Source organism: Seriola aureovittata, chromosome 2 (assembly GCF_021018895.1).
Source record: "Seriola aureovittata isolate HTS-2021-v1 ecotype China chromosome 2, ASM2101889v1, whole genome shotgun sequence".
In the NCBI taxonomy this organism is placed as follows: Eukaryota; Metazoa; Chordata; class Actinopteri; order Carangiformes; family Carangidae; genus Seriola; species Seriola aureovittata.
The window spans coordinates 23,328,309-23,875,428 of NC_079365.1; the positions used below are offsets into that span (position 1 = coordinate 23,328,309).

Below are 547,120 nucleotides of genomic sequence, written 5' to 3' on the forward strand. Positions count from 1 at the left end.
GCTGTTTAGCCCTCACTTGATAATGAAAACAACATTTGTCCTTGGATACAATTCTAAAAAACTGTTTCACGGCTCATGGTTGAACCTAATTGCTGACTCCTGCCATAAGCCACCAGAGAAGCCCAATTACTCAACTATCTTTGATCAGACCACAAAGTGGAATGATAATAGCAGCTTTTTCTGTATTTGCTTGTAACATTCTTCAGGCTCAGATGAGGGCAGAATGAGATGGACACAAGGCCACATAGCTATGAATTATGGTCTATAAGCAGAGTAGGCACCACTGAAAATCCCTCTTATACCCTGGACCATCATTCAGTGCAAAAAGTATCTGTCTACCCGTCTGCAACTCAAACGCACCTTTCATCTCATTGGTTCCTGAATGAAATAATGAGTTTCGGGCTCTGGTAGCTGCACAAACTCCACCTGAAAATATTGCTACTGTTTGACATTTATTCAATCACATACTAAAACTCTGTAATCTCCCTCACACCCTCTGTTCCTCCCCCAGTTGTACATCATGACCCGCAGACCTCAGACGACAAGCCTCTCCCGGTTGTTCCCATGCTCAGCCACGCTGGGCCACGAGGCATCAAGGTGCAAGAAGGTGGAGAGAATTATGGGTGGTCGAGCGTGGTTGAGACTATAGCAGTAGAGAGGGTTTGGCGTACCAGCGGGGTCCCCCCTCCGCTGAACTCCTGAACCCCTTCTCTCCTGTTCATGGGGTAAACCTTTTAACACACGCGCCATTCTCCACCGGGTCAGTCCGAGGTCTCCAGCCTTTCACACGTCGGCTGCTAATGAGGTTTCAGAATCCCAGGGCAAGGTGAAGGGAGTCTGACCTCCACTCAAGAAAGTGAGTTGAGGAGAGGCGGCGGCACTGTTGGTCAAATCACTTCTGACATAAAACCACAGAACAATGTGCAGCAGTCTGGCTCTGGGGATACACTGAGAGAAGTAGTGCTAGCTCAGTGTTTAATTTGACCTCAAAAGCAGCCTACAGAAGGATTTGCAGCTGCTCTTTGGTAAGTCCAATATGATGTGCATGGTTTGCAATGTGGCATTTGTGGATTCTGAGAAACTTCTCCATGGCCTTCATTAAAATACTTCCTCCAGAAAATTTGTAAACCGTAGCCTGCTTTATAGCATTGGTCTACTACAGTGGAAATCAACATTTTAACCCTGGTTGTCAATTCCAGCGAGCCCTGTAGCATCTTTCCATATTTTTTTTAATTATATGTACTTAGAGAGATACAAGAGTTTGAAATGTTCCTTGAGTAATTTCTGACTCTACTCTCGTTTTGTAACTTTTTTTCAAATTCAAAATCCTTTAAAACTTGATATGAGATTGGATATTTGGAAATTATTTTTGATTGGTATTGTTCTGCATTCTCGCATTGATTTTATATCTCCTTATGCTTATTATTTCAGTTCAAAAATCCACTACTACTGTAAAATCTGTACAATAATTTTCAGGGATCATTAAAGGATAAAATATTTATTTCAACACATCAATTTGTTTGAGAAATCTGTAATCAAGGAATCAAATGCATCTCTGTGTCAATGTACTATTAATAAAAGCATTTATTAATACTAATAAATAAATAATTTTAAATATCTAATATTAATATTTATTTACAATTCAATACATTTAAATATATAAAATAAAGGTAACTTTAACAACACCAAATGGCATAAATTCCACTTGAGCAAAGAGCTGAGACGGCAACCACTGAGATCTGCTAAGCTAGTTAGCTTTAGCAGTTTAGATGAGGTTTTTTCTTCATCGTGATTAGATTTAGGAATGACTAACTAAATTACCAAGATCTCACTTAAATGTAATTGACTTTTTTCACTTACACATAACAACCAGGGAAAAACAGTAAATTGGGCTGATTTAGTTTCAGCTTTAAAGCTAAGTGGTTATCTCAGCAGCTAGCTGTAGCTCTATTGTTGGCTGTCTGGTTGAATCTCTCTCTGTGAGACAAAGAAGCAGTCACTACTAAAGACCATAGATTACCAAAATAAAATGCAGTTGGGTTTAGTTTTTATCTTTGTTTTGTAGTTACTGAAATTGAAATTGTTTTTACACAGTTATACTTTTCTGCATTTCTAAAGTCAGATAAACTTAATTTTCCATTAATTAATTCAAATCTAACATTTATTGAAAATCTTCTTCTTACAATAAACATAATCACCAGCAGTATTATCAGCTACATTTAATTTAGTTGTTCTCTTGAGTCATACTTTGACTCATTCAGTTATTGCTCGGTTGTCTTTCACGTCTTATTAAAATATCAGGTCCAACAATGTAATACAGGCATGTTTTGGTTCTTATCTATCAGGATAAACTTGAGCCACCAAAGTCTTACACTAAGAATTAGAACAGGACAAATTTTGCTATTAACCGCAATGTTTGTTACCACAGAATTAAATCTTAACAATACACCATAGTCCCAGTCCCTATAGAATAACATAGAAAAAATATACTTTAGGTTTCTAAATTAAAAACAATAACTTACTCTTTTTTTATTTTTTTTTATTACAGATCTTATTTTTATTGAGGAGAGTCAAGTTGGGCTTTCCATTTTTAGAAAATAAACCAATGACAATATAACAAATAATGAAATTGTTACATCATTCACAGGGTTACAGTCAATATACATTTATACAGAAATACAGGATCTCCCACATCAGTCACAGTGGTCTGAACCGGCACTGGTCTATAATGTGGGCTTTAACAAACCAGGGGAACATGTAAGATCCCCTGCCTGCACTAACCACCAGCCAGAGCGGTAGTGGGGGGTGGGGGGGTGGGGTTCAGAGGCAGGGACGGCTAAACAGAGGAGAACACTGGGTCATATAGGGGAACACAAGTGGCAGGGTGCCGCAGTGGTATGAAAGTTTCTCCAACAGACGGAAAGACGCAGGCTTGTTCTGAGCAGCAGCCAGCATTTGTCCATCAGCAGCCTGCTGAAGTGTCCTGAACACTGGAGCTCTGCCCCCGCTGCAGCATTCACAGACTATCAGGACCTGAAAATGTCAATCCAACATGCTACATTTGACCACCACCACCACAGCAGTAGAGGGCGCTCTGGTGCTTCGTGCTGCAACCATCACAAAGGAGCCATTTTCTGTCTGCCACAACGGGAGGCAGACCTCTCCCTCTGACCGTACTGGAAGTTGGGCGGCGTTCAAACGCAGCCCAGTGGGTACAACCTGGCACAGATCCTGTTTATGCACACTATCATATAACTGTAACACTGAGACTTAACGGTTTTCCTCCGTCCTTCAAATATTGGCACATGGCGAGGGCAGGGCTGACTGGTTTTACTTTGCTTCACAGATGGAAGAGGAGAAAGTACAGCATGTTTTGCTGAAAGTTGCAATAGGCAAACGTTGTGTGAAACCATCATGAGAGTCAGAACCACACTGCATCTACTTCAATTTCAGGAGGGAAAACTGTAAAAAGTTTTTAAACAGGAGAAGCTGGAGACTGCTATGGCATACTGGGTGCTGTAAAACTATGAAATCTTGCAATAAAACTACATCTGTAAAGTTAAATAATACATATTGTTTCTGGAAAGTGAACAGCAGGAAACAAATGTTTTGAAAGGGAGACAAGCCACTGAGTTAAAGGTTGAAAACACCTTTGGGTACACACAAATCTTGTATTGAAATACAGCGGTTTTTAAATCTCCCAGTGGTCCAAATTTCAGATATATCTGGCTGTAGAAACCATTTACAGTAATGGACAGTAATTTAACTTCAATTAAATATTCAGTCTGATTTCAAAGGAGTGATAAAAGAATTATCATATCAAGTAAAAATTCATTTAAAAGTATGCCCACTAAAGAGACTGTAGCAGATGAATTAGTAAGTTGGTTTGTATACATTTTTCAATAGTCTAAAATTGGACATAAGAGCTCTTTTTCACAGCTTGGGCTTTGGTGTGAACTAAGTAGCCAGTCTGCTGTAGAAAGGGAAGCCAGAAAACACATGGCTCAAGTGTGGCAATTTCTTCGCCCACTGATCATTGCTCGGCCTGAACTTGCAACAACAACAACAACGTCTCTTTTGTGCCATCAAAAATAATAAGACACATAAATACTTCATGCACTGCCTCAAGACCTTCCATATTCAATCAGAAGGTTTTCTGCAACTCTTTCAGATGAACAAACTAACCCTTCAGAAGGGACACAAAGTATTCTCCTAGCTGCAAGAAAATACCATCAGTATGCAGCAGAAAAAAAGAAAAAAAAATCGACTTCAGCATTATTTTATGTCTGCCCACCCTGTTTAAGGTAGTTCCTTCAAGCAAGGTTCAAGGATAATTGCTTGATTAATAACTCAAAGTCTTGGCAGCGTCCAGGGGCAGGCATTTGAATGAGCTTTAATGGGGCTGGAGCAAAAAAAATTTGCCAGCCTTGTGTAGACTTTAGATTAATTTCTTGAACAACGTTAAGTGTTTTTCCTGACGACGGAATATTTACCGTACGCACGAGAAGACGTACAGCCCCAGCCTCACTAAATAAAACTGATGAGCTGTTAAGTGTTGAGAAATGGAAAAGGAAGATAATCTAAAGCTCAGTAAAAAAAAAAAGAAAAAAAAGAAAAAGGAAAGCAAACTGCATGTTAGCATCAGTGGCATTTAGGTCACAGCATCACTTTTCAGTTGCTTCTCAGCTGTGACTAACAGCTCATGATTCTCCTCCTCCAGTTTCATATGTTATAAAAGCTTCCAGGGAAATATTCGTTGTGATGTGTTTCACTGCAGATAAAAATAACAAAAAAGAGGATTATGGAGCATAAAGAGAATAAAAAAATCCCTCCACCCCTCACCTTGAATTCTCTGGGCATAAAGGGATAATGACAGGTAGGATGAAAAGGGTGCAGCAACTGAGGTTTCTCACTTTCGTTAACCAGGGCTTTGGTGCTAAAGCTGTCTGTAGTTACACCACAAAAACTCAGGTCAGGATCAGAGGATTTGGTACACGCCAACATGGAAGCATTGACCAGTCAGGAGGAATCTCTCTTTTTTCTCCACATAGTGGCATGCAGCATCAGGACGAGACAAGACACAACTGCCCCACTGATGAGTGTCAGCTCGCCTGCTGCTGTTGATGCTTTTAAACTCACCAAGACGAAACCAGACAACTGCTGAAAGCCAATTGTGAGGAGATCAGTGGGAGCGGCAGACAGGTGGCCGACAGGCATGTATGTGATCAAGGAGAGAGGGAGAGAGGGAATCAGTGCCTGGACAGAGCGGCTGTGATCGGGGTGGGACGGGCCCCCGCTGTGACCGGACACATCTGACCGATGGCTCACAGCTGGACGTCCATGTCTGGCTGTCAGGTCTCAGAGCGGAGCCCCAGTAGGCGCTTTGCCATGCTGATATCATTTGCTGGCTGTATACATGAACCCCCCGCCTGATTCCACCATCTCAGGGGAATCGCTGCATTGCTACGAACCCCCCCCCCATATCCCTTACACCAGGTTGGCGACGACAACACAAACAATAATTGCTCTGTACTCATAAGACAGTATTGTTCACAGGAAACCATACAATAAATGCATATACTGTCTAGAAAATGAAATCAAAACCTGTTACAGGGAGAAACTGTTTATCTACATGGTTTTGTGCACCAACATGAATCGTGTTCCAAAAATAAATTCAAAGCATTCATGGAGGATCCAGAGTGTTTGTTGGAGTCAAACAGGAGACTCAGTGCAGAAAAAAAAGTCTAAAAGTAATAATAATAACAATTCAATAATATCCATACAGAAATTGCAATAATATAACACATTGCATTTTTTTTGTTTTTAATTCAACAAACGCCTGATTGTAAAACCTATTCGTGACTCTGTGTGTGTGTGTGTGTGTGTGTGTGTGTATGTGTGTGTATATGTGTGTGTGTGTGTGTGTGCATGCGTGTGTGTGTGTGTCAAATAACCATGTGCGGTATCAAAACTTTAATCCTTTAAACATAAAAATTGTCTTTTCAAAAGGAAAGCTGGAAGAAGAAGAAACGCTGAATATAATGCAGCCACATTATACTCTGTAAAGTGTGTCAAATCCAAGCTCTTACCAAACAGAGTTCTAGTAATTGCAGCAAATCAAAGCACTGTGAAATTAACCACTCACTCAGCATGCTATCAAACACAGAGTCCCGGCGCTACAGGAGCGGCGTGGTGTCCGTGTGCAACGTTGTGCACGTATCCACAGACGGCGCTGGAGATGAACAACATGAGGGAGGATGCTATAACGGGACATAGTGTATGTAAGTGGAGTCGGATGTAAACTGGTTTTGTGTGTGTGTGTGTTTGTGATTGTGCGTGTGTGTGTGGATCTATGTAGGAGGTTTGCTGTTCTTTTTTTTTTTTTTTTTTCTCACAAAACGAGAGGACAGAAACTGATGGTGGACAACAAAATAAATCCTCCCTGTCGTCAGTTGTTCTGCTCCTCAACTGATCAATTACAACGTCTCTGAGTCGTCATGTTATGGCAGGTCAAGTGCATCTGATATGTACAGTACAGGATCATGACTGGGGTGCAAAAAAGGGAAGAGTTCTATTTGGCAGGCTGTGAATATTTCACCGTGAAGGAAAAAAACAAACAAACTTGTCATTTTTGTCTATAGTGAGAGGAAGCATGGCGTGAGGGAATCTTCATCACAAAATTTCACACAATATAGAAAATTACTTGCAATGAGAAAAAAAAAAAAGAAGTTTTTTTTCTTTTTCTTGAGTGTTGGTTTCACCGTGTGAATTGTCAGTCTGAATGAATCAGTCTGTGCCAAACGTTGTCCTTTTCATGTTTTTGTTTTTTTGTTTTTTTTAGATTTATTTTTCTCTCCTGGGGAAACAGCTGGAAGTGCGAGTCGGGTCCCTCAGTCTCCTCTGCAGTTTGCCTTTCAGAAGGCCACAGAGAACTCTGTTTCCTCATGATGTCCAAAAATTTAAACGACAAAGATAATATCCACACCTTGTTGAGGATGTCCTTGTTTCCTCAACTCTTCCTTGTTTTCTTTTTTTTTTTTTCTTTTTTTTTTGCCCTTTTAAAGGGTAGCTTTCCTACTCAGTTCTTCTAGTGTACAACCTTATATCATCTATAAATTTAGATAAACTCCTTGCCTTTTCTCAGTTTTTCTCTTTTTTTTTCTTTAAAAAAATCTTTACAAAATTATCAGAACAAACAAACCAAAACAATAAATGTTCAACATCAAATGAAAAATTGGTGGAAGATTGAAAAATGTGTTGCTGGTCGCTTCTAACCTCCCATGTTCCTGGCTCCAGAGAGGTGGATTGGCTGTCGGCCCTCTGATGCCTCATCACATGGATTTTTTTGTTTTCCACAGCTCTCCACAGATAACCCCAAGCATGGAGAGAGAGTCAGGGTGAGGGGATGAGAGGAGGAGAGAGGGAAGTGGAGAGGGGAACGGGGGGATGAATGGTTGTCTGGTGGGAAGACCAGACACACTGTCACGCGAAAAAAAAACAAAAAAATAAAAAACAAAACAAAAAAAAAACTTCCACTCCATCCTCCGCACCCAGAGCACCCGCATCCCAACCGCTTTTTTCTTTTCCCCCCTCTGCTCCGCTCGGAAGGGTCAAACCTCCACCGACTGGATCTGGTTCATCTGTGCCCGCATCATCTGGACGCTGTTGAGGATCTTCTTTTGATGGCCTGCTAACGTCACACCAACCCTCAGGATGTCGCTGTGATGAGAGACAGAAGCAGATGTCAGACTGATGTTACCGCACACTATAAACAGTCTCTCCTATCTATCTATCCATCTATCAGTCTATCTATTTTTCTATCAGGAGAAAAACAACTTCACACAACAGAATGAAAACAAAACAATATAAGGACAGCTTGAGGACTGACAGGAAGACCAGAAGAAAACAGCAGACATAATACATTGTCATTTTGCCGAGAAACAGCTGCGCGATCATCCATCTTTGAGCCCAGAACGCTCGTATAATCAGAGAAAAATGTTTGAATGCCAGTTCAGTGTGTTTTCTGTTACTGAAAAACTTCCTGACTGATGTGGTGAAACTCCACCCGTCTCATTCTGCCAAAACAAACGCTACAAATGACAAATTCGCAACATCTCTTTTTTCCCCAAATCGATCACAGACACAACATTCATTGCAGAGGTCGTGTGTCATATTGAAATGACCAAAATAAATGGAACCTTCCACTTTGTACCAAGGCAGTGGCATCAGCTTGTTTGTTGGGCAGTTTCTCATCCCATGACAACGAATTGCCTCTCGCCCGATGCTGAATCTCAACAGTGATCGCTCTTATTGGATTACACATCACCATCTGTTTTGTGCAAAGAATTGAAGCTCGGCATCTCCGCGGGTTCATCTCCGGCTTGGGATAGTGTTATCCGTAGACAGGAAATGGCTTTTATATGTTTCTCCACAGGTGGCATTCTTAACCCCGATTGCATCTTGGTGTTTTGTGATGATTTTTCTCCCTGTATCTCAGCTAACCAACAACATATTCCCATGTTTCCTCTTGATACTTTAAGTGAGGTCAGAGAGAGGCCTGCTGAACACATGGCGGAGAACAAAGGGCACCATTATGGCTTCTAGCTATTGTGCCCACTGTTCAGCCTTGCAACTGCAATATTACGATCTGCTAATTACATGCAGAGCAGCTAATGTCTTTTATAACGGGCCAGAGGCAGAGTCTGGTGCTCGTTCAGGATTCAAGAATACAAGAGACGCAGCGAATCCCCCTCTTGCAATCGTTTCCCTTACGATTATCAGACCCAGAACAGCAGGAATCATCGGCACTTACTCCATGGTCATCTGGGACACCACATCAAATGTAGAAAAGTCAGCACTGGCAAAGTTGTCTTTGTATTGGCCCATCTTTATGGCATCCAGCCACTCGTCCACAGTGCTGAAGCTGGAGAAGTCAGGGATGCTGCGGTCCAGGAGAGGGAGATGAACACTGAGGGGGGCACAAGCAGAAGCCATTAAGTAAGTAGAGTAATGGTAATACAAAGTGGCAGGTCTAACATCATAGTCAATTCAGACCACCTGCGTATGATTCAAACATTAATCATTACATTATATTTTCAAAAGACTAGACAGAACTTAGAGAATCCCACCATGAACCAATATTTTCCAAACTGATTTTTCATAAAGTATATTTTCCAAATGAAGTGATAGGCTTCAGGGAGCCAATACATCCACTCAGCGTCTGTGGAAAATCTGGCCCTCGGTCCTGCACCCCACCACAAATGAAAGTACAGACGGGGATAATGGAAATCAGCAAACCCTGGCTCTCAAAGGAAACTAACACCCAGAGCAGAAATGCTTCAAAATGTTTTGTTTTGAAAATTGCACAACTACTTCAATCCAGGATTCGCCTGAAGCATTCGTGGGAAGGATTTGATCTATCAAACCAAAAGGCTTTAATTTACATAACCGCTCGGCGCCAGGAGAAACAAGAGACACTATGTTCGGCAAAAGTGAACTGTGCCACGGATGGCACTGTCGCAGGAGCATGACTTTCCTGTTAGGAAGGGGAAAGCCTTTACATTGGGAGAGACTCAGATGCTTTATATTGTTCTAGATCTTATCCACATCAATGTGAAATGATGCTAAAACCAACAGGCCTGTCTTGTGGGATGCTTTCAGAGACACACATGCAGACACCACACAGCTAGTGAAGGACAGAGCGAGGAAAAGAGAAGAAAATACATTTAACACATACATTATGACTATGAGTGTTACCGACAATGTAAATCGCATAAATATAGTTTGATCAACAGCCTTCCCGACACTCACCCTGAAGATAACGGAGTCATGGCCTTTAGCGTGTTGGGATTGCGGATCATCTTGTCCAGGTTGTTGACGATCTGGCTGAACTTGGGCCGGTTGTTGCGGTCTTTCTGCCAGCAGTCCAGCATGAGCTGGTGAAGCGCACTGGGACAGTCCATGGGTGGGGGCAGTCGGTAGTCCTGCTCTATGGCATTGATGACCTGCAGGGGGAGACAGAGATCTCTAAGGGTTGCTACAAGGCTCTACAAAGAGGAGGTGGATTGATGGAGGAAAGGGGAGTGTGCAATCCAGTGGTGGAAGAAGGACTCACATCCTTTAGTTAAGTAAAATACCAATAAAACAGTGTAAAAAAAAAAAAAAAAAAAAGGTAAGTAAGTAAAAATTCTGCATTCAAAATCCTGGATTTTGTAATCTTCTCTAAGCTTTGTGTGAAATGCTGAATATTTTTATTCAAGTGGAACCATATGAAGTGTTTTACTCTATGATGGACCTGCCATCAACCCTAATGCTGCTTTGTAAGGGGTCACAAACTGAAAGGATTGGGAACCACTGGTTCAATCTTTGACAGTTCATCACATTTTTAATGTAAAATCTTAAATCTCAAAAGTTAGTTGTAGCAGGAGCTGCCACATAAATGTAATGGAACAAAAAACACAAAATGTCCCTCTGAATTTTAGTGGAGATGAAGTAAAGTAACATAAAAATGTAAACACTCAAGTAAAGCACCTCAAAACTGGACTTAGGTACGGTACTTGAGGAAATGTACTGAATTTCTTTCCACCACTAATACGATCCAACTGGAAAAACATCCTCTCACACTGTATAAATGTCACAAGTATATAAAACATATTTCATACTAGAGTTGTTGGATAATACCCCCAATTTACAGTAAATGACGTTCACAACAGTCTTGTCTAACATGACGTAACTGTCGGGACCGATGCCCTCTCTTCTGATGAACACATAACAGCAGCATCTGTGCTTCTCACTGTGGTGAAAACAACTGTTAAATAGTATAAAGTATTACATAAACACATACAGATGTATAAACACACATATCTGTGCGCCAATCACCATATTACTTCTGCATGAGAAGAGTTGTTAAACACCCGTTGTAGGTCACTAGGAACATAAACCTTATTCCACTAAATTCACATTTCCACTTGCATTCTGCCAGCGGTGACCTCATCTCTGGCCTTTACAAAGTATTCAATGCTCTCTCTCTCCAGAAAGCCACCTTAAAGATATGTCTGACTTGGACCAGTGATGTTGTTGGTCGGGGGGCAAACAGAGGTGGTGCACAGCTAACAGAGTGGAACAACCCGGAGGACACTTGTGACGAGGACGCACAATCCCCTGCTCATTACCAGGGCCATTAAAGGAGCTCCATTCAGACCCAGATTAATCTCATTCATGAGACCTCCAAACGAGGACCCCGATGGAGCAGAAACACTATCTGAAGCTGCTAATAAGATAACCGTTAAGGTCCTCAGTCCCTCTTAGCACATTAGTGTTCTCACTTTCAATTTGAAACTATTTTCATTATCTCTCTCCCTATAATTTGCTCTCTCCTCCGCTACCCAGAGGGAGATAGGAAATGGAGGCTCCAGTCAAGAGCAGAAATTGTCCATTGAGCACCGCCGTGCATTTCAAATGATCTGATTATGTCTCTGTGGTGAAAGTGGGGGAATTTTAATATAAAGCCCATGTGAAAAACCCGCTGTTTAGCAAAGGGAACGCAGATACAATCACCAAACGCATCTCTGAGGAGTGTGAGGCGTTAATGAAATATATGTATGTATTGAGGCATCATCTTAAAAAATGTTTGCAGCAAGTTTTAAAAATGACTATAGGCAAGTAAAATACATACATCTTGATTGGTCATGTCCCAGTAAGGCCTCTCTCCGTAGGACATGACTTCCCACATGACGATCCCGTAGCTCCACACATCACTAGCAGAGGTGAACTTCCTGTACTGGATAGCTTCGGGTGCAGTCCATCGGATAGGAATCTTCCCACCCTGCGAACACAAAGGGCACAACCTCAGCGGGGGAAAGCAAGACCGGAACCCGACCGTCACAGTGTCCTGCCTCCGGAGAGAGACACCGTTCAAGGGCAGCTACGCTGACGGTAATTCAAACTGGGAGGTGGATATAACAAAACCCCCTGGGAGTAAAGTATGGTACGTGAACTACTGGAGAAGGAGGAAGGGAAGAACAGGTGAAAGGGTGATGGTTGTCTGAATGGGGTGAGCAACGAAGGAGTGCACTGTACTGTGAATGAGATTATCAATCCACACAGTTTAAATAGTGTCGGACAAGTTTTCAATCACAAGATAATATATATTAAACGTATTTTAAAACCTCATATTTTGCCGCAGCTTTAGTGAGTTTGTGTGTCTCACTTTATGTAGCGCGAGGAAAGTAATATTTGAACGTTTCTTACCAAAGCACTAGTGTAGGTAGGGTCCGACGTATCATCCTCCAGGAAGCGCGAGAGACCGAAGTCCGACACCTTGCAGACGAGGTTGCTGTTGACCAGGATGTTTCGGGCGGCAAGGTCACGGTGCACGTAGTTCATGTCAGCGAGGTACTTCATGCCTGAGGCGATGCCGCGCAGCATACCAACGAGCTGGATCACAGTAAACTGGCCGTCGTTTTGCTGTAAAAATGACATTGTGTTAGAATACGTTATTGCGTGGAGTGGTTCTACTAGTAATTCTTGGTGACCTCACAATATGTGGATTCAGTCAGGATGTCAGGGTGAATTTCAATATTCTACTTTCAGTCGTGACAGTGAACCCGAGTGCCCTGTTACAGATGGAACTATTTTGGTTTGTTAATCCTTTTTTTGTTGTTGTTGTTGTTGTTTAGTAACAACCTTGCCCTGCCTTGCCTTGGCCTTCTTTTCCTGACAGTATTCCAGTACATCTTAGTTAGTTCACTGCTTTGTGTCAAGATGCAGAAAAGACTGAAGCGCTAAAAGCCGAGGGGCTTTATGTAATATCAAAAACAGCTTTTTGTTTCGCTCAATAAAATTAATGTTACGGTTATTTTCTCTCTTGTAATGATTCTTTTAGAACTCATCATCCACGCACCCCATCTTAACAAATAGCGTCATTAATATTACAAATTGATTCACATTTAAATTATAATCCTTTTATTTTAACAGATCTACTCAGAATCCAACCTGTATGTGGCTAATGTTAAAAAAAAAAGTTATGTCTAAGTATTCGTTTCTCTGAAGAGGCCCTGCAGGATACCGACAGCAAGGTTTGGGTTGGGCTCGGCTGGCCTCGGCCGAGCTGGGCAGGGCTAAGCTGGGACTGGCTGCCTGTCTACAGCTGTTCCCCTCCACGGTTTTGGTGAGGGCTTTACCCCATGCATGTGGAGCGTCTGGAGCGGTGGTGCAGCTGTGCCTCCAACTGCGCACACCTGCACTCTCCCCCACCACCCACCACGACGCCTGGAGAACAGAAAGATTCCAGAGAATGGATCATGGGAGCTCGGGGCTTGGTGTGGACAGACGGAGGGGCTAAGAGAGGGGATTGGAAGGGCAGGCGAGCAGGGCCCCGAGCACAGCCGTATTAACAGTCTGCATGACCGCTCCACTAGCCTATTTCTCTTTCAAACATTTTGCTGCTCATTAGCCGAGCGCATGCTTCTCCTCACGTCAAGCTGCTCCTCCTCGTGTACCACAGCAATTAAGCAGAATGCATTATTCATGAAACCTTTCTCACAAATACACGTTGCCACCTAATCTGAGTGCTGTGTTTGCATATACTTTAATTGGAAAGATTCCTCTAAAGTCTTTGGGGTCAGGTTAGCCTGAAGAAATAACCGCAAATTTGTAAGAAATGTGTGAACCAGGGTCTTGTGTGATTTATATGAAAACAAGGTTTTATGTCAAAAACCAACTTTCTCTTTACTTCTCCTCTTTACTTTTTCTCAGCTTATGTTGGCTGCAGATAAGAGCCCAGCTCTGATCAATCTATCCTCCCTGTTCCCGCTCTCTCTTCCCTGCAGGTTTTTCTGCAGGAGGCAGCAGGGGAGACAATCCTTCAGCAGGCAGCTCACTACAGACTGCAGAGACCATTTTAAACAACCACCCACCAATCACCTCAGAGAAGGCACAATCCATGTTCAGAGGCTTTGACACTGTCAGTTGCTGTTGTCATAAACTGTCACCGTGAGGTGCTGCAGAGGTTCCCTGTTGTTTTGAATACAATGTGCTGTCAAATATGTTTAGTAAACATCTACATATACACAAACACCCTTCACTGCGAGATCAAATTCCAAAAAGAGCTGCTGCTTTGTGTCTCTGAGGTCGGAGGCAGAATGCAAATAAAGGCTCTGAACAGCAGTCTGCTGAAAGGAGCTTGCATGTGAGTTTCTTGAGGATGGTTTTGATGCAGTCTTGCAGTCGGAGGCTTAAACTGACTATCAGGGAGCTTTTAAACTGGTGGAAACAGTTAAAAGAGGTGTTTTTGATTCAATAATGTTGTCGAAAGCTGCAATTGCAATAATTTACATGGAATTAAAGGGGTTTTAGCAGTTGTACACATAATTTACTGTCTATACTACACATCTGTTTCCACAAAACAACAGAATAACATGATCTTTTTTTTTTTTTTTTTTTTTTTTTAAGTATAGGGCTTTATAATGCGGCATTCTTATTGTACTTACACATTTAAACTGGCATACTCTCTGTGGTGCATTGAATAGAGACTTCCTGTTAAATCATTTGGAGTTTAACTAAAAATTAGGGCTGAACGATATGCAGAATAATTATATTGCTATTATTTTGACAGATATTGTGATTACGATATGAGTCACGATTTCAGTCGGAATGGTCGTTTTTGCATTTCTTCTTCATTGGAAAAAATAGAAAAATTATGATGTGATTTTTGCTGGGGTCTCTACCAAACAAGCATGTTCCCTTACGTCTGGAGAACATGATCTCTGCAACACCACAATGATTAATTCATGGTCTGTTGTGACACATTTTAGCTTTATCAAAAAATTGCAGCTTCTGCAATTTGGACCTTGCACTTGGCCATATTGCAATTTCGATGATATTTTGATTAATTGTTCAGCCCTACTAAAATACACGTTTTTTGGCAAAGATCATACATCCACAATTTCCATAAATCACACTCCCTTTTGTGCTCGATCCAAAAATGCAAAGACAGCGACTAGTTTGGCTGTGAGCACACAAAAGAGCACCAAAAAATGTTGTTTTTATTTCACTGATATCCTAAGACAGATGGTGAAGGGCTGATATGACATCTCATCTCATAGCCAGCTTCATTTTTAAAATTCTGACATCTCATTTTAAGTCTTGCAAAGTATTTGAATTATTTATGCTGGTCGTAAATGGGAGTAGCATGGCCAGTTCTCTGTAATATCCTCCTCTGGTTAGATTATGAAAATTAAAAATCCCATGAACTTGTGAGAGCTGCATATTTCTTGTCAGAGAGTCGGAGGGGGAAAAAAAAATAAGTGTGCAATTCCTACATGCACCCACAGACAGTACTGCATAAACAGCAGTGGATCAAGTGTGGAGTGAATGCAAAACAAAACCCAGGGAAACATCAAAGAGAAACATATATTCTGGACTCTGACTTGCAAGACCCTGGTATTTGTTGCTTCATTGTAAAGACTGACAGAGAAAATTTAAAAGAGAAAGATAGTCTGGGTGCACAGATAGTCTGTGAGTGTTAATTGCGAAGCATGATTGCCCGGAGATGAGAACACCTCTCAGAACCAGTGACTGACACAATTCTAACAGGACAGATTCTGAGACTAATAATATTTACTTGACGATTACAGCGCATGAGTGAATAAACCGTGTCAAATTACCAGACTAATATGTGTGCACATGCAATGGAATGTGTGGCGTTTATGTGCAACAAGGATTTGAATCCTTGTTTGCAAGGTGTCTGAATAACCCAAGTTAGGTAATCCTAGGGTTGAATGATTAATCGTTTTTATATAAAGATTTGACAGAGTGCAACTGTCAAATAGCAAGAGCCACAATTTCAAACTGACATAATTAAGGGTATTATAACATAATCTGTAGGAAGTGAGAGGTGAAGTTTAAACTGACAACTGTCTATTTCACCAGCTATAATGAAAACTCACTGCCGGTGGTAAATTTGCTCAGCTGTAGTTAATTAATGCTAATTCTGCTGAGTTGATGAAACAACTAAAAAGAACAATAACATTCTCTTTGCAGGGCAGGGGTGATTGCCTCACGTCAGTCTTTGACAGGTATTTGGCAGGTAGCTCAGCAGTTGTTGATTGTAACAGACACTGGTGGATGGAGATGTAAGAAACTCCTCTTTTAATATCATCATATTATGTTTTCGGTTTGTCATAATGAAACCCCACGAATTGAGACCTGCAGGAATCAAAGCCGGTCAAGCAACTTGTCTGTGAAACTAACATTAACGGTAGTTCAGGAAGTTATGCTGCAAAGCCTAATGTCTGGTTGACATTTTTTCATTATTACCATACGGCCAACTGTGCTACTTATCCTTGAATACAACCCCACCTTTGCATTTCATGATTATATCTCATTATTAATGTGGAATGACAATCATAGTTGTATAATTTCTTCTATATCTTGTATAATTTCTTAATAGATGAGAGTTAAATTAGTGTGTTTCTCTATAGAGCACTGGGCAGGTTCACTGGACTAAAAATAAGAGTTCTGGGAGGACATACAAATGACTTCATGTACAATATTAGATTGTAATGAAGAAACAAAATAAGTTTGTGATTACACTCTTTATAATCATATCTACTATATGAACCACCAATACAGGCCTGTAATTTAATTTGTAGAAAACAAATGAAATCCTACTCGCAGTATCTAAAAATCTATTTTCGTCAAATCACTCTGTTCTAGTTGAGACACAGAAACAACACAAATAATACAGAAATCTGCTTTCTTACTCTGAGGAAGGAGTCCAGGGATCCATTCTCCATGAACTCGGTGATGATCATCACAGGACTGCTCTTGGTGACCACGCCCTCCAGGTGAATGACGTTAGGATGGTCAAACTGCCCCATGATGCTGGCCTCACTCAGAAAGTCCCGCCTTTGCTTCTCTGTGTAGCCAGACTTGAGAGTTTTTATGGCCACAAACATTTCCCTTTTACCTGGGAGCTTTAGGTTACCACTGCACACCTCCCCAAACTCTCCTGTGAAGAGGTCAAATGGGGGTGGGGGGGGTAAAGTTAAAGTAAGCAGCTTTCCTGCACCCATTTGTATTTAGAAATCAAGTAACAGTTGAGCTATTTAACAGCGTGGTATTCAATCCACGTTTCAGTCAGATTTTTCCATTACCTGCACCAATGACCTGTTCAATCTTCACGCAGGATATATCAATCTCCTTGGCAAACTCCCTCACAGCCTCATTGGGGTCCTCATATGTGAACGGATCAATATATATCTTCATTCCTGGAGTCACTTGGAAAAAGGGAAGGAGCAGCTATAATATTTGATTCTTGTGGTCATGCTTACAGCCCTACAGGCTGGACAGTCAAATGCATTCAGGCACATTAACAATCAATTCACCTTGCATTCACACATTCCAGAGCAATTATGTGATTTCTTGTTTGACATCCAGCCAATGAAGGTTAGAAAAATGGAGGAGGTAGTGTAGTCACAAATGGTGGTTGTGACTGGTGCGTCGTGGCTACTGTGTATAGCTATTCAGCCAGCACAGACAAGGAACCTCCGGTCCTCTTAGATGCGATAAGGTGGGTTAATATATATATCATCTCCTGTGAGTCACAGTGCCATTAACACTCAGGAGAGAAACCGGGGCCCTATATCAGCATCGCTCAGCTCCACTCCAAGAAATAAATTGGCTCTCCTAAGCCCTGATGCCAGGTAAATTGGCTTAAGGTGGCCTTTAAGTGTTCAGGGACTTAAGTGTCCCGAGTTTTAAATCCGATTATTCGGCTCTCACCTCCACATCAGGCCTGAGGCTATTTGAATGGATACTGAACTCATGCCTAGGCTGCTGCAGAGCTAGAAGAGCAGGCACACCGCCTCAAAACCTGGCACACTATTACTGAAGAAACATGCCGCAGAGATGAACAGATGGAGAGGATCTTACCAGGCAAACCTCCCCCCCATCCCCTTTACTAAAACCTGACAATCTCTCCCCAAGCTGAAGCACTGTTCAACAGACCACCCTCCCGTGATGGCAAAGACCACCAGAAAACAGGGGCAGAAGCCTGAACTGTGACTGGTGTGAGGACAGGATGCACACAGGACTCATTGGCTTCTGCTGTTAATAGCTTCACTCGATCACCAACTGGACTTTTTCCTCACAGCGTCATCGGGTTGTATTGAGAACGCATTTACATTTATTAACAGAATAAAGGATGAAGCTGTGTGGTAATTACAGAATTAAATAAACAAAGTAAGATGGGGGGTTATAAACTTAAGATGGAAAGAGAGCTTCATTTTTCCAATCAGGCAGGAGAAAGACGGATTAGCCGTGGTGAAATTACTTCTGAAACTGCTCTTTCTCACCAGATTCATTTCTACATTATCGTCATTAAGCTATATGGTTCTGTACTGTATGAAGAAAGAAAATCATTGAGAAATCCCATTCATTCACCAAGTCTTTTGAATTTTTTAACAATGGCGAATGACTCATGTGGCATTAGCATGCTAATGTGAGTGAGAACTGACCTATTTCCACCACAATGGATTAAGTTAACAATGAAATGTAATGATGCACAAAACACACACTCGAACACTGGTTTTGATGTGGTTAAATCCAGGCTCCAAGTGAGCAGAGTCAAACAACAGGCAGGATTACTCGTAAGTGGGGGACGGGCAAATGAAGCTGTGCTGTGCTGGTCCGTAGCCAAGGACACCAGCATGCAAGGTGGTAGCCATGGAGACAGGTGTGTGAGGCAGCGGAGGGCTGAATGATAGCCATGGAGATGACTGTGTGAGATGGTAGTCATGGAGACAGGTGTGCTGCTTGCTTGGTGCTGAGGGGAGAACCAGCGTTAGAGGCAGGCGGAGAGGAGTGGTGGGTTACTCACTGTGGCCGCTGGTGTAGTGCTGCAGTTTGTCTGTGTATTCTGAATCAGCCCTGTCGAAGCCACGCCTCCTGGGGGAAAGACAAAGAACTCTAGCTCTGGTTCAAAGACAGGGAGCGGGGAGAGGCAGAGATACAGATCAAACACCCCCAGGTTTACCTACACTGAAGAAACCACCAACGAAGATCACATGGAGAGAGCCGAGACTTTGTAGGTAGAGAAGCGTTTGACTTTTTGCTACACTGGAAAAGGGGAGCGAGCCGTGCAATCATATTACACAAAAATGCCTTTGTTTTCCTTTGTGCTGCACTCCAGTGTGGCCGCTACATGAACTGTTTCAACATTATGAGTTCATCTACAATAAGGAGGAGTACATTCTTTGAAACCGTTCATAGTTGGACACGTGAGTTATGTGATGCATTGTGGGATAGTTGATAACATCACAACGGGGACGGCAAAGAAGGACGAGAGAACATTAGTTAGGGAGAGTTTTGAACTGGACACTAGAATAATTAAAGCAATTATCTATTAGACAGGATGTCTTCATCATGAACAAGAAAAAAATGATCACATATCAAGTAAGCGATCAGCCCAATCAATACCTGGCTCATACAGACTTCATTAAGCAGGTTGGATATCAGCCAGGTGTAACCGATCCACATTAAATACAGCTTCTTTGTCAATGTCATTATAAAGTGCACTGTTTGTGCTGCAATGCCACAACAGGCCCTGCCCTCACGTTTCCTTTGAACCTAAAGAAATTTCATACATAAAAAATAAATTGAATCAAAATCATACTACTAACCAGAATCAAATACTATGTATGTGAAATTTATTGCAATATTAAACAGAGAATTGATATACAGTACATTCCTTTATTACTTGTATCTCAAAACAAATTTGTATGACATTGGCTGTATGAGACAAGGCAAAAATCATTACAAATTTTCCATATTTTACTTTTTCAATGTAATGTAAAGCTTCACCATACTATGTTTTCTGACTTTATTACAACATCTTGCTGCTGGCCAGTTTCAATTGGCAAAGACACATCAAAATACTTTTTTAAGTTGTGTGATAGGGCCACTACAGTGTATTAGAACCTTTTTTTTTTTTAATCTAATTGACTGTCTGATCATCCTCAAAATGATCAATCACACAGCTTCTCATTTTATTCTGGTGTTGTTCCCAAACTATCCCACAAAGCAGCACACAACCAATGATGTTAACCCATCATAATCCAAGATGGCTGCATACTATACGCAAAATAGTCTGTCTGCTATTCAGGACTACTTCTTCTGTGAATCAAAACATCGAACTGCTACGTAAGCTACACTTTTAATATGAGTGGCCTTAGCGGGAACTGAAACCTTAAATACTTGACACCCGCTGTGCACTGCGAACTTTGATAGCAATATTGTGCATTATATATTACTTCTGCAGTTGAAAGACTAAGGGTTAAGGGTTAATCTTTGTACTCAGATGGTTTTATCTGTACAACTTATATTTAAGTCGTCAGACCTGATGCAAGCTTACTGAATAGAAAGACAACAACTAAAAAGGAAAAGTGCCCACTTTATGAGCTTCTGCAGATGTTCTACTGGCAATGAATTTACAGGCAGTTTCATGAAGACTGCCACAGGACTGACTCACCGGTTACAGACGATGATGATGACGACCACAGCAATGAGGAAAACCAAGCCCGCGGCTGCCGAGCCAATGATGAGAGGGAGCTTCTCCTGAATGCTGGTGTTGTATTCCGCTGTAGAAAGAAGGAACACATACATAAACATAGTGCTATGCACTTACACACACTCACACTCACACACACACGCAGAGTCACATGCTGAAACATATGGGTAAGCATCTGAGCCACTGCATATGGAGGGAGCAATGGGTGACAGACAGACATACGGCTGGGTGAACCAATGAGCATCTTGGCATCTTGACTGGCTGCATGGACCATTTTCCAAAGCACAGTGAATGTGCCGCGGATATGGACAAATCATCTGGCAGAAAGTGTGTGAAGTGAGGAGAGAGAGCATGTTTGGGTGCGACCCAGACCGATCAGGCAGCCAAGAGCAGGAATGCAGCTACTGAATGGGCACACAGAGGCAGAGCCAGATCCTTCTCTCGAGCACTGCAAATGACACACAACTTCACAGTTTTAGCCAGACACTCTGTAAAGTGACCTCCCCAGGGTTTTACCTGCGTCTGGAAAGCATACATACTGTATCTTACACGGTAGACCCCATCTTGGCAACACTTTAACCCTTCTTATTCAGCAGAAGTTTAAGCACTGTATAAACATTTAATAAGTGGTTTGGAATACAGTATAATGTAATTACAACTGTGTTATTATGTCATCATTCATTATTTAGTTTTACACAAGCCTCTAGTAACAGGTGCCCACAGTAGGAGTTGTTGAATACTACAAACTACATTATAGTGTGTTAAAAATCTTCATTTTTTTTTTTTTTTTTTTTTTAAACGTGCTTATAAATGCTGAATGCGGGGCTCATTAGGGAAATCCTTGATGTCACTCAGCTGAGAACTGCTGATGTGTTATGCACCTTTATATTTGTATTTCAAATAACCCTAAAGTTTACACTTTCTGCTCGCTTTTCCCTTCACTTTTGATTACCAGAAGCATTTCCAGAGCTGTACCCATCACAGAGTGTGGTTACAGTGTTTACTTTATGGTAATCAGTGTCTTCTTGCAGCAGAAAACACAACTTTTCAGTGTATAGGGACATGAAATCTAGGTAAACTTTCACTTTGAACTGATCTTCCTTTATTTTTCTTTTTTTTTTTTTTTCTCAAAAGAAAGGATGTTTTTCGGTGAAAAACTGAAGACAGTGAGCCTTACATATCCTCAGTTTACTCAATATTTACAGTTATGAGTCAGTTCGATGCATCTGTGCTGCTGGGATCGGTGCGTGTGGCAGCATCAGGGATATTTGTGTGAGAGTTCAGGCTAATGATGGCCCTGGGCGCAGCAGGCTGAAGGAAATGAGATGTTCAGAGGGGAAAACCCAGGCCTTGGCTCTAACATTAACCTACATGACTGATGTTTACTGAATGTTCCTTCTTCTCTGAGTCGTGTCGTTGTACAAAGATAAGAAAACTTCGACCTCATCCTCGATTTAAAGGCTTATGGTGGCTACGGGTTTGAATGGAGATTTGTGCACCGCACAGAAGAGAGAATTGTTGAAGGTTTAAACCAGAATAATGGAATAATTATAGGAGCATAATTTGAGGGATGTTTCCAAATACTGAAAGAGACATGAAAATAAAGATGTGATTTCAAGCCACACTAATCCGATTTTGGAGTACTTGTATTGTTTACTCCACAACATCATTCCCTTTCATTGCCGCAGCTGTCTGTCTGAATCCATACTATACTACATGGTGTGTCGATAGGCCACGCATGAGAGGTGATAACAGCTTTGCGTGCTTTGGTGAACATCGACTGAATTCTCACCCTCGGTCATGGTCTGGAAGTACAGTTTGCCACTGTAGCGTCCAAACCCGGCCACGGTGCGCGCCCGGACCTGGAACACGTAGATGCTTCCTGGCTTGAGGCCACGGATGACCACTGTGTTGGTCTGGCTCCTGATAGTGGTGGAGTTATATTCTGATTGGTCCTAAGAGAAGAAGAACAGCATGTTCAATTTGTGCACATAAGTAATTACAGTCCAATTGCAAAGGCTAACAATTATGAAAGGCCACATAAAAAAATTACATACTAGGTTAAGATCTAGAACAAATGATACAACAGTGTCAGTGAGGACAGTGCTGACATTCAGTATGGTGGTTTTGAGACCCGAAAATGAACTCAACGCAAGTTCAGAATGTGATTTGTTTTCTATTTTTAATGAGAATATTATTAACAGAATAAGTGAAGTATGATCAGCAGCTATTTATAGGCAAATGATATTGTGACTAAGCACAAAATGCCCCAAACAGCATGTACAGTTAAAACATTATACTGAAACCTTGCTTCCTTTTTAATCCTACTGTACCTGAAGTGTCAGGAGCAGAAATGATACAGAAAAAAAACAGCGATCTCTAGTCATCTCTGCACTTATTTTTTACTACAGTAACCACAATAGAACTAATCTGAATAATTTGTTGCCACAAAAAGCATAATGTTTGATAAAGCAGCGCAGCTCAAAGAGGCAGACATCCACCAGCTGCAGTAAAGAAGGTACATTTGGTGGCAGTTTCAGGTCAGGCGGCTTTTCTGAGCCGTGCCATCTGATGATCAGAGCTGTGCCTCACTGCCATACTCCTCTCCAGAAGGCTGACAGGTCTGAGAACAGAGACTGAGACTCTTTTAGCTGCTCTCTTCAACCCACTGCTCAGCGCAGACTTCTGAGCCACAGCAGGGGCCGGGACAATTGTTTTGACAGGCCTCTCCAGCAGTGTCAGTAAAGGGAATTATATTCAAAAGTGGAACGGCTCAGCGTGTGGATGAAAGCTCAACAAATGCTGCATTTGCATATATGTGCGAGAGCACACGTGTACGTATGTGTGCGATTGGGTCTGCACCTCTCTGAATGGCTGTGTGCGTTTAAGTGATCAGTGCCTGAATCGATGCACGTTTTTGACTGCGAGTTTTCTTGTGAGAAAGTATGCTGATTCGGAGGAGCTTGCCCCTTGAATACTATTTTTACAGCCGTCAGCACACCATTGTTTCAACCGCAAGTCTCTGCGCATCAATCCCCAGTGGCCCTTCTGCAGAGCCGAGCGTGGTTTCCTTTCCCAGTGACTGACCGTGATTGTAATTGAAAGGGAATGAGCATAAGTTCTAAGCAATGTTCAGAAGCTCCATCTACATGCCTCCTAGGATGTGCTGTTATGCAAATGAACGTGAGGAGATATTGTGAATTTAAATGTGCAACTAAACAAAGGAGTCAGTTTTTGCCATGAGCTCGTGGTTTGTTTAGCTGCTAAGGGAGAAAAGGAAATGGAACTGATGTTTGTATGTATTAGTGAAGGCTTGATGTCACTGCATCAATGGTACCTTTTCATAATATTGTAGTTCATAGTCCAGGATGACTCCATTGGGCTGGTCAGGCTGGGACCAGGAGAGGGTGATGCTGTCCACTGAACGACTGACCTGGTGCATTATAGATACAGTGGATGGAGCTGTGAAGAGACGAGAGACAGTGTGTTAAGGATGAGGCAAATAACTCGCCAGCAGCTCCACAGTCACACACAGAGAACTTTATAGCATCTTTAATCCCACAGCCAAACACCGGGTTCTACAAAGGTGTAAGACGTAATGCCATAAAATTTATGTAATATACTGCAGTCTCCTTTTAGAGAGTCTCACGGCTGTGCACGCGCTGCAGGTTGGCAAGTCACAACAGAGACTCAACCACATAAGCAGCCCCACGGGACTTCCAAACATCATTTTCATGTGATTAACATAGCGCTTGTCACACTGCTGATAACAGCTTCTGCAAATAATTCACTTTCAAATCACAGCAGAGCACCACATATTACATGTATGAAGTGCATTCTGCCGGCCACATAAACTAAACAAACAAAAAGCACGACATCACAAGAGCCACAAAAATGGTACACAAGCTTCTTTGTCCTCTAACACTGTAATTGAATTTACTTCATGCATATTTCCTTGTAAATAACAGCTTAAAAGACCATAGCAGTGGTTTTCTATTGGTCATTAAATTCATTTGAATTATATTTTGTTGGATTATTAGGCAAACACAAGAATTACTTCACTCGTCGTCACTCATCATGGAGTTTTTCTTTTGTTTTGAAAACTAAGTTAACAATGTTTTAAGGTTGGAGAGGCAACTGGTCTTGGTCAGCAGCTACTGGTGAACAGCCACCTTTTTCAATGCAACAAACTGACGAATTAACAGTCAAATATTTTCAGCCCGTGTGCCTTCTATATTGGTATCAGCAAGATACTTTTTGACAGCTTATTATTAACATCTGAAGTTTGCAGCATCCTAAACTACACCATTAGCCTCTTTCCAGCAATGGCAGTCAAACAGACTGATAATGCAACTTCACAAAAATGATGTATTACTTGACCAATCAAGTTTTAAGTCTCTGCAGTACGATTTTTAAAGTACATTGAGACAAACCAGTCTCTCTCTAAAAACAAATTATATGCATTGGAAACTTTGTCAGCTGTAATGTGGAGTATACATTATTTATAGAATATTCAAACCCTTTAATCTTACTAAGCCATTCAGTACCAAAAATTAGCTTGTTTGTTTTTTTGCTCTTTTTGTGAAACACTTGGCAACAGTATTCCATGACTGATGATGATGTTGGTTCTGCCTATTCTTAAAACTGTGTCAAATTACTCAAGATTTTTTATTTATTTTTCTTTCGCATCGGAACAAGTGAAATAATTTCACCCCCACTGCTGAATTCTATTCACGCACTTTCAAGCAAACACAATGTTGAAACTCAGTGGTAGACTTGTCACATCATGGGTGGCCTCTTGCATAGCCCAGTGACCTACAACTTTGTACATTTTTTTTAGCACAACCAGAAGGTCAGGGGAGGGGGGGGTGTGTGATCACCTCAAGTCCTCCAACAACCATTAAGATTAGTTCAGGGTGCTGTTGGGTTAGTGTAAAGCTAAGAGAAGCCTCTGTGTGTTTGAAAGGGTAGGGGTGGGTTGGAGAGTCAGGGAAGGAGGGGTGCCGGGTAAGATTTATGGACACCAAGCCCCACGCTCATCCCCCTACAGGCCCGTGCTGCACACACACGCAGCCCTCAGCCAGCAGCTCAGTGGCTCCCCTGAGTCCCGGCAATAAAGACAGAAGTCTCTCCACCGGCACGCGTTCTCTATGGAAAATCCACCGACTGGAAAACTACAAGTGCCACGCCTCTATAATCTATGAGGCTGCATGTGTGTGGTTTTTACGTCTCCTACATAACTTATCTTTTTTACCTGCAGTTCATGTGAAGAAATGCTCGCATGTGATTATCAGGTAAGACACGTCTTTGCGGATACTGTCCTGAGGCAGGGGAGAAAATATAGTGCGTAAGTGACCACTGTGACTTAGAGCCTATGATAAAAAGTCCCTTTTATAACCTTACTCGTTCTCATCAGCTAATCAGCTAAGCCTCGCGTGCCCTCTGACCCACACAGAAGCATCCATCTGAGGCTACAAATTATGATGTCTCATATAAACTGTGATGGTCAAGGGGCTGAGTATGTCCTCATGTGCTGCTGCCAGCAGATAATAAATAGATGTTCTGTATTTCATCTCAGCAAAGCACTTACACCGTGATGGCCTGTGACTCTGCAGCACACATACATCATGCCTCTTTCCTGGAGCCGGAGGTACAATAATGTATACAGTACCCAGTCAGGACACCGGTCTCAGGAATCTCCTCCATCTCACTACACTCACTAGTTTGTTTGCAGTCACAAGACGACAGCCTAATAAGGCAAACAGTTACTCTAAGGGGAACTCACGAGTATCCCATTACGGATGTACATATATTCAAGACTGCCACATGGCCCTTTCCTGCATAGCATTTCCATTAAACACACAGCACAGCCATGCCTAGTAACCTGATACAGGGTCAGAGAAACAAAGGCAGCTCATGTATTCATGTACAGAGGATGGACACATGCCAACATGAAAAAGCTGTTGGAGGAGAACACTGTGGTTTTCTTCCGCTATAGGACAACTTCCAGACAGCGGGGTGGCAGCCGCCATGTCTGGGTCTCGAAAAGCTGATAAGGGAGCGGCGTGACAGAAAACAAACGGAGGTTGAATTAAAGGAAGACCCGACTTATAGCGCCAAGGTAAAAAACTAAGTGTTGAAACATTTGGCTAGTAGAGCAAATAGCAGTCCAGCTGTGTTGCGTATTTCAAGTTAATTCAGTACACGCATTTTGAGCTAAGCTGACGTTCCACCAATTGACTGTGGAATGTGGTGGTATGCCAAGTCGACGTTTCATTGCAGGAAGGCCTACAGCACTGATCCACATATGAAAACCATTTTCGTACATCTAATTTATGTACTCCAAATCTACAAGTCTCCATTGTACTCCAAATCTTCCAGTGTACCTAGATTTTTTTTTTCCCCCTACAACTTAATCTATAATTTAAAGGGTTGAATAAATATTTGGTTTTCATCGTGTCAACATCATTCACTGAGTTATGCCACTAAATACATGTTTTAGTTGTTTCAAGTCATTTTCTTTGTTGTTACAATAATTATTTTTAAATCATGTGGATTTCACCCCATTTAAGACGATTAGAAATTAAAAACAAAGATGTAAGAAAGTTTCCCAGTCTTCCATACACTGCAAAGCCAACTCATCACAAACCATGTCAAGTCAGATCAATTTCTTCAAAGTGGGTGAGCTAGACTTTCACTGGATGCTTTATTTATAGGTTTTTTCTTCAATGAATGCTCTATTCATGTTCTTAAAGCTAATGAAGCGGATATAATGACAAAGACAGGGATTGTAAGTTTATGTAATTAAATTAGATGGCTGAATTGGAAAGATAAATGGCCTTGATGAATAAGTGTCTCACAGGAGTATTTTATGAGTTTCCCATGAACCACAGAAGGAGTGAGAGAACAGACAGAGGAGTCTCAACCGTGAGGAGAGCTGATGATAATCCCAGCAGATAAAATATCTTTCATTTCTCCCGTCAAAACCAAAAAGGCTTGAAGTGCATCAATGATGATGATCATTATGTTACATTTTCCCTGATGCAATTTAACATATTGGAGTTCGTTTGCACCACTTCAGTTCTGAACAGATTGTGTGTGAATGTTTTGATCTCAAACATTTCCAAGCCAGCAAATATCTCAATATTAATCAGAGTGACAAACAAATTCAATAGTGAGTATGCTGGGTCTGTGGGAGGGGTCCGATTGTAACTTTCAAAGCTGTATACCGTGTTGCTTAATTGGAAGAGGATGGGAGGCCCCAGCTGTTGTCACAGAATTAGGTTTCAGACCCCACATTATTACTCAGCCTGGGATCTGATATTAAAGACAGCACTTTGGAGTCTATTCTAGCATGAGCCTCTGGCCTCGGCCCAATGACACAGAAAAAAGGCTCTGTTTTGCTCAGTATCTCTAATAGATGCTTTACTGTTATGTTTGAACACCTAGTGACTTCTCTAATCAATTAAAGATGGAGTTTACAGGGAAATTTCCACTCATTTAAATCCGAGCCGATTTAATGGGGCATGCTTTTAGTAACACACACACACACAGACACACACACATACACAAGTGAGGCTTTCATTCAAGCTCATTAATTTATATCTCTGTTATCTTTTATTATACTGCACTCTTTTGGTGGGCTTCCCCACTCTCTCTTGAACCATGTCCTCGCTTTCAATGCTTGATTCCTAAGGTTTGCCCCCCCCCATTATTGATGGACATTTTCATTAAGCAAGGCTGCTGAAGAAAGACCATTGTGGAAGGATGGCAGCAGCAGGGGCTCAGTTATGAGTCTGTGTTCAAAACACTGTCATTGGACAGCCGTCCAGGAGTGGAGGGGTACTCCAGGACCTGAAGACACCCATAGTAACTGTTATATAGAGCTGTGTTCGGAGGAGCAGGACTGGAAAAATCACAGCAATCAAAATAACAGCTGATTTTCTGCAGCTGACTTATTTTATTGACAGCAAGAGATAACGGCACCTCATGATTTGATCCTCTTTTCTTTGGTTCCGTCTTTACAAGCAACAGAGCTTAGAAAAAAGGAAAAGAAATCTCCATTCGTTAGTACATGACTCATGCTTCTGAGAAAGTATATGTTTAGGGCCTTTTATCTGCATCTTCCTAACATCCAAATGTGTCTACAACCATGTGGCTCTGATTTGATTAGATGTTCTGGTGCAGAGAGCAATGCTATGATTTGGGGATGATGGGGGAGGCAGCGAGAACAGGTCAGGGCTCGTAAATCCCTTTTCCTTTTCATTGTAAAAATCAGTTTCCCCACAGCGCAATCTCTCCCAAAGGCCCCAAAACAGCTGGTCCTCTACCAGGCAGCCTCCCAAACAGGCTGCCACTGCTCCACTCTCTCCGACTGCCGTCCATTTATGAGCGGCGCATCGAGCCGTCTTAGAGGGAGAGGCCCATATTTGCATGTACTTTTAGCACACTGGCAGCCTGCCCTGTTTCCCCAGCTGCAAAGGATTGTGGGTTTTACATCTATAAAGACTTTCCAGTGTAGTAAAGCTACAAAAGTGAGATTTCAGTTCATCAAGCTTTAAACCATCTGTACTGGAAAAGATTGGGAACTATAATACACCCATATACACACCATAAGCTAATTCTAAAATAGGTACTTCAGGGGCTTGAAGAGTTTTCAGATGCTTGCAGAGGTTAGGGTTTAAATCTAAGCCAGCCCAGCAAATCTGCAGACGGGGGAGATGCAACCCAGATAAGTATGTGTGGAGACGATGCGGCAGAGGAAATGAGAGACAATTCTTTTGCAGCCACAGAGCTAACCGTCATACAACCAAAGAAAAGCACAGTTCTTTAGTGATTGTCAGTACCTGACTATTTGAGTCATGTGGAGTTTTGAATGATCTTTGAATCGCTGCGTTTCTTTGCTGCAGCTTTGAGAGCTGTCACTGAAAGAGGGACTTCCTTTGAAAAAACAAATGGTTCCTCAGTAGTTTAAGTAATGTTCATTTAGTGGTTGGTCTTAAAAGCAGCCAAGGCATCTAACAAGAACGTTGACTTTCAAAACACCAGGGACAATGATTGATATAAGCCCCAAACTTTATCATTCTACCCTTGACAAAGTCTGGTATTTTGTATTTAATAACTATATATTAGAATGTCATCGATAAACCAAACACAAATTCTTGTCAAAAAGTCATTTCAAATTGATTATAAAATTGTTTACTTTTTTTTGCACATTACTATTCCCCCTTAAAAAAAGGGGTGAAAACATATGTAATGTATATACATGCACATGTGCACATTTCTGGTGCAATGTAAGACATTTTATAAAGAACGTAACAATATAGTTCAATTTCAAAACTCTATATTTTGCAAAGACACACAGATCATTTAGTCTCTCAAGGCCAATTTGGACTAAACAGACACAATGTTGGAGCCGTCGGCCGCAGGGATGTGGAATTGAGGGTTTTGACTCACACAGCTCTGGGGGAAACTGGACTCTGTTTAATCAGCAAGCTGCTTTTCTGCATTTAAACAACTTCCAAACTGGCATCTGCTGGGAGAAAAACTCCACAAACCACAGAATGAATGTCAATATCTTACCATGTCGGAGATGCGGAGAGTGGGCTTGCAGCCGTCTTTTTTCTCTGATTCGGTCAAATACGCAAAAAATATTTTGTTTTATCGAGTTAATAGGTTCGTTGGTGGTGCAAAACAGAGTGGGATGCTGACCTGAGCAGAACAGAGCTGAATCGTTGATTCAAAAAGGAGTTTCATGGATCGACGTAACCTGCCAATGGCCAGTGCAACTACTGTCTACATAGCACAGTTCATGCATGTTAAGCCCTGGACCTCCTTAGAATTGTGGAATCACATAACCATTATTTGACTGTTTGCTGATTCACATTCAACAAAAAAAAAAAAAAAATCCTGTAAGAGAAACCCTGCCAGTGCAGTTTTACAACATACACAGTGTGGAAATTGCATGTAGCACATCTGCTCCAGTTCTGTTTCAACGCACAGCAATGACTTCTGGCTTAACATTGAAATCATGCTCATCTACACAGTATGAGGTTGCCGCAATGAGTGGCACACAATAGCAAGGATTATAAAAGATCATCTCCGCTTATAAAGTTCCTGACCCCAATTTACACATCAAACCTTGGAGAGGATGATGGTGGACGCAGATCGCATGAGCAGCGAGATGTATGCGAGTGAATCGAGGCTACATTAAAAAAAATGAGAGGTATTAGTGACATCTGAGTAGGAGCAGGGGATTGGGGGGAGAAGCAGCATGTCGGGTTCAAACCAGAAACTCCAGACAGTGGCAAGACAGTCGCTCAGACAATGACAACTCTGTTTTTCAGCTGCCTTAAAAGGAATACTAAAAGTCTATATGTCACCACAGGAATTTGAACTAGAGAGTGGTGTTTGGTCGAGTGTTTGGCAAAGAGAAAGGGAGAGAAAAGAAGAAGCTAAAAGACACAGAGAGGGGAGTGGTATTGTGTTTATCACAAATCCATTTACTTAATTAGTGAAGTTAACTCCATAAAGTTTATAGAAAAATGAATAAATTCAAAAACACATCGCTTATTGGGTTGTGACCCCTTTTTGCTTCATCACCTTCATTTATTATTTTTTCTTTTTAATTATCACCATCATCATGTTCTGTAAAGAGTAAATAAATGACTGCATTAAAACATGGACAATCATTCAGGCATTTCAGTATACAGCTAATGCACTTAACAATAATTAATTGTATATTCACATTATGCTCCCTTTTTACAGCCCACTGGGCCAAAAGATCGTGCCCTTTTTAACCTAGATTTATATGCAGGCGATGTGCATACTCTATTACTCTCTCCCCTGCACAGGCTTAAACCTGCACATCACATCCTGAAGGAAGAGATCCACAAAATGTACACAGAGGAAGGAGAAGAAAAACACTACTACTGAATGATTTATGAACAAAGATCAATTAGTTAACTAATTTTGACAATCCATGTGCTAATTCTCCTCTGGGGACTTATAATTAAATTCATATTGCATGCACAGGTTATTTAAAGTCATCTGATAAACCCTCACTGTCAACCCTCCAAGCTACTTACCACACACTTTATCGCTGAGCTTATCGCACTCTCTCTGCAATATTGCTTGTCTGGAGGCTTCTTTGTAAGCAGGTTGCGCCGCATCAGCAGTAGCGTGAATGCGGTATATGTGTGGTTGGCTGGCCGACTACCAGAGCAGCCCTCTCTCTCTCTCAGGGCTCTGTCAATACTGAGCTCCAGGTGCACGCTGAGGCCTCCTGTCTGTCTGCCTGGCTGACCTACCCTGGCACCCACCATATGTGCCCTTCTTAACACCTTCTGTCACTGTCACACTTGCACATGTATACTGGTGGTCCCTGTCTGACTTCCTGTCGATCAGCCTCTTTATCTTTCAGTCTACATCTCTATCGCTCTTTTCTTTGGCGTTTTTTTTTACTGCTGATGATACAACAGCCTCAATTAGTCATTTTATTTAAAAAAAAAAATACCTGCATATTTGTACAATACAGGCACAATTCATCTGTTGCTATAATCCTATTAATAATGACTAAAACTAACATTCATTTTAAACGGATTTCTTTGTCACAACTACACCTGCATACAGAGGTAAAATAGCTACTATTAAAAACAATCCTGCAGTTTTAATAAAGCACACAAGAACCCTTTATGCAAGAGCCAACGCTACACTAGTTCTGTTACATAACTAGGATACATACCTAGACATATTAAAATGACTCTCCGTGTGACAAAGGCAGATAATGAACCAGACAGCCATATGATTGCCATGAATGAACCACTGAATCTGTACTTTTTGGGTTTTTTTAACCGGTGTAACTGTCCTAAAGTCAACAGTGGAGTAGTAGCTGGCTGGTGTATTGACACATTCTGGCAGTCCCACCTGGCTCTGCACCAGTGCTTTTCACACCACGGCCCAGTGGAGCAGCAGTCCCTGGTAGCTTGGTTACAGTAGACCTGGGCAATTTGGACAGTAATTAAGCCATAAATCTTCCCCAGACCATATGAAAGGGCTGCACCCGATTACACCTTCTCCCTCGGAGTAATGTGGTTCACTTCCACAATCAGCCGGTTCACCTGATAAGAAACCAATTCAGTCCCTCTGCCTCTCCATAGCATTAGCGGCAGACGACACGGCTCACCTTGAGTTAATGAAATGCCTAAACAAATATGTCCTCTGGAATCTAATATATCCAGCCACTATAGAACCCAATGCGGCATACGAACTGGGTATATGGAGATCTAATTTATCTGTTGTGCAATGCTGAATACTGATAGTTTGCATTCAGGTAGGAGATAATCTCTCTTCTATGCCCTGAAAGTGATGATTCAGCAGCTCTACAGTCACATTATTAGATAGCTAGTACCTGTTTGTGTCTTCATGATTTAAAGCAGTAGTCTCATCTGTATACAATAAGTGTACATTAGGTAGTTTGTAAGACATAAAAGACTCAGCCGCCTTCATACACACATGAATGACATACGGTGATGACTATAATTTCCGCCGCGGCGTTGCTTAATCGGAACCATTCCATTTAAATGTTACTGGCAGCTTAAACACATGGCTTGAATGGGCTCACCTGAAATCAAAGACATGCTGACATGTGTGAAATATATATATATATATATATATATATATATATGCACACACACACTGTCCATGTTCGTGTGTGTGTTTGAAGCCTGTCTATCCAGCCATGTGTCTCAGACTGTGTGAAGACAGAATAGCAGGATGTAGTGCTGTGAAGTCTATTAAGACTGAATGACATACTGCCTCTCAGCTGTCAGTAACATTTGATTAAACTTCATGGTGGAAATGTGGCTTCAGCAACAATTTTCACTTCATACAGTAATGAACAGAGGCCAACTAAGGTAAGGGGATGGAGAGAATAGGGGAGGGATGAGGGAAAATAAGTGTCTGTCTAAAATGGTAAATGTGCCCACTGAGATGACGCAAGTACTGGTGTCTTCTTCAAGCACATCTCACAGGGAGGGGAACTCTGGCATTTTCACTGAGCAGAGTTAAACCTGTGACCTTAACGGCCACAAGACAACAGACTCAATAACCATGAAGTCACTCCAGTTGTTTCTAAACTGCAAAGTACTGCAATGCTGCTGCATCATAAAGAGGAACAGATAGAAAACAGTTAGCAGGAGAAGCATGCAAAAAAGAAAGCTACAGTTTGTTTACAACGTTAATGAGAGAGAGGCAAAAACAAAAAACCCAATTAAAATGAATGAAAAAATATGTTAAGAGCTTAACGCTCACAGCTAGCTGCCATCTGCTCTCCATCTACTATTAACCATTACATAGTCAGTTTACCATAGGGTGAGTCAGACGGATACAAAGCTCTCAAAGAAAGCACAATAACAAAAAAACAGTAAATTAAGGTTTCTTAGTTCAGTCACAGTTTATCTGTTGGCACACATGCGCACTCATGAGTGCACTAACTTTAAAATAAATGAAGCACACCTGTTTTAAATCTCACTGACTGCAGACGATCTGCACCAAAACCAATGCGTGTTATCGCCAAAAGCAGGAAGGGACAGGAAATAGTGTAGGTAAGGTTGGAAACATACTTTATAGGAGCTAGCAGGGCTAGCAGGCTAACAGCGGCAGTCCACTAAGTTGCTAAACAGTGTTTTATCAAACATTTTACTGACATTAACCTCTGCTCCTGTCATTAAACTCAGACTGCATAGTATAAGACTTCTTATACTGTGCAGTAACACAACAAGAACATAAAAGAAAAAAAAATCAATACTTGATAAATCAATATTGACTGAATCATAACCCAGCGGGACACTAACAAAACCACACTAGGTTCTGTATCTAGTTGTATAACCTGTGGAATCAACTGATTGACTGAAACACTGGACTGAAAGTCAATTCAAAAGAGGGACGGAAGCAATGTTTTAAAAAGTACATACACTAACACGTGAAGAATACAGTCAATAGGTCTAAACCTCTAAGGATAAGGTGGGTGCTTTTCTATACCTTTCTACTGCTAGTAACTCAATATCAAAATGTACATAGGTTTTGCTCGTCTATGAATACTTTCCAACTCGCCTGCCCCGTCTGAAGCACTCAGCCCTAAGCTCATTCATTCCTACTGAAGAAGTAAATCTTTAAGAATAGGTCACAAATATAAGGAGTAATTTTGTATGTAGTTTTCTGTAGCACAGTATTTGAGAATACTGTACGTGTATACTGTATGTGAGACTGGTCTTGTCACCACTCTCTCACCTGTCAGACCCTGTTAAATCACTGGAACACCTCGAGACAGAAACTTTACGGTTCGCACCCTCGGCCCCTGACAGAAGGCACCTCTCTATCTCACCTCCTCCGCTCATTTAATGTCACGCAATGAGAAACATTTTATAGACAAAGGAAAGCCAAAGTAGATGGCTTGTGACTTATTATTCTAAAAAAGGCTAGGAGGTGCATTTCAAGGCGTTTGCGTATTCAACACAATGCAAGTTTTGGGGAATTAGTCATATGCTTATAAAATGAGCTCAAATGCCATTCAGCACAGCATCTCCTTTTGTGTGGCATTACAGTGTGTAATCAAGCGCCGCATTTTCCAGGGCAATCACGTCCTTTATCACAGAGGAACTGTCGCCAACCACCTACAGAGTGGGAGGATAAGCCCTGTGGGTAATAGAGTGTGGTGGGTGCTTGATTGGGTATGGAGAGCGAGAAGTTTTGCTCACATCTCACACCACTCTCCACCTCTGCCCCCGCCCGCCGCAGCCCTTCACACCAACAAGTCATAGCTGAGGACGGCGGCCCTTGGAGACACGCTTTCGCACCACTCGCTTCCAATTTACTTATTTGTTGTTGTCGTGGAAACAGCACAAGTTCACTAAGGGGCGGATTAAGACACATATCTGTACACACAAAATTTCAAACTCCGGTTTTTGTTTTTCTCCATGTCGCGCTCTCACTCTCAGTGTAAGAGTGGGGCACAGAGCTGCCTGAGGTAATTAGGGGTGACATGATGTTTATGTAACCTCCAAGCCTCACAAACCAGATGCAATTATGGGCTCCTGGTCCCTGTGACCCCAGCCCTTTAGCGTAGCACCGCAAAACTGCAATCCCGTGTCCCAGGAGCGAGCCTGGTTTTGCAGGGTGATGGGAGAAAGTGGGAGGGTGGAGTGGGGGCAAGCAAGAGTTGAGTTCTTTTCACAGCTCCATCTGACGGGAGCTCTTGCTGCCTAATCTAAAGTGACGGGCACTTCAGTGGAGAGGGCGCAGAGCCCCCCAATTTCCGCCAGGACCCCTCGGCAGGGGAAGCAGAGTAGCCGAGGGTTGGGGTGGTAGACTTATTGTGGCCCAGTGAGACAGCATAGGGCAGGGGCCTCATTACAACGCTTAACTGCACTCACAGGCCCTCATTAACCCACCGTACCAGTGACTCAAATCAAAACAGACAATAAAAAGGGGTCGCCGTTTGAATAAAGGACTCCATTTTAGTGTGACTTAGAGTTTCAGCATTGTAACTGAGTGCTTTATGGAACTTTTACACGAACAGATTTCGGTAAACATTGACGTTTGTTACAGTGGGTCAATTTAGGCAAAAAAAAAATCTCCTCTTAAATGTGTTCAAACAACTTATATACACTTCCTATTAAACTGCCTCCGCGTAGACATCCTCACATCTGGGAATTCCAGAGGAAAGTAATGAGAGAGTGAGAGTGTAGTTAAACAAAACCCAATATGTCCGCTTTAATAACAGCACAGTGCTTTAGGTTGCTCTGTCATAGCAGATTGCCCTCAGGTGAAGTGGTCTACTTGTAGAGTTTTCAGACTTAAAGTCATTTCAGGGAGATGGATGATGAGAGATGACAGGCACTTACGTATGTTGCCAATAGGATGCAAAGCAAAGCCAGTGCAAAGATAAAGCCCAGCCTGTATCCCAGCCCGCTCATCAGTGCTCTTGGGGGGGGCACACAAAAAGCCTGGCATGCCAAATGATTCGTTTCATAGACAATTAAAGGGCAAATCAATGCGGGTGACTTCAACAGAAATCACATAGTGGAAAGCATGCAAAGCTCCAATAGCTTCAGAAGACAGACCGAAGGACAGTTTGAGGTGTATGTGTAGAAAATCCTAAAAAAGGTAAAAAAAAATGACCCCGGTCGCCAAGGGAACCTGTTTTTCATTAGACCTCTGAACACACAGGAATACTGGCCTCTAATCTTTGAAGTAGCATTTTAGTTTCTAAAGTAGTTCATATAAATATAAATATAAACTATGCTTACTTTATGCATATACTCCTGTTTTTAACTTTTTAAATGCAACTCTACAACTAAGTGGGTGGATGAGCGCGGAGCCGTAATCACTGAACAGTGGATGAAGTGGAGAGACAGCAGCTAGCCTGCTCTCAGCTCCACAGTCTGAAAAACATGATGATGAGGTCACACTGTAAAGACCAGCAGGCCATCACATTCTGTCTGTCACATCATCAACGGCACTCTCCTTCCCATTTCAGAGCCCTTAATCTGCATACATCACCATACAGGAGAGGAAAGAAACGGACTCAGCGGAGGTCTATGCACTGTGCATTATGTGCTTGTAGAGGAATGAGTGTGATGAAGAGGTACTGTACAGGGCATAAGCGACAAAGGAGCAGCACAGAAATAGCCATGGTGAAAAAAGATGGAGAGGAGAGAAGAGAAGAGAAGAGAAAAGAAGAAAAGAGAAGAGCACATGGTGGTAATATGAAGTGTAGAAAAAGACAGATGGGCCCACTTACCCGCCTGGTTAGTGGTAATGTTGACTGAGGCATACTGAGGGGAGTAGGGGCTCTGATCTGACACCCCGTTGACAGCCTGCACCTCAAACGTGTACTGTGTGTGGGCCAGCAGGTCACTTATGTAGACCCGGGGTTCTGTCAGGCCCAGCTGACGGGGCAAAAACTGAACGTTGTCCCCACAGCGGGTGCAGCCTCCCCGGCCTCCACCGCAGCTCTTGCAGATGATGTTGAAGACCACATCCTCGCGGCCCCCTGAATCCCGAGGAGGCATCCACTCCAGCATCACAGAGGTTTCGTTCACGCTGGAGATAACGGTCTGCGGAGCTGAAGGGACAGCTGAAAGACACAAGAGAGATTCTAGAGTAAACACTCGAGTGATTAATCCAATACACAGATATTTTCTGAAGTAAGCTCTTTGATGAAATGATTGCTTGTTAAGGAGATTGGCCAAAATTGCAGACGCATACTTATTCATTCCAATTCACCATACTGAAATAAACGCTGTATAACGTTATATATTATTTGATCGCTATTTTACTTTTTGAATTTTCTAATCCAAGCCTTAATATGCATCTGTATTTATTAGATTATAAGAAATTGGGACAAATTACAACCTAGAATTACTGCCTCATGGTTGAAAGCCAACCAATCAATATGCAGTTTACATCCATGTCTGTCCAGACTCATAATATTTATAGTAAAGACTTTGATTTAATTTAGTCATGCAGTGTATTTTGTCATTAGAGTAAGAATGCTTCAGTTATGTGATTTGTTGTGAGGTGTCCACCAAAATCTAATCAGTTCATCCTTGAGTCTAAGTGAATATTTGTGCCAAATCTGAAAAAAAAAACTTCTCAAGGGCGTTACTGAGTGTTACTGAGGCGCTACTGATAATGTGTTCACGAGAATGGGAGGGACAGATGTTTATTTTTTTGTTAAAAAAAAAAAAAAAGGTTTGACAATGACTCTGACTCTGACAATAGGTGAAATGGGTGTGGACTTTAGTCATAAATTTGTCTTCAAACATCAGTGCTGAAGGTAAAATGCTATGAAATTGCTCTATAGTGGTGGTAGTGGATCGTGATGGTTTTTCTGGTGACTTCCAATTTTGTGTTGGAAGTTGTGTCCTTGATGACATAGAGGGCATTACTGCTAACGCAACTTAAATAACCCCAACACAGGAGGAGAGAAAATCCACAAGCTCACTAGAACACTATAGCCTTTTTGAGGTCTGAGCTGACGGCGTTCCAAGCTGGCAGTGCCTCTTCCCTCGGGATGCCCATTTACTCTCTCTCATTTTTCCACGCTGGTGTCCACTTTGTCAAGTGTTTTCTTAACATCTATTCTCGACAATTTTCTCATGGAGCATCGTATAGAGTTCGTGCAGTGGAGAGAAACCTACTGTTTCTCCTGTTGGGACATTGTTAGCAGCTAGGCATTACGGGGTGGAAACTTTCCACATGCTGCTGCATGGTGAGTGACAGGCCAAACAAACAAACAATGAGAAGTGTTTATCTTCTACAGTCATGTGCACCTAATTATAGAAGACGTACCCTCCAGGACTAATGAGATAAACAACTCCACTCCGCCCACAACATCCTAAATCTGAATCGATCACTTCGTATTTAACCTCCTTTTAATTGGCAGCAATTAACACATCTCCGGCTCTGGAAGGAAGCCCATTGGAGTGCCCTTCTTGGTGTCTCTCATACACGGAGACATAACTCCTCCTCGGCACCTCCTTCCTGGGGAGGAGTCCCCCCCCCCATTAGCTGGCGGGCAGCTCCGATGGGCCCATTCGCTTGCTTTAATCAGGCCGGGCCCTGCTACGCTTAATACGGGTGACGTGACGCTGCTGCTTTCTCATTCACAACAGCTGCTCGACTCCCAGAGCCAGGCTTATGCAAATCTCTTTTGTTGGAAACCATCAAATCTTTTCCCTCCTCTCTCCCTTTCAACACGTAGAGAGGGAGAGTGAGGGAAAAAACTCGACCATAATCGTTGAAAGGAGCTCTTCTTTTTTTTTTTCCCTCTCTCAGCCCAGTTTTGTTTTAGTTAGACCACACTCTATGCACTGACTCTCTGTCTTTCTCACATACACACAACCCCTCTCTCTCTCTCAAATTCCCTCTCCTCCTTCATCTCCAATCTATGTGTCTTCCCCTCACGCTTCACCCCCACCTCCCTCGCTCACGTTTTCTTTGGTCTATCCTTTCCGTCTCTTTCTGTCTCTCTCTCTCTCTCTCTTTCTCTCAACCTCGGTGTCAGCCTCAAATTCAAATTCAAATTCAAACAGCTTCATTGGCATGACAAGAGAGAGTCTAGTCTGGGCTCTTTCTCCGTGCCTGCCCTTCCACAAAGCTACGCGCCCTGGCCCAGTAACCTCTGCACTGGCTTGGAGTACGGGCTGTGTGATGTTGAGGAGGGGCGGCCGAGCCTTGTGTGTTGGGTCAGATCTGTGGACAGCCACACTATGGGCATGTCAGCGTCGTGTTAGCGCGAGGGACAGCTCTGACAGGGTGTCTCTGTTTGGAGTTACACAGCCTACCACTGTCCTTTGATCCCGGGGCTCCTCTGCTTGCGGGTTTGTAATGCCAATGTGTTTAAGAGTTCATATTTGAAATCAAAAGACTTTGTGAGTGCGTATTCATGTCTGTGTACTGTGTGTATTTGTGTGGAGAGGCGCCTAAGGTTCACATATAACAACGTTGGAACTATACACACTCGTGCAGGGCATCTGGAGGGGGTCTGAGTCGGTGCGATAGTATCCATTGCGGCAAACGCAGTTGATGGCGCCTTCGCTGGTGGTGCGGCTGTTGATGGGACACTGCAAACAGGGCTCATCTCCTTGAGTTGGCTTGAAAAAGCCCGAGGGACAAGCTGAAAGACAGAGGAGGAGAAGTATAAGGATCAGGATAAAAATATAACATCTTTAAAAAAAAAAAAAAAAAAAAAAAAAAAAAGGAAACAATTTGTTTTTTTGCATTTTCATTGTATGACAGCAGAAACATTTAACCTCAGATACAATATAAAGGGTGTGAGGCTTCAACTAACAATTATTTTTTGATAAATTGCCTAATCAGTTAGTCCATTCAATATCAGAATACTGTGGACATTTGTGAGAGCCCAAAGAGATGTCTCTAACCTACTTCTTTGCTTCTAATCAACCATCCAAAACCCAAAGGAACTGAATTTATGAAATATAAAAATATAAAAAATAAATACATTTTCACTTTTACTTTTTGTAGCAATTAATTGCTAATTACTGACAAACCATTTGTGACTAAAATGACAGTATCACCATACAACAAGGAAGCAGTTTAATTTAACACTCTGTATATGTAAATTCAGTATGTGATTCTTGACACTTCAGTATTTCAAGTGATTTACTTTGAGATATTTGGTTGCATCATGTGACACAAGAGAAGTCGACAAGTGACCAGAAGTCAAAACAACCCAAAAAAACCAAACAAAAAAAAAACACACCAGAGCCCAACATATGAATATATATCAGCGCAACCTGCCATATAAATACACACCAGTGAAGCCTTGCATGTGAGGAAACTCTCTGGGGAAATGGCAACATGGCAACATGTTGTAAGTTTGCTTTGAATTATTCACCATGCTCTAGTTGCCTGAGAAATCTCTGAAGTGCCCTGCTTTCTGTTAAGAGCCCTTTTAAAGGGCCTCTCTCCGGAAACCTGGGAGGAAAGTTACATTCATGATAAAGAGGAAGATGAACACACACCGCAGTTGCCATTAAAGTCTGTGTTTCTGAGTCTGCCTGTGTTTGGGTGAATCACAGGCTGTATAAGGGGTGAATCTGTTTGTGTGTTGCCATAAGCATCAGTCATTGCAGTGATAAACAACCTAACTTAGCTGTCTGTGAAATCCCCTTATCCTCTCCTGAGTCACATTCTGCCTAAACCTTCACTGCAAAAAAAAAAAAAAAAAACCTTTTCCAGCATTTGCTCCTGCACCATGTCAAGAGCTTTTTTTTTTTTCTATCTTGGGCCAAAGCAGCTACAGCTCTTGCTTCAGGTAATCCAGCTCCCACCTGCTCCACCGATAAAGGAGAAAATATAGAAGTGTTGAGACAGAGGTGTTGCAAGTACAGTAACGTGAAAAATTCACACACGGGATGCAGTGCATATCTGAAGTTCAAAAGCCTCAGGTCTGTCAGTGCTGTTGTGAGTTTTTCTTTTTTAGTAACAGTGTAAAAAACACAAGAATTTTATTGAGTCTGATGAAAGGAAACAAAAGGAAGCTTTTACATCAATTTATGGTTGTTTTTCTTATATATTTTTTTTATTATTTTTAAATTAAATGTGGCATGTTCACAGGAATGTTTATTCTAGTATCAAAGCTGATTTTGATTATTATAATTTCTTGTGCTTGTAATATCTACAGCAATTTGTCTCACTCATTATGGGAACAGTTTTTCCCATTTTCTATATGTTTCTAAAAACTTACTTAAACACGGCTGCAGTCTTCTACACTGCAAAGCAATAAAAAATACAGCCATTATTCTATTCCGAGGCTGTTTCAGCAATTATTACGGCTCGAGTGCAGCATCTGGAATATGGAAACATCTGCAGCTGAAATTCCCATTTTAAATAGAGGGCAAATCACAGGGCAGAATTAGTCCGCGTCCAATCCCAGTGTTTATATTAGACAGACAGATCGCTGTACTCAGAGACCCTACAGGCCAGGAATTAGTGCTCTTTTTCCCCTTGTAACTCAAAGTACATTACTCAGAGTCGTCACCCTCTAAATCTGCCCACTGTATAATGATCCCTGCAATTGTGACGATACAGACACTTAATAAAAGCAAAAAGCAGTGGGCAGTAGAAGGGGCATGTTCAGTATGTGATGCAACATTTTGCAAATAAATAAAACTTTTAATGCGATCATTACTGTGGAAAACGACAGATCAAATTGGTCTAGCTGCATCACCTATTCAAGAAGTTCAATTCAAGTGGTCCAATATGATCAGTCAAAGTATGAAATAACATGTAAGTGAAGGTATGCTTTGAAATAGGAACACGCTTTTATTTTCACTGTGCCAGACAGCAGCATTTCAGTGTGTTTGTGTGTGGTTTGTTTTTTTGTAATCACAAATATCTGTGGCAATGAGAGTTATTCCAAAATAAAACACAACAAAAAGAAAAGTAATCTTAAATATCTCTTCACTGAGTATTAGCTTTGACATGTTTTTCTTCTCCCATGATTGATGGGGGAAAAGGTTTTGGGTACAGAGCGAAACATGAGGCCTGGACATTCACATTGCCAGTCAACAGGCTCTGTGAATGAGGCCCAGGCAACAGCTATGTGGGGAATCGGGACTGAACCTCTGCGGCACAGTGAGGTCTATGGGAGCGCGGCGCTCCGAGGAGCAACACTAAAGGAAACGGCATAAAGAGGTAGTGAAGGGCGGAAAGGAGAGAGGAGTGTAAAGATGGAAACAAAGAGACAAGAGGGGAGTAGGTGGGGAATGGCTGTGTTTGGGGAGTTTTTCAGCCTGGTAATTCAGCGTGTTACTGTGCCCACAGTGAATGTATGTGCTGCAACAGTATGCAGACTGTGCATAATAATCCGAACAATGACTCTTAAAAAAAATCTGCACGGGGGGAAGAGAGTTAAAAAAAAAAAGGGGATGTGCTTCAATATTCTGACGTTGGATGGCACACTGGTGGGTAATGGAAATGTTCCCACCGACACCACAAACATCCAGAGACACAATTCTCTCAGCTACTGTACGTCTGTTCAATTTAGTGAGAAAATCACTGAAGGAAAAATGTATGTGCTTTTACATTCATTGTGTCTGTTTATGTCAAAATCTAAATAGTTTCAGCCCACATTTCAGACCACCATAACTTGTGAATATCCATTAATACCATAGATGGTCATTTGTGATTTATCTGCTGTTATTCCAGATACAAGATTCAGATTCAAATACAAAATTCATTACAAAACAGCAAACAAAACTATACACAAGTATTTACCAGAAACAGGTTCCACTCATTGCGTTTCCCTCTGTGACAAAGCTGTCTCATCCGGCACCTCATAAACTTAAAGAATCCAGTTCAAGAGGACACAGTATTATATGTCTTGGCATGCCTCTCTGCCCTGCCACGGTCATTATTTTTTTGGGGAAATATTTGGGGAATTTCCACTTTATATCCAGATGACAGATTTTGAGAATTGCAAAGTTGTCTGGTGTCAGATGTAGAGAAGCAAAGATGTGGAGAGCAGTGATTAAAAAACAGATCAGAGCTTTAATTCCCTACCTCCCTGCCTGCCCAGATTGGTGCTGTTGAGCTGTTTGATCACCATCCTGGCAGTCTCGCTCAACATGCGGAAGCTAAAGGCTGTTTTTTTGGATGTTTCCCCCTAACTTCAGATATCCTTCTGGCAAGAAGAGTTAATTACTGTCAGAATATTCATTGACAACAGCTCCTCTGTTGTTCCCACTTCCTATACCTAAACTACAAAAAAAAAAAAAAAAAAAAAAAAAAAAAACCACACACTGCTAATAATGTTATTAATATCATCAAGCAAACGTGCCACGTTTTGCCATTAGATCTCTGGGGACTGCGAATGTGGATTCTGGAAGTGGGACAAACAATGAAATGTTTGTCAAGAACAAAAGCTACACAGAAAAGCTTTATGGGAATTTATAAACACTTCAAACTCAATTTAATGGTAGCTGTGTCAAAAGGTCCAGATCACCTCAAATTGCTTCCAGAGACATGGCAGGATTATTCACTCGCAGATCTTATATTTGAAAAACAAGTGAAAACTTCTGCCAGCGGGCTGAGAGAGTTTTGTTTCCAATGTTGCCTGATCATTTAAAGACCAAGTATTACACTACTTTTATCTAACACAGAGTCTTAAAACCCAATCTGAATAATACCCCCCCACTCCCCATCCCCTCACACACACACACACACACACACACACACACACACACATTCCAAACCTCCGGCTGCTTGTGTCTGTCTTGTTTATGACTTTTAATAACATATAGTGACATAAAGGCTTTAATTATGGGTTTTCTGCTAGACTCACTGAATAAAAATAGGACTGCTTGAGATGTGAGAAGTCAGAACCAGGGTGCTTGTCAGTTTTTACAGCAGGTAATTTGCTGGTTGTTTCAAAGGTTTCCTGAATATTACAGCTGGAGAGATTTATAGCACAGTTAGGATGAGACCTGCAGCTAAAACCATCTGAATCCTACAAAGTCTGTGCATCTGTGCGTGAGTGTTCATGTGTGTGTGAGAGAAGAGGAACACACACAAAGAGAAAAGAAAGGCAAAGAGAGAGAGAGAGAGAGAGAGAGAGAGAGAGAAAGAGAGAAGCAGGGAGTGTTGTTTTCAGCAGCAATGCCGACGTGACCGGCCATACTGGAAACGCTCCCTGTGAATCTGGCTCCTCTGACCGAATCAGCAGTCGCACACACACACTCACACAAACACACAGCTCATAGAGAGTGGCCAAACAAAGACTGGGCATTTGACATTTCCATCATGGCTGCCTCGGCAGTGTTGTGCGATGTGCGATCACAACCAGACAATCAGCTGTCTGATACCAGGTAATCCAGCGTAAGGCCACACCTATTGAGGGGGGAAAAAAAACAAACAAAAAAAACAACAACCCCAGCACCCCTCCAGTCTTTTTCACCCACCACCTCTCATCTCCACCACCAGCCGACAGAGAAACTCTTTGTCCAGCAGTCTGGGGCATCACAGCAACAACAGCACAGCCCTCTGGCCCCCGTTTCCCCTTTTTCCCCCCTTTTCAGGATCCAGTCCACTCCTACCCCATCTCCCCACCCTCTCCCGAAATCTGCTTTATTTAATGAACACACCATTAAAGAAGAGACAAGGGAGACAAAGACAAGCAAGGTGTGTGTATGTGTGTGGTGTTCAGGGGTGTGAAAGAGAAAAGGCTGGAGAGGTAAAAGAAAAAAGAAAAAAAAAATCAGAGGTGCTAGGTTTTGTGAGCACAGCAGGAAAAAGTGCTGAAAGCAGTGAAAATGGCCAGCGTCAGAGGGATTGTGTGTGTGCTGGGTATTTCCCTGTATTCCATTGTGACCAAAGAGGCCGCTACAGCGAGCCACGTACAAGTTTGGAGCTCTATTTGCTTTGGTGCTGCCTGTAAAAACTATTTATATGAATCACTGCGGGGAGAGATCAGAGGCTATCGTAAAGAGATATGTTTCTTTTACAGGATGCAGCGCTGGTTCTCAGAGGAGGAAATTAGATTAAGACAACCTGTTAGCTTTAATAGCAGCTTTCTCATTACCTCTACCATCCTACAACCACAACTACAGACCATCAGCCTTTGAACTGGTCACATCTAAGCAGAGCGTAACGTTGTGAAACGACAGTCATGGCCACAGATCAACCAGAGGAGAGCAGCCACGAGTTGTCTGTCTGTTCCTGGGAGCGAGGACAAGCCAGCCTGTCCGCCGTCTGCCTCAGCACTTCCACGGGGAACACTAGCTTGCACTGTTTGCAACACAAGGTCTCCGCAATTCAATTAGGAACGAAGTCCTACTCGCCGTCTAATTCAATCAGGCTTGTGTGAAAGCTATTAGACAACTGGCATTCGCTTCACCCCACACACACTGGCACACAAATGAGATATTCATTTCTCCCTCTGGGTTTCCATGTCTGGTGCAATTAACAGGTCGGGGACTCTGTGTGGCTTCTCACACTGTAAGCCAGGACAATGCCAGTGTGCGAGGGCACCACTGATGACCTACAAGGTGTAAATCAGGCTACTCTCAAACTCAAGGAGAGCACAGGGTCATTTAAATGGGTTAGTTTCTAAGAAACCCCTTGTCTGACGTTCAACATTTATAACCAAGTTCAACTGTGAGCAAACAGGGCAGTACCGCTGCATTACCAAACCACTAAAAATAACTGAAAACAGGACACGGCCACTTTCATGGGCTTACCCAATGAAGGAAAAACACATTGCAGCCACTTATTTTAATGATTAGTTGCCTTTTTGTAACTCTATTAACTTTAGTAGTAATTCCCATCCTTTAAGCTTTGGAAAAATGTGTCAGAGACTCACCCAGAAGTCAACATTTTCACAAGCATGTGATCTGTGTAAGTGTCTTAAACCTCAAACTCATGATTGCTGATCCAGACACCTTATATATAGATGCAAAGTTGTGTGTGTAACTGGGTGTAAGAGTACATGGGGATGATTGGGAACTGACTTTTCCCTATGTGTCTCTCAGCATTTTGCTCTAAGCTGCATCTCCTCTGCAGTTGTCACAGAGATCATAACCCCCCCCCAAACCCCTCCAACCCGCAACCCCCCCCACCCCAGCAGGCTCCTCTGAGACAGATTAGAAGCCAAAGTGAGCAGCAGATTAGCTGGAAATGTGGGACACCTGGGAAATGAGCTCCGAGGGCGCAGGCACCTCGGGAGGGCTCAGGCTCAAAGAACACACACATACAACACATGTACTGTACACACTCCCAGGAAACTTAAAAACACACAGGGCTCTGCGCCACACTGCTTCATACACACACACATGCACAGAGAGAGAGAGAGAGACAGAGGGAGAGAGGGAGAGGGAGAGAGAGAGAGAGAGAGAGAGAGAGCTCATTTAATTCCATCTTCTTCCGATACACATACATCAATGCATAAATAAGCAAAGGCCGTAAAGAGGAAAGCTGCTAATAAACCCTATCTGGCCACTGCCCAGAGGACAATTTCAGCTCATACTGCAGGGGCTTAACCTCATATATGTGGCACATATACACGGCTCACCATCACAAGGTTTGGTATTTACAAGGACAAAAAGAAGTGTGGAGCACTGTTCAGAATGTCAGTCGAGGCTAAAAATACTCCATAAGGGAAATATTAGTCATGTAACAACTGGTGTTAACTAATTTCCCACTTACTGACCTTATTTCTCATTATCTCCTTAACTTTGGCCAAAAATAACACATGTGAGTGACAGGGCATAGACTCACACATTTTCCGCTTTAGCAACTTTACACACATTTTCACGGACTTATACTATCGTTATCATAAAAACATGGAAGTTGTAGCTCGGAATAGAATTATACTTTAAGAATCATTAGCAAAATTTGCACACACATGCATGCAATGAACAATTCCTTCCATTATCAATGAATCTGACCATTATTTTTTGATTCATCTACTTATCTTTAGTCCATAAAGATGTCAGAAAAAAACTCAACATGAAGTGTTCAAACAGCATGACTTGCCCGACCAGCTGTTCAAAACCCAAAGATATTCAATATACAAGGATTTAAACAGAGGAAAACTGCAAAATTCACACTCAAGAGGCTGGGAATGGCATTTTTCTTGATAAATGCCTTAGAAGATGAATCAATTAATTAATGTAGTGTTGATCGACCAGTCACTTCAACCATATGTCAACACTATGTGTGTGTTACAGCGCATTGAAGTGCACGTACACACATCACACCAGCTCACTCCGCAAACCCTCTGCCTTTCTGGAGATGTGCGTCATTACCATGTGGCAAATGTTAGTTTCTTGATTCAAACAACGCTGGCAGAGTGGCTCTCTGTTCAAGACCACAACGCTCTCATGATGATCATCAGGTCATAAATACCAAAGGGAAAAAAAAAAAAAAAATCAGTGAAAACTATCTTAACCACAGTATTTCCATACTGTCTGATAACTACCATCTGTCAATAGAGGAGGAAACAGAGATGAAAGGGGAGTATCACTGGAGCCATGAATGCAGCACAGTAATAACGTCTGGAATTTTCACTGCGCTCCTTTTTTTTTTTTTCTTCTTCTTCTTCTTTTTCCCATTTTTTTTTTTCAGCACAGGGAGGAAAAAAAAAAAAGGAGGCACAAATGTGGAGTGGTGAAACTACAGGCATCTGAGCCAACACATATACGCACAGGGTAGGAATATGAACAAGGCTAGAGGGTGGGCCGTTGTGGGGAATAAAGCGGAAAGGGTCATTTCATGCAGGCAGATCACTTGACAGCTTGCTCTCCAGAGGATGGAGGGGTCCAATCAGGTTGCTGGCGGACCCCTTCGGTACACTGGGCTGCAGATGGCCGGGGTGTGGCAGGAGGCAGGCCCCTTTGTCGGCATTAATCTCCATTTAAGATGGCTTGTCAACCTTCAGGATCCACATTGCACTGGAATCAGCTACCTTGTGTTCCATTATTTGTAATGACAGATCATTACCCGAGCTTGAAAAAAAAAATATGTCACTTAATGCAGATAATGGTACATAATTTGAAATTATGGTGCAGTCCTCCCTAATCTGGCCACCAATTGAGCCTCTGTGCTCAGATGGGGTAAATAATTCAGTCAAATTGTGTGCCTTATCGCATATGGGTGGGAATTAGTAGATGTGCGCTTGGTGTTCAGTGGTTTCAAAATAGACTAATTCAAATTAATTCAGCTCAATAATTTTAAGAATTAATTGCTTTGCAGCCCAAATTTAGGATGACGTGGTTAGACTATATCACATCCCATCTGTTTTTTTAAATTTTTTAATCTGTTTACAGAACAACAGCCTCAGCTTCTGTTTCCCCCCTCCCCCCTCCTACCATCCACCATTCACCGTCCACCCTGAACCCAGTGATGTTTCTTATCTTTATGGAGTTCATACTGTTGCATGAAGTTCCCCCCCCCCCCCTCCCTCCCCCCTCCCGAACAAAGGCAGTCTGGCCTTACTTAACATTGCATGCAAGCTGAACTTTCACTGTCATGTGACACTAGGAGTCAGTAATTGTGCTTCTAGAGCTGCTGTGTTCCTGATGGTGGGGAGGAGGGGGGACTGCTACACCTGTCTTTTCATGTACAGCACTGCCTGAGTGGGTGTACACTGTTTCGAATTTGAGACAGGTAGGAAATGAAGAGACTTAGGAGTGATCAGATGACGGATTGCTAAGCTGTCATTGTTGAGGCAAACAAAAGAATGTGGGCAGCCTCCGCCCCACCTTGTCCTCATGGGAACATATCACCTGCTGCACCACAGCATGCACTGAACTGCTTCCCAGGCAACACCCATCCACCAGTGGGTGCAACGATGAGTTCCTCCAGTCGCTTGCATAGATTCCACACCATTCATGCTCCGTCTAAGCCTTTGATTCATCATTTTATTGTTACGCCGTTTGTGCAGAGGGCTGTGTTTACAGAACACACTCTCTAAGACACACAGATCGATGTGTCTGAAGTCTATATGAGTTTTGACTGGGACTGTCAGTCCCTCGGCCTACTAAACCCCCAAATGCGCCCTTTGCTCAAGGACAGCTAGTTGCTAGGGCAACAGGAGCCATTGCCATGTAAGGCAGCTTCTTCGCTCCGTTCCGCAGGCTGCACCCAGACCTTACAGCCCCGATCACAGCCTCAGACTGCTGATGACAGTGGGACTGGGTGGAGGAAACAAGAGTGGAGGTGGAGGTATAAGAAGGAGAAAGGTGAGCCAAATGGAGGACAAATAACCTCAGTGACCTGCTGAAGTCGTACAGCAGGTTGGTCTAGAATTCACATAATTGTCTCGGCAGAGATAAGATGCAACGCACGATGAATGTCACTCCCCAGTCCATCAAATAAACAACCTGTTAAAAGTTTTGGAGTTTTGATGGAATTCGTAAAAGCTTCATGTTGAATACAATCTACTCTATCTGGTTCAACACCCGGCCTTTTCTGCCAAACACAACATCCCCAGTAGCCGATATCCTTGCCAATATAGGTGAGAGGCAAGCAGGGAAAGGGGTGGTGTTGGTGGGAGCAGCAGCAGCAGCGGCGGTGGGGTCCTTTGTGCCTGGAGGCAGATGTAGGAAATAGCTGACGGAGGCAATCACTAGTCTGTATGTGTGTGCCTTTCTATGTATCTGTGTTTGTAAAGGACAGCACAGAGAGCAAAAGAGAGCTCGACAGAGTGAGAGAGAAAGAGAGGAGTGAGGGGGAAGGAGGGGCGGGGGAGACTTAACCAGAATCCAAACAAAGGCAGCGAGCAGCAGCTCCGAGCTCGGTGACAGAGGCTCCCCAAGGTGCAGTCTAGCTGATGGACAGGTGGCATAAAGGGGACTGCATGTTGTCCAGTCAGTAGGGACAAGAGGGGTGTCACAGGGAAGGAGTGGGGGGGTGGGGGGGGGGGGGGTGGGGGGGGGGGGGGGAGGGAGGAAGGAAGGGAGGGTGGGGGTGGCGTTGCAAGGAGCAGCTGGTGCTGAATCCTGTCACTGTCCCTGTGTAACCCTCCAATGCACACATACAAACACGCAGAGAACACACACACACACACACACACACACACACACACACACACACACACACACACACACACGCACACACACCTCAAACAAAGCACAAAAGATAAACAGTGCCCTGAGCTGGTCTGTGAGTATCATGTTCGTAGGCTGGATTTTCTATCTCCAGCCATCTCTCCCTGGAGTGTATTTATTAAAGATTATATCAATTCTTCTGACCACAAGCATTTAATGAGGCAGCAGGGAGTCTGAGTGAATTCTATTATCCATCTGATCTACAAGAGGAAAAAAAAACAACAGCTGTAATGCGCCTATTTCGCACGCACACATGCATCCAAGATGCACACACGCATGTTTCACCAGAGAATTACATTACTTAAGTATGAAGGGATGTATGAGGGGACCTACAGTGCCGCTCATCAAACTATTTTATTGTGTTATTTTCTTTCAATAGCCAATTGGAAGGACACATTTTAATATTTCCTCCTGACAGCAAACAAAAAAAAAAAAACATATTTAAATAGCAATTTCATTAATTGTCCCATGGCTGTGACATTTTTTTCAAGGACTTACAAGTGGCTCAGAATCAAACATGTGCCACTCAGGCAGTGGTAAACTCTCTGATCATGTGACCCGAGTCAGGCTTGCTTGTCAAATGGATAATAAGCTCATGAAAATTCAATGGCATGCCACAGAAGACAAACCACCAAAACCAGATTTCACATGCTATCAAGACTCAAAAGATGCACCCTGAAGGACTGAAATCACAAACAAGCACACAGAAAAACACACCCATAACCTTTTCCCTGCACCGTCACACCTGTGCCTGAAAAGGCTGGTATTGTTGGGAGGAGATCCATTTGAAGACTTTAATAGCTGCTACTTAGAGGTAGAATACATTAAATAGTCCAATCATGGATGCAGAGTGAGGTGGTGGCCCGAGCAATTTTATACAGAGTGAATAGATCGACTAATTAGCCTTTAAATATGTCATTGATTCATCTAAAACAAGGGATCCCTGAGCTATTCATCCGCCTGCTCTGCGTCTTCTCCCCCTCTATGACTACATCCTTAACCCTGATAAAGGAGGGGCTTGGCTGGCTGCTCTCCCTTCCATTTGTCCTAATCAATGGAGGCTGTTCAGTCCAGACCCAGGGGGTCAGTGAAATTAAGTACCCCGCTCACACAGAGAGGGATCGGGCCAATGCTGGGCAGGAGGGGGAGATAGGCAAGCCCTCCGTTACCTTGGCAACTTCTCTGCTGCTGAGTTAACCCCAGTATATTCCTCAAGTCTAACTCTTCTCTCCTTGTTAAGATGGTTTGCGCCTCTGAGAACAGTGATGCGGAACTGTGGGTAATTCCTTAAAAATACTTTGAAATATAAAAAAGAACTTGGCACGAATGTATGTTTTTAACTTCCAACCCCTTTGTGATTAGACAAATATATTTGTATGTTCATGGTCAATAGATTGACACAAATAAGCATTACCAGACACAGCATAAAAACCAATGCCACAGTCATTCCTCACCGTGGACACTTCCAAGTTTTGATTTTGATATACACAACACTGAGGTGAGTGATAAATTATTCTCTACTGCTGCAGATTCTTCATCACCCTGGGAAAGTTTCAAACGCTGTATTCACAAATAAATGTTCTTTATTCACTTTCTAACTTGTGCTGTATTGCACAGAATAACACAACCACGGAGGCAGGAGGAGGGTGGGTAGGGCTGCTATTAACAATAAAAACAATAAAAAGATGTTTCCTCTTTTTCCAACACAATATCTACCAAAGGAAAAACATCATGCAATCATTAATTTGACATGGCTTTTGGTTATGTAATATGTATTTACTTACTAAATTTAAGATCTGTCAGAAATTAAGAATTCATATTAGTCTATTTTATGGTTTTCTGTCTGGTTCTAGTTTGTCCAAGGTCTGCTCTCTGCTACGAATGTTCCCTCACTCTGCCAGGCGTTGGCAACCTGAACCTCACCAACTGGGATTTGAAGGAGGGAGGAAGCAACAGTTTCTTTTCCTGTTCACTTTGGATTTAGTTTTTCCTGCAAGGCCTATACACAAAGATTATATAGCATATGTAAATAGATTATAGCATCAATGAATAACTCCATGTAGCAGACTGACTTAACAGCTTTAATTGTTTGTTTTGCCACATTCTTACTAATGGCTTTCATTAACTGGGCTGTGAGGAAGTTGCTCTTCATCTGTTGATGGCTCACATCCTTACAGATGGGGTTTTAGAGCCACACCTAACAGAGAGATTGAGGCCCGTATGTCAATCATCCTCAGTCAGACAGGACTGGTCGTATGACTTAAAATTCAAGAGTCATATATGTCACATACGCATATAAACTAAATGCAACCAACCTACCCTGAAGGCACAGCTTTCCCCTTGGCACGTCTCAGCACATTCCAGTGCTGCATATCTGACATAGTCATACAGGCCGGCACATATCATCTTTGACGTTAATGCTGAGGTGCTGAAAAGGTCATTGTAAAAATATAATAGTTGAGTAGAGCCTTCTACCTTCTGGGGGACAGCTACTGTACTTACTCATAAGATGACAGCCATGTGAGTCATCAAAACTATATCTGTTTGTGCCCTGTGCAGACCAGCCATTTACAATCGAGGAAGGCAGATGACAACTATTCAAAACACATATATATTTATCTATACCGTAAACACACACAGATCGGGGTCAAAATCCAGTATTTTGGCCATGATGGTCGCAAAATGTTAGTGAAGGTGTTAGAGAAGTTTGAAATGATTGAGGGCCTGCAAAAAGGGAGACGGGGCAGATTAGTCTTGGGTTCCTGGAGGCAGCAGGATTATCTCAGTGAAGCTAGTGGGGGTCATGTCAGTTGCACTCAGACTAAAATCCCCTTCCATAGCAGACCTGGAAGAAATGCCATGTGCAAAAATTCCTTACACATGTTTTAACCTGGCTGGAATATCAGATTGGTTTGGTTTTCAAAAAAGCGCCAGAAAGGACTAAAGTAAATTTGTGTAACATGTGTGTGTTAATGTTTCAGGTTTCCTAAACTCTAAACTCCTGTTCCAAATACTTTAAAACAAATGGGGGAAAATTATGTGCAAAAACTATTTCAGCGGGTCTGGCGTAGACAGTGAGAGAAGAGGTGGGGCTCAGACACAGTTAGTCTTGCTTTGTTGCATGGAAGTTTGATGAGGAAATGGGAAGGGCTTCCATCCAAGACCTGCGATTTTCGGATCTCTGTCAAGGCCCTAAACCAGAGACATAAGCAACTGATTAAAGAAAAAGGAAAGTCCTACTTGCAGTCTTGGGTGGTGTTTTTATGGGCTCTTTCTTTTCCTTGGACTGAATTAACAGCCTTTAAGTGTACCAGACTTTCAATGTCCAGTCAAACTGGCCTGATAATCTGCTTCATCCCTCACTCACATTCTGTGTCAGAAGAACATGAACATCTTGTCCACATTACTACTGATATAGTATAGACAGATATGTTTTTTAACATCTACTCCTTGGCTACTATGTTTGTTTTTTTTCTGGATAGAGGATCTCTTAAGAATGTGTTCCACAGGGCACCACCAGAGGCCCCCTACGAGGTCAAATACCTCCTTATCAGCACAGTAACAGGTTCTGGCTCGACAAGCTCAATTAGCCAGTGCTTAGTGCAGTGTATGAGGAGACCACGCTCTCAGCACGAGGCCCATATCAACAGAACCAGGGAGATGACAGACAAGCAGGGCCCACAAAAGCCTGATTGTGGAGGTGCACTGGAAGGTCGGTGAATGGGTATAGAGGGAGGAAGGACTTGTGCTCTCAGGGGTTTTTGTGATGTGGCTGATAAGAATCTTCCATCTGAATGACAATGCCACTGGAGAAAGTCTTCGGTTTAAATTACTTCCATTGAGTTCAAAATCCTTAAATGAGCATAACAGAAGATAAATGAGTTTTAAAAGGAAGATTGTTCTATTGAAATTGAGACTACAGTGTATCTAATGCATTGTTTCCTTTTGCATACTTTAGCATTAACTGACAAGGCTAGACAGCTTGCAGCACGCTTTAGACAGGGCAGCTGTGTTATTTGGAAGGGCAAAAAGATAAATAGTGAGGTGTTTAGGCATGTCACCCAACTGTTTTGATCAAACAATGATAGTATTTCTGGATCTCAGCTGCCTTGAATAGCATAACACTGATCCTGTTGATGCCCATCCCTGTTGCAACACTATACCGACAGATAACGAAGCACGTCAGAGCCACGATTTCAATCATAGCCAGTCATTCAGTAAATGGAAGCCTGCCCGCTGGCATGGTGTACACACAGATGGAATTTAAGCCATCTTTTGCCAGGCTTTCATTGGCCCTTTTCCCCACATTGCCACACTTTAAACACTGTGAATGATCCATACTTAATCATGCTGCTTGCGGGCCCAGCAGATTCTCATAATCTCACAACTTTGCACTGTGTCATGATAAAACTGCCCCTGACAGCCTTGAGAGCAACGCTGTGATGGAATAAAATAAATGCTCTAATATGCACTCGCACAGGGTTCCTGCACAAGAGATAGACGTGTACTCATGTTTCCAAGAGGCCACCATGAATACATAATGATGCCTCGGCCTTTGCGACAGAACCAAGATACGTCGTGTCTACCTCTGCTCAAAACATGTGGCTGTGTCTCCTTCCTCCTGCTGCCTCAAGACAAAGAGCGCACAGAAAAAAAAAAAAAAAAAACTTAACTACAAGCAATCTGTTGAAATAGGTCATTATGGTGGAGGCATGCTGTGAATGCACCATGTCCCCAAATCAATACGTGAATTGCTATATTTAGTAAGAAGGTCGCAAGGAGGAGTTATCAAGGCTCTGCAAGGAATGAGTGACATCAGTGTATCAGCGCTGTGCTTGAGTCGAGCCTGCTTATTTTAGATGCAGATGGCTCCAAAATGTCTTCTCTAGTGAGAGGTTTTTCTCTGTGGAGAATAGAGATATCCCTCGTGGTGACTGGAAATGTCACATGCTGCTCAGTGTCAATGTCATGACGTTAACCTTCAAGGCGCCACGTTGAGATAATGTAATAAAGTACCGGTTTTTGTGCAGTGTTGATCTAACTGATTCAGTGGTATGTTTAAAAGTATTGACACATTGGAGAATAAGAAGCCTTATCTTTCCAAAAAATCTATTAAAAATAGCTCTGGGAGACATATTGTACTTCAACACTGACGAATGAAATCCATAATGTGAAGTAACACATGCCATTGACAGCTCAAAACTGTGCCAATTCATATCTTACTGGAAGGGGAGAGGACTCCACTCCCTTGCCAAGTGCATAACATCATGTAGTGTGGTTAAGAGACATAGTGTGGGTCTACACTGTATCACGATCTTTTTCCTCTAAGATGCTTTCTATTCTTTCCATCTCACCAGCTCTCTGTCTCGTTTTAACTCTGTCCCCCTGTGCGCTGACAAGGTCTTGTCTTTTTGTTTCAGCCAAAATCCTCAGCATCGTCATGACTTTGCACGGCAGACAAAAAGCTAAGACAAGGGGGAGAGCAGAATCAAAACAACCTCATTAATAACTGTGACTAATGTATTCCAGACGGCTCTTTAAGCCTGTTACTTCACAGAGAAGCGATGCCTGTATTGCGAGGGGAGGCAGCGGTGGCCCTGGTGTGTGTCGAGACGGTGCCATACTGAGTCATTTGGCGAGATGGAATGAAAACAACCCGCACATGAAAATGCACTGATCTCGCCCCCACCTAAACCGCCCGAATAACTCTGTAGAGACCACACAGCCTTGAGATGGCCACAATAAACCAGAACACTGGTCCCAGCACGAAGTGAGCATTTCCCAGGCATCAATACACTCCGAGGCCAATCACGGCTTTGTAGTAAACACTGGCGGGTGGTTAATGTCCGGTCCAGAGGAGTTGGGTACGTGATTTTTCTGTTTAGCCTGTTGACTGTGTCTCGCTGTTTTAGTGCCCGTCTTTCTCCACTCAGCTTCTCTTTGACTAATAAACATTTAATGCACAGAGCTTTGTAGTGCAGTGAGTCCATGTTTTCAGTAAATAGGAAATCAAAGCCTGACCTAAAGTACCTCATATTTCTTTCTTCTCTCATGTCAATACTAAAAACCCAATAGTGGTAATGGATCCTCAACAAGCTATGTAATCAGTTTTGCCTTGTAGGGAACTATAGTTTGAGATACTGAAACTTGAATAAAGAACTGTGATCAATGGGCAAAGCAATTTACCAATAATGGCGATATTGATTTATTCCTTAGGTAAAGTTAAGTGCATCAGCTAAGTGCTCTCTTGGAAATAATTCTATTTTTTTGCTCAAGGCCAATTAAATGCTCATTTCACTACACACAGTAAATGTTACGGCGTCTAGAATTACCAGAAACTTGAGGCGTATTGAATTACACGGAACTGAAAGGCTATACTTCAGCCTAATAAAAAGAAATTAAACAGTAATTACTGTCTAATTTTCAAACATGATGGGGACATAAAAACATTCTGATATCCCAGCACTGTGCTTTAACTCATGCTGTGAGGTGCACAGGAAGCGATTGTTATTTTTCCACACAAGGCATAACAGACCAGCCTTCTCATTAGCTTGTTGTTTACAGTCTCACCTCCTCCTTCTCGATATAAATTCAGTATAAACAGAGAATCCCTAAAGGCTTTACAGTATAAACTGTGGGAAAATAGCACTAATCACAACGCAAAGACCTCGAGGTAGAGGAAGAACAGGGAGGAGAGGGGGGAACGATGTGATAATATTCTCACCCACAAACCACTAGTATATGCTATAATGTACTAGTAGGACTATTCTGACTAGATAGGGATTAGCCTGGTACATTGTGCTATGCCTTTCATCTTCCAAAGCGTGGCTTAAAAAAAAAAAAAAAAAAAAACGGTATCCTTTCGATGAACCCAGTTCTTTACAAGACTTATGAGAATGAGAGAAAGCGTGTCGAACCGCACCTTTCAGCCGAAAGCTTGGGAATTCCACCGGAGAGTGGAACAGCTCATTATATTGAGTAATTTATTTGCTTAGGAGCTGCCCAGGGGAATGCAAAAAAGTTTTAACATCCAGAAAATTTTGTAAGTAGTCCATTTACAAAGCCGAGCTGTCCCCCGCAGCAACGGAACCCCATCCCCCTCAACAAGGCTTCAGCAATTAAACCAGGCCACTGGAGCCAAGATTGTTTTCCTGCCCAGCATCAAGTACGCTCATCCTACACAATTACAGTCTTAATTGAGTACTGTGATAAACAAGCAAAAATAGGCAGAGAGAATATTAAATACCACTAATTAAATGACTGTGTGACAGGAAACTGAAAAAAAATGCATCTTGGAAAAATGTGTACTCCATATGGAATATGTCTGCACATATCCACGGTACCAACAGGATGAATCCTAATGACTTTGGTGATCCACTGACTTTGCCCCAGCCACCAGCTGGTCAAAGTTTTACTTACTCTTTGAAATATCTCAACATCTACTAGATATATTAAAACAAAATTTGGTACAGAAACGGATGGTTCCCAAATGATGAATACTACTGACTTTGATGATCCTCTCACTTTTGCTTTAGTGCCATCATGACTTTGGCATTTGGTTTTGAGTGAAATGTTTCAAAAAGTATTGGATGGATTGCCATGAAAATTGGTAAGAAATCACTTATTCCCTGATTATCCCCTCACTAACACCAGGAAAGTGGGGCACATCACACCAGTGCTTAAATCACTGCACTGGCTTCCTGCGTGTCAATGCATACATTTCAAATCCCTGTTCCTTGTCTATAAACCACTAAATGACCTCAGGCCTAAGTACATCTCTGATTTACTTAGGCCTGACAACACATCCCGACCCTGGAACAAGTTTACCCAGTGTTCCCAGAATCGAAACCAAGCTAGATGAAGCAGCTTTTGGTTTCTCTGCTCCCCACCTGTGGAACGAGCTTCCTGAATACCTGAGGTCTGCTAAAGCTGTGAGCTCATCTAAATCAGGGCTTAAAAAATTATTGTTTGCTGCTGCTCACCAAAGAATTACATCTGTAACTTCTTTTTCATATGTTTTTCTTTTTTGTTTTTACTTTTGTTTGTTATTATTTTCGGCTAAATATAATTTTAATATGTTCTTAATGTCTTCTTAATGTATTATCTTAAATGTTTTTAATTATTCAAATTGCCTTGTTTTTATTATCTTTTAAATGCAATTTTAATGTCATCTTAATGTCTTATTTCTAATGTATTTCCATGCCTCTGTAAAGCACTTTGAATTGCCTTAAGTCTGAATGGTGCTATATAAATAAACTTGCCTTGCCTTGTTAAATAGTGGAGAATTCCTTGGCCTTTTTTTGACCTGACAAAGATCTAACCGAGATCTAAATTTAGAACCTTTAAAGTGACAATAGACAACACTTTTGTTTTAACTTACCATTATGAAGTAAATGTTGATTGCACAATGTAATTGCCAAAGCTATAGAATAATGACACCATCAGACTGGTAGACTGGTTCCCTGTTAGCTTCGCTTTCACTATGCAATTCTTTCTACCACTGGGCACCAAATTTCAGAAAACTGAAGGCTTGGTTTTCGGCACAAAGGAAGTGTACCTACCACTGCGTAACCAAAAAATAAAGACGATAGTGCTTTTGCTTTCCCTGGTAGCTAATGGTAGCTATTCCCCAGGTAGTGGAAATGGTGGTTTGTGGAACAACTGAAGTAACTGTGTAAACTCTACCTGGCAGAAGAAGAAGGGACCTGCTCTCGGAGGAAGCAAAGAAGGCGAAAAGGGAGAGTGACAGAAAACCGAGGTAAAGCAAGAGTGAACCCCAGACAGGAATTGACTGGATGGAGACAGCCACGGTCAGACTGGGAAGAAGATCAGCCCTGGATTCAGCCACTGGGACTGAGTTTATGGATTTTTTTTTTTTTTTTTTTACTGTTCACCAGCACACCGAGCCGGCGGCCCACTGGACTTTCTCCTTGTTTCCATTTTGCAAGTCTGACTACGGGGAGAGCTCCAGAACTTCAGAGGGTTCAAAACAGACATTCAGTTGGCCTTATTTCTATCAAAACCTGCCTAATTATTTATACAGCCAGGTACTTTATCCAGGCTGATAGTGGTAGCCACGTTGCTAACACTCACCGCTATCAGCCAGAAACAAAGCGAGTCATTGTCGTTTGATAATCTAAAGGAAAAACACGTTTCCTGGTGGTGACCTTTCTAAAAATGAGCAGTGGTGAAACGTACTATATTCTTCTTTGCGACAGCGGCGACAACATTAACACCACTTGGAAATGCTAGAGGGGAAAGTTGTCCATTGCCACCTGAAATTATTGTTGTTAACTCTTATCAGTACCTCTTGGATCTCGACATTTGATATAGTGAATGACATAAGATGTACTGAACAAAATGTTATTCACCTGGATTCACTCAGCAGTCGGGGGAACACACAGGTAGTAGCCTGGCAAAGAAAACACAGTAGAATCCTGCAGTGGTGGCCCTTGACAGGGGAGAGCTCAATTTAACATTGACGGGGCTTTAGAGGCATGTGTTCAATTTCAAACTCAAACACCGCTCAGAAACCTCCTGGAAATGATGATGGCAGAAACCTTTGCCAACGTTTGAGTTGACATTTAATTTCAACATTTTGGAATTAAATCCTAATGTAAAAGAAATCTCAGTATAAACTTGATTTGGTTGTTGATTTTGCTCAAACACCACAGAGCCCGCCCCCCCCCAGCAGCTAGATAAAGCTTGTGTGGACCTAATCACCTCATAGGATTCACTGAGTTGAACAGAGATGTTGTCCTTGAATGCAAGGATACTTTCTGTTTTGTCTCAGGCGCTGGAAATGTCTGTTAACTGCTTTTTTGTTTTCCTTTGAGAACAGCAGGGTGTACTTTCCTAATCTAAATCACTCGGATTGCCAAGTAATTAAATGCACAGGAATTTATCTTAATGACACTGCAAGAGAGATATATCGACAATTCAAGAGATTTACAGTGCATCCTGACTCATGGTACAAAGCAAAGTGGACCTCGCAGTCTCTCAATAGAGACTTTGAATTTACATATCTTAAGTGTGTATCCACTCCATATTTTAAGCACTGCATGTCATTGTTTCTATATATAGACGGAAGGAGAATTTCAAGAGCTGAAGAAAGAAGCTTTTATTTGTATGTTGATGACCATACTTTTCTGAAATCATATGTTTTTCCAAAGCTGCTGTATCAGAAAATCTTCTCAGTGTAGACAACCAAGTAATCCCTCCACTGAAGTCAAAAACATGAGAATTACAAAATACTGCAGTAAGGAAGTTTATAGCATTAATATTTTCTCCCTGTGAAGTCTTCCTTTTAGGCTGCTGAAACGAGATGATCTCTTGTGGTTATTAGTGCAGGATGTTGAAGTGTAGTGAGGCATACAACACTGATAAGAGCAGCAGAAGATAAAGAAACTCCAGCTCTTCATGTGTCCTTGTTAATACCCCCCCCCCCCCCCCCCCCCGTCCTTATCCTTTCCATTCTGGGCAATCTCTACCCTCCCATCTCTCGGCCTCACCCGTGCAGATGTTTAATCTTTAATCACCTGGAGTTTAGTCTTTGTTGGTGGGTGAGGTTACTTTTTTTAGAATCCATTACAGTTCTGAAGCGTCTTTTCCATAATGGAATGAAATGTCTCTTACTGTACTGGTAATAAGTGAAAGTCAAAAGTGAGAGCCATTAATGACTGCAGTCATATAGTTACATAAGTTGCTGTCGCCAAGGTTCTTCTCCAAGGAACCAACTGTCAAATAATTCAAATGAACTGAAAAGCAAAACAATGAATAACCGCTGAATTATGTAACTAACAGATGTTTTTGTAACTCTACTCAACGTCAAGGGGCACGTATTCAAGTTGAGTACACGCCACGACAGTAAGCACCTTTGTGCGTGGCGTAACACTATCTGATGCTGCAACAGTGTGATGTTCTCTGAGATTGAATGACCATCCTGTGTGAAGCAGAATATAGACTCAGCCGTTTCAGTCTGTTACTGAGCGACCAAAGGGGTTAACTGTGTGTGAACAACTGTGCTCATCTCTCGGATACGACCCAACACGCGTGGCACATAGATAAGGAACAGATACGCTTTCTCTCCACTATCACTTTTTTATTTATTTTTTATTTTATTTTATTTTATTTTTTTAGAATAGCTCCGATGTAGGTCAGCGGCATACAACACAAGACGCCACGATTTTCTCTCAGTGTTGACCGAGTTCTAATACATCGTTGGAAAACAAGGTCACTGATACTCGAGAGGGATTCCTGTCTTTAACAGTGAGCCCGATTGTTTCTCCTGTTTTAGCCAGACAGATGCTTGATCCATCAGTCTCCCTTTAGCCGAGAAAGTGACTTGAATCCTCTAACAGGACACGAGTCGAGGATATCTGAGAGAGAAAGAGAGAGAGAGAGAGAGAGAGAGAGAGCGAGAGCACATGGGGATGTTTTGACAAAGCCCCGGCCTTGCCCCTGATGAGAAACGAGAGGCACATATGGAAGGATATCTATATAGTGCACAGCTCTCATTTCCTCAGTGTCAGGACGGTCTGTCCAAGGCGAATTTATCATGAACAAAACCATAAGGTCTCAGGGTTGTCACCCATAGCTCCACTCTCATGGAGAAACACCAGAAACCTGTCTGTGGTCAACAGGCTCTCTGGTATCTCCTGGCTCAGGGAGAGACAGGGATAGGTGTGATAAACAAGAACCAGACCTGCAGGAATCCTCTACCGTCAATGAGATGACCAATAACGTAAAAAACTAAAAGAGGTACTGGGATTATAAAAAGGTCATACTGTCTGAATTTGAGATTCAAAAGATGGTGCGGGATAATGAGCAGTGTGACAGAGGGGCATATGGAGCGGAGCTTGACATGTGCAAAAACATGTGGAAAAGGTTTACCGGCTTAACGGGCCATGATCTCTGAGTTCAGGGAGATTCGCAGGGATCGCAGGTCACGTTATCACATCCGCATATGATGAATGTGCTGTGGAAATAAGGATGATGAAGTGTGTGTGTGTGTGTGTGTGTGTGTCCCCGCGTGGACACATGACTTCCTACTGTAATTTGATTTGTGCACTCACTATGCTGTAATATATATTAGAAGGGCTGTATGTGTGTTTAATTTTGAGTTTTTCTCTCATTAGACTCTCTCCTTCCTCTCATTAGAGGCTCCCCAACAATTTTTTTCCCTCTCTCTCTCGCTCTCTCTCTCGCTTTCTCTCTCTCGCTCTCCGGCTGTGTGGATGTGTGCAGGGTGCAGAACAGACAGAAAAAAAAAAAAGGAAGAGTGGCAGACAGGAGTAAAAGCACCTGGCCATACTGAAATCCCATCGCAGTGGGGAAGAGGGAATAAAGGCTCCTGAAGGTTCCCTGGGGCCTGTGCGGACAGAATGACATGTCTTAAAACTCGCTCAGTTTGCCTCCCCGCTGTTACAACATCCTACGCTGTGCGCGGACCAAATAGGCCGCCTCTATCAAATATACATCACAGGCCCTTTATTGGGTCTAAATGAAACGATCAGTGATGGAAATTAAGTTGTTGTCTATGATGCCATTTAACAGGCAAATGCTGCAGTAATGAACATCTGTTGTGGCGCTAATTTGTATTCCTTGTGCTTAACTAAACAGCTCATAACAGCAGCCGAAGCAGCCATCGATCTGAGAGAATAAGCGTGGTTTTTACTTTAACATAATATTGTGTGAATGTCGTGTAGGAAGACTGTTGACATCCTGGTCTCTCTCTCTCTCTCTCTCTCTCTCTGTTACTGCAGCCCAATGCAAACCTTCCTTCATCTTTGTTTGCTCAATGCACAATGCAGCAAAAGCCTTGAGGGGGTGTGTTTGTTTTGTTTTGCTTTGTGTCTTGTTCCAGCGCAGAGGACAGTCATCCAGTCATCAGCGTGGCTGTTCCCCCACGTGCACTGTTAGTCAATTAGAGCTGCCATTAAAGACAGGGGCACCCAGGGAAATAAAGGCGGCGGCGTGGATTTGTCTGTGCTACGCTGATTTCCACCCTTAAACCCTCTCCAGACGAAGAGACTGCAATAATTGGGATTCTGACAGTGGGTTAGGGGGACTCATTTCCTGCTTTCGCCTCCTCCCCTCTGCTTTTCCATGCAATCATGTCTATCCAATCATGTCTGCCCAGCACCTACCTCTGCACTCGATCCCCCTAACTCTCTTTATCTACAACCACATTTAGCTGAAGAATTACTGAAGCCTTTCCTCCTTAATCTAATTGCTCTGGTGCAACTGGAGGAACCACGCTTCCAAGCAGCTACTACCTCACCGCTGATGCAGACCTCACGGAGACACCGACATTAAAAAGAGCTTCTAGTGTTCTTGCAGATTCTCCACACAGTGACCTCAAAATGCTTTTCATTCATGTGACTCACTGGCTTGCTGTGTCCTGCATGTTCAGTGGAATGCGCTATGTTCGTTATACAGTACATCTGAATCATGGGTGGAATCTATGTTTGCACGTACACCTGTGTAAAACAATATGTCAACGTCAACGAATATCAATGGAAAAATTGTGCACACAGACTGCAGCATTTATGTTCATGTGATATATTTGAATGACGCTCATTTCTTTCCATTCTAAGAATGTCTCTTTCTCAGGAAGCGCACTTGGTTTCACCATTAAAACAATTTTTCACAGCATCATTTCCACTACACAAGTGCAAGAGCATGCAGAATATGTAACAGTGGCACTTTTTTTTTTATCCACTGTCACGCTGCGTGATGTTATGTGTTGACTCTTCTCCCTGCTAAGCCTTGGCCACAGGGCAGCACGAACTACTGTATCCTGCTTATTTTTATGATGCTTTTGGGGTTTTTTTCCTCGCCAAAACACAGTCATTAACAAAAGCACAACGGAGTCGTGAATCAAGCTGTTGTTAACGCTGTGACAGATTGTCTCCATCTGAATCTTCACTGCACCGTGACATGAGCCACGCTCCCACAGTCGAGACCCTTGAACTCACAATGGCGTTGGGTTAGATGATCAGATTACAGTGAAAAAACACACATGGGCATTGTAGAGGGAGTTTGCAATTCCACCCATGAACATGGCTCTCCTTGTTCCCCACTGAAGAGAATGCTTGTTATTCGAAAGTGAACGGCAAGGGCAAACAGGACCTCATGTGTCTCTATGGTGCACCATCTCCTCGAGGCTCTGAAGGGAAATCAGATCTCTCTTTTCAGGGTCGTTTTCTGCTGAAAGGACCCTGGTGTGGTTCCTTCACTTCTTAGAGAAGAAACTTAATCTCACTTGTAAGACAATCACAGAGAAAAAGGCCTAAGCAATTTGAGCACCCCCCCCCCTTTCTACTGTCAATATTTTGACAGATTTCATGACAGCGTAATTATTTGCTCAGGATCCCAGCCAAGGATTTAATTGTTACATGTGTAATTACACGTTTAGTTGCAGAGATGTTGGAACAAAGTATTTGGTTGTGTTATTAATATTCCAGGACAAATAGTCCCTTTCATCTTGGCTGTTTTACACGGTCTCCGTAGCTCCATAATCCAGCTATGAAAGGGGATATCTTACAAACCCTCCGAGGGCACCTCTCTCAAATCAATTCATTACCCCAAAATATCGGCAGGCATAGGCGCATCTTTCTTGGATTAATTCATTATCCAACTTCTGGCGGTTGAAATGCGGCGGCTGACCACAGCTTCAAGCACCGATATCAGCTTTCACTGTTTAGGAAGATGACTGGAGAGCAACTGGTGGCAGCTTTCCATCAAAAAAGAAGGGGCTTCTGAACAACAGAGGGACCACAGAATAATATCCTTTTAAAACGTAATGGATTTATTCTCTTTCTTAGTAAAATATACACTGCCCTGTTGTTTGAGCTGAGGCTCATAACTATTGTATGGAGCCATAAAACTCTCAGATAATGCATCTTCCTCATGAAGCTTTAATATGCAGTGACTCCATCACATGATCAGACAGTGACAGAGATGAAAATCTGCGCACATGTATACTGTATGTGCGTCTGACAGGATCACATTAGTTTGTCTAGGAGCTCCGCAGTGCTCCGATCTATAACTTTCCCCACTGCAGCAGAGCTGACGAAGAAGAGAGTATGTGGTCGCTGAAGCTTCGCTTGCAGTGAACCTTGGGTAACAAAGCCAGTGTTGTAACTGCAGGTGAGCAGGAATAAACGGGAGTGTGGTCAGCAATGCTACATTTTTTGCCAGACACAAAGTCTCATGCCCAGTGCAGCCAAACGGATATGAAATGGATCAACTCGCTTTCCCCCTGTTGAGCGGACAGCATTTAATTGTATAATCCCGTTAAACACAAAAAAACACCATGACTGAGGACACCCCTGAGATGCTTCAATCCACCACATGCAGTGAATTACATGTAGGTCAAAAAACATGCAGATTTGTGTAATTATGCGTGGATGTGGAGTGGGAGTAGCTCGCTACAGCAGGGTAACAAACCTCACGTGCCTCTTATTGGTCTCCTTCCTTAAGGAGGAGCTGGTGCCTGTCCTCATTAGTAGTCACTGAACGGGCCTGGCAGTGTTTGTGAGGCAGCACCCATCCTGTTTCCCCCTTTCCAGAACACAGACACTGGGAGGGGGGTGGGGGGTGGTGGTGGTGGTGGGGGGGGGGGTGTTGTAATTATAGGCGCACATAAGAGAGGCAGCAACACACCGATCTGAAGCACAGGTGGGTGGTTATGTTGTGCTGGGCCCGGAGCAGCACGGCTCCACTCTGCAGGCTACACTGTGATGCTGTTTCAAGTGATCAAGATCTCTAAGCACGTTGACCAAATACCACCTGCCAGAGTGCGGATAGGGCATGGCACAGGTAAATGTTGGGTACATTGATGTTTTCAAAAGCCAGATCAATTTTCCAGTGAGGGGATTCCAATTGATAGGAAAATGCTGGCAATTTTGAAAAATATCCTCTTTGTCCTCATGGATGGAAGGAGGCAATCTACCAACAAAAGATGCTGTCATGTTTTTTTTTTTTTTGTTGTTTGTTTTTTTTTTTTTCTTTTTTTACTGTCTTTGAGCAATGTGCCTTAGCCTTCCAGCGCTGTTCTTTGCCCGCCTGTTTTGATGCTGATCGTGTTTTTGACTTCACCTGTGTGGTTATTTTTTGGAATTTGCCACAACCTGACTCTTTATATGTTGTTTTGCCTGCTTGAATTTTTGTATCCTGTTTTTTTTTTGTGTACAAATAAAGACTCTTTACTTTTATAGCTGACTTTTGAGTCTTGCTCTTGAGTCCCTGTTCTGAGAACCTTCACATTAGCACTGAAATTTTACAGATTCAAAATTGCAGTTGTTATTTTGTGTTATATTTTTGTGTCAAGCATGAGTTCTTTTAAATAAGCACAGAGAGGTGCTTCTCTATAGAGTGTCTTTACAAAAAAAAAAAAAATTTAAATAAATCCCTAGACACACTGTAATGGCAAATTCACACACCTAAAGTGCGTTTAATGCAATTCTTTAAATCCACATAAAGGGATTACTCTTTAATCTTTTTATAATAGACTTGGGGTTCAGTTGTAGATACTATACGGCACAGGGGAGGAAAAGTAATAAATAATTTGTTCTCTTACAGGCCGTTGTGATTTGCGACTGAGCGCCTGCGATGAGGTACTCGGATCTTTTTATGGCAGCTCAGAAGAACCAAACTAAACATGCTCTGTAGTCACAACTTCAAAGGGCAGCGGTGTATTTTTCAGATTAAACTCTCGCCAGAATTAACATGTGAATGATTCATATTTCTCAGTTTATTTCAGTTGGAAAAAAAAAAGAAAAGATAATTTCTATGGAAATATGGTGAAGGCTTCAGTTGAATAATCTATGGACAGAATTTATACCTTCCATCGTGTTTTCCATTACATGACCATTATTCACTATCAACTGAACGGGAAAGGCTCACAGTGGAAGGTGCACCACCAGATATAAACATTGTATGGATCGTATCCCTTTAGTGGTTGGATTACTCTGTGGTGATGACACAACAGGCTGCTTCATTAGGCTTAGCAGATATGATGAAAACATACCTCGACAGACAGTCCCGTTCTCCACGGCCTCGTTCCCAGCCTTGCACATACAGCGCCCGATGGGAACCATCCATTCTCCATCCCCGTTGCAGTACAGTTTAATGGGCACATCCACCTCCTCTGCGTTAGGGATACAAACACCTCTTGCAGCAACAAGAGAGGTGCTCTCCGCCCCCGAGAGTGTCTCCTGGAACAACGCCCCGTTAGTGATGATACGAGGACACTTCCGGTAGAAGACGCGGACAGCGATGAGCGACATGCAGCCGCCGTAGTCCTGGAAGGCCAGGTAGAAGCCATTCCGCGACACGGGGCCGAAGCTCCGAACCTCGGTATTGATCTTCATCACTCTGCCTCCTAGGTCCACCTGGGAGAAGCTCTCATCCGCTGCGATGGTGTCCACCTTGATCCAGGGGTTCTCCATCCATGCCGGGGAGCTCCTGGTGGCTGTGTCAGCGTCAGATTCGTAGTAATACAGGTTAAACGTCTCCTTGCAGGAGCCCGGTACGTTCGGGATGCTGCTGCAGTCCCTCACCGAGAACTTCATCTCCACGTGGATCCGTTGCGCGCCACGACGCCGGATGTACTTTGTCCGTACCCAGTTGTTCTGATTGTTGTCAAAAACATTGCAGACCTGGTACGTCCGGATGGTGTTCATGTTTTCATCATAACCACTCACCTCCTCCCACTGTTGGTCAAGAGCAGACAGAAACATCGAGTTAACTTTTTTTTTTTTTCCATTTCACCACTTTGAAAAACAGTTTGAATTAAACAAAGAAATTTGAGAGAGAAAAAAAACCTTTGGTTATTGAGGCATGCAGTTAAATTGATTTATTTAATTAAGTGCAATTCAGCTGTAAAGCAGTAAACGCTCTGCATGTTTCTGATTAATATGAACTGTCATAAATTCCATAACAAGAATGTTTTCATGTGCATTTTATGATAGTTTGATTACGGTCTGAGCTTAAGGCAATGTTTTGATTAAATTGATTACATGGTGCAAAGAAACATAATATCTCTAATGACTGTTAAATGGATGCATTAGACGAGTCTAAAGGAGCAAATGAGAGACAGCCTCTCCTGAATGTCCTCCCATTTGTTGAGATAACACTGGTTTATTAACAAGGTTACTCACAAATGACTTTCTCTGAACTTTACTCCAGTAAAAAAAATAGAAAATAAAGTTGTTTTATATAACAAAAATCAGTCCCTTAGTTACTAATTTTAGCAAGAAACAACACATCAGGTTTCACAATTTGTGGTTGATGACTTCCATGAGGTGTATTTTTTAATCTATGAGAAGAGCTGCTGAGTTTCCAGGACAGTATGAGCGGAATGTCATCAGTTACCTGAAGCTTTGTACATGGCTTATTCTGCCAGGTAAATCCAACGAAGGGAGGTGGGCATTATGAAGCTGTCACATAAGACCCTTTGTGGCTTATACCATCAATTTTCCTTTTTTTTTTTTTTTTTTTCAATCTTGTCAAAATGTGAAGCTGCAATTAAAAGGTTAAATGTTGTTCACTTGAGTATCTTTTTAAAAAAAAAAAAAAACAACCAAAAAAAACTCTCATTTAAGAGACATTCTTTTCATTTTGGGATGTTAAAAAATATAAACCCTGCTTTGTGGAGGCAGACAGCTTTGATGTTTACTCTCTCTTTTCCTGCCCTCTCATTGAAAAACCCGTTCACATGCTGTAATGCTTTAAAAGAAACTCGAGACCTGACATTAAGTCACTTGAACAAAGCAGAGAGGCTCTGGTTTATGTGATAGCGTGTCCTACTTTTTTTATTGTATCTTAATAGGACACATTCATAGCACATACTCTAATGGGTTATTGACATTGTAGTCAAAGCTCCGTTCACTACAGCTAAGAAGTGAGGAAACATGACATGAATTTTCCACAATCAAAGTCACACTAAACTGCCATAATCATATTACACAGGTAATCATATAAAGAATAATCAAGGGGCATATTTCACTCCAGGTTTTCTGGCTATGCTGCTCCACTTCAAAGTTCACATATTGCACACCAATTTGAGGACTCGCTCTTGACTGTACAGACTCCAGATGCAACCTCTACGGTTTCCTGCCCCTTGGCCATGGATCAAACCCGCTTTAAACACCATGCGCTCCAACCACTGAGCAGGTCGTGACCTTGACCTCGACATCTCAGCCAAAAGAAAAATCCCGCTCTCAACCCCCAAGAGCCACTTTGCATCAGCTGCACCCTCTGCTGCTTCTACGACTCTACCTCCCCTCCCCTTCACTCTTCACTTCACAGCTGATATAATTTCTCAAATTAGTGCCCGCTTAGTGAGGATTCTGACAGATTTTGACGGGTTGGGAGAAGAAAGTCACCCCTCTTGTTGTGAAACAGCATTCTATCAAACACCCTCTGACTAATTAGAGCAGCTTTAGTTCTTAATTCCCTTGTCCTAATTAATCACTGCTAGTGTGATGTTGGGCTTGACCCAAACCTAAACTATCACAAGAGCCAATCGAAACAGAAAAGACTGATGTGGAGCCAAAAATAACAATAATAATAATAATAATAATAATAATAATAACAGAGAGAAAAGAGGATGCAATTCAACAAAAAGCCAAATTAGGAGTTTGTTTATCTGAATCTTAGATGTCATTTCTTTTCCAAAAAGCCCTAATGAGAGAAACGGTTTCCATAAATAAAATCTGTTGATGTTTAATTGTAAATAAGTCTGTGCACACAAAACAATCAATGTTGTAAAATTTTTCTGCTAAGATTTCAGATTTAGTGACCTGATACGACTTTGGCTCAGCTCCTCTTCACTACTTAACAATTTATTTACTTTAACAGAAATACACTGTTTTTTTGTTGTTTTTTTTACATTTAATCAACAACGTATTTTGATGCGAACGCTGCCAATTTAGTTTTGTCAACCTAAAATTTGATCATACAGAATACCGAAGTACTACACATGTCTTTACACAGCAAAGTGATGCAGTGTGGTTGAGGTTTTCTGTTTAATAGCAGTGGCCCAGGTTCAAATCTGACCTGCGGCCCTGCTGCATGTCATCCCCTCTCTCTCTCTCTCTCTCTCTCTCTGCACCTATCACTATAAAGGCAATAAATGCCGTGAAATATAACTTTCAAATAAATAAATAAAGCAACTGTGGGTGCATGACTACACAAGCTACTGGCTCTTGGTGGTGTGGTTTAAGGATACGTCTGTCTTTACACCCGCGGTGGCAGACATCATCATCTCAGGTCATGAGCAGCCATTGACCTTCCCACTTGTTGAGGGGCAGTGGGGAGTTCTGTGGGCCAATTAAACAAGAGCGGACAGTCCGCTTCTACCGGTCACAGAGTGTCGGACAATCGCAGTTTAATAAAAATGAATGTGGAGACAGGTGGGGGTTGCTGCTAATGAGGGATGCAGACAGGGGAAACTGCAGGGGAAAGTGTTGGCAGTGATGTGGGGGAAGGGGTTGTGAGGCAGTGCTAAAAAAGACCCCAAACAAAATGTGTTTTGATGGAGGGCCCCTTTTTGTCCTGTCATGGCCTCTTTGGCCCGCTTTCATCACAGTCAGTGGAGGGAAGCAAATGGGGCATAATAAGAGCCTAACGATCAAGCGCGGAGTGTGAAATTAGAAGAAACGTCTTCATTTTCACAGCTTTTTTCCCCTGGCTCTTTATACTGAGACTGCTGTAAAATGGTGGTCATGTGTTTTAAATGCAGAAGGTGGAGGTAACGCTGGTGGTGGATGTCAAGATGGATTAGCTGGAGGGGATGAGCTGCCCTCAGATGATGGAAACAAAAACTCCAGCTTATTCTTATGAGATCCTGTTACGTTTGGCAAAATGTTGTTTTTCTGGTTCCCTGAGTGTGGAAGTCAACTGCCATAGGGGCTAAGTGCATTGACTGGTGCTTTAATAGAACATACAATAAATAGATGTTTAAGACCCGAATGATCAAAGACATTTTCCCTCATAACCAAAGGCATAACAAACATTATCAAGAGCTCATTTGCATTTGTGAAATATTTTCTCAACATTTATAAGACGCAGGACTATAAGACTTCAAGGTAAACAACAAGCAAAGGATTTTTCATGGTACACTGGATGTGATTCCTTCCTCTGAGAAACACCACTCACCAAAAAAAAAAAAAAAAAACCATACCCTTTACGATGAAAAAGCAACAGTGTGAAACAGAACGCACGGCTGGCTCCAAACAAAAGCGCGCTGTTTTATGTTTTAATTGCTCTCGTCTGGGTCCTGAATCTAATAACTCTGGGTCGAAACAGTGTTGGTAAATAACTTCCAGTGTTTGCTTTAACCTGCTGGGTGTTGCCTATCCATTATTCCACGCTGACTAAAGCAAACACTAGGAATCCTGCATGTGATATTTGATGCTTCAAGTATAGAAAGTCGTTTTTCAATGAGCCGTCAACAGACCTGCAGCGATTCTGTCGTATTAGCAAACATGAGTATTGAATGAATGATACTAAGAGGTCAGTGTTAAAATGTTAAAACAACAAATAAGTATCAAAGAAATGAGTATTAAAGAACAGCATGCTGTACAGCGCACATCTGCTGTTTGGATGAAGCACATTAGAGTTGCTGCCCCTTGTTCTATTTTCACACTATCTCTGCTTTGTTAATAAAACTACTTTCACACATCAGCCTCTGGGTTCACCCACCGGTAAAGCTATAGATCCTGTACTTCATATAATGCTAGAGCAGCTGTATTGAGAGACAAATGCCCGGCACAGAAAACCTGTCTGAAGTGAATCTACAGTAGACTGCGGAGGTTAGACTGTGGCAGGGCTGGTAGAGAGACTACTACGTGTCAGCTGCTCCTCTCCTCCTCCTCCTCCTCCTCCTCCTCCTCTGGAGTTATGAGGTGTTACAGTTCAGTGACATTCGCCGAGAACGAGGCTGAGAATCAATATCTCCTCTTGCCACTCGAGGAGAGAGAGAGAAAAGTTCAGCTGACCTGCAATCCATACGTCTCCGTGACAGTGGGTCTCTGCTTTATCTGTAGAGCCGAGCGGAACGCACTGTCAGGGCTGAATTATAGACTGGGAGTTACCCCTACAGCTGAGACCGTTCAACAAAGAGAGCTCTTTGCTTCTTCATTCACCGATCCAAACGATAACATTAGTCCAGGGTCTCGTATCTCTTAGGACTTCTTTGTAGCTGCTAATTAACACAAACTCCTCTGTAAGCACGCATTATGCAGGAGCTACTGTACACTATACAGCCCTTTTATATTTACATTTACCTGACATTTTAATCCAAATGAGTTGAGCGAGTACAGAGGGGTTCAGTGTGGTGCTCAAGGACAAATACATCAGGTGTATGTACCGAATATAATCACAGTTATAGCCTTAAAGGGATTAACAACAGCCACATTGACTCAAAAGATAAAACCAACCACTTCCAACTGTTAATCCTAAATGAAAAACAGAGGGAGGAACTTTGAAAATGGCCTCATGTTGAAGGATATCCACTCAGGGAAGCATCAGCCAACGGTCCGCACAGAGACTCATGGTTGTTGATGTGTCACCGGTTATATTGCTCTGTTATATTGCTATGCTCTTATGCATTCACGCTGAGAGCAACGCGATCATGTTGTCAGAATTCTCCATTTCCTGCACATCTGTGTGCAACAAGGAAAAAGCTCAGCCAGCGCACAGACAAGTCAACAAGTTTGTTGGCTGCAACAAGTTGACCGCAGCAACACTCCTCATGGACACCAGTTGTCAACAACCAGTCAGAATCGTGATGAATAGATGTGTCTGGCAAATGCAGGAGTGGAGGAGTTATTGATGGTCATTACAGTCATTCAAAGCTGTTTGAAGGGCTGTAAAACTGTTATTGGAAGACTGAAGGAAGAGTCAACCTCCAAAACAAAGGACTGCATCTATTACAGCACCCATCACTGAGGCCAACTATGATTTAAGATGTCATTTTATAGCTTTTATACGTGATTACCGCCTTTTCATTGAGCAAAAGAAGGCTACTTCATGATAGACTATGAAAGTGCAGCATTAAATACAACTTCCATACGTTACACATAAAGACAGAGGTGCACAAGAGCCTGTTCTACAACCTACAGCTGGTCAGAATAAAGCGGCACATCAGTCAAGTCGCGATGTGAACGCACTGTCAGCGCAAACTGAGATTTAACAGTTTCATTGTTTTGACATAACATGAGCTGTGTATTTTGTCACATCTTGTCATTACGGTGTTTGAATTAACCTGAACTAGCTTCACGATCCGCAGCCACGCTACACATGAGCGCTATATCACTGACAGAAGTAAATAAATTATTCACACAAAAGCACGGGAGAGAGAGAGAGAGAGAGATCCAGCGGAAAACTCCCGGGGCACAGTCGCCCCATTTGCAGTTGTGGGAAATCTGTCAGAGCAGGAGTGCCTTCCCTAGAGGGACAGAGGACAAATGACACCCACTCTCTGCATTCAATTACGACGAGAGAGGCCATGGGAGCCAAATCCTGCAGGAGACCGGGCTTCATACAGTGGAGAGGCTCACACACACACAGACTTAAGTAGAACTGTCTGCTGCAGTCAACTCCAATTACCACTGTCCACTACTAATGCACAACATGTGAAACTAGAAGAACAATTCCATCTTTTTTTTTACCCCAAATTCCACAAGGTTACATGTGGATTTTGTTTGCATATTTTTTTTTTTTTTTTTTTTTGCATAATTCCCTAAAACATAATTTCACAGACACTAATTGTGAATCACAGCAAATTAGCGGTCACTTTAAAATTCCTGTGAGCCCATACAATGAAATAAGTTCAGCAAATTACTTTTAAAGAAAAAGAAGGCTACGTGAAAAAAAGTATGCCATGTTGGTCTGCCACACATGCCCACAATTATATGTAAACAACCTCAATCTTATTCCAAAGGAATTCTAATACAATACGCAGCATCTTTCATGAATCATAAGGAACTGATTTGTTTCACAAACATCTTTGCAACATGCGCTGCATACTGCCTTCCTGCAAAACTCTGCTGCGGTGTGTCCCCAAGTGACACTAGATATATCCTGGTTCAGCACATTATGACACATCCATAATGATAACCTAACACACACACACAGACACACACACACACACACACACACACACACCACCTCATTATGTTCTCCGCCTATGCAGGAGACCTCAGCTTCCCTTCCACAGTAGCTCTGTGTGCTTCCTGCAGCCAGAAGTCTGTTTCTAAATGGCGGTTGTTGTCAGAGCTTCATTGTAGCAGGGAGCGGGGTCAGGATATCTGACCTGATGTTAGCATGAAAACATTGACCACTCAACCCTGCTCTGCTAGCACGGCTGTACATTATCTCCATGTCACATAGCGGATTCCGAAGATGGGTCAAGATCTCGAAGTTTACATAGACTAATGTTAGAAAAAGGCGCCGCACAAGATTCTGTGCAATTAAAGTTAGAATGAGAAGAAACGAGCATCGGTTGTAGTTTCATTTTCAGTGTTTCAGCCGGGAAATATATGAAAAGGCAAAATGTAAAGTTGTTGTTAAACTGTGTCAGATATTTTGATTAGTGTGTGCTCTGTGTGTATGTGCGCACAACATTTGATAGTCAGTTTGCGTCTGTGGGTGGAGTGAGTAGACGAGACGTGTGTTTTCTTGCCAGAATCTCACAACATTAGTCAAAAGTCAGTAAACTTCCTGAAGTGCTGCGGGACATTCTCTGGTTTGGTAAATATTGCACTAGTTCTGAATGTTTTCCGAATCACTGTGAGGAATAATGAAGATGTCTTGCTTGTCTGGCTCAGGGACAACATAGGTTTGGCTGTCACTTTACATAATTAAAAAGGAGGAACTGCCAAGCTATACACGGAGAGGGTTATAAAACTTGAACTGAAGTGTGATATTGTTCACTTTCAAAAACCTACTGGAGGAAGTAGATTTTACAGCTGCATTTGGGGGAATTTCTTACACTAATAATTTGAGAGGCATTATTCAAATATCCTGTAAAATTAAAGAGAGGAATAACACCAACTGCCATAACATTTTTGACTTAATATCACACTGTTACTTGTTTGCGTTTCCATTGTGTCGCAAAGTATCACATGTCAAGTTAGGATATATTTCATGAAGCCATACAGAGTAGTGAAAGCCAACTGCTGGTGCGGCGCTCTGCTGGATGTTACTGATCCACCAGCTAAGCCCATGAAGCCATGCATATATGTGTGTAAGACAATAGCTTCTGTAAAGCACCTCTTGCTGTTATACTGAGCGGGACAGCGAGCTCTGTTTCCACACCTGTTGCCCTGGGCCATAAGGGACAAGCTATCTTCATCGCTCTCACTCTTCACTTTCCAGCGGACTGTGCTCTTGACAAGCTCAGCCATACCATCATAAAACTTCAGTGCCCACGCTGATAAGGCCAACCTATACCTGACTAAACCCAGGGGCTTAGGGGCTTGTTCGCATTTCACTGCACTCCAAGAGAGGGATACATCATAACTGCATGAGGAGGTCTTTCAGAAAGGAGCATGGAATTTTTTGAAGTCCAAAGCAGAAAATAAGAGTGCACACTCAAAAGTCGTCATAGATAATCCCTTCAGGAAGACTGAATGTGGAGATATTTGATTTGGAAGAGAAAACTACCACAGAATCAGACAGTAAACCACATGTTACTGGAACAGAGATGATTCTTGAAGAGCTTAGCGGTCTTTATTTTGATATTTGGACCCTAATTTTACCTCATGTTGGCCAGCGCGGGCGTTTTTACAACACTAGCTAGTTTGCACCAGTGATTTTTTTTTTTCAACTTCAAAGTCTGAAGTTTCCACTTAGTATTAAACCGGATTATGAAACATGGGTTGAGTGAATGTTTTGCTGAATCAAACATTTTGCAAAGATGAAAGGAAGATGTGATGTAAACTGTCTTTGGAGTCGATATGTGTGTGCGTAAGCTCGGTCTGTGTAGATTGGATCCAGAGCTGGCGAGAGAGGAGGAAAACAGGCGTCTTTTTGCTTTGGTATTGATTGTCGGGAATTAGCAGGGAGGAGACCACGTGCCCTCAGGTTGGGAGGGATGAAGTTGTCCTAAATTATTGCTGAACAACTTTGAAGTTGTATCATGGAACTGTTAAAGGCCAGCTTTCTATGCTCCCATTTTTTTTCCCTTCATTTTTCAGTGCAACAAGACACAGCATGATAGAGTATAATTCAAACCATCTTTAATACAAACCACAGAAGCATAAATAATTGAATAAAATCGGCAGTGGTTTTTTGAAATGCACCAGCAAATAAGTCTACAACATTTTTTCTCTCTTTTGGACCCGGGGTAAGAAGTCTAAATCTTATGGTGGGGAAAGAAGTGAAGGAGACTGAGCCTCTGGTTTTGGCTGGCTTTAAGTGGGCCTGGCTTGCATGTGGTTAGCAGCAACCAATGCCCTGGCAAACAATGTGGAAATACTGTGCATCAAACACCAACAGGGCCCGTATAACACATTGCTTCTAGCCTGGCCCATGAGCACACATATTTAGCTAGTATGTATGTATGATTGTTCATTCATATAGTGCTTGTCATGAATCAGAAAGTTCAGATCAGGCTTAAATGTACAAAACCTGGATCATGTATTGAAGAATAACTGAAAGGAAAGGAGTTAAAATGTTTGAGTGTGTTGTAGAACTACGGTAATATTCAAAAAGAAAATGCAGCAGTATCTGCTCCTCAAATTCAAAGTTTTCCTCTTCAAACATCTACAAAGGAGGAGTTTATAGGGGAAATATCATAATATAATAATACAGAACAATAATAACATTGTTACATTCAAATTCTTTCTATTTAACTGTGCAGTTTTTTTTCCCCAGGTTTTTGGGGAAATGATTTAGCTCACTCTGGGGGGCAGGCGGGCTCATTCATTGATCTCTGACCTTAGAGTGAGAAACTGAAACACTGGCCAACAGTAGAACCAACAGAAATAAAGTTATTAAGGGCGGCTGAGCAAATTTACACATTAGCTGCTCTTTTAACAAAGAAGAGGGCGGCCGAACACCTCTCCTTTGTCACAACGAAAATGCCCTCAAATGACTTGCAATTATATTATTACTTAAATAATAACTTAATTAAAGCTTTTATTATCAGAAGCAGAGCTGAAATTGGAGCATGTCACTTACGCTGTTGTCGCTCGACCCTGACACGGGGTAAACGGTCCAGCCCAGCTCCGCCGTGGCTGTGGTGGAGTCCATGAGTGTCTCTGTGGAGAGAATTAAAGACAGACGGCGGTCAGATCATCTCCTCACTTCATGCTGGAACACACTCGTGTGTTAGAAATGTTTTGAGAGGCAGAATAAATAAGTTTACTCTAAAAAAAAAAAAAAAAAAAAAAAAACAAAGTCAGAAAATCGTGAAACCAACATTAAACAAGCGAAAAGCCAAAAAATAAATAATGCATTTTTTCTTAACAAATGTTTTGAGAAGCAGAATATGAGCAGAGGGGCACACATATTTCTGAATATTGTAAAAGAGCTTGTTTAAAGACAATTTGTACATACAGGCGTCACAGCTTATGGTGTTGTAATTAGCACTTAAAATTATCTACACAGTCATCATGGTGTGTAACTGGTCAGTGGACCAGCAGAAAATAAATCATCACAAGTCTGACAATCAGTGAATCAGTGACCGATTTATTTTGATGTAAAACTTGTGGTTCAATGTGAGAATTTGCTGCTTTTTTTGTTGTTTCATACCATTTTTAAAACTTTGATGACATTCTTCACTACTTCACAAACGACTCTAGATCATAAAAAATTATTGACAGAGTAATCAATGCTGAAAATAAACATTATCCGCAGGCCTGCTATTAAGGCCCACATTGATACAAAAAGGTACAAAGTTTGATTGCTAGTACTTTGACAACAGGTCAGACACATCCTGGTCAGCAGAACTAAGCCATCATTCAGATGACTCTGTGTGGAAAACAACAGGCTGCAAAAGCAAATCTCCATGGACCAGAGAAGGGGCCACCCGACATGCCACGGAAAGAAACACCTCTGGTAATTGGGGTCAAAGACAATGTGCCTCTTGTCAGTCATGAGGTCCTCAGTGGCACGCACCACGCCAGCCTGACCCAACTGTCTGTCACACGCTTACTGAACCACTCGTGGCGTCACCTTCTTTCCCTCTTTTTCTGTACCCTCTGCACCCATGCCCTTGCGCCCTCTTTTCCATCCCTGACAGGTCTAATGAATTTCTCCTGCTGATTGGGCCTGCATCACTCTTGTGCTGCAGTGTTGAGCTGCAGCAGATGGAGAGAGCATTCATCAGGTTCGAGGCGTCAGCTGCAACCCCAAAATGCCACAGAGGGATTTAGAAGCCCCCCTCCCCTCTCTCTCGACAAACACGGCTCCTAAGCTTAGCATAAGTCACAGCCAGCGATTGTAATACAGGTCTGGTGAACAACTGCATACTGCGGTGGCTGCTCATTAATATTGTGATATGAGCTGATTGAATTGGTGCTATTAGTGTGGGTTACTTGAAAGTGGATCCTAGTGAAGAAATAGAACAGAGCACATGAAATCAGATAACATGTAAATGTTCTTAGTAAAGGTAATGAGTGGAGGAAATCAAAGACAGAGGATCTGGCCTTACATCTCGCTGGATTTTATTCAGTGCTCGCCTCGTGCTCAGCTCTGCACCAGGTTACAGGATATTTCACAGACTTCCAGTTGTTTCATAACCCTGGATTTCCTCTGATTTATATTCCAGCAAAAGCCACAGCTTTTAATTAACAGGCTCCACACGCATTGCTTTATTTCAAGGCCTTCTGCTGACTTTCTGCATCTCGCCCTGTACTCGCAAGGCATAATACTAGATTCCACATCCTATTCAGTTATCACAAAGCCCAAATCGTATAATTAGGCAGATGAGACTGCAATTGAGCAGCTATTGATAACCTTGTGTATGACTCAGAGCCGAGCAGCCTACATGGGTGTTAGGCAGTGAAATGGTAATTATCCCCCATAATGATAACGATAATTAGTGGAGGAGTACAGTGAGAATAATGAACCCCCTCTGTGGTGGTTTAGGGAGTGTTGTGGGGGAACAGGGAGTGAATTTCCCCAGGAATGTTAACACAGACTGGGTGACTCCCTCCCCCCCAATTCCTCCTCTTTATCTTTTTCTGTCTGTAGCCACACGTATCCTCCCTCTTTCTCCTCCTATCCACCACTTGCTCCTTTCTCTCAATAATTCTCCCCCTCCACCGTTTCTCCTGTCCCGCTCCTTCTCTTCCTGTTTCATGTTCCTCTCCTGCTATCAATGGCGCACACGCTGGACAAGTAGTATACCTCACCATGAAAGACTGATCACTTTTCTTCCTCCTGCTGTCTACACTTCAGTCCTGGCAGCCACACCGATTCATTACCTCCCGCGGAGCAGAGCAGCACATAGCTCACCACTGTCAGCCAGTGCCTCGTTCTCAGTGTGAACCCCCAGTCGTGGCGGAGCACGGCTGCTCAGCAAGACCCGTTGGCTATTAATCAGGAGCAGCACAGGATGCAGAGGTTCTCGTCCGGATCCGACCGCAGGAATCACTTCTTTTTGTTTTCTTTCTTGCTTGTTTATGATGTGAGCATTTGAATTTTTCCCGCTCATGGGACAGGTGTTGATCTCCTCTGAGAAAAAGGTTTGAGTGTCCAGACAAGCTGCCCCGCTGCTCACATCTAGTGTCAACACTACAATCAACACCATGTGAAAAAAAAAAAAGGGAACTGAGAACCCGAGAGAACTGTCGACAGACCAATACTTACAAAAAACAGATCTCAGAAAAGCAAACACTCTTAAGGCACTATTAGCCAGAGGGAGAAGAGTTAAATTAAAACCCTTTAATAGGTCAGGTGATATAGTGCTTTAAAGGCACGGACCTCACAGGATCTCCATCAGGGCAGAAACAGCAAAAACAGATTTATTACACCTGGTACTACTTTTTTTTTTTTTTTTGTACAGACAATACACCAGTAGTTAATGTAGATTACCAGGTGTAATCACTCTGTCAACCATATCAATTAAGGAGGATTAATCAACGTGTATCAATTTCTAGCTTTTGCAACTTGAAGAGAACCTGAAGGTGGATTTAAGTGCATGTAACTGATTTAGGACACCACATTATTTTAAAAAAACGATTTCATATTGCACAAAATGTTGGAAATCCTATCCTTTTTACTCACACAGACGAACATAATCAGCAGCTTCTTCGCATTTTCTCCCATTTTTCTATTTTATGAGCTGCGTTCAATGCAGGACAATCTTGTCACTGCTACACTGTTTAATATTTGTAATGATTTATTAAAAAAAAAAAAAAAAAAAGATTTTTAATGAATGCAGTTTTCTCACGCTCATACAGTGCATTATGTCTGTGATGCTGTGCAGCCCTGTTTGTAGTGCAATGGATTTTCACACCATCAGCATGTGATGTTCAGAAGGACACATCAAGTGCTCTAAGATCTGATGACAAATTGCTGTCTCTCAGTTTCCCACTTACATCGGTAAGTGTCTTTGCATTATTCGTGTGGCAATGGAGAGTGATGCATAAAAGTGTTTTCAGTGTTTAACTGAGCTCATGGGAAAATGACCTCTACAGCGGCAGTCAAAGTCAGACGCAGTACGTCACTGACTGCACAGGCAAAGAAACGTTTTTAATTATGAAACATTTACGTGCAAAGCTTAATTTTTTTTTTTTTGATAATTATAGAGAATATTAACAATATGATAGTAAATAATTAAAGCCTGGATGTCTTTTCTTTCTTTTTTCTTTTTTCTTTTTTTAAACTTGATACCCTCCACTGTGGAGGGGGCTATGAATATGCAATGAGGTCTAGGAGTCTAAGAAAAGCCTGCTAGGCTGAGAGTGCTTCCTCCAACACTTCCTGAGACTAAGGAGAGAGTTTAGTGCTGATCTGAGAGAGAGCTCTCCAGTGAGAGACTGTCTGAAGTGACAGGCGGGGAGGGGGGAGGGAGGGGAGGGGGGGGGGGTGTCTTGATACTACAACAACACTCTTCCTCTCTAAGAGGGGTCAATGCTGCATCTCAGCTTTCTAAAGAAAGGCAACAGCATTTTCAATGAGGGATACAAAGAAGAGCTGTTCACAGAAAAGACAGTAGAGCTCAAACAACCACAGCCAGTAAGAAAATATACATCTTCTACATGCAAGTACAAAGACTTCAGACTCCAAGTTATCTACAAGCCATTGTGTTCCAGCATTAATAAATGAGAAGCCTGAGAGGATATTGAGGGTATCTCTACACAACATTACCATGCTGTGTATTCACATCATTCACTGTATGTAAAAAGTATCCACTTACTCTCTCTGCACCCGGCAGCATTTTCTCTTGGATATTTTTTTTTTTTTTTTTCTGCCAGCCTGTTTCTCAACATTTGCAGTTGGTTTATGACGGTGTCTGACCGTTACTTTGTCAAAAGGGCAAGGGAATCAGGATTTGACAGATGGATGGCCAATTAGATAGAGCCAACAGACAGATTTCTGCAGTCTGAGTGATGGATAGAAACTTTCTCTACTTCCATGAGCAATACCTCCACTAAACCACACCTTCCAGCTCTACACCTTTCTCCCCAGGCAGAGAGCACAACAAGTGCAGCTATTCCAATCAAATTGACATTTCTTGTCTTTTTGTCGCAGGCACACACATGTTGATATGTTGTCAAGCGTAATTATTTTGTTAAATGGCAGACTTGAGATATTTCTCCTATGCTCCCCCTTATTCTCAGCGTGAAGAACCCAATTTGACAAATTGCTTTGCAACTTATTGCATCACCGTTGAGGAAAAATTGTGCATATAAATGACTTTGACGTGGTGGTTCAAACCAGAATCAAAGAGAATATACCAATTTTCTAACAAAGTAGCCTATATTTAGGGCCTACAGTTTAATGAGGGTATTTTGAAGAAGCAATTGACCTCCAAAACAGCGTGAAGCAGCTTGGAGGCATGACTTCTTTTTATCTTTCTCGCCAGCGGAACTGTAGCCTCTCCTGTCTACGGAACAAATCCCCCAACGTTCAATTTAACATCGACATAAACCACATATGGTGCTCTCCATTGCTTTCATAATGTCAGCTAGCAGGGCTAAAAAGCAACTAAACATTCTCCCCATAAAAGCCATGCTGTGTAAAGTTCAGTTTAACCACTGCTGAAAGGTGCATGTGCATTTACTTTTATTTCACTAAACACCTGAAACCACAGTGTTTGATTGCAAATGTGGGAAGATTGTGGTATGCACTACAGTTGCAGAGTAACATGAGCAAGCTGTCCATTGTGCTAAAAACAGAACCCTATACTGTACAGTGGACCTAGCACGGAAATCTGCCCAGATTAAGGGGCAAAGCAATGATATACCCCTGAGGGAGCCGGTGCAAGTGCGGAGACATGATTCATAGGTTTAATGATGGACAGGGCTACTGTATGGCCTGTTGGAAAGAATAACAGTCTGTTTCATTTAGAGCTAAGAAGTGGATGGAGCCCCTGGTCCAGAACAGCTCAGCTCAACTTATCTGTCAGCACAAGCTGGGCCCATTAAGGTACAGTAGAGCTCCCACCACTGTCACATAACAGTATATCCCTGTGTGTTAAATGAATTCTTAATCCCACTTTTACAATGAAACAGGGGCTTTGTGGACCATGTGGCATTGGCCCAAACCCCAGAAACACAGCTTTTTTTTCCTCTTCATTTTCAAGACTCATAGGCAGACTGGCACGCAGCCCTGGGTATCCAGGGAGCTATCCGGTGTGTCATTGGTGAGACATCACTCTGTCAGGGAGATTTACGTGGTGTGGAGGTTATTGTTGGGTCCTGAAAGGACAGGTTTGGAGTTGGGATGATGATGTAGGTGTTTTCAGGGGGAACGATGAGGTAGGGCTCAAAGTTCAGCCCCACCTCATCAAGGCTGCAGAGTGGCGTGTTTTCCGAAGGCAAGGAGAGATGAGGGGGGAAGCTGGGTAGTTGATTTTGGCAGAGGACGGTGCAGTCTGACATATGGTACCACACACACAAACATGAACGCACAGAAAGTAGAGCACTCTCAGAGAGCACTAACTGTTGACAGAATGATACAGCATGGCGTTCCCAGGGGCCTCAAGCAGGATGTACAACAGTAATCCCTACACAGCCGAGCTGTGTTATCAGTCAGTGTAACTTAACTTGTCAGCAAGGCCAAGGGGCAATCGCCAAAAACAAATATAAGAGAAACAAAAACTGCCTTTTGACATATGACTGAAAAGCTGTCAGGACCGTAAGAGCTTTTAACTATGTATCCGGGGATTTTTTTTTGATTTTTTTGATGAATTAAAACAGCCTCATCTGTTCTCTGGAACATTCAATACCCAGGTGCTGTATTGGCTGCTGCATCTTCAACCCTGTGCTGTCTTTTAATCTAAGAACAGACCTTTATATATTTCTCACAGCAGATATTCTTGGTGAATGCTGGTGTAGCATAGGCACCTACAGGGAGTGCTGCATTGTGTGTTTTTTACAGCCTTAATGTTGCTGGGCTGGCGAGTTTCTTCATGTCCGTTTATAATGTGTCTTTCATAGTGAGTCAGTCCTATCAGTCAAGCCTGTAATTATTCTCCATCTTCAAAAAGTCTAAAAACCTGTTTTGGAAAAGTTAGGGAGCATCTTATATTTAAAGTGAGATTCCAAAAGGTACTCTCTCTGTAAAAGCTCTGTAAAATATTACAACACTATTCAGGCCACAAGCTAGCAGGGACAGTTTTTTCAACAATCCACTATTCCATAGATGAGATGTTTTTTCAGTAACTGTCACTGTCTTATCTCACCGCGAATTACAACACACCATTGTCACGCCAATCATTTCAAAGTATAGCTTTTCTTTCCATGCATCGAGATGTGTTTTAGCTATTAGCCACACCTGTAGGTGTATCATTAGAGTAGTTTCTCCATTAAAATGCAGTTAGTTCAGAGTGACACCATATTTCATGGCAGAGACACATCAGTCTGAGCAATAAATTGTGTGAGTGGGAACAGTCACCTGGCCAATCATAAGCTGCGTGAAAGAAACCTGGCTAATAACACAGGCTGGAGGATTTATAAGTACGCTTTCCATATTTCCCAAATCCCTGACAACCCACCGAGACCTGTTTAACAGATCAGTACATTTTAAATTTTGCGGTGGAAAATTCTGTAAAAGTGGGTCCCACGTTTTTATAAGCAGCAGCTGAAGAAAAAATGCATATGATTCAAAAAGAAAAAAGAAAAAAGTGCTGTACAAGTGACATTCATCTATCCATCCAATCATTTTAAGTGCTCTATGAGCACTGTAAAAATACCTGCAGCAAAGTTAGACAGCGGTGTACAAATCACTTTTCATCAAAGTGACAGCTTTTCAGATGCCGCTACTAATTGACTTGATAGAAATAATCATCTCATCCCTCCCACGCTTTGCCTACAAGCCATTAGTTAAAAGTAGATGATTAAAAAATGTACATAGCTCATGTAAGAGCATGAAGGAATCCTTTATTTCACGGATGTGTGGTCCCTGGCTTCACATGAGGGATTTCATTTTCTCCCTCTCTCTTTTCTATCTTTTTCATTTTCTTAGTCTCTTTCTCTCCCTCTCTCTGGTCCTTGATTAGGCTTGGTAATAACAGAGCAAGGGGCCCCTGTAGGAGCAGTACGGCCATGATATGCTTGTATTAGCCCAAAGACTGGCTGTTCCCCCCAGCTTTTAAAATATACTCAACTGGAAGTGTGGGAGCAAAGGGACCCATTTCCCCGCCTAATTTGTCGTACATGAGATGATGTCTGGCAGTAGTCAAGGGAGCAGCTATCTCCATGCCAACAGTTTTGATTGGCAGTTCTGGCAAATTGTGGGTTATAGGAGGAGGTGCGTGACACCACGTTAAAAATGTGAGGGAGATATGATGCATGTGATTTGGATTGGAATCCGATAGATATCGCCTTGCTGTTTTTCAGCACCCCAAGAGTTCAACTTTTGTTTGAAAAAGGAGTGAGTAAGTATGTGTTCACACATTTAGGCATCCCTTTTTATTGCCACGGTCTGTCCTTGTTTGGCTGATTCACCCTCTGTTTGATATCTAGGCGAACTACCTCCTCCCACGTAATGTGTGCCAAGGCAAGTCATTAAAGTCTGATAAACAAATCCATTTATGACCCTTTCTATATCCTTTTAGAGAGCCTCTCCTCCGCCTTTAAAACCTGCAGTAAATTCCTGTGCAGAGGCTCTGGGTCCTTATCATCTGAAGTTTGGTGATAGGGTTGAACTGTTGACCTGCAAGCGGTGCTGCCTCCTGGCAGAGCTGCGTTTAGATCAGAGACTAAAAAAAAACCTCATTGAACAACATGTCCACCAGTGTTTAAGTCAGACAGTGAATCCCTACATGTTCACTAATGGCAGCAAGGCCCTAAAATTGTAAATGTATAGGAAAAGGCTGAGTGTGATATATTGTATTTGAGATGGACATAAGCCCTCACACTGGGAAAGAAATGTTATGCTATAAAGTATATTTGTCAATGTGGTTTCAATATTTTCCAAGAAAAATCACAAATATTATAACTGGACATATTCACCACCACAAATACCCCAAATATACAGAGATTGTTTTGTTTTGTTTCTTATCCAGGGTCTGGTAAATGGTGAGTTGTGAATGTAGAAAGTTTTTATTCAAACATGCAGTGTGGACAGTAACAGCCAGCCTTCAAAGAGACATTACAGTAAACTGGTCAAGTTGGACTCCAATATAGAAACATTCAAAAAGAAAGAAACTTAAACAACGCTGTAGAGCTGTCCGCTTGACCAAGAATATTCACAAAATGAATATGACAAGACAGCTCTTTCCACTTTCTTTTTTATGCTAATTACAGGGAAATATTCTCTTTCCATTACCAATCCAATAGCTCCAAAATCTTGTGTATCAAATAAAAGATAACCAATAACCTCTGAAGAAAAAATTAAATACAAAACTATATATTATCAGTTATGTCCTTTTCTGTTCAAATAGACCAATGATAGAGAAGCAATAAAATTCTGTGTGACCTACAATGATATCTGTGATATCAAACCATCACACTGAGAAAACATCTTTTGAGGTTTCTGTGTTTGACATAGTGGAGACGTCTTACAGATTTTTGCTAATTTAAGCCTTTAAAAGCTCAACGTTCAGTTTACTCTTAAGCCCTTTTAAAGCTTGAATTTCAGTTGCTCTATTTGAGACATATCAACACTCTTGAGAGATTTTCCAACACCCTGCTGCCACAAATGACAACTGAAGACCGCAGCACGAGCTTGACAAATTAGTTTTGCATGTCATCATATATCAAACAAATCTGTCTCTCTTTTTTTTTTTTTTTCCTCAGGTTTGGTTTCTGGGTCAAGTACAAGGGGAGAGAGTGAAAAGATCCTTCATTGTGTTTAAAGATAAATGTGACTCATCTGGAGCTGTAAATGTTTCACAGCGTCAAAACAAATGAGTAGTGGCTCCTTGCTTGCAAAACAGTTTATTTGTCTCCGGCTAAGTTATGATTACAAGCAGTCACAGATGCAAACAGGCAACCCTTGCTGTATTTGTGAAGAAATGTTTGTGTAGAAATAATCAACTTTCAGAAAAATCAAGCTGTAATCAAATGTATAGCAATGCAATGTTGGGAAACTCAGCAAAGGTTTTAATTGTATCTTCTGTCATACATCAGGTTTCTTGTGCCTTTCTTTAAATGCTACTGAATGAACACAGACCGACTGCTTGTTGACCTTGCTCCACATACGCAGACGCTCTTTCTCACAGTCACATTCATGCTCTGACACATCCCTATTCATACACATGTATGTATTGTTAACTGTGTGTATGCAATGTTAACCTAACTAAGCTAAGTTTACTTTATTAACACATTACAGTAACTGCCACAGTCACAACACTGTGAACACACATACTGAACATACAGGATGGTATTTACCAGTGACTTTATTTTGGTGTTGAGATTAAATGGGTGAAAAATAAAGAAGAATGTATAACATGTTGTGTGAGAAACTGTTGTTGTGCCTGGTGCACCAGTTCTGTCAACACCACAGACAGAGGAAGATTTAAAACATTCACTGGCTCGCTGTAACGTCTATGCGGATGTTTTGCGGCGTGTGTTGCTTGGATTGTGAAAATTAGAACTGGACTGTTGCACACACAGACAGAATTCCACATGTTCAAGCACATCTGCCGTATGAACCGTCAGCAATTGTACTCTCAACTATTACTGTCATCATGTGAGCAAAGAAGAACAACCCTGGAGTGCATTCTTTTCAATTAAAATGGCAAAACATTTGATTGGAAGCTTCTCCACAAAAAGTCTCACACCTAAATCAAATAAGTCCAAGTTGAGAAACTGACATGGATAAATAAATCAAATTAGTCATTCAACCACAGCTGCAGCTATAAACCATATTTTCTTCCCTCTGCTAATGACTAGTTTTCTCTTCGGTTTCCAGGTATAACACTTCCCTGTCTATTTGTCATGCTGAGGAATTTGAACAGCGTTATTGATGTGTGAGAGCATCACAGGGTCAAACTAGGGGAGCTGATCTCTCGCCAGTCGATACAGACTGTCTGCCAAGAAAGTCATCAGATATCAGAGTTGTTTCTGTCTGGGCAGATATCACAGCCTCTACACCCTCCTCTCCCCACCTCACACACACACACACACACACACACACTCACCAGCACCATCCACCTCCCAGACTTCCTCCTAGTTAATCAATGGCGTGGTGTACTCATCCAGCATACTTTCTCACTTTCCCGTCGCTTGATGTTAGGGGCAGAATAATACTTAAGACAAGAGGCATTAAATTATGTATGCACATTAAAAAGCGATGAGGTAGGCATGGCGAAGGGAAGATGCTCTATGCGGTTGAGTTGCAGTGAAATAGTGTCGTTACGGATGATACAGTATTATCATCTGAAGAGAGGGAGGCTGGATGTAAGGGTGTAATAATGTGTATTTATGGGTATCTTTACCTGTGTTTTACGGCGCCTGCAGTCAAGTAGGAATGGTAAAAGAGTGGTAATGATTTATTCTCACTTAACAGTACACCATAGACACCGTGTCTGGACTCCTCTTTTCCTAATTTATCTCCCCTTCTCTTCCCAACCTGCCTCTCCCCTCAGCTTGTTCTTCCTTCTCTCCCTCCTGCCTCGCTCTTTACAACCTCTCACCTCCGCCGTCACATCTACGCTGCAGCTCATAGCTTTCCTTCCTGTCACCCCCCTACATTGCTTTATTACGTCAACAAGATGCTCCGTTTCCAGCTCTCATCCCCTTCTAACTCTCTGACCCGAGGAGGAGGCGAGTGTACCTCCTACCAGCCGTGACTGTTTAACTATCACCACCACTGTCCGTCCCCACCCCGCCTCTCCTGATGGGGACCACACATATCACGGCAGTACAAGTTGGGGGGGGGGGGGTTCACATGGGAGGTGAGGCACATTGGTGGATTCCAGGCCTATGAGCTAGCTCCTCTCCCCACTGGCTTTGGAAGAGTTACGGTGGGGTCACGACCCCCTGGAGGTCTATAAAGTAAGAGAATGGGGAGGCAGTGGAAGGCAGTACCTCGGCCATATGCCTGCCTGCCTGGCTGCTGCACTGCTGGGACCATTACTGCATCCAATCACACCAGACACAGAGCAACAACAGGCCCCAGAATAACCCAAATATCACTTACAGTACAGGCACCCCTAAAGCCCCTGCAATCAACATCCTCTTAATCACCGACTGCACGGCACAATGGAAATTGTGTTGGCCAACCATTAAGGCACCTTAAGGACCTTGTGTTAGTCAAACTAACATACACTGGGAGATATTGGATACCGGTGGAGCACAAACACAGAGCTAATGGTTTCATGGTGGTCAACTGAGAACGAATGGAAGAGAGAAACCAAATGAGAGTAGGAAGAGAAAAACGAGAGGGAGAGAAAAGATAGAGGAGACTTAAACAAAACAGGACTGCACTGGCTGTGCCAGAGTCTGTTTATGTGAGGAAAAAAAAAAAAAAACACTAATTTCCATGACCTGTCTGTCCTCACAGCGCTATAGGGTGTTCCCTTCATCTCCAATCAGCACCGGACAGAGCAAATAAAAATTTTTCAAAGTGTATTTTTAAAGAAATTTAAAGTCTCCACGGACAAAATGAGCTCATTTACCATTTTATATAAAAGTGACGGTGAGTTAAATTACCGGGTGCATGAGAACACTGATAAATCTTATGAATCATTAGAATTATAATAATTAACTTGAGTACTTTGTTTAACAAAATCATAACACCTTTACAAGCAGACTCCTCAATATTTCATGGATAGGGCAGCAGCAAAACTGTACTCTGTCTTTGAGAATAAGTCATATGGGCGGGGGGGGGGGGGGGGGGGGTGCACTTGTTTGGGGTCAGAGGCAGCAATCAAAAAAGTGGTAATGGGATTCAGTGTGTTTCTCAAGGGTACTTTAGTATTTGTCTAAATGTGAGGTCAACATGGATAAAGAAATAGTAAGAGACATTGGGAGGTAAGTGAATGACAGGAACAATAAAAACTGAGGAATTCTTGGCTAACCCTGTTTGTTCTTGAAATCAAAATGTAATCTTGCACAACAAAGGCCAGCTCTGACCAAACTAAAGATTCTTGGCTTCAAGTATGAATTTCCCCCTGTTGTTAGGATGCTGTCCTGTGCAGTAAGACGCACAACAAGTTGCCTCAGCCTATCTGTCATGGGGCATTATGTCAGGAACAGGAAGGTGTAGACCAGACTTAGCCCTTCTCCCGTAAACTCAGATAAATGTTTGCCTTACAACCTGCAAGGTAAACAAACGGTGTCTGGCTCAAGTTAAGTCCAGAGATGCTTTGTGTTTCTCTGTGGAATGCAAAAGTCCTTCTTTGCGCTGAAGCAGCGAGCCCTCGCTCTGTTTGTTTTGTAGCCATTACAGCCACTTAGCCTGACAGAGCACTTTGTTTCCCTTATCTTCCGAACAGCTAAAACGCATAAGTGTTTTCAGCGTCTGTTCGACCTTGGGTTTAACTCTTATCACTGTGTTTACTCCTGACACAGATCAAAGACGGATTGCTTTCGAGCGAGCGGCCGTAAAAGGGACGGCAAACTTCTGTCTGTGAGTGACTTTATGGTTTCATTCCAACGGGGGAAAAAGACAAAAGGCATATTTCAGCACCAAGGGGGCCACATCTGACGGGTGAGCACAGGAGGAAGACATCCAAACAGAGCTGGAGGAGAGTAATGGCAGCAGATAGTGCTTCTCCGGAGAGGGAGGGAGGGAACGAAGAATATTTGTCTGTTTGAGTGATTTGCCTGGCGTGGATTAAAATCAAAGAAGCAAAGCTTTGCTGCAGCTGCTTGCTGCTATGGTAACTGGTCATCAGGGTGCTGAGGTGTGATGGGCATCATGTCATTAACAGGAAAGGATGACTCCCCCCCCCCCACCCAAAAGTCAAGATAACGTTGTGCTGTGGGAGCAGGGAGGGAGTAATAAAGGTAGCTGGCTATCAGGACGGAGATAAACCTTTTGAGCTACACGGTCACAGACGGTGCTGTTTCACCATCCAGGTAGAAAAGCCTCTGAAAAGTTTGATTCCCTTTCTAAACAATGCCATCTGGGCTGCATTGCAGTCAACAGCAAGAGCTAAAACTGAGGTTGTCCCTCCTGGTTTTGTTTTGGCTGCAGTGTTAAAACTAAAATCAAATCTCAGTCTGCAGTTCGAACCAAAAAGAAAAAAAAAAAAATCCCAACACTGGCTCTATTCTTTTCCTGAAGCAGAGACAGTTTATTAAACCTCATCTGACTGACTTGTTTTGCTCTTGGTCACCAGCAACAAATTGTATCTGAAAGCGCCTTACTTCATAAAGTTATTCCATAACAGTTGAACTCAAAAAACATGCAGTCTCGTTCTTTGGAAATGACCAAACATTACTGAGGGGATATTTTTTTCCACAGCCAGGACAGATAAAAGGGAATGTACGGAAAATCTGTTTCTACGGCCTTTGAAAGTAGAGGTTGTCAATGCCAGCATGCAATGAAATATATGTTCATCTATATGGTGAAGTATATGTGCGTAATGGTGTGTTACTTGTATTATCAATTAGCTGTTAAAACTTTCAGTCCTTTCATTAGAAACTTAATAATGACAAGAGCGTGTACCGATTGTGAGGATCATGTAGCTTCAACAAGGAATGGAAATATTATCATTTAAACTCAACTGCAAACAATTATGTTTGATGATTTGGGTCTACAGAGACAGTTACTTTGTGGATCTTGAGTTGAGTTTTAAATGCCATTTGTATGTGAACAAGCAGGAGACAGGATGTGTGTATGCACCCACGTCTTTTCACTCGGAAAACTTGTTTAATGGGACCTTACAAAGCTGCCTGATAGAAAGGGATCAACAGGTGGCAGAGAGGAACACTGAAGACAGGCACAAAAGTGAAACAATAATGCTGCCAGGAGAGTTTTAAAAACCTAAAGAACGAGTGCAGACATGGGAACTGAGAGGAAAAAAAAAAAAAAAGAAGATAAACAGATAGACAGATAGATAGAGTGAAGGATGGAGCCAGCTGAAGCACAGAGGGACTGATTCACAGGCGTGGTGAACCGTTGGCATGCTAATCAAGCCTGTATGTGGTTGCAGGCAGGGTGAGAAGCGGGTGCATGAAGGGGCTTCACAGGCAGTCATTTGCCAGCATTCAGCTCCCATCAATATCAGGACCGATTAATGAGGGACTAGAGGGGAGAGCAGGGAGAGGGCAGAGAGGACTGGAGCAGGGGAGGAGGGGGGGGGGCAATGGCCAGGTGTCGGAGGAGGCACAGAATGGGAATAAAGAGGGCGCGGGCAGTGATCCGCGAGGAATTCCAGCGGAGCGGCAACAAGAGTGGTGGGGGGTGGCTGCTAGTTGTGCACTGCAAAAAATGGTCATTAAAAAGCTGCACTTGGTTCAACTTTATTTATTTATTTTTTAACTCTCAACTCTCAACTTATCAGCTCAAACCATAAAATAACGCCATAGCACAAAAAAAAGCACACCGAGCCATGATTGAGAAAACAGAGCGTCGTCTTTCTTTAATAAGATGTCGTGTTATGCATCTTCCATCTTCTTAACAGCGGTGACGGAGCAGTCGTTTGGTAAAAGCGATCACAGACTGGCTGGGTTGGCAAAAGTACTGTACTATGACATCATGTTACATGATATCTGGGGATTGAAGTTGAAAATTTGGAAGACCATGAACCTTTGAAATTGCCAGGTGCAGTTTTAACAAGTCAATCAATCAAGTCCTTTCATATCTTTGCGGACCACAACGCTAAAAAGAAAATGTAAATCTTTAAGCATATTTTAGTGCTGAGTTAAAGTATTTTTACCTGTTTCCGTTGTGTCTTTGCGTTTTTATCAACAATGTTATCAAATCAAATAATACTTTCGGCGGAATAATATGCTTCTTCCAGGAAAATGTAATTCAAGCAAATGTTCTCGGAAAAACAAAGACTATAGGATGACGTGACTTATTAAGTATTTTTTTGGGTGGAAGATAGAAAGGCATAAGGAAGATAAAAGAAGGGGAAGTAAGGCTTAATGTGTCTGTGTGCGGCCCTTTAATGTTTTGGGAGAGAGGTTTAAAGGCTAAAATCGTGTTTCGACCTTGAATAGCGCTCCTCCCCCGGAGGAAAAGGTCCCCGTATGGATGACAAAGGGTCGTGTTCTTTTAGGCATCTGCAAGGCCGAGGTTGTGTTTTATTGTCGGTCACGCCTGTTGTGCCTGTGGGTGGCCGCGCATGGAAGTGTGCACTTTGAGTTATGGGTGGAGTGTGTATATGTGTTTACACATATAGGTGTATGCATGAGCGTGTGTGTGTGTGTGTGTGTGTGTGTGTGTGTGTGTGTGTGTGCACGTGTGTAGGTTCAGTGCATGTGTTGAGTTGATGTGTGCGGGTGTGTGTGCCTGACTAGACTTGTATGTGTGTTGGCACAACAGTTAGGCATTAGCACAAAGTGGTTTAGCATGTGTGTGTGTATGTGTGAGAGAGAGAGAGAGAACTGTGGGCCAAGGAGAGCAGGGATTTTGGGGGGGACCACAAGGAGAGGGGGTGGGGGGGTGGGGGCAGCCACAGAGTCCCCTTCCCTTCGCCAGGTCATGTGACCACTGGTTCTCACAGGGGCACTGGGCATTCGGAAACAAGAGGGCAGCGTGTTAGGGCCGCATGCCTGTTTCATTGTTTGTGTGCGGGGTGCCTCTCTGCTGAATGCAGGCAAATCAATCCTGAAACATCAGCATCAACACACAAGCACAAACTGGACTGGACAGAGGCAGCACTGTGCCAGCTTGTCTCTGGGAACTGACTCAACAGCAGCGGAGAGTATTTCCTCCTCATTTATCTGTCTGTATGCCTCTTGTGTCTGTGGCTCTTCATTTGTCTCTATCTGTTGTCTGTTTCTCATGGCAGACAGAGAAAGGAAAGTATGTCTCCCTCTGTCTCTTTGTCTTTCTCAACACTTCTGCTTTTGCTCAGAGCAGGTTGTAAATACAACAACGACTAGAGGTACTATATTGTAAGAATGCCGAACGGGGGCGTAGGAACACAAAGTGCTAATTTGATATCCTACAGTTATGTCTCTGGTCTGATGCCCGGCGTTTGCATTCCTTCCCTGACAAAGTGCGAGAAAGCAAGAGAGCAGTATATCAAGACATGCAGTATTGCCCAGGGTAGCATAAAAACTTTGTGATATGTTATTAAAGGTAAATGTTAACCAAGCAGACAGACTGGGAAAACACTGTGATTTAAAAGACACCAGCCGAGAGAGGCGTCTACTCTTAGAGAGTGACAGTTCTTGAACCGGTGGATGAGTGCATTGCTCTACAGGGCAATGGGGTGATAGCTGTTAAGGAATAATGTCACTCATTTTCAAAGCCACACAGCCATCAGGGAACCAAACTAGAGATACACCAATTGCAAGACCACGTCTCTGACCAAACTGGCATACCGAATGCAGCATGTATTCTGCGGCTTTCACTATGTATAAGAATCCACGGAATAATTTGAAACCTTTGCTATTGGGACACACTCAACCAGCCAAACCAACGACAGCAAAGTCTTTCATATTTTCAAATACCACAAGTTAAAGATGTCTTAGACCCGTCTAGATTGGCCTTGCGAGTCCCCGACGCTGGCTTCCGAAATTCTCCGGAGAGAGTTGCCAGGTTGTGTTGGTGGTTATCGCAAGGTCAGCTTCAACCATCAGCTAAATTAAACAAAATAAATAGGGGGATTCTGGCACAACTCTTTTGGAAATAAATGCCTCCGCAGCTGTGAGAAAACCACAAGACACAAAGGTCGCCTTGATTTCCAGACAGCTCAGTGATTCCCAAGGGTGGGGACTAGGCCTGGTGAGGACAGTGTTGGGGAGGGGCGGGAGCGAAGGGACGGACCGACTGTGCGTCTCTGACAAGTCCTGTTCGGCACCGGGCGCCTCTCTCTCCCCGGTGACCCGGGAGAGTGTTAGGGCCTTCGCTGAATAACCAACCCCATCCGCCACATTCAGACGAGGGCTAAAAGGTTAATTGAACCTCTGTGCTGCGCCTTCCTCTGTGTAATTTACTGTGATTAATGCATGGAGGTTACTGTCAGACTCATTTACTAATTGTCCAAAGCAGTACGTAATTAACCACATCTGCAAAAATGTGTCTGGGACTGTACAGGCACGGCAGAACACTAGGGCTGTGTCCGGGCAGCCATGTGTCTCTCGGTCAGAATACAGCTATTTCAAAACATCAGCTCTCTTGTTACAAAGTCAGACTGACTGAAAAGACTAATGCACTACAATTGTTGATGAGCTCCTCTGTAAAAGAAATCTGTCATGGCTTATTTCATTCTTTGGAAGTGCTTTAATTTTTTTTTTTTTTTTTGAGAACAAATGCTCTCCCTCCAGCAACAAGAATCTGGGTTGTTCAGTGTGAGGAAGACTTCAGAGAATTAACACCTCGTCACTCAGAGGGCCCCTTCACAGAAGTTCCCTCCTAAAAACTACTGCCTGGTCTGACATGCAAAACTTTTCATCAAGAGAAAAACTGAAGTAAGAGAGATCACAGTGTTCTCTCTTATAACGCGTTCCTGACTAACAATGTGATATCCTGGGTAAACTTGTCAAACTCAGCCCGTCTGGCTCTGTTCCTTCTGTCAATTATTTCTGGAGATCCTTTTAGCCAAACTGTCAGACAGCTATTGTATGCAAAGCAAGCAGCTCTCTAAAGTGAGAGTGCCATGTAGGTAGCTAAAGCTCTGTTTATGTTATCTTTCTTTGGCAATGGTGTCAGTTATTTGCGTGCTTGAAAAGTTACAGGGAACATTTTCTTTCTTTTTTTTTGGAATTCTTTGCTTGAGATAGCTGCAAATAAATACCAGAAATTACACATATAATGTCATAGTCTATAAGCTGCAGCTCTTGAGGGGCTTAAAATTTAATGGAGCCGTCTTTTTTTGATGATATGGATGGCCAAATTCCCCTGACGACGTGCTGCCACAGCTTATCTCTGAGAGGGAGTGTGCGTGCGCATTAATTTTCCTGTGTGTTCTCTCTGCTGGGGTGTGCGCCTGCATACGTTGAACACATTCTGCCAGCCCAGTGCTGTGACCTTGTGTCCCCACTGTGTGTGACTGTGTGTGTACTCAGCGCTCAGGGTGCCTGGCCTATTCTCTTGCTCTTTCTTGATAATGGGTGTATATACATTTTAATCTTGGATTACTTGTCCGACTCAGAGGAGGGCTTTCTGTCAGCCTGGTGCATGCAGATAGCCATTACAATGCCCCGACGCTGAGTAACAAAACCATTACTGTATGCCTTCTCCCATTTTAGCACTGCTGACTTAAGGCATCACCAAACATAAAACCATGAGTACAGAACTAACACATATCTGAGGAACATATCAGATTTATTCCTTCCTTCCTGAGAGGGTAAAGAAAATATCGTTTTTAACCTAATTCTAAGTTGTTCCTTTGAATAGTGAAGGACAATGCAGGTTCTCACTCCCTCAAACCCTCAAATCCAAACTTTTGATGAATACACAAAATGACAATGATTACATTTACATCAATTAAAACCCACTTTCGCCCTTAAGCTTTAATAAGATTTCCAATGTCATGTTTAAACAACAGTCTATATTTTCTAAGGGCATCATTTAGAACTAATTACAGCAAAGTCAAACTTGCCTGCCATTAATTGTTATTTATGAGGGTGAATTAATTTTCAGAAAGTTGTGGGCTACTTTGAAATGTACACTGACCTTGGCAGCAGGACGCAACACAGTAATGCATTCACACCTTTGGCAGATTTTATGCAAACGAACCGCAAACTGAATATTTGATCAGGTTTTTCCTCACCAAGGTCGTATGGTTGGAGGTTTTTCCTGTGACTCCTTTATTCTGTATTCTTTGTAGATGTTCCTATTATACAGTACGACCAGTCAAGACTGAGTCTATGCAACTATATGGCCAAAGGTATCATATAAGATTTTAAAATGCTCCGGTAACCTGACAAAGTCTTAAAATTCAAGGCTGTTTTCCATGGTCGTGGTTGTCACTGACATCCTGCCTGCTTGATTGAAAGTGCAAATGTGGTCATCTCCTGGGGGAGTACACAGGGGAATGAGGGATTGTGGGTTGTAATTAATTTACTGCAAGATTACACTGGATAATGCCCGTATCATTACAAAATTAGGTTGACAGTGGTCTTGGTGTAGATAGTGTCGGGCACATGTCAATACACACAAGAATGCGCATTTGTGTGTTTGTATGTTTGTGGAGGCTATTATGGCCCTTGAGACATCCCTAAGTGGGAAATGGTGTTTAATTATACACAAGCAGATGTACACATGGGCAAATAGCCTGCATAACTCACTGAAACAAAACAGCTTGAGCCTGATGCTGGAGATTTGATCGAATGTGTGCGAGTCTTGTGTTTAAAATGAGAAATGGACAATTTAGGAGGCTCTGCTCCACCAGCATCAAAATAAAGCTCATTAAGGTTGTTATGGCAAAGGATTACAGTACATTGCCCAACGATTATAATCTTTGTATCCCGCCCTTGTAACGTGGAAAACTGCACAAATATCTTGGTGTTTGCATCCCTGTACGGACAATGGAGGCTCAAGAAATGATAGTCATTTTGGATAAAAAGAAGATGATTGAGGACCTAGAAAAACATCAAAAACTTGCATAACAAGTAGTGCAATGTCTAATTATAGATTAGCAACTGAAAGATTATTATATTAGATTAGATTATTGCTGTAACATTTTTGTATAAACCATGTAATGAAATCCTCTCATGCAGCTTTGACGCTTTAACCACTGGACTTAACCACATATCTGTAGATGGATCAAAGCATCTTGGCAATTAAATATTTTGTATTTATCTTCTCTGAATTAAAAAAATCCATTTGATGTAACTAGTGAAAGTTTGCAGCTGAGCATGGAAAGAATAACCAGGCTTTGTATCATTATGGCAGTTTTAACTGTTTCTTCCTTTTTAGGTACAATGAAGCGGAAACAGGATTCATCCTTCATGAAAATTTGCACATTGCTTGGTCTGCAGCGTCACAGCCTGTCCCTGCTGCTCTAACATGGACAAAATGTTTTCAAGAGGAGCCCTCCGGAAAACTTGAAAGCATCCCTGCATTCTGTCCTTTCTCTCGCTCCTTCCCTCTCCCATCTTTTGATTTGCAATAGCACAAAGGCAGTCAAAATGCAAAAATGCTTGACCATTCCACAGGCGTCCTCCCTCTGCATAAACTTCTCGGTTGCCCCTTTGTCCGATTAATACCTTCATGTCTTTCAGGCTCGCCTCCATCCCCCCAACACACCCCCAGCCCCAACCCCACATCGCCATCCCAGACAAGCCTTAGTCCTCATTATACACAGCTTCCACTCTAGTTCCCAAGATTAGGCAAATGAGCTCCCAAGCGCAGTCTATAGACAGCACCGGACAACACTCCCTTTTCAAAATCAATCCTGACATTCACCAAAAAATAAGACGCAGTTTTTAAGCACTATTTTACTTTTTTATACAATCTAAAATTTTAGTTTGACAGGATATGAGCTGTAATGATGGCAAGTGGCTATGAAAATATTGTTGGTTTTTTTCATTTACATTTCAGATTCACAATGATTCATTCAGAATGAGCATTCCTATCAATAACAATAGCGCATTCTTGAGCAGTGGGGCAAATCTCTTCACAGAGCTCCAAATGAACCCTCTTGAACGAAACACATCACATGCAATGCAAACATAATTCACCATCAATTGAATCACTTCCTGTCACTTAAAAAAAAAAGAAAAAAAGTAGCGTGCAGTAATACATTACTGCTCACTTATTCCTCAATGAACTCCAGTACTTACTGTAGGAAAAAAAAAACAGTAGTTTGGAAGAAGATTACACACAGAGACAGGAAAGGTTTTTTTCCCCCACTGTTGACCTATTAACAATTTCATGCTATGAAAAAGGCTGTACTTAAAGTGAGTGTAGCTCATGCATAAAATTGTCTGAAACATTAGAGTAACTAAATTACCATGGGTCATAATAAAGTGGGCACTTGGATCCAGTTTTAGTGGCCCTTCTTTGAGGAGTGTATTCTCTTTCATGCCAATGTATACCCATACTAATCAATGCAAATGTAGGTTTTTGTTAACCCTCTCATGATATATTTTATAATACCAATAGAACACTGTAAAAAAATAAAAAATAAAAAATTCTAACTGAACAAGAGTCAAAAGAAAAAAAAAAAAAAGATGATATGATTGACCATATTGTAAATTGTGAGTTCATTTACTGTGGTGTAGGTTGTAAGCATACCATTTTCAATTTACTTCCTGAGCACAATAAATACATTTGCCGAGAAAAGTACAATCTTTCCTTATCAAATAATGAAATCTCATATTCGGGAGTCCCATATCCCAGCTTGGACTATATCCCAGCTATGTGTATTTTTCCATCAAACATCTACACAACACAGTTACAGGAGGACACAGTACGGTATTGAGCCTCAGAGTGATGTGAAACTAATAATAGCGTCCCAACTCCTGCAGCTCTCTGGGTCACCCAACCGTCTTAACCTTCTTCCACCTTTCATTCCCACCGGTCATGACAACAGGCACTGGGGTCAGCTGAGGAAAAGGTTAAAGGTCAGAACCCAAACCAGTGTACGCCACGTCATCCGATTCGATTCAGATTCATTGGGGCTCACCTTTCAATTTGAAATCTATGAACAAATTAAAATTGATTTAATAAGTGTCGACCAGTTTTATTTTTGCAAGTGTGTTTCTGTCTTGTGGGATGAGAGGTTGCTACTTGCCTCCAGAGCTGTATTGTTCACATTAGTGCTGAACACTACCTGTCATTCATTTCAAATGACTAGTTATGTTGGTTTTATGAAAAAAAAAAAAAGCCTGACCACAATGTCCATAAAAGCAGCATATTTTACCAGTCATGTCAGATTCCTTCTTTGGGAGATTATCAAATCATAAATGCATTCAAACGCTTTCCTTCATTGAAGATTGAAGAGTACGCATACATTTTTCCATAGCATTTCCTTCCACAGCATTACAGTTAACACTTATACTTGAATGCATGTATTGTCTTTCTAAGTGTATCATCATAGTTTAGCAGAGAAAACTACAATTTGATGATGACTTGACTTTGGTATTTATGAACCCATTCAGATTCAAGGTTGAGTTTTTCTCCTACTCATACACATAATTGGACACGGAAATTTTGCCTCTGACTGGATACAAAGAAAAACTTAGAAAGAATTAGAATTATGTCCTTCATCCTTCTTCATTCAGTCCCACAGGAAACACTGGCCATCTGATCAAATAAGTTTTCACTGCCAATGACTTAGATCTAAAGGACAAGACAATAGATCACTAACTGACATCTATGCACTCGAGAATGTCAAAGTCAGCAGTAAATGCCTAAAAACGCAGTGCTGAAGTTGATAAAACAACTCTCTCCATCTTCTTGGCATTAACCTTGATGCATATTCCCTCTCTCTCTCCTACACACCAGGAGGACCACAGAGAATTGTTGTTAACCCAGACAGTACTCGCTCCTTGACACTTGCTCCCAATTTATACTGCTTGTGTGAGCTAATCTGTAGAAAAAGGGGGAAAAAACTCAGTGTAATGGCAACATGAACATTACTTTTCTAGAGGCGTACACAAAGGAGAAATGCTTGGGAAAGTAAGGATGGGATGTGTGCAAGTTGTCCAATAAATCCCTAGCTCTAGCTGCATTTGTTTGGTTTATGTTTGTCTGGTTTCATCCTTGTGGACTAAGACGTGACATATAGTTGGCAGGTAAATCTTTACTAAAATCCGCTTCACTACTGCTTAATGCAGGAAGATATTGCAGCCCTTTCAAACTTGGAGAGAAGTGTGAATCCTAAGCAGGCAGCCAAGATAATAACAATTCATCATACATAGCTATTGGTCCGATCTGAGCTGGACGACGGCCAAAACAGCACTTTCAAGAGAGAAAAGACACCTTTGCCTTTTAAAGGAGCCATAAATCCCATTGATTGGAGTTAAATGCTTTCATTCTGTGGATACTGGCTATTACACCAAGCAGCGTGTAAAAGAGGGGGAGAGATCATTCAGAAACAGCAAGGTACTCAACTAATGTTCATTTTAGATGAAGTCAATATTAGACCAAATGTGTAGAACAGTACTGCAGGTCAGATGTTTTAGAAACCTCTGGAAACATGACTGTGCATATTTTCAGTGAGCCGCAGGTATCTTGGGGAAACTGATGGTCAAAACCAAGCCTCAAACATGTCGTCACCTTTGCTCTCGCTGGTCATACTTGTGGTACAGTTAGTCCAATCTACTCACTGTGTATTTGACATGTACTGTAGGGAGACACTAATCCTTCCAAAGTACACCTTGCATCATATTTACAGTGAGAGAAAGCAAATGTCAGCATGTTGCACCATGAGCGCCATCCCTGTTCTTACATCTGCACCCTGCACAGTGTTAGAGGAAGAACAAAGAAAGAGACAGAGAAAGTTGCAACCAGGGTTCTTTTACGGGAGGGAAACAGTATTTCTTGGCTGGACCACTGAGGCTATTTTTAGCATGGGCTCATTGCAAGGACTCCACCACAGCTTTAACCTGAAATATGTCTTTTTTTGCAAAACCTTGACACAGAGACTCATCAAATCCTTGATTGCAATGGCATTACTGTCAGAAAACGCTGCCAGTCATTAAGCTAACAGTGACATGTGGTACATAAGCTCTAAGCCCATCTATCAGGTCTGAATGAAGATAATAATTAACTTACCACTACCATCAAACTTTTAATTAGAATCACTTTAATTGTTAAGAGCAGAGAATGTGCAGGGATATTGCGACACAGATCCCAAGACATACCACCAGCTCCATACTACCCCCTCCTCAGGTCACTGAGAAGAGAGGGAGACAATATAGACGCTACTATTCACTACTATATCGACAAACATTGTGTTCAAATGGCCCAAGAAGCACTGCTGCCTTGCATTGATTGATGCTTCCATCAATGTGCTACCTCAACACACTTTAGAAAATGTACCTTTAGTTCCAAGCTGAATTGGAACGAATTCAAAACCTGGGAGTTCTCTGGGGTGTAGGTTGTCGTACCCATAGGCAGCCTGTTTATCGAGTGTGCCATTGAGCCGGATCAGCAACAACATGCTCTGAATAATACCTATTTATTTGCTGGTTCGCCTGTAACGTTTGTTTACCAATCACACTTGAGTGGGGTCAGAGCTCTGCTTCCCACGGGTCTCTCTCTGGGTCTTTATTTCGCAATAAAGACACAAAATGAAATCAAGGACCTTGAATTTATCAATTGCTTAAACCAGGGTGAATGAGCAATTATTCTATAAAAGCATGATTGCCTTCAATTGTTAAATGGATAACACAGCAATCCACATTCATTTCAGTCAGTCGATTTATGGCTGAATAAAAGGAGTGTTTTAGTAGAGTTGTGCTAGGAAGGGGGTATAATCAACAATGCTACAGTGTGGAAGTAATCTCCACTGACATTTTATTTTGTTAGCGTGTATTTGATTTTAACTGCTATTCAGTACATATATGAAATTGTCTAATTTGTTACACAACGAGATCTTTGCATTTATGGTCAAGTAACACAAGACGTCCCTGATCTGATCGTTCACCTTTTGGAAAACAGGTTGGTTTGCCTCGCTTGAAGAGCTGCGTCGTAGATAATGAGATGGTCGGTCGACTATTTTCTTAGCTAGATAGCTGAATTGCTGTTTAGCTGGCTGAATGACTTGTTGATTAGCTGTCTGGGACAACAACAGTCTCAACAGAGCAGCCACTACAGATGATCTTGCCCATCCCTGAACAGCATGAAAGTCGGCACAAAGCCACCAGCTCTTACTAGAAAAAAAAAAGGAAAATACTGGGCCCCCTCTATGGATACTGTGGCTTACAGATTCAAATCTCTGCAGTAATCTGTACGTTTCTTTCAGAGAATCATAAACATGTCAGTCTAAGTGTGCATATCTGTTCCAAGAAGTGCATGATGTGAGGCAATGATTAAGCAGAGCCGGCCAAATCCCCCGCCGAGCTTCTTGTAGCTGACATGAAAGCAGCTCTGCACTGGAAAACAAGGGCAGAGTTCCTTATGTTAAGCCAGGCAGACGTGTCACTTACTGTATTAAAAAAAAAAAGAAGAACAAAAGGAAAAGAGAACAAAGAAAAGAGGAAAAATTATGGCGCTATATCTTCCCTTGTGGTTTCTGTGCTATTGCCGAGGGATATTACAACCCTCTGAATGCTAATATACCCCTTTTGTCTTTCTCTCCTGCCATCTATCCATCTATCTATCTATCTATCTATCTATCTATCTATCTATCCATCCAGTGTGGAGCAGCAAAAAGTGGAGCAATTAAAAAACAAACCTTGCAAATAGTCTTACAGGCCAGATCCTCCTCAAGGGCTCAACAATGAAGCTACCCTCACAGTCCCTTGTTGCCCCTCTGGCCTAGCATGTAGCTACCCAACACACTTACTTTACTAAGGCAAATAAAAATGCAAAGCACCACTACTTGAATATTCTCCACTGAGGGTGCTGAATGTTTTAAACTTGCTCAGCTGTGTAATACATGTAGATAATCCGCTTACGTCTCCAAACTAATTGTAGGGAGAAGGAGATGATGTGCTGATCATGACAAAGTGTGATGAACCTACATATAAGCAATGCACACCCACATCTGCTTCTAGTGTCCAAAAATGATCTGTGGCCTCACCCAGCTGAGCCCATCATCTCCTTGATAATGGCCGCCATTAGGTAATAAAGGAAGCACACGCCTAACGACAGAAAATTACATGCTGACTCCTGAATTCTTAATGAGGAGATTAGGTATGATTTTCCTCGCTACAGTTCTTGTACCAAACTTCATCATGTCTGTATAATATATTGCTCTGACTTCATCCTGCCAAGCCTGGCTTCAATAATCAGCACATTAAAAACTGCTGCTGACAAGGAAAAGGCAGTTGGTTACAGTCAATTCTGGATCTTGCAGTCCAACAAAAATATGTGATTATTGTTTGCAGTAAGTCTCTCAGCAATTCCAGACCTGAGTCAAGTACATGCAATCTGCTTGAGTCTACTGGCCAGGGAGCTAAAAGGAACTAATGACTCATGCTCTACTGATAGATCTGCTCCCTGTGTGTTTTAAGGAGGACAAGGGAGGGCTTTAAGAGTTAACCCTTCACTATCACCAGATAGATCCGACCAAGATGGAGGACAACAGGGAGCGTGTCACGGCAGGTTAATTCACTCAGGGAACAAGCGTGTTTACCAGCCCGGTTATCTACATACTGAAGCATATGCTGCTCTCACGAGCGAGAGATCCTCTGTGCAGATGGTCTTCTTCGAGAATCACATCCGACTCTTACTCAGCCGTGTAAACTCCGGTTGGCATTGTCTAAGGGGCTGTAAAGCCACACATAAGTAGGGGACAGAAATTAGCAACAGCATCACTACGATTTGCATTGACTGAATTAAAAAAAAATAATCAAAAAGGATCACCAAGAGAGACTTACATTAAAGTCTAGGGTAATTTTATGCAGGGTTAATATATAGAATGATAAAATGAAATAATTCTCAAATTATATTTTCATTTTATTTGTACTTAAAGAATAATTTTCATTCTACTAAATAATTGCCCAGCCCTGTTTCTCACCTTCTGATTTGAATAGCAGAAACCAGCCCACTGCAAAATGAATAATCAACCTTGAATGTGATTGGTATATAATTCAGTAAAAAACATTATACGAGGGAGAAATAAACATGGGGAGATGGTGACAAAAGGAACTTCAACTGAATCAGTCCATCAGTATAAAAGGAGATGAAAAAAGAGGGAGTGGAAGATGGAAAAAAAAAATACTAGATGATGGGGGTGCTATTTTCTGTCTGAATGTTGATCACAACATGTGAGTCTGGCTGTATGTTGAATACCGTGAATGGCAAAAAGTCACATCCTTTATTGCACTTCCTCTTGAGTGATAACAGCCTGGCTGACAACAGGAAAATAATGTCAAAGAAAAAATACAAAATAACCTTGGCTGCAACAGAATTAGATTGACCGTTTGCTATGAGTGATTTGATTTCAACAGATAAACATGAAGCCGTTTTTTAAGCATGTGCATGGACAAATCAATTCAAATTGAAAGTAGCAGAAAAAAGAAAAGCTGATAATTCAAACAGGGATCTTCGACTGTATGTAGCTGAGATTGTATGAATGAACTCTCACTGACTATTCATCCACTTTGCAAGAGGCTTTTTGGCTGAATCAAACAGCCGCTATAAGAAGTCTGCCAAAGGCCCGGCTCTCATTTGAAACTGATTATAGAGCGAAAAAAGCCTGTTATCTTTAAGTGTTCTCCAGAAACGAGAGCTCATATCCTCTGCAGTGCTGTCTGAGAGCTGGACGCTGAGGTTAAAACACTGTCTAGCCAGAGTGTTAAGAGTTTTAATTGCAACTGGGTGATTAGGGCTCAATGCAAAACTTGATTAATGTCATCTACACTCTTTTTAGTGTTTAATCATCATTTGCTTTTCCCACCTACTGTGTATGTTGTCTGAGAAAAGATTTGACATTTTAGAGAGGGGTGCTTCAAGGGCATTGACAACTATCAATTTCCCTGAATTTTACATAAAGTGTTCTCTCTCTCCAAAAGGCACCTGGTGGTGTTTTTAACACGCAGCATGTAACTACAGTTATTTTGCATCACACTTTACAAGAGTTGCGGTTCTCTTGTGTAAATTAACTTTATTATTCTCTCTTCTACCACAACAAAATTGACTTAAATCTGAAAATTACATTCCACAGAAATGTATCTCAGGTAGCTCTTTTTCAAGTCCACTTGTTACATATTTAGCCATGATTCGCAAAGAGCAAATTCCCCAATGGACCTCCATGACGGCGCCAACCATGGTGGAAATATGTGATGCAGCTGCAAAGGCTCGATATAATGGATGTCTGTTCACCAAACCCAACAACACTTTGCGTCTGACACAACCTTGCACCTTCTCCAGACTACATCCCAAAGGAGCAATTCACTGTGTCAGAGCTGTTGAGTACCTCCACCACCCACACACCCACCCTCTCTACAGCTTCCCAGCCTCTCCCACATTCACACTGCTGAACTCAAACAAGTTAGTGAAAAACACATTACTAGAAAAACCGGTTGGGTTAAATGAACAAGGATTGCTTTTCTTTCCTATTTCCATTGAGATGCCCTTGAGCAAGAAACAGATCCCCTACTGCTCCAGAGAAGCGGCACAACTCCATCAGTGCAAGTTCCCAGTGAAAGAGCTTGAAATGCCTCAGTGTTTGCACAGTACATAAAGTCTTCACATCACGTATGATTTTGGTTGGAACTGAGAGCTGAGCAGGGATCTGGGCTGTGGCTGCAGTGGGAGGAACAGAGATAGAGCTGAGGAGGAAGGTCGGGACAACACTGGGACTAAAGCCAGGCAGAGAGGAATGGGGCTTGGGAGGGATGTGGTTAGGACAGAGCTGAGGCCAACTAAGGCTGAGGAAACAGCAAGAAATAAATATTCTTAAGTTATTTATCTATGTCTTTAGCACTTTTTTAGTGAAAGCACATGCGATAATTGCTTTTTCAGTGTAGTTTCCAACTTAGATTCATTCCTTTTGGGAATTTCCCCTGAAAAATACAGAAGAAAAAAATGAAGAGCCCATTTATTTAATACCCCTAGATTACAGAAACTATAAATAAGGCTTTAATGGAAGATAATTAAATTATGTCAGAGCTGATTTGTCAAGAGGAACACTTAATTTTTAAGACAAAATGTCTAACTACAATGGACATTTTTGCCTGGATAGAAAGTTGCCTTGAGAGAGACGAAAAGCGACAAAGAAGTTTTGTGCTGAGGAGCTTCTTATGGAGGAAGATAAAAGAAAGACGGACAGCTGCAGCCTATAGTGAGAGCTCCATAAATAATCCACATCTGCAGCAAAAGAGTCAAGTGTGACATTATTCATCAATTAATGTTTGCATCTATAGAAGTCCCCTGGCTCGGCCAATAAGGTGTCTTTAGATATCAGATTCAGTTCAATGATAAAGAGCTTCTCCACGTAGTATGTCGGGTTGAATGACGGTTTCAGACAGCCCATTAACCACTTCAATTAGACCTGCTGGTTCTCACCTCCTCCTCACTCCATGTGAAACGGACTTGACCCTTCCTCTGTGCAGCTGTACACGGCATCTGACACACGCTCAAGTGAGGAAAAAAAAAAAAAAAAAAAAACAGCACCATTCACCGCACACATCTGGTGCTGCCCGCCTGACGCCTTGAAAAAAAAAAGAAAAAAAAAAAAAAACCCCAGCACATATGTTTCTTTATGGCCACAAGCACAATCATGTCTCTCCTGACAACCTAGCAAAAGGCTCTTAAATCATTTGGCACTGGTGAAGTCCTAATCCAGAGACAGAGTGACAGGTAATGTATTTCAACGAAGTGGTCCGTTTCCATTCAGGCTCTTAGGCTGTTAATGTTTCACATTAGCACGGGGATGACAGGTGGCGGACGGTCAGAGAAAAATAGTGAGGGTGAAGCAGTTTCTACAGAACCACCCTGCAGCAGGACAAAGGAGGTAAAGATGGCAGCAAATGTGGTGTTTTGAAATGGGGAATGCAAGGCTGTAAGAGTGAGCTGTTGAGAAGTGCCCTCCAGCTACCTAACATGAGTGTAAGCGACAATGAGTGAGAGTTTAGCACACTTCTTTTGTCAGCTGAAGGATTAGGTGCTGTGAATTGGTAGTCCCAGTGCCTCGCCCCAATTGAAAGGCAAAAACCTTGAGAATTACTGTTTCCTTTTGCTTTGTTAGCGCTGAAGTAATCACTTTTCTGAAATGTTCTGATTCCAACGTGCTTAAATGATCGGTTGATGAATAACTGAAACTAACTGGACTACTTTATCAAAAGCGGAAGTGCAGTAAAAACATCAGTACCAAGGATGTCACAGTCGACGCCAAAATTCTGAGAATCAAACTTGGAGAGAAAAAGAAGGCAGGCACAGTACAACAATAACAACAACATGTGGAATGACGATGGCAAGTGCGGGCGCAGCAACAGGTCCGCTGTGATCTGCGGGGAAAAAAACAACAACAAAAAAAAAAAAAAACATGACAAGACTGGTGTATGGAGATATTTTGTGGTTGACGGGTATCATCAGGGACAAGTCATAGACAACCAACAGCCAGTACGCAGCTGGTGTCACAGAGCATTTAGCGTGAAAGAAGGAAAAACCTCAAACTTATCTAAGCATCTAAAAAACCGGCTTCTGGATCTAATCTACCTTGTTTAAACTAACATGGCGACAGATCATAACGTGAGCTGAGTGCCCACAACATGAGCAGACGACTACCATAACTATCAAAATATAACGCTGACTACATGGAGGTGTGTGCATGTGTGTGTGTGTTTGTGCTCACGTGTGTGTCATACTATGTGTGCAGCAGATTATGTTGTTTTCTGCTGTACTGAATTTCGTATCGAGAAACATGGAATTTCATCAGTATTGGCACCGAGCACATCATTTGTGGTGTCATGACATCAGAACATATCTGTTTACAAATGTCAAGTGTCCTAGTGCATGGAGGGCTTCCTGGACTGTTACATCAAAGCATTAGCTCTCTCTCGTAGGCAATATACAGGTATATTCAAACGACCTGGCTACTTACTCATGGTTACTAATTTCAAACTGATTAATGTACTCCAACTAATGTGTCATTATATTCATCTGTATTGTGGTTGGAGCGCACTGAAACATTAAAAACAGCATATTTACTGTAGTTTGAGGTGTTTGCTATTCGTAAAATGTTTATTGGGTTTGTCAGGTTACACCTGCCTGGTTTGCAATTCAAATGCCATCTAATTTCATCATTTCAGTAAATAAAACTTTTGCGTTCGTGTTGCATTGTCTATCGTTGACATTTTCAACTCTGCAAACATTTTTGTCATCATTTCAGTGGTTTACATGGATTTCAGGATTTCAGCTTTGAAAGCCAGTAATTATAAAATGTTTCTTCCACTGACAGTTTGTAGTTCTAATCTTTTGACAGTCAAAGCAGATCCACCCTGTGCTGTGGAGAGCTATCCCAGTCAACTTCAGGAATTATGTTAACAGAAATTTCAACTTGGTTTCCAGCAGTTAAGAAGACAGTTAAGAAGCTGCCAGGTGCAATAATTTTTACTCAACAAAGCTAAACTTCTGGCTCTTCAAAACACCTGCCTCAGGCCATAATATGAACAAGAGTAAGATGTCTGTAAATCTGTCAAAGAATCAAAACAGGGGAGAGAACAAACACAACCACAAAAGTGAACAGCAAACTGAACATGCTTTTTTTAATGTGACAGCATGTTTGTCTGTCAGTATGTACCAATACTGTGATAAGAGACACAAGGGTGAAAGTATGACGACAAAAATATTAGCTGAAAGGCCATCTTTGCCCTGACCTTGTGTTCACACCTCCTCACAACTAATCCAGCTTCAGGCCTCTGGTTTCCATGTTAATGCCATAATTCCAAAAAAGCCTGACGGCCCGACCCTGCAGGTGTTGAGTTTGAAGTAGTGTAGACAGAAGTGTTCGTACATTTGTGTGTGTGTGTGTGTGTGTGTGTGTGTGTGTGTGTGTGTGTGACAGAGAGAGAAAGTGCGAGACATCCACAAAAGAATTGGAGAGACAGAAAATGAGCATGCTAGTATCTGTGAAATACAGATTAGTATATGCTCATGCCAAAAATCTGTCTGTAAGGAGGAAAACTACTAAACACTATTATGGGTCTCAATTTCTATTTCTCCAAAATAGGACATATTACTGTAGGCACTAAGATCAAAGGAAAATCATTTTTTGCGTAATGTGCTGTTTTACCGGTTCTCATGCTGGGAAGAAAAGTTAAGTCACATAACAAAATGACCCAAAGCCTTTCCATTTTGCTCAGTGTGGCAAAATGAGGCTAAGTCAAAACAACAATTGCCTTTCTCTTTGTGTTAAAACTGTTGAATTCAGTGTGCCCAAGGGACTTCTGGAGCAAGGTTTTAAATTATCTCCATGTATTCCTATTATTTCCGCTACATGTATGTAGTGTGCCCGCCCGACCACTACAAAGTGTCAAACCATTTCTGAGGGAAAGCAGATTGCAGAGTGCTCAGAAGAGGTGCAATCAGGCCTGGGGGCGGGACCGCAGTGAGCACAGCGTGTGAGTAACTGTACCTGGTTTTAGGGTTCCCTCCCTGCTGAGGCCACCCATGCCACAAATGTATGTGTTCCCTTATGGTACTGTATGGCACTTTGAACAAAAAGCCACGCCACAAAATGACATGTGTTTGATATCTACGTTAATGTGATATCTACGTTAATTTACGAAAGTTGTGTTTCTGCACATGTAACGGTTTAAAGGTTTTTGCACCGTCAAATAGCTGTTATGTTGTATAAACCAACAACACAGTGGCAAAACGGAAACAGATTTCCCTACCGATAAATTGAAAAACCGAAGCACTTCCAAAACTTTAGTTTTCTAAGCTACATCACAGACTTGAAACAATTAGTTGATTAATGGACAGGTCGAGCATCAAAAAAAAAAAAAGCAACTATTTTGATAATCATTAATCATTTTCCAAACAGAAATGCCAGACATTCCCTTGTTCCAGCTTCTCAAATGAGTAAACTATCGTTGAGTTTTGGACTGTTAAATCATAATTTCTTTTCTATTTTCCGACATGTTACAGACAAAATAACAGATTGATTAATCAGGACAAAAGCTGCAAAATTAATCAATAATGGAAAATCGTTACTTGAAGCCCTGTTATACAACATATACAGAAGACAGAATAAGTGATTTAAACAGTCCACCAATACCAAAGCTGTGGCAGTTGGTTTTATCTGAGAGTGCTCACAACTTGACTGCTACTTTATCTGCTGCTTCTTGGTAATAAACTACAATGAAACATTGACCAAATAAAGTAAAGCCTCAATTTATTTAACTTCCTCAGCTGAGCACTTGGAAAAGCTAAGGCTAAAAATAGGTCAGAAACATGATGGATTGCTTGTGTATATAGTGGGAGTGTGAAACACAAGACAATCTGCGGTGCCTTTATTGACGTCCATGCCTACTTGTATTATCTGCAGATGAAAAACCTATTTGGGCTGTATGAATAATAATATTCTACATGTTTAACCCTATCATATGACATTCATTTCATTTAATGGTCTCAGCTGGATGTCTGTATTGATTTCACAGGCACAGCAGGTCTCTTGAGATATTCTATGGATTTTCCAGCTGCCCTCCCAAATGATCCATTGTGATTTCTACCCGAAAAGGCCCTGCCAGAGGAAAGCATGGAAAACAGTCATCATTTCGACGTCTTCTTATATACCTGGCTCCCGTTTTGTAAGTCACGTTACCTCATGGCTGTATTGTGATTCCAGACATTGTTTTATTGACCCCAAAGGACGTGTATTGGTCTTTCTTTGGCAGCTGTAGATCTGTGGGCATGTGTTTTAGAGATAGTGTTTCCTGCTGGAAATCTTTAACAGGGTTTGAAATTAGAATAAAAATAACAATGACTTGTTAGTTGGAACAAGAGGGGGGACAAGATGTTATTGCATTAACAGGAGCTCTTACATGTGTGAGTGTGGCAAATGCTGCTGATTGCTCCCCTCACTGAATCCACTTTCAGACAAGTGATTATGTAAATTCATGTAAGCTTTCTCTGCCCAAATGGTGCATTTATCACCGGCTTTGCTGCATATGAAACGACTACAATGAAGTGTCAATTGATAGGGCTCCATAAACACAATCAGAAGGGTCTGATCTTTGCTGAGTCTAAATTATTGATTTCGGAGCTGTGAGTCGAGGTAGACTGATGAGAGTGGTATGAGGTCAGTGAAAAAAAAAAAAAAAAAAAAAAGCTAGGTCCTGCCTTTCCTCAATTACAATTATGACTCTGAAATTAAATAAATCCTCACAATAAAGCCACAGTAAGGTTCACTGTGTGCTCCACCTGCCACCCCCTGGTAGGCAGAAATCTATCACTTGCTTACCGTTACAATAACACTGTTGATTCTTGTTGGTCACTTTGGTCACCTCTTAAAATGTTTCGCTTAATGAATTGGTTGACTGGAACATTTGAATTCACAATATCCTCGACATAGGCATTTGATCCATTTTAAAAAAGGAAAACAGAGTGTGCCCATCTGTCATAACATGCCCACTTCTCAATACACTGTTCATGTCAGCATGCAGTATTACGTATCAAAGGGTTACACAGTACATGCAGTGTATGGCACACATGAAGAATCCCATTAAGAACACACCACACTCTGAAATATATAATTGTTGTATCTTCACCAGCTCCCAGTAGATCCCTCCTGCAAAGTCAAAATGAAATTACAGCCTTGCTGTTGACAATTAGCCATTGTGGCCTTGCAGTCCTCTGTAATTGGACTACAGACAATTAAGCACTAAGAAGTGTGTTTACCCTGCTGTTGTGATGACCCTTGCCTTTGAGATTCCTCACCTCTGAACCCTCCATCCTGAACTTCCTGTCTTTTTGACAGGATATCAGACTCACTGCAGCTTCATCAGAACGAACCATGCAGCAATGGCTGTTATATGCCATGAACGCATATTTAATTTATTCACTTATTTTAATGAGTTTTTTTCAAGTTCTAGGGTCTCCCACTGTAGGGTTTACAAGGTTTTGATTGAATGTGATTTCTAAATTAATCTGTGAAAACACACAATGAGCTTCAGCTCTCTGAAACCCGACAAGTCGCAGCCAAAGGCCAAATCACTTAATTGCCTTGTGAGAATTCCCTATTCTCTAAGCTAATGCAATCACTTGTGAATAGAAACCAACTATCACACTTTAGGACACAAAAAGTCATTCTCTCCCTTTCCATCCCTCCCTCTGCTTTTTAAATGTCATACCCTGTTTAATCTATTGAATTTATTCATAAAGCATCTTAAATGGGAGATAAAAAAAGTTTACCTTTAAGTTTCAGTTATCATGCCTGACATATTTCTAACATCTTCGTTTCCCCCAAAAATGAACATTTTATTTCACTGGATAAAGAGTAGTGACCGTCCAGATCATAAAATATGAAAATAAGACTTTAAAAAGTCATTTCTTTGATGACGATGATGAAGTACTACAAAACATATGAAAGCCAACATAAGGCTTATCTTAAACTCGTCTGTACATAAGCGTAAGAAGATAATCCTAAGAGAGAAGCTTGATCTATCTCTGTTATGGCTGCTGGAACTGACTGGGTCACCAACACAAGACAACAGTCATCAGTTATAGAAGAGCAGAGCCTGACTGCGCGTCCCACTAATCAAATAAAACACGTCTGTCTACTGGCAGCAGCTCGGCTGGGGTGCTCACTCTGTCCGAGTGAGCCAGATAGACCTGTTCGGGTTTGACAGCGGGAGACTGGGCTTTTTGTCCGATGCGTCTGCGTGTTGGCTGAGCTGAGATACAGCTAGCCAGCGAGAGCCAGAGGGGAAAAGAGGAAAGACAACGAATGTGTTAGTGGCTCTTTGTAGCGAGAGATGATGATGTACACCGCACTGAGCACATAACTACCGGCAAAACCAGAAATCGGCCAGTGCTGGCGCAGACTAAGAAGGTAGTTTCCACTGAAGGGGGGGGGGGGGGGGGGGGGGTCCTGCTGTTGATATTAGCTATGGTGGACAGACGGTGTGGGCCAGAGAGAGAGAACAGGAACGGGGGAGACATAGATGGAAAAAAAACAAAAGGCAGATGTCACGTGGGTCCAGAGTCGCTGATAGATGTGATGTGCAGCGTGGCGCAAAGGCAATGGTTCAGGTAGAAAAGGCTTCCCTTTGTGATGCAGATGACAACGCAATCAGCCCCGCTTTGTTTCGGCCGATGGGCTCTGCTCCCGGGGACATTGAGAGCCAGACACTAATCCGGTGGGTTTGTGTTCTCCGGGCGCACTCATAAAGGCAGTGTCACAGTACCTGGGGTGTGTGTGGATGGGGCTCTCTGAAACGAGGTCTGACCTCTCTCAGGGTACACTCTCCCTCCTCCTCCTCCTCCTTCTGTCTCTCTTTCTCCCTGCGTCCTAGCTCAGTAGCTGGCTTTGCTGGGTTGAATATTATAAGCGCCATATTGTTAATGTGTATGACTCAACGCTCGCATGAAAGATGTGACAGGAAACGGGGTCACATTGATCAGTTTATCTCCGCTCTTCGATCAAACTCAGCTATCATTTTCAGACTTATGAGCAACAATTTTAATGCCTGGATAAAAAGAGGAAATGTACATTGACAAAGACATAAAATACACTGATTCCACATAACTGTTGATACTCCTGTCAAATTAAGCAGACTACGCAACGAATTCATCCTGCGAATTAGGCCTGGCTGTTGCGGGACAATGTTGATTGTGAGTGCTCACACGTTTCCTGTTATGAATAATGTCTGGAAATACATTCCACTGTCCCCTAATGATTTCTATTCCCGACGGGTTGGGATGAATCAGGCTCTCCCTAATAAATATGACTTACCAAGAGACTGCACATTGCCAATTAACATGTGCTAATTAAGATAGCAGGATATAAGAACATCCTTGATCTAGATTCCTGTGTGAAATATCAGAGAGGTTACATGGAGGTAAAGCAAGTTTCTTTCATCACTATGCATTTATCCAAAATAGCCTCTTCTAGTTGCAAGAAAACACCATATCCAAACTTTATTTCCACACAGGTTGTAGCACAAACTCTAATTTAGTGGCAGAGTTAAATTCCCTGAATTAATTTAAAGCGTCTGCCTGCAAACTTGATTGGGTGCTACACATAACTGACACTTTCTGTAATGATGTGAAGAAAAGAGCAACCCGCTCTCCGACGCAGACTTAAATCTTTGTCCCTTCTTAAACTGTTAGGATTAGCAGCACTATATTTTTCACTCTAACACTGTTATAATAGCCTTAGTCATACTCTTTCACTTTCTGACCACATTGTTTTCCCAACAACATACTGAAACAATTATAGCCCTCCAATCAAAGGGCACACCTATCCTTAAAGCACTGCAAGAAAAACAAATCTCTAGACCCATAATTCACCTGATCCTCACTAAATAATACATCTCTGCATAATGCCTCTTTTGACCTTTCATAGCACACAGTATCTATAGTGTTATATAAGAACCTAGTTAAATATAAATTATACATAGTAGCATGGTTTGAAAATGATATACTACTTTCTGAACAGAGCTTGGGTTGTGCATGAGAAAACCTCCTGTTTGGAACTGATCGATATAAACTTCTGCCACAGGGATAGAAAACATTCATTCCAGCAGAGTTATTTAATAGTCAATTTGTGTATTTTTCTGGCACTGGTAATTAATTTAAAAATTAAAATCCACTTATTAGACACTTTAAGAAAAATAAATCAAATCCAGTTATGTGCAACCTACGCATGCATGAATATGGTTCCAACCCTAATATTGACTGAAAGTGGGTGGGCACAGCTTTTTCATCTTTACATGTTTAAGATTTGATGAGATAGATGAAGATCTTCTGCCAGACTGGATCATGTACGTACTTGTGACAGACTTTCAGACTGTTGTGAACCTATAATAATTTCTGTGGCCATGCAAGTATAAACTGCATTTCTCAAATGACAATTTCCTATCACATTGCTAGTAGCTAATACAGTATAATGAATTGATAAGTTACAGGCTTCTATTTGATTAACTGATGAATGAAACAAATAAATTATACACAAGTACACCATTTTGGCATCTAAGTACAGTGTGACTCATCTCCACTCCAGGGCCTGTGCATTTATCTATCATATACTTCCAAAAGCTATTAACTTTTTAGCACAACATCTAATTGTAAGAAACACATTACAGCACATACTGTATGAATGCACAATGCTTCACAGCAAAAATAATCAGGGTTAATTTAAGACTGAGTGTGCTTTAAATCAAAACCATGCAAGCGTCTAACTCATTAGGGTTGGGTGATACAAGGAATACATCAGAAATTACTCTGGCTGAACCCAGAGCTGCGGTTGTTTTTCCATTTTTTGTTTTTTCATTTAGTCCTTTTTCCTTATGCCACCTTCTTGGAGGTTAAAATGCATGTACGGAGTCTAATGCACGTCATATTTACTTTTCAGCCTGATGTTGTATATTGAAAGACTTGAAACACCTGTTGACTTGAAAATATTTTCATTTTCTAACGGCATCAAGTAGCAGTCACATCTGACCAGCAGCTCTCTATAGAATATTGGCCTGATTACAACATACAGAAAATTTTAATTTAACTTTTTAAAGTAGATAAAAATACAAAAAGTGGGAAAAAGTCAGTTTTATAGTATATGAAGATCACTGATGTAAAAAACACAAGGTTTATTGCAAGTATGGCTTACTGAAAAGAGCATTGCAAGCACACTGTATACACCTCTATAGTAATATTAAGTATTAAGCCAGTAAGTAGTCTGTGGGGGCTGTGCAGTGTGATTCAGTTGAATTTTGGCTTGGCTTCTGAAGTTGTAATTTAGTAGGTCATATTGTGTTTTTAAATGTAAAATATAGTACTACCCAGTGTGGTAGTTAAATTCAGAACTCAAGTAAGCTGATCCTTAGACGCTTCCACTCTTAACTCTGTGGTACAGTCATGGCAGTGAAGGCAAGCAAACATGACTCAAATATGATACACGAGCCGAGCTTGTAGATCTGTGGGAGTTGTGCTGCAGCAACAGCCAGAACCAAAGTCATCTGCTGAGTAGATGTGCAGAATTTTCAGGTGTACAATGGGACATTGTAACAGTATCCCACGTCGGTGTGCTGTATCAGCCTACATGCAGTAAACAAACTGGTTGTGTTGCCATCCACACACTGACAATGCCACTCATAAGATTTCCAGTTTGGTCAGTATGTTATTGTTTGCACTTTGCTCTGTTCTATTGAAGTGTAATAGTGTCAAGAATGAAGAGCAGCACACTCTAAAACTACCAACACAGCCTGTTTATTGATGTCCTAACATTCTTAACCACAACTGAATTTCATAAACTTCAGTTCCTTCATCAAATATGTTCCACAAACAAAAATGCCATTCTAGCATGACGTCTAGAGGGCAAATATGTGTGGATTGGAGCAGTTCAAGGCAGAAGAGAATGAGGAGCTGGCTCATGACAGTGAACCGCAGCAGTCCGAGTCAAACAGCTGAAAGTACGGAAACAGTGTCAAACAGTCCATCATGTCTTGAAGTGAATCCTTAGTTAAATTAGTTGAACCAACTGCAGCCAGGAGCAACATGCACAACTATTTTGCTTGGAGAGCAAGCGGGCCAAAAACCTACGACATTGAAATCCCCTGTGTGAAGGTTTTAACAAACCCGCCTTGAAGGAAACATCCTCCAATATTTTTCTTCCTGTTTAACTTCAACATAATAAACTGTATATACATTACAGTAAATTCCAACCACTAGCAATGTGAGCAAGGTCTACGGGTTATACTGTACAATAGCCTTAAGGAAGCAAAGCAGCTCCCTACCGATGTCAGTAACCTTATGCCGTGCAGAGAGCATTACATTTTTCTTAAGCAAAGCAGTGATACTCCTTCCTTGATCTCACCCTAAAGGTAGCCATAGATGTCTCTGAAATGTGACACCCCCCTTCAAGTGAAACAACTGGTACCAGCACTAATTGAAATTTTGCATGCAAAGTGACAATGCCTGGGCCCTCGGCAGCATGGATTAGGGCTTGAATAGAGAGAGATTCTTTGTGAAAGCCTACTGTGGCGGTTGGCGTGCAGGCCAGCTCCCTGCATCTGCTCATTGGGTGGACTGAGAAAACACTGGATTGTATACGGTCGCTCATTTTACCTTTATCTAATCCCATTTCTGAGCCCGCCTCCGTCTATCTTTTGTTACTCTTCCACAAAACATAATGCTTCCATGTTACACTCACATGTCTATGCCTTACAAAACAATTCCGGTCAAAAACAGCCAATGAATTTGCATATGAAAGCATCTTTACCAAACTTGGCAGGATTCTATAAACATTAACAATCATATGGTGCCTTGAGCTGTCAGGCTGCCTTAAATTGTGCAAGAAAATGGTACAGAATAGGTTACGCAAGATACACATGTAATATACATGTAATTTAGTATTTTAAAACAAAAAAAAAAAAAAACTGAAAAATTTAAAACATCAATTCGGTCAGTGTGTGCCAACTTTCAAATGAGTGAGCTCTAGTGCTCAACCGAGCGCTGAAGGAATGCAGTGCATATTGAAATGCAATCAAATCTGCTAGACATTTTTTAAAGGCTCCATGCTGTGATCTCATTCTACCCCACTTCACCATCCTCTACAGTGGTTTCTGTCCTATTATGTTTCCTTCAAAGAAAAAGAGAGAGAAAACGTTGTATCGAAGTGATCTATCATCCTGCTGACCCCAACAACAACTTACATACAAGTCTGGAGGAGGCTGCTATTGCATCATAGCAACACCAATCATCCCAGAAAACATTTGCTGTGTTTGCACAGCACAAACTGTAATACCACAACAGAAGAGGGGGGGCACAACTCAGAAAAGCCAAATGATCCGTCTAGTAAATTTCATCCCCTCGGAACAATACAGGCTACTACGATTTTATAGCCGGGATGAATCTGAGAATTTCCACTCAACAAAATTATATGAGTGCTATTGTTAGTATGGCTGTCATCTGAGCACTGATGACAATGAATGGGTAAACTAATGAAGGGATAAATCCACAGTGTGTTTTCATAGACATGTTTGACATAGCTAAGCTAATTTCCTTGGCAGTATACCTCCATTAATTTTCGAAAAGAGCCTGTCTGTTCCTGTTAACCGAACCAATAAGACGTGGCATCAATGGCAGCTTACATTAACACTAATCAACAATTTAGATTTGTTTCACATTCCACAGGGTAAATGAAATGCCTCTGAAAACCAGTCGAATGCCACTAATGAATGGATGCCATTTATACTTGTCCAACATGGCTATAACGAGAGAGAGCAGACGTAGTGGAATAAGCTAAAAAGAGATAATATGCTGAAGGAAAAGGTCACAGGCCAAAGTCAAACATTAGCATTAGGCCAATTTACAGTGCTTCCGACTTTACATGGGTTTCAGTGTTCACACACTATTTATGACATGGTTACTCAGGCACAGCCAAGACTTTCTTAAGTTTGGCCTCCGTTTTAATCCTCTAATCCGCTCCAGTATAGTCCCTGTCTGATTCATTGATTATTGGTATAATAAGTAGCCCTTTCATATATTTGCCCTCCAGAAACAGGTTCAGGAACTCTCGGGAAAGTAGCAGTTATGATTTCATGAATACCCCACTCATTTTATACCCAAAATTTTTTTGTCACAGTACATATAAATATACATTTTCGGCGATCAACGACTTATCAAATTCAATGGTAAAGTATTAGTTGGTACACATCTAGTAATAACGTTCGTCGGTAAGAAACAGAAGTCTGCAAAGATGTCACTCTATATTAAACAAAAACAACAATAGCCCCAGTACAAAATGTGTCAAAACGATCCACTGAAGGGTCCTTTTCTGATGCATGCTGGGATGTGGGTGGTTTCTTTTTTTTTTTTTTAACGGATTAGAGCTGCAGTGACCTCTTTTTCAACTCTTCATTTCTCATACGTAAGCCATCCTTGCAACTTCATTGGACAGTCGGCTAGGGTGATTCACAGGGTAATATGGAGGGGGGCTGTATCGAGTTGGCGACGGGACTAGCTTGGTTTCCGAATTAAAAAGTGAAGCAGTACGGGCCCGAAAGGTACTGCAACGTGTACCATGTCACGTATCGCGTTTGCAGCGTAAAATTGAAATATCAACAGCGCCTTTCTCTTTCAAGCAATAGGTGTATTTCAAAGCACTGAAATAACTATTTGAGGAGCTGCGCCAAGTGGCATTTGAGGCACTGTGTGCTCTCAGCTTACAGATACGTTTCACAGTAGATTTTACATGTAGACAAACTGTAACCATGGCCATGTTTGCATTTTAGAGAGAGAGAGAAAACAAGGGGAAGTGAAATACTGTGTAGTGTGAATCTGTTGTTATCTTTGGCATTTTTCACATCCTGTGGTTCCCCTGTTCTTGGACAGAACAGCTAGGATAAAAATCAAAAACAAATAACCATTGTAAAAGCAATCATCATTGCAGTAATTAAAAGAAAACAAATCATACTGAATATTATATGGGTTGACGATATGCAGTAGTACATATTTTTACAGAATATATTTTGCATAAATCATCTATATGTTCAACGTATATTAATACTAAATATATTATTCACAAAACGAAGATGCGGGACAGGACCATGAAAACAAACTTTAATATATTCCAATAAAAAAGACAATTCATGAATTGCATGAAATGTGTGCTATAAATGGTTCCGTGTATTTGTATGGTGCGGTTTTACTGCAAAAACTGGATTGCATATCTAATTTCCTAAAATAATAATGTTGTCGCGGTACGGTGTCTAGTGATAATACCTTAAATAAAAGAAACTATAGCACAAATTTTAAAGTGATGACACAAATTTTAAAGCTGCCATGAGTAATGTAATGTAGGCCTTGAAGACTGATTTTCGACGTCTCTCTTTGTACATCTTGGATATGTTGAAACCATAAACAGAGGCAGTCAGCAGTAGTCTGCATAAATACGCATGACATTTATCAAGGTCTGTGCCAGTCCTACATGGGCCCTGACAGGTCCTTCAACATTTCTATACAAATCTGGTGTGTTATTTTACATGTAGACTACAAATGGTTTTACTTCAAACAGGCAACTAAGTATTTATTCTTGTGCTTCTTTTGTTGTTGTTGTTTCATCCTGTGGTTACATTCGGTTGAGTTTTTCCTTAGTTTCTGGGCTCCACCTGTAATTATGAGGTTTAGTTAAACTGACCAGAGGAAGAAGACATGTTTGTTTTCTGACAGCATCCTCAAAATAGCCTGAATAAATGTATGACTGGGTTGACACATTCTTCAATGTGGCGAATGTCTCCTGTCCTGTCACAGGGAAAACTGTCAGTCCATGCACACAAAATCACCTGCAAATTATACTATGATGTACAGACTGAACACCTTTAAATTAAAGGGAACAATGACAATTTGCTTTTATAATCTCCAAATAATTTTATGAAAATTAAAGGGCAAATATCGCAATCATATCGCTATGAGTAGCCTACAAGAGATCTTATTGAATAGAAAACTGTAGCAACAAGTATGGAGAGACCACTATACGTTTAGCCTACTTGTCAGTATCACAAACATACCGCTGTAAACACGTTACAGAAATTATTTTCACCATTCAACCTGTTTCATTGTACATTGAGCCACGCTGCCTGCTACCCATTACTGCTTAGCCAAGCTCCGCGTCCATATGACTGCATAACGACCAAACAGTGCCTTTTATAAGTTAAACTAAAGGATGTTCTGCATGTATGTTTGCATATATAGCCTCTGATACGGGTTTAAGAAAAGCGCCCTTGTTTGTTTTCACGTTTTTTATCACCAACTGTTTGACAACTGTGACACACCTCCACACAGGATGCGACCTACCTGATTAAGATTTAACAGTTTCTAACATGCTGTAGCTAGCCGTGCAACACAAAAGCCCCTTAAATTAATCCGCAATTAACGCTATTAACAGCATCCGTTTACCTGCTGAGATGCGGGAGCATGTTTTTGTGTCCCACCATCAACGCGTGCCTGCTGTTTTGCGCTAACTCTAAGCTACATTTAAGCACCGAAAGCGCCATGGTGTAACACAGGAGCAGGTATTGAAGGAAAACTGATTTATTTTCCGTCAGTCTTTTAATTAGAAAGCGCAAACCGTCCATCATGCGCTTTGTCTCAAACTCAAAGCCGGCAAGAGGATGCGGCTGTAACCGTTGGGATGAAAACATTAGCTTACCTTCAACTGCTATTACGGCCGGTATGGTCCATAATATCCATAGAATATCCATTATTGGTCACTTAAAGGGCCCAGACATTCAAATAAAATACGTCCCAAAAGCCATTGACAGCGAAGGCAGAGAAGGGACAGGCGGTCCTTCACCTCCAGTAGAGCGATCCCAGACAGGAGAGAAAACGAACTCAAATCTGAACCAAGTTTGGGCGAAACCAAAAAAACCACAGACAGAGGGGAGCACCGAGAACCACCGAAGGACAGCTACGCATTTTAGCGCCACATTAATCCACCCAGTCTCCTATAGAACACAAAGCATAATTTTATGAATGTTATTGGTGATAGAAGGATTAAAATACTTGAATTATCGATGCAGCCGTGTTTCAAAAGGATCCTTCATCCCCTTCAAAGCCATTTCAATTTACCCCGCTGTCAATCACAGAGAGAGGGACAGTCCGCACTGCCTTACCTAGCGATAATTAAGTGTTTTGGGACCATGTAGGGCATTTATAAAAGATGGAGCAACTTATTCTCACTGCCACATCGCTCAAAGTGGAAATACTGGCCATTCTTTTGTCAGACTACGCTTAAACATGTGTGGGGGTTCACCATGAAGCTTCTATGTGGGCCATTAAGGGACTTTTGGGCTTTTGTAACAGGTGACGAAGACTGGAGAACAATCAAAGTAAGTTCAACATTTTCTTTTCCATTTTGGCCCCCAATATTTGTAGTTTAATTGGTTTCCACTTTAGAGTTTTCCACTAAACTTTCCACCAGTCCGTGTATTTTTTTTTTTTTTTTTTTCTGGTAAAACTGATACATAACTCTAGGCCTAAATAATAATATTATAATGATAATAATATAAACTGTCTGAGTAAATTTTAATATTTTTATTTTAACTTCTTATTCTTACAAAATAATACTATTGTTAGTTTTCTGTATGTTGTTTGTATACAATGTTTTAAATTCTTTATTGATTGATTTACGTATGGTAGTAGTTTATATTGATATTGTCTAAATAATTTGCTGGTCACATACCTGTTTATCATTCAGAAATATTAATTCCATCACTTACACTGGCAACAACATATTAATATATAAACAGATGCTTGTGCACAATGGGTTAAATAAACATAGCATATATACAAAAACAACAATTTATTTTTAAAATATCATATTCAATATTTGATTGATTTTATAGCTTTTTATATTATTACTTTTCCCCCTTTTTCACAAGTTTCACAATAAATCAGTTTTAGAGCTTGAACTATGTTTCCTGATCCATGGTCCTGAACCAATAAACAGCAGAGCATGAAACTATAGTCTGTGTTTCCCTCAGCTTTCTGACGACTGCAGGCCATTATGGCAAACTATGGGAACTGGTCATGGTTATTGCACTCTGTTCCTGCTGTTAGACAATATAGTCTAATATAAATAAAGTCTGAAAAATATGAGAAGCAGTTACATTATGATAGAATATTATTGTCTTAACAGTTGCTGAGTTTACATCCATTCACTTCCAAACACCCACTGAGTGTTTCAAAAGAATAGCTACTTCAACTTGATGATCAAATGTGTGTATATTTGAGGAGGTGTCATTTCATAATATGAAAATGATCTGAAAGCTAACATTAAAGGGGTAATCAATAAATACTGGCTCCATTGATTCTTCCTTGTGCAGTATGCAATGCTGACATATTTCATATGTAAGACAGCTACGTGATGAGTTTCACAATAATTTAATCAGTTAAGCAGGAGGTACTTCTATTCAAATCTATCCAGATATTCAGTTTATTCAACTTGTATAAGGCAGACATGCACCACATGGAAGACATCATGTGATTTAACTGTTTACAATTAGGTAGACCTGAACAGCAGTTATTTTCCAATAACAGAGCCAAAGAACCAAAGCCTAAGTGAAATGCAACTTCCTCCAGAATTCCAAACTTTCCTTCCTGTGCATGAATCATCATAAAACCATAATCAGTTGATGTGATGTTGGCTCAGAGTCCTTCAAAACTTCAAAACATGTCACAATTAATCTTCCAAAATTATTAAACTTGAGCTTTGTCTGCACTAAGGTGAATTTGGTTGGCACGATGGAGTCTGGCAGTGACATTATTGGCAATCATTTTCCAACAATAAATAAAAATGTTATATGTAAAATAAATATGCATATTAATAATCATAACACATTCATCTTTTATGAGTTTTCTGCTGTTTTAATGGGATTACTCTCTCTCTGCAGCACGTCCAAGTTGACAGTGTTATTTGGCATAAAATGACATCAGAATTTATTGTGCATCTTGCCAGCCATCGCCATATTTTTGAAATTTCCTGAGAGTAGCATAAAACCTATTTCCTGTGCCAGAAGCTGGTAGTAAAATTCCAGTATCTTAATACAAGTTGGGTAAAGAATAAAACACAGACTGGTTTTTATATGGCGCGTTGACTGTCATGGAGACAGATGCCATTGGGATACATTGAAACAGCCGCAGAAATTACAGATATGCCAAAACATTACTCCATTGTTTCAAATATAAAGGGATGAAATAGATGGAAAGATACCCAGAGAGAAAGTATGATAAAAAAAAAAAAAAATCAATATAGGCTATACAGAAATGTCAAATTGCTTTTTGTACAAAGAAAGTGATGAACATGGAAGGACAGACAAAAAAAAAAAAAAAGGGAAAAAAAAGCTGGCTTGCAGATGTGCTCATGAGGATTTACAGTAAGAACAAGTGAACGTGCATGGTGAGGGATGCCTCATGGATGTGAAGCATGGAGTCACTAAAGCTGGCTGAGAAACAAGAATTTAGAATAAATTATTTGTCATCAAACATGTCTTTCTTATTACATGTTGCACCGCTGTGGCCGTGCAGCACTCTCAAGGGTTAAATGAGCCGGGCTGATTTATTTGCCTCCACTGAGTTTGACTGTATTGATTCCAGGTCACTTGACTGGCTGACTTCAGATCATGTTCAGGTGACTACAGCACAGATGGAACAAAACGGCAAGGCACTGAGAAGGCAGCTTTAGCTTATTATAATGACTTCCATACAAGCTCAATATTGACTTGAGCCAGAAGAGAAGTGTAAGATGTTGAAAAAAATGATATTAATACTCCTCTAATGTTGCCCACAGAGATCTTTCTGTCACGCTATGTTATAATGGCTGCATAGTAATAAAATATACATAATGCAAAACAGAGATGTCTGAATGTGGCATAAATCTTCTCATGCTCTTCAGCAACTCTGTGATCCAATGAAAGCAAGCCATGCAGTACTGTACCTATGACGTTCCCTTACACAGCAGAATGAGCACAGCACAGTTTTACAGTAACACTGGCAGCAGTCTACAGTAAACACAAAACATAGCTCATAAAACATGCAGCAAATGACTTGTTAAATTACTTCCTAATAATGCACACAAGGTGCACCAAGGAGAAATTGATTTTAGCTCAGACATGCTTGAAAAACTGCAGCATGCAGCTCAGTAGTATAATCACTGAATTTGTGATGTGAGGGCGTTAGACTGACCAGCTGCATGCTGGGAAGCAAAGCTGCATAACAGCAGTAATGCCGAGCTATTTGTTTGAAATCATTCAACATCTCAGCATCTTTAAAATGGCCATATTGTATCATTTTTCATTTTTTTCAATTTTTCAAATTAATCAGAATTATGTTTTTACTTGGTACGTAAATGTAAATGTGAAACAGAGAAATACTTTCACGTATTAATAGTAAACATTTCTATTGAATTAATTTAACCTCATAAGCATAATTAATTTCTCCTTATATAAACGTATATGTTGTTGTTCACATTATAAATTTTAATGTGAATTCATCACAAAATAGATGCATTTGATTTTGATATAATCAGGCAAATAAACAAATTACTATTTTTACAGTGTAATAACTTTTTTAATATTTACAATAACTTTAGTGATCATAATTAAACAAACTGCTTGTGTGATTTGATAACATTACATATAGCTCATCAAAACTGCAATTCAAAATGCTCAGTGTTATTCATAGAAGCCTTTGTATGGCATTCATTTTATTACTATTATTATTATTGCATTTAAGTTCTAAATATATGATTAATGCAGATTCTAGTTTTTCTCAAATGTATTTCTTTTACAGTTGTCTCAAACAGCCAAAAATCAATCCATATTATTTTAGCAGTGTTTACATTTTTGTGTTTTGACAATGTTTACATGAATCTGACTTATCAGAAATGATTGATTTTTTTTAAAATCAATATTAAATCCATATGAAAAAGGATATCGAATATATGAATATAAACTAAGCATTGATGTTGAATACTAATATCATTATATCAATTTGAAGATTTGTATGAAAGAGAGTGTGATTAGTGATGGATAGGACGCCGTTTCGATCTAGAAACACAGTAAACAGGGATTTATTATTTGAAGCCCATAATACCTAAAACACAGTCAAAGCAAATCCTCAGTGCAGAATTTTGAAAAAGCAATTAAATTGTATCATACTTTGAAAAAAATCATAATATAGCAAAAATCAGTGCAGCACTGTACCACCTGTAAAACAACAACAACAACAAAAAACATAGAGCTCAAATACTTAAATGTTTTGGTCAGAATCAGAGGTGGATTTCCTTTCCAAAGCCGTGTAATGTGTCATTGTATCAACACTGCCACCCAGAGTTTAAAGGATGAACATTCTTAGTTTTCTCACCATTGAAGACGCTGAAAATGTTCCACAAAGATTATTCAGAGCAATACTTTACCTGAATTTAGCTCAAGGTCACCTGTTTTTACTAACACTCAATTACAAGTGCAGCTTTTTTTTAATTTGATGCAGGCAACATTAGTTTGGTGTCTTGCAAATTGAAAAGTGATCATGTAGAGATGAGTTCTTGAAATTAAATTTAAAAAATGGCTGAAAGCTTTGAAAACTAAATTCTTAAAATGTTAGGAAAGCATTTTCCTGAATGATTATGATTAGATTCTAAATAACCTTTGGAATGAAAAGAGTAAGTTTGGATCATAACTTCACATAAAGGAAACAAGAAGTAACTGTGCTGATCGCAGAGTAAGTTCAACATGCAGTTATGTTTACTGGCGAAGTCGCATTTAAATTGATATTAATGATTTAGCTGTGGTGTCAAATGAGACATTAATATTATTACCATTGCTACTAATGCTTATCATTATTATTAATATTATCATTATTATTATTGCATTATTATCTATTGACAGTTATTTATCTGAATGGATTTCAACTTAAATTAAAACAAAAAAACTGACCCATCACTGCGCCCCATTATCTTTAGAGACATGCTATTATTTGTCAAGAGGGATGAAACGAAGTTGAGGAAAGTGAGAATGAGTTCCTGCAGTTCATACGCTATCACTTATCCTCTGGAATATTTAGTCGGAATTTAAACCCATTCAAAACGGCCACTCTGGGCTGGAATCAATTTCACCTTGAGCCTTGAAGGGCTTACGGTGAAGAATTGCACTCGGTCGGCATCAGCAGCTGGATAAAGAGCGAGGAAAATAAAACGACCTGCTATCCATAAAAGTTGGTGTGTGCTCCCTGACCCTGTGCTGAGAAAGAGCTATGGACTCGTCTAATCTAGAGAGACCTTTTGCACATGGATTAACCTCATCTGAGACCACATTTTCACAGGCAGGGAGAGGAGAGCCGGCTGATTGAACTCTGACAAGCAGAGGAACCAAACCTAACTCGGATAATCCAGGTTTTTAAAGAGTTTTATTTATTTATTTGTCTTAACCGATAAGGCAAACCTTGTCCCTCCCTACCTTTTCCTGTTCTAAATTAAACAGCTCTGCCACAGAGGACACAAAGACATTCTGAGTTGTTCTGAAAAGAAAATATTTCTTGAATAGAGCTGGTAAAAAAAATAAAAAAGATGGGCTCACTGCTTATCTTTCATGAATAGTCTACCCCACCCCACTGCACTCCAACCACCCACCACCACCTTCCCAGCGTATTGGTTTACTCCTGCCAAAAATTTAATTCAATCCCACTAAGTTGCTCCAGCTTTAATTAAATAGACCAAAAGCCTTGGCAGGATTTCATTTACTTTCTTGTTAAGTGAACTTAACAGTACTTTCACTAGTATACTGCTGAGACCTGAAAGGAGACGCTCGCACCGAAGCCCTTTCCGTTTCACTTCATTGGAATTAAGTCATAGAATTATCACAAACTTATCAGAGTTTTCCCAAACAAATGAGTCAAGGTGAGGACTGAAATTAGTGTCTTTGTTGGTTTATGGTGAGCCAATGGCTTTCATGATAGTTAAAAAAAAAAGAAAAAAAGAAATGTGTTTGAATAGTGCACGCCTGTCGGAGGGCAGACAACACTTTTTATCATCATAATAAATCTAAGCACTATTGCCATAAAACATAGGCCCAGTAAAAAGTGATTCAGCTGACAGTCATGATGAAATGAATGCCTTGATAAAATGGCAGTCATCAATCATGGCTTTGGTTTTGGATGCTAACATCCCCTCTAAGCTCTCTACTAATTGATATGAACCGTTCACATAAATCAGCAGCCATGTGTCGATGCGGCGTGCTGTTGTCGCTGTGGTTTGTATTTCAGAACCACAGATAAATTTTCCCATAACACATACTGAGCAGTAGTCTACATGTGTTATAATCATTCTCCCACAATGTGGATAGTTTTGTCATGTTATAATAGGAACAGACTAGAATACGGTTTTGAAACGTTCAGATTGATTCCTTTCATAAATGCTCACTCATATCTTCACTGTTGAGAACTTGCATTGCTCTTGGGAACATTCAAAAGTAGTTGCGTTCTGGTTTTAGATAAGAACAGAGTTCAAACACTGTGTGAAACGATACTCAGCAGTTTTGAACTGCAGAAGGAGCTTTAGATTCACACAGATCTAAGAGGCTGGATAAACTGTTTTTTTCTCTTTGTGAGAAAATGTGAACTATTTAATTAGGTCAAGAAAAAAACACCACTATAGCATGATTGTCTAAAGATATTTGTGGAGTTTCTTCAAAGGAAAAAGCTCATTACCAAAATAAAAATAATGAGAACATCTTGATTAACGTATAGCAGCCTTTTTAATCTTCCTGCTGCTCGTATTGTGAGTGGTTTCACGTGTGCATCACAGTGTATACACTACAGTATAGGAGATTTTTATTCTTAGTTTTCCAGCTTTCATTGTGCAAGGAAGAGACCAATCAGCTTATTTTATTTTTATGAATTTTTCTTTTTTCTCACTTTTTTTCCATAAAAGCTTGATGCTGTAGCAACAACAAAAAAAAGGTTCCCTGCTAAAATATATTATCAATAATAGAGCTGAAATAGTAGTAAATTAATTCATTAGTCAACTGACATTAGTTTTTTTGTAGCAACAATTTTGATAACTTGTTTATCATAGTTTAGCATTTTTGGAGAAAATGGCAAAAATTCAAAAATGCTGTGTTTCCAGCGTCTCAAATGTGAAAGTTTCCCTTTTTTTTCTTTGTCATCATTGATAAAACAGAACAAGAGATCTGAAAGCATTTTTCCTTGGGCTCTGAGTATTTATGATAGGACTGCTTTCTATAGACAAAACAATTAATCGATCACTCGAGAAAATAGCCATTAGTCGTAGTCCTGATCCATAAATTATCTTCAGTTAAATATATCTCATCTCATGTTGGTGCCATAGTTTAACAGTGCGAATATATACTTTGGGCGCTATCATCTAAGACATAAAAAGCCAAATTCATCCCTAGTAAATAAAATGTACCAAATACAGAGAATTTTGCATTGATTTTGAATGTTGTAAGTGAATCACTTTCTACGATCAAGGAAACCCAGAATACTGTCCACGGTGCTCATCCTTATCTATTTCCTTCTTCTCCTCTCTCCATCTAGACTGCCGGCCATCACAGAGCAACAGATGGAGGTGCACAACAGGATATTACCACTAAGAGGATTCCTCTTTCTTTGCCTGTCACTCTGGACTTTTTTTTGTGGCGACAGACTCTTTCATCGTGACCCAGCTCGACTGGCTTACTGGAAGTGGTGTAGAGTTTGTCGGTTAAGCCCTCTGAAACCCGCCACTACGCATGTTGACCTGCTTGGCAAACAGAAAATCCCGATCGAGTCTGCTGCGAATAACATTAAAATAAGCAACCAGGTGGGATTAGAAAGTCCTCCTAGTGTCTTGAGTCCCTGAACTCTGACCTTTCGCTCAGAACGCTGAGGTACGTGCCAGCTCTCTGTGTGTGTGGATGGCCCAGTGTCAAGTTTAATCACCTGTAGTACTATAAGAGGCGGCATGTGCTTCCCATCGGCAGGTAGCTGTTAGCATTTTATTTGCAGGGATTAAATGATGATGATATTCTCTAAACACAAATTTACATACAAAGAATTCAGCGAAGTTCAAATCTGTTTGTTCTGTTAGCATCGTTAGCATCGCAACGTATTTAGCATTTTTCTATTTCCTGTGACTGTTTTTCTGGTCGTGGATATGACCAACGCTTCCTTTCAATACACCACTTACTGATATGACAAAGATGTTACAATCAGCTGTTTACAGTCTGAATGACATCACAACAAATGATCGATGATATGAATGTATTTGAGACATAGATAATTTGATTTTCTTGCACCTGAAATCTAATGATTCTGAAAATGTATTTATTGAGGAAGCATCTGAATGTATGAGGTGATGAGCGCTTCAGCAGTTGTATGAGTTATTAATAAAAATGGAAGGTGGTTGTAACAAGCATTAGTGAGTGGTTTGTGCCCATTTTGAGCTGCACTGTGTTGCATAGATCACTTCATTCAATTGAATTTTTTTTTCTTCTTTTTTTATAAAGAGTTTGTGTTTGTCCAACCGTAAAGCTTTTACTGAATGGAGTTTATTTTTTTATGTGTCGAAGATCTTGATGGCAGTCTTTAAAAAGAAATTGTACATGACTTTCATTTTTATACTGAGCTCGTCCTCAGACCTTGGAAATACGAGATTGCGCAGAAAGCAAAAGCTATTCAGGGGAGGCAACTTTTATTGTGCCAACGCATTTCCAGAGAACTGCCTCCTTCCTCGGGCGCACTACAAGCATGCTGACCCCTCTACTCCAAGCAGAGCCTCAAAGAGGAGCTGTTTTTCTCCCGTCACACAAACACAAGTGGAAGTGTTTGTGTGATCACACTGGGCCACGGTGTACAAAAGGATTGTGAGTTTGGTTCATTCATGCTTTGTGTGCAAGGACACTGTTCTCCAGAATGCTTTGGCACAGCATAAGAAATTTCATTGAAAGACCCAAGTTGCCGTCCTTCATGCTTTTTACTGCTGATGCAGTCTTTTAAACAGTGTTTGCTTACTGCAACTGCATTGTGGTGACAGTCTGTTAAGCTTTTCTGTGACTGGGACAGCTTGCAGCTTGGTTTGTTCACCAGTGTAGGTCTTGTGAATGTATTTATTTATTCATTTTATCACTTTTAAATGGCAGAGTGTTTGTTGACTTTACAAATCATACGGTTAGTTTCGAAGTAGTGTGGCATTCAGGTTATCACAGGAGTTACAGTGATTTCCTGTTGAGTTTGTGTATGTTATGAGTAATAGTTTAGACTCTCTGATACCATAACATTAGTATATTACTTATACATCTTTATATCAGTATTTTTCAAGCCATATTACATGAGTGATTTTATACAAGAACCGGCTTTTAAAGGTATAAACTACTGTAAAGGTATTTCACACGTGCACAGTTCGGTAGAGATCTAATAAAAATCCTGCAGTTGTTTAATGACTTCATGGGATCTGGATGTAGATACCTTCACTGTGTGAAAGCATAAAAATGGTTAATTTAACTTGGTTGCTGCTCTGAGGGATATTACCTCTTTATTGTATTTCCTTTGTATTTAACCTCAACCCTGAGAGGAAGGAGGGAGAGGAATTGGAGATCTCCAGGGGGATTCAATTATATTTTCTCTCGTGTTCACTGCAATATAATGACTTTGCAAAAAAAAAGAAGTCTTTCTGCTCTTAGAGTGTTTTTTTTTAAAGATTTTATCTCAATAGACCCAGGAAAATCAGTTAGTTTCAGTTAGGACCCTTTATCTGACCTCTATATTTCTCATCCTGTGACCATCTTACAATTTTATTTTAATGAACTATATGACATCTGAAGAACTTCTTTCCTGCAGTCTGTTTTAGAAGCGCAACGCTCGCACTAAATCATGCAGTTTAACCAAAAGCCACACTTAAAAGCAGATGGTTAAAATTCTGAGAAGCACATTCTCCCTGCATGTTGCATTCAGCCATGAGGTTTCAGTATGAACAGACTTGGTAACTTTCCAAGGCCTGCAGCTTCTGGCTAGAACTTTTTCTTTGCAGGTAAGTGCAAATCTGTCACCAGCGACCAGTCGGTCTGGAGGCTTAAGCGCCTTCAGGTGACGTTCAGCTAACTTGATGATGATGAGGATGACTTACCAAAACAAGTGAAGAATCTGGTTATAAAGTATTAAAAAAACATGAAAAGTTAACGGTAACATACAAATTGAATATATTATATAATACTATAAGAAATGTAACATTTTCCTGATTGAACAAGCCAGTGTATAGAAATGTCCTTTGGCTGAGCTTTCCTGTTTGACTCAGAGGGCAAAGAGTGATGTGTGTTTATGCGTGTATGTCATATTTGTGTGGGTGCGGGGGTGGGGTTAGTTGTCCTGTGCGTTTGCGGCTATGCATAAACACGTATCCGTCAGAGTGCATGCAAGTGTCCAAATGCCAGTGCATGTAAATGTCTGTGTGTGTGTGTGTGTGTGGAGAGGAAACAGAGGGAGCTAAAACTGCACAGAAGAGAGTGGGGAAATAGAGCAGAAGAATACGGGCCTGACATAAAGAAATCCTGGATAATTCTGCCTTAAGATGTGTGAGGGCTGCAAAGAGCAGAGCGGAGCATCCAGAGGTCGTTCCCATGGCAACCTTTGCCCAGGGAGATCGCTGACCCCCCCGCCCTGTAGTACAAGCGGAGCACAGATTGTAGGTCACATATGGCACCAGCGATCCAATCAGGCCTAATCTGGCTTGACTTGTGGGTCATAAATTATACCGGAAAGCTGGTTTACACTGTGGCTTATCTCATCGGTGGGCTCAACTGTATGATAATGGCCGTGTTTATGGTAACATGATGAACTGACCCATTAAATGTATATGTCAACAAATTTATGTTTTGTCTATCGGTGAGGAGCAAAAGTAGCTCCGGAGCAAATGAAATCCTGCAGAGCATGAAGGCACCATCGTGAAGATGTATAGGTTGAAAGGAATCCTGTCTAAATTCAAATTACAAACATTACTCACCTCATTTATTCTAATTCAGTCTCTAATTGTTTCATAATTTCTCCTTAACTGTTAAATCTATTAAGCAATTGAGTAAATATAATAACAAATATGTAATTTCACTTTTGGTATGCGTGAGGGGGAACTTCTCCTGAGACACATTACAGTAAAAAAAAAAAATGTTCAGAAATATTCAATACAATTGAATTTTATTCATAGAGTATCAAATCATAACAGAAATTCATACAAATGTACCTGAATTTTTACACTAATTAATTACCCTAAATCTAGATTCTAGTAGTCAAGTATTCAAGGAACTACTGCAAACTACAAAATTACATTATTATTATTATTATTATTATTATTACTCTAATTATATCATGAAGTATTGTATTTTGTTAACATTGGCTACCTCACTGTTTGGGCTCCTAAAGATCCATCTGTTGCATGTGAATGAAATAATAATATTTATTGCAATAGCAACATTTCTTTGTCTTTTTTTAAAGCCTAGTATATCGAAAAATTAATCTGACGGAATAGAAAAATGTCCATAAAGCATTGCCATTACTCTGAGTAAGGAGATATTCAAAAAATATAAAAAATAAAAATATTCATAGACATAAAACGCACAGTAGTCTCTGTATGGATATTATTAATGCTTGGGGTCAGTTTGACCTCATACAGATTTTAAACTTCATTTGCACAAACTTTTATAAAACTGAATAATGAAAGAACAAAACACAAAGAAATCTGAATTATTTGGGATTTGGAAGGGTAATGCTGAGTACTGCAAAAAGTACTATTAACACCAAACAGATATAGCGCACTATGAAAATTCATTGTATTTAACTCACAGCAAACAGAAGTAATAGGTACATTTCTGACTTTTCGTCAGTTCAAACTCATGTTTATGAGAGATTCTCATAAAATAAGGAAAAGTCATGAAGTATCAAGTTAAAACAATTTGAAGTATGTTTTGTGAGCTGTTAAAGACGCCCCTGGGTCTGCTGGAGCCCAAACACAACACTAAGAGTGAAGGATGCCCAAACATACCACATGTAGACTATTAAGGCTCTGTGTTTTATCTGGCCATTTAGTGAAAGATAACTTTGATAGTTCAAAATGTACCTTTGTTCATGCTGAACATCTCTGTACAGAGATGTAACTTGATAAATTTAACCTCACACAGAGTCATCAGTGCGAGAAACTCTGGGAAGCACTCTATCCAGGATGTGAGCCACAGAAGCCTGCGGCCATGCAGCAAAAACACAGATATGATTTGAATGATTTATACGCTATGTTTCTGGAGTATTGGGATAGTGCAGATAGCCAACCTCAGAGGGGTCTTATAGTTTTATGTGCCTTTGGTAAAGGGTTTCCAGATACACTCTCCTACAGCAATGCTGGAGCTTAATGCAAACTCCCATTTTCTGTGGTTCAGAGAGCTGTTAAATCGTATTGTAGGTCAAGTCAGCTTCATGGTCTGGATCATCTAAATTCTTAACACTCACTTATGCATTAATAAAATTTGATTTGTATATGGGAAGACATCGATTTTCTGCAGGCATAGCGGCAGAAGATTTTCTTCACTTACTTGTGGTTCCTCACAAACACTCATGATTCAGCTCAGTGTGCCCTGAAGACTGCAGCACACTGATAAAAACACTGAATCTAATCTGGATGTAATGAACACAATGCTGAAGGAAATGGAAGTCTCTGGAAAAGCTTCTCTGTGGAATATGAATATTTCATCTGTGTGAATTTAAAATAACACAGTATTTTGTGGAAGACAGGAATTACTGTGGTATCTGACATTTGAATACATATTTTCTCTCCAAATTGTAGATGATAAAAAGCAAAACATTTTTTCCAGGTGTTTGTCAGGTGGTGTGGCTAAACAAGGAAACACTATGTGCACAAGTTCAGCCTCAAACTGATAGAAAACAGCTCCTGATCTCTGACTGCCTCTCATTGCTCCATCACTGCCCAGTGGTTGGCGATTTCATGAGTGAGCTGGTAATAATCACGGGTGACTGGATTCTCACCTTTTTTCTTTTTTTTTTTTTTTTGCTGAGATCTATAAGAGATGGCACAGCTACACTTGTGAGGCCTTTTGTGACCATATGGGAATGCTTGAGGTCTGAAGTCAGAGGAATCTTTTACATCTGTTTTTCATTGCTTTATGTGCCTCTTATATGCTTCCAAGTTGAGGAAATAACAGATTATTTGAAACAGAATTGCTGCAATTATTTAAAAAAAAATAAAAATGCAAATGTGACTCATTTTTGCAATACAGATTCAGTTTGCACATTGGTGATTGTTGATGTTTGTTGGATGATCGCCAATAAACATCCAAATATTGGAAGAGAGTAAGCATTTAAATGGCAAGACTATATCCGTAAATATAATTTCACACATGTTGAAAATATTCAAGAAAAGTAGGTGCAGGTGTTAATAAAATTATCCAGTGTCTGCAGTTTGGAAAAGAAACATTACTTCACTTGCATATTTTTTGTTCATTCCTGGAGGCAAAATATTCCATAAGCTGTAGAAAAAACATTGTAATAAAATTTACATTACTTAATTAATACAGATTTGGTATATTTTGAGAGTAATTCTACACGCTGAGTGGATTATTAGTGTATGCAGCTCCTGTGGGAATTAAACCCATCATGTTCAGTGTTGATGCCTGAACCCAAAGAGCTACACATAATGCATGAGAGCTATACACTGAAGTAACTTTAATGCAACTATCTTCACCAGTCTTGACATCTGCCCACACAAGAATAACTCAGCCGTTAAAAAAGGGAAAGGCACTGAACTATCTCTCCGTCTTTTCCCTGAAAGTCTCCTAACATTCTTGGCTTACATGAAACTGATTTAAATGTATTTGAATGAATGACCACTCACTATACACCGAATTAGCTTTAGAAATGACTACACAGGCATTTTAAAAGTTGTCAGTCTTCGGGAATTAATAACAAGCCGAATCCAAGCATAAACTCAATTATAATGATTTTTCTTAATTATACAGTGTTTCAAAAACTGGGTATTTTATCTGCAATGAAGATATTTTTTGTCAATGAGCTTTTGAAATATATTATATAACATTTATGAGCACGGTATGTTATTTCAAAAAATATGTTGAACATATTCAGTACTTTTTAAATTGTAACTATCAGATTCTGGCTTGTATAACACTGATGGTGGTATAATGTGGTGTATAATGATTGGCACAATGTGTAAATTCAACTTAATTAATTGTATAGTTTCGGAATTAATTCTATTTTGAATGGAAGTTGAATTGAAGTCAAAACAGAACAGTTAAAAAAATTTAAAAAAAGCACACACAATTATGTGCTATACCCAGGAGCCATCAGGTTCAGTCTTAACACGTCAGTCTAGACAGTTTCTAACTCTCGTGTTGCCCTTCTGAACTCTGTGGCTGTATCTTTAAAATGTCTTCAAGGTTCACTGAGCTTGATGGAACTTTCTGGTACAGTCAAGTGCACACAGCATGAGTGATCAGGCCTCTTCTTGTTACTGAATCATGCAATGTTCAACCTCTCAGACTGCTTGTTTTAGGAGAGAAGTCTTCCCTGCTTGAACGCAAGGAAGAAAGGTAATGACGGGAAGGAGGAGGAAAAAGGTGACAAGAGCAGAACTCTGACGCTAATGCAATCTGAAATGGCCTGTAATGCCCCATTTCTAAATTGGAAAAATTGACCTTCCTCAGAGAGGTGACACAAGCCTCTACTCTGAGACGTTTCAGGGGCTAAGTGGAGGTTTTGGAGCAAGCTGCAGCAGAGCCTGGAGGCCAAGCAAATATTTTATGAGTAATTTAATATCTGGAACATGAGAGCGCGCTCCACTCGGGATGCTGGCCCGGATATGGACAGTGATCTGGGAGGAAGGAGGGAGAGAAAGGCGAAAGGGCAGACCGATGAGTAGTCAATGCTGTACATCAACTTTCCTCCAAGGCTGCTCAAGGGAAGAAGCACTAGCACCACCTTCAATAACTCTGTCAGTCGCTGCTAACACTTCTGCAAACCCCCTGTTGAAAGGGGAATTCTATTAGTTTATTAGTTTATATGTGAAAATAATAAATACTTGCCAAATGTTGGTGTCAAAATTATCAACACTTCACAAGCTAAAAGAAAACTAAATTAGTTTTCATTCTGCACCACTACTTTTCTTGTTAATATTCGGTGTTGCTTTCATTTGTTTTGACATTTTAAAGCATTTAAAATTATTAGAACAATTTCTACCACCACCAAAAATTTTTTTTTTACTGTCACAGCTACAAAGAAAAAAAGCACCAAAACCCTGAAAACATGCCAACTTTTCAACATGACAAAGTAAAATTGTGACCTGGATCAATCTCGCGTTGCCTTCCCCTCATGGATGGATTGCTGTATGTGCTGGGTGAGCAACTTTCGCTGCAATGAATGGGCAACAGATTTTATGAACTGGATCCGGTATCCAGTTCATAAAACATCATGCATTCATGTTTACACAAGGCAGCAGTGCTAGGTAGCTCGTGGCACAGCAGAACAGAGAGAGCATTTAACATTTGACAGATCTTTCTGAGCTTCTTTTAGATGCTGCTTCACTGAAAACTGTGGCAAACAAAAGTTTAGAGGACATATGTCAGACAGAGAGCGCCAGAGGCTGCGATGCTGGGAATATATAGATCCTGTTCATAGCAGTCATTTTGATTTGAGACAGGAGGAAAAACATGTGTATTTACATTAATGATGAAGGCTCTGATCCATTGCTGGAACTGGCCCATGTAAATGGAATGCAGTTGTTATCAGTGTTATTAATTACACCAGGATGTATTTGTACAGGGTGAAGAAGCTCTATTTAACATGGAAGTAGTTTTTAATACATTCTGACATATTTAAAACTTTTGTGTGTTATTTCTTGAATAGAAGCATAAACTGCTACATAAGCTAGCACATAATGTGTGTCATGTCATTTTGTGTGTGTCTAATAAACAGTAGTATCATTTAGCTGTAGCACTGGTTGCACAACTTTAGCCTAATGTTAGCATAACCACGTCAGTCCTAGAAAGGTGTTTTCAGTCACAGATATGCGAAGAATGTTGAAAATACAAACTCAAAAGATGGAAGACAAGCAGCAAATAATTATGTTTTATCTAGTGGTGAACTACCACGAAAAAAAGCACCAGCTGTGTCTCATCTAAGCACAAACCGTCAGATTTTCACATTAATTCTTAAATGTCCTTTTTGTTTATTATACCTACAGGCTGTTCCAAGGCCCAGTGGGCAATATTTTTAAGTAATAATACAACAATAAATGCTAGACTTAACATTTCCCCTTGTGCTTTAAGACTTTGCAAATCTTTACTACACTGTCTACAGTATATGGATGTCAGAGTAAATTATTTGCGGGTAGTGGAAGTTAAAATAGTTTTCTGCCCTCCAACCACTAACACGCAGGTTTCAAAGCATTAAATTTGCAAAAGCTTCTTCAATGCCTAAACATCATTTTTCTGAATCTTTAAACATTTAAACTAAGGCCTGTCACATACTTTAGTTTAGTTTGCCTTATAAAAATGTTAATAATGTTGATGACATGAGGGCAGGAGTAGAGTGTCAGGGCCGGCTTTGTTGGGTCTAACACGGTGTCTCTTTTTGAAGAGAAACACATCGATGGGAGGATAAGGTAAGTTTAGGAGGTTCACACGCCGATTACAGTCAAATGGGATAAAAACCTGGGGCATCGTCTGTTTCTGCTGGCACACACAGTCTAACTCATGTATTATTGAAAGTAACAGAGCTCCCAGGACACAGTGAGGGAACATGTTGATGCCTTGTTGAGAATAGAGATGTGTGTAACCAAACAGGCTGTGTGTAACACAGTATGAAGCTGTGATATAGGTTAGAGAGTCTGGACTATAGATTTGATAATAACGCCACTTTGAGCTACAAAAGTTGAGCTCTTGGCTCAATAGTTTTGATATTTTCTCTATTGACCATAAACTGTATATGTATTTCAAAATCATTTTTAACATTTCTTTGAAACATAACATACATAGAGAGTAGTGTGTGCTGTTTGGTACTTTGTGGTACAGTTCTCCAGTACAGAGCATTTACTCTTTTTTGATACTTTACATATTTATCTAAAGTACATTCATTGTATATAAAATATATAAATAAAATATTTCCTCAGTCATTTTTCCAATACAATACAGTACCACTATCGATGCCGTTGAATTAGCTCATAATGTAATGTGCTTATAATGACTGTGTAAATCGGAGGAGTGTGCTGATGTCCCAATGATAGTTTAGCCGTAGGCATGGCAGACCGGCCAAGCTTTGCAAATCTCCACGTCACAGGGGCTCCAATAAGAAGAATACACACTACAGTATCTCCAGAATGTGGAAGTTGCTGTTTCTGTTTAGTCTTTATAAAACCCAATAAACAAGAGCAAAAGTTTGGGGAATAATCTAAATACCCACAGTGTGTATCTGCTCTAACGTAAGCTGCAAACATCGTCATGCGTGGCGACCTATCTTACTGTCTGCACGAGCAACTTGACATTATTTCCAAAGGCGGGTTCTGCTGCAGGTTTACTGTCATTTCCACACATATGCTTGACAAATATACAGGAACATAAAACAGACATAAAAAACACCACACAGTCTTAAGTTAGCAGCAACAACCAGATGTAAAAAAAAAATATCCATCGTATTTTTTCTTCTCGTTGCTGACTTCACGTGCTGGTGGAATTTTGGCAAAAAAAGTCTTTAAATTTGTATGATTGAAGTCACCAGCATTGATGAAAAATGAATCGGGGTGTTCTGTTTGTTGATCACTGATGCTGCTGCACAGCTCTTGCAGGTTAGACTGCTACAATATCAGCAGTGGTGAACTCCGTCATGTTGCTTCAGGAGTGTAAAACCCACCAACATAACCACAGAATTCACCTTAGACCGAAACACGAAGTCGACCACCATGAGTCCCACATTTCAGCGAAAACAAAGATGCAGTGGTCCTTCATTTCACGCTGGCTGCCAAACTCCAGAGGATGAGTTTCATTGCACATGTGAAACGACGAAAGCACTGAAATATTTGATCCATGAGAGGCAGCTGCATCTGCACACGCCGGTCAACGGATTGGCCATGTTTGAAAAATACCTGCTCAGAGTTTAGAGTTTTGGAGTAGTGGCTATGTTCTACTCTAAATTCACACGCCACTAACTCCAGCCAAACCTTTGTTCATAAAATGATGCATTTGTCAAACTCAACCGTTACTAATCCTTAAATCCTTTTCCTTTATAAAAGTGTTTGAGAAAACGAACATTAAAACATAATTACACCTTTATTTTTAATAACAGTCCTTTAACACTAGGACTCTCTCTACCTTACATGTTGTATGCAGCAATTATTTCAGGTCCTTTTACAGCCATCTTGTTTTAAAACGAGTCAGCTGGAAACATTTAAAAGTCAACTGCCACAGTGTTCAACCAACTTTTAGCGTTAGCATTAGTAAGGAGATGAGGCTTAGCTAACACACAGTTGAATAAAGCTGTATTTTTTTTTTTTTTTTTTTTGCCTTTGTGGATTGCTGTAGATCACAGGTAGAAATTAAATGAGCTCTATAGCTAGTATTACATTTATAGGAAAGTTGTTTTTAGGTAATTGCTTAAAAGACTACTAATTGTGCTCCTGTACATGGTTGACTTAAGTGTGTTTTAGTTTTGGTTATAACCTTATTATCAATTATGTCTTTGTTGAAAACTGAAATGTTCAGCCTTTTTTTGCATATAATAAAACAATATAAATAAATCTAGTCTAATAGAATAGAATAAAAAATAATCCTATAATCATGTTTCAAAAAAAAGGAAGCCTAAATAAGATATAAATTACATTACACTTTTGTTGAGCCCTATTTGCTACAGTGACAATGGTGTTAAGACTACAGCTCACTCTCTGATATCCCTGTTTAACTGTGAACAATGACACAGACTCTCTTGAACAAGCCCCTTTGTCACTATGTGATTTTCGAGATTAGAGCTCTTCTGTCTTCACTAAGTGGCACCTCAGTCGGCGACTCTCCACCAATGATGTCTTTTTCTTCCTCAGGAGGATGCCGTGAAGCTGCTGACATTAAAATCGATCCCTGTCAACACGCTGCCATTCTTGATACCACAAGGGACATTGACAACTGTGGCTGGTGTGAAGACCTAGAGACAAGGACACACATCTCTGGTGAGATGGAGAAGACGGGTGGTGAGGAGAGTGTGAGAGAATTTGTAGGTCTTCATGCATTTACCAGTCACTTTTCAGTCTCGGCTGCTTCCTGGTGAGACTTCAGGGACACAGAGGGTTTATGGGTTCACATTTAAGAATATATTAATAATTTGATTAAAAGGTGCATAATGAAAGACGGATCTTATATTCATTATTTATTCATCTTACATATATATTATATATTCATCATTCAGAGAAAAACTCCTTTAACTCTTCTATTGAACTTAAATATGTCATTTTGCGAATACAGAAATATATAGTTTTATAACTGAAATTCTGTTTTGGCTTTGTATAGTACTGATGTATTATCAGAATATTTCTTGTTTACTTTTTTCCTGTCTTGTCTTGTTATTCAACATGTAGCATTGTCTTGTAATCGTATGGGTTAAATGTTTCTCTTCACACAGATAAAAACTAACCAACTACAGTATATTTCTTTATTATATAATGTAGAAAGAGGGTTGAGATGCAGAATTACAATTAATTTACTGTGGGGTTTCTCAGTGCCTTGTTTTCAAAATGAGATATCATATCAAAATTATATTTGCATAAGTAATGAATTAAAATGCTTTGAAACTGTGTTTGTTTGATCGTAAGCTTCCACAATTTGGTTTTGCTTATTTGCCACTCAAAATGGTTAAATGTGTGTGTGTGTGTGTGTGTGTGTGTGTGTGTGTGTGTGTGTGTGTGTGTGTGTGTGTGTGTGTGTGTGTGTGTGTGTGTGAATGTGTGTGTGTGTGTGTGTGTGTGTGTGTGTGTGTGTGTGTGTGTGTGTGTGTGTTGACAGCCAGGACTGGATGGTACGGTGCTTGTGCTTCCGCAGCTTCGAGCCCCACCATAAGCCATGCTCTGGCTGGATCAGCAGTGTCACACAGGGGTCATGAAGAGTTTGTTTTCTGTGAACTCTCCAATGTTAGCTGAAGCATGGACACATCAATGCTCGCGGCCCTCGAGGCACTGCTGCCCGCTAAATCTGTGTCAAACTACATGAACCCAATACATCTCCTCTGCAGAGCAAAATCACGAGAGACATCAGTTGTTTGTGGGTAGAGTCTGATCAATGAGCCACTCTCAGTTATTAAGAAGTGTAAATGACAATCGACGGAGTCCAGTAAATGTCAAACCGCAGGGTGGAATTGGGATGGGATGGGCAAAAAGATGTACATTGAATGACCTCTTTAAAAGTCAGGCATATTAAACAATATACTTTTATACTAACTCTGAATGAAATTTACTGTGGTAAGAGTTGCTATTACTCCCTGTCCTACTGAGAATCATGTTTGCAAGGACTATAAACAGTGAAATCTTTTTCTCTTCTAATCAATTCTAATCTTCAACCTGATACAATTTAGATCATTGTAACTGGTTGAAGGCCCCCAAAAGGTATCACAAAAAATATTTGAGGGGTCACAAAATGGTTGACAGGATAAAAAAAACAGACAAAACATTAATTTTGCTGCACCAAATTAACTGGTTAGCTGGTTAGCATGCTAACTTCAGGAAAATACGTGATAGAGACAGGAGTTAACATTAGCGCTGCTTTCCACCACTGGAGAAAGCTCTTGAGATGAGTAAAGGAATGTAACTTGATGCTAAACTCACAGCGTGTCTTCTTCACTGGTAAGTAAACAGCTGTTAATGCTAACGTTAGCTATGTAGCAATAGCAAAACTTACAAATTCCTTTAAATTTGGTACAAATGTGATAATGCCAAGAATTTGTACACTAATTATGACACAATTTAAGGCAAATGTCTAATAGGAACCCATCGTTCAAATGTCAACTTCACTGTGACATTATAATATTAAGCTAAAAAATTCTGGCCATTATTCAATGCAGTAACTCAGGAAAGAGATTGTGACCATATTTCCTGCAACTTGGCTGGTCGGTGGAGGTATACAACTGCAAGGTGATAGTTCTAGTTTTTTTAATTGTATTTTTGCTCTAACCTCTGCTATTCAGTGGATAACTGGATCATTTTAATGTTTAATTGAACAACAGGAAAACAAATGCAATGATGGCAAGTTGACATATTGGAGTTTAATTTTAAGGGTTCAAAAGCCAAAACATTTTGGAAACACCAGCGAAGAGTATGTTTGAGTTTTTAAGAAAGAAGCAGGAGATGATGAGTGGTCAAATATTAACCTATGTCAAGATTTGTCATGTTAAGTTTATTTGGGGTTCTTTGTGCCTCCTACAGGTCAAAAATATCTGAATGCAGCTTTAACCTATGATTGTTTCTAAAACTTCTTTTTGCTTCATTGAATATTTCCATGTTTCATGTTATAGGCACTGCTGAAGTATAAACTGAAGGGCTTTAAGCAGCGTCCAATAAAATAAAACTCTTTATTAGCATGAACATCATGTAATGCATGTCAAAAACAAATAATTATACAAACCATATGAATGGCCAAACAAGCATGAAGCATGAAGAAGCATTGGCAACAGATGGACTTTTCCCCCAATGCAGTGACATCCTGTGAAATGCACATCAACCCTGCAATTAGTTAGCTGAACTTATACCACACACGGAACGCACGCACACACATACACACACACATACAAACACACTCACATGCATTCTTGATCTGTTTATGGTTTACAAGTGACACTGAGGGCCATTTGCTGACCTACATAGACTGCAGTGTTTGAGTAGCTCTTAGTGGGAACGCTGCATCCAGATGCCCTTCTCTCTGCTCTGGAGTGAAAATAGGTCAGAGGTCATGGAGAAAACCAATGAAAGGGGAGGACTCGCACAATCAGCAACAGGCTCAATGGAGAAGAACAAAAAGCCCGGGCTGCTTGTTTGTGCCATGTTTGCAGCAGGCTCGGCTTGTCTGTGGGCACAATTTAGACACTGCGGGCGTGAACCTTCAGATCCATACACAGAATGTGTGTGCTGGGTGAGAGCAGTAAAGCCGAGTGTTTCAGTCACAGCGGCTATAAGCCTCAGAAACGTTCATTAGTAAGTCTGAAGATTTGACTTTGAGTGCCTACTGCTGGCTGAAGACCAACTATGTGTTCAAGTTTCGCACTCCATGCTCATTCTACGCAGGTTTTACAGTATGTTCACACGTAGAAAAGTGACATAATGAAGTGCACTCAGGAACGTCAGTATGCACGCTAAATGTATTTGATTTTTCACTGTTGGTCCACAATGTAATTCACAAAAGAAACTGAGAAACTTGTCACAGCTGCATAAAGTTAAATCAAATGAGCTGTTGTTTAATGCGTCCACGTCATGTCGTTGAGAAACCTAATTATGAGCAGCTGAGTTCACATTGTTCACATCAGCCTCTAAATTGTAATTACCAGGCTGGAAATATTGGGAATTTCTGACAGCTACAATATTCCCCTTCAGAATCAACAAACCTTTGGCAAAATGGCTGCGAATGCTGGAGGTTACATCTAAAAGTTGATATTAACACTAATACATAAATTCAGCAAATTTAAAGCTAAAATTAGGTAATATCAAACCACTCCAAATATGTAACATTCCTAATTTAGGTGCCAATTTAATTAATTTAATGAAGTGGCTAATTTAAGCTATTAAGTTGGTGTGACTACAAGGCTAGCAGGGGGGTAGCTATGCAAGAACGTTCCCATTCTGCAACCATTGCATGAATGCAGCATTAGCTCTAGAAAGATCATATAAAAACATAGGTATCAAATACTCTGTACATCATTTTGTTGTGATTTTCTCAAACTCACAGAAGCATTGCATCTATTGGCAAATGAACTGAATCTTTTCCTGTAAGAACAAAAAACACTGATGTCCTAGCGCTAATGCTTATACTTATACTAAATGGAAAAACTGTATAAAAATCTGTATAGTAGAGAACTGGCAAACAGACCAAGACCAGAGCAAATCAAGATCCTAACAGGCAACAAGCGGTCTATGTTTTTAATTGTTTTTTTTTCAGTTTGTCGCAGATAAGGAGAAATGGTGATCAATCTGCAGGAACTTTGTTCCTACACTGTTCTGTGCAAAGCAGTGTTCAAGCCATAATAAGCAAAGAAAAACTAGTTATTGTGTTGTAAAATATTATTATACTATTTGGTTTTCACTCCTAAGATTACATTATACAGTTGTTGGTTTTATAGGTAGATGTCATGAAAGAAAGATCATCAGGGATGTGTGTGAAGATTCTCAGTCATCCAGGTCATGGTTATCCAAGAAAGGCTTGAATCGAAGGCAACTGGACTTGGTTGTAGATACTTGTTTGGGCATTATCAAGGCCTTGATAACAATCCCACAGCGGTTAAATGTCTGGGTCTCCTCACCAGTCAGTCAGAACTGAAGAAGGATGAGGATAAGAGGTCAAACGTCTTAAAGTATCTACAACCAGTTGACCTCAATTCAACTTTTCTTGGGAGATCATCTTGTCTGACTGTCTACTGCTCCAGCCCTTTTGGTTTGCTAAATTTGGCTTCTTTTTAGTTTATTTTTTTCCTTTAGTATCGGTAAAATAATAATTTACATTTTCATTGAATTTTCATATGCGGTCACCCTCTTGTCTGTCTTTAAGCTTGTTTGTGACTACATGGAAAAAGTGACAGCAAAAGTGATCGTATGGAAAGAGCAGGATAGCATGGCTTTTTTTCTAGCTGACAGAGAGAAAGATCCTCAAAGCTGCATTGCATTTTGGTCTAATGAGGGTACTGCTGTTAGGAAAATCTGTGGCTCCTCTGTAGTGAATTTCTCTCTGTCTGATTACTGATCATTTATCCAAAAATGTTGCTTAGAAGAAAGTCTCTGCTGTTTGAAATTGAGTTTTTCAGATGACTGTTAGGATGAATTGCTTTCCTCTTAATAACAGGCCTGAAACTTACTGTAATTGTTTTATCATCATATCTGACCTTCAGTGTGCCAAGTAGATACTTTACATAGTTTGCACAGCTCCCAAAAAGTAAAGAAGAAAAACACTGAAGGCCAGTGTGATACTGTAATTGAGTGTCACATGTCAGTGCCTTTGCTGGAATGTTTCTCATGCATTACCATCCTAACCATTGCTCCCATGTGTCGCAGTCACGTGAACGTTTTGGCAATTGGCACCGGTTAATTTTCCACTTTTCCCTCTCTAATGCTCCTGGCTTGACATGCTGGCAGGCAGCACAACAGTTTGTTGCCATCCACAGAACATCACAAACCGAGACACTGAACCCCAACTTTCCCCCAGGGACCGGACTTGATTGCAATTTTGTATCAAGGATGGAAAGTCCTGTGGGTTTTGTGTTGGTGGCAACAGTTGGCAAGACTGCAGAGGCTTGGCACAGAAATATCAAATAAAAAAAAAAAAAAAAAAAAAAAGAGGGTGGGAGGCCAAGATGCAACACAAGCCACCAGTGCTATTTACTTTAATAGTGTTTCCCTCTCTGCTGGAAAACAGATGACAGTACACAATGGGAGATCACCAGAGCATTTATGACACAGTCTCATGATAATTCATCAAGCAAATTTTCTGTCACAGAGTATATTGTTATTTTCTCTTGTATCTACCAAAAGCATGTTGATACAAACCAGTCCACTTCAAGGTCTTTAGTCACTCCAAACTTTTCACATGTGATCTGTGCTGCAGCTGAGGGCCACTCAGTACTGATGGGTTAGACAAGAATCACTGAATCAGAGGCTGGACAGTTTAAAAACCTGTGGAGCACCACTGCCATCTAGTGATACAGACATGTCACCGCATATTAGTATTTAAGTGGTTTTAGAAGAGAGTAAGAACGCTTGATAATGGCACATCAGTGTCTAACCCATGTTGCGTTTGTGTGTTGTGTTTATTAAGCTGACCAAAACAAGCACAGGTGTTACTAATAACACAATGACTCCAATCAAGGTGTCCCAGTAAGACAGTGAGCCAACGTACAGCGGGACCCTGAAACTGAGGCATTATTTACACCTGTGCTGCCCTTCTGTGACATGTTAAAACGTCCTCTCTCTGTTGAGAGAGAGTTTCTTTTTATTCCAACAGTATTCAGTGAAGGCACCTCGGACACTGTCTGGCCCTTTGTGATGTTGTTGCCCTGTCGCTGATGTCTTAATAATATGGCAGTGGACGGCTTTTTGATGTCAGCTTTCATTACACTTAAAGGCATGTATGTCTGTCAAAACATGTCAGTCGTGTATCTGCGGCTCATGTTATTTGACACAGTGACTTGATGATGACCTTGGCCTGATTTGATGAAGATTATAAAACTAATGGCACCAAATAGGCTCTGAAAGAGTCAACCTAAAAGTATAACTGAGTAGTTCATGTGTAATTTTTAACTATTACAATAATTCATGATAAATGATGAAGATATAAAACAGAGAAACATCGAGCACAATAGTATTGAGCTTGAAAATTCCCATTTGTTTCCCTGTTATTTGCTAAATGGGTAAAATGTATTCATATCGCTCATTTGAAGACACAAAGATTTTATTCAAAGAAATTTATTCGTTTGTTTTCTATTGAACAAAAACTGCCAACCAGTTCCAAACAAAATATGTGTTATATATTAGTGAGCTGTAGTGGTGCTGGTAAGTAGATTGTGATGATGTTTGTGATGTGTACAGTGCAGACATCAGAGTGGTATTAATCTTTTCATCTAACTCTTAGCAATATGCATATTTCCCTAAATTATTTCCAAAAACTATTCCCTTATAGAATATACAGAATTATACAGAAAAAAAATCAAAGATAAATTATTTAAAGAGATAAAGGGTCCGATATGAAAATTTTAATGTAATGGAGTAGATTTTAAATGTGTTTTTGATTTCATTTCTTACTCTTAAATCTTTGATAACATTAAATCTACCTACATTTTCAATTAGGATTTTTATGATTCAGTCTGAGCTCTCTGATGCACACATCAGGCGACTCTGCCCAGGTCTACAGTACTGGACATTTTCTGATGGGATTCTCAATGCAGAACTAACAGTGCAGAAACAAGACAAGTATATCAAGCTATTTAACAATAACAGTTATATTCAATGTTGAAATTATATTCAGTTTCAAGACATTGCATGCATTTTTAAATTGTGCCTTAGAGCTTACATTTCATTTCTTTCCATACATTTACAAATTACATTACATGGCTCCACCAATTCAAGGTCAGACTGAAATTTTGAATGTATTCACTACATGTAAAACCTGCTGGTATTAATCTGTGCTGACCTCAGAGAGACAAGGCATTGACAGCCAAGTACAAAGAGAAGCAAAGCCAATCAGTTCCTGCAAAGCATGAACAATTTCAAAGAGATTAATCCTCACCAGTTCTGACATTAGCTTTGAAGTTAATCAAAGTTACCACAGGTACCAGATCATAAAAGCTTCCTCACCTCAGTCATCTTTTCAAACCTTTTAGGACAGGAAATTAAAATAAATTCTGAAATATCACATCACGCTGTTGTTTATACAGTATGTCAGACTCAGATTTTTAGGATACTACACCAAACAAGTTGTAGTATGCGCATTGTCCACTAGAGACCGCTATAACCTGTTCAAAGCAGGCTGAAAAGACTCTCTTCCAGAGCCCCAACACTATTATTCTTCTGCCCCAACTCTGTAGGTGCACAGCTATGCAGTGAGTTTCACATGCTTCCAAGGCTGAAGACAAGGAGCGAGCCTCTGGGGTTTTTACTGGAAGCAATAGTAAAATTGTGAAAACCGTATTGGATAAAACACAAATTCGATGATAGTGATGTTATATGAATTTGCACAGTAACAAGAAAACTGTGGCTAATTACTGTTAACTCCAAAATTAGTAACAGCAAGAAAGAAAGGAACAATCTTAAGTCCACAAAGGAAGAGAGAGAAAGAAGATAAAAGATACTTGTCAGATCAAACAGATAGACAAAATCTCAGTTAAACTGCGACTGCCATGGACCATTTGAGCAGTACATGTTGATTTACCCCACTCATTAGCTGTGGCTAGCTAGAAGTGTTCAATAGAGACAACTTCATCCGAATGCCATGGCCTGCTCAGTTGTCCAACCACCATAATCGATTCCATAGCCAGTAATTAGAAATTCATTTGGTGTGAGAAGCTTTACTTGACTTGATCGCCCTTGATCTGTCTGTCCAAATAGAGGGACATGATATCAAAACTCTAGTGTGACCTCACAACCAACCAGAAACTCCAGTTTGTTTGTCATTACTCTTCAGTCTCTGCAAGAAGCACATTCATAAAACCTTGAATTTCTCACTCAAGTGGAAACATTGTGAAGATACCTTCCACTGACTTTATATGCAATCACGTCATTCTGTCTGAACATATCTTAAGACAGTTAATGGCTGTGTGTGTTTAGCGTTTAAATGATTGCAGAAAAACGAATTCAACACATGACATGTCACAAAATTGGTAGGTAATGTTCCAACAAGGCCATTTAGAGGGTGGATAAGTGGTCGCACATCTGGCAAATGGTGGAAGTAACAATGTCATTTGAACTCCTACAGAAATGTGCCATGTGGAAGTTGCCACTAGCAACAAAATATTTAACAAAGCCAACTTCCTGCTACAGAGCAATTATTTCTGTTACCTACGTATATGTCAAATATATATTTTGTTATTGTGATGATTAAATAGCCTTATTCACAAAATTTTCATACTATAATACACACCTATTTAACAGTAAGATCAGGAAAATCAATACATTTTCTCCCTTAAAAAAATGACCTGTTCTTCAAAAACAGCACTTTTTTTTATTGTATACCACTAAAGAGGGTCAAATAAAACAAAGCATTTTATTAATGCACATGCTCACTGTCTCTGATTGTTGATGGAAAATAAAGGATTGGATTTTTCATCTCCAGTAGCTTTAGTCTGTTAATGCTGAAGTCTGGGGATTACTGATGTCAGCTTCAGTAAAGATGGAAAGGGTGGATGGTAAACATACATTATATATACAAATTAATGAACATAGAATTAATTAAATAGAGTAGAGATCTGGGGTAGACATGATGTTTTCATATGCAAAGAAGAGGAGATATGAGGATGATAATGGACTTAAATAAGTCTTTGATCTTTACTGTGAGAATTACTTGTTGTGTGACACTTTGAAAAAGGTTAAAATTGTATATTTATATTCAGTATATATAAATATTAATATTGAGGATTTTGCTAGGATGGGAAAAATTTAACACATGCAAATAGCATTTTTCAGAGCCTATTTGTGATTCATACTTAGCTTGTTTGTTCTCTTTGCTTTCTTTTAGTTCAGTTAAAACGGTGCATACAACATATTTTATTTCATTAAAACACGCTTTGCCAAATATTCTTAAGCCCTTTGTGGTGACTTCAGATGTGATGAATCCCTGTGTGAAAACCTATCCTCCAGATAAGGTATTAGTGTAACAAGGGGATTGTGCAAAACTCCTCTTATGGTGAACATTTAATACAGCGGGCTCTGTCATATCACCAGTGATCTTGTGCATAATCAAAGTGCCAGTGAACGCAGCAGCTTGCAATAAGCCTGCAACTCTACGCAATAAGCCGTGTGCACTGAAAAGAGCTAGCTGCATATTCATTCCTTTGCCATTTCCGCTCTAAGAGGCCTGAGGGCTTTTCATTACTTTTTAAAACGACCAAAGCCAAAGTGTCATGCTCCTTCATGCTCGTTGGCATGAAGAGACTAACTGTGCACCAGCGTTATAGCAAGTCATCCATCTACTTTTTGCATTACTGTTGTTATGGACAACAGGCCAGTCTGAGCACTTATCTGTCTACATCAGTTTGTATTAAACATGCATCTGACCTACAAGTAGATGTTTTCAATGTTCCCATTCAACATGAAATGAGAACATTGCCGATAATTAGGTCAGGCATCTTCTATAAATCCAAAACAGGACTGGAGTCAGGGGAAAGAGGTCTAGTTTGTGTGTCTTTATATTCTTTGCTTCTGCCAATCTGTTTTGTGTGTGTTCCAAGAAATGGCTCCAAAATCTTGAGGCAAATGCTTCTTATGTGCTAGGAAGTTTAAAGCAACCATAGCAATATACAGCTCTCAGCAAAGGCTGGATGAATTATTTTGGTGAGCATTCTGCAAAAATAACTGTCAACATGATAGAGCCATGAAAGGTATTTTTAGAATCTGAGACAAGAGGCTGTACTAACCAACAACCTCAAGACCCATATCCTCATTCCCTGTCTGTAAAAACTGTTTTCTGCCCAGTGAATAGCACCAGTTGGTGAACTTGTCCCCCAAAAATCACGTCATGCAAATGCAAATGCAAAAAAAGAAAAAAGAAAAACTCACACCACCCACACTGAAAGGGCACCCATTTTTGTGCCATGACAGATGTGGCCATTGGTTGTGCTGGTTAATCCAGAATGCTGGGCTTGCTACAAGCAGGATTTAGCCATGACCATGATACTAACATCTGTCAGGGTCCCGTTTCAAGCTCCCAAACGGAACAAAAGCGGAATATTGTTGTCTTACTTTGATAAAGAGGAGTGACAAGCAGTTAATAGATTCAGAACCTGAGGTAAGTGAATAAGGAATTCATCAATGTAGAGCCATTCATGGCCCATAAAAGAGGTGCTTATGTAGCTTATGTAACATGTTTTTCCACAGTCTGGATTCTACATGCTTTATGCATGTGGTGCATCACTTCATTTACGAATGCATTTCAGACTTATAAACATAATTTATATTCTGAATAGGTCAATGTAATAGACCTGTTTGCATTTTCAAAATCTAAATCAATAATTGGTTTCAGCAATTATGACATGACAATGACTACACTGCTGACATCAATGGGAGAATCACACTGGCTGTCATTGCTGACAATATTCTAGTGATAAATTTTCTTTTTATTTGATTTTTTTCATTGACAAGAGGTTGGTTAGAGTGATGGCCTAATCAGGTGACTTGTTTTAAATCATATATTTTGTAAGTAAATATACTGTATGCTTTATATTAGTCTCATTATGTCTTCTTCTGATTACATGATAACACACTGTAGCCTATTCTGTGGATGTTGTTGTCTTTCTGAAATTATTTCTGATGTTCAGACTTACAAAAAAAACAAGGTTTTGAATTTTACTAAAGACAACTTATCAAACTATGAGAAGTGGATTATAGCCACATGTTTACTCATGCAAAGACGCAATAGAAAAAAGTTTTTTAGTATGCCCTGCTTTTCATGGCCTCCAACTTATTAAAATTCCATCAGATATTCAGCATCAAGCTAAAACCTGACCTGGCATTTTGGTAGTTATTCAGTGTACCAGGGGTAATGAGTCAAAATTAGTCTCTGCTTACAGAGCAGCCTTTAAATATGCTGACCAGGCAGCATCTTTTCAGATGTGTCAGTAGCTTGTTGTTGGGAGTGATGGTTTTGTTGCTGCAAATGGTATTTTCAGCTACGCATTTTTATGTTATATCGAATTCTGCCATACATCATGTTAATTCACTGCCTGCATATAGAGCATTTCAGACTACAATTTGGCATAAGCATATAAATGGTTTGAAAACAATGAATGCTGGTTAGAACAAGAGTCTGCAGCATTGCTAGCATCTCTTTGAGGCTGTTTGCAGACACGGCTGTGTTTTGAGCTAGATGCTAATATCAGCATGCTAACATGCTCACAATGACAATGCTATCATGCTGATAGTAGATATAATGTTTACCATGTTATTTTAGCTTGTTAGCATGCAGACATTCATTAATTAACGCTAAACATACAGTAGATGTTGATGAGAACGTTATTAAGGTATTTGGTCGTAAACTAAAATAGGCCTACGTTTTCACCTAATGATGACGCTATGAAAATTAAGAGGATTACCAGGTAACCCACTTACTTAATGTGCCCATTGCATTGTTTTATGATTAAAATATGATGTTGATTATTCTAGGACATTATGCATAGTGAGTACCAATTGTTTGATTAATATATGAAATGGTTCTGTCTTCTTTGCTTACTGTTGGTGCGATTACCCAATTTCTCTCAAGGATCATTAAAATTTGATTTCATCAGTTAATCTATTCTATAGTCATAATGTCCTCTACCATTCTCACTCTTGTCACATTTATGCTATTGTCAAAGCAACTTGTCATATTTTGACACACAAATGTGTAATGTTTACACAGACTTCTGCAGGCAATGAGGTTATAATTCTGTTACCTAATAAAACCTATTTCTGTAAAGAATAAAAGAAATATCAGTTGCCAATTTTGTCACTTTAAAGGTTAAATACCTCGATCAACATCACACATGCAAAGGTTTTTATCAAAGGTTTATAGAAATAAATGAATGTTGTACACAGTACAATTAGTACAAGTTAAGTACTATTTTAAAAAAAAAAGCACTGTTAGAGTAAGATAAACATTCACACTTCAGATTGTCTAGACTTAATTATGCAGTTGAAAATCCCACTGATTAATATGCCTCAAAAGGTACTAATGATAGAGGCATGTATTCAGTAGCCTAAGTATTATGTGATCTGAGTAGAGGATAATGATGCCGCAGGTACACCTGTCTCCCACAATGGTTCATTCATTAATAGATGTACAAATTTCACCTCAAGAGTAATGTTGACCCTGAATAAAGGAAGTACCGACATTATTTTATTGTTAGCGTTTTTATGAACGGACCTTCATGACTGACTGATTTTGTGCTTTTGAACAAAAGGAGAAAATCCTTGACGATCACTGCCCCTTTTAAGAGATTAAACGTCCATCAAATTAATTCACTCTGGTTCCGAGACTATATGTAGCCTAATCAGGACAGCCATTAGGAATTATGGACGGGGACAAAATTTTCTAAATTCGGCCCCTCATCCAGATTCACACCCGCACCAGTACCACCCACCCAACCTTAGCTCTAATGCCAATACATCAATTTCAAATAAGTCTTTAGTCTCTAAGAACCATTTCTAAAACCTTTATAGACCCATCCAGACCATGCTCTGTTTTGCCTACAACGCAATATGAATATAAATCACAAAGGGTGAAATCAGTTATTTCATTTTTATTTTTCTAAATAGACTGCAACAGTTATATTCTGCCTCATATATCCAACTCTGAACCGAGATCTACAAAAGGAGCTGGGGAAGTGGAGCTGCTCTGCGTGGGGATGGGGATACTCATGGGAACAATCTATTTATTTTGCTGATTTTAGGCCTTGCATTCATTGCAAGCATTAGTAGGTTCCAGTATAATAGATTTATAAGGGCAGTGCAGCAGTGTTTTTTAATCTAGTTCAGTGAATGGACTAATGTTACTTAAATGTTAATCTAGCATAAGTTTTTTTAGCTAGTCTTTCTAGTTCCTCACCTTTGCCATGTTCCCCTTCGCCTTTTTTATTTTTTTGAGGAAATGGCGCTGAGAGCTCAACACACTGCAACTTAAGAAAACACATGCAAATAGACAGAACACAAACAAATTGAGAAAACAACACGTGTTGCAAACACTCACAACCGCCCGGTTGGTATGTAGACTACTTTATTTATTTCTATGGCTATAATTCTGCTTTTTTAACTTGATGTTTTATGCATCACAGGGGCTGTGGGCCTGGTCTGGGGAGCTGTGACAACTACTCTGGCTGCTGCTTTGCCCATAGCCAGCGTTAGTTAAAGCTGGCTTTTCATAATGTGTTGTAGGCGGACCAAAATTAATCCCTTTTAGCCTGAGCCGTTTTAATTGTATGAATGTGCATGTGCATTGCGTGGGGTTAAATTCACCTATTTGTAGATTACATGGTTGACCATCCCATGTATGTCTTTTTTGTATTCTGTAATTGTAATTCATTTTAACACCCAGGTCAAATGACGCTGCAGTAGACACAGGTATATATCGGCTCCAGCTCCGATCAACATTAATGTAAACACAACACCCAGGTGAACCCACAAATTTTCGCCCCCTTTTCCTGCTGTGACGTCTTTCAGAGCTCAAACACTGTAAACCTAACCTGCCCAGTAGCTACAGTGTTGGTACATGAGAAACACAGCAGCTACACGGCACTCGAGGATGAAAGAGTGAGCTGCAGTCCCGAAAAAAGGTTTTAAAAACACATAATCACTACTTAAGTATCTCCACAATTTTACAAAGAATATTAAATCTAACATATTCCATAGATTAAACAAATAACTGTACAACCAAAACTACAATAAGTGACACAAAACATTCTGACAAAAAAAATTAAGTGCACATAAATTCAGAATAACTTCACATACATTCAATGTAAACAAAAGTTAGTCAACTCAAAGTACGAAAATAATAATAATAAAAACAATATAGAGTAACTCATTCTGTCATATGCTTTCCTACTGTCTCAAACACATTAGCATGATATAATCTTCTTTATCCAATACTATCAAAACTCATCCACAACCTTTCCACAACCTTCACAGACACACACTCCCTCACACTTGCACACCATGGCGGTAGCGAACACAGCATGGAAAGGTAAACTACACGAAATGTGGGATTTCTCCTTTCCCTATTTACTCGCTACTGGCTGGCTAACATCTTTACAACATTTTTCCAAATACATTACTTTTTTACACTACATTGTCAGGTTTACCCATGTTTAAAAAACCTGCTTATACCCACTAATTTTGGTGGGAAAAGGGTACTGGTGTGTGTGTGTGTGTGTGTGTGTGTGACACTGTCTGACTGAAAGAAAAGAGACTTAACTGACCAACAGACTGGAGGGTACGCATTAATATTAATAATCCCAATTTCCTGTGTCTTTGATTTGAGCTTATTTACAATGTTTCCCTTCACCCGTCTGATTCTTCCCTGGAAATCTTAATGTTGATATAGCAGGCAATTTGTTGGAAATGTTTCACTTTGTCCTTTCATTTTCATCAAGTATCTCAGTCCAAGTTTATATTGTCTGATTTCCAAGGGCATCTCTCCCATTTCCATCAATAAGGCAGGCATTGGAGTAGAGTAAAATGCCCCACTACATACTCTCAAGGCTTTAGCTTGTACAATATCCAGTATTTTAATCACTGTAAGAACTGCTGATCCCTAAGCCATGCATTCATAATCAGTAACTGATCTATTCATCTATAAATCATCGACTGTCCGACAGCTCTCCAGTCAGTAAATGCCACACAACTGAGAACATTTATTAATTTTTCACACTTAAGTGAAATATTCTCTATGTGCACTGTATTGTCATCCTTTCATCTTACCACATTCTGATAAACTTGAAAATGTTGTTTTAGTTTTATGGAGATTTTGAAGCCGTAATCATTGGATTTCAATCATTTGGTTGAAAACAAAGAAGAGGTTACTCCCTCGCTTCCAAATAGTCCATTCATCTTCAAATAATGAAAGAAATTCTCTTTCATATTCCTTTAACTTAAATATTAAAAAAGGATAATACCACACCCCCTGGGGAGAACCATTCTCTACCTCAGGTTCTTTGAGTTGCTCTCTGAAAAATGACAGACTCAATGTGATAAATCAAATATCTTTAATCCATGTCACATAGAGAGAAGGCCTTAGCATGGTTGCTCTCTGAAAGGACTTTCAGAGTGTTGAAATATCCCATAATTTGTCACTCCATCCAGTTTTACAGCAAAGTAGACAACCTCATATCTGAGTTATGATTATGGTGCGATACACATAAACCTGAATACTGATGCATGTAAAGACCATCCTGTCTACTGATGGGTTTGAAAACCAAAACCAAGTTATTTCTGAGAAACCTATTCTGCATGTACCTGGGTTTAAAGAGTGTTTAGTCTCATATAAAGTTAAATTAAACTTTAAGTCATCATTTTCAGACTCAGTTATTCCAGCTTGAAGTTTGTCAATAAGGAGTGGAATGAATGCTGTGCTGAGCATAGTGTACAAGCGTACATAAAGCCTTCCTTCCTTTAGTCTGAAGAAAAGTTATGAATGAGACTTGATGTGACTCACTTCATTCATGTTTGTCATGGTTTGCCATGGCAGACACTTTTTGTTAGTTTTGTTTGGACTTTTCTCACTTTCTGTTTTATTTTGTATTGGTTTCCTTGTGTGTCTCTGTTTTTGCTTCCTGTCTTGGTCCTGTTTCTGTGTGGTGATTGTCTGCCCCGTCCTAATGTGTTTCACCTGTGTTCAATCACCCTTGCCTCCCTTGTGTCTATATAGTCTTTGTGCTCCAGTTTGTCTGTTGATTGATTGATCGTCGGTTCACGTTGCCTGTTCATGTCTGGTTGTCCTCGGTCTGTTCATGTTGCCTGTTCCTGTTTCTTGTTTAAGCTCCTGTGTTTCCCTGTGCTTCCCCAGTGTTGTGTAAGCTCTTTCAGTTAAATAAACCTTTTGCACCGTCTCCCAAGTGTTGGCTGTATTTTGGGTCCCGCCTTACCCCTCAAACCCTGACAATGTTAGGCTGAATGCTTTAAATTGAATGCAATGCTGAAGGTCAAGATTCACTTCAGTTCACGTACAGCACCTCCATATGTCAGCAGGCAGGCGGAGAGAACAGCCTGATGGGAAATCTCTGTTTTATGCTGGTAAAGAAATTGCTGTCATTAAAAAAAAAAAAAAAAAAAAAAAAAAGCATTATAAGACATGATAATGATAAGTATCCGGAAATTATCCTGAAATGTCTGACTGAATATGCTTTTTACAATATAGTGCTGTTAACTGACCAATTTTCATGCTGCAGCCTCTGATTAGTATGCTTTGAACAAACTGTTCTGTACCAGTTCTCTTAGCTGACAGTTCTGAAGCCGCACATAAGTTTTTGAATTACGGTATTTTAATGTTTTAGGATGTGAATGTTGTGGTGGTCGATTGTTTCGTGGTGCTTCAATTGCATTAGGTTTTGTCCCACTAAAGCATAACCACTAAGACTCTAACCTTTCACAAAATGGACAGCGAGAAACATCATCAAAAGCTAAACACTAAACTAATTCAGCTATTGTATGTTTCTGAGCTTCCACTAACCCCAATTTGACCTCAGCACTCTGTGAGTAGTTCTGAGGGTGCAGATGGGTTTAGGCTCCCATCTACAATGTGCTCTTAAAGACAGGCTTACATTTAATTCATGTCACAATAGTCTCAGGCTCCTCAGTCCCAGCTGTGCAAACCCACCTTTCAGATGTCAGATTTTGAGGGGCTGCTTCTGACCATTTTATTTTCCAGAATGTGACCCACTTAACGCAGTATTTGGCCATTGTGCAAGTGAGACAGTAAGCAGGGGTTTAAACACTCTTTAAAACTCTAAACTTCCATGCTTTTGTGTGTACATATGAATGATTCATCAAGTCTTGATCCTCTGTGACGGCAAGCTTTTCATCCCTCCTTTCAGTGTTTTCAGTGAAAGTATAAAGACTTTTGCCTTTTAGAAGTGGTCAGACAACATTTTGTTCACACTGGTTCAAGCATACCTGACTTTAGGGTAAAGTGTCAGTAGTTAGCCATTCAACCAACAAGTCCACTACAAAGACTCTGAGGTGTTTTAAAAGGTGCAACGGAGCAGAAGTTTCTATAGTTTGTGGGATTATCTGCAGGAGTCCATCTCAGAGCATCAGACACCAAATTCACACACACACACAAAAAAAAGGTGCATATGTGGTTTCGCTTGGGGCAACTGAGCTCACCTCTCACCTGTAATTCAAACGCTCCCTTTCCTGGAATAAGAACACTCTGACAAAATGTTGAGAGTGAGCAAGAGATCAACAGCTGTATCACGTCCTTCTCCTCTTCCCTCTGTGCACTGAGAGCGGCAGTAAAACTGGCTGTCTCGCAAGTGCACATTGTTTATAGCAGGTCATGGTCTCTTTTTTCCACCACTGGCACTTTCTATCACTCCATTGTCTGGCTCTCAACCGCTGCCTCACGCTGTACAATACAGACAGACAGGTAGAGCTTGTACTTTCTTACTGCCTTTGGTAACATAAAAATATCTACTGTAGGCCCAATCCTTCCATAAGGTTGGCACTGCGTTACGGCTTTTGGTTATGAATTCATTATGAGTCATACAATGATGAAATGCAATTTGCTCCTGCAATAAGAAAATATGTGTTCGTGTTCTTGGCTGTCGTTGCTCTCGCCTCCTCTTGCTCTAATTCAGTATCTGTGGATGTTGATGTACAGAGAGAAATGCCTCAGAATGCACGGTGGCCTCCTTTCATGACTATAAACCTGCGTCTCACAGTTAAGAAAAGCAGATTTTGTGCAGAAGGTATAACTATTTTTTTTTTTTTTTCATGTAACAGTTGGTGCAGTAGAGCCATGGGCAAGGCGGGGAGTAAAGTCCTGAGGGAGACCTCAGTGGACGGGGTGCAAGCACAGGTAAAAGCCGCCACCTCACACACACATACAAGCTGTACAAAACTCCTGCTTGCACACATACCAACACACACACACACACACACACACACACACACAGGAACTGAGCTGGCAGATACATTAGAAAAAAAAAAGTGTATTAAACAAAAAATACAATAAACTGTGATGGTTCTTGCTCTGGCTTTGAGATGAGAGGCTGTGTGTACATTTGTTTGTGTCCTGGCTGTGGTGAAATGGTTCCTGCAGCTGTGCTCTACATCTGTCACAGGTTACGCAACCAGGATCAGCCGCGGTTTGCTTTCACACTTAACTTTCCCACATTGCATCATTATACCTACAGTCATGAAAATACATTACTGAGCTTTGCACAAACCGTTAATATATGATTAAGATAAGTGAAGGAATGACGGTCACTGGATGTACCCAATGATGGATAAAAACTCTATTTATGCCAAGATTTTACAGATTTTTTTATATAGAGCATATTCTTATTTACATAAGCTACCCACCAGAAGTAGTTAAATCAAATCTTCTGCCAGGTTAAAGATTCTGGAAATTCATTTCCACAACCATTTATAGATAAAATAACCACATGTCCACCTGCTCTATTTTTGCAGCACCCCCAAAGATGTATTTTCTTTTTATTAACTTAGAGTGCACTATATAAAAATACCATCTTGAGGAGGGACTCTGTAGTTTATGGATAATCCACTGAATACTTTGTGAAGTTGTGAAGTAACGTGGGATGTCTTCACCACCATTGCTCTCATTGTAGTGAACTACTCCCAGATTCCTTCGGTGTCAGTCGTTCAGAGGGTTTTTTACAGGAAGTCGAATTATCTGCAGAAGTTTCCTCCTCTCCAAAACAAACAGGCCTGGTGATGGGACCTGATGGTGAAAGCAGATTCACATTAAAAATCAGTGTTTCTTCAGCACCTGTTCGGCAGGCTCATGTTCAGTGAGAATAGACTTTTCAATGAAGAATGAGTCATCTTGCAACCAGCAGCTAAAACTTTTGAAATGAACCATATTTGTATATTCATAAATTCTGTATTTTTCATTAAGGAAGAAGAAGTCATGTCATTTTATTTAATTGTAAGCAAATGATTGAATTTTTTTGTCATACATCACCATAATTAGACACTAATTATTGTTGCGAGCAAAATATTTTTATACATCTTACAGCATGTGCTGACAGGATCTTGATATTTCAAGATCCTGCCGCAATGGCCAGGGTTAGAAATTGAAAGGATAAACACTTTGGTCTCGCAGATCTCATCATCTCATAGTATGTCTCATATTATTGTCCAACCATACCACCCACAATTATATAAGAAGATAACATGAGCAGGCTTAGTAACCATAGGTATCACTGAGATGAGATGATATTTTCCAGCAAACTCACAAGCAACTCCAAAGAAAGAAAGAAAGAAAGAAAGAAAGAAAAAGGGTCAATATTTTAGCCAATGTTGGCTTATCATATACAGTAGATTTATCAGTATTGCTGTATTTTCTGGCCAATAAGAAACAAGAAATTACATTAAATATATTAAATAATTAATCCACTGGATACCTCTGACAAGTAAAAGGTCTCTTTCAGTACATACCACCATTTTCCCATTCACTTAAATGGGTATTTTATCCACAATTATTAAAAGATTTTTTTTTTTTTTTAATTAAAAAAGAATATATATACACTGTTTATATTGGTCAATATGTCATTATGTGATATTTAAAACTTTCAGATATTGTATTGGCCATAGGAATCCACCATGAGTCAGGCTGTGCAGTCTGTGTGTCAGCTGGCAGTGGCTAGCATGAAGAAGTTGGAGTGCATGTTATCCCCGGTCATTATCTGAATTCCCCTCGACATCCCAAATTGTCTGTCATTCCCTCACCCAGTTGATCCAAATTCACTGCACCCAAGTGATTGTACTTTTCAGCTCATACTCCCGCTAAAAAAAGCACACCCTATCACCCCATCTCAACTTGTTTTGGCTGAGTGGGTGCCATCTTTGTCAGCTCGTGCGGCTCGGTGGTGGGCTCGACAAGGCGAAGCTGGACTGAAGTGAATTGATTCACTGGGATTAAGGATTAAGATTTCCCCGGCCGCTTTGGTGGAGTAAATCTGGGGATTATGATGTCAACAGCCTGTGGCTGCAGGAGAGGAAATTGAATTGTGAGGGACGGGAGCAGGGATGGCCCAGAATTCCAGCACAGTCAGTGAGAAATCAGAGCAGGGAGTCCAAGTCTGTGCCTTTTTCCCTTCTCAGGAAAACCTCCATAGGACACCATTTACTGCCTTTGTCATATAAGAATCACTTACATAGAAAAACTAACTCTGAGTAAATGTCTCGGATGTTGATTGAGTGCTAAGAGGATTTCTGTGTCGCTGGTAATCCATCCCGCTCTGGCCTGTGAAGCATCAGGTGGTGAGTACCATTAAGTGCTGTATGTGAACAAGGTGACAGGGATTTCTGACTTCTTATTTTACAGCAGAAGTCAACAGATGATATGGAGGAGAATATGGAGAATATGTCTGCTCAGATGCTATAAATATGGGAAACTTTCAGTAGTGTTTCATCTAACAGCTGTACACACTCAGTCCTAACCTAGTGTGTGTTGTTGCTTGTTTGTGTGCCTGTCTGTCTGTGTTTAAGCCAACCCCCGCTGTGGCTGCTCCTGCTGCTACCGTTAAATTTGAAGGACTCACAAAAGTCGGCAAGATGAAGGTGAAATGGACCCAGCTGGGTTTGGTGTTCTTCCTCGTTCTGTCACTGGTGATGACGGGATGCTTCTTCTGGCAATATCAGCTGCCAAAGGTGCTGCCAGGTAAGGCCAACACAGGGTGGGAACAGGTGATGCACCATGTTGCATGAGATGTTTTTTTTTTTTTCCCTTGAAATATTGTGGCTGTGAATACTGTCTTGAACCTACGCAATTTTGTCAAACCATCTCAGACCACATTTTTTTGCCTTTATTTGTTAACAGTGAAGCGGCAGGAAGGAAAGATGAGGAGAGATAGAAAAGGGGCATGACATGCAACGAACACCCCCAGCTGGAGTCGAACCGTGACCACTGCGGTTATTGTAAACATTCGACTACCAGAGCGCCCACATGGTTACTCAGTTTACTGAAACATGAAAATTGAAAATAACCCAGTGCTTGAAACTAAATTGAGATCTGTGCCGCGTTTGACACTTGGCGGCCTTCAGGTTTCACCGCTCATGATACTTGGAAAAAAATAAATGATTGAATTTTTGAAATACGGATGACATTTTGCCAACTACTGTACTGGACCTGCTTATTTTTGTTTCTGACACATGGTTAGCATTTCTATTTCATTAGGACATAGTCAAAACAAACGTACCAAACAAACTTCTGTCAGGTCTGGGTGCTTCTTATCTGATCTGACTGCACCAACAACAACACAACCTCAGTTCCATCTGTGGCGTTGATAATCTATAGATTCTTTTTTCCTTATTAAGAGATACAGATTTCCTGATTAACAGACAGAAAACATCTCTTAAATGTGCAATATTTATCAAGCAATTATGAGATAAGCCACAACTTGTTGCTGTGTTTGCTGGGAGTTTGTATAATTGTCAGCATCATAACAAGTTCAAGCTCTCAGATGGCAGTCAATTAAAATTGGGTAAACAACTGGAACAAAACAGCAAGTTGATTGTTTTCAGTTGTTTCTCAGACAATACAATTTTGATTTAAAAATTGCGGAAATTAGTCAACGTGCAAGATGATGTGAAATAAATGGCAGTAAAATGACTTTAATTGTAGTTCATTAATTCCTGGAAAATCATTGTTAATGTCAAACGGCGTGCGTTATCCCTCCAGCTGCACAAGAGGCGCTTCAGATCATAAGTTTGGTTTAAACTGTCGTGGTTTTGAGCGTCAGACTGCTCATTCATCCTTTCAGTCATGCAGTCCAGTTATTTGTGCATACATGTCCCAAATTCTTCTGTCACTTCCTGCCCTGCCACTCCCACCTGCCTGCCCTTCCTCTCAGTGGAATCACCGGACCTCCTCCTCCTCCTCACTCACCTGCTCACCTGTTCCCCGTTTCCTCATCAGCTCTTAGTGTAAATACTGGTCTGTTTCCACTTACTCTCTGCCAGGTTGACTTTGTGCCATGTGCCTTATCTGTCCAGCGCTCTGAGCTTTGCCTGGCTGTTTTGATCCTGATTGTGTTTTGGATCTTGCCTGTGTTTTGTTGGATTTTTGCCTGAGCATTTGTACTGGTTTTTGTATCTTTATTTCTTTTTCTTTTTTTCTATTTTTTTTAAAGACCCTTCTATATCTGACTCCTCAGTCATGTGTCCCTTTTTTTGAGAACCGTGACGTAAACATGTTGACACTTAATTATAACATCTCATCAGGCTCACAACTGGCATTTCTCTCAACACAGCACACAAACAAAATGCTTTACTCTCCAAAGTACTGCTCATGTCTGTGATTTCTGTTTGAGGTAAAGGGAAATGAGGTGAAAAAAAAAACATTTTTCATTTATAGTAATCCTTTAGAATGAAAATGCAAATGGTGTCCTGAAGCTACAATGAGACGAATTGAAATAACCCTGTTTATCCACAGTTCACAGTGGGACCAGGCTGTATTTCTTTTGATCAGCGAGTTGTATATCACACGTCCTGTCAAACTGTATAATGTAAGATCAGCAGGGTTCATCAGGAGGCAGAGAGCATAAATTAAGCCCCAAGCCAGCCCATCATGCTACATTATCCCAGCTTTTGTGCCGTTGATATTCTATCAAATATCAAGTGGGAATTACAATAGCCTTTCCCCCTATGCTTCCCTTACTTTTTCTTTCTTTCTTTCTTTCTTCCTCTTTTCTCATTTCCTATCCGCCGCCCAGATGAAGGGATGGGTCGCAACGCCAAATCAGAGATGACATGTCCCCGCTTCCCTGAGCCTCTCCCTCTGGAGCATCCCATTTCCAGTCTGAAAGAGGCCCTGGAAAAGGTGAGAGGAGTCGTTCATCATGCACAGATTTAAATCTGCGGTTGTATTTCCATCATGCGCTCACTCTCAAGTCTGAGGAAATTTACAGGCTGGCCATGGTAATCCTTCACACCAAATGCTGCTGCAGTTGACAGAAGGAGATTAAAGATATAGTGGATGAAAAACTGAGTGTCTGTCTGAGCAAAAGGTTGTGTTTCAGTACGCAGGGAGCAGCAGTGTTCCCAGCTTGTCGACCAAAGACACAGCAACACTTAAACACCGCTGGGAGAGTCTGAGGATGTGGAGTAGTGGGTGCTCATTTGTAATGTGGACATGTAATGAAGTTGAGCAAAAGTTTGCCAGTTAAGTTTCAGTTTCCCGGGGGCGTCAAGTGGCGCAGTGGGTTGAGCAGGCGCCCCATATGTAGAGGCTACAGTCCTCGCATCGGACGGCCCTTTACTACATGTCATTCCCCCTCTCTCCGCCTCCCCATTTCCTGTCCCTCTCTACTGTGCTATCAAATAAAGGCATAAAAAGCCCCAAAAAATATACTTGAAAAAAAATTTCAATTTACCTGCACGGAGAAGAGCTTCTTTCATCTCTGCGACAACCAAACACTTACACCCAAACTGAGGATGAAAGTAAAACATATAAACCTTTTGTTATTCATGACAGTTAAAGGCTGTTTTGTGAGCAACCAAAGAATAAATTGAACCTTTCTTCAATTAATTTTAATGAAGCATGTTGTTTTACCTCCAGATTTCATCTCCCAATCAAAACACAGTGATTTCTCCTCGTGAAAACAGGAATATGTATTTCATAGCCACTTCGATGCATGTTGTATGAATGATATCGAACAAACCACCAAAGCATGGCTTTGAGTTATTATACCTCACAAGAGGTATTCAGATCCTTTACTTAAGTAAAACCACAATGTAAAAAAATAAAAAATAAAAGTTCTGTATCTTAAATTTAAGTAAAACTACAGGAACATTATCAGCATAATGTAATCTAAAATATCAAAAGGTATTAGTTCTTGTTCTGCAGCTGTGAGCCGCTGTGAGTGACATATATGACGTTATTAGATGGCTAATACTAATGCATCAATGTGTAAGCAGCATTTTACTGTGGTAGCTGGTCAAGACGTGCTAGTTTTAACTACAGCAAATATAAGGTTTTGGTTCACTGGCTTCTAGACTGTTGATAGTGTCCTTACAAAGGCTCACAAGATAAATCTGACAGATTGTCAGATAATTAATGGGCTAGGGAAAACGGAAAAATCAATTTCTACCACACAAATTTGTTTTCACTAATTCATTCAATTAAATGAAACCATCTGAGAAATTTAGAAGGGAAATATCTCTTTGGCTGAACCGCTAACAAGTTAGCGGTAGCAACATAAGGAGCCCCAATTAGACACTGCTGTTTTCTAAGGAGTCACAAGTCAAAAATGTGGGAGCCACTGTTTTAATTTTTAACAAAATATTGTATTTTATAGGATTATTGTGTTTTTATATAACTAGTAAATATTTCTGTTAAATAAATGTTGTGGAGTGATAATTACAATCTCTCCCTCTCAGATGTAGTGTGTGGTCATATTATCCCTGATAGTTGAATATAACTCATGTGCAAATCAAATGAGAGAGAAATCTGTTAATTGCTTAACTCACTTCAGCTGTGTTCTCTCTGCCTCATGTAGTTTCCTGAAGGAAGGAATTATAAATTAGTAGAATTAGCTGACTATTTTTTCATCACTGTTTGTGCTCATACTTAATTGAACAAATGCATACCATAATTGTAGACCAAACTCACAATCCTTCCTTATTAACATAAACATTTTTTCTAATCTAATTGCACCAAATGTTAATGTTGAAAAAATCTATTATTTATCACTTTCATATGAATTTATAATATGTATTCCAACTGATGAAATTCAGATTCAAATGTCCAACACGGTCAACAAATCACACAGCTGCTGCACTGCTAGAGTTGGATTAGCTTCTCTGCTGCTATCTTAGCTAGCTAGCAAGTTTTTTATGGACAGGGAACATTACCTTAAAATTAGCCTATTTAAATTAAAACAACCTCTGCCTCCTCTAGGTGGATGTTTTGCTTCGGCAGAGCGTCAACCCCATCAGCCTTCCCGCTATGTCAGCCATTGTGATTTTGAACGACACTGTTTTATGGACGGGCAACTTTGGAAAGAGGAATGCCAGTGACCCTCTCTCAGGACCCCCCAATGAGTACACAATCTACAGGTGAGTACTAGACTGAAGACTGCGTCACAAATGTCACAGTTGTCCCTGTTTAGAAACTATTCATCATCTCCATTAACCTGCTTGATTAAAGTGGTAACCTGCAAGAGTCTTGAAATTATTAGGAAGTCACAGACTTGTAAAGTGATTTATTTCTGAAGACGCAGGCTAAAATGTTGTCTCCATGCTGCCAATAAATTCTGGTATAGAAATTTATTGAATATTGAATATTTTATCTTATTTTGGTTGACCTGGAAATAGTTAATTTTAGTAGAGTAGAGTTTAGAGTACATGACCTCAGTGTCTTCAACAGTAGCTGATGATCACATGTAATGTCTTTTTTCTTGGATTTTCTGTCAGTAAAACCTGAGTTTCTTTAGTCATCTTTTCATGCTCTGCTCATAGCTCATTCACGCTAAGCAGATTTTCTTCTATTGATTCTATTGCTGCTGTCAGAAACATAGAACACATCGCTTTCCGGTGCTGTGGAGGAAGCAATGTGTTTTCATTATGGGACGAGCATTGTTATCATCTTGATTCATTGTAATGGGACCTTAAGCTCTGGCTACAAATATCAATCAACCAGTGCACATCTGCACAGTAGCTCCTGACGTTGATGTGTAACTGAATCTGCACCTTGGTGGCCCTACTACTTCTGAGAGTCAGATGACGACTCTAGAAAAGTAAGCAGGTCTCTATAGGGAAAAGCAAGCTACACCAGTTGGAGTTAGCAGTTAGTTATCTATTGCAGGCACTGATCATTTTGATAAAATCTAAAAGTACATAAAATACTGTATAATAAAATTAAGAAAATAAATAATTTACAACAGAAATGGGGCTTGTGGGTGTCGCCAAACCAAAGATTTACAGTTATTAAAACAAAAACAGGACTCTTAGCTATCTTAAATGAAGGGAAATGGAAAATAAGACCTGGACTACACTTCTAGCATCTCTGTGAGGTTGTACGTTGTGTACAAGGCTAACATCAGCATGTATAATTGTTACCATCTCAGTTTAGCATGTTAGCATGCTAACTTTTGCTATGTAACACTAAACAAAAAGTATAATTGAAGCTAATGGGAATGCAGTTAAACACATAATTAAAATGGGATTTAGTTTTATTTTTAAGATCCCACAGTTTCATTAACGCATCATGATCTTTAGTTAGACCCTCTCTGCCTTATTAATTCCCACATCTCAAACTCTGCTGCTTAAGTTTGTAAAGCAGATTTACTGATGAAAATGTGAAGTCTCCAAGCCCAGTCCAAGAAAACCCTGATGACAGTCCAAAGCTGCTTTCACACACTGCAGTCCTGAACTTATCTAGACATTACCCAGAGGATCTGTATGTGGGAATGCAAATGTCTGAATCAGTTGGACCAGACATTAAATGGACTTCACCCTGCCAGCTCACTATTATAAAGTGTACGTAATGTCCGATTGAGCCGATGTGTGAGCAGAGCATGTCGTTGTCTAGAGAATTCACAGCGAGTCAGTCGGCCTGTTGATGACGTTTCTATCCTGGCTCCTGCAGTAAAAGGCTCAAGATATAAGAAAGCTTCACCATAGGATATGCAACCATGTTTATAGACTGAGTACGCCCCCAGTTTGTGTTGTTTATGTGTAAAATTGGTGGAAATTAAATTAACACTTGATGATTGTATTAGTAATTAGTGAGCAGTCCCACACAAGTATGTCGAAAATCCGTTTCAAATGATCAAACCGTGCTCGTTAAATTGTCCTTTATACTGAACAAAATCATATAAGGAGCCATTAATCATTGCATTCATCTCCAGCACTTTATGCACTGTAGCACACGTTTAAGTCTTAAGACATGACATTTAAAAGTAGGTCCATAAAGATTTACTGATTTCTTTCAAATGTACTCTAAGTGCTCTGACACATTCACAGCTGCTTCTCAAAGGGCTAATGCTCCATTTAAGTCATTTTTCCATATTTAAACATTTTGTCGTAGCTTCTTTTGTTCAGTGCAGGTGGACACAGTCGATGTAACATTTTATCCCTGTGAGACTGTGAATTATCACAACAGTGCGTTGAGCTAAAGGTTAACATCAGCATGCTAATATTCACATAGTGACAATCCTAAAATTCAGATGTTAAGCAGATTTATTCACCATAATAACCATCTTAGTTTAGCATGTTAACATGTTCACCTTTGCAAAATGGCACTAAACACAAAGTGCTACAGCTTCATTATTTCATTCACTTTAAACAAAAATGCCAACAGTTACAGACCACAACACACATAATATACATTATATGGCTCCCATTACTCCATTTACTGAGTTCTTTCAAATGTACCGTGACACCTCAATTTCAGTAATTTTTCCACAGTGGACACAGACAATGTTACGATCATGAGCTTTCAACATGAGCTACAATCTTTGAACTCAAAGCACTGCACACTGTGAGGATTCAATTACAATCCTACACTTGTTGGCTTACAATCTTATCTGAGAAGTGGGAATTTGTTTGGATATTCATTTTTTCCAGAGATGGCTTTGCGTGGTTTAAAATGTAATTAAGATATTGTGTTGCTGTCAGACTTTATGCATCCATGTGCTTTATTTGTGAAAATCTGTCTTTTTTGACACGCAAACAACAGCTTTTTAACTGAACCCCCATCTTGTCTTGCAAGTGTTGTAGTGACAAGTGTAGTATTTGACAGGGAAGAAACCGTCAGCTTGTACAGACATAGATACAGTATGTATATAAATTGGTATCAAATCATAAACTTCACACATAAAATAAGTGTGCATTTAAAACAGCTGAAATGTTTCAAAAACAAATCCCAAATCTGTCCTGTCTGTCTCTTTTTGGTCAGTAATAAATAATAAACTTTAAACATAGCATCAGTATGCCAACACATAGACCCTTTTTTTTGCATTGCTCTATTATCTGTCTTTCAGAATTGCCAGCCTATCCAAAATCTTCCCAACGCTGATGTTGTACAGACTGTGGGAGGATGGGAAGATCGGCTCCCTAGATGACCCTCTGGAGAAATATGTTGAGAACTTCACCATCAAAAACCCTCTGGGGAAGACGCGAGACTCTGAGTTGAAGTATGTGACAGATGGTCTGATATTTCTGGACAGCGGGGAGGTTCAGATCCGCTCCTCCTCAGTCACCCTGCGTAGGATGGCCAGCCAGCTCTCAGGTACGTAGATACAGTTGATCATAAAGACATAACTTCAATTTTAAAACTCCAGAGAACCCTGTGACTTACCTTATCAGGGAGCCAACGCTTGAGATCTAATCAGATATTGTATATCCCTTAGCTCTTAAATCTATATGTGTTAGGCAGTTGATGGAAAAAGCATCTTCTCTATCAGCCAAAATCATAAATTGGTAAACTGTAGTATGTTTGAATATACCCACAGGACCTGACTGGTTGAAACTTAAAAGTGGAATAAAGTCAGTAAAAACAAAAGAGATTTAGTGATTTTTAAGCAAAACTGCCAAACGTAATCATTGAAAGCTTCTCAAATATAATATATGTAATAATAATATCCCTGTTCATCAGAAAAAATAAAACATCAGACTGAAATGGAAAGTGAAGAGGATGGAGAGAAGAGGAGGAAGTCTCTTATGCACACAAATACATATTCAGCTGTGGATGTTGCAGTTTCTATTCGCTGATTGTATTTTTTCATTGAACACTGTTTTCCTGTGGGTGGATCCAGGCCTGCCCAGGAGACTGAGGGCCACAAATTTACTTTGGAAAGGAAAAACACAATCTGCAATCAATCTACTACAAGATGATGTCCTTGTTGCAGACCCAGGCACCAAGTAAGATTTGTTTAGCTGTGCTGATTTTTACATTGTCATTGTGCAGACTGGAATAGGGAAATGTGTGAAAGTGGATGAATGTCTAATTGTCAAACCAAAACATTATAAAACACCATATTTTTAGGCTAAATACTTTTTTTGTTTTTTTTGTCAAAAATATTAAATCGACCTAAACTCACGTTTACTTCATTTGTCATCCAAAAGTCATATGACTTAGACTCAAGCTGATAGGATTCGAGTTATTTTAGGACTGAATTCTGATGTCTACATTATTCTACTGGTGCCCTGATGACAGCAATATAATAAACAGTCAAAATAGGTCAAACGAGTCTGGCACATATCTCCCTGACTTTCATTTCCATGTTAGCTGCTTCTTGTTCTTTGCTAAGCTAAGCTAACCTTCTGCTGGCTGTAGCTTCATCATTCAAATGGGAAAATACTAGGAAATTTTTGTACCTGAACCAACTTCATTTTTAAGATGTTCTCCATCTCCGTAACTTGCTTCCTTCCAGATGTCACTACAGCAATCTCGCCTTCTCCTTACTTGCTCATGTAATGGCTGAGCGAGTGGCCGGGGTTGACTACCAGCGGTGGATCACAGACAACATCCTGGACCGGCTGGGGATGGAGGACACCGGCTTCGACATCACACCGGGGCTGCAGAGTCAAATGGCTGTAGGGGTATACTCCAACGGGAAGCCAGCCCCACTCTATGACCTGGGCTGGTATCGGCCTTCGGGTCAGATGTTCTCCACAGCGGCAGACTTGGCCAAGCTTGCTATGATGCTGCTGGGTGCTTATCACCGCAAGCTGCTGGAGCCGGACTCATTGAAGATCATGCTGACACCACTCTTCAGGTGCGATAAGGACTACTTTGCCAACCGTACCGGGACGCCGTGGGAGGTGAACGAGCTGCTGGGCTACGAGGTGGTGCGGAAAGATGGTGATCTGGACGGGTACTCTGCCACGTTCTCTCTGGTACCCAGACTGAAACTTGGTCTGGTGGTGCTCATGGCAGGCAGCAGGTCTCAGAACCAGGACGTGGTCACCAAGGCTTATAACTACATCATCCCAGCCATCGAAAAAGCCTTCAGGGAGGCCAAGAAGGTCCTCTTTCCTCCCCCAGTTCCAGACCCTTACATCGGCTTCTTCACCTACGGAAACATCACCTTCTACGAGATCAAAGTTGGGTCAGATGGAGTTCTGGTCATGCAGCAGTTTGGGCCTCAGATTGAAGAGCTGATCCCAGAAAAGTACAGGACAATAAAGCTCAACTACCTGGTCGACCGGGTGTTCAGAGTGGTGTTTGAGAAAGAGTACCCTTGTGTTTTGCAAGTCGGCACGGCCTCAGTGTCCCTGGAAGCCCAAGATGGCCAATTATTTAACTTCTACATGTTTGACAAGCGGGGTTTGTCCCCTGGTTTTGATGCTCCAGGACTGAATACATATAATGTCGTCAGAATAGCCCGCCGGCCAACCTTCTCAAGCTGAACTGCTGCACTGCTGTGGCCTAAAGACAAATGGTATGTCCTTGTGTTGGGATGTGTGGGGGACTGTAAATAAGAAAGAGGCTGTGAAATTTGAAAGACCAAATGAAGAAGTTGGGAGTCATTTTGGTGGTCACAGATAGGATTGTGCTTTGGATTTACAGAGAGCACAGAGTGGGACGCTGTTACATTCACCCAGCTGTATGATGTCTTGCAAAGAAAATGAATTAATTTCTCTTCTGAAAGATGTATGTGACTGTCCTCCTTGCACTAGTCCTTAATTATGCCTCCTGACTTAACATTCACATTATGGTGCTTGTTTTTTTCCTGCCTTCATCTAAATCGCTCTCGTATTGTCTTGGTCTGTTCTGTCCTTGAGTCTCCATGAGTGTGAACAGCAGGACACTGGCTCACAACAAACACTTGTTGTAGTCATGTACATGAATATTTACATACATTTCATTTTAAATTCTTGGACCATGATTGCAGTTCCATGAAATCATGGTCTCATACATATTTATCTTCCACCAGAAGAGTAAGAAAAAGATTTAATTTCTTTGTGGTAATATTCTTATGGCAGGTAAAGTCAGAACATTTTCATGGAAAAATGTGATTATGCATGAGTTTTAATATAATAAGGATGCAGCCCTGGGTATGGAACTGCTGATTTAATATCAACAATCATGCACTTACATGTGACTAAAATGCAAAATATTTTGGCTCCCAATAAGCGGCGATTAAGGATAGAGAGGCTTTTGTTTGCTTGTGTGACACTTTCCTATGTAATCCCTGAAAATGGATGCCAATTCGTACCAAACTCAAACAACAATATGAGTAATACACTGCCCTGACTGCTGCAGGATAATGAGAGACTCAAGTGTACAGAAATATCCCTTATGTGGGCAAAGGCTGACGTTTTACCTTTTTATAACAGATTGATTATCTGGGGATGGGATGGGAACGGAGTACAGATTGAAAATGTTGCTTAGTCTTGAAGCATCAGGTGCAATGAGTGAAATCAAGGAGGATGAAAATGCAGTGCTGCTTCGAAAATAAATCAGCTGTATCCACTTTTATCCGCCTATGGGTGAAATACTGACACTGGCATTCAACAGTGCAATCAAATATTATCACAGCCCACAGAATAAAGCTTGTTCTTATTTACTGTGGGAAGGAAAAAAATCTCTTGGGTCTCTATTGTAAGCCATACTGGAACAAAACTGTACCAATATGCAAATTAAACCGTGTGCTGATTCTATTGTTGTTTAGGCTTGTTATTTTAGATATGTAACATGAGGCTTATGCAGCCTTCAGAAAAGCAGCAATCACATAATGCAATCATGATGACAAATAAATAAGTAACACAACAGCATAATTAACAATATACAATGTAGGCAAAATTTTTTTTAAAATGGCTATGTGTGGATAGTTTAGACATTTATTTGTTTAGCTTTTAAATTAGGCATTGCACAATAGCCATAATCACTTTTTATATCTGCAATCACAGTGAACGAGAGCTTACCAATCAATCACATCATGTACATGATGGCTGGCCATTCAACAAGAGACAAAACAAGATTTGGAAAAGCTCACGGCAAAGTATTACATTCTTTGTTTACAAGTTCCACGGAAACACTGAGAATGATTTGACCTGTTTTTGCTCCCCAGCAACAACAATTTTCCAAAAAAAGACATTACAGACATTACAACATTAATATCGTTCAGATTATTATTCAGATTAATTTGATTGTCCCACTTCCCCGCTAGGTTCACTCTGTAAGGCATACAGCAGTTATGGTATAAGACAGCGGGTGGAATTTGCAGGCACTGTTGAACAATATTATCCATAGTAACAAAGAAACCAACTCAGATCAAATTATATGTACAAGCTCTTTAATGACATGTAACAAGTTTAAAGGTTCAAAGGTCAACATTTTGAGAAATTCACTTGCTCACTTTCTTGGTTAGACTTAGATGAGAACCACTCTTACATCTGTATAGTAAATATGAACTAGCAGACTGCTATCTTAGCTTAGCATAAAGACTGAAAACGGGGGAATAGCTAGCCAGGCTCTGTGCAACAGTGAAAAACAATGCACCTACAACCCATTTAAAGCTCAATTGTATCACTACTAATTTCTTTTTTTTTTTTCTTTTTTTACAAATTAAATACATGACATATGCAGTTTTTATTTAGCGAGCATTACACATGCAGGTAGGTGGATTTTTTGTACCTATGGACAGAGCTAGAGAAGCTGTTTCCCCCTGTTTCCATTCTCTGAGTCATATCAATTTGCTCGTATCTTTAGAGTCCTATCGATCTTCTCATCTAACTCTCAGCAAGGAAGTAAATAAGCGTATTTCACAAAATGCCAAATTACTTCTTTAAAGTGGTTCTAGGTCAGCTCCTCGTTAGCTTATTCATATCAAATGTCAATTAGAACACCGAGGTCTTGCAAGTCGTCTCTTTACATGCACATGTGAGGATTGCAGAATCTATGCTCAGTGTCATGTTAGGAGACAGCAAAGGGATGATAGCATTAGAGTCCTTACCCTTAGCCTGAGCTCTGGAACTTGAAACAGAGGGATTCAGTAAGATTTTAGGGAAGGGCGGCGAGTCTCTGACAGAGCTGTTGTCCTCCGTCTGGGAACACACGAGTTCTCGGAAACACTCCCTGAACCGTGTGGAGAGCAGGCTGTAGATGATAGGATTGACCGCAGAGCTGAGGTAGAAGAGGACGCCCGACAGTATGTGGACATACTGATAAATATTGTGCATCAAGTCGGTCCATTGGCTGATGGAACTCCACAGGAGCCGCTCGATGTGGAAGGGCGCCCAGCAGACTCCAAACACAGCCACCACGATTGCTATAGGATCAGGCCAGAGAGAAGGCAGGCTATTTAAAAAGGTCCCACAGTTGCTACAGGTTACAGGTTCTTTCTTACTGATCGTAATTTATTATTTCAACATATTTTTGATGACACCTTCCCCTTTACAAGGAAATGAGACAGTCAGAAAAGCTGTTCAGATGGAAAGACAAGGTGAAAATGCTAAAAACATCGCCCAACAATGGACATGTGAATGTTCAGACAAGTGGCTGAAAGTACATTTACTCAAGTACTGTACTTAAGTGCACTTTCAGTCTCAGACCTAGCAATAACATGCGTCTCCAGGTACGTCAGTTCACATCTGGCGCTAGAATGAGTCTCCACGTGTCAAGTGACCACTCGAGATCTCACTTCCTCGCTCTATATGCAAATAGACACGTAGCATATGCCTTGTTGTTTTTAGCCAGTCTGAATGGCTGACTACAGTCAGGACTGTTGTCAATGTGTTTGTGGGAAAGAGAGAGAGAGAGTCAAGGAGGGGTTGAAAGAATCACTACACTGCACACAGCTCTTCAATGAAATGAGGTTTCAGCCAGGTTCACACGTGAACTTAGAGTTGACCACTTATGATTGGATCACCTGACCATTAGTATTCAGATGGTGCTGTTATGTGATGAATGTAAGTCCAGTATTCCTTCTTCTTGTAGCTTTAGTCTTCTCTACAGTATTTCCTTCATACATTGGTAGTTTTGGCTGCTAAATCCCCCACTGTGCTCACAGGATAGTCACCGGACCGGATCTCAAATGAACGCTGAATCCGTCAGATGCTAATGCCAGTCCTGAACGGAGAGATTCCCACGAAACCTTCTATGTTTAAATAATTGTTAGAGGCCCAAAGAGGCCAAATTATCCTTTATTTCACAAAAAATCGAATATTAGAGAAGAGTAAAAGGAAGTGTATACAGATTTGTGGAACTTTTGTTTTTTCTCTTTCCCACCCCAGTAATCACCTCACGACCTGGTCAACCCAACCGACCTGGAGGCTTGATCCCTAGGTTGGGAACCAATAAAATTAACTAACTGTATATAAAGTAGTATTCAGTCATCATTTTCTAATGATGTTTTGAAAGAAAACCACTCAAGAGAATCTTGAAAAAATGGAAATTCAGTGTGCCATTTCCCTGTAATTACCAGTGTTGCTCAGCAAATGCAGCATATTTTCACAATCCACCATCTACAAAAAAAAAAAACCCACAACAATGCTAACCCTAATTTAAAAACCTTCAGATGAAATGTGGAAGCTTTAGTGGTGTACACTTCCTTAAACATGATGAAAGATTATATTGTTAAAACTGAAGACAGAGAAAGTAATGCAGGTGTAAAAAGTCTTTCGTGTAATTTTATTCATAACCACTTATAGACGCATCACTCCTGAGCAGCAGAGGATCGGCAAAATCACCTGAGTTTGTGAGATTTGTCCATCTAATCCCTTTACACGCAGTTTTTTTCACTTCCCCCCCTTAAGTGAAGCTGAAAGGTTTGAAAAATTGGCTTTTTCCACATTTGTATTCTGTATCATCTTGTTCCAACTCTTCATTGAAGCTATATGATGTTTACACTGAGTGAAATATTCAAATCCCTGAGTCCATATTTTAATGACTGCCCCATAAATGCGCCACACATCAAATATTCTTCGTCTTCTTGCTCATCTCAGCCTGACATGTTTGGTATGTTTGTTCTGTGGGTTTGAATAATGTTGCTATAACTATCATTTCTATATTAACAATGTATCACACAACTATATGTGCTGCATGTGTATATCATATGTAGTGACAAACTTCCAGAGAATTATCACCCAACCCTGAAGTTCCCCACAGCTATATGGAACATTTTACAGTCGTTTCAGCATATTGTTTCAGGTTTTACAACCACCTTAATTGCTATTGTTCACTCTAACGGCTTGTTTCTAGATAGAGCAACCAGCTGTTTTCAGCAAAAAAAACCTCTGAAAGCCCACTGTCTAAAGCATCAAACGGCAGACAGACACAGTCTGTGACTATCTTGTGTGCACAGTGGGGGATTTAGCAGCCAAAAAGGCCAATGTTAGGAGGAAATACTGAAGAGAAGACTAAAGCTAGAAGAAGAAGGAATACTAGACTTACATTCATCAAATAACAGCACCATCTGAACACTAATGTTTTTCTGGCCCTGTTCACACCTGGCGTTAACATCCTTCTCAGCTGATCCCATCATAAGTGGTCAACTCTAAGTCCAATGTGAACCCACCCAAGATGCATTGAGGACGCATTTGAGATCCGATCACTCAGACCACATTCGGCGGTGGTCTGAGCTACATGTGGACACATTCTTTTGGCAGTGTGAATGCAAATGAGTCCTGGGCCACACTGAAGGACTGTCTACTCAACTGACGTCCTCTGCCACAGTGTGCCAATTAGTCCTGTCGAAAACAAGATTACTATTTCACATGGCTAAAAACTTCATCATAGAACTGTGCGCAGTGCTACGATTCTCTCAACACTCCCTCCTCTCTCTGTCACTCACTCTCTCTCTCTCTCTCTCTCTCTCTCTCTCTCTCTCTCTCACAAACACATGACTACCCATCTGTCATAGTCGGACTGGCTTAAAACAATAGCAAATATGTGTATATTTGCATATAGAGCAGGAAAATTAGATCCCATCACAAGTGGCCACTCTTGACGTATGTGGAGACACATTCTAGTAGCAGATGTGAACTGACCTACTTAGAGCTGTCCACTTGTGATCAAATTACCAAAGACGCATGCTAATTCCACGTCCTAACAGGGTCATAGTCACCGTATCAACTTTATAAGTTGACATTAAGTCAGAGAACAATTCAAGTGGCCAAAAAAAATCAGTTACTGCAGGTTGAAGTATTTCTCTGTAACATAACATTATACCATATTTATTGCACTTTTTATTCAGAGCATCTACGGCACAAAAAAAAAATCATTACCTGTTCTTCCTTAACTAATATGTTTGACTAAATATTTCACACTGAGATACAAAATAAAAACCACCATAAGGGAGGCTGCTGAAGTAGACTGTGAAATGTGGTTGAAAGCCCCAGAGAAGAAAACAAATCACAAGCAGACCTTCTGTCATATCAACCTCAAGATCAGCTTCATCAGGACCGCTCAGTGTGGGAGTGTTTTGATCAGATTAGATCAAGAACAGCATGTCAGCATAATCAAACGACCCAATGCTGTTGTTTGTCTGTCATCAGAATCTAATCACGACATTGTTCACTTTGCAAAAGTACCTGGCCTCACTTTTTTCCAACTGCTCACTTCAAACTAGTGAGATGAGCACAGACATAAATACTTGAAGATCCCAGGATTACTCTACACTTGGAAAATAATATTGCATTCATGTTGAATCCCATCAGTCATTATAAGAAGCTGCTTCAGAAAACAGAGCCTTTAAGATGGATCAAACTAGAATTCAGTACAAGCTATTTTGTTTCCTGTTGTGGAAGTGTTATCAGAAGATGGATATGTCAGTTTAGAATGAACAAATCAATTATCTATAATAAGAAGGGGAGGGGGGGGTATACTGTTGTATATGGACTGTAAGAACTGTACTAACATTGTATGAAATCTCATCAAGCCCCAGAGCTTAGAGGATGCGAAATAATGGGACCCCCTTCAGAATATTTCCTCACATTTTGTCTTTGGGAAACATGTCTTTGCATTGATAGCACAGATTAAAGGGGATCTGCTTTCGGATCATGGCAACCTGTCATTGCAATGCATGTTTTCTGTAGAAAGAAAAGAAAAAAAAAACAAACTCACATAGCATCTTGGTAACCTGTCTCCTGCGCCCGTTCTCAATGCTGATCTTCCTTCGTGTGTTGCTCCTACAGTTCTTTCCCAGGTTCTTGCTGGGCTGCCGCGTCTCTCTGCCCAAATGAAGGCCCATCACCAGGTACAGCATGCTAATCACCATCATGGGTACAAAATAAAAGCACACAGTGGTGATCTGCATGACCATGTTATAGATCCACAGGGGCTTCAGCACAGTGCATATGGCCGACTCCTCCATCTTCTCTGGCAGGTAGAAGATGCCGTGCAGTGATGTGTTTGGGATGGCGCAGGTCATCGACACCACCCACACGACGGTGATTACATGCTTGGCGTGCTGATTTGTCGAGAGGTATCTTGTTTTGAGCGGATGCACCACAGCTATGTACCTCTCCACGCTCAGAGCTGTCACATTGAGGATTGAGGCGAAGCAGATTGTCTCAAAGAGGAAGGTCTTGAAATAGCAGCCGCCCTCGCCAAAGGGGAATGGGTAGTTCTGCCACAGGTCGTAAATTTCCAGGGGCATCCCGAACAAAAGCACAAGGAGGTCGGACACGGCCAGGCTCACAAGGTAGAGGTTGGTGGGGTTACGCATCTTCTTGTGCTTTGCTATCACTGCACATGTGAGCAGATTTCCAGACAAGCCGGTGAGGAAGATGAGAAGGTAAACAGTGGTCACCGGGAGAAAGAAGGGAGATCGTTTTGGACCCAGGATTTCAAAGAGGTTGACTTCAGTAAACTGGTCGTTGGTGTAATTCCCAGTGCCGTTTAGTGGCATGCTGGTATTGAAGAACAGTTTGGATAGGTTTGAAGAGGTGCCCTTCAAAGAGAGATCCATCTCAGAGAGGAGAGCTGGAGAGACAACAGGAGTTGTCAACACATCCTGTGCTGATTTGTGGCTTCATTCAACACCGGAGATGTGCTATTAACAGAAAAACAGAACACATTTCATTAACGACCCTGTGATGATGCTTATTTAACATTTCTTCTTGTTTCATAAACCACTTTTCAATTGAAACTGAGTGATTCACATATTCCCAGAATTAAAATGGAGGATCATTTTAACCAAACTAGTATGACTTGGGCTGCAAGTATTGGCGATTAATCTGCTGATTATAAAAATTCAAAAAGGAAGGAAAAATTTCCATTATAATTTCACAGAACCCAAGATGGCATCTTCAAATTCTTTGTTTTAGCTGACCATCAGTAGAAAACACAGCGGTGTTCAGTTAAAAATCATATATGACTAAGAAAAGCACCAAATCTTTGCACCTTAGAAGCTCTTTTTTTTGTTTGTTTGTTTTTGATTGAAATGATTGTCACAATAGTTGCTACTGTCCATCTACTAGTCCATTAATCTGCTAATAGTTTCCACTCTTTATATTACCACTTAGATAACAGATGAAATTTGGTATCCTGACCAATTAAAACAACAGATGCTTCATTTTTCAGGGGGGGATGAGTGCCATTAGGCAGAACAGGAGCCAAACATTTTCTGATCAAAATCATATTAATCTGATAATGTCAGGGACAGCTGCTGCAGAACGCATTAACCCAGATAATTAAAACACACTTTGAATGTTTTTAGCATGCACAGCATACACAGATCTATTTATCCGTACTTTGTTTAAAAGAGAATTATTTGGAATTTTCTATTTCAAAAAGTAAACTTTTGATTGTGAACTTAAGTAATTATACACAGCTCACAGCACATAGCTGTTAGCATAAACTAACTATTTACACCAAATTTGCTGCAGAACATCACTGACTGACAAACATTTTCTGTTGGCCTTGGATGATGAAGAAACAATTAAGTAATAGAACATATATTAGTGTCACATTGAAATGACAGATTTCCACTTGGGATTGGGGAATATTGCTTTTACTGCTGCGCTAATATGGCTCAAATCCTTCCCATCAGCTGGTGACTGTTGAGGATAATTGCCATTACACACTATGCACTGATAGATGCTGATGACTTCTTCTAAGGGTAATTAAGTTACCACATCTGATGCAAAACCTTGCAACCCCAAGGTTACGTGACACAGTGTGAGCTGCAAAGTTGGAATTAACCTAAAAGATTGTTTGAAATAATGATGTTCTAATAGCCTGTTTCTATGGGGAGTTATAACCTGCCTGTGATCTAACTGTGAGATTTAATGGCTTTTAGACTGATTAGACTCGTTAAAAAATGCAAGTAAAATATTTAATGTTAGTTTATTGTTGTTATTAGGAAATTAAGGTTGATTGGACAGTCAGTTAGGCTTAATAAATACTTAATTACATCGGACATAAAGCAAACAAAAACGTTAATACAGCGTTAATAGGCTGAATATTTGACTCTTGATAAAACATAATTACCCTATAACTTTTGTTAAAAATATTTACAGAAGTAAATCCTCACCTTGATGCTGCTGTTCTCCCAGCCGCTTCTCATTGCGCGCTCTCTGTGAGCTCATTATTGGAAATGAGAAACAAACGGCGCCGATGAGGCAAATAGAAACTGATTAATGACTGCAAAAGTTGATTTTTCAGGGCGCAACAACAGAGACGAAGAAACAGGTGGAGGCAGCACAGCAATCCTAACTGCGCTGCAGCCACATCCTCTTCAGACAGAGATTAATGTGGTGAGATGTAAAGAAGAGGAGAGAGCGAGAGAAAGAGAGAGGTGGTGGTGGTGGCGGCGGCGGCGGCGGGGGGGGGGGGGGGGGGGGGGGCTCTCATGAGATCATGAATAAACTTTCATTCACAAAAAACTCCAAGAAATAGGTGAAATTGTGATTAGATTTCTCTACAGAACACTTTTTAAATTAAAGTCATTATAAAATTATGATAAAATAATGTTGTTTGGGAAATATTAAAGGCTGTTTGTGTTTGTGTGAAATCAAATTCATGTACTATACTCCTGCAGCGGGATACATCCCCAACCTGCTGTCCTCACCAGGCTGCTGAGATAATTAGCCACAGAGATGTTTAATTATTCTTGCTTGCCATTAAACGCTTTATAAAAGAGGTTTAAATTGAAGTTTCACTTAATTTTCTTGTTAACAGCAAAAAAAAAACAGTTCAGTTTCCCTGTAGCTTTTTTAAAGAGCTATTTGTAAGTTTTGCGATTGCTACATAGCTAATCTTAGCATTGACAGCTTTTTACTTGCAGTCTAGAAGAAACTTTGTGAATTCAACAACAGAATTCATCCCTTTACTCGACAAGAGCGGTCTCCGGTGGAAGAAAGCAATGCTAATGTTTACTCTTGTCTTTTCTTCTACCGAAATTAACATGCTAACTAGCTAGCCCAAGCCTTTCTCATCACTTTCCGATTGTGTAGTTTCCAATCTGCCCTGAAGACATAGCGCTGTTCAGAGGGTGAATTATAAACAACCTCCAAGGCTGAAAAATGAATCCAGCAATCGAGTACCAAACACTGCGGTTCTTTGAACAGCTGCTTGAGTCTCCAAAAGCGAGTCAATCTGGTCAATACGGCTAATCTCCCCCTCCATGTCAACTGTATGGGGATGTATTTTTATATATATCTCCCATTTAAATTTTATTAAGGTTCTGCATAATTGAGGGCGTGGCCTCTTTGAGTGACAGGTGGGTGAGCGTATGCCTGCCACAAACTAGTATGCACCAATGTCTCGGCTCCACACACACCCCTCCCCTTTGACTATTTTTAGATTAGCTGGGAGTTTGGCAGAGTTAGGCACTGGCAAGATGACGGCAGCGGAGCAGCCCAGTATGAGATTCAAAACACTCCTCAGAAACCTATGGACGTCATGGAGTCTACATCCATCCTCATTTACAGTCTATGATTATAATCCCTTGTATTATAAAGACAACAATGGCCAAAGCTCTTGTCAAGCAACAATCACCACCCACTCCTGGCAAGAAACTACGTTCAGCAGCAGAGAAAACTTACAAACAGCCCCTTTAACATGTTTAATTAGAGGTTTTACTTTACTGAGTTTGTTCACAGCAAAAACAAACATACAGTTTCACTGTAGCGTCCTATGTTTAATTGGGTAAATATATCAGAAAATGCAGTTTTGCAGTAGCCGACCTGTGTGTAACTGAAGAGAGTGAGGAACCTCCACAGCCCACAGTCATATAGCAAACACTCTGTCTGGCTGAAATTCATTGACACTGAGCCCTTGACTGATCTCAGATAATTTGTTCTCTTAGGTTACATGAACAGGCAATATCAATTCAGAGGCATGAGTTCATACATTATACGTTAAACGGTTCTGCTCTCAGTTTGGAATAAAGTCTGACCATCATCAACCTAGAGCCAGAATGTGCATCAGTCAGCTCTGTCAATGTTTTGGTGTTAATTTAAAAAAAAAAAAGAGTAACTGCTGTATAATCATTCGGACTGCACCGTTGAAGAGCGAATGACCTACTTCAAATTCATTCTCCCCTGAAAAACAATTACTTCTTTAAGTGATACACAAAAAGATGTGATTCTTATTTAGTATTCACCGCTGGTATGGCTTTTCTCATTTTGTATGATGAGTACGTAATGCCTTTCTTACTCATGGCCTGTTTTTTCAAAGTACACACCATAAAAATGCTTGCCTATGCCCTTTTTTAAATCCCCACCTCCACATGCTAAGCGCAGGAGAAAATGCTAGCCAGAGAAGAAAGATGAGACAAAACAGTCAGGATATTTACTCTGTATTGGACCACAGAAAGCTGTGGAAGGGAGAACAGGAGAGGATCATGGGAGTGTTTCAGCAGGTATCTGCTGCATTTGTCTGACAACCTGCATTTTCAGGCCAGCAAAGTAAGATTAGGTTACCGGCCATTCATCGTGAGCAACCCGCGGCTGCAGAGACCAACTGGCCCCAAAACGGCGACTTTGTTTTGAAATATGGGAATATGCACCACTATACTGTTGCACAATATCAACTGACATAATAAAGGCCTTAAACCTGCAACAACTAATTTTTTCAGCCACATGGGGGCTATACTGGGCTATACAAGCTTTAAACACAACACTAACACATTATCAGCTTTTAAACTGACTACAGCTTCCCATATACAGGTCCTGCTGATACGGATCTCCATCCATTTGATGTCGAGTTGTTGTCCACCTGGTTGAATTATGTCTCTACTCCTGAGGGAAATATCTGGCTCTTTGGCTGCTAAATGCTCTGCTATATCGAGCAAGTGGCATACAGGGGGTATTCAGATCAAAATGATGCTATGAAAGTAAACCCAAATTGTGAATGTCAGCCACAACACCATAAACTGGATGAAGCTATGAAGCTCTATAGCTGTGAAGAACTGCAAAATCATGTTATAATTCTCTGTTCTCAGCAAACCTGGTGCTATCTAATACTTCTGCATAAGAACACTATACACAGTGTACAGAGGGGAGGAAACATGACGTCAATAAGAGGTTAACTGTTTGTTATGGATATCGGCACATCCGTCTCATCATCTCTGTCATGTCTCTGAGAGTTTAACCTTACTAGTTTGATTATTCTGAGGTAAAACCTGAGTTAGTGTTACAGTTCTGTTCATGTCTCCATCAGATGCCAACCTGCTTTTCCGGAGGTTTTTATCTAAAACTTCCATGCAGTATTAATAGTCTGAGAGTATAACTGAAAAAACTGGAGCTGAACAAGTAACAATTAACTAACTAGGCAACTGTATGATCATTTACAGCATCAATACCTGTTCAATGCAACATTAAAGTTAATGAAAATAATTTGAATGTGCAGCACAGTGATGGAAATCTTCTGAACTGATGGAAGAAGGTTCAGGAGGAGACCCAGATGTCTTAAAGCAGAAGCATTTATTGAAGATTGATCTATCAAGAAGAAAAGAGATGAGCAGTATAGGTAATGCCCCCCAAAAACTAAACTATAAACTATATTTAACCTTCATCAAACTTGCAACATGTTCAAATACAATTATTCTTCATGGACACACATCACATCCACACATGTGTGACAAGACGCTACTGGATACATTATGCTGAACATTATGAAACACATGCGTCCACATACTGTATGTCCTTCTCAGAGAAGATGTGTGTAAATCATGGCCCTGAGGGGTGTTATAGTTATGGGATGTAACAGCTATTCTATCTTGTTCTGTCATTGAGGGTCTGCTCTACCTTGGTTGCTATGGTAGCTTTCGATGTGGAGAATGCACTGTTAGCAATGCTAGAAATAAACAATGAACAATTTCTTACAGTAAGGCACCTGTGGGGAAACATGGCCTAATACTACACACAGACCTAAAGGCCTAATAATAAAGGAAAAATACCTAAAAATTCCATCACAATGGCAAGATAAGAGGCAGCGGTAGCCACTTATAACCTTTGATGAAGCCCTGAGTCACTGCTAGTGTTGGGTTAAAATGAAAAGTAGTGCTTTGAAAACAAACATCACTAAAAGAACGAAAGAAACCAAAAATAGACATCGGTCTTTGTTGGACACGGATCAGTTCTATTCAGTGTCATGAAAGATAATGGAAAAAACACTTTGCTTACAGACAATCCACCATTATAAAAGAAGATCCCACATTGAAAACAGTATATTTTTCAGTTTTCTAAAGTTCCAGCTCACACACAGGACTGCAGCTGCTGATAGAGCAGGTCTTCTAACAGCAGACAGTAAACACAGTTGTTTCCCTTAACACCTGAGGTCGCCAACAGAGGGCACAGTAAGTTCAGGTTATTGGCACTGACTAAACACACCCTCATCATGCACACCAGTAATGTGTGTGTGTGTGTGTGTGTGTGTGTGTGTGTGTGTGTGTGTGTGTGTGTGATATGATTGCTGTGTGTCTTTTGTGACCAGATTTATTTTGATGCAGCACCTCTCAGTTGTAGGCAGGTGTAGTATCCAACAGTTAATCACAATGCAGGGTTACATATCCATCACTGCAGATTAAGCATATCAATGGAAAGCCACATAAGTGCAAGTGAAATGTTCCCTAGACCCTGACATCCATTCAAAGAAAAGAAAAACGCAATATATCCGAGACGTATGTGGACACCCCTGTTTATGTGGTGGTAGGCGAGGCCCTTCAGTTCCAATTTACAGTTATATCTGCTATAATCAATATGTCTATGTTGACAAAGGAGAGAAATATTACATGTATGAAAAGAGTTGCTCATAGTGATGAACTCCCAGGGAATTAGCAGTCGCAGTTCCACTCATCTCTACACAGCGTAGACTGTACGCTGGCTGCTCTGTGCCAAACAGCAGAAAGAGACACAGCAACTAGCTGCTGAACATGGTGGAGCATTTCAAAGCTAAAGAGTCAGATATTTCCCTTAGGAGCTGGTGGAGAGTAAAACAGAGATTAAGGAGAGTGACTGTTGTACGTAAATTGCTGTTGCATTTATTAAATGGACACAAACATGTCTCCAAATGAAGGCTAATGTTGCTCTTGATCTGTTTGATATGTAAATAGGCCACTGCTTGCTAACAGGGTTGCCCCTAAGTGGCTAGTTCCACAGCATACAATGTTTGTTTTTGTTTTGTTTAGTTTTTTTTTTTGCTTCAAACTTTATGGCAACAGTTTGGGAGTTTCAACCAGAGAATAAAAAGTGTAATGTAGAAGCACTTGACAGGCCTGCGCAGAGCCCTTATCTCAACCCCATCCGTCACGTTTGAGATGAAATGTCCTTGTCACTTATCAACATCCGTGGCTGACCTCATTAATGCTCTTGCGGCTGAATGGAAGCAAATAGCAGAAGAGTGGAGGCTATTATTTTAAAACCCATGGTTTTGGAATGAGATGTTCAACAATCACAAACAGGTGCAAGTTTTGTGTGTCTGTCTACTTTTGGCCATGCTGTGTGTGTGCTTGTTCTGATATTGATGCTACTGAACATGCGAATAAATGGGGAACACACTTGGAGTCCTTTTCCAAATGGGTAAACCATGTGCGACATTTGACAAATAACACTGAAGGTACTAATGCTGGAAAGTGTAACCTACTTCCATTGCAGCCAGATAATGTAGCTGGTACAATAAAGAGCTATATGTTTTCAAACATCTGACATGTGTGTTTCACATAGGCTACCAATGTTGAGCCTTACAAGGCCTCTAGGTTCTTAAACCTTTTCTCGCTGTAAAGTGTTTTTGAATATGCAAATTTATAGAATTGAATATTGAGGAATTGCTTTCAGCAAAAGCTGAGGAAAAAAGTATGGAGGCCAGTTTTATATTCTAATGCTTCATTTTACAAGAATGTGAATGTGATTTTCCGCTGTGCCATCTATGTCAAGTATAATAGTGCAACATGTTGTAAAATGCACTGCAACATCAATATCAAACTAACTAATTTATTTCAAGTGTAATAAATACAGCTGAAAATACAGCAGGGTTATTCATTACATTCATAATGTATCTTTCACTGGTCCCTTTGCAGCAGTTCCTCTTATCGTTATCTTTATTTATCATTTGAACATGTTTGGCCTTTCACTATACGCCTGTTTTCATACGTGTCCTTGAAAAGAGTCTGAAATTTACACTAGAGACATAAATCAAACGGGCTGTGTACTTTGCTTTGAGGTGATGATTTACAGAGAAACAGTCAGCATTGTCCATCCGAAAATAAAGCAAGATAAATGCACAGATCTGCATGGAAAGAAGTTAACGCTGCGTTCCCTCAATAAAACTGCACCGATGATCGTGTCATATGAGAATGGGTCACAGTTTTTGCAGAGTGCTGTCATCAGATCATATAATAACTTGGCCTTGACATCAAAGACTGTGTCAGTTCATTTTTAAAAGCCAACAATCTCAAATAAACTTTTGTCCATGTAACTGTTATTCTACTGTGTGTGGTCATTAACCGGGGAAAACGCAGGACAAATTGCTTGACCAACCGAATGAAATCACTCAACATAATAACCACATAAAACATTAAATCCATGTGATTCATTTAACCTATATCTATTGAAATGGCAGTTTGAACTGATTGGATTTACTGGAGAAATTTCAGCCAGAAACACATGAACAGTTATTCAGACAGCAGCGCTTGCCCAGTTAAAGCCAAAAACTGACATCAATTAGAATGATACTGAAGTGGAAGTGATGTCTCTCCTTACATCTGATCCCACTTGTATTGTGTCTTTTGCCTGTGTGCATTCATAATTTAGTTTACTGCCCACTTGTGGAGGCAGCAGGTTATTGTCTCTGAAAGCTATCTTGACTACCAGCTGTTGTATCAATTGTTTTAGTCATTTTTGTGGTCGTGACCATGTCCCATTGACAAAGGATATATGATGTATGCACACATCAGGCTGTTTATCAGTAAATAAATGCTACGACTCCTCAAGACCCAAGTTCCCACATCTCGTACAAGTCATATAAGATCGTTCCGATATGGGCCGGCTGCCTGTCTCTGATCTGATCTGTTCTTATACGCAGTCTATGATCTGTTCTTTCCACTCTGTGATCTTGAGCAGTGTCCCGCCCACAGCACAATCCGATTGGTTATACATCACAAGTAATAGCTTATTATCACGCTGAAGGCTGCTGTGTACACAAACTGACACAGACGCAGCATGTAAACAAACTACTAACTAACTACCGTTACTGAAAAGACATTTTACAATCACCGCGTAAAAATGTTCTCAGATAAAAGTACAAAGTAAGTCAGTGAAAATGTCACTGAGTAAACTTTTTATATGGTGATAATAATATATGATAAAACTATCAAAGAGCATCTTAAGACTGCCGGTTGTATCAGTGCACAGGTGAGGAAAGCACTGAAATCAACCAATCAGTTCCAGTCAGGCACTTTGCAGCCAGTGCTTTCCACTGACGATTACAAATATACACTCAGTTGGCAATTTATTAGAAACATCCAGCTAAAACTGATGTAGTCTAATACAACAGTCCTGCAATAAATCCTCCTTCATGAGGGTAATATTGTTCTGTTTTTATTAAAATTGTTTTAGACAGTTGTTGATTCAACTGTATGATCATTTTTGAGGAATTATTTTGTAGGCTGGAACAGCAGCAGACCAGAGAAATAGAGGAGGCTGATGAGGAAACAGGTGCATTGACAGGGTTTTAGGTGAGGGTTTAAAACGATAGTGTGATTAAATATACACTATTATGGATTAATTGTTAAATTACTAACTTACCTTTAACATAACCACAGTCTTATAACACAGGATAATATCGTAAAGTTTTAATCTTTCATCTGATACTTTATAGTTTTATCTAAATATAAATACATTTCTGAATGTAAATTCAGATCTTATATGTTAATAAATCATTTGGTTGACAGCATAAAAAAATTCTTTGTTTTGGAGGGGTGGCAGGGTTGTTGCGTCCCTACCAATGTTGAAACCGAACCTACACCCTTGTTTCACCCATAGTTTTATGAGTGTTACTGAAACGTTCTGTTGAAGCTGATAATTACATTGTTAATTGATTTACCCTTTTTGGCTGAATAAACTGTGGTTACGGTATATATTATCATGTTGTTATTGCTCACTATCATTTATTTTCATATTTTACAACTTGTTTGGGTCACTCACATTAATCAGCAGTGGAACAATTAGATCACCTTTGTACTGACTGATAAGTGAGAGGCAAAAAATCTAACTGAAATGCTGAAACATTTCCACCCATCTCCTCCTTCTCCTCCATCCCATGAGTGTTTTTCATCCCATGGTTTCTTCACACCATGAAAATATCAATACATTTATGACACTAACTGAAATTTTTTGAATAAAACTTTAGAGATGACTGGGTGGTGAAGATGTGGAGCGGGGCCTCAGCAAAATCCTGTCCAAGGACCCAAAGGTGCTTATATCAGACCCATATTGTGCCTGCACATGTAGATCAAACTCCATGATTAAAAGAAAAACACACACACACTGATGTTGGTGTATCAGTCTCACCGTGATGCACGTCATGCTGCAGTCAAGCTAAATATGTCTAATCAATGCAGCTAGATAATAAGTTACTTCAGCTGATCAGATAAACACTGTTGATGATTGTTTTGTGCCAGGCAGTTACTAGCACAACTCTTTTTTAATTCTTATAATAGATAAGATAACATTGATGCCCACTTAAAATGCAACAGGAACTGCAAGTTGTCAGATTTGTCATTTCCTTGTTTATGTGGAAATCACATCAAGTAAAAGCAATCAAAAACTAGAGACCATCTTGCACTGCGATCACACCAGCCACAACGTCCATCAACATCATTGCAGAAGACAAACAAAAGACTAAAGTGAGTGCATCTAAGGTAACCTGTCTGTTACCAGCAGCAACAGCATGGCTGGTGTTGTTTTCACTGTGTGTGTACGTGTTTGTGTCTGAGTATATGTGTGTATAGGCGTGTGTGTGTCGTGATATAATGTGGTCTTCGAGACACATACTGTAGTAGAAACTATAACATAGGCGTTCCAAGGACTTTGGTGGGTGATTATACGTCTGTCTGTGTGTCTGTGGAAGATGCGGCCAAGACGGGTATGGTCCGATCCATGAGAAAAAGTACAGAGTACTCATGGGTCGGAACATCAACGTTTTGACAGGCAATGTAACAAGTGCCATTTCAAGATGGTCTCTGGTTAGTGGTTATGAGTAATAAACACTCATGCATCAGACCATATCATCATCTTTGAACTAAATCCAAAGTTTTGTGACTGTGTCTAGCACTATTGTGACGCTATAAACACCTGCGAAAGTCCTTAAAACCACCTGTGCGGTAGCTCCTGCTATAGTAGGTGTCTCCAAGACAACATTATGACACACACACACACTCTCACAAAGTGAAAACAATAACAGCCATGCTGTCGCTGCTGGTCACAAACAGTTTTCCTTTGATCATTTATTCACTTTAGTCCTTTGTTATTAGCTTTGAGGATATGGTCTGGTTACAGGTAGAAAAATGTAATGTTATTCTGAACATTTTCTGTATTTGAAATTGGTTGGAGCAGAAAATTCCAATCCCAGGCATTTGGTCAATAATAACCCTTAGAACCCCATTTCCCCCCTTTGTTTTTTCTCCTAATACTTTTTAGCGGCCTGAAAAATCCATCAAGAAAGGAAAACTTGTTATTCAGTTATTCATAATAAAATATCAAAGATTAGATGGAGGACAGATAAAATAAAGATTCAAGATTCAAAAAGAAACTACAAAAAGCTAACCTAGTCTCTGTCTGCTGATCAGCTGATATTTGTTTTTGAGTGTGTAGGGAGATACAAGTGGAAAGCAAAGTGATGGGAACAGTGGCAATAGATACAACACTAATCAGAGCAGCGTCCATCCTGCAAGTTCAATAAACAAGACTGATTTATTGGTGAGAATGAAATCAGCCAAGCATAAATCTGACACTTGTGATAAATCTCCACAAGTTTAGTCTGCAGGAGCTGGATGAGTCAACTGTGTCAATTTATGGCTTTGTAGTGAAGCCGCTACTGTTGCCCCAAGTATAATAAAAGGTGTAAACTAAAGCACTCCAAGCGTGAGACTTATGATTAGCAATGAGATTCTCCATAACACAATCACTTTTTTTGTGCAGTTTATTGTGGATATAGACGACAGGTTGTGAGAAAAATGTCCATAGGCATTTGTGCATATGTTGAGCAGTATTTATGCAGTGATAACAACAGTGATTCATACAATACATCCTTTTGTATTTCTTAAAGGAACTTATTCATTGTATTCCAAAGTTTAGACTGGACATTCACCTCTTATGTTTTGTGTTGTTGTGTCACCTGTGCGGGCAGCCCAATGAGTAATATTCCTTGTACTGTCACCTGCAAGTCAATAAAAAAACATAATCTGATAAGCATTATGTTTCACTTCTAATTATAACAGTTATAAATAAAAGGAAATATCACAATCATTTACTATAAGACCATAAGGAACATAGAGTAGATTTTTTTTTTAAATGCTACACATTCATTAAAACTTCACATTATTATTATTAATGTTACTCATTTACTTTCATAGATCACTGATACTATGATGGGGTCGTGTCAGACTAATAACAAAAACCCTTTGTCTCTATTCATTTGACATTTGTGCATATTTTTCTGTAATCACGGCAAATGATAAAATGCACTTCATTGGTTTTTCAAGTGTTTTAGCATTTCAGTGCGTAGTTTTTGTTTGAGACCTGTTCATTATGTTTTTATTGGCTGCGCTGTGACATAACATGTTTGACAGGGATGATTTGTCCAGTGTACAGCTTCAAATATGACAGTTAAGAGCCTGCTTCACAAAACCCACAGGCAGATCGGGAGAGGTCACACACGCCACAATCAATCATATAAAAGTGTGAAAACTCTGACAACCTGTCATTTTGTCACTGGCTTTAACTTCACATTTACGTTACAGACATGAGAGAGGAATATAAATTCTCTTCTAACTCTCAGCAAGAAAGTGAGCTAAGTAACCATATTTCCCAAAATGTCTAATTGTTCCTTTAACCATCATTCATCTTTGAGGTATGGTTTAATCATAGTTAGTAACAGCACAGTATCTTTTAATTTCATTAAAACCTATAAAATAATGGAGTTATAAGACCATCGTGTATTTTCAAATGTAAACATGCTGTATATCTAAAGTGTGAGATAAAAGCCATTTTCACACAGCGTGGTAGCAATTAACATGTGACACAGTGCAGAAGCCTGGATAAACCAAGGGAACTGAAACTAATAACAAAGTTTATCAGATTTAAAATCATCTACTTCATATACTAATCTCTGAGACCACAAAGTTATTGCACACACATCTTTGGCCTTTGTGTGTCACAGTATGAGCACTGTCTTAAAAAACAGTGACTCATTTCTAGGACAGTAGTTTATTATTATTTTAAAGGAAGAATGAGACAAAAATAATAAGGCAATCAAGCCCTTATAAGAACAGAGGTTAAGGGTCTCTCATTCAGTCACTACAATCTGTGTCTATTTTTATCCTACTAGGAATAAAGCTGCTCATTTCTGATTGTTCCACAAAAGCTGTATGACTCAGTGTTATTGAAATCATGTTTTATCTTGCTGTGCAGGAGCAGCATTGATCCAATGATGTTCACCAAAGGTATTAAAAGTGAGGGCTCTGCATATTATATCAAGTTTAGACACAAATTTACAGTTGTAGGTTTGATTTCTCTATCACAAATGAAGTGTGAATTTATCATATGCAATGGTTTTTCACACACGATACAACTTCCGACATCTGACACATGATAGAAACTGTAATGTGTAATTTAATATATATAGCTTGGTGAATGAAGGAATTAAGTTTGGTGCTGAACTCGAAACGTTTGTTCTAGACTGGTAAGTAAACAGCTGTTAATGCTAATGTTAGCTATGTAGCTAAATTGCTTCTTTTTCCTATATATATCTAATATAAGAGGCTAATATGCTAATGTTTATAGCTTGTTTTGCTGTCTCCAGATGGCCAAAAAATTCATTAACAGGTTTCAAGAATATGGATCATCTTATACTTAGAGGGTCACAGGTTCATGTTGAGCTAAAGACATAAAGAGAACTTGATGCGTCTGTATTGAAAAACACTGCTTGCTGACCCACTTGAGTCGGTGGTGACGGGGGTCAGATAAATACTCAAACATATTCTATTCACACTCAGGCTGATGATTTACCTCCCTCCAGCTTATAGTGCTTGTCATTAGTCTTACCTGTCTGAGTACCTGCCCTTTCCCATGACTTAGAGACTGTTTTTCACTTCTCGACTAAACAGAGAACCATTTGGCCAAACAGAGTAAATTTCGACAAGAAATTGAAAAGAAACTTGAAATCAATACATCAGACAAGTCAATAGGCTTTCATTTTTTTTATCATCATACATAAGCAGTTTGGGTGAACAGGGGTTACTGAGAGCAGTGAAATGTCAGACTGAGCCAAATGACACCGTCTGTCACCTCTAGCCGAACATTTCCTCACATCACATCACATTAGAGCATGAAAATTCTGTGTTTTGAATATTTCAAAAAATTTAAATTATTAGCATGCATCACCTCATGCAATTTTTTTTCCTCTGCTGTGTGTCACATTGTACAGCCCACACATTTCCGCCAAACAGCCTCCCTGTCTGAAATGAAGTTTATTGATTAACAACGCAGTCTCAGGCTCATATACTATTCCCACCTATCTGCATGGACTGAATGATGCAGACAGTGTGAGAAATGATGACTAATACGGGTTTTAAGCAATAACTGACATCATTTCATATTTTCATTATTATTCATCAATACATTATCTATAACCACTTATCCTGTGCAGGGTCAGTGGGGGCAGGGGCCCATCCTATCATACATATGGGTGAGACGGACAGACAACCATTCACACACCCATTCACACACCCAACATGCATGTCATTGAACTGTGGGCAGAAACCAGAGCTTCCAGAATAAACACACATAGGCAGGCTTAAATTAAACCACCAGACCCCAGGCAAAAAAAAATGAGCTGTGAGCCCCTGTTAACCCCACTCTCCCACTCTCAGACCGCTAGTATAATGGTTAGCTTCATTAGCACTAGCCCCAGTTCTGACCCTGTGCCCCACACATTACAGCTCCACCACACAGACTTCTCAGCACAAACCAGAGGGAACCATAGGGGGGAATACAAACGTTATTTTTCATCCTTTTATTTAGGAGTGTATTTATTTAGGACCATCAAAGCTGCCTTCATGGTCAGTGTTTTCTGTTTGTCCACGATGGAAACACGAAACCAATGTTCAAATCCAGTATTTCCACAGACTGTGATCATCAATAGATCGACAAACATGGCTCCTCTGTTCTCTTTTTTGGTGTGTGGATTTAAACATTGTTTTCGCTCCATGCAAAGATGTTCTCATCCCAGGCAACCCGGGGGAACTGTTAAAATAACACCATCCTAATGATAACCTGCCAAGACCACCTCAGAAACTTCAGACATTGCTAATGAAATAATAGTCACAGACTGTTAGATTTTACTGTTTCAGTTGCAATTTTCATCTGTTATATGACGACAACAGTGTTGAGATCCACTGTGCACCCTGTGTCTGTTAGGTAGACACATCCATCATGCTCGGCGTAAAGAATTGTGTTTAATGTGCTCATTAAAAACCTCACGCATGTGTCACTGGATTGCCACACCCTTGCACCATGGTTGCATGCTTTGTGCCATTTACAAGCGAAATCAATTGATTTTCTCGCAGCCTCTGGCTGTCCTTGAAAGATGCAGCGATTAGATAGTTGTACCATTACTGGAAGGTCACAGGTTTGATTCCTGCAGCTGCTGATGTGTCTGTCTGTGCTGAAGTGCTGTCAACCTTGTCACCAAACCGCTGTCTACCAAAAGGACAACTCTTTAGCTTTGAGGGAAATGCTACTAGAGATTTTCATGTTGTTTCCAATCCTCTTTATTCAAAGCTCATCTGCTTACCAAAAGCTTTTACAACTGTTGTTCTACACACACACAGTGTCTAGTCGGCCTGAAAGCCTTTTAGGAAGTATACACATATTTTACATTTGTTACAAACAATTAATTCAGGCCTGGCCGGACTCAAGGGCTTAATAAAAAAAAACGGAATTTAATGTTTTATGCAGTAGAAGCAGAAAACAGGAGTCTTGCAGCAGTAAATAGCATCTGATTATTCCACACCACAAGCTAATGAGAACGCTGCAGGCATCCCACATAGGACAGAATAATATTTGCATATAAATGTAATGCTTTTTGTTAGCTGTGTTTGGTGCAAATGGGTGTGTTTGTGTTCATAAGACAATAAGAAAGTCAAAGATATGACAGGGAAGTATTTGAAATTAAATTTAATACGGTAACTTTATTTATCTTTTTTTTCTCTGTAATAAACAATATGTTGTACAATGTTGTGAATCCCAAACAAAACAATATACTTATCAACCCATGTATAAAATCAACATATGACTTCTACTAAATATGGTTGGATTCAGGTCATATTTCAACATATGAAACAAAGTTCAATCATTTGCATAGGTGTGAGTAACAGGACTTTCTAACAATGGGCTGGTGTGGCTTCAGTGTCATCAATGGTGTCGTGGTAACTCTTTAACTCACCAGAGGTGTGGTCGATTCTGGAAAACAGAGCAGACAAGTGAGGCATGGATCCATAAAAATAATCAGACAGGTGATGAGGTCAAAGTAGAATTTATGAATTCCCCTTTACAACGCTGTAAAACTAATCGCTACTCATTAACCCGTGAGAAAAGCGCCTCTGGTCACATGACTGCTGTTTAAACTGTTTAAAAGAAGGCTTGTGGACCGAGGGAAAAGCAGACACTGAGCTGAGCGACTGCTGAGCACATCCACAAAAAGACAAAGACAAAGCTTCAAGGCAAAAAACTGCTGTCAACTGTCACCATGAAGGCTACACTCGCCACCATCACTCTCCTGGTCCTGGCTCTCGGCTGGACGTCCGAGGCCGTGCAAGTCGAAGTAAGTGCATCACTTAGCATTGCTGTTGACTGATGTCTTCATGATGAGACTGACTGGACTGGACAATGAGCTTTTCTATTCATTCTGATGTCTGAAGAATTATCAACCATGGTAAAAATTTGCAAACCTGGGCCACATACTTTTGTGTTGTTTCATTATTTGAACTAAAGGTACATTAGCAAACTGGGCCTTTAGTTGGGTTTCACTTTTTCAATACAAACATCTGCCTCTCCTTCCAGGAAAATGGATTGTCTTTCTCACTGGAGGCCGTCAAGAGGCTCCAGGAGCTGACAGACAGCAGGTTTGCACCAGGACAACAAAACCCGCGATTCAGGGTGAGCACCCTGTCCCTCTGTGCCGACCCCATGCTCCCACAGGAGTTCCTGCTGCTCTGCAGGCAGAGAGGAGCGTCCGCATCTCTCACCAGACTAGGTGAGACCATTATAAATTGAACAGCCTTTCTTTGTGATTGAATTTCAAGTAAACAAGTCATGAATATTAAAGTACAGGTGATGCAACAGTGTCTAATGTCAGTTGCTCAGTGGCAGTGGTTAATTCTTTGTCTTTTTCAGCTGCGGTTCCCCTGGACGTCTGTGAGATCTGCGCCTTTGCTGCCTGCACTGGCTGCTAAACAAACCCAGCAAACCAGAAACATCGCGCCGAGCTTAAGACTTGTGATTTTTTTTCCTCTCTTTCAAAATGTTTTCAGGGAATTTCTTTAAATTTTACCTGCAATGATGAGACGATGACTTTATGTTCCCGGAATACCGAGGTTCTGACTGCGGTGCACTGGGCATAAATATATATTGCAAACTGTTACTTTGTAGCATATTTACTAGAGAAGTTTTTTCTCATACATTTTATTTTTGGAATGACATTGTTTGTTACAATTCTATCTTACCAAGCTTTGTATTGTATTTAAAGGAGTGGTTTCTTTTTGCATTTTTCTCTTTTTTTGAACATTGTTTTGAATAAAAAGCCTTCACTGATAGATCGTGTGTACATTGTGCTCTTTCCTGCAAATTCAAACACTCTGCTGCTATTATTTGTACTATATTTATTAGTATTTGTTGATTATTCCCAGTTGTGGAAAGTCTTTTAACTTGTGGTTGGAAAAAGCAGTGCCGCTGTGCGAGTTATGGCCCTGTGTGGAAGGATATACTTAAAGCTGCACTAATTGATTTTTGGCCACTAGGGGGCAAAGAAAAGATACAAACAAACTCCGAGGTACAAGGCCATCATCATATCCAATGGTTTTATGATTAATGTGTTCACAAACACTTGCTTATTTACACAGTATCATGAGGTTGTCATGAACTTTGTCTCTCTGGGGTTTGGTGCTGGTCAAGTAGCATATAGGGGGTTTATCAGAGCTTCTTTGACAGAAACGGCTGCCTGAGGGGTTGACAAGAGAGGTAAATATAGATACGGTAAATGTGAATACACAGATCTAAAACAGCGAGCTAAAAGTGGATGAGAAGCGTCATAGAGCTCTATTGCTACTACCACAGTGTCTTCTATGATACTATCACTGTGGGGTAATTAGGTCTGAAATTTTCAAATTCTACACAAAGTGGCTTTAAACAGTGCAAAGAAACCACACCTCGAAATACCCAATTACAGGTGTGTCAACTCCTACTTGCACTCTGTGTAAATGTGCTGCGTTATTCTTATCACTGATTAGTCCACTTATCTTTACCCTTAACTCACCAATATGTTTGTGGACCTTATGTGCCAGGAGGTCCAGCACCCCAATGTGTAATTAATGCAAATATGAGTGTGTGAGTTTGATATGAATGTATACAGTACAAGCTGTACAGTATTTCCTATATGTGCAGCAATGCTGATAAGGCAGTTTTTGTTCTTATTTATTTAGTTTTCTTGCTTTATAGGGAAAAAACATCACAGCAATTTCTTTCCCCCTTTCTATTAGGGAAGCAGCTGCATTCTTCATTAACACACAAGCCTGATTCTGGCTGATTTTTAGACTGAGCAAATTAGAAATAAGTTTAAACGTGACAAGTTTCAGGGATGAAAAAAAAAATAATAATAAAATTGAAATTTAATCAAGAGATTTAGTATCTGTCTACCAGATTTATATCCTGGCAATGTGAAGAAGGAAACTAATTAGACTGATTAAAATGTAGGAATTATTTATTTATTTATTTCTGTATTTGAGGAAAAGCCAGAAAATATAGCCATATTTTAGTGATGGCTTGTACTAAGGGTCTTTGAAAGGTTGTATAATGGAAGCAGCTGTAGAAAGAGGAGATGGGGATGTAATTTCCTGATATGCTGCTGCCTCCGCTCTGATGCTCCTGTATATGGGCTCCATTTACCACTCTGCTCTCAGTGTTCATTACAGGTGATAATCACAAAAATCACCACACACCATTTTATATGATGCAGTCCGTGGGGCACAGTACAGCTGATCATTGTTGTTCATGGGGTCGGCATGTTTAGCCAACTTACACTGTAAAAAATAAAGGTTAAATCAATTTAAATGAAATTGAATTCAACACATAGCAATCAAGAGACAACATATGGAACCATTACCTTACAAGCCATGACTTGAGTTTCATGTTTTAATAAATGTTTTCTTCAGAGTGAGTCTGATCTAAACTTTACACTTACCTTGTCTCCTCATTGTTCAAATTTCTTCCACAACTTGAGAACTATTCTAAATGACTCCAACAACTTGCATTGATAACATTTTAAAATATTTTCTGATTTAGATGTTTGTCTTCAGATTTATTACATTATGGGGTTTACTTGGTTTATTGGCTGCCCATTGTCAACCCTTCACCCTTATCTCCAAGCATCAATGAGGTTCAAGCTGAACTATCCTGATATGGTATGGCTTCCCTTTGCTCTAAAACAGCCATAGCTCTTCATGTCATGGATTCCACAAAATGTTGAAAACGTTTTCATTTTCTAGTCTATGTTAATACGACTGCATCACATCTTTTCTCCAGATCTGACGTACATTCATGTTGCCCATCTCCTGTTCTACCACATCAAGGTGTTTTACTGGATTCAGATGTGGTGACGAGGGAGGGCACAGAAGTCCACTGAAGTCACTGACTGTCATGTTCACGAAACCAGTTTGACACCACTTTTGCTTTGTGACATGGTGCATTATCCTGCTGTAAGTAGCCGTTAAAAGATGAGTAAATTGTGGCCATAAAAGGATGCACATGGTCTGCAATCCTCAGATAGGCTGTGGCAGTGAAATGATGATTGATTAGGATTAAGGGGCCCACAGTGTGCCAAGAAAACATTTCCCACACCATTAAACCACCACCAGCAGCCTGGGCTGTTGACACAGGGCAGTTTGGCTTCATGGATTCATGCTGTTGATGTCAGATTCTGACCCTACCATCTGCATGTATCAGAAATCTAGATTCATCAGCTTAGGCTAAGTTTCAAAAACTATCTCCATCCAAATGAGTGCTTTAGCTCCGTATCAGAAATAACTGTATCTAACCGTATATAATCTGTCCATGCTAACACACTGGAAAACGCCAAATGACCATTCATTAACCCTGGGCATGCGTATGCAGGTCTACAAGGAGACTGTCTACTCTGCATTTGGTTAGTTGCACAGAATACAAGAAACAGCAATGGCAGTGGTATGATCAAATGTAGAATTGAACTGCACAGCAGGTTGTAATTCATTATCCACGTGGTAGTTGTGACTGATCAATAACAATAAATAAATAAATAACAATCAAGAGGTGAGCGTGGGTGTCTACGTGTCATCTACATTACGTTACAAATGTCTTCGTGTTTGCCCATTCAGAGTTCTCAAAATTAAACCAGGGTCAGTAGCATTACTGTTTTAGGGGCTCAAAAAAAACTCAAAAAATGTTTTGCCTTCTTGATGCATTTGACACCATCAGTCGTGCTGTGCCAAGATGGTATTGGTGTACAGCAAATAGCTATTCTGCTACTGTAGTAATCCGAGTGTGTGGTGACGGTGTGTGGGTGTTTTGCTGGTGACATTGTTGATATTTTATTTAAACCTCAAGGCGTACTTGACCAGTGTAGTTTTCACAATACACCATCCCATCTGGTTTAAAAAAAAATAACAGGGAGCATACCACACAGATGGTATTTTATGGATAGGAATGATTTCCCTGGGAATTTCTACATGAACTCCAAGCTTTGCTCTGATTATGTCCACCAGGACCTACATGCTGAGTTATATAATACATATTCATTGAAAATCAATGAAAATCTTCCTCACTATTCATTGATTTTCCGAACAATACCTGTCTAGTTACTTTATAGTTTTTCATTAACAGCAATTTTATGTGTGTGACTACGAATGTGTGTGTGCGAATCACTTTAAAAATCAAAGATTCGCCAGCGCTCTCCTGCGAACACAGGGCAAGACGTCTCCAACATTTGCTTGGGTTTTTCCTCTGATAACTGATCCAGACGTCCGAAGACTAATATCTTTCATGTGGTTAAGATATATAGTTGAAAATGACTAACACGTAAAAAGTGAATGTGGCTTACATCTATAAAAGTCAGAGCTTCTGTCAGGCAACCACAACACCGACCCATGCGCATAAGGGATATGATGTCATTGACGGGCGACTAAATGACACGTACCGTTACCATGATTAAAATCACGTCTTTAGCTACAGGTTTGAGAATTGCTGGAAACATTTAGGATAGTCACACAGTCCCTTTCTCACTCCTGTCTCTTGACACTTTGGTGCGACATACAAACAATGTCTCTGTCAAAGTTATAAGTAAGAGATCAACAAGAAAGTGGAAGCTTCTGTTTCATCTTTCTAACTCAGCTGGAGAAAAACCTGGTAAAACAGGTCGATGTTGTGACAGATGTGAGTCATGAAACAAAGTCTCTGAGTTCACACAGTCAGACCACAATTCATGATGGAGGAGCTGCAGATTGTGGCTCGTAATGACATCACAGATTTGACCCTTATCTATTGTTAAACATTGGGAAAGACATGCCCCTTCAGACCAAAGTCAAGTTTTGAGTCTAACTTGTTACTTTTCTAATATTCAGTTGTATATTTTGCAATAAAGGACTTAAGAATCATTTGAACTGAAGTGATAACCTAACTGTTTACAGCATTTTAAGCTCATTGGAGCTTCTGTTTTAAGGTGCATTTCTTTGGCTGTGTAAGCAAACAAAAAAAGTTTCCATTTGTATCTGGAAAACGTCATCATTCGCAAATATCACAACTATTCAAACAAGCGAACCATATGTAGGCATACAGCCTCCACCTTATCAGACAGCTCTGTGACGAATATCGGTGGGAGAAAGACAAGGGATGAGATTTATAAGGTGACACTGATGGGTGGGGTGCATTAGTATGAAACCCAAAGTCAACAATGAAATACAGTGCTGACGGAGGCAACAACAGAGATAGAGGTTATAAACAAATTTAGAGGATAGTGGTTATAAACTAAAAAAGAGGATCCAAAGCACTCTCAGTGCAGCAGCCTTTGTTTATCTTTGACCACTCGGTGTCCCCCCTACCTTTACTCTCCTCAACCTGCCAGTTGCCCTTGTTAATAAATCACTCACTAATCTGTCCAGACACCTTATAAGAGGCAGCTCAGACATACAGCGACCACAGAAGGAACACTCCTCTAAGCTGAGAGACATCTTGCTTCAACTGAAAATGAGATCACTCAATGTTGTCGTTGTTTTGGTGCTGTGTGTGTGCAGTGGAGCTCTGGGTGTGCAGGTTAAGGTGAGTATACTCTGTTATTGGAAAGACTGTTGACTTTGTTTTTATCTTATCAAGCTGTGTGTTTGGTTTCTCCCTGTCTCTCTGGTTGTCTTAGCCCTGTTATTTATTGTCTAAAGACAACTTAGAAATTGTAGTTGACACCAAAGGTTCTTTTTTTGGGGGAAAAATCCAAATGTTATGTGCCGGATTGTGAAGGATGTTTCACCTCCTATAAAATTAAAAATACATTTCAACACCAATCATTCAGTCTAGTCATGTTCCGTCTTTCCTGCAAAGCCACAACTAAAGTAGCCATCCAGTCCTCTTTTCAAATTCAAGTTTGAGTATTCATTCAGCTAATTTCAACCTTTGAACGTCTTATCATTCCCATTACTAGACACATACAGCACACTCTCGTCCTCAAATTAAAGCACCTGCACTTGAAAAATTTCGAATTCTGCTGTAGATTATCCTCATGCCTCAAAATGTCCTCTTGTTTCCTCCCTTCCAGGTCGGAGACAGGAGCTTCCCCTTGGAGGCAGTGAAGCAGCTGAAGGAGCTGATGGATGTAGACGACAACGTTAGCCCTCACCTCGCCGATACCAGTGTGGTAGCTGTTTGCGACAACCCTCTCCTGCCGCAGGTCTTTCGGCCAGTTTGCCAAGGGAGGGGAACAGGCCTTGTTTTCTCCACACTAGGTAAGACTGGGCCAAGGATAAGTAAGGAAATAACAATAGTTTTAACAGAAAATGTAGGTATAAACCCACTATGGTGTTTTACTATTACAGTATGTTCCTGTCAAGTTGCCTTTTAAGGTGTTTTCTGATATGTGCAAACACTATTCAAGTCAATAACACGTGTTAGTCCATCTTTCAGTACTTTCCTACAGTATCCTATCCATGGCTCTCAGCCATAAGCCCATTCATTCCCAGTGGAAATGTAACTGCTGGGCTCTGTAGTTATTTGGCAAACATTGGTCAAACAGTTTGTTGGGTGCTTCTTTCTGTCACAGATTAATTGTTCACCAAGACAATGTATGTGTGATTAATTTAAAGTAATAATGGCACAGAAAAGCATAAGTTGTATCAGGTTTTGGCTACACCAACAATACTTAGGGCAGTTTAATTGTTGGCATCTGGTGACAATAATAAGATAAAGAAATATCACCAAAAATGTCCTTTAACTAAGAGGCTGACAAGCATCAAGTGCAGCAGCTGGTAAGCCTGGCTCTGTGCAAAGGTGATAAAATCTGCCTACCAGCACTAAATTTTGCCAGTCAATGAATCATATCTCATTTGTTTATTCTGCTACAGTCCCTACAGACAAGAGAGTCAGCTCAATCCTGCCATCTTAGTCTCTTCTTAGAGACACCATTTAATCTACAGTTTTATTACTCAGGCACGCGCTCTCTCTCAGACTTGAGAATAAAGACACTGACAACAGGCTTCAGTTAGTTCACTCTAATGGATTCCTAGAGATCTCTGTTTACACATTGTATTATGCACATCCTGCAACGGCTGCCCCATAAATTGGGTCTGGAATGATAATGCCAGACAAGAGGCCTATGAAACGCTGTGCAAACAGTCTTTCAGGACCATTAAAGCTCATTAAACACAGATGGCACCCTTGTTGATCCCATTATCAATAAGAGGAGTATTTTTCATAAAACTGGAACACTGGCCCTTGAGTGGCACAAAAACATATTTTGGGTCACATGAATATTAAGTTTAATTTTTTTCTTTCCAGTGTACATCATCTCGTCTTCGGATCCCTGTGAAATATGTGCCAACCCCTCCTGCTATGGGTGTCTGAACTGATGCTGCCATCTGCTAGACACACAAACATGTCGACTGAAAGCCCCTGGGGGCTTCATCCCCCATAGTTCTTCTACATTTTCTGTCTTTAAGACATCCACAGACATGGGCAAAACATGTCCTGTCACCCAGCAACCAAGCCCAATGGGCCTCGAGGCTCAGTGGTCAACATACTGGATTTTAAAAGTAATATAGAAACCCTTGAGTTATTCGCCATTTTTATATGTTTTTGGTAGATGCTGTTCACAGATCCTTAGCCCCTTGCCAGTAGAGTGTCAAAACAGCTGCTCTGCAGTGTTTGAATATTTACTTTAATGTCTTAAACCCGCTTTCATATTGATCTTTTAATTTATTGACTCTGATGCAGCCTGTTGACAATAAAAAATATGTACTCTTTGCATCACTGAAAACTGTTTTTTTTGTCTCTTCAAAAATACAGTAATGCTGACACACACACACACACACACACATGCGTGCACACACACAAAGGGAGTGTGCTGTTTTAAAGTTACTGAATGGACAAAAAATTAAAGGGCACTATGTTAAGTCTAATGACAGCAAATGACAACAATGGAAACTGTCACTGGTTCCACGTTTGGGAGATGACTCACTCCCGGACAGACTCCTCCAAAATCCATCTGTGTACACTCTTCTACCGTAGTTTCGGAGATCTATCTTTTTAATCCACTACAATTAGAAAGTTAAAATGAATTAATCTAGGTGTTTAACAGTAGGCATACTTTTAGTCTGTTGTTTTTTGTGTTGCTAGTGACAATCGATTTTTAATAATGTCAATAATCATTTGGCAGGATAGCCAACTAGAGCAGCTTATTTATGTAAGAGAATAGATATGCATTACTGACATCACGCATCAATATACATGACATCAGTGATCTGCTTCTCCTACCACTGCGCTTCACAATGATCAGGTGTCACACATGATCAGCAGTCATTACAGGAACCTGGCCTACTGTAGTGTTTAATTTGTATCCACTGATCTATAAACCCTACATTAATGTGAGTTTAATAGATCGGATAATGGACTGATCATGCAAGTGATCAGCCTCAACAATCACTGTGTTTAATCCTTAATGGATGATGTGTGTTTCCCTCCATAGTGTGTCTTTAATTTATTAGAAACAAAGCCAACACTGGTCTTTTCTGGCGTTTTGACTCATATATCCACTGCCTGCTTTGTCATGTATATCCTGTTTTGGGTGTTATCCTGTTTCAATCATATTTTGGATATGGCATAAGTCTACATGGAACATGGAGCCTACTTATTCAGCTTTAGGGTTGTAGACTGTTGGATAAAACACACAATTTGAAAACTTCGGCATGTGATGAGCATTTTTACCTTTTTTCTTTTTATACACTGATTAATAGAAAATACTTAACCAATTAATGGTAGAAACTATTAAGGTACATTAACACAATAGGGTATGTAAGTACAGTTTTTTGCTTTGTATTTTCATAATGCTGCTTTATTAGATTTAAGAAATGAATATTTTTTTATTCAATTCAATATTCAATATTCAATTACATAACCTACACTTGTATTAGGCGATACACACATTATGCTTCCTCTCCACTGCATTTTAGCAGGAAATAGCCAATTGTACTATTCAGATTAAGAATTTTACAAAACTTGAATATATGATGCATTATTGTAAACTGTAATGACAGTAGTCTATATACAGTACAGTAGTAGTAGGGAGTATAAAGTAGTTAAATCCCCCCTTGACCGGCTACAGCTTTAAGTGATTATTCGATCTACAACAAATCAATCCAATTACACAAAAAAGACAAACTTCTAGTAAAAAAGTAGAAATTCCCTAAACAGAAACAAAATCAGAAAGACCCCTGACTCAGGCAGTCTCGTTTTTCCTACAGGATTTAAACGAAAACGGAAGAAGCAGCACGGGAGATCTCTTGTCATGTTTGGATCCTCTGCTTCCCTCCCAAGTTCTTCTTGCTAACATATGTCGACCCCTGGTGGTTATTCAATGACGTAACAACAATATGTCAACGCCCCAACAATACCCCAAGTAATACATTTTTCGGCACACATAATGAATATGTATCTAACCCTGCAACGTCCGTTTCTGTTGTTGCGTATGCATCTTGATGTCTCTGTTTTTGTTAAACCTTCCGGCGGAGCACGTGGCTCGTTGGTCTAGGGGTATGATTCTCGCTTAGGGTGCGAGAGGTCCCGGGTTCAAATCCCGGACGAGCCCTCTCCCTTTTAAGGTTTTTCAGAAGAAAGTCTCTTTTCAAATGTCCTTGCACACACAAAGGATTTCTTTTCAAACCGAGCAAAGAATCATCAAACTCAAAAAGCCGTTAATCAAAATGAAGGTGTAGGTTCATGTTTGACCACAGGGTGGCAGCATTTCCTCTGAAAATGAGTTTACATTGAACTGTTGGCTGTGTTGTAATAACGGTACAGCCACTTCTACTACTGCTGTTACTGCAGCTGCCATTACAATCACTACATGACACCAGTGTAAACTATGAGAACAACATCAGATCAAAGCAGAGAAAAGGTCTGTAGTGTAACAGTTTTATTCCTTTGTCATTTATGAAATCCAAATCTGCATCAGGAATAAATATGCCAATATGCCAACCACTAATTCAACACTCATTCAACAGGGATTGCTTTGTTTTTGTATTTTTGTTATCTCACCATCCCATAGACGTGGCAAAGGAAAGATCAATGACATAACTGTATAAATTCTGGGGAGTTTTAAACAGTGAAGACCAATGTGAAGCGCCATGTTGTTTCTGAAACTAGTTTGAAATAATCCTGTGTATTGGTTACACTGTGAATGCAGCATCACTGAATGGGAGTACTTACTGCGCATGTACATGATGACTCATGCGGGTGAAAGATCAAGATCAATCGCAGTGAGATGTCCTGAAAAAAGCTGAGTTTGGCAATATTTAGTTCACTGCTGGATAAACAAGGCAGAATAGCTCTCATGTAGACCAGCTGACCCTCAGCTGGATTTCATCAGACCCACGTTCACTTTGCAGAGAATCCTGGTAGGTTCAGTATCTTCCTAATGGAACTTGATTTACATTTTAGAGAGTAAATCTAACATGCAGGTCTAATTTTAATACAGTCATAGAACACCCTCATGAGAAATGTGAAATGAAGATGCAAACATAAATGGGTTTACTGCATTTAAAAAAAAAAAAAATTATTAAATAATACCGCATACTTTTGGAAGCAGGGTCACATGACTGCTGGGCCAGAAAACAGCAGCAGAACAGGTGTGCTAACTGGGCAGCTCACACAGGTGCCTTGAGTGTTCTTTGTTCTGTGTCCTGAGCTCATTCTCTGTTTGCCCTTCAGCTGAGCTGGTTCCCTCTGTCCTTTAACCTTTGTTCCTGAGTGTGTTAAGTGAGTTTATTTCATTTTATTTCCTCAAGTCATGTTTATTTTGTTGTTAAGTAGTACATGTAATCTCCTTGGTTTGTTCTTGCATGATATTTAAAGTGAGAATGTATTGATGTACTGATTTTTGAATTAGAATTGTTCATTGTTGTTGTTTATTCAAGCTAATATGATAAAAATCTGACCTGTAACTACTCGCACCTGAATGACTATAAGCTTAAGATGAAATACTTTCAAATGGAACCTGCTGACTGCTTCTCCTGCTTTGCTCATATTCATAAAGTCAAGTCAGGTGTAATCCTAGAACACATACATGTGGAAAATTACATTTTTATTTTTAAGTTTACCGGATCATTTGACTAAGTTCCCCAGTAGGCTTCTATTATGACTTTAAAATTTGAAATTTTAGCCTGTTTCTGCACCAGACACTTTGAGGATGGAACACTATATCATAATCATGGATTGTGTATTTAAAGGAAAATCCAACCCTTTTTAAGAATTCACATTTCTTATTCCTGTGCCCCAGAACAGATTGGTGAACATGCAGCACTCTCCTCTAAAGTTAGAAACCAAAGGGAGAATCTTAAAATGTGTAATGTCATCCCAGTTTGCTCTGATGCTGTGAGGCCATAAAATGTTGGTAATTTCTTACAACAAAATGAGTGTCTTATATCTTAAACTTTATGTCCAATTTAAAATCTGGATGAGACCTGTTAGGAAGTACACTACACAGCTACTTTAGATTATTGGGTTAGGGAGGAAACCCATTTCTCCCAGTGGCTCAAAGTAAATTCACCCTTTGGATTTTTTTAGAATATGACATTTGCATGCGTTGTTTGGGCAGTAGGGACGACAAAGAACATAATGGCGTCAGTGACCAAGCCCTGGCTCATATTTGATTGGGAAGATGGCTCACTTGTATGGTTAAAGCAATAAGGTAAAAATAATGAATTGGGAAGAGCGTTTCTTAGCACAAATTTTTGATGTGGGATAAATTCAACTTAATTTTTGTTGTTGCTGAATCATTGAAGTGATATTTTTGTTGAATATCAGTGGTGAGGAAACGCATAGACTGTGAAATAAGTGCTTAATTGTCAACATCTGTGTACAGATATAGAGCAGAAAAACCCAGTTTTCCCACACACTGTGTCACTGAATTTATAAGTGGAATCTTGACCTTTTTTAAAAACGATCTGATTGGACAATGACAATCCAATCAGAAGCAAAGTAGCAGAGGGCAGGTGCTCCTGCTGCCTTTATCGGCAGATCCTAAAAGGCAAAGTACATTTTAAACCCTGAGCCGTCATCCATCTTGAAAATCTACACCGATGAACGCAACAGAACCACCTGCCCACTGATTGGACTCTCCTTTGTGATTGGACTGGATACTTGTACTAAATTAACTATTTTAATGAGGTCGTATTTGCCACTAAACAGCTAGAACTGGGCATGGTGTGAAATAGGCTCTCATTTTCACTGGCACCAGTAAATACCACTTAAACCACAACTATTTCAGTGTAACAGACTCTGCTGTGTTTGCTATGCGTTATGCTTTTTGAGTTGTGTCCCCTGAGAATTACTGTAGGGCGAGGAGGTGGCTTTTCCTAGTTCCTGTGGTCAGTACTCGCACTGCAGCATTTTCACTGAGTTATTGGGACATCCTGATAGAGAATAAGAATGAATAGTAACCTGCACACAGCAAGTGTGTGTGTGTGTGTGTGTGTATACATGTATGCATAGCCTTTAATGTTCACCCAAAGTTAAAATTAATAAGTTGATGAATAGCTAGAGACATGAACTGTAAGACTCTATAATATTTCCAGTGTTCAGTGGAAATGTATTCCTGATCAGTTGTAGTTTTGCGGAAAAAACCTCAAACAGTTGTGAATTATGTTCATTATTTAGACAGTTTGCTTATTTATTTAGCTTAGCTTTCTTTAAATTGAACGCTACAGCCAGCACATTTGTTCAAAACACACGAGCTTTACTTTGAAGACGAGCTGTCTCTGTTTCCGGCTCTTGTCTTCCTTGTTAAATTTTAGTAGTCTTAATGGTCTTGGATGGAACAATTGTATAAATAGTGAAAAAATTAACTTTTTTATGCTGAAAACACATGCTATGAGGTTTAATGTATTTAGTTTTGCCAGTTTAATCTGTGTAAAAGATATCCTTTGTCAGTTAATGTACTCTTTTTACCATTTTCAGTGTCCAATGTGCTCATTCCTCTTAATGCCCACCAGAGGGCACAATTCTCCAAATTATTTTTACTACATACTGCAGACTTCATAGCATTATGGTGGCATATGGATATACCCTCTACATAATCTATCATTTTCATTCAGTGTTGCTAAGATTTCAGTAATGTATTCACTTTTTTGCCGATTTCTTTTCATGTTAACTCAAAAAGGGAAACAGCTTTTGACTTGCATGCTGCCGTGAGAATAAAAAAAAAGAGTATACAAGCATGTTAGCTGACTGTGGCACTATAAGGCATCGTACTCGTCACCATATACAATAGAAAGTATATGGTTAAGTCAGTTTATAAATGCATATTACTGTGTCCAGGCCACATTTTGTTCTTTGTGGTACCTATGCTATGTCCTGATCATGCATGTCCCGGCTCCTTTTTGTTGACAAACATTCTTTTAAACTTCAAAGACAACTTCACATGGATATGTGCGCAAGAGTACAGCTTGACACTACATTCTTGCAAAGTTCAGAATTGTCCCTGTTTTGTTGATCTCGGTGAACCCTGAGAAAAAGCAAGATTCACTGGCACTCATATCTAAAGTTACTTAACTGTTCTCAGGAAGTGGAGGGTTTCATGTTCATAGCTTGTTTTATATGAATAAAGGGAACTGTGTGTTCATCCTTACTTCAGCTCTACTTCTTATTCTGTTCAGGGTTGAGCTGCTGGAGCCTAAATTGGTGCTAACTTAAAGATAAGCATGTTCACTGTATGTCAGGGCCAACACACATTTAGACAGATAAACGACAGTCACATTCTCACGAAAGATTTAGAATTCCATTTCATCTAATGTGCATTGTGACGTCCGCGGTTTTGTGTCTAGCCCTGAAATTCAACCACCACCCCCATTATTGCGTTTCTAAGATTTATAGTCACTGAAAGAGTCAGGAATGATGTTTTTCTGTATGTGTCACCCATTTGCACTAAGTCTAGCATTACAAACTTGAAAGTCAATCTTGATTTTGACATGTTCCAGTTGCCGTCACATTAAATGAGTCAACCACTTACACTTCTGCAATTATGCTACTGGAAACCAATCCTCACAAATTTCAACAGGTTAGTGCATGGAGCAGTACGTGTGTCAATTGACCTTTTGCTAAACCCTGCCTCCTTTAGTCAGTGTACATCTTTCGAGCAAACTTCCAGTTATTCCATTGTGTTTTACAATGATCATGCAAGAAGATCTACCACTCACGATTCTTATGTATTTTTGAATTATTCATTTCAGACATAGACTTTAAATAAAGATGGACATGGACTCTATGACATCACCCATAGGTGTCTGAAGAGCGGTTTTGAAGCTCAGAGCGAGCTGCTCTGCCACTGCCATCTTGCCAGTATCGGATTCCACCAGACTCCCTGCTAATCCAAAAATGGGCAAAGAGGAGGGGTGCATGTGGACCTGAGACTTCAGTGCATGCCGGTTAGTGGGAAGCATATGCTCACCTACCTGTCACTCAAAGTAGCACACCCTCAATTTTGCAGAACAACAGTAGAGTTGTCATGGAAGGGGACATTAGCTATAGAGACCCAAACCGTTCTTTGTACCAGGCTGTAAACACGTTTATTTCTGCTGTGAAGTTGGGCATTTTTAACATGGGAGTCAACAGGAATTAACTCGCTTTTGGAACCAAAAATCTCTCTTGATGGAGACATACCTGATGCTACATCAAGCTAAAAGACTGACACTGAAGCTAAAGCTGCATGTCCCACACACAAAACAAAATCAGCATCCTCGCCAGTTGATTATCCATGTAGTTAGTCCTACTATTGTAAGATTAGGCTGTTTTTATTTTGACGTTATAAGAAAAATGATGCGGGAGAGGATGAGGACTCGCCAGTGTGTGTTGCAAACATGTAAACTTCAGATGAGTAGGAGGCAACAAATACACCACTTGCTTGATCTCTTTTGTGGGAATCCCCCAAATGTCACATTTCTTTAAAGACAGAAGTACATTCGGTTTTTAAAGAACACTGTTTAATCCATTCCTTACACTTCTTGAGTTTTTGGTTTTGCAAGAGTTGAAATGAGCTTCATGCACACTGCTTCAAGGTGTTGAGAAATCCAAGGTCTGACAGGTCTGCTCAGCCGTGCGATGCTTTGATTGGACACTCACTGTTTGGAGGAGGGATTTCGATCAATATCCTGTTCCCTCCTGCATCTGTCTCCTGCTTTGGTAAATAATAAGTTGTACTTACCTGTGAATATGCACCATGGTCTTTCATGACTCCCTAATGTGAAAGGATGCTGCATTTAATCAGAATCACTCTCTATTCCAGGCACAGCTGCTGTAGATTCCCTCTCACCTTGGAGGGACACAAATGCGTTTGGCAAATTAAAGCTTCTATTGACCTGGTTGTCTGTCTCTGTGCCTCAGTCCTCAACAGTCTTTCTTATCTTGGCAAAACAATCCCACCACATTCATAGTGGTCATGAATGAATTATCTTGACCTTGTTCATTTTAAGTAGGATGTGTAGTAGATGATTGCACAGATAACAGTTCTCTGCTTCACTCATATATCAAAATAAACCTGACTGGATGAATACACCATTTACTGAGCTCTCATTGATTTCTGGATTAAAAACATGCAGGCAGTTGTGTAAATGTAAAACTCAGTTTCTGATTAAATTTTCGGTGAGAATCATATGAGCCGTACAGTCACGAAATCATCAGTCTTCACTTTATAACTTCAACAACCAGTCTTCAAATGTGTTAGTGTAGTTTAGGGGGTTTGACCAGCAGTGAGACACATAATCATCTCAATACCTAACACATAGTTTACTGATTGATGTGTCTGACCGTGCTGAATCAGTTCAGTGGATGTTTTCCAGTTTAAAATCTTAGAACCACAAACTGAGCACATAAGGTACGTAGTCTTTGTCTAAGTCAAGTAACAGGCCTCTAGTTTTTTAGTGCTCAGATTCCATTAATGCTGAACTGCCGAATTTCAGGATATTTTGAAGGCTTTATTTTAAATTTTCTTTTGTTTCTCTTGTCATCAAATGTTATAGTGGGTTCAGAGTTTTGGGTGGTTACTGTGCTAGCCACAGTACGTCCTCCGGATAAATGTGCAGGTTATTTTGTCAGTTAATTTTTTTGGTCTATAAAGCAACAGAAAACAGTAATGCTGCAGGTTTTACACCTCCTTGCAGGCAATAGACATGGGCTTAATGTTTTTAGGGTTGTTTGTCCTACATACGTACATTCAACTCTCCCAATTCAAATTTCATCCAAACGTTCTATGTAACATATTCCTCGCAATAGATTTGTTATTTACACCGTAACTTCACTCTTCAAATGCCTTTTTAAATGTCACCATTTTCACCAACCAAACTACAAAAACACCTTCCAGATGTCATGAAACTCTACAGTTTTGAAGGGAGGGACAACTAACATTCTTCATGCTCTAATTACCGTATTTGTGACCCCATCATGTTGTATATTTTTATTGTCAGATGGTGTCAAGCCCTTCACATCTGGTTGCTTCTCTCCTCCTCTCTGTGCTCACATATGCAGTATTTTAATACATATGAATTCCCAATAAAGCTGTTCTCGTTTACATATTTATCTGTTTCTGTTGTAGGACGATGGCACAGGTATGAAATAGGAACAGGAACACATTTCATGTGTTGCGTGTGCATGGCGACCGCGTCACTGAACATGTTCACACCGGCTGTATCTGCTGCGTTGCCGCTACTGCAGCCTTATCTTTGTAGTTTGCAGGCTACTGGAGTGTTGGATTTCTTTTCATTATAAATGAAGTTCTGATTTATTTCTGACAGAAAACGTCAGTAAAATGCCACAGTCTCCTCATGCAGCTGTTAAAATGGTTAAAAAATGTATTTATATTTTTTTATGTCTGCGATATGTTCAGATTCAGCGTAGGGAAAATATTTCTGGTGGAAACAGTTGGGGTTGTTGTGCTGAATTTCTTAGGCATGCCAGAGTGCACCTTTAAGTTGTAAATACTTGAAGAAGCATTTGTGTTGTTCTTATAAAGATCCAGTAGTTTAACTATGCCCTTATTTCACCATGTTTTAAATTCCATGTCATTTTTAGCTGCCTGAAGTGTTCATTTCTTCAAACTGATGAAAAGCAAGAAAACAGTGGGGAGTCACCCAGATATATATTTCATGGCAGACAGCAATAGTGTTTTTCACAAAAGGATTTGCTGTGGTTTATCTTGATTTAATAAAGGGAGCAGAGTATAAAAAGTTATCCAATATCAAACACATTGAGGAAAACAATTCAGTTTGTAAACAGGGAAAGTCTCCCTCTAGAAAATCCAAACATTGCACCTCTCTACCGGGCAGCTCAGTAATACCACTGTAAATGTGGTAGTTGTGGCCCTCCCCTATCATAAGGCAAGTATATGAAAGAGAAAGTCTAAGTCTTGGCTTCCTGTTACTCCAAATAAAGTTGGAGAGCATCTTCCCATCTTTTGGGAAAAATGAAGGTGGAGGGGCCGAAGGAATCAACTGAAAAACATTAGAAAAAATCTTATTTTATGTTTATTCTTCCCATTATAGACAGAGGTAATGTCCATTTTGTGACATCTTCAGACACTTTAGCTAATGTAGATTCATAGTTAGTTGGTTATCGTGGTTGGGTATCATTGGTTTTCTTCCCTCCTGTTCATGTAGAAACATATTAAATGTTTTATCTTGTTAACGTTAAAACCACAGAAGCTGACTAATGTTTTAAGAGGGATGGTATTCTTTTCCAAAGAAAAGTTTTGCAGCAGAACCACCACCCAGTCTGAAGGAGGCTGTTTGTCTCCTGAATAATCATCTGACCCTGTGTGACAAACACTGCTACCAGACCCATCTGCAGTGTTTAGCTGTGTTGGAAATGTGCACTGGCATAAAAGCTGTTTATTACTAGAGCAGCAGCAAATCCTCAAAAAGACATTTGCTGGATCCACACATGCTTTTAAAGTTGGTCCATCTGTAACCAAGGTACAACAAAACAAAATGCTTAAATGCTTAATATATAATAATACAGCTAAACATAAAAATGTGATGTCAGCTGATTAAATCATCAGAAATAACGCTTTCTTTTTGTACCCATTTCTCTGTCTTTACCTCCCAGGACCTCTTTTTGGAGGATTATATCTGTGTTTTAATAAATATTAATTACAATCATAATTTTTAGACCATCTTTAAGATGGCATTGTTTCAAGTTGTTTTTAGATTTTTTTTTTTTTTTCTGTATTTGGTCTTATCTGCTGATTTTGGAGCCATAATATTTTTGAGAAATTCTTGAGAAATCTCTGAAAGCACAGTTACATTTTGTTGTACCAGGGTAGAATACAAACAAAAATCTCTTTGTGGATTTCTTGTATTTTGAGCTGTTAGCAATGAGGTATCTTTCATATGAAAAATATTCTATTCTGCCAAGATGACTGGTACCACAAAATCAAAACAACTTGTTGTTCTTGGTAATATAATTATCAGAAAAAAAAAATGTAGACACACCAGGTCCTTTTTGATTTTTGTTTTAGCTATTAATTCTCTGTAATGCTCTGTATTGGAACTAATTTAATAGTATCGTCCCTATTTAAAAAATTAACTAAAAACTAAACTACAACTTTGGTGCCAGGACCTAACCATGGTTCTTATTAGGGCTGCCATGACATCAGATTTTCACCGCACGATTATTGTGGCCAAAAAATTAATGATACCGATATTATTTATATCTACAGAAAACTTGAAAAATAATGATAAAAATATTAATGCTATCAGTCAAATTCATCTTTAACTTTGTCAGTTGCGTGTTTTGTCTCTTTTTTGGCAAATGAATTAGGCTAAAGAACAATTTCACTGCCATCATGATATAATCATACGCATATCATTAACACAATATTAAAGATGCACTGATCCATCAGCTGCCAATTGAAGAAGGTTTTCAGCATGATCAGCTATGATTGGTGACTGGTCGATCAGTCTCAGATATCCAATTCTGGGCCAGTCATATTTACACTCATACTTCACATACACACACACACACACACACACAAAACATTCAGTTTATGTTCATCACCGCAAGTGAACCAAAGTAAAACACCATAACCCCGCTGAACATTTCAAGAAGCTAACAGGCAAATTGGCTAAAGCTAGTGTCACACCGCTTACCTCACCGGTGCTGCTGCTGCTGCTCGCATGCATGCGTGTCCACACCGCCAGCATTGCTGTTGTGCTTTGGAAAATGGCCAATAATAATAATAATAATCATCATCATCATCATACGTCATTGAAATGTAGTCAGCCAAGAGAGATGATTTTTGTTTATCCTTGTTCAAAGCGAGACAGAGAGATTGTTATTAGTCAAAATTTTATTATGAACACACAATTGGATTATCCATTGAAGAAAAGCTACAAAATGTTTGTGTAACTGTCAATAATCCCAGTTTTTAAAAATTGCAAACAATTTGCATCTAATTTTTTAAATATCACAGTTATCGTCAATACCGGTATATTGCAACACCTCTAGTTGTTATTGAAGAACGAAAGCTGAAATATTTAAAAGAAAGGAAATCAATTATTTCTAAGCTTTCTCTCTTGTTTCTGTCTCCACTATAATTCTATCTCACTCTCACTGCCCCCTAGTTTGCAGTTTTCAGTGGTAATCAGTGGTTAATCCCATTTTATTGCCAGATGGACAGATAGAAAGTCTGGGTTGCAGAGGCATGGGATTACCTTCTGATTACTGTCTGGTCATCAACATGTTTTGGAAGTCATGCTTTGTAATGGCTTTTTATTCTCCAACACACTAACGCTAAGATGAGTTGGATGAGATGAAGAGTTTTTAGGAACAAAGAATCGAGGAAAGATGTAAAACCGTAATCCTGCAGTGTCTACAAAAATGATAATTGTCATGGACCGGAGGGTAAAATACAAGCTGATGTCTGCCACAGCTTATAGTGTTTACTCAACAGAAAACTATACATTTGCTTTCATTGATGGATCCAGGGCAGAATGTTTATGTAATAATTAACCCCCAAGGTTTGTTCAGGAATAAGCGGGTCCAAACAGTCACTTATTACCACACATCAAAGAGTTCTCTGTTTTGGCAGAATTTCAAGCAGCCATTCATATGCTGCCAATCTTGAATGAGCACATAGGAGCTATTTGTCCTAACGAAGAGCAACTGGACATACTGTTAATTGCCATGTAACAAGGCACCAAATATTGTGTTTTAATTGGGGGCATTATCAACGGGAGCAGCCTGTGGGAGAAGGGATTTGGGTTCACCAATCAGGTTAATTGGATATTAACTGTACTTGGCAAGTTTTTTTCTATTTTTCTATCATCAGATGAATACAGACAGTTTTGGGACATCAGCCAAAGTACGATAGTCACATGAAAGCCTGCTCTGCAGCAAAAAAAAAAAAAAAAAAAATCTAGACGCTAGCAAACCGGATTGTGACGTGCGATTACTCAAGAGGAAAACAGAGATGTTTAGGGAGAGCTGGATGATTGGTTTCCTAGCCCTGGCAGTTTCTTGGGAATTGCTGTTGTTGTTGTCCATGGAATGGATCAATGGTGAGTCATGATGAAAAACACTTTTCCGTGACTTCATCGTGGGAAGAACAACCACACAAAATGCCATGTGCAAGATTAAAAAGACGCTTTGTTTTAGTTGATCCTCTGTAGAAAACCCCCGAAGGATTGTTATGGTAAAGCTGGATGATGCCAAAAGGTCATTTCATCTACACTGGATAAAACCACTAAGCCACAACCTATGGTATGTTCATGTGATTGTTTTGTTTTGTCAGACAAGAGCTGAAGAGGAAACATGAATTCTGAATTGCCGGCAAAACATTGACTTAACCACTGCTTGTCCTAGGTGTAGAAAAAGCGCATCAGTACACTTACACAGTATAGACAATGTTTTACATATTTCATTTAGCATTTCTATTCTGATAGTTTAAACAGTTTAGATTTCAAAAGTTATCAAGTTTTGCATTTTGCCTTGTGATGTGGTTATTGTTATTTGCGTGGTGTGTTGTACTGATGTTGTATGCAGCAGAGTGGTAATAATCTTGGTGAATTTATTGGTGATGTAATGTGAATTCCCAGAGGAAATCCCTGCTGCATCCATGACAGTAGATACTCCCCGACCTCAGATACAGGTCCAAACAGTCTCATTAGATTTCTATCCGCCCCAGTTAATCTATTGCAGTCACTGCTATCTGGCTTAAAAAGTTCATTAAAGGTTAACTTGGTATCCTCTCCCCCACTGGGTTTTCCAAGGTAGTGAGAGGGGGATAATGCAGTGTGGATCAGTTTATGCATGCAGCTGTGGAATACAAGATGCTGGGCGGGGGAGGTGAGCAAGGCGTAAAAGGAGAGGGCAGAGGGGGTATGTGAGAACCCGGAGACTACCAAAGACATCAGCTCGCCTTCATTTCAAAGCTCTGCTCTAAGGAAATGTAAGAGGAAGGGAAGCCAGTGCAGAGGTGAAGCATGCAACCAAATAATTCAATTTGAAAAAGAAAATGTAGCAGTTTTGGAAATAAATCATGATCTAAAATTGACTCTTCAGTATTATCAAGATGATAGAGTCTGTCAGAATGGTCTTATTCTCTCAACCGCAGACCTAGTTTTAGTTTTTGTTGTTTGTTGTCAGCAGCTTTACATGAAGGTGTAGAGTTAACGCCATATTTAGGATTTACTCTCGTTGAAATGGGGCACCAGTCCTCTAGGAGGACAGCAATAAATTACTTCATTGCCAAATTTATCAATCTCATATCGGAAGCCATGACTTCTCAATTCAATGGATCTCCAGTCTCTACGTCAAAAGAATACAACAGGACAACAACTGGGTGTAAATAAATGAGTTTATAAACTAAACTACTATCTACAGAGTAAATGCAAGGTGTAATAATCATAAAGATGAAAATAATAATGAAATGAGCAGTGTGATGAGTTAGCAATGGTGGGAGAGAATATGTTATGGCTATACACTATGGCTATACAGCTAATGATGCTACATCTACGAATTAGGTTTGATGATTAAATATTGCTATATTTCGACATCAACCCAGTCATGAGCAGAGTGTTAAAATCGGCCTACTGTGAGTTGCGCTGTAGTTGAAGACCCTCGGCTGGAACCCAGGTGGCTGTGGTTGCCATGGTAACCCCGGAGACGCAGGATCTAGGTGGATTCTCCTGGAGGCCGTGTCCCGTTATCACGAAGACGGATTCTGCCGGTGTCTCGGGCACTCTTGATTTCTGCTCGGCTTCTCTGCAGGCGGTCGTGCAGAGGTGTCTCTGCTGGTGTCTCTTGTGGGTTGATGTGAAATAAACTCTAATGCTCTTCACTTTGGCTGGATAACTTTAGAGGAGACTGGCGTTGACCAGACGACTCTAAAGTTGTCAAAATCTTCAAAAAGGAAAACTTGATGATGATTAAAAGTTACAAAATTACTCTGAGGCACTTCTGTTGCTTTGGTTCAGTTGGTCTTGACTTGGCTTATAAAAATAAAAGATTGCACATGTAGACAAAAATGACGTTACTTGGAGCTTGTGGTAAAGAAAAATAAATGACGCGAAAAGTGCAAAAATGACTAAGAGCCATGAGTTTGTGGCGAGCAGCTTAGAGCTAAGAGTTTACATGGCTACAGAGCCGGGCTTTGAGCCGGGACTCTGAGCTTTGAGCAAAGTTCTCTGCTTCTAGTTTCTGCATCATTTCTCGCTTCTCGCATCTTCTTGTCATCTGGGTTTCTCTTTTTCTTCTTCTGAGCTCTTCTGGCCTCTTCTCACCTTTCAGGCTTTTCTGCACTTCTCCGACTTTGTGACTATGTGTGAATTGATCATGACTGTTTTATCCCCTGGGGGCTGGCGCATGTTTCCAGGGCGTCACCCATCTCCTCCTGTGTTTCCACTTGGAGAAGAGAGTAATTTTCCACTGAACTTTGGAATAATTTAATTCTAGAGTTTACTTATAAACTCGTACATCCGTCTTTCACCATGACCACAAAACATTAAGTGAAATAACATATAAACTACTTGCAATAATAATGGCAGAGAGGAGTAATAGGAGTGTTGATTTCATATTACATCCTTCAAACCTGGAATTTATCATGATACAAGTGGTTAATTGATCGAACAACAATATAAACATTTCCCAAAGCTAAAAGTCTATAAATGTGGATTGTCGGCAGTTCTTTGACTGTAATAATAATAATATGCACATTCTGGATGTCATGTAGTGTGTGTTACCTCATGTGAAGGATGCTGACAGTATGGTCATATGAGGGACCTTGTCTTAAAATCTACATGTTACATTTCAAACATTTTATGGGATAGAAGTTTGGGATTAAACTATTGCATAGGAACATCTCATGAGTTACAGCTAGATATTTAATTTTACATTCTTCCTTAGATCTGTGTCTGTGAAGAGTGTTCTGCTGGTCACTACCCAGGATTGGGATGTGGGTTGTAGTTTATGACTCTTATCTAGAGAGGGACAGAGGAAGGGAGGTTGGTGTGTGTGTACATGTGTGTGTGCTCATGCATGGCACAGACAGGCCAGGATTCACACCTTAGTGTTAATCAGTCCTTTTGTCGTTACTTGTCCTATACAAGAAACAATCAAATATCATTAGACAAAGTCTTATTGTTACAAACTGGAGATTTTGCCTATATTCTCCAGTCTGGTGTCCATTGGTTAATCCTCTGAAGCTGACCCTTGGACCTTTGGTCCAGTTCTGTGTTGTTCGGACATGCTAAAAGCATGGTCTGTTTGTGGAAGAGGGGTCCTTTGTCTCTGTTTCCTATCAATTTGATAGTTTGATGGTGGAAAGAGTCGCGAAGTGTCAATTGTGGGTCCGTAACTCTGCATGTCCTTATAATAAACTTCCTTAATGGCTTGTGACTGATGCCAGGCCACGTATGTAAGCTACACAGGTCAGCTCAAAATATTGAGAGAGGCTGGAGGAAATGGCTGTTGGCTGCAGCCTGACATTTTTTCAGAAATCTGTTTTTGATTAGATACAGATGCTCTACATTAACACTCTGGTAGTCTTGTTGCAGCTTTAGCATTCCCATACATCCAGTTTTTTATTGCATCTATCTCTGTGTATGGGCTTCCTGAGCAGTAAATCTGGTAATGTGTCCCTGGGAAAACAGTATTGTATAAACTGTATAGTGCAAATTATTCTTTAGTCAGGCCTCTGTCCAGTAACCTGCACAGCACTAGATTATAAGAAAAGTTTAGCTTCTAACAGATTTTTAATGGAGGCATTAATGCATTTTCTAATTTTCCTTTGGAAAACTAAACAACATGGGGCACAGCATACATAACACACACTTGAACTATCAACTGATTTGACTTGAAGCATTAATTTCAACAAAAACTATGACTAAATATGTTCATCAACAGCACAATAACGAGACAGCACCAGTGTAATTAAATGTATTGATTTATCATAGGGGAAGTCATGGGGCCATAAAGTAACGGGTAAGAATAACACAAACCTGAAGAGACACATTAAAGCTACGTGTTTTGCTTTGAATTTTGAGTTAATCAAAAATGACTTTTTAGTGTTTTATTTGATGTTTTGATATCCATAAGAAGATTTTTGATTTTAACTACCAAAAACCATCTCAATGTAGTTTTATACCTCCTCTCCCAGGCCTCTCTCTGAAGCTCTAGCAACAAACTGAGCCAATCAGAAGAGAAGCTCTGAACCTCCCTTCCCTATGGCTGAGGGCGGTGATTGCTGTGATGTGACATCACACAGTTACAGAAGTCCTGATGGCTCGTTTTAAGGCACAGTTTCTTAATATGGGCTTTGATACTTTCACAGAATTTATATAGCACCTAGACCTGCTTTATAATCAAAACAGACATGGAAATCTCACTTTATACAATATGGGACCTTTAAGTTGGAGCATCAGAAATGGAGGAATTTGTCAATCATGCTGCAACTGCAGCTAAGCAGTTGAGAAAATGTAGTTCGAAAGGAAAGGGCTGTTTGACAGCAAGATAGAGTGAATATATTCAAAATAAAGCAAGCACTTTTTGGTGGTGAAAACAAATTTTGTTCTGCTGACCCTGTCCACAGCAGTACATCGCTCAGCTTTTGTGTCGGTTCTCATGTCTTCCTCTCCAAACTGTGATACGAATCTACTGCAGGTAATACACTGACTCACTCAACTCCACGTCAAATAACCTGAGCTATCACTTTAAGGGCTATAAAAGCTGATAGAGGGCCAGAAGGTATTCATTTCTTGGAAATAAAAGACTTTCTTATCATATTTTCTCTTCTTTTTTTTCTTACTTTTTATTGGAACTCTCTGAGACCTCTCGAGGACAATAATTCTACTGCTACTGTGGAATTGTTTTGATTTAGCCCGAGTATTATATTTGCCCTAATAAAGAATGAGATGTGACAAGAATGCCCCTGATTGAACTGTGCCTTTTAAATGAAAGTCACACCTCATTCTTTGTCTTGTTTATGGTGTATTAAATGTTTACCATAACACATAAAGGAACCTGATCGCTACACTCACTATTGTGCATCAAAGTGGGAAAATTGGGAAATTCATTATTGAAGAGGCCGAGATATCATTTTCTGCAGCAGCAGCATCTGTAGGCAAGGATGCAGTGAAGGCATTATGGTGTGATTGACAACAACTTGTTCATTCAAGTCACATCATAGTTTAAAAATGTTGAATACAACATTTAAGTTGTAAATACAAACTTTTTGAAAGCTCAAATCTATACAGCATCCAAGTTAATGCTTAATAAAATAGATGTGCCTGAAAAGGCCAACAAACATGAACGCTTCTCAACAGCCAAAGTAATTAAAATGTGAATGCAGCAACAGCTTCAGTAAATGTTGGAAATAACTTAGTGGAAGCAGATCAGTCAGGATGAAGGTACGGAAGGTAAGTATTGTGGTAACTGTGTCCATGGCTAAACAAAACAACCTGCTCTAAGTCTGCGTGGAGACCAACGGTAGACCTTTGTGAAAAAACACAGCCCTGTCTTTCATATGAACGGCACTATAGTCCAAAACATGCCCTACCTTTGTTGCGACAAAATGCAGCATCATCGGCAAGGAAGTGCGTTGGCCAACAAATGCAAGAGCACATTCCTGGCAATTGACTTTCTTACGTAAATGTTGTTTAGTCAAATTATGTTATTCCTGTTAATTTCACAATTGTTGTGATGAAATACTGAAGATCTTACCACTGTGATAACTTTCCAGAGTTGTAAAATCTTGTCTGTGAGTATTACAAACTGTTACTCAGTGTTTTGGAATCTAATGAGCCGTTAAACACAATAACATTGTATTTTACTGCTCCTCCACAACATGCCTTCACCAGCCCAGCTCTGTTTTAAAGTAGATTTCTGTCTGAATCTACATGACAACAGATGATTTGAGCCTGCAAGTTTAAAAACTGCACAAAATAAAACAAGATACAGTACACACTCTGCAGATTTCACTGACTGCCACTACACAACAGAGAAGGTTTTGGCTAATTCCTCTACAAACTGACCCAAATACCAGCATGTGTCCACAAACTCCCGGAATCTACAGCTGTTCTCGTGGATTCATGAATTGTACAAGCATGTAAAAGAAACACTTGTGTTTATTCCTGGTGTCTATATGCATAATCCTATCCCAGAGTTGAAAAACTGTTCTTAGACAGTAATCTGTGATGTCATCGATCAGCTCTGTCTGAAGCTGCTCCAATGGGGAGACTGACTTTGCGCGTCCTGTGACAGTACGATAAGAGACAGCAGAGCAGAAAATAAAAAGTGTTACCTTATCAGTGGCTAACAGTTGGTGAATGCAGCTGTTGAAATGAGTTAGGCTGACACACAGACAGAAGTCAACTCCTAGCAGTTACAGAGTTGAAATCCACTGCATAATCGCTCACACGGCAGCTCCTCTGATTGTTTGCTTCCCAGCATGACAGCAAGCTGAAGAATTGAATAGAACAACTAGCCGCCAACTTAAAATACCCATATACAGTATGTCTATAATTTTTGACAATAATCATTACGGGTTATGTCACTTCTTTGAGAGGATTCAAGCTGTTTTTTGCAGTGTGTTGATGTGATTGCGGATAATGTGGGATCTTTAGAGTGAAGTTAAAAGCTTGGTTTCATGTGCTTCTAATTAGTATGTAAATTTGCTGGGCACATTCCTCCCTGACTTTATTGGACATTTGTCCTTCCATAAAATTGACCACTAACAGCTGCTCTGACTCTCAAGTTCATTCATTTCCTACAGTCTTCAGTCCGTGCACAGTCTGGGGGCATTTTCGGTCATTATCTTTGTGACCGTGAGGCTGTATGGAGAAGAATATGAGAACCCAATTGGAAATATGTGCAGAAGGCACGGCCGAGTCCTGATTTTTTTTTTTTTTTTGCCCTCATTAGCTACAAAGGGATTAGCCCTCATGCTGGCTGCCCTCGGAGGGGTGATGGGAGCTGGATAGGCGATGGGGGTGGGGGTGTAGAGAGAGGCGATTATGACATGTTCATCTCTTCCCAGTTGGAAATGATAAGAGACTATGAGAGTATGAACAGGTTCAGGAATGTGCAAAGGGAATGGCAAAAGCACTCAACATAGCATCCGAGGAATTAGCAAGTCTGATAGCTAGAGATGACCTTGGTAAAAATCCTTATGAATATAAATCCTCCGTGTTAAATAATAAATAAACTTTCTTCTGTACATTGAAGTTAGTATTTTGCATAGTGAATCCTGCTGTGGATCATTGTTGGTTTTATTAAACACACTAGCACGAGCACCCATTTTTGCCAGAGTAGGATCTCTGATTTGAAAAGGGAAGAATTAGCATCTTCTTGCAGCCTCACTGCTCCTTTTATACAGCGAGCCCGTAGCTGTCAGCCTTGCCCTGCTTTCTTAGTTTGATCTGTCTGAGGCTCTGAATCCCAACACTCTCGTTTTCTTTCTTTCTTTTTTTTTTTTTCCAATTATTCAACCATGCCCACAGTGAATCAAAAGGGTGGAGATCATGACACAGATTGGAAAGAGGGTCCCTGATATAGAGACGGATAGATTGATTGATATAAAACATCACTCAAAGTAAAAGTGGCCAAATCAAAGAGAGGGAGATAGACAGAGAACGGAGGGGGTGAAATGGAAAGCATTGAACTGTCTCAGCTTGCCGCTCAGCGAGATTGAGGTGATGTGTCTGATGAGCGACTTGATGTCACTGGTGTCAGGGCGCATGATGCTTTGATGACACAGTCAGAACTTTTCGGGGTCAATCAAGATCTATATCTACAGCAGAACAGTTACAGTTTTTTCCATTACATCTAGACAGTCAAAACTCTGACTGAGACTGATAAACAGCTGACAAGGAGGAACTTGTACACAGAGTGTGTATGGGTGTAGCTCTAAGGTTGGAAAACTCCAGCCTTAATTCCATATAACAGTATCACATGTTGTGTATCAGTTTGTTCCACATTCTCATTGAAGCTATATTTATTCATCATAAAGACAGGCCCATCTGTGGAGCATTTTTTTTAAAGACCATTGTACCATGTCGTCAAATTTTACTCAACATGTTTTCTAACCTGTTTTAAATACAGTCTATACAGTCATAGATTTTGGGATGTACTTCCAGAAAACTATTGGTTTACATCAATTTCTTCACAGTATGAAACTTGAAGCTTGGGTTTTGCAACCTTTCACAGTGAACATTAGCAACAAATCTGCATCACTTTTGGCCAATGTTAAATTATGTTTAACATGTTACATTATCACCACCTTAAACATTGCTGTTGCCTGCTTGATGATGCAGACTAATTATAAAAAATCTCCTGTGCATTACTACTAAACAACAATAATGGAACTTTAATGCAGACTTCAATGCTAACAGTGATGAATTACCCCACTTAAGCAGGTTTCGACTCAATTGTTTTATTATTTCATATAAGACTTCATTTATTTTCCCACCAGGGAGATACATGGAAACCAAATTCTGCCTTCCCCAATAATCAGACTGAATTGCTTATCAGACTGTATAATTTCGTGTTGCGCAAAACAGCAGCGACGAATCGGTCGTGGCAACTTAATTTTCCGTTGACATGGAAGCTGTGGTAGTTGTTGCTATGAAGCTGTTAACATTTTCACACTTACCAAAGACATACAGACATTTATACCCACCCGAAAGAAGAGAATACCAGAGTCAGGGGTGGGAGCTGACAGTTGTCTGTCAATTGTCAGTGAACATGCTTCTGGTCCACTACTCCTCTCATACCTAGGCTTCAAGCTAGTGTTATTTGCTGGAAGACATCGCTATGGCAGAGTCCCAGCCCAGCAAGCTCCCGATTCCTACATTAACTGAGACAGCAAACACGAATCGGATGCTAGTGCTAGCTTGATTTACAGAACTTTCATATTGCAGCTTTAAAAGACATAGCTCACATGTACAAAAGGGAAAATTATGTACCGAAAGGATTTGTCAGTAACCCACGTTAAGATATTGTCAATGTTTCCATTGAAAACAAGTAACTGATGGGAACAATACTCCACTTACCAACCAGAACAACGCCAGACAATCTCATATTCACTGCGATTACAGAGTACAGAAAAGAAAACACACAGGAAATGATTAAAGTATTATTAAAAGCAGAACTTCACATACTGGTAAGCAAACTCACATATGTATAGTGTACCGCCTGAGGCTTAAAGGTCTTATGTAGAAACAGCCCACTCTACCACCAAGCCCACTCAACCTCGACCCCAGCATTGCAAAGTTTGAATATTTTAAACAGCGAGAATTTGTTTGAGGCCTCGTAAAAAGACTCAAAGGACTTTGGCAATTCCCTCCTGCCATCATGGACAGACACATTTTGCATTTCAATATCGGGGGATTTCAACCATGTCACACTCACCTGACTGACTTTGCTCAGTATGTTGACTGTCCCTCAAGGGAAAATAAGTCACTTGATCTGTTGTATGCAAACGTCAAGGAGGCTTACACTGCTTCAGCTCTACCACCACTTGGCAAATCAGATCATAATCTGTTTTTTCTTCATCCTCCCTACAAACCCTGTGTACTGAGGCAGGCTGCGACCACCCGCTCATTCAGGAATTGGACCGCAGAGGCCGGCAAGTTTCTATGGGAGTGTTTTGAGTGCATGGAGTGGAATGTACTGTTGGAGTCACAGGAAAAAAACAGCAAGGACACTGATCTTGACAGAATGGTTGACTGCAGCACGGTCTACATTAACTTCTTTATGGACGCTGAAATACGAGCATGGACTGTACACTGCTTTCCAAACAACAAACCCTGGATCACCAGTAACATCAAGACCCTCCTCAACCAGAATCAGGAGGCCTTCAGGGATGGAGATGAGGAGAAGCTCAGGTGTGTGCAACATGAGCCGAAGAGGAGATTAAAGCAGGAGGAGGAGGACTACAACAGGAAAGTAGAGAGGAAAGCTGCAGCACAACAACACCAGAGAGGTGTGGAAGGGGATGAGGACCATCACTGGCTAAAAAAAGAGCTGGGCAACATCTGGTGATGTGGACAAGGCCAACAAGTTCAACCTGTACGACAATAAGATTGTGGATTACCTGACAAGACGACCACAATACGTCAGACTGAGTAACTGCGTTTCAGGGACAGTGGTGAGCAGCACTGGAGCTCCACAGGGGACTGTTGTTGCTCCATTCCTGTTCACCCTGTATACGGACGACTTTAAATACAACTCTGAGTCCTGCCACATTTTATTTTTTCCTCAGGAGGCTCAGGTCCTTTGATGAAACATGTGCAGCATTCCACTGCATCTATCTATCTATCTATCTATCTATCTATCTATCTATCTATCTATCTATCTATCTATCTATCTATCTCTATCTCACAAACTGAACCTCATTTAATCACCAGTGACTTTATTAAAAGGCTTGAAGAATTTCGAATGATGAACTATAAAGTGACACTTTATACCATCAGCTTTGATGTCAAGACTTGTGACTAATGACATATTCCAATAATGCTGCATCACCAACCCTGTCTGAAAATAGCACACCATTGTAGGGAAAGATGACGATGATGATGATGATGATGATGATGATGATGACAGTGTTGTCAGGACAACGATGATCAATAGTTATTATTAGTTGCTACTATGTTCTCTTCTTTTATCACGTATCCATCAACAACCCCACCAGCAACAATTACAAAAACCTATTATTAGATTAACTAATTAATTATTATTTTAATACCAAAAATCATTAGTTCAGTCATATGTTTCTCCTATGATATTGATTGTGTTATTACAAATGAATGTGCTCTTGTTATTCACTGTTCTCCTCATCCTGTTTATGCTTAAAGAGCTCAATGGCTGCACATGGTTTGGGTCTTTATGTATCTTGATTGGTTTCTTGGTTTCCTACAGGTTATCTTAGGACATACAGTTTATACAGACATACATATAGCGGACATGGGTATCTGTGTCCATTTCTTTGTCCCTTGTTCTTTGTTCTATAAAAAGATTAGCCTTGCTCTGTAGTGTTTGGACAAGGAATGATTTTGCTCGAAAACTTGAGTCCTGTGCCCTTATTGATCAAAAATGTTGTTATTAATCTTCAGGTCAATAAGTGTATGTACTTTTATTTCTGTGTCTGTGGTCTAATAGAAAATCCGTTACAATGTGATGCAAATAAAGTACCTTTCCTAAACTCTGTGAAGGTTTTACCCAATATAAAACCTTGAGGCTAGATTGAAATCCACGATACAAATAGTAATAATTGACCTTGTTTTCTGTTGGAGGTGTTCTGTCAACAGTCTCTCTTTTGTAATACAGGGCTATCGGGAAAATACTTTTCTGGGCATTTTTCATTGCTATATTGTGAGTGGCAATTTGGCAGCAAGGCTGAGTGGTGGCACCTTATCCACCTCTATCAATACGTTAAGAAAAAAAGATAATGTTCGCATTCTGGATAAAGTCCTAATTTTTTTTTTTTTGTTTTTTAAGGTTATTTTTTGGGGCTTTTTTGTGCCTTCAGTGATAGAGCAGTGGAGAGAGACAGGAAATGGGGAGGCAGAGAGAGGGGGAATGACATGCAGCAAGGGGGTTGTCCGATGCGGGACTCAAACCGGGGGCCAACTGCAGCGAGGACTGTAGCCTCTGTATATGGGGCGGATGCTCAACCAACTGAGCTATACGACACCCCAAGTCCTAATCTTTAAAACAAAGTGGCATGGTTGGAAAGATTTTGACTTTTGATGTTAAGTAGACACAAATTGTAGTAAATGGGCTAAAATTTGCAAAATCTCTGGTCCTTTAAAGGGTGAACAGGCAATTTTACTACTGTACAGTACTGGTGAACTCTGTGTAGATTCTGGCTCTATTGTGTATTTAAAAAACCAAGTTCCCATGTATAAGCAGAGGCTTGAGACAGAAGATTACAGTGTTTCTGGTATGCAGCCCTATATGTGGCTTTGTGATGAACTTCCCAGAGACTATGGCTTGCATGAGAAAATTGTACGTCTGGAGAGGCCACCTCAAGCATTTCTATAGACCTGACTCACTTCGAGCTGACACATGAGGGTAAAAGGACTTCACCAGCAATTGTTCTTCGCCTTAACTGCTTGCCTTGTCATTGATGGATTTAATAACAAAGCTTTGGCAACGCAACCACATAAAAGTACCATACGTACACTGGGGCCTTTTCCTGGTTTCATCACCTGTTTCATCATATAAGAAAATAAAAGGTTTCATTCTTCTGGAAATCTAGGAGACACTGTGAGTCAAGCTCAAATATATTTGAGAGCAAGATAAAGTTGGGGGTTGAAAGCCCACTTGAATATTCATGCTATACCATCTGATACCCATCATCATCTATCTCTAAATTTAGAATACGAGAGATAAAACAGGATTACAGGACAACGATTTGCAGCTGCCAAGAGGCATAGAAGGAAAATCATAATCAGTGAAGCAAGTTTACATAAAAGCATGAAGCATGGCCCCCAAGGCCTTTAGCCATTATGTGAGCTGATAGTGAGAATATACTGGTGACAGCATGAAGACTTCATTTCATACACATTTAAACTAAACCCCCCCCCCCTTTCATGCCTCATGATTCCTCTGTTTTCCCAGTGAGCAAGTGATGCCAAGGAATGAGCGGCTTCAGCCCATTCACATTCCACACAAGCCGCAGCAGAGCAGATGGAAAAGTACAACATATGACATATGTGACATGCTACAAAAAAGGATGTTCACTGACACATTAGATTTTTCTGTGCCATTGTGACAAATTGCAAATTTGTGTCACTTTTTGGACGAAAAAAAACAACAAAACATTACCGTGATTTTGTCGTGTTGAAATGTCTGTACGGTACATCTGCACTTGATGAAAATGGCATCTTTCAGCTTTCAGCTTTTAATTGGTCTCATGTCAAAAAGTCTTGCACTACAGATATATTAACCGGAATAGCAGTTTTTTTTTATAATAAAGAAAATTCAGGAGAAATTATGTTTTTTGGAAATCAAAAGGCATCTGATAAAAAACAGCATTTACGAGAAGTTTAAAGTATTAATGTTGCAACAAAACTGATATTAAGATTATCAGAAAACAAACACATTTTCTTTATTGGTTAAGAGATTTTACAACTTCTGTTATTGGACACAACATTGGCAGGTGGGCTTTTTCAGAGCTTTAAGTATGCACAAGGTGTATGACAAGAAATCCACTGTATCTTCTCTTTTGTTTGTTATACATTCAATTGCCTCTGATTTTGGCGTGAAATTTGTCCTTTGAAATGTGTTGTAAAGACACCATAATTACATGAGAGATCTTTTGAAAGCTTATGAGGTAGATTCTGTTAACGGCACATTTAAAATATGAAACATATTCAAATGTTTGAAATGCCAATCTATCAATTCAAACCTAAAGGGTTTACATTTAACAAATAGGTTTAACAGGTCCTAAAATCCTTAATAAAAACTATTAAATAGACAAATCACAACTGAGATCTCTGCAACACCATTTTACACTTCAGTGCATCAGGGGTGAATGATTACTTTTGTAATGTTTTACATATTTGCCTGAATAGACTAAAACTGACAACCTTATGCTTTTGTCCATTAATTATCATAACATGACAGTGCCTTAATAGTGGTCCCATGATCAAAATACTGTAGCGTGAAATTAAAAAATTTAAAAAACAACAACAAAAAATTGAGATCTTGAAATTTTTGACTAAAACAGGGATATTAACAGGATTACAATGGTCAGGGATAGGTCAGCAGAGAAGTCGGGTGACTGTGAGAAGGGCTGCGATGCTAGAGAGGACGGGGCGTAAACCGGCAGTCCCGCTGCTTAACTTACAGTGTTCCTTATTCTGGCCGATGCAGGCCGCATAAGCCATTACGTGGGGGATGTAGTTCTGCTCATGGACCCCATGAAGCAGGTGAGCCAGAGGACCTTTAGCAAACACAGCAACATCCTCTCCTCCATGAGTCTCCATGTTCAGAGGCACAGCTGCCTGGGCCTGGTAGTTGTTTTCCTCTGAAAGTAAGCAACACAGAGAAAATGCAGAAATATTATCATTCCATAGGCAATAATGACGCATGACGAGAAAAAAACCTACCCTAAATTGATTGGTTTGGACCTCTAGTAATACCAGGGAGCTGTTATTTAGATTATCTTTTGGATGTGGACAAGGACAAATGCTCATAGAGTATGCCTGTCAACAGCAGTAACAGTCCAATATTTACAGCAATGTGCCAACAAAGACAGGAAAGGATATATTACACTTTTGTTTTAAGAGGAAAGAAATGCATTCAGCACATTTATTAGACAATGTTTTGATTTAGTAACACTGAAATGTAAACAAATCTTATTTATGCAGCATTAGTCAGAAATAATTTAATAACCACTTGTAACTTCACACCCTTTGTAATAAGTCATTTTGTGATATCTTACTGCAATTTGCTGTTAGTCTTCCCATAGTTATTCCCAGAAAGTCTATTTTACATATCAGCACAGAGCAACACCCCATTACTGAGTCATGCTCTTTACTAAAACTGTATTACTGTCTGTTGCTAATACCGCAGGTGGAGAAATTTATATTGTCTCCTTTTCTGCGAAAGATTTTTCCTTGAATGATTACAATTGCTTTGATATGATAATTCCTACTTTTGTAAGTTTATTTTGGGGGAATAATAAAACACACCATCAACATCAATGTTGTTGTATGCGCCTTTTCTTTTTTTTTTTACAACGTTAAAGAAGTTTAGTTTGGATTTTTCTTTTAAATATATTACTGTTCCTAATAAAACACACCAATCTGGTGGCTACATGATATTACTTACGGTAGTCAATAGTGGACACATTCTCCCTTGCACCGTTGATCATTTTGTATCCTGGTCCGTTCCCATATAAAATGGAGGTGAAGGGCTTCTGATCGACATCACTCAACATGGGGGCCAGACCTGTGGATGGAGAATATTAAGAATATTATGGATTTTTACTAGGTTATAATCATCTATTACAACTAATCACATGGCACAACAAAAATAAATAGTACTGCTGTAGTACTAGTAATAGTACTGCTTACCAAATATTGTGTTTCCTCTGGCTGTGTAGCCTCCGAAGTTGAACATGTGAGAATGGTCAGCAGTAACTATGGTCAGCGTATTGTGGACGCTTGTCATGAGATCTGCGCGGCCGATGGCCCTGTCCATTTCCACTGCTTCATGCAGAGCTTGCTTGGCCTTGCCCTCGTGGTGTCCGTGGTCGATACGTCCCCCTGAAAGAGGACGGCTGTTAGGGAAATTCTCATTGTAGACGGTGAAGAAAGAGCGCTGGAGTGCAGGACGACTGATGCAGAGGATGTTTATTGAAGCTTGGCCAAGGAGAAAGGAGGAATCATCACTACAGTTCTCTGTGCAAGATGTCACCTCAAATCTGAAGCAGGAACCTCTGGGGATAGGTTTTTTACATTTAGAGAGATAACTATAGATAGCTTACACTCCATAATTGGTCAAATAACCCCATAAGATGGAGAAGGGCTTGGAGAGGGATGTGTTACTATACTATTAGTTCATTAACCATAAACAAGGAAACATAACTATATATGTACAAGTGCTTATTCTTAGAACACTCAGCCACTTGTTACTGCCCATCCAAGGTCTGTTGTTATCAGCCCTGGCACCAGCAGTATCAGCCGCCTGAGTGTCTCAAGTAATACCTGGCACAGTGACCTAGGGCCTCATACTGACCTCTCACCTGAGTCAGTAACTCATCAGGTGGACAAGAGAAAATTCCCTCACAAAGGCCAGCTTACGCTTTAACGAACTAGTTTGTATGACATGTTGTTTGACCATGTCTGAAGCCGTTGGACCAAGATAGGCATGGCGTAATAATCATTCAAACGAGCCGAGCGATGCAAAGTAGTGGTGTGCATAATGAAAAATGAATTCAAACCCTGCTCACATTCTCACCTGCACAAACCCGGCAAATCGCTGTGTGAAGCAGACTGACCTTTTCGCAAAGTTACAAAAATCAGTCAGATGCCGCCCCCAATATTCCCCCGACAAAAAGGTGTGGGGGCAGGGGATTGCGACGTGGTCAAACGATCCAACAAGCACTCAGTCCCGAGACACACTGACCTCTTTATTCTTGCTTATTCTGGCTGAACAATTGCTGTCGTACTTGCAGGTGTTTGCGAAGTACACACACAAGTACACACAAGTACACCAAAACTCCTGTTCTCGTATCTAATATCGTACTGACATTTTCTGCTGACACTGACTTCAACATATTTTGCTGGCAATGATGATAAAACCAGATCAATACAAAACATCGCTGGAATGGTTTGTGTTTTGTTTTCTCCGACATAGGCTGCCTAGAATACACAGCAAAAGATATTAAAAAATCCTTTTATACCACAAACTATTACATTTCTCTGTATCTACATTGTTGTCCACTTCTCATCTGCCTCAATGGCTGCTTTGTCTTGGATGTTAATGTTCTTTATCTATTCCATGTAAATGTTACAGAATGTTATCTTCTCATTGTATTTTATTAAATGTTGCACAATTGTTTTCCTCAGAGGGACAATAAAGTGGTTGGATCTTGGCAGCAAAGTAAAATACTTAGAAAATGGTTTCTTTTAAACCAACTACAAAAAACGTATGTTTTATTGAAACCAAGTGCGACTAAGTGAATCATTAAAATGTTTTCTAATGATTCACAGTGGTATGCAAAAGAATTGTTCTATAATTTTTATAGAATCTGGAAGGATTTTTTTTCCCCCTGTGAACACAAACATATCAGTCTGGCAGCCAATATTAAAAAAACCAGCGTCTCTGGCTGCAGGACAATCTTGCTAACCGTAGGCAACCCTACAAACTGTCACTCCTGGAACGATCGTAATAACCTTCAGAGTTTATCTGCTTCACACAAACTCCATTCAATGATATAAAAGCTACATTGCGTGTTTTAAAGGGGTATATGTTCACAAAGATGTCTGCCTCTTGACTATCTCTGGTAAGATTATTTTTTCATGTACGATACTTTGGGTAAATTAAGACTCTGTTTAAAGTGAAAACAGAATTTGGCCGTGTATGGGTGTGAACCATGGGCTTAGGGCCGTGCCTCTTACAAGCAGTCGGGCACTCAGCCAGCTGCCCTGGATTCCCAGCTACTCAGTAGCTGCAGGGAAGTTCTTCCAGTTCACTGAGCCTTACCTCCAATACTGCAAATTTACTACTTTAATCACATGTACCCTTATTGTTAAAGGAAGCAGAGGAATAAGTAAACCAAAGACACATCCAGCAAGAGAGAGCAGGACAGTGGGAGGGAGAGAGTAAGCCATCGCTAACTGCCAAGCTAAAGAAACTAGTATATGTGAATAGAATGTAAATAACAGAAATACCAGCAACCAGAAATGAGACGATACGCTTACCGCTGCACAGCAATAAATACCCTGTTAAGATTTAAAAGGTTTCTGTCCACTGAAACGACAGAGGGCTTTTAATCCGAAATGGTTACATGAAGTGTTCAGTTTGTATTAATGCGTAATTTAACAACTTTAACAGGAGCAAATCAAAATGTGGCTTCCTAATAAAATAGCATTATGACCAATTATACATATCAAACAGAGGTAGTTAGAAATAAAGGCCTGTTACCTTCAGAGGTTGAGGTACATAAAGGCCCCACTGCGCTGTTGTTGTCCAGCCAAAAAGTCTCTAAATCTAACCACAAACATGCTAAATTGGCAACACTGCAGGCTGTAATTGCCCCCCTAATAGAAACTGTTTGCACCAATTCATTTTGAAAGAGCAACGGCCAATGGGGAAACTTCAGCTCAAGTCAGTCACTCACAGACATTTGAACTTACAGGGCTGGTCCTGTTGTTGTGGTCTCTTAAAACACCTTTTCTTTGTCTCTAAATTTTCATGCTCCCCAGTACTGTTAGCAAACCACAGTCATGTTTTCCTCTTTATTGTCAGTCAGGAGATGTCATTGATAAATTCAGTTTGTGGATGTCCTATCAGACCTGTGTATGAGAATAACAGTAGGCAAACCTGGTTGTGCAGTTAGTTGATAAGCTACACCCACACAGTACTGTCATAACATTTTCCCTGTACCTCCGGTCTTCCCTTTGTTTCTTACAGAAGAGAAACAGAGGGAAAGCTTGTAGAAACACATACTTGTGCCTCTAAAGCATTAACATGAGTAACAGTCATCTAGTCTTAATGCTAAACTAGGCTCAATACAGACTAAAGGAAAAACCTGAAAAACGAGTAGAGATACAGGATGACAATGCCCCCATCCACAGGGCATGAGGGGGTCACTGAATGGTTTAATGAGTGTGAACATGATGTGAATCATATTTTATGGCCTTCACAATCCTCGGATCTCAACCCAGTTGAACAGCTGAGGGAGATTTTGGACTGACGTGTTGGACAGCGCTCTCCACCACCATCGTTAAAAACACAGAATGAGGGAATATCTTTTGGAAGAAAAATGTTCATCCCTCCAGTGGCATTCAGAGACTTGTTGAATCAATGCCAAGGAGCACTGAAGCTGTCCTGACAACATGTGATGACCCAACACTTCATTAAGACACTTCATGTTGGTTTTTATTTTATTTTCTCACCTGTTTGTATGCCCCAAATCTGGCACCATACTTGACACACAAACGTGTAAAAGCTCTTGATCTTTTCATCTCATGCTACATCCACACTTCTATGTTTTCGTTTTTTAAAGCACTTCTCTTTTGCTACATTTTCACCTCCCGTCCACACTACTTCGGCGTCTTTAAGCACAGGAAACGGAGACTTTGGGAAACGCTGCTGCCCCTGTTTTAGTTTGAAAACTCCAGGGTTGCGTTGTCATCTGGACGGGCGAAAGACCTTTGGAAACGATGACGTTGACACCCACGGTCGCTCCCTGATTGGGTCTTATCTGCCTCGACTAAAGGGAGTGAAAGCAACATGGATAACGAATTACAAGCATTACTGACCCTGTTGTTTTTGCTAGCAACTGTTGAGGAGTTAAATTCTGCATTTTAACACTGCAGCTGTCTTTGCAGTTGATTAATTGCAAAAACAAAAAAAACTACGAACGAAGAACAGCAGAGTAGACAATCTGTTTCCTGTTTACACCGGCTCGTGCATGCCCGGTTTACAGGATTGCTCAGGTATGTATGCGTTTTCAGAATGCCACCCATCCAAATCATTACACACAACACAATGTGTTATTTAACCTCCTGAATCCTGTCAACCCCAGCTGGCCCTGACCGGAAAAGGCTCTGTTCAACTTAGTTTAAAAATCGGATATTTACTCAGAAAATTCACACTGCTTCCGCAGTTCTACAAAAACTACGCCCTCACTACACATCAAGCCCCCCCCTTTCCAATGCGTCTGACAATACTGATAACAGACAATCTACATTATGCTGCAAGTAGCCAGGTGTGTCAAGGTGTGAACGTAAGCCATTGCTTTCAAGCTCTCTTTTCTCATTTTTTACACAAATACTTCTGACTGCTGACTACAAGACCGCAAAGACATGGAGAAGCCACATGGTTCTTAGAGAGAGATCAGGGAAGGAGTGTGAAGTGTGCTGAACCAGGTCAGTAGACAAGTCTGACGGACCTTTGTGAAATCAATAAATCCAAAACAAAAGACGACTGTCGTGTTTCACCATGAAAGAGATTCAAATTCACCTTCTACAAGCAGGTAAAATCCACGGGTGTTTTTCCTCAGGATCTTGATGGCCACATCCACCATCTCCGTCAGTGAAGGGTCAGTCTCAATGTTCCTCTCCAAGTCATATGTCAGATCCCCAGGCTCAAAGAGACCTGGAATAACAGGGCACGGCAAGGGCAAGACACAGTTCATGGAGAAATAAGATATTAAACACAGAATATAAGCCCCGGGCAAATGTATATACATATGGCTTCATTTACACTTCAATGAGACACTGAGACGGGAAACTCACCCAATAAGTAATCCACGTTGTTAGGGTTCAGTGATAAGAGCTGCTTCTTGTTCCATACATAATGGCCTTTCTGCACAGTTAAAAAAAAAAGACACAAATGTACAGCACAGTGTGACTGGTAACACTGCAGTTACTTTGAACTCCTAAATATGCAAATGTAATTGAAAAGATAAGAGAAGGAGCAGAAAGAAGGGAAGAGCAAAAGAGATGAAAGAGGAGGAGGAATTTACTTTATCCTTCATTCTGTCAGTCCACTCCTCCACCAGGTTCCTCCCGTCTTTCCGTGTGCCGCTGTGCTTTGCCACGCCGGGGTACTCGACATCTGAGGTGTTTTTGGGGAACATGTACTTCCTGCCTCCGCCCATGATCACCTGAAAAGCCGCAGAGTAGAAAACAAAATTACAGTCTCAACCACTGTAGTAAAGGAGGGAAGAATAACATGGAACATAACATTGCAGTTAGGTTGTAAATATAATAGATACACAATCTGGTTAGTTCAGTGTCAGTACAAAAGCAGGTGACAATTAGATGTTTCAAAGTGCTTGTGCCTCAATGATCTACTGTTAAACTATTTATGAGAATTACGGTTGCAAATTATTATTTTAGTAATCGATTAACCTGCCAGTTGTTTTCTTGATTGATTCAGTAATTGTTTGGTCCTTAAAATGCCAAAAAAGTGAAGAAAGAAAAATGCCCATCACAGTTTCCTCATGGCAAAAGCAATATCATCAAATTTCTTGTTTAACAAGACTAAGCTACCTAACTACAGCCATGCTAGCGGCTCTGTGAGACTGTATTTAGGTACAGTGTTGCTTTGAGCTAAATGCCAACATGTTTAGCAAGTACATTTTTCACTGTGTTAATCAACTTGGTTTGGCTTGTTAGTATGCTAACATTAGCTAATTACATCTAGGGCTGATGGGAGTGTCATTAGTTTTGCAGGAATTTGATCTTAAACCGAAGTACTGAACAAATTAAAATTATAACCTGGTGGTGGCTCTGGAGGAAATTCAGAGGATCACCAAGTTACTACAGTTCATGCTGAGGGGACCACAAATGTCTGTACCAAATTTCATGGCAATCCATCCAATAGTTTTTCAGACATTTCACTATAAACTACAAGCGTGATCCTCATGGCGCTAGAGAAAAGTCAAGACATCACCAGAGTCATTGGGTTTCATTCTGTTTGGATCATGAATGCCTGTAGGAAGCTTCACGGCCGTCCATCCAATACTTATTGAGATATTTCAGTCTGAACCAAAATGTTGGACTTAATAACAGACCAACATAGTCATCATCAAAGTCAGGCCACTAAAACGGGTAAAAACCCAACAAGAACAAGGAAACATTTAGAATTTTTTTGCTTAAAAAATGGCAGTAATTATTTATCAATGATCAAAATAGTTGCTGATTATTTTTCTGTCGAATTGATTCATCGATTAATGGTCTCGACTCTAATCACAATCAATACTTTCCACTCACATCGATGTCGGGAATGTTTTCGAAGAGCTGTCTGGCGATATCCTTGCAGCCGGCTTGCAGGGCTTCAGCCGGCATCTCGTTGTCCGAGTACCAGTCTCTGTCCACACTGTGGGCGTAAGCAGCGCTGGGAGTTGCATGATTGACACGAGTCGTAGTCACTATTCCCACCGACTTGCCTGGAATTGACACACATATTCAGCTCTTATAACAACCGCAGAGTCATTTCTGATTAAAGCAGCGGTTCCGACTTCAGAAAACCTGCAACATTTTTAGCACAAAATTCCCAGGAAAATTCCTAGAAAGGAATCACATGACAGCCAGTATGGACATGATGATTACAGCAATCAACAACTCAATAACACCACAAATCATGTGAAAATGTGAAAAAAAACATCGAAGAAAGTCCGCAGTGTCATGTCCACCAGTTTTCTGGCATAAAAACCTTCCTGGTGTTAAAGATAACACTGGTAAAGCCAGCAGAGGACATGCTCGTAATATGACCTGATGAAAAACACGTTTCTATTTGCTTTGTGTGGGAGGTCAGCCACTCCCTGCCCTGTTCCCCCAGGAATGATTGGATTTCTTATTATCTGTGACCCCTGACCCCACACACATGCTCTCACACAAACACACACACACACACACACACACACACACACACACAACCTGACCATCACCCACCCTTGTCTTATCCCCACCACAGCCATCTGAAAATCCAGGATACTGATTCCTTTCACATCTCGTGTCTCCTTTTCTGTGGAGCCTCTTATCATTTTTTTCAAAATGTTGACTCACACAACATGTCTTCAAACACATTACATAACACTGTGATATGTCCTTGAAAAGTTAGAGTAAAATTCTAAAGAAAATCACATGATTTATTGTGATACTAGGGTCATCGTCCAGCCTTTTGATCAAAACCTTTTGTATGAGATGTGGCTCTTTGTGGTGTTCCGGCTCTGTGGATAAAGCATTGAACTAATTATTTAAATTGAAGCAAGGACACAGGCACATTTGGGTTCAGCAAAACAAAAAACAACCACAAACCATAGGAAAGTTCAAAGATGGCCAAACAGGGAATTAAAAAAAAAATCATTAAAAGCCTATCTCTTGTATTTTTAAATGAGAACACGTGAGAAATAACACTTTGGGTTAGGTAAATGCTACTTACAAACCGCTCTACTGATAACTTTAGTTCAAAGGATGAACAGCTGAAAAGGGGAATGAGCAGAATGAAAAAAAGTGTATTAAGAGCATTACTTTCAAAAGCACTTCAAAGTCAGTGCTTTGAGCGATCAAGTCGCCCTGTTGAGTGTTCCCACTTCACGTTGACACAGCATTAAGTACAGCCAGAATGAAGTTTCCTTGGACATGAAACGCAAAATATAAATTGCAAACTAAAAAAAAAAATTACAACTCTGCATCACTGTAGACAAGGCGACATCCATGGAGATGGGCTGTGTTTATATTATGTTAATTCAGTGTCAGCCTACCTGCATCCTTGGCCCATCTGAGGATGGAGGTGACCTCATTGCCCTCTGTAGTGTTACACTGGGATCGGACAGCAGCTGCGCTCACGCCCACGGTGCCTTCGTTGGCCTTGACCCCGCAGAGGTAAGCTGTGGCTGTGCCAGCACTGTCTGGCACCTGTGCGTTAGTGTTGTATGTCTGCAGAGACACAGGCCATTGACATGTCATCAAATTTCAAATACCAAATGGGACTGTTCGACAGGTGCTACTCCAACAATAACAACCACTGATGAAAACGCATTTGGCGCTGGGTATTTACAGCTAGACATTTGGCAGACAATCAATAATTAATTGTTGTTCTTGTTATTATAAGTCTTTTTTGAGCAAACATGAAAAACAGTTAGTTTTAAGTAACTTGAAGGTTGTGAATTCAATCTCTATGTATTCTGGACTAATAATCAGACAAGACAAGCAATTTTTAGACATCACCTTGGCCTGTGGGGAATAGTGATCAAAGAGGCATTACTGTGTACTTGAGTAAATGAATGCAAGCTATTCAAATATATAATATCAACAGTCATGAGGAAATATGTTTTTAATTTTAGTTCTTGCCTTGGATGCCACCTACGCTACAGAGTGCCGGTCTAATGAAGGAACATGTCACCAGTGCAATGTGTGGCAACACTTATCCTTTAACTGATACATATGAAGCTGTTATTGCTGTCAATATCTGACCTGTTTTTTTTTTTTTTTTTTATCAAATCTGTAACATAATTCACAGCCATTATGACATGACACACTGTATGACCTTGTTTACGGTCACAGGCCTTTGTCAGGAAGCCATTAATGGCCTCAGCAAGATCAATACATTGTCCTATATGTATGATATAATAACCGAGTCAGACCTTGGCCAATGATACAAAAGGGAATTTTTCCATCTCCAGCTGCATCTCCTCTCCACTCTGTCCCATCAGCTGACCCTTCAGTATTCGAGCGGCCGTCACCGTGGGAACGCCCATCCCTAAACATCAAAAGCAGGTCGACTGTTAGGCTTGCATTCGTGTGCCCTCAGGGTGATAAAGACCCCCAGAGCCTGTACATGATCAACATTAGCATGCTTTATTCACCACTGAGCTCAGTTTGCCACAAATGAAGGATTGTTGCTTTCTTTGGCATTTTAGAACAAGGTTACTGCTGTTAGGTAAAACATTTTCTTAGATACAAATTACTTCCAAAACAAACACCCAGGAAAAAAAGATAGAGAAAACAAGGATTAAAAAAAATAACTTTTGAGGTTATGGGAAGAAAGGACCCTGTGTAGTTAATCTGTAACTTGCTGGATGAATTTAACTTTCAGTGATTCTTTGTTGTTTAGTTGTCTAGAATTAATACCTGAAACTGAACATAATCACAGGAAGTGAGGATATCTTTATAAATCTTTATCCTGCCATACATGGGTGAATGCCTCTGGTGTTTGGTTTTCTACATTGAATGGATAAAATTACATATAATAATAATCACCAGAGAGTATGAGAAACAGTTTTATATACTCCAAGTCAACTGTTTATTTTCATCTTATGTAAATTCTATGTCTTGCATGCAGAAAAAAAAAACAATTTCAATAAAACATTGCATGAATTGCTGCTTCTTTCACATGACTTCAGGCTTAGAGGTACAAAAAAGAAACATTTTATCGTACAGCCGACTCTCATTACTTTTTAAGACAAGATCTAGTGCTTTTCCCTGTACAAAGTAGGCAAAGATTAGACAATCATTCCCTGTTGTGTCTCACCAGCTTGTAAGATGCTGCCTGTTATTGTCTGACTACACTAACATGACCACGTATGCTGCAGCGCGCAAGAATGTCGTGCTGTGCCTATAGTCCAAACAGAGAGAGGGGCAGAGGCCCGATGGAGGATAAAAGTTATTGTGTGACCAATGAGCGTCCCAGCACAGACACAAGCCCAGTGATGTGGTGGCAGCACAGTTGTTTTGTTTGATGCTATTCATTAGAAAACATTTGAAAAATCTCATTCATGTTCCACTGGATTACTGGATCCTCTATAACGTCATTTCAACGTAATTAAAAGTGTAAACTCGGCAGGATTGTCAGAATAAAATGACAAGGGCAAAATGGTCAAGGCTCTGCACTGACAATTTGGGTGTTTAGCAATGAGATTACTGAAAATCCCTCTGCAGCAAGGCTACCTTCCACTTTTAAGTGGTTTTACACAGGGTCGGGGGGGGGGGGGGTATAGAAAAATAATGATGTTGTGTCTCACCATCTCCAAGGAAGAGGATGATATTCTTTGCTGTGTTTTTATTGAGTTTTTCCAGTGTCAGAGCGTTCTTCAGCGTCCGCTGGGCCCACGCATTCCAAAATTTAGGATCCTTCTCTCTCTCTGTGCATCACAATAAACAGCAATGAGTGTGGTTAGCTTTGGATATTCACAGGATTCAACAGACACACGTCTGTCCGTAAGAATGTTGAGTGCATTGAAAGTGGATCAGATTCTTCAGAATGTAAAACCACTTTGACAAACTGTGTTAACAGATTAGTGTATTGACAGATTATTCAATCAAACTTGACTAGTTATGTCATACTATCTGTGCTCTGTTTACCCCTGTAGCCACAACATGAACTACAACTGAACTGAAACAACAAGTCGATTAATTGACTAGATGTAAATGAAATAGCAACGATTTTGATAATCAATTAACGGTTTAAATCATTTTTTAAATTGAATAAAATTGATTTCAGCTTCTTAAATGTAAATATTTGAAGGTTTCATCAGTCTCCTACGATAGTTTATTGAATATCTTTGTGTTTTGGGCTCGAATTCAGTCAAAACAAGACATTTGAAGATGTCATCTTATGTTCTGGGAAAACTTTTTTCACTGTCAGTCAGTAGATTAATAAATAATTAAGATAACCATGTTTGAGTCAAATTGTCAAAAAAAAGAGACGTACATTAACATTTCACATTAAGAATCCACACACCGGATAAGCCTTACCTTTTGTTATACAGAGGCTTTTACAGGATGATCATGTTTTAGAAAACGTATTCCTGTTATTTCTCTGTGGTACCAACAAATTGAATGCTGGCAAAATGTCCAGTTAACACACAGGAAATCCTTTTGAATAAATAAACTTCCTTCAAGACTTTCAAACATTCTCCTACCACCTTGAAAACCTGCAGTGTTTGCTGGACATCTCCTGTCGTGTTACAGACGTATGGGCAGTTGTTGCTGTTTGTGCGGTGGCGACTGACTAACAACACAGTAACTTACCTGGGAATTGTGGCTTCCCAAGACTCCCCAAGATCAGACAGGAGCAAATGATGAGCAGGGTTGTCACCTTCATGTTGTCGTCTCTGTGTGGCTGACGCGTTACTCTAGACAGCCATAACATGCCACTTTGAGAAGCTGAGGAAGCCTGTCTGCAGTCGCCTCACAGCTACGAGAGAAAAAGGGACAACACACTTATAATTAAGTCTGTGTCATCATGTCACAAGCCGACTCTGACAAACTGGTTTAATATTTATTTACTCTGTGATGATTTAACTTAGGACACTTATTTCAGCCAGATAACACACTTCTTGCTCATGCTGTGGCACTGTAAATATCTAATCTGAAAGTGACTAGTGCAACCACAGGCTTGTATTACTGAACAGACAACCCCACCGGAGTATTAGTTCTTTGCTGAGTGCAATCTTAACAGCAACTGCAGACAGAAGTTCCCTTCTCTCACATAGGCTTTCTAAATAAAGAAACAGGCAAAAGGAAACTGTGTGTCTGTGTTTTCAAATCATCACAAACCAGTGTAGATAAAAAGATATTTCCTGGTATTGTCTCACTTGTTGAAAACAGATTGTTCGAGCCCACTTTCAAGCTTCACACCAAAAACAAAAGGAAGGCTTGGTAAAGTTAAGCTCAAGGCCTTGCTGTGAATGTAAGCAGTCACAACAGGGGCCCTTATGGGTCCTGGTCAGTAAGGCTTTCATCTGCAATTATCCATGCCCTCCTCCTTTCTTCCCTGTGCTTACAGTCAAGGTCATTTTAATGGGATTGCGCTCCATAGCACTGAGAGGTTTAAGGGCCATAACAAAGCCGATTAACACCAAATGATTGACTGGACACGTCCACCCCTGAGAGGGAAACTCAAGATATTAGCACTTTTATCACAAAAATCTTTCACCTGTGCAATTCTGACTCTGAGGCTTCAGATTCTATGGACAGGGTTGCGTGCAAACATGCATTATATCATACCCTCCAAACTGCAGCATGAATACACTTTGACGTAGTTAAAGCAATCAATAAAATGTACTTGTTTCCATTCAAGCCTGTTGTCATTCAGTGCACATACAGCATACCTTTGAGCTTCACTTTTCCATTCTGACTCGTCAACAACTTCAAAAGCTTGTTCAGACCGGTTACTGTGCCAAGCTCCATCTGGTTTAATAAAAAACAGGCAAGTCTGAACCACTCAGGACACATTATCTGCTCCAACCAGACATAAGTCAATGAATTCAATAACAAAGTGCAGAATTAGTACAAGGTGATGTGCCAGAAGCCAGTTGCTTTTACCGTTCCTCAGACCGCGGCAGGCCATAGTGGCCTCAAAATCTGCCTGGTCCACCCACAGGCAGTGAACCAGTCAGTCTGCAGGTAAAATAGCAAAGCAATACCACCACGGCTATCAGGAAGATGCCAGCCAGGAAAGTGGTCAGTATCACATGAAATCCCACTTCTGCCATGGCGTATCCAAGCTTTCGGCTACTCCAATGAGCCTAAAACCACAGCTGTTGTCAAAAGGGGGTGAAATTTCCCAGCACCAAATTATTCCACCTCCTTCAGCTTCATGCTGAGCTGCCACTGAAGCCCAGAGGCAAGTCCCACAGACATTTACATGTGCTACTCCAGCAGGTAGCAGCTCCAAAGCTCGGATTAGGCTTTTAATTATGCTCAGAAGTGGAGCGTTGACAAATAGAGGCTGACCTCCGAAATATTCTATGAGAACCCCACATTCATCTCTGCTGCACTTCAAGAAAAGCAAAGCAGATGAGTGCCTTGTATAGTTTTCAGACAGAAAAGATTCTGTTATCACCCCTATCTCTATTCACTCTGACTGGCAAGGACACATAACACAGTTGCCAGTTTTTAAATCGGCAACTTGGTTTGCTTCTCACACCAGTCTCACCCAGCATCTTGTATGCACCCGGAATAATGAACATTTAAACAGAATGAAACAGTGTCATGAACATCTTACTTATTTTCTTTATTGTATTAAAGATCTGATATGTCACTATGTATGAATATTTATTCGCTAAAATGAAAAAAAAGTTGATGAAACAGATTTTATAATCACTGTGTCAAGAACTAAATGGGTTGTTCAGTCAAAAGTAAAGCCTCCCAAAATGTTTTCATGTCCAAAAAACCCGAATTAGATCTGAAAAGGTTACCACATGTCTTTAAAAAACAAATTATATATAACTGGGGGCAGAAGAGGCATCTTATTACAACCCCTCATACATTAAATGGGTTGTGGAATAGGAGGGGATGCAAGAAAACGCATAAACCCATTGTAGGCACTTTTACAATCTCAAATTGTCTAAATCACTTAAAGGTTGTAATCAAAAATGACAACATAAAATCTCGTATTACTCACTAATAAATGAGTTAAACTGTACTGATGAAGACCACCGGGATCAGCTCTTAAACTCTAGTGTAAAACGAGAAAAAAAGCTGATGTCGGTGCAACAGCTGACCAGAAACCTATTTTTTAAAATCCACATTGGATCCTTCGACATCGCAGAGCACGGATGAACTCAGGAATATTCAGAGCGGATGCTGAGAGGAAAGATGCAAAACCCAATAGAAAAAAAATGAGTATAACAACCTGTAACCATATTTCAGTTTTTTACGCTCTGATAACGCGTTTCTCCCCGAAGCAACCTGTTATCTGTAGAAAACAAGCCAAAAAAAAGTTGCTCGTAGTTTTACTTACTGTAACTGGTTCTCCAGCCAGAAATCTACATCCAAATGTGCCTGAAGTCCATTCAGTCCCTCTTCATTAATCGTGTACCGCTGCTTTCACAGTCCTTTTTATAAGGCCACACTTGTTCGACACTGGCACTGGAGGTCTGAGAATAGCGGTCTGTATCCCACCAGGGAAAAAAACTTAGAAATAACGATGCAGTGCTGCTGCTGCGGGAGGAGATGGACCGAGAGCTCCGCCTGTCTGACGTCCGAGGAATTGCTTCAAGGACAGAGCACCATCATACAGTGACTGCCAGAGGTGGAAGTAGCAATGTAAAAACTCCACATTTTAAGTAGAAGGCTTGCAAGATTTTAGTAAAAGTACAAAAGAAAATACACCATGTTGCTGTTTAAGTATTTAAATTAAAGTTTCCATGCAGGAGAATGTGAGAAGTTATACTACTATATATTATAATATTGGATTATTGTTATGATGCATTCAAATTAATACAGAGATCTAAGGTTGTAGCTGGTTGAGATGTAGCTAATATTAATTATTTACTGTACCATAGTTTATTCATTGTTTTTGTAATTTAAGTTAGGGACCAAGGCCACATACCACAGTATGTATGTCCTAAGCTAGTTTGTTGTCTCCTCTCTTACACTGACCTTAAAATATTCAAGAAAGTAGGCCTACATACAAAACACAGAAAAATTCTACAAGAAAATGCATGGCAAAATTCAATAAGAAAACACATACAAAACAGCACAAAACACAAAGAACATCCAATGCAACATATTTTACAATGTGATTATTTATTTGAATTTCAAATCTTCTACAAAATCTACAGCGTTAAAAAAATGTTGTGAAGTAAGAAGTAATATATTTCTCTCTGAAATGAATATAAAATACCATGAAATGTAATTACTAAAAATTGTATTTGCAACACTGCAAACAAGTTTTACAGAGCACATTTTAACTGCAGGTAACAGAGGCCCCAAATTAGACAACACAGGTTTACTTACTGCAGCAAGTAGCTGGCCTTAATTTATGAATTGACTGGCAGACAGATTTGATTCAACATTTATTTGATTAAGCATAGGCTCCTTGCTGTTTACTGTGGCCTCCTTTGGATGTCACTGTAAGACCTGATTTTACCCCTCACAGTTGTGAACTGCAGGCACTGAACTGGCTGACAACCTCGGTCATGGTACAGCTCTTACTGAGAATAGTAGCTTCTGCTTTTTCCTCTTCACTATATTGTGTCTGCTGGGAAGTCTGGGTTACTTTAAGGTTATACTGCTGTCACTTGTTGCACTGTGAGGGCCTTTAAAGTGTTATAAAAGAGGCGCATAAACAGTGTGATGAAGGATGAAAGTTTACTAGCTAACTTTTAGCTAGCTGCAGTCAGACAGCGGTCAAAGGTCATAGATTCTTTATCATCTTTAATGGCTTTGTGGTGTAAAATTTGAATTTGCAAAGTTGGTAACTATGACAGCCACTAAACACTAAAGCAGAAGAGATAAACCTATAACTCCAAACAATGAAAAAATAACTCAAGTAATAGTAGCCTATTCCTACTTAAAATGAACATTAACATTTATGTCCTTATATTTCTTTATACTCTATATTGAGGAGTGCAATAGCAGCCTCCAGATAAATATAGGTACTTTTAACACCAAAGCAGTGAAAAGTAAAGTTTTAAAAAAATCCATACAATGGGAATTCTCCAGTATTAGAGTAATGGTAATTTAACAAAATTGTTACTAAGGTAAATTACTCTAATAAACACCTATTTGGCACTGACTGCTAGGGTGAGCTACTTAACTGTGGCACTAAATAAAGTGCTTTAAAGTGAGACAGGTAGTTGTATGGGTTTGTATAAGACCACAAAATGTGTGTAAAAATAAGATAGTAGGCTACATTCTGCCAAGTGAGGTGAAGAAGAAAAATGGACTAACGCTATCATAAATGTGCTACAAACAAAGGCTTTCGGTCAGGTAGGTCATCTGTTAGCTAGTTGGATAAATAAAAATGTGCTGAAAAACAAGGCAGCTCTTTTTTTTTTTTTTATCACGGTTGCTGGCTTTTTCACAAGACACAGAACATCCGGAGAGATCAGCTTTAGATTATCATCACCGCGTCTCTTACAGTGCTTTTTTTTTTGTTGTCGTAAGGAACCTTTGCACGAGTGCGACATGATTTCCGGTGTAGCGCAGAAAGTTTCAGGGAACTATCTTGACAGTGAAGCGCAGTGTCTTTGGCTGTTGTAGCTGAGACTCACTCACTGTCCCCCGGTCAGAAAGCACACGGGAGCAACAACAGCAGCGGCGGAAGACCATCTGACAGGAGGGTAAGAACGTGTCTTCTGACTACAAACCATAGCCTACTAAAATATGCTGTTTAAGTCAATCATGAAACGTTAAATTAGGTTGAAATTTTTTTTTTTTTTTTTTTGAAATGTGTTTTATATCTGACACAACATCACATGTGCTCAATTCTACGCTGGGATTGATTATTGCTGGCTTGTGTGCCGTTGTTGACATGAAAGTACATTTCCTAACGAGTAAATTAACTTTGAATATATTCCTTACATAACTACAGGCTATGCAACGTTTGCTGTATAACAGTTACGGGACCTCGCATTACGTTCAGTGACTTTATTGTTGCTGCATTGTGTTTTAATCTCTTCCCAATTGGGACTTGGGGTTTTGCTGCTTTGCTCTACTTATGAAATGTGCTACCAATCTTTTTGTTGGGTAATACATCTAACTTTTTTTTTTTTTTCTTCACATCTTCGTTTCACAAACGTCCTGTGTAACCTAGTAGGAATTTTGACACCCATAAAGTTTTCCCATCAAAGCTTCACATATACTCAGGGTACTTCCAAGTGAATGATATAGTCAACATCAACCCAACATTTCAGTTATTTACAGTGGCCTGTTCAACATTTCAGATTATAAATACAGTAGCTGCAACCAAAACCACATCTTAACCAACATAACTCTAAGACAGTTGCACATTTGTTTTTGCCTGATTTTAATGGTCACAGAGGCATAAAATAAATTTCTTCTTCCACTGTCTAAACGTTATTTTAGATGGTTGTGAGCTAATTTATCTGATGGGGGCTTGGAGGGGAGGTGGTGAGCAACTACACGAAAGAGATCATCGATCAAAAAGCAAACTGACTTTGAACATAAACCCACTTAGCGGATCAGTGGCAGACGTAGAATTTCATGTAATGGTTCGTTTGAGTGTCTCTTTAAAGTAAACGGTCATGCTAAGCAACACATGCTCACCCAAAACATACAGTAACAAGGGGTCGTTTTGTTAATCAACTGAGAGGGGGAGGAAAAATTGTAGCTTTCTTTATATATATATATATATATATATATATATATAGTACTTAAAAGCTACAGCTGCAAAGTGATTCACAGGAAGAAGAAATTAAAGCAACTAAATTAAAGTGAGAACAGCTTCTGGATTTTGGCAAAGATGCTGTAATTTATTAAAGCCAAAATGTGGATTACATCGCTGCAAGGTCAGCAAGGCAAGACACGAAGACTCTTCTTGTCACGGGAAGAAATGTTGTGTCATCTGACTCTGTATCATCGTCTTTTCCTTTTAATTAAATGCTTTATTATCTGTTGTTCTAACTCACGAGGCAGTTAAAATGCTACTAATTCAAACCAGTTGGCTGAATGCTTAATCAAACAGTTGGCTACAGTGAACTTGTTTACTCTGCAGACATGGAGCACACAGATCACGAGCGATGCCTGAGTGATCGATTGGTTTAATAAGAGCACACGACTCTGGATTTGTCATGCTCAGGCAGCTTGATTTACTCTGCAGTTATTCATTACCTAGGTGTGATCATGAGTGTGCTGCAGGGTGCCATAACAACAGCAGGAACAGGTAATCTCCTGTTATCTGTCTGTGCCTTGGCTGAAGAACTCATTGTGAGCGAGCTTCCATGTGCCACTCCTTGTAATCCTCACCTCCTCTCACGCACTTTAAATCACTTTTGGGAGACAAACATCAAGTATTTTGAAATATATTGATTTATATAAGAATGTAATGTAAATATACACTATTGTGCCTGACGAGGTATAGGACCTGACTGGATGACATTTGATCATCGCACATAAGAGTACCTGAAACATACATAGGAGAGTGACTTGGTGTGTTCTGCCAAGCAAGAATTTCAGAGCTGCAGCCTGCATATTAATAACCACGTGAGAAAAGAGACAAGCTCTTTATTTTATTTATTTATTTTTTCAAGGCACACACACAACTAAAAATAAACCAGAAGTGTTACGATTCTGCTAAAAGTCCCTTGGCTTAGTTTAACAATCCTGCTCCAGAGGAGGGAAAAGCTGATTGCCTGGGAAAATAGTTTTTTTTTTTTTTTTCTTGTTAACATTTTACATTATCAGGGTGTTTTCTCCAAAGGAAACGTCTCTGTGCTGTGGAAAGAGAGAAAATTCCAGTGGTGTCTTGATGTCAGAGGTTAGGAGCTAAAGCCTGAGACAATTTTGTCTTTATCTGTGGCCTTCAGACAGAAACACAGAACTGTGTAAGAGCTGCGGTGGCCCACGGCTGCTTTTAGTGATGTCTACTCTTTGAGTTATCATCTGCATCTTTTTGTTTGCTTCATTTGTTTATGAACATGCGCTCAACGTAGAGACACAAGCACATACCGTACATGGCACTGGGTCACATATAGGTCAAGGGTTACAGTGCATGTCAGCTTGTGTCCTAGTAAACAACCACCAAACAAAATACAGTTGTGTGTGATTTGTGTGCAGTTGCAGCATTGCAGTGTGTGCACTTTACCTTCAGATGAGATAATGCTGAATAGGACAAAACCCTTTGTAATGTGCTTGTTTAATCTTGTAGTGAGAAGCGTTGAAGTGTGGTCATGTTTACACATGGCATTGTGGTATTTCTGGAATGTTTTCTAAACCTCGCTTTTCTCCTTTGGGATTCAAGAAAAGGGTTAAGTGATACTTACTGCTTCACACTTGAAGAGGAAGTTGTTGATTTTTTTTTATTTTTACAATCATTACAAGCACGATATCAGTCACAACTGAAAAGCAGAAGTTGTATTTCAGCGGAAATGTGCCTCCTGTCACAGAGGTCAAGTAACTTGTCACACTGACTCTGAGGCTCAAATTGTCACTAAGATTGTTTTTGGTGTGTAATCTTCAATTACTGATCCTCTGTGGTCTGAACCCACATTAGACCAAGCATCTACGTGGCTTTTCACGGTGGTTTAATGAACCACCTTTTTTTTAAGATGCAAAAATGTGTTTACTGCCAGCTTACGTCAAACACGCCGGTAAATCATCTGTCGTCTCCTTCCTTCCACCGATGTCTTTTCAGCTTGTTTGTTTTTTTTATACTATTCCTTTTCATGTTTTCTCCTATAAATTCTTCTCCTGATTTTCTTTTTTTTTTCTTCAGAAAAAAAGTGTCAAACACTGTATGCTGCATATACATGCAGCACTGTATCCCAAACACAAACATACTCCAGTTATTCTTGGAGGAATGCCCCCGCGCTACAAATAATCGTCTGGTTTTAGGGATCAGTGACGAATTACTGACGCATGTTTGTGGTTTACAGCCTCACTCGAAGGTAGTGGCCTCACATCACTTCCCAGAATTGTGGGATGCTGACCCTTCATACTGTCAGCTTTTTTGTGGGAAGACATCTTCATGCCCTGTAGGACACAATAGGAGATTTGCTCCAAACTGTCCAGAACTGACCTTGACCACAGACTATTAGTAGGCCAATGAGAACTGCATCATTTTGTCTTTTCAAATGGCTCCCAGTTGTCACTTAACGTGACTTCCAGTAAATCCAGGGCATCAACACAAACTCTTGCCTGCAGTCTTTACAGATGTTATCTGACAGAACTTTCACCCTACTACCACACCAGCAAGTTATGGCATCCTGTTGACCTCAGATTTTAGGTGCTAATATGTGATTCCAAGTTTTAGGATTATGCAGATGAGGATATTATGGTGGAGATCATGACGCATTAGATCAGGTACAAAGGTCATGGGCATATTTCCTAAGGAACGGCTGATATTCCTCACCAAATATCATGAACAGGAAAGGGAAAACAGTCAGTGTGACAACATGTGCTGCACCCCAATGCCAGGAAAGTCAAAAACAGTGAACGCGCGATGAGGAATGTGTGCGTGTGCAACAACATTGCAGACCACATGATCAAATCGGGGATATTTTTTGATGTGTAACAGTAATTCAGTGAATTCATCTCTTGTTTTTGTTAAGTGGAGCAGCTGTAATCCTGTCATGAACTGTAGTTAAATATCAATGGTACAAATGCTGTGTGTGACTGTGTGTGTGTGTGTGTGTGTGTGTGTGTGTGTGTGTGTGTGTGTGTGTGTGTGTGTGTGTGTGTGTGTGTGCGCGTGTGTGTGTGTGTGTGTGTGTGTGAAGAGAAAATGTCAAACATCAATATTCCCATTAAGACTTTTGCTTTTAGCTATAGGTCATTTGAAACCATTTGTGTAATTGAAGGTGTCCTAAAAACAATTGGTGTCCCCTTACCTCTGCCCCTCCCCGTCTGTCTCTCTGCATCTCTCATCACTTTAGTCCTCCATGTTTTGTCCCAACAGTCTCTTTTATAAGCTGATAATGTGACTTTGCCACCTGGCTGCTGGGTTAAACAAAGCTTAAAAACACACCAGCACAGGAAGGGTTTGGACATTTGTATGATATTATTTATTGTTGTTTTAAGGTTAAGATGAGGCCATCAGCAATCCCCTCCTCCCATAGTTATGGGGTTTGATTTGCGGCATCTTGTCTGATAGAAAACAAGATTTAACAGGAATCTGTGCTCTTGGTTTTCCTGGAATTCTCTGGAATGCATGTGGTGGGAGCACGATTTTCTCCTCTGTGGCATGTTTACGTGAAACGTGAAGTGAGCAATAAAATAAATCATGGATCTGCGAATGGACCGCTCTCTGGCTTTGTTTACAAGATGGTCTAATCCAGCGTCATCCAGTAAACATTTATATTCAGACGCTGGTTCGTCTTGTGTTCAGTGGATGTTAACATGGGAAGATGGAAGCCAGAGCATGACGGTAAATGTCCAGAAGGACAGAGACTGAGATTGTACTGAGAGAACAAAGGCAATCTGCAGCTACTCTGGCAACACATGTGATGTATGGTGAAAATATTTCACTTGGAAAGAATATAGTCAGGATTCTTCCCTTCCACAGTCACCTCTGCATTGTTATGTGCTGTATTGAGAAACCAGCCATATTTCTGTCAGGCAGACAGACAGCTGAGGTTAATCATTGCCTTCTTTCAGTGTTGGTGATAGTGTAAGAATCAGGTTTAAACAATCTAATGTAGCTAAGTCTCAGCTGTATGTCCTTTGCTGAAGGTGCCCCATGGAATTTTCTTGCTAAAAAAAGTTTGTTTACATTCAGTGTGCATTAATAAAATGCATAGTGTGCATCAAAGACTGCAACCAAACAGTTATTTTCCTTATCAATTAACCTGCTGATCATTTTATCGATTAAGCAATTACTCATTTAGTCTATGAAGTGTAAAGAAGTAGTGAAAGGCAGCAGTTCAAACTTCCCACAGCCCGGGCTGACACTTTGGCATCGCCTGATTTGTTCAAAATTTATATTTCATAAACTATCATATATGACAAAGGAAAAAAAAAACAGCCACTGTGACACTTTTGCTTGAAAAGTGGCTGAAAATTAATTCCCAATTAATCTTTCCATCGACTTATTGACTAATCGACTAATCGTTGCAACTGTGTTCATCCTTGAGGCCTGACAAATGTGTTGGATTTATTTCCTTCGCCCCTGTTTGAGAGCGTGCGCTCATCTTCTTCAGTGATGCCCTGTTTCTTAGTGTGTTCCCACCACCATCTGTTTATCAGCAGAATAGTGTGAAATTTTGGTGGATCGCTGAATGTATTTACACCTGGATCACAGATGGTATCTTTAAAGGGTTCATGCGGTGTGCAGCAGGCCTTTTGTTTATATTAATGCCATTTAAAAGCTGAATACAAAGCTATATTGGTTAGCATGTTTTGATATTATTTTGCTCGACATTATTGCAGTTAACACTGAATATTAAAACTTATTGATTTACAAGATTGTTTTAGATTTTTTAAAATATACTTGAAGATGATTAAGAATACAGCATGTACATGGTCAGCCATACACATTCTTAACTTGGGTTTTCAGTCATGTTATATTAAGTTAGCTGAGTTTGCTAGTTATCTGTTAACACTTTATTTAGCTTTTCTTAACAATTTTTTAAAGAGCCATTGAATTAACTGACTTTTTTTCCATTAAATGAGGGGCAAACTATTTAAAATGCACTGTTTGAATGTTTTAGTGGCCTTGTGGGTGAGGGGTTAAACAGGACTGACTGTCATGCCTATCAGGTAACCGTTACCATGGACAGCCACTACAAGCATGTAGTGGGAGGAGGATTTTTTTTTTCTTCAGGCTCCTCCCACAAGTGTATCATGTCCTATAGAAAAGACCTTGGGTGTAGACTACAACTGTAAGGTTCACTCCCCAAAATCTAACAGAAACCACATTGGTGAAGGCATTCTCACACACACACACACACACACACACACACACACACACACACACACACACACACACACACACACACACACACACACACACACACACACAATCACAATCACTTCCACACACTCTCAGTCATGTAAGTCGCTCTAGTCAGTGCTCCTTCCTGTTTTTCACTAGTTCCGTCTTCTCTCGTGCCGTGTTAGCACTGACTAGGCTGAGGAGGAAGTCCAGGAAAAGTTTGCCTTGGAAGAAGCCACACAGGACCCACAAGGAGATTTTACAAGGTCTTTCAGGAGAAGGTTGTTGTTGCTGTGACGTCCCCCCCCCCCCGGGGGTATCTGCCAGACGCCGTGGGGGCTTTGAGAGGTGTTGTTGGTGCTGAAAGGGGGCAGAGACATGCTTGTGAAAGAGGACTGACACACTCTTTGTAACCACACTCAGTGTATGGGTGAAAGAGCTCCAACCAGACAAACCAGATTCCTCCTGACGGACTTTAGAGGGAAATTCTACCCTGAAGCCCCAGAGACTGCTGAGGAATAGATGTCACACACAAAACACTCTCACACACACATCAGTGGAAGAGGAGAGGTGCTTGAAGGAGCATGGAAGCACTGAGAGAGTCTTTTCTGCTTTTGACTTTTCAGATGTCATCGTATAAACGAGCCACGCTGGATGAGGAAGACCTGGTGGACTCCACCGGTGACGACATCTACCCATCTTCACCCTTGCAGGTAAACATGTAAACATCTTGTGCTAAAAATAAACAAATGGGTTACTGTCAGCATTGTGTATATATATATATATGTATATATACAGCACATTGGAAAACGTACAGGGATTTTAAGGGTTCACACTTTATGAAAAACAACACTGCTGTCATGTGGAAATCTTAACTTTTAAAAGAAAAGACGCAGCTTTAAAAATGGCTTTGATTGCAGATAAGCATCCACTAATTTTGTGTTGTCATAGTTAATGTTTTGAAATGTTAGAACTGTGGCACGTGGATATAAAATTCAGCTCAATTCATGAGGAAGCAATTCAAATTCAAGTGTGAAAATAATTTTTGCAGTATCAGCTCAACATGCGTTTGCCCAATCTAATAAATGTCTCTGTTGAAACATTGTACGTGAAACAGTACTTGGTTTAATGGGATGTGGTCTGTTGGCTGATGCGTCTGATACAGTGTCCAGTCCTCCTCCTGTCTCCATCATGTTGCACTGTGAAGAAGGAAGAAGCTTAATGATTGTAGCACATTAGCTTTACTGCTAATAGGGAATATACAGCAATTAAATTATTCTAGCTGGGATAGCAGATGAGTGTTCTTTGCCTTGAACAGCATAACGCAAACATGTGCGCACACAGTGTCGCTGGAAGTTCATCCTAGTATAGGTGGGTTTTTTTTGTACAGTTTACAGGTACATCAAAATGTTGGCACAATCTTGTGTGTGTACTGTTAACACTTAGAATCTTTAGAGAAGTGATTTCTGCATTTTCTGTTCCTGTATCTGTTACTTATGCTTTGAAAAGATGGCATGATAAAAAAAAGGTTTCTCTGAGGATTTTGTAAAATATCTGTTTCAGTCTTTATAGACTGTTAGGACCTGTACTCTGCTTCTGAACCTCAGAACAAGGAGGTGAGATTCTGCAGTGCAGTCATTCCTCAGATATATTATTTGACTAGAAATATAGCTGAGGATTTGAGACAGGGTTCTTGAATTCGAGACTTTAACATGATTCTGTCTTCATCATTTTTGCTGTGATTTTCAAGGTAATAAACTGTGGTTTCCACAGAGTGTGATGAACTGCAGTTGGAAAGTGCTCAGGCTTGGCTGTGGGATTCTCTCAATTACACTCAGAAACACAGTTTAGGTCCAAACCAACCAAATTTGCTGAGCTCCTGGGATTAAGAAGCCACTGTGGCTTTGGCATTTGCTTTGGTCACATTTAGTCTGACTGCTGAACTCTCATCCAAGCTAATGGCAGTAAATCGGATCCTTATATATACACTTGAGGGGCAATTGACTTCAACAGGATATATGTGAGGTAGAACTGGCATTAATTTGCAGCAGGGATACTCAAAGACTGACCAGGGTAATAATGTGGCCTGAGAAAGATTTGTGAGTGGCCCCTGGAATCAGTCCTGTCGGAAATAAATTTCCTTGGCAGCCTCAAAGCATCATTCAGTAGCAAATGTGGAGGAGCAGGGTCTGCTGTTGTTAGATCCACTGCACCAAATCATTGATTAAAAAAATGTTTAATCAGTAACCACAAAGCTGCCTGAACCCTCCTCCAACCTTTGAATCCTTTATGTTGGTTTTCTGGCAGGCTTTGTACTATTTATCTGGAGTTTACCTGTGACTTCTGTTGGTTGTGCTTGGTCATTTTCTTTGGTTGATTTCCTCATTCTTTACAAGTGAACAGCAAAAGCATCAGACATGGTTAAAACAGGATTATTGTGTCTGTTTCCCAATCTGGGTCAAAAGGAAAATGGTCTTTATGAGTGCGTGTTAAATTAGATCCGAGGAAACAATAGAAGAATGCGTAACCTTCTCTGTGTTGGAGGGTTGAAAGGGGCGTAATTGAAAAGCTACTTTGCATTGAAACCAAACCTGTCATCAGATCCCTGAGAATATTTTCCGCAGTGCATTAGTTTAGCACAGTAACATTGTTAAGCGCCTATGTTTATGTATTATAAAGCAGATTTTTAAGTCATTTTGTGTCTATTAACCGCACTAAACTTCTTCAGAATGGTCATATTCACTTTGAATTGGATTAAATTAAGCACTTTTTTTTCCTGTTTGTTCATGCAGGTAACTCTGCTGCACGGCGGTGGTCACACATGTTGTCCACACAGGACACAAAGAGAGAAGAGGGTGCTGTTTTTAGTGTGTGTCGTGTCTGTTGGCCTGTTTATATCTCTCATCACGACTGGGGTCTTCTACAAACAGAGTGAGTTCAAAGTTCTATTTAAACTCTGCGACATACACTGAGAAACACATGTGCTCTGTGTGAAGTATTCTGACCAGGTGACTCCAGATTTAAAACTCAGTTTCTTACCTCTTGTTTAGTTTTTTTTCAATATGTTGTTTTTTTCAATGTGTTGTCAAATTAAAAACAAAGGAACCTTTCCAAAAAGACGAATAATCTAAAATAAAATAAAAACACACACACATAAAGGAGAAAGGCTTTAAGAAGTAGTTCAGCAGGTTGAGAAATATACATTTCTGCTTTCTTGCTGAGAGTCAAATGAGAAGATCGGTACCAGTTCCATGTATGTGTGGTGAATATGAAACTACAGCCGCGAGGCGGTTATCTTAGCTTTGCAGCACGACTGAAACGCCTTTTTTAATGTGCTGGATTATCTTTTAGCCAGCAAACTGTTGTTTCTAGACGTTGTTGTTTGTACGGATTAAATAAACAAGATATAATGTGTTAATCAGTGAGCTTTAAGGTTGGATTTAGTTAGCGTTGGACAGAGCCAGGCTAGCTGCTTCCCCCTGTTTCCAGCTTTTGTGCTAAGATAAACTAACCGGCTGGTATCTTATACAGATACAAGAGTGGTATTGATCTTCTCATCTAACTCTTGGCAAAAAAGGGAATAAGCAAGCTAGTCCTTTTAATGAACATCAGTTTTGCCTATAATAAGAAACAGTCAAGAGTCATCTTGTCCCAAGATGTTGCGAAAGAGGGACTGAAAAAAGTCTCTGTTGGGAAGTGCAGTTGTTTAACATACTAATATATTATAAATCAGGCATAAAAAATATCACCCTGTATCTCCTTTAGCTGAAGGGGAAAAGGCAAGTTCAAAAAAGATCTGTAAGCCCTGAGAAGCTTTGACTACAGAACAGAGTTGTAGCATTTCATAAAGTATATGCAGTTTATATTGTTTTTTTTTTGTTTTTTTTAAACCAAAGCCACACCTTCAGTTAAGCTGCCTAAAAACAACTTTAAATCTCTCCCTTGAGCTTGTTCATTATGGAAAAAGGGCTTGTGGATTTACCATCACATCCAGGCGACGTCTCATCTGTGCTGGGTTTCCTCAGATTTACCTTGGGAAACTTAATGCCACTTCCTCCAATTCAGAGCCGCATGTCAGATCACACTTTGAAATAATAAAGGGAACAAGGATGAATTCTCCTTGGGGTGCTAACCTAGTCATTGCTCGTAACTTTGTCTCCGTCTTTGTCTCATACCCTTATATGGGCAGATGGTGAAAGTCTTTACAGTGAATAAAATATTAAAGGTGAGCTGTACTGTGCCCAGTAATGACTAGCACTTACACTTCTCTAAACACTGAAGGTTTTCTAAAGCTCCTCCTGTTAACCAGCTTTTGTGTTTAAAGGTAACACAGATCAGCCAAAAGCCCCTGTGCTGCCCCTCTAGTTGTTTCCTCTTACAATGATTCTAGACAACATGCACAATATCTGTTCCTGGAAAAAAAGTATTTTTGGAAGTCACATTTAGGCACTAACACAAGCCAAGGAGCAGTGGCATGTATCCACTAGCCAGTTAAAAACCCTTTCAAACAAAGGTGATCGACCATAACTCTTATCCTGAATCATTTCGATGAAGCTGTCCAGCCTCCTTCACCCTCATTTGTTAATCTATTGTCTACTTATTAATCATCTGACAATAGTTAACGTGTGACATTGCCTCCTACAAAGACAAGATCAAGCGTCACATTTCAGCTAATTATTTACAAAGGATTTTTACATGGAGAAATATTCTCTCCAGGTTGCATATCTTGGCTATGACCTCTTATAGCATAATAGTTTCCAGATGGTCTGGAAACCTGCGTGCATATTTGGATGTCCTACCATGAAATATTTTCAGATTATACACTGTGGTCCTCAAAAATGTCTTTTACTAAGAGAAGTGTTTCCCACATCAGAGGACCGGTACAGTTGAGGTCTCTATGAATTTAACCTACTCTATTTTTTTTTTTTAATCTTCCCTTGTGTAGCTCACCCTGGCTTGTGCTTAACGGAGCCATGCATTACTGTGGCCAGTGCGGTAATAGGAGCCCTGGACCGATCCATTGACCCCTGCCATGATTTCTACAACTTTGCCTGTGGTGGCTGGGTGAAGAATAACCCCCTCCCTGAGGGCAAGTCCCGCTGGGGACCTTTCAGCAACCTCTGGGAGCACAACATGCTTGTAATGAAGCATTTATTAGGTAAGGGTCCTTGTCTGAGTTCTGTTTAGAGTCCTCAGCTGCCTTTACCCCAGGAAAAGGTGTAATGTGTCATTTTCTGGCTCATTTTCCAGCATTCGGAGAACTGCTTGTTTTTCATACATTGTATCTTGTGTCTTCATGTGGGCAGAAAACAAGACGATGAAAGGTCTGAGTAAAGCTGAGGAAAAGGCCCAGGGTTATTATCAGGCCTGCATGAACGAGGCCAAGATAGAGGAATTAGGAGCTAAGCCATTACAGGAGCTAATCACCCAGGTATGCTTATTTCCTAAAAGCGGTCAGACATCACACACTTTCATTAGTTCAAACCTTCCATCGTTTCTATTAAAATAATTAATTTCCTTGCATCCAGCAGCCTTTGAGCATCTGCTTAAACCTTGTCTGTCTTAGATAGGAGGGTGGGCCCTGACTGGACCCTGGGACAAGGAAAACTTCCAAGAAGTTTTGCAAACAGTATCAGCCAACTACCGCACCTCACCTTTCTTCACCGTGTTTGTCAGCACAGACTCCAAAAACTCCAACAGTAACATCATCCAGGTGAGAGGGTCAGAGATTTATATGCAGGCGACTTTATTTGGTTTTAATAGGCTTGATGGATTCGAAGAATTCCATATAATTGTATGTATTTATCTAGAATCACGTCTCAGACAGCGCTCCTACACAGATCACATCCCAACACACTTACAGTCACATTTAAATTCTTCCATTAAATTCCATCCAATGCAAGCAGCTGTTATAGATTTTATCTTTACTGACATCCTGGAGACGATCTACTCATTATCATAGTGGTTTTAGATTCACACTGGCAGTTTGACATGAGAGTTCATTCCTTTGTAGGGTGTCTTGAGACCGTAACAAATGGTAAAGATATGATCTTTGGTGAGCTTCTGCTTTTAGCCCGCATGCTTGTAACACAGGAATGAAAACAAAAGGCCGTCTGTGAGTATTGAAATGGACTCTGAGCTAAAAGTCATAGGATATTTCTCTTGACTCCAGGTGGATCAATCCAGCCTGGGACTGCCTTCACGGGATTACTACCTCAACAAAACAGCGAACGAAAAGGTACCGTGAACAAATTGTTTTCAGCATTACACTGATGTCACAGGAGTTAAACTCAAATTGCGTGGGCAAAGTTGGACGCAGATGAGGACAGAAAAGAAAAAGTTAATTGAGTTAGAGTTTGAGAATATCCAAAGGCTCATTGCTCATTTGCAAAGGAAGTCAAGAAATATTAAAAGAGAAATATTTCAGCTTCAGGGGAAAGACTCTCCCTAGTTGGTTGTATTTGCATAGTTTAGGATTACTTTCCTAATTGAAATTTATTACACACACGAACTCCACCCCCACCCCCACCTCACTGTTCTGCCGACTTGGACTTTGCAGTATCTGACGGCATACCTCAACTTCCTCGTGGAGTTAGGAGTTCTTCTGGGTGGCTCCAAGGAAACGTCTCGGTCGCTGATGGAAGAGATCGTGGACTTTGAAACCACTCTGGCCAACATCACGGTCCCTCAGGAGGAGAGAAGGGACGAAGAGCTCATCTACCATAAGATGGAGGCCAAGGACCTGACAGTGAGTGTCTCCTGCTTTGATATTATCAGCTTGATAAAACAAGAGAAAACAGAAGACAGTACTTCGGACAATTATACTCTACAAATCATGACTGTTATATTGCTATGCCAAAGGAAGTGGAAAGTTGTTATTATTTCAACATGTCTCCGTGTTTGTTTTTGTGTGTGTGCAGACTCTGGCTCCTGCAGTGGACTGGATGCCGTACCTCACAGAAGTGTTTGCTCCTGTGCCGATCAACGAGTCGGAGCCAGTGGTTGTTTATGCCAAGGAATACCTACATAAAGTTTCTGACCTCATAACTAAAACAAATAAAAGGTCAGATACTTGGCAATACTCAATAGTTTTTCCATTTACATATGAAATACAGGCTGTATGTTGCTATGTGTAGCATTGTACATTTCTGTTCGCTCTGAATTATGATGATGCAGGAAAATAAATGAAATAGAATGGAGGAGTTTAACTACTCTGTGTAGTACACTGTTTACATCATATATACAAGTACACACCATCCTACTAAAAGGAACAATAGAAAGCAAAACAAATTAATTCGATATTTTCTTTGCAGCCTACTCAACAATTACATGATAATGAAGGTGGTGAGGAAGATGGTTTCTATTTTGGACCAGAGGTTCCAGGATGCTGAGCAGCGCTTCCTTGAGGTCATGTATGGAACCAAAAAGGTAAGAGAGGAAGATTTAGGCCTTTCAAAATCACCATAATCCAGCACGACACGGATAGAATCAAACACAGAGGCGGGATCAAGCAGATAAAAAGTAAAAAAAAGCAGCATACTGTACATGTTTGACCTGCAGGCAGATTCTCATCCAGATAATGTATTTTTAGAATGTTTGTGAACTGAATACAAGCTTCTCAGCTGATGCATGGTCATTGTTTCACTGCTTTTTGACTTAAACCAACAGTGAAATCTTCATTTGAATTGTTACCATCCATATAAAAACTAGTCAAATCATGAGGAAAAGTCCTCTTGGCCCCAGCATATGTGGGCTTTCTGGAAGTCCAGTATATACTGGCAGAGGAAATGGCCCAAAGCCAAACAGCTGGGTTTAGACAGCTTTTCACTTGGACTCTTGTTCTTGTGGATGATACTCAGCAGAAGATTAATTTTTAGTGAACGCAGATAAAGCAAAATTGGCACCAAAAGAGAAGCAGCATTTTCCCTTCAAAGTGACAAGACTTCACAAGAATTGTAAATTATCAGCCAGTAATTGAATGTCGGTTTTCTGTTGCAACCTGATTGTTAAACCTCATGTAAACACGAAACCTGATTTTCCTTAGCTGGGACTTAAGAGGTTTAACGGAGATATGTGCTCAACACATTTCCACTTTCCAGGAACAGTGACCCGGCTTCATTGTGAACAGTTTTCATTGGAAGTAGTCCTAGTAGACAAGGGCATTGTTTTTTGGGCAGAGACGTTGCTGTGGAATTTTTTTAAAGTGTAGTTTTTCAATGCAGTGAGCACCACAAACAAAATTCCATTCAGCTCCATTGTGTTGGGGTGGAGGCAGGACTGTGTGAGACAGATGTCTTAAATCCACAGTTAATCAAACCAAAACAATCTCATACCACTACATTACAGGTAAATGAGACAATAATCTTTTGTAAATTTGATGAACTGACCCTTTAATTACACACGCCGATGAAGATGTTCAGACATTAGTGTTGTTCTCAAGTCTACATGGAGTTGACTCTGCAGTAAGTTGTACTTCCTTCTCAGTAGATAACTGTTCGACTGTGAAGGCTCCAGTGACCGCAGCTCTTATCTGAGCAAGATCCTGTTTCCTCTGCCTTGTTTTCCACTCGGGTCAAGCTGTAACAACAATTCTAAAACTTTCTATGTCTGTCTCTTTGTGTATCTGTTTAATGTGAGAGTGCAGCTGTCTCAATTTTTCCATCTGTGCCTAAGTAGATTTTACAACCTTGCTTGCTCAGAATACTCCTCATTTCCTCATAGTGACCTTGTTCATTTTTATCTACGTATACGTGCAGCGCCATTTGTCCTCGTCCTTCCTTTCACCTGATAATAACTTTGTCATATAGGGATTTTTTTTTTTACCTACAGTCAGTGAAATATCTGGTTGGATGTGACATTTTCAAATGAAGTTTAGATGTAAAAGTTATTGTTTTAAGACGGATGGATCCAGGATTGTGTGTTTGTTATCACTGACTGTTTCAATCTTACTAAATGTGTGAATACAATAAAAAAACTTCATGAAAACTAGATAATATTTTCATTATGTTATATTTGATCACAAAAAAAGTAATTTTGCTGAACAGTCACACTGATTTTAGCAGAAAATAGCAAAACATGTAAACACATCTATGACAAATCAAAGGCTTTTCTAGTCTTGTTTGGTCTTTGAGGCTCAATGTAGTGTCAAAGACTAAACCAATAATAAGTTAAATTGCCATTTTTAAATTAGCATGTAGCATCAGTCTTTTTTTTCTCAATTGAAATCACTCCACATGTCATTCATGTCCACTTCCGCTGTTGCTGTTCTGGTGGGCGGCCTGCTTACATAACTTCAGTTTTGAGTGTAAATTAGCCAAGAGTTGGCATGTGTGCTGCCCTGTTGTTGACATTTTGTCTACATAAAAACACCACTCAGTCCTGTACAGGGAACACTGTGTCTCGCAGCCCACAGAGGGATAACAGCCCAGTGTTGCTTCTCAAGCAGGGGGACATAGAGGGTCATGAATTTCTCGAGATCACAACCCTTTTTTTTTCTCATTTTCTCTTGTGTTCTTTTTTAGATGAATCTTCAGCACAATGGCTCTTTTGGATCTTTCAGTGTTCTATTTCATCGGATTTAGGTCTATTGAAAAGTATTGATTAATCAGTGGCAGTTATAGTTAACATTTTGTGTATTGTTGTATATATATCTTAAAGGCCTGAGATAACAAAAAAGAGGGTGACATCTTTCCCAGCGTACAATGCACCAAAAACAGATTGGCCAGCTCACGTAACTCTCACAGGGCTATACAGAGAGAAATACAGAAGTATTTGAAGAGTGAGTTGTCTCAGCAGAAACGATCTCACTCTTTAGCTTTCGCTTCACTATTACCCCACATCACTACTGTTTTTTGGAGTCCCACAGCTGAATGCCGCAAGCCCACTCACGTTCATCTGGGTTAGTCATGTTCATTCTGGGAATCATAGGAAGTGACTAACTGAAGCAAAGAACATGGGCTGAATGAAAACTGACACAGTGAAAAAAAAACCCACATTCCAAATAAATGTATGATATCTAACTGTGGAAGAGAGAGAATATGAGGATGTATACATGTCTTGATGTGTTAATGATTTGACGTTGCAGAGCTGCACTCCACGCTGGAAGCTGTGTGTCAGCGACACTGACAGCGCCCTGGGGTTTGCTCTTGGAGCCATGTTTGTCAAAGCCACCGTTGCTGGGGACAGCAAGGCCATTGTAAGTTTATCAAAGTCCTTTCTCTCACAATGGCTGCTCCTCCTGCCGTGTCAGATGATGTGCTTCTGACTTTCCTCTGTCTCTTCTGGGCTTCAGGCTGAAAATATGGTTGCAGAAATAAAATGGGCGTTTGAGGACAGCCTGAAGTATGTGAGATGGATGGACGCAGAAACAAAGAAAGCAGCGAAAGAAAAGGTGGGAGAGAGATCTTGCTGTGTGTGTCTTTCCTACTGCTGCTTTAAGGATACATTAACACCTGAAATGAGTGAACTGTTGAACTGTTTCTGTGCTCTGTTGGCTGAGAAATGCAGCACTGCCATCTGGTGTGAAAATCTGTCTTTTACAGTTTTTTTTCTTAAACGTCATCTTTCACAGGCAGATGCAATATACAACATGGTCGGATATCCAGAGTTCATCATGAACGCCACAAAGCTGGACAAAGTGTTCAATGATGTAGGTGATCGTGGAACTGTTCTATATGTCCTAAACCATTTTGTCACATAATGTCCAATTTTGTCTCATTAAAACACTGAACTTTTCTCCTCTCTCTTTTAGTTCGAGGTGGTATCAGAGTTCTACTTCCAAAATGTCATGCAGTACTACAACTTCTCAGCCAGAGTGACTGCAGACCAGCTGCGGAAAACTCCCAACAGAAACCAGTAAGTTGCTCCCTTTAACCCTCATCCGCAGCCCCCCTCTTACCAGAGAGAAGGTCGCACGCTCTGATGGGAACACAATCCCATTATACTGACTCAGCAGAATACTGCTTCCATCCACAAATGTTCCTAGGCAACCAACTTCTCTCTGCTGAGCTGATCCTTGTCTCTAATTAGGCTATGGGGGGAGGGGGGCAGATCAGGGTCCCCATGCCTTCCAAACTGATCTGTAGTCAGCCTGGCAAAGCAGACCAGGCAGAATCAATATTCTGAATTTGTTGTGACCTTGATGTCAGCCTGGCTCCATGTTCCTTGTTTTTGCAGGTGGAGCATGACCCCACCGACGGTGAATGCATATTACAACCCGACCAAGAATGAGATGGTTCTGCCTGCAGGAATCCTTCAGGCTCCGTTCTATAGTCGATCCTGGCCGAAGTAGGTCTCCCACATCGCACTTTAAGTTTGCTCAATCGCATTTGACAGATTTCTTTAGAATTGAACAGACAACAACTTTATTTTTCAGTAGAATGGAAAATGGTCACACATGATAGGTTCTCAATTGTGCTACCCATAGAAACACTCTTATCATTCCCTCTGTTTATTGTGGCTATTAGGAGATCCACTCCTAATGTGTTTTCAGTGTTAAAGATGTTGGGGGGAAAAAAATCCATCCTCATCATTCTGTGCAAACTGCATCCTAACATTTGCTGCAGCTGAGCAAGCAAACACTGTATAGTATATAAACAGTAGAGTCCTGTGGTGTACTGTAGATATAGGCTGCCAATGAGACTGAAGTACCATTGTGTTTCTACAATACCTACCTACCACAAGTATGACTTAAGAAAGTCATTGCACCATATCCTGTAAAGTACTTTGGTTTATGTGCAGATTAAACAAGATATATTTTGTTAAGTGGTGAGCTTTAGAGGTGTTGGTAGGCAGAATTTGTTAACTCCAGACAGAACCAGCCTGGCTGTTTCTGTTTCTGTTTCTATGCTAAGCTAAACTAATTTAGCACTCTTGGATTTAAGGATGAACAGATTAGATTTTGGTGGTCAAAGGTCAAATGTCAAGGTCACTGTGACCTCATTGAACATGTTTCTGGCTATAGATTAAGAATTAATACGCTAATTATGACACAATTTGACACAAATGTCTAATTGGATAAAATAATGAAGTGATTACATTTTATATCCAAATGGTCAAAGGTCAACTTCACCGCAACATCGTTAAGTTCTGCAAAAACACTTCTGGCCATTATTCAGTGCTGTAACTCAGGAAGGGGAGATTGTGATCATGTTTCCTCCAACTTGGCTGGTTAGTGGAGGCACACAACCACAAGGCAGTAACTCTAGCTTTTTGTGTGTTCTCCAGAGCTCTGAACTTCGGTGGAATAGGTGTAGTCATGGGACATGAGCTGACACATGCTTTTGATGACCAAGGTTTGTAAAAAGCTTTTTTTTAATCAATTTACTTTTCAGAGTATTAATGTGACTTTCTCATACTAAGAGGTTTAACAAAAAATTTTTGGAAGCACAACTTGGCAGAGAACACAGTTTTATTCCGCTGTTTTATACAAACAGGGAGGGAATATGACAAGGATGGAAACCTGCGTCCCTGGTGGAAGAACTCTTCTGTGGAGGCCTTCAAGAAGCAGACTCAGTGCATGGTGGAGCAGTACGGAAATTACAGCATCAACCAGGAGCCTCTGAATGGAAAACACACTCTGGGGGAGAACATTGCTGACAATGGTGGACTCAAAGCTGCCTACAAGGTATGACATCAGATATGAAGCACACTTCACCCTGGATCTTTTCTGTATGCGAGGAGGAAGATTTCAACATGAGGGAAATAGCTTTCTGTCACTGGTGTAAACAAACAACTCACTGCTGGTGCAAGAGTGTTTAGATTATTGTGAAAACTTTAGAGTGTAACTGTCTGCTTTCCAAAGAAACAACATCAGAGTGCATATTTGTAGGGTCATAAAACTATCACACAGATCTCAGATTAATCCTCAGCATTAGTCGATTTGTCGAGGCTGCTGTGGGTCGCATTCATTAATCTGTATTGGAAAAAGCAGGTTGTCTGGTTTACAGTGAAGCCTGGAAATGCAACAGGTGGTTATAAGTGGCCTCGTCAGCCTCTGGTTACTTCTTCACATGCACGCATTCTTTCCATGTAATGAAAGGTCATAGGGTATGAAGGAGACGAGCAAATCACATATGTTAATCAGAGAGAAAATTGTAGAGGGCCGCAAGTTGATCTTTTGTTTTCTTTGGTCTGTATTACTGCATGCTTTTCTATGTGCAGAGCAAAACAGCGATTGCATGTGTGTAACGTGATCATTTGTTGCTTTGAAGGCTTACATGAACTGGATCGAAAAGAACGGTGAGGAGGCCACACTGCCTGCCCTGGGAATGACGAACCATCAGCTGTTTTTTGTAGGATTTGCTCAGGTGTGTATCAGTCACAGTATATCCTCTTTTTTTTAATCGAACAGTCGATATGCTAATACTTCTCCTGTTTTTACTGTATGTCAAACGTCTCCAGACATGTTTTGAGACATGAAAATATTCTGCTTGGTATAATACTTTTTTTTCTCATATCTTTTTTTCAACAAAGAGTAACTGAATAATCTTTGTTATGAATGAAAATTACAGCTGCTCTTTCTCCCTCACTGAAGAACCCAGAATCTATGAAAATACAAATTGTTCATTTCCAATTTTCCATTCAGCTGCAGAACACAATATGTCTCCTATTTAATTGAAAAAGCCCATTCATATGTGCTGGATGACTCAAGTTTCCACTTGACACAAGGTGCACACTGGACTGTGAAAAAAGCTGTGATAATACAAAATCCTGCTCATATGTACACTTGTTAAACTCAGGGTTTAAGGTAGGCAAATGAAAACTTCTAGTGTCAGACTCTGCACATGCATCATTCTGCACAGTGAAGCTCAAACATCACAGTCGAGGAAGAAGAAGAAAAACATATTTTTGACTGGAGTTAAAGTTAAGTATCAGAATAAAAACTTGCCCAAAAATAAGATAAATGTTTCAAGGACAAGAAATTCTAAATAGATTACCTCAAAAACATTTTACAAACTGTAATGCCAAGAAATGATAAAAAATAATGCCAGTCTCTTTACTGTTTATAATTCTTCATAGAAATCAGCAAATAATTTTGAAAGACCACATGGAAAATTAATTTCTGTTATTGTGTCTGTTTATCCTTTATTACTTTTGCAGGTATGGTGCTCTGTCAGGACACCTGAGAGCTCGCACGAAGGCCTAATCACAGATCCTCACAGCCCGTCACGATATAGAGTCATCGGCACCATCTCCAACTCACAGGAATTCTCAAAGCACTTTGGCTGCAAAGCTGATGCTCCCATGAACCCTAAACATAAGTGTGAGCTTTGGTAACGCCTCATTTCTTGGTGCTGTTTATCAGCAAGGAGCAAAATGGACGTTGGAGAAACAGCTAGAGATACTGGCAATGTCTCTCTGGACTAGGAAACTCCTAACGCCTTACCACTTAATGCTAACCAGGCTCCTGATCAGGACAAAATGTGCCTGCTCTGTATGGAGGATTGTAATCTTCAGTGCTTTTCCACAAAGACTGTTGGTTTAGCAAACAGCTTTTCCCAAACTCTGAAGTTAGATGTAGTTATAAATGCGCTTTTAGAACACTGGAAACCCAATCGATGGTTATAAAAATTGGGGGAACCACTCTCAAACGCCTTGTTTGTCACATAAAGTGATGAATAAGCCAAGTGACGTTTGTTCTTCTTGTAACTCTTCACTGTGCTTGGATCTGCTCCAGTTTATTTTTACTGTATTTTATTTATGGTCACAAATTTTTATATGACAGAAGACGCAAGATTTTTAACCTAATGGAAGATGAAAATCTGGTTCACATATGGACAACAACAGTTTGTCTTTTAGCCATTGCAATATTTCATTTTGTGTACAATCTGGTCAGAGTTACATTTTATAGAGGTCATATTTGTGTTTAAAAACAAAGTCATTTTTGTACCTGGTGTCACCATAGCAGTATCCTGTATTTCTATTAATGTAAGACCAATACAAATCAGAAACAAAATGAAAGACTTCAGAAATTCACAGCAACAAATTAAAGCATGAGCTGTTTTTTCCCCAGAGAACTTGGTCATGTAGGCTAAGCCATAATGTGCCATACCTGTTTTTATGAATAAGAGTTCATCACATTATTTTGTATAATAAAATCAATCTTAAAACATCTTTGTCTCATATCTGTCAATTATACAACTCATACAACTCTACAGCTGTATGAATTGTCTATTGTTATTGTGTAATTTCATTAGTTACATGATACTGATGTGAGCATTACTAAATGCTGCTGGTGCCATGTTACTTACTGTTAATAAGAAGTACAAGTACACTGAGCATCTTCTATCAGATGAAGATTATTATCTGGATCTGCAACAAACTCATAGATGTCATAACCATAAATGTGTCAGATTTTATTAACATCAAGACCCAAGAAATATTTCCTGAGAAAGTGTCGAAAAATGCACCACTTCACAATGTTAAGGAAAGGGAAATATTTTTTTTCCTGGATCTGCCCCTTTAACCGGATCCACACCAAAATGTAATGGCCTCTTTCCTGGCTCGAGCCCCCATCCCTCCACCAAGTTTGATGCAAATTACTTAATTTTGTAAAGTACTCAAACAAAAATACCAACAAACAGACACGGCTGAAAACAACCTCTCTGAGGGAGGTAATTACAGTAAATCTAATGGGAGAATGTCGCGCTGACTTGTGGGTGCGAAACAGTCAGAAGAACGGTAGATGGTGCTGTAAGCACACAAGTCAGTCGTATAGTTTGCAGCTGGTGCAGAATAGAAGCCTTCAACCATAGCTGGTCAATGAATGTGAAGGCTTTTTGGCCATTCACACACGCCAAAGGAGAAGAAGGGCATTCACACATGCAAATTACTAGAAACATTTATGCAACTTTAGATTTTTATATTTTATTTGCATTGTTTTGCTTCAAAATGTATTAGTTATCGATTAAAAAATCCTTTCAATCCGGACTTTGATGCCATAAGTTGTGGACTTGAAAACGACCAAAAAAAGAAGAAGAAAATAATCAGTATTTCGGAAACATGATGAACGTGAACTATGCTTTGGATATCTGTATTTGATTGAAGGTTAGTTGATTAGCCGAGCGATTCCGTAACTGGCCGAGAATTGCCGAATCATCTGTCCTGCCCGGACTGCTGGAAGCGGCCGCAACGCCATGTTGGCGAAGTCTCTCATCTCTGTGAGAAAAAAATGATAGAAAACATACTTGTCGAGAAGAAAAGGTAGATCGCCGAGGGAGGCTGAAGATCGTGGCGATTATTTCTTTTGAAAGAAACGAACCGAGCCGGATCCGCAGAGGTTCCGGACGGGCGAGGGAGGCTAAACCTCCCACCGTCCCCATGAATAGCACCGCTGATCCGAACAGCGACTTTCCATGAAAAAAAAGACGTTTGTGTTGCTATTCGAGCTTCGTTATCCCAGTACGTTAAAGGGATTTGGGGCCTGCTTCAAGAATCTACTACGCTTGCTCAATGCATGCAAGCTAGGCGTTGTTTGTATCAGTATTTATTAAGGTATTGTTTTTATTTGTTGATTTTTTTGCGATGAGTTTGCCACCGAAAGTGGTCCCCAAACAAGCCGCTGTCGCAGTTAGCGGACCTGGAAGTGTCCCTTCTCCGTCGAGCCAACTGCGGGCTACCCTGACCCCCGGGTCCCTGCCGCCGGGAGCCCAAACAGCTCCTCAGCCCGGCGCTGTACCACCGCCTCAGTATCCTTTGACTTGGGTAACATGGAAATGGCTTGTGGTTTTATGCATTTCACTTCCACTTTTGTAAGTAGCACATATTTCAGTTTTATTAGTGATAGATATTAAAGGCTTGGATGCGGGGATGATGGTTTCGTTTGGAGGGAGCTGGGAGGGGAGGGGACAATTAGCTAGCTAAGCATGCTAACATTAGCCTATCAAGCCGGTTGTCAAAGCTAACGGAAATGTCAGTTTGGTTTGTGGGAGTTGACACTACAGTACTGGCTGTAGTTACATTTGTATTTAAACATGGGTGTCATTTGAATGTGGTGACATTATATATTAATGACAAATGAGATGACAATATTTAGTAGAGGAAAGCTTCATCACCGGCAAGCTATGAGGGTTTCTGCACCGGTTGCCGGCTTTGTTCAGTTATCGTTGGTTGCTAGCAAGGTGCATTAGCCTCGTTACAGTATCAGCCAGCTAATTTAAGAGTAGCCACTATGGCTAGCAAGTGCACAAGTCGGTGATTGCAACGTCGCAGAGCAGGAAAGCTTCATCCATTTCAGGCAAACGACCGGTTGCTTAATAATTGGGGCTAATGCTAGTCTGGACAGGGCCCGGCTTGTGAGAATTGCACCCTCGTGCCCATTTCACATAATATTAGCTTCTGAAGGGGTGTTCCTGTGCACCTTGACGGGCCTGTTAGTGCCTGGGCCGGTGAGCTCTCTCTGGCCCAGATAGCCTGCATAGATTAGCAATTTAAAAAAGTAACTAGTCAGTTTCATGAACGTCTTCTCAGCTACAATAATGTTTGCTTTAGTTAAACCTCCATCAGCTGATGTTCAAATTGCTTCACGTATCATCTGCCATCTTTCAGAAATTTTTCTGCAAATATTTAACATGGATTGTAGGGCTAGGGCTTGTCATGGCTTCATGCTGCCACTGCCCCAGATTATTCCTTTACCTTTGAGTTTACACAGAGTTAGACCAGTATTACTCTATCCTACTTTTGGTGGAATGAAGTCACTAGTTATGTCACCTCCTGTTTTATTTACAGCATGGTGGCAGTAGTGTGAGACAGAGGATTAGGTTGACATCTCCTGTCTGTCAGTGGCAGAGGGATGTGTCTTTTGTGATCTGACAGCTTCTGTTGTGGCTTAGCTTTCGGGTGTGATGTCTCAACCTGATTTCCTGCCACCCATGATCACAGCCGCCCTGTGTTCCTGACATCTGTAAGGGGCAGTGAGTAGCTGGTTATGGCAGGTGGCAGTATGAAACCCCTCTCTCGAGTTAGAGAGAGAGTTAGATGAGAACATCAAACAACACAGAAGATAATGGCCCCTTTATTGTTGTGCCGTGTCCTCTTCTGACTCTCCAGGCTTTTGAAATGACTGTTAAATTTGCTTAACCTACTTTTAGCTGTATGATTGTACGTGCCTGTGTCTACCAGTCGAGTACAGAACTGCACCCTTCCATTTAATTAATGTCTTGTGTAAAGAATAGGGATACATAGGAATGACTAGAATAATGGTAAATATTTCTGTTTTAAAGCAGGAAACATGATTGAAACATTTGATTTGCCTTCTTGGTTTGTTGTGATCACTCTTGCTTAGCTTAACTTTATCATTGATTAAAGTGACAAGTCTGATTTTGTATCACGTTATGGAATTTCTGACCCCTTTTGATGGAGTTGTGTCCAATGATTCACCAATGTAGTTGTACCGGTGTCCTTGTTAAATGGACAGGGACAAACCTGCCGTCAGATAGCCATGTAGAGCAATTGCAGTTACTTCAATTTTTATTGCTAAATTTCTAAAATGTCATTAAAAGATTAGAGATAACTTTTATGAAATTAATCATTAGTTTTGTTGTTGACAAGGTGTTGAAGAAGTGTCTGTACTTTGAAGCCATTTTAATAGAGAATATTTTATTTGGAATGTCTTTCAGTATAATAAAATATGATTTATTCTTGCATTACATAATCATCTCTGCAGTAGGTGGGGAGTTAACAGTAAGAATGTATTGAATGAGTAAATTAATACAAAAATTTAAACTAGTAAGCTTTGTCTCAGTTTGACTGTGTTTAAAGATCACCTTAATGGTAGTGACTACAGCACTAGACCACACAGCATTTGATTTTCATGTCAGTATGAAAACAGACCATATAAGTATCACCACTTGTCTGACCGCTCACTGTCCTTAGACCTCAGAGGTCAGGATCGCAGGAGCATGTAACTCTCCGTCAGGCCTGGGCTTCTGGTGTATGGGAATTCCCACTTGGAGGATGTTGGCTTGTATGATTGTGGAGTCGTAAGATGCACAGGGGTTCAGAGGCAGGATGGTGAGGCGTGTATGTGTGCAGTACAGGGGGGGCAGTTTGTTTCTGTTCCTGGTTGCCAGAGAAACACCCAGCGCATGCGTCTGCTGCTGCACTTGCCAGACAATGGCAGTGCTGCTTAACATTCAGTGCGAGAGGCCAAGGTGGTGCTTCCCACCATCTGCCAACAAAGGCCCAGGTCACCCAGCCTGCTTTAGCCCTCCCTTATTTCCTTCCATCCCCCCATCGCTCACCTCATCCCACTGCTGGCCCAGCTGAGAAAACTGAGGGCTTCTCCCCATTTTCCCCTGCTCCTCTCTCTGGGCACCCCTTCCAACCCCTCAGCTTTCATGGCACAGTACTTTCATCTCCCTTTGAAGAGGCTCACTACTTTTTCTATCTCTTAACTTTCCAAATGTTTTTTACTTCTTTGTCTTCATGATTTCTGTTTCTCTTTGGACAAAGGAATGACAAATTTTGCCAATAAAGAGCAGAGAAGTCTAATGTAAGCTGAGAGCCAGGAATGCAGTCAGAGTTAGTTATGAGGTGTAGCTACGTCATGTATGGACCCAGCTGGTAGGTCACACAGCACAGTAGTCCTATATTTCAGGACAGGTGTGTGCAGCCTGCATGAGAAGATATTCTCATGAGTATACTGACTGTGGGATGTTATAAATAAACTGCTGAGTTGTTATGAGCCAGCATGCAGGACTGGACTGTTCTTTCCAGAGAGGGAGTGGCCTGTTGAAGAAGACATCCTGCACACTGTCAGAGCTCTGCCAGTGTTTTATTGTTTTTATCTCAAGCGACATTTACACGTCTTTGGATAGATTTTTTCACTCATGCGTCTGTATTTACTATAGACAAAGCTTTTTAAATCCACCAAGTAACTGGTTAAAAACTGACATTTTCTGATTATATTCACATTGCATTGAACTTCTTACAGTGCCTGATATTTACAGTGAACTCTGCATTTGGAGATCCATCTCACCCACGCAATGAGGCTGTAACAGTGCTGGTGGAGTTCAGAATATTCTCAACCACTTGTCAGCAAGTAGTGCTACAGCTTTTGCCAAAACTGTGTTAATATTTCTGTCAGAGCAAGAGCTGATGGTTTGCTTTACAAATGCACCAATGCAAGTATACTGCGGCCAAATAAGTGCTTCATTTTGTGGGCCGTTGTCCTCAGGCACGCAGTGAATTCTTCATTTCTCAGTCAGCGTACTTTTGCTCATATAAAAATGTATCGCGTGTGTCTGATACATGCCGTTCAGCAACACAAGTCAACATACACTCCATCAAAATTCAAGATCAACATCAAGATTTCCTCAAAGAGCTGTGTCAAGAGTTTCACAGAAGAAAAAAATGGACGAGGTTGCTTCCACTATGGCTGGTTGGTCACTGACTAAATAACAGGAAGCCTGGGCGGTAGTTTTCAAGTTTTTAATGCACCATTGCAGTGTGTCAGAGATACACAGCAGACTGTGCAACATTATGGCTGCTGATGGACTACATACTGTATATACAGTGTAGACATACTCTTCAAAATTCTCATGTGTCTGATAAAAGAGTACAATGTCTGGTCTGTAAACCTTCATTTGGAGGAGAGTCTGCAGCAGGCTCGACCTATGCAGATTATAAAATTACATTAGCGCCGGCTCTCCAATAAATAGATGAAGCCCTTCTGTGCAGGCTATGTGCAGTTGTTTCAGGTCATAAGAAAATCGAAAACAACTGTCTTGTTCACGTCATCATCATGTCTTCAGGATGATTAAGTGCTTTTAGTTTCTGAAATCCATAGGAAGTAGTAACTTGAAAGTGGATTTATCCTGTGAGCCTTGGAAAGAGCATGTTTTGTAATATTATAATTTTGATATTTAATTATTTTTACATTTAACTCCTAAGCAGTACATACTGACTACATGTCACCTTAATTTAGCACTAAAAGCAAATGCATTCTAGGCTGTAGACATCCAGAACTATTGTTGCTTAAGATTTGGTTTGTAAGAGTTGAATCCACCAACCTACCAACTATTGTTCATACTGTAGTGAAAGAGCAGTCTCAGCAACAGCAGGCAGGCAGTGAGAGCTTTGTGAGCTCTGCTTTTATCCAACTGTGTGTGTGTGTGTGTGTGTGTGTGTGTGTGTGTGTGTGTGTGTGTGTGTGTGTGTGTGTGTGTGTGTGTGTGTGTGTGTGTGTGTGTGTGTGTGTGTGTGTGTGTGTGTGTGTGTGTGAGAGAGAGAGAGAGAGTGAGTGGCCAGTGGGCCAGCAGGGGGAAGGAGGGTTTGTGTCTGCACCATCTGGGCCGTCTCCACTCACTTCCAGTGCCTCCACTCTGAACACTCCGCACTGAGATTTCCAGGTAGACTACATCCTTCAAATGTGACATGCCAAATTCCTTTAGGTTTATTTGACATGTATACCATATTTATATGACACAAAACTTTTTTGCTGTGGCAAAGAATTTGCCTGTGTGTAACTATCCGCCTGTGCAAACATTTGATTTAGGTAATATTTGTCTACAGAGCAGCTAAGTCAGCAAAAACAAAGCTCACCTCTCACTCTGACCCTCCCCTGCCTCTTTTTCTTGGGTATTTCAAGTGTTTTTCAGTCAGGGACGAGGTTGTTCACTACACAGCTGTTATTCATTAATTTATTCAGTAATAGCAGATTACAGTTTATTGAGCTGTATCATCCTCCTGATCACACCCCTGCTATTTGTAAGGCTGTATCTCCTCCTGTCTCCCCCTTTCTCTCCCTCTCACACACTCAGCACTTAAGTGGCTTTACAGTAAGCTAATGATGGAGCAGGAGCAGCAGCAGCTTTTTCCTCCTAAATGTGGCATACAGGTTAAGGTGGGGCCAGGGGACAAGGAGGAGTGGCTGAAGCTACTTTATGATCTCCTCAGGGAAGAAGGGTCAGCATGGGCACATTTCAGGCTGGGGCATCAGACTTTTATATTGTTAACAGGAAACCTGGCAGCCTGGCCTTGTTTACGAAAGTTTGAAATGTGAATGCCTTTTCAAACTGTGTACATGAACTTAATTTGTCCTTTCACTTTGAATAGCTGGCATCCTTGAGGTGTGTTTTCTTATAGGAGTATGTTCCTTTAACTTTCCCTTATCTGAGGCATTGCGTTTCTCCTGAGAGGATTGGTGTAATTTTGTCCAGCTGGATGTCGCAGGTACATTTCCACTGACACTTTTTCTGAAGCAGTATCCCTGTTGTAAGTCTTCTAAGTTGACATTGTGCCTACCCTCTCTACTCATGCAGAAAATTAAATAGAGATCAAACTAATGACTAATGTCTCATTAGTGCGGTCAGCCACTTTCATGGTTGTGCCTGATGCATGCAGTTGAATTTGACTGCAAAGTGTCTGCATCCATCTGGTTACCTGGCCACCTACATGGGGGGCTTGACATGGATTATTTTACCTCAGGAAATGTTGTTTTCTCAGTGTGATCACGTCACGTATCATATCATATCATATCATATCATATATCACTCTTGGTATCTTTGATATCCAGTTATGCTAGCTAATTATTATGGACCCTCAGAGGAAATCATGTAGTCAAAAATTGGAAATGCTTTGATATCAAAGGGAAATTTTTATTACAGATGTCCTTAACCCACACCTTTTCATGTGGAATGGTGATTTTGCAGAGGGAAAACAAGACTGGTTCAGTTATCCAGTTAAATATGTCTCTTGCTGTGTCGCTTAATATGAATATGCAGTGAAAAGGCATCGCTTGATTTTCCATCAAAATGTACCAACAGTACACCTAGTTTCTAGCATAACAATGTTCTGCAATTACTACAGGTGTTTGCCTTCTGAGATGACAGAAATCTGCATACTGGCTTTGAGCCATTTTAAATAATCTCTTGTTTGTACAATTTGGCTGCAGTTGTCAGAAGATCAGGTCTGCCAAGATCCCTGGTAGATTTGTCTAGTCTCACCTGATCATTTTTGAGTTTGCTTTTCCTGACCTTGCCGCCGTTGATGACGACCCCTGACCTCCAAATGAAATTGTTCCTGTTGCTCGAGCAGGTTGAACCCTGGTTTCACCTGGCTACGTCTTGTTCCCCGTTCTCTATTTACACTCCCTGACACAGTTGCCCCTGCCAACTACTGGTCACGTATAGCAGACGGATCAGGTTGCCCCACTGTTGATATCCCCCTTCTGTCTCGCTCTCTGCCTGACACCCACCAGACCTGGATCAAGAAGTATTAGCAAATAATTATTACTATCAGTTTATATTTTCTCCTCCTTTGTGCTTTGTGGCTTGGACGTACTACATTATGGCTTTTCAGACTATGACAGGTTGTCTGTGAATCATGGAAAAAGCGGTGTTTCTGATACTTGCACTATTTGGGAGATGATCTCTCTTCTTCAAGTATGACTAAACGGAAATAAATAATTGTAAATACTCTTATTACTCTTATTATACTCTTATTATTGTGCTCCTTTTCACCTAGACTGTCATGTGAGTGTGAAGAGACTGAAAGTCTAATTACTCCTTATTTCTGTGTGTATAAAGTGTGTGTGTGTGTGTGGGGATGGGCGTGTTGTTTTTTTTCCAAATTCTCCGGCAATGAAACAGATAATGCTTCCTGCTGTGCTTCTGCTTTTTGAAACGCAGCCCTCTTCTTAAATGGTTCTTTTCTCCCTTTATCTCCCCCTCTCCCTCTTGTGTTGTTGGTTACAAGTAGAGGTGCTGGCAGGGGGCCGAGAGATGACAGCCCCTGCAGGCAAGAGCAGAGTAAAGGAAGAGGGCTTAGGGGAAAGGGAGGCGTAATTTGGGTGAAAGGAAGAAAGCCAGACGTTCGGTTTCCCTTAAACCATGTGACCAGCAGTGTGTGAGCGTCTTGTCACAGTCAACTGCTTGAGCAGGTTATTAACCACAGGGCTTCCCTCTTATATGCGGCTAGTACATATTCCCTCTTTTGTCTCCTCTAACATCTGATTTATGTCTCCCAAGTGACTCTCATTATTACATGTTTTAAAAGCCTTACGGAAAGTTATCTTCTGTTCTAAGCCTAGTGTTATAGGTTTATTCAGTGTAATGACAGGAGATTTTTCTTTGTTCTTTTTTTTTTTTTTTTTTTTTTTTTTGTTCTACCTTGTAGCATAAGAAAATGAGAAATAATATCTAATTTAGTTTGTACTTTAGCTGTAACCATGTAAGGGGTGAGTGGTTGTCTAGTCTTCTGCTCTGTCCGTCCCCTTGCCTGAAGTAGTCCAGAAATCCATTTCAGATTTTCCCTTTAACTCTTGCAAAATGGTGAAGGTACATAGTGTACTCTCAGAGATGGGGCATTTTGGGCGGGGTGGTTGGGGGATCCTTGAAATCAAACTAGCCGAGCTATCAGGGTTTGAGGAAAACCCTTTGGATCTGAATCAGCTAATGTACGGCATAAAAACAGAGCTGTAGAATGAAACTGTGTCAGTAGAGTTACCTCATTGTTTGTTAAATGGGAAACTTTCAAACATACTAGATCAAGTCTTCTCATGTGAATTAGCAATGTTTAGACTTTATAATGTCTCTTACATGAATATGATGGGAATCTTAGCTTTAAGTCTGTCCAACTCTTGTCTAGAATCAAACTTGTTTTAGGACACTCGTTAGCTGTAGCATTTTCCTTAATGCACCTTTTACCAGAATCTCACGGGTTCAGCCATCACTGGATGACCGAATCTTCCCCACACAGCCTGGAGTCGCAGTCTACAGCGTGAGTCACTGCATGCAGCCCCACTCACATACTGTACATATCCACCTGTGCAAATACTGCAATACACTAATACAACTCATCTACAGTTTGGACTGTATGCAGTAGTATACAGTCAGATTATGCAAATGTTAAGTATTGACCATGACTTTACCAAAAACATGCACTAATTCCCCAGATTATTAGGTACCCCTGGGCAAAACTAACGCAGTATACAACACTGACTTTATGAAGCTTTATGAAGGTTATAATGTTCAGGGTTTTGGTTGTTTGTTGTATTTTGACACCATTGAGCTGCCCTGCATCTTACTGAGAGATGTTTCTAATATTTAGTCTACCCTCACTGATATTAAAAATAAAATGGACAAAATATTAGGAAATCCTCTCACAGAACATTATTATCATTATTTTCATGCTGAAATGTGTCTGCATATTTGTTAGTGTATTGATTGTAAATATATTCAGCCCCCAGAGAGAGCACAACTGAAGTTCAGTGCAGGAAAAGTGTACCTGTTTCCTCTTAAGAACATTATAACCTTTATTAAGGTAGTATTTATTGTGTTTGTTTAAGCAAGTACACCTAATCAGTGTGTGTTTGATACCATGCAAGATAACAGTGCCTTTAAATTACTCACCCCTCCATATATTTTTTTTTCATATTTTATATTTTCAACATGGGGGTAACAGTTTTTGTAATTTAGAGTTTTTGACGCTGGACTATAGAAAAATGCATTATTTTAAAAGTGTAAACAAATCCCTGTAAGAGGTTGAATAGATTTTGCAGGCAATGTAAAAGTGCATTTGTGGTTTTTTGGGTGGAGGAAGATGCTGTGACCTGACCGCAGTAGGCCCTCTGTGGAAACTTGTCGTCACCTCAGGGGACCTCTGCCATTCACTCACTCCTTGGGGAGTTAATTAACATTTCCTGTATCAAATAGTTGTGATAATAATATTGACATAAGTTTTGGTTTTTATTTTCACCTTCCTGGAGCATCAACATGTGAGTTAGGGGCTTCAGTTAAACAATTAGATTTAGTAACAGAAAAAAAAAAAATTCAAATCTACTTCTGTGTGCTGCTGTTGTCTGAACTTTAAGGCTGTTTATTGTCTCATCTTCAATGACCAGCGCTCTGCTGCACTGCTCAGGGCGTTTCCTCTGATAAGCCGTGTGTGCATTTACCTGTAGGGCAGACATTTGTTAGAGGGCTTGGTAGACTAAGATGCTGATTAGTCACAATCCTACCGTTAAAGCCACAGATACCTCTATGTTTATTGCTGCAAATCTTGTAAATGAATGTTTACTACAGAAGATAAGAATATTGATTTCCTTTTTCACTTCACATTTTATTGATTTTTTTTTAATCTCACACAAAATAAACTGAGCTGACAAAATAAATACAATTGTGGAACTCGCTCAGACGTTTATGATGTTTTAATACCAACATTGTTGTGGGAAAGTATTTGCTTGTGTGTTTTTGTTAGCCCCATGGTGCTTTAATTTCTATAATATCTGGCATCTATAAGCATAGCAGTATAGCTTAGATTTGCCACTGTGATTATTTGACACCACACAGAAGATGTTTCCAGCGATAACTTTTCTGAAATGTCGGACGTTAACAGTAAGTAGCTACACATTGCACAAAGAAAGTCACTGTACGCTAGAAGATAGGCTATTTAGCTGCAAGCTCATTTATCCACTGTAATACAACAGTGCTGGAAACATTGCAGGTTTTATGAGAGTTCTTAGCTCTGAAAGTTCATTTTAGGGTGTTTAGGCTGCAACAATGATGACACTGGTGGAAATAAACCCTGCACATGGCATGAAACAGTTTTGTTTTTGTGCAGTGGATACTGGGTTTGCACACTTTCTTTTTTTCCCCTTCCCCTCATGTACAGCCTCTATACAGCCGCTTGCCTCCCCTCCCCCACCCCATCACTCTGTATGTCCTCAGAATCAGTCACTTGCCTGAAGCAGAGCAGGCTCCTCCCCTGGCAACAGCAGCTAGATTAGTTGCTTTATCCCAGGTCATCTGAGGGAAGTGGGCCACACAGAGAAGATGGAGAAATGCAGATCGGATTGGTACTATAGAAGCTATAGAGAGTGTTGCCTTTAGTACCAGGTAGATGTAAATATAATATACATTTGATTATTCTTTTTAAACATTAGTGTTGGTAACTGTGTTAAGGAGCCTTTGAAGCTCTAATGGCCAGGTTCTGTAAGAGGGGAATAAAAGGCCCTGGAGAGAAGATGTGATTTGCCGAGCTTTCCAGGCTGTCTCCGTGTCTGCCTCCTGCTTTCTTCCTGCAGTATCCTCTCTCATTCCCTGGTGTGTCAGGCCTGCTGCAGCAACAAGCAGCACCTGCAGTGGTGCCAGCCCACAGCTGCAGCAGCCAAAGCCCATCCTACCACACCACAGGCTAAGAGCTGAGTCAAACCTCATCTCTGCCTCGTATTGCTCACTCGGCTGGTGCCTACCCTGAACCCTCCATTGGCCCATATCGATAAGGCTTGTTTAGCACGACTCAGTTGTATCAGGTGCACCATGTCTATCACAGTTGAGTGGGAATGTAATATGATTACTTGACCCAGTTTTGCCATATGAGGTCTAGACATCCTTGCACAGCATAGTTTGGCACAGCAGGCTGCAGGAGAGGCCAGAGACTAGTCTTTAGCCAATCGCAGCAGGCTTCAACACCCATGCACAGCTCAGGTCTTTACCTCTGCACACATACAGGGGCTAATCCTGGACTACTTAATTTACATTCCTTAGCAGGAGTGAGGACTAATGACCTGTGGAATCTTGCCACTGCTGTTCCTCCTCTACATTACTGTGTGTCTGTGTCCGTGTGTGTGTGTGTGTGTGTGTGTGTGTGCGCATCAGTCTGACATAATATATCGTTTTACGTATCCGTCTAAACTCAATGTTAATGTGATGCAGGTACCCAGGCATGCTGGTCCTCCTTACACTGCTCACGACATCACAAAGGGACACCCTAACTTGGCGGGCACCCCGCCAGGTCATGCCCACTCCCCGGCGCTCTCTCAGGTATCAGTACCCACAGCTTCCCCATATCGCTACCCTAAGGGCTGGGAGGCAGGCGGAGGGGTGAGTTTGTCACTGTGTCCGCCGTCATCCTCTCTGCATATTTATGTTCGGTCTGTCCATTTGTCTGATTACTTTTTTTGACCTGTGTTAGGGCTGGGCGATAGGTGATTACTACAATTTCCCAATATAATTACACCATGACAAAATTTCACTTAAGGATATTGTGGTTTACATGTCTAAATAAATGATGCGTTGTTTTTTTGTTTTTTTTTACCAAAATTTGCAACACACATTTTGAACACTTACTATTTTTTATTATTTATTATTTATTTAATATTATTTAAAACTTACAGGATTTCTTCTACAATTTAAAATAAAAATTGAAAAACTTATATTGTAACAAATTTATTTTGAGATATTATAATTATTGCATAACATGTTAATACTGCCCACATCGCCTACCCCTAACCTGTATTGTTTGTCTTTTCTTTCATCAGCTTTTCACTTGTTTTATTTTCCTGTTTGTCATCTTCCACACTTCTCCTAAACAGCAGTAAGCTATGTGTGCATGACTGTGTTGTTTCAATGAAATTCAGATGATTATATGATTTTAAAGCAGGGTCAAATTCAAGAACAGTCCCTGTGCACCACTGCCCATAGACAAGCCTATGTATACTGTATTCTTTATGGTGTGCCTCTTTAATCATGATAAGGGTCAGAAGCGGTCAAACCTAGCATGCATATGGCAAAATGGAGATAAACAGGTTGTCAGTCTATCGCAGGGCTAATGCATACATGTACAAACACATTCATATTTATATGATCTGCATGCCTTAAGACTATGGGAAGAAAGAAAAGCACCTGGAAGATAGATTTTTAAATGAATTATCATTATCATTTAATTCAGTTTACAAATACAAACCACCTCTCAATGAACATTCTCCGCTTTGTTGGCTACTTTGTACAGCTGCAAAGGGTTGTGTCACTGTGGGGGATTCCCATGGGATGGAAGGAATACTACATTGTGTCAGTGTTATTGGTAAAACAATCCGAAGGAATCAGCTGATAGTCATACCACAGCTATTTCACCAAGAGGTCATGATCATTTGCTCAACCTAAGTTCAGGTGGATAGGTCTGTTATTACACAGACCTATATGAGCCTGCAGCTGAAAGAGGTTTAATGCAAAACAGCATTGTTAATGTCACATTTTTAAGCATTGCCTGTTATGGTTAGACCTACATTCTACCTCTCAGTGTAACCACTAATCATTAAGGGAATGACACTGCTGCTGTGAAGCTGGCATCGGAGACCGCCCTGCTGCTCACATTTACGAGCATGTTGATCAGTGACTCAGCCTCTCTGGAAGTATGTGACTATACTTGCGAGGAATCTAGATGTTCTCCTTTACCATTATAGCCTAATGGCCCACTGCCTCACCCTAAAGCAGTTTTAGTCACTTCCCATCCTTCTATAAATAGTCAGCCAGCACAAACTGAAATTATCACAACCATACCAGCAGCAGCTTGAGGAAGAGTAAGAGTAAGTATCCGTTTAAACCCACCTCTGCCGAGCCCCACTGCACACGAGATGAAGAATAAAGGAACACAGGATTTGCAGTCCTTGAGGGTTCCAATTATCTTTGCGCAGTACATAAACCCCAATCGAAAACATTTTCTCCTAGCAGCATCCAAAGTAAGTTAGTGTTGTGATGTCTGGTGTTTTGTTAACGAATGTCGCAGGTAGTCCTTTAATGTGTGAAATGTCTCAATGAAATGACCAATGACTGATTGCTGCACAGTTCATGGTCAGTATGTAACAAACCTACTTCTTCTCTGTCCATCTTTCCATTTCTTTTTCTGACAGTCTCCATACAACCCTGGACAAAATGCTGGCTCCGCCCCTCTAGTGTATTCTCCCCAGACACAGCCAATAAATGCACAGCCACAGAGTCGCCCGGTGAGTGTCCCTCTGGTCTTAGATTTACAGCACGCACGCCTCAGAGAACCCAAACAGTTTGTGGTTTACTGTGCTCTTATTGTAAGTTAGGGTTTCATTGAATCAATGATGGAGCGTTTTTATGGTTAAGAAGCTACACCAAGCCGCTCGAGTCAGTGAAGCAATTTAACATAGTATTTATTTAATAAAGTCTCCTTAATTGTCTCCTCAGAGTCTAATTGTGGGTGGTGGCACTGTGTCATTGGTGGCGTACATAACAGTCTACACTGATGTAATTTTCTACCATTCATCTCTTCTGTCATTTAACTTCCATCTGGAAAGCCCTGTACATTCAGTCACAAACATGTAGCCTATAATTAATGACAGTGAAAACGGTGAAAGCCTCAATAATAAATAGCCTTTGGCTGCAGAAGAAAAGGGTTTTAATTAGTCTCCAGGGTAGTGCTGGAAGATATGGATTAGAAGATAAAGAGATTTTTGTCAGATTACCCTCTGACAGCCAGATCAGTAATTGTTGAAGAAGCTAATGAAGAATCTGGATCTTACTCAAACATCAGATGTGGCGGAAATTTACCTCATTTCTATTAGTCAGGGGGTTAATTTAGGTTTAATACTGGGCTTACTACCAGCTTTTCTTGTATTGTCTAGTGGCCTAAGCAAAGCAATTTTAAGATGAGTAACAAGTTAACACCTTTTGTGAAAAATCTCCCACCACGACTAGCCTAGTAAGAAGTATCTAAATATTATATCGACTTCTCCAGGATTCTCGATCTACATACACTCGTTAACATCATTTATTAATCTGTCCTGGCTCCTGCCCATTCCCCATCATGAGATCAAGACTAACCAGCCCTCAGTGAAATGGCATTTAAATATACAGGAAGTCTTGTTTTAAACTGTGGATACAATGGTAACGTTTGCCACATAGGACACTGGAAATTATTTTAATTCCTTTAAAAATGTGGAATTATAATATCTACATTGTCCTGTAAATCCAGTCTGTCTGGTACTTAAAGTGAAAATTACAAGCAACTATTTGCAAATGCACAATTTGACTCTGGTCTGTGTGCTGCATCATGTGTCTATTAAAGCCTTGTTTGCTCTGTGGTTTTGTACTGTATTTTCAAGCATCTGCCTCCATCACTCATCTTATCTCTGTGTCTCTCTTATGCTCCTTCCTTCTCCCCGCTTTGCCATCACTGCTTCAATCTCCTTGCTGGACCTCTCCTCCCTCCCCCACCAGTTTGCTACGGGCCCTCGACCAACCCACCATCAGGTAATTTACTCCCGCTGAACACCCCTCCTGCTCCCCATTTCGCATCATCATCATCATCAAACAGTTTGTTGGTACCTGCTGGCCAAGGGCTGTTCGTGGGGCATCCGCTGTTCCTTAAAAAAGTCTCTTTGAACACTGACAAGTGTCATGGATACAGCTGAAGAGGTTTTGATTATCATGGGTTTTTTTGAGTGTTGCTGCTACTTAATCAAGATATCCAGCTGGATGCACAGAGCTGCTTCCTGAAGGGTGTGATTTTTACATGACAGAACCTTTTCCTTGATCTGATTGAACCCTCACTTCATGTTGTCTCACATTTTCACACACACACGCTGATCAATGTTGTGTATTCTATGCTTGAGTACAGGAACTAGTCAGTCTGTAGTTGTAAACCAAAAAAAGGGAATGATAAGCCAACTGTTAGAGTATGGGGGCTGTGTTGCAGTTGCGTCTTAACACACTCAATCAGCTGAACAGCCATTAATAAGGTGGTGTGCCAGTCGTGGTGGACACGCAGAAAGGCCCTTACGTGCAGCAAAATGTTGTTTCGATAAAGCAAAGAAGAGACATTACATGCCGTCAGCACTGGTCTTCCATAATATTTTGCTGAATTGTTTTACGCCTGAAAATAGAAATAGGGACATTGTTATTTTTGTGCATGCGTAGCTAAATCTGTCCAACCAAACTTTTTTCAGTGTCAACACCGTCTTGAGACCATAGTTTCATTTATTTCTAGTAATTACACCAAGGTACTGTAATTAAATTGACCGTTTAATTGTTGTTTGGGGAGGGAGCTTTATGGTCTAAATTTCTTCATAACCACAAATATAAGTCACATTTTAGATGGACACAAATGACTGTAAGCATTTTGTCTTTAAATGCTGAATATTTCTCATTGCTAATTGAGAATTTCTATAATTAAGGGGTAATAGTTCATTTTCACAGAATAAAAAGATAAAATTATAAGGAATAGAAGAGAGTGGTCGTCATGTTACGCTGTAGTCAAGGGAAGAGGCAGGAACAACTGTGTGGACCAGTTCCAGTGTTTGTCTGTGTTCATGGCTGACGTTTGTGTAAATTACACTCTGAATCCTGTTAGACAGCTGACACTGTGCGAACCAGTGTCATTAGATTATGAGGGGCAAGTTAATGTGTTCATGTCTGGTATTGTATTTAGGATGATGTTGTTGTTGTTGTTGTGCTGTATCACCTTGTGGATGCTAAGAGTCTTGGACGTGTCAACGTGCTGACACTCAGTCCATGTGACTTCCTGTTATCTTTGTGTGTGTTGATTCATGCTGTAATGATTCATACAGATGCCCGCTCTTGAGATTGATGTTATTCACACCCTTGATCCCCTCGATGGGCCCTGTATGACTTGTTGTCTAACATCCTCATCTTCTGGATGCTTCTGTGTGGACAAATTTTCAACAGACTATTAATAGTATAGTGTCAAAGTGTGTCGGGTGTGTTTGCTGGCATTCTCTGGCTGTCACAAACTGGCGCTGGGATCTCTTGTGCCACCACGGAAGTGGAGTCAGAAAGCAGATGTAGCTGAACAGTGGCCTTTTATACCGACAGAGAAAACCGCCATTGTCTTCCTGAAACACACTCAATGCACAGTAAAAGGGTGCATGGAGATCAGAAAATTAATTCATTTGGCCGAAAACGTAAGTCTGCCTTCAAACAAGCGTCATCATTATTTTGTTTTTATTTCCCCACTTATCAGTGTAACTGACTTATTTGGATTTCAGACACAGCTTGTGTGTGTGCGCGCGTGTGTGTGTGTGTTAATCAAAAGGTCAAAGCCAGTGGAAATTACAGTTACCACGAAAACAAATGCCTGTTGCTTCCTCCAGAGAGCTCTTCAGAGTGTAAATTACCCTATTAATCTTAATTTCACTCATGAGTGTGTCCACTTTGTTGGCTTTGAATAGTGGAAATGTCACGCAATAGTAAAACCTTAGAATACATTTTTGTAAGCATTTCCACCTTAACTTAAACCCTACAGGGTGTGAGCAGTTCATTTCATTTCATTTACTCATTTGGCAGACGCTTTTATCCAAAGCCAGGACAACACTAAAGCTTCAATGCAGTAGGAGACCTTGTTTGTTTCAAGTGACAGGAATTATTGGGCCACTCTGGCAACAGCATCAGTCTGAGTTATTTCTCTGCTATACAGTAAAAACATCAACCCACAAAAGGAGACAAACACTGTAATTTTCTTTGCCATAAATATTGTACAAGCAAAAGACCAGATACCAGGGCAGAGAGGTGACACCTATCAGTTTCCTAAGATAGGAGATGTCTGTAACTCACCCTGGCCTGCACCTCTTAACATCTTGTCTGTTGCTAAGTCAGTGGCGCAGGTGACAGCCAGCTCCCATTGGGGCTGGGAAACGCCAATTTGGCAAAACAAGAGGTAGACTGGTCGACAGACATGCTGCACAGTTAGAGAGAAGAAACGCCTCTTGTTTGGATGAGAGAGGTTTGTGCATATGGGTATGTGTGCATGTTATGTTAGGGTGGCACATGACCACAAGTCAAATGCTGATGTGACATTTTGACTGAGACTTTTCAGCTTCTTCCACTCTACCACCCACTCACCGATAAACCAGCTCTCACTCTGACTTTCTTTTACATTGTATGGAGTTGTTTGTTTTTTTGTTTTGTTTTTTCGATCAAGTTGCTCAGGAGCAGTTACTGTCTCAGGTAGATGGAACTAATTGAATAGTCTCCTGCCTTCATGTGTGTTTGGTGAATGATGCTTGTTGTTGTATTGGGGCTTCAGTCTCACCAGTACAGTCTCCCACTGGCTTTTCTCTTTTTCCTGCTTTCAATACTCAAGGGAGGATTCAGGCCCATCCAGGTAACATTTAACTCTGTGTTCAAAGTCTCTCAGACCTGCATGGCATGATGAGGATCATCCTTGAAATGATCCCATACCTCCTAACTTCTAACCCTTTACACCCCCTCATTTTCACTGCATTGTATGCTCAGTAGAGAGGTCCTTTATCATCATTTTATCCCTATGTCATGTCTTTTATCCTGTAGAGGATTATTACTGGACTTTTCAGTTCATAATTTGTAATTTTTTCTCCATCCATTACTCATCTTTAATGATCTTGCACAATTTGATGAACAGCATGCAGAATGAAAGAGATACTGTATATTACTCCCCAAAATAAGTGTTTTTTTAGTTTCTTTTTATGTCCATGTGATCAAGTGTTTGCTACCTGTTGGAAATATGTAATGTTTAATGTTATTTTATTGATGCCAATTGGACTTAGATATTGTTTTATAGTGCACTTATTTTTTCAGTGATTGCTTTAAGCCTAAGTTACCAAACCAGACAGTGTTGAAAAGTTGTTTTGTCTGTTGACTCATATTTCTTGCTATGTCAGCGATTTTTACTGAGACTGTCTTCTGGTAGCTGGTAATGAACATTTTCCTGGTCATTTCCGAGATAACAGCAGGGCTGTTTACAATAAAGGCATTGAACCTGATTTATTATGTTAGAGGTGATTTCCCTCCGGGGTATTTTTAGATGGTTTTTACAGCATTGTTTATTCTGCTCTCCTTCACTGGAGCACACTGTGACTGTGGTTTGGTATTCCCAACCTTAGCCCTGGCTGTTTGGAAGGCGGTCACAGCTGTTGGTAGTGGTCCTTCTTCAGACCCGGCACACAGAGATTCCTGCGATAAATTTTATGTGCTGTCGAAAAACACAAAGCCCGTCAAACATTAAACTTTGCAGTGATTGATTGCTTGATAGAAGTCATTGTAGCTGCAGTCACTACAGTATATTTCCCACACTTTCAGTGCTCTGTGAAGCAGAAGAAAAGGACATATTGCTGCCTGATGAACACAAACATGCCATGTGTCACTTTGAGTCCAACTGCAAGGTTAGCCAAGTTGCTCAGGCACAAAAAGAAGTATTTGAAGCCATTCAGCAGTCCAAAAGCTTTTATTTTTTACAGCTGTGGAGTCTGGTCTGCAGCTTATTTACAAAAGCACTCCAGAGTCCTTTGTTGCTTATCAAAGTCTAGGAAAATGTGTTAGTTTCTCTTTATGAATACTTAAATATTAATCACCAAAATTAAAGACGTGAAAACCCACAGACAAACTACATTAAACTACCATTCCAAATTTTAGTTGATCTTGTTCCATGTCTATTTGCAGCAATTGGCAACAGGTTTACATCACCTAAAGGATATGTCAATGCGTCAAGTGGAAACCATACTGGAGTTACATTAATGAAGAGGAAAACTTAAACTAGTGGATAAAATCTTGATTTACTGAAGTAAAGAGAAGAAAAAAGGTTAAACAGTTAACAAAACAAGCACCAAATAAAAGTGTAGAAAAATATGCTGTTGTTAAGATCTTTTAATGCAAATACAGCCTTATTCTTCACTCTTTTGTTCCTAACTATAAGTTGCCATGGTGTTTAAAAAAAAAAAAAAGAAAAAAAATCAGGTCAAGATACCAAGGTCCCTTGACAACAGCAGAGTTATGTAGCCAGACTCCATTCAGTTAAGGAAACCTCTGTAAACCTAAACCTACGTGATCCACCACTTCAATTATTTTTAATGTGCCCCTTCCTCACACCTCTATCAGGGTCACAATCTTGTTCAGGCATCTTTAATTGGAAAAAAAATTGAATGGAGAAATGAGACAGTGCACTGATTACATTTATGTGCCATGTCTCTCTTGTATTGAACATTTAGCTTCATATGAATGATTTAATCATGCTTTTTAAGGCTTTTGTTTAGCTGATAACATTATTGTAGGGGGAATGTTTGAATACAGATTTCTGCTCCCTACTTTGGAGATGGCATTTATCTGATTCATAGCATTACAATTACCATATAAAACCCAAATTACAGAGGTTTAGTAAAGTAATTCATGGAGATTATGGGTTGTTTTATTGAAGCATAAAAAGGTAGTATAAAGGTATACACATCTGCCAGAAAAATCATTTAGCAGTTTCTCCTTGCTCCTCCTGGCTGAAATGTGATGTTCGGTAGCAATGATGAGAGTTCAGAAAAATTTGTGGCGCTGGCCCTATTTTCTTTTTTTTTCTTTTTTTTTTTCAGCTGCTGATAAAAAAACAGGGCTGTCTCATTGTGAGAAATTTGTCCATGTGGAGAAGACATCTGTAAAACTGTGCTTGTTTGTATTTTAGATAAAGCATGGCAGCATGCAGAAATGAGACTGCTACCTCTGTGATAGTGCTTTAATGTCTTTTGTTGTCTCTCTGTGTTTCTCTCACATGCTACCTTCAGTTTTTCCAGAGGACTCAGATGCAGACTGCGAGGCCCACCATCCCGACGAACACACCCTCCATAAGGCCAGGATCGCAGACTCCCACAGCGGCTGTCTACCCCACTAATCAACCAATCATGATGACCATGGCACCCATGCCTTTCCCTTCCCCGCAGGCCCAGTACTACATCCCACCGGTGAGACAAACACACTGAACTGAGTCTTAAAATTACAGTTAAAGTCTTTACTTTAATATAGCAGGTCCAGATATAGTTATGTGTGATATGGAAATTGAGTAAAAAATATTTTTCCGATACCACTCTCATGTCTGCATATTATATATGTATCTGCAGCCAAAACAGAGAACATTAAACATTATCATTAACCCTTTTTCTTATGTGGAAATTAAAGGTATTTCAGTTTCACATTTTCAACTGCAGCTGTGATCATTTTGTTTTTGTGCTGAATGACTCCAGAGAAAATGTTCTTGGGTTGCAGCTGGTATTGATTACATTTAACTGATTACTAGAAATCCAGGTCATAACACTGGTCCAGGCAGAATTTAAAAGTCTAATTCTCACCAAAGGACGATCAAAATCCCTTCAATAAAATTTAAATTTTCAAAAAAAATCAAGTGTGCAATTTTTTAAATGAAATTTGTACAATATCTATCTTGTCCTTGCTGATGATGTGATAATATGTATCTCCCTGTCCTCCTTACTTGCAGTTTCGCCACAGTACGCCGTATGTAGGACCTCCTCAGCAGTATTCTGTACAGCCTCCAGGGTCTGGCCCCTTCTATACTGGTCCAGGGCCAGGGGACTACCCTGCCCCATATCGTGAGTCTTTAGTCCAACACAAATACACATCCAGCACTATTCCTAAATCACATCTAAAATCTGAATTTTCACCATAAAGTAGCACAAATACACACTAACTGTCAGCCTTGTGTTCCCTCAGAGGAGGGAGCCTAACGGTGTTTTACTAAATCCTCTTTTCTTCTGTTTTGTTTTTCTTTTCTCACAAATTCATACAGATCCCCTCAGGTACCACCCACCTGTCTCACCCTCTGTCCCTGCTCCCGTTCCCACAGCTGGTCCACCCTATTACCCAGGACACTCTATGTATTCCCCCTCACCCTCCATCATAGTGCCTACACCACAGCAACCTCCACCAGCCAAGCGTGAGAAGAAAACAGTGAGTATCTTAGTAGTTTGTCGGGTTTTTTTCAGCTTTCCCATTGCATAAGCCAGTGAAAATTGGCAAGTAAAAGTGAAATATTAAGCGTGAAGCGGTGACTGAGTTTCGTACACTGAGGTTGGAAAGATTCACAGGTTCACTGAGCTCTGATGCTAATAATCGTTAGCAAACCAGTGTAGAAAACATCAGCTGCAGCTTCGCATCTTGCTGGGCATTGCTTTCGGTGGTTAGTCCGATCAGCTCTCTCACTAATTAATGTTAATTCAGTCTGTGACTTGATGTCAGGCTTAAATTAAAATTGGCTGTCAGTATTACACAATTATTAAATAGATCCAGAAAGAAAAAAAATGTGGTATTCATCATAACCCTTTATTATAGAAAAACATCTTATTTGATACATTTTCATTGCACCCCTGAAATTCTTTATTCGATCCTAGATTATTCAATTTAGGAGTACAAGTGCTCCTTCCAAAAAAAGTAATTTTCTTCTTCAATTGAGTCTAAAAACTTTGCTTGGGAGGGAGTGGCTCCCCCCTTCTTGTTTTTGTTGCTCTGCGCGTCATTATCAGTTCGTAGCAGTGTGTAATGCGACTGTTGGAAAATGTTCACAAACATGTGGCTAAGGCAGCGTCCTTCAAAGACTTGGGTGCTTTAGTGAGGTCTGTTTTTTTGCGCCATTGTCCTCCCAGATCCGTATCCGTGACCCCAATCAGGGTGGCAGGGATATCACAGAGGAGATCATGGCAGGGGGTTCAGGGAGCAGGAATTCAACGCCTCCTGTCGGTCCCCCCTCCTCTACCCCCACCCCACCACAGGTATGGCTCTCTCACACACTCACTCACCTACAGTAGTTCCAGTCAAGGTAGTGTAGCATTAGGAGCAGCTGATTAGACTGGAACCGTAGCCGAGGAGAGGAGACACGTCTCTTATCTGGCCGTCTCGCTCTTTCATAAGAAATTCATGATGGCTTTGAGTGCGAAATGGTACATTCCTGTTGTTTACAGGATGTCTTTACATCATCATTAGCACTTTTCTTTGTGGTTTTATAAATGTGGTTGAGAATTTATGTTTTTCGGGTACACAGGTCCTAAGTTCTTGGGAACATTATGGTCATGAAGACTTACAGATTCAGATAATTTTTATCACGATCATTACACACCACATATGTTCAGACATGCAGTTGGGGGGCATGACTTGTTAAAAAAATAAAACTACTACTACTACTACTTTCTCATAGTATAATAATCCACTTTAAGCTTGTCAACAGCTGTTTTAATCTTACACGTGCTTCCCTCCTATCACTGTTTCTATTCACTCACTATCTTTTACAGTAGATTGCATAAGCACTGTCTGTATACTCCTACTCCTTCTACAGAATCCACTCTGGTCCTCTTACCTATCAGTTCTGCTCTTTAAAACAAATAATTTAGTGTTGCTCTTGGGGCAAGAGCTTTGCCTAGAAGTAAAGGTGGTAAGGCATCTGTTCTCAATCCCAGTCCTTGGAATCATGAGTACCACCAGCACTGGTATTGCAGTCCCAAATCAGATGGATAGAATGGGACCCAGCAGGTTACCGGGTCATCATATTGATGCTGACCAACACCGTACTAATGCCACTGGCACATTTTAATAAATGAAAGGAACCAAGGCCAAACTAAAAAACTTTCCTGGATTCTGAAGAGGGATGTTGTGACTTCTTCCTCTTTGTGTCCTTCTGTGGATGTTAACAGTGTCTTTCCTCTCTTTTTCTGTCTTTTTGTGCCCCTTTGATTTCATTTCTTTATGTATATATCCCCTTTTTCTCTGTCCTTTACTCTGCATTGTTCTGAGCCGTTCCCCTCCTCCCGTCATTCTTCCCGCATTGATCTTCATTCTCTGTCTTGTTCCTCCCGTCTTGTCCTCCATTGCTGTCCTCTTAATCTAACCATGCCTCATTGGACTCATAATTTCTGCTTAATCCTGCATTTGGGCTTGTTTGTTTATTTGTTTGTATGCGCGCTTGCCTTTCATCTCTGTGCCTGTCTTTCTGGTTTTCTGTGTTGCTAGTTTTTATGGCCGCACCCTCATTATCCTCACATTTTCTACCTCAAATCACAGCAGCAGCTGAGCAGCAGCCAGACTCCAGAGCAGCAGCAGCCGCCGCAGTCGCAGGCGCAGTCGCAGGCGCAGGCGCAGCCTCAGCCTCAGCCTCAGCCTCAGCAGGCCCAACCTGGAGGCTACACGTTGGAGCCCCCACAGCCCCAACAGCCACAGCAGCCACAGCAGCCACAGCAGCCGTTGACAACAGGGGCTTCAGACACCAAACCAGGGCCAGGTCTGCCCCAACACCCTCGCCATTTTTTTTAAACTTCAACCACAGCTCTTAACGAGAAGCCACTCGATTTTAACCATAGTGTTATGTTGAAATTATAAAAACGTATCATTTGAATTAAACTAAATACTGGCTTGTTTTACTGCTGTATTATTGCCTCTCATGTCAGGCAATGTAATCTTTAGTTTTATTGCCCCCGCCCCATGGAGCAGCAACCCCAGTAACCCTCCACCAAATCATCTTTTGCAAAAAACACTGATCTCCAAGCATTTTATGAATCACTTTTGTTTCCCCCAGAAGTTGCTTCATACTGAATGCTTTCACTTTCATTTCACTTACAAATCAAGAGTGTGGTGTCAGCATGTTTCCCTGCTTGTCTAGTATGTAGCTGGAACATTTTACTAGCACTTCTCAGAAAACCTTTATCTTTCATCTTTTTTTTTTTATAACTTCTCTGTGTAAAAGTTTATTTTTTACCTCCATGCAAATGTTGGAAACACTTTTCTGTCTGGTTTGTTGACCCTGGGGCTGTCACAATCACGAACTTGGAGTTGAACTTATTACAACTTACAGTGTTTATTCGTTGTTTGTTTTTATTTAGTGTTCTTGATATTTTGCTGAAGACATGTATTTATCTGTACTCTTCCTCCTTCCAGATGATACGCCAAAACTGGAGCCAGTTGTCCAGAAGTCTTCCTCACCTGGGCTTGTGCAGCCTGAAGCCCCTGTAGAGAGACTGGAGGCCAACACACCTGTGACTGAGCCCACTTCTGCTGTTGAACAAGAGCTTCCCTTCCCCGCCTCGACGACCACCCCCGTCACTCCCCCACTTACAGCGGCCAACGCCAGTGAACGTCCCTCAGCCAGGGAGTCCGCTGCTTCAGCCTCTTCTCCCTCGTCCACAGTCGGGGAGCAGAAACCCTCTTCGACGCCATCGCAGACTCCCAACACAGACAAGCCTCTTTCAGACGCCCCAAGAACTCTGGCTGCCTTGCCTGCACCAGCCCCCAAGGCTTTGAATGGCCTTGCAGAGTCCGGGACTGAGCTAGAGACCGCGGCTCATGAGCCTTCTCTTATGCCTCCTGCTGCACTCCAGCCCCAGCCCTCTGCTCCTGCTTACAGAGAGGCCACCTCCTCTGAAAATTTGCCTTCTGACATGAGACCAGAGGTTCCCATTGCTGCTGCGCTTGCCCCGATGGCACCTGTGGCTGTGGTGCCAGTCACCCTGACCTCAAGCCCCGCCCCATCTTTGCCAGTTACGCTCCCCCCTGGCCTTCCGCCTCTAGTGCAGGCCACAACAGAGGCCGACGAGCCGAGCAAGTCCTTAGACACTAAAGACCTTGCCCCCAGAGTAGGGACAGAGGCACATGGTGGCATTACTGATAGCAAAACAGAGTCCCAGCATCAAGCACTCATCAGGAAGAGTCCCACTACAGGTATATATCTGTTGCAGCTGTGAAATTCATCGATGGTTTGTTTCAGTAACTGATGAGTTTAAACCTGCAACAGAAGAGAAATTACTCTTTGGAGTGAGTTTTTTTGATGACGAGACGGCTTTAAATGAGAGGTTGTTTTATGAGCCTGCTACTTTTTTATAGTATTATGCCTAAATTGCAAAATGAAGTGGCCCTATGATACACTTTTATGAACAGCCTTACAACACGCATTGCAGATAATCTCTTAGCAGACAGTATGCTGATACAGTTAATTCCCCCAAAAGGCGAAGTCAGATAGAATAAAATCCATGCATCCAGAAAATCCTGGAAATTATGTGAATCATCTTTAAATTTGAAGATTATTTTAATGTTTTTATTTGCCAGAAAAAAACATCCTATTCAGTATTTTCTTAACATTTGTTTGTTTTATAAAATGCTCCGCATAGTTGTGAGGGACTGAATGTACTCTGGGTGACATACATGAACCAATAGTTCAGTAGCTCAGAGTATGTTTGACTTTTTCCATTTATCCCTCTTTTTCTGCTCTGTCAAATAATATTTCTAAATAACGTTTGATGCTGTAGTTTGGTCTGAGATAAGTGAGGTTTAGCACATCAGGGCAATGTAGACGTATATAACCTCTAAAGCATTTTATGTAATTTTCTGGCTTTCATCATATTTGGTGTAAGGTTTGCTTATACATATTTTTTTTTTTTAACACAAATTTCACTTTTACATCTATTGTGGTTGTGCTGTTTGCTGACTGGCTGTGGCTGATTGCACGTTCCTGCGTTTGTGTTGTCCTGCAGTAAACCAGACGGCTTCTGCTATACCAAAGACCTGGAGGAAACCAAATGAAGGGATCTCTGCTGGAGACACACCTCAAAAGGAGGATGAGGTAAAAAAAAAAAAAAAAAAAAGCCTGTTCTCTTCATAATGCAGGATAAAGAGTGGGAAAGAAAACACTACATTGCTTACTAAGTATATATCAGTTCTACTCCAAATTGTGTCTGTTTATAGTCTCATGGCAGAAGTCTGTTGACACAAACATGCACTTAACCTACTTTTCAATTTTGTCACCTTTTTCAAATGCTTGGTATCGCGTTTTGATACAAGCTTTTTTTTTTTTCTTTTTTTTTTTTTTAATGACTACCAAGTATCACAGGAGCAAGACACAGAGAGAAGAGGAAAGGCACAATGTGGGCAATAGTTCAAGTGGAAAATGTTTCCACATGTGTGGTTGGGGAAGCAGACATAAATGACTTTGGGGTGTTGTTATTGTCCGAGAACGAGAGCAAGGAGTTATCCATCATCTTCATGGCTCACCAGGCTCACTCTGTGTAAAATCAGCTCTGTCCTGTTCTCGTTTCCTTTCTTTTATTGTTTTGATCTGGGTTTGTAGCTGTGGGAGAATGTTCACACCACTACATACCAGTGCTACAAACTGCTAAAAGGCTTCTTATAGTCTATACAACAAGAGGTTGTATAGCTTTACTAGAGCTGCAACAGTAAGTCAATTGTTCAATTGAAAGAAAACTAATCAGAAAATGTTTTGACAGTTGATTAATAAGTATATTTTTTTAAGGAAATATTCCAAACATTTACTGTTTCAGCTTGAAATGTGAGCATTTGTTGCTTTTAATTGTCAAATATGATAGAAAATAAAACATCTTGTAATGTATTTATTATACAGTAAACTTGGCTTAACTTTGGACTCCAAATATTGTCACATTAGTACGTTTGTTTTTCTTTTGGCAACATTTTTTTTTCTGTTTTTAAAGAACAACTTTGGTGCCGTCCACTTGAACAATCCTATTGTGCTCCAGCTTTTCCCCTTTTCTGTCTTCTGTAGTTCCTCATCACCTAAACCTACTGAAAATCCTCGCATTCTGACCTCCATGCATTTCATCATCTCCAAGTCATTTCTATGGCTTCCCCTGCCTTCACCAATTTTGATCCATTCATCTCTGTTTCCTTTACCACTTTACATTCTTTGCGTCGATCCATTTCAGCCTCTTAACCGATAATTAAAGGACAGTGTAATTTAGATAAATTGTGATGCTAGTAGTTTTAAAATGTGATTGACTGTCATATAATTACCTATAGAGCTCTTTTGTACTTTATATCCCCCACAAGACATTCAAAGAGAGCTAGATGACTGCAACCACTGAGCTGTTAATCATTTATTATCTTCCTCAATGATATTAAAGCAGGGCATAATTCTTACTGACAAATATTGTGGATCTGAAAACCGAATCTTGCCTCCCCAAAGGATGAGCCGAGGCCAGTGGATCAACCCGCTGGAGACCAGGCCCTGCAGTCAGCTCCACTGAGCAGCAGCCCTGTGCCCCTACCATCAGTCTTCACTTCCACCCCTGCTGCAGCTCCTGCCAGCAGCCCAGAGGCTGACAGAAAGCCCGCTGCCCCCGAGGAGAATGGTGAGACTGAGATTGAGCCCATGAGGAATGGAGCAGGCCACACCTCAGAGACGGAGAGCAGCGACAGTGGAGCCACCCCCGGAGACAAGGAGAGCTCCACAGGGGCTCCACAGGACATGGAGGGTAAGACAGACCTTGTTCTTTGGACAGATGTTTGAAGTCACCGTAGGAAGAACTTGAATGTAGAAAAATTCACATGTTTTCTCAGTAGAATCACAATGATTTCTGTGTGCTGAAATCCAGATTTTGAGCATATCTGTTTCTCCCCTTTGGAGTTGTCAGTGTATAAAGCTGCTATATTTCCCCTGTTTCTCCTTTCCTCCCTCTTAAACCCTGCTCGGTGCTCCAGACCTAGCCGAGCCCAGTGGGAAGCGTCAGTATGACAGGGACTTCCTGTTGGGCTTCCAGTTTATGCCTGCCTGCATACAGAAGCCTGAGGGTCTCCCACCGATCAGTGATGTGGTGCTGGACAAGGTAAGTCACAGATAGACCTGCAAACTCACACATTCAGAGGCAATTGGACAAAAGGATTGTTTTGTGAAAACCTCTAACGGCCAAGTGTAGATAAATCGATGGATGGAAATGTCATGTACAGTCTGTGTCCTTAGCAGATATGGAACAGCCCTTGGAGGTCCCTAAATGTGGCTCTAAGAATGGAAAGTTGCGAGTGAATTTTCCGGCTCTGTTGTCTTGGACTGCAACTAATTTTTATTTCCATTATCAATTTATCTGATAATCACAGAGCCAGACATCATAAAGTGTCTGGTTTTTTTTTTTTTTTTTTTTTTTCTTCTGATTATCAGTTCAAATTCCAAATAAGTTCAATGTGCTATCAATGACTGGAATTGAAGTCACTAGAATTAGTTTTGCATGAAAAGTAATTTAAATTGATTATCAGAATTATTGCTGATTTACTTCCATTGATCAACTAATCGTTTCAGCTCTACTGTTATCCATTTTAGCCGCAATGTCAGTATCAGCCTCTGTGAACAGAAATGCATGATTATTATTTCAGTTTAGTTTTTAATAGAGCTGTAACGATGAGTAGATTGGTCACGGAGCAAAAACGACTCCAGCTTCTCAAATGTGAGGATTTGGATTTTGGATTTTCTGAGTTTGTAAAGTTTAGCAATGAAGCTATTACCTGATAAATAAGCAATAATGAAAATAATGTTTAGATGCACCCCTAATTTTGAGTACACCTCTCAATGAACCATTGTCCTTCATTATCGGCTTATAGCAACAGGCTGTGTTTTAGATGTAGCTTTACTTTGTTAGATTGTGTGGACTGGATCAAAGATACACCGCAGCGAGTTTGGTTCATTCCTCTGATCCCCACATATGTATGGGTGGAGCATATGGCCTGCTGAAATGCTGTTTTGATTAAAATCACATTGCTATTATGTCACACTTGGCAGTGTTAAGAGTGCATGCCCCTCCCCCACCTCTCCAAAAAGAACAACCAGACCGGCGAACAGTTGATTGGTACAATCCCATAGTCTCATATTCTCTGTGGGAGACAGTGAAATCTCACTGGAGAGGAGTCGAGAGGAAGTCAAGGGCAGCTGAAAGACAAAGAGCTGGATTTGTTCTTCTCTCCTCCCCCACAACTATCTTTCTCTCTCCTCTGTTCCTTTCTTCCATCTTTCTTTCCTTCCTTCCCCTCCACATCTGGTCTGACTTCTTTTGCTGAACGGCCTGAAGAACCCAACAAGCAGAATTTATGAGCAGTACAGTAAAAGTGCATTAACAAAAAGCTGGTAATGTGGCATGACCGTCATTTACAAGGGGTCACCTTCAAAAAAACCACTAGGTTAGAAATGCGCGCACACACACACACACAAACACACACACACACACACACACACACACACAAACACACACACCAGTCTGACTCCTTTTTCCCTGTTGCCAGTATTATTAGGGGATCACTGCTCCCCCTGCTGTTAGGCTCATTGTGTGTGTGTGTGTGTGTGTGTGTGTGTGTGTGTGTGTGTGTGTGTGTTTGTGTTATGATGTATTGTGTGTGTTATGTGCCGTACAGATGAACCAAAACAAGTTGCCATCTCGAGTGGTGGATTCCAGGGTGATTTCCAGAGGACCTGATTTCACACCTGCCTTCGCAGATTTTGGCAGGCAAATGACCGGAGGACGAGGCGCTGCAGTGAGTCACACACGCACACACACGCTCTCCCAACCTACCACAATCATTCATAAAATAACACGCACACCTCCACCACCACTCCTCTACCTTCTGTTTCTCTCAACATTCCAGCAATACAGATATCATGATGCCTTTAAGTGGGCAAAATGTCATTGGTACAAACGCAGCTTTCAAACTTTTCCGTAGTGATTTATTAAGTTATGTTGGAGGTCAAAGCTCATTTGAAAAACTTGGTTTCAGCTGTTAATTCACCACTCTGCTCTGGACATGTCTGTAATACCTTTTCAGAGTTTTGCTTTTGTCGTGGGCAAAAATCAGGTTGATTGGAATTTAATTAAAGCTCAACATTTTGGACAATAGGCCTATTTACTATCTTGCCAAGAGTTAGGCAAGAAGATCGATATGACTCATATCTGTTAGTTAAGTATAAGGCTAGAGCAAGAAGGTTAGCTTAGCTAGGCACAAAGAATGGAAGCAGGAGCCTGTAGGCAGACCTTTTTCAGGTTCGCAGCTTCATATTTACAGTGCAGACGTGAGAGCGCTGTAGATCTTCTCATCTAACTTTCGACATGGCGGTGTATAAGAGAATTTCTGGACTGTTCTATAACCCACTTGAGTGTAGCAACATATTCATATATTCTAGTCAAGATATTAGGTCAGTAAAGTGGCTTTGATCCAGTTCTGCAGGTTTGATGTTGCACAAGGTAATGAGTAACATCTGACAGCTGCATGTGACACTTGTGAATGATATTTATGTTTTGCTTTTCAACTTTAATTTACAGTGGTTTTGTGTACTTAATTGGCAGTAATCAGAAATATTGACATACTTTTTTTCTTTCATTGCATGTGTAGCTTATGAACATTGGTGCACGGCGGCCTCCACCCAGGAAGATCATCATGAACGTGTCGGTGAATGACGATGTGCAGCTGAAAAAGTCAGAGAACGCCTGGAAACCGGGCTTGAAGAGGGAGAGTCCCGCAGAGGATCCTGAGACACAGAAAACACAGGTAGGGCTGAATATACACACACATGCGTGAAGACAAACAAAGGAGTGGGTGGATTTAAAAGTTAGCCACATGTAGCAGTCTAGTTTTGATAATTAGTGATCCATAAGTTCTTATGAAATCAGTTCTTTAGTTCAATTCTGTAACTATTAATAAAGTAAAATGTGTGTAAAATGTGTAGTTATTGCTCAATTAATCATCATAATCTTCATAAAAAGTACCAACAATAATAACCTCACAACAGGTTCATGTCGATTCCAAGCTGATTGAGTGAATGATGTTGTGATTGATGACCCCAGTGATCAACTACCTTGTATGACTGATTCCCCTCAGGACCTCTTCAGAAAGGTCCGCAGCATCCTGAACAAGCTGACACCTCAGAAGTTCAACCAGCTGATGAAGCAGGTGACAGACCTGACCATCGACACAGAGGAGAGGCTCAAAGGCGTCATCGACCTGGTCTTCGAGAAGGCCATCGACGAGCCCAGCTTCTCGGTGGCCTATGGAAACATGTGCCGCTGCCTCGCCACGGTAAGCAGGTCACCGTGTTGCTCAGGATGGATGAAAGGTGTAGACTGTAGGATAAGAGAGGCTTGTGTTTGTAAGGTCTGAATTATTGGACTTGTGCAGAGGCTCTTGGCAGGAGAAGGCTATGAATATTGCTCTTACCTCAGCTATGGTGCATTTACTGGATGCTTTAAGATGACATGTAAATTTTAGCAGTACACTGTAGGTGTGCGCATGCAATGTGCATCTCAATATACAGATGCACTACGCAAATAGATTGATTGGTTCAGAGCTCTGCCTTTATGCAATAAAATGCGGTGAATTGCAGCACAATTCAATAGAGTGATAAGTTTTTATCATTTTTTGATGACATGCAAGAAGAAACTGTGAGATGTCTAGTAACTTCAGCAGCCTGCTGTTAAGGTATTTGTAAAGAAGCAGGAAAATCAGTTCAGAAATAATCTTTTCGATCAGGTCACAATTTATTAAAAATGCTTATCTAAAGTTATAGATACTCTAACAGGAATATGAGAAAAACCTTCTATTTTTCTGCCTGCAATCAGTTAATAACTCTGACCTTACATATGTTAGGTATTAAGATTAAAACAATACATGCATGAAAATGGAAATGTTTAGGTTTATAAAAAGCACAGTATCACCTGCAGAACTCACCGTTGGTTTACATTAGTCTTTACTTACTTCTATTACTCTACTATATCCACTATGTCAACTGTTCCCGTACAGCTCAAAGTGCCCATGACAGACAAACCCAACACCACAGTGAACTTTCGCAAGCTGCTGCTAAACCGCTGTCAGAAGGAGTTTGAGAAAGACAAGGTGGACGATGTGGTGTTTGAGAGGAAGCAGAAGGAGCTGGACTCTGCTGCATCGGTACGTGTGACATCTGATTTCATGCTTTACCAAAATATTTTTAACACGGAAGAGAGTGAAACTCCAAAGTCGGTCTCAACTCTGGCAAAGAGGCTTTTTATGAATAACCTTCAGGGCAAGTATTTGATTAATGTTTCCTTGGTCCTGTCAGGTGACGGAACGCGAGCGTCTCCAGGAAGAGCTGGAGGAAGCCAAGGACAAGGCCCGGCGGCGTTCCATCGGCAACATCAAGTTCATCGGCGAACTCTTCAAGCTCAAGATGTTAACGGAGGCCATCATGCATGACTGTGTGGTCAAGCTGCTGAAGAACCACGATGAGGAGTCTTTAGAGTGCCTGTGCAGACTGCTCACCACCATCGGCAAGGACCTCGATTTTGAGAAGGCCAAGGTGAGCTGGAGTAGTTGATATACAGGCTCTATGGTATCAATCTTCTCATCCAACTCTTCGAGACACTGCGAAAAAGTATATTTCCCAAAAATTCATACTGTTCCATTAATTGGTGAGCGTCATTGTGGAAAGAGCTATACAGCTGATCAAAGACTGTTGAAATCAGATCACTGTGATTTCAATTCACAAGAGACTGTAGCCTCCAAAACAAGGTGTCTAAAGATGTGAAGAATCCCTGGTTAGTACATTAAAACAGTATATTGTCACTTTCTATGATGGAAATCTAAGCTTTCCATATAAAGCTTTAAATATATTCACCAGTTGGTTGTTTAGCAGATTTTTTCCCATTCAGAATAAAATATTAAGAGTATCTGCAGGTGTTTGCAGGGATGAACTTATGAGGTGAACAATTTGTCAGCAGCAGTTTGACAGTCTGACAGTGCATGTCAGTATGTCTCTGCTAACACGGCACCAAGGCAATTTCCTCCACTGGTTTACCTGGTAAGGAGGTGATTCTGATCTTCGGCAGCACAGTTCAGTTTCTGTTGGGATTTGATCCCACACCAGCTGCGCTACATTCAGCTCCGGAGGCAGAGGAGAAATTGCTTATGTAGGTTATGAGGAAAGAGGAATATCCCCACAGTGTCCCCTCGCTGTTTTCTATCTGACTGGCTCTCATGTAGAGATCAGTGACTCCCAGCTGGACGCAGCCAGAGTCCTCAGATGCTTGGAGAGACATAACTGACCCGAGGGCCTTTCTGCTCTCTCTCTTTTTGCTGTACTGTGATGTGTGATTTGATTCTCATCATCTACCAGTCTCTCTGCAAAAGGAAAAGCCATCTGACCAAGGAAACTTGCTAATTCTGCTTTACTTATTTACACTCTTGACCAGCATGTAAGTGCAGTTTTTAATGTTAAATACTACAGAATATGGTCATAAATCATCACTCCTGTCCTTCATATGAGTTCCAACCCCGTTTCATATGGTAATTTCCTGAACATGGACCTGTTAATGTCAGGCCATTACACTGATTTGGATCTATGCATTTTGGGCTATTACAACTGCTGTCTCTAAAAATGTTCCAATTTAATCTTGGGCGGTCAGTACGGCTCCTGCTCCAAGTAATAAACTGAACAATTGGTGGACTTGGTGAAAAGCTAATGTGAAAATCACTGAAACCAGCTGTCTGGTAGGTTGAATGGAGACATCAAGAATATAACCTTCATGTCTCAAATTAACCATCTCTCTCTCTCTCTGTCTCTCTCTGTCTCTCTCTCTCTCTCTGTCTCTCTCTCTCTCTCTCTCTCTGTCTCTCTCTCTCTCTAGCCTCGAATGGATCAGTATTTCAATCAGATGGAAAAAATTGTGAAGGAGAGGAAGACGTCATCTCGGATACGGTTTATGTTACAGGATATTATAGACCTGAGATTGGTGAGTGTGTGTGGTTGTGATTTTTCTTTTTACCTGCACAGCATTAGAGAGGCCAAACTCCACATTCTCCAATGTAACCTAGGTTCATTATGTATTTTCCCACAGAGTTTTATTTAATTGATCTCTCTGACCTGGAACATGTTATTAGATATTCTGGTCATATTTTGTTAAATGGATACTGCTGCTATTGTTATTGAATCTTAACACTTTCAGAAAGACCGATGAGGAAAAACCCTGTGGGAAAATGCACTGCAGAAAATCAAAATCCTCAGACAGTATCTGTGTGAAAATCAACAATTCAGTGTACCTCAAACATTTTAAAACTGCCATTAATTCTACTAGATATTATTTGACTATATTCTGAAACAATATATTGTGGTTAAAGATGCAACACAACAGAGTAATGTGATTACTTATGATGCAGGCAGTACTACTCTACCATTACTAAGGGTTGTTTTGGGAGTGGATGTAAAACAGGGATGGTCAGACATAGATGAATGCAAATATACAAATGTAGGCGTAAGGTCAGAGCAGGGTTGGCTGATGTGGCCAAACTCGCCCAGCACTGACTCACGCTTTTAATTGCTCTTCTGCGCAAATGCAGAAAGACAAAAACACTATTGACCACTTGCAAGGTTGTCATCATTGTGCATATGTAATAAATCCAGACAGCTGTGTGTGCTTCTTGACATCAGCATGAGCTGGCGAGCTAGCTCTTTTTACCAGTAAATGTAGAATCCACACATGGATCAGTCCTGTCCCATGGCTTTACCTCTCGAGGTAATATCTCATCAGTAAACACAGCAAGCTCAGGTAAATGTAAAGTAATTTTGCAGTTTCTCCCTGTCATTGAAGATCTCTGTGATGACCAGACTAACTACAAGATAGTCAGAGCCAGCAAGGCCACCCTGTGTCATGACAGCCGCATAGACTGTGGCAGGTGTCAAGTCAATTTTATTGCTGTAGCCCAGAATTTGCCTGAACTGACCTCACAGTCTGTACATCAATGAGACCCTCAGTTTGGATAAAGAAAAACTCCCATAAAAAACATTTCAACTGGCAAAAAAATGGTATGAAACAGGAATAGCAACAGAGGAGGGATCCTTCTCCCAGGACAGACACAGACACACAATAGGTGCAGTGTGTTCAGAGTGGACAGAAATAACAAGATTATATTACAACATGGAGAAATCAGAAGGACTATATGAGGAAGATGGATCACAATTTAACACAGTGCACATTTAGAGTAACTATTCTTGTTACTCATGTAGCCAGCTATCACTTATGACCAGTGTCATGTCAGACACCATAAAATGGCCTCATCTTTGCGTTTATGTTCAATGTCTTCACGTATTGATTTTGAAGAGCACCTATATGTCAATGCATACACAGTCATCTACAATACATATACACACAGATACTCACATGCACACAGTCTGTTTTATCTGTTGTTGTTTTTATCCCGAATCAGTTGTAGCAGTTTATTTGTTTAGTTGTTTGCCCTAAACATGGACTCAAGCTATAGCGGGTATATACATTACATCTGATGCATTGTTTGTAACAGTATTTATCTGTATTGTCCAGGTTAAATAAACAAGTTGTGGGCACATGAACATGTTCTAGCGTCAGAACACTGGCAGAAAAGAAAAAAGACTTAGTGAAATAGAGACAAACAGGGAGCAAATTATTAAACATTACAAGTGTCATGTTGTGCGTTTCCAATAGAGAACTGTCTGCATTGATTAAAATGTGATTCCCTCATAGCTCTCGCCTAACACCAGCTTTTTGAATCAATGTCACTGTCTCCTACAAGATGCCGGAAACACAGATTCAGTCCCTACTGTGCTGCACCCCTGTCAAATTTTAAATTAAAATGAGCAAGGCTCGTTTTAGGCAGTGCAAGGGATCCACTTTGTTTAAAAACAAAAGCTCTGTGTTCAGCATCGTGGGATGACACAAATATTAATGACAAATGATGGGTTGTAATGCAAGTTGAAAGTGATAAGCTTGTTAACAGCTCTTTGCGTCAGTTATGATCATTGGTTAATTCATCAGTGTGTCTCCAGACATTAGGATATTCCTCTGTGATTGACAACTTCTTCTGTGTACGCTCTGATGTATCTGGTACTGTATGATAAAACCCACACATGCGCTCCTAAATTCTCGGGGCTGTCATTTGAATTCGCTGAGATAAAGAACAAAGAAATCGGTTCGAAACTGCAGAATCTGCCACTACTGTCTGATTCTGGTTTGAAGTCATTGTGATTTGTCATTTTTCTCTCAGCACAACTGGGTGTCCAGAAGAGCCGACCAGGGCCCGAAAACCATCGAGCAAATCCACAAGGAGGCGAAGATTGAAGAGCAGGAAGAGCAGAGGAAAGTGCACCAGCAGTTGCTCTCCAAGGACAGCAAGAGACGGCCAGGTCAGGCCTGCAGTCCAAATCCTCTTTAAGGCTTAGAATCACATCGGCACGGCTATAGTGACTCGGGAAGCCTGCAAGCATACAGGCAGACTTCCTGTCCCTATAGCCTGCAGAGACGCTATTGTGCCCAAAAGCATACAGGAAGCCCCCTACCCCCTCCCATCTGTTTGCTGACCTATAATATTTCATCATGTGTAGCAGCATGCTACAGAAACAGTCAGGAATGTCATTCTGTCTGCGACTTTTGCAGCCTTTTGACTCCATTGTATTTCCGCTAAACTCTAAACCTGTAGTTTCCCTGTTCATCTGTGGGTGTGTCTTCATAGATCCAAGAGATCAGAGAGATCAGAGAGATCAGCGTGTACAGAGAGAAGAGACCTGGAACACTGTGCCCATGACAAAGAACAGCAGGACCATCGACCCCACCAAGATCCCAAAGATCTCTAAGGTGAGGCCTGCTGCCAGGGCGTCAACAAATGGAGGGGTGCCAAAGACGAGGAAGATTGTTTTTTTTTTTTGTTTTGTTTTTTTTGGGGGGGGGGGGTTCTTTTTGTAATTTCACCGCAAACATCACAATCTGCTTTTAAATGTCAGTGATAACCAGTAACCAGGTGGTTACTTGTGTTCCATGCAAACATATGATAAAATCTGGATAGCTACAGGCGATCTGGGCCAGTCCATTAATTCAGTTTAGATTTTGGCTATAACACAAAATGTTTGCTCCTGAAATGACAGCACCCTGTAACCACACAGAGTTGTGAGCAAACAAACAGTTAATCCACAAAACAAATGTGCTGCAGTTGGTATTTTTAATTAATGATTTTACGGAGCTGTCCAAAACCTATTTTAGTGGCATTTTGCAGGGGAACCGCACCTCACAATCTTGTATCAAATATGAGAGATAATACTCATACTACATAACACTAAATATGATAGAAATACATTATAGGAAAAAGCTATCAAATGTCAAACATCTTAATTTTTGCAGCCGCAACTTCACTTGTGTGTAAGTTCACTTGAGTGTGATCTGTGAGATGTAAAATGTAAAAAGACTTTAAATTAATATTGGATCACAAAGCGTGGTCAGAACTTGTTATGGAGCCGCTACTGTACAGTCAAGCAGAAACATATATAATGTTATATGATTTAAGATTCATACAGGTATTTAAATAACCAAGTTTATGTTTTATATTCTTTACTGAACAATATCATTACTGGGAAAAGACTAACAGAGGCATTTGAGTGTAAACATATTCACTGGCAGATACTGTATGTGTTGATGATGTGACACAGAGCAGAAGTTAGGAGGGGCCTGAATTAAGTTAAATTTAACTAAAATATCATACTATTATTTGGCTATTAAAAAAACGGTCTCCTTAGGAGCACCAGCGGATGTCCAGAAACCAAAGTGTCCGCAGAAATGGCTCAGTATGCCGCCTCCTCACACCCACCATTTCACCCTTCAATTAAGAGCTAATCAATTCAACCATGTACAAGAGTTTAGTTTAATAATCCATCAAACCAACAGAAGATGAATATCATTTTGTGATAACAGGAATGACTAGAAAACTGACCGCAGAGGATATGGAAGGTTTTGTGGCAGCATTTTATGTTTTCTTTGTCTGATAGTCTGTGAGGAATCTGCAGGCTGGCCCTGTTCTCATCTGATTTATATTATTGTGGTTTACATGTTCAGTAGTACAAAGTTCCTCCTGCTGGATCTATATGGTACTGCAGTGTAAAAGAAATGGCAAGGTTTTTGTTTTTTTGAAGCTCTACCTGCTGGATATACTGTGTCATGTTTCAGTGTTAGTTGAACAGAGAGGCTGTGTGTGTTCTCTACTGTATGGTATGGTACAATAATTTGGCTGGTAATTGAATTCAGCCAGTGCTAAAAAAGAAGCATATTTCCCCCTCTGCTGGGTATTTTGAGAACTCAGAGGAGTGAAAACCCTGTACCTGTAGATTAGAGTCTGAGTCATTTACTTCTCTTTTCAGATTTTATCCTTTCCACTATTGCTATCTGATTTTCTTGTGTAGTTTTCAAAGCAGGAATACTGAAGCTTATTCCTAAATGATTCTCTTTCTGCAGCCTCAAATGGACGAGAAGATCCAGTTGGGCCCACGAGCTCAAGTCACGTGGGTGAAGGGCAGCAGCGGAGGAGCCAAGGCCAGCGACTCAGGTGAGATGACACAGCGAGTCGAAGCATCATTACATGAAGAAGACCTGGAGATACAACAGAGAACTGAGTAGACAGTGAAAATATTGTTCATCACACAGCCAAGTACTTTTAATCTCATGTCTCAGAGGCTCGATCATCAAACAAAAACACCAAGACAGCTCTCTCCCTCTGTCTCCCTGTCTGCTCAGATATCAGCTGTTGACTTTTCATTACAGGCGGATTTAAGTTATAACAGTTAAATGTTTCAGTTACACTTCACGCTACATAATCTATGTGATAACATTGTGGCCGTAAATGTCTTAAATGTCACACAGTTAATGTGTCGGTATGCTTGAAACAAATTACGACGTGTCATCCGACCACGTCTGAAGATGTTTATAGTTGTTCCAAACTGCCACGCTCAAAGGAGTGGAAAAATAAAAGCTTTAATTGGCATAAAACGGCACATACTGTCAGATGTCTTTCCTCGAAGGCTTTGGTGATGTTGCTCCTGCTTGTAACCATGAAAATTGACAGAAGTAACGGTGTGAAGATTTTAAAAACGGAGCCTGAGGGAAGGTCAGACCCTGCTTGCTTTCCCACCTCCACACAGTTGGCCAGTCGCTGCATGAAAGTTGTGCGAATGTTGGATCGTTGTGTTTGGAAAGTTACAGAAATGGTCACACTCTGCCCCTGAATTCTGAATTCTTGTTTGACCATTGAGATGTTATGTTTGGTCTGAAGGAAATTAGTTTTCTTTTTTGATTGTATTTTCTACTGTTGATGACGTATAAAACTGTTGCATTCAGCTTATATTGTGAGTCAGGTGAGGCAGGGCTCCTCTAAATGATTGCACCTTGACTCTAATAATCCACAATCACTACCCTTGATTTTCTGGTCATTTTTGTCTTTTTTTCAACAACTTTTTCTCTCCATAACAGAACTATCACGGACAGCAGGCCTCAACCGTTACTCTGCGCTGCAGTCCACACCTTCACCTCAACCCTCCACCACACCTCCACAGAACCCAGACTTTGACTCCAGGAGAACTCTGGGAAGGTAAAGGACAACATCATTGTCATCTGTAGGGCTCCTGTTGGTTTGTTTTCCCTCCCCTCTGAGGAGGGTATCTTTGTGGCCCTGATACCTAATTTGTCTGACCCTATGTTACCAGATATTTTGAACCCTCAAATTTTCATTTAATTTGGAAGAAATGTTAGTTTTGTAATTATGGTTTTTGATTGCTTTTATTTGTGTTTTAGTAACAATGATTTCATTTAGGTTTCAGGCAAGTTTTTAAATTGTTTTCACTATAGAATAGGTTAGGTTCCAAATAGGATCAAAATGGCAAAACTCAAATATATTTTTTTCTCCTTGCTCAGAGGTCCTCATTTACACCAGCATCCTTTCTGACTCCTTTTTATTCATTTTCCGACCCCCACTCCAGTAGTCGTAGCAGTGCAGGCAGAGAGCGCAGCGAGAAGCCGCTGATCTCTGCCCCGCCATCATCACGGCCCGGACCGTTCACCAGGGGAGGCAGTTCGAAGGAGCTGCTGGAGAGTCAAACCCCAGAGGAGCCACGAAGAGACCGGGAGCGAGAGGGAGGCGAGCCCCGGAGACCAAGTGTCACCGAGGAAAAAACGGAGCCAGAGCGCAGCAGAGTCAGAGAACCTGGTGAGACACGCAGCGCTACACAACACATGAAACATACAGTCCTTATTGGTACCACACTGATAGTTACTTTCTGCCATTTTTAAGCCTTCAAAAATTGTGAATATAAAGAATTTTTTATCTATTCTATAGTTACGCACAATATAAGATTAGCTAGTTTATTTGTGCAGTATTAAAATATACATGATGATATAATTATGTATAATTTATTGTTTGATGATATAAATTATACTTTTTCCCACATAAGACTTTAGTTTGTCATCTGATCATAGTTGTTTTACATGACTGTATTATTATATTATATCATGTTAATACACCTTTAACAGCATCAGCAGACATTAATACCTTAGTATTAATTTTCAATTACATTTACCAATGTTAGCCCTTGTATGTAAATTAATTTAGAAGCGACAGCACTACAAAACAATGTGGTATGACGCCATGAGGTTGTATTTAGTCTGTTCAGTGCAGATTTTGTAACTAATTTTATCTTAAACCAAGATAGGACGGCAAAGTATGAACTGTTATAATTATAAATGGACAAAGCCATTGTATTATCCACTGTGACAGTGATTCAGAGTAAGTTGTTATCTATGTGGGGGTTTAATCCGAGAGGACCATACAGACATCTGAATGAAGCTCTTATCACAGACAGACACCGTTGTGAATACTGTTTTTTGCATTGACAGCGAAACCTGAGCCTGTGGTCCAGACTCCGGACAGACCTGCCCTCTCTGAGGAGGAGATCGAGAGGAAGTCCAAGTCCATCATCGACGAGTTCCTGCACATAAACGATTACAAGGTACTGAGATTCACGGGAACATCAACAGTAGTTGAAGCCTGTGGCGCCTAAGTTCGGTGATTTTTAGATGCTGAAGTTTTAATCCACGTCAACAAACAGCTTCTTACAAGAGTGTTACTAATGAGAAAATGACTTTGTTAGATTCATTTATGATTCAAATAATTTACTTTTTAAATTAAGGATTGGCTGAGCTAAAGCATACATGTTGTCTACATAGCTTTTAAATTTAAATCAATAACTTATTCGGTAAGTTGAAGTACGGTAAAGTAAGGTAGGCTATACTTTATTGTCCTGCAGGGAAAATTATTTGAGGAAATTGCTTATACTGTATGAATCAGTGAGTTTTGTTTAAGATGAAATACCTCACTGCTGTATAGATTTATAAATGGCTTTTTAATTGCTAGAATAACAGAATTCAGATGAGTTTTGTCTTAAAGTTCCCTTTCCTGCCTGCTCTCCAGGTCAGTCAGTCATGATCACATTTCTTTGTTCTCTGCAGGAGGCAGTCCAGTGTGTGGACGAGCTCGATTTGGGCTCTCAGCTGCACATCTTTGTGCGTGTCGGGGTGGAGTCGACTCTGGAGCGCAGTCAGATCACACGGGACCACATGGGCCAGCTCCTCTTCCAGCTGGTGCAGCAGGGAATCCTGCCCAAACCGCAGTTCTACAAAGGGTCAGTTCACCTGCCAAATCCACTGTTTTACCTTAAAATAATCAATCACTTTCTATTGACAAGAATGTAACTGTCATCACAGCCTTGTGTGCTTGCCTGCTTCTTGTGAATGTCGCAACCTTATTCATGACAGTGATGCTCTTCACACATACTGTATTTATACCCTCTTTTGCTTCTTCCAGAATTTCTTTTTCTAATGATTTTGTGGTGACAGTGAGCTGAAGGAAAGAGTTACAGTCTTTATTCAGTTTCATTGGGTTTCTGTCACGTGTTAGACTAAACATGTCCAAAAGTCTGAGACCAAAAAAGTGGACACTGACACTGTATAGAAATCTGAAAGTGCTTATTTTCTAGCTTTTCTGAATCTTGGAGTTATTGTTGTAACAGAGGGTTTTTTTTTTTTTTTAAGGTCTTGAAAAGTCATTGGATTTGATCCCTCAAAAAAGACTTTAGACGGCTTAAATTCAGATTACCAAAGTCTATAACCTTTTCTCTTAGCTGCTGTAGACCGTACTGTCAGTTCCAAGATATGATGCAATTATGGGCGGGTGTCAGGTGACCTTACACACATACGAACCAAAAGTGACACTGGTAGGACTTTGGATTTTGCAGCAGGAGGCTGGTCGAGTTTCAGTCAGCAACATCAGACCTGTATCAAACACTGTCTCTCCTACCCAGCTAAAATAGCTACTTTGAATTTAACTCGCTGATCCCTGCAGAGACCCTGTGTAAAGAAAACTAAATAGGGATACATTTGACAAAGTTGACCATCCATTAATCATCATGCTATTGCTACTATTTTCAAAACCAATAAATGTTGTCAGAACATGTAGGGAAACAAGTATCAAATGATACAAAGGTGTATCATTCTGAAGATGTTTAATTCATGTTATAATAATGTGTTCCAACACAACACATTGGTATGAAAATACTGTAATATCTATGTAAGCATGGAGGCTTTTTGAGAGAGGGTTTTTCCTCTCTTTGAATCTAATTGCTTGTTCATATAAAATGGCCACAAGATGGGATTAAAAACACTGTTCAGTCCCTTTTACCGAGGCAGATATTTTCAGTGTACTGTGCTTAAAATATCAATGCAAAATATTATTCAGTGTTGGACTGCCTAGCCTTGTTTCCGGGGTATCGGACGGTACGGTCAATTCATCCAAACTTACTGAATTAAAAATGAATTTGAGTATACATATATTTAGTCTGTGCTTAAAAAATTAGATGCTTGTCTGTGTTTTCTTTTTTCAAACAGTTCTAATGTTTTTTTTGTCTTTTTTTGCAGGTTTGCAGAAACGCTGGAGCAAGCGGACGACATGGCCATCGACATTCCCCATATCTGGCTGTACCTGGCAGAGCTGCTCAGCCCTGTGCTGAGGGAAGGGGGCTTCTCTATGAGAGAGCTCTTTAGGTAGTGACACGACTATACCTGACACGAGTCATTCATTCATGCCCGAGGAGGCTACATGCACAGCAGATTACAGCGGATTTGCCTGTAAACTAAGCTCTGCATGAAGGAAAATCTTAATATAATTTCTGTTGTCTCTTTGTTCACAGTGAATTAAGCAAACCTTTGCTTCCTGTGGGAAGAGCTGGGATCTTAATTTCTGAAATACTGCACATACTATGCAAACATATGGTAAGTAACACTTATATGTTATTCCTTTTTTCAATCATTACTTGCATTGTATATTGGTAAAACATCTATTCAGCCTATAGCACCAACATTATATTTTTCTCACTGCTGTAAGTTAGACAAAAGTAAAAATACTTTTCAGAGGAGTGAGATGTGATGTTGTCTGGTCTTGTCTCCACAGAGCCATAGGACTGTGGCTTCTTTGTGGAGGGAATCTAGCCTCAAATGGACCGACTTCCTACCAGAGGGAGAGGACGTCCAGGCTTTCATCTCACAACAGGTTTTTGATGAAGGCCTCTGCATATAATGTTGTTATTATGTGAAAAATCAGAGTCACCATCCATCAGCTGTCTAACCGCTGATAAAGAGCACTTTATAAAATCCTCTCCATTGTTCTTCCTCCTCTTTCCTTTTTCCAACTTCATTTTCATCATTTCCTCACGTCCTCTCATCTTGACACAAACAGAAACTCCAGTTCGTTCAGTCGGACAGCTGCAGCCCTGAGGCAGCTCTGTCTAAAAGGATCTTGTCTCCTGAGGAGCTGAGACGACAGCTGGAAAGACTCCTCCTGGAGGACATGGCCAGTGACGAGCAGATCTTTGACTGGGTAGAGGTATGGCAAACCCTGCAAGCTAGTGGCTAATATTCAGATAAACAAAACTCTGACAGCTTATTTACACCTGGTAGGCTGCATGTAATAAGCAGAAATTCTGAAGTAATAGTGTGGAAAGAGAACAAGTAAGTTTCTGTATTTAAGCAGGAAAGTGTTTTCACACAGAAAGTGATTCTATCATTGAAATGGGCGCCATCAGGGCTCAACGCTGTTGCTGTGGCTACCAGCTGCATCCAGTCCTACTGTAGGCCACAGGTTCAGCTAATTACCCATTGTAAATTTATTTCTGGGTTGTAGCCAAAAATATGAAAAAAACAATAATATGAAGCAATTGATATAAACTAGCTAACTAATATCATAAACATTGTTTATTGGCCCAGACCAGATAACCAAACTTTAAAAGTTGCCATGGCCACATGGCAAGCTGCAACAGCAAACTGAAAGAGGTTGAAGTTCGTGCGTCACACGGATTTCCCAGGTGTTTACATGGGAAAGAAAGGAGGTGTTGGCAACCACTTGATGTTTGGAACTTTTTTGTGTTCTTATTCAAACTGTTTACTGTTCTTCAGTGGCATCACTGCTAGGCAGAGCTATGTGAAGTTGACAATTGTGTGAATTGTGTGTTTTGTCCTCCTCCTCTGTGCTCCATTTTTCAGGCAAACCTAGATGATTCTCAGATGAGCTCGTCTCCCTTCCTGAGGGCTTTGATGACAGCTGTGTGTAAGGCAGCAGTGAAAGGTAAGCACTCCACAACCTGGAGGAGAGACTCATCTATTCTGCTAAAATCTCACCACTGATTGCAATATTTACACTCTGCCAAACTGTGACCGCAGTGGCGCAGCATGTACTTACTCTGCCCCCTGCTTTACTGCACAGATGATAACACCAACTGTCGAGTGGACACGGCCATCATCCAGAGGAGATTGCCTGTATTACTCAAGTACCTTAACTCAGACACTGAGCGACAGCTGCAAGCACTTTATGCACTTCAGGCGCTGATCGTCACCCTCGATCAGCCTCCAAGTAAGTTCTGCATTAGAGTTTACTCCTCCCAATGAAACTAGGAGATTGATTTTTCTTTCTTTTTTCTTTTACTTAATTCTTTATCACAAGATTCCTAAATTGTGTTTAAGCAACAGTATTGTAGACAATATAATCTCACCACAAGGTTCATTTAGTAGCTGTTCTGGAGCTATCGATCCTGTCACATGATTTTCATCAGCAGATGAAGTTTGCATTGTTATCATGAAATTGTAGACATTCAAATTTCCGCCTCCTTCTGAGTCCTTTAATTACCTTTTATCCATTTTGGATTAAAACTTGAGACCTCCAAGAATGAACTTTGAATCTCAACATTACTATACTCTGTAACATTAACTTGATGGAGATTTAGTTTGAGGAACAGGATTCAAACTCTGGTACCAGATAACCTTTTTTTAAACACACTGCAGCTTCTCAGGAGGAGGAATGTGATTAGAGCTAATTACAGGAAATGACATGCACAGTCTTGACTGACACTCATATTCACAGATTCCTTCATGGTTAGAACAACAAACACACAAACCACAAACAAGTCACGTTGATCTAAAGTTACCGGGACTAGAATCAGATTTGCCTTAATTTTTTAATGTCATGGTTTTACAGGTTATCAGAGAACAAAGGTTATTAACAAACTAGTTTGGACTCATATGACTTATCAAGTCTCATATTTAGTGTTTTCTTATGCAGAGTCCAGAGGAAAAGGATTGTTAGATTGCTCAGTATGCTTCAGTTTGCAGCAGCAGGATGAGCATCTATCTGTCTCTGCTGAGGGGGGTATATGACCTGATGCTCAATATTAACTCTTACTTCCTCCCTCCTGATGTTAAGTCCCTTCCCAGTTTAAACGCAGAAATATGTCCAACCATTGAAAACAACAAAAAAAGCTCATTTATTTCACAGGACGTTTTAAATCACTTGGGATACAGATCGGTAGGACAACAATCAGGGTATCAGCAGGTTTGAAAAGTTTAAAAAGTTTTGAATTCAGCTTCCTCAAAAACGGCCTTAGAAGGTTTTAAAAAGTCTTAAATTGCATTCATAAGACTCCTAAATATTTTCTCTCACCTGCTCTGATTTTTTATGTTTTTTTATCTTGTGTTCTCTATCAGTCAGTCCACAAATTATAAATATTTCAGTTAGTATGGTATATGACAAAAAAGCTGAAAATTCTTGCACCTAAACCAAGCAAATATATCTTTGTTTGTAAAATGACTGAAACTACTAACTGATTGATTGATTAATTGACCAATTGACTAATTGATTAATCAACTAATCGTTGCAGCTCTAAAAAGAATGGGAATTACTTACATAATTGTAGGTTATATTGTCCCTGCTGGTTTTCTATCACACTTTGGTCCTTTATCATACAGGTATTAAATGTGTATGTGGTATTAAACACGTCAACATATTTAAATTTGCTTTGGTAAACCCTGAAGAAAGACGTGTCAGATCTGTCAGGATTTACAGAGAAGCTACACTGCGTTCACTTATTATACAGAACTGAAGTGTGTCTTTGCCATGTTTCCAACCCTACCAGCACCTGTTTGCTGTACGAAGTATCTGCATATATCTGACTCTTATCTGAACTGACCTTCATGTATGAGCTGCACACATTTCACCTCACAGAAAAATATGTTTTTTGAAACAAACCCTTTTTTATAATTTACTTAACAATATGATTGAATTCAGTTTCAAAACATGATTCCATTTCATGTATCCCTGACGGTGCTGAAAAGGTGACTGATGTGTATTTGCTCTGTCCCTCTGTCTTCAGACCTTCTCCGGATGTTCTTTGACTGTCTGTATGATGAGGACGTCATCTCCGAGGATGCTTTCTACAGGTGGGAGACGAGCAAAGACCCCGCCGAGCAGCAGGGTAAGGGTGTGGCCCTCAAGTCTGTTACAGCCTTCTTCACTTGGCTGCGGGAGGCGGAGGAGGAGTCGGAAGATAATTGACGAGGGAGACACCCGGGGACATGACGTAGTAGAACTGCATCCTTACAGCAGAACAAACATTCAGAATGCGTGTGTGGGCAGGACGACATGTTTACGGCTGGAATTTTTTTCTGCGGTACGGTTCTGAAACATGCCGCCATTTTGAGTTTGGATTCCAACGGCGGAAGCACTAAATACCTGTATTATACATAGAAAATATTTTTGTTTTAAATTTTAACTTACGTTTCTTTTGTTACTTTTTAAGAAGAGACTTAAAAGATACATAGGTTCTGGACTCTTTAATTTATTATTTTTTTAAGGACTGCAAATATGAAAGTTATTTAACATTTGCAGATGCTCACAACAGAACAGAAATAACAATATAATTAATTATAATAACAAAAATAATAATTGTGAAATGAATAGCCTCCCTGGACTCCACACTGTTTGGTTTAAAACAGGGTAAAACAAAATTATTTTGGGATGAAGGGGAAGCAGAGATAAAAAGGAACTGTTAACATTGTCCATGTATGATGTTTGAGGTCAAGGGTTATCTTCTAATAACCAGAAAGCCTTGGCTTGCTCTGCGTTGATATGTACATACACCTCATGAGAGGTAGAGGTATGCATTCAAGAAGCGATGCAAGTCAGTCCACAGAACTGTCAAAACAAACGCAGATGAACAAACCAGATACATTCAAATGAAATGAGCAAAAATGCAAGTTTAAAAAGCAAATGGCCAGGGTCGCTGAACATGAAATGCTTGTAATACTTCAGACCTACAGAGCAGATTAAATGCTTGTAAATACATTAAAGACAAAAAGGTATTTAAAAAAAAAAAAAAGTTGATTCTCATGATTTGTTCTTTGGATGGTTGGTATTTGGAGATGTGAGTTTCCAGATTTTGTGCTTTTGGTGGCTCAACTGCATCTTAAATTTGTGTGTGTGTGCGTGTAATAAATTGAGGCAGTCTTCCAGCTCTGTTTTGGATAACACTTTAGCTTCTTCAGAAGAGCTGAGTGATCTGACCAAGAGAAGCAGCTGAGGGACCAGCTGGCATCCGGCCCAGGATTCACTACATGGGTACCACTCGATCCTTTTGTCTGCTGAGTCACTGAAGCACCAGTGGCATGTCTTTAGAAGTGTCTTAGCAGGTCTTTGCTGTATATTTCCCTTGTTTATTTTTTTACCACACTGTATATATTCGTGTATGTATATTTTGTGTATTTATCTAGTTGTGATGTGTTTCAATGGGGTCAGGCAGGCAGTTTTATTAATTTTACAGTGTGTGTAGCCACGTGCCCACCAGATCACCCAAAACACATTTTAGGCAATTTACTGGCAACCATTTTGATAATTGGTTAATCATTTCAAGCAAAAATGCCAAACATTAATTGGTTTCAGCTTCTTGGTAGAGAGGGATTTTCTGCCTTTCTGTTCAATATCATTCGTGTTTTGACTTTTCACACAAAAATGCAATTTGGGCAGGCATTTTTCACTATGTTCAATCTATGAAAAGCTGAAGATGACATCTTGAAATATCTTGTTTCGTCCCACCCAAGTCCAAAAACCTGAAATATTCAGTTAAGAGTGAAATATGACAAAGATAAGCAGCAAATCTTCCCTTTTGAGAAAATGAAATCTGCAAATATTTGGTGGTATTTCACAATTTTTGCTTGAAAAATTACTGTAACGATTAATCGATTATCAAAATAGTTTATTACTTCTTTGTTGACTAATTTGAAATGAAGTGTAGATGAAACACTCACACACATTAGGATATGAGCTCTCAGTTTTTGGTGTGTATTCATCAGGGGTGTGTCTTATTACTCTTTCCAGGAAGCTAAAACAAGTTTCTGATGCTCTGTCTATAGTCTGCACTACAAGTGTATCTACCACTGTACTGAACAGTAAAAGTTGTTTCTTCTCATGTCAAGCAACCAAAAGAATTAGGTGGTTAGCATTAGGCAGAGCTCCCACCACTGCTGCAACTGTACAAAGTTTTCATGTTTCTTTTCTAGGTTACCTTAGTGCCACTAGCTTTCAGTTCTCAATGTAATTTCCCATGAAGGGTTTCTTTAATCAGTTTTCTGTCTATATTCTATATAAGTCTACTCAAGCCTGGATTACCAACCTGGCTAAATTTGATTGTTTGGTGTTTGAATTGCCAGAAAATAGTTAACTACAGTTGATTAAAATACAAACATGTTGAGTTTACACTCAGAAAACTGAGACCATGGCAAACATTCACACTCGTGAACTTGTGACAAGTTTTTTTATTTTATTTATTTATCTATTTGTTTGTTTTGCATTTTTACATTTTAAAAATGACTTGAATGATTGATTATCATTGTCTGACAATGAATTGATCAGCTCATCATTTCTGCTCTGGAGTACTGGTTGGTGCCTGGGAAAACAGTGCCACTGATAACGGGGGTCAACAGAAGCCCAACACAAATCTTTGTCCTGGGGTCCTCTATGTCAGTTAGACCATGTCTACTTCTTTACTGAATAGTTAACTTTGAGAACCTATAAATGTAAATCAAGGTTAAACTTTTTTTTTTTTAATTTGCACCCCAGAACTACAGCTCCCACGAGTTAACTCAAAGTATGGGCAGAAACCCTCAGTAATACCTCAGTATTACGTTTGAGCGTTTTAGAAGCTGTTGAGAGAAAAAAAAAAAACCTTTGTATGTGAATCAATCCAGCCTCTTTCCCACTAGCTTCGGTCGTTCAATGCTACACAACAGCGGTGACAATGCCAACCAAGTCACAAATTACCGTGAGTTTAATTTTGTAGTTTAAATGTTAAAGAGAAAACAAAGGACTACAACGGTTGGAATCGGCGGCCATGATAGTGGGAATTCTTCGACGTACTACGTGACGCTGCGACGTGACCAACGATCGTAATGGGGCGGGGCTCGTAAACAGAGAAATCTAAATAAAGGATCGTGCAGAAATTTACTCCAAAGTATCTCACTTTTCTCGACAAGTAAGAGGTAAGTTTCATTCGCATTCTGATTGGTTAGGCGCTAAAGCTATATTTGCACGGATGCGTTGTTGGAAAACATCACAGGCCGGTGGGTTTTTACTCCGTGAAACTGAAATGAATTTTATCTGCCTTGTGCGACGCCATCACTGTGTGTAAACTAGCAGACAAAATGGCGAAATTGCCGACAATTTCCCGCACCTCGTGTGCAGGCTCGTATAAAAATGATATACATTTTTTGGCAAAGGCTGGCGGATGAAAAGGTTTTGATGGTGGTCTTAGTTTTGGTAAACACAAGTGCACCTTTTCTTCTATTTGAGGATAATGGGCCTCAATGAATGAAAGTGGGTCTGGCAGTCTCACCGTTTTTTTTAATTTTTTTTTTATTACCACGCACATACAGTATTCAGAGCGGGGCCCATACCAGCGTTGTCTTAAAGTGGTGTTCATGTGCATGTTATTTTCGCCATACAGGTAAATCTCGTGTGATGCCGATACGCCGGGCAGCAGCGACTCCAACCCAGGAGAAGGACCCCTCCGCTGCTGCAGAGAAAGGTAAGGCCGGGGTCGTACATGACCTGAGCTAAAGACCCCTGAACGCAACATCATCTCTGACACAGATTTCACCCCATCACAACCTCAACCGCAATACTCTACAGACTGGAAATTGAGTATAGTCCAGAGTATTGATGTGTGGTCATCACAACTTTGTTTACAACCGGAAACAAGTTTGCAGATCTGAGCAATATAATCAAATACAGCAGTGTTATATGTTCCTCTTTGGTATTTTTAATGATACCTACAGACCAATGTGTATTTTTTATGTAAATGTAAAACAAGGTTTTGCCAAATTAGATGATTTAATGACTTTGAGCTGACTAGCATCTCATTTTTCATGGATAGTAGTTTATTTTAGATGTTATGTTAATTGCACATTCATGAGCTTGGGTTCAAGGGGTATCATGTATTTAAGTTTTAGGTGCCTGGATAAAAAAACATAAGCTTCTCCACACTATAAGCTATAAATAAAGGCAAAAGTGCAGAAAAGGTTATCTTGTGGTTGTCCTTATTTTTACATGCCAGCCGCACATTTTTTTTTTTCTGCTTTAATGTCAATGACCGTCTCCTCTCAGAGCCTGAAGCTTCCTCAGAGGAGTCGCCCTCTGCTGACGAGGAGCAGGCAGCATCTTCAGCTGCAACAGCTGAGGTGGAGGAGGGCGAGGGTGATGGTGTGGGCGAGACGGAGCCCTCGGAGAATGGAGAGAAGGCTGATGAAGGAGCCGAGCCGGAGAAGGGAGGGAAGGGGACAGAGAAGAAAGAGTGAGTCTCACCAGAGAGCTAGTGTGCAACTCTGAACACTGCGATATTTCACTTTGATAGCACTTTTATCTGTTTATATTATCCTTACCTCTGCTGGATAACAGCAGACTGCTCCTGTCATGGTTGCAGTGTTGCATTTCCAAAAGATGTGACCTGTCACAGCCACATTCATCCCCTCTTTACATAGTTGTCAGACAGATGTACCAGTCCCTTTGTCCGCAGTCTTTGAGGAGCCCAGGAGGAGAGGACGTTGTTGTCAAAAATCAAAAAAGAAGCTTAGTCCATACTTGAAATCTCAAACAAAAGAGGCATTACCTACTATGCAACATATCTTTCAGAATAATGTCCAGATAATATTTTGTTTTTCCCACTTGTTCAAAAAATAAAACTGAGCAAAATGTCTTCTGAATTCTAGAAAACAGCCCTTCAGTTTAGCTGTAGGTGATCAAATTGTTTGGGCAGTTCACACCGATTATCTAAAATGTATTTATGGAAACCCAGGTAGTGTAAGAAAACATGAAAAGGCCTTCCATTTAGCTGTTGGCGAGGAAGTATCAGGGACATTAAACCTTGCTTTCCAAGTTAATAATTTGTAATTTTGGTAATTTCTCCTCCTTTTCTTCTCCCAGACCTCAACAAAGCAAACATTCACCTTCTACACACAGTTCACTAGCATAGAAATTCAGTTAGAATCAAATTATCATGGTGGTCAATAAGACAGATGTTCTGAAACTTAATTTTGTCTTTCCCGTCGGTGACAAATGGACAAAGTGACAAATGCAAGGACTGCGCGGCTGGACAGTGCGCAACACACTGCTATGTTCTCCTACTAAGGTGAGGATGTGATAAAGATAAGGGTGGTAATGATCACAGTGAAATATCGCTTTCTAAAGAATGGACCAACTTCACTGAACTTGTATCTTGCTCCTTTTGGCGACAGGTTGAAAGATGGCTACAAGTACGAGAAATCCAAAGTCAAGAAGGTGAAAAGGACGATTCCTGCGTGGGCTAGTGTCAGTGCCAGCAAAAAACTTCCTGTTACCAACTTTGCAGGCACTCACAACAAAGTGGATAATATCCTCATTGAAGCTATTACGGTGTGTACAAACTTTGTGAATCCACCCCTCTTCACAGTCAGTGGCATGTGTTTATTTTATTTTTTTCCTTTTTTTTTTGTGATTTCTTGTCCGTTGCAGTCTTCTAATGACAAGTCTGGAGTTTCATACCAGTCTGTCATGAAATATATCGTCAAAAAATACCCAGGCATGGAGCTTGACAAGAAGAAGTTTCTCATCAAGAAAGCTATGAAGAAACATTTGGAGAAGGGCACAATTAAACAGGTAACTAATGTATCTCTATATTTCACCTAATGTAGGAATATAAATAAAAGAATGGTCTCCAATCCGGAAGAAGCAGCACTTTTTCAACAAAGATGTTTATTTATTTCTCATTGTGGTCTCTTCCTCTGGCACAGCTGAAGGGTAAAGGCCTTTCAGGAACCTTCATCATTGGGAAGCAGTCCAACCTGTCTAAGGTATGTTACAACAGAGGGAGGAAACAAAGTCATGTACAATTAGCGATTTTAGTGGGTTTTTGAATCTCAGTAGATCATGGCTCATATTTATCAAGCCTTTCAGAGGAGGAAAAGTAATTGGCATTTTAAGTGAGAAGGTGCAGCGCTGAAATCTCTTTGTTAGAAGATAAATACCCTCTCAATGTCTAAGTCAATAGATACAACAGAAGTTGTGCTCAGTACCAGAATAGCTTCAGGAGGAGATCATAGTACAATATTACATAGGTGCAATCAAATCTAGACCTTATGTTAATGACGTAGTGTCAAAAGTTTCCTTCTCCCATTTTTCCCTATGAGACTGGGATGTGTTTGGTTGTAATCGTCATGTCTGTAAATGGGTGGTGTTTTAGAAATCAGTTCAGAAGCAGGAGTCTCTGGGAGATGCTCTTCCTCTCATCATCACTCGGCTCTGTGAGCCCAAAGAGGCCTCCTACAACCTGATCAAGAAATACCTGGAGCAGCACTTCCCCAGCCTCAACATCGAGAACAGGTACAGTGTGTTCCAGTTACTGTCTGAGCATTACAGATACTATTTGACCAACAGTAAAAATAAATATATATATATATATATATATATATATATATATATAATATATATATATATATATATTATATATATATATATATATATATATATGGAGACTATTGAACAATTAAGAGTATGAAATATAGATACAAGCAAATATTTTTTAAAATATTTCTTCGCAAAGAGGATAAATCAATCCTTTATCAACACATTAAAAAAAATGTAGTAAAGATGAGTTTGTAGAAACTTCACTTAAAAGATGACACAGCTCTGTAGTTTTAACAGTGGTCTGGATTTCAGAGGCTCGGTAACTTACAAAAGTGGGTGTGTAAAGTTGTTTAGCTGGAATCATTGATTATATAAATGATTTATTTACTGGTTCATCCTCAGGCCAGAGGTCCTAAAAACAGCTTTGGTAAAAGCAGTAGAGAGAGGACAACTGGAGCAGATCACTGGGACAGGAGCCAGAGGCACTTTCCAGGTAAAGCTCTTTATAACACTGATTTTTTTTTTTTTTTTTTCCTTTCAAAATGAGTGACATATACTAATGGCACATAAAACTTTAAATTCTGTCTGATAAAAGCCACTGCGGTAGATGACTTCGTGTTTGTCATGAGCAGCACAAGGTTTATGGCACAAGTTGTGCTCTCAGCCATCCATTACTTGTGCATTTGTAAGCTATAAACAGTAAAAAAAAAAAAAAAGATACATTTTATTTTCTGTCTTTAATTGCTAATGTTTTGTCTGGTCAGCTTCCAACAAGAAGGACTCACTGAACCACTTAAGGACCTGCTTTATTTCCAGGATACATATAGGACTGCATTGTCAGTTAAATCTACCAGCTTGAGCATCTGTGTTGTATTATACTTTTTCAGTAATATTAAATATGGCACTATATTGCATTGTAAAGCATGGAAACCAGGGGGAAATAAGTGTTTTTCAAAGTGCCAGTAAACACGATGACAGCCCCCACCCCCACCCCCCTCATACAAAAACATGAGCATGAATAAAAAGACTATGCGGCAAAAACACAGTCTGTGAGAGATAAATGACAGGCTGCCTATCTGTTAGTTGCAGCCTTAATTTTGACATACAGTTCTTTTTATTATCAAGTAATTGTTTGATAAATAAAGTGTCAGGAAATAGTGAAAAATGTGTGTCCCATTTTCCGTAAAAATCCAAGAGTATGTCTTCAAATATCTAGGCTAAGGGAACAATAAAATATAATACATTATATGTTTGAGGAGCTGAAACCAGCGAATTTGTCTAGTTTTTCTTTTCTTTTTTTTTTTTATTAAAACATGTCAAAATGGTTGTTGATTACTTTTCTGTTGATCATTGCTGCAGTTGTTGCAGCTGCTGTAGTCTGAATGCACTGTGAACCATATATCCTAAAAATTCTGTCACAGTTGAAGCGGACTGGGAACCAGGTCCTTCTGAAGGGCAGCACCTTGGAGGACGCTATCACAGCCGCCATCACAGCTATGAATGAACCTAAAACCTGCAGTACCAACACTCTACGCAAATACTTATTAGATGCCAACAAGGACAGAAAAGAGTACCAGTTAGGTGAGACTCCCTCTCTCTTGCTTACATGATTTAATGGGACTGCTTAATGGGATTGACTCAGAGGGACAAGCAAAGCATTTTCAAAGTAAATTTATTCAAAATAATCACTCAAAAAATGTATAGTTTTATTCTTCATGTTTGTTACATTGGATTCCAATAGGGACCACTTAGAATGTATATGTGAAACCACACCTGTGCATTTGTTTTCGCACATCCTGTCTGATGTCCTGTCGGAGAAAACTGATTGGTTCTCGGACACATCAGTCCAACAGTTGGTTCCTCCTTAAACGAAACATTAAAACGGTTCTTACCAATGAAAGAGCTGGAAGCAGGGACTCTTTTAATACATGCAAACCAACACACACATCTACGAACAAGCCTGGCAGGAGTCAAGTGTGGGCACTGATGCAGAAATTGTGCATTTATTCTTTTTGTTTTTGTGAAACATTAACCACCAAGAAGTGGATTCTGCTGCAAGACTATTTTAGAAGCTTCCATGGAGAAAATTTGTTGTTTTCTTTCTGTAGACACCCCATAGGCTGTACTTTAATAAAGATTGAATTGAATTGAATTGATTGATGTTTTGGGTGACCACAGCTATTATTTTCTGCAAGGGATGCAACCAACTTTTTACATCCACATTTCTAGTCTACAGGGTTCAGCAGTTCACTCAAAAGGCATATTTTTTTTGTTAAGATTGAGTGTCACTGCATGATAAGATGTGGGTAACAAGGTTTGTGCATCCAGAATGTAATTACTAAAAGACAAACTCTTTCTTTAGTGGCCAATCTGAGGAGGACCCTGACAAAGTGTAAAGTCCTAGGATGGATGGAGCAGATCACTGGTCACGGCTTCACAGGGACCTACCAGCTCTCGTTCCCTTTCTACCCCAGGTATATCATCTACACTTGGAGAAAAGGGTTCCATTGATTAACCATTTAATGTTAAGAATACCTTCTTTTTTTCCCCCTTCATCACACTCTTTCTCGATGTTTAAAAATCTCAGAATTTCTAGTTTTTGTTCCCATCAGTGTCCACAAAAAAATTCACCATGGTGGTCAGCAACACATGTTGAAACACAGACACCCAGAGATACAGACCATGTTCTGTTTGAGATATGGATCTTGTAATCTTCATCTAGTAATTGAGATATTTCTAAGTCTATAATAAGGAGATATGAAAGTAATTTAAAGAAACCTTTTCATTTGAGTGAATAAAATATGCTTCCATAGTATATAGTTTTTAAATATTTTATCTATTACATATTTTAAGGCAGATGGATCAGTTAGTAGCTAGCTTTGAAAACAACATCCACAAAACATGTACATTTACTCAGATTTTCAGATACTTGTATTTTTCATTTGATACACCTTCTCGGCTTTTTTAAAAAAGAATATTTTTCTCTTTAGTCCCACCATCCTGTACCCAGACAAGTTCAAAGAGCTTCAGAACAAAAACACAACAAAACCTGCAACTCCAGCCAAGCGGAGGCGGGTGGCTGACTCTTCTGACGAGGAAGAAGAAGAGTCAGAATCGGAAGAGGAGGAAGACGACTCATCGGACGACCCTCCCTACCGTAAGAGGTGGGTATAAAAGTTCTAATTTCATATTTGGATAGTATTCCAAAATCCAATGCTGCATCATTAATCAAGACACTTAAGTTACTGCTTTAATAAAAAAAGAGAGTGACGCCATTGACTATGAACCACAGATCTAAATGATATATATTAAAATGTATGCAAGTCCTAAAATGATCATGTAGCACTGTAACTCTCAGGAAATCTCAGAAATGTGATTTTCTCTAGTTTTAAATGAAACGTGACATCGTTCAGCCACCTGGCGTGAGAAGGGGGTTTTGGTTTTGAAACGAAAAAGGATCTGGTTCAATCCATTTGTTGTAAGTATCACTCAGAGACTTGAAGATTGAGCCCTTAAAACCACACAGATCATGGTCCATTTTAATTTTTTAATCTGATGAAGATGTAACCGGAATCTAATATTGTCCAGTTAAATAAATGTTTGGTTTGGAGTGAGTTTGTAGGAGTTTTTATTTTCATAGATGTAGTATTTCAGCAGCCTTGCACCTACATGTGTGTGTAACAGTCTATTTAAATAACTGCTGCATGTTCACATTACTGTTAGGAAATATCAGAAGAGGCCTCCAACCAAGGCGCGCCGTCCCCCACCTACCAAGAAATCTCGGACCGCTAGTCAGACAAAAGCTAAAGGCAGGGGACATGCCCTCGTAAAGAAGTCTCCAGCCAAGAAAGCAGTGTCTTCAGCCAAGAGATTGGGAAAGAAACAGTCATCCTCCAAGAAAGAATCCAAGGCGCCAACTAAAGCCACACCTGTAAAGAGAGGAGCTCCTGCAAGAAAGCCCAAAACGCCAGCCGTTAAAAAGCTGAACAGGAGGGCGTCCAAGCGACCTGTTTCCAGAGAGTCATCTCCTGAGGAGGCTGTAGTCACAAAAGAGACTCCAAAGAGCGGGTCCAAGCGATCTAAACGTACAGAGTCGACCCCTGCGGAGCCCAAGGTTAAAAAGTCGGTGACCAAAAGTGGATCCAGTCAGCCCGAGTCTGAAGACTCGTCCAATGAGGAACCTGCGGTCAAAAAGTCAGCGAGGAAAAGTGGATCCAGTAAGCCCAAACCGGCAGGGTCCAAGCGGCCTGTAGTCAAAAGAGGGGCGAAGAGCAGCAAGCAGTCCACTCGAAAGTCCAAGAGAGGGAAATGGTGAGCCCAGGAGTGCCTTCCACGAACTGGGCCGCTCTGAATATGCAGCAGTCTGCCGCTTTGCTTCAGTGCTCTCTCTCTTTTTATCATTGTTTTCTCCCTTTTTAATGGGACAGTAGTTTTTTTTTTTGTTTGTTTGTTTGTTTTTTTTTATTATTATTTCTATCGTAAAATAAGAACGTTATCCTATCCTAACATTAAGTTTACTGTACATTGAGAGTTTCTGAATTTCCTTTTTAATCACCATGTGTAGAGAAGCTCAGTTAGTGTTGCCGTTAAAACAGATGTGTTACCAGCTGCCAGCTCTGGAAACCATAGCAGGATCCCACATACTGTAACTAGAGCCATGTAGTGACTTCTGTTTTTATATCTCTTCCTTATCCAATCTGTAGGTGTTGGCAGCACACATTCCTAATATCATCTGAAGTAAGATATCAGTGTTTTGGAGGGATGAAATTTCCATTTTAAGTTGAAATGTGGGTTAAAATGTTTAAACGGATACTAATAATATTTTATAAAACACAGATTTTAAGGTTGTTGTTCTGTGTCCTGGACACATTTTTTGGCCACACAGCACTGCATCAGAATTTGAATTGTTATCCATATTTGTCCATGAATTATTTGTTTAGTCCTGCTGGTGCCAGGTCGAGGACTTAACAGAGGATAAAACACTATGTTGGTATTCATTTCAAAACGAGGCAGATTGGGTAAAAAGTCATTTTTTGATATGTGTGTGTAAAAAGGCATATACATGAATCGATTTTATTGCTTCACAGTTGTAATTGAGTACAAAACTAAGAAATGTGTGTTGTGAATAAGAAAAAGAAGGATAATAGCTCATACATACCCTGCATGCATGTATTCCTTGTGTTGTTAAGCTTTTTTTCCAAGTCATTAATAAAATGGCTATATTTGTAAACTTGCTGATAATTTAGTCATTTAATATAGTGGGTAAACACATACAATACAACACGTTCTTCATGATTCCAGAACAGAAAGAAGTTTAAGTACTTTTTTAACTTGATAATTAGCACAATAGAATATATGGGTTTCATCATTCTACAGAGAACTGCTCTTCCCAGCTGTGGGGTGCTGCAACAACAGGATTTTTAAATGATTAACTGAAAGATAATTCACCAGATTTAACTATTTCACTTCCTGGAAGTTCACACAATAACAGTCTGTAATGTATAGGAATGTGTTGCATTACTGTCCAAACCATATGTAACAATGAAAGTCCTTTCAGTTTGAGTTCTCAGGTTCAATCTTCAGAAGCTGGACTGTTGTTTGGGTGGAGTATTTGTTTTTGTTCCAACTTTGTTTAGACAAACAACAGAGACATCATAATAGCCTTGCATGTTTAGGTGGGATTGTTGCAAATGCAATCCCATTATATGTTCTCAGGTTCAAAAATTCTTTATTATAACATTTTTTTGACTCCTATCTGCTAGACGCTTCAAACTCCATTCACATTATGTTCAGGTCAATTAGGACATTATTGGATGTATTCATTTTTTGGATCTTTTTCATACTTGTCATTTTTTCCCATTAAGATGAACGGACAATGATCAAAAATGCCAGTCGTCATTCATACTTTAAGGCAGAAACTCCAGTCAAAGGTCAAAATGTTTGGAAACTTTCATTAATCTTTGGTTGTACTCAACTTTGAAATCACATTCATAGTTTTTACACAGTGACGGTTCAAATTTGATGAACGTTTCAGCTAGAATGGGTGGCTTCACACAGAGTGGGGATAAGTTGTTCAACTGGTCTGAAAAATTTCTGTTTAGCTCATCATCTTCATTTTCACATAATGCTTGCATCAATACACCTTAGATATTTAATTGTACACTATACATTCTTGTAGTTTTTTGAACTTACAAATGAGTGTAAAACTATCTACTGTTTGTTTGACAAATAGTCACTTGTTCACTGAAATGACAAATTTATGTTCGTTTTAAAAAACAAAAACACAAAATTACAATATGTCATGTTGTGCTGTCTAAACAAAACTGCCACAATTTTATGTTTTTGCCAACTTGCTATTAAGTCGGAGGGTATGTCCCTACTTGCTTTTAGGCTACTTGTAATACTTTTAAGTAGGATTTTGAATGCACGACTTGAAATAAAGTATTTTACATGATTATATTGGTACTTTTACTTAAAAATAATAATTATAAAACCGTATCTGAGTAGGCCTACTTCTTCCACCGCTGGGCGTGTGGTGTCAGCGGGATGAATTGCGCAACGACCAGGAATGTGTGGATAGAGGGAGCAGCATAGGGAGGGAAGTGATTCAACACGTTATCCTCCACTGACTTTCATTTCATACGAGAGGGGGGAAAGTGAACACCTTCCTCCCTTCCTCCTCCTCCTCCTCCTCCTCCTCCTCGTCGTCCTCTTCCACCTCGGGGTTCCTTTCCCTCAAGCCCCGCCTTGGGCCACCGGTAGCACACCTGGACGACGGAGCGCGGCGGCGGCGGCACGTAAAGGTGATTCGGACCTCGGTGTCGTCAACGGCGTGTGCAGAAGACGCAGAGTAAACTGGCGGAGGTGGTGTTGCCGCTGGAGGCTCTGAAAAGTGAGTTTGTGAGATTTCATAGCTTTTTTTTTTTTTTTTTTTTACGACCTTTGAACTGAGACGCTCCAGTGTCTGTTGGTCTACAGAAGACGGAAACTGTTCCCAAGTGTTATCTAGTCCGCTGTTTGTCATTTTGACTTCACTTTAACACTTCGGTTTTTGTCCACTGTTTGGAGCATGTCAGGACTGATAAGCTCATAAAACACATACCAACACTTCCCCGTGTATTAACAGCGACTTCTACACATCTACAACGCTCAACATTTTTTAAAGGGATTTAAAGGGGAACGGCCTGGAAAACGGCAAACACGAGAAAGTCCCAAATCAGGTTTCTTGTCTTCCTGTATATCTCAAGGTCTTTATTAACTGCACTCTACTGTGATACACCTTAACTTTTCTATATATTTTACTGGTTTTAAATCCCCCGTTGCACCACTGCTGTGATTGCTGAACTTTTAAAAGTTGAGAGTTTCCTAAACTTTTGTGTGTTTTTTGACAGGCTTTGAATTTACTCTTTTGGTCTTGTTTCTTGTTGCCCTTGGTTAAGATTTTCTCGCTGTATGAGAAAAATAGGCATCATGGGTGAGGCACCAGTGAGAGAAGATGGTTCAGTGACACGATCGGCAGAGGTACTATTTGTGATTTTTATATATCAGTGTGTTCTTTGTGTGTGTGTGTGTGTTTTGCTTAAACTTATGTCTTTGCTGTAAAGTATGTGGGCTCATTTCCTGTGGATGACTGCTGTTTGGATGACCAGATAGAGCGTCTGCACACTCAGCTGAAGTTCCTTAAAGTAAGTCCAGCTCCGTCTGAGGAACTAATACCTGTTTAAAGGAGAATACAGTGACTAATACATTGGTTGTCCTCAACCAGACATGCAGGCGAATGCGGCCTGTATCCATAAAATTCTCCATCAAAGGTGTGAAAATGTACAACGAGGATGAAACGGTGAGGATGGTGTTTTGTCTTGAGTGAAAACATTATTCGCATACATTGATCTGATGATGTTTTAACCTGGAAGTGGTAACATTTATACTTAAAAATGTAGTTTTAGTCATCTTGCATCTGTTGTTCCTGTGTGTTATGTCACCCTCCCCTCTGCAGACCCTCCTGATGGCTCATGCCCTGCGCAGAGTCTCTCTGTCCACCGCACGGCCTGTCGATGCCCAGTTTGCCTTCGTCTCCCACAACCCGGGCAGCACAGATGCCCAGCTGTACTGCCATGTCTTCCAAGCTAGGCATGCCAGAGCGGTAGGAAATGTCCCGTAACATTGTGTCACATTCTCTTGATATAAAATCTATTTGAGATGCGTCAAAGGGAGGATGTGAAAAGTATTTTAAAGTGACCTGTGGTTAGGTGTATGAGAAGTTCATCAAAGTTGGACTTAGCTGAACTTAAAAATTCAAATGTCTGTCACATCCAGTGAAAACTTGTACAAAATGCTTCTGAACATTGTGGTACCGCAACAACACATCTGAGACGGTGCAACCAAACATGGGTCAATAATCGATAAAGCCGTTTAACTTAATAAAAACAGAAATGATTGTAGTATAGTTTGACTTTTTTATTAAAGGCTCTGCACAGGTGTCTGTTCAGGTCAAAGCTGTGTGGGGCAATACTGGGAATTACAGGATGTCACAAACTACAATAAGAGTGATAATAGGGCAACATGCCCTGCCTGGCAACAACTATAACAATGTGCATGTTGGAAAAAACACATTGTTACCCTTCTTATAGTAATTGCAGGAAGCTCTTTCTGGATTCTCACCCAAAACATAACCATACCAAACTGCAACCATCTCTAATCCTAAAATTAACCATTTTAATTTGATGCTCTTAGGCGTAAAACCAACGTCGCTGGTTGGTGCATTTAACCCATAGTCCTGACTGTGTTCATTCATTTTGTGGGGAATACATTTAGAGTGGTCAGAAAGTGAGGTTAGTGTTTACTGGCAGCTATAGAGGAAGAGTGGTGGTGACACTTGTTCCAAATTAAAGAGAAGAAGATTGCGTTTCTTTGCTTTGTGATATTATATCTTGACTAGACATTTCAATTGGATGTCTGTTCCTGGAGCCTGTAAGCAAGTTCATTAAAAGTGTAATTGTATTCATGTTATTAACTAAGTCACCTAAGAATTTGATTTACCAGGTAACACTGAATAGTTTTCTCTCCTCTCTGCTGTAGGCCCAGTTCCTGAACCTGCTGCTGTGCCGCTGTTTCCAGCTGTCTTACTTGGAGAAGCACCCAGAGGAGGCTCAGGAAAACTCTGCCGGCTCGATGCCTCGTCGTACCCCATCACTGCTCAACCACGGTTTCCCTCTCAGTGTCAGTGCCTTGGTGTCCTTCAGAAGAGCACCTTTTCAAGGGCTGTTGCCAGGCACAAAGGTTTGGACCATAACATTTTCTTACAGGTTGATATCGTTCCTGAACCACAATATTTCCCTTTTAGTTTGCAGTTTACCCTTAAGAAGCCTCTAAGTTACATTTTTGTATGACAGTTGAAACTGAATTGGTTAATTAATTAATCAGTCAAAAGAAAAACAATTGGCTACTACTTTTATTAATTGTTTCAATTGTTTTTAAAATTCATCCAGAAAGTTCAGTCTCTCGAAAGAGAAGATTTTCCTTCTTTTCTTAAACTAAATATTTGGGGTTTTTGGACTTTTGGTCAAACCAAGCAAGACATTTGAAGGCGTTATGTGCTATGCATCATTTGACACGTATTTCCATGAATATCTGAGATTTTGTTAAATTTGTGATCCTCATAAAAAAATAATTAATTAAAATTTAAACTAACCTTGGCCATAAATAATTCAATTATGGATTTACCAAAGGGTCAAAAGAGTATGGCAACTATTGACTGCCCACTTCCCAATTAAACTAGTTGCACTCAGACAACATCTTCTTTTCCCTCATTTATAGAAAAATAAGAAGTCTTCCGACGACCCGCACAGCAGCCAAGATGAAGTCTTCCCCACCTCCTCTCCCTCCCTGGTTCGCAAGAAAGCCATCCGCACCAAAGCACTGCGCTCCGGCGCTTACCGCTCCTTCACATTTACACCACTCAAACAGCGCAGTGTTCAGGAGCGACTGAATGCGTCACAAGGTGGGCCGAGTGTTCACAGAGCACTATCAAGAGTCAGAGAGTTGATTAGGTAAAGCAAACCCCTCAGTGTTAGGTGATGGGCAGTCACTCACTGTCTGTTGTGGTGTCAGAAGGTAGTTTAAGGTGATGGATAATAATCTTGTCTCACATGGGTCATGATATATTTTCTTAAAGCTTCTCACTGTTGAACTTCTCTCACTACTGTTTATTTGACTCTTACCTTTAACACACTGAAACACAAGCTTTTGTTTTATCACCACTTGCTCCGTTTAAGCCAAACATTCCCTTCACTGAGTTGGGATTACATTGGATGTTTTCCCACACAAACATGGCTGGTGGAGTTCCTCCACGTGTGAAACGCTGGAATTTAAACAAATCCAAATTCACAATGACTTCTCCTCTTATATGTGAAAACAGAAAAAGTGGAAGACCGGACAGTGGTGCGACGGTCCCGTGCGCCCAGCCTGGCCGAAACAGAAGAAGCACTGGCTCAAGCGGTGTGGTGTTGGGCTGGTATCGCAGTGTGAGTGTTCCTCGGGCATTAAACATATCTTACTGACAACAGATGCCTTCTCTAGCACTTGGATATATCAGTGGTTTTCTCTAATATATCTTCTGATTTCAGTGACAGCAGCTATTCCCTGCTGGCAGATGATGTTATGGGTTCGTACCTCCTGTGCTCTCATCCTAAAAAACCCAAATGTGGCTCTCTCATCATTCGTTTCCCCTCTGGCCTGGTGACCCACCTTATAGAAAACACTCGTAAAGGGAAATTCCTGTTGGAGGTAATTGGTTTGTCTTACAAGGTTGAATCTTACATACAATTATTAGCAAACACCAAGCCTGTCGGGCTAATATTTGTTTAGATTTGTAGTGGAAACAAAATCACTGACGTGGGCTCCCCAGTAGCTCTCCTGGTACAGGGGGTACCATGTGCTAAGGCTGAGTCCTTATCGCAGCAGTCCGGGTTCGAGTCTGGCCCAGGCCCTTTGCTGCATGTAATTTCCGCTCTTTAAATAAAGCAGAAATACCCAAAAAAGTTTATTGAAATTTAAGGGAAATAGTTACATTTTCAGAAATGTATTTGTCATTTATTGTTTTTGTTTGTTTGTTTGTTTTTTTTTGTCTTTTGCGTTTTTTAATATAAAATATTTATTTAGCAATTTTTGTATCACCTATATGTGATATTTCACCCAAATATTAACCCCTTCAAGACTGATCCTCCCAGAAATGTCCTCTTGGGTACGTTTATATTTTGTATCTTTGTTGAGAATTCATCAACCTTCTATCAAGTGAAACATCAAAAACCCAAGATGCACTTTCTGTGGATCATTTGATATCCTACATATTTCTCTGAAATTCAGTGTTATATTTACAAACTGTGGTATCTGGGCCCTAATTTAAAATACACATCAGTGGATCTCAACAAAAGTTGGCCTTGCAGCACCTCAGTATTCAGTGTGTGGGTCTGTGTGTGTTGGAGAGAAAGAACATTCTTAACTATTCAATTTTTATGCCAAAGTATTGCAAGTATATAGACTTATTTAATGTGCACAATCCCATAAAACAGCTTTTAGACAACTAGTAAAACTCAATGATGAAATTGTTGGCATTTCATCATAAATGTGTTTGCAAATCAGAATTCAGTATAGCACTAGTTGTGACCATAGTAACGTTTTCTGTTTCTTCATTTTATCTTTGCGGTAGAAAAACAAGACTGAGTTCACTTCCATAGCAGAGCTGATCGAATACTACACAGAGACCCAAGATGAGCTGCAATGCCTGCTGAGCTGTGCCCGAGTAAACCACTGTTACGAGTGGGAGGAAAACACCAGCAAACAGCAGCCTGTAAAGTTACACAAGAGCCTGAACAAATCCAAGTTGAAAAGTACCCAGAGAAAGGGATGGGTTTAAACCCCTGGACACTGGAACATGTGGAATGCCAACCACCAAAGATCCAAAATAAGTGACACCTGTTTTTCTTTCTTTTGCACATATATCATCTCATACTTTAAAAATCACATTTGGTGTTGTGTGGAGGCTTCACAAACTGTAAAACATAATGCACCTATTAACAGTGTTGGCACTTAATGTATATAGTGTACAAGTCATTTCATTAGAGGGTACTTATTTGTCAAGGATGTAATATTTTATGCTTTCAGCTTTTATGTCTTTCAGTATATTTTTTAAAAATATTTTTATATGTGCCTATACGGCATCAGAGGAGTTTATTAGTGTTTTTATGGATGAAATTAATAACCTTAAACTTGGAGTGGAATTGATCACTCAGATTGTTGCACATGATGGCACTTAAAACTATAACAGTCTTTCTTTTTTCTTTTTTTTTTTTTTGCATTGTAAAGGTTTTCTGCAAATATGAAATTTTATAGTTTCATTGGACTTTAATCTTATTCTTTCTGTGTTTAGACATAAGGCCTGGGGGATATGTAAGAAGCAATATTATACACAGTGAGTGTCCTGGTGTAAGAAAACCGGATGGTAACATCAGTTATTTTCTACATCTTGAGACCTCAGATTATATTGGTACACTTGTATCATGGCCACTAAGAGGGGGGCAAAAGGTAGGCTGTGTTGAAATTTTCTGTGTTTTAATGTTTGTTAGTAGTCAGTCTAACCCCTGGTTATGTTTGTTTTACTGGTAATGTTGTGTGCAGTTTAGTATACCTTTTGCATGTTGGATCAGTGCTCATGTTTTTCAGTGGAACATAGCCATAATAGAAACTGATATATCATGATATGAGATTAGGTCTGCCCCAGGATGTTGGTTATCATATGATTATCTGTGATATTGTTTCTTCTCCAGGGGGCCACACAACAATTAAGCTTACACGTTTATAGTGAATAATATGTACCGTCTTTTTCCACATTAGAACAAGAAACGGTTTTCTAATTATAAACTCTTGTTTTAGATTAAATGACAGGTGTCTTCTCTTTTCAATCCACACTATGTTTTTTTCATTATTCATGACTCTGCATGGCAAAACCTCACTTGCAGCTTTGACACTGAGGAAGCTACTTTGCTCAGGGGAATACTCTGGCAACTTGTACTGCACACAGTTTCTAAATGTCAGGGCACATGGGATTGCTTGATGTGCAAATAGGGTCACAGGAGATTTCTACACTGATATACATTCAGTTGCAAGTTTATTAAGTAAACCTAGTTAAATCTCATGCAGTCTTCTAAAACAACAACTATGCAATAAATCCTACTTTTAAGAAGCTTAAAATGTTCAGTATTGACACTGTTAAGAGAGGTGTTAATTCAACTGTATCAACTGATCATTTTAGATGATGTGGTCTGTGGTGTTGTTGAACTGTTGCATTATACAGAGGGGCATCAGTATAAAGCAATACAATTCAACACTACAAACTACATCTTCCGAAATGACCATACAGTTTAATCAATTAGGGCTGCAACTAATGATTGATTTAATAATAGATATAATCTTCTGACTTTTTTTTTTTTTTTTGATTAATCATGAATTCCACTAAACTTAAAAAAAAAGGCCTTTTCATATGTCTGACCAAAACCTTGCCTATTACTCAACTATCACATAGTTGCTTTATTTTATTTCTGTTGAAATTGAAATATGTTATTATTTCTTTACTATGAGTGTCCTCCCAGCTGTATCATTATATTAGTCCTGTTATACATTGTATAATTTAACATCTCCTCCTTCAGTGTATAACTCTTGCTTTTTCAACTTAGCATTTAGCCTAAATGTTAACGGAGAAAAAATCTTTAGTTATTTCAAATTTCAAGTTTTCATCCACCATTGATGACAATGCACTGCTAAGCAGAGGACTAACTTCTTGACAAGGCAGATAAAGACTATGTTGTCTAATTAAAGAGTATGTAGTTAAGATTTATATATACCTGACACCTGGAGTATAGAAGGAAATTGAAGCTGTAGTTCAAGAGACAACATCTTAATGAACTGAAGTTTACATTCTTGCTAAAAAAAAAAAAAGGATACATGATTATGTAGTAATATGTGAAGATATGACATATTTTTTATTGTATTGCACCTACTTCACACTTGGACCTCACTCCCTCCTCACCAAAATGGCCGCCGTTATACAGTCTTATGTTCTCGGGCCGTTTCATCCCTCAACGGTTGTTTACGGTTGCTAGGCAACGTCTAAACGCCGTGGGCAGCGCAGCCGAATGAACGACGAGGGTTATCAACATTATGTCTGTAAATATTTCCGCCTTAACTCTGCTTTATTTACATTTTTTTCTCAACTGTTTTTTTTGACTATTTTTCTCACCTGGTGTATGATGTCTTCTGGTAAACAAGCTCGTCTCAGTGGACTTTCAGATGTGAACTCTTTGTTGGCTAGACGTTAGTTGGGCAGGGATTTCCTGCTGCAACTCACCTCTGTCGACATGCATTTATAAATCAGAACTGAATATTACCTTTTGTTTTTTCCGTTACCTGCTCACAAGCCAACTGCTGTGGAGTGAATGGTGAGTCATGGGGTCAGAGTCAGTGAAGGTGGTGGTCAGGTGCAGGCCCCTGAATGACAGGGAGAAGGCTCTCGGCTCTAAGATGGTGCTGTCCATGGATCTGCGCCGCTGCCAGTGCTTCATTGAGAAGCCTGGGGCCGTGGATGAACCGCCCAAACAGTTCACCTTTGATGGGAACTACTTCATTGACCAAACCACTGAGCAGATGTACAATGAGATTGCCTATGCTTTGGTTGAGGTAAGCTCCTTGAAACAGTTTTGACTCTGTTTTTTTGTTTTCAATGCAAGCACAAAGCAACAGTCTGCAGATGTAGGCATTACAAAAGTAGCTCACTGGTCACTGGACACCCTCAGCACATCAGTTGCCTATATCTTATTGCTACTGATTGCAGACCTCATTATTTACTTAACAGTCTGCTGTCAGTCACTTGTGAAGGTCAGCAGGGTGTTGCTCCTTTTTAAAGAAGCTTTATGCAAAAGGTCAACAATGCACTATTTTTCTTTTTCAAATTTTTTTTTTTTCAGGGTGTCACTGAGGGATACAATGGCACAATTTTTGCCTATGGACAAACTGGAAGTGGTAAGTCTTTCACAATGCAGGGGGTGTCCGAGCCTGCAGCCCAGAGGGGAGTCATCCCGAGGGCGTTTGAACACATCTTTGAGAGTATTCAGGTAGGCAGGGCAACTGTTAATTGTGCCACTCATATATTTCATGCAAAAAGTGCAAAAACCTTGTTTGTGAAACTTTTTCTGTTGGTGCAATCTACATACTTGCTTCAGTCTAATGATGAGGCCTATCTAAGCAATGCATGCTCAGAGAGAATAATATTATGCTTGTATGTTTATGTGCAAGCTAGTGTGCAGAAAATACCAAATTCCTGGTGAGGGGCTCCTACTTGGAGATTTACAATGAAGAAATCAGAGACCTTTTAGGAACTGACACCAAACAGAGATTGGAGGTAAGTCTCTTAAAGCACTGTTGTTTCAATAAACAAATCAGGATATACTGTGTAACATTAGAAGCCAAAGGGATTAATGTTCTTTGATAAATACAATGATAATGAAACCTGTTTCTCAGACTATTCTGAAAGTGAAAACAGTGCTTATGTTTTGCACACAAAACTGTAAGAAGTTGCCATGGTGATTTCAAAGAACAGAAGTTGCATATACAGTTCCTTGAAGGTGAAGGTGTTTGAACAGGGTGACACATTTTGATTGTGTGTGTGTGAATGCCCTAGCTGAAAGAGCACCCAGAGCGTGGGGTGTATGTGCGGGACCTCTCCTTGCACACTGTGCACAGTGTGGGGGAGTGTGAGAGAATCTTAGAGCAGGGCTGGAGGAACCGGGCAGTGGGCTACACGCTGATGAACAAAGACTCCTCCCGCTCTCACTCCATCTTCACCATCCACCTGGAGATCTGCAACACTGGTGAGCACACACATATTTATACAATACCTTTAACACACTGAGCTATATATCTAATATGTTAATATGTGGTAAAGAAGTTTTTATTTGCATAAACCCGAGTTTTTAGAGGCATGTGTTGCTATTGTGTGTGATAACGTCACCAGCAGCAAGTTAAAGAACAATTCCACCTTCTGATATCATTAAGTCGTTAGGTTTACGATGTCTCAAGACCTTTGTTGTGGTGAGAAATTGTTCTTTTCGGTGTACCAACTTTCCACTGAACTGTTTCCTGCATGACTTGTTTATAAAGACCGTAAATATGTTGGTTTCACATAAAAATGTGGATGATTGACAGGTAGCCAACATGTTTGTTAACACAAAAAGCGCCGTGTCTCATGGCTGCATTGTATACTGCTTTATTAGCTATATTGTGTGGAGAAATTGCTATTACTGTCTCTACTAGGATGGATCACTCATCTGTGATTTACATGTTGGTGCAAAAAGGACAGCCAGTTATACAAAGAATAAGAAAGCAAAATACTGGTCAATTTATTTATAGGACACATTAAAGAGTGTTTTACAGAGAGATGTCAATTCTTATTAGTTAAAAACACAAAAATAATTACAAAATCTAAATAAACAAATACTTGCATAAAAAGAACACAATAAGCATATTTCTCAGAGAACTAATAAATAGTAAAAAGAGAGCAAGCACTGTATGTTTGCATAATGACAATCAAAAGAGATGGTTATAGACAGGTATTTCTTTAACAATGTTTGTATCTAAGTGATTTTTTTTTTCACTTAATACAAGATACAGAAACTTTAAAGTTGTATTTTCTTTACATTCTCTTTGTCATCCACATTCTCAGATGCAGCTGGCCAGGACCATCTACGAGCAGGTAAACTCAACCTTGTTGACCTGGCAGGAAGTGAGCGTCAGTCTAAAACTGGAGCTACCGGTGAACGACTGCGTGAGGCCACCAAGATCAACCTTTCCCTCTCGGCCTTGGGTAACGTCATCTCTGCCCTGGTGGACGGACGCTCCAAATACATCCCCTACCGGGACTCCAAGCTGACCAGGCTGCTGCAGGACTCTCTGGGAGGAAACACGCGCACCTTGATGATCGCCTGTCTCTCCCCTGCAGACAACAACTACGAGGAAAGCCTGAGCACGCTGCGCTACGCCAACCGAGCCAAGAGCATCCAGAACAGACCTCGTATCAACGAGGACCCCAAAGATGCTCTGCTCCGAGAGTATCAAGAGGAGATTAAGCAGTTGCGGGCCCTCATCTCAGGCCAGCTGGGCACTGCTAACCTCTCAAGTAAGTGGTATATTTTATCTTTTGATATAAACAACATATCTTTATTTTATACTGCTGAAAAATTTAAATGCACATATTGAGAAAATGTTCACTTGTATTTGCTTTTCTTGCTGAAGAAAATTCTTGCTTTTTTGTCCTTTTGTCACGCAGCTCTGCTGGCTGGTCAGCTGTCTGAAGAGTCCCCTGATCTTCCTTCAAGGCCACAGTCGAGCACCGCAGAGGCAGGAAAGGAAAAGATTAAAGAGGCAACTACAGATCGTTCCCACACCAATAAATCACTTCACATCTCCACATGTAATGTATAAGGATCAAGTGATTTATGGTCTGTATTCTGCTCTCTCCACAGGAGTACGAGGAGAGGCTGGCCAAGTTGCAGGCTGAGTACGATGCAGAGCAGGAATCCAAGGCAAAGCTGCAGGAGGACATTGCAGCCCTGCGTTCCTCTTATGAATCCAAACTATCTAATCTGGAGCAGGCCCGAGCCAGCAGGGGGAGTTCTGTCCCCAAGAATGATGACAAAAGATCATCTGCACACAACAAAGAACCATGTAAAGAGTTTATAAATTGGTTTCAGTGCTCACTTTTATGTCAAATAGCACTAGTGAATCAACACTCCCGATAAAGTCTGAACAAAAAGCAAGATGGTTGTTTTTGACTGCTTTGTGTATCAAGATTTCTTGTTACTGTCTCTACACCCTGTTTGCTGACACTGCTGGTTTGTTTCCCAACATCAGTGAGCTCGAGCTGTATGACGCAGGTCGCTGAAGAAGAGCTCTGCCTTAAAACTGATGCGGTGTGCCACACTGCAACTGGAGAAACTCCTCTGACCAAGGTACTGTCCACTACCGCCACATTACCACTAACCAATAAATAATATAAAAAAAAGATTTTCACTGCTACATTTATGCAGTGATACTGATCATATCTGTTTTGTAGTTATTTATCACCCTATTTTAAATTTTATTTTAAATTTACCAAGTAACTACACATTTTTATTTTATAATCACAACTCATCCACAGGTTTCCCCCTTTGACAGTTATGCATCTCCTTTTTGTATTAGTCCTTACCCTTGCTTTTTTAAATATGCTAATTCCCCTAAATTCATACAAGCTCTCTCTGATTTCAAACAGCCTTTGAATGCTGTTTGGTGTGTGGTTCTGACATGAAAATAAACAGTGGATTATTAGAAAACCTAATGGATGTTATTTCCTCGTGTTGGTGATCCAGCTTGCTGTACCCTGTGCAGAAGTTGGTGTCCAAAAAAGTCCAGGGGGAGATGGACCTATACACTCACCTGACGCCACCACAGCAGAGCCTCTGGACCAGAAGCATGTGCTGGAAAGGTTTGTTCTTCTTCTATGGTGAAACTGCACACACATTTTACATACGTAGTTGAAACTGTCAGTCAGAGACCTAATAGCTGGTCCTTACCATCAGCACTGCTTGTACTTCATGATAAATGTCTTTCTTAATAGTGTCTTTTCAACATTGTACATTATACCAGGAAAATAAGCAGCTTCAAGTGCCTCTTCTTGTCAGGCACTTGAAGCTGCTGTTGTTGTTCTACTTCCTCCCTGCCCATGCATCATTCCTGTTCATCTCTCTTCTCCACAGGCTGCAGCAGCTGGAACAGGAGGTGGTGGGTGGGGAGCAGGCCAGGAACAAAGAGTTACAGCAGAGACACCGGCAGAGGAAGAACCTTGCAGACCAGAGAAAAGTCCATCTTATCTGCGCTCTGTCAGAGAACAGTGAGGAGAGTGAAAATGTGCTGTTGAACGTCTACAACTCCATCCAGGAAGAAGTTCATGCAAAAAGCCAAATTCTGGTCAAGGTCCAGGGCAAGGTGGGTCACTGCGGTTGTATGACAAATGTGACAGGATGTATGGGACATTTTCAAAAATGGATCTGGCCCCTGACAAAGGAATATACTGTATATTATGGGTCTTTTGTAGACATTTGTAATATATAATTGTTCTACCCTAAAAAAAAAAAAAAAATCCCCTGCTCTGAAAATAATAATCCAATTTTCATAGGAAAAATTTCCATTTTGCTACTCTTTATTGTCGATGCAATAACAGCTGAAACTATACTTTTCATGAAAGCTTTTTTATTCATCCAGCCTCATGCATCATTATTAAGCATCTCAGAGTAGGAATAGTATTAACTGTACTAACTGTTCCAAAATTCTCACAGTGATGCATATTTTCCCCTCTTATTACGAGGCTTGAGAGTAAAAGTATTTAACTTAACAGAAAATTAGGAAGCTCATGTCTCCTCCTGGATTGGCTGAGTTAGGAGGTAAAAACTGCTGTTTTATTGCACATCAAATCTTCAAAACCATGCAGCATTTTCCAGCTGTGTTCAGGGTGTGCAGTACATAAGACCAACAAGAGGTTTGCACTAACTGTTGCTGGATAATGTGGAATCAAAATTGCAGTCTTTAAGCTTTCAGTGCTGAATTGTATGCTCTGCCCTTCAACCATAAAGACACATTAATATTATGAAGAGTACAGTCTAGACCTGCTCTATATAAAAGGTTCTGTGAAATAACTTCTGTTATGATTCGGAGCTGTGCAAATAAAATTGACTTGACTTGATTAACCTGTTATGACAGTTGAGAGCAGCCAAACTGGAGATCCGGGACCTGCAGGCAGAGTTCGAGGTGGAGAGAGACGACTACCTGGCAACAATCCGCCGGCTGGAGAGGGAGGGGCAACTCCTGAGCAGCCTGCTGGAGCGTATGGTTCCCCTGGTGCGGCGTGACTGCAACTACAGCAACCTGGACCGCCTGAAGAAAGAAGCTGTCTGGGACGAGGATAGCGCCGCTTGGAGGCTGCCGGATGTGATGGTGCAGAAAACAACACTGCCTTCAGGTGCACCGTGTGAAGGGGGGGGGGGGGGGGGGGGGGCATAGAGAAAATAGACTAAGTAGACGCTTATTAGGTTTTAGAAATGACACAGATTCTTTCCCTTAAATACTATCTTGCTTTGTTTCTCTCTCATAGCAGTGCATCCAAAACTTTCAACTCGCAGAGGCTCAACTGCTGATAGTGGAGAATCATTCATGGTGTGTTTATGTGTTTGTTTCATACGTCATCTTTCACTCACATGTACTGAAACATTCACACAGCCGTGCTCCTTTGTGTTTTTAGCAGGTGGAAGAGGACAGGTATAAGGAAATGCTGGACCGCAGTGACAGTGAGAACATCGCCAGCAGCTACTTCAAGTCAAAGAGAGCCAGCCAACTGATGGGGGGCGACACTACCAAGGGACACGGTAATACCAGGACCTTCAGGTCTTCTCCACTGATCACTAACTGGGCTTTCTTTACATTTAGAAGCATCAGTTCTTTGAGGTAGAGCAAATGCAAACAATGGTATAAAAGTAACCATGTTTAGATTGGTGAGAGTTTAGAAAAACTACCTTTTTACAACTAAGATGACCTTCTGCAGCACTCACATTTTACATTTAGGCATTTTCCCTCATATGTTGATCTTACCCATTTGACGGAGCTCTTCTTCCTACAGCCATCCACTCTCCTCCCCTGGTTAACGGGGCGGCCCACCTAACAATGAACAGTTCCACCGTGAACCCACCCGTCAACTCAGACTCCATCCTGCCGCGACCCTTTCGCCTGGAGTCGCTGGGTGTCCCCGTGTCCAATGGTAAGGTGAAGCGCAAAAAAAGCAAAACTCACATCCAGAATGAGGGGTTTTGAGAGGACTGTGAATTCCCATGCCCTATACACACTAACACATCTCACGATCATCTATTTTTGACATAAAGATTTTATACAACGTGATTGATCACATATAGTGGATAATAAATTATCAAATATTGAACTTTTGATAACTACTGCTAACCAGAAATGTATAGAGTGGACAGTCCAGTTGTGTCTTGTGTCACACTTTGAATGTAATTTTGAGGAAAATGCTACCTATGTTATGATACTATCTGTAAGTTTTTGCACTGTACTTTAAAAACTTTTGATTCAGGCACTGTGAAACTCAAAGTTCAGCTACTGTAACGTTTCTTTTCTAAACTATTTTCCTGTTGTTGATCCTAAACCACAATTTTAATCCGTTCCTTATCAAACATTTTAAAAATCTGCACTTGCTGCTGAATAGATACAATAAATAAATGAATCCACTTCAAGGCTAATTTCATTTACTTTACAAAAAGCCATTTAAACTTCACTTGTTTCGAGTGTGATGAACAGTAATAAGATCTGAGCCAATGACATGTCAGAACAGTCACAACAAATGGGTGACTCCACTGTCACAAATGGGTCACAGGAGCTGTTGTCAAGGCACCAGTGTTGACAGGTAGTAGACACTTATCTCATGTTACATATGACCTCTGGGGTCAGCACTGTGCATTTTGTGTGACTATTAAACCCTGATAAAGAGAGAGAACCCTTAATTAGAGCCAAAACTGTGAATCATAAGAATAGATTTTGATGTTAATATTGAAAGTTTGCATAGATTTCTTTTGATTTGAAATAATCCCATGATGGAGTCTGTCTCTCCAGTGTGGGAGCTGCAGCAGATGCACAAACTGCAGCCTATCCTTTTTTCTTTTTTTTCTTCCTCTGACGTTGTAGTTGCATATGTATCTCTAGTGATTAACGCAATCCTTTCCGCAGCTTTCTTCTCTGTCTTAGTATCACATTTCTAACTTTGGCAATGGCCTGATTTCTATATCCATTGTTTAATATTACTTGACTGGCAGAGACCCGTGTCAGTTTCAAAATTTGACACCCTTTATTTGCCCACGTGCAGACATACTAGACACAGGTACAGGTCCATTAGGCGAGGTGCTTGCCTTACTGAGAAGATAACACTATAGAAGGAAACTGTAAATGTCTCTTGCAATAGTCAACCACACACTAATTCCATTGAGGCTTCGGTACTGTTACATAAGAATCGCCTAGCCATTCAAATAAGTCAGTACGAGGAATTAGAAGTCTTCCATGCAAGGGATATCAAGAGGACAAAGAAAGGAAAGCACCGGTTTGCTAAGTTCACATGGAGGTGGGGCTCAGGATAATCGGATAATGGAAGAACAGCTGAGCAGGCTTTCTCATCGCCCGAGTGGCCTGTAAGATGAGTAGTTTGACTGATAGTCATTCTGTAAGTGGAGAGCTGGGTGAAGCTGAGAGGTAAAGTCACTTGCAGGTTTACAGGGATGCGATTTGACTTAAAAGGGTTTTTGCCTCTTTGTGACTGTTGTTCAACCGCTCAGTCTGAAAGGGCAAACCATTTAGAGCTCAACTTAATTACATGTCAAAGTGAAACAGTCCACAAGGCGTGGCAACAGTTTCAAAAACTAGGCTTCACAACTCAAAAATTTACTGTATTTTCTCACTTGCGCAGAAACAGATGGCTGCTGTAATACTGTGCTTAGATGTCATGATAAAGATTTCAATAATTTTTTTTATTTTCAGTGATGACTTTATGGAAATGGTAAAGAGCTGGTAGAAATAATCACATTGTCATTTTTTTTCACTCATGAACATCTCCAGTATTTAAACCATGAAGGCAGTCACATGAACCCACCTTGTCATACATGTTTTGAGACCATCTAAACAACATATACAGTTTAAAATCATAGTAGAAACAAATCTGTGAGCTACTGGTACATCAGATCTTAATAATCATGTAATTCTGATAGCTACTATAGTTTAGAAAAGACTGAAAAATCACCCCAAAACATTTTCAGAGTTTTGTTTTATAATAATGATCAGCTGCATAAACTTTTTTTTGCAGCTTTGCTCCAAGTAATGTTCTCAAGGATCCACTTATAGGCACATCTGTGAATTGCAAAACAATCAGTAACGTTAAAATTCTCTTGATTGGGGTTAATGTTTCCTTTAGGTACAAGTAGAGTGGAACAGCGTGTTATGTACTGTTATGTAATGAGGAAGGAACAAGATTCATAGAAAACCACACTGTGGCTTGCTTTCAGTGTGTCACCACTATTCTAAAGTAGGATTTTTTTGTGCACACCAAGGCTTACTGCAACGTAATTTCCTACATCTGAATTAGGACAAATAATTTCTTATAGCCCCAAAAGTGAGTATACATACTAGTATATGCAAAACTGTATTTTAAACATTCAGAAAACCAATGCCGCATCTGATTTGGAGATTTAAGGGTGAAGGACTATAGTGATGTTTATACTGCTTACTTTTTCCATATGCAGTCTTAGGCTGATTTGGTGTCCTGTTGCGCCTAACTGAAATTTGTTACAGTAAACACAATAAGAGATTTCCATTCCAGATACTCTTCAGACCTACAGTACAATAGTTGGGGAAAAACTGCCCTCAAGTAAGTAAAATAGCATGACCTAGATTAAAAGTGCTGTTATTTCCTTTTAAGTTGTTCTTCTTCATCCTCATGCTTAAATTTGCCAAAGTGTCAAGTGCCAAGTTCCCGCTTAATGCTGTAACTCTCTTTAATCTGATGGTACTCTTGAACTCTCTCTAAGCACTGCATTTAAGCAGGCAGACTTCTGTTGTTTACCAGTTTTCAGTCTTTGAGCAGTCCAAGCTTTCTGAGCGCTTCTTTTCGATCAGCTCCCATCCCAGGCACCACCATCACAGTATATGCAACTGCGTTTGAAGGTTTGTGGGAGGCAGGCTGAGCTGTAGTGGTGGTTTTCACTGGCTCGGCTGCTGTCATATGTCCCAGTTCAGGACAGTTTCCACCATTCCTGTAGCTGTTCACGGTAGCAGAGCGCTCCAAACCAGCTGCCTTCAATCCATTGGATTGGACAGGATGTGATGCAGATACAGACTGTTGGTCACGTCTTGAGTAGTTATGGAAACTGGCACTGCTCTGCAGCAGCTTGTTCTTAGGCTCTGTGGGCACTTGAGAGTAACAAAACGATGGGCTTCTTGATGGATTACCGTTAGATGGACCTTTTGTATATCTCTTAGGTGTTGGGTCCAAAAAGGAGTGAGATTTAGGGGGAGATAGGGGGGCTACTATCCTATTTTCTGGCTGTTGGTCGTTCAGGAGCCCAAGCTTCTGCAAAGCTGTCAGTCTCACCACCTGGGGATCTGTCGCATGCTTGACACTGTATGAAGAGTCTGAGGTTATCAAAGCTTCGTTTGGTGGTTTCACAGATGTGTTGGCAGGAATCTTTTTGAGTTTAGGGGCCACAACTGGAGGACTTGTCTTAGACTTGGAAGACTCAGAGTGAGATCTCTCAGATCTTGGCAGGTTTCCAAGGTTTGGACCTTCCATTGAAGAAGGAAGGCGCTTGTCCAAGTCTATAGTATGATCAACTGTGGGACACAAAGGGGTCTTCTTTGTGGAGGCACTCCTTCGCAGATGAACAAGTGCCTCGTAGGACAGAGGTCCTCTAGGTAAAGGACTCTCAGCTGCCCTAAGTGAGTTATCTCTCGGTTTGGTGGGAGGAGGTATCACAACATTAACCTCCAAAGGTACAGGGGGAGTGACAGGTTTCTGGTTGTGTTTGTGACCAGGTTTGCTGCTTGAAGGAGTGAACTGAGGCTTGGAGTAGAGGTTTTTGTCTGGAGGAATGCCTGGTTTAGTACTGGGTACAGAACACATAGTGCTGCTCGCCATAACAAGAGGTGTAGGAACCAGGTAGCTCTGCATGGGCTTAGTGTCAGCATTTTCCTTGATTGGCTCTTTAGAGGCAGGTTTCTGTGAATCTGATAGACAGACGAGCACGTTTGTTACTGGAAGTACAATGCATTACTGTATTTCAAAGATTGATTTCTAATTCTGCATCTGTTTCAAGAGATTAACTCACTGTTCAGCTTGCTTTTGCTCATGGAGGCTGACAGGTCAGCCAGTTTGGTAGCAAGGTTGCCAGGGCTGGGCAGTAGGTCAGGCTCGTCATTGGACAGTCCACTGTCCTCCTCAGTATCCAAAGACTCAATAGTCTCCTCCAAAAACATGAGACAGGCTTTCTCTTCAGCAGACAGGTGCTCCAGACTATCATCGCTCTGTAATACATAAAACAATTTAGATATCCCAAAAGAGACATAAACTCTCAGAAACTGAATAACAGAAGAATTTACATTTCTTTTATATAAGAATGCTTGAGGCTATAAACCCTTGACTTCTAAATGTTATACAAAGCTAATAAACCAGATTCAATCCTTAATTTTTATGGTTCAGATTTGTTTCAGTTACCTACATGTTTTTTGTCTCAATATTTCTATTTCTATTCACATTCTGAGATTCAGGTAAGGTCAGTTACTTACAAAGACAGAATTGGCACTGACAACGCTGTCATAGCTGCCAGCACTGTCCATGCCAGTCATGGTCTCCAATCCAATGCCACCTGGCCAGGTATCGCTTTTGGGCATCTTAGTACCCTACTTATCCAAGGTTAGTGGCACAGTTTGTTGAGTTCACTCTGTGAAAAGTAAATAAATGGAGAGTTAAATTACAGTTTAAATTGTTCCTCTACAACCTTAGCAGAGTGAAAATATTCTTTTAAAAAATAGTGTGAAGTAGTTTCCTTTAAATGGACCATACCATATTTTAACCACATTGTTTATACTTTGCTTCTCTTAACCATTTTCTGAGTTTTTTTTTTTTTTTTTTAGATGCCCCCTCTTCTACACGGTAAAATAATGTTTTTAAGAGTAAATTAAACACATGGACTGAGTCAATTAGAAATGGAAGATAATCATAGAGTCTGATAAAATGTTTAAATAAAAAAGACTGCAACATTTAGTAACAGGGTGAACTCCAGCATGTATTTTTCTGGATCAACATATTATAAAAATTCAAGGCGCTGACCAAGTCTAATTTTAATTCTATAGGACAAGAAGCTCTGGCATGACATTGTCTTTTAGCTGTATAGGAATTTAGACTTTGATTTCCTTTGTTTTTCCTTTGTTTCCTTTGATTAATAAGTGACAGTATGGTGTGCACAGGCACTGATTAACAGGACATGGCTTGGAGTCAGGGAAGCTGGTAAACATTGGTTTACAAAAAAAAAAAAAAAAAGGGAGACATGGGGAAGAAGGAAAATTAGCTGCTGTGTGTGACCAGTAATCAGCACCACAGAGGTCTGGACAGCTCCGGATCAGGCTGATCCGTGTTTATGAATAGCTCAGGATTAAATATAAACAGTGTCAGACATGTAAAGATAACCCAGAGTTATGTTCTGCAATGCTATTAGCCTGTGCTGCAAGCATGATGTACATTGGTTGGGCTGTGTAGGGCTGGATGTTTTGATCAAGAATTGTAACATACTGCAAAAGAATCTGTAATTACAATATCAATTCATGACAAGAGTGCACAACTGTAGACTTCATACATCATCATGCCATTAAAGAACAACAAATGTGTCACAGCATTATTGTGCTACATGCATTATCACCCCAGAGGAAAATGTCACAGGAGAATGTTAAAACTATTTCTTCAGAATTAAAAAGTGTTTAAAGCAACTCAAAATCTATTACAAGTGAATTAAAACTGTCCAAAGTGGGCCTTTAGATCCTCTGTATTATCAACTGTTTAAACCTAGTCTAGTTAGCTAATTCGCTGCATTAAATTTATGTTTTCATTAAGTAAAAATTTCTTTGCTCACAGGGACAGTATAGAATCAGACTGGATTACATTGTGGGCAAACTCCTACACCCATCACTTAAGAATCAACCACTGCATAACAGCAACCATTTTAGTGCAAGACAGGAAGTTCATGTCATTATTTTCACAGCATCTATATTTGCTTAGTGTTCTACTAAGTCTGATTTTCTGATATCATAGCCTGTGAAGCTCCCAACAGGAACTTTTCAAAACAATGTTACCGTGCAATTGTAACATAATTAGGGAAAAAACAAATTAAATGCAATGTAATTCTGGTGGATAATCTAAATTAATTTTCATACTTTTACTGGCAAAAGCTATTTGCAGGGGCTGCCTGGAAATGCATCTAAAAGAATACAGTATGCCTGGCATATGGTTCACAGTATTATAAAAGGACACATAGTCTGTGTTGGCTAAACCACTACAATGGCTGCATGTTTGTTTACACAAGTAATGCATGATTTTATTAGGCTATTTTCTAGATTTCTGAATGGCCCCGTCGCTCACTCGGACCTGTCTAAATATCATCTCATAGCCATGTGTCACATCCTGTGTGACCCTGTGATGCCTCTCACATGGACATGAGCTTTCTAGAGGCCTGGTAGAGAGAGACAGAGTATCATAGCTTAGTCTGTTTCTGACAGATATCTAACTAGTCCTCTTGCTGCATGTGACTCAGATTACAGCCCACATGCCACTCCTAATCTTCCTCAACCGGATCAATTTCCGACAGGGTGGAGGGCAGCAGTAATGATCTCCTGAAAGCTATATGATATCCAGTGTGACCGTGTTGTCTTACTGTAACAGTCTGGTATTTGGCTGTTTTTCTTCCCCTGGATAAAGCATCAGTTTTAGGTGGTGAAATAAAAAGATTATGTAAATTGTAATACTCTGACTAGAGATTGGTTTCCTCCTGGGGATGCTAAAATGTAGATACTTTGTATAAAAGCATCTTCAGCATTTGTTTAACTGTCATTTGAGCAGGAGATTTATACCACAACAAACAAAAAATTTGAAAATTAACACATTTCCCTTTACTTTTACTGTACTTTTACTGGTATTGTAGAAATAGAGCTGGAGTTTTAGTATAAAGGAACTCCTGTCTGATCTGAGTGATTGAAATTCACTTTTGGATAAGTTTCAGCACCTGAGAGGGAAGGGCTGCTACTTAGACCAGGGGAAGCACAAAAGCACTCCTGTTCACTATTCATGGTTTGCAATGTCATCCCATCTCACCAGGCCGTTCCGTAAATGTCCCCATCTGTCCTGCTGCATGCAAGTCAGGATATGAATCTGAACAGTGGAAAAACTAAGATAACGCTTTATATACCTGACACAATCTGGCTTGATCCCATGCAGATAACCAGAGCAGCTGCTGTGGCCTGGAGATTATTTAAAAATAATTTGTATTTTGAGTTGGGTTTTCCCCTCTCATAACAAAACCTCACACTTATAAAACTGTGGTTAGTCACTAGCCCCTGTACAACTTAACATTGTGGTATATTTTGATCTGTGTTTATATGTAGACTCCTGTTAAGACAGTAGCAACTGCCATAAAAAAAAAAAAAAACATACTGAGCTTAGCAAAACCATGTGATGCATAGGCTGAGGCAACAAATTTAATTGCCATGTCAAACTCCTTCCAGCATTAATCTCTGACACAATAGCACAGTGTTGTTTTGATTGCGGCTATAAAAGAGACACTGCCCAAGGTTTTATTATCTTTAACCTCCTAGGACCTGGCGTCCACATGTAGACCACAATACTAACTTTTTCTCAACAAGGGCCTGGTGACCACATATGAGGATATTATACTGCCACTCAGTAATCGAAATTTAAAACTAATATCCTCATATGTGGACATCATTTTTCTCAGGTCCCAATCAGCCTAAATAGCAAAGAGAAATTAAAAATGCACGCCATGCAAGAGTTCGGGTCTTAAGAGGTTAATGCACTGTCTGAAAGGGATTATGCAACTAGGTGAAACCATCCCTGTTTAGTTTTTCAAGTTCCATTTAACCCTCACTACCTGGCCTGCAACCCTCTGCCTTCACATTCATCAGGGGTCCAAGTTCATTTGGCTATTTTTCATTTTGTAAAGACTATTACAAAATATACAAACATCCATTGATCAAAACGTGTATAATATACATAAGACTGCTTTTACTCCAGTCCCGAGAGACCTGTGAAACTAGTCTACAAATAATACAAAGCCTGACTTCACACTATATGACATTTCTCAATGACATCAGATATAGCTACAGTGTGACGCCACAAAAAGTTGAAGTCGGAGATCATCATGTGGAAGAAGACACATTTTTTTAAAACGGGATTCTTTAGAAAATGAAAAATGTTGAAATTAATCATAATTTAAAGCTTAAGCACAGGTTGACACCTTTAACCCCGATAAGTGCCATGAATCACCATTAACACCAGAAGATAAACACGATTTAAACTAAGATATTTAAAATAAGTACTGACCACAAAGTTGTCCAAAATTGCAGCTGTCGACCACCTGTTTGACTCTCCGCGCATTAGTCAGTTATACATCTTCTGCTTCTTATGCCACTGAGTGAGGACGCGGTGGGTGAGCGGCTCTGAGATACCTGCATGAAGGACTTTGTGCCCTAAGCTTTTAGCCAATCAGAGAGCAGCCTTTTCCTTAAAACGCGCGAGACCTCGTCGTCATAGCTACACCTGCAATAATCTGTTAATCAGTATCTGTTTCAAACTCTCTCTCTCTGCAAACAGTAGCGCGTGTGGTCGGGGGGCGTTTTAATCCACTGATAATAACCCAGACTCGTTTAAAATGCAATACAAAACAATTAGTCGTTACTTCACAAGAGTTGGGAGCAGTGTTCACGTTAATCTAGGAACCGTTAACCCGTGGTAGACAAGGTTTGCATAAAGCTTCTTCTGTGTGACCACACAAACTAAATTATTTTCTTTATATATATATATATATATATATATATATATATATATATAATTGTCTATAAATTGTCTCTTTTAATAGTAGCTGCTACAGTTGGTCAAACAGTCAGTTGAACAAATCTTTGATCCTATTAAGGTAAAAATAACATGTAGGTAGTGTAATCCCACTCTGATGGCACAGGATCAGTGTTGTTCAGCCAAACGGGGCTGATCTCTAGTGACCAAGGATTGACTACGAGTTATAAATAGAGATGGTTATATCCGTTATCTATTTGTATCCATCACTACAAAAATAATCAGAGCCACTTAAAGTAACACACATTTCTCTCATTGTTTTGAATGGACTGTAGTGTTTTTAAGATTGTTTTATTAGTTTTCTGTAAAGGTTTATATTCATTTAGACATGAGAACTGTGAAGCAATATTAGCTTGAAGTGAGTTTTGTCACAATACAATTATATGGATAAATAGACATTATATAAGATCCATACCTTTGATGATAAACTAGTCAAGTAGAATGATAACAATCATAAAAACAGTTGTTACAAAACGACTCGTGTACACATCATCGGCTATAACTTTTTATTGTGACACAACACTGAAAAAAATCAAGTAAATCCAGTTGTTCTGTAGTGCTTTATGTGCAACATTCATTGTTATTGTCCTTGAAGAGTCATGAGAACTTGGTTAATACAAAATACAACAAAGCCGTTTCATAGTTTCACTTGTATGCAAGCTGATTAATCCATTATTACTGTAAAAATCAAACAAACTACCTAAGGTAACAGATAAGGGAAAAAAAAATCATAGTAATTCACATTCAAACAAAGAAGTAATTTGACATATTCGCGTTGCCTTTCGTTTATTCCTAACACCATCTCAGAGTCTGAACCAAGAAAAATTCTAACAGAAAGTCCCAATCAATCCTCCCTTGACAAACTTAAACTTTTGGCATCAACTCTGTAACAATATTGCCAAATACTGGTTCTGAATAATAAACTGAACTTCAAGGAAAAAAAAAAAAAAACTGATATCTTAATGGCCGCCTCCGATTACACATTTTTGACCCGATGTTTAGCATACATGAGTGCATGCTTCATCCTTTTAGGCAGTGAGTTTCCAATGAATAACCAAAGAGATGATGCCTGACTTTAGCTGAAAATGAGAGAACATCCTCCAGTTGTGCAAAACATACAGTGGAACAGAGTGGCAATATTTGGACAAGCACTACAAATTAAACCAAAACCTTTACTCACAGTTCCCAAACACCCTGACTGTGAGATGAAAAATTCTAATTGAAAAAGTTAAAGATTAATGCTTAATGTTGATTAGCAAAGCACATAATGTATGGATTGTACCTGAACAGTAAATGCATTAAGTGAGCAGGACTTCTCTCACACAGCGTAGCTTACACGCACTCGTTTTAGACTTATAGTTAATTCACCCTGCATCCTCTCACCATGATCTGTGTTCTGAAATACAATGCTCAAACACCCCCTCATGACCGCTTAAGTGTTTTTCAAACTATGCAACAATATTTAAAAAAAAACAACTGGTTTTTAAAAGATTAGTTCTTACAGCATGACATCTGAAAATTACACACCAGAATTAAAAATTACACTCCTGAAAACCTGTCGTACCAATGGAGAAAAACAAAGCACTACAGGTTTTGTAAAATAGTTTTCAGCACCATTATTTATGTATTTATTGTTTAAATTTAAAACAAGCTCACTGATAAACGATGATGCAACATTAAAAAAGGGGGAAAAAGTCCCACATAAGTAATTAGGCTAATTTTTGATTACAATTTGCAATATGATAAATCTATTTCAAAATACATAAACTCAATCTCAAACCTCATTCACACTGGCCACTGCTCAGAAAATTCAAGGTGATGTCGCAAATAGCACAATTGTATGAAGATGATTCTAGCATGGCATTAACAACGCCCAACTGTGCTCAACAATTCAGACATCTAAAGTGAACCAAATTATCAGCTTTAAGTACTGGAAGAGTTCCTGACAAACCTCTGTCCACAAGGGAAATATAAAACATGCTACATAACCAACATGATGAATAACAGTCAAACTTGGTGTGCTGCATTTAAGACAACAGTGAGTAGGACCACATCATAGTACAAATAATTCTTAGTGGTTGTTTAATCACTCTTTGCAGTGGGGTTTTATCACATATATAAGTTCAGTCAGTCACAGGTAACTATTAGCAAGTTGGTGCATTTTCTAACTGACAACACATCAGCCACTGTTTGGTTTGTCTCAATACAACCCAGACATCGAGTAATCGAAACAGATTAAAACAAATCCTAAGAATTGTTTGCATAATTTCCTGGCCCAGGTTAAACAGATTTGAAACCATCCCTAACAGGCCAACATGATGGTTTAATGACATCAGAGCTCTGCAGTAGCGTTTCTGACTTTGAGAACTGACAGCAGTTAAAAAATAATACTGAACAGGTTAGAGGCTGAACACAGTGTCTGCAGATTCTCCATAGATGTCGCTAGACAATGTGAGGTAGAGGATCACACAAGCAGACAGACAGACAGACAGACAGACAGACAGACAAAGTTGTCAGACATGGGGCACAGGTTTGGTGGTGGTTGTATTTGTGAGAGGGGAAAAAAGACTTAACAATGTTCATACTTCCCCAAAATTAGTGTGGCCTGTCTCCTTGGCATGCTCCCGAGCTTCCTTTTGTCCAACCAGGCCTGTCTGGCACACCATGCAGCGCAATGCAAAGCGGTTTACGTCCGTGAACTGCCGCTTGCGGCGAGCCTCGTCTGCCAGCTCGAGGGCCTGGGCCAGGATTATGTCATCTGTGGTGGAGAAGATAGTCTGGGGCGGGGTGTCAGAGCCGGGGTTTTCTTTCTGCAGCGGGTCATAGTGGATGCCGTCATAGATGAGTAGTACACGTTTGTGGTAGCCAGCATCCTCCCCAAATCGATCAACTCGGACTGTCTGAGTGTCCACCACACAGATCTCACACTGGTAAAACTTGGACAGGATGGACACCTCAATGGCTCCTCCCCAGGTGTCGTCGCGTCTTATCCAGGAGCAGTACTCCTCGTTGGTCTTTCCCAGCACCGCTTCACAGTAAGCTGCAGGGTCACTCGACACAATTTGGGCAATGAGGCCTCGCATCTCAGGAGCACAAGCAGGGTCATATACGCCACCTTCCACCACATAATACACACTGGTGAAGAGGCAGGAGTTGTCAGCTGGGACCACTCGACGTGCCAGCACAGGTGAGGCTTCCAGGCGTGGTGTTTTAGTCACAGTGGGATGATCCTGAGGCTTTGGCTTGTTTTTTTCTTCCTCAACAATGAGTGTGTCTCCTGTGAGGATAACAAATCAATGATACAACTGAGCTCAGCCTGGTCAGACTTTGCTTGACAACGTGGAGAGGAAAAAACATTATATTGATTATAGATATTCAATTTAATCTTGTGCACATATTTGAAACGTCTCAAAAAAATCTGATTGCAAAAAAGTGTATATAAATGGGTCAGTTCACCCAATTACAAAAAATAGTGTGCCATGGTTTTAAGATTTCCATCTGATATTTCTACCACAACTGCAATACAATGAAGGTGAACTGAATTTTGTTTGGGGTGCACAGCAATGAAGAATGAAAAAAATTTCACAGCATTTTTTTTTTTTTGCAGAAACAGTGTCCTGGTTCCTCTGGATAATCCACGAAATACTGTCCAGAGCTACAAAAACCTGAACTTAAATGTAAAATCTGTCATTCTACTTATGTCTTGAAAAAAAGGTTTCTAACATATAATAAAATAAAATAATATCAACAATAAATGATGTGATTTTTTTCCCCATGTTATCTGTATATTTTTGATGTTTGACACACACCTGATTTGATGGGGTAATCCTTGAGGTGAGCATCTCCATTTCGAAGATCAAGGCTGGAGGGTGGGTAACCAACCATAATTTTCTGCACATCACAGGGGATACCAGTCAGTTCCTCCACCTTACTCTTCAGCTCTTGGACACAGGACTGATGAGTCAAGCCCTGCATTATGTGGCTCCCATTTTTGGTCTTACAGCGAAGCCTCAACATCCTACCTACAAAAATGTGAAAACAAATCTGAATTTAACTCATATCTGTAACAATGAAAGTACTTGGTATACAAATGACTAATCCACCATGGCATTTGTTGACAAGAGATTGAGCTATCAAGAGGACACTTGGTAAAAATCTCAATTCATAAAGAATATTAAATAAAATTTCTGATAAAGTTTTCTTTGTTGCTATAAAAGCCTATCTGGAATACATCAAATCTTAATCATATCCAGCCATCTCTGCTGCTGTCATTCTAATGTTCAACCACATATATGTACCAGTTTCAGGTCTAGACAGGTGTTTCCATTATTTTGTCCCTCATTTATTTCAATGACAGCAGACTAAATAACAGAAACACCTCTTTGTATAATCCAATAGGCTACAGTTCAACAGCATCACAAACTACATCCTCCAAAATGATCACAGTTAAATCAACACCTCTCAAAAGCTATTTAAATAAAACGGAACATTATAACCTTCAGGGAGGTAGGATTTATTGCAGGATTCGACTGCATTACTTTTAGCTAGAGATACCTAATAACCTGGTAAACTTGATATATACTGTATGTAATTAATTCCTGGTTGCCATCTTTATTTGGACGGAAGAATGCTAACATACCTAATCAAATTAATTAACATTTCCAATTTACTGCCTGGAGCTGGTGCAACAGCAGGATAGGTGACCTGGTTATTAGAAATGTCAAATAGATCCTTTAAATGTCATAAACGCAGTTTGAGTTACGTTTTTTCACGTTTTTTTCTTTGAACTAAAATAGTACCTCAATTCATCAGTACAAAATGTCAAAATGTAGTAAGAGTGGTTATGTGAGATACAAACTGGACATAGGGAAGAGCCAGAAACCAAGAAGAAATACTATACATGAAATTGTACTTTGCAGTTTTAAGTGCCGAGTCATAAACATATAGCTTGAATTGTAAATCCACTAGTCATGGTAAATTATTTGTACTATGTAATTCGTCTAATAAGTACATTGTGCAGGGATTCAACGACTTTGAATCAAGTAAACAGTTACTTTATTTACATGTTGTTGAGGTTATGTAAAGTTATCTAGCTTGGAACTTATCTGCTTTACCATGTAGCGATAAGCCACATTAGCTTGACTCTGCTAATTGTATATAATAGTCAATGTTACACCGAAGGCAGGTCGGATAGTCTATATTGTGCTAGCCGTTATATTATAGTACTGCTTTCTAAATAGACGTATAACAATTAAACTGCTGATGGGCAGCAGCAGTAGAGTAAAACACCTGACAGCGACATTGCTTTGTTTTATTTTCTTTGTTCCAGCAGTTAACTCAGCAATAAGACACACAGATAGCGAACTGAGCTAGGAACTATCTGCCAAGCAAGAAAAACTGAATTATGTGGGGCCACTTGTTACTCAACTCGACAAATAGTCGCGCTGTTAGTGACATTTATTCTAAAAGTGTATGAAAGAAACATAGTTGCCCGTATTCAGGCACAAATTAATGTTAATGTTTGACGGGTAGCTAACTGTATCATGTATCATCTGCTAACCTTAGCATGCTAGCCTGACCATTATCTTGGCGTGAATTGGACAGTATTTTTTCAAACGTTTCGCATCCAAATAAACTATGGTAAATTCTTTTACCTGTCAGGCGACAAATCTTTACACGACCAAGTGCATTAAGTGGTATGACAATGGGCTAAGTTGTTTTGTTTCCTCACCTGCCGTGGACTGCAGCCCTGCCTGAAACAATAAACATCCAGTGAGACCGCTGGTGTGTGGGACGTCACATACGTCTGTATGACATCATGACGCTAGCTGTCTTCTACCGTAAATTCCCTAATAGATGCAACCGAGTTTTTGAGCTACAGTAATATTTAATATTTACAGTATTTGTTATGCCACAAATAAGCACATTGAGGCCTCCTGTGTTTGCAGTGTGTGCAAAACACACTGTAACTACTTTCTTGAGGCATTTCTGTTCATGTCATGTTTAATAATGACATTGAAATATGTAGCCTGACACTGATGCATCATTTTACTGTTGTATCTGTTTAAACTGGAGCTAGTTGTAACCACCACCAGTTAGTTAGTTAAGCCCAGTGGTTCCAAATCTAAAGGCCCCTTCATTAATGTTTATTTAAATTTAGTTTAACCATGTGAGAAGTTTAGAGGGCAAGTCACTCTTTTAGTGAAGCTGCTTACAACTCATATAAATTTGTGACCAACTAGACACACTTTTTTGTAACGTGTCACATTTCAAAATGTTTGGAAACCACTGATGTAATCTTTGACAATGTGTTGTATTTTATATCATATTTTTTTAATACAAAGTCTTACAAAATCTTTATTTCAAAATCTTAATCTGAAAAGTAACTGGAGGAGTTAAAAGTACAGTATTCCCTCTGAAAAGTAGGCATCAGTGGCAGTTCTAACTTGTATGTTGCCCGCATGTTTTTATGACTTTTTTTTATCCCTTACAGTAATATGAAATTTTTGTGACTTTTTTTTTAGCCTAAGTACACCGTGACCCTTTTTATGCCTTATTATACTATGACGTTTTTATGACGTGTTTTATGCCTTATTATAATATGAGATTTTTTTGACTCATTGTACTATGACCTTTTTATGCCTTATTGTACTATAACATTTTTATGAAGTTTTTATGCATTACTAAAGTTTGATGTTTTTATGACTCACAATACTACGACATTTTTAGGCATTATTATACTGTGACATTTTTATGACATTATTTATGCCTTACTATACTGTGAAGTTTTTATGACGTTTTTTATGCCTTGCTATATTATGATGTTTTTATGCCTTTCTATACTATGACGTTTTTGTGACTTTTTATGCCTCACTATACTATGTCGTTTTTATGACTTTTTACGCCTCACTATACTATGACATATTTGTGACTTTTTAAGCCTTACTATACTATGTCATTTTTATGTCTTTTAAGCCTTACAATACTGTTGTTTTTATGCCTTACTATACTATGACATTTTTGTGAGTTTGTATTCCTTACTATACTATGTCATTTTTATACCTTACTATACTATGTCGTTTTTATGACTTTTTTTTCCTTACTATTCAATGTTGTATTTATGCCTTATTATACCATGACATTTTTATGACTTTTTATGCCTTACTATACTATGTCATTTTTATGCCTTAGTATACTATGACGTTTTTATGACTTTTTATGCCTTATTGTACTAGGTCGTTTTTATAGCTTTTATTGCCTTACTATTCTATGTCATTTTTATGCCTTACTGTACTATGTCGTTTTTATGACTTTTTATGCCTTACTATACTATGACTTTTTATGCCTTACTATACTATGACGTTTTTATGACTTTTTATGTCTTACTCTACTATGATGTTTTTATGACTTTTTATGGCTTACTATACTGTGACATTTTAACAATGTTTTTTGCCATACTATACTATGAAATTTTATGCCATGCCATATTATGACGTTTTTATGACATTTTATACCATACTATTCTAAGGCATGTTTTGCCATACTATACTATGAAATTTTATGCCATGCCATATTATGACGCTTTTATGACATTTCATGCCTTACTTTACAATGTTTCATTGATCTCCCCAGTGGTTTTGCTTGTATTAACTCTTTGTTCTCTTGTACTCCAGAAGCTTTCGGTCTCCAGTTGTCCCTCGTGTTTCCAGAGTGTGTTCATTCACTTACTTCTGCTCTCCAGTGTCCTCTATACTCCTGGCTTGTGTATTCACCAGACACCTAGATTCCCTGTACCCACTCCCTGTCTGCATGCCCCATCACTATTGCCTTTTCCCCAATACATTCACTTGCACTGTTATTGCTTTTGTGTTTTCTGTTTTCTGTTCTGTATCTGCTCTGGAGTCTAACATCAGTTCATCACATTATCAACATAACAGTGACAATTGTATGCCTTTCTTGGCATCTGTCATGACTTAAGATACTATGATATTTTCATGGTTAACTATAATATTATATTTGTATGCCTTACCGTACTATGAATTTTTCATGCTTTACTGTAAAATGACATTTTTTCTATGTCGTTTCTATGATTTTTTATGTCTTCATAAACTATGTCATTTTCATGCCTTTTATGCCTTACAATATTGTTGTTTTCATGCCATACAATACTATAATGTTTTTATGACTTTTTATGCCTTATTATACTATGACATATTTGTGACATTTTATGCCTTACTATTCTGTCGTTTTTATGCCGTACTATACTATGACATTTTTATGACTTTTTATGCCTTACTATACTATTTAATTTTTATGCCTTATTATACTATGACGTTTTTATGACTTTTTATGCCTTATTATAATATATCGTATATCTGACTTTTATTGCCTTACTATACTATGTCATTTTTATGACTTATTATGCCTTACTATACTATGACATATTTGTGACTTTTTATGCAATGCTATACTATGACTTTTTATGCCTTACTATACTATGATGTTTTTTATGACTTTTTATGCCTTAATATTCTATGTCGGTTTAATGCCTTACTATACTAAGACATTTTCATGACGTTTTATGCCTTACTATGCTAAGGCATTTCATATGCCTTTTATGCCTTGCTATACCATGTAATTTTTATACCTTTTATGCCTTACTATGACGTTCTTATGACTTTTTATGCCTTACTATTCTATGTCGTTTTTATGTCTTACTATACCAAGACATTTTCATGACTTTTTATGCCATACTATACTATGACATTTTTTTGACTTTTTATGCCTTATTATACTATGACTTTTTAAGCCTTTTTATACTATGTTGTTTTTATGCCTTAGTATACTATGTCATTTTTATGTCTTTTAAGCCTTACAATAGTGTTGTTTTTATGCCTTACTATACTATGAAATTTTTATGACTTTTTATGCCTTACTATACTATGACGTTTATATGACTTTATGTGTCTTACTATACTATGACATATTTAGGACTGTTTATGCCTCACTATACCATGTCATTTTTATCCCTTACTATACTATGATATATATAGGAATTTTTATGCCTCACTATACTATGTCATTTTTATGCCTTACTATACTATGACATTTTTATGACTTTTTATGCCTTACTATACTATGTCGTTTTTATGCCTTACTAGACTATGACATTTTTGGACTTTTATGCCTTACTATACTATGTCATTTTTTAAAACTGTTTATGCCTTACTATACTATGACGTTTTTATGACTTTTTATGCCTTACTATACTATGTCGTTTTTATGCCTTACTAGACTATGACATTTTTGGACTTTTATGCCTTACTATACTATGTCATTTTTTAAAACTGTTTATGCCTTACTATACTATGACGTTTTTATGACTTTATATGTCTTACTATACTATGACATATTTAGTACTTTTTATGCCTTATTATACCATGTCATTTTTATCTCTTACTATACTATGTCATTTTTTTGACTTTTTATGCCTTACTATACCATGACATTTTTTTTGACTTTTTATGCCTAAATATACTATGACAAATTTTTATACTTTTTATGCCTTACTATACCATGTCGATTTTATGCCTTACTATACTGTCATTTTTATCTCTTACTATACTATGTCATTTTTTTGACTTTTTATGCCTTACTATACCATGACATTTTTTTGACTTTTTATGCCTAATTATACTATGACAAATTTTTGACTTTTTATGCCTTACTATACTGTCAATTTTATGCCTTACTATACTGTCAATGTCGTTTTCATGCTTTATTATACTATGACTTTTTTTATGACATTTTATGCCTTGCTGTATTATGCCGTTTTATGACATTTTATGCCAATCCCTGTTTGTATTCCCCATCACTATTGCCTTCTCCCCAATAAATTAACATGCACTGTTATTGCTGTTGTGTTTTGTGTTCTGTCTCTGCTCTGGAGGGTAACATCAGTTCATCACATCATGAATATAACAATGACAATGTTATGCCTTTCTTGACGTTTTTTTTAGTTGCCTTACTATTCTATTTCATTTTTTTGACTTTTTATTCCTTACTATACTATGTCGTTTTTATGCCTTTCTAGACTATGTCATTTTTATGCCTTTTGTGCCTTACTATACTATGACTTTTTATGCCTTACTATATTATGACTTTTTTATGACTTTTTGTGCCTTACTATACTATTACATTTTTATGACTTTTTATGCCTTACTATACTATGACTTTTTATGCCTGACTATACTATTACATTTTTTTGACGTTTTATGCCTTACTATTCTATGATATTTTTATGACTTTTTATGCCTTACTATACTATGTCGTTTTTATTACTTTTTATGCATTGCTATCCTATGACTTTTTATGCATTAGTATACTAAGACGTTTTTGTGACTTTTTATGCCTTACTATACTATTACTTTTTATGCCTTAATATACTATGTCGTTTTTATGACTTTTTATGCCTTACTTATACTATGACGTTTTTATGAATTTTTATGTCTTACTATATAATGACTTTTTATGCCTTACTATACTATGACTTTTTATGCCTTACTATACTATAACGTTTTTATGACGTTTTTATGCCTTACTATACTATGACGTTTTTATGACTTTTCATGCCTTATTATACTATTACTTTTTATGCCTTACTATAATATGACGTTTTTATGATTTTTTATGCCTTACTATACTATGTCGTTTTTATGACTTTTTATGACTTTTTATGCCTTACTATACTATGACTTTTTATGCCTTACTATAATATGTTGTTTTTATGACTTTTTATGCCTTACTTTACTATGACTTTTTATGACATTTTATGCCTTACTATACTATGTCGTTTTAATGACTTTTTATGACTTCTTATGCCTTATTATACTATGACGTTTTTATGCCTTACTATACTATTACTTTTTATGCCTTAATAAACTAAGTCATTTTTATGACTTTTTATGCCTTACTATACTATGAAGTTTTTATGACTTTTCATGCCTTACTATACTATGAATTTTTATGCCTTACTATACTATGACTTTTTATGCCTTACTATACTATGTTGTTTTTATGACTTTTTATGCCTTACTATATTATGTCGTTTTTATGACTTTTTATGCCTTACTATACTATGTCGTTTTTATGACTTTTTATGCCTTACTATACTATGACTTTTTATGCCTTACTATACTATGTTGTTTTTATGACTTTTTATGCCTTACTATACTATGAATTTTTATGATTTTTTATGCCTTACTATACTATGTCGTTTTTATGACTTTTTATGCCTTACTATACTATGACTTTTTATGCCTTACTATACTATGTTGTTTTTATGACTTTTTATGCCTTACTATACTATGAATTTTTATGACTTTTTATGCCTTACTATACTATGTTGTTTTTATGACTTTTTATGCCTTACTATACTATGACTTTTTATGACATTTTATGCCTTACTATACTATGTCGTTTTTATGACTTTTTATGACTTTTTATGTCTTACTATACTATATCGTTTCTATTCCTTACTATACTATGTCGTTTTTATGACTTTTTATGCCTTACTATACTATGAATTTTTATGCCTTACTATACTATGACGTTTTTATGCCTTACTATACTTTGTGGTTTTTAAGAATTTCTATGCCTTACTATATTATGACTTTTTTTAAGACTTTTCATGCCTTACTATACTATGATGTTTTTATGACCTTTTATGCCTTACTATACTATTACTTTTTATGCCTTACTATACTATGTCGTTTTTATGACTTTTTATGCCTTACTATACTATGACTTTTTATGCCTTACTATAATATGTTGTTTTTATGACGTTTTTATGCCTTACTATACTATGACTTTTTATGACATTTTATGCCTTACTATACTATGTCGTTTTTATGACGTTTTTATGCCTTACTATACTATGTCGTTTTTATAACTTTTTTTGCCTTACTATACTATGAGGTTTTTATGACTTTTTATGCCTTACTATACTATGTCGTTTTTATGACTTTTTATGCCTTACTATACTATGTCATTTTTATGACTTTTTATGACTTTTTATGCCTTTCTATACTATGTCGTTTTTATGACTTTTTATGACTTTTTATGCCTTACCAAATTATGACGTTTTTATGACTTTTTATACCTTACTATACTATGAATTTTTATGCCTTACTATACTATGACTTTTTATGACATTTTATGCCTTATTATACTATGACGTTTTTATGACGTTTTTATGCCTTACTATACTATGACTTTTTATGCCTTACTATACTATGTCGTTTTTATGACTTTTTATGCCTTACTATACTATGAATTTTTATGATTTTTTATGCCTTACTATACTATGTCGTTTTTATGACTTTTTATGCCTTACTATACTATGACTTTTTATGCCTTACTATACTATGTTGTTTTTATGACTTTTTATGCCTTACTATACTATGAATTTTTATGACTTTTTATGCCTTACTATACTATGTTGTTTTTATGACTTTTTATGCCTTACTATACTATGACTTTTTATGACATTTTATGCCTTACTATACTATGTCGTTTTTATGACTTTTTATGACTTTTTATGTCTTACTATACTATATCGTTTCTATTCCTTACTATACTATGTCGTTTTTATGACTTTTTATGCCTTACTATACTATGAATTTTTATGCCTTACTATACTATGACGTTTTTATGCCTTACTATACTTTGTGGTTTTTAAGAATTTCTATGCCTTACTATATTATGACTTTTTTTAAGACTTTTCATGCCTTACTATACTATGATGTTTTTATGACCTTTTATGCCTTACTATACTATTACTTTTTATGCCTTACTATACTATGTCGTTTTTATGACTTTTTATGCCTTACTATACTATGACTTTTTATGCCTTACTATAATATGTTGTTTTTATGACTTTTTATGCCTTACTATACTATGACTTTTTATGACATTTTATGCCTTACTATACTATGTCGTTTTTATGACGTTTTTATGCCTTACTATACTATGTCGTTTTTATAACTTTTTTTGCCTTACTATACTATGAGGTTTTTATGACTTTTTATGCCTTACTATACTATGTCGTTTTTATGACTTTTTATGCCTTACTATACTATGTCATTTTTATGACTTTTTATGACTTTTTATGCCTTTCTATACTATGTCGTTTTTATGACTTTTTATGCCTTACCAAATTATGACGTTTTTATGACTTTTTATACCTTACTATACTATGAATTTTTATGCCTTACTATACTATGACTTTTTATGACATTTTATGCCTTATTATACTATGACGTTTTTATGACGTTTTTATGCCTTACTATACTATGACTTTTTATGCCTTACTATACTATGAATTTTTTATGACTTTTTATGCCTTACTATACTATGTTGTTTTTATGACTTTTTATGCCTTACTATACTATGAATTTTTATGCCTTACTATACTATGACGTTTTTATGCCTTATTATACTATGACGTTTTTTTGACTTTTTATGCCTTACTATACTATGACGTTTTTATGACTTTTTATGCCTTACTATACTATGACTTTTTATGCCTTACTATACTATGACGTTTTTATGCCTTACTATACTTTGACGTTTTTATGAATTTTTATGCCTTACTATACTATGACTTTTCTTGCCTTACTATACTATGACTTTTTATGCCTTACTATACTATGACGTTTTTATGACTTTTTATGCCTTACTATACTATGACTTTTTATGCCTTACTATACTATGTTTTTTATATGACTTTTTATGCCTTACTATACTATGACTTTTTATGACATTATATGCCTTACTATACTATGTCGTTTTTATGACTTTTTATGACTTTCTATGCCTTACTATACCATGACGTTTTTATGCCTTACTATACTATTACTTTTTATGCCTTAATAAACTAAGTCATTTTTATGACTTTTTATGCCTTACTATACTATGACGTTTTTATGACTTTTCATGCCTTACTATACTATGAATTTTTATGCCTTACTATACTATGACTTTTTATGCCTTACTATACTATGACGTTTTTATGACTTTTTATGCTTACTATACTATGACGTTTTTATGACTTTTTATGCCTTACTATACTATGACGTTTTTATGACTTTTCATGCCTTACTATACTATGAATTTTTATGCCTTACTATACTATGACTTTTTATGCCTTACTATACTATGACGTTTTTATGACTTTTTATGCCTTACTATACTATGACGTTTTTATGACTTTTTATGCCTTACTATACTATGACTTTTCATGCCTTACTCTACTATGACGTTTTTATGACTTTTTATGCCTTATTATACTATGACGTTTTTTTGACTTTTTATGCCTTACTATACTATGACTTTTTATGCCTTACTATACTATGACGTTTTTATGCCTTACTATACTTTGACGTTTTTATGACTTTTTATGCTTACTATACTATGACGTTTTTATGACTTTTTATGCCTTACTATACTATGACGTTTTTATGACTTTTCATGCCTTACTATACTATGAATTTTTATGCCTTACTATACTATGACTTTTTATGCCTTACTATACTATGACTTTTTATGACATTATATGCCTTACTATACTATGTCGTTTTTATGACTTTTTATGACTTTTTATGCCTTACTATACTATGACGTTTTTATGCCTTACTATACTATTACTTTTTATGCCTTAATAAACTAAGTCATTTTTATGACTTTTTATGCCTTACTATACTATTACTTTTTATGCCTTACTATACTATGTCGTTTTTATGACTTTTTATGCCTTACTATACTATGAATTTTTATGCCTTACTATAATATGTTGTTTTTATGACTTTTTATGCCTTACTATACTATGACTTTTTATGACTTTTTATGCCTTACTATACTATGTCGTTTTTATGACTTTTTATGCCTTACTATACTATGTCGTTTTTATAACTTTTTTTGCCTTACTATACTATGAGGTTTTTATGACTTTTTATGCCTTACTATACTATGTCGTTTTTATGACTTTTTATGCCTTACTATACTATGTCATTTTTATGACTTTTTATGATTTTTATGCCTTTCTATACTATGTCGTTTTTATGACTTTTTATGCCTTACCAAATTATGACGTTTTTATGACTTTTTATACCTTACTATACTATGAATTTTTATGCCTTACTATACTATGACTTTTTATGACATTTTATGCCTTATTATACTATGACGTTTTTATGACGTTTTTATGCCTTACTATACTATGACTTTTTATGCCTTACTATACTATGTCGTTTTTATGACTTTTTATGCCTTACTATACTATGTTGTTTTTATGACTTTTTATGCCTTACTATACTATGAATTTTTATGCCTTACTATACTATGACGTTTTTATGCCTTATTATACTATGACGTTTTTTTGACTTTTTATGCCTTACTATACTATGACGTTTTTATGACTTTTTATGCCTTACTATACTATGACTTTTTATGCCTTACTATACTATGACGTTTTTATGCCTTACTATACTTTGACGTTTTTATGACTTTTTATGCCTTACTATACTATGACTTTTCATGCCTTACTATACTATGACTTTTTATGCCTTACTATACTATGACGTTTTTATGACTTTTTATGCCTTACTATACTGTGACGTTTTTATGACTTTTTATGCCGGAGTATACTATGTCGTTTTTATGACTTTTTATGCCTTACCAAATTATGACGTTTTTATGACTTTTTATACCTTACTATACTATGAATTTTTATGCCTTACTATACTATTACTTTTTATGACATTTTATGCCTTATTATACTATGACGTTTTTATGACGTTTTTATGCCTTACTATACTATGACGTTTTTATGACTTTTTATGCCTTACTATACTATGAATTTTTATGCCTTACTATACTATGACGTTTTTATGCCTTATTATACTATGACGTTTTTTTGACTTTTTATGCCTTACTATACTATGAGGTTTTTATGACTTTTTATGCCTTACTATACTATGACTTTTTATGCCTTACTTTACTATGACGTTTTTATGCCTTACTATAATTTGACGTTTTTATGAATTTTTATGCCTTACTATACTATGAAGTTTTTATGACTTTTTATAACTTTTTATGCCTTACTATACTATGACTTTTTATGCCTTACTATACTATGACGTTTTTATGCCTTACTATACTATGACGTTTTTATGACTTTTTATGCCTTACTATACTATGACGTTTTTATGACTTTTTATGCCTTACTATACTATGAATTTCTATGCCTTACTATACTATGTCGTTTTTATGTCTTTTTATGCCTTACTATACCATGACGTTTTTATGACTTTTTATGCCTTACTATACTATGACGTTTTCATGACTTTTTATGCCTTACTATACTATGACGTTTTTATGACTTTTTATGCCTTACTATACTATGACGTTTTTATGACTTTTTATGCATTATTATACTATGACGTTTTTTTGACTTTTTATGCCTTACTATACTATGAGGTTTTTATGACTTTTTATGCCTTACTATACTATGACTTTTTATGCCTTACTATACTATGACGTTTTTATGCCTTACTATACTATGACTTTTTATGCCTTACTATACTATGAAGTTTTTATGCCTTACTATACTATGACTTTTTTATGACATTTTATGCCTTACTATACTATGACGTTTTTATGACTTTTTATGCCTTACTATACTATGACTTTTTATGCCTTACTATACTATGACGTTTTTATGACTTTTTATGCCTTACTATACTATGTTGTTTTTATGACTTTTTATGCCTTACTATACTATGTTGTTTTTATGACTTTTTATGTCTTACTTTACTATGAATTTTTATGCCTTACTATACTATGACGTTTTTATGCCTTATTATACTATGACGTTTTTATGACGTTTTTATGCCTTACTATACTATTACTCTTTATGCCTTAATAAACTAAGTCATTTTTATGACTTTTTATGCCTTACTATACCATGACGTTTTTATGACTTTTTATGCCTTACTATACTATGACGTTTTCATGACTTTTTATGCCTTACTATACTATGACGTTTTTATGACTTTTTATGCATTATTATACTATGACGTTTTTTTGACTTTTTATGCCTTACTATACTATGAGGTTTTTATGACTTTTTATGCCTTACTATACTATGACTTTTTATGCCTTACTATACTATGACGTTTTTATGCCTTACTATACTATGACGTTTTTATGACTTTTTATGCCTTACTATACTATGACGTTTTTATGACTTTTTATGCCTTACTATACTATGAATTTCTATGCCTTACTATACTATGTCGTTTTTATGTCTTTTTATGCCTTACTATACTATGACGTTTTTATGACTTTTTATGCCTTACTATACTATGACGTTTTTATGACGTTTTTATGCCTTACTATACTATTACTCTTTATGCCTTAATTTACTATGAATTTTTATGCCTTACTATACTTGACGTTTTTATGACTTTTTATGCCTTACTATACTATGAGGTTTTTATGACTTTTTATGCCTTACTATACTATGACTTTTTATGCCTTACTATACTATGACTTTTTATGCCTTACTATACTATGTCGTTTTTATGTCTTTTTATGCCTTACTATACTATGACTTTTTATGCCTTACTATACTATGACTTTTTTATACCTTACAATACTATAATTTTTTTATGACATTTTATGCCTTACTATACTATGTCGTTTTTATGACTTTTTATGCCTTACTATACTATGACGTTTTTATGACTTTTTATGCCTTACTATACTATGACGTTTTTATGACTTTTTATGCCTTAGTATACTATGTCGTTTTTATGACTTTTTATGCCTTGCCAAATTATGACGTTTTTATGACTTTTTATGCCTTACTATACTATGATATTTTTATGACTTTTCATGCCTTACTATACTATGACGTTTTCATGACTTTTTATGCCTTACTATACTATGACGTTTTTATGACTTTTTATGCCTTATTATACTATGACGTTTTTTTGACTTTTTATGCCTTATTATACTATGACGTTTTTTTGACTTTTTATGCCTTACTATACTATGAGGTTTTTATGACTTTTTATGCCTTACTATACTATGACTTTTTATGCCTTACTATACTATGACGTTTTTATGCCTTACTATACTTTGACGTTTTTATGAATTTTTATGCCTTACTATACTATGACGTTTTTATGACTTTTTATGCCTTACTATACTATGACGTTTTTATGACTTTTTATGCCTTACTATACTGTGACGTTTTTATGACTTTTTATGCCGGAGTATACTATGTCGTTTTTATGACTTTTTATGCCTTACCAAATTATGACGTTTTTATGACTTTTTATACCTTACTATACTATGAATTTTTATGCCTTACTATACTATGACTTTTTATGACATTTTATGCCTTATTATACTATGACGTTTTTATGACGTTTTTATGCCTTACTATACTATGACGTTTTTATGACTTTTTATGACTTTTTATGCCTTACTATACTATGACTTTTTATGCCTTACTATACTATGACGTTTTTATGACTTTTTATGCCTTACTATACTATGTTGTTTTTATGACTTTTTATGTCTTACTTTACTATGAATTTTTATGCCTTACTATACTATGACGTTTTTATGCCTTATTATACTCTGACGTTTTTATGACGTTTTTATGCCTTACTATACTATTACTCTTTATGCCTTAATAAACTAAGTCATTTTTATGACTTTTTATGCCTTACTATACCATGACGTTTTTATGACTTTTCATGCCTTACTATACTATGACGTTTTCATGACTTTTTATGCCTTACTATACTATGAGGTTTTTATGACTTTTTATGCCTTACTATACTATGACTTTTTATGCCTTACTATACTATGACGTTTTTATGACTTTTTATGCCTTAGTATACTATGTCGTTTTTATGACTTTTTATGCCTTGCCAAATTATGACGTTTTTATGACTTTTTATGCCTTACTATACTATGAATTTCTATGCCTTACGATACTTTGAATTTTTATGCCTTACTATACTATGACTTTTTATGCCTTACTATACTATGACTTTTTATGCCTTACTATACTATGTCGTTTTTATGTCTTTTTATGCCTTACCATACTATGACTTTTTATGCCTTACTATACTATGACTTTTTTATACCTTACAATACTATAAATTTTTTATGACATTTTATGCCTTACTATACTATGACGTTTTTATGACTTTTTATGCCTTACTATACTATGACGTTTTTATGACTTTTTATGCCTTACTATACTATGACGTTTTTATGACTTTTTATGCCTTAGTATACTATGTCGTTTTTATGACTTTTTATGCCTTGCCAAATTATGACGTTTTTATGACTTTTTATGCCTTACTATACTATGATATTTTATGACTTTTCATGCCTTACTATACTATGACGTTTTTAATGACTTTTTTATGGCCTTACTATACTATGACGTTTTTATGACTTTTTATGCCTTATTATACTATGACGTTTTTTTGACTTTTTATGCCTTACTATACTATGAGGTTTTTATGACTTTTTATGCCTTACTATACTATTACTTTTTATGACTTTTTATGCTTACTATACTATGACGTTTTTTATGCCTTACTATTACTATGACGTTTTTATGACTTTTTATGCCTTTTTATGCCTTACTATACTATGACTTTTTATGCCTTACTATAATATGTTATTTTTATGACTTTTTATGCCTTACTATATTATGTCGTTTTTATGACTTTTTATGCCTTACTATACTATGTCGTTTTTATGACTTTTTATGCCTTACTATACTATGACTTTTTATGCCTTACTATACTACGACGTTTTTATGACTTTTTATGCCTTACTATACTATGATGTTTTTATGACTTTTTATGCCTTACTATACATGACGTTTTTATGCCTTACTATACTTTGACGTTTTTATGACTTTTTATGCCTCACTATAATATGACTTTTCATGCCTTACTATACTACGACGTTTTTATGACTTTTTATGCCTTACTATACATGACGTTTTTATGCTTTACTATACTATGAAGTTTTTATGACTTTTTATGCCTTACCAAATTATGACGTTTTCATGACTTTTTATGCCTTACTATACTGTGAATTTTTATGCCTTACTATACTGTGACTTTTTATGCCTTACTATACTATGTCGTTTTTATGACTTTTTATGCCTTACTATACTATGGCGTTTTTATGCCTTACAATACTATGTCGTTTTTATCCCTTACTATACTATGTCGTTTTTATGACTTTTTATGACTTTTTATTCCTTACTATACAATGACTATACTATGTCGTTTTTATGACTTTTTATGCCTTACAATACTATGTCGTTTTTATCACTTACTATACTATGTCGTTTTTATGACTTTTTATGACTTTTTATTCCTTACTATACAATGACTATACTATGTCGTTTTTATGACTTTTTATGCCTTATTTTCCTATGATCTTTTATACATTACTATACTATGACCTTTTTATGACTTTTTATGCCTTTATACTATGTCGTTTTTATGCCTTACTATATAATGACTTTTTATGCCTTACTATATAATGACTTTTTATGCCTTACTATACTATGACTTTTTATGCCTTACTATAATATGACGTTTTCATGACTTTTTATGCCTTACTATACTATGACTTTTTATGACTTACTATACTGTCGTTTTTATGACTTTTTATGCCTTACTATACTATGATGTTTTTATGCCTCACTATACTATGTCGTTTTTATGACTTTTTATGCCTTACTATATTATTACTTTTTATGCCTTAATAAATAAGTCATTTTTATGAATTTTTATGCATTAGTATACTATGAGGTTTTTATGCCTTACTATACTATGTCGTTTTTATGACTTTTTATGCCTTAATAAAGTATGACGTTTTTATGCCTTACTATACTATGTCGTTTTTTTGACTTTTTATGCCTTACTATTCTATGACTTTTTTATGACTTTTTATGACTTTTTATGCCTTACTATACTATGACGTTTTTATGCATTACTATACTATTACTTTTTATGCCTTAATAAACTAAATAATTTTTATGACTTTTTATGCCTTACTATACTATATCGTTTCTATTCCTTACTATACTATGTCGTTTTTATGACTTTTTATGCCTAACTATACTATGACGTTTTTATGCCTTACTATACTATTACTTTTTATGCCTTAATAAACTAAGTCATTGTTATGACTTTTTATGCCTTTTTATGCCTTTATACTATGACGTTTTTATGACTTTTCATGCCTTACTATACTATGAATTTTTATCCCTTACTATACTATGACTTTTTTATGACTTTTTTATGACTTTTTTATGACTTTTTTATGACTTTTTATGCCTTACTTACTATGACGTTTTTATGACTTTTTATGCCTTACTATACTATGACGTTTTTATGACTTTTTATGCCTTACTATACTATGATGTTTTTATGACTTTTTATGCCTTACTATACAATGACTTTTTATGCCTTACTATACTATGACTTTTTATGCCTTACTATACTATGTTGTTTTTATGACTTTTTATGCCTTACTATACTATGACTTTTTATGCCTTACTATACTATGACGTTTTTATGACTTTTTATGCCTTACTATACTATGACGTTTTCATGACTTTTCATGCCTTACTATACTATGACGTTTTTATGCCTTACTATACTATGACGTTTTTATGCCTTACTATACTATGTTGTTTTTATGACTTTTTTTGCCTTACTATACTATGACGTTTTTATGCCTTACTATACTATGTTTTTTTATGACTTTTTATGCCTTACTATACTATGACTTTTTAATGACTTTTTATGCCTTACTATACTATGTCTTTTTTATGACATTTTATGCCTTACTATACTATGTCGTTTTTATGACTATTTATGACTTTTTTATGTCTTATTATACTCTGACGTTTTTATGACTTTTCATGCCTTACTATACTATGACTTTTTATGCCTTACTATACTATGTCTTTTTTATGACTTTTTATGCCTTACTATACTATGACTTTTTATGCCTTTTTATGCCTTACTATACATGACGTTTTTTATGTCTTACTATACTATGACGTTTTTATGACTTTTCATGCCTTACTATACTATGAATTTTTATGCCTTACTATACTATATCATTTTTATAACTTTTTATGCCTCACTATACTATGTCGTTTTAATGACTTTTTATGCCTTACTATATTATGACGTTTTTATGACTTTTTAATGCCTTATTATAGTATGACTTTTTTATGCCTTACTATACAATGACGTTTTTATGACTTTTTATGCTTTACTATACTATGACGTTTTTATGCCTTACTATACTGTCGTTTTTATCCCTTACTATACTATGTAGTTTTTATGACTTTTTATGCCTTACTATACTATGTCGTTTTTATGACTTTTTATGCCTTACTATACCATGACTTTTTATGCCTTCATATACTATGACGTTTTTATGACTTTTCATGCCTTACTATACTATGACTTTTTTATGAATTTTTATGCCCTATTATACATGACTTTTTATGCCTTACTATATTATGATGTTTTTATGACTTTTTATGCCTCACTATACGCTGACGTTTTTATGCCTTACTATACTATGTCGTTTTTATGACTTTTTATGCTTACTATACTATGATTTTTATGCCTTACTATACTACGACTTTTTATGACTTTTTATGCCTTACTATACTATGAATTTTTATGCCTTACTATACTATGACTTTTTATGCCTTACTATGCTATGTCGTTTTTATGACTTTTTATGCCTTGCTATACTATGACTTTTTATGCCTTACTATACTATGACGTTTTTATGACTTTTCATGCCTTACTATACTATTACTTTTTATGCCTTACTATACTATGACGTTTTTATGACTTTTTATGCTTTACTATACTTTGACGTTTTTATGACTTTTTATGCCTTACTATACTGTAACTTTTTATGCCTTACTATACTATGACGTTTTTATTACTTTTTATGCCTTACTATACTATGACGTTTTTATGCCTTACTATACTGTGTCGTTTTTATAACTTTTTATGCCTTACTATACTATGAGGTTTTTATGACCTTTTATGCCTTAATATACTATGTGGTTTTTATGACTTTCTATGCCTTTCTATACTATTACTTTTTATGCCTTACTATACTATGTCGTTTTTATGACTTTTTATGCCTTACTATACTGTGACGTTTCTATTCCTTACTATACTATGTCGTTTTTATGACTTTTTATGCCTTACTATACTATGACGTTTTTATGACTTTTTATGCATTACTATACTATGACGTTTTTATGACTTTTTATGCCTTACTATACTATTACTTTTTATGCCTCACTATACTATGTCGTTTTTATGAGTTTTTATGCCTTACTATACCATGAGGTTTTTATGACTTTTTATGCCTTACTATACTATGAATGTTTATGCCTTAATATACTATGACTTTATATGCCTTACTATACTATGTCGTTCTTATGACTTTTTATGCCTTACTATACTATGACTTTTTATGACTTACTATACTATGTTGTTTTTATGACTTTTTTTGCCTTACTATACTATGACGTTTTTATGCCTAACTATACTATGTTTTTTTATGACTTTTTATGCCTTACTATACTATGTCGTTTTTATGACTTTTTATGACTTTTTATGCCTTATTATACTATGACGTTTTTATGACTTTTTATGCCTTACTATACTGTGACGTTTCTATTCCTTACTATACTATGTCGTTTTTATGACTTTTTATGCCTTACTATACTATGACGTTTTTATGACTTTTTATGCATTACTATACTATGACGTTTTTATGACTTTTTATGCATTACTATACTATGTCGTTTTTATGACTTTTTATGCCTTACTATACTGTGACGTTTCTATTCCTTACTATACTATGTCGTTTTTATGACTTTTTATGCCTTACTATACTATGACGTTTTTATGACTTTTTATGCATTACTATACTATGACGTTTTTATGACTTTTTATGCCTTACTATACTATGTCGTTTTTATCCCTTACTATACTATGTCGTTTTTATGACTTTTTATGACTTTTTATTCCTTACTATACAATGACTATACTATGTCGTTTTTATGACTTTTTATGCCTTACAATACTATGTCGTTTTTATCACTTACTATACTATGTCGTTTTTATGACTTTTTATGCCTTTATACTATGTCGTTTTTATGCCTTACTATATAATGACTTTTTATGCCTTACTATACTATGACTTTTTATGCCTTACTATAATATGACGTTTTCATGACTTTTTATGCCTTACTATACTATGACTTTTTATGACTTACTATACTGTCGTTTTTATGACTTTTTATGCCTTACTATACTATGATGTTTTTATGCCTCACTATACTATGTCGTTTTTATGACTTTTTATGCCTTACTATATTATTACTTTTTATGCCTTAATAAATAAGTCATTTTTATGAATTTTTATGCATTAGTATACTATGAGGTTTTTATGCCTTACTATACTATGACGTTTTTATGACTTTTTATGCCTTACTATTCTATGACTTTTTTATGACTTTTTATGACTTTTTATGCCTTACTATACTATGACGTTTTTATGCATTACTATACTATTACTTTTTATGCCTTAATAAACTAAATAATTTTTATGACTTTTTATGCCTTACTATACTATATCGTTTCTATTCCTTACTATACTATGTCGTTTTTATGACTTTTTATGCCTAACTATACTAAGACGTTTTTATGCCTTACTATACTATTACTTTTTATGCCTTAATAAACTAAGTCATTGTTATGACTTTTTATGCCTTTTTATGCCTATGACGTTTTTATGACTTTTCATGCCTTACTATACTATGAATTTTTATCCCTTACTATACTATGACTTTTTATGCCTTACTATACTATGACGTTTTTATGCCTTACTATACTATGACGTTTTTATGACTTTTTATGCCTTACTATACTATGATGTTTTTATGCCTTTTTATGCCTTACTATACAATGAATTTTTATGCCTTAATATACTATGACTTTTTATCCCTTACTATACTATGTTGTTTTTATGACTTTTTATGCCTTACTATACTATGACTTTCTATGCCTCACTATACTATGACGTTTTTATGACTTTTTATGCCTTACTATACTATGACGTTTTCATGACTTTTCATGCCTTACTATACTATGACGTTTTTATGCCTTACTATACTATGACGTTTTTATGCCTTACTATACTATGTTGTTTTTATGACTTTTTTTGCCTTACTATACTATGACGTTTTTATGCCTTACTATACTATGTTTTTTTATGACTTTTTATGCCTTACTATACTATGACTTTTTATGACATTTTATGCCTTACTATACTATGTCTTTTTTATGACATTTTATGCCTTACTATACTATGTCGTTTTTATGACTATTTATGACTTTTTATGTCTTATTATACTCTGACGTTTTTATGACTTTCTATGCCTTACTATACTATGACTTTTTATGCCTTACTATACTATGTCATTTTAATGACTTTTTATGCCTTACTATACTATGACTTTTTATGCCTTACTGTACTATGACTTTTTATGTCTTACTATACTATGACGTTTTTATGACTTTTCATGCCTTACTATACTATGAAGTTTTTATGCCTTACTATACTATATCATTTTTATAACTTTTTATGCTTCAATATACTATGTGGTTTTCATTACTTTTTATGCCTTACTATATTATGACGTTTTTATGACTTTTTAATGCCTTATTATAGTATGACTTTTTTAAGCCTCACTATACAATGACATTTTTATGACTTTTTATGCTTTACTATACTATGACGTTTTTATGCCTTACTATACTGTCGTTTTTATCCCTTACTATACTATGTAGTTTTTATGACTTTTTATGCCTTACTATACTATGTCGTTTTTATGACTTATTATGCCTTACTATACCATGACTTTTTTATGCCTTCATATACTATGACGTTTTTATGACTTTTCATGCCTTACTATACTATGACGTTTTTATGAATTTTTATGCCCTATTATACATGACTTTTTATGCCTTACTATATTATGATGTTTTTATGACTTTTTATGCCTCACTATACGCTGACGTTTTTATGCCTTACTATACTATGTCGTTTTTATGACTTTTTATGCCTTACTATACTATGACTTTTTTATACCTTACTATACTACGACTTTTTTATGACTTTTTATGCCTTACTATACTATGAATTTTTATGCCTTACTATACTATGACTTTTTATGCCTTACTATGCTATGTCGTTTTTATGACTTTTTATGCCTTGCTATACTATGACTTTTTATGCCTCATTATACAATGACGTTTTTATGACTTTTCATGCCTTACTATACTATTACTTTTTATGCCTTACTATACTATGACGTTTTTATGACTTTTTATGCTTTACTATACTTTGACGTTTTTATGACTTTTTATGCCTTACTATACTGTAACTTTTTTATGCCCTACTATACAATGACGTTTTTATTACTTTTTATGCCTTACTATACTATGACGTTTTTATGCCTTACTATACTGTGTCGTTTTTATAACTTTTTATGCCTTACTATACTATGAGGTTTTTATGACCTTTTATGCCTTAATATACTATGTGGTTTTTATGACTTTCTATGCCTTTCTATACTATTACTTTTTATGCCTTACTATACTATGTCGTTTTTATGACTTTTTTATGCCTTACTATACTGTGACGTTTCTATTCCTTACTATACTATGTCGTTTTTATGACTTTTTTATGCCTTACTATACTATGACTTTTTTATGACTTTTTTATGCCTTACTATACTATGACGTTTTTATGACTTTTTTATGCCTTACTATACTATTACTTTTTATGCCTCACTATACTATGTCGTTTTTATGAGTTTTTATGCCTTACTATACCATGAGGTTTTTATGACTTTTTTATGCCTTACTATACTATGAATGTTTATGCCTTAATATACTATGACTTTATATGCCTTACTATACTATGTCGTTCTTATGACTTTTTTATGCCTTACTATACTATGACTTTTTTATGACTTACTATACTATGTTGTTTTTATGACTTTTTTTGCCTTACTATACTATGACGTTTTTATGCCTAACTATACTATGTTTTTTTATGACTTTTTATGCCTTACTATACTATGTCGTTTTTATGACTTTTTATGACTTTTTATGCCTTATTATACTATGACGTTTTTATGACTTTCTTTGCCTTACTATACTATGACTTTTTATGCCTTACTATACTATGACTCTTTAAGCCTTACTATACTACAAAGTTTTTGTGAGTTTTTATGCTATACTATACTATGATGTTTTCATGACTTTTTATGCCTTACTATACTATGACTCTTTAAGCCTAACTATACTACAAAGTTTTTGTGAGTTTTTATGCTATACTATACTATGAGGTTTTTATCACTTTTTATGCCTTACTATACTATGAAATATTTGTTACCTTTTATGCCTCGCTATACTATGACTTTTATTATTCCTTAGTATAGCTAGACTTTTTTAAACTTTACTATACAATGACTTTTTTATGACTTAATAAACTGTTACTTTTCTCTGATTAGTGTATGTGACTACAGTTACCTAGTGTTTACTTTATCTCCCTGGTGGTTTTGCTTGTATTAGCTCTGTGTACTCCTGTGCTCCAGAAGACTCTGTGATTTCTGTGCTGATGATCCTGCCACACTCCACTGTCGCCACGCCGCACCACCCACCTGTCTTCAGTCTCCAGTCATCCCTCATGTTTCATGAGTGTGTTCACTCACTTACTTCTGGTTTCCATTGTCCTCCGTATTCCTGCCTTGTGTACTCACAACTGGATTACCTGGACCCACTCCCTGTCTGCATTCACCATCACTATTGCCTCTTCCCAAATAAACTCACTTGCATTGTTATTCCTGGTGTGTTTTGTGTGCCGTCTCTGCTCTGGAGTCCAACGTCAGTTCATCACATCTTCAACGTAACAATGACGATGTTATGACTTTCTTGGCGTTTTTTATGACTTAAGATACTATGATGTTTTTTTTTACTTTTTACACTATGACTTTTTATGTTTTACTGTACTATAATGTTTTCATTACTTACTACATTATGATGTTTTATACTTTACTAAACTCTCTCACTATATAGTTTTTATATCTTACTATACTATGACATGCTTATGCCTTACTGTACTATGACTTTTTTATGCCTTACTATACTACAACATTTAATGACTTATATTATGACCTTTAATGCCTTACTATAGTATGTTTTTATTACTCACTACGGCTTTACTTTATGGCTTACTATACTATGACTTATGACATATATATGGCTTTTATGTCCCTCTATCAAGAATGGTTTTACTATATGTGTCACCGATAAGAGGATATATTACAATGACATATATACATCCTCTGGATATATGAATTTACAAGTTTATGTCAATAAGCTGTTTGGTTGATGGCATTAAAAAGCCAATCTCTTTGTTTTGGAGGGGTGGCAGGGTTGTTGCATCGATACCAATGTTGAGACCAAACCTGTGTCCTTGATATTCCAAATTTACCAAATGTCCCATACCTATCTGCTTATCTGCATTTACAATTCATTTAGTTCTTTAACCATTTTGAGGCTTAATAGTTACAAATAAATGAATATATAACTTATAACAGATTTGGATCACTCCATTTGGAAGATTGAAAGATTCACATCTACTACATTTCCATGTAAAAAAAAAAAAATTGAATGTCACTTCAAAACTCACTTTTATTGTCTGCTAAAAAGGCACAAGAGGCTGCTTTGAGCAGGGCAATAACTTGTCAACAGTCAAACATTACATAGTCATAGAAACTCGTACCACTCTCAGTTATTTGATAAAAATAGCTGATCTTAAGGAGAATTAAAGAAAAAAAGATACACTTGCATGAAGCCATTCAAACAAATTCTTGGTCAGTATGATATCATGAACACAAGTATCAAGCAACAGCTAACCTACCTTCAACATGTTATGTCTTTGTTGCACAAAATTGCTTCCTAGAATACATAGGTATAAAGAACAATGGATTAACAGATGAACATTGACCATTTAGTGTTTATGAAGACAGATAATACCAGCTCGATACATTAGGTTAATAAATTGCAGCTTGTGACAGAAAAGTAACTTGGTTTTTATACTGCTGGTGTACAGTATGTCAAGCAATGTGGTGTAATTTCTAACAACACATAAAATGCTTCCATAACAGAAACTCAGTACAGTATTTTAATCTCCTTCAGAACCTGATGAGTACATTCTTTCAAATCTATAACATAAGACACAAAAGATGATGGCTTAGAATTACAACTACAGGTTGTCTGCATGTGTTAGATGAGTGGATTTGTAATATAAAAATATTTTTACAGCATCTACTTTATAACATATTCTGTTTGCAACAGTGAAAATTGATTTTCATCATAATAATGCATAACTTGTTCCTGTTACATTCAGAGGAGCTAAATCTATCCATATATTTCGTGTTCAGTAAGGCATTGTATTATTTACAGTACGATGAGGATTAGTTGCCAGTTTTATAATACAGTATGTTCTGATGGTTGATTGATTTCTTTTGGCGCACATGCAGAAGAATTTATGATACTAATGACAAGGCCTCCAGTTAAAAGCCTCAGCATGCAGAGTAAAGACAAACAGGAGGTTGAAATAAACAGGAACAAAAATGACCTTGTGTGCAGGTTGCCTCGTACTCTAAACAAACTGTTTGACATCATTCCACACTACTCTGACCATGATTTCCAAAAATGTGGTTTAAGAAAAACAAAAAAACATTTCTTTCTGTCTTTTGCTTCACCCAAAACTTTTGCCGACAATGTGCCATGAAGAAAGAGGCTTTCATCCTCACTCAGAAGCGGACACAGCCACTAGTTTCTTCGGGGCTGTCAAAGTCGATTCCTTCGCACAGGGACTCCTTCAAGAAAAAGAAAATGTCACTGACATTCACAAATTAATGCCTTACAGCAGCAAATCCTATTCAAGGAAACTAATAGCTTCCCAGGCGGCCCAGGACTCTTAAGTTCCTATTTGAAAAATTAGGTCATTGTTTGAAGTGTGGTAAAGAATTACACAGTACTGGAGACTTTTCTTTAGCACATTCTCAAGAAGTGATTAATTATTAATCACTTGCTGACCCTATGTATTACTGGCTCCAAACCATTATCTTATCCTTGCACTTTAATCAATACTGAAGCACCGCTGAATCACCATAATTTAATGTGTGTACAATATATTTTGTACTTGTTTGCCATTACTTTACCATCTAAAAATATATATTAAAAGTTTTGTTGAAGTTGCTTTCAGTGTTGCAGCCATTAATTAAACTCCCAAGGAATCAGTGGGTGTTATGAGTGTTCTTGATAAGGCCGCTGAGATAAAACAAAACTGATTGCAGCTTTCACTGTGCAAAGGTAATGGAAGGTTAGAAAAACCCAAGGGCTGAAAACCATAAAAATAATACACCACTGCAATAACATACAGCATATTGACATGGGTTAACATGACATGAGTGGAGTTATGAGGAAAGAAAACGAAGGGTTGGCTACATATAGCAAGTCTCCGAAATACTCACAGACAACTGCTTCCTATCCGGGGCTGAAACACAGGGTTGGAGAAAGCGGAGAAAGAGAGAGATAGATAGAAATGTGGAGATGGGCTGAAGCACTGTACGAACAAGGCAAGGCCAACAAATACAAAACACATACAAATATGAATATGCATTTTTACATTTCAACACTTTTTCAAGGTTTCAAACATGTCATTTATGTATTATATTATTTTTCTCAAATTGCCCCTAAATGGGTTTCAACTGGAATCATCGCTTATTAGATTATCTATAGCTAATATGTTTACTATGTGTATTATGATCACTTGTCACAAAACAGTACAAGATGTCTTTCATGTTGGTGTGTTTTTTAATATCCTACAATGAACTCGTAAAGCCGACTCACAGGGAGATTTCCTCAGCAAATAAGAGACATGCTGTTCTGCATATTCAAGCTGGATACAGCCCAGTGGGGTGAAGCAGGGGTCATGCAAGACAAACATCTGACAGCCACAACATTAAAAGAGGAGAACAACCTGTTCAAGACCCAAAACATGCCCTGAGAGAGAGAGAGGGACATATAGAGATGGGTTCCATGTACGTCACTTTCAACACAGACACTAAGTCATCGAGAGGATCCAAAACTGAGGCGAGGGAATGCCAAACACAGGGTTACAACTGTGGTGGGAGGTGACTTGATTACAGTTGACGGTGGCTAATTTAAAGGGGGAGCCTGTAACTCTTTCACTAACTTGGCTTTGCCGTCCCTCTGGCATCAGAGCTGATGGGGTGGGAGCGAGAGGTAGCCAGGGCTGATTACCCGCACTGTAGAGCCTGGGACGCTTGACCTGGTCGTGACTGGACAAGGGAGTGTAACTATTCCGCCGATGTATGAGAGCAGAGTCCCTCGGGATATTACCCTGGTAGGAGATGAAATACCGCAGGTGTTAAGGAAAAAAACGATCTGGGAACACACAACAGCAGGGGACACCTGAGCAGACACAGCCAATCAAACTAGCCGTCCTCTTCACAGCAAAAAGGTTAAGACAACTGAAGCCACGGCAACCCTGATCGCACAGACACACTAACACCTTCTTCAATTAAGGGAGTAAACCTTTAAAAAGAAAAAGTGGGGTCAACAGCTCAAACACAGCATCTTTTCATACATAAATAATCTCTCTATACATAATCTATGATTATAGTATCAGAATGGAACCAGTGATGGATTAGTTCAGCCAAGCAAGGTAGCATGAACAGCCATGGTCAAACAAGGTAAAATATTAACAAATTAACAACTTATTTCTCATCCATTAGCTCACAGCTCAAGCCAGGCTGATTAAATAAGGTTAAAGATAAAAGGGAAATAACAAAACAGGGATATAAGAAAGGGGGACAAACAAGCAAGGCCTCACATACAAGGGGGTGAGGTTTGATTGCATCGCAATAGCACAACAAACAAGAGCCCATTAGACTTTGGATTAGACGTTGTGATTTGTGGATTAATTTTGAATTATTTATGTGTGAGTTAACAATACACAAATATTTTGCACATGTGACAATATTTGTGGCTTTAACTCATGAGCTGAATGCACATATAGCAACAATGCGATTCTTTCAGCTTGATTCAGAGCAACTTACAAGAGGCCGGTCTCGATGTGTGTTTACCGCCTCCACATTAAGATAAAACATCTCCACTTTACAACCTAGAAAATATAAGATAGAATACGTTGAAACAAAACCACGAGCAAAGATCAGTCACAGTGTAAACTCGAGCTTCATCTAAGAGGAGGACCTACCATATGCAACAGGGGTAAGTTTGAGCACTGTGTGGAGCGGACACTTCATGTACGGTAGATCCTCTGTGGGAAGAAGAAAGAAGAAAAAGCCACAAACCACATGTCAGTGCCTGCGTGTATGAGACACACACTAGTCATGAACTTGTGATGTGTGTGTACTGAAGTGATGCATGTCCTGTATTTTTCTACCTGCACTTTTGTCCAGGAAGTAAGCCAGCAAACAGCGCATCACAGCCTGGTGGCAGATGACCAACACGTTGCCCTGTCTCTCTAACTCCATGATAACCGGCTCCAGTCGTTGAACAAGATCCTGGTAGGACTATTGATCCAGGAAAAAAACAAGTTAAATCTAAATGTAGACTGCTATGTTTAAAAAAAGAGAAAATATTTAGTTATCAATGAACGTTTACAACTTTTTACAGAAAAGGAACAGTGAGAGCGATTGTGTTAAGCAAAGAAAGTTGATGATGGAATGAAATGGACCCACTGCTTTAGCCTGAATGGACAGCTTGATTAAGACAGAAGTAGCTGTGCAAGACTATGGGATGGAAGAAGTGTGCCAGGTTACCTCTCCTCCTGGGTAGCGATAGTGGTACTTGTCCTGGTCCCTCAAAGCAAACTCCTCTGGGAATGTCTTCTGGATCATCTCATAGGTCATCTCCTCACACACACCCTGGGGAAAGGGTAACAAAACATTTGTCTTTATGTCAAAGTGCACATAATACAAATGAAATATTTGACATAGAGACTGTACTGTATTACATATTGTCAGGAAGCCCGGCTTTTCCCCCCACTAATCTAACATCATAATCTAAATATCAAAAAATCTCTAATACACTTTCCGTCTATCTATGTGTGGGGTTAGATAGACAGGGTACTGACAGCATCGATCTCGTTGAGTATCTTCCACTGTTCATAAGGCACCCCCAGCTCCTCCGCTGTCTGGATGGTCCGTCTCAGTTGGCTCGTCCACACCTTCAAATCTGACAGTTTGTGCTCCTCAATGAAATCTCGCAGGGCATGGGCGAACTGGGACGTGAGAGAAAAAGAGAGAGATTTCCAGTCGTCTGTCTCTTCATCATCTATACATCCTTGTAATGGTATTGCTGCTTCATTAGATTAATGTTCCGTGGACAGAGACAAGAAAATGGGAAACGGGAAGAATGAAATGTGATAAAGGTCATGACCCAGCTGTTCATAATATGGAAGTTAAGTGCACCTTTTCCCAATGACCTGTCTCCCTGAGAGAGGCTTGTAATTGGGTTGTTACACTGGCTTTGCGCTTCACAAAATTAGGATTACAACAGAGAACAGCCAATCTACCTGTTTCCCTCGAGGAGAAAGTTCCGAGTCCCCTCCGATGCGGCCTTCAACATTGTGGTTGCTCTCTCCGTGCCGACACAGGTAGATGGAGTGAGAGTGAACGTGGATGTTCATGAGGTAGTAGACAATCTTACTCTGGATGTAGTCCTGCACCCGGTTCACCAGAAAACGTCGGCCCACGTTCATCACCTTGATAAAAGAAAGGTCCCTGCAGGTGGTAATGAATCAAATGTTTGTTTACTGTCACCATCTAGTGTTTATTTTCTGAATTGCAAGGCATAACTCTCCAAAATGACAGGATGCAAACTGCTTGGTAAAAAAAAAACCCTCGAAAAGTTGTGATCCAGTTGTATTTTTTAAAACAGATTCGATAATAAGATAAATGTAATGATCTACTTAGATAAAGACAAGCAGCAAGATCTGACTGATTCTTACTTGTCGTAGTTATCAGGATCTAACGGTTGGTAAGTGACCTTGTAGCACTCAATTCGTTTAAGGAAGTCATCCATTACTCTCTCTCTGTGTCTCTCAGGGTAGTCTGGACTGGACACCTTCACTTCCTGTTACAGGTATTTAACACATTCAAACAATATGAGCAAGCAGTGCACTACTTACATAACACTGCAGATAGTGTCAATATTAATAGATTATGGGTTTGACCCATAGTCCCAGTCAAACCTAAAGTCCCATAGGTGACATAAGATCATACCAGAATATTAGCAGCAATGACCTCTGGGTCGTCACACACTGACTCCACAAAGAACACCTGTTGGAAAGAGAGCAGCTCAGAGGTCAACATATGCTGAAGTTTTTTTTTTTTAACCTGTCCACTGAATCAACACCATGACACACTCTCTTCCAGTTTCTAAGTCAGAGATTAAAGGTCCCCTGTGGAGTTTTCTTGTAAAGAATCAAAAGTATGACTACACTGACAATTTCTCACTAAAAAGCTTTGCGCACCCTTAACACCTAACAAACAGGGTGAGTGCATTCTCTTTGAAACCTGCATTATTTATATCCATGTTTGCTAGCCGGCAGTCTTCTTCTTCCTCCCCACAATTCCTGACACATAGCTAGGTTTCTGCAAGCAACTGTCAGTCAGTGGAAAGTCGTGAAACTGGTAGCAGGAATGTGCCTCACAAGATACAAACGAAGCGAGGACTCATTAGTCAAAACACTGCTCACAGCACTACAGGTGGTCAAAAACTCCTCATGGCTCCTTTAAGTCTAAATTAAAGCTACTTTTGCATGAAAAACCATTGTTTAGAGTTTAGTTTAAAGTGAAACTATGTAACATTTGCAGCAATTAAAAACACAATCTTCTTCCTACAAATGAAAAATTGAATTCATAAGCAGTAAAACACACCCTTGCTCATGTCATTACACGGACATTAATGAGTATGCTCATTGTCTTTATGGCTCTTTTTATACTTGTGCAGAAGATATCTGTGCGGGGAACTGCAGTGTGAATGTTTAAATATCAAGGGCTAATTTCCACTGAAGCCCTCGAGGGAAAAATTAAAATAATTGCAAAGGATAAACAACACAGCTATATAAACAAAATTCTATGAGTCTTACCTTGAATGCATGCTCTTTCACAAAGGCTTGAATGAGGTCTCGCCGTTCTCTTGTTGTGTTTGTTGCATCAAAAACCTGGTAAAAGGTACACAAAGGGGGGAAGACAAATTAAAAAAAAAATCTCATGTATAATGTGGGTGTCCTGTGGTAAAATCGTTTGTAGGACAGTTCAGGATTAAGACTGTGCTACTGCCAGATGTGCTTCTGATCTAGATATTTCAAAGCTTTTGGAAATTAGCCAACACAGAGACACAGGGCAGAGAGACAGATGGACAGAAAGGCATGAGAGCACTCACCGCGATCTGTCCTCCCTCCTCCGTCAGGTACGCCTTCACATCCTGCAGAGCGACCAGAGCACACTGCCTGCAGGACAGAGAGGAAACAGTCCTCCCTCAGCCTCAGTGTGAGATTCTTGTTCACTTTAATCTACACTCACTTCGCATCACTAGTATCATATTGTGACATCATGTACGTCTTGATTCTCAGAGCTTTTGCAGTATTTCATTATTGCCCGCTGCAGTGACAATCTAAAAAAGATCCATGTCTTATTTGTGGTGTTGTTGTGTAGAAGGTATGTGCATGTGACCTGGGTTAGTTTTCTAAAATCACACAAAAAAATATTTTATCACCCCCCCTTGTGTTATCAAACCGTGCGGGAAGTTTAGTTTTCATGTGCCAGCAGCAATATATTCTTCACACAAACTTGGTACAACAGATTCCTCCTGTTTCTACTCTTATTGCAATGCTAAGCTAACTTTTCTGCTGGCTTTAGCTTCATGTACTGCATACATGAGAGTATCAATCTTCTCATCTCACTCTGGGCAAGAAAGCAAATAAGCATATTTCACAAAATGTCAAATTGCTCCTTTAACCCTGTTCGGCTGATACGTCAAAAAGACAAACTCTCAGAATTATTTACAGCGGCTGTTTGATCCAGGTTGGATGCCAATGCAACACCCTGGAGAGCTTGTGTCAGCGTCAGAGTGACAGCGGCAGCAGCTTGTTTAATATCTAGGTCAGAATTCGGCACTGGGATGCTGTCAAGAGCCTGTCACATTTTCATGATAGCCATGCAAGACAAACCCCACTTCACTTATTAACACCAGACAAGACTACAAGGGAAAGAGACAGATATATTTTTTATTCCTCTATTTGGAGAAATTATTTTCAGTTTATCTGAGTACAATCTAATAACCCTGAGGATTTGGTGGTCATGCTTTGTCATGCATGTGTTTGGGTATGTATGAACACTGTGCTGACCCTGGCTGAACATCAACTGCTGCCCTAAAAAACAGCTTAGTCACTGATGCAGCAGTGGAGGCTGCAGAATACCAAACAGACTCACGTTGACTGAGAGAAATGTGATACTCAGACAGAAGAGATGAAACAGCTTCCCTTATTGTAAGATAGATGATATGCGAATGTCCCATTTAAGGACTGAAGAGTGGAACTCACTTTCTTATTTTCATGGCTTCCTCATTGTCGTGGCGGAAGAAATCATAAGATTTATAAGCTCTGACGGCCTCTCTGCGGTATACGCCCAAGTTAAACACTGTAAAATGAAACAATGACATTAACACTCGCTCACACCCTTGCTGTGCTTGTTTGAGGTCACCGTTGAGGTCGTGGTTGTAAGCAATTACAACTCAACTGATACTAAATTTACTCTCCTATTCTGAGACACTCTGACATACAGTAGAGTACATTTAAATATACATGTTATGTGGGGTGAGGGGGAGGGTTGCTATAAACAACAATATTGCTATACAATGTGATGGGCTAAACTCAAGGCCTAAGGTCTTAATATAACTACAAATTTGTCTCTAAATATCTTTAAGGCTGCTTTAATGTTCTTGACATACACTCAGACTTAGAGTATTGCTTTAAAACTGCTAAATAAGGAAGTGTAGTTTAGAAACTACAATATACTGCTCTAAAAAGTTGAATATGGTGCCCATATAGCAGAGATAAGTTGAAGACAGGATGGCCACATCAACTGTACTTTGAAATATGAGCAGTGAACTGTTTTAAAATTTAAAGTGGGGACGCTGAGATGGAAAACAGGCTTTTGTCTCATGTCGTGCACTACCTTTGGTTGGGACTCCTATCCAGTTGAGGTAACGTGTGAGTTTCTTTGACATGTACGTCTTCCCTCTTGCAGGCAGGCCGATCATTACGATCACTGTTGGAGAATTTGTCATATAGGAAGCCCATGCTGCACAGGAGACATATACACACTTGTCATTAATTAAATTAATAAGGGTCCTATACAGTTGTTAATCACCTGTATTACAGAAAATGCAGTATCAAAAGGAGAAATTAACAACAAAGAAGTAAATGTACTGCGTCGAGACAACATAATAACTAGGCCACGTGTGAACTGGACAAAAATAATAATGTCTCTTTAGGCATAAATATCATTTGTGGATTGGGATTAAAAGCAGCATCTGAAGAAATTAGTAGGAGAAATGTCCTGGGACAGAAAAGTCATTTTCTTACAGTGGAAACCACAGCAGGTCACACAGAGTATTTTTATATCACTGGTCATAACTCTTTTCTTTCCTGCTGTGAACCGCTCTTTTGAAGGCTGTCTTTTGTGGGCTGGAGTCTAAATGAAGGAGCTTCAGTCGAAAGTGAACAATGCAAGGTTTTCTATTACAAGTGCGCCTGTAGACTTCAACAGCACTCATGCAGAAGAACTTGTTCAAATCTAATCTGTGGGAGGAATTTACTTACAACATTTCTTCTCATTTATTCTCAGGTCTGTTTTCTTAGCCTCTGCTGAGTTTGCAGAGCCATTGTCCCTCTGAGAGCTGGACATGTTGAAATCCTGTTTGGGCTCAATTTGAAATCAGCTCTCTCTCTCAGAGGGGCATTGTCCAAGCTGGTCTGAAACAGAGGAATCAGACATACATGTAATCTGCCATCTCCATGCCTTTCTGACAGAATAGAACCCTGCACACAAAACTGTAGCTTTTCCAAATATGTGTTATGGTAATGGCTTTATGTATCCCTGGCAACAGATACATAAAGGCAGAGATGAAGAGGATGAGGAGAAAAGGCGCTGCCACATCATCTGTTAAATAAAAAAAGGTCCTTTTGGCTAAAAGCACTGTCTTCTACAAAGCCACATAGAGCAAGGCAAGCAATGATTTCCTCTCTGACTGGGGTGACTGAGTTCATGCGGCACTAAATCTGCCATGAAAATGTTTAACATAAACCACACAGGACGCGTTTCTACCAGCATCATATTCTGTGTTTTTATTTATTTATTTTTTACCTGGTCGGTAGTGAAATATGATGAGTTCAGCAAGCCAGAGACGCCTGTGCGGACGCCGTTAAACACTGTCGGCGTAGGGAGCTCCGGATCTGCCGACCGAGAGTTTGCGTCTGCCGCTGCGGCTGGAGGAGCCAGTCTGGTCGGCCTGTCCTTGGTGCCGAGGTGCCTCCTCGGGCCGGTTGGTGTCCTTCCAAGCTGGAGGTGTGCCTCTACGTCATTTTTTTCGCCCTCTCCTACCGTAACGTTGGTAATAGATCGACGGCAGGATACGTAAATGCACAGTCCTGTTTCACTAATTCAGAAGCCCTGAGAACTAAACCATAAGCGCTCTGCAGAGGATCAACTGCAAACTACCGTGAGAACAAGGCGGTGAAGGTGGAAATCAAAGAATTGAAAACACTGACGCCAGCTTCCATGGATGAAAAAGACTTTATTCACCTTTATCAAACATTTTCTTTAAGCATAACTATACCCTCTTTGCATAGTTATTTTATTCAACAATGGTCCTCAATACAAAAGGCAGATAGTGGTCACAGTCATGACTTTCAGGTACCATGACAAGTTGAAGTGCTGAAACACAATCCCAAATAAATAAAGCCCACTTACAGTCACAATGTTTTCGCATTAAATAGTACAAAAGGTCGAAATCAAATGTGATTCCTATGAAGATTCATTTAGTAAAGCTGGCCACCCATTCTGATTGACTAGCTTTAGATAGCACACGGCTTGTTTTATACTCAACTATTATATTGATGAAGAATATTAGTGAATAAGATTGAACTATCTACATTATTAACTGGATTTACATTTCACTTTGTGTCCACACATCTGTACAAGACACAATTAGAAATTTGGATGCCACAGAAGCCTGACCTAAATCTACCACTATATTTAACTGAATACTGAGGAACATTCAAGGGTCAAAGGTTAGGCACCGGTTTAGTGGCTTGGCCGAGGGAAAGTGTGTGATGCCACACCAGCTTAGCAGCCAGTAATGGTGTGTGAGCGATTGTCAGAGCATCTCAGGCTTGTGAATGTTTGATGAAACTCAGACAGGAGTTTCAGTTGGAAGGCACAGACAATGGAAATACTGTCAGTAGGTTTGCACACTTTTTGTAGATGAGAGCCTGTCTGCAGTGGGATTTCTGGTCTCCAGTGTCTGACTTTTAGTGGTTTGCTGTTTTCACATTTAAGGCTTGATTTTCCACAGCTGCAAATTAAAGAGAAGAGATAAAACTTTCATTAGAGAAAGATGATTACTGTCACTTCATTTTACAGAACAGCACAAACACATATTAACATAACACATCATAATACATCATTACCTACAGTGGTGCACCTTTGGTTAAAGGAACACTTTGATATGCTTATTCACTTTCTTGCAGCCAGTCCTGAACTACAGTCACATGTCTGTGTGATAAGTACCGCGCTAAAGCAAGGAGATACCTAGCTTAGCTTAGCATAAAGACTCTTCAAAGTTCATAAATATACCAGCAGCTTTAAGGGCTGAATTATACTAGAAGAAGAGTGGTTCGAATGACAGGCTGTCCGACCACATCAGAAGTCAAAACTGGTTATACCCGATGTAAACTGCCACACTGGAAGGCGGCTAACAAGCTGGTACATAATAGAAGGATGGGTGTGATATAATTTAAATATCAAACAATAACAATACACATTTTCATAGAGTCCAAAGCTATTCAAACATTTGACAAGCAGTTCTGATGGAGTATACTCGCCCTTTAAGATCACTGATTAACATCATGTTTCTTTTTTCTTTTTTTTTAAAAATCCGTACACAAATAAAATGTCAAAATTGTAAGTTATAGTTTCTTACTGAGCACCAGCGATGCTGGTGGGCATGTTTGTTAGACTAGCTGTTTCCCCCTGATCCCAGTTTTTATGCAAAGCTAAAGTCACACTCATCACACAGGCATAAGACTGACATCTTCTAATCTTTTAATCTGTCTGCAAGAAAGTTGATAACCATACTTCTTAATATGTATTTCCTGCCTTTACTGGACTAGGACTTGTCAATGTACGGTACTTGTAATTTAAGGCACTGCCTGCTAACCATTAGAAGGCACTTTTGAGTTCCTCTGCTCTCACCACTCATCTGTCACATCTTGTTTCTCAATATACATGTTGCCAACTTGTCTGTCAGATGACCACATTCAAAGGAATACAGTTTCTAAAATATCAACCCCAACACCTGGAGATGCCACGAGTTTGTTCCCCAGTCAAGCACCAAAATTACTGGCTCCAACATTTTCCACGATGCACCATGTTGTTAGACCCTCTGACAGGTGAATACTCATGTTTGTAGTGCCCAAGCTCTAGCTGTAATACCCTTTTTGTCACAGGCTGAATAGTGCTCTTTCTGAGGAGTAAAACTCAACTTGATGTGCAAAATTGGCGGAGTGCAGCTTTCATCCATTGTGTTCAGTCCTCCTGCACCATTATCACAGAAACCAAGGAGGTGTAATTTAGCAGAAAGACTCCACTCACTCTGATGTTGAAGCCGAGCAGGTCGCTGACCACGGCAGACACAGCAGACAGGATGACCACTCTGGTGATGTTATAGATCAGAGGGTTCACAGTCAGACCCAGTAGTCTGAATGGAGTATCCAGCTCCTGGTGGGGGTTAAGTGAGAATACATTTTTTTTTTTTTTAGATTTACAACAAAGGCACCCATACCTTGATTCAAAGAAATGGTCAAAGCCAGAATTTATTATGGATTCAAAGCCACGGGCAAAAAATACCTCTATTGGTCCTTCATTAGAAATATTAAAATTACATATTATAATAAGATCAAATACAAGTGGGTGATAGAATTACTGAACAGAGATAACAGGAAATTAATTGAACTGACTGATATCAGCTGTCACTGGCTATTTTCTATCTTGCCAACAGGATGAAGCATCACTTTTAATTGTAATTCAAATGCTGTTCTATGTTCAATCATATTTTGGCTGAATAAAAATACCTGGAAACAATTAGGAGAGAGAAGAATTGGCTCAGATGGGGGTTAAACTCCAAAGTAAACAACACAACTGTATGATCAAATACACCGAGACAGTTTCATATTCAACTGGAAATCCAGGTTGCAAAAGAGAACAGCCACATGCATGCTTACCTTCATCAGTTTTGTAGCTAGTTTTAAAACGTTGTTCACTATGCTGAGTTCTTCTTTCTTATTGGGTTTTTTCTCCATCTTGAGATACAGATTGATCTGAAACCAAGAAGAGTTTTACATACAGCAAACTGTACAATAAAGACCTAGTCATTTATTTAAACCCACAATGAATGATCGTTTCATACTAATAATAAATCAGCTGACACCGTTACATCAAAATGTCACTCATCGTGCTGTGAACACACTGAAAAATAACCTGCACCGCCATGTGTTTTGCAGCCATGGGTACTTACCTGCTCAGTCAGCAGCACAGAGGAGTTGCTGTATTTGCAGTTGGTCTCTGAGCCCAGCGTAGCCAGCCGTAACAGAAAGAGGATGAGGGAAGAGGCCCACACCATCAGCTCCCAGTTTGTCAGAGTCTGTAGGAATGTCTTGTGGCTGTGCAGAAGCTGAGGTAGAGCAAAAGCAGCAGTGTTTATATTAATAGTCCCCAGCACTTTGTTGTAGGCTTCCAGACATCAGAGTATATAAAATATTTTGTATCTGAACTATCAGGCTTATCTTCACTCAGATAATATGATTAGATGGTTTAATGTTTATGGCTGTTTGCTTGTGTCTTTCGTCTCTATGTAAGACTCTATTATTTACATAACATTATTAAATGAATGTTCTCTAAACAGATCAGATCTGTTCCAGCAGATATGACTGACCTGGGCACAAATGATGAATGAAATGGAAAGCGCTAAAAGGAAGATAGTGGAGACAATGACATCAACAGAGCGCTGCGGCCCTCGTCTCTGCAATAAACAAGCAAGTCAGTGATGCACCATTGCAAACAAAGGCAAGTCTATGACAACCCTCTAGTGTTAAAACAATATGCAGTAATAAAAGAGCAGGAGAGTGTTAAAACAGGAGAATACAAACCCTGAGAAAAGAGCGTAGTGACAACCACATCTTTATGTTCTGGACTTTCTTCAGCCTGAAATGAGGGATCTCAGATTTCTTTGCCTTGCGAGCTGAAGTGAGGTGGCTGAAGTACTTAGCAAATAAAAGTCTCTGTTGGGGAAACATGGACATAAACTGTAAAAGATGCAAAGCACTTGACAGAATTCAAGTCCTGCAAAGAAGCAAGTGAGTGAGTCTGTTGTCTGTAGACAGCACCTGCTATGTGCCACTAGGGGGACGACCAGATGGCATGAGTGAATAAAAAGATGGATCAGTGTAAATGAGCTGTATACGATCAGCGATTAATTTAAGTACAATGCTTAAAAAAATACAATCAGCCATAATAATACTATTAATCAATGATGCACCCTTAGAACGCTAGGCTTTTCTAGTCAGTTGTCACTCCCTTTATTTACAGGCTTTTAGCAGAGTCACTACATGTCTAACCAGGCATGACATATACTGTTATTTTCAGCATAAGCAGTTCAAGTTTGTCTTGTTTTTCAAGACAGGGCAAAAATCCGTATATGAATAGACAGAGGAAGGAACCATGTTAATGGGACATTTTGAGTCCTAGTAATGTCAAAAAGACACTGACTGTGCAAACCAAAAAATTATAATAAATATAAGTTAATGGATTTTGTGACTCCTTTTCTTTTACCTCTTACCTATTTGGGATAATTATGTTTTGGAACTGCAGTTCCCATAATGCTTTGGGGGAATGCAAGTAGGAAGTATAATATTACCATTGAGTTAGTGGCACAACCCCAATGTTCCCCCTAAAAGGTCTAAACCCTGAACCCTCTCAGGTCCTCTGGTAACTATGGTAACCCTGTGTTCAATGTAACAATGCTATGAACTGTGGGTAATTCCCTCAGGTAAAATCTGCAGAAACGCAGACTTAGTATGCATAAGCGGCTCAAAATGTCTGCTAGAGAGCCCTCATGCACTTGATGATTTTCAGTGGGACAGCAGTAAACCCTTTCAGACTTTTTGTCTGTATTTCTTTTTATTTTGTGAGTTTGTGCTGTAAGCATGGATCTAAAAACTATCAACAGGATATCTTTTGATACTATAGAAAACTTCCAAATGTGATGACTATGAGACATAATCTGGAGTTATTAGGATTGACATTTATAAGATACTCAATGTGTTAAAATTGAAGGTGTTCAGATGTACAGCAGAATAGTGACAAGAAGAGGAAAGACATAACTGGAAATAAAGAACAAGAGATTTCATCAGACCATACAAGGTGGCCTCTCACCTGTTTGTACGTTCTCTCAGCCACACACATCATGAAGAAGAACAGCCCAGTGAGGCAGACTCTTTGCACGATTGTGATGAAGAAAAAGGCATAGGTCTGGACATCACGCGACCCCAGCACCATTTCTACCAGCTCTGTCGGGGACACAGTGCCGATGCTCGACATGTCCAGGTGCTGAGCCAAGCGGAAGGCAAACGGAAGCAGCACCAGGGTGACAGTCATGAGACCACCAAAGACAAGGTAACCCATACCCTGCTCCACTAACTTCACCTGTTGAAAGGAGACGAGAGGGAGAGACAGGAGATATCTTGTTATGCTGCAACATTTTTATGCTGATAAAAGCTACAGCAACTATGTTTTTCCTACAGTCTGCTCAGTCAGACAACATTGTTGAACCAAATCAACAAGAATGTCACATTTTTATATCTTTGCTGTCATTTCAAATGTCATTTTTATCTGCCACTTTACTTCGTCACTGAAGATGGCTCTACTTATAATTACAATATTTCCTGCAACATTCAAAAGCGGCAACGCACTGTTACAGATCTGATTCTGTGGAAGACAAACCAAAAAAACTAGAAGGTAGTCATTGTGTGAATACTGGACTTTCAGGCTTGAGACACTTTGCTGCTGTTTAGGGTTTATATCTCCAGGAAGTCTTTACCCAGACAGTGTATGTCAACAAAAAGAGTAAAATGTGTACCCGTGTGAGGATGATCCCGCTGATCTCCAACACGGACATGTCTGCTTTCTTACACTCGCCCTGCTCCCATATTATGGCACTGACCCGGTCCTTGGATGGGTGACACGCCTGAAGCCAAGACAGCTGGTTCTAAATTGAAAACAGAACAGATAACATCCTGTGAACTCGTGGTTTCTAATGTGTAAAAAAAAAGAAAAAAGAGCAGTGAGTAATTCTGGAATTGGTCTAGGAATTGCAATAATTAATCGATTAGTCAGTCGACAGAAAAACAAAATCTTTGGATTTTGGTCTGTTGGTCAGGGAGAACTATTACTTGATTAATCAAGAAAATAAATGACAGATTAATCGATGATGAAAATAGCTGTCACAGCACCAAAGCTAAATTCACATTAAAAGAGATGATTATGTACAGAACACAGTCTACAAGAAGTTCACCATGTCTTACCTGGGACTGCTAAATTTACACATTACATATGAAACATTAATTATATGAAAGTCAAATGATATCTCTCAACTATTGAGTTTTGAGCATGTGGTATCGTTGATTAAAAATTCACAAACATGTTGAATCAGTAATTCCCACAGATGAATCTAGTTTTAAGATTTATTTGCAATCTTACGCCGGTGATTCCCTGCTGGAGACTCTCATCATCACTGCTCAGTGTGGTGGTTTGTGGGAGTGTGGAGCCGGCGTTGTACCTCCCGTTCCCCTCACTGTCACTGCTGCCCGTAGAGGCAGTGTCAGGCCCTTGGAGAAGCTCCTCCCACATTGTGTCGTCAGTGTCAGAGGCAGGACGAGAGCCGACGCTCGGCCTGAGACGCTCCACCTCTCGAGGCTTCACCTTGATTGAAGCTCCACCCCCTTCCTGCTCTCAAATCAAAGTGTATAAAGAGTTTTATGTTATATTACACATTGATCTGAAGTAACTCACTGCTTCTTCCATATTGGAAACAAACAACTTAAGCAAATTACATATTAAACTCCAGTTTTATAACTAAAACATCATCTCTACAACAATTGAAAGCTTGCTGTATACCAAACATAAAACTTGCACTTGTAACTGCAGTTTCATTAACATAGAGTGTAACAATAAGTTTACCTGTGGCCTTAGTGTAGGTTTGGGGTTAGACTTCAGGTTTCTCTTTCTAACAGAAGACACAAGTGCAGGCTGTCTCTCTTGATGACTTGGTGGGCGAATCTTTTCAACTGCTTGTACCCCCTCCTCTTCCTCACTGGAGAGCTCGTCTGAGGCCCCAAATCCTGACTTTCTTTTGTTCTGCCAGAGAACATCACAAATACAGTATCTTACAAACGTGTTCCACAACATGTGCATGTGCATTTGCAAAAAGAAAGAAAGGAATGCCATTTGTATTTCTCTATTTGGGTCAGTCTCATTTTTGATGCAGTTTGAAAATGACTTTCTAAGGTGTTGTTAAAATAATAAATTAGGCATCATAATTTAAAAAATATATTTTCCAGTTCTTTTCTTTCTATAATCTTACACATTACACACTGGGCTAACAGAGGTAGATTTAGTTACACTTATATTTTTAGGTACAACAAATTTTAAATTTTAAACCTGTGGTTAGAATTAAGGTTAGAGCAACTCTGAATGCCATTCTGTAATAACATAATAAAAATCTATCGAATGAATCTCAATCTAATGAACTACTGTACATTAACAAAGGATGTAATATTTATTATAAGCTCTACAAATGGTTGACAAGGGTCATTGATCGCATTGAAGATACAAGTGTTTTTGGTGTCATTAATCTGCCAACAAATTCAGGTAAGAATAAACCTGCCTTTCTACAAAAAATACCTAAATACCTAAAACTAAAGATCAATTCATCAATAACCATTCAACACGAGCTAGTTGCCTAATGCTGCTTACATTTCGGCTATGACTTTTTTTCCAATACAGCCAGCAACTAGGTATTGACTGCCGTTTTTAATTCTGAAAATTGCTTATCTTGCTGAGAATGAGAATCTTCTATTCACCACAGGTCACTGACCCAAGTTTGTTTACTGAAGATTGACTTAGAGAGATGAGTGACTGTACCCTCCTCTCCTCGTTTCTGTATAATCGCTGACTTTCTTCAGACTGCCAGGGTCCCTGCTCTTCTGTGTCCCCGCTGCCATTCTTTTCTTCAGATTTTTTCAGCCCCCTGCCCTTCCTTGGCCTGAGGGAGACAGAATAAAAATAAGAGATGGTAGATAGAGAAGGACTTGTCCAAAACAACAGGGGTGAGAGTATTTCAGTGGCTTTACTGCATGGTGCAGTGTTTGGATCTATCTGTGTGCAGATAAGTTTATGCATGTGACGAGGGGTGAGAGAGTGTTAGTACAAGCAAATGAGTGTGCAGAGCCTAACAATGAGAAAACCACCTCCTTCTGCGCGCAGGGCTTGTGGTGCTGCTGGCAGCTGGACTGCCCGAGGGCCACCGGCTGGACTCCGTCGACACAATCTGGCAGTGCACAGTGCCCAGCAGCAGCAACAGACACATGGGTCCAAACACCTCGCTGGCACTCGCCCCAGGGACCTCCAAGTACAGCACCACGGCTGCCACTGAGGGGAGCAAAACATTTGGCAACAGCAAACAAAATGGTCTCTTAGGGGATTCATTATAGCGGAATTCATGCTTACTAATGACGTTTCGCTGTTGCTCAGGTATAACTGAGTGTAAACTGTGACAAATGAGACACTGAACTTAGGCCATAGGAATGGATATAAATCAAAGTGAAGTTGCATAAAGTCACAGTGAATTCGAAAAGTTTCCTGTCCATTGAAGATATTAAGAACCATGTTCTGTATTTATTTCCTTCAATGACTGGAAGTTATTGAGTCAAAAGAGATTATGAAAAAACCCTTTAGCACCTGCCTGAAGAATTTTTACTTATTAAAGAACCACACACCCATTAAAAATGTCAGTGCTGCAATAAAAGACTGTTAAAAAGGTGCAACAGTGTATTAAATCTGCAAATTCCCTCTTTCAGTTAGTTTGTAAACCCTCGCTGGATGTGCATGTAATCTCTGTTAATTTCTCATAGCTTGGCTCCATATATTGTCGTTCTCTATTTTACAGCACATGTATTATAGATGGGGCTCATTGGAGGCATTTCTATTCTTCAAAACCTCTTTTCCAAGTGACGTTTTAATTATTATTTAGGTTAAAGACAAGAATGAGTAGAGCTGAAATGATTTGTGAAAATGAATAATGTCAAGACAGCACAGAATGAGTTAGTTTTCAATGTTAAGTCTATTACTTGGGCCCCAGTTCATGTCTTTATGTAAATATTTAAAATAGCAGTCAAATTTAGGGCCGTTACATAAGAAACTCACAGCCCTAATATGAGTGTAACTTTGTTAGACTCAGTGATGCTTACCTTGCATGAAGTAGAGCACAAGGATACATGAGGAGATGGACTTGGAGGTCACCTGGATCCACCACTGGAAGAAGAACGGGAACAGCAGCACTCTGACCAGACCCTTTCGAGTTAGAGATGTCCAGGGACTCTCTGGTTTGGCTTTGCTGAAGGTGGATCCTGTGGGGGGGGGGGGTACAAATAAATGAATCTCAGCTTTATTTAAATGACTACAAATGTGGCTATAGCACTTATATTCCCACAACACACACTAGACAAGCTACTGTTTTTTTAAGCGAACACATATTTGTTTATTGATGAATTGTATATGTAAATAATTGTAAATGTGTATAACAAACAAACTAAAAAAAAACAATAGGTGGATAACTGCTCTTCATTCATCCTTACCTCTAACCAAGTCAACATCAATGAGGTCTGGCTTGATGTGACATGTCTTCTTTGGTTTGCTGTCCAAACCCTAGAGGAAAGGCAAGGGCTACTTCGATTTAGTGGTGATTCACAACATAAATACACACATTTCATTCCTGACAAGAGATTTGTAGGTGCCTTACATTTAGATCCGCCTTCTCCAGAGATTTCTCCCAGACTTGTTGGTCATAGGCCCCAATCTGTAACAACAACAGAACTTTTATAATCCTTTACCTTCACGATGGGGGATATTTGCCCAGTTAAAGTGTAAAAAAAATTTGTGTAAGCATGCTCATGGTAAATTATTCCAACCACAGGGAGCCTTAAAACATTTTTTTTTTTTTACCCGTTTCTGCAGAGACTTTAAAGAAGAAAAGTTTGCATATATATATATATATATATATATGTATTTTTTTTTTTTTTTAATTTGTACACCAAATGTTCTTCCTTTATGACATATTTGAGAATACTGTATTTAACATAATTCTTCCTTATTGTCTACTTCATTATACATAGTGTTGATGTAGATATGAGTGGAAATATGCATATATACATATGTATGCTTTTGTAGATATACATGTGTTTGTATATATTTCGCCACCAAGTCTGTACATATTTGTTTCACAAAATGACTTATTCTTTTTTCTAGTATATTTCAATTAGATACAATAGCAGTTGGCATCAGGACAGATGGAGAGACACCAGAGTAAGAATTTCATTGCATTGCTCACTTGTTTATTTCTGCCTATGACAATAAGGCTTTTGAATTGAACTGAACTGAATATATTTACTTAGATATTAGTTTGTTGGATGCATTTTGAACTTACTGATTAAAGGCTGTTCTTACCTTCTCTTGGTACCAGGCTATTCTGGCCATTGTCATCTGCTGCTGGAACCAGTGAACTCGGAGTCAGGTCATCTCACACAGAGCACAGGAGAGAGGGAGGAGGACTGGGCATCAATCCAGAATTGTTCATTAAACAAAAAACAGGCACGTCTACATTGAACCTGGCATAACAGCAGAACAATGGAGAACAACAGTCAAGAAAGGAAACCAAGCCTAAAGTTTACGTTAGTTGTAAAAGCACCATTAAGGTGTAAATTGGTTACGAAGCATGTTTAAGTAACGTTAACGATATAGATGACGCTAGCTAACAGTAGCCGCCCGTTAGCAAGCATCCGAAACAACTTACCTGAAATAAAACAACAATGGTCGATGTAGCACAAACTGGGAGAGACCTTTAGTATCATCACAAAGTGGTCTTTAAATACTTTCTTGTCATCAGTTTCAGGGGCGTTGCAGCGTCTTGTTGTGAAATTGAGCTAACTACTAGCTGCGCATACTGTGAGCAACTTAACTTAACTGCCACGTTTCGACGCGATTGGTGACTTGTAAACGCTGCGTTCACAAGTCATTCTCTTCGTGCGCATATGGTTATCCACAGATACGTTTATTCCCGGTATTATGTACTTCTCGAACTTCACTTTTGTTTTAACATTGTGTTCATTTTCCGCTTCCCTTTTCCGGGGTTTGTTATGTTTACATGGGGTTTTTCTCTCCCTGGGTAATATCTATCAGGCTGAATTAGCGCCCTATACGAAATCATCTCCGTTAACGTGACATCGACATACAACAAACATCTACTATTGCCTGAAACCTTGGATGAACAATTTGTGAATTACATTTTCACATATACATTTGGCTGATAAGGCTTTCTAACAAGAGTTCCTGCAGATGGGAAGTGCTGCCTGAAAGGTTATTCTGAGGACAAAAAATACCATTGGATCTTATTACTGAAATTTCAACCAATCAGAGCGCAACCAGAGAGGGAGAGAGAGAGAGAGAGAGAGAGAGAGAGAGAGAGAGAGAGAGAGAGAGATAGATTGAGCAAATAGGTAAAACCTAAGAATAATAGAATGGTATGCAACTAATTATTATTTCATTATTGATTATGTGCTGTTAACGGTGTCAAAAATAATCATCTGATATATGACATGTTGATAAAAGTAAAAAAAAAACAAAAAACCATTACAACTTTAAATCCTAAATTGTCATCTTCAAATTAAGGATTGTAGCACTCAACTGTCCAGATATTTTTTTGACAAGTGACCAAAAAAAGTCTTATTTTCCACATTTCAATGTTCATTTAACTTCTAAAATATATGTCCGATCAATTTTAGCTCTTCAGTCAAGTATCTAATGCTGTCAAAAAGCTTTCATACAATGCCAGGAATATAATTCTGGTATGTTTCTGACCTTAAACAGTCCAATTTAAGAATTTTGATTCTCAAAAAGATCTGAACCAGGCTTTAAATCTTACCATGTGCAATTTAAGAGAAATTGTACAATATAAAAACTCATGCTCTGAACATTTAAACCCTTAAATTCCCTGAAACAAGTCATTAATGACCCTGTTCAGATTGCATTTATATGTCCAACAGTCCAAAGGCAATCTATTTACTATTACAGACAGACACAAAGAAAAGCAGCAAATCCTCACAACTGAGAAGCTGGAACAAACAGATGGTTGGTGTAGTTGCTTGAACAATGACTTAAACACTTAATCAATTCTCAAGATTTTATGATCGACTAATCATTTCAGCTCTAGTGATGATGATGAGAATGATATGTGGGTATACAAATTGACCACAAACTATATTGCAGGTACAGAGACCTGTGTATTTATGATTCTGATAAAAATGTAGGAGTACATACAAAAAAAAAAAAAAGACACAGACCAGTGCAGACACTTCTCTCTAGTACTACTTCCTAAAGGGTCTATTGCTCAGGTAATGACAGTCATCTGTGCACAAATGCTCAAAATGATAAGGTCTGACAACTCTGCTGTCTTGCAGGAGAGTTAACAGCCTGTCAAGATAGAGAAAGAGTCATTTGTCATTCGACTCCTGAGTATCCGCTGACGACCGGTCTTGCTCAGATGCACACAGGATCTTCGCCTTGACCTTCTTGTTGGAAGAAATGATGAAGTAGGGGCTGAGAGAGGCGTAGCAGGAGGAGAAGAATACCCTCATATCAGCCACCACTGGTGACACCTTAGCCACTGTCAGCATGTAAATCCAGATGACGTTATCAATCCCAAAGAAGACCACGTATAGAACCACCAAGGTAACCACTGTTTTGGCAGCCCTGGTCTCTGCTCCACCACCCTGAGAGCGACGGATCCCTCTCACCTGGCGGCTGTGGCGGTGGAGAAGCAGCAGGATGTAACCACTGGAGCCCACCATCACAGCGACAAAGGCGAAATCCCTCCCAGAGACAGCCACCCCATTGATCACATAGGACAGGTTGTCTCTGAAGTCCACATGACAGAAGCCCAGGTTGAGGGTAAAGGCAGGGACAGTGCCATTACGTGGAGCCATAGAGAAGAAAGGGGCTGCGATGCATATGGCCATGTTGAGGAGCCACAGCCCTGCAAAGGTGGGGAGCACCAGTGAGGGAAGTGCAGGCTTCAGCCTTGACAAACGGGGTCCAGCAGGGGCGATGGTCACTGCCTGAAACACGCTGAGCATGCAGGTGATGCAGACTGACAAAGCCCGGCCGATGCGGTAGGCGTAGATAACCACCTTACAGCCGGGATCATTCAGCAGCTCTCTGAGCCCAAACACAGTCATGGTCTGAGGGACGCAGCGGGTCAGAAGCAGCAATAGGTTGGCAAAGGCCAGGTGGCACAGGATCATGTCCACAGGAAGGAGCTTGGGTTCGGTGTAAATGATGTGGCCGTAAGCCAGCAGCACCACGGTGTTCCCCAAGATGCCCATACCTGTTTGCAAGAGGAAGGAGACCCCTTTGATGGTCACACACAGATCCATCACACCAAGGCCTGCACCCGTCATGATTTGTAAAGCAGACAGAGAATCAAATCTGTTAGAAATACACTGCACATGAACAAACATTCTCAAGTTGGTGATATCGAGTTACATAAAAAACCTGATATAAAAGATAATAATAATAATAATAATAATGATTATGATAATAATAATAATAATAATAATAATGATTATGATAATAATGATCTCCAGGTTTTCTATCAGTGTTCAAAATGCTGCTCACCTGATGTTGGAGATGAAAATAAAGCCTGCTGTGCATCAACAGTTTAATAGCCCATGTAATTACAATTTATAGTCTTCCATGCCCCTTGAGATAGTTGCCCAACATTGCTTTGTTCAGCTCAGTTTGGCAAATTAAAAGTAACACACTAAATCTGAGATGGTCTCAGAAGACAAGCACTGCAAGGGCATACAATAGCACTGAGGGATACACACAGTTTTTCAAGTCTATCTTAAAACAACAGTGAAACCTTTTTTTTCCCTTACTGTAATTATTCTCCCCGTTCAAACAGACGATTAATATTAATATTTTCCTAAGATTATTTGAAGCTAATATGTGGCTTCAACCGTCTTCTACAGATAAATGAAGTCAGTATCTTCAAAAGTTACAGCATGTCAAAGTATGAAATTCCATCTTTGTGTTTCTGTGCTGAGCTGCAGTGGATGGCTAGTACGACAAAGATTTTCGAAGATGCAAATTTGATTTGATTTCCACATCGCCTACATTGGAAACATGTTATGAGGGGATATTTTAATGACCAGTATGAGCAGGAGAAATGATTACAGCAAGCAACAACTGCTTCAATGGACATATGGGAGTATGTGTATTAATTTGAAACAGTTTAAAAATGTGGAACTATCCTTTATGTTTTAAAGTGAAATCCTTATCAGCTTCAAAATATTCACTCTTGTGCCTGTTTGTGCCCCACTGATAATGAAATCAATAGATCAATAACTAGGAAAGATATAGCTGGAAATGAGCGCGTACATTTTCTCCATTGGAATCAGATACAGTAGCACTAGCGTGATGTCAAAATTCAAACAAATGTGGCATGAATCTCCAGATCACCCAACTTTTTTTTTAAAATGAATGAAGGTGCTCCGGGCTGTACATCAACACAGCTTTCCAAATTAGATTTAGGCTTTAATGTCAGGAAATTGTTCATTGTCATAAAGAGACATTAAGCTGCCTTAGGTCATATGAATAACATATTTGATGTGAATTTTAATCTTGAACAATGTTTTCCTGTTCCACATCAGTTTTCAGTTTCTTTGGACAGAGGGGCTGTACGTCAATCTTCTGAAATATTTTAACGCCATTTCCCAGTGGTGTTAAAAAAAAACAAAAAAAAAACAGAGTTAAAGAAACCCCTGCGGAGACAACAGTGTGCGGTTATTGTTGATGCAAAAGCAGCCTGATGATGCCTTGAATGAGCCATCAAGAGGCTTTTACATGCACAGCTGGTGCTTCAGTGTGCGCTCCTTTCCTCCTTCATGTCCTGGGAGCATGTTAAAAGACACAGAGGAGCAAGACAATTAACCATATAACAATGCATGTCTGTACTAATTGGGGGCACAGGGACAAGCAGCCATTATTCATTTATGTTCTTCACTTTCAGTGCTGACATATGCTTTAACAGAAGTTTGTACTATGTACCAAAGGTTTTCCAGCAGTATATAGACTGTAAATAGCAAATGTATCTGACATTAAAAGCGTTCTAACCTGTTGGTCAATTACCGCCTATTTTCTCAGTTGTAAAATCAGATTGTGTGCCTCAAACAGTGTTGTTTGAGAAGCTTGATTTCTCCAGAGAATAAGCCTCAGAAAAAGCATCATAAGATATGTTATTTCCCTGTGTGTTTTTAACATGTTTGTTCAGAGAGCTAATTAAAATGGCAAGTTCAAGCATGTCCTGCTCAGGGGATTTCATGTACAGCATTCTACGTGGCAAGTCTTGAAAAGCAGGCTTTTTCCCCTCTGACAAGAGTTTTTCTTTGTTTATGGCTGATGCAAATTGTTTTCTCTATTACGCTAATTTAACTTAAAATTTTTCAATAACTGTTTCCGTTACAACAGTGCCCTTAGAGTTGATGCTGACAATACAGGTCATGCCAGAAACTACCATGTCTAACTATGTCCTGGAATTGATTATTTTCTTCTGTACATGCAATAAAATACACTTGGTGGCCATTTCAGTTGGAACATCTTCACCGTCTAATCCATTCCAAAACAGGTTCTGCCTGTAGCCCACATTAAATTAGCTGGTTTAGCACTGAGGTCATAGTTAGTGATGATGTTGGACTGGACTGCATTATATTCAGAGGTGTTTCTAATATTCTGCCTCCCTCATGTATATAAATGGATGACACCACCTTTAAATATGACCTCAATGACAGCCATGTATTCAAATATACACATTTTTCAACACAAATACTGAACATAGGGTATGTAGAATTTATGGCACAGCTGTTGTATTAGACCAGATGGTGATGCAATAATAGACAAACTCTCACATTATTACTTAGTTATCTTAAATTAGGACACGAAAACCCAGGTATTGCATTAAGTAAGCTGTTTACATACAACTTCAATTAGTTCAGGCAAACATCACTTTTTAACCTTTTGCATCTTTAAGTATTCTGGAGAGGGCAACATCTTTGGCTGGTGACGAGGGAATATTCAGTGCATTTCTCACAGTGCCAGTTAATCTGTCCCACAGCAAAAATGTGGTTTAAGAAGCTTTTGGCTTAGCAGCCTCTCACTCTGATATTGATGGGCCTCACACTCTTGATTTGCATTTAAGGGGAAGGGGAGGGCAAAAGTGACCTCCCATGACTTTAGATTTTATTTGTCTTTATACTGTATCTACAATATGTTCACCTTAAGCTGTGGGACAATCAATTGTTAAAAAAAATAATTGATTCATGCATAATGCTCAGTGGCAAACTGAACCAAACGTGTTTTCATTCCTTTGCATGTTACAAGAGACTCATTTATCAATTGAGGCACCTGTCTGCACCACCTGTTTTCTCTGTTCTTTCTCTGTGCAGAGCAGCAGAGGGATCCCTCTTCTGCACTGAATGTCATATATGCAGATTAGTCACAAATTAAATGTGCATGTTTTATTTGTATTTTTAAGTACCTTCAAATCCGTGATGTGTGCGTTCAGTGTTTCACCTGGCTCCGAGACAAATTCCTCTTCATAAATAGTTCAATAATAAAATTCAAATTGAAGTATTCCGACATATAAACATGCAAAATAAGTGGTAAGTAAACCAACATCACTAGTACCTATACATACTGCTTATATAGTGCTCAAACTGTAAGTTTGAGGAGGTTATTGGACATGTAACTAGTTTCATTATTTTTATATTATAGTATTATGAAAGTAGTCTCTCTTAATTATAGTGGAGGACATATCTCATCGTCTTCTTATGAGAAATGGGCTTAATATTCATTTCTAAGTCGCTGCTGTAGGACATGTTGCAGTTAAATCACGTAGCCTACCCACACTGATTTGTCCTTACAACATCCTCATGGTTTAGGTTTAATTCCATTTTTAGAACTTTTATTGCTCTGGATGAATTACACAATCATAAATTTGATGCTACGTCGAGCTCCACAAATGAAACTGGAGGTGATCGATCATGCGGACTGAGTGGAACGTCCTCTGGCTTTGACTTTGTTTCAGCTTTCTCCACTGGAGGACACTGTGGTGCTGGTGCCTGACTAACCAACACAAGGAAGGTCTCTTTAATAGGCAGAGGCTTTTCAAATTGATTGCAGAAATAAAAAATACAAAAGTAGAGTGGAAGGTCTAATAAGGAAATCTATCTATAGTATCAGTAATTAGAAAAAAGCAGTGAAACAGTGACATTGAGAGATAGTGTTAATCTTTTTTGAGTATAAACATGAAGCTAATGGATATCATTCTTTCATTAACACCATTTTCTCTGCACACTTGTTAGATCTATGTAAGTAAATCCAAACACACAGCTCTCTCTGTGTTATCCTTTCTCTCTGAAGCCCAGTGAGGGGACAGAAGCAGTCATCTGAATTGATCTCAAGTAATTGGAGTCTGAGGGAAGAGAAGTCAATGGACCATGAAAAACAGATCCAACAACCATTACCTGTTTGCAAGTATAAGAACAAAAACAACTCGACTACTTCAGGAGAGAGGGATCAGAGACAAGGTCCACCCCACACCTTGTCAGCTGTGACTGTTCTCAGGTAAGAGTGTAAGCTTTCTGATATCACTTTGAATGCTAAGTATTACCTAACATTCAAAAGGCCATTAAAAATGATATCACTATAATCTAGGTGATTTTACTGATTTGATTACACTCCTTTCTGTCCCTGCAGGAATGTCATCAGAACAGTTTGTTCGTGGGATGCTCTATCTGTCCCTCACTGTTGTTGGAGTCCCAGGTAACACTGTGGTCATCCTGGCATTCCTCTTGCTGCTGCACCAGGAGAACCGCCTCCTCGCAGCGGATGCCATCATCCTGCATCTGGCCTGCGCAAACCTGCTGGTAGTGGGTGTTCGCTGTCTGCTGGAGACCCTAGCCTCCTTCCGCCTGGCCAACATCTTTGGCGATATAGGTTGTAAAGCTGTGATTTTTGTCTACAGGACCTCCCGCTCCCTCTCCATCTGGCTCACCTTTGTTCTGAGTGCTTACCAGGGCCTGAGCATTGCCCCTCCCGGATCACGCTGGGCCTCCGCCCGTGCCTTTGTTGCCCACTATTTGGGCTTTGTTTTCTTCTTCCTCTGGCTCCTCAACACCTGCATGAGCTCGGCAGCCATACTCTTCTCCTTTCACAGACAGAATAACTCCACCTTGACAAACCATGGCATTAATGTAGAATTCTGCTATGTGCACTTCCCCTCAAAGCTGTCCAAACAGGCAAACGGGGCAGCCCAGGTGGGAAGAGATGTGGTTCCCATGGCCCTCATGACCCTAGCCAGTCTGATCATCCTGGTCTTCCTTTACAAGCACAGCCAGCAGGTGAAGGGACTCCGCAGCAGTAGTGGTGTTAGCGGTGGAGGAAGTAGTGGGGCCGAGCAACGAGCTGCCAAAGCCGTGGTAGCACTTGTGACCTTGTATGTGGTCCTCTATGGGGTAGATAATGGCCTTTGGGTGTACACTCTCACTGTGAGGAAGACCATGTCTTCCTCTCTAATCTCTGACCTGCGCATATTCTTCTCCTCGCTCTATGCAGCGCTAAGCCCTGTGGTGATCATTGTGTCCAACAAGAAGGTGAATGGCAGGCTGAGGTGTGTAGCTCATGAGAAGCCTGTTCAGGAGAAAGCCACAAGTCTTTCCACCATGTGAGGCCTGCTGGGACAGCTGATTACTCACAGAGCTGAAGGGGAAGCCGAGATGATGAGGACTGAATTTTTTCTAAAGTCTGGGTCGTGCATGGGTCATTCTGTCTTTGTAGTACACTGGGTACATTACGTTTTGTGATACAAGTTGCAGGAGAGACTCGTCTTTCATCTGTTGGTGTAGCTCATAATAATGATGCCTTTTTTTTATATGTATTAAAACATTTTGTTTATGAGACTTCTCAGACATATTGTGAAATAAGAGATAAGAAATAAGAGTTTAGCACCTGTAACTTTGGAGGGGGTGGGTGGGTGGTTCATGGGGGTGGGGAGGGTGCAGGGTCGTCTATTGTCTCACTGACTAGATATAAGGAGAAAAACTGTCTTCACAACCCTGTGACTCAATACTAGTGTGTATGAATCTCTGCTTATCTGGTGATATCTTGCTTTGTTTGTTTATGCGTTATGTTCGTACCATCTTAATTGGGTGGAAAAAATATAGCCGGGTGACTCAGGGCTCAATGTAGCTGTCAAGTGACTTCCAACTGCCCATTTAGCTACGATTAAGGCTTTGAATAGAAGCTTGGAAATGTCCCGTACTAATGAGGCAGGTTAATTGTCCCACAGAGAATTGGTTAAAAACCTGATGGGAAAACTATACTCTTCAGAGATATAAAGATGTAAAAGATGTTCATTACTCAATACTTAATTACTCAGTAAAATGCCAACAATGTATGTCTGAGTTCCACGATTGTGGTTATAAGAGGAGGACACGTTAGGGACACAAAGCTATATCTTGGCACAAGCCCTGAGGAGTTTGCTGTGGATGTGGAAACGTGGGAATTTAGGAGTCATTATGTAATTGCCATGTCTCGCACAAGTAAGGGCAGAAAGACAGGGTGAGGACATAACAACCTCTGTGAGTGACAGTCTAAAAGACACAAAGTAGGGCTGCCAGCACTCTGTGATCCTGCAGTAACTCTAAAGTGCAATCAGCGCAGCAATATTCAACTGCTGTCGCAATGCAGGTAAGAAGGAGGAGGAGAAGTCCTCTTTTTGTGCTTGTGTAGAACTGATGCATTCAATACCAGGTTGACATCAAAGGATATTAAAGGCCATATCTTTTGTCACAGAGCAACAATTGCCTTTATTTTAAAAGTTGCAACCATTACAACCCATGGTGGAGTGACTACATTTTTGCAAAGCTCTCTCCAGATGACAAATTCCATGTGTCTTACTCTTCAAACCACTGAAATCTGATTGGCACTTTACACAGACTCCGGTGGAATGAAGGATAGAATACATGGATGGTTTCATTAGAGCAGCGAGCACGCTGGTGCCTTCGGTGAGAAATCACTGAAATGATTCCCCTCAACGCTCCCAGTGATGTCATTCTCTCTGTTTCTGGTAGAAAAGAAGTGGCAGATTAGTTAAAAGAAACCAATACATGGAAAAACTGGCTCCAATGGTGTGTATGCTCATGCTCCTTTCTGTGTGTGCATGTGTGTGTGTGTGTGTGTGTGTGTGTGTGTGTGTGTGTGTGTGTGTGTGTGAAGGGTGTGCCAGGCAGGCCTCTCCCTGCACAAGACAGGACCTGTTTTCACTGTTTTTCATTCTTACGAGCCCACTGAATGCAGGGTGCTGTTGAACATGTAGAGACCAAACCCACAGAAAAATAACACTCTATTGCTGCCTCACTCTCGAATCACCACCGACCTTCAGCTCACACGTTTCCCCCTGCATATAAAACACAACTTGCAATAGCTGATAAATGTGCATTTTTGTCATCCGTTCAACCTCAACTCACCTGCTTGACAAGGCAAAGATGTGTGACATGCACAAGCTATCTGGAAAAATAACTCAACCGTTGCAACCAGCAACTGACATTTACCAAAGAAATAAACCTACAAATGTTAACTCTTCTGGTTCTTTGACTGTAGTTGGACAAAGTAACACAAACCTGCAGAAAAGACACAAACACACACACATACACACACACACACACTCACACACACACACACAAAAAGCTGTCCAGTGTTGTCGGCTAAATGAGGTTGAAGGGTTGCAGTAAATCCCGCCAGGTGATCCATCCCTGCTGTGCCTGATGTCAGTCTGTTTACCTGCAGCAGGTACAGGTATTTTTGTCCCCCAAGTCCACCAATCGCGAAGCAGCACCAGGGTTAAACCTCGCCCCTCCTCTGCCTTGAAGCCAGTCCACACCCTAAAGTAGCCTTTTTTCACTCAGGAAATGGATGTTAAACCAAAAGCTCCTCTCCTCCCCCACAGAAAACCTTTTGAATTACAACAATCACTGTGAGCAACATGTTCTGTTTTTTACAGATGCAGGGACAAATTGACGACTAATATGGTAATACAAGGGAACAGTGATAACAAGCATGAGTCAGCAACACATTCACCTCCTAAAATCAATTCTAAATAATTTGATAATGACACGTGAAAGCATTTTGAAAGCCTCATCATCATCTGTTTACCTCTGAATAATCAGTTAATCCAGTCCCCTTGAATGTTATTTTTCTGGACAAAACTATATTTTAGTTATTAATCCCATAAAAATCTTCTCTCAGATTTTTTTTTCCAGTTAAGAAAAGCTCTGACTGACTATGGCAACTGGAAACTTGGGGGTTTATTACTGTGGTGAAAATGTATCAGTAATAAACACATCCTGCGGTACTTTCAAACCCCAAATTTTATGGAAATGACAGACATAATAAGCCTTTTTAAGTTTGCTGATACCGTCTTTGCCTTTCCTTCAAAGGGATGTTTCTTTAGGCGCGTTGTTTAGAGGATTTATTCCCTGTTTGAGTGAAGCCACTGATGGGGAATGCAATAGAAAAACTGTAATTTTATGTAAATCAACTCATTTAGTATTTTTTAAAGTGGAGGACAGAAAAAATTTCCATCTTAGAAGTGGTTTTAATTCGGCGCAGTGCCTATTTTGTGTTCTTCAGAGCGCAAATAAAGAAAGTATTTAAATTATGTGAAAGCCATGTGCTCAGAACTCTACCTGCCAGGAGATGACCGGAGTTTAACATGATTTTTATTTAGTTTTTTGTACTCTTAAGTTACAGAGTTGTATGCATCCACCCAGTTCAACTGATTCTCTCAGACAGGGAACACACACGGTCGAGTTTCAACTTGCCTGGAATGCTGTACTGCACGAAAGCGAGGAACAGTATGGTGGGAAGAAAATTTACACAGTTGAGACGAAAGTTAGACCTGTTCTGTCTCGACAAACACAGCAATGCTGAGATGCTGGATTTAATATCCACATAAATCTGCAGGTTGTGGGGTTTAATGGTTGTTCTCACTGTTCTGACAGCCCGATTTCACAAGAGAATCTAGTTGCAAAATATTAAAGAAATAGTTTGACATTTAGGAGAGTGTATTAGATGAGTAAGATGAGAAGATTGATATGACTCATGCACAAAGAAGAGTAATGGGGAGAAAAGATTGCATCTATTTATTCACTGAAAACAAAGTCCACCTAACAATACTTCTACAGCTCCCCAATTAAGATGTCACGTATTGTTCATTACAAAAAACAATAGTAGTTTTACAAGTAGTTAGGTTTGACAGAGCCGGGTTAGCTGTTTCCCTGCTTCCAGTTTTTGTGCTAGGCTAACCTGCTGCTGGCTACAGCTTCATATTTACTGTATAAAGTACTATATATAAAATACTGGTATCAATCTTTTCATGTCACTCGCTGCAAGTAACCAAATAAGCACATTTCCCAAACTGTCATACTATTCCTTAAAATCTAATCATCAATTAGTGTTGTATTAATAGGTTACAAGACAAAGCTTCTTTTAGTTCAGTATCAAGACAAAATCAACTCAAAAGAAAGAAAATGTTACAAGCAGTTGGGAAAAAGAGCAGACAAATATGGACGTCCAAATGAGAATGAGCAGTGAAACTACTAATCTGCCACAACAATGTCTGTATAATCTACAGCAGGGAGGTTATATAGCACATTACACCCTTTTCCAGTACTATACCAACAAGGACATGGACCACACTGAAGGGGGTGGGGGTGTGGGTGTGGGGGTGTGGTGTGGTTGAGGCTCTTAGGCCCCAGGGCAGCAGCCTACTGCAACTACAGGTTAGATATGCGCTGCTGTGCCGAGACTTGAAAGACATTCACAATGCTGCTCCCTACCCAGCAGTGTATCACACTTTAAGGAAAAGAAAAAGAAGAAAGGAATAAGGAGTGGAAGAGAGAAGGTTGGGTTGCCGAGTTGGAAAAGAAAGAAAAAAAAAACAGTATAGACAGGCATGGAAATGCTGTCATATGAACTTCTGAGAAATATTTGAATATTAATAATCTTTCATATGGGTTACAGTTTGAATTGGCTGAAACAGAAAGCTGAGACCTGCCCTGACGTGAACCAAGTATCAGCATGTCAGTATTCTCTCAATATGTGGCTCATAATTCATTACTCAGGGGTGAATTAGCTTTTGTTTTATCCTTATTCAGGTAGTCTTGCTGAGATGTGGATATATTTTTTAAAGAGAAAGAAACATTTCAAGAGAGAAATAAATGTATATCAAAGAGGAAAGGGTTTCATTGACATGTCAGTTTGCAGAGATTCATCCTTTGATGAGCCAATCCAATGTCCCTCAGGGACACTGATTCATGCTGAATGCTGTGTGAATGCATAAACCCGGAGCCCAGATTTTAATCTCTTTAAATGATTGTGGTTAAGAGGCAGTGAACACAGCAGGGCTCAAACTGGGGGTCTGAAAGTTGAATTAAACTCAAGGAATAATAGTGAAGCTGTATCTGCAACTGCACGCTCAATACTGTTATTTCAGTAATTTGCATAAGATGCCTTAAAATTGAACCAAATGCAAAACTCAGCACCCCTTCGTGACTCAAAAACCACAGTGATTTTCCCAATCTCTTACAACACTCTGACAATCTGATCTTAAAGTCTCTACATACAAGTTTCTCATCCAAAAACGCCATCACTCAGGATACTTAAGCCCTTGCCCAGTGCTGACATTGAATTTTATGTACACTATATAAGTTTCATTGTATGTTTTTATAATTTATATTTGTGAATGCTATGAGCTTTCAATGGAGTTTGTGCCATTACTGTTGCAGATGCAGAGAATAGATTGACTATTTTACACCTTAGGGGAAAAGTGCAACACAAACTGTACTTGTAAAATGACTCTGAAACAGGATCAACTGTCAAAAAAACAGTTCAACATTTACACTTATTAGTTTCTTGCCAAAAGTAAGATGAGAAGTTTGACCCCGCTGTCATGTCTTTGCAGTAAATATGAGGGTAAAGCCAGTAATGTCTTAGCTTAGTCTAGCATAAAGACTGGAAACTAATTAACAAATTAATCTGTACAAAAAAAAATGTTGCCAGACAACCAACACGACTTCAGGCTAGCATTTTCCCGCTGTTTCCAGTCTGTGTGTAATGCTAAGCCAATAAACTAACAGTCTCCTGGCTGTAGCTTCATATTAACCACACAAACACGAGAGTGGTATCGATCTTCTAATCCAGCTCTCAGCAAGGAAATTAATAAGCGTATTTCCCAAAATGTCAGACTAATACTTTAATGGTAAACATCACTGAAATAAGATTGGTTATAAAGCAGCAGATCAAACAAAGACCTTTAATCAAAACGTAACACAACCTTCTTCATGTCAAATTTACACTAACTGGGATCCTGCCCTTTATCTTTCCAATCTTTCTCTTTAAATGCCACAAAGGTGGAATTTTCCACAAGCCACTTCCCTGAGTTCACTGTGGAATGCAGACAAGATGAAGCAAGCCTGCAGTGCTCGGTATCCCGGCAGTAACAGTGTGTTGAGGTGCTTCGCTCCTGCACGTCATGTCCACCTACTAAATTCTCTCTTCAGAGACTGTGTAAAGCTTACTACTCAAAGTGTATACCTCTGTCCTGTGGTCCTGGTAGTTGCCACTGTTCCTGCTGATTTTCACAAGTATCCTGCAGAGGACTGATCCAGGACCAGTAATCTCAGCCCTTTACATTTTCTGATTTTGTCCAGTAACCACCTCATACAGTCTGAATGTTGTTAACTGAAGTAAACTAAGTACATCATTCAATATGTTTGAATGTCTAAGTAAATCACAAAAGCCCTAAAAGCAGCAGGATGTTTTAACACAACTCTAAATTCAAAGCTGTTGGAGACATTTACGAGCGCTCTATTAAACAGCCGTAGATTGCTATCTGTGCCTCAGAGCAACAGACCTTGTAAAGTTATACAACACGGGCATGTGCTGACATAACTGCCACACATATCTCATCGGCTACTACCACCCTTCACACAGGTTAAGGAAGTGCAGAATAATGAGTGGAGAAAATGATGGAAACATCGTGTCCCTTTGGAGCCAAAATTACTGTCTGTAACAGCGCATAACAGGAAGAAGTCAAAAATACACATCTCCACATACTGTGTATACATTTACACTGCACTCAAATGTACCACACAGTGTTACACTGTTAATGGGATGTATGCAAAATGACAAACTGCCTGCAGTGTGGAGTTGTTGGCATGTGATGATAAGGACCGTTACTCCAACATATTATGAAAAATTGAGTCTCCTTGTGCTTTTTCAGAACAAGTGGTGTCACTCCACCCACTTAAAGCTGAATAATAGATATGATGGCTCCTCTGTGTATCTTACAGTTGCTGTCAGAGTAATTACAAAAGACTTGAGTGGAGCATTCACACAGGCATTTCAGACTTTGCATTAGTCGAGTGCATTTCACTGCTTCGGAGGTTGAGATGATTTTGGTTTGCACGGTCTGCTGAAGTAGACTATCTCACAAATCAAAGACACACACACACACACACACACACACACACACACACACTGGTTTTGTTATAGCTGCCCGATTGTGCCCTCAAATCCCAAAATGTCCAACCAGACTTTTGACTGTTGTATTGACTTTCAAAACGAATCATAAACTAAGAGGACATTTGGGGAGTTTGGGTGGCTGTTGGGTGCTTTAACAAAAATCAGTCAGTGCATCTTTAAATATTTGGAAATGGGGCAGGAGAGAGTACCACCTGTTGATCCTTTAAGGTATTACAACAAAGGGGCAGTTTGAATGACGTCAGTGTAGTGCTGAATGTGTAACTTCCTTAATAGTTGGGTGGAATCAGTATGAAAATATAAATTCATTATATTTTTCCAGATATGATATGGCAAATCACTGTCTTATTGTTTTTTCCCCTGGGCTATGTTTTTAGATAAATGGCAAATGAGCTGTTTCTCTGTATGAGTTTCACATGATGACGGTCCAAGTGATTGACACTGTGCAGAATACTTTGAACTTTTGATCAGGCGCACCTGTCCATTAGACTTTTCGACGTCCAAAGAACTATGTAGTAATTGCAACAGCAGACCTAAGTAAAATGATAACACTATATAGCCATAGCAACACATTAAGATTCCACAAACGAACAACGAACAATTACGTTAAATTATTCGTGCTAAGCTCTTCTCCCAAACAAGCGAAGCCTCTACCGCACAGCTGGATTAACTTGTTTGGGGGAACAATTGCTTTTGGGGCCCCCCCGTTGCCTTCTGCTTCCTATTAAGTACAGTGCACACAACATGCTATAGATGGCAGCTTCATTATACTTTGCACACCAGACCCAGAAACCAACCAGCACTCCTGCCCTCTGGTTTCTTTTATATGTCAGCTAGTTTGTGGTGATGTGATCGAACACAACTTTATTTAGGTCTATGCACCATGTGGGCACATTCTAAGTGGACACCTCCATACACAACCCAGTTGATATTGCTGTCATGCAAATTCCCAAACAAGTTTGCATAAAAAGCAAATGACCAAACAACAAATGACAAGCAGTGAACCTGGGACTTTTGGGGCATCCAGATGTCAGAGCGCCTAGGGCAGTTGCCCACTTTGCCCTTTTGGTAATCCAGCCGTGCTCAAGGGTTGAGTTTGGGGAGCTTTTTGGAAAGTAATGTTTGTACTTGTGCCCACATCAAAGGCGTACGTTCATAATGACGGCCAGCAGCAGTGAAGCAGCTCTAAATCCATACATTAGATTCATGTCCTGCATTTGTGACATTTTGAAGTTGGAGGGACTTTAAAGTTGTCCTACTTACTAAACTTTTCTTGTATATAATAATAATATAATTTAAAGTATATCTTTATGTATTTAAGCTCTTGTAAGAATTCCTAAAGTTAAGTTGCTATGCTGTCAGAAATACGCACATTTTGACAGGCAGTTTCAGACTAATTCTGGCCACGACTTGACTTACTCTTAAATTGGTCTCCTTAACTAAACAAATGCTAAAACACTTCCCATCAAGCATTTTTCAGCCTTGTCATAGAAACACTTCAGTAACACTTGAGGAACAATTTTGCCAAGCCGTAAAGACAGAAAACAGGATCAGAAGAGCTGCTGGAGCATTTTTCTACAAAACTGAACAACTGATGAACGTGTCAATTAATGAATCTGACATATCTCTGTCATTACATGTGTTGTTATCACCATATGATTGTGTTAAATTATTTAACAGACAGGGCTGCATTTTCACAACAGGCTTGTGGTAAATACAAGGCTGACATGTGAAGACCTTCCTGGACTCCTAAAACATCTGTAAAGCTAAAAACAAAAACAAAAAGAAAAAAGAAAGAAAGAAAATCAACAAGTAAGAGGACAACTGTAGCGCAAATGTATGGTTCCATTCATGATAATAAAGATATTTCTATTCAAGTAGGCAGCGGAGGCCACTAGTTTTTTCTAGTGTCACAGGTTTTATAGAAGTCTCAGTGCACTGAATAATGTATTGACTCATATGTCTGGAGGAGCGCCACAGTAAGACAGACGATCAATGGCTCAGCAGCAGTGCCAGATTAGCTTTTATGGAACTTTTTCCCCGAGCACAGTCTTGTTCGTCCCAGCATCAGAAAACTATTCTGATGATAATTTCTGAATTCACAGGCAGGTGCTGGTCATAAAGGATGTCTTTATTCTGGAGCACAGTGGCATTACATAAACAGTACGCTGTCTGCCACTACAGGTTAGCAAGATTTGTAGGAATGGCGACTGTCTCAAGAAAACAATACACAGATGTCCCTGTTCTTTTTCTGCCCCAAGGCAATATATCTGAAAAACTAAATGTAACATGATGGGTGTTTCTCTAAAGAAGATGAATGATGATGGTTTCTGTTCACCGTTGTAGTTTAGCATTGTCAGCATTTGCTAATTAGATCATGCGCAATCGAGGCTGAGCTGAGGTATTTGGTCATAAGTCATTACATTTCATCCAGTGGGAAATATGAATTTAAGTACTAAATTTCACGCAAATCCGTCCGATATTTGTTGAGATACTTCAGGCTGGACAAAAGTGGTGGGCTGACCATCCTTAAAGCCACAGAAACTTGTTTTGTTTTGTTTTTCCATGTGGTTCTGCCTTTTACGCCTCAAGAACACCATCTTAAAATCTAAATTTCCTATCTTTTAAATGCACTAGCAAGTCACCTTGCCTTGCAGAACCAATTAAAATGCTCGTATTCCAGCGTTTTTATGAATTCCTCCAGTGATATTGACGCATAGACCTTGACAACCGAGATACAGGATCTGTAATGTGGGCTAATGTCCATGTACCACTACAAGTGAGTAACTCACGCAACCTTATGTAAAAACAACTGGAACTACAACAATACTGAAGAGATTTTTTATGGTCAGCTTTTTATTCTTACTCTATTCACACATGCAATTATAGTTCATCCATTCACTTTCACTTTATTGCCAGTGTTAATACCTACAAGCTGAACAGGTGACAGAAGAGAAGATGTGATTACAAAAAGAAAGCCTCTCCATCTCACTCCATGTAAATCAATAAACCTAAAAATAATTGCTTGCAGGTTTGCTCTCACAGATAATTAATCAGCAGTGATCTTTGTCCCTAATTTTCATTTGAACTGTTGTGGGTTTTGCAGCTGTGAAAGATAGAAGATGAAAATAATACCCTTCTTCTACTGTGCATCCTTTCCAGCACCGACCACTCAGCACACTCAGCTTTAAACACACAAACATACACACACACACACATCTCAGACGGATGGCGTGAGACGCTTTTACCTCAAGCTCTCTGCCATACCTCTAACCCCTGCTGTCCTTCAAAATCCACTCATTAACAGCAGAGGGCATTGGACACATCACCTCATCACCTCCCTACAGGATTGAGGCCCTCCACCTGACCTTGGAAAACGTCCAAGCCAGCAGCACATCAGGCCTCAGGAGGGGAGTAAGGTTCAGCTTATGGGATGAAGGTCAGCGCACCGCAGCCTCATGCATGCTGAAGAGCCCTGCTGCTTTTCAGACAGGAGGAGTGTTTTCTGTGGTTTCTCTCTTTCTGTCTTTGACAGAAAAGGCGACCTCTGAGCATAAATCTGTCTGACACTCTGATGGGTCAAACTTTTTGCATTCAAATCTTCATGTTTGAGTTTCAGCCCAGGTTCTTAGTTGATGACCTGTTTATGAGATATCATCAGACTTGTATTGTAACATTGAGTGCTGTTGCCTTCCCCCAGAGATGTTCTGAAAAATGGAAGATGGTGGTCGCTGGCTGAAACTCCATCGGGTAAAGCAGACCTCTTAGCAACAGTGAAACTATAAAGAGAGATCACCATTCAAATGACACTTTCATCTGAAAATACGACCTTGCTTTTTTGAAACACAGAGTAGGTGGACGCAGAAAAAGAAAAGTCCATTAATAGAGAAGATGGAGTCTAATGTGGAATCGACCAGAGGGTTTTTTAATGATTACTAGCCATTCATTGATCAAGCACTCCAAGACAGGAACAAAGAACGCTTTGCGGGGGACGAATCCTCTGCTCCTGCCTCTACTTCAGAAATTAGTAATCAAACCTCTGACACTCAGATGTCTGTTCTTGGTTAACTAAAGTCAAGGTCTTACATTTTAAATGTTTTCAGCCAGAGCGGCTCTGGGGATGGCAATGTTCATCAGTCAGTTAGTCCACCACTCTGGTTCAGACTAAAATATCTCAGCAACTATTGGATGGATCGTAAGAAAATTTTGTGTCATTATTTTAGCATCAGTCAAAATCCCAGAGGTTGAATCCTGATGACTTTGCTAAAACACTAACTTTTCCTTTATTGCCATGATTGGGCAAAAATCTATGTTCGCACAGTGGTTTAGTTCATAATCAAATGCCTGCAAAAGTATTGACCATATCCCATCAGCTGTGCTTACTATTCAAAATCAATTAGCTAATGTTGGCATGCTAACACTCTCAACTAAGTAAATAAGCAACTGTTTGCTAACAAGTTCACCATAATATGTCAGTGTTGTGTTTATAGTTGTTTTCAAAGTCCCTAAGTGACCAAAAATGTAATTATGTGTTGAAGTTGTTGCTCCAACATTAGGATGAGCTAAAAAAACCAATTTCTGGCATCACTGGTGAATTGCTGCAGCCCGTTCAATGCATCTGTAAGAGTCCCATCATCAAGGAAAAAGACATTTTCATCAGGTTGCCATGACTAGGTTTTTCAAATGAATGTATTCATGCAGCGGCAGGACAGGAATGACAGCTATTGATTTGAACATATGAGTCTCATGGATTCTTGATGTAGAGCCAAAATCTTTTTCCCCCGTCTGGTTATCTGCCAGTGTGTCCTTATTTCTGACCTCTGAATTTGTTTTGCTACTGCAACTTTTTTCTTAAAATAATATTTCACACTTTGAAAAGAAAGCAGGCAGCAGCAAAATAACCAGCAGAGTTGAAATAATTTTGCTATCTTCTCCCCTGGAGTGAGATCAAGGTAAAGACACGTAGGAGAACATTTTTAGGGGATACAGACAATGGTGTATTCTGCTTATATACTCCACAGGTTTTACGGGATTTCGGGAGACTTGTGAGATATCAGCATTAAATCCATATTGATGACATAGAGTAAAGGAATTTAAAGATGTGTGTACTTTCATAAGCACCAAACTAAGGTCTTCTTTCAAAATGCTGCTGTTTTTCTGTATCAAAATTCCACATGGAGAAACACAAAAAGGGCCAAAATCTTTTAAGGAAGCATAATAGATTGCAGAGCAGCACAAAAGTGACACCTGCCAAATTTGAATGTATATTCTCTGGCCTGTCTGCAATATGTCACATTTGCAATACATTACATCGCTCAGTGTTGGCCCTCCCTGAGAAAAACATGCTGTTCCTTGCTACAGTGCATTATGAAAGGTTGCAAATGGGCTAATTTGCAGCTTTGACAGCACCAGCCTCAGCAAAGGCGGGTAGTAATAGGTTTTGAGGTGCCGCTTCAGCGACTGCTGTGATGGGAACGCTGTGGCTGAAAGTAGGCATAGGTCAGGCTTCTCTGGAAACTCTGACAAATTAAAAACAGAAAACCTTTGACATTTATCACGCTCGGAGTCTGCAAAGGTCATTGCCTGTACTTGCTGCTTTCATTTTCCTTCCCCGTCCCCTCTGGACGTGTTTTGCTGTGATTGCTTATAGCCTGCTGGAGCTGTAACAGGGGGAATCAGGAACTGTGATTTCAGAGAAATGCTCACGCGATGAAAACATTTCTCACACGAGGAGCAGATATATGGAGTAAACAGAAATGTAAACTTATGGACTCTCTCTGCTGCTGCTCTACTCTTTCCTCTTATTTATACACTGTATAATACCAGTTGTTAATGGGTCTATCATGATGATTAGTTATTACATCAGCTTCATAAGGTTGCTATTTCTTAGTAAACTGCTGTTGTGAAAAGACACACTAAAGTGCGTTTCTGATTTCCTCACGATACATCATTCCACACCATAAACACTGAAAACTTGTAATCCCACTGGACCATGACTGTCTCATTTAAATGTTAATATAATTGCCATCATTCATAATTTAATGTGCTCCCTGGCATTTTCCGTTCATCTCGGTATTGCTATCTTATGTGACAAGCCAATTTACTGCTGGAGTTGACCAAATTGCTTTAGCATTGTAATACTAACACCATAATAAATCCTTGATATACTGTTCCTCCTTAGGTAATAAAAAAAATAATAGAATGTTATACACATTCACTGTGGAATCAATTTTCATTGATTTCCCTGGCGTTACATACGCCACCAGATTGCGCCTTTAAGTCAGGTATGATGCAGCTGGAGAAACATTACATCTGAGGAATGTGACAGAGATTGCCCTTTTTGCCCTCTTGTTGTCAGAGGTGGCTTTAGTGGGGCTGGAAGTAGTGTGAGAGATGACACAAGCAGTGTGAGGAAAACGAATCAGACAGATTATAGCTCTGAAGAGAGAGAGCAGGGCCAGGCTTAATGCTGGTAGGTGTCATTTTGTGTGACCTTTCTGGGAATTACCACCGTGTATGACCCAGAGCATGTCTGCCTGTCACTGAGACAGTCTGGGGCTTCTGCTGCCGTTTCCCCCCACTTCCACTCATCTTTCCTCTGGCAGACATTATGGCCTCCAGATGCTTGACTACCTTCCAATTGACCTGATCATGGCCAATAACTCTGATAATCCCTCAGTTCTCATTAGCTCGCTCACACAACTTCAACTGAAATTTGAATTCTGCGGGCTCCCTCTATGTCTGCGAGGTAGCTTAACCTTTGATAATATGTCTTAGCAGAGAAAACCCAGGATTAGCCGACTCGTGGAAGCTATTGTGGGAGAAAAGCAGCATCAGAAGTTGATCGTCGTTTAGTTGGGGGAATATGAATGCGGATTCACTCAAAGATACAGGCAGTCGAAGCTTGAAATCCTGTGATTAAGACATGTAATCCTATGTTAATTGTAGAATTGCAGCATATGTTTAAATGGTGCTCACTGGGACATATCTGCCATTTCAAACCAGGCATATCAAATTAGGTGTTATTCTTTACTTCCTTTCTCACGTAAAGACCAAAACAATAAACATGCCTGTCTTAATATTTTCCAACTTCCATGCTGTATTTAAGGCACACAGCCCCACACCTATTCATTCCTATTGAATGAGTATCTTAAAAAAAACTTCCTGGATCAGCTTGGCACTGCATAGTTTTCTAGCAAACATTGCTCAAACTGGAGTAAATTATGCATTTTTGGGAACTATATTCACTGCAGTTAGTGTTTAGGGCAACATGAAAAGTGTATATTGGGTCGCCTTAAAATAAGCTACAATGCTGATGTTCATTGAAATTAAGCCAAATGCCGCCCAGTGCAACAGTGTGGCTCAATGTGCTCTGAGCAGTTTTTGGTAAACAGTGGAGCTCTGTGTCGCAGAGGAAGAAGCAGACTGGCTCCAGCTACAGACTGTCTCAATCTTCTCATCTAACTCTGCAAGAAAACAAACAAGCCAATATTTCAAAAATGTTGATTCGTGGCTTTAAAGAGAGGTTAGCATGATATCAACAGTACACAAAATTATATGGTAAATAAAGTGTTGGAAGGAGGGGGAGGGCTCATCTAATAGTATGTCCCACTGAGCAGGGCTATGACAAAACCAGCTTGATCTGCAGCCAAACACTAACTATGTGCTCACAGGAAGCCACTGTCACAGGAAAAAATTAAATCAGTCTGCCTGCAAGGAACATGGAGCAATTACTTCAAGGTGCTAATTAAAATAAATTAAGCGAAAGGTGAGACAGGGAAAGAGATGCAGAGGGAGACACAAAGAGGGAACAGTCTAACAATGTTAAATTGTCATTTTACTTGAAATGATGTCTGTAGGCTTGCATCAATCCCAAGAAAGAAATCTTTGAAGACATCCTACATAAATCCATTTTTCTTTGCCTCAACATGTTTCTCCCTGAAGAGGTTTTTTCATATTTTCATGACAGCACTGTGTCTGTGTTTTCCCCTCCCTTCACATCCCTCTCTGTATTTGATGTCCTCCACCAGCCAGCCTTTGGACACACTGTGTTTTCAGAGACAGATGAGAGGAAATGATTCATTCATCAGACAAGACCCAGGATACAAATCCCAGCTGACCTGCTGATCAGATGGTTGATATTGCAGATCTTCCTCGGGGCGGGTGCCGGGCTACGCTTATTAGGGCTTTTCAGCGGAGCACGGTGCACGGGTCATCATCTCTCTCGTAGTGACTCTCTGTGACAGCAAACACAAACTGGCTTCACCTCTGAAAATGAACACATTGCATCACCTAATTCAAACGTCAACCCAGATAAGGAACTGCAGGGATGATTGTGTGACATGAGGGCTGGAGAGGGCTGTCAGAGCAGTAATTATTTATTTATTAGAGGAAATATGGATTTGGCCGCAGGTGTGTGTTTTCTTGTTTCTGAGGACATTCTGCGGGTAAATGTGTCACATCAGAACTTTGTGGAGGCAGATATATACTCATCAAAACTTTTCTGATTGCTTTGGACTGGCAATTTGAAAACGCGGCACGGAGGAAGATGACTGAGTGCAGCTGTCTGTGGTGCTGAAACTGACATATAAAAACTCATGTGTGTTTGCTTTTCCTATCTATTGGGTTGACAGTGACAGACTGCATTACTTTAAATAGAATAATTATTCTGGGGTGTTTTGATTAATAAAAGCCTGATAAACAAAGTGTCCATCAGAGGGGTTTTATCTGTGAAGTGCATTCATGGCAGAGAGCCAATAAGCAGATTAAAGAGCTGTAATGTTAAAAGCATATACAACAGCAGGCAGATGAAAAGCCACCTGCAACCTGCATGTGTTTTAATGTATTTCCATTACTTTTACCATTATTATTATTATAACTTTCATTTGAGATTTTGAGATTCATCAGCACCCAGAGATACATTTTTTTTTCTCTCTCTGGTGTTGTTTTCTTTAATTCCTGCTATACCTGCAGGAGACACGAGGAGATTCACGATGAGGAGAACAGGTTTTTTAAGGTGCATTTGCTCATATCTTGTGAGGAATTTTCTACGTTAATTAAAACGCCATTTATCTAACTTGATTCCTCTCTAACATCAGAGCCTTTCAGTGTTATTATGATTATGAAGCAAGTGGTGAGATAACATATTCATTAAGCCTCATTTCATCTCAAACGTTTGAATGAAAACAGTTTTTAAATTATGACTGAATATGTACAGTGGTAGAGGAAGTATTCAGATCCTTATTTCAGTAAAAGCAAGAATACTCCTACACTGTAAAAACCGGAAATTACAAGTAAAAATCCTGTATTGAAACTTTACTCAAATATGTAAGTATTACGCAGACAGATTGGCTCTGTTCACAGTGTTACATTATTATATATTAAATTATTGAATTATTGTCACAGATGCATCAGTATATACTGTGCGAAGCATTTTAATGTTGTAGCTCGTCGAGGGGGAGCTTTTAGATGAATTGAATTGTGCAGTCAAATCTACAGTTGGGTGGTTTAATCTATAACAATGCATTTGATCATATAAAATGATCATATGTTAGTAAGTATATGTTAGTAGTATATCCGTAAGTAACTGTAGCTGTGAAATAAATATACAATATTTCTCTGTGACCAGTTGTTGAGTGTAAAGTAGCATAAAATGGAAAAATTCAGGTAAGTTCCTCAAAATGCATCTGTATGGATGGTAATGTCAGTCGGTTGGTCTATCCACCAGTTCAGTTCAGACCGAAATATCTCACTGCCCCTCGGGATGAACTGTAAATGGTAAATGGACTGCACTTATATAGCACTTTTCTAATCTTCTATCCATACTCCGCTTTTCAATCACACACACACACACACACGCACACACACACACACACACACACGCAGTGATGATGAGTCAGCAATGATTTGAGGTGGAGCTGGGAATTGAACCACGAGTAGTGGATCACCTGCTTTACCTCCTGAGCCACCATAGCTTGATAAACCCTCAACTTTTTCATCTTGTGCCATCATCAGGTTGAAATCTAATTTGTCTTATGAACCGCCCATCAGCCTCTGCTGTACATATTATTTAGTGATAATCAGCAAAAGTTAGCATGCTACCAGCATAAGCTAAGATGGTGAACACAGTAAACATTATACCTGCTAAACCACAGCATGCTGACATTGTCATCGTGAGCACAACCACTGTGCCAAAGTACAACCTCACAGAGCTGCTTGCATGGCTGTAGACTCCTAGTCTTGTTTATGAACAATCATGTATATATACCAGTAGTCTAGAGTTACAGTTTATCTGTGATGAAAAGCACACTACAATCACTGCCTGGAACAAATACATAAATATGGACACAGTTGCCGATTTGAAATCCAGAGCACCTCGACCATTAAATCAAATATAAACACCTACAGCGTGGCTAAATGAAAAAGACAAGCTAATTTGAAGTTTAGAGACTTAACGTGCCTCCTGAAACCTTTGCTCTGATTTAGTTTATATAATAATTCTAATGATGAGACGAAAAAATCCTTTTCCAAAAACCAGGGAGGGATGCTGAAGCACACTCTCCTGCTCTGCCTCGCTTCCTTTTATTTGCTAAACCACTGTGCAATGATTTCCTGTGCCAAGGTAGAGGCACCACACATTAAACTCTATTCTGAGCACAGGCTTCATCCTCCCTGTGTATTGTGGAAGAATCCAATAATAAGGCTGAAAGTGAGAGAAACCCTGCAGAGATCTAATCAGCACAACACATTGTACTGAGCCAGTGTCCAATGTATGCACGTGCTGGGCTCATCAGCAGTCATTTTCAGAAGCCACTTTAAGTATTATCATCATTTGAGGTCTGTGGTACATTTCTTATAGCACAAATTAAACCAAAATCTGACATTTGTGCTAGATTCAATAGGCGACCCCCAGAAAATTTGCAGAAGGGCAAATCAGAAATCTCGCTGAGGTGGTGGTTAAATGGCAGTGGTAGACATTTTCTTCACTTCTTCATTTTTCTCTTTCAGCTCTGCGACAGTGCACCGCTGCCCCTTTTCGACCACACCGACTGACTCCATCTTACACCCAATTTTATATTTCACCACATTAATTTGCAGCCCTAAGGAAGGTTTCAGTCTGCTCCTGCTGAATATTTACACATGCAGCATCCTCCTCTGACAAGAAAACGCCAATTTACGTGGCACACAAAACTACTTTCATCCAATAAGCCAGATGCAAATTAATTCCAGTAAAGAAGGTCAAACATATTCAAGACTTTCAAAGCTCTCTTTTCATATAAAAAAAAAAGGGTCTGATCTTGGTCTAAATATGGAAGTGCTCTTAAAATATGATGCACGCTGCACTAAGTGCAAGCTCGTAACACATTCTTAATAGACTTGACTTGCCTGGTTGATGACAAAATATGGGATCTCTTAAGTTCTCTATAAATTATAAAAATCTAATCATTCGCTTCAGGTAAAAAAAAAATGGGATGGCATTTTTCTGAAGACCTCATGCATGCATAGGGCTCAAATGTGTGCAGTGGGCAGGATACCAGAGCAATTTGGCTTAAAGAGTGCATCCTGCTCCACAGGATACGGGGAAATGCTGAGTGAGATGATCAAGTTGTGTCCACCTGTTCGCAGAGGGAATGACCTCCAGGAACAGGTAGATGTCCCAGCAGGATAAGTTCACGATCAAGCCAAGCATGCAGGTAATTCACAGTTGAGCGATGAAGCCATAAACTCGGTGTGGAAAAGAGGAGTGAACTGAACTCAATCCCAAAATTTAAATAAGAGGCAGAGACATGTCAGTAAATAAGATGGATAGAAAATACCCTGAAACTTTGCAAACATAAGGTGCCATCTGGTGTTTTGGGCGAACCGGAATCATCCATATGACAAAGTACCTCAAAAGTAAATTAGCTTTGGCTGAAATGTGAGTTTATGTTCAAAGTTACAGGTTACCCAAGAAAACTGCCTGCTGAAGACTGAGCTTGCACCCCGAGGGAGCCAAGATGCTACGATATCAGTTTAGATTTAGAGTTTAGATTAAAGGTAGAGGCACTATCTTATTATATATTTGGCTTGAGGAAGAAAATGTCTGAGAAACTCGCTTGAGAAATACTTTACATCAGTTAGTTCTCATCCTCAAATCATTTTCTCTTGTAAGAGGGAAAAATACTGTTTCAAAAACCACTGTGTTACTTGTACAAATGTTTTGCTATAGTATGGAATCCAAACCACTCAAAGGTTATGTACATAATTTTAATAACATTTTATTTATGACACTGTACAATAATACCAGCCAATGATATACCACTATAGGGCAAAACTACTACATACAACCTTGCGGTTGTTTGCCTCGGCGAACTAGCAAAGTTGCAGGAAATATAGTATGAGAATGGAACATTACAATGTCAAAGTGAAGTTGACCTTTGACCCTTTGGATATAAAATGACATCACTTCATTATTTTGTCCTGTTAGAAATTTGTGTTAAATTGTATCATAATTAGCATATGAATAAGTGTGTTATGGCCAAGAACAGTGACCTTGACCTTTGACCACCAAAACCTAATCAGTTCATCCTTGAGTCCAAGTGGATGTTTGCGCCAAAACTGAAGAAATTTCCTCGAGGTGTTACTCAGATATCACGTTCACGAGAATGGGATAGATGGACAGACAACCCGAAAAAATAATGCCCCCCTGTCCTGGCCAGCATAAAAAAAAAGCTGTTTTGGGCCTGAAATTGTTAATATGTTTTAATGGTTAATGCCCACTACCTAAAAACAACTCTAAATGAGGCATTTAATTCCACATAGCCTCATACATTCATTAAATGCCATTAATGTGTCATTTAATTCCACATTAATGACCTAAAAGTTTAAATGAGATTAATACCAACTCAACATCATTACAAAACTATTTTGGTTTTCCACTTCTGCTTCATTTTCTCAATATTCATAGTATTGATTTGTTGCATTATAAGCACTGGAATAAATGGGAAGCCACAAAATGTCAGCAAATGTCAGCTGATGAAAATGCATGACTGATGGGTGAACTGAGTGTTTTCATATCACATTCACACACTGTCTGCCTTCCCCAGCCCCCTCCTTCCTGCTACAGGATGCAGAATCCTGCAAAATACCTTCAGAGTCAATGGGGGTAATAAACTGATGATAAACACTGTGCTCTCATAAACAGATCAGAGAACTTCATTTACTCAGTGTTGTAACTGTGAAAAGGGTCAATTTACTCTCAATTCAATCAGCGGAGGAGGTGGATTGTTTATAAAATTCAGAAAGGCGGAAATCTTTTGCCCTGCAGTATTTCTAGTCTGTCAAGAACTTGTGAATGTCTCTGTCATTAGTCTTTAATTTATAGGTTTAATTTAATTTGTGAAATGAGTGGGCTGAATATGAACATGACACAAAGCTATGAGTGCATAATACCTGAGATCTGTTTGCTTGACACATCCTTTCTTGCAGCGTCTCTTATAATAATGTTTCACAGTAACAACACAGTAAGTGACTTCTTATTCACTGTGTAAAAGCTTCTGCCTGCTGTTCCAAAGTCCTGGGTAGGTCTGCCACCAACGACTAACAGCAATATCAGTTTGGATAAGATTAAATTATAAACAACTTTCATAATTGTATCTACTGGTGGAACCGCATCATACTGTGTGATATGATTTGGGGTTTTTTTTGTTTGGTCATTCGTGACACTTTAGATTACAGCCTGCAAATTTAAGCACACTTGTTTTGTATATTACTGTAACACCATAGTCATCAGATGAGAGAAACATGTTGGAAGCTCAGGGTGCATCTGCTCCAATGAAACATTGTCATCTTCCTAAACTGCTACAACATGATCATCTGACCCAGTGACCCCCCACCACCACCACGTAGCTGCTCAGCTGATCATCTGTTTTCAGCTCTGTGAGTTTTAAAGCATCTTGTGGCTTCCTTGAAATGTAAAACGGGTCAAACAGAGATTTTAAACATAATTTAATTTCCTCCGTCCCTCCTCACTGTTGCAACGCCTGTCAGGCTTTCCATTCTCACACTGTATAGTTTATAGTAATAACAGGGGTTTACCACTTGAAATGATGATATATTTTTAAAACAATGGGTCCTTTAATTCAGAGAATGAAGCTCCTCACTTCTAGTCTGTGACTGTCAAAATAATAACTTGTCTCTGGCTGCTTTTATCAGCTTTAAAAATGCAGTCTCTGAGAATCTTGTAAAAGAGGGTTTAAATATGCACTTGATGGATTTATGTGGTATTGTAGTAAAAGACTGAGGCTAAAGCAGCACGTCTCAGGTAAAAAGTCATCATCTTCACAAGATCCATGTTGCGATAAATAAATGAGAGAAACACCATTCTTTGTGTATTGCAGTGTAGAGGTAGTTAGTCTTAGTTATAACTCTTATAACCCTGTTTGAATGCTCAGCTTGACAACTCCTTCATATTTTCAAATATGTTTCCACTTTTAATGTTACAAGAGAAAAGGTTTTCAGGAGGAGGGCTAATTGTCTGTCAAATGTAACGCGAACGTTGGATGGATTTGCGCTAGTGTAAATTTCCCCAAAGAGGCAGACATCCTAATGTCATGTTTTTTTTTTTTAACATAACCTGTAACCCAACCAACTAATGTAGATAGTACATAATGTGCTTCTTGGGCTTGGAAGTAACTAAGTAAGTTAGATGTAAGTAATTGGTTACTTATGTTAGAGCAGATAAACCCTGGGTAATCCATTCCTTACAATTTTGCTCATGTTCTTGGTTTTGTAAAGGCTAAAAAAAAGAAATCACCATTCAAATCTTGACAAGCCTGTCGTACCTACGTACGAGAGCTAAGTTACAATTGGAAAATCACTGTTCGCAGGAAGAGTTTAATGTAACTACAGTTAATTGCTCGGGGTTCAGATTTTGCTCCCTTTACACTGTAAAGCTGTAAATAACAGCCATGTAAAGCTCACAGTACATTGTTTCTGTTGAAACTCTGTCATAGAAGTGTTATATAGAGGTGTGAGGGTTTGAGGCTGTACCTCTGGGGCCTTTAGCAGCTATCACAGTCTCTCTCAAGTTGTGGGTGAGCTCTAGATTTTGACCGCTGTTCTTGCTGTTTGTCTGTGCTTCCCTTGTTGCATCACACAAAACAGCAGGTTATGTTGCTGATACATCAGCATTTCAGGTACCAACTATATGATCTTTCTGCTTTTAGTTGAAAACATGGAGTATAGAACTAGTGACAGTATAAATTAAACTGAATGTTAACTGGTATTCAACCTAATGCTTAAAGAAGTTGTGTAGGGTTTAGGGGGGGACTGTTCTGCCTCAAGCCCATTTGTTCCTACTGAAGACGAAAACAGGTCACAAATACATAGTTTCATTTTATAAAAAGATCAAATCATTTCCTAGACCAGCTGGACACTGTAGTTCTTAGCAGACGTTACTCAAAGTAGAGTAAATAGTGCTTTTGATGGGGACTATTTTCAGCTGTGGATTAGTACACACTTTGTGCTCTAGTGAGTATTTATGACAGCAGGACGGTGTGAGTGGGACTGACTCAGAATAAACTACAGTACCTGTGTTTATGGTAATGAAGGAACATGTCACGCAGTGCGATGCTGTGGCTTGATGTGTTTATTAAAGGTTTTTAGACAACCAAAGCTCTATTGCGCAGAGGAAATGATATATCAGACTTTAGCTACATAGACAATACTAATGAGCAGGATACATTCATTGTTGGTTTTGGTCTTTTTGTGGGATTTTCTGACAATAAGAAAAATACAGAATATTGACAGACTGATGTGCGTGTATGAATGTTGGGGTAAAGTTAAACTCCATAATCAAAGACACCACAGTTGGCGTAAAAGGTAGGTGAAAGCATTACATTTTACGTCACTGGCATGTCCAGATTTTCTAAGCTTCCCTGAGGATTTGAAACAGTCACACAAACACATTATTCACCACTACACAAGCCATCAGTCTAACCTGAAAATGCACCGGGGTTTGCTTTTCTTTTGATGGGAAACATGTCTGAAAATGTTTATATGGACAACACAACAGAAACGATTTATTTCTACAGAGAGGTGTAAGCAGGTACAAGTGACAAGGGGATAGATAGATAATTATTTTGCAGCACAAGACTCCTTTTGATGAATGTCTCATTATAATCTGGAGATGATGGATGTGAGTCGGATAAAGCCTGATGCGTATATGTGGCTGTTTAGGGAAAATGAGAGATATGAGCGCGTCTCGGCCCTATTCTTTGCACAGTGAGGTGTAACGGTTCAGAGTGAAAGGTTTTAATGGCTTTCAGTTGTTATTATTCTGTATATTATGACAGCTTGATTGGGCCTGCGGTCTTCTTTCATCGCTGTTCCATTTGCATGCGCCTCCCTTTCCCTCCTTCTACAGCTTTGTGTTGTTATGGTAATTTTCATGAAGTAGATTGCATCTAGCTGGCTGTTCCACTTGGGCCCTGTCTGTGAGAGAAGCCCGGAGCAACAGCATAATAATCATAATGAACACATCAGAACAATGCCAGAGCAAAACACCACGCACACCAGATACACTATAGGGCCGTTTCAATGACCACCGTGGTTACCTAAGTAACTAATTACAAACGCTGATGAAGCTGTAGATCTCCGCTTTCCCTAAGGTGCTGGATTTTCATCAGTTTTGTTCTTGACTTGTTTCACTCATACCTGTTGGTGTGCAAAGACTCTGCATCTTTACTGTGTGTGCCAGCTTACTGTTAGGGTTACACTGAGGGTCAGGTTCAGTGCAGAGCGGAAGCAGAGCTAATGATTGAAGCATCTCAACCAATTTCAACCATTCAGGCGCCCTCTGCCTCCCTGGTGTGACATTAAGGCACAATGGGATAAGGGTGTAACTTTAGTGCAATCAGTTCAAGTGATTTTTGTAGTGTAAGCAATATTTTAATTGTAATTTTATGATCCATATTTCTGTCTACTTTGTGCATAGAAAATCTAACAGATGTCTGTCTGTCAGGGAGCTTTCTTCTTGTTCTTGAGGGGAGTTTTTTATCCAAACCGAGAGTAAACAAACTAAAAATTGAAGTGGAGGTATTCTAATAAAATACAAATGAATCAACAAAAACCAAATCACATCCTCACACTTCTCTAAAAGCCTTTTCGAAAACATGTCAGGAAAAAAGTTGTCTTCACTCTGAGCTTTTCTAGTTTTTACTTTCCCTCTCACCTGAATCTGCACTTTCCCTCCAGCCCTGTGTGGAACTGCATACCTATTTCCAGCACTGTTAATGCGCATGTACACTGCCTCAAGTGTATGTTTACATATTTGTATTTGTTTGTGTCTGCAGGCTGTGGGTGTGTGTGTGTGTGTGTGTGTGTGTGTACGTGTTTGCGATATAGTATATGAGTTTGTTTGTGCGTATGTGTGTTACAGGGGTTCATGACCACGACACCTGACGCGGTGCCAGTGAGGAGTAGCTGCCATCTGGTCAGCCCTGAGGGAGACTGCCGGCCACCCAGAGCCACTCGGCCCAAACAGGTAGCTCTCTCTGACATCTCCAACCCACCAAACGGCAGATAATGAGGGGCAGACATCTGGCCACTGGACCCCGCGTGCCCCCACCCCCCCAAACATCAGGAAGACTTTGAAAAGTGCCGACTGAGCTTTTGGCGGGAAGTTGCATCCAGACACACTGCTGGCTGCCGTGAAACAATCCATGAATCATACAAGCAACCGTCCCTGTCACATGTGTAGTGAACGTACGTTAACGTGATGTAGGAAGCAAACATGACTCAAATGCTGAGGCTCTGTCTGCACAACAGAGTAACCTCTGCGTTACAAAGGTGTGCGGTTACATTTTTCCGCCTATAGATGGCAGTATTTCAAAGGAAACTTCTGAACGCTGCTGTGTGCATTTATCTGGACCTCTGAATGAAAAATAATAATAACGTGAGTTCAATGTCAGACGTGTGAATGGTTTTATTACCTACTTTATGAAGTGTCAAACAGACTTGACTAATCAGCTGTACTGTCATTTCCTTTCACCTTCTTCCAAACCTCACCTCAGAAGATGTGTGGATACATATTTCAAAATACACAACAGACCAAAAATACATCACATCTGTAGCTGCACGTGGGAGGCAAACACATTACAACACACGAAGACAGCAATCAATTTGATAAATAGGCCTGTTTTAGACACTGACGTTATCTCCATCCTGTGTGCTGCTGATAACACAGGCAGGCTAGATCCAATTTTTATATGTATTTTGAACTCTATGCTATTTCTGTTCAATCTGTGTTACATACATTGATTATCTCTCAATATTATAATAATATTCATCTGCCTTAACGTATAAATCCAAGAGCACTTTGAAGGGAGCAGTTCATATCTAAAAGCCATAAAAATGTATTGCATTGCGCTCAAGTTGTGCCAAAGGATGACGCGACGGAGGTTGGGTCTAAAAGCGCACACTGTACGTGAGGTGCAAGTGAACTGATGGGTGACTTCATGTAGCACTGGCATCCACAGCAAGAGAGAGAGAGAGAGAGAGAGAGAGAGAGAGAGAGAGAGAGAGAGAGAGAGAGAGAGAGAGAGAGAGAGAGAGAGAGAGAGAGAGAGAGAGAGAGAGAGAGAGAGAGAGAGAGAGAGAGAGAGGTTATGTGGCAGCCTGTTACAGAAAATGATCAATCCCTGAACGAAGCGGGAGGGTCACTTGATACCGTCTCCTTCTCAGCGGCTGACGGGGAGATGCTCACTGCTGTCCAGATGACTTTACAGGCAGCGCTTAGAATAAATTAACCGGCAGTTTATCTCGCTTTATCTGGCGTCCACACACATACAAATTCACTGACTGACTGATTGATGCGGGACGTTTCCAAGCCTCCAAAAAACCCCAGCGAAATAACCGGATCTGCGCTACTCATGAATGAGTCTCTTCTTATTTCAAGGTGAGTAGTCTATCCTTTACTGTTGTAGCTGAGCAGCAGGCTGTAGTGCAGCCCAGCGGTGTGCGGAGGGCTAAAGTTGGGTAGACTTTACGCGCCTCGGACGCAGTGATAGACGTTCAGTGACACTGTGCACTCCGAAACGAGATGTGATACAAAATGTTGCATGAGCAAATTATCAAATTATGGCTGTACTGGCCACCTGTAACAACCAGCAGATGTGGGCTGATGCTCTGAAAACAGAGCGACTGTAAATGCCTCAGCTTCAGTACCAGATTCATAGACAGGCAGAGGAGGCAGAGCAGCACTGTGCAGCTTTGCTTCAAATCACTTCGTTATTAGTGGGTTAAAATTTCACTCTACTCAGACAAAACCTGCTGCAGCTGCCTTGCTTGCGCAGATTTTTTTCCAGAACTCTTTACACATGTGGTTTATTCTGTGTGGCAGCCATCACTGGTCATCAGGAGAATACCAGAGTGAAGTGTTTAGCGTGCAGATAGTCAGTCCTCTGCTGCTGCCCTGTCTCCTGCAGCCGGAGCTCGTGCAGCCTTGGCAGCCCGGGCAGAGCAGAAGCCACTGGGACCCTGATAAGGCTGGGCAGGGGCTGAGATAGAGCCCGAGCCTGAAAGAGCTAAAGCGCACGCAGTTGTGGCAGTGCCAGCCTCAACAATGCTGTTGACCAAGTGCATCTTTGTTGGAGCCCTGCTCTGTTTGTGTGGTAGTAGAGAGGGGGCAATGAGGGGCGGTGGAGGGCTGGCTGTTGGATTCACGGCTCTTTGACTCTCCCCCCTCATGCAAACCAGATGAACCCCTCTTCTCTCTGTATGCTCTTTCTGGTTTGGCTTATCTGGCTGGCCAGTTGGACTAGCTTTTATTCTCCTGGCCCCTCCAGAGTGGGTAAAGCCTCTCACAGAACGAGAGAGAGAGAGGAAGAGAGAGAGGGAGAGTGGCTTCTCTCTTGGCATGTTCATGCCAGTCATGCGCTCCGGCACTTTATCAGTTGCCTGCTAATTTTAGAATTTAAATGAATCTCCATATTAGTTCTGTCTCTCCCTTTTGCAGCATTTGACAGCAATAAATGAAACTGGGGTTTGGGCTGTGATGATTTCTGTTCATCTAAGGAGTCTTAGTAATGTAGTCAAGGGTTAACCACTCAAAACTCAAAAGAAGACCAATTTTTAAAGGGTCACTTTATCTAAAATAAAAAAAAGACATATGTTCCAGCTAATCCTTGTGGTTTCTTGCCACACAGATAAGTTTGGATTTACAAGTCAAGGCTTTAAGTTATCTGTCTCTGATATTTGTGCTACCACATCAGAATATTTCTGAATGACAATTTTCACTTAAATGACATTTGAAAACCTCAAAATCTGTTGATGGTTCTTCCACAAAAATGTCCTGCTTATTCAGGATAATCCGCAGATCCAGCTGTGATCCATTTTCACTTGAACTACTTTAAAAGAAATGAGTTTCATGTAATCCAGGTTCTGTGGATCATCCATTGTAACCTGGACATATTTACTGGTTAGAAATGTTATTAAATGCTATTTTTCAACGCTTTGAAGGGCACAAAGAAATGTCCGTTCAGTGTTTCAGAGGCAGACATCTAAAGACCTTGGTAGTAGTTTAATACACACTACAAGGGTTGAGAGAGAAAATGCTTTTTATGATTTGGCTGAACTCATCCTTTAATGTGACACATCCACACAGTTAGTAAACTCATATGCAGTAGATTAGATAAAAAGAGAACATGAAGCATATTAATCTTAAAAATGGGCTTCTGTTGGATTGCTCATTGATTTTGTATTTGCTGAGCGTTATATTTTTGCAATGATAGTTTTGAATTGCAAGTCAAACTGCATTTATTTTGACCCTGAAGGCAACACCAGACCAGTGTAGGTGAAGTAATTTAGAACATCTGTCTCTGTCATTTCCACCCCCCTTTCACGCCAGGAGTTAGGTGTTATCTGAGACTTCTACAGAGATTGATGAACTATACTGTATGTTTGAGAAAATATAAAAAAAAAAGGGAAGACAAAAGAATCAGGAACACAGCACTACACTGTGAAAAACAGCTTTTGATTTAAATTTAAATGACCACCAGTTTAATCCATGACATTGATTCTGGAGTCATTCGAATATAAGGGTGCGCGATGTGGGTCAGGGGCAAAGGCGGTGCACAGTCGCTACAATAGTACATCAGGCGAATTAGTGTATGTAACACAATTACACGGTGTGTGAGTGCACAGCAGCTCACTGCTACTACCCATAGCTGGAGACCCCCCATCTCCAGCCCCCACCCCCTCCCCCAGCCACTACCCCGGTTGCCCACGGAGACACTGATTAAACACGACTGTTCAGATGCTACAGCCCGAGGAAGAAGAAGAAGAAGGAGAGCCCCCAGTGTGTGTGTGTGTGTGTGTGTGTGTGTGTGTGTGTGTGTGTGTGTGTTGTGTGTGTGTGTGTTTGTCAGTGTTTGCATGTGTGTCCATGTATTGTATGTGTTCATACACATGTGCTTGTTATACTGCATGTGTGTGCATTTACTAGTGTGTCTTTGCATATGAGTGTATACATAAGAGAGCAGAGAGGAAGCGACAAAAAGAGAAGAGAGACACAAACAGTGATATTAAACCAACAGTGACTGGGGAGACAACAGAACACAGCAGATCATCAAGTACTGCTGATATGCTGTTGTCCTCACTCCTTTCTCCCCTTCATCCCCCTTTCAATCTTCACGCTTCTGTTTGTTTCAGTGTCTGATCCAGGCCTGGAGGGAGGTGCATGCACAGGTAGATGAAGGTGGAGAATAAGGATGGTGCAGAGGTAGAGCAGAGAGTAAGAGGTGGAAATAGATACTGTAGGTAGCCGGAGTGAGGAAGACTAATAAAGACAGAAAGAGAGAGACAGAGGAAGAGAGAGAGAGAGAGAGAGAGACGGAGTGAGGGAGAGGAGAGAGAGGTGGTGACAAACAGTGGCGGAGAGAAGTGAGAGGGAGGAGAGGTACAAGTGGAAAGCGTGCAGCTCACCTGCCAGATGGCAGCTTTGGCAGTGCTCAGCAGGCAGTGATGGCGGTCTTGCAATATGGCGCATCGCCTCCAGATTGTCACACCGTTGTTGATACAAACAGTGAAATAACTTTGCTGATGTGTGTGTTTTGCCTGATTTTCTTTGGCACTGGTGTAAGCAGACGGCATATGGTCACAAAGAAAAGCTGACAAAGTTGAAGGATGTCACGTCTACTTTTTTCTTGGAAACGTACTGACACATTCTTTTTTAACTTTGAATTGAAGAATTTATCATCTCTTTTTTCTCAAAGAGACACTCCACATGAAGATCCGTTTACTCGTCATGAGCAGCACAACTTACGCAAACAGTCGAAGAGAAAAGTCTTCTGTCGCTCTGGATGAAGCTTTTTAAGAAAGATGCTATCAAGTTGTACATGGGAAGTGTAGGATTTAGTGTTTTTGGAGCTATGAACAACAAAAGTCAAGATATCTGAATCTCTTTTGCACTGAATTGGACCTTTTTACAATAAAGCTGTGTAGCTTCTGCTTTAACTAGCCCCTCATATCAGGTTTGGATGGTATTGTGCTTTAAAAAAATTATGAGAAGAATATCATGAGAAAGAAAAAAATAATCTTGGAACATTCTGATTAACTCATTAATTAAAATGTGACAATTTACAATAATGTGGTAGAGCCATGGCAAATCTGTGTCACTTTACTTAAATTCTTCGATTTCCTTCCATTTCTAATTTCTAATCTATACATTCACCATCTACACAGTCGCCTGCAGCTTCTAAGTTTCAAAGAACATGCCGCGAAGTTTGGAGTTTACACCCATGAAAACCGTTACCTCTTCCTAAATCGCTGCATCTGCATGTTTGCAATTACTGGAATTTAACAATTTTTAAAAAATGTAGGTTTTACGAAAGTCCAATTTTATAGATAACAAAAATCTGTATAATTTATAATTTGACTTGGCTTGACTTTAGACCCTTATGATTTGGTACGACAGCAAACACCTGCTGAATGAGCTGCTGGGGCTGGTCTTACAAAAAAAGTAAGTCAGTAAGTCATTTCGTTCCTCCATAAATGCCCAGTGTGGTTGCTCCGTAGGAACATCTGCAAAATGGTCCCCATCAGGTTATCTACCACATGTCCCAGAAGCCCAGAGCACCTGGACTATATCTGAGACTGCTGTAGTGTTCAGCCCTTGGCAGCCACAAACCAGGTGGGACTGGACTTACTTAATAGAATTGGAGAATTCAATTTTAATTTGAGGATCAAATCCTATGAAGAGGGACAGGTTGTAGCGAAGGGAAATCTTCTCTGCTGTGTATTCACTGTAGTTGCTCTAGTGTTTTCGCAGTATGTGTCACCCCTGAAGGAGCTTCTGTAAAAAAAGATTTAAGGAACCTGTGCCCCATTTGTCTTCCAGTGGATTTCTATTTGAGGAAATTCACCCGTGTTTGCAGTCCTGGTAGACCTCTGGCCCACTAGGGTACTGTTCTTTTAACCAGGCTATTTCTATTTCTGAACATTGCTGAAATTTCTGTGCATTTTCATAATAAATCACAGTCAGAGACGGGATAAAGTTTCAGAGTAGGTTAGAATTAGGGACAAACGGAGCTGACCATGGAGGCAGACTGAGATAATCTGGGCAGATGCTTGTATTTGTACAGCTTTTGGGTGAGTGGCCACCAAAGGCCTTATCTGCACTGCGGATTAAATGTTAAATGGGTTTTGGAGCAGCAGATACTTAGAGAGAAAGTTTTTGAATAGTACAACATGGACCACCTCTCCTCCTCTTTCCTGTTTCTCTTTCCCTCGCTCATTGTCAATCGCTGTCTCCTTTTGCTCACAGTGATTTGTCAGCAGTGGAGGTAGCAGCTGTTCCTTTTGCACTGTAATTTCTTTGATCGTAATTATTCGTGCCAGCTACCTCCAACCTTGGCATCCTCCGCCCCATGAAGCCATATGGGCGAAGAGGGAGAAAACTGAGAAAACATACAGGATTCTTTGGAATAAGTTCTTTGATTTCCGTGTGCAGTGGTGTGGGATATATGGACATATGTGCCTCACAGCTTCACATGGATGTTCTGCATCACTGTGTTTGATTACTTTTCTCATTCATACACTTGCTGAGGTCTAGTCTCTGCAGCAAGTGCAATGTATTTTCCCTGTCAGGTCTCCATGATTTATGCATGCAAAAGCAATATAGCCCAGCACATCTGTAACCGGATCAGTGTGAGCGGAAATATAGCTTTGTTCTACATTAAGAGCAATGTCAAGACTGAAACTCAAAAGATGGCAGCAGACAATAAAATTCTAGCCATACAGGCTGAGTAGTAGGTTTTTAGTTGCTGAGCCAAATAAAAATGGCTAAAAGAGTGCTCTTATAGTGCACAAACACAACCGGAGAGGTATTCTGTCCTTGTCTCAGAGCAGAAGACTACAGCTCACATTTCACTACCCTCATTCTCTATTCTCTTCAGCTGCACTTTCCACAGATCACTCTGAGCCCTGGCCAGACTCCTGTGTTTACTCCTTGTTCTCCTTCTTGCACTTAAGTGATGTTAAGGATGAGGGGGTGCCGGGCAGCTGCTGCAGCACGGCTCACATGCACATGCTGTGTGGCTCCAAAGAAAACGGAGCTCGCTGTCTTCTTCTGCGGTCGCTGAATTATAGAAGACCCTCTATTGCACTCGAGCTGCATGGGTTTTCATCACAGCGCTGGGGGTCACTTTGACTTTCCCCTCCATGCTCATCATATATGCAACGCGAGGGCTTCGGCAGTTGAGAGGAGCTTGCTTGAGGTCACCATTAACCAGGGAAGAACGACAATGAGATTTATGGAAGAGGAGACAGAGCTGTGAAGAGGGATGGGAGGAGAAAGGCATGCATGGTTAAATCTGTCTGTGGCAGCATTGCCCTTCATGTGGTCCCTGCTCTTAACAGCAATTTCAGATATAGTACTGTATCTGCATGTATAATGCATATGCCCTGAGATAATGGCATGCATTGCAGAGGAGGCTGCTGACTGTGTTGTGGCGATGTGTTGGAATTGGTCCCCTATGTCACATTTGCCTCTGCCCAGGTCCCTCACAGTATCCTGCAGTTATTAGGAGCAGAGCGTGTTGCGATGACATAGTGCTGTTTTACTGTTCCCCGCAGACAACCTCAGCTACTCTACCATCAAGATTAGTGGCCGGCTAGAGAGTCCTAAAGCCTGCAATATCTGCGCTGACCAATAAACTGAACAACAAGAATGAAAAAAGGACAATCATGGTTCATTTTTGTTCATATAACACCGAGCCGGGACACACACAGACCGTGCCAGAGGAACTGCCAACAAAACTGAAATGAATTTACAGCAATTCAGATGATTTCCAGAGAATACTCACATCACAAAAAGCTAGTGTCATTAATCTAAATACAGGTTGTAAGATTTTCTTTTCCCTGTCTGAGGGAAATGTCTGGAGGATGCACCGCTGTTTGAATTTACAATGTAGAACATAATGATGGAAATTAACCACAGGTCAACTGTCACAAAATTTCACTGCGTGGCTTCAAAGCGAAGATATCCTGTGGGTATCTGCCGTGTGAGCATCCATGCTACACATTATGCCCTCTGAGGCCCGCGTCTGTGTTTCTGTGAAGAGGCCTTACGAGGCGGAGCCCATCGCCCAGGGCTGCCCCCCTCCGCAACGCAGCCACAGATAAAACACGGTGGACTGATCACAAAACACTGCTTTTTCTAATAAACCCTACCGGTCCCTTGTGATTCAATATGACATTCATTTAAAAGTCATCGTTAATAAAGACGGCATTTTCATGTCCTAATTCCCCGACTCATCACTGTAGGTACCCGCGACAGCCCCTGGCTCTGGCTTGCTGGCTCCCTCCTCCCTCCTGTCTCTGCCACGTTTGACCTACTTCTGTCTCCACAACATTGTAAACAGATCTACTAATTGCCTTCATTTATTCATTTGGAAGTCACGTTCTGTTGCGGCTGGCGCCCTCCCAGCTCATTCATGTGTAATGTGTAAAATGCCGGCCCCCACCCCCAATGACTCGTCCATGTGGATTCACAGAAAACCCCAGACAAAAGTATCCCATCAGGCCATGTGAGATTACATCCTGTAGGTGCAAACATTGTACAGTTCAGAAACAAGAAGTGCTGCAGCCAAAAACTCTTTCAGCCAATCTGAAATCACCCCCAAGAAGGAACTTTATAAAACTTAGACTATAAACTTCCATCACCCATTTTCGAAAAGCCCACTGACACAAAAAACACATCTCTGCCCAGCCAGCTTGTGATCATGAGCACAGAAGCTCTTATGACTAGTGTAGTTGAGACACTTTTCCGCCCCCATGGTCTTATACTGTTATTGCTTTTGTGCAGCCTTATAAATCTAGGCCACAAAAAACAACAGCAACGAAAAAAAAAAAATGTTTTTATCACCTCTGATGCGAGCGACAATGACTCCCATTGTTGACTAAGTGTGAGAACAGAGATGCTTCTTCTGACCTTTGGAAAGATCATGGCACAGTCTGCCAACAGTGCTCCCGATCTCACACAAATCTATAATCCAAAAGGTAAACAAGATGAACTTTAACACCATGCTGCTTGTGCTAAATCTGTCTGTTTTATAAGGGAAAAGATCATGTTGGATCATCTTTGTGCTGGTGTTTGAAAAATATACTAAGAATGCAGATAGTTCTGGCGTAAAGACGTCATCTGCTGTGTTTTGAACCTTTTAGGTCTCCGCCCACAAAAGTGCAACCATCACTACAACAGAAAATGTGCAAATCAACACAAAATTTAAGTAATGAGGTTTCTAAATACCACCAGTGATATTATTAAGAACAGCTCATTTGAATTTTCTAGAATTTGTAAATTTACCACGAGAAAAATGTTTGCTGAGGTGCCTGTTAGTCACTGACGGAGCATAGCTTCACACTTTCAGCTTTGATTGAGTCGTGAAAATGAGGCACATGGACAGCCTCACAAAGAAATATCCCCTATGAACATTTTAGTTCATTTCTGAAGGCAGATGGGTCAAACAAACAAGAGATTTGAAAAAAGCTAACCATCCCTTCTGTCCCATGAATCATGCCTAACCGGGCGCTACAGAAGCTACGACAGCATTTCACCCCGTTAACAGCTGAACCCAAAGGATGGATTCGGTTCCACTGATCCACTGATCCAGGTCAAAGGGTCGCGTCTGTGGAGCACAAGAGGCTGGCTTCTCCCTCGTCGGCGTTGTGATTGTGATTGGTGTCCCCAGAGGCCTGAGCAAACCATGTTCCTGTGTGTGAGTGTGAATGAGTCACGTCTCGGCTGGAGCGTGTCTGAGTGGCGAGGCGGAGAATTCAGCAGGGAGGACTGCGCGGGGCGAAGAGCTGTCTCTATAATCCAGGGTAAACACTGAGCAGCATGACTGCACGCCTTAGACGTGACCAAAGCCGGCAGAACAGAAATGAATGAAACGACGAGGCTGCTGCTTGCCTGCATGCTTGCCCAAGTCCGTTTGCCACGAGCACTTCCTATTTTCTCTTGTTGTTTTTTTTTCTCCCGTCTTTTGTAATTCCTCTGGGGGTTTGACTGGAGATTCTCAACACTGAATTAACCTCTGGGTGGCACTGCTGGTGTCTGTTGTTTAAGGTCATGACTGACTCAAGCCCGTCTTCCCAAATATCATTTGTTCTGCTATTTGCTGTCGGAAACTCAAGAGAGCCATCTTATTTATTATTTCCAGTTGGGAAGAGGACAGCGCTTGAGGTTCTGACAAGATTACAATGCAAATCACACCAGAGGTCTTCACCTGGAAACTTGCGGTGTCATTTAAACAAGAAAAATTCAAAAGTAATGAGATTCTGTTGGATGCCATGAAGTAGAGACAGCCCCAGTTGATTTGTTTGAGACAAAATCACTTTTCTGGCTGTTGTTGTGGCAGCACAAAGGAATGAGTCAGATTTCTGTGTTCCAACAGGCCCACTTTCAAACAGCTCTTCACTGAATTACATCCCATTCCAGCATCCCCTTTCACACGAAAGCTGCCTTCATTAACAGGCAGAAGAAAGACTTAGAAAAAGAGTACAGACACTACACACTCCCAGTGACTACCGGTTTGGGCTATTTGTTTAATGAAAACAAGCATGAGTTTATATTTTACTCCACCCAGAAGCCATCAAAGTATGGAAATGTCAATGCTTCCTGTGAAAACTTTTCAAAATGCCTGAATACCCTTTTCATTGGGTTTTCACATTAAAAGTGCAGATGGATGAGTTTTGTGGTAACATCAACACAGAAACTGGTTCAAGGACTCATCAGCTTGCAAAGCAGCTGATTTGAGGGATTTTCAGAGGGAATTTGCTGGACACAATTTTGCCCAAAATAAAGAATCTGTAAATATTAGAGCCAACATGTCCTGCCAAATCTCTCGCTTTCTGAAAACTAATAAAAGCAAACACAGTTTTTTTGTGTCCGCTACGGAAAAAAATGGTCAAGAAAATAAAAGAAAAAGAAGAATCTTCCTTCATCCAACATTTAAAGCAGAGATAGCTGAAGCAGTGAAAGGCAAACCGTGACTAAGGTTGATTCATATAGGTCTGTGGAGATGTTGTGTATGAAGAATGGAACAAAGAAAAGCAAACGTTGAACTTCAGATTTAAATGCAGCCATAGAGTGTGTGAAAGATATTACTCTTCGGTGGCCAATTACTGGCAGAGTTGCTCACACTGAGCCTGCCAAATTGAGCAGAGTAGGTCGAGACACTCGAGTGACTTCTCCCCCCGGTGTGAGTGTGGTGGGGACAGATGGACAGGAGATGCTGGAGTGGAGCTGGAGTCGGCCCAGCCAGCACAGTGTCAGTCCATCCGTTCCATCCCTGGCTCCGGCTCAACTCAGCCGGACATCCTGTTAGTCAGCCAATGGAGAGCACCCACCGCATCATGACCCCCGCATTAGGATCTGACATGGCTGTCTTCATTTAACCTTTACTTATACCAGGAAATCTCGCTGAGAAAACACCCTGTTTACGTTAGCTCCAGCCAAAAAGGCTTTTGAGCTAAAGCTGTCTAGCATTTGGCAGGATATCTATAAAAGACATTCACTGAGGGGGGTAAACTGATTTTTTTTTAAAAAGGTATTTTTATAAGAGTGTGAAGGGGCTGTTGGCGTTGTGATGGAGAGGACAAAGGGGGCGATAGAAACAATGTTTGGGAACTAGATTGGAGAAGCTTCTAGTGGATGATATAGGTGTCTTAATTTATGGCCTGTCCTCCTATGCAGACAGTTTTATTACTCCATTAATGGACTTCGATGAAGTAAGAGCGTATGTGAACCCACTTTATCTACGATGCCTTCTGCCTTCTGTCTTTTTATTTTGAGATAAAAACGTGTTTTTTGTTCCAAATGAGCTCATTTTGTTTCATCTACATTAAAAGCACCTTGCATCAGAGTAAGACTTACATCTCACGAACAGTTATGACAAGGGAAACAAAAAGTCTGAATACATGACACGTCCTTTGCCATGTGTGTAACTCATCCATCCCTCAGTCCATCATCTGTCTGAGAGACATTGTTTGTCCCCTGGAAATATCTCCATAAAATGCGCTAATGAAATTAAAAAGGGAAGAGTGAGGGTTGACGCTGCCTGGCTCTGAATCTCTAATGACTCCCTCCATCCCTGGAAAAAGCCTGATTAATTTAGGAATGTCGGCTGCAGTGGAGAGTGATTAATTCCTCTTGGATTCAACCATTTAAACGAAAAAGGCAGAAGGGAGAAAGGAAAACAGGCAGCCCAAAAATATGGACGCATAATTAATACATTTGGATCATTTAATTAGCCACCCAAACAGAGGGAAGGCACAGCTACAGTGTGTCACTGCTTTGTTCAAGTAATAGGCCGCAGTTAGTTCTCTCTTACAGAAAGGCGAATATAATGAGCTCCCCTGCTGATAGGGGGAATATTGGACCATCTATTGGGTTGGTAAATATGGGGAGACAGTTTGAAGAAATGATTACTTGTTTCTTTGATGTCTTATGTGTCTGACTAAGCAGAGATAGAGGAGAAACAAGCACAGACAATATATTTCAAGGTTTTTAGATGAAGTGTCTAATCATACCCTGAAAGCATTATTTCACTCTTGAAAGAATCAAGGATCTTTAAAACAAATGTCTCTCTTTTTCTCTTTCAGAATGATGTGAAGATCACTTACGAAGGACAAGACTGCACTTCAGCTCATCTTTTACAGTGCAATCCCGCTCTGTGCTGATACACACACCCAGTCGTTTTGTCTGAGCTGTGTATTTTTTGGAGCCCTGTGGGAATGGGAACGTGCTTAGATAAAGGATGGACTAACTGCGGCCTCACTAAAGGTCACGGCCCCCTAAAGGTCATGTCATGGCCCCTGGCACTGTGGCTATTGACTCTAATCTCTGTGAATCAAAAGACAACTGTGGGACAGACTGTGAGCACCTTCCAATCAGAGAGGAGGGAGTGGTCGCTGAACCACCTGACTGTGCATCAGTCCACTGGGGCTCTGTACGTCGGAGCTGTCAACCGAATCTACAAGTTGTCGGCTAATCTCACCCTCCTGGTGTCCCATGACACAGGGCCAGAGTATGACAACAAAGCGTGTTATCCTCCGCTGATTGTCCAGCCCTGCTCCGAGCCTTTGGCCTCTACTGACAACGTTAACAAACTGTTGCTCATCGACTACTCTCACAACCGGCTGCTGGCCTGCGGCAGCCTCTACCAGGGCGTCTGTAAGCTGATGAGGCTGGATGACTTGTTCATCCTGGTTGAGCCCACACATAAGAAAGAACACTACCTATCCAGTGACAACCAGACAGGGACAATGTATGGGGTTGTTGTGCCTTCGCAGGGTCAGGATGCCACTCTGTACATCGGCACAGCTGTTGGAGGCAAGCAGGACTACTTCCCAACTATCTCCAGCCGCAAGCTGCCTCGTGACCCAGAATCCTCCGCCATGTTGGACTATGAGCTTCACACTGACTTTGTTTCATCACTCATCAAAATCCCCTCAGACACACTGGCTCTTGTCCCGCACTTTGACATCTACTATATCTATGGTTTCGCTAGCGGCAGCTTTGTCTATTTCATGACCGTCCAGCCGGAGACTCCAGAGAACGGGATGCCTGCAGGCGGCTCCCCTGGCGACCTGTTCTACACCTCTCGCATCATCCGCCTGTGCAAAGGTGACACGAAGTTCCACTCCTATGTGTCACTTCCTGTAGGGTGTGTACACAGAGGCGAGGAGTACCGTCTGCTGCAGGCGGCTTACCTGGCCAAGGCCGGCAGGGTTCTGGCAAAGTCGCTCAACATCAGTGCTCAGGAGGACGTGCTCTTTGCTGTGTTCTCCAAGGGGCAGAAGCAGTACCACGACCCTCCGGATCACTCCGTTCTCTGTGTCTTCACCATCCAAGACATCAACACGCGCATCAAGGAGCGGCTGCAGTCCTGCTACCAGGGAGAGGGAAACTTGGAGCTGCACTGGCTGCTGGGAAAGGATGTCCAGTGCACCAAGGCGGTAGGTAAACTGTAGACAGAGAAACGCAGACAGTGAACGATGCTCCCATCATCATCTTGTGGACCCTCTGGTTTAGCCTCACAAAATTTTAGGCGTTTGCAAACACAGGTTTAGATATAAAACCCACATGGTGTTCAGCTGCTCTGATACAGATTTACTAAAAGTTGGCTCTTCATGTATTTGCAACTGTGATTGCAGCCTAAATAGCTGATAGGCCGGCAGCCAACGCTGTGCTGAAGAAACCATTCAGGTTTTCAGGATCCCACGAGAGCAGAAGAGCTGGAGGAGATTAATTCCACAATGCTAATCAGACAAGTTTTGTATGGAGCTTTGGTTTCATTCAGGGGTTTGGGCACTGACTCCCGCCTTCTTCTCCTCCCCTTTCTCTCTCTCCCTCCCCCTCATATCTCCATCCTTTTGCTCTAGTCGCTGTCAGCAGTATTTGAACCCTCTGAGACCTGTTCTTGATCTTGAGAAAAGGGCTTTCTTGTAAATGTCCAAGTCTGTGCCTTTGTGAAAGCTGTAATTCTGTATAATGAGTGGCTTTCACGGAAACTAGTTGAAAGCAAACGATGAAAACAATGACATTCATCACAACCATCGCTCTGGTGGTTCTCAACATGTACTTTCATTCCACGATGCCATCAAACAAACAAGATGTAATGTTATTCATAAGAGCAGCTGAGGGAGGACAGAGATACATAATAATTCAATAATTAACTCTCACTCTACAGTTAACCAAAGAGCTTTATATCTAGTGCGACTGTAAATTAAATGCCATGGTTCACTTTTGTTAAGATGTCTTTAGATACCGTGTTTCTTGGGTTATATGAACGTGTGTCTGTGTGAACGATCAACAGCCTAACGTTTTTAGAGATGCATCGATACGGTTTTTTGAGGCCAAGACTAATATCAGAAATTTTCCTACCTGTGCAAAGATGTTACACGTGTCTGATAATTGCTTGAAAACACCAAGGTGGTTTTATTCTGTTGCTTTACTGATGCGTAAAAAGTTACAAAAATGCCACCTACTGGGTTAATGACAAAAGAGTTTACAGTCATACAGCTGTACTCAGGCACATGGGTGCTTTGAGCTAAATACTAAAGTTAGCATGCTGACATGCTGATGTTTAGCAGGTATCATCTGGGAACCATGAATATCATCCAGTAGTTGTTGAAACATTTCACTAAAAACCAAAAATGTAAAACTAATACCTGTAGAATATTTTTGGGTAAATCTCTCTAGTAGATGTTGAGAAATCTCACTGGATAAGTGAAAGTTTCGACCTGCGGGAGGCGCTAAGTGAAAAGTCAGTGAATCACCAAAGTCATTGTGATTCATCCTCTTGACACCATGAATATCTGCATACAATTTCATGATGATGAATCTGAATGCTATGGAGACATTTCACAAAAAAGCTAAAATGTCAACCTGATGCTCACACAAGAGCAAAAGTCAGGGCATCACCAAAGTCATAAGGATTAATCTACTGGAGATAATGAATGTCTGCACTAAATTACATGGCAGGTGGTGGACCAACTGGCTGACAAAGCAACACTTGAATAGAGCAAGTTTAATATAGAAATATTTCACCAACGATATGTAGATAAATCCTCTATAGTTTCTGAAGCTCCTTCCCAGGGGTTATTATACATGACATTAAAAATTCAGCAGCAGAATTCTAGATGTGCAATTTTTCGGGGGAGTCAAATGTTTAAACATATGTGCACAATATTAAGGTTCAAGAGAAAAACAGTTCAACGAATACCTAGACAGACAGAAATGGCTCATTTGTCTTTTTCCTTTACAAGACTGGATGTCAGGAGTAAGAAGAGAAAAAGTGGACAGTGGTGATGTGAAGTTTGTTTACGCTGAGTTCACTTCACTGATCACATTCAGTAAAGCTCAGGAACATCACTTGATAAAAGGAAAAGCACAGTAAGGCCTAATACGGGCATGAGAAGTAGGGATGTGAAATGAGAAATTAGCTGCCCTAAAAAGGTAGATTTATATACTGAGTGACAGGCAATTAGCGAAGGTTTGAGGTGCATTTTAGTAGATGTAACAGGACTGCTTAGCATGCAGCTCTCTTTGATGCTTAATCAAAACCTGACATCTCTTGTGCTGTGTGTTTGTATGATGTCAGATCAAGCGATCTAAAAATCACAGAAACAGGCGCAAAACACACAGCGTTTCTCGTGTTTGCCATCAGCAATTAGTCTGCTCCGCAAATTCGCCCGCTCCGAGGCTTGTTGATAAACGCAGCAGCCCAAACCCTTTTGAAGTATCCATTTTTAACCCTGAAAATTGTGCAGTTAATGCATGTTAGGCTTACCAGAAGTCAGTTTGAGTTCTCTTCTTCTATTTGCAAGTGTCTACATTGATCTCAGTCATTTTTCTGGCTCCCACTTATGCTCTTCCCTCTCTCTCGTTACCTCCATCTTCCCTCCTTATATCTGTCATCCTCACTCCTCCTTCCTTTCACTCTCTCACCTTTTCTACCAATCATACTTTCACCTCTTTTGCTGATTTCTCCCTCACATTTTCTCAAAAAAAAACACCCCTCTCTATCCCCAAACCCCACTCCCATCTCTCCGCTCCCTCTCCCCATGCAGCCTGTTCCCATCGATGATCACTTCTGCGGCCTGGATATAAACCAACCCCTGGGGGGTTCTCAGCTGGTGTCGGGTCGGACAGTGTTCACTGAGAGCAGGGACAGGTTGACCTCTGTTACCTCCTACGTCTACAACGGGCACAGTGTGGTCTTCCTGGGCACCAGAAGTGGACGGTTGAAGAAGGTGAGAACAGTACACTGACAGTCACAGGCAAGCATGTTTTTTAAAACTGAGATCAGACACTCAGAGATCGCCTGGTTGTTTTCAGGGAATTGCTAACTCTGAAGAGATGTAACCAGGCTCTCGAGAACAAATGGTATTACTTCCCTACTCTAAATGTAACGACAATTTCTTGAACCTGCTGTTGGTGACCCATTGGCATCTCTACCTCATCAGATGGTCTCCCTGTTTTAGGTTTTGGATGCCAATGCAACATGTAGCCTGGCCCCAGACTTCAGAATCACCGCCCACATCTCAGATTTGCGCAGTGATTCAGACAAGTCTGATATTGTGCCCATTGACAGCTATTTGTGCTGCTCGGTGAAACAATTAACTAATCACAGCTTACTAAGAGGGATCAGAACGGGAACATCACCTTCCTAGAATATACTAGCAGAAAAATGACATAATGACATGCACAGAAATAACAACTCTCAACTGACATATATTGAGTGAAAAATGTTAAATGCGCCTCACAATTGTTACTGCAGCTTTTGTGTTAACTAAAAATGATGCCCGTGGACAGATACGTATCTTGCTACTGATTTATAAGAGCAAAACAAATCAAAATAAGCCCCTTCCCATTAACACAATGTCAGGCTGAATTAATTAAATAAAACAAAATAATAATTTAGCTTGATTACCCGACTACACAATATGACAAGTATAATGTGTTGTGGATCGATTCTGAGGGAATGAAGGCAAAACCTGATATTCAACATTATGGGAGTACAGGAGCAGTTTAGTATTGCACTTCCATAAAGTCTGGAGACGAGAAACAGGCTGCGAAAGGAATAGTCAAAATCAATGCTGCAGAGAATGAAATATTCGAAATTTTAGTTCCTTGTATGTGGAGTCAGGCTCCAAAAAATACTAAAACCTACATTTCCCTTAATGCAACTTGAAGCATCTTTTTTTGTCAGATCATCCCCATCTGGTAAATATCTATGTCTTTCAAAATCCACATCCACAGTGTGTAACTTTCATTTCCTTTAAAAATCTGAAGGGATGAAATCTGTGAGATGATCAGACGGATATTTCACAACTGTTTTTACAAGCTGTGTATTTCTCCCTATAATAAACTCAACTTCAAGTGTAAAATTGGTGGGATACCCCTTTAATCACTTCATCACTTCAAAGGTTTCTGCCACCAAACTACATGTAGTATGATTCGTCAGATGTCCATGAGAAATACACCACTGAGATACATCATCCACAGCTGTTTTTGTGTCTCACCACCACGGCACATTTATGTAATTATGATCTTTTATCCATTAACTCTAATTAACGCAATAATCTGCTCAATTAATGACCTAATTACCATAACTGGTAATGTATGATATATCGTGATGATTATGTCGAGACACTGTACAGCTGAACAAAGGTGTAGTAATCATGCGGCACGGTGCTCTTAGACGAGAACAAATTGATGTAAATCTCCATCCATGACTACTTGAATCACAACTGAAGCACTTGCACGTTCTTTTCCTTTGTGTCAGTTGAAAGAAACATGACATTATTCAGCTGTAGTGCCTCTTGTTTAACAGCGTCCTGGTGGATTTTTGGTTTGAATGGCTTTTAGCATTACAAAGCACTTAAAGGGCCACTTCACTGACTCTGAACATTACGTCTGTGTACTTGACAAGACTTTTTACATGTTTATCATTCGACTTGTGAGTGTTGAGTGTGAGTCTCTGTATGTTGCATAAATCCTTTACGTGATGAGGCACAAGGAAATGTAATTTACTTGTCTAACAAGTCTATTTTGTTTTTTCCTTGTTTCAGAGCCTAACATTAGTTTTCCTGTTCTCTTCAAGTTTTAAATTCTGCCTTACGTTTTGTGGGTTTCTTTTTCCTGGTTTCAAGGTTTCAAAATCAAACTTAAGATTTATTTTATTAATGGGATATGTCTGCAGATATTCAACACTTTTTATTGATAACAAATCCAATGAAAAGACTTAAACCAAACATGAATTTATTATGTTCTTGCTGCCTGTGTATCCAGTGCCTGATATAGCTTGTTCCTCTGTGCCACAGATGTCCATTGTTGTCCAAAATCTATTAAAAACGCATTAGTGAGACACACTGTTGCACATATGCATTCCTTCATTACAATGAACATGGGCACTGTAGTTTATTTTGAGTCAGTCCCACATCCACTGTTGTGCCGCCTTATAAACCCACTACCACATCAAAAGTGCAGCTGAAAAATAGTCCACAACAAGTGCACTTTTCACTCTCATGTTTGCTAAAAACTACAGTGCCCAGCTGTTTTAGGAGGTCACTTGATCTGTTTACAAATGAATCCATATGCGTGTGACCCCTTTTAAAGATTTCAGTCTTCAATAGGAACAAATGAGCTTACGGCTGAGAGCGACGGACAGGCTAGGGAATTCCAAAAGCATTAAGAGATTGACTAACACATTGTTGTTTTTGATCCTTTCATTGGATTTGTTGACAAGGAAAGGATAGAATATCACAAGCCTTGCCCATTAAAGTCGGACTTTAGTAGTCCTTGTTTCAAAGTCTTTAGGCATCCTTTTGTTCCAAGTTTAAATTTGCTTCTCGTGGTTTTAGTCTAACTTAATCTGGGTAGGAGATGGTTTAGAGCCTTTTTCAGCTGCTCAACCTGTGCTTATATCATCAAGTATAGGGATTAAGGATGAACTGACAGGGCATGGTGTGCTAGAAATGTACTAGTCTGTATGACGTGTTGCCCAACCAGCAAAAAGTGAAGGCATAAGTGTTTATAGCTGTTCCTTTCAGAGCAAACAGCCTGCTGTCATAAAGAGGCCAGTCGCAGTAAACGTTCAAATGGGGATAATTGTGGATTGTTGTTGCACTTGTTCAAAATCTGATGCAGAGTGGAAAAAGAAAGTTTGAGAAAGAAGTTACTGAACCCTGACTACTTCAGCGATGCAACTAATGATTACTTTCAGTATCAACTAATTTTGTTCATTATTTTCTCAATTAAAGGATTAATTGTTGTTGTCAGAAAATAGCGAAAAAATGCTGCAAAAATGCTTATTGTATCGTTTTGCAGTTCAAAACCCAGAGACATTCAGTTTAGTATTTATGCATGACAAAGACAAGCATCAAATCAGTTGATATTTTTGCCAACACTGAAACAATTAATTGATTATTAAAATAGTTGCTGATTAATCTTCTATCAAAGGACTAATCAGTGAATTGACTAATCATTTCAGCTCTAGACTACGTCTTTACCTCCAAGTGGGAGTGCCTGTCCGGGGTTTCAGACACTGTTCGAAAGTCTGACCGGCAATTCGTTTGAAGCATGCTGACCCTTATGCTATATCAAGATAGGTTTGAAACTCTCTGAACAGCAGTTTTAGCTTGATAAGGCAGGCAAGCAAAGCCAAGGAAGCAAACAAGAATATGCTGTTTGTTGTTGAGGCACAGCAAACAGGCATCTATAGGATCCTTTACACCAGAGCCACAGACTCAAGATGACCTCTTTCTCAGAGCTTCACGAAGGTAATGCAGCTCAAAAGCATACTGTAATGATACATTATAATCAAATTTCTATAAGGGCCATTCTTTGATCGATCTGGATTGACTCGGTAGCACTGTGGGCTCTGCACAGTCGTACAGCATGCAGCTGACTGAGGAAATGTGAGAAAGGACTGTTGTGACACAAAGCCTGCGGGCGTCAGTCTTATGAGGAGCATGCTGTCTGAGGCACACACACAAACACACACGCACACACACACGCGCGCACACACACACACACGCGCGCACGCACACACACACGCACACATGTCCAGACTGGGAACAGAGATAACATCACTGCAGCTTATTCATTGGATGAGCCATCGGGGAAAAAGACAAGATAGCCTGCCACAAAAAGAGAGAGAGAAAAAAAGAGAAACTGAAACAGCGTGAGACATAGACAGAAGAATGGCCAAGGGAAGAAACAGAGACACAACAGATATAAAGGTAGAAAGACAGAGAGATCATTTGAGAAGGAGAAAGACGGATGGATTCAGAAAGAAAGAAAAGAAGGAAAGAACACAGAGGGAAAATATTCTGCAGGTGTCCAGGAAATGAGAAGTAAGTTTGAGTGAAAAAAATCAATCATTACTGTGTTAACGACTGAGTGTCTGAGGGCCAGAGTTAGTGATTACACTGACAGAACATGCAGTCATGATTCAGACTCCCAGGAGCCTCAGAGGAGCACGGGGTCACCTCTCCAATTCTATTCCATCACCCCCAAATGGACAGGCTGAGTGGAAATGGGGCATGACAATAAATGCCATCAGCAGATCACTTTGCTGCAGGGCCACCGCAAAGGTCAAGCCTGAAACAGGAAGGGTGTAAACCAGGGTGAAAGGTCACAAGGATAACCAACAGTCTCACCATCCAGGTTCCATGCAGCATATGGACGTGTCCGTCAGCGTCTCTCGATTAGGCTACTCCTGTTCCAGATACAACAGGACATTTCTATCATCATCTGCTACAGTTCTGTTGCTTTTAGCTGGGTAATATGACCCTGTGCGTTACTCTTAATACAAGGGTTTATTACACTTTACATAATGTATGAGATTTAACAAGGTGAATCCAGGCAAAAGTGATTCAAATCTATTCCAGTCTCAAGGCAGGAGGGGCAGATAGAGCTGCACAGCTTCCATTTGTTAGCACAATGCTACAAGGTTAGCATTTCAGCCAGTACAACAAGGTTTTAACTCTCCATGCAGCAATAAAGTGCATTTAAGTTTGCTGGTTCTGCTCATGCGGTGCTCTGGCCAAGCTCAGCCTGAGATACACAACATACAGTTTTTTGTTTTTCACTCTCTTTTTTTTTTTACTTTTGGTCTATTCTCTACGAACACGGCACATGCTGCATGCAAATTTAAGCGCACATTTCAAGAAACATTCGAAGCTTACATGAAGGCAAATGCTCAGACAAGGGAGGTAGGGAGAGTGGAGTTGAATTTCATGAAATTATCTCAAGGACTGAATGTACTGAATCATTGCCTCTGATCAAATCAGTTTCTCTCAGCTATTACATACTACATTCCCTGTTAAAAGCTTTACTAAAAGACTGCCAACGACACAGAGACAATCATAATGCAATAACTCTGTAGCAGACAGGCAGCTGCTGGGCAATTATCCTCATAAAAAGTACTTATCTAGTTTTCTACCTATCTAGTTTTGTGCAGAGCTGAGAGAAATACAAAGAGACAGATGTTACCACTGAACTGCAGACTGTAACTGAACTGAGCAAAACTATTCAAATCAACAAGCAACATTCCTCATTTACTCCAATGAGAAGGATGTAAGGACGTGGGTGCTTGATTTTAAGCTGGATTTATACCAACACAAGTGGTACGGACGGTAAATGTTTACAATCTTTCATCCACTTTGTGCGTTCACCTTAGCTAATTAATGAATGGGATGCCACTGTGGTAGAGAGCGGCGATCACAGTAATCAGAAGGTGTGCAGTGGAAATGGTTTTGCTGGATGTCGCTGACAGAAAAGCAGAAGATTACTGAGTGTTCGCAGTAACAGAGGTAGGCTGGTTATATGCGACTGGTCAGTGTAAGGAACAATTAGACTAATTCTGTGCCTGCCAGAACGGCTGTGTGTGCAGCTCTATTACCATCATCCAGACTATAAAAGAATTACTTTTGTGCTTAGATTTGTATATTTTATGAATGATCAGTAAGCCTACTCCAAAAACTATACGACAACAAACACTTTTCCTCCTTTTATATTCTATTTCTCTTTCTGTAGGAGGGACAGCAGATTTTTGTCTCTAGGCTACTGAAACTAAGTATGCAGCAAACACACTGTAGAATGACATTATACCTTTGCTTACCCTGTGGCAGCCTCAAACACATAACAGGTGCTGAGTGGAATTGATTTTCTGAAGAAATGTTTCTGCAGAGCACAGTAATGCTCAAAAGGACTACAATGGCATACAGAGTGAAACCTGATGCTTCTCTGACACAGGGAGTGTACAAAGAAGACTGTGCAACTCTATACCGAGATGCTGCAAGTTTCTAGTTATATTTTGTGTTTTGTGCATATCCGAGTTCAGAGGGACTTGAAACGATGTCATAGCTGCCTGAGAGAAGTCGCAGGGATATTTTAATATATGATTAATCCTTTAATCTGTGCCGGAAGACTAAGGTAGACAATGCTCTCGACAGGCTGCAAGGGTGGAGTAGTGGTTCTCTAACTGAAGCGTCACAAATTTGAGCTGTCTCAACACTGCTCCCGAGCCAATGATGCCTTTACTGTTCTATTACTGTCTGTCTGAACTATCTCAGTGCTGGTAAATATAATTTAGTGGATGCACATACTGTAATATGAAGGGGGTGCGGTGTTGAACGAAATAAAAACGGACCAGCCACACTGACTCAGAGGCTGCAGTTACTCAGCAGCAATATTTCCCTAGACATGGTTGAAAATGTTAAGCTCATGGCAAATAAAGCCTTAGTCAAATACTCTCATGTGCAAATAGTGGATTCATTATGGCTTATTGAGGGTTGACCGGGTGGGGAAATTCTCCAGTGCGTGGCTAAATGACTTGGACTTTTCAAAGTCACGGTTTCTAAAGGGGCCAGGAAGGGGAGATTCTGTGATTGAAATCATTAGAATGGAGTTTCAGAGGAGGGGAGGGGCACTGGCAGAATAGGTGTGTTTGAAAGGCTAAATTGAAAGGATTTTCATAACTGCATGAGGAGAGCTGGACCTGAGGGTGAAAGTATTCAGAGCGGATCGCTATTAGATATCTTCGTGCAGCTGAAATAGTAAATGGTATTAAGAGAGGCAATTTTGTGATAACACGTTAAGGTGTCCACCCTCCTGCTTTTCCTTACTACAGTTTTATTTAGCAGCCCTTTCTCCAGCTCTCCATGTCCTCTCTCTTTCTTTTCTTTTCTTTCTCCTGCTCGGTCACACAAATGGAAACACATGAGAGGACTATGACTGCATTGCGGTCAGGAAAATGAAGACCATACGGGTGCCATGAATTGTTCCACTGTCCCACTCCCACTGCTTTTGTTGGTGGGCCATGGGAAACTGACAAACAATGGAAGTGATTGGAGGCATGGGGGCCGTATGGAGGAGGGCAGGAAACAGAGAACAGGAAACCATGTCCTCAAGGAGACAGAAAAGAAGTGAACATGTAGAGACTCAAAAGTACTGTGGTCAAGTTGTAGAAAATTTGGTATGAATACTTGGAAGCTGGCCACGCAGCTGAAGGTTAGAGCGAACTGAAAATCTGGCTGCTGCAACTGAGAGGCTTTTAACAATAACTATCAAAAACACACGTGCACTGACAGACACGCACACACTTTCAGACGCCATAACCTCTCTTCTGACCCAGTTGGTAATTGCGTTTAGGTATGGGCACTTGCCAACATACAGCATATCTAGTGGCTGTGATCAATTCACCTCCCTTTGTGAATGTAGTTAATGTGATGGCTGAATGATTAGTCGTGTCTTGTAATACACATCTCCACCTCAGTGACCCCTCGTCCCCTGAACGCTCTTCGTTTTCATTAGCCACTGCAGCTCAGCTCTGTCCTGAGCTTTGCCTCATTAGCATTCACAGAGCCGTGATGGATATATGGGCTAATCAATGCCCGCTCTCCTCAGCTGTCACCCACGATCGGACCATATGCACAGCCACTCAACCTTAAAGGTGGCCAGTTGTCTGGCCCTTATGTCGCTGCATGCCCCTTGTCACAATATTGAGTCAAGCCTGGGAGCATCCACTGTGAATTCTGTGCCAAAATCTGTCTTGCTTACAGTCTGTGTACATCTACTTCTAGACTTGCGTGTATTTTCATTCTGTGCCCTTTTCCAGTGTAATGGAAGATTTATGTGTGGTTTCCTGCCAACTTTTAACTTCTTTACTTTTAGTGGTTTTATATGAAAAACAGTACTTCACTGTACATCAGATGTTTGCATGCACAAGGACACAGTGGTTTCCAGACAAATGTCATGTAATGGCTGAAGAAGACAAGTATGTTGTAGCAGAAATGAACCAACCTCCATGTGTCTGGTTCATGTCGGACAGACCAATCTTCAGGCGCAGATGAAACCTTGTTAGATTGGCAGATTGGGAATGATTGGTTGAACAGAGTGCTCCATGCCTTCTGGGCCATCATCCATATGTTGAGGTTAGTTGGGTGAATTTGGAGGGCACAGACTGGCTGGCCACATATGGACACACTTTTTTTTTTTTAAGATTGGATGGCCATTACCACATAAACATAGTAATCATCTGTTTACAAGGCTTCCCAAAATGCAGCGGAGGTTTGGAGACATTTACATGTGCACTTCCTCTCAGCATGAATAATAATCATCGCCTGAAATGAATCCCAGAATCAATTCCACATGTAAATACTCACGGGGGGAGACATGTTGATTGGTGTATTGCTCATGCAAAGTCTGGCAGCTTTACAGCAGAGTCAACCCGGCTCAAGCCAAGTGACATCTTAGAAGTCTAGGGTTTTTTGTTTTCTTTGGCTCTCAGAGGATGAGAGTACAGCCGAGCATTTAGGATGCAACCCCAGCCATGAGAAAGGGAGGCTGTTTTCATTAAGAGCACATGGGCTCAGGTTGCATATCTGTTTGTGGAAGCCATACTAAGATGGGTTGTTTATATCCATTGCAGGTTCTGTGAGGGAATTTCAGCAGCAGGGAGGATATTGCTGTTATTGGCTTAAATATTATTCATGAGTTAAATATATATCCTCATCGGCTGTGACTCTGGGAAGATGAATGAAATGAAAAGCTAACTGAGGTCATATGAACATATGGTACTTATGGCAAATGAGTTCACTTCTTATGTTACATGACATGGACCACACAGGGGGAATCATTTGAATTGTAAGAGGTTTACTGAGGGTTTTGGAAACTATGTATTCCTTGATACTGACCTTAAAGGGCTGTCTTAACTACTTCAATAAGACCTCATTTGCACTTAGTCACTTCATGCATCTTGGGCAGGATCAGATAGCTTCTTTGATATCTGATAGCGAAGTGCAAACGCAACCATGAAGTATTTGAGGTGAATTGAAATCTGATTGCTGTGTTCTGGCGAGATGATGAAGTGCAGCTACAGAAAAGGGTCTGTGTCCTGTGGCGACGGCGGCTGAGGTGACACTGAAAGACTGAAGTTAGCCCTTGTTCCCTGTCTCATTAAAATGACAGGAAAAGTGGTTTCACACCTGCAGCATGACTGACGGACTGTTGGGGGGCAGATGATAAAGGTTTTGTCTTGCTGTAGTTCATAAATACAATTCATCCATTTGTTTTTTACTTGTAAAATCGTTATTAGCTATCAAGCTAAACTGTTAATGTTGGAACTGAGCTGCCAAACTGCAGCTTCAGGTGCATCACCCCCACTCTCAGGCCTGGAAGAGGACCGGGCCTTGTCAGCGTGTGCGTGGGAAAACCGAGATGACGCTATCACACTTGTGATCTGGTCAATAGAAACAAATTCATTTATGTGTGGTAAAGTTTAAATAAAAATGTAGTCAGTCTTGTCTGACATCTACTCAGATGAGGGTTAATATTGCACTGTATGGACTGTTGCATGTCGGGTGCGGGTTACTGATCTGCCACAATCAATGACAGTGTATTGATCAAACAAGTGATCATGCACACAACAACAAACTTAATGAGACACAAGCAACAAAAGAGTGCATGCTCAGTGTGTAAGTGTGTTTGTATGCAAGCGCACACTCACTCAGTTTAGTAGGAACACCTAGCTCAGACTAATGCAGTCTAATACAACAGTCCTGCAATAAATCCTCCCTTCACGAAGGTTATAATGCTCAGTTTGTATTGAACAGCTGCATCGCATTATACAAAGAGGTGTGTCTGCTGTTTAGCTAACCATCATTCATTAGAATTGGGTGGACAAAATAATAGGAACGCCTGTCAACAAAGCACAATGCAGATCAACAGCACCACAAACTGCAGCCTCCAAAATGATCACACAGCTGAATCAACGCCTGTTCAACACAGCTTCAACAAAAACTGAACATTATAACCTTCGTCAAGGAAAGATTTATAGCAGGAATTGCATTGGGCTGGACTATTTTTTCCTTATTAACTGAAAACTGAGTGTATATGTGTCTTTGTTTGTCTGCCTATGTGCCTAGGTGAGACTGTGTGTGTATGTGTATATGTGCAACTTGTGTGTCATTTCCTACAAGCAGGCTCATTATAAAACCAATTAAACCCGCCTTACTCTCATTATGGAGCTGTGGGGCTTAAGGAGAGATTGAGGACCTGTTGTACTCCCGGGGGGAGGGGGGAGGGGGGTTTCTGCCTGGTCAGCCCTGTTTTAAATGATAAAAAAACACTTTTCAGTCGACTGAAATCAAACACCGCGGATGGGTCATGATGGGTCTGAGTTCATCCCTGGTTTCCTGTCCCTAGGTCAGCCTCATCATAACCGCCTCAAGAAGAAAGAAAAAAAAAAAACACACACACACACACACACACACACCAGTATATCCTTCTCTAGACGATTGTTTGGGAGATTTTTCATACAGGCTTTCACCACAGAATTGCTTACATGTTCTGGTTTCAATCTGAGCTATTTATGAAATGAGGAGTGTGGGAAAAAATTATGTATGTCTCCATTACTGTGTGGGACTGTGGCAGCAATAGGATAAGCAGGAGGAGGAGGAAGAGTAGGAGCAAGAGAGAGGATGGGGCACGAGAAAGAAAGCAGACAATGAGTGAGAGAGAAAGAAGCTTAGCTCCGAGATAAATCGGTCTATGAAATAATTATTTAAAGGATTGGATTGTGCACGGTGAGGAGGTAATGACAGTCTGACCGGTGAGGAACAAACTGTCTTTTTATGATCTGGAATCAACAGACACACATCCCATGTGATTATTATGCTGGTTATTTTAGTGTTTTTGGATGTGGAAGATGATGCCCCGCCCTCCTCGTAACCCCACAGTATTTACCCTTCCACACACACTCACACACACACACACACACGTTTGCACAGATTTTCCTCCCTCCCCTCTTCGTTCTTGGCTGGCGGAGCTGATGGTTGGAGAGACACAGCTGCCTGAAAGGTGGAGGCACGATTGATTGACGAAGTTTCGATGCCCACGGGATCCAATCATGTAATCAGTTTGTATTGATTGACTGTCCCCATTGAGAGACTGCTGAGGCTCTGCCACCGTGTGTGGAAGTTAGACCTGGCACTCATTCAAAATCGTCTGCAGTTAGATTTGATTTGGGTGGTGAGGTCGCCTAGGTTCACGCAGCAGGATGCACGCGGAACGACTGGTTGAATCGCACCACTTCGCAACACTTCCACGAATCTCTGCTCTAATTCCTCATTATCTTGCATTTATTTTAATTATTATGATTGAGAAATTAATTCAGCTTTACTGTAATTGCATCACATGGTTAATGATCCAATCTCCCTGGAATTTAAATAGGGCTTCAACCTGGGTTTGCATAGCTAATGAGGATTTTTTTTCTCTGGCGATCATGCTTTATTCAGACTTTTGCTCTCATTTCACTCTTCAGACTTAAATTTCAAGTGTCAAGCTATCATTACTGTATGATGCAATTCTCATCAAGCCTGCACCAATGGTGAAAGATGGGTTTTATGAATGCAATTAAAGTTTTTTTTTTTTTTTTTTTTTAAATAAAAAAGTGCGATAGGACTATTTCATTTTTTGTGGTGCAAATCACACTAGGTTATGCAAAATAAACCTGACAAATAAGGAGGTTTGTCTTTGTGGTTAGTAGGAGAAAGTTAGAACACATTCATGGTACAAATGGTTTATTTATATTGGCAATAATAAAGGGTTTTTCAGCTTACTCACCGTTTTAAATCTTTACAAGCATTTCCACGTCTTCACGAGGATGCCTTTCGACAGCTCCAACATCAGTAAGCCACTTACTACAAACACAGACCTGCTTTTTTGTTTGCTTCACTGCAACAGCACATCTTGTTTGTGGGCAGAGTTGGGAGAAGAGAATTGAAAAGCCTTTACCAGTGGGCAACTGTTCTCCATGCTTGAGTTTAATGAGCCCCAAAAGATTGCTGCCCGAGAGTCACTCCAAAGTCAAATTAGGGCTGAGCTCACCGAACACATTTTAAAACTCAACTGCGTCATGGCTATAACCTCAGGGGTGGATTTGGGTTAGAGTCGCACTGGGCTGCTGGATTACTGAATGAGTAGCAGCAGATCAGTCTGTCTTTCTTCTCAGTCTCACCTTTACAATGAATTTACTGTTTCTTGGCGGCACTAATAAAGACACTTGCGGAGCGAAGTCAAAGTATCCACACACTTATCTCCATTGCAAACACACACACCCAGCTTATTGTGTAAGCTCTCAGTCACACAGACCCTCATCAGGGCATACTAATGCAGTAACATAATAAATATTAACACACACAGTATTATGAAACCACAGGAAACTTTTGAGTAAAAACTAAATTGAAACTAACTTCCTTTCTTGGTGGAGGCTAGCAGTTCTCCCTGCTTCAGAACTTTGTGCTTAGCTCGGCTAATCACGTCATAGATCTCTGTAGTGGACACAGGGAGATGAAATTGATATTGACCTTCTCATTTACTGTATCTCCTAGTAAAACACTTACTAGTTTTTCTAATCCTGCCTTTTAACACACCTGCATTTACTGTATGAACTTATATCTGTGAAGTCAAAGTGTCAGTGACTTCTGTTTCATATACAAATGAACAGGCTGTTTTTGTGTGTCCTCTCACAAACTGTAAGCAGCTTCTCTGTTAATGAGCTCATGCTCTAATTGATTGCCATACTGGAGAGAGTTTCTTTACAACTGATAAGTCATTATCAGATAATTTGTCAACATAGAACAAAATGAAACCAGCTTATACAAGAGGACTTTTTTTTCTATACAGCAGAGGACAGATATCCCTCGACAAACATACAGTTGCCATTCACTTGCTTTGTCCCGCAGCACGACATTCATTGTCCCTGTCTCTGTATTTGTGTCTCTGTAGATCAGGGTGGACGGCCCTCTGGAGGGAGGAGTGCTGTACGAGACAGTGACTGTGATGAAGGATAGCGGCACCATCCTCCGGGACATGGCCTTCTCCCTGGACAGGAACTCTCTCTATGTCATGTCTGACAATCAGGTGAGGAAACGCCCTTATTTCCCTGCTGCTGTCAGGAGAAATGCTAAGCGGTGGGGCGATGTAGCGAGTAGCGAGACCGTCCTTCAGCTGGAAGCCTGTGGGTTCAAACCCCTGTGACAGCGACCTGACATGTCCTTGAGTGAGATATTGTATGCGTGGCTTAAAAATTGGAGTCAAAAGTTTTAACTTGACATGAAAAGGTACAGTATAGGAATATTTTTGCCATCAGGTCAGTGGAAGCTGTAAATTTTTTTTGCATTAACGTCGAGGCACAAGGATAATAATTAGCTCTTATTTCTAAAGGATTTGTTTGGATCTAATTTATCGGGATATTGCAAAAAGAAATGTTTGGCTTCGGTCTGCACAGAAACCAGCATTACTGTTAGCGTTAGCTAAATAGATTTAAATCAAAAACATTAATTTATGATAAATGCTAAACTAATGCTATTTATTTGGAATCCCACCAGACGATTGTGACTTATCTCCAAAATCCAATGTGGCAACTCTCTTACATTCACAAACTGTATGTCTACAGTAGGGATTTTTAAATATGCAGGCTGTGCGTAAGGGGATGGACCACTGTTCTAATTACTTATCCATGCGAATCGACTTACAGTGCAAGCATCTTTTGTACGTGACACACACACATCCCATAGAAAACCATTAGCTGCTTTTTTTTTTTTTTTTCTGTGTGGCTGTAGCCCCAGCCCTCCCCCCTCCCTCCTCATCTGCTCCTCACTTGGCCCGGCATCACAGAGGCGAGCAGTTGTTGTTGTTGTTGGACGATATTCTCTGCACTCATTGGAGATAAGAGTGAACAGTGGTAATCACTTTCAACTCCCATCAAGTGATTATTTTGGCGCGGCTGCATGGCACTGTGAAATGGGATTAGGTTTCAGTGTGGCCAAAAAAAAAAAAAGAAAAAAAACGCTATCACTGCTCTCAGTTGTCTTCTGACTGCTGGAATGTATTGAGCCGGAGTCACAGGACAGAGAGGCAAAGGGCAGTGGAACAATTGCAGTTGTGTCATTTACTTCAGAGTGTCTCCAAACTCTTTTCTGGCAGCTTGTAGAACAGTCTGAAAACCTATAAATGCACCAAGTTTAAGAGAACAAGGGATGTCATCTGAGGAAGTGAGGAAGAATAGAGACGCTATTGTGTTGGGTACTGTCTTCTAAAACAAATCAAGGCAGCGCTTCCTTCTGTGTGATAGACTGGAAGAGACAGGGCATCACTTATTGATGGGCTCTGGTCGTTCAAGGAGAGACACATGCTTCCTTCAAGGAGATAGCCAGCTACTCTCTTCACTCCGCCTCCAGTGACACATAATAACCGAGCAAAAAACCAAACCTAGCTTGGCCGGGCATTTTCTCTCAATATTAGAACAGCATTGGCTTTGTAGCCCTCAGGAGCTCCGAGCAGAGTAAAGCCTTCCTCTTTCTGTCTCCCTCTCCATCTTTGCACAGCTTTCCCTTCAGACTTTCCTGCAGCTCGGGTAAGGAATCCCCCAGGGAGAGGGCTTCACTCACAGATTTCCCACATTTCCAGTAGATCCCAGAGATGAGAGATTTTCGGATTCCAGGGAGCCAAACAATACAGGAATGATGTGGAATGAGGAGCGAGGCACAGACAGATTTGGCTGAGATCAGCCGACCCTTGTGGAATAACAATGAGCCTCTCTGTCTCCTGCCGAGTGAAACACGCAGGGTTAGCATGATGATGAAGAGTGAGCAGAGAAAAGAGGGAATCACTGTGTATGCGTGAGGATACGTGTGTGTTTTTGTGTGTCGGTGTCCGCAACAAAACATCATTTGGGAACCATTATTCATATGAAAAAAGAAGTCTTCACAGCAGTTAATCTTTTTTCTCACTGTGTGCCTTTAGTTTGATCATTTCTAAAAATAGAAATGCTCAGTATCCAAACACACAATAACCTCACTGAATGTCACTCGTCTGTCTGTGAAATGATGGCTAAGGCTTTAAACCTTAGAGAAGGAGGGGGAAACTGCTGCAGGGTTTTTCCAGGGCAATCTCTCAAAGTGCCACTCTCTAAAATGTAAAATCATTTCTCTCTACCTAAGTCTGTCTGTCTGTCTGCATCTTACCTCCCTCACCTGTGTGTGAGTGTACTGTGCAGCAGTGGTTCCCAACCTTTTTTGTCTGATGTACCCCCATGGCTCAGATGAACCCTTTACCAACACCACCCGTCATGTTCCATTACTAACCGGGCGAAGAGAGTAACCGCCCAGGGGCCGCAAAAGCCCCAGATTTACTCCGTATCATTTGGTCTACATAATTTGATTAATGTCAAATGTGTTAGAAATTTGCACCACTGAAGTACAATAGTCAATCAATTGTGAAAAGTGCTCTTTCCTCCATCCTGTGGCCCGGTCTTGTAGAGGGCCCCTGTGTGTGCTAGTTTTAAGACCTAATTAATTTAATAAGTTTATATTGAGCCCATTTGTCATCAAATGTCAAGTCATTAACACACACAAAACCTGGGGAAAGGTAGTATTATTTCATCATGAGAGAACTGTAAGGCTGAAACCGACACTTAGTTTAATTATCAGTTGATTGTTTGGTGTATAATATGTCAGAAAATTGTGAAAAACAAGATATTAATTAAATCAGTCACAAACTTAAAGCAGTTACGTTAACACAGGAAAACATTTGAAAAGCTGGTGCCAGTGAATTTGAGGTAAAAAAAATGACAAAAATTTTCCATTGTCAGTCATAAGTTTGATTAATCATCTAACCATTTCAGCTGTACAGTACTTGCTGGTTTTTGGATGCCAGGGGAAGATTTTATTATAAACGATGGAAAGAAATGATAGGAAATGAGAGAGAGATGAAACAAGTCCCTAAAGTCACTCAAATGAGGAAGGCTGCAGTTCATGGGCTGCACCTTAATCCCTGAGCTACAGCAGCGCTTCTTCTCTATTCATTTTCAGTATGTCATGTCACTGCTTGTGGAAGAAAATGGACATTTATCAGCACGTTTTTCCAACTTTTTCAGCTTCATTCACAGCTCTCACTCACAGCAATGGGGGTCAGATGTTACAGCTGACCTACAGTAGTTCGGTGAGCAGTCAGCCTGTTGTACCTGGTAGTTTATTGATTATTGTGGCAAGAAATATACTAAAGATCAGCCAAACAACCAAAACAATTTGTAATCCTATTTGTTTGTTGATTTCATTTTTTATAATCATCACTTTTAAATGAATTCCTTTAAATTAGCTGAGCTACTCCCCAATATTTCATTACACACCATGGCAACTGCAGAATTACCTCACGGACAATATATACCTCTGGTTTGGAGTCACTGCTGAACATACTGTGTCTCTTATAAATTCCTATTATATACAACAGCAAATACGCTTTGAAGGAACTAAATTGCAACCGCAAAACATTTTTTATTAACGTAATGAGGAAATTAACATATTTGGCAAGTCACAAATAGGTTGATACTGATACAGTAAAATGTTGTTACCTAAACCTAACTACAGACGGGACTGTGGATGCGAGCTTGTGACAGCCATGTGCTTTGCACACCTGCCATCCATTCCAACCACCACCTGGCGACTACATGTAGTGCTTCATTCTTTAAAAAAACAAACTAACAAACAAAAATCCAGCCAGAGATCATCCTGCCGCCACAACATCATTGGGAAAACAGTTTAGTAGTATATGAACATAAATCCTGGAAGACAGGGCTGGCTGTACAGCATCTGCACTTACCACACTTTGAGAAAAGCGAAAAGGGAAATGTAACATGAAGAAAATGTGGAAAACGTTTGAAAATTGAAAGTTTTACAGCCAGTGGTGCTTGTAATCATAAAATTTAAAAATTCATTTCTAAAATGTCCCATATCAGAGTTTTTTATGTCTTGTGCACTTTACTTCACAAGTTCAAAGCAGAACAAAAGTCTGCTGAAACATTAATGTTTGGCTTTTTAATTCTGTAATGAGTACCAATTAAAATTATAAATTCAGTTAATGATTGTTTTTAATTTTAGAACATTACTAAACATAACTACTCATTTCTTTCACATCCTGTACAATAAAATTATGACTAAGCAAAACACAAACGATAAATGGGTGATGTAACAGTCCTGGATTAGATCATTATGTTTCTTGTCTTGTTGAGTACTATAAACTAAATCCTGGATATATGACCTGATATATCCAGCCACCATGTGATTCAAAACATGTGATGGTTTTGGATTTTCCACAGCAAGGCTGAGGATATAGGATGACAGCAAAGCAGGGGTCTGAAGGCCTGTATGCTCCTCTGACAGCATTCGTAAAGTTCAAGTAAATCCGGATGAAAGCATTAAAGTGATAGTGAACTGGTAAGATGATAAGGTCGAGCATTAGTGTGAGGGGCATCCCAGATGTTGTGAAAAGATACAGAGTCAAAGTCCTAAAGCAGGAAAAGCGGACATGATCATCATCCAGCCATGCTGTGATGCAACCACGTGGCGACCGATACAATCCAGAAAAACATTATTCAAAACCGGACCAGACTGAGATTTCGCCTCTCAGCAACGGAGAATTTTCATTGATTTCCCTTTGTCCGCTCTAAAGGATCAGTTTCTTCTGAAGAAATGATCTCAGAAAAGACGAGGCAAACAAAAGCTTGATGAGAAAATTACTACATACAGCATCTGGTCATGAATGATTTATGAGGCACATCTACAATGCACCGAACATGAACTGAGTATGAAGGCTTAATTCAGTGGTCCAAGAATCATAGAAGGGAGACACAGTAGTATTCACACCCCTTCACTTTCCCCACATTTTGTTATGTTACAGCCTTATTCCAAAATGGATTAAATTCCTTTTTTTTCTCATCAATCTACACAATCCCCCATAATGACAAAGTGAAAAAGTTTTTTTAGAAATTCTTGCAAATTTATCAAAAATAATAATCTGAAATATTGCACATAAGTATTCACACCCTTTGCTATGACACTCAAAAGTGAGTTCAGGTGCATCCTGTTTCCACTGATCATCCTTGAGATGTTCCTACAACTTGATTGGAGTCTACCTGTAGTAAATTCAATTGATTGGACATGATTTGGAAAGGCACACAGGTGTCTATATAAGGTCCCACTGTTGACAGTGCATGTCAGAGCAGAAACCAAGCCATGAAGTCAAAGGAATTGTCTGTAGACCTCCAAGACAGGATTGTATTGAGGCACAGATCTGGGGAAGGGTACAAAAAAAATCTCTGCAGCATTGATGGTCCCGAAGAGAACAGTGGTCTCCATCATTCGTAAATGGAAGAAGTTTGGAACCGCCTGGACTCTTCCTAGAGCTGGCCGCCCAGCCAAACTGAGCAATTGGGGGAGAAGGGCCTTGGTCAGGGAGGTGACCAAGAACCCGATGGTCACTCTGACAGAGCTCCAGCGTTCCTCTGTGGAGATGGGAGAAACTTCCAGAAGGACAACCGTCTCTGCAGCACTCCACTAATCAAGCCTCTACTCAGTAAAAGGGACATGACAGCCCGCTTGGAGTTTGCCAGAAGGCACCTAAAGGACTCTCGGACCATGAGAAACAAGATTCTCTGGTCTGATGAAACCAAGGTGGAACTCTTTGGCCTGAATGCCAAGCGTCACGTCTGGAGGAAACCAGGCACCTCTCATCACCTGGCTAATACCATCCCTACGGTGAAGCATGGTGGTGGCAACATCATGCTGTGGGGATGTTTTTCAGCTGCAGGAACTGGGATACTATTCAGGATCAAGGGAAAGATGAATGGAGCAAAGTACAGAGATATCCTTGATGAAAACCTGCTCCAGAGCGCTCAAGACCTCAGACTGGGGCGAAGATTTACCTTCCAACAGGACAACGACCCTAAGCACACAGCCAAGACAACGAAAGAGTGCCTTCAGGACAAATTTGTGAATGTCCTTGAGCTGCCCAGCCAGAGCCCAGACTTGAACCCGATTGAACATCTCTGCAAAGACCTGAAAATAGCTGTGCAGCGACACTCCCCATCTAACCTGACAGAGCTTCAGAGGATCTGCAGAGAAGAATTTTTCGCTTTATCATTATGGGGTATTGTGTGTATATTGATGAGAAAAAAAAGGAATTTAATCCATTTTGGAATAAGGCTGTAACATAACAAAATGTGGGGAAAGTGAAGGGGTGTGAATACTTTCCGGATGCACTGTATATGTAGTGTATTCAACCAACGCTGTATTTTAATGTCAGCTGTACTGTCTAACTGTTTAGCTCTGCACGTCCGTCACAGCCAAATCTGCACTCACAACCCACAATTTAACCCACGATGGCCTAGACTTGTGAGAAAAGAGAAATAAATTTTGAATTAACACCAATATTACATGGCTGTATTTACTGTACAGTCCTTTGCAGGAGCCGAAGAGCAGTCACACAACACGGTGTTTGAGCAAGGTTGTGTTACAAGGCTGGATTTTTAGTTTTCTGTCAAAGTGACCTTGATTGAGTTCCTTTCAACTCTCTTTAGTCCTGCAGCAAATTCTACCTTTTTTTGTTATGACTGTCAGAGGGGATCTGATTCAACCCAGATTTTTGAGACTATAGTGTGTTAAGCATTGTGTATCTACAAACTAACAGGAACTGGGGTGACCTGCTGGAGTAGTGATTGAGACAAATACCATATTAATGGTATTGTGCGATTGCAGCTGGGGATCATTGTTGCATTGTTGTACCTGTCTCTCTCTCCCCATATGTAATGCCTGTATCTTAACTGTCGGTATTCAGTTAAGGGTGAATGCAAAAAAAAGAAAAAAAAAGAAAGAGCACCATACAATGTAATTGACACAAAAGGAGACTGATCAGCAGATCCGAATGCTGAGTTGTTATATTTTAGTATCGTGTGGACATAAAAGCTAAGGGCATGTCTTTTGATCTTATTTGGATTCAACATGGTGTGTTCTTGCTCAGGTCAGTTCCACTAAACAATTCACCTCTGATGTGTGGCGAGAGCTTCACATTTGATTCTTAGCCGGGCAGCAGAAAGCAGAAGATCCATAGCTCTCCCATTCTAAAGGTCACGCTGCCTAACAGCCACAGACCAACTTTGTTAGTTTAGACGAGCTCCAGTCCACAACAATTCATGGATTATTCCTACTGCGTCAGATATGGACTTAGCGCCCTCACCCCCTCCCGTACTACGAAATCATTTTGCTAATGGAATGCACCGAATGGGTTCTGAACTGCTGGAAAAAAGAGAGAAGTTATTTCGTGGGGAGCAGCAGATAATCCATTTTGCCAACACAGACCTGAGAGAGCACCCACTTATGCTATCAAGAGCACCGGAGACACTCTAATCCATAATCCACTCTTCATTTGTGATTGCTTACATCAGGAAATTGCTTGCATCATACGTCCAGACCTAGAATAATAAAGTATAAAGTAGCCAGGCTCAGGCTGCTGCTCCAACCTGGTTTTGTATGCAGGGGTGGTGCTGGCTGTGCGACAGAAGCGACTCTCAAGCAGCTAATGGAGAGCTTATGCTTTGCCAGACGTTCACACATGGAAGTGGCAGCAGTAGTGGAGTGTGTGGTTGTCTGTCCGTCAGTTTGACTATGTTCTTTTTGCTTGTGTGTTCCTGTGTGTGAAAAAATAAGAGGAAGAATAATTACTATTGCAGGAGTACACAAAGGTGTTAGTAGTGCAAGATCCTTTAACAAATGTCATAAAGAAAAGTTATTTAAGAATATTGCTGCAAAAAAATACTTTTTGAATAGCTGTGGTGTCGTTTCCTGTTGTCTCTGCCATTTGAGAAAAAAAAAAATCAGATAATTCCTCATGTGGGCAGAGCCACAATGCTGCATAATGCAAATATGTGTGTCAGCAGCAAGAAGTAGGAAAAAAAACAGTTGTTTTCCTCAGGGATACTCTACAGCGTGTTACTGTGATGAGGCTTCCATATATTGCAAAATAGACAACATGATGAAATGGGCTTTGGTCTCTCCTCATCAGAATTGCTTATTATTTAATCAGAATGTTTTGGTTGCATGCCTTCGTTGACCTTATTTCCACTCCATAGCAGCCATTTTTAACTTTTGTCACACAAAGAGTTGGAAACTAATGAGATTTACATATAAGTAGTGTGAAAGTCCTCTGCACAGCAGTGTCAATTAAACATGTTCAGGTCAAACAAAGTGAAAGTGAGTTTTTCTTTATCTAGGTGTCTATGGATTATGGGTGTATGTTTTGGATGAACTGTATATTATGTATATACAGTATAGCCTCCCTATAGTGCCCTCTGAATCACATGTATATCTGATTTTTTTTCAGGATATAACTGTATATTTACTGCAATATTCAAAATATTCCATCTGTGTGTGATTATAATTCTGTTTCACAACAAAATAATTTATCTGGAGCTAGTGATCACATAATTGGACTTCCCTGTATCAGACCTGAGATCTGTTCTCCTATTTTCCAAGCGAGCCTATTGAAGTATTTGGAATAATAGAAAGTAAAAACTGCAAAGTGAAGAATTCAGCCTCCCCTCACTCATACTTATTAAATGAGTTACAGACTCTGGGAACAGAATTATAGTGGCTGCTTGAAATTGGCAGGATAATTACTCAACTTACTGTTCTGTAATTAACTACCTAGGTTGAGTTCCATTAGCTGCAAATACCCTAATACTTTGTATGCAAACCAAAAGATTAGTCAGATCGATTTGTTTTATTACAGTGGAATTTGTGAAATGGCAAGTGTTTGCATATTCCTGTAAGACACTAACACACAACTAAATCTGTTCTGTCTGTGGCTGAATTCTGGACAAAGACCTTTGCTGCATGTCATTTGTTTTACAAATGTTTTACAAATAAAGATTGTATGATGTAGATCAATGTACGCAACACAAGGATCAAATTGGGATTCACTTTCTCATCTCCTTTTTAACTTTTTGCATTTACTGTCTTTGGCAATTTACCTGTGTATGTTTCTTTGACATGTGTTCTTGTTCTGTCATTCCTGTGCTTTAGGTGGCCCAGGTCCCCGTGGAGGCTTGTGAGCAGTACGGGACATGTGCTGAGTGCCTGAGCTCTGGCGACCCACACTGTGGCTGGTGTGTCCTGTATAACATGTGAGTCTGCTTCTTTTCTTTTCTCCCATACTCCCATAAACACACCACAGCTGAGAGATTAAAACCACAACATGACTGTTTACTAAACAGTTCATAGAAAGCTATAAATAAAGCTAAACACGTGGTCATATGATTTGTGCCCTTATCAACAGCTGGTGGGACAAACAAAAAAAAAAAAAGGCAGTAGTTGTTGGACAGTGTGATCCCTCCTAAGTAGCGCTATTTAGGACAGCACAAACTGCATGCCCACCAGATTTTATTGTCTCTCGGGCGAGAGAACGAGTGGTGATAATGGAGGAGGGAGGGATTAGCCTGGCAGGCACAGTGGGTGTATGAACTGGACCTCTACATACCCGGGGAACATTTTGGACCTGACGGAGCAAGCTTATCTCTTCCATCTTAATTATCTGACCCCCGGGTTAGCTTGCATAATACCGCGATATGGAGCAAAGGGGATTCAAAGGGGATTAAAACCCTGTGTTTCTGAACCAGTCACTGTGTTTGAAGCTGACCTCAGCCAGGGATTTACCCCTGTCTCATCATATGACGTCTGCATTTCAGCTCGCAATATCTTGATCATGATCAGCATTATTTAAATTGCAACTCTCTGTTATCAAATGGCCATTGAAGTGAGAGGAAAAAATAATGTTTTGTTTTAATCTAAATTACCTCATTAAACAGTTGTTTTTCCTTTTTTTGCTGACTTTGTCTGCAAGTCGCATTATGTTGTTTAGTTAAATGAATGCCTCACACTTATCAGTAAACAGATAGGCTGAAGTTCCCTCAAGTAACCTGAAGTGAATCATGAGCCCTCACACTGCGGAATGAGACCACTTTATCTTTCTGTCTATTAAATCCAGATTGGGGTCTTTTTCTTGCCTCTGAATGACTCTCACAGAGTGACATGTACATCGCTTTCAGGATCTTACTTTCCCACCCTTGGCATAGTGTTCCAAAGCACCTATCTGACAGAGAGTGTGAGGGGGGTGTAGCTGAACTTGTAAAAAGCCTGAAGGAAAGGGGAATAAATGGCTCCATCAGACAAAACATGGTGAATAAAAGAGGCAAAATAAAAGGCAATGAAAGACAGTCTGAGATGAAAGGCGACTTTTTTTTTTTTTTTTCCAAGGCACTTCAGCTGATGAGCGGTCAGAAGGTGACTGTCTATACTCCTGTGGCTCTGGTCCGCCTCAAGGAGCCGAGCCCGCAACAGCTGTCACTGCGTTTCCATTCCGCCTTTATATTGTGTTGTAATTACAGCAGAGGCCTCGGTTCTCTTTGAGCTCTCTCAGGAGGTGCCACCCCCTCAGCAGCATCTGAGAGTGAATTAAGTACTGTCTCCCCACGCTGCATGCATTACACATTTAAAAGAAAGAGATGATGGTGAACAGCCAGAATATTGTGTGAGTTTGCAATTACAATTTAACTCCACAGCTGAAAGACTCTTTATAATGCGATGTTTATGTTTAAGTACAGCCTGCCTGTCACCATCCGAGCCTGGAAAGAACTACACTGCCCCTTTCAAAGAACAGTATCCATACAACTAGCCGACAATAGCTGAAAAACAGCCCCCAATTCTAAAACCGAACAGTTTTAAGAACAAGTTTTAAAATTCTATTTACCTCTGGCCATAACTTTAAATGTGCTTTTACTTTGCACCTCTCTCTTACAAGATTATTGTAAAGGTCACACTATGCTGCCAACCCTTTCACTTCTAACTTTTAATTGCCTGTTGGGATCTAGGAGTTGAGCCTATTCTACTGTTGAACTCACTGTAATTTGCTCTGCAGAAAAGCATAGTAGAAATGTAAAAAAGTAAAGACGTGATAAATGGACCCCATTTATACAGTATAGTGCTTTTCTGGTCTATCAACCACTCAAAGCGCTTTACAATGTATGTCTCATTCGCCCATTCATACACACATATATTCATACACACATTCACCAATGATGACGCAGCATCAAGAGCAGTTAGGGGTTCAGTGTCTTGCTCAATGACATTTCGACAAGTTCTCTGGAGGAACCGGGGATCGAACTGTGAACCTTCCGGTTACTAGACGGCCGCTCTACCTCCTGCGAGGCTCAGGAGGTAGACACTGATAAAACCAATGATCTGACAGCCGTGTGCAAGAGAGTGACAAAGTTCAATAGCAACCCAAACAAACAAAATCTCTTTAGTTGTGGTAAAGTAAAAACATCAGATACAGTATTTGGGCATATTCTATAATATGATTCAAAGACCAGTTGTGCATGACTACAGATGTCACCTCAACTCTGGTTCAGACATGGTATTCACTATTAGCTTCATTAGCAGGCTGTTTATGTATGAATATAACAAGACTCTCTACAGCCATGCCAGCAGCTCTATGAAGCTTCACCAACAAGTTCCCCAACCGAAGATATAGGCTGCTCGTCTCTACCCCTGATACCCCCCATAGGAGCATCTCCTATGTTAATGTTAATGTCAGCATGCTGACAATGACAATGCTAACAAGCTTAAGTTTAGCAGATATAATGAAAGTGGAATGGAAGATATAATTGAAGCGCCGTTATTTAGTCCTGAGTAGGACACAGGATGTGTGTGCTGAATTTCATAGCAATCCAGATGATAGCTGTTGAGGCATTTCACACAAAACCACAAGCCTCTTGGTAGCACTACAGGAAAAGTCGGGGGTTCACCAAAGTCGGTGGGTTTCATCCTCTGGGAACCACGAACGAAGCGCGACTAAAAGTCAGTTTGCTGGCTATATTTCATCAGTAAACTTGCTGCACTGTTTTATACAATTTAATTGTGTGTCTCCTGTTGCTCCACAGGTGTTCAAGGAGGGATCGGTGTCAGAGGGCAGAGGAGACCTTCCGTTTCGCCACTGTCATTGACCGCTGTGTGAAAGTTATCGCTCACCCGGACAGCATTGCTGTATCAGCACATAGTGTCCCTGTGAGTCCGCTTATCATTCCATCAATTACTACACTGTCATTCTGCTCACGATGCCGATGTTTATGAGCAATCACTGTGAGTAGTCTTGTATGGCCACACATACAGTAAGTATAAGACTGAGAGAGAAGATTCATTTTGTGAGAGGTGAAGGGAGAGAGAGAGAGAAGGGTGATTCTCCCTGTAGGTCCTATGGCATTCCACGGCATCCATGGTATCCAGAAAAAATTAGACGGGAGTTGTTTCTGTAGCAATGAACTACTCTGTTTGCATCTCTGATGCATCGGCCAAAAAGTTTATCACATTTCCTAAAAGCTTAATTCAAATATTTTTCTATGGTAGCTAAGAGCACAGAGAAGTGAAATACAGTCGGAGCTAAGGAACATCATCTTAAGAGAAGTCTTTGACATTTTGAGAAAAACACTTTAATTTATTTAAATGTTAAATATGAAGCTGGAACCAGATGTTTATCTTAACACAAAGCCTGGAAACCGGTGGAAACAGCTAGCATAGCTTTCTCCAAATGTAACAAAACCTGCCTACCACTGGAGCATGCTAATTAATATTTTATATCTCATTTGTTTAATCCGTACAAAAACAGAAGTGTAAAAACAACATATTGTGGTTTTATAGGGAGCGTGTATGCATATACTTCTTAGCCAGGAGCAGTAGTTTCCTGGACTTAATCTCTTCTACGGATTAAACAAACAAGATACAGCATGTTAATTTGTGAGCTTTAGAGGGGCTGATAGCAGACTTAGTTTTCTTTAGACAAAGCCAAGCTAGCTGTTCTGTGTTACTTTCTGTCTTTGTGCTAAGCTACGTTAACCGACTGTCGGCTGTAGCTTCATATTTAATGGACAGATATAAGAGTGGCATTACTCTTCTCATCTAAAAATGTCAAACTATTCTCTGTAATTACAGTAAAATGTGTTATATATTACTGTCAAAGCACTGCGACACTCCTCACCAATGTACAGTCTCAAACTCAGCACATTAAATCTTCTCCCCCTTCTTTCTTTTAGCTTCTCCTGGAGGTGAATAATGTTCCGGACCTTTCTGCAGGAATCACCTGTTCATTTGGCCAGCAAGCCCAAGTGGAGGGTCACGTCAAAGGGAACAGGGTTATGTGTCTGTCCCCAGCTGGGAAGGAGGTCCCTCAGATACCAGAGGGACAAGGTGAGCTCAGATATCAGGTCTCAAAACAGACAAAAAAATAAACACTTTATGTTGCCAATGACAGGTGGAAAATGTAAAATATCAATATTCCAGACACATGAACTAAAAAAAAAAAAAACAGAAAGAGAAAACAGCCTTCTTTTCAGATTGACCACCCTGCATTTTAGTTTAGCCAAAGAGTTTGATAAGTAGCAAGTATTTCCTCTGAGCATGTGCAGTAATCCTTCAATTGAAGTTTCTGACGGAGGGTTTTCTCGAGACAACAGCAATATGCCCTTGCAGAGACGCAGACACCAGGTGGCTCTTTACAGGAGTGTGATAAAAGTATTAACGTTTTTTCTCATTTTGACCTCCTCTTTTCACTCATTGTTTTTGTTCTTTCACTCATCCTTTTTTGTCTCACTCTCTCTCACCTTTTGTCATGCTGCTCTTCCGCTCACATATTTTTTCATTCCCTTGCTCCCTCCTTTCACTGATTATGCTTTCTCTCTCTCTGTCTCTCTCTCTATCTCTCTCTCTCTCAGACTGGGCTGGCGTAGAGCTTCGTCTAAACTCAAAGGAGACAGGTCAGATGGTCGCCAGCACAGAGGTGAAGTTCTACAACTGCAGCACCCATCAAACGTGAGTCCATGCAGCTGCCACCCCCCCCCCCCCCCCCCACCCCCCCCCCCCATTCCCCCGCACATTTGATTTGTTCAATAGATGGTAGAGCACAACTTAATTTAGGGCAATGATGTACTGATGCTTGCAACCCCACTTAAGATCGGGCTGTTAGATAACCTCTGAGTTCAATTTATCTGTCAGGTCTCATTTAAATCAACATGATGCATTTGCCATGGCTTGTTTGTTTCGGGTTTGCTTAAACTGGCAGTTTGTGAGCTCAGGCTTCTACAGCTTTAAATTCAACTAAACTACAGTTTTTTCTGTCAGTTATTCTGAAATAAAAACCCAAAAATAAAAACCCAATGACTATTATTTTTTCATACACATATTACGCAAAGTATCTTTGGACATATTCACACCTGGAGGCTGTCCCGTAGAACCACAGTGCTCACGACTGAGCATCTTCACTAGTGTAATTGAGCGTGCTTCGTTGGAGGCCAGCAGTCCCCTCAGACCTCTGTACAGACAACCATTAGACTTGCACACCCACTTTTTACTTGACTTTGTCCCAAGGGGCCTTGCCAGAGAGTTGTGTTGGTTGTCAGACATAAAACATACGCCTCTTTAGATTTTTTGCCTTGATGTGGTGCCTTGAGGGCAGATAGAATAATGTAAATTAAAAAGGACTCTATTTAAAAGCTCATGTGTTTTACCCTGCCAATATAAGCTTCCTAACTGAGCAGGGAAACTGCTTTGACTTTGATCCATTATGCTAATGTCAACTGTATTTACCGTAACAGTAAACTACGATAAGAGTGTTTCTGTCTGAATAACAATTACAAACACTGCTACAAAGGTGGATCTTATTAGGATGAATGCCAATTAGCTGCATTTGTCAGCTTTAAAAGAAGTTTGCAGATCAGCAACTTTATGAGTTTTCACGGCAACATAAGACAATTAATTAATCTCCAAAGACGCCAAATCACACAATGTTGAATATTTACTTCAAGGACATTTATCATAACTTTTTGTATGAGTGCTGCAGTAACAGTTCAGAGCAGGAAAGTTATGTTTCCTTTTCTTTTTAAACTGATCTTACATGCACTCTTCGCTAACCTTCACTATGCTGTGAATTACACAGCACCATTAGTACACGAAAGCTTGATTCAGGGGTAAACAATAAGTTCACTCTGGGAGGGAACATTTGTCTGATGGAGTGTTCATAGCCAAACCCAGGAAATTAGCCCACAGTGGATACAAATGCCATCTATTCACAGTGCTCTTTGACTGTGACATGAATACCCCAATATAGCCATATTAAGCCATTAGAGAAAAACAGTCAGTAGCTCATCATATATACCCCGCACCAATACGGCCTCCATTAGCTGTGGGGCGACCGTGTGAACTCCTGTGATTAATATTTCAGACCAAACACACTCCTAACCCACCACCTCTTCCTCCACCTCCCTCACCACTACATCACCTCAGCATCACATCACCCTCCATAATTAATTATCTAGTGTTTGCAGCACCCTGCCAGTCCAGTTCTATTCATACCCAACCCCCCAAATTTCTCTCTCTCGCACACAAATACACACACAAGCACACATTTTTATGTTCATACTGGCCCTGGGCAGCTAATTAATATCAAAATTTAATGGTGCTGCACAACATTTATTGGCATTTGCAGCTCGCCATGAGCTGCGGTATTGGAGTGCTGCTGGTGGTTTTTTTCCTTGTGGTTTCAACTTACTGCAGGAACACATTCAGGAGACCACTCTGACAATGCATGGATCAGTTTTCTGCACAGTAGTACACCTCTATTATACACAGCAAAGTCCAGCCCCACCCCCCCCACCCCCAGAGGAAAATAGGACATGATCAATTTTCAGCTCTCCAATTGCTTTGTTTGGTATATCAACAGCGGTGCATCAGCCAGCTCTATTCTCTCATCTTGTCACCTCTCAGTTCTTCTCTCAAAGTATGTAGTGCCACCACCTCCCTGTTTGTTGACCAAAATGTCATTAAATGCAGTCCAGCAGGGTTGTTTCAGCTTTAATCCACAACTGACCGCTGGCAGCAGTCGACTGAATCAGAGCCAAAGATGTTGCACAATTCAACCCATCAAATATTCATTTGTCACTTTCATTCCAGAGTTTGTTATAATCCAGAACTGCACGAGTGACTTCAAAAATACACTGTTTTTATTAGAGTCAAAAATCAGAAACAAAATGAGGGGCTATGAAAAACTGATGAAATGAAAAGCTGAGGTTGCTGTACATCTAACATGGACACTGCACAGTACAGTATTCTGATAGATGTACTGCATGTTTTTATATAACACAGTTACAAGTGTTAAAAAGTGCTTTAAGTGCCAGAAACACTTGAATATTTATTCTCCTGCTGAGACCTCATGCTCAAGGTCATTTATTGTCATCTATGACAGAAAGACTAGCATTCATTCTGTCTACATAGAAACTGCGGGCATCTGATCTTTCCATAAAGCAGACTGACTTCAGTAAAGACAGAAATTCAGCAGAATGCTATAATCCTTTATCAGTCTCCCTTATTCAATCCTCTTCTTCACCCAGGAGAGGAAGATGTTGATGACACGTAGAAAGTAAAGAAGGCTTAATCTTTAACAAATTACTGACTGTGTAAATGCAAAACGACTGATTACACAGTCCTATTAAAATTTTGCAGGCTCAGTGTGCAGTATGAGGTAACGTGTTCATTTCACCCTGCAGGTGTCTGTCCTGTGTAAACAGCACTTTCCGCTGCCACTGGTGTAAATACCGCAACCTGTGCACCCACGACCCAAGCAGCTGTTCTTTCCAGGAGGGCAGAGTCAACGCCTCAGAGGTACATTAACATAGACACGCTGCAGAGTTACGGTTTCATTAGCTAATTAAATTGTAGCTTTCAAGAGCACAATTTATCTGTTCCAGTGTGACACTTCTACTTTGAGGACACAATCTACAATTTAAACTCCAAAACATAGCCCCACTTCAAAGAATCAACCAGACTAATGGTCTACAGCCATGCTAGCAGCTCTTTCAGTTTGCATTGAGGTTTACTGTTGCTTTGTGCTAAAAGCTAACATGCACACAATGAGGATACCAGCATGCTGATGTTATGCAGGTATAATGTTTACTATGTTAGTTTAGTGTGTTAGTATGCTAACACTTGCTACTTAGTCCTGAACACAAACCACAGCTGAGGCTGATGGGAATATTTTTGCTTTGCAAGTATTAAGTTGTAAACCAAAGTATTGGATATGCTAGTTGAAAAGTCAAGGGATCAGTCACCACCAAGGAATACATGTTTATGAGATTTTCATTCAAAACCACAAATTTCATTCTTATGATGCGGCTAGAGAAAAAGTGAGTCATTAGGATTAATTGTTTAGGAAAAATAAATATCTGTATAAAATTTAATGCCAATCCATCCACTAGATTTTGAGATATTTTACTGGATAACAGAAAACTTTGACCTGCTGAGGGCACAAGATGAAAAATTAGAGGATCGCCAAGGATTTATCGTGAGTGAATTGTATCAACAACCAAAGATTGAGTAAATACAAAAAAAGTATTGCTTTTAAGAAAATAATATGGGAGTATACAGTGGGCGACATATTTACAACAGACCATACTCTTACATATAGTTAACTGCAGTGCAGAGTGTAACATGTAGCAGATGAAGGAAAATTACATTTGGATTAGTGATTTCTTTGCCCCATTAATCCCTGTGCTACATTAGTCTTTCATGTCTATATCACACATTCATATGTATTAAAACAGATTAGATACCACAGACAGAGACAGATATAGACATACACAGATAAACACAGTACACACATTGACAAATATAGATACTGGAGATACATTAGTCAATTAATACCCAGTGGGGAAACTAGTTATGTAAATGGGATTTACAGTAGGCCTGTGTATTATGCAGGGGGAATATTAAGGCAGAAGGCATGGGTAGTATGAAAAATGTAAGGTCCCTCACTGTAAATACAACAATTATGTTTGTTTGTCTGATGTTTTCAAAGGATTGCCCTCAGCTCCTTCACTCCGGGGAAATTCTCATCCCAGCTGGTGAGGTCCGACCCATCACCCTGAGGGCCCGAAACCTTCCCCAGCCTCAGTCAGGCCAGCGCGGCTACGAGTGTGTGGTGCACGTACAGGGTGTCAGCCACCGTGTCACGGCGCTGCGCTTCAACAGCACCAGCGTGCAGTGCCAGAACAGCTCGGTATGACCTCAAACACTCCCAGTGGGAATCTCACAGCTGTCAAAAGAGGCAGACAGCTTGGCTGCTGTGTAGGCAAGGTACATAGGGTACATCAGTGAACACTGCCTGAGGTGTTGAGCATACTGAGGAGAAAGTAGAGGAAGGAGAAAGTGAGCCTGATGACGAAAAGTGGTAAGCATGTGAGAGGAAGGAAAGGAAAAGGAAAAGGGGAAAGGAAAGGAAAGAAATAAATGGTTGGAGAGGAAAGCATTTCAATGTGACCTTGTCTGGTAAACTGGATATGGTCAGATTAACATCTAGGTGTTCACATCATCGAGCATGAATGTGATCTTTCCAACTGAAAGTCACAGGTTTGGGATGAATATAGGAGATTTTCGAGGGAGTTTTGTTGCGCAATGCAAATGACAGGATAAATTTTGATGCAAAGCACACCTTGTTACTCTGTGACAATGAGTGAAAAGGCCATTTTCTTCAGATGTGGATGATCGGCCACCCCAGCCAGGGTTTGCGTCCCTACATGTCAGAGGAGAGGAGCAGACAACCATGGCAGAAATGACAGATGGTTAAAAGCATCGTCTGTCTGCTGCCCTTTCATCCTCTCATTTTCCCCCTCTCTGTCTTTCTCTGCATCTTTTTTTCTAGACTCTATCCCTTGTGTCTCTTTGACTTTCTCTCTCCCTTTATGCACTTTCCACACACTCCCTCACTCTCTGTTTCTGCTTTTCAGTACATGTACGAGGGTGTGAAGATCAGTGACCTGGCAGTGGACCTCTCCATCGTATGGAACGGCAATTTCATCATCGACAATCCCGAGAAGATTAAAGGTAACTCTGCCATCCATCACTGCCAGGCCAGAGAAGTGTAAAGCTCTCAATCCACGGGGGATAGACGGGTCATAGAGCATTTCAAGGCTCCCAAAGGGCGTTGAGAGAAAGTTCGCAATAGCAGGGAGTGTTATCAAAAAGCACCCAATCCCTTGTGCACCCACAGGGGTGAAGGGTGAATCTTGGTATTTGCTCAATTTGGTTCTCGTGGCTGCTCTCGGTTACCTCTCCATCATCATGCAAGAAAAGGTGTTTGTCAGTTGTCATTTTGGGTTGTACATTAAATACATCATCAAAGTCAAGGATATACAGTGATGGCCATAAATTTTAACAGGCCACAGGAGAGAGTTACTTTATATGGGCATAAATATAGGCTACTTACAGGAGAGAGGATGTAAGAGACAGACTTCAAAGAAAGGTTTATTGGATTACTTCGGCATCTTTTTTCTTAACACTTGAAATAGGAATTTACACAAACATGCCATTATGACTTTATTGAATTCACATGGTGACTCTCCATGGTTGCAGTCAGTTATTTTTGGAGATTATGTACGCGTTCTGATTGGTTGATCAGTTTGATTTAAATTGTAACAGCACTCCCTGCTGGTCCAGACTTTGTTTTGTTTCTACAGTATATTTTGTGGGTTTCATTTACTTTTGTAATTTATTAAAATGAGTGATTTCATCTTTTGATGACATTTAAGGCAAGAATACTGGCGTGTGAAATGATTTGATATTATAACAACTGACCAGAAGTCCTCTGTGTTGTGCCACAGTGCACCTCTACAAGTGCAGTGCTCAGCGGGACAGCTGTGGCATGTGTCTGCGGGCGGAGATGAAGTTCCAGTGCGGCTGGTGCAGTGGCGAGGGCCGATGCACCATGAAGCAGCACTGTCCTCCCATCTCCCCCTACGCAAGCCGCTGGCTGGATCTCTCTGCCAGGAATGTCAAGTGCACCAACCCACGCATTACTGAGGTTCGTTGTTTGTTTGTTTGGGCTGTTGCCCAGTCTGTCACTCAGTCTGTGAGTCATTCAGTCCATCACTCAGTCAGCCAGTCAGTCCATGAGTCAGTCAGTCGTGCCACCAAGCTTAAACATATAATGTATTTAAATTATGCAAATACAAGATGTGAGTTATTTGGCAAAGTAGTTAGCAAAGAATTTCGTTTCTGGGGTAGGGAGAGTTATACACAGTCTTAGCCGTCATGCCAATTAAAACAGAATTGCAATGTGGCTCCTGTATGTGCTTTTCAGAAGCTTGCATTCCTAAGTAAATGTCCCATTTATTTTCTAGAAACAGCATTTCAGAAAATCAGAGCAAAAGAAGTTCTAAGTCCTGAACTGTAGGCGAACCAGCTGAAAGATAAATCATGAAAGTGCAGTGCAACTTTCTGAAACTTTGAAATTGAAGGTGGATGCTGCACTTAACAAAGTGTTTTATTGGAAATAAAAAGTCAAACTCATTGACTGATATGCGATGCGTGTCTGACAGAGAAACCAAAGTGAACCAGGCTGCTACAGTAGCTGAAACTACTTTATTTCACTGTGTTGTGCCTGCCAAGAGGGTGTAGTTAAAATCTCCACAGCACTATCACCATGTAACATTTGTCGTTGAAATGTGGGAATAAACGTGATTTGTTAAAATATAGTTGGAATTACAACTTGTGGCTTCTTTTACAGAACAATTTACATTAGTTCTGCTTCTGTATACACATACAATCATGCATTATGACTAAAATGTCACATGGAAAATATGAATATTTTGCATCTTCTGACATCAACACTTGCACTCTGATCAAGTCTTTACTGGAAGATGTGGAGGCTAAAGCCTTTGAACAGAGGCCCGTTGCTTATAAATGTCTAGTCACAATTCTGACTTTTCAAATAATCCATCTTTCTGGTACCCCTTCATATTGTATGAGAAAACACAGTGCCAGCACACCTTGTTGGAGATCGACATATATCAACAAAAAAAAAACCCTAATTTTATCTGTGGCCACTTTCCAGTTTCCCATCCAAATGTCTGTTTACCTGAGACTATCACACATTCTATTCCACAGCGGATGAATACCTTAAGTGCTTGACAGCTAAACGAATTCAGTCTATTTAGAGAGTGGTGATGGATCTTTTATGTCACAAACTCCTGTTCATTCTCTTGAATGAGGCACAGAGGGTCAGGCACAGAGATGCAAGGCTCTCCCACTTCAAAGAGCCGTGAGTCTTTGATGTCCCTGTCACATTATTAGTGTTTCTGAAGGAGCTGCAGCAGAATGAATCCGCTATCGAGTGCTGCTCGGGAGTGGAAGGAGCATTACTCCGGCATTGCTCCTGCTCTGCTCTGCAGGTCCATAGGTTTCCTGCTGTGGTGGTTAACTTTACAGTGGGAAGGACTATGAATAGGTTTCTCAAGGCTTTGTTATTCGCTGCATTATTCATTAAAGTTTGTTTTGAGTTACTCTGGATTTCAAGGCTTTTTGAAAAAACCTAGTCAGTATGTGGGTTACATATTTCACACACACTGTATTGTAAATGTTATGTGTCCTTCCTATGATTACAGGAGGATTACACAGAAACTGTGCTTAAGTGTGTAAAGATTCTCAGTCATCTAGTTCATGGTACTGTAGAGTGCTCAGTCAAAGTGACCAATGATATTTGTTTGCAAATTTCTACAGATGTACCAACTTGAATTTCTCATGCAGATTTCTTTTACAGGTTCATAAAGGTTGATTTACAACTACTAGCCCATACAAATGGACTTACTTTAGATTCTTAAAAGGATCTAAAGAATTGAGAATCTAAAGCAAGCCCTTTTGTGTTTTTTAGCACTTCCAGATAACATGTATATTGGAAACACGGGACCTAAAACATTAACACATTCTAAGGGCCAGTATTTTTTGTATTGAAGCAGCAAGAGTCATGTTTCTGACCAGGACTCATCAAGAATTAGTGTTTCACCATAACTGCATTTCTCTTGGGTTGGAAAGACTTAGAAAAACTAAGTGACTCTCCAGTAAAACTGTAACTAATTACATTATTTTGGAGTTAAACTCTCTTTATGGCACATTATTCCCCAATATGTATAATATAACTCTGGGATACTACTGCCTCTGACTAAAAAAATCTATTCATAAAAAAGTTAAAGAAGTAAAAAAAGTAAAAAAAAAAAAAAACACGAACAAAACAAAACGCAGTAAAATACGACACTGCAGGCTTTACAGTCATCACTTTGTACCTGACAACCACTGTGCGTTAATTCGACTTTGTCTTACTATCATTTCATTTTCCTCTCTGTGTAGGTGAGCCCAGTGGCAGGGCCTCTGGAGGGGGGCACACTGGTCACCATCCAGGGCCTGAACCTGGGTCTGTCCTTCTCTGAGCTAGAGGGTAACGTGGAGGTGGCTGGAGTGCAGTGCACCCCACAGGAGGAGGGATATATCACAGCAGAACAGTAAGAGACTCCTCCCCTCAGACACGCATGGATTCATACTGTATATATTACTGTACATAGGCATACTGTACAAATGCAAACACACAAAAAAACACACACACACACATACAAAAACACACACACACACACACACACAAGAAAATAAACATTCACAATCTCTTTCTCTTTCACACTATTTCACTCACAGACACTATAGCACAGTCTGTGAATAAGCCAGAGCCCAGTGATGCTTCATCAGGTTGTAGGATTTGGTGTGTGTGTGTGTTTGTGTGTGTGTGTGTGTGTGTGTGTGTGTGTGTGTGTGTGTGTGTGTGTGTGTGGGAGAGGGGGGCTTTGCATTGCACTGGTGCAGGCAGAGCCAAAGGAAGAGACAGTCTTTGTGTCGTTGTCGTTATAAGGCTGTCGGCACAGCTGTAATTGAAATGCGCTGCATGTCGCTGACTGGAGGGACAATCTGTTAGCCATGTGTTTCTCTCACAGCCATGTAATGCGATTGGGCTCAGGCTGCAGGGACTTTATTTATATCCTCGTAAAAAAAAAAAAAAGAAAGAAAGAAAGAAAGAAAAAATGAAAAAGAAAAGGACATGCCAGCAGAAAATTGGAAAATTCTGGTGATGTATGAATAGAAAGGTTGGGCAGGGGCGATTCATTGGATGCTCTTATTGTATCGGGGAACGCAGAGTTTCATGCGCAGAGCAGTGTGTTCGGCAGGGCCATTCAATTGGCACACACAGTGCTTTAAAACATGGCATTACAGCTGTTACGAACATTAATTTCAGCATGGGGTCAGTTGCTATAATGACTTATTCATGGTGCACTTTATCTTATTGACCTGACAGGCAATACTGATTTATTGAAGAAACCCCTATGTTGTCATGGCAACCAGAGGTAATGGTGGGTGGCAATCGTGCTGGAGATGGGGAGGGGTGTAGTTTATCATTTGAGTTATATTGCCGTTATAGGTTTCCCATTAGGAAGAAAGATGGCCCTCTGTATTGACCCACAACTTCTATGAAAGTCTGCCTCAATCACACTGGCCAGCAGAGGCCATCTTCCCCCAGCGCAATTCATAACAAATGTGATACAGTGCAGTGATTCTGCTGTGTGTGTGTGTGTGTGTGTCCCTGGCTGGTGTTATTACTTGTATGCATGATGATCTGTTGCATGGCTGTGTTTTTTTGTGCACCCACATTCATGTATTTGTGTCTTCTGTCTTGATAGGATCGTGTGTGAGATGGCTGCGGCTCCTAAGCGAAGTGCAGCAGGTCCAGTGAAGCTCTGTGTTGGCGAATGCAGACCAGAACTACGCGCACAGTCCTCCCAGTTCTACTCCTTTGTGGTAATTTTGACACTGAAACACATTTACCTTGCCCATTTGTTGTGAAGCATTAAGCATTAAGAGTTTGTAATGAATTAGGCTGAAGGCTTAACAGCCATCATTAACTTAAATGCAACATAGATTTTGCATAAGAGAGTTTGAAACATCATTAGGAAGGAATTGCTAATGGTTTGTTCACTTTGTGCATTATTTTCAAGGAATATGTGCTTTCAGAGGTTTTTGTTTGCTTCTGAATATGCACTGCATTATAACTGTTTTTATCTTGATTTCAATAATTCAATAATAACTCTTTGGTCTACCTTTTTGACAGATGTCTTGTTAACTTTTTAGTTCTACACTGGTTTATTCAGCCAAGGCCAATAGAACAGGAGCTTTTCAGAATCAGACACTGAAAAAGACATACTGGGTTGTGTGTTTTGACCTGTGTTGAATGAAACATCAATGAATTTCTCCCACAGACCCCTTCGATGTTGGCGCTGACCCCTGGCAGAGGACCTGAATCTGGGGGCACCAAAGTCACCATTGTTGGGGAGAATCTGGGTGCTGGCAGCACTGTCACTGTGTACTTTGGCAATCAGACCTGTGAGCTGTACAGGTGAGACTGATGATAAAATATCCACCTGATGCTATCCTAACGTCACATGCCTTAAGAATCCAGACTCACAGACACCAAAGTGAGACTGCCTCCACACAATATTAAAGATTTAGTCTCCTCTAATCTCTATGAAACACAGTAAGAGATGGCTCTATTTAAAGAAACACACTTTAGATACAATTAAGTGTCTGTGTGTTAAGATGAAAAGTCTTAACAATGATTTGTGAGGAGGTGATGATACCCACAGCGGTAGGTATTGTTCTTTATGTATTTATAGATATCTATTAAAAGTTCAAAATGCCTCACATAGCAGGAGTCAGGAGGGTGAAGCGAGGAAGCCATTAGCTAGAGCACCCTCTAATTACAGTGTTCCATTCCTAATGTGTCTGTAACGAGGAGATGGGACAGACTATAATGAATCCTCTCTCCTTGTCGTAATGTGCACGGTTCATGACTGCGTGAAGTCATGGATTTGCCACTGCAGCAGTAAGTGAGGAGTCGCAATCAAAGTCATGAAAAAAAAAAATCCCTCTTTTGGTACTCCCGCCAGGAGGACCACGTCCGAGATTGTGTGCTTCTCTGCACCATCGGTGACGGGGGCCGGGCCGGTGCAGGTCGGTTTGAGTGTCGACCGGGCCAAAGTTCCTGGGAGTCTGGCCTTCGAGTACATAGAAGACCCCACAGTCCAGCGCATTGAGCCCCTGTGGAGCATTACCAGGTAACTCTGAACCATATAGTATAGTACTCCATATATACAGATTACTGTCACATGGCCGTACTGATACCTTGCAAGAAGGCAGGTTGCATCTCCTCCCAGTGTTACTGGGGGTTTTGTTGTAATCTTGTTTCCTTACACAGTGCACAGACATGAAAACATTAGGGCCTGTCTAACAAAAGCAACCTGTGAGCACGGCCTCCACAGATCACAAATGGCAGCAGTGTTATGGTTAACAAATAATTGTTGTTGGTAAATTGCATCTAAATTTGTGACTTCTACAGGGCTCTCACATTCTCATGCATGAGTCGCAAGTGTGCTGTTAGAGAAATGTGTCATAATTAATGTGAGAGGAAGTGATCGCAATTTGCAAATTTTGGTGTAATCGGGCCCCAGGTTGATTGGTGACTCTAAGTAGGTGTGAATTGGAGCTTGAACTGCTCTTCACATTGTGTTGTCTTCTGTTTTTCTGTGTTTTATGAAATATAACATAATTTCACTTAAATTTTATATATCTTATTTATCTTATCTTATATATTTTATACATGTTATTATATACAGCACAGTAATAATTTGAAACCCCCATCTTGCCTAAATGTGGCTGTCTGCCTAGCACAGATCACTATGAGCGAGTTAGCGAGCGTGTCAGGGTTTACAGGGAGAGTGATGTGAAGAACAGAGGTGTTGTTGTCAGATATAACAAGGTTGTTAATAATATCTAATCTGTGATCACAACAAGAAGATTTATACAACCAAATGGGAATTATGCTTGATTTAATTGAAATTCTCTTTATGTATTTTACATGAAACAGTGTGACGCTGCTGATATTACAATTAGGAGTGAATTCGCTGCATAAACATTTCTATCACAGCAGAATGGTGTGTTACCTGTATTCCACTAAATAAAAGATGGCACTTAATGTGGATTCGGGTGGGATTACCCAGCACTATGTCCCTGCAGATTAGACTTCAGAGAGACACCCTGGCCCGCAGCCTAGTGACAGGAGGAGCTTTGTGGAGCTGCAATCAAGAGCCTTCATCATGAATGTGCAGTCCCACTATGTGGCCCTACAAGCTTAGGTAGCCTTTGAAGTGTGAGAAGAGAAGGACTGGTTCTCTGTCAGGCTCACTAGACTGGCCAGTTTAAAAAAAAAAAAAAAAAAAATCTTTTCCCTCCTTTCTCTGTTGTATTTTTCTCTCGTTTGCCTCTCCTTTTCTACTTCTCATTTCACTCTGCTGTTTTCTAAAATTACACTGCTGCACAGGTTATGCAAAGATTAGAGAGTGTTGTTTATTTTAATCACATCTAGTGCAGATATGTAAACAAGCAGCACCTGTATTCATGCTATGCCAGCCTCACAGTCATGGATGAATATGAAATAGCAGCCAGCTGGTTCCCCGTTTGATCTGGCTCTTCTGCCCAATAACAAAGAGCGAGCTTCCATGCCAGTCGTATCTCCTCAAACCTGCATTAATGCAGTTTCTCTGGAAAGTGTATGCTTCTATGTGAATATGTATGCGTGTGTCTGACCAATAATTCTTACTCCCAAACAGTGGACACACCACACTGACAGTGACTGGGACTAACCTGGATGTGGTTCAGGAGCCGCGGGTCAGAGTCAAATATGCCGGCCACGAATCTGTCAATGTGAGTGTGACAGCTGCTAACACGGTGCACTCAACCTTTATTGACGTTGCTTACTCAAACTGATAGAAAATGGCACAGTAAAGCTTTTCATTATTGATAGGTTGTCCAGGAGTGTAACAAGGTACATTTAGCACTGTGGTCAATTTACTACCTTTTTTTTTTTTTCACTTACTGATCTGTACTGACATTTTTAAATGTAGCCTAAACATTTACACAGTTTTATACACAGGAAGTGGCAGTTTGGTCTATAGCCTGTTTAGTTTTGAATGGTCAATGTACAACCACAGACCAGAAGTGTGAACAAAGTCAGAAAAACATCCTGTCCACGCACCAAACAGCCTGCAATCTGCTTGAAAAGTCAGAGGTTTTTAAAATGCAGGTGTTGCTGTAGCTGTAAAAATGAAGTCACACATAATATATATAGAAGGGTTCATCCCAAAATGAGATTTTAAAAAACCTGGCATGAAAAACAACTGTGTTTTGGGAGGTGATTTATGGTGCTGATTCTACTTGCCTGAGCTCCTCAGGCAGGTTGCTTCAAAGTGATTGATTGTTCCAAAGTGTTGGGTCCCCGATGGCAAAAGTCCAGTTACCTGACTGGTTCAAAGTTTTCCACTTTGGACCAGTCAGAGAATCGCCTGAGGATTTGAGACTGCACACTGGCTGAATGAGGGTCGAAAATTCTGGAGGGGACTTTTGGCCCGACCTTGAAAGAGCTCAATAATACAAAATCGATTCTAAAAAGGTAGCTAGTGAAGAGATGCCAGGGATGGAATGATGCGTTTGTTTGTTTGTACCTGAGAGAGATTTTAAAGACAAAGTTTACTGATGCTGAAATAAAGACAGAGGACAAGGCAAATATGATATGAAAGAGTTTATGGCCCTTTCTAGTGTTTGGAAAATTGTAAGAAAATGCTCTCAGCTGAGGGTGGAAAAGTTGAGATCTCAGTCTCAAAATGACTCAATTTGTGTCTTTGGGTTTCAGTGTGTATATCTGTGTTGTTGGAAAGAAATGCTGTACTTAAAGATAACATAAGACAAGGTAGAAGCATGTAAAAGGAAAACAAGATGAGGAAAATTACGAATTTAAATGTGTTGAAGAAGAGGAGTTTATTTTATGCAGACAATGTTGTGTGTGAGAGGTATGCCCTGAGCCAAATAAATGGTGTGTTAATGATGCCAGCCAAAATTTGAGCCAGTCAATTAAAACTGCATGTTCTACAGTGTCACTGGCAGGACTGAGATCTAAAGGGATTAAAGCCCAACTTTCACCCGAATCAGCTGCTAAAAGAGGGTCATTGGTAAATTTAATGAGGGCAGTCTCTTTATCTAGCTTATCTCGAAAACATAACTGGATCTGCTTAAAAATGTTTTGAAACACAAAAGCAGTTAATTGACTTGAAACAACTTTCTGTGAAACCTTAGATAAAAACTAGAGCTTAGAAATTTGCCTGGAGCGGATGGAATTTATGGAACAGCTTGATTATGAGGAGTTTGAAGAACTGCAGAAAAACATGGCAAACATGCTAATTCAAGACAGTTATTGGTTATTGGTAAAATAGTGATAATAATAATAACAATAATAATGTTAATATAATGCATAATGTTTTCTGAGGGTAAAATATTGACTCATAAATGTCTGCGAAGATTTCAAAATTGACTTTTTTTGTAAATCACCTGCAAACATTGTCTTGTCTTGAAATAATTTATGCAATGACGAATCACTATGAGGAATTGAATATGTGTATGATATTGTTTGCTTTCAAGAATGTGTGTCACATCAGATGTGGTTGTGGGTAACTGTATGTACCGGGAGATTTGTAACTTGCACACCTGATCTGATTCCTCTCCAGGTGTGCAAAGTGCTGAACACAACCACTATCAGCTGCTTCGCCCCCTCCCTGAAGGCGGAGTACAACACAGACCAGGAGACCATCAAACACGTGGATGAGTTTGGCTTTGTCTTCAACAACGTCCAAGCTCTGCTCACTTACAACAGCACAAGCTTTGTGTACTATCCCAACCCTTACCTGGAGCCCCTCAGCCTATCAGGTGTTCTGGAGCAGAAACCTGGAGCTCCCATCATACTCAAAGTAAGTTAGAGATGATATGACTTGCTGCTGGTATCATAGTTTCTTTTTTTATTTTGCTGCAGCATTTAGAGAAAATACTTTCAAGCTTATAAGTATTTACCATAAACAAGGAAGCTGAATGTGCAGTATACAAGATGCAGTATTCATTACTCTTGTTTAATGTCTGCTATGCCATGTCCTCATTACTGTAATCCCCAATGTTCCCCTTAATGATCAGCACTATCCGATTTTCTTAGCAATTAGCGATGCTACACAAAAAATATCATTGTATCATAAAGTTTAACCTCATTTCTTAGTAATTATACTAATACCTCAAAATTGCATAGTAATAACTTATTGAGGTTATGAGGTTTTGCCATGTATAGGATCAGTAAGACATGACACTACAAACAGATGTCTTGGAACCAACAGAAAAAGTCCCAAAGGGGTAAAAGACCTGAAAACTTTACATTGTTTGGGAAGCAGAGCTGATTTGTATTTTTAGCAGTATAATGCAGTTCCTCCAGAAGAGGTCCAATCTGAAGACTTAGACCAGAACTTTGCTTGTAGGCTCTCAATCAACTGTTTAGTAAGAAGTGTGTGGTCTTAAAATGTGTTTTATGTTTGATATATCATTATTTGCAGTTATGTACAGTATACTGCTTCTCTAATATTGCTGCAGGGACGTAACCTGGTGCCATCTGCATCTGGTGGAGCCAGGCTGAATTACACAGTGCTGATTGGGGATACGCCCTGTTCTCTCACTGTGTCGGACACTCAGTTACTCTGTGAACCGCCAAACCTCACCGGGCAGCACAAAGTCCTGGTCAGTCTAATGCATTTTCTGCCTGTCCAGTGATTCACTATCTGTCTGTCTGTCTGTCTGTGTGTCTGATTTGCTGTCTGCATGGATGTGGGTCACTGTCTGTGGGTCAGTGTTTGTCTGTGCGTCAGTGTGTTTGTGGGTCACTGACAGGCTTTCAGTTAGTCGCTGTCTTTCTGTCATTGTCCGTCATTCATGGTCTGGTAAGTTCCCAATTACAGCACCCCTCCCCCAGAATTATTGACAGGCACTCTTGTAAATAATATGAAAAGAGCTGTAAAAAGAAAACTAAGCTGGCGTGTCTAGAAGTTCTTTTACCCAAAGCCAGTTGTTCAGGAAAATCATCCATTGTAATTACCAATTGAATTCTTCATCAACAGTCTTTTGATGTTTTATTATTTGAGCATTTTCAACAATGTTTTGAAGTCCTGTGTTTGTACCTGTATTATTATCATTATTATTACTGCCCAGGTCCAAGTAGGAGGACTCCACATCTCCCCTGGAGAAGTTCACATCCGGTCTGACAGCCTGCTCACCCTTCCTGCTATCTTCAGCATCGCAGCTGGAGGAGGGCTGCTCCTCATCATCGTCATTATAGTCTTGCTGGCCTACAGACGGAAGTCACATGAGAACGACCTAACTTTGAAACGCCTGCAGATGCAGATGGACAATCTGGAGTCCCGGGTGGCTCTGGAGTGCAAGGAGGGTGAGTGAGACGGATTATAAATCCTGTTGATTAAAACTGCAACACTCCAAAAGAACATCTGATTTGTAGTTGCATTACACTGCCATCTGTTGAGTACTGATGTTTTGACTGATGATTCTAGTTTTACAAAATGATTTATTTGAATGAAGATTTATTTACTTATATGTACTGGTTGGAGACTAATTGAACGTCTAGGTGAATGCCCAGTGATGATTGAAAGCTTTGGGTATGTTATTTTATAGCTATATGTTTGTTTACTTATTGAATTTTTGTCAACACTGGGCCAAGATACCTGTATTTTAAGTTGTAATAACACAACACAAAATGTCACACTATAACTCTATCTATATCTAGTAAAACTCCTAATTAACAAACCCAACATTAATTATATACTGTGAGATCCATTATGAACTAAAGTTCTTTCAGAGAGTGTTAAGGGCACTCTCTTCAAAATATGGCTTTTAAATTTTCAAGGATATATATTGGAATCAGTCAAGAATGGGGGAAAAAAATGTAATTTTATTGTGCAGCCTTTGCAGAACTACAGACGGACATCAACGAGTTAACCAGTGATCTGGACAGGGCTGGCATCCCCTACCTGGACTATCGCACATACGCCATGAGGGTTCTCTTCCCCGGCATTGATGATCACCCTGTGCTCAGAGAGCTGGAGGTGAGGGACCCCTGAAGCGGGGCTGCACTACTTGAATCCAGTTTCAACTATTTTTCTGACATCTTGACCTTCAGGCTCCAGGCTCCAAAACTAAATTGATTTTGGCTTGTTGGCAAGTGCTGTCAAACTGCTCTCGAACTGAGCAGTGTGAGCAAATGTCAGTCTACTCACTGTGGTTTGAGGTCTGTTTAATGGTGTCCACCACAGCTGAGGTTTGTGAGCAGATTTTGATGCCTCTCTCAGTGCTTTAGTCATGCACCTGTTTGGAGTCAAACTTCTCTTGGTCTTAGCCATTTTATTTGGACTCTCTGCTTTTATGTGTAAAACTTTTCCAACACATAATTTTTCTACACTTGATCCTACGTTGTTGTGGAAACTTCATATGAAGATGTCACAAAGTGGTTGTAAAACGCTGTATTCTGTATGCTGCATGTATTGATGTGTCAAAATCCTAAACATTAATCAGCTAGCTGTTGAGGGATGCAGTGGAGGTCTTTCAAACCTACATTTCAGTTGAATTTGAAGACAATCCCTACGCATTATTATTTAAGGAGTGTTCGCTGCCTTTGTTGAAGTGAAGACGTTTGAAGACGTTTTGCTCTGCTCTGATCTTGGTCTAGATCCCTAAGGACCTCGTCTCCTCTCACACTCAAGAGAACCTGGTGTTAATATTTAGCGTTTTTTTTGTTGTTGTTGTTTTTATTATAGCCCTGATCTTAAGGGTTTAAATCTGAAGCACTTTATACCTAATTTTGAATCAGCTCTGATGATGAACCCCTTTCCCTAATTTGGAACAGCTTGTCACATATTCGTTGGCAAAATTTGAATGAGGTCAGTGTTGCCAATGAGACTTTAATCAAGGCATTATTGTGATCACATTGATTTAAAAAAAGATCTCTGTTCAGAAGAGCCTTTAATTGCAGTTTTAAACATCCTGACTTTTTCATCAAAGTAACAGGCCCATTTTTCACGTCACTGCCACTGGGGTGAGCCTGTAGCCGCACTAGTGCTTCTGTTTTGCACACAGATGGTTTATGAGGATTTATGTGCGTATTTCATTACGTCTTCATGTTTTCCATCTATGTTATGACTTTTCTCATCCTTGAGTGAGTATTATTTAATGAGCGTGTGCATCTTTGTGTGTGTGTTTGTGTGTGCAAAAATGCATGATGCGTGTAGGTGCCAGGGAGCGGACAGGCGAATGTGGAGAAAGCCTTGAAGCAGTTTGCTCAGCTGGTGAATAACAAGGTTTTCCTGCTGACATTCATCCGTACACTGGAGCTGCAGCGCTCTTTCTCCATGCGTGACCGCGGTTACGTCGCCTCGCTCATCATGACTGCTCTGCAGGGACGGCTGGAGTACGCCACAGACATCCTCAAACACCTGCTCTCAGACCTTATCGAACGCAACCTGGAGAGCAAGAACCACCCCAAACTACTCCTCCGCAGGTGATTAAAGATTCTAATAAAAAGCTGGTTATACATTTTTGAAAAAAATACTTCAACCGAAGATTGAAGTTATTTCCTGTTCTTAAAGTTAATCATTCTGGAAGAGTGTGCCACTTTCTTCAGCTGAATATCTCACTGTGAAAATAAACTGTAAAATTATGAGGTAAAAGATGTCCAAAGAAGAAGACCGTGAGGTTAAATTTATATTTAAATTGTACACATTTGTTGCAGGGAGTTGCTCTGTACAACCACAGTCTTTGGGGATTAGGTAACAGTTATAGCTCAGAGAAATGGATTTTCCTTATATGAAGATATTACTACTTTTTTTTAAAGACACTCTTGAAAGCTTGAAAGTTAAGCGTATTATAAGTAAGAAGTTTTAAAACTCATAAAAAGGTTTGACTTTTGAGGAGAAATCATGTACTGTATATGGTTCAAACATTGGCTGTGAATTTGAGGTACCCAAATTGGACTTATTTTCTACTGTGGTCAGAGGATTTGAACTCGAGGCCTCCGAGTCACAATCCTGACCGGTTCTGATAACCCTGCTTATCTTTTGGCATAGATAATTCCTTTGTGCATTGTTCTTTCCAGCCCAGTTACCACACTTCTGATGGATGAGTAACTAGGCCAGTGAAGGAAAGCCCACCTCTGTTCAGCTTTGTTTTGTGCAGCGGCGTGAAACAGCCGTTACCAGTGTGAGAAACAAGGTGCGCGAGCAGACAGGTGAAAGACAGGAGCAGTAAAAGTGATAGAGAGTGGGAGAGACCAACAGAGGAAGAGAACCTAATGGGGAAGAGTGAGTGCAGCGGCGGCAGAGTTGTTGTCAGTCTGACTTATCTTCTGTGTGCCACTCATGAAACATTCAGCTGTAGCTCACGTTTCTTTCCCCGTCACCTCTCCTCTCCTCCCTTCTCTCGCCTCTCTCCCTCTCTCCTCCACCTCTGGTTATCTGCTGATTGTTTTCCCAGTGCTGAGACTGGCCTACTGAATGTTTCATGAGTTTTTTTTTTTTTTTTTTTTGGTAAAAAGAGGACTCTCTCAATCTGAAGCACACTCATTAAATATAAGGATGAGTTCACATGGGAGCCAGTACAACAAGAACTTGTTAGCCCAAACATGCTGCTCGTGCGGAAACACTCTAAAATTTAATGGGATGCTGTCAACATCCGAGTCAGTACAGGTTAGGGTTGAAATGCGGGTAAGGTCGGAAGAGGAGTGACAGAGACAGCAGGTTCGGGAGAGAGACCGACTGGCTATAATGCTGCAAAAGGGCTTATGTGTCGTTTTAAAGGTACTGTTACATGATTTAGAGGATTTACTACAGTAAATCATAAAATCTTCCCATCTGGGCTCACATAAAAGTACTAAGTGCAGACACAGCAGTGAAGAGGACTTGGAAGTAGACCTCTAAGTTCTGCACATTTATGTCATGACCCAAATATGTTGTGCACCAGCAGCACTTAACTACAATATATCGGAGTGTGTCTCCTTTGAGACCGAGCGGCTGAGCAAGAATGTAATTCTCTGTAAACTCTCCATGTCATGTTTTTTGGCTTCAACAATATCAGGCTCTTCTATGTCTTAAATTATAAAAGAATAATCAGAGCACTCCAGCTCTCTGTGGGACGTCTCTTGCTAACAAATGACTGTGCTTTCTTCTTGTCTCGCAGAACAGAGTCGGTGGCAGAGAAGATGCTGACAAATTGGTTTGCTTTCTTGCTCCACAAATTTCTCAAGGTAAAAACAAATCTTTATCACACCTTACTGCTACAGGTGTCAATTAATATTGTATCAGCATTGATTTTGAAATAGGCTGCTGTGCCTGGTTTTGTTGTGGCTGTGATGGTCTAAGTTTCTAACAGCGATGTGTTTTATGGACATTGTGGAGGGACAATGGCTATCTCTGGGGTCACATATATCTCCAAGCTTTGCAATTTCTAAGGAGAGAAAGATCTGTTTCATTATGTTTGATGTGTTGCTGAGTCTCATCGTCTGCGCTGATGAATACAGATCTCTCTCCTTCCCTCCACCTTATTATGTCTTATTTTCCTTTCTCCCACCTTTCGCTCTAATCCCTGGGTTCCCTTCCAAAACAAAGGAGTGTGCTGGCGAGCCTCTCTTCATGCTGTTCTGTGCCATCAAACAGCAAATGGAGAAGGGACCCATAGACTCCATCACTGGAGAGGCACGCTATTCCCTCAGTGAGGACAAGCTCATCCGACAGCAGATTGAATACAAGACGCTGGTGAGTCATGAAGACGTTAGAGACTGGGAAAAAAAAAAAAAAAACTGTCTGTATTAATTTTGGCATCCCTCTTGGCAAAGAACCTTGACAGATCCACAGAAATGTGCCATGTGTCGAGGCTGTGTGGTTGTAATTTTATGAATCCTTTGAATGTTGGAATAGTGTTAATAACATGGCAATAGTGGGCAAATAATCTTGCATAGCTGGATGTCCATCTCATCAAGCTCAGGGAGATTCTAGACAACGTTTCTAGAAACAAACAAACTGAGAAAATAAGACCTAAGAGTGTTGACAAGTCCACTCAGTTAGCTTTGAATTTAATGCCAACTCCGGCTTCATCCCCAAGAAATATTCCCTCACTGGCTTCCCATTACAATTCATTACATTAATTTGGCTTTTGTCCATTTTCTCCTGTATACGTGCACTGGGAGGAATTTGAGGTTTAGTGACTTGCTCAATAGCACTTAAACATATAGACACGAGGAGCCAGACATCAAACCACCAACCCTACAATTAATGGTTGACCTGCTCTACGACCTCAGCTAACACCCACAGTGTCATTTTATAGATTTTAAGTTAAACAGCTGTCTTGGCTCGTTTCTAACAAACTTTGTGCTTTAAGTTGAAGAAATTAGTGGGAAAATTATTTAAAAGAATAAAGATTCACACATTTTAACTGATAAATATAATCAAAATTACTGAGGCTTCAAAATGGTTACTGGTGTATGCTAATCAGTGAAGAGTTTGTGAGGTAGAGGTTCCCACAACCAGCCCGTCAGGATAACTTCCCCCTCAGGCTTTAGCTCCAAAGCAGGATGACACCTCTCTGATCGCCATGTCGGAGAGTCTGTGTCTCATTACTTGTTTAATGCCCCTGCTAGAGCTGCACAGTCGCATCCTGGAGGTGTGAAATTACATTTCAGGCCAGGATCCTCTCCACCAGGACATTTTGGTGAGGAGTAGGTAATGAAAGAACTTTCCTCGCAAGCAACACCTCTCTCTCTGTCTCTTTCTCTTACTCCCACCTACCCTCCCCTACCTTCTCTCTCTATACCGGATCCCCAGACACTGAGCTGTGTGAACCCAGACAATGAGAACAGCCCGGAAATCCCTGTCAAGGTGCTCAACTGTGACACCATTACCCAGGTAAAGGAGAAGATCCTGGATGCGGTGTACAAGAACATGCCCTACTCACAGCGCCCACGAGCTGCAGACATGGATCTCGGTGAGACTTGACTGGGTGGAACCATACTGTGTGAAACTATTTAATTCCACTTGCATTATATAGTCTGAGATAAAACATAAAGTGAAAATTTGCCATGGCACATGATGTGTTGGAATACTGACAGAAGGGGAAAAATACAGTTGAGAGTGGGCAGGGCTGGGGAGTTATCACAGGTGTTTCATTGAAGACGAATGACATCAACAAAGGGCTCAACATCAGTTTCTGGAAGACAACCCCCTCCCCGTGACTGTTTACATTCCGAAATCAGAGCAACACTCTCCAACACTGACGTTAAACCTTACTGACAGCGCACCTACACTTAGGCTTACGCCCACAACATGTCATCCAATACTGAATGACTTGGCACAAATCCAGCTGACATGCACCTTCAAAGGAAGTAAATAAGACACCTTGTCGGTAGTGCCTGATATTGCTTTGGGTTTGTAGTTTTATACCTTTAGGGGCTTTTATAGGTTACGGATTTGGAGAGGATCATTTTCTCCTTGTTGCTTTGGGCACCTTAAATCCCTGGGGGGTTCCAGAATAACTTTTCCACTGGTAGCACTGGTGCTCCCTGCTCCCAACTTTCTCAGTTGGTGGCACCCCTTTTTTTCCCCACTATGTTATAGTCAGTGTTAAACTTGACGTCAGTTCTGTCCGAGTCGGACTCTGCTAATTTTTTTTTTTTTTTTTTTTTTCAAATAATAAACGATTGCTGGATTGATCTTAATAATATGGCAACAGTGAAGTGGATTGTTTCACAGGTTTGAAAGTGCAGGCAGGCAGAGACAAATTGAGCAAGTGAGGAGGAAAAAGTATTCAAACACAATAGCTAACACAGCACCCGTGCACTCGCACTAATGCCACCATGAAACATTTTTACTCCCACACTATCAGAAAACAGTGGCATGTATCACTATTTTGGCAACAGTCTGGAGCCCTGACACTGTGTCATTTGTAGTTTATTTACAGAATCATAATCACATAATTGTCCGGCAGAAATATACAGGATGGTGTGACATTTTGGCTGCTACGCTTGACATCTTGCAGAGATTCAAAGAACAAACTAACACAGTACACAAGGTCAACATGACCTCACCTGCAGCACAACGGGACAGCGAGAGACAAACAATGGACATTAGACAATATGAAACTGTCATTTCCCAAAATGCCATGTGTCACACATTCACTATGGATGTTATTTTTCCTATAGAGTGGCGGCAGGGCAGAACAGCTCGTGTGGTCCTCCAGGATGAGGACATCACCACCAAGATAGAGAGCGACTGGAAGCGACTCAACACACTCATGCACTACCAGGTCTGTTCAAAACATGAATACTAGGGTTGCTAGTAGATTAAGCTATCACTTAATCTGCAAATTCGTTTGCTTGATTAATTGATCAATCAACTATGAAACACTGGCCATCACATAGTTGTACTCAAGTTGCTCATTTTGTCCAACCAGAGCTCCAAAACCCAAAGATACTGAATGTAAAATAACAGAAAAAAGACAAAAGTAGACAATACTCACTTTTATGAAAGTGGTACCAGCAAATGTTTGCAATTTTAGTTTGACTCAGTGACTCAAACAACTACAATATGATTAGGGCTGCAACAGTAGCGCACAAGCTTATCTGGTTAAGGCTGAGGCCTAAAAAAAAAAAACAACTAGTAAATGATCAGAACGTTAGAAGATTATTATCCTCTGTTCATCCAGTAGTCATTTCAGCTCTAGTTAAGGGGCATACTTAAAAGCTATTGCACTTACAAACCCAAAAGCTTTCTTAACCTTTTTTTTTTTTTTTTTTTAAAGAACTACGATTATCCAGTAGCTCAAGGACGTCACAGCAGACAATGTGGTGGAAGGACAGGGCACAACTCGTTCATATTCATAACACTCACCTCACCCCTGCCAACATTTTTTCAACCTCTGAGACACAAGCACGTTTAGTCAGCTGAACACGCACTTCAGTGCTTGTGTCTTTTACAACATCTTTTGTTTTTTTCAGCTCATTAATACGACGACACGGGTCACCAGCCTCAGATGAGTCATCCCTTCCCTTTGACAGTCTCTGTTTGTCTCTTGCCAACATTTCAGAATACTTACTCAAACAAACAGAGAAATAAAGACAAAAGGAAATCTACATTTTCTCCACTAAAAGCAGGTTTTGATAAGCGAGGGATAGACTAGCTCTTATCTGTCAAGCAGATAAACAATTTTGCTCTTTCATTTTTAATTTCTCTGCCAGGTGTGGAAATGTTTGATTGGATTCCACGCTGGATTTGTATTAGCTGCATTTGGTGCTCATGCAGAACAGTAAGCGTGAATTTTGCTCACGCTGCAGATGACCTTACATCGTCTGCCGAGCAGTGCAGCAACAGTATAGAGTATTTACCTGGAACGACTGCACAGATAAAACATACCGACACTTGCAATAAGCCTCTGCTTAGCCATCGTAACTTCAAAACAATCAGCAGTCAGTGAGCTACACATGAAAAACACATAATTACTTCAACACGTGTGGTTTTCGGCACTTTATCACGGCAAGGCAATGTTGAGTTTTAGCAGGGCCAAGGCATGCTTGAAATAGTAGTTTAATCTACACCAAGAAGACCTCTGAATTCATTTAGTTGTACTGAAACTGCCTCTGTTAGTAACGAGTCACTGAATCTTTAATGAGGAAAGAGGTTGCCACTCACCCATTGTGGGTCTAGAGCGGAGTTCTGGTCTGTGGTAAACCTACTTTCCATTCCTTCACCTCGACTGCATTTGACATCTGACATTCACTTGACTGAATTTTACTGCAGTGCAGAGGAATTTCTACTTTTTTCACAAAATCCTCTTACATTTTGTTCCTCTTTTGTAGTTGAAGTTATTGTTAGTGATTAATGCTGTGCTGTCTGTGTTTCTATCTAGTTGATGATGATAGATTTTTACAGTGTGTTTTCCTTGAACTAAAGGCCAGCCATTCATAAGTTGATTGTAATTATTGTGACTCACCTGCCCATGGCAGACTTTCATGAATCATTATTTCACAAATACCTTGGTCCTTGGATTTTAATCTCAAAGAATTTTTCTAAATTCTAGCAGTGATTACTTTTGACCATCAGCTGCAAGCTACGAATTAATAAAAAATAATATACAGGCTTTACCTTTGTCTCCCAGGTGTCTGAGCGATGTGTAGTGGCCTTGGTGCCCAAACAGATGTCCTCTTTCAACATTCCTTCTTCAGCCAGCTTCCCACGCAGCATCAGCAGATATGGTCAGTACTGTTTAAGAAATACAAATGCTTAATATTCACCCGACATACAGCAGTGCTGCACCATCTGTTGCTGTCACTCATCAGTCTGTTGGAAAGCACATCATCGCACACTAACACATCATACAGAGATGCAACATGAGTTTCACAAATATTCAATGGCACAAAATCAAGACAAATTCTGTCTATGACTACAGTATGTTTAGACAAGCAGATCAAATGTGTATTATTTCAAATAATCAACCATGTGGTGTATGTTCATGTTCTATGTGGGATGGGAAATACATTCTTATCACTTTAGATTCCTATACATCACAATTCAAGTCGTGTCTCTGAAACCACAGCTCACACTTTCACATTAGCTTCAAGTGGTTTCTTTAAAAAACACGACACAAAACAAGAGGAAGAGCAGAAAAATAAAGCGAGGAACAGGGCATGGATAGATAGCATGCCTTCAGTGAGTGCATGTCTGTATCATTACTATGACAACCAGTGAAATAATGACAGCAAATGATTATACAGTCCAAACACACACATCCAGCCTGCCCACTTGCAGGTTACAAAGAAAACAGTCTGTCTTAAATTCAGATCTGAGAAACAAAAAGGATTTTCTCTCCATTTGAGCGTGACCTTGATGACCCTGACGACCAGACAAGATATATTCTACTTACAAACTGCATTTAGAACATTTTGGAATATATATTTCTTTTATATCTCAAATTTTGACCATCTAGGTGTGGATGTACCCTTCCGCTCCACCCCCACCAGCCCAGACAGCCCCCACTCCCGTGTGCCCATGCTGACCCCCGACCTGGAGAGCGGGGTCAAAGTTTGGCACTTAGTCAAGAACCACGACCACGGGGACCAGAAAGAGGGAGAGCGAGGCAGCAAGATGGTGTCTGAGATCTACCTGACGAGGCTACTAGCAACAAAGGTTCAATATATGACATAAACTATATTGTAGTAACAATATCCTGCAGTAACGTAAGGGAAGACAGCATGTCAGTTCATACAGTAGGATTAGATTTAAGAACAAATTTTTAACTGTGGTCCTTGCGTGTGTTCATTTTGGTTTTCTGGAGGAACTATGAGTCTTAACTTCGTATGCTGTTCTCTTCAGGGCACACTGCAGAAGTTTGTGGACGACCTGTTTGAGACTCTGTTCAGCACAGTGTGTCGGGGCACCGCCCTGCCTCTCGCAATCAAATACATGTTTGACTTTCTGGATGAGCAGGCTGACAGACACGGCATCCACGACATGGATGTTCGCCACACGTGGAAGAGCAACTGGTGAGAGGGATTTCTGACGCACTGCTGACGCTCATTTATATGCAAAGAAAAAAGACCTGATCACCCCAGTTTTAAGCTGCTTGCAGTGGCTTCCAGCAGAACTCACAATTTATTTTTAGATTGTACTCATCACCAACAGAGCAGACCTGACCTGACACCTGGACCTGTCTTTGTGTCTGCCTTTAAAACCCTCATTTCAAACATTCATTTACTTGATTCCTGTTTTTGCTATTTTATAGTGATGATTATTCTATTGTTATTACTTTAAAGTTACTACAATAACTTGTTTTTCATATCTATTCTCTTGTGTTTCATTTTGTTTCGGCTATTTTATACCACCATAGTTTTTAAAGTCTTTTTAACTACATCTTCAGTTTATTCTCATACTTGATTGAATAATATAGAGAATGTGGAGTCAATAAAAGGACTCATCAAATACAAACTGAAAAGGAACATTTTGCACACGAGTTAAATTATTGTCTAAAATATTTCTTTCTACTTTTTTCCATTATCTGCAGCCTGCCGCTGCGTTTTTGGGTAAACGTGATCAAGAATCCCCAGTTTGTGTTTGACATCCATAAAAGCAGCATCACGGACGCCTGTCTTTCTGTGGTGGCCCAGACCTTTATGGATTCTTGCTCGACGTCTGAACACCGTCTGGGCAAAGACTCACCCTCCACCAAACTACTCTATGCCAAGGACATACCGCATTACAAAAGCTGGGTAGAAAGGTGTGTATGTGCGCTTTTGTGTGTGTGTGTGTTGGTGAAGAATCAGAGCCTGTGTTTTAGGTAAAAGTAAGAAGTAAGATTAAGTGTTCCTGGGATTAGGCTTGTTATGTTAAAGGTTATTGTTAGTTTTGCTTTAAGATTTGCTTTTAGGAGTAAGATGAGACTTAATATTCTGAATAAAATGAGAATCATGATTTTCTCCCTCAGAACTTTCTCTGTAATCATGTTATGTAGCGTGAGTTTTTTTTTTGTAACCTTGATAGCTTCATCATGTTATATTTTGTGGCAGTTTCCATTTGTGGTGCAACCAATGTTCAGCAGCTGCATCAGAACATTGGTTGCTGTCAGAATTGACGGATGAATTTATTTACTCTCACTTACAGTCACCAGAGAGATTCTCTTCATTTTGAGTGCTTGGTTTGTTCATAAAGTTGTGAATTCTTGATTGGTGTTAATACAATTACTCAGGAACAAACACAGACAGAATTAATACTGTATGTAGTCAAGTGAAGGTCTTTATAAGTACAGTCTGTGTGTAAGTGTGGGAGTATTTCTAAATGACTGAACTTGTGAGTGACACATTTCTTTATCTTCCTGCCAAAACACCTCTGATTTTCAGACACTTGGATATTCTTTGACTTTTCACAACAACAAACTAAATCCAAGTGAAGAGAAAAGCTCTGGTGTGCACGGCTGTGCCCTTGACACTGACTGTGTGTCTCCTCTCAGGTATTATGCTGACATCAACCGCCTGCCTGCCATCAGTGATCAGGATATGAATGCCTATCTGGCTGAACAGGCTCGCCTTCACTCCAGTGAGTTCAATGTGCTCAGTGCCCTCCATGAGATCTACACTTACGTCAGCAAGTACAGCCAAGAGGTGAGGCCCAGTCAACACACTGGAACATGGAAATGAACTTCTGGTGTGGTTAGCTGACTGAAGTTAGCATTTTTTGATATTAAAGCAGCTATAATATTTTTTTTTACATTTTTTAATTTTTTATTTATTAACAATGGATCAAATGACTGTGTGTAATGTAACTGTGTAACTTGTAGTGATGAAATCACAGAGAATCATCACCCAACTCTTGCAGTTCCCCACAGCTTATTGCATTTTAATGTCTTTCATCTCATTGTTTTGATTTCACGGCTCGCTACTTGTTTACATTGGTTCGCCCTCCCAATGTCATTTCTAGCCACAGCAAGCAGCTGTCTTCATTGAACAGCTCTGATAAATTTCCTGTACACTACCTGCTCAGCACCAAACAGCAAACAGGGAAAATCATCGACTCGCTGGAGAACATAGTGGAGCATTAAGCGGCTAAAAAGCCAGATGTTTCCCTTGTGAGCTGGTAGAGTCTGATGTAAAAGAAGAGTGAATGTTTGACTTCAATTAGTCCAGTGGACACAAACACAACTGAGAGCCACTGTTGCTCTGTGTCTGTTGCATGTGTAGATAGGCAATTGTTTGCTAACGAGTTCACCATCACAACTTTGGAAGGTTATTGTGTGTCAATGTTGTCAGCTTGTCGCGCTGCCCCCAAGTGGCCAAAAATATATATTTCTTAATTAATTAATGCATGTTTACAGGCTCATAGATTGAGCTGAAATTAATGATTATTCTTGATTAATGTGTAGATTGATTTTCAATTAATCAATTAATGGCTTTAGTATCTAAAATGTCATAGAATAGTGAAAAATGCCCATCACAGTTTCCAAAAACGGGGTCTTCAAATTGCTTGCATTGCCAGCTGACAGAAACCCAAAGACATTTTGATATTATGCATTAAATATTTATTATTAATCAAATCAGTGATGATTCATTCAAATGAATCTGCAAAAATAATATAAAGACTAAACTTTCATCAAGTGCAGTAAAACACACTATATTTCATCGTCAAAATAGCATAAGCAGTTGAAGCTGTTAGTTTTGTCGGTCTGTTGTGTATTTGTTTGATTCAAAATGTGTATGTTCATACTTGTATGATTCCTGTTGCTTACCAGTGATATGCCTCATGTGGTTTCACAGTTTGTGCCCATGTGTGTGTTTCTATGTGTGTGTTTTAGATCATTGAGGCACTGGAGCAGGACGAACAGGCCCAGAAGCAAAAGTTGGCGTATAAAGTGGAGCAGATCATCTCAGTCATGTCTGCAGAGAGCTGAGACAGACACACACACACACACACACACACACACACACACACACACACACACACACACACACACACACACACACACACACACACCTACATACAGTCAATAAACACACACTACACACACACACATCAAACCATACTATTAACAGAAGAGTTCTAAACCCATCAGCAACACATGGGCACATATAGGATTACACATAAACACATACTGATGTATGCAGATTTTCTGGACCTACCGGATAAACAAACAGTACACACACAAAGAGCAACATACACATGCAAAAACACACTTACAAATGTACAGACACGAACCACAACAATACATCAAACAGCAGATTGTCCCAAAGCACGACTTTTGAATCCAGTGTCATCGTTTTTTCAGAAGAAACTCCAACAGGCAAACATCCAACCTCTAAAACGCTCCTATAGAGACAAACAAAGAGGATTTGGGCCATGGCGGTTGCTGAATTTGCTGCCAATTCTCTTCCGCTGGGTAATGATTTGTCTTTGTAGTTGGTGCTTACACTAAATGTCATACAACGGCACTTGATAAAGAAGGACTCGACTTGAAAAGTCACTGGAGGAGCTCAACAAAGACAGAAGCCAATTTAATGGGACGGCACGTGTGGTGAGACGAGACACATAGTACTTTTTATATGTCAAAGATGAAGGACATTTGGTTGGACTACATATCACAGGCTTGGAGTGGCGTCGCCATTTGGAGCCATCAGGAGCAGAGATGTGTAACTTCATGTTGTTAAGCCTTTTTCTATTGCCTTTTAAAGGCTTAAAAAAGAGAACACTAAAGACTCTGGCATCATTACTTTTCCTTTTCCCACTTGAAGCTCCCTTTCATAAGTTCTTTTTTGTTTAATGAATTACAACTCTGCTGGGGATAGAACAGTATACATCGAATTTGTCATTGACAAGGTGAGTGTGCCGCTTTAATAATCCAACACCATGAGGGCATTACCTTCAAATCCAAAATATATGTAGATATATTTCCAGTCCCTGGCTTTTTGTGCCAAATATAATATGTTTCATTCATGTTAAATGCTCCTGTAAAAGCTATTAATAGTACATGCCATTGTACGCTAAAGATCCCATTTAAGATAGGAATTTTTGTACAGTGATGATCTATAGACCACTAATTCAGCCATTCAAAGATAAGTGGAGACCAAATTGAACTGTAGCAGAAAGCATGATTAATGATGCTATAAGCCTGATCGAGGATCAGATTAGCCTAACCCTGGCCAACAGTGCCGTTCCCTCACCCTTCCCCATCTCATCAGTCATTGTTTACATTCAGCATGATACTTGAAATGCACCAAGTGTACAAGATATTGAGAACACCTGCTGCTCCTGAGGAGTAATCTGGTCAGATTAAGTTGGACGAGGGTTTTTATGCCTTATTGATTTTCCCAATAAATCCACTTTGAACGTAACCTGGAAATTAGACATAGAAAAAAATAAAAAGATGAAAAAGAATTTCTAATCCAAGAGATTTTGAGATGTGAGAGAACCTGCAGTTTAGGTGTTCCTTATATTCTGTACACAGTGCGGATATATGATTAATGATATATGTGTCTGGATCAGCAGTTGGTCCATGTAAAGTTCATTCATTAACGTCTGCTGCTTCACAGTGCTATCTTCGCTTTACATCCTGACTATTTTCATGTTTCGGCATATAATTCACACATTTTCATTTCGCATTCAGTGTATATTTGACCTGACTGCCTGTTGTCTCCTTGCTGCTGTATTTATAGAGTGCCATATCTTAACTTTAAAATAATAATTATCATGAGGAAAAATTCAGTTTGAGGCATCATGCTAATTCAGGGTTTCAGTTTTGATTGTTTCACCTATTGCGATGATGAAAGATGAACATCTTTCTGTGCTTGAGGCTGTTTCATTGTTCCATAAGAAGTCACTGTGGCCATCTATTAACTTCTTTATGGAGACTGCTTTTTTTTTTTACCATTTCAGTATCAGTGGGGTTAATGTACTCCCCACAGGACCTTGATTCATGTTAATCTAGAAGAACAAGATAAAATAAGATAGATAATAAATACATTTCCTGTTAAGTGTTGAAATATGACAGATAAATCATCTGTTTCATGTGTGTTTTGATGATGATAATTTATAAATGTGTTGTGCAATAAACTGTCAGACATTTAAACTGTAATGTTTTTTAAACTATATTATTGTATAAATACTGTACATAAAAAAACACTCCTATTTTGCAAGCAAAAGATTCACTTTGTACTGTTGTTATACATTAAATGCGCAGCTGATGAAAATTATTTTTGCCTTGTTTCTTTTGTGGTGACGCCACATAATTCTGAAAAGGTGCTAATTTCTAAATTGAAGCCCTGGCAGATAAAATATTGTGTACCATATTATTATTTGACACTACAGTCTGGACTGTGTGTTGACATCCTTGAATTCATACATTTTATAATACTGCAACATAGTATAACCACATCTGTTTGTCCACAGAATCATTATATGACCACTAATACATGACCACTGAGTTGCTATGTTTTGTATTTTGCAGACAAAATGCTGCTGCTGTTAGAGGTGAGGTTATTCTCAAGCCAATGGGAACTCTACCACACATAAATGGATGATCTATCGTAATTATGTTTGTGGACCACTAGCGTAATAATTTAATAGTTAAACTGTTATTGAGTTTTCATGGGAAGGCTCTAAATGCCAGATGATGTCAGACATAATCGGAAATCCCAGGGGTTTATCCTCCATTCAACCTTTGTACTTAGAGACTAATATAATAGTTTGCCCCATGTACAAATCATGTTAGTCCTCTAATGACATCTCCAAATATGGAGAATAAAGTGGAGGTAAAACAAGCGATGTTCCAGCTTTGTATCAATGAGAAATTCATTATCTAACAAGTAGATCACCCCATATGCTTACAACATAAGTATAACATTAAACATTATAGTACCATAAACCTTAAGCAATATTTGCAAGATGGAATGATTATTGCGTGAATAATTATTATTAGTAATTATTTTAGTTAGTTAGTTAGTTAGTTATAGTTGTAGTGAGGAACACCGGGAATTATGTTTTATTTTCAAAACTGAAATTTTCTTTTTGGAGTCCAATACCAATGAGAACATCTTAACATCAACTAACTATATATGTTTGGAGATTTTAGTGAAGAATAATTACATACGCTACATTTGGCAGAATGCACAGATATAGGTGCAATAAAGAAAATATGTTCCATGTCTTTGTTATATCAGGAAGTAACAGGGTTTGTGGGAAATATCTAAAAAAATTTTATCAAAGGAAGACAATAATTTTGACTGTGAGCTCAACTACTATGGAAAACTGATGTTTACAAACGCACAAATACTTGTCTGGCGAGAGAAGCACATTCAATACCAAAGAGGAGCCGAGCTTGTAAAACAACAAAGAAATATCCGGGAGAAAATGACAAAATCCCTTTGAATTCTAATAATATATAAATATTTTAAAAAAAAACAACTCCGTGTGATGAATAGCCTCTTGGAATGAAGAATAGTTTCTTCTGCCGTCATACTGTGACAGAATTTGGTATGGCATGTGAGCAGCATATAGGGGCTCCTGAGCACTTGCCATAAGGAGCCAGAATTTATTATTCATGTTTAACCCTCGGGGCGCTGGGCAAGCAGAGCAGAGGGGGGAGGAGGAAGGAAGGTTGTATGAATATCCAGGCCTCCCAACCCATACCTGTCAGATGCAGGTGGGGGTGTCATCAGCGTATCGAAGGGACCTCTGTACACCTGCCAGGCTCTAACCCCTCGTCTATCGTCTCATCTCTCTTTGCTTGTCAGAGTGACTACACTCAGCAGCCAGCAATTCCCCCTCACTTACTTCTCTCACTTACTCTCTCTCTCACACACACACACACACACACACACACACACACACACACACACACACACACACACACACACACACACACACACACACACACACACACACACACACACAGAGGAGGATCATTAGGACTCAAACCTTCTCTACTGACAACTGAGCAAGCCGCAGGATATCTTCTTGATAGGCTGTGTAGCTGGATGGTACCAGACAGGTTTATGGATCTACTACAGCCATTAAAACCCCATTATTCTTCTATGAAGCGCTGACAGTTGTCATAATATCTCATTCTGCTCTGACCCATGATTGATGTAGCAACATTATATAAGTGACATGGAGTAAAATAACAGTGCAATTCTTAATTTCTGTGAAATCACTGGTTGAACACTGCCAGGTATAACAGACCGTCAGCTTCTCCTGCTGCGCAGAATATTTGATTCAGGGGGAAACGGACCTTACGCACAAACTGCAGATCTTGAAGAATAATTCAAACTATGGTATTAATGATGAATAGAGAAGGCCTTGGACTTTCTATTTTACCTTGAACAACCCAGCGAGTTTGTGTTAATAGTCAATGGCCAAAACTCTGCATCACTGTCCTCCAGCACATAGAAGGGTGTGGCACTAGCTGGGTTATATCAGATCGTATCGTATCCTCTCACATTACAGAATTTGATGCCTTCATTTTCTGATACAATGGGAGGAAAAAGTATGTGTGTCCTTTGAAATGACTTTTCTGTGTTAACTGCTTCTAAAAAGTGATCTGATCTTCATCTAAGTCATAAGTGTAGAAACAAGTGAAGAAACAAACACAATGATCTAAAGCTAATATCACACAAACAGTTATAATCTTGTGTCTTTATTGAACACAGCCACATGAACCCTTGGATTTAATAACTGGTCGAACCTTTGGCAGCAATAATCTCAAACAAGCTCTACTGGTAGCTGCAGATTAGATCTGCACAACATTGGGGAGGAATTTTCGGTAGAAGATTTACTTCCGAGTCATTGCCGTGCTGCATCACCAACTTCTACTGGGGCTCAGCAGGTGGACAGCCACTCTGACATCATCCTATGAAACACCTTCATAAACTTTCATAAAATTCATTTTCCCCTCGATGGTGGCGAGCTGTCCAGAGCCAGAGGCAGCAAAGCAAACACTTCAATCTCGTTTCATCAGTCCACAAAACATTTTCCTTCAGGGGTGCAATCATGTTTTATTTTCTCCATGGTGACCTGCCATCAACACCATGCTACATAATGCGAGTATGGTAGACTTGTGAACAGAGATGTTAACCAGCTCCAATTATTCCTTTGAGCCTTTAGCTGTTAGTCTGGGCTTCTTCTTTTTTTTACCTCACTGAACATATTGCATTGTGCACATGTTGAGTCATCTTAGCTGGACATCCACTTCTATGGAGAGTAGCCATAAACAGTTTGTCTGACTGTGGACTTATGAATATCTAAACTCTTTGAGATGTTTTTTTAACCCTTTCCAGCTTTATGAAAATGCAAAACAATTTTTGATTATAAGTCTTCTGTGATCTCTTTGTGTGAGGCATGGTTTATATCAGCAGATGCTTCGTGTGAATAGCAAACTTGAAATGCTTGAGTGGTTTCTTGTTCAAAGTACATTTCTCTTGGAGTTTTTAAAGCTTTATTATTTGATGTATTTTATGATTATTGTAAATGTCTTTATTTCTTTGTGTCCTAGTATGATGTATTGAGTAGTTATATTGTCTTTGTTGTTGATTAGGTCTTTGTGATTGCTTCTTGTTATCAGGTGTCTCTTGAAAAAGAGATTCTCAAGATATTATCATTGAGAATGCCCGATTAAATAAAGATTAAATCAAAAATAAGTAGCTCTAACCCACACACCCTATCTTGTTTCATTGATGCAACTCCAGGTTTGCTAACTCCTGATTCCAGTAAGCTTTTGTTGATGCCATTAGAGGCCTAGACTTCACATATATTTTTCCCAACCTACACTGAATGTTTGAATGATGATGTTTGAATACATCATGATTTGCGTATCATTAATGAAAACATACTGTGTTCTGTGTTCAAACTTGTAACTTTGATGAGGATCTGACCACATTTTTAAGATGTATGATAGTAAACTGAATGTCTGGACTTTGGTCATTTGCACATAAACAATTTGAATACAACTTGGGCACCTAGAGCTATTGAAAATTCTAAGAGACATTTTTAACCATTTTCTGACATTTTATTTAAAAAAAAAAAGATGAAGCAATTCATCGAAAAAAATCACAATCATCATATTGATGTGCAACGAAAACAATAATTGGTTGCAGCCCTGCAATACACCAGCCCAACATTAAATACTACCTACTGATGTGTTTTCACTGAGACTCTGTCAAGAAGGTGTTGCCTAAAGTCAGTGGTAAATTTTGGCTGTAGTGTGTGTTGTTGTGCAGGATTGCATGGTAACTACTCACACAGTAAACAACAAAATACATTCCTTTCTTTGGACAAGACTTCTTCCCTTTATATATATATATATATAGTTTATATATACATATAGTATAGAGATACCTTTCCTTATGGTTTCTTGATCTTTTCAGTTGGGAAGAAAACCAGCAGCCACTGTCTGTGTATACAAACACAAATTTGTCACACTTTGGTTTTTCTCTGTCCATAATGTAGACACCCACTACTGTACAATCAAGCATCAATTCTCTTAGGCATTGCTGGAACGCAGCTTTGAGGCTGTTGAGGTCTGCGAGCATCAGTCTCCTGCTGCTTTAATTAAATGCATACTGCATTATCACAGCACACACCATCAAACAGGCACTGATACGTTTGTTCTCACCAAGGACAAAAGACAGCTGTCCAAACCAAGAAAAAAAAAAATCCCTGATGACTGTGTAAGAATAAATCCTAAATGGCCAAACCTCAGCCTCTCAGAGCAACAACTTGTTTCGGGATTTATTGAATGAGCTAATCCGTGACGGCATTTTATTTCACCAATTTGCTGTAGTAATTTCTTTTGCGTCTGCTAGCAACGACATGGTCACTTGTCGGCTTTATGGTCATAACTGTCTTCATTACTCACTGCCTAAAAGCTGGAGTCTTTAAATACATGAAGGTGGTAAATGATTTCAGTTCCACCAAAATGTACAGTCTAAAGCAATAAATGACGCGTTTAATGATTTATTGATGAAGCTAATGTCCAATGGGTTGATCTGGACAGCACACCAGTCTAGTGGTGCCATCTTCTGGCCAAAGTTATCATCGCAAGCTGATGGTAACTGGCTGACAGAGACAGAATGACCATTCTTCATCCATTCATTTACTGTTTACACCAGTGTGAGGGATCATGTGAGACACTGTGAAAATGTGACACGGGAGAGAGCAAAGGGTAAGTATGTGTCATTGACAAAAAGGGTCTGTTTTAGCGCTGCAGCCTGAGGGTGTGTGTATGTGTGGAACATCTGCAGGGCTACGCAGCAGTCCTGGAGGTCATGACATACACCGTACAAAGACTGTATCCTGATATTGTGAAGAGAACCCACACAGGGACATCCCCGAGACACATTTTGTTTTGGGAAGAAGTGACTTCATCTGGACTGATGAAGGCACTTCTTTCTTTTTTCTTCTTCCCGCTCAAAGAACTCGCTGCTCAGTCTCAGAGAGGTAACGGTCAACATTTGCTGCAGTTTGAAATGAAATCCCCTCCCACTACTCCTCCTCCTCCTCCCATACCTACCCTCACTTTCCCCCCTTCTCAGCTTCTCTCTCCTGCACTCATGAAATCATTTCGAGACAGGGGATCCTTCGAACGTAGCCAATCGGTGAACTTTGTGGGATTTACGGCTCCTATTTTCAAAGCTCCATAAAATGTGCATTACAACGTGTATGTGTTTCTACAACTGTGTGTGTCTGCATGTGTTTGTTCAAATAAATTAACCAAAATTAAATTAACAACTGCAGTTCAATGAGGACTTTAAAAAATGTCCTCACTACTAATTTAACAGAGAGCATTGATTGCTTTTTGTCTGTTCTTGTGACTTAAGTCAAAACAGAACCATGAATCTCTGAAGCAATATTGTTAATTATGAACGAGTGGCAAAGAAATTCTCTTCCCACAAAGGATTGCCACATTAGGAGAGTTGCTGTTTTACAACTTCCTGTTCAGAACTCTGCCTGGGGCTCTTACAAGTAATCCATTGCTGGTGAAATCTTGCTCTCAGACAGAATAAACACTGCTAACACTGCTTGTACTGCAAATATTTTGAAGATTTACATTTTAAACAAAGCCATAAGCAAAAGACATTCATAAGACACTGAACTCATTAATTCATCAGGCAAGCTTGAAGTTCTATGTCTAGAAATCCAAATAAAACCCACAAGTCTTCAAAGATTATAATCCATGACATATTCTGCTAATAAACTCTCACCTCTCTGGAGGATCTTCCATTTAAAGTAGCCAATAATTCATCAGCCAAACCTCAGTGAACCCAGGGGTGTCCAATTAACAACTTCGACTTCCATTACCACAAAGTAAGATTTCTTGGCTAGAAAATCAGTGACCTTTTGTCTAAAAAACATCCAAGATGTGAAATTTACAGTCAGAATCAAGCCAGGCTGTTTGAAGCGCCTTCCTCAGCATGGTTTGAGGAGTTATATGCCATAACATTATTAGTAATGCTCACTGACATATTTAAAAATGTTGATCTTAAGTGCAAAATGAACCACCAAGATAGGCTATATTCTCGTTTATACCCTGAAAAAACTGTATTATAATAATAATAATAATAACATTTGTTCTAATTGTTCCTGCACTGAGAAAACAGGTTAGGTAGGTGTCTTTTTCTCAGCAGTTTGTCCCCAGACTTAAGAAAAGTCAATAAGCTTTTTTTGAATGTTTTCTTTTTGAGATCAGAAATAGATGCTCATGTGTGAATGCATTTGCTTTGATTGTTCCTGTCACAAAAAGTGTGTATGTGCAACAGAGAAAAGAAAAAGGTGGAAAAGGAAAGGAAAATTCACAAAATGTTTGAGAACAGTTCAGGATTTTTGTGGTCTTTAAAAGTATATGGTAAATCTAAAGGGGACTCCTGGTGAGAAAGTACAAACACAAAAGCGCAATGCTTCTCTTTTTTCTCTTTTGATATTGAACCCTGTTGCGTATTCTCCTGAGACATCCCATCACTGATTTCAGAAAGTATTTAACACACATGCTCCAAGGTGTAGATTCACAATGCATGGAACTAAAAAACACAACCATCAAATCTGGTTAAGACACACTTGCAAGTTAAAACAAAAATACACACTGCTGTCAGAAACAATCTATGACACCAGCAGATATATGGTAATTGCAATGTACTGTAACTGAAGAAACAGTGCAGCGGCTAAAAGGAAAAACAAGGCTGTTTTCAAACTCCATAAGCTGCAACAGATGTGCAGAACAGTCAATATACTATAAACAAATAAAGCAATTTGAAGCGAGGCCTATAGGCTTTAACTCACAGGATGCCAGTGGTAGAAATGTTTTCCAGATTGGCTTTCTGTAAGGTCTTAGGAGGTACGCACTTGCTGTCTGTGTTGGTTTCCTGCTCCGTGACCATGACAAGCTACTCTGTGACCCTGAGCTACAGCCATTGAGAAGACAGACAGGAAACAGAGTGTCTAATGATTGAGGGTAAAGGCGTTCTGACTGTACCTGCACACAATGATTTATCATCACCATCAGAATACAGTAATACCAAAAACCAGATTAAAATAATAAAGTTTGAACTTGAAACCGATCTTACTCATGATCAAAATTAGGATATCTCAGCCTCTGACATTCATTTTTAAATCTGTCTATTGTGAATTAGCTTTATGGAAGTGCAATACCAAATGATGAAGCATTCATTTCAAATAAAGACACAAAAAACTAGGTAAAATATGAAAGTGTTAATTTCTTTGCAAGAAGAAAAGAAAAAACGGTGCATGAAAAAAACATAAGGAAAAAGGGTTAGTCCTGTTGCCCTTGGTTGAGGGTAAAAGGTCTATTCTGTGCCTTACTGCCATCTGACAGGAAGCTTTGATTCATGGGGACCCCAGTAGCAGAAACACTTAACTAGCTAACAGTCTAATGAATGTTTTACTGGAGTGACATGACTGCTGTTGTCCAGCTGTGCCCACTGTAATGGGCACGCTGCTGCTTTTTTTCTTGGGGTTTTCAGCAAAGCTCATCTCGAGTCACAGTGAGGGGCCAATTGCTCACCTCAACGCCCTGCTGTTTGAGCTGAATGTTTGATAGGGGACTGTCGAGGAGGAAGGGTTAGTGCTGGTGGGGGGAACTGGGAGGAAATGGGGAGATGGGGGGGCGGGGGATGGGGCCAAAACAGGGACAGGGGGACTTCGGGCACTAGAAATGGTATCAAATTACAAGACTGTTTCTCAAGCATGTAAGGTTTAGCTGTGGTTCAGTTTATTTATCCCGACTCACTGTTGTTGCTACTTTTTTCTTTGTCCAAGAGGGCGGGGCTTATTTTTTAACAAGTCATTTAGCATACCTTTACTATTGGTTCCAGATGTTTGATTTGCACAGAGCATGAGAACAGCTAGCAAAAGAGCTAACAAAAGTAAAGCAAAGATCCTCAAGCAAGTTGCAGGGGAGGGGGCTGGGTGCTATGGGGACTCTGTGGAAGTGTGAATAGTTTAAGCGGATCCTGTGGTGTCTTCACTACTGGGAGAGCGGTTGTTGATTGATGGCCTTGCTGAGTGGTGGGGGCTTCGGGCCACTGAAATGGATTAATAACATTAACATAACAGTGGATCACACCTTCGTTTCGAGTATGATTATTCTGCTCAACAGTCTATCTCTATAAGCCTATTAAGGACCAGAGTGTCACAGCCTATTGTCCGCTATCACCTTTTATTGTGAGTAGGATTACTCCTCCCATCCAGACAGGGTTCACAGTTCAAGCAGACATGGTAACTCAGTGAGAGCAAGGGATGAAGTAATGAGCATTGATCACTAAAGCATTTTCTGCAGTGCTATAACAGACATCACACACGCTGCAGCCCAGTTATAAACGATGATTGATGCAGGGGAATTGCTTATTTAATGGCTATATGCAAGTGTAAACATTGAGAGGTATTTGAAGAATGCTGCACGTAGTTTCTCTTTTTTAAAAATACACAACATCCCAACAAGACTCCATTCTCCTCCTTCCCTCCATCTGCCTGGCTCCCTCTTCTAAAGGGGTGGGGGTACAGAGGAAGGGTTAAAGTAACCAGCGGAAGATAGGGTGTAGGGCAGGGCCTCGGTGGGGGGGGGGGGGGGGCTATATAAAAACTGACAGAACACAAGTGGCGCTTTATCCACCCTGTCCCACTCTGGGTAAGAGGAAACCCTAAACTGCTCAGGCTTAACCAGCTTTAGCCTCTCTCTTTTCCTTTCCCTCTCTTTTCACTCCCACCCATCGGACGTGTGCGCGCTCAGGATGAGAATGGCAGCATCATCTGCAAAGAGACCAGAACAGCCCTGCAAAATGTTGGCTTTTGCTTTGCTACTCATCGCCTCACTTTTAAATGGTAAGTAGTAAAAAAGAAACAAAACAAAACAAAAAAAAAACGGTAAACTTCTCAGGGATTGTGTTGCTATCTACAATGGGAGAGGGAGGGCCAGCAGGGGTGGGGTTGGAGGGTACAGCATCTGAATTCAGTCTGAGTTTAAACTGAGTTTACATTAGTTAAAGCCAAGACAAAGTCAAAACTCATTCAAAAAGAAATCAAGACCTTAAAAACAGGACCAACTAAGGTAATGAGTGCAGTATATGTTTTTACAAATGTAAAAATACTGCTTGAATATTTCCATAAGCTCTCAGATGTAGATTAATTCAAACGTGGGATTTCAGTCCAGTTTAGCCCATAAACTGTCTGCTGTGGTAGGAAGAAAATTAAGAGATGAACCATGTGGAGAAAGATGAGCTGTCTCAAGCCAAGTTCTGATCAAAATAAACACAAGGCGAGTCCAGGATGTCAAAAAACAGAGCTGAGAATGACCTATAGCTTTTTTACCATTTGAAGTGCTCTCTGTTGTGGCTGGAAATGAACCACACACTAAACTGCTTAATTCAAACCTCCTGTCTTGTTCATGGGATATAGCTTATGGGGATGAGATCATCAGCAGTGAGAAGAAGTTATATCTGCTTTGGAAAAGAAAACTGCCTTGACATCATTTCAACCTATAGACTTTAAACCAGAGGCAGAAAAAGCTTTTATTTTGCTTTTGAGAAGAAAAAAAATCCATCTATTGATGCACACTGCAATGTTTATCTTCCCTGAAAATCACAAACAAAGCAACTGAAAACATGTGACAAACTGCAGTTGGGCCATATGTGTGTGTCAAAAAAGATGAATGGCAGTGGAGCAAATATCAGATTTCATGCAGATTGGAAACACAGCCAAGAAAAAGAAGACCACTTGAGTAAACTAGAGGGTAAAACATCTGCCTCTGGAGTCAGACAAAAATCCCTCTTGCTGAATTGTCTTGTCAATCTGGGTGATGGGAGCAGAGCAGAGTTATGCAAGTAGTGGAAAGATGGGCTTACTGAACAACTTTACTATGATGAGGTCACATCAGATTCACAGATGCTGGTGAGCGTAACGGTTACCCAGACAACCTGAAGGGGGGTCTGGGCAGCAGAGGCTAAACAGGAGATGATCAGAAACACTGGGGGAAAACCCCTGTTGAGGCTGTTTAGCAGACTTCTTTTGGAAAAGCGCTGAGAGGCGTGAGCTGAAGCAATGCACAGAGAAAGGAACATGCTTACATTAACTTTGTTGTCAGTGACATGACTGGAATGTCGCATGCTTGGAAGGTCTCAGTTTAAATATCTGAAAACTGTACTTACAAAGAATTTTCGTAATACGGTTTAAGCTCTGCCTGTGCTGTGAAGTGGTTTTAGGAGGTTCTCTAGTTAAGCAGGAACCCAGCCCAACCTTGCTGCAAACCCCAGAGCATGTAATTATGGAAATCATTGTTTGTGTTGTACCCATAGAAGTAACAGATGCACCAAAGAATCGTAGAAACAATGTCAACAACAGAGCTCTCAATCCTCTCACGAAGAAAGTAGCACAGAGCAAGCCAATGGTGGAAAGTAGATATCTGGGTGTGCACATGCACGCACGCGGGTGCGCACACACACACACACACGCGATTTTTCACTTAGGATAGTATTTTCCATCCTCTCCTAATAAGAGAAAGCTGCTTTTCCACTCAGCTCTTAACAGCTCCGTCTTTGAACTTTTTCCAGCCTGTATTTAATGTTTGTATTCACATACAATAAGTGCTGATATGGTAGAGCTAAACAAGCTGTTGTATCAAACATATGGTGCTGGGATGTGCCCTGATCTATAAATTAGATATATAGAAAGGAGAGGGATGTCAGGCTAGAGTATCAGATAGCATCACATACTGAAAAAAAACATAAATGAAAGCAATTGATGTTTTAAAGCAGAGAACAAATCTTTGCACATCGACTAAGTGCACTTCAGTTCAGCATCTTAATGGCCTATTATGGCCGTTTTTTCAATACCACCCTTGGATATGTGTGCAAGCAATTACTCTGGTAGATTTTTGAAAGATATAGAATGACTCAAATTCTTTCTGGATAAAATCAATGTTGAGCCCCCAAGCTATTGACAGCCACATATGCCTCACTCTGCAACAGGATCCCCTACAGTCTACCTGCGTACACTCAAAACAGACAGGCTCATTCAAGGTAAGGCACAAGGCAGTTAAACTGTAGTGGTCAATTGTGAGTGTGTGTGTGTGTTGGGGGTGGTGGGGGGGGATAGGGGCGAGGTGGGGTGATATAATGCTGCCAATTGAAAACAGATGTCATGTTTCCTGATTGTGGTCCCTAGAAACATGCATCATGCTCTCGATAAGGAGCTGCAGCGGCCTCAGGGTTGGGTTGGGTGATCACTGCAGCTGAGCAAACTTGGTTAGGTAAGTGCGGCTTCAAGTGCCTGATTGAAACCATGAGATCCAGTTGCTTTCCTGCCAAGAGAGGAGAATGGCCTAGGTTCTGCTATTAATCGCTGTGACAGGAACGACAGGGGTGGGGGCGCAGTGGGGTGGGTCAGCATAGTGGGGTCAGCAGTCTGTTGTTTCAAAGAGGGTAGAGTTGCAGAGCATGTTTAACCCTGAGGGACTGGGTTCCAATGTCACATTCTTCTGTGCGCTCTTAACTCTAAAATTTAGATTCTTTCAGAGCAGCAGGATATTAAAAAATGAGAGGACTCATTAAGAAAACAACACTGAATGAATGGTGCGTTCACTAATGCAGAATACTGTCTGGAAATGCCACAAGAGGAAACCACTTATGAGGCTGAATAAGATGAGGAAAAATAACATTGCACATGTTTATTATAAATATAAACTTCTGATTAACTTTTGCAGCCACATTTGGAGGAAAGTGAATCCAAATTCAATTATAATAATTCTTTCTGCAGGTTCTTATAGTGCCATTTAAGAAATTACATAATTCAGAGGCCAGACTGACAAATTTCAAACGAAAAGGTATCACATAATCCATGTTGTGAGTGAGGAATGTTTGGGGCGGGCTGGAGGAGCTGTGCTCTTGGATTAAATTTCTATCCAAATGATGCCAGAGTGATGTCAAAGTGCCTATAAAGAGGGTTAGGGTTACAGTTAGTCAACGTGTCTAAGAGTCACGTTGACTAACCCTAATCCCTCTAAAGAGGCACTTTGACACTAGAAATTCGGGCCAGGTCCAAAGGAAGTAGAATGAGTAAAATTCCACTTGATGGCAGAAAAATTAAGCACGTTTGTGCTGTATAACATTATTCACAGTAAGTGTATGTATTGTGTTTTGCTCCATAGAAGGCACTTTACAGTTAAGAACACCTGCACTTCAATTACCTTATCAAAATCAAACTTAAATACTACTCTGAAAACATAATGGTTTCATAATTGGTTAATATTGGTGGCTGTTGACCTGATGGTGATCAACCAGAATGCAAGTATGACACTGGGGACTTCATGGGATTCATATCAATCATCATAACCACAGATCCCACTCATTCAAGACCGTGGAACGCATTCATACACATGCTGTAGATAAATACACAAGGAATATTCACAGGAATATGTACTATAACCCTGAGAGAAAAGGGGCGGTGATATATCTTAAGAGTGTTTATAGAAGCCGTCTTAGCTGGACAGACTCTCACACACTCAGTCAGAACAGTTAAGACATCTCCATTCAGCTTCAAAACCAACAGAAAACTGGATTTTGGCACTGGTCGCAGCTGTCAACTTAATTTATAACATTCTAAGATAAATGAGTGTCTTCGTTTTACAAAAGCACTATACCATATGGTAACTGTAGCATTCTGTATGTGTCAGGAAGGGTTGGGACTTGTTGGTGGTCCACACACCGTTATCACCTCCCCATGGCCCATTACACAGCACAGGGTTTTTCTCAACAGATGGAAGGAGAGGCCAGGGGCTCCAGAGATATAAGGCCATATTTTTAGGGTTTGTCTCTACTGAAAATGTAGCACACGGCGTCTCTGGAAGCCAGGCTGGGACTAGAGGGTCTACCCAGTGAAAACATCCAACAGCTGTTTTATGTTTTACATATACAGATGAATAGGTGCATGCATTAGAAGAAGTAGAACAAACTTAGTAAATGAAGTACTCTACTTGTAGAGTTTTCAGACTTAAGGCCATTAAGAGAGGCACAAGAAGCACAAATGCAAAGTTATGTCATGAACACATGCGCCTTAATGCGGAAGTTGTGCATGTTTAGCCATGAGATACACCATGAAGCCTAAGAGACAGAAGGCATGCAAAGCTTTCTGGGGCCATGGGAGAGAAATGAGCTGTTAGCATATGACTCTTGGCGCGTTGTTTTATATTACACTATACGGTGTGGGAGGTGCGAAGGCCTGCATCTCACCTTGATAGATGCCTGGGATTAGCTATGCGTGACTGGGAGAGGGCTAGCATACAGGGAGAGCTGGGAGGAAGGAAGGCGTGGAACTGCAGGCTTCTTCCAAAGCCTGCTGCATTCCTCCATCCAGAGTCCCAAGAGATGGGGGGTGTGGGGTGGAGCATTCCCAGACCACAGCCGTCACTCAGAGCAATCTGGTGGGAAAATCTTCAAGACAGCAATGAAGTCAAGTCCCACGCTGTATAACATATGGAGTCAGGGCTGATTAGGATGACTGGGTTACGTTTATTGTGTTTGTGCAATAATGGCAAGACACGCGACCGATGACTGATGTTTTGGCCGCTTTGGAACATTACATAAAGAGAAGGAATGAAAGACAAGTCTGGGTGGACATATGTGGTGATGCAGGGCTCAAGGGTTGTGACCGTCTAAGCGTATATGTATACATTAGTGCAATTGTACAGTAAAATCACCTTTAGCTGTGGCTGCTGTTGAGTAAGTGAGTGGAGGGTGGAGGCCAGGAAGGCAGTAATGGGTTCAGAGGTCACACTGTGAGGAAGTGTGCTGGGGGCTGCAGAGAACACCGGAGACCCCACATTAATTACAGCGTGAAGGTACAGTTTATTCAGAGGAACTCCGCGTTGAACCAGGACAATCAAAACAAAACAATAAAAGACAGTCACTCAGATCATGCTGTTTCTGTGAATGTTGGTCATGAGAGGCAATTATATGCAGATGATTCATTCCATCTGGGCTCTGGTCTGTCAGGATAGTTTGTGTGAAATGAGTGATGGTGGGTCAGATGCTGGATAGAGTTGACTGGCTGTGTCAGCGGTGTCTGAAGCTTTAGGAAAATTATCGGGCAAGCTTTACAAAGAGGCATGAGGTGCCATGACATCATTAGCATATGACTATTAAAACACAGCTGCCTTTTACAGTAGAGATTTAAAATCCCCCCTTAATACTCCAAACTCAAACATATGCTGTGTAAATGCTTTAAACTGCTTTAAATATTACCAGTGCTATTCTAGTTCTAGAGGAATAACAAAGTCCCTACCAGTAACTCAACACAATATTTCAAACAAATGTTCTATCAGAGACTGTTACTCAAAACTAAACATAGCAATCAGCAACAGTGTGTGTATCCTTAGACTTTTTATTTTACAACACCACTGACAAAGGTTTGACCATCTCGTCTGCTACAACTCACAGAATGACAGAAAGTGATCACAGAGTTTACATTTCACAGTACATTTCACATTTTAGCCTCTGCACTCTGCCACTCCTGTGTATCACATTTGTATGAGAAAACCTGATTTATGCCTGACCATCTCACCAATTGTGAACCTCGTCCTTTCCAGTAAAATAAACAAACAGACCACCCAGAGATGGAGGAGGGATGGCAGCTGTAGGCTACATGATGGGGAAGGAGTCTAAAAAAGACAAGGTTAGGGAGTCCTTGACCTGCTGCTGGTCCACGTCCACACTAACGCTCCTGATGGTAAACTAGAAACACCAAGCAGACTGAGATCTGGCACTAAATTTGGCAACATTCTGGCTCCATAGTGAAACTTGAGCATGTCTACAACTGAGCTATTATAGACTTGACATGGGTAGGGCAGCGACTGTATTTTCCCATTCAATTGAGACTCTCAGAAGGTGTAGAAGATTTTTTTCCCTTGCATTAATGCTGTATGACAGACAGCTGCAATGGACAGTTGCTAAAACTAAGCATGCTTGAAGACCTCCTTGGAGATTACGGCCCCACCTGCTAGCACAGCACACACAGCGTTTACTCAGTACTTGTGGCACCTGTCTGTCACATTGATTTATCTAAGGAAGTCAGTGCCCTTGTGTCACAGTGTCACCATTGTTTGAATATATGTGCCCCATGTGTGGAAACCTCAAGAAGTGACTGGAGACAGTGAGCCAGCCACTAGAAGACAACAGAGTGTAGCCAACATTACAGGAATGTTCCAATGACACTGAGTTTTCACCATTTTGCCAAGATCCTTAGAAACATTTAAACGGTCTGTAGCATGAATTAAGTGATCGTTTTGGTCTGTCCTACAGGAGCAGGTAATCCCCTCTTGTAACTGATGTGTACTATACTACATAAAGATGGCATTTTAATATCAGTAGTAGGAGTGTAGTAGGAGTTTAGCATGAGCAGAAGTTTTTTGGATTTTATACAACTATTAAATAAAAAAAACGAGGCAACAATTTATCGGATAAAATCACAAATGTGCAAACTTAAAACAAAGTCAAACATTTTGTTGCAGCACACTGCAATTAAAAAACAGAAATCAGTCACAAGCATAATCTGACAACCAGCGAGGAATGAGAAAGTGAGAGAAAGAGAGGTAATGAGATCTGCAGAGGTAAGGCATTATGGGAATGTTTTGAGAATGAGGTAATGCTGTTGTTGTTAGAGCGAGAGATGGAGATCTGGGTAAGGAGAATGCATTCTGGTTATTCTGGTTCGACTTCTGGATCCTACGATTGCAATTTGACCTGAGCAAATTACAGCAATAATGACCCGAGGTCCACTAGTTCTGTGACTGCAGGGTGTGGTGGCATATTTTATAAATTAGCACAGAGAACCATGCCCTGAAAGTTATCCAGGTTATTACAAAACATTTACAACAGAAAGAACCTGACTAGAAAACCCCTATCAAGACTTTGATGTAGTACTGCAATTTATCGAGGACTCCTTCCCCAAAGTCATGAGGCTCCCTGAAAATGGAAAATGGTACAATAGCCTATTACATAATTCAAAAATTTGGAAAAAGTGATGTTTTCAAAGGAATCATTACCTGGCACCTTTCAGTAGCACATTTAATCAGGGCATTCAACGGTTTAACAGGGTTGATGGAAAATCATTCCACTAGCATTAATTTATTTCAGAAACTTATTTTGTATATCCTATTCATGCCCAACCTTAAGTGAGTCACTGTACCCACAGGATCTTTTGAAAAAAACTCAGAGTGAGGGAGATTGCATTTCAAAGTAAATGACTTCATGATGTGATCAATGGATAAGACAGCTTCAGTTATCCACTGCAATAAGATCTATTACCTAATCTTCCAGCCTCTAGGGACACAGAAATCCTACAGTGAGCCCTCAGAAGAGCTCTCAACCACTGTATGAGTTCATGTGTTAAGGTGATAATTGACATTAAGACAGCACACTGGTGAAAACTGTAGTCCATCTGAGCTACCTTACATTACAACTTTATTAAATCACTCCTGCAGAACGATAATGAGATGTGGGAAAATACCTCATGATTCTTCTGCGGAGCTGTACTTAAAACAACCTCTAGGAATGATACTTTTCTAAAAGTCACAATTCTTACCAGCTTAACAAGAACATGTCTTTTTTCCCTAAGACGCAACAGATCCCTAGGACAATCTGGTGTTGGGTATGAACACTTCTTTGCCTTCAAACAGTGATGAATTAAAACAGAAGCAAAATACAAAATGAAAAACTGCTCTCTAAAACATCAGCTCCATCCAGAGAAAACAGAGCTAGACAAACAGAGCTAGACATTTTTCTTCTGTTGATCTCTTATGATAGAGTGATCACAAATTTTCCACACAATTTACTAATATTGCTAGATGCCGATTATGAAAATATTCATAAATTCATGTCTCGCCGTTATTGGGAGCATGTAAAATGGCAAAGTTGCCTTGTGCAGCTTTGAAAGCATAAATGTATTCATTTTTGCTGAAGGCCATATGCATTGGAAGTCAAACTGTTGGTACTGCTGACCTGATCAAATTGCCAACATAATGCATATTAATTCAACACATCTCTAATGCCAGTGGGGTTTGTAGCATAGGCATAGAAAAATTAAACCAGCGCTGCAAACAGACAATTTCATAAAGCGGTTAAAAACTAAACAGAACTCTTTGATTTGATTGACAGTTCGTCAGTCTATCTAGTTCAAACTGAACCACTCTGCTCCACAGCACGTTTTTATCATAACAAACATTGTAAACTATATTGCACAAGTCCAGTGTCCAGTGTGTAGCTCACAGCATGTTTGCCATGGGACAACTGATTTCCCTGAGAAGCTCATTTGTCCCAGTGGGAGTGAGCATGAGGTCAGAGCTTTTGGCTGGCTCAGGTCTCGTACTGAAGGGTGGTTTATTTGCTCATGCTGTGCAGAGGAATTAGTCCACCAATGGCTTCTTAATTATAGACAGTTCCACAGCGTTGCACAGACTCATCGATTTGAGTTCATATTGTGAGAGTTGCTGTAATGTCCTACTGCACAGCACATCCATAAATTCAGATGCTGACAAAACTGATAAGAGTTACACTGTCACTAAGCTTTGTAAAACATAAGTAACTTTGTTGGTTTGAGATGGATCATTTGACCAATATCTTAAAATGATTTTAACTGTTTGCCACTGTTTTAATTACAGTATATGCTATTGCATCTAGAATTAGACAATATCAATGAGAACTTTTACCTGGTTTATAAACAAAGTGACATGGGGCTTTATTCTGGTTTTACAGCAGGAGTCGTGGCACAGGATGAGGAAGTTGTCACAGCAACTGCGACATCTGTGGAGACAGATGCATATGTAGGAGGAGACATGATTCCAAAGACAACTGAAGCTCCTGGTAAGAAACACTGACTATAAAAATATCTCATAGGTTTACGCTGTGGCTTGATTTGTCAGTGCAAAGAGCTGCACTGATGGGACTGATTCAAAGGGTAAAAATTAAGTCGATAAAATATCAACTTGTTTGACAGTCAGACTATGTACGTTAATTAAAATGCATTTGGGGTGAGTGAATTAACTAACAGAGTTCATGCATTAAAACCTCAGGCCCTTCCTCTGTTAATGTAACCAAACTCAACTATGTGCCCCTAGAGCAGTTCATGTTTCAATAGCACTATAACATTCGATTGATCCAACATTATAAAGGTTGTATGAACAAATGCAAGACAGGCTAGAGCAACATCAAGTCCTAGATAAGCAGTACTGCACCAGATCAGCCTCATAAATTTGATCTCATTAACATACAATCCAGAATATCAACATTTTAAGTGTTACTAAGGCCCTGGGTTGCACAAATTGTTTGTGCTCATCACCTTATTTTGGCTGGATTGATAAAAATCACTTTTCAAAATAAAGTGTACAACAACCTCAAAGCATTCCCTGAAAACACAGCCTACCCATGTGTCCACATCAACTTTGAAATCAAACCCCAAAATACATATTCTACTGTTGCTAACACCTGAAAGTTGCGTGCTGTTTTCATATCTAACAAACTAAACATTTAAGATAAATTGCTTTTTCAGAGCCAGAGGATCCACAGGAACAAATCTTGGTTTTCCCTACTATGGAATCTGTAGAACCGCATGAACAGACTACAGCAGCAACAGCTACAGAGGAAACGGAAGAGACAGGAGACGTACACAATGAAAACAGCAGCCCTGCAGCTCCAGAGGAGGCAGCGGAAGAGGGAACTCAGTTCACAGTCGTGGCACATAGCGTCATACCCTTCATAGTGGAAGCAGAAACCCCAGCACCTATGCCTTCCAGAGGCGATGGCCCCAGGAACAAGCCAGTGGTAAGATGATATAAAGTAGTCCTTCAGATCACTTAGTCTGTCATAAAGTGATGTCAGTTATTTTAAATACAGAGCTCAGAATAACAGTCAGATGCAAGAATTTATACTGAATCAGCATCAATTAATATTTGTTTACTTTTTTTTTGGAAGCAAAAACTTTTTTGTGCATCATATTTCAAATGTTTCAAATGATGCTAACATGTGACATATTTGCAAATGATTGTGCTTTCAGTAGAAAATGAAGAGTGGTACTACTTTTTGCATAAGAAAATGAGGGTGCATTTCATATTAATGAGAACTGCGTCTTCACAGGCCACCTTTTGTTTTCTCTTGTTTACAAATGCTGTCCTTCCAGACAAAATTTGGACACAAATTTGTATTGTATGATTCGCAGATACTCAATCGCACAACTAGTGGGACTCTTTGACTTCCTTTAGTTTTTCTGAGATGGTCAAACAAGTTTATTATCCACCCGAGTATGCTGTACTGTAGGTATACATTTGGATTTTCTCCTTGATCGTTTTAAATAGAATCAAAACATAAATTAAAAAAAGATCTGTATAATAGAGAAAGAAGTCAGAAGTATTGATATCAAAATGTCCACCAGTAACATTCTGTGTATTGCAGCATGTTAAAAAGGCACTGACCACAAACCTAATAACTCAAGTATAATTTTGGCCGAAGCCGACGCCATACAGCAGTCCCGATCCTAATGGTGAGAAGAATTACAGAGTTTTGGTTTCTCTCTGCAGCCAGTGCCCGTGCCCGTTCCAGTGCCAGTGCCACAGGATGATGTTGTCTGTGTCCCCAAAGAGACGGTCCAGGACAAAAACGCTGTCAGTCTGAAACTCAAAGCCACCTCCAGCTGTGTAAGTTCAAAAAACATCTCCTTCTGTCTGTGTCTTATGTATCTGCTCATAAAGAATTTAAAAATGTTTGTGAGACAGAACAGAAAGAAAAGGCTTAAATTTTAGTGGTTTTGCCGAGATGCAGAGAGGGCAGCATAGACTCTTGAAGGGGCCATATGACCCTGCAGGAGGTCAAAATATTGATGCACATACACACTTACACAAAAAAAAAAAAAACAGTGCTGGAAAGGAAAATAGTCTGCAGCTTTGTTTTGATGCCAGGCAAGTTGGCTGTCAGATTGCTAAACATGAGCACAGTAGGAAATTCTTCCCTGTTTAAGAGGCGGTGACAGCTGCCTATAAATCTGTGAAGCTAGAGAAAAAGTGTGTCCATGCTTTTTAATGTCTACTTCTTTTATGAGAAGGAAAATCCAAAAGATTTCTGCTGCATCTCAGCCAGGGCATAGATTGAGCTGCGAGGGCAGAGGGAAGGGAGCACAGTGGGTAGGCTCACTGCTGCTGTAGAATGTGTAATGTATGGAGGCCTGAAGCAGCCGTGTGGGTGTGTGTGTGTGTGTGTGTGTGAGTGTGTGTGTGTGTGTGTGTGTGTGTGTGTGTGTGTGTGTGTGTGTGTGTGTGTGTGTGTTTGTGTTCAAAACCACAGATTCTTCAGCTTCCCAGGATAACAGCTTTGAGGTCAACAGGTACCACGGCTTTGAGGCCTGAACCCACTAGAAGTGATTTCAGCTTGCTACACCTCTCATAGCCTGAGCAGTAAATGCATTATTTAACCTTTATACGATGCATAAACAGCTGTAAGCTGCAAAATATACATCAGAGAGGTCCTGGTGTACTCAGACAAAGACATCAACCATACTCAACAAGCCCGAAATTACCATAAAATCTGTCTGAGATCTAAAATGAATTCTGTTTGAAACCAGGTTTGATGCTTGTTGCAATGTAATTTTAAAGAAATCATGGTTTAACCTAAATTGGTTTAAACTGCCATCCTATTTGCCTGTAAAGCAGGCTATCTAAATGTTTCTTAAACACATTATTATGTAATGTAACATTGTTAAATGTGGACAACTAAAGGACTGAGGAGGATCTGAAGGCTTTGACCCCTGTGTTGTTTGAGGAGTGGGATATTTGAGTAATGGCGTTTGGTATTTTTATCTGAGATACTGTATGAAAGGATGATAGATAGGATGATAGTAAATAAAGCAGGTCTAGGTTCATCTAGTGTCTCAATTTATGTAATTTTGGTGCTGCAGCAGCGAAATGACCAACAGCAAATGTAACAATGCCTTAAAAAACACAGAGAGCTTCTTCAGGCAAAGATTACCAGACAGGGGTCACTGTGTCCTGCCCTACACGGTCTTGTAAGAAATTCTGCTGTCCACTCCTTAGCTGGGATCAAGGGCCTCTACAGTGTGGCAGACGCTTGGATCAGATTACATCAAGGAAAAGGACATGCACAAGGCTGTGATAGCCCTTATTGCGTTTTAGACAAAAAAGTTGAAGAAAGAGAGGGAGGGATTAGAGGAGTGGAAGATTCAAGGCAGTATTGAAGGTTTAGTATGTCGGGTTTAGAGCTACAGATTTGGGATTAGAAATGAATGTCACATTGTGGAATGTGTAATTTAGAATTTGATAAATGACACCACTCCTATGTTGAAATTAAAATGTTTTCACTACTAATTACCTTAAATTTTCTCTTTGCAGGAAGACACCAAAGTGAAGTTTGAAAGTGTTCTGCAGGAGCTGTGTGGTGAAGACTGTAAACTAGAGATCTACCAGGCAGACAACTCTGATGAAATCATTGTGTCCGGAAAGTATGTTGAAGGTCAGTACTTTACTTGTGGTAATTAACATGACTAAAAACAATAGTGACAAAACATATTGCTATACCTCATAAGTTTTCAAATGATAGTCAGAGTTTTTATCCTCTGATGAGCAGCCCTTGTTAAGGTCTTTAGGTTTTTCAAAGTAGAAATTTTAGTTCCCTCTAAACCTGCATTAATATCAGCTTCTTTACTCCTAACTTTAAAGGAAATATTTCTAAGTTTTGCTATTGCTACATAGCCAATGTTATTTACTTAGAAGTTTTGCCAAGCGCTTCATTGCATTTACAAGACAACAGGTGATAATACACCCTCTGAGCAGCGCTACTTCCTCAGGGAAGTCTGGACGCTACAGTGATGCAGAATTGGAAAATGACTAGCTGGTTAGCAGTAGAGAAAGGTCAGAAGGTCAGTAGAGAAAAATAACTTAGAAAGTAAAATAGACACAAAACAAGTTAACATTGGTGTTGCTTTCCATTGCTGGAGACAGCTCTTGGCGAATAAAATTTCACCTGGGAGTTATGGTTTTAGTTAAGTTGTATCTCCAACTCCACTTCTCTGTGAATAAAAATGTAGCCTACTATAACTGGAAAAACTTTTGTTTTTTAATTTGCAGCTGATGTTGCAGGCATGGCTAACAAGTTCAACAATGACAACATCAAAGATAAGGTAAAGTACCACTTATATTTTATTGTAGAAATGTACAATCTACACATGAATATTTATCTGTCCCACTTTTATTTTTAAATATAATAAAAATAAACAGGATTGCGATTATTCTCCAAGAGCACTGAGGTTTGTGACTTTGCTATGGGCATGGACTCAATGTCATATCCAGCCAAAATGGTAAATCATACCAAGCACAATAAATGTCCCATAAAATACACAGACTATAGCAAAAAGGTATATCCACTAGACTCAGCCACCTTCTATTTGCTGGTTGACTCATAATCGAACTAGATGGGAAAATACACTAGGCAGAAGAAAAACACTCCCGGAGTTATCCAAAGGCTTCAAGCTGCCAGGATGACAGTTTGTGTGACAAACAAAAATCCCACAAACAATCCATTTGTCAGCTGCAAAACATTTTTTCTAGTACCTTGGGGACAATCTCGGGTTATGGGTGTGTCTGTCTGTCTCTGTATTTGACGTACACTGCATTTCCCTCCTTACTCCACTGTACACCGCACAACCTTATTTACCAGTTTTTCAGGAAAACAGTCTCTCTTTATTATACTGTCTACAGTCTGCACATTGGCATATTTTTGTCGCTGCCTTAAAGCAAGAGGAAATACTACCAATTCTGTGGGTACAGTACGTCTTCATAAACAAAGCCTTTTGGGTGGAGTTGTTTTTGCTCACTTTCAGTTAAGATAGAGGAGACAGCAATAACCGGATTATGAAGGTGTCAAAACACATCTGCACTGAATCTATCTAATCTCTTCATGGCCCTGTTCAGACCTGGCATTAACATGTGTCATAGGTAACCGAGATCTCATCTTAGAGTGGACAGCTCTAAATAAGTCAGTTCACACATTAACATGCGACTCCACATGTCTCTCCCAGGTCTGAACAGAGTCCACGTGTGTCAGCTTCAGTTTGTACAGCTTGCTTGCACTATAGTTTTTGATTTAGTTTAGGCGCACAACGTGACCATTTGACGATTGTTATTTTGTTGTCAATATTGGTTTCAGACTGATGTGGAGGAAGCTGTTCCTCGCTGGGGAAAGAACTCTAAGTTGGTACTGGTTACCTTGCTACTAACTGGCCTGTTGCTGGCTGCACTGCTGGTAGCCGGTTATTACCTCAAGACCCACCGCAAGAACTCAAAAGGAGTGAGACTGGTGAGTAGATTAGAGGAGGTATTTCACACTGTTAATGCAAAGTGAGTGAAAATTCTGTTTTTGTTAAACATCAATGGTAACATTATTATTACATCATAGACACCATTATTATCATCTTGTTAAGTTAAATTTAAATGGACTCATGAGGTCAACCCTTACAGAGTGTACTTACAGAAACCCTGGTTACATTAAAAGACATCCCACTTGAACCTTCATCTTCTTTCTATGTTGTATTTCCCTCTTCAGTGCTACTTTGTGTGTAAACAAAAGCATTATGGGCTGGCAGTAAAACAATCCCTTGTTGGCCGAACCTAAGATAATGTGGCCCCACAAAATTAAGCGCACTGCTGAAACTTTACACAGTGACTGTTTAATTGGAAAATAAGAGGTTAAATGTATGGTTAGCCTCCGGTCAATTCCTGACTCGAGGAGGACATGCTGGACTCCCATGTCTCTTAACTCAAAGCAGCATTAAGCTCAGTGTTTCCAATACATTGATTTATTTGTGGCAGCCTGCCACAATTTGATTGTCTATTTTTTTTTTCTACTATTTCAAATGGGTAAACTCTTATTTCATCATAGAGCTATGCGTGGTGCATTGCCCCTCTCTCTCCTTCTCACAAACACATTGACAACAGATCTGTCTGCCTTAGTCAACTAGCCATCGGGAGCACCGGGAGAAATCCCGCTGCATCAGTGGGCTGGTGGACCATCAAAAAAATCCATGAAGTTTTTAACATTCCTGTCAATCTCTTTACCACCCCATGTATGTTCCTGTCATTCAGTGTGCTGCCTGCATGTGCTGGAACTGGGTTCACTGGCCAATTATAATATGTGATCAATCCTCACTGACCAGCCTGAGTCAGAGAGGGTTGTTATTTATTTGACACAGCGTGAAGCAATGAAACTGTAGATATTGTTCAGTTATTTGTCACAAAGTCATTTAAATTCTGCGGGAAACACTGAAGCTGTTTCAACTTCAACAGATGGTTCTACAGATGGTTTTAGTTTTCAATTTTTTCTGTAGAGCTCATGACATCATTTAAAAGTGTTTACATATGGTGGCACACCCACGCAATGGTTTACCTGAAACAACCAATAAGTTTCTGTCATAAGCATTAAATATCATCCACAAAGTCCTTGCTGGCAGACAGAGCACCTCACCAAGTCACTTACAAACGGTTAATATCTACAGATAGAAAGTAAAACAACAAGCTTGTTCACCTTTTGTTAACCTCTTATAAATACGAGAATTACCAACACCCTACTGAGTGCACACACAGCTGAAACCCATAAACCTCATTCATGAAGAATGCGTTTATTTATTTTTGAACACCACCCACAAAAACAAATCCATTCTCAATCACACACTTCCCTGCTTGTTTGCATGTTATATTTGCACAGAGTAACTTGTCTGCTTTAAACCTAGTGTGTTAAACTCCATAAACTCTGTTCTCAAGTCATGCCTCTGTACTCTCCTTAGGCGGAGTCTTTCCAGGTGGATGAGGAGAACCAAGCTAATACACTGGTGTCTGTGGCCCCCCTGCCCCAGGAGCCCCTTGACAAGCTCACTGCCAATGGAGAGTCTCCACCAGAAAATGGGACCAATCCCGCCCCCACCACTAACGGACACTCCCAGACCCAGACCCCTGTGGCTGACACTGAAATGTGAATCATGACACCCACCCACCTCCTCTTCTAACCATCACCCACTGGGACACACAATCCACAAGCCCCTCTGCTGCCTCAAAGACTGTCCACACACTGAGACAAACTAAACATGAATCCACCCAATAAGTTCATCTCCCCTCCTACTCTCCTCTTCTCCTTCCGGGACAATGATGACGACAATGATGAAGCTCATCACTATGACGATAATGACAATGCCTGTAATGTGAAAAGCTTGGGATGACTGGCCTTTGCTGGTGTCAAGAGGAGACTACAGACGCTGTGTTTGGGACTGAGACTGATCAGCAGGGCCCTGACTGGGATTTGTTAGCTGCCCTCACTTCAGTCTAGTAGAAATCATTGTAGAATCACCAAAATAATGCCAAATATGTGCTGTTGATCCATGACGAAGAAGCAGAGGATGCTCTATTATTTCAATCCACTTCTGTGGGGCAATGAAACCAATGAAGCCAGGCAGGTGAAAGGAGACCAGTTTCTGTGCTGTTGTAAAAAGGACTGATGCTCACTGCTTGATTGTTTTTTCTCTATGTGATTCAGGAAATGTTTTTTTTTTGTAACTTTACTATTTGCCTTAACTTCGTTAGACCTATAAAGTGTGAGATGGGCAAAAATAAGTGAAAAATAAGAGATACCCAAGTTTGAATTTATTGAAAGTTGGCTATATTTCTCATAAATTGTCAAACTGTAATAAAAATCTTACCAGTGCTAACATCTGTCGTAGAAAAAAAATAGAAACCAGTATTAGCAACATACAAAAATAGTTAGATAGCAAGCAGCAAGATTGATCTTTGGTTTTACTGAATAACATAATGAACAACTAAACCTTGATAACTACTGACCTTTGGTCAAAGTTTAATAAGGAAAGGTTTTTGTGTTGTGTGCAGTGATTTTCATAATGACATAATGTACAGTTTTTTTTTTTTTTAAAGCAACTTCAAATTTTTCATATTGTTTCCACTGTCTTTGGGAATTTCAAGTTTCAAGGCTGGTAAATAAAATCTCTACCATGAAATTCCAACACAACATGTGGCACGTTCAGCATTCCAAAGACTGCCTTTATCTCCTTGTTGATATAAAAAAAATTACATCAGTGGATCACAGTTACTAACAACGCGCACACACACACACACACACACACACACACGCCTCTCTGAAGGGAATAACCAACTGAGCACTTAAGCACTAGCATGCAAATGCAACTGTCTCTTGCATAAGTAAGCTTTAAGTGGATTCACACGAGGGTACAGCTCTGGATGGTAAGTTTAGGATTATAAACACACATATATATATTTATACTGTATATCTAAGATCTATGGTCTCCTAAAGTTAACCCTAACCCATCATCTAAACATACAGCTGTTAAATACTACAGACTGTCTACAAAGCTCCTTTAAACTGTTAAAAACTTCAGCAAACACATCCTTTCATGCAAAGCAGCAGTCTCTTGGTCCCTGAAAACTAATTAACTAAAATTTGACTTACTGCAAGCAAACTATTCATGATTTTATCTCCACCCAAGGCAATGACAAATTAAATGAGCTTGTTTTAAAATAGACACTTGAACTTGATTATCACTTTCAAAATTTAATACAAGGTTCTTGTCTTAAATGAAGCAAATGTCAAAGATTTCAAAGAATAATGGAATTTAACACTCGTACAAGAAAATTCTATGATTACATGGTTAGATTACACAAAGTTTTCAGTCATGGTTTCTATTGAAATGCAAATCAATGTTTTGACTAAGACAGAGCAGAAAATCGCCTGCAGTGCTAAACACTGTAGTTTGAATGTTCATAGTGAAAAAGCAAATCTTTTATTCAAAACACACCATTAACAATGTGTTTCAGTGAAGCCATTGCAATAATGGTGATTCCTGAGTTGCGTGTACATTAGAGGGAGGAGACAAACCCAACAACAACAACAACAATTTTAAATATTTGTCGGTTTGAGGAGCTCTATGTTCATACATTATTTTGAAGCTTGTGCAAAACTTAATTATATTGTCTGAAGTTTATAGAATTGTAAAGAACCAATTTTATAACCTCAGTGACAAGAATTTAATGCAGATTGGTCATGTCTGATTGAGACCAGAAATAAGGCCAGTCTCAACACCAAAACCAATCCAATTAATAAGCTCTGTGCATCATGTATAGGAATAAAAATTTTTGAGCAAGTGAAAGATGCCAAGATTTCACATGCAGAGTGGAAGAAAAATAAACTATGTTAGAGTTTTGTGTCATAATCATTATCTGGTCTAAATGGGTAGGACAGAAGTTTGGGAATGACGTAAATATTTGGCAACAAAATAAAGACAACCTTCAGTTGATATTTCCCATTCAGCCTAAGTTGTGAACAGTTGAATGCCCTCAATTTGTATCATTACGCCTGTGTATGCTTTGCTGTGTATTTTCATAACAGCCTAGGATACACTCTGAATGGGTGCTTGCTGCTCCTTCAAGAGCCCTAAAGATCCTTGATAGGATGACATAATATCCACAGAAGGGAACCTCAACATCAAGTCAACATGAAGAAAAGTGCTATCAGGTTTCTCATTCTCACAGGTCTGTTCAAGGTGGTCCTGGGTGCCTTCTTTGGAAGGGATATTTATGTCCCTCTTAAAATGAATTGGTTAGAGGCCAGAAAGATTTGCAGAAGGTATTACGCTGATCTGTCTTCAATCAACAGCCAGGAGAAACAGGGAGAATTCTTCAAGATTGCAGGGTCAGAAAGGCTTCCTGATGCCTGGATTGGTCTCTACAAAGATGCAAAAGATACTTGGAAGTGGTCGGGAGGGAAAACTGCATCGTTCCTCGACTGGTCAAGACTGCAAAAGTCAAGTGATGACAACAGATGTGTGGTACAGAACAGAAATTGCTGGTAAAGAGGGAACTGTGAGATGGACAAATTCCTGTTCTACTGTTTTAACAGCAACCTGGTTTTGGTGACGGAAAACAAGACACGGGAGAAGGCGATGGAGCAGTGTCAGCGCCAGGACAGTGACCTGGTCAGCCTGCCCTCTGGATCCTGCTCTGGCTAAAACCCTGCATACTAGCAGGGAAGCCCAGAAGGGCCATGTGTGGATTGGCCTGCGCTACCTGGCTGGCAGCTGGCTTTGGGTGGACGGGGAAAAAATGGAGTACAAGGCCTGGAGCCAAGGGAAGACACAGCAGTGCCCAAACAGGGGTCACCACTGTGGGGCCCTCTCACTGGAGGGACAGCACTGGGACAGCCAGGACTGTGTCAACAAATTCAACTTTGTCTGCAATTAAATATATATATAATACTTAAGCATGTCCTGAAACATACTGTACACACTGCAATGTTTGACAAATGACAACTGACAAATGTATGACAGACCATATATTTATCCAAGGTATGTAAGCTGTTTTAAGTATGTTTTCTTTCCAAAATAATAGAGAATGATCTATAAATGTGAGGAAAAGATAGGATACCTTAGTTCCCTGAGCACCTTAGAAAATTATTTGTACTATAATCGATGCCTGATATTGATATATATCCATGTCTTTACAAACATATTAAGAGCTGAAATTACTATGACGTGATATTGATTCAACTGTAATTCTATGTTATGCATGTTACTGGTGAATTATTTTACATAAATACAGTAATCAAATAGTTTTATTCTGGGTCATTGCCTGCTTATCAGTCTTGTCATGTAGATATCTTGCAAATTTACATGTTCTATTGTATCAATTTACTAATTCTTAATGCAAGTAGTTATTAAATAGTCATCTAACTTTTGTTTTTAATTTAAAGAAGACACAATGAGTACAGTAAAGATTATAAATACTAAATGGTGGATGGATGTGTTGACAAAACAGAGGAGGTTTCCAGTTTGAAATCAATCGTCGTCCTAACATTAATTATTTAGTCTGGTGTACCATCCTAAATGAAAGATAGTCCCCCTCATACAGCATATATTTGCAGCATTTTCAACGTAATATTTGGATCTCCTTTATATCAAAATCAAAAATCGTCGGTATAAATCTGTATCTTAACAACAAACTACCAACAACAAGGAATTGTTGTTGTTACTGTCAGTAATGGTCCGCTGCTAGTGCCAGCAAGTATTTTTGTACAAAAAGACAATGACCTAAGTGGCTCCCAATGGCCATGAAAATTCAATCACACAGCACATGGTCACAAGGTCACCTTTCATTCTGCGTGTGGATACTCTGGAGAGGGAGTATGCGTGTGTAAAAAGTCTGACTCTGCATGTGTGTGTGTTAGAGTGTGTAGTTGGTGTAGCCACTGCAAATTAACCACTGATGTCATACTAGCTGATGTGACCTTTTTCAACCCTTGTTGTTACACTCTGACAGCCTATACATGCCTGCAGTAATGGTTCACTTACCAAGCCCACTGGGGTAGAGGCTACCACTGTCTGTACAGCTGCTGTAAAGCTGAGTAGATGCAAAGGTCAGCGTGGTGTTTGCCAATAGCAGCTTGGCAATGACTCCGAACAAGGCGTCATCACTCCATCACTGAAGATCATTCCTACAACAACAAATATCCCAATATGTGAAATGTCAGTGCTTTTACAATAACATCAAATATCTCATTTGTCACAAAATCAGGGCTACCATTTGGTCTCCATGGTTTACAGTTCTTCTTGAGCAATTATTTCTCCACTCATTTTGCATTCATATTTTCCTACACATTCCTACACAAATTTTGGGATCAATTTGCAGTTCAGTACTTTGCTCAAGGAAACTTTATACATATAGCCACTGCAAACATTTCTAGATGGAAATGATCAGATGCAGCTGTCAAACAATCCCAGACTTTCCAAACTCAGCCAAGCAGCCTAATCTATAAGCAGTAGTTGAAGAAGTATTCAAACCCTTTACTCAGGTAAAAGGATTTCAGCAAAGTTAAAGCCCTGCATTAAAGATCTTTCCTAAGCAAAAGTATGGACATATTGGTCACAAAATGTACACATGCCTTCAAAGCACTAGTACTCAAGGTCAGTAGTAGTCAAGGTATTGCAAGTAAAAACCTGAACCTGCAAACTAGTAATAGTAGCTTTCAAATGTTTGTATGTACAAGGGTAAAAAAGTACATTTTTACTGGGGTAGAGATGTAAAGTAACATAAATGGAAATATTCATGAGGAACACAATCATCTCATTGAATTTATATACTTTCCTCCAACACTCATAGGTACCTCCATGCAAGAGAGAATTTATTCACCAACAGTTTGACTGCATGGAAGAACAACCTGTGAAGATTCTGATTTAGTTAAAGCAAAACTTCAACTATGTGATAACTGTGTTTCCAGCAAAGCAGAATTGTTAAGACTGTATCTCCACCTACTGGCAGTCTTGTGTCATTTCAGCTATCAGATCAGGTTGATATCAAACAACCACATGGACTAACTAGTGCTTTCCTGATAAGTCCCGGAGAGACTATGTGAACCACTGCTGCAAAATCAAACTCATTGTGTGTTATTTTTGACATTAAAAAATTGAGTTTTCAATATGCTTGATGTTTAGACGGTTTGTCATGTAGGAACGTTGCTGCTAGGCAACTGTTAAAAGAGACGTTAGCTTGTTCTTTTTTCAAACATTTTGAGAGTTTTTGTGTTTTTTGCATTTGAAACCAAATTAAGACATTTTCATAGCGGTTTTCTGAAAATTGCTAGGCCCATCCTTCACGAGGCACCAGTTTAAACATACGTCTACTTACTTGAAAGACTGTAAGTTTGTGACCCCAAAGGAACGAAAACAAATGCAGTGAAAAACTGAAGTTTCTTTTTTTTTATCCTGGTCTCGGCAGTGATGTAACGCGAGTGACGTAACGTGACAATTACCGTAACGGACAGTAGAGTAGAGCAGTGAGTCATCTCAGTTACCGTAAATTACAGTCAAGTAAAGCAGGACACGACTTACAGAAAGTAAATCACTCGATTTATTGCTTAGAGCAGAATGAGACTTGGGTATGTCAAAGCAAAATAGCATCATGTAGCCTAAATACTTCCGGTGGTTTTGTCTTTGCTTGTTTTTTAGTTAGATGATTGCATCTTTAAATGGTTTCTTGAGTCAGAAAAGATTTGTGAAAGCATGTGTAGGTAAGTATCCAATAGTTCAGAAGGAAAAAAAAATCATACATTGTATCATATGTTCTTATCAATTGGTGGAGACCGACTGGTATAGAAACAATTATGTGAGCATGCAGTTCAACTCTCTATACATACTTTTGCTATATGGGCTAATAGCCCTCGTGTATGCTATTCACATTGGTATGCACTGTCTGTGTCCTTGTAAATGGAAGTGTTTATATAATTTTTTTCATACTGCTGAACAAAAGAATAACAGGCTCTCGGCACGACATCTGTTAGCTGCGTCAAGGGGTGGTAGTTTACGGTAAAACGGCGCCCATTACCATGTGATCTCACCGATGTTTGTAAACATGCGTCAGCCACATGTGATTCTGGCGATGAGGAAAGACTCTCTAGCCGCCCGACCAACCAGCGACCGGGGGAGTGTCAGGGGCGGGGTTCCCGTGTTGCGCTATGGAAAATCGTTAGGGGGATACACTGTGATAAACGTACGCACCGAGATTTCTAATAGCGACAGCGAGGCTGAAACGGGAACCTAGTGGACTGACCGTTGACCGAGGAGCGGGTCTGAGAGGCACCGGCAAGGGAATGGATGAGACTCCTCTGGCACAGGAAGAAAACATTCTTGGGATAAACACGTAAGTTATTTATGTTATCATATGACGAGAGCGACATAATGCTGCGTATGTTGCGTAGAGAATACCACTATGTAGTTCATAACCACTCAAGTCCTGAGTGGAAAAGGTAAGAATAAAAGCCCAGAGGCGCTGTTGTAAAAGTGAAAAGAATAAAGAAAGAAAATGAAAGTCATATATTCGCAGTCAAAGAGTGCGCGGGGGCTTGACGAGGGAAAACGTTGTAAACACTTTTGTAATCACGAGTGTTTCATCATCGACATGACAACAGGTAAATTAAACTGCGTCAGCGAGAAGGACCGAAAAAACCACATGAAATCCAGTGGGAATTTCCGCTGTGATGGTGGAACATGCTGTGACGGAATGACAGCGTGTTGTGCTCGGTCCGAAACTTGAGTTGAGCCTGGTTCTGATGTTAAAATGAGGATGTAAACAAAGCGTGGATTCGGCAGGGATGGCGTGTGAAGGAAGAGCTTGGAATAGGATGCTGCGCAAGAGATGGATAGTGCGTAATCCTGTTGTGGGAGAGGACGATGTTACGCAGTTCATATTGGCACGATCATTTAACACCTCGTCGCCTTTTTTTTTCCTGGTGTGATCAAAAATCAACTTTCAGTTTTAATAAAAATCAGAACACTTTCCGAACATGGTCACAAATAGACGCACATGGGGTTGTTCTATTATTTGTGTAATTTCAGAGGAAATTAAAACTTCAGTTCCAAGTGAGCAACACAATGGTGACGCAGCTTGTTTTGTGTTTCAGGTGTTAAACAACATTTGCTGCGTCACAGAGATCCCAGGAGGTCCTTAATAGTAATCTGGCTCTTTAGTGCGCACTTGATACGATGAAAACAAGCTCTTCTTCCCAAACATAGGAGGTGCTATTGAGCTACATAATTTTTGATATCATCTGCTGTTAGGGGATTGACACACAGGTATTGCCCATCAACAGTAACAGTTTTTTTTACTTTTTTTGGTATCGATGGCATGGACAAAAAAATGTGATTACATAACTGATTATATTTTTTCGGAGCCTTGAGCTTTCAGGAACTGTAGTTTTGTATTCCTCAAAGTTGTTGCCATTTGGCAGATTTGTCTCCCTCAGAGCTAAAGCTTGTAATGCACACCTGTGAGAGCAGTAGGACACTGACACGCCTGATGTGACAACACTGTTGCTGTTGACACTGAGGCTGCCGGCCTCTGGTACTTTCCTAATGATCCTGGTGAGGGAGGGTGTGGGTGTGGTGCCTCCTACTGCTTACCTGTCAGAAGAACAGGGGATTGAAGTGCTCCCTCGCCTGGCAGAACTGCTGAGGTGAAAAGGAGGCACGCAGGAGGAGCAAACTCCTTCATGACAAGTGGATTTGTTCGGTCAATGGGTGAATCAGCAGTAGACCTCATGAGTTGCTAAACTGCTGGCAAAGAAATGGAAAGCGAGTGGAGAGACAGAGCGAGAAGCGGAGGGGAAAGAAGAGGAGCTTTAGAACTTTAATTATGTGTACTTAATAGAAACTTGACTCCCGGGGGAATGTCATTACTAGTTTTGAAACAAGCAGGTAAAGGTAATGGGAGGAAGCACAAGCTGATCACTGAGAGTGTCCGGGGTGGCCTTACAGCAGAACTCCCTTGTGCTTATTTACATTATTTTTGGAAACATGAGTCAAATCATCTACTCCATATCAGATGTTTTGGGCTGCCAAAGCTCAGCAGAATATTTTTATAGAATGGGATTATCATGTCCTTTGCAGTCAAAATGTTTACCATGTCTTCTGAGGCTGACCATTAGAACAAGTGACCCACTTTCACAGACAAGGAAACGTGACCTCAATAGTTATTTTGCGATTCTTTCGGGGAGGGGCACAGCCTCTCGAGTCAAACAAACAGAGGAGCCCAGTACAAGTGGGCTAAATTCAATGCTTTCAACCTACTTTTATTCAGAATTCTTGGAGGAATTTTTCAATAATTGTGTTATTGAGTTGTAAAAAAAATCCCAGCTTTTTCAGCCTAGCGGATGCAATTCAGCAGATACTGTTGGGTCAAAACTGGATGCTTCAAACAAGCACTTTTAAAAGACCCCAAAGGAGAGGCAGTGTGAATATACTTCTGGGTGCGTGCACAGCGGGGGGCCAGCATCACCTGTAGCCCTCATAAATCTTCGGAGAAAATGGTGAGCAACCGACTGCCTTTTAAAACAGATCCTTCCTACACACAAATTATAGAATAGGAGGTGGCACAGAGCCGAGAGATGACAGTGCTAAAATTAAACCCGGAGCACTGCTGGCCTCGCTAGATGATGATGTATTAATAGACAAGTGTGAGGCAGCATTCATTCGCAGGTATCATTCGCAGCTAGACACCTAACGTGCTACAAAAGTGAAAAAAAAATACTGTAAGCTGCTGTGCTGAAGCCCAAAAGAGACGTCTCCTTACTGCCGTTGTTAGTGGCCTTGATTTCACTTTGTGCAAAAGTATTTATTGACTTCTGTAAATAGTTCTTTAAGAAAGACAGCGCATATGAGGAGGATGAAATAGTGAGACAGCTTATTGGTGCTTCAATGTTTTTGTCCAACATTACTGTTAATCAATGGGAAACACCAGCCAGATTTTCCCTCTCTTCTTTTGCTTTAAAAAAGACACCTTTAGCCACATTTTCCGACCTTTGTGAATGCTTTTATACTTAGTTATTTAACCCATAAAGTCCCTCTTGTTATCAGCAGGTCATGTGATATTTCCCAACAGCTGGAATGGGAGCCAGGAGAGAGTGACAAAGTGAAAATCAACTCTTCCACCCATCATGCAGCAGATACAGTTGAACAAACAAAATGTCAGACTCATTTGAGCGCATTAAGACTCTCACATTTCTAAACATTTTGCAATTTCGCTGCACTGAAGAAAAGATGGTGCAACATAGAAGGAGTTATCCAAGCCATTAAACAATCCTAACATGATTGGTGCTTTCAGGACATTGTCTGTACAGGCAACATCAACAGGAAATGAAGTCTACGCCACCTTTTGCTTTGATTGGTCCAGTAACGTCTCATGTGATGCCTGTATAATTCCACTAGTTTGATGCTAACACATTAATAGCCCATTAGCGGTTGTGACTTTTGTAGGTACTCACAACCCACATATATAAATATATCCAAGTTTTGTTTATACATGTATATATAATATGCTGAGAATAATGAGGTTAATAAATTCTGAAG

General features: G+C 40.0%; 19 protein-coding genes, 3 long non-coding RNA genes and 1 other non-coding gene across 61 annotated transcripts; 14 read left to right on the plus strand and 9 right to left on the minus strand.

Moving 5' to 3' along the window:
* Nucleotides 1–2,522: 2,522 nt before the first annotated feature.
* ephb2b (eph receptor B2b) lies at nucleotides 2,523–122,688 on the minus strand. 4 transcript variants are annotated; one of them, XM_056389121.1, is made up of 16 exons: nucleotides 122,342–122,688; nucleotides 77,902–77,981; nucleotides 67,739–68,423; nucleotides 40,095–40,250; nucleotides 37,371–37,706; nucleotides 23,907–24,031; nucleotides 22,362–22,524; nucleotides 20,531–20,639; nucleotides 18,881–18,948; nucleotides 17,157–17,270; nucleotides 16,764–17,011; nucleotides 12,250–12,465; nucleotides 11,675–11,824; nucleotides 9,811–10,004; nucleotides 8,813–8,968; nucleotides 2,523–7,719 (listed from the first exon to the last, which is right to left on the minus strand). In XM_056389121.1, exons 1-16 carry the CDS (start codon nucleotides 122,391–122,393, stop codon nucleotides 7,611–7,613), a joined length of 2,961 nt encoding a protein of 986 aa, XP_056245096.1. In that variant the 5' UTR covers nucleotides 122,394–122,688; the 3' UTR covers nucleotides 2,523–7,610. The 4 variants fall into 4 exon arrangements, with proteins under 4 accessions (XP_056245096.1, XP_056245080.1, XP_056245104.1 ...); XM_056389105.1 differs by having other exon boundaries at nucleotides 17,157–17,279; XM_056389129.1 differs by having other exon boundaries at nucleotides 18,881–18,945; nucleotides 122,342–122,687.
* Nucleotides 122,689–122,802: 114 nt separating this feature from the next.
* LOC130177413 (uncharacterized) lies at nucleotides 122,803–142,522 on the plus strand. The gene is made up of 3 exons (XR_008829014.1): nucleotides 122,803–123,020; nucleotides 130,243–130,574; nucleotides 141,776–142,522. It is a non-coding gene; the product is annotated as an uncharacterized LOC130177413 (long non-coding RNA).
* Nucleotides 142,523–152,225: 9,703 nt separating this feature from the next.
* On the plus strand, nucleotides 152,226–174,922 carry lactbl1b (lactamase, beta-like 1b). Its single transcript, XM_056387231.1, has 8 exons — nucleotides 152,226–152,411; nucleotides 160,094–160,169; nucleotides 162,827–162,998; nucleotides 165,052–165,158; nucleotides 167,238–167,395; nucleotides 170,323–170,570; nucleotides 171,097–171,202; nucleotides 171,715–174,922. Exons 2-8 carry the CDS (start codon nucleotides 160,110–160,112, stop codon nucleotides 172,691–172,693), a joined length of 1,830 nt encoding a protein of 609 aa, XP_056243206.1. The 5' UTR covers nucleotides 152,226–152,411; nucleotides 160,094–160,109; the 3' UTR covers nucleotides 172,694–174,922.
* Nucleotides 174,566–182,008, minus strand: nmur3 (neuromedin U receptor 3). The gene is made up of 3 exons (XM_056387218.1): nucleotides 181,765–182,008; nucleotides 179,352–180,282; nucleotides 174,566–175,557 (listed from the first exon to the last, which is right to left on the minus strand). The coding sequence occupies exons 2-3, from the start codon at nucleotides 180,196–180,198 to the stop codon at nucleotides 175,127–175,129; spliced, it is 1,278 nt and encodes a 425-aa protein (XP_056243193.1). The 5' UTR covers nucleotides 180,199–180,282; nucleotides 181,765–182,008; the 3' UTR covers nucleotides 174,566–175,126.
* Nucleotides 182,009–196,563: 14,555 nt separating this feature from the next.
* si:ch211-220m17.5 (guanylin family protein) lies at nucleotides 196,564–197,766 on the plus strand. The gene is made up of 3 exons (XM_056403093.1): nucleotides 196,564–196,775; nucleotides 197,015–197,207; nucleotides 197,348–197,766. The coding sequence occupies exons 1-3, from the start codon at nucleotides 196,701–196,703 to the stop codon at nucleotides 197,404–197,406; spliced, it is 327 nt and encodes a 108-aa protein (XP_056259068.1). The 5' UTR covers nucleotides 196,564–196,700; the 3' UTR covers nucleotides 197,407–197,766.
* A 4,639-nt stretch (nucleotides 197,767–202,405) lies between these two features.
* On the plus strand, nucleotides 202,406–204,665 carry LOC130186119 (guanylin-like). Its single transcript, XM_056402879.1, has 3 exons — nucleotides 202,406–202,513; nucleotides 203,004–203,190; nucleotides 204,239–204,665. The coding sequence occupies exons 1-3, from the start codon at nucleotides 202,442–202,444 to the stop codon at nucleotides 204,307–204,309; spliced, it is 330 nt and encodes a 109-aa protein (XP_056258854.1). The 5' UTR covers nucleotides 202,406–202,441; the 3' UTR covers nucleotides 204,310–204,665.
* A 1,806-nt stretch (nucleotides 204,666–206,471) lies between these two features.
* trnap-agg (transfer RNA proline (anticodon AGG)) lies at nucleotides 206,472–206,543 on the plus strand. The gene has a single exon. It is a non-coding gene; the product is annotated as a tRNA-Pro (tRNA).
* A 732-nt stretch (nucleotides 206,544–207,275) lies between these two features.
* Nucleotides 207,276–212,506, plus strand: LOC130184808 (uncharacterized). 4 transcript variants are annotated; one of them, XR_008830050.1, is made up of 3 exons: nucleotides 207,276–207,351; nucleotides 207,665–207,712; nucleotides 211,183–212,506. It is a non-coding gene; the product is annotated as an uncharacterized LOC130184808 (long non-coding RNA). The 4 variants fall into 4 exon arrangements; XR_008830051.1 differs by lacking the exon at nucleotides 207,276–207,351 and adding an exon at nucleotides 210,931–211,010 and having other exon boundaries at nucleotides 207,375–207,712; XR_008830052.1 differs by lacking the exon at nucleotides 207,665–207,712 and having other exon boundaries at nucleotides 207,283–207,351.
* An 18,012-nt stretch (nucleotides 212,507–230,518) lies between these two features.
* alpl (alkaline phosphatase, biomineralization associated) lies at nucleotides 230,519–246,533 on the minus strand. Of its 2 annotated transcripts, XM_056405575.1 has the most exons (13): nucleotides 244,954–245,113; nucleotides 244,740–244,818; nucleotides 243,658–243,823; nucleotides 242,649–242,768; nucleotides 241,272–241,387; nucleotides 240,390–240,564; nucleotides 238,897–239,072; nucleotides 237,645–237,785; nucleotides 237,415–237,484; nucleotides 237,140–237,274; nucleotides 232,522–232,713; nucleotides 232,277–232,396; nucleotides 230,519–231,470 (listed from the first exon to the last, which is right to left on the minus strand). In XM_056405575.1, the coding sequence occupies exons 3-13, from the start codon at nucleotides 243,776–243,778 to the stop codon at nucleotides 231,205–231,207; spliced, it is 1,632 nt and encodes a 543-aa protein (XP_056261550.1). In that variant the 5' UTR covers nucleotides 243,779–243,823; nucleotides 244,740–244,818; nucleotides 244,954–245,113; the 3' UTR covers nucleotides 230,519–231,204. The 2 variants fall into 2 exon arrangements, with proteins under 2 accessions (XP_056261550.1, XP_056261542.1); XM_056405567.1 differs by lacking the exons at nucleotides 244,740–244,818; nucleotides 244,954–245,113 and adding an exon at nucleotides 246,374–246,533.
* Nucleotides 246,534–255,077: 8,544 nt separating this feature from the next.
* Nucleotides 255,078–270,080, plus strand: ece1 (endothelin converting enzyme 1). The gene is made up of 18 exons (XM_056401020.1): nucleotides 255,078–255,681; nucleotides 257,761–257,899; nucleotides 259,914–260,126; nucleotides 260,275–260,399; nucleotides 260,535–260,681; nucleotides 261,141–261,206; nucleotides 261,528–261,716; nucleotides 261,889–262,031; nucleotides 262,282–262,396; nucleotides 265,053–265,163; nucleotides 265,260–265,358; nucleotides 265,539–265,616; nucleotides 265,719–265,822; nucleotides 266,144–266,254; nucleotides 267,194–267,261; nucleotides 267,403–267,593; nucleotides 268,180–268,275; nucleotides 269,069–270,080. Exons 1-18 carry the CDS (start codon nucleotides 255,553–255,555, stop codon nucleotides 269,243–269,245), a joined length of 2,301 nt encoding a protein of 766 aa, XP_056256995.1. The 5' UTR covers nucleotides 255,078–255,552; the 3' UTR covers nucleotides 269,246–270,080.
* A 670-nt stretch (nucleotides 270,081–270,750) lies between these two features.
* Nucleotides 270,751–318,808, plus strand: eif4g3a (eukaryotic translation initiation factor 4 gamma, 3a). 15 transcript variants are annotated; one of them, XM_056394087.1, is made up of 35 exons: nucleotides 270,751–271,656; nucleotides 279,619–279,688; nucleotides 282,625–282,792; nucleotides 284,598–284,690; nucleotides 285,934–285,966; nucleotides 288,815–288,835; nucleotides 291,252–291,428; nucleotides 291,959–292,070; nucleotides 292,268–292,428; nucleotides 293,112–293,246; nucleotides 294,478–294,745; nucleotides 295,399–296,178; nucleotides 296,988–297,076; nucleotides 298,451–298,739; nucleotides 298,966–299,090; nucleotides 300,661–300,780; nucleotides 301,633–301,788; nucleotides 302,119–302,316; nucleotides 303,037–303,183; nucleotides 303,335–303,571; nucleotides 304,899–305,003; nucleotides 307,288–307,426; nucleotides 307,753–307,874; nucleotides 309,519–309,609; nucleotides 310,530–310,647; nucleotides 311,036–311,262; nucleotides 311,949–312,061; nucleotides 312,561–312,733; nucleotides 314,025–314,150; nucleotides 314,297–314,378; nucleotides 314,557–314,655; nucleotides 314,842–314,988; nucleotides 315,645–315,726; nucleotides 315,865–316,011; nucleotides 317,804–318,808. In XM_056394087.1, exons 1-35 carry the CDS (start codon nucleotides 271,493–271,495, stop codon nucleotides 317,983–317,985), a joined length of 5,496 nt encoding a protein of 1,831 aa, XP_056250062.1. In that variant the 5' UTR covers nucleotides 270,751–271,492; the 3' UTR covers nucleotides 317,986–318,808. The 15 variants fall into 15 exon arrangements, with proteins under 15 accessions (XP_056250062.1, XP_056250070.1, XP_056250086.1 ...); XM_056394095.1 differs by having other exon boundaries at nucleotides 311,039–311,262; XM_056394111.1 differs by having other exon boundaries at nucleotides 307,762–307,874.
* A 2,038-nt stretch (nucleotides 318,809–320,846) lies between these two features.
* hp1bp3 (heterochromatin protein 1, binding protein 3) lies at nucleotides 320,847–330,817 on the plus strand. Of its 2 annotated transcripts, XM_056401844.1 has the most exons (13): nucleotides 320,847–320,963; nucleotides 321,428–321,508; nucleotides 322,087–322,273; nucleotides 323,045–323,107; nucleotides 323,214–323,370; nucleotides 323,470–323,613; nucleotides 323,748–323,807; nucleotides 324,197–324,336; nucleotides 324,763–324,853; nucleotides 325,782–325,941; nucleotides 326,723–326,834; nucleotides 327,351–327,524; nucleotides 328,084–330,817. In XM_056401844.1, the coding sequence occupies exons 2-13, from the start codon at nucleotides 321,442–321,444 to the stop codon at nucleotides 328,673–328,675; spliced, it is 1,947 nt and encodes a 648-aa protein (XP_056257819.1). In that variant the 5' UTR covers nucleotides 320,847–320,963; nucleotides 321,428–321,441; the 3' UTR covers nucleotides 328,676–330,817. The 2 variants fall into 2 exon arrangements, with proteins under 2 accessions (XP_056257819.1, XP_056257827.1); XM_056401852.1 differs by lacking the exon at nucleotides 323,045–323,107.
* A 123-nt stretch (nucleotides 330,818–330,940) lies between these two features.
* On the plus strand, nucleotides 330,941–337,323 carry sh2d5 (SH2 domain containing 5). Of its 4 annotated transcripts, none has more exons than XM_056396982.1 (10): nucleotides 330,944–331,252; nucleotides 331,800–331,881; nucleotides 331,965–332,045; nucleotides 332,126–332,200; nucleotides 332,357–332,503; nucleotides 333,439–333,639; nucleotides 334,177–334,360; nucleotides 334,778–334,883; nucleotides 334,986–335,145; nucleotides 336,068–337,323. In XM_056396982.1, exons 2-10 carry the CDS (start codon nucleotides 331,813–331,815, stop codon nucleotides 336,272–336,274), a joined length of 1,230 nt encoding a protein of 409 aa, XP_056252957.1. In that variant the 5' UTR covers nucleotides 330,944–331,252; nucleotides 331,800–331,812; the 3' UTR covers nucleotides 336,275–337,323. The 4 variants fall into 4 exon arrangements, with proteins under 4 accessions (XP_056252983.1, XP_056252957.1, XP_056252974.1 ...); XM_056396999.1 differs by lacking the exon at nucleotides 330,944–331,252 and adding an exon at nucleotides 331,282–331,607; XM_056396991.1 differs by lacking the exon at nucleotides 330,944–331,252 and adding an exon at nucleotides 331,282–331,580.
* A 1,022-nt stretch (nucleotides 337,324–338,345) lies between these two features.
* Nucleotides 338,346–357,978, plus strand: kif17 (kinesin family member 17). 4 transcript variants are annotated; one of them, XM_056396936.1, is made up of 15 exons: nucleotides 338,346–339,090; nucleotides 339,378–339,524; nucleotides 339,710–339,811; nucleotides 340,091–340,280; nucleotides 341,132–341,584; nucleotides 341,735–341,829; nucleotides 341,931–342,132; nucleotides 342,319–342,416; nucleotides 342,813–342,928; nucleotides 343,200–343,428; nucleotides 344,200–344,458; nucleotides 344,591–344,652; nucleotides 344,738–344,861; nucleotides 345,113–345,250; nucleotides 357,783–357,978. In XM_056396936.1, exons 1-15 carry the CDS (start codon nucleotides 338,860–338,862, stop codon nucleotides 357,842–357,844), a joined length of 2,508 nt encoding a protein of 835 aa, XP_056252911.1. In that variant the 5' UTR covers nucleotides 338,346–338,859; the 3' UTR covers nucleotides 357,845–357,978. The 4 variants fall into 4 exon arrangements, 3 of the variants coding, with proteins under 3 accessions (XP_056252911.1, XP_056252919.1, XP_056252929.1); XM_056396944.1 differs by having other exon boundaries at nucleotides 344,594–344,652; XM_056396954.1 differs by lacking the exon at nucleotides 357,783–357,978 and having other exon boundaries at nucleotides 345,113–345,735.
* Nucleotides 346,456–353,720, minus strand: zgc:158258 (uncharacterized protein LOC791186 homolog). The gene is made up of 4 exons (XM_056396971.1): nucleotides 353,648–353,720; nucleotides 349,828–349,982; nucleotides 349,371–349,566; nucleotides 346,456–349,269 (listed from the first exon to the last, which is right to left on the minus strand). Exons 2-4 carry the CDS (start codon nucleotides 349,930–349,932, stop codon nucleotides 348,116–348,118), a joined length of 1,455 nt encoding a protein of 484 aa, XP_056252946.1. The 5' UTR covers nucleotides 349,933–349,982; nucleotides 353,648–353,720; the 3' UTR covers nucleotides 346,456–348,115.
* yod1 (YOD1 deubiquitinase) lies at nucleotides 354,668–359,968 on the minus strand. Of its 2 annotated transcripts, none has more exons than XM_056397021.1 (3): nucleotides 359,907–359,968; nucleotides 357,985–358,197; nucleotides 354,668–357,452 (listed from the first exon to the last, which is right to left on the minus strand). In XM_056397021.1, exons 2-3 carry the CDS (start codon nucleotides 358,190–358,192, stop codon nucleotides 356,755–356,757), a joined length of 906 nt encoding a protein of 301 aa, XP_056252996.1. In that variant the 5' UTR covers nucleotides 358,193–358,197; nucleotides 359,907–359,968; the 3' UTR covers nucleotides 354,668–356,754. The 2 variants fall into 2 exon arrangements, with proteins under 2 accessions (XP_056252996.1, XP_056253005.1); XM_056397030.1 differs by lacking the exon at nucleotides 359,907–359,968 and adding an exon at nucleotides 359,830–359,879.
* A 23,118-nt stretch (nucleotides 359,969–383,086) lies between these two features.
* On the minus strand, nucleotides 383,087–393,175 carry pfkfb2b (6-phosphofructo-2-kinase/fructose-2,6-biphosphatase 2b). 10 transcript variants are annotated; one of them, XM_056393030.1, is made up of 17 exons: nucleotides 392,907–393,173; nucleotides 392,363–392,515; nucleotides 391,716–391,841; nucleotides 391,082–391,178; nucleotides 389,923–389,989; nucleotides 389,627–389,701; nucleotides 388,758–388,814; nucleotides 388,484–388,608; nucleotides 388,049–388,256; nucleotides 387,608–387,754; nucleotides 387,294–387,398; nucleotides 386,915–387,044; nucleotides 386,726–386,788; nucleotides 386,568–386,632; nucleotides 385,750–385,849; nucleotides 384,957–385,048; nucleotides 383,087–384,299 (listed from the first exon to the last, which is right to left on the minus strand). In XM_056393030.1, exons 2-17 carry the CDS (start codon nucleotides 392,445–392,447, stop codon nucleotides 384,234–384,236), a joined length of 1,608 nt encoding a protein of 535 aa, XP_056249005.1. In that variant the 5' UTR covers nucleotides 392,448–392,515; nucleotides 392,907–393,173; the 3' UTR covers nucleotides 383,087–384,233. The 10 variants fall into 10 exon arrangements, with proteins under 10 accessions (XP_056249005.1, XP_056248980.1, XP_056249023.1 ...); XM_056393005.1 differs by having other exon boundaries at nucleotides 385,682–385,849; nucleotides 392,907–393,172; XM_056393048.1 differs by having other exon boundaries at nucleotides 384,957–384,979; nucleotides 392,907–393,170.
* Nucleotides 393,176–393,316: 141 nt separating this feature from the next.
* phtf1 (putative homeodomain transcription factor 1) lies at nucleotides 393,317–404,262 on the minus strand. Its single transcript, XM_056392993.1, has 17 exons — nucleotides 403,945–404,262; nucleotides 403,599–403,759; nucleotides 402,895–402,951; nucleotides 402,731–402,800; nucleotides 402,344–402,502; nucleotides 401,345–401,525; nucleotides 401,019–401,139; nucleotides 400,056–400,232; nucleotides 399,576–399,821; nucleotides 398,956–399,084; nucleotides 398,253–398,522; nucleotides 396,968–397,099; nucleotides 396,754–396,840; nucleotides 396,337–396,492; nucleotides 396,044–396,139; nucleotides 395,415–395,540; nucleotides 393,317–394,116 (listed from the first exon to the last, which is right to left on the minus strand). The coding sequence occupies exons 2-17, from the start codon at nucleotides 403,632–403,634 to the stop codon at nucleotides 394,096–394,098; spliced, it is 2,064 nt and encodes a 687-aa protein (XP_056248968.1). The 5' UTR covers nucleotides 403,635–403,759; nucleotides 403,945–404,262; the 3' UTR covers nucleotides 393,317–394,095.
* A 293-nt stretch (nucleotides 404,263–404,555) lies between these two features.
* LOC130179928 (olfactory receptor class A-like protein 1) lies at nucleotides 404,556–409,243 on the minus strand. Its single transcript, XM_056393094.1, has one exon. It carries the CDS (start codon nucleotides 406,664–406,666, stop codon nucleotides 405,641–405,643), a length of 1,026 nt encoding a protein of 341 aa, XP_056249069.1. The 5' UTR covers nucleotides 406,667–409,243; the 3' UTR covers nucleotides 404,556–405,640.
* Nucleotides 409,244–409,385: 142 nt separating this feature from the next.
* On the plus strand, nucleotides 409,386–413,214 carry LOC130179936 (olfactory receptor class A-like protein 1). The gene has a single exon (XM_056393106.1). It carries the CDS (start codon nucleotides 410,966–410,968, stop codon nucleotides 411,932–411,934), a length of 969 nt encoding a protein of 322 aa, XP_056249081.1. The 5' UTR covers nucleotides 409,386–410,965; the 3' UTR covers nucleotides 411,935–413,214.
* A 24,192-nt stretch (nucleotides 413,215–437,406) lies between these two features.
* On the plus strand, nucleotides 437,407–511,857 carry LOC130179731 (plexin-A2-like). Its single transcript, XM_056392731.1, has 32 exons — nucleotides 437,407–437,745; nucleotides 448,953–450,308; nucleotides 452,925–453,107; nucleotides 466,153–466,287; nucleotides 475,281–475,381; nucleotides 478,196–478,319; nucleotides 479,342–479,495; nucleotides 480,020–480,116; nucleotides 482,846–482,960; nucleotides 484,153–484,353; nucleotides 485,081–485,177; nucleotides 485,954–486,153; nucleotides 488,475–488,626; nucleotides 489,848–489,965; nucleotides 490,424–490,560; nucleotides 491,111–491,278; nucleotides 492,830–492,923; nucleotides 494,777–495,016; nucleotides 495,678–495,821; nucleotides 496,290–496,524; nucleotides 497,055–497,197; nucleotides 498,377–498,645; nucleotides 500,319–500,385; nucleotides 500,747–500,893; nucleotides 501,959–502,118; nucleotides 503,332–503,435; nucleotides 505,284–505,380; nucleotides 506,112–506,311; nucleotides 506,498–506,667; nucleotides 507,186–507,398; nucleotides 508,128–508,278; nucleotides 509,466–511,857. Exons 2-32 carry the CDS (start codon nucleotides 449,085–449,087, stop codon nucleotides 509,559–509,561), a joined length of 5,736 nt encoding a protein of 1,911 aa, XP_056248706.1. The 5' UTR covers nucleotides 437,407–437,745; nucleotides 448,953–449,084; the 3' UTR covers nucleotides 509,562–511,857.
* On the minus strand, nucleotides 496,288–542,978 carry LOC130179745 (uncharacterized). The gene is made up of 4 exons (XR_008829319.1): nucleotides 542,907–542,978; nucleotides 541,574–541,716; nucleotides 505,271–505,387; nucleotides 496,288–496,426 (listed from the first exon to the last, which is right to left on the minus strand). It is a non-coding gene; the product is annotated as an uncharacterized LOC130179745 (long non-coding RNA).
* Nucleotides 520,773–538,260, plus strand: si:ch211-286o17.1 (hematopoietic progenitor cell antigen CD34). The gene is made up of 8 exons (XM_056392746.1): nucleotides 520,773–520,990; nucleotides 529,909–530,016; nucleotides 530,702–530,973; nucleotides 531,726–531,842; nucleotides 533,547–533,667; nucleotides 534,282–534,334; nucleotides 535,360–535,509; nucleotides 536,993–538,260. The coding sequence occupies exons 1-8, from the start codon at nucleotides 520,900–520,902 to the stop codon at nucleotides 537,179–537,181; spliced, it is 1,101 nt and encodes a 366-aa protein (XP_056248721.1). The 5' UTR covers nucleotides 520,773–520,899; the 3' UTR covers nucleotides 537,182–538,260.
* Nucleotides 542,979–547,120: the final 4,142 nt, after the last annotated feature.

Coding starts and splice junctions, on each gene's coding strand:
- hp1bp3 (XM_056401844.1), top strand. CDS start 321,442: ATGCCGATACGCCGGGCAGCAGCGACTCCAACCCAGGAGAAGGACCCC. Junction 323,108..323,213: donor TGCTATGTTCTCCTACTAAG/GTGAGGATGTGA, acceptor TTTTGGCGACAG/GTTGAAAGATGGCTACAAGT. Junction 324,854..325,781: donor GAGCCAGAGGCACTTTCCAG/GTAAAGCTCTTT, acceptor ATTCTGTCACAG/TTGAAGCGGACTGGGAACCA.
- pfkfb2b (XM_056393005.1), bottom strand. CDS start 392,447: ATGTCCAGCTCTCAGAGGGACAATGGCTCTGCAAACTCAGCAGAGGCT. Junction 388,609..388,757: donor TCATTGCTGCTAATATTCTG/GTATGATCTTAT, acceptor TACCTGTAACAG/GAAGTGAAGGTGTCCAGTCC. Junction 386,789..386,914: donor CTTCCTGGACAAAAGTGCAG/GTAGAAAAATAC, acceptor TTCTTCCCACAG/AGGATCTACCGTACATGAAG.
- si:ch211-220m17.5 (XM_056403093.1), top strand. CDS start 196,701: ATGAAGGCTACACTCGCCACCATCACTCTCCTGGTCCTGGCTCTCGGC. Junction 196,776..197,014: donor CCGAGGCCGTGCAAGTCGAA/GTAAGTGCATCA, acceptor CTCTCCTTCCAG/GAAAATGGATTGTCTTTCTC. Junction 197,208..197,347: donor CGCATCTCTCACCAGACTAG/GTGAGACCATTA, acceptor TGTCTTTTTCAG/CTGCGGTTCCCCTGGACGTC.
- si:ch211-286o17.1 (XM_056392746.1), top strand. CDS start 520,900: ATGAGAATGGCAGCATCATCTGCAAAGAGACCAGAACAGCCCTGCAAA. Junction 520,991..529,908: donor CATCGCCTCACTTTTAAATG/GTAAGTAGTAAA, acceptor CTGGTTTTACAG/CAGGAGTCGTGGCACAGGAT. Junction 535,510..536,992: donor ACTCAAAAGGAGTGAGACTG/GTGAGTAGATTA, acceptor TACTCTCCTTAG/GCGGAGTCTTTCCAGGTGGA.
- sh2d5 (XM_056396982.1), top strand. CDS start 331,813: ATGAGAAAAATAGGCATCATGGGTGAGGCACCAGTGAGAGAAGATGGT. Junction 331,882..331,964: donor CAGTGACACGATCGGCAGAG/GTACTATTTGTG, acceptor TTTGCTGTAAAG/TATGTGGGCTCATTTCCTGT. Junction 332,504..333,438: donor AAGCTAGGCATGCCAGAGCG/GTAGGAAATGTC, acceptor TCTCTGCTGTAG/GCCCAGTTCCTGAACCTGCT.
- zgc:158258 (XM_056396971.1), bottom strand. CDS start 349,932: ATGCCCAAAAGCGATACCTGGCCAGGTGGCATTGGATTGGAGACCATG. Junction 349,567..349,827: donor TCAGTGCCAATTCTGTCTTT/GTAAGTAACTGA, acceptor TATGTATTACAG/AGCGATGATAGTCTGGAGCA. Junction 349,270..349,370: donor GAGCAAAAGCAAGCTGAACA/GTGAGTTAATCT, acceptor TCTGTCTATCAG/ATTCACAGAAACCTGCCTCT.
- LOC130179928 (XM_056393094.1), bottom strand. CDS start 406,666: ATGTTTGTTCATGTGCAGTGTATTTCTAACAGATTTGATTCTCTGTCT.
- kif17 (XM_056396936.1), top strand. CDS start 338,860: ATGGGGTCAGAGTCAGTGAAGGTGGTGGTCAGGTGCAGGCCCCTGAAT. Junction 340,281..341,131: donor CCTGGAGATCTGCAACACTG/GTGAGCACACAC, acceptor CCACATTCTCAG/ATGCAGCTGGCCAGGACCAT. Junction 344,459..344,590: donor GAAAACAACACTGCCTTCAG/GTGCACCGTGTG, acceptor TCTCTCTCATAG/CAGTGCATCCAAAACTTTCA.
- LOC130179731 (XM_056392731.1), top strand. CDS start 449,085: ATGGGAACGTGCTTAGATAAAGGATGGACTAACTGCGGCCTCACTAAA. Junction 491,279..492,829: donor CCCCTGTGGAGCATTACCAG/GTAACTCTGAAC, acceptor ACTCCCAAACAG/TGGACACACCACACTGACAG. Junction 500,386..500,746: donor TGCTCCACAAATTTCTCAAG/GTAAAAACAAAT, acceptor TCCAAAACAAAG/GAGTGTGCTGGCGAGCCTCT.
- LOC130179936 (XM_056393106.1), top strand. CDS start 410,966: ATGTCATCAGAACAGTTTGTTCGTGGGATGCTCTATCTGTCCCTCACT.
- phtf1 (XM_056392993.1), bottom strand. CDS start 403,634: ATGACAATGGCCAGAATAGCCTGGTACCAAGAGAAG. Junction 396,140..396,336: donor CTGTGCTGCTGACTGAGCAG/GTAAGTACCCAT, acceptor TCTTGGTTTCAG/ATCAATCTGTATCTCAAGAT. Junction 395,541..396,043: donor TAGCTACAAAACTGATGAAG/GTAAGCATGCAT, acceptor AACCCCCACCAG/GAGCTGGATACTCCATTCAG.
- alpl (XM_056405567.1), bottom strand. CDS start 243,778: ATGTTATGGCTGTCTAGAGTAACGCGTCAGCCACACAGAGACGACAAC. Junction 237,485..237,644: donor CTGACAGAATGAAGGATAAA/GTAAATTCCTCC, acceptor TTAACTGTGCAG/AAAGGCCATTATGTATGGAA. Junction 232,714..237,139: donor ATTTTACCTGCTTGTAGAAG/GTGAATTTGAAT, acceptor GTCCTCTTTCAG/GGGGACGTATCGACCACGGA.
- yod1 (XM_056397021.1), bottom strand. CDS start 358,192: ATGTTGAGGCTTCGCTGTAAGACCAAAAATGGGAGCCACATAATGCAG. Junction 357,453..357,984: donor GGATTACCCCATCAAATCAG/GTGTGTGTCAAA, acceptor TTATCCTCACAG/GAGACACACTCATTGTTGAG.
- ephb2b (XM_056389105.1), bottom strand. CDS start 122,393: ATGGATATTCTATGGATATTATGGACCATACCGGCCGTAATAGCAGTT. Junction 17,280..18,880: donor GCACTACACCAGCGGCCACA/GTGAGTAACCCA, acceptor CCTTTTTCCAAG/TGACTCCAGGAATGAAGATA. Junction 7,720..8,812: donor GTGTCCCAGATGACCATGGA/GTAAGTGCCGAT, acceptor CTCTCATCACAG/CGACATCCTGAGGGTTGGTG.
- nmur3 (XM_056387218.1), bottom strand. CDS start 180,198: ATGGATCTCTCTTTGAAGGGCACCTCTTCAAACCTATCCAAACTGTTC. Junction 175,558..179,351: donor ACAGGTTACCAAGATGCTAT/GTGAGTTTGTTT, acceptor CTGATCCTATAG/CAATCGTGGTGGCTGTGTTT.
- eif4g3a (XM_056394087.1), top strand. CDS start 271,493: ATGAGTTTGCCACCGAAAGTGGTCCCCAAACAAGCCGCTGTCGCAGTT. Junction 307,427..307,752: donor GGACAGCAAGAGACGGCCAG/GTCAGGCCTGCA, acceptor GTGTCTTCATAG/ATCCAAGAGATCAGAGAGAT. Junction 315,727..315,864: donor GTGTAAGGCAGCAGTGAAAG/GTAAGCACTCCA, acceptor TTTACTGCACAG/ATGATAACACCAACTGTCGA.
- LOC130186119 (XM_056402879.1), top strand. CDS start 202,442: ATGAGATCACTCAATGTTGTCGTTGTTTTGGTGCTGTGTGTGTGCAGT. Junction 202,514..203,003: donor CTCTGGGTGTGCAGGTTAAG/GTGAGTATACTC, acceptor CCTCCCTTCCAG/GTCGGAGACAGGAGCTTCCC. Junction 203,191..204,238: donor CCTTGTTTTCTCCACACTAG/GTAAGACTGGGC, acceptor TTTTCTTTCCAG/TGTACATCATCTCGTCTTCG.
- ece1 (XM_056401020.1), top strand. CDS start 255,553: ATGGAAGCACTGAGAGAGTCTTTTCTGCTTTTGACTTTTCAGATGTCA. Junction 265,164..265,259: donor CTGGGGACAGCAAGGCCATT/GTAAGTTTATCA, acceptor TCTGGGCTTCAG/GCTGAAAATATGGTTGCAGA. Junction 268,276..269,068: donor TTTTTGTAGGATTTGCTCAG/GTGTGTATCAGT, acceptor TTACTTTTGCAG/GTATGGTGCTCTGTCAGGAC.
- lactbl1b (XM_056387231.1), top strand. CDS start 160,110: ATGGGCAAGGCGGGGAGTAAAGTCCTGAGGGAGACCTCAGTGGACGGG. Junction 160,170..162,826: donor TGGACGGGGTGCAAGCACAG/GTAAAAGCCGCC, acceptor TCTGTGTTTAAG/CCAACCCCCGCTGTGGCTGC. Junction 167,396..170,322: donor AATGAGTACACAATCTACAG/GTGAGTACTAGA, acceptor TCTGTCTTTCAG/AATTGCCAGCCTATCCAAAA.